Here is a 562,500-nt window from a genome sequence, read left to right on the forward strand (position 1 = left end):
TCTAGCTAAAGTATTTGTTTACAGATTTGGCAAGGAGAAGCTGACGAGATGTCTGCATTGGCATATGTAAAGTATTTGGTTTAGTTTCAAATCATTTAGTTCCAGTAATGTTTTTAAGTATGGGATCCACAATACTAATATGAAATGTATCGCTGATTACTTCACAATCACTTGTTCAGAATCTTAATGAACTCTACATTATCTGCCTCTTATGAACCCTTCTTCTGTTACATCTTTCAAATTGCCAATCTGTCTTGTAAGCAGGAAATTTAGTACTCTGTTGGCCCAATCAGTCCAAGTCCACACCTAACTCTTTCCTACCCATGCATCTTACAAACATTAATGATGGTTTATATTTAGGGTCTATATCACATAGTCAAAGTTCCATAACTCTGAACACCTAATGGTCGAACCATTATATTCGAAGTTACAAAACTTCGACTACGGAAAAAAAAACGGACAACAAAATAAATTGCTATAAGGAGGGGGCAAGCCAAACTGCACCCCCCACATTGGGAGCTGCACCCCACACTCCACTGCTAGTTAAATATACCAACTCTGACATTGCACCACATTGAAAAAAATGGAAACCTCCACTTATGGAGATTTCCATTCGAACGCTCTAACTTTTTACAAATTCGAACTTATGGTCTCGACCATATGTGGTATGAACTTTTAGAAGTTTGACTATGTGATAGAAATCCTTATATTAATACACGGAATTAAGTCTAAAATGCCCCAAAATACAAATTCTGCTTACTGCCAGTACCGTTTAGCTACTAACTTCGCTTTGCAGTAAGTGTATCGGGGAAGCAGTATGCAGGAAATATCTACGGGGTTACATATTCCATTCTCTCACTTAGGACAGCCATACATACAAGATATGGTAAAGTCCTTCATTTCCAGGGATGGGCTGGCTATGGAATCTTTAACTTCCTAATACCTGGAATGAGGTCCGCATTAACGAGCAGCATGTACTCGACCACTTTGAAGCACGTTGTTTCTATTTAAACAAAATATAGAAACTGACCCTGGATTAAAGCAAGTCTTTCATGAAAAACTTTGTAATGTAACTGCTATAGAACAAATGAATATCAAAGGGCACAAGTCATCTTTCCAGATACCTCTGTTTAACATGCATCAGCAGTAATTATATTACACATAATGATGACAAACTATTTTGAAAAAAAAGCCTATTTTATGCCTTCATATATTATGTTTTCATCTCTATTAATTTTTCTGTAGGGCTACACTTTCAGAATAATGATGTGAGGTGCAGTCCTGTAGTTTGTTTACAGCAATAAGAAAAAAAGTTACAGAATTTCTAGAAATAGTCAGTTTCTTACATTATAGTGGCAGTTTTATTCCATCTCCTTTTAGTAATGTCAGACTGTGGCATTTTAAATATGAAATCTAGATGAGATCCCTTTTATAGGGAGTACACATCTTTTATGGTGGCAAAAATGGTAGAAATACAATAGCCTTTGTAATGCTTAAGGGTCCTCTTTTTTTTTTTTATTAAACTTTTACTAAGCTTAAAGATAAAATATACCATTGAGACACTCTGTTATATCACCCACTAATGGAGGGAGACTAACAACATCCCCCATTAAGCAGACTTTCGCCACATTTGCTTGGTGAAAATTTTTGATCCGTCATCCAGACTAGTTTTAAAGTTGCTGCAGAAGTACTCTTGCTAGATAGGCAAGGGCTGCGTATTCCAGAAACTGGGTTGGGCATCTGTCACATTATTTGAAGATGATGTAGTAGTTATAGGTTTATGTTTCTCGAATAAGTGTTTGCTTTAGCACTGGTTCTGTTCAGATGGAGGTGCTTAGAGTGCTGGGTCATTTTATAGCACTGAAGGCTAAGCAAAGATCAAACTTCAGGAGTCTGTATGACCCAGAGTAGGGAGATAGGGCTTTTAGTCTGTCAGAGTAGCTAAGGTCACCGACACCTGAGATAGTCTTGGTGAAGGAACCATGAGGTCTCTCAAGCTTGTTTAGGTACTTAACAAAGTACTGAAGGATGGATTCTATTCAATGATGGGCCTAATGAGGAATGAATAAGTGAGAATACAACTTCAAATTGACCTTAAAGAGATACAGTGAAGGATAAGTAGTGAAAGGCAGAAGACATTTCTAGCCATCAAAGTGACATGCCTGTCAATGGAGACTCTGTAATCAACGTGCATACCCAAGTCCCTGATGGCTGTGTTAAATTGAAGTGGAATGTTATCTATGTGGCAAGCTGTAGTGATGCTTGATTTACCAAAAGAAACTATGCATTTCTTGGCATTAAGGGTAAGCCTATGATTAACATACCAAGCATTTGTTTGGTCCAATCCTTCCTAGAGAATCAAAGTATCAAAATGAAATTTTGATAATTGCTCCATTTTGCAATCATGACCTGGTGAGCCAAAGTCCCATGATATTGGCATGTATGTCACAGAAACATATACCAAAGAGGAGAGGACCCAGGACAGAGCCCTGTGGAACATCAATGGTGACAGTTTTCTACTCTTCATCTTAACTGTATAGGCTCTTTCAAATAGCCACCAGTCCAGAGAGCTCTGAGTGGATTAATGTTGAGTAAGAAGAGCCATGGAGGTAATATTTTTAATTCTGGGAAGAATCAATCAAAATGACTTAGTCCTAATTTATATCAGGAGAAGGAGGTGTGAGAGAAGAGAAAGTGAGAGGAGTTCATTTAGAAGACAATTTATCTGCAAGAATATTAGCAATGGCGCTATAATTAGTAAATTAAGCTTGGTGACACACCAGAACTCAAACTCTTGCTGTCAGGTTAGAACCCTTAGATGGAGGATTACAACATTAAATGATTAAATAATGAATGTTTATGATATGCAATATAGCACCAATGATGGGAGAACTTAAGAAATTGTTACTGGGCAGAACACAATAAATTACCAAAATTACTTGCACAACTGATTGGTGAACATAAACAAATGCAGTCTATAACTGCAATTAAAGACTCTCATCCTCTGATGAGTAACTCATGTTACTCATCATATACATTCAGACCCCCAAACTGTGGGCAGTAAAGCCAAAGAAGGTGGAGTTTCAATATACATTAAAGACATACACACCTTCAGGCTGGTCAAATAGTATGATGCACAGGAGACACTCCAGGCGCAGTTAACCATTGACAAGACCCCTATTCAAATCATAGCTAGCTACTGGCCCCCAAATCTGACTCAATATGCCCAATCCACCTACTTGAACCTGTTCAAATCTATTAAGATTCAACCCTTTACACTGATCCTGGGTGACTTTAACTTCCCAAACATAGACTGGAAGAACTACTCATGCCAGAGCACAAATGTTTAGACATTCCTTGATTTTGTCAATGCAAATGCCTTGGAACAGCCAGTCAGTACCCCCACAAGGGGTGATAATATCTTGGACTTGGTATTAACCAACATGAGTAACCACTGCAGCATCCCTATGGTATCATCCTCCCTGGTAAGATCTGACCACAAGCAGACACTTTCGAAGTCACCATCTCCCCCAACCCCCCTCTAGCTAGGATCATTCATACAAACTTCTCCAAAGCTGATTACAGCCTCCTGAGGAATGGTATAGACAGCTTTACAGCCCCCTCCCTCTCTGTAGGAACTGGCCCCAATATCCAAAACTACACCAAAGCACTATGCAAGCTTTATATAGATGCATGGAATCAAGCATACCCAACAGGACTAAATCATACTCTGCAAGGAAGAGTTAACCTGTCTGGTGCACATCTGCAATAAATAAACTTTATAACAAAAGGAAAAAATGCTGTCAAAGACCAAGAAGGAGCAGGTGCCCAATTGGAAGCAATGTATCCTTAGCCTGAACAAGCAAATAAGAGCACTAGTGAAATCTTCCAAAGCAAACCTTGCGTCCAAATTGGCCTCATCTACTAGAGATAATCATAAGGCCTTCTTTACATATGACTCCCCCATCTATGAAATAGACTCCCTCTCCACATCAAGCAGAGTACCTCTTTACCCCTTTTTAATTGCAACTTGGATAACTGGATGGGAAATAGAAAATATACCCCTGGGATTCCACCCATGTCCCTGCTGAACAGGGGTATCGGGTGCTGATTTGTCTAAACATGGGCTAAACTCTTGTCTAGGCATATAATGGCCTCAGGGCCAGTGGCCCAGTAACCCCTATAACCTCATGAACATTTATACTATTTAGTCCAATTTGTAAATGTGAGCGGCCATGGTGGTGCAAAGGTTAGCGTTGCCACCTCACAGCAAGAGGTTCTCCGGTTCGATCCTCGGCTCGGGTGCCTTCTGTGTGTGATCTGCATGTCCTCCCTGTGGTTGTGTGGGTTTCTTCCGGGTGCTCTGGTTTCCTCCCACATCCCAAAGACATGCTGTAGGTGGATTGGACACACTAAATTGGCCCTAGGTGTGTGTGTGTGTGTGTGTGTGTGTGTGTGTGTGTGTGTGTGTGTGTGTGCCTGTGCCTTCTGTGGAAGGTTGGGTGCCCGGCTGGCAACTCGACACCATAAAACTCCACTGCCAATTATGAGCGGACAGGTGATCCGCTGTGGTGACACCAAACCGGGAAAAGCCGAAAGAAGTCATCCAATTTGTAAATGTGATTATGACATTCTTCCTCCTAGATCTGTACCAGCCTTCAGATATAGACCCCAACCATATTGGGGAAGACTTTACTACCAAAACCAGAACAGATCGAAGAGGGCACAAATCCTGGTCTGCAAGCTATAGTTTAATTAATACACGACTCTTCAGTCCATCAAGTAAAATGCATAAAACAACTTATCAGTCCACCAAAATTCGCATAGAAAAAATGATTAAAACGACTTTTCAGTCCACCAAAATTCACATTAACGCAATTCAGCACACTGCATTTTCGTTTCCAAAAACTTCATCAGATGGAGAAAATGCATACCTAAACGCAACCAGTTTAGAATATAAAGAGCTTTTATGGCAACTTTCTTTGGAAGCTAACAAATTCCCAGGGCTTAATGATGCTATTTCTTTGGACCCTGTCCTTAAGCTGAGATCAACAAAGCTTTAGTTATTTTTAAGAAACATTCCCCTATATATATATAAATGAAATTTTGTACAGTTTATTTTATTGGTCTGATATGTCCATTATTTATGAGCCATTCAGATATTTAATTGTGGACCCTACTATTAAGTTATTTGCTTAACATCATTTTAGATTAATGTATTGTATTATTATTAAATGAATTATTTTGAGGTATTTAATATTTTATATAACATTCTACTACATTTTATATTGAAGTATTTATATTTCTTAATATTTTTTATCTATTTGATGTGTCTTTATGAATATTTCTTTTTGCTGAATGTATTATAGATTCTATCCCTTTAAATGTTTGATAGGACTATTCCTAATTAAGTATTTTAATTAATTTAATCTGTATAAATTGGTTGTGTTTAGGTATGCATTTGCTCCATCTGATAAAGTTTTTGGAAACAAAAACGCAGTGTGCTGAATTGCGTTAATGTGAATTTTGGTGGACTGAAAAGTCGTTTTAATCATTTTTTCTATGCGAATTTTGGTGGACTGATAAGTTGTTTTATGCATTTTACTTGATGGACTGAAGAGTCGTGTATTAATTAAACTATAGCTTGCAGACCAGGATTTGTGCCCTCTTCGATCTGTTCTGGTTTTGGTGCTTATTGGTTATTTTCGGAACAGTGATTCTGCTGTGTTTTAAGACTTTACTACCCTCATCTTATGAACACATCTATCCCAAGAGGGACACGATGCACTTGGCTGACCTAAAATTCTAGATGATGTTAGGAATACCATAATACCTATTGTTCCTTCTAGCTGTAGAATCCTTAAGTTTATATTTGAAACAAAACTATGCATATTGTGAAATTCATTTTGTGAGGGAAGTGAATATCTTAGACCTTTGGTATGCTGATGACTTTGTTGTATATATTATGAATAAGATATATGAACAAAGTTTAGCCCTGCCTTCAAAGGCTCAGGGCACATTCTGGTCTCCAGATACTATAGAATAGCTAGGGTGGGGTGACAGGGGCAAATGCCCATGGCACAAAGTTTTAGTGGATGTGATTAGCTGTCCATTATCCCAATCACTCGTTTCTTTTAAATGCCAGTATTGCATTTGTTGTCAAACCTGAGTGTTGTAGCATTCTGTGTGTAGTTTAAATTGTATCAAACTGCTTGTTACATTGTAGCAATCAGTTGCTACTGTTTATAAGTAAAAAGGAAATTAAAAGGGGGGGGCTGTTCTAACTAAAACCTTAGTGCTGTAGCACTCCTTGCAGAATATAAACTATAGAAGTAGTTGTTACATTTGTTGCAAGCAGTTTGCTATGGTTTAAAGAGAAAAAAATATTTTTTTGTAGTTTTGTTTTGTTTTTGATTAAAACCTCTGATTCTGAGCACTGCAGCAGGATATAAATGCAGCAGCTATTTTTTTTACATTTGTAGCAGGCAGTCTGCTATAGTTTAAAAATAAAAGAATGATTTCTTTAAGCTGAAACCTGAGCACTATACTGTTCCATGAAGTGTAAAAAGCCTATTTTTTTCACTAAAATGTAAGGAAGGAAGTTGAGGTAGGACACTGAAATGGGAAGGGGGTCTATTTACTTAGAGTGGGGAGGAGGGCTCTGGATAGAGTATGCTCTGAAGGAAACATCCTGCAATTTTTGCAGATGTCCAGCTATACCTCACAAAACATTCTGTTTTCACTAAATTCAAAAGCACTTCTAACTGGAGGCTTTTTATGATCTAAACCTTCAGTGGAGTCTTTTGACCACCTCTCTGATTATACTCCTATGCTCACCTCATAGATGACAACTTAGTACTACACCTACAGTATAGTCGGAAAGAAATCCAGGACTGGGAACAAAATACATCTTTTACTACTAGCCAAGGCATCTGCCATTTGCATGGTTCTACTAGCTACATTTATGTTTTTGGTACATTGCATCTCACAAGTGTCCTCCCACCATATCATGCAGAAACTCCAACAACTCATCTTTAATGTTATATGAGATAGCAAACCCCCGAAATAGCCAGTTAAAATTTAATGACATCATCCAAGTTTGGTAGATTAGGTCAGCCAAATCTATCCCCCACAGCTGATCGGTCATACTGTATCATGGCCATTTCCATCTCTTGACCTAGTCAGGTCATACCAGAACTCTGTCTAATGGGTATCCAATGTTTCATCAGTCACCTATGGAAAGAAAGGAGGATCTGGGACCCTGGGGTGGGGGGTGGGAATGCACTATAAGATCATACCTGATGCCAGTGCACACCCCCAAGACTCTCTTCTGCTGCTGGACAAGATCTGGGTAAACCCTTCAGTATGGATAGACAGAAAAATTTACTATGGGGATACTGGGTCAGCTGTGATATAATTTACTGGTCTGACCTTGCAAAGAAATGATTTCAACCACTGGACATCACGGATATTAAAGGTCAAGGTCAGACTCAGGGCATTATCTGGTAGCAATACTTTCAAATAATCAGCATCAAGGGTTGGAGGGCTGGCCTAATGGTTAAGGTGCTTACCTTGCAGACACATGGTACAGAGTTTGATTCTCACTTTAGATTGGGGGTTGGTAAAATGGTTAACATGTTAACCTCACAGATACAGAGCACAGGGTTTGACTATCACCTTTGGAAGGGAAATTAGTAAGTCTTAAAATGGCCCACGAGGGCAGTTAGTCTAGTAATTGCCTCTGAATCTATTAAAGTAAGGCAGTTACTGTGCGGGGAAACACCTGTCTTCTCAGAGCTTAGGTACTATCCAATACCACAAAATCTTCAGTCCAAATTTTTAGCAAGGCTGTATAATGTAATTGACTGGGAGAGTAAAAGTCTCAAGCAATAAATGCAGGAGTTTAAGTAATTTTAATTATAAAAATGTCCAAATAATTTTCAATTCTCACAAATAAAAGATATTTGTAGGTCCATCTAAGAGCTGTCAATAACATTACAAGATAACAACCCATCTTGATTAATTTTGATATTTGTTGGAGTAGTCTTCCCCTGCAAGAAAATAAAAATGCCAAGCAGTGCAGAGAGAGATGAAGTGCAAGCAGACCCATTAAATAATGCAGTTATATTGATTACTTCTTGCAAATCATGAGGCAAATATTTCCTGGTATTTTTTTTTTTACAGAATATCAAGCTTGTAGTCCTGTTCCTGAGAAGATGTCTGTCTGCTCTGAAAGCCACAGCTGTCATGTTCGGGCAATAGGTTTTCTTTGAATTAATCCCTGTGACTTCTTTCTTTGGTGGTACTACTGGTGCCATTCTGAAAGGCTTTGCAGATGATTCTACTAAATCATAGAAGTTTAACATACATAAAGGGTAGAGACTGGATAATGACAAATTGTGTATCTGCATTTTGATTATAGGTAATAACTGATGATGCCCTCAAGTCTTTTCTCACTAGCACAGTCACTTTTGTGGTGAATAACTTTGCTCATTACTAGGAAGAGGTAGCTAGTGAAGTGAGGAAAGTACCTGATAACATCAAGTATATGTGGAAGGCCATTTGCAAGGGCCTGTGTTGGCTGATGGAGGTTTTTGATCATACTGAAATTGTGTGATGCCTCAGCATTTTATAAACATTTGTAAAGACTAAATGTTGCACTCACTGTAATAAAGACAGCACAGCTATCAAGGTACAGAAAATGAATGCTACATGTTTTGAAAACACTAGTGTTTGACTGAAGACATCCAAGTCTAACAATTCCTTCATCCGTTCGGTATCTAATGTCAGTTTCAGTGAGAAGCTGGTCAGTGAAGACAATTTGTATGGCTCCTAAGAAGACACAGATATTTCTGAGTAATAATGCACCTTTGTTTGACCAGTTAGAGTGATAAAGTGGTATGTTTTTGAAGGTTTACTATCAAAATTTACATTGGCACTTACGTGAAGTTTGGAGGGTCGAAAGGCTGTTTTCAAGTATTTGTAATGCCGATCCGGAAAATGTTCGACTCCACATTAGAGAATGGTAGTGTGCATCCACGTTCTGATACCAGACTGCACTACAGTGGGGATTGGGAAATGTACATTTACCTCACTGTAATGCAATCTCTGAGTTGGAATATATAACATGTGGGGAGGGGGGGGGGTGCAGCAAAAATGTTAATGGTAGGATGGAGTTTCGATAGTGGAACTTCCAGTGTTCAAATGTCATTTCCATGTTACCATTTCTGAAATTTTGTTAATTTGTTATTGCCAATTTTGGCAATCCGGTTCTATCAAAAAGTGGAAAATTATTTTGATTTTCCACATTTTGACAGTAAACTGCTTTTTAACCATGTTAATATGTAGAAGTATTAAATGATTCATTCATCCATAATTGTTTGTCAGTTTTGTGTGTGTGTATTTATTTATTTATTTGGCTTCCACACCAATTTGGAGTTGTGTCTATTCTTCCAACAGACCCAATACCCCCTGTATACTCTTTGTGCGTCAGGAACCAGAGGGTGGGGGAGATTTAAGCTTACACATTTTCAGTCATAAACACAAGTATATGGATGAAGGCCATAGACAAACCATTCTGCAATGAGGTCACCATAATGTTTCCAAAGTGCACCAGTCATAGTCTGTGCAGGTGGAAAAGCTTGGGATTTATTTGTCATGCATTATTTCAGCCATCTCATCCACTCATTTTGATTTGTGCCAACACCTCCATTCATGCATCACTACAAGTCACAGTTGAAGTACAGAATCCCTAACCTGTTCCCAGAAAGTGTAAACTTGCCATAAGCACTGCATTCATTCCCAATCTGGCATACAGGGCAACAAGGTAAATACTATGGCGGCTAAAGGTAACCATTGAAACAATCATTTGTCCTACATCTGTGCCATTTGGGTCAACTTTTTCTTTTTGTCAAAGTTCTTATTCCTGTGGAGCTCTTCCCTAACCATGTAATCTAAAATAACTGATCTGTGAGGCTCTACCTTGCCCTGATATAGCTATTAATGGTTTCTACTTGATTATATTCTCACTACCAAATAATCCTTCAGTTTTTAACACTTAAATTATAGATTATAACATTGCCTTCTTTCCCAGAAGCAAAAGCCAAAATAAGGGGTAGGGAACCTGACTTGCACATGGTACTCTCCTTCAGAAATGCACCCTTTTTAAAAGGAATGTAAACAGGCAGTAAATCCCTTCCATAAAAAAGTGCTTCTTTGCCAGCAGGCCCAAATGAGCCAGATAGTTATATAAATCATATCACACTGCAAAATAAAAAGCTACTATATGCTTTGAATCAAAACTGCATGATTACCTGTAAAGCAACCATCAACAAGAGCTTCAAAACCTTCTGCTGAGAAGACCAAGAATCCAAAGATCCCACTGAAAATTCTAAAACAAACTGTTCCATATCATACACCGATATTCACTGAATATGATGGACTGCATCCAGATTTCTTAAAAACTTGCGTTTTATTATTTTATTTTACACCCAGTAACACAGATTTGTCCATCTAATTAGTAGACTTTACCAATATCTGAAAATATATCCCGGTTAATAGTCATCTTCCTAGGAGGTGACTTCATATGTCCCCATAATTAAAGGTCCATTTCTGTCCTTGCATTTTTTGAAACATTGTAGAACCCATTATGCAACCTTCCAACTGTTGGACTACATTACCACTTTATATTAGGTCAGCAACAGAATGATGCAGCTTTATTACTATTCAGAGGTGTAGCCAGGTAAACACCATATATACCAGCAATGAAGATACATTTGTCCACACTGATGCATGCTTATATTATTTCAGAATACAGTGCTACATACTTAGGATGGATGTCATACAACGATAGTTATTTTTGAAGGGGCAACAGTATGGATGCTTGTAAAAATAATAAACACCATCTAGAATCAGTCTCATAATAGAGGACTGTATGATGTATGTAAAAAAATGCATCTGGCTCTGTGAGTCACACATTTCTCTAAATGAACTTAAAGCAGCTGTACTAGGTGATGGCCCACTTACCTTTCCAATAGACGTTTACCTCCAAAGATTCCCATTATTTCACCCACACAGTTATTTCTAAATTCCTACAAGTCAGTCCTTGGGAACTTCTGTTCATAATATTCATTCATCTTCTTATATCAAATCTTCATGCAGCATTTTAAGTCCCTTACACCAGTCATCTTATTATCTTTAGGTCAAAATTAAATTTCAGACAGCGCTATTAATGCCTTAGTCTAGAGAAATCTAGTTTTGATCCCTTCATTTTTTATTTTTGCTTAAACATATTACTATTGTAAACAGAAGCGTCAGTGTATCTTACGAAGATCTCCTCAGTACAACTGGAGGCTTCATAATGTCACTGACAGTTAAAGATCTGATTTTACAGAGTAGCTTAGCAGTTTGGAAAAGCATGAAACAATGAATGAATAATGATTTCTTACTGTTCTTCTCTTGTTTTATTCATTTGCTGATTTATCTCACTCATCTCTTGTATGCGTCTCTTCTCTGTCTCTTCATATCGTTGGTTACACTCTTCCAAATCACTTGTTATGTTCCTCATCTCATGATGCAATGCTGTGAAAAATAAATAAAAAGAAAGATTATTGTTTTTGTCATTAGCTTTTGTAGTATACAGAAGGAACAAGTATACAGAAGGAACAAGTATATGTACCAAAATCAATCACTTCATTGCACAGTAATCACATAGAAATAGCTGAAACTACCAAAGTTAGATAGCAATCATAAGTTTAAAATGGTTTGCTATCATTATGTCGACGTGTATTTGCACGGCTATGAAGTATTCGAACATCAGATGTTCGAATACTTCATATTATGGCAGGTGACATGAGCGAAGGTTTGCATTGCGAATGAACTGTGCATTCGCAATTCTAACTTTCGGTCATGGGAGGGGAATCGCGGTACAGTGCGGTTAGGGAAATGCATCCCTTTCCTCACTGTAGTGCGATCACGGAGTTGGAATATTAAGTTAAGGGTGGTGTGGGGGGAACAGCCTCCCACTGGGTGGGTGCAGGGGGGCACAGCCCCCCTGCATAACTGTGTGTTCGGTTAGGTCGGTAGGTGATTATGGGAAGGGTGGGCGTGCTGTGTATCGCCGTAAATGTCGCAAGCGACATTTTCGACAATACACCCTTGTTTTCGAGTTTACTATTATTCGAAAATGTTCATTTTCGATGCATAAATTTGAAAATAAAGACATTATTTATTTTTACTTTCAAATTTATGATAGTAAACCGTTTAAAATACATACATACATATGCTTGGATCCCATGAGAGACTACAGTAAAACAGAGCAGCTGCTTAGACTCTATTTCCATTAACCTTGACCCAGACAGATTTTTGGGTTGCGAATTAGGAGAGTTTCTAATTTTTTTTAATGTTCATGGGGCCCCCTGCCTAGATCTGGTGCTGACAGGGGGGCCCCATAAACATTTAACAACAATTAGAAACTGTCCTAATGTTTATTGGGGGCCCATAAACATTAGGAGAGTTTCTAATTTTTTTGTTAATGTTTATGGGGCCCCCCTGCCAGCACCAGGTCTTAGGCAGCTGCCTAAGTCACCTTCTGCTGGATCCAGCCACATTGCCAGGCCTAGCAGCTACCTGATTAACCCCCCCCACACACACACACACACACACTTACTTTCTCTGATAGGGCTGGTACCGGTTTATAACTTAACTGCATTCTAGGAGTCTGGCTTACTACATTCATGGGGGGGGGTTACTTTTTACTTCCACCCCCCCTCATCTGTGTTCACTGACCATTGTCCAAGGGCTACTTCCCTCATTAGGCCACTCCTCCCCTCAAGAAGCATCATCAGTGAATGCCTTCCCTCCTGGGATGGATCTGCCCATTCCGCTCTTGCCAATAAATCAGATGCTCAAGACTCTAATCAAAACCAAGTCGCTGGGTTGCAGTTACAGCTTTATCCCTCTGTGCTACATTGCTACCCTAGGGTGGAGTGTTCTTGAGAGAGTATTTAAAAGAGCAAACTTTCTGGAGGTGAATTTTTAATCACTTTCTTGTAGGACTTGGCATCTCTTAATGGAAGAAGTAGGGTCCCCACAGTTGTGTTGTGAGAATAGAGAAGCTGTGGTCATTAGTGAAGAGTTTAGTTTGTGGAGTTTAAAGTAAGTAGGTTTTCGGAGTATACATTATAACTGGATTGCCTTATTAGCAGACATCTATCAAAGTTGAGTTTTCAGAGAAGTGAACTGTACAGTAATTTAGTATATTGATTTATTGGGAGCCATTTAGCTTTTGCTAGAAGTGACAATGGTTCTATGTTCTAGTAGTGTGTGTCATGAATTTACAGATTTTGTATGCTGTGACCTGCCAATTTTTTAAGATTTTGGGAGACTGCTATTATCAGATGGAGATTGCTTCCTAGTAAGGCTGCACGTTCACCTTTGACTATAGTCGTTCTACTTTCTAGTGCTAGGAAAAGGGATATTTTCCAAGGCCAGAAGAGTAGTTTGTTAATCAGCGTTTATTACTGAAATGTGGTACTGCAGGTTTAACTTTTTATAGCCAAAGTCCAGAAAGCTGCAATGACTGTAGGGCCCAGTTTGGATTTTTCAATTATTAGGAACTTTGGTCAATTTCTTATTTTTATTCTTTTGGTACTGAAATATTTAAGCAAAATTATTGATATTTTATATGGAACGATGAGGCAAAATGAATAGATTTTTGAGTCCACAATCATAATGACAGTTTTGTAAGAAATCCATTAATACAATAAAAATGTTTTTCACAATGTACTTGTGAGTATAAAGATGATGTGATATGTACCAGAGATTCTGATACTGATAGCTGTTGCTTGGCTGGGAAGCTGGGCTCCGAGTGTAGAGGTACATTTTTGAATTCCCAGTATAAAAACATAAAAGGTGAGGAAACTATTCACCAAAATTAAGTACCACAAGCCATTGAGAAGAGGAGCAACAGAAAGTAGAAGATAGTTTCAGGATGAAATGGTTTGAAAACATAGGAATTTAACTATACCTGGAACACAGCCAAATCTGCATGAATCTGTATTAAAAGGACTCTCTGTACTGATTTTGCTCATACGTTACCTAGACTTGAATAAAGCAGTATCAAGAAATATCGAAGTTTTACTCCTGCTTTGGAGTAGAGCCTTCTGAAGTACTGCATAAACTCCTATTTCGGTATACCAGCAAATTCAGGTTATCTTCTTTTTTCAGCTGCTCCCGTTAGGGGTCGCCACAACGGATCATCTGTTTCCATTTCTTCCTGTACTCTGCATCTAGCTCTGTCACACCAACCACCTGCATGTCCTCTCTCACCACATCCATGAACCTTATCTTAGGCCTTCCTCTTTTCCTGTTACCTGGCAGCTTCATCCTTAGCATCTTTTTCCCAATATACTCTGCATCCTTCCTCAGCACATGTCCAAACCAACATAATCTTGCCTCTCTGGCTTTGTCTCCAAACCTTCCAACCTGGGCTGACCCTCTAATATACTTATTCCTAATCCTGTCCACCCTCATCACACTCAGTGCAAATCTTAACATCTTTAACTCTGCCACGTCCAGCTCTGACTCCTGCCTTTTTGTCAGTGCCACTGTCTTCAACCCATATAACATAGCTGGTCTCATTACCCTGTTGTAGACCTCCCCTTTCACTCTTACTGGTACTCGTCTGTCACAAATCACTTCTGAAACTCTTCTCCACCCACTCCATCCTGCCTGTACTCTCTTCTTCACCTCTCTTCCACACTCATCATTACTCTGAACTGTTGATCCCAAGTATTTAAACTCATCCACCTTCACCACCTCTACTCCCTGTATCCTCACCATTCCTCTATCCTCCCTCTCATTCACGCACATATATTCTGTCTTAGTCCTGCTGACCTTCATTCCTCTTCTCTCTAGAGCATATCTCCACCTCTCCAGGGTCTCCTCCATCTGTTTCCTACTCTCACTACAGATCACAATGTCATCTGCAAACATCCTAGTCCATGGGCACTTCTATTTGATCTTGTCTGTCAACTCGTCAATCACCATTGCAAATAGGTAAGGGCTCAGAGCTGATCCTCGATGTAATCCCACCTCCACCATAAACCAGCAAATTCAGGTTATAACCTATTTAAATTATGCCTTCTGAATTTCTAATACAGTGAGACCATATTCTACTTTTTTTGCAACCTGTTTATGAAGCATTCCTATAAAATGGTAACTACTACTTTCCAGATGAAAACCCTGCAAGCCATTTTCGTTTGTAGTCAGGCTGAATACATGGTAAGTGTATGCTGAAAAGTGTTAAAAATATTGCCATTAAATGCTGGTAAACAATAAGGGATAACATTATACTCGTGTCATGCCTGCTGTTACCACAAAATAATAATCCTGATTTTATGTATTATGAAAGTAAAATAATATTTTTAATGGATTATTTTAGGCAACACATTTCTGAGATACTTCATATGTTTCATTCAGCACCTCCTCCAATTTCTGGGTCCCTGAATATTAAAAATACTTACTGAAACCATCCCAATAACCAAAAGTGTCCAGCACCATGCCCATTTTTAATTTACTGATTTGCTAATTAAGAAGTGCATTGTGCAAAGGTATAGGTTGCCAGTATCCAACATTTGTTGAGCTTATTAAAAGTAGTAGAAGTGGATACAAATGGTACCTTTCTCAGGGTGTTTTTATCTACTTGTTAATCAGGGAATCCCACTGGAAAATTGTGCATTTTCAGGGGTGACTTAGGAGCTCTGCATGCTTAAATGACTTGCTGAGAGTAACATAAGGAAATGAAGATGGTAAGAATCAAACCCTGCACCCATAAAACAGCTTATTACCAGTTCATAGCTTTAATTCTCTGTACTAACTGCCAGATTAAAGTTTCCAATAGAGTGTTAAGAATCTCTCGTGAGCACTGTGATGGCAAGAGGACATGGTATCCAGTTATTTTGTTTTTGGTTCTTTCTGTGTGTGTTTGTGTGCATATATTTTGTCTGACAATATATGGAATGCTACTTCACTGAATGAATGAGAAAAATTGGAAAAATTAATGGAATGCATTACTGAAAATATGAATTCACATGAAAAGCAAATGTTAAACATTATGGTTACTGTTAGGGATAGTATAACAGCTAGCTTACTTGTGTATACTAACCATAATGTTGATGGTAACTGGCATAAATAATAGCAATAACAAGAAAACTGTTAGCCCTGACCATTTACAAAAAATGCTATTTTCCCTTCTAACTCAATACTTCAGCAAATGAGCTGATTGCCAGACAATAAACTATTAAATGTTTCTTAGAAGTATCTAGACCACCTGAAACCAGTACAGCAGAAGTCAACAACTTTAAGTGCACATATCTCAGATTCGATGATGACGTCTTGAAATTCCCTTAACGGCATCCCCCTGCCATTGCCTCAGCAAATAGATTGCCAATGAGATTTATTCCCACATAGATAAATTTACAGTATAATAATGGGAATTTAAAAAGCAAACCATCCTGGTGGGCTACTAATATGAATAAAAGCTGAAAGAAAAAAAAAAACACATTGGAGTATAAGGCAGATCTAAAGTCCCCCATGTCAAGGAAACTGTTAGGAATTTCACTAAGAGTTTTAAAAACAATTAGATCTACTAAGGCAGCCCATGAATTCTGGTTGGCATCTGAAACAAAAGATAAATCTTCCTTTAGTTATGTTACAAAGCTAAGAAGCAGCACTTGAAAATGTACAGAGCTTTTATAAAATGACAAAACCAGCTCAGACCCAGGGGACATTGCACTAAATGTATTTGCTTGGATACAGGCAATTTTCACTACTGAGCCCTACAATCTTCATAGCTCTGAAACTCCCATCATTACTAAATAACAGGCACTGAAAGTGATGTCCAAGATTAAGAATATATCCTCTATGGGACACAATAACATTCATGGCTGTTTGATTAATAATACCAAACTTGCCCTGATGTACCCTCTACAAAAGCTGTTTAAGTTGAGCTTGGCATAAGCATTGGTGATGCCACTCCATAAAGGTGGCCATAATACAAACCCTGTAAACTATAACCTCAATCAGCCTCAGTCATCTCATTTGTAAGTTCATGGAACATTTAATAGCAAACGTTAACATCAGCATTAAAAATCTCTTCAGGCTAGATCTGCAGCAATATCGTTTTGTAAAAGTATTTCTTATCTAAAACAATGTGGTTAACTTTTTTAGATAAGGTACCACAAGCTCAAAGTAAAAAAAAATGTTAGATTTATAGTTATACTAACAGACAGTGGATACTCCTAAGTGCTTTATCCCATGCACGATTCCCCTGAAATTATCTATGGTATGATCTCAAATAGGGGTAATATATAATTATTGACCATGGGATGGGTGAAGCCAATCTATAACCAAATGGGATAGGTTATTTTGAGCACAAAAAGGAGAACTGGCTATACTTAAAATGGCATGCAAGAGTAGTTGGCGTTGAGGTGAACTATAAACATACGTATTCTAACACATTAGCGACATTTGAAAAGTGTATAAAGCAAAGTACACCACGGTAGGAACAGTATTATTTTCTCAAGTTATAAATCGGTAAAGTGTATGTAAAAAATAAAAATGTTCGCTCATTGTACTATAACCCAAGAAAGCTGTTCATATTAAAGAGCATGCAGGAGCACAGACAAAAAAAAAGAAAGCAGTATATGTTCTGATCCTTTTTTGTAAGGAGACGAGTTCTTTTGGCTGCTCTCATTAGGGGTCGCCACAGCAGATCAACTGTTTCCATTTCTTCTTGTCCTCTGCATCTTGCTCTGTCACACCAACCACCTGCATGTCCTCTCTCACCACATCCATAAACCTTATCTTAGGCCTCCCTCTTTTCCTGTTACCTGGCAGCTTCATCCTTAGCATCTTTTTCCCAATATACTCTGCATCCCTCCTTAGCACATGTCCAAACCAACATAATCTTGCCTCTCTGGCTTTGTCTCCAAACCTGGACTGACCCTCTAATATACTTATTCCTAATCCTGTCCATCCTCATCACACCCAGTGCAAATCTTACCATCTTCAACTCTGCCACATCAAGCTCTGACTCCTGCCTTTTTGTCAATGCCACTGTCTCCAACCCATATAACATAGCTGGTCTCACTACCCTCTTGTAGACCTTCCCTTTCACTCTTACTGGTACTTGTCTGTCACAATTCACTCCTGACACTCTTCTCCACCCACTCCATCCTGCCTGTACTCTCTTCTTCACCTCTCTTCCACACTCACCGTTACTCTGAACTGTTGATCCCAAGTACTTAAACTCATCCACCTTCCCCACCTCTACTCCCTGCATCCTCACCATTCCTCTATCCTCCCTCTCATTCACACACATATATTCTGTCTTAGCCCTGCTGACCTTCATTCCTCTTCTCTCTAGAGTATATCTCCACCTCTCCAGGGTCTCCTCCACCTGTTCCCTACTCTCACTACAGATCACAATGTCATCTGCAAACATCATAGTCTAAGGGGACTCCTGTGTGATCACGTCTGTCAACCTATCACCATTGCAAATAAGAAAGGGCTCAGAGATGATCCTTGATGTAATCCCACCTCCACCTTAAACACATCCATCACTCCCACCGCAGACCTCACTGCTGTCACACTACTCTTTACATACTTCTCTGACACTCCCGACTTCCTCATACAATACCACAACTCCTCTCTAGGCACCCTGTCATATGCTTTCTCTACATCCACAAAGAAACAATGCAACTCCTTCTGCCTTCTTTGTAAGGAGACTGCTTTCCTCTTTAATTTTCACATAGAGTGCTGTGCCATGCAACATAAATATCCTAATCCTAAGACTGCATATCCTTGGAGAAAAGGTAATATTTGGTCAGAAGAAACATTATAGCTGATGAAGTCTGATAGACAAACGTGCTCATTACTTTGAATAAAGCGGATGACTTAAAGCTCAAAGAAAGGTTGCTTCGTGTTTGTAATATTTACTTTTGATAGAATGTATACATTCTATGCATACATTCTACTCTGGTTAACTGTCTGCTTGCAAAATACGTACAGGAATACAGCAATGGATTACTTTGAACAAGGAGGCTTTTCCTTTTATTTTTACTCTAGTGGATCTATGTTAGAATGGCGACTACTCAAATAATCGACAGTCAGAACATTGAACAGACAATATCAAATGTCCAGAATATTGAAAACTACCATAAAAGGTACAAAACACAAATTTGCAACACACACTCTGCTAATTATATATACCACTCCCTGCTATACTATGATCTCAGATACCAGCATTTATCGACCTTTTGAGCATTCAATACTATGCATTTGACATTCTGAAGGTCAACAATTTCAATAATCAATCATCTAATTCGTCCCCCTTGCCTAACCATATTCTGAAAGCTGTATGAAGGTGAAGTCTTTTTTTTTAATGTTAGATTAAGTCGTTTACCTAATGCTATATAATTAATTTTGTTGTGTCACATATCGTTCAAGTTTATCAGATTTATACGCGTAGAATGATGTACCAAATATCCTTGTTGCTCCCCACAGTTACTGCATGCTCTGCATGAAGTTGCATGTTATTTACCTCCACAGGTTTATAATACCATCACTAACATGGAATCCTATATTTTGAAGTCATACAAGAATTTCTGGTTTTCCCATCTCACTATGTATCAGATAACTAGATAAGTAGCTATGTAAGTGTAGTAGTCAGAAAAAAAAGTAAGACCACCAATAAATAGGGGGACAGTTAGGGCTGTGGTCACAGAAAGTCAGAAAGGGTAGAAATGTATAAGCATGGTAAATATCAGCAGGATAGCAAACCACTTGGCAAACTATTTGTCCCGCCAGCTTTCACTGCCCTTCTTAGTTGCCATCACACATGCCACAAAATGAAAACATAGGAGTTGCTATGGGGCCGGATGTGCCCCCATTTATGCTAACCTTGTCCTGGCTGAATGGAAGAAGAATGATATTCCCTAATCCATATACTCAATGTATTACACACTACTTTATATTTTTAGATGATATTTTAATTTTATGGAAGAGAAAGGAGTCCAGTATTTAATTTTTTAGAGGGTTCAATGTGTTTTTTTAAGTTTACTTACAGGTGGGACACCAAAAGTTTAGATTATTTGGATGTTTTGTTATACAAGGCTAAAACATAAAAAAGCACAGTACTCAACAATTTTCTGAAAAAAGACATATTCTAACTCATTTCTTCATTTTGTGAGTTGTCCCCCCGTTATTTCAAAAGAAGGGGGTGGTCAAGGGCCAACTGGTACAACTCTCTAGATTGATTAGTTACGAAATTTTATTTTTCATTAAATGGATCAACTAATTAAAATGTTTGTATGCAGAGGTTACCCTTTGAATGGTGCATATTTAAGTAAATCAGTCATTATATTTTGTTCAGACTCTGATGAAGCCTGTTCTATAAGAGCTTAGTCTGGTATTGTTTTATTTCCATTATACTACTGCTACACCACCACTGGAGTGTTTTCGTTTTGTGACCATCATTTAGTGTCTAGTACTTGATTGTGTTAAGCCATCACACATGCATAAATGCAGAAACTACTTTTGAGCTGGAGTTCAAAGTATGCTTGCTTCTCCAGGGCTAGACTTGACTTGACTTAGTCCATTACCACTTCCTAAATAAAAGAAAAATATAGACATCTGTCCATATGGATCTTGTCTGTTTCTGCCTCCTTCCCCTTATTGACTCTCTTCATGTCTGTGCTATTGTAGATACATTAGTGACCAATCTCATGTTCAGCTGCTCCTCCTAGGCTCTCTAGTTTTGACTAGAGCAGTATAAGCTCATGTAGCCCCCACCCTAACAGCAAACATGCTGCTGTATGTGGAACAAGTCATTGTCCATGCAAAGCATTGGTGAACTAGGACGTTTTCCAGATGACTGTCCATGCAAAGAAGTGATTAACCAAGATATTTACTACATCATTCTGCGTGCATTCATTCTGACAAAACCTAGTATTTATTTTTATTTATTTATTTTACATTTCTTTACCGGGAAAGTCCGACTGGACAACATGTCCGTTTTCAGTGGAGGTCGAGGAAGAAAAGCTCTGAGACATACAAGGAATTAGACAAACTTAACAATTTTACAAAAAAAGAAGTTAACAAGCTTAACCTTTTACATAATATACTGTAGGGGACACAATGCATGTATAAATTGTAGATGCTGAACAGGAGGTCAGATTGGGTGAAACAACTTGAATGTACACAAATGAGTGCTAAATGTCAATGCTATGGCAGAGCAGTTGCAGGTAGTGAAAATTCAGGGGAATGTTCAGGTAGTAAAGCACTTACGATGTGTCAATTACTAATACTGGGGGATAGTGTTCTGGGTTATTAATGATGCATATAAAATGATACTGGTAACAGTAAACAGTCTGTGCAGCCTTCATTGATATTGTTATCCTCAGCCTTGCCTGACTCATGTAATGATACTAGTTTGGGTTACACTACTTACTTAGAGGTATTATGTGGGGCACCATTATAGAGTTCCCAATAGAATATAGTATGACAGACTTTTTGCTTTGAAAACTGCTGATCTGTTTATTGACTAACGTTAAGCAAATTTAAATGACTGAAGACCCCTCTGATCATTGGGACATTCCTGTTTTGACATACCTGAAATAGTTTTTTTGCTCACAAGGTAAAGACTTAAGCCAGGGTCAGGTCATATGGTTCTCATTGCATAAAGATGCAGATTCATCAGTTTTACCTGCCTTGAAAAAAATAGTAAGTTCTCTGTAAATGGTTGGGTGTGTGGATTTTACTGAGACACTTTGTGACTTTCTTCTTCTGCACAACTGCAGGTTGTGAATTCAAGTGCCATTCTGCCTTTCATAGTTTTGTTGGTGTATGTTATACAATTAATTATTGGGAAGTAGTAACCACATGACATATTTTTATCTGAATAGCAGCAATGTTAATGCTTCCAAGTGATAGATATCTTTATTTCCAAATTTCAGAAGCTAGCAGAATATGCATATTCTGTTGCTGGGCCCAGAATGCTTTTGTTCTGAAGTTTGTATGCCTCAGAGCCGTCAGTTCCAGATTACGGAAGATTTAGCAAAAGTAAGAATTCAGTTTTTTTGTGTAGTTGGTGAACTTTGCCAATTTATCAGTAATGTGTCATATCTGACATTGCCAATAACAATAAAACCGACTCACCTGTGAAGTTGGCGATAATGTACGGAATCCTTGCATTTTCCTTCTTTAATATAGCGATTTCTTCCTGCAGGACATTGGTTTCATTCAACTGGGCTGTTAAGTTCACTGTCAACATTAAGAAAGCAAGCATTAATTGACCACTGAGGAAATGGCAACTGATTTATTTATTTTTTGCAGTCGAGTTACATTTTTTACTGCCATTCATTGATTAAAGAAAATTACTGGAACTGATGCTAGCACAATGATTTTTTTTATGTAATAATGCCAGTATTTGTTTTCAATTTTAGTTTTACTATAATTTTTTAAATGTAACAACTTTGATGAAAAAGTGATATCCCTCCCTGGAATGTTTCATTAAATCATATTTCACTCATGCAGACATGCGGCGGGGACAAAGTCCTTCTACACCTACCGAGTAATGTAACCTATCCATTATTAAGGTGGTGGTTCCTTGATTCAGTTTGTGATGTCTCTCCTCTGAGTCAGTGATCAAGGAGCCCCAATCCATACCACTGACACCAGTGGGGAATGTTCACTATGAAATGAATAGAGAGATGCAATATTTTCAAATGCAGCTCTCTGTACCAAATACAATTTCCCTTAAGAGCACACAGGGAATGTACACTTCAATCCTGGGGCTGGGTTTTTTCTCCAGGCCCCAAATAAGATTCTGTACTGATACAGCTATAGAATTAAGTCCTTAGCCGGCTGTTCCACGCCACATCCTCCACCACCATTGCTGTGAAATCAGTGCTGTCAGTGTCCCTCCTGTTCAAAGTAACTGACACACACACACACACACACCTTCACCCAGACTATAGGATAGATTCACTGGCTCATACCAGGGTACTCAGTTACTCTCAGTAAAATTAATACTTATACAAATGGTAGTATTTACCAAACAACAATGCTCTCAAGAACATGGAGCCACATTGCCATTAAATAAATGCAAGTGCTCTCAAAGGTTAAATATTTTCTAAAGGACCAGCCACAGTGAAAGGTATAGATATATTTAATAATAAATAATGAAAACATGAAAATGCTGACTATTTGCAATAAACATCAGAGTTTCAATCAAAGGAAATATAAAAATGCACAGATGTGAAGACTGACATATACAGAAAAACAATATTTAACTAATCTTACTATATTTTCATAACTGACTGAAGAATTACTGTTCCCTACTTACTGAATAGATCAGGCAAGATGAAGTGGAGGAGTGTCTTGTGTCAGTTCCAATAAAGTGCTGACTGCCTTTATTATATCTCTCACTAGTATCAAAATACAATTTCAGTGCTGGCTACAGAATGACATCACATATCTTCCACTGACTCTCTGGTTCCCACACTATCCCCTCACTAGCAACTGAGCCAGGATTTGGAAAAGATGTGTCACAATACACACACAGAGAACTTTGCTAAGGCTTAATACAGCATCTGCAAACTTTAAAACAATTCCAAGACTTCCACCCTTCCTGCAGAAAAGGCTTTTCATAGACACTGCATTTCTTGCTGTATTCAGACTTGTGAAATAGAATCTTTATGGCCTAAACCAAACATTTTTAGACTATGTTTCTTAAGGTTAGTTGGGCTAAGCTTAATCCTTTTCCTTCCAGTATCCTCTGTTAAAATATACACATTTCAGCAGTTAGAACAATACAGCCTCAAATACATGTACATGTCTCTTCTGTCCATCAGGACCCACTGTTGATACATTTTTTCAACACAACAGCTTTACAAATACATTTTTAACACATACATCTGTACAAATCAGTCTGATATTCAAGTGACATATAATTATTTACAAAACTCTAGCTAGCTATGCTGGCATATATTACACATGCACTGCCCTACTTCTTCTAGCACAGTTGACACTACCTCACATCATCACACAATAAAATGTGGTTTTATGGGAATTCCAATGTATAACTATAATAGACCATCACCAATAAACACAAACATGCAGCCAAGTCCAGCTTACAAACCACTCACTTTGGTGATAGCAACATGGAGCCAGGTAGGGGGGAATCACTAACCCACACCCACTAGATCCTGCAACACTGACTGAAAACTGCAACTGCATTGCATGGCCCAATGCCTGAGAAGTTTTTGGCAGTGTTAATGGAGTAGAATGTAAATCTGCTCCTTGACAGCAAACCAGAGTTGGTGACCCCTCTGCCCAAGACTGTAAGCAGTGTTGTATATCATTGTAGTACATCATAGCATTTTAACATTCACACTTATTCACAAGAATCACAGCTTTAATCCCTATGTGAGTAGAAAGACAACCATGTACTGCTAAGACTGTTTGTTTCACACTGCTTTACACCCATTTGTGTATGACTGCTATAGCCCATTGGCAGTATTCCATGCATCTCAGCTGGACATGACTACACTCTTCTCAAAAAGGTTGTGTATAATAAACTCCTCTGCTGTACATATTTACATGTAGACTGGCACAGGAGAGGAGTGCATTGGCTATTGTGTACATCAGCACTAAGAGCTTGTTCTCCTGTTTGTGTTGATAAGCTTTGTGTTGAGATGATATGCCAATAACACATTACAGCACTGATTTTATGAATTAACTACACCAGCTCCTTGAACTCTATGAACTGTGTTTCTGTGTGTTTGTGTGTGTGTGTGTGTGTGTGTGTGTGTATTTTACCACAGACATTTTCTTTGCTGACATGTGAATGAATGATCCAGGGGTCAATCAAGAATTCATGAATAAGTAACTATACCCACAATTAGTCATCTAGTCTTCTTACTTTATCTGACTCTTTTGAATGAAATAGCCATATAGCTTACAGTCAGGTTGCAAATGCTGTCTGTGTCTGAATCTGGGTTTAAAACTGATATGTATATATTATTTCTTAAAATGGTAAATGGGGTGGTTAATGGAAACTCTTCAGCTATATATGCTACTAGCAAAAAAAAAGTTACAACCAGTTATTTCCAGCGCAAAGTTATTTTCCTCTATTTAAAAATTATAACAATTAATGGCACAAGGCAGAGTGAGCAATGTGAGAAAAAGAGTTAAATTAAATTACAGTCTTCCAAGATAAGTGAGCTCTGATTATTCAAAGTCCTGGTGACATTTTCCATCTTCTCCTTGTTAAAAAATAAACTTATTTCAATGTTCTGAATAGCATTAAAACAATCTCTTTTAAAATAACACACATATTTAAGTTGAATTACCAAAAGGAGTTTATATAACGTAGAAATAGCACATTTCAGTTTGTTGTGATCTATGTAACAAATCCATACTTTGGTGTAGAGTTTGTAATCTCACACTATACTGCCAGTGGTAACCAGATTAGATTTTAAAATCATAGGAGAATCCTATGCTAAGTGGCCTAAAAGGCCATTTTAATCCTAGCCAATAACCCAAGGTTAGAATCAAACCCTATACCTTGTGTCTTACCTTAACCTAACATTAATCTAAACCCACCCATAAGGCATGCATTTTGAAATGCTTGTTTTATTACTTATTGAATGAAACAGTACTCCACATTGAATAAGCTATTGAATTGTGAACCTGGACTGCTAGATTTGAAGCTAATAAGTTCCCATTATATACTGCAGATACATGAGTAAGTCAGATAAGATCTCTTCTTAAACAGGTTATTCTGTGATTGTGCTCTTGAAAGGACATTCTCATTTCCAAAATGCTAAAAAAAGATACATTTCAATTTTGCTTGATCAGATTATAGTTACACTCCAACTGCCATACTTACGCCGAGCAGGTACAGACTATTGTGAACACCTGAAAATGATGCAGTTGACACAATCCCTCTGTCTTTTTATCTAATGTCATTCCTCAACAGAACACAGTGCAATAAAAAGCACCCTGAAAATGATGCAACCGGCACAATCCCACTGTCTATCTAATCTCATTCCTAAACAGAACACAGTGCAACAAAACACCTAAAGATGATGCAAATGATAAATATCCCTTGTCCATATATCTAATCTCATGCATCAACAGAGCACAGTGCAATAAAATTCAGTCTATGATTGTGTTAGCAACATGCTATACCTGTGTTTTGTTTGTAGACAGCACAGCCTTTGAGAACAATGCTAGCTTTTTCCAAGCTTTAAAGAAAAACAGTGCATGTGCTAATATTGGTGTCCAGTTTCTGACTTGTGTGGTTTCTTTTAGCATCTTGCTAGTATTAAGATGTGGTATTCTAATATGCTGGTGTTATGATCCGTGATGCTGTTTAGTAATTTTATGGTGTGGTACTGTAGTTTGCCAGTGTTATGGTGTAATGCTCTAATTTGCTGCTGTTACTGGTGTGTAGTTTGGGGACAATATGTGGTGATGTTGTTTGCTGGGGGCAATGTGTGGTGCTGTAGTTTTCTGGAGACATGGTGTTGTGCTGTAGTTTGCTGGGGACATTGTGTGCTGCTGTAGGTTGCTGGGGACATTGTGTGCTGCTGCTTGCTGGGGACATGGTGTGCTGCTGTAGTTTGCTAGGGGCAACGTGTGGTGCTGTAGTTTGCTGGGGACATTGTGTGCTGCTGTAGATTGCTGGGGACAATGTGTGCTGCTGTAGTTTGTGGGGACATGGTGTGCTGCTGTAGGTTGCTGGGGACATGGTGTTGTGCGGTAGGTTGCTGGGGACATGGTGTTGTGCGGTAGGTTGCTGGGGACATGGTGTTGTGCGGTAGGTTGCTGGGGACATGGTTTGCTTCTGTAGTTTGATGTGGACATGGTGTAGTGCTGTAGTTTGCCGAGGACGTGGTGTGGTGCTGTAGGTTGCCGGGGACGTGGTGTGATGCTGTAGGTTGCTAGGGACATGGTGTGCTGCTGTAGTTTGCTAGGGGCAATGTGTGGTGCTGTAGTTTGCTGGGGACATTGTGTGCTGCTGTAGATTGCTGGGGACAATGTGTGCTGCTGTAGGTTGCTGGGGACATTGTGTGCTGCTGTAGGTTGCTGGGGACATGGTGTGCTGCTGTAGGTTGCTGGGGACATGGTGTTGTGTGGTAGGTTGCTGGGGACATGGTTTGCTTCTGTAGGTTGCTGGGGACATGGTTTGCTTCTGTAGTTTGATGGGGACATGGTGTAGTGCTGTAGTTTGCCGAGGACATGGTGTAGCGCTGTAGTTTGCTGAGGACATGGTGTGGTGCTGTAGGTTGCTGGGGACAATGTGTGGTGCTGTAGGTTGCTGGGGACAATGTGTGGTGCTGTAGGTTGCTGGGGACATGGTGTGCTGCTGTAAGTTCACAGATGTTAGTGTAGTAATGTTGTTTGGTAATCTGATGGTGTTGCAATAGTTTTGCTTTTATTACAATTTAGTACTACAGCTTTCTGGTATCATAGTACAGTTATATAGTTTGCCGTTGTTATGCTGTGATATTAGGACTGTCAACTATCACAATGTGATTCTTACATAAAAGGAGAGTGTAACTTACTGCTATACTTATTATTTTTGTTAGTTGATTATTTACAGCTATGTCAACTGCTTAAAAGATGTTTCTTTTCAGCTTCAGTCGAATATTACACCTGTCTGGGTGATTGTGAGAAGTCTATACCTGTGTTTGTTAATACAGATATTTATTCAGTTTGGAACCAGAGCAGAGCACTGATCCAGATAGACCTATTTCACTTTCTGCCCACAGAAATATTAATGACAGTAGAAAAGCAAGTTAGCAAGCATTATGGGTACAAATGAAATGCTGTGTGCAGATGGCAATAAATCAATAACCATTTTAATAATAAAACACATGGTACAGATGACAATAGGAATGGATGGTTAGATTAAGTAGGAAAGAAGAGTGACACAATGAAGGGATAGAGTACAAAGTGTAAAAGATAGCAAAAGTAAAGTAATGGCACACAGAAATTAGCAATGTGCAATATACAGATTGTGAAAGGGATGTCACAGATTAGTGCATGGAGATAATGTGAGCACGGCAAAGGTGCCTGACTGCTAAAGGGACAGGGGGATTAGGTGATGTGTCCAGGGGGATTAGGTGATGTCACAGATTAGTGCATGGAGATAATGTGAGCACGGTAAAGGTGCCTGACTGGTAAAGGGACAGGGGGATTAGGTGATGTGTCCAGGGGGATTAGGTGATGTGTCCAGGGGGATTAGGTGATGTGTCCAGAAGGAAATTTGCAAACTGACTCAGATTTGAGATGATCTTTAAGATAGGCATAAAATGATGGGTATGACATGGAGTCTTTAAGATTAAGTAGGGAGACAGAAACCATGGGGCCTAGGATGGAGAAAGTATGGTTAGTACAATGAAGTCTGGTTATGAGACATTGAAGATATAGACCAGAATGATTAAGACTTCAATTGTAACTGGGTGGTCATCTGAAGAGATTGGAGGCAAGGTAAGGAGCGGGGTGTTCTTTAAGAAGATTATAGAGGTGAGATTCAAGAAGCAGGTTGGCACTTCATTGAGCAGGTAGCCAACTGGCTTTATTAAGCATAATACAATGATCCTCATCTGTATGGAAGAGGGTAATGAAATGACAGATAGAATTCCTTATAGTTTGGATTTTGGAGGAATTGTTCTTGGATGCTGCTGCAATGAGCAGAAGTCCATATTCGATCTGAGCTAGTAGAATGTCTTTGACTATGGCATTACTTGTTGATTTTGAGAAAAGGGGGAACATTTTATAAAACCAAATAGGAATTAATTTTCTGTATTTTTTCTAAGTGAAGGTGAGAGTTCAGTGTGGGATCAAGCAACATATCAATGTACTTGAAGGAGATGACTGGATTAATGGGTTTGTCAAGATGGTTGTGGATATGAAGTAAACTAGACTTATTCAGCCATTGAGGGGATGTACCAAGCAGCATGACTTTAGTTATGGAAGTGATCATAACTAGCTTTTTGTTAAGCCATTTAATGAGAGAAAGAAAGTCCGCTTGTAGTTGTATGACCAAGGAGGTCAGGTTTGAGTAAAATAAGACCAAGACATCAGCATAAAGTACGAGAGAGAGAGGTGAGGGAGGTGAAGTTGTAGTTTATTACTGAAAATGGAAAAGGGGAGCCAGAATAGAGCCCTGAGGGACTCCTTTAAGGAGAGAGATAGAAGTCAAGGGGGTGTTGTGTAACTGAACAGAGAAGTACCAACTGGAAAGATCATTTCTAAACTAAGGAGCTGTATCTGGGCTAATTCCAGTCTCAGTTAGGTGATCTAACAGAATGCTATGATCAACCAGATGGAAAACTTTGGTGAGGGCAATAAAGATGTCTCCATTGAGGAGGCTGTTGTCCATAGACGAGGATGTTATCAGTAAGAGTCCAGAGTACAGTTAAATTGCTCCTACCAGCACAAAAGCCATGTTCTTTTGAGGATAGTAAATGATACTGGGAAATGTAATGGGTTGTCGCCTCACAGTTAGACGTTGCCCGTTCGATTCTCAGTAAGAGCGTCTTCTGTGAGACGACAGATGTGAACAGGCATTCCTTTGTTGAAGGTTGTGTGTTAGGCCTGGCAAGCCAGCACGTAAAACTCTACTGCCAATCATTAGCGGACTGGAGTTCCGCTGTGGCGACCCCTAACCGGGAAAAGCTGAAAGACATTGTAAACTTTTGTATGATGGGACAGAAGTCAGTGGTGTGGGATGGGTTAGTTTTTTGGGAAAAGAGTTTAACAGTGGTTGTTTTCCAGATATCAGGCATGGTGATTAAATTTAGGTAGGGATTATAAATTTGAAGGGGGTGGAGGGATTATGAAGTCTGTATATATATATATATATATATATATATATATATATATATATATATATATTTGAATAAAAAGGATGAGAGAAGATTGCCAGGATTAGCAGGCGAGTCAGGGTTTTAGTTTTTCAGTAGTGGTATTGTGTTTATTTCTGATTGCTTTGAATATAGGGGTAGGAGAGAGGTTAGAGATGAATTTGATTAGTTAGGCTTTTTATTAAGTAAATAGTAAAACGCAGTTTGCTAAAGCTGGGTACAGAAGTGATACAAATAGTTTTAGCCATAAACAACTCTTACCTAGCAAAAGAGAAGATGTATTCCGCAGATGTGCATTTTCTTTCACTAGGTCGAGGATTTTCATTTCCGTGGCTGTTACATTTTCTATCATCAGAAAATTAAGGACAGAGTTTAAAAGTAATCCAATCATGTCCTGTCTTTCCCTGTCCCTCTAATCTGGCAATGTCCAAATGTAGTTCTTTACATATAATTTTAACAGTTTTGTAGTGACAGAACACAATAATACATTTCTGCAGAAACAATTATGAAGATAAAGTATTTTTTAAAGTGAAGGACAGCTGAAGTTTGTAAATCCCAAAGTGACAGGGGCTTAGATTATCCTTGGCTACTATTGATCAGTAAATGCACTAACCTTCCCAAATTGAGAAATAAAAAATAACTGCAGCCATGTTAAAAATTATCTGACTTACAGTGAGGTTTAAAGGCAATGGAAGAGCATGTCAAGGCAGCTGTGCAAGTCAGCAGATTAAAGTTCCTTGTTCTTTAAACTTCAGTGATCCATTAGACTACTGGCAGCTAGTGCAGAGGATTAAGGCTCTGATCTGATAATGAGCTGCTCCTGTGTCCAAGGTGTATGGGGTTTGATTCCTCCCACCACCATTTGCCTATTTGTATGACTCCGAGCAATTCCAGATAGTGCTCCAGAGTCGCACCTAGGAAGACACATTTATGTATTGTGGGCTTACATGGTCAAGAAATATCTAAAATAAAAAAAAATACCTTCAAACCTCTTTTTAAGTCAGGTACTTACTGTAGCATTAATAAAGAAACAACTAGTAGCTGAGGATCATTATGACCCACCTGGAGAAAGGAGTGTACAGGCAAGGTGAGCACAGTCATGAGGCTCATTGGCCTGGAAATATCTATGAATCACTTGTCTCACCTACTGTCTCTTAGATAGTAGCAATGACTTTCACCTCATGAAGAAGGTGGAGGTACATTTGTCTTTCTTCTGTCAACAAGACACTGTTTGTTACATTCCTTGATTTCACGAATAGTATCTGCCATTCGATCATTTCAGTAAGGTTATGGCCTATGAATAGAACCTTTTGTGTGAAATGTATTTCTTAGTGTTGCTTGTTTAATGCCCATTCAGTCTTCTCACTATGCATTTTTAAACAGTTCTTTGTTCTTTTTATTCTTTTGAAGGACTTTAGCAAGGTACCTCTTCACTGCAGTGTATACATAATACCTTATTTTAGCTTGATTTTGTGCTGCCCCCAATCCCGTGCTAGTTTAAATGTATTGCATTATATTTGCAAGACGGCAGAAGGAGATGGAGAATCTGTGTAATCCAGTCTTTAAGTAACTTCAGCATTCTGCCTCCCTCTATCTGTGTCTTCTCCTGCACCCAGTCTCCTGAATGCTTCCTTGCATTTCCTCTCTGCTAAGTACATGTAAAGATTACCGGTTTACTCCTAAAGTCTGTCCCCTTAAGATATACCCCAGCATTCTGTTGCCAATGCCCTCTCACTCTTCTGGTGCAGTCAGGGTGTGATTAACTTCCCTGTATCCATTTCCTGCACTGTTCTCAGTTGCCATTCCCCCAGCTGATATAACATGCCATAGGTATAATATGGCCCAAGTACAGTACATTGTATCTCAGAAGTACTTGTTCAAACAAGAACTAAAACTTCATCTACTAAAGTTGTGGTTCTGCCCATGTCAACCCCCCACATGACCTTTTCCCCCTCTCATCTACTTGACCCCTAGCTTTCTTCTACTTCTTTACCTCTTATCTCCTCACCTCTTAAAAATCGTAACCTCTGTTGTATTGTACAGGCCACTTTTTGATTATTTCTGACTGCTCTTATGTAGACATGAATATTTGTGGATATGCTTACACTTCTAGAATCACGTTATGTATTTTATTTCTTGACCTCCTCTTGTTGGAGCAAAAATCATGCCAATATGTATGACTTCTGTGTTACTATCTGTTGATTTTACTTCTTTCCATTTTTATTATTTGTAATCATTGTTATCAATTGGAATAATTCTGGAGCTTTTCTCCTCGGGTCAACACTGAAAATGGGCCTGTGGCTCAGCTGGACTAACCCAGTTAATGTCAGTAAATAAAATAAATAAATTGTGTTTGTTTGAAGGAAGACTGAACTTTCACTTTTCAGCCCCTAGTTCAGCCTTTCCAAAACTCTTTCACCATCCCCTACTGTTGCATCTATCTTTGTGTCATCTGTGAAAAGATTTATCCTTGTCTGTATCACCTTGGGTATATATGTGAGCAGAACAGTGAAGCAATGCAGCAGGACACAGATGATGTCCATTTAGTTCTCCACTATTCTCTTCCATGTTGTCTACACTGATGGTGTAGAGCAATAAAGCTCTGACTACAGCCCAGGGTACCTGGGTTTAAGTAGCAATACAGTTGATAGTACAGTAATGGATGATGAGCATGCCCATTCTGGAGAGGTGGGTGTGCATGCTTGGATGCACACCCACCTCCCCAGAATGGGCATGCATGCTTGGATGCACCTATGTGGTTAATCCCAAGCAAGGAGAACGGCACCATCTTTTTACTAAGCTTTTCTGCCTTGCTTCATAGGAATCGCCAGTAGTGTGCTTGCATTCCCGTCAGCAAAAGTTTCATCCTGTGTCTTACCTCCAATCAACCCAAGGCTGTCTCATTGCCCTGCACTGTGAGACCCTGCATCAGTGGAACACTAAAGTGTTTTTAGCTACACTAGTTCCCCTCGGCAAAAGTTTCATCCCGTGTCTTGGCCAACCTCCAATCAACCCAAAGCTGTCTCGTTGCCCTGCACTGTGAGACCCTGTGTCGGTGGAACACTAAAGTGCTTTTAGCTAGACTAGTGTATGTTAGAGTTTTATTTAATCTTTCTTCTAAACTGAAGACTCTTTCCCCTTTTCATATTGTGCTCCTAGGTCAATTGCTTAAAACTACATTCTCTTGGAAACCATTTACCTATGTATCTGCAGCCCATACTTCAGTTGTTTTTCCCTGTAGAAGTTGTGGTCCTTTTCAACACTCTGTACTAGATTAGTAGCATAAGATTTGTAGTTATTAGGAAGATACTGCACTACACTGACCTGGAATTGACTTAGCTTGGTTTTCCTGTTTTCTTTTTAGCAGCTGGCCTAGTCCAGTTTTTCTGAATAACAACCTTGTATTACTTTGTGTCTGCCCCCTCCCCCACCTTGAACCTGCACAACTCATTCCCACTCCTGCTTAATTACGGAGATATCAAAAACCCTGATGTAGAAAGGCACCATCTTTTGACTTGGATGTTCTGCTTTGCTTCATAGGAATCCCCAGTAGTGTGCTCATATGTAAGTACTTCCTGGTATTGTTTGTTTGTGATTCTTATTGCTATTTTGTCAAGTTCATCCTAAGGGGATCCTGCAGTGCTTCTGTAACCACTCTGCCTCTCTAAGAACCAACTTTAAATGTGTATGTATCCTATTGTAAAATAAAAAATATATCCTATACCTACCACTGTTGTGTATTAACCCTGCATGCATTCGCTAGCAGTCTACCATGGATTTTATCTCCCTTTACTCTCCTAGGCTGTTTCTCCCTTCTCTGAGTGCTTGTAGCTTACCATTGTACTTACTCAATTAAGCCATAAGGCGGCATTGTTCATCCACTACCTGTCTTTTAATATATTCTACTAAACTGCTACTGCCCTGTTCTCAGCTCCTAGCCCCTGGCAACCCTCTGCATCCTTCTAATTGCACACACACAGTGCCTCCTTACCTCTGAGCTAGTTCTCAGCTTCACTGAAAACTTTTTGCTGGCTTTCTTCCTTCCTTCTCATTGGCTCTACCTGCTCCATTTGCCCTATGGGCTCACTCTGCTCCCCTACCCCCAATTCTCACATGCCCCCACTACTCCTACTTTTATTTCTACCATTTCCCACCCACTCAAGACAGCCATTCTGTCAAAGTCTTCCCCTCTTTTCCCCTCCTCCTTTCACCCACAGTCAACCATCCAATCAAAGCCTTCCCCTCTTTACCCCTCCTCCTTTCACCCACAGTAATTAAATGCATCACTAATTAAATACATCACTCTCTCACTACCCCCTCTCACCCCACAGCTCTTCTCTCCAACTACAAATCCTCCCATATTAAACTACCTTTTTCTAACCATGCTTTTTTTACTGTTCCTAACACTCTAAACCCCATCTCCCTCCTACTACTCCCTAACAACTTTATACCATGCCAGCTCCTATACCTCCAATCAGCTTCCACTCTCTACTCCTTACCATACTCCTGCACAAAACCATCTCCTCCCTCACACAAATAAACATTTCTTTTCCATCTCATCCTCTATTTCAGCTCAACCCTCTCTACCTTTTTAATCCTAAAATATTTCCACTACTGCTAAGACACTTACTCTTAAACAAATACTAGACCATCCAGAATACCCTAAATCCAAACCAAAATGCACTAAAATAACTTCCTTCATTAACCTCATCTTAGCTGGAGACATTCGCCCCAACCCCGGACCTAACACACCCACAAATAACAATTACCCTCCTCCTTCCTCTAACCTTTCATCCCCCTAGAATACTTTTAAATTTTTCACACTCACTGCTGCGAGTCTTGACAACAAAGCACACCAGTTTCAAGCATGGCTAAGTTATAACCAGCCTGACATTGTAGCCATCTCTGAAACTTGGCTCAAACCCCATATCTCAGACTCTGAAATTCTACCCTCTGGATTTCACACTCTTAGATGTGACTGCCCAAAGAAAAAAGGTGAAGGCGTTGCATTAATTGATTCCAATCTACTTACCTTAATTCCCCTACTAAACCCCATTCCTAAATTTGCCAATGCAGAACTAACAATCGGTCTATTAAAAATGAATAATCACAAAAGCCTCTGTATCATCGCCCTTTATATCCCACCTGGAAATAATGTCTCAACCCTTGAAGACATACTCCAATGTCCCTCAGCTGAAATTAACCTTGAAACTTACATGTTAGTCGATGTAAACATTGACTGGAATAAAATCAACAGTCCCGTACTCCTGTCCATTAACCTCTTCACCTTTACTCAAGTAACCCTCTCCATCACAACCCAGTAAAACAAACCCCTCAGGATCCACTCTTGACTGGATCTTAGTCACCCATCCAAATAAAATTACCAACTCTGGCACAATCCCTGACTCTTAGTGACCACCTCCCAGGTTTCATTTACCATGCAACCACCTCCCATCCACACCAACATCAATATATTCAGACCCACAATCTTAGTAAATGTGACCCCAAAAACCTTCTCTAACTATCTAAAACAAACATTCTAAAAACCCTTCCAATCGATAAAGCCATAGACCACTTTAGTTCTACTTTCCTAGAAGCTCTAAATTCCCCAGCTCCACCAAGGAAAACAAGAATAAAAACTATAACTGCCCCTTGGTTCCCTAGCTCCACCAAGGAAAAAAAGAATAAAAACTATAACTGCCCCTTGGTTCCCTAGCTCCACCAAGGAAAAAAAGAATAAAAACTATAACTGCCCCTTGGTTCCCTAGCTCCACCAGGGGAAAAAAAAGAATAAGAGCTATAACTGCACCTTGGTTCCCTAGCTCCACCAAGGAAAAAAAAGAATAAAAACTATAACTGCCCCTTGGCTTACCAAAGAAACAAAGCAAATTATGCATCAAAGAGACAAATCCTGGAAGCTTTACCTAAAGAATAAACTTCCTGAAACCCTTCTCCAATATACACAGCTCCGTAACTTTGCAAAAAAACAAATCTTCGAAGACAAAAATTCCTACTACACTAAGCTCCAGTCCAACCATCCGCAAAACCCTAGGCTTTTTTGGAACTCCATAAACTCACTGCTCAACCCAGACTCCAAAAATAACCCCTGTTCATACCCAAGTAAATCTGACCTCGAATTAGCCTCACTATTCAACTCTTTCTTTATAGAGTCAATATCCGACGTAATGAAAACTTTTCCCAACAACAACCAATCTCTCCTACATTCTACCTCATCTGAAAAGTCCCCAAATAATTTCCCCCCTAAGTTTCAGCTTAAACCTGTCTTCAGTAACTACATAAAAGACTTCTATCCAAACTTAAACCGTGCTCCAATGCACCTGACAACACCCCCTCTTCCATTCTCAAGTCTGCTGCTGATGGTATATCTCTCCCAATTAGTATCCTAATTAATAGAGCTATAAAGGAATCCTATGTACTTAAACTCTGGTGTTCCCCCTTTATTCTTCCTCTACATAACGGAGGCTAAAACACTAACATTTTAACCTTCCGCCCTATAGCTCTTCTCTCTCCACTCTCCAAAATCCTAGAAAAATGCATCCATGTCCAACTAATGCCTTTTCTGACTAAAAGCCAACTTCCTACCCCTACCCAAAATGGCTTCCAACCAGGACATAGCACCATAACAGCTCTACTCTCATTCTTGGAAACTGTCAATCAAGCCTGAGATTCTGGGAACTTAGTATCCACAGTGCTCCTAGATCTCTCTAAAGCATTTGATACTGTTACTTCTCAAACCCAAATCTCTCCCAAAACACTCTTTCCTGGTTCTCAAGCTATCTGTCAGAAAGATCTCAGGCTGTGAAATGGAAAAAAGGTACCTCACCTTTCTTGCCCACCCCTACCGGAGTACCACAGAGGTCCATCCTCGACCAGTGCTGTTTAATATCTTTATCAATACCTTTCACTCTGGTATTCTTAATGCCAAAGTCATCCAATATGCAGATGACTCTACATTTGTCTGCTCTGCCTCTAACCTCCCTGAACACCTATCTAAAACTCAGTCTGCCTTCTCAACTACTGAGATCTGGATGCACCAAAATCACCTTTCTCTTAATGCTAACAAATCTAAAATACTACTATTCACACCCTCAAAATCTTTCTCTTTTGATAAAAATCCCTTCCAAGTTCTTAGCCAAAGCAACTCTCAGATCAAAGTTGTTCCCTTTGCCAAACTACTCGGTGTAACTATAGACAAACACCTCAAGTTCGACATCTATATTCAGTAAAATATAAAGAAAACTCACCAAAAACTAGGTATGCTATACAGGAACAACCACCTGCTCTCTACTACTACCAGGCATACTCTGGCCTCCACTTACCTCCTTCCCTCCTTCCCTCCCTTCTGTATGGCGCCCCGCTACTAACTAACCTATCCTCTTCCATCACTTCCAAACCTGAAAGCTGTTATAACAACATTTCTAAATTTGCCACCAAAGCCAAACATTCCACTCATCACTGTTACCCTCCAATCCCTCAACTGGTTGGAATTCACAAATTACCTGGACTTTCTCCTGCTTACTACAGCACATCGACTAATATTTAATCCAACCAAATGCCCACTCTAGCTAGCATCCTTCCCCCATACACCCCAAATAGAACTCTCAGATCCAAACACCAAAACTTAATTACTGTCCACAAACCTAAACATCCTGCTGGATGACAGCTCTGCTTCTCCTTAGGTAAGAAATGGAAAACTCTCCCTTACACACTAAGGACAATGTCAAAAATAAACAACTTTCAAAGCTTTACACCTACCTCTCCTCCAAATGGGAATGTAACTGCATTCTCCCTACGTAGAACTTTTTAACAAAAGCCCCTGGGAGGGTATCCTCCTGAGTTCCTAAGCACCTTATAGCTGGCTATAACCTTCTGTAGATAATTCCCATACAATCTCTCACACTCTGTAAATAGCTTTTGACTTTAACTATGTGAATTTGTTAAAATGTATCTGCACAATATTTTTCCACTATGGGCAATATTGCTCACACTTTGCATTATTTTATATATATTTGTACTTGTACTTTTATTTTTATTGGCCTGCTATCTTTACTGTAATCTGTTTCATGGAGCTTTCTCCCCGGGCCTCCACTGAAAATGGGCTCTGTGGGCCCAGTGGACTTCCCCGGTAATCAAACTTGGAATAAATAAATAAAAGTGGAGGCTGTAGATGTGTGGGGAGAGAGTGTTCTCCATGGGAGTGGCAGTAGAGCTTTGGCAGACTCATACATGGAGATGCGGATGATACTTCAAACAGTTAATTGTATACCATTCCCTGAGATTACAAGTGACGGAATAAAAGTCAGTTTCATAGTTTTTGGCAATGCCTTTCTCTCTACAACTTTTCTGTCCTACCATTTACCCATGTAGCTAACCAGTTCCTGAATCTTGGTCCTGTCTTAGGCCTTGCTGAAGCTAGGTAGTTTGTCTATTGAAACTCCCCTGTCAAGTTCACCTGTAACCCCGTCATAATACTGGATCAGGACTGAGCAACTCTTCTTCCTGACTATGAACAGGTGTTGATTGTTGTCTTTTAAATAGGGTATCAGCCTTATCCTCAGAATATTTCCTATAATCTTCCCTGGTATTGCTTTTAAACAATGAGACCTATAGTTCCAGATATCTAACCCCCCCCCCCAAAACCTGATGTCTTTCAATCCTCTGGCACTTCTGCACTAGCTAGTGATTGGCTGAAGATGTCCAGCAGAGTATTTGCCAACATACTGGCTCACTTTCTTTGGACTCTCTGAGGTAGCCTCTCTGATCTTTTTGATCTTCCCTCCATAAGGCCAGCCATTTCCCTCCGAACATCTATCCTGGTGTTTATCCACTCTCTTCCCAGCTCTATCCTACCTCTCTCCCGGCATGGTAACCTCCCTAATTTTCTTTTGTGAAGACTGAATGGAATTATTCATTCAGTACTTCTTTTTTTTCCTGTCTTCTGTAATCTTCCTTCCATCTTTGCACAAATTGGGTAGTTCTGTCTCTTTTCCCTCCATCTTTCTGCTAGATTGCTTCTACTAATTCCCTTTCAGCTCACACTTGTGATGACCTAACCATCTTTGTTGCCTTTTTTCGTAGCCTCCTGAAGCTATGACAGCTCCACCTACTCATTGTCCCTCTTGCTGATTGCTCCACTCCTATTCCATTGTCATAGCTTCTTTCTTGCCTCAGTTTGTTCCCCTTCTTCTATGTCATCATTGGCCACCTCCCCTAGCGCACCATAATCCACACTTGTAAACACTCGTAATACTGCCTTTGTCATCTTTTCATTTTCCTCGCCTAAATCAAATATCGGCATGATCACTTTTTGCTAATGGTGCCCTGACCTGGACAGCCACAACATGCACATATTCTGATTGGTTAATACCAAGCTCAAAATTATATCCTGTTAGGTTTATCAGTAGATGCTAGTCATGGAGTCCAATGGAAAGTATAGCTTGCTTTTTCCAGTTATCCCTGAGCACTGTGTGGTTGAGACTTGCTCAGTGTTGCACAGTAGGCAAATGAAGGCTGATGGAATCAATTCTGGGGCTACTGGAAGCTGCCCCTGGCCACCTTATATCCCTTCTGAACTCCTCATATGAACTCCTACATCTCCTCACTCTGGAATGTGGAATCTCCAAGTCTGATACTATCAGAGTAAGTACTTCCTATGAGTATTTACACTCTTTCTCCTGCAAATTTCCTTTAGTCTTTCATCTTTGTCCTGTGTTATTTTAAGTCTGGGGTGACACAATCCATTGGATCCCTCCCACTCATTCCTCTACCTTAATTGTCAGACCACTTAACTTTGATTCTTACCCGCACCACATTCCTTCTTTGCTGCCCTTCATCATCTCTTACCTCACATCCAGTACCCTCATTTATGCAGATTGTTGCTCTGCTCCATCTTTCCCTTACATGTCATTCTACATTTTATATCTAGGCACCTCTGAATTACACACCTTGTCACTGGCCCATATTTGTCTGATATAAGAAATATTTACCTACTCCTTTTACATCATTACTTGCGGCATTGTGCAAGCACCTCTCCTCTGTCCTTAAGTTTATACAATGTCCCTGATCTTGCCTCATATTTTCACGTTGTTTCTCATAAAAATTTTGATTTTCATTTAAATAAATGAAGATTGTGGTCAGTCAAGGGCCCATACTACTAATTGTTGAAAAGAATGCATGTTGATGCAACACCTTTTGTTCAATTAACTTTAAGTGAATTAAAGTTTTTTTTTTTTAAAGTTTTTCCTGTTTTGGGCCTTTGTTCCCCCTCCTTATTTTTAGATTTGTTCACAATTCTGGAACAAAGCAATTGAGAGGTATACAATGCATTCTCTTATTACTGCTGTGATCTCCATAGATGAGATGGCTAACAGCAATGGATGTGACGGTCTGCACACCACCCTTATTAGAAAATGAGAGAGAGAATACAGAAACTCTTAGAAATTCAGAAATTTTATTCGAACTATAGAATGTCACCCTGTCCATTACCTGGTTCTTGATATCATACCACAATTGTGACACTGCAGTATTGCAACATCACAGGTGTTTTTTACAATGGTACTGTTCTAAGTAACATTGTAACACACTGATAGCACTGCGGTAACACAGTAACATTGTGACAGCACTGCTGTGACACTGCAGTATTCCACCGTCACAGGTGTATTTACAACAGTACTGTTCTAAGTAACACTGTAGCACACCAACAGCAGTATGGTAACACTAACAATGTAATAGCACTGCTGTGGCACTACAGCATTCCTGTCATATCATTTCTGTGCTGTTTGAATACTCTGATATTGTTTATAGTATGTAAAGCATCTCCTATCACCATGGCAGGTAACATGTAGTAATATTATAGCAATTAATCAACTTCCCTATTTCAAGTGTGAGGTACAGGGGCCTGCATCTTTGAAAAGTAAAGCACAAAAATTGCATAACTGTTGTAAAAAATCCCCAAATTCTCTTCCATAATATACTACATTTTATAGGGAGACTTTGCTCTCCTGTACATCCCAGTGCAGAGGCCGTGTTCCCCATCTCTGCTAATTATTAAGTCTGAACTCTACATGACTCACAATAGCGAGCATTTTCAGTCCCATTACTTGAAATTTCATAACTAAGTGTATATAAACAGAATCTAATTCATTAATGTAGCATGAATGCAGGCTGTCAATTTTAGTGCTGTACTGTAGTATGGTGTGGTACTGTACCATACTAGGGAGCATCAGAGTAACTATGGGTATAATTTCTATGGTATAACAAATTGCCTCATCATTCTACAAATACTGCTTTGAGCAGTACAGTTATGACATCATTGCAGGATTCTGATATTGTGCCTTTGGTGTGGAACACTGCTGACATCATATTTACAGCTCTGAAGCACTTTGACATCATAGCTGTACCACAACATTCTATTGTCACTGCTGTGATGCAATAACATTTTGACAGCACACGTATATTATAACAGTTATCAAAAAAACTGGTGTGTCTTATGAATGCCAGGCAGCCATTACTAATATCTTAAGAACAGCAAGATTCTACCTGTAAATAAGGAGACAGTAAACTAATATTCACATTAGAGTTTCTCGGAGAATTCCTTTTACTCCAATGAAAACCAGCCTCAGTTTTAGTACATACAAGTAGTAGGAATGGGGCAGTCTAGGTGGGCAAAGCAGCCTGCAAAAAAAGCTTTATGAATATAACAGTGGACCTTGGAATTCACTAACTTTGTCAGGCTTCATTTTATTTTCAAAAGTATCAGGACTTGCATGTATATTAGGGATCCTCAAAACTGCTACCGAGTTGTAACATTTTTGAAGTACGTCTGTGGTATATTTTAACACTGACAGTTAGTACAGCATTATTTTCACACCTTTATACTGATGCTGTAACATTCCATTAGTACTGCAACGCTGTAGTGATACTGTAGCATTACAGTAACACTATAGTGGTAAAATAACAGTGTCTGAGCAGTACTGCAGTACAGCAGCATTTTCACTTTTTTGTGGAGTAGCAGTAGCTTTTTGATTTGTCATGAGTGTGCGGTACACCATGATTCAGAAAGCAATGGAATACTTTTGTAACTTTCTGACATAGTTGTTGTGACAGCACCATATTCAGACATCACTGCTACGATGTATGAACCTTCTGACTGCTGTGATGTAGTTGCATTCTAATATTGTTGTGCTATATTAGCATTCTGACATAGTTGTGACAGAGCAGCATTCTGGTATCATTGTTATAATGCAGAACCTTCTGACTGCTGTGATACAGAAGTATTCTGAAACCACTGCTGCAGTACACTAACATTCTGATGTCATTGTTGAGATATATCAGCATTATAACATCATTGCTATGATATGACAGCATTCTAACACACCACTACTTTGACTTAGCAGCCTTCTGTAATACAGTGGTTGTGGCACTCTGACATCATTGATGTAGTAGAGCAGAATTCTGACCATAATGCTCTGATGCATTAACATTCTGACATTATTACAGTGATTCAAAAATATTCTGATATTACTGTGATTGTGCAGCAGCATTCTGATATTAATGTTGTGGTGCAACATTGTGTTGACATCATTTCTGCGATACAGCATCAGTATGACATAAGCATCATGACAGAACAGTATAACACAATTGCAATATTACAATGCAATATTATAGCACTGGTGTGTTACAGCAGGTTTCTGGCACATTCCCAGTCATTATGTGCTAGATAATTAGGACATCACTACTCTGGTAGATCAAACATTGCATACCTCTCTACCTGCAGCCATTGAAAACAGGAGCAAAGGCCCTTGAAAAATAGGAACATTCAGCGAAGCAAAATGTGGCCATCTAATTAGCATACAATTTGAATATCAAAATCACATGACTCATCCTGCTTAAAAACAGGAACTTGGGATACTACTTAGAAACACGTTTGAAAAAACTGTGATAAAAATGATGGAAAATATAAGCACATTATCAGAGACAAAATTGTAGACTCTAACGAACTGTATTGCAAGAGTATATCCCATGCAGTCATTTATTTTTGCTTAAGAAAATGGGAAATGTAAGATGCGTTTGCTCTTTCTTTGCTGTTGCTACCAGTATGTTGGTCAAATAGTGTGTTTTTCTGTATACTAGACAACTTCAAAAATCACGTGTGGGGGATCCAGAAAATTGTATGAAGGGATAAATCAAGCCTAAAATTAGTGCCATACCTCCAAAAATAGGGATATCCTATGTAGGGCTAAATCAGTCCTAGAAATAGAAATGTTCAGGGATCTTCACCATTGTAATACCACCACTGTGGTACTAAGTACCTGTCTTAACACTTATTGCTCACAAATACTTACCTCAAGAATCACCCTAGCCATAATGAGCAAGAACAAGGCCTGAACTGAGGACATAGTTGAAAGAGTGATACTATGCGTTGTAATGCTCCAAAAAGCAATTGTATCAATATTTATTTCCAGATGAATGAAGAGTATGTAGCAATGACAACAGAGGTGTGTTAATTAGTATAGGCTTCATTGCTTGATTAGAAAGATGACAACATTTTGAGGGATATAGGAGAATTTGGAAGCAGAATTAGGAATGTCTCAAAGTGGGAAACATCTGAGAGATATGACTTAAATGCCAGTATAGTGATATTCTCATATCAGTGTAGTGCAATTGCCTTGTAACTGTACTTTAGTACAGGATAGTCAAAGATTACCATAATTAGACCAGTGTCAGGCAACATACATTATTCTGTTCCTCCATCCAGTGAGCATTTGGCTTTTAGAATTGCACCATACATGTTTCCTTTGCAATAATGTAGGTTAGAACGGTGTTTCATGACAAGTAGTAGCTTGGGGCAATGAAGGACTTAGCTTAGGGGCAGGAAGGATTGATGTGGCAGTCAATTGGCTTGGCAACTTTACTGAGATGAGCCGTGGTTGGTCCACTGGGGACATCCATGATTACGTTGCTTGTTTAGGCAGTATAGAACACTGCAACTAGAGATAGAAAGTGGTAGGAGTAAATACAAAAAAAAAAAAAAAAGTGTGGAGAGGAACTGTATACCAAATATACCAGCTTGCCTCTATTTCAAATTACAGTAGAGTCGGTTATCTGAAACGTCAATTATCTGAACCCAGTCTTCCAAAGTTTTTGGGCAGGAAAATTTTTAAATTCTGAATATGTAAACGTTATACATATTAGCTTGAACGTCTTTTTTGAGCCAGTAGCCAGCTTGTGTGTGAAAAATATTCTTTATTGTCCAGTGGACTTGCTGAATTGTTGAAAAGTATATTCCTTAAGTGAAGAGAAAACAAGATTTTAGAAGTTTTTATCCAGTTCAATGTATGTTTAATTACCAAAACTACCCTTGGTCCCAATTAATTTGGATAATCAACTCTCTACTGTACAGTGAGATGTTTGGAGTTAATCCATTATAAAAATAACTAAGGTAATGTGCTGAAGAGAACAAGAAAACTGGCACTGACCAAGTATGAAGGAAAATGACTGGAAATCGTTAAGGAAAAGAGGAGTAGCATTAATTTTTATCCATGGTGATGGCTAATTCTTCTCTTGCAATTGTTAGAAGTGGAAAGGGTGCTCATGTTTACGTCATTTTCACTGTTCATATTGATAACTGCTGAACTAATACTGAGTTGACTACTAACCTTTAGATTGTTTAAAGGAATCATTCCTAAAAATGGATATGAGAAAACTTCACTTCACACAGTATCTTATGCTTCTGAACCATAGTACCGTATTTCTTTCTAAATAAGACCTAACCAGAGAATACGGCCTAACCTGGTTTTCCAGAGTGGTCATGATATAAGTCTTACCCCAAAAATAAGCCCCAGTTAAGATCATCAACAACACACAACAGACGTGTTGAATTATAAAATAATGATATTGACACCCGTTGACTGAGGTTATCATACTCTGCTCATCATTTTTGGACCATTTGGACACCCAACTTCTTCTCTTTGCAGAAAGTCATAAGATTCTTTCCCTGGGAGTCCTCCACATTTCTTACTGTAACCCTAATCATCACTCACACTTGACTGTTGAGATCCTTGGCCCATAAACCCCTGCAGGTGTACTTTGATCAAAGTACAGACAACGCGTGTAAAGCACGCGCTCATGATAATGAGCAGCTGTGGTTGTGTCTTCTCTTCATAACCAGTGCCATTTTGTGTTGCCACTCTGTTCTCATTAGTCTTCAATTAAGCCCCCCCGACACAAGATGAGTGCAAAAAGAAAGAGCTATTCCGTTGAGTACAAGAAAGGAATCGTGGAGGACTCGCAGAGAAATAATCTGATGGCTTTCTGTAAAGAGATGAAGTTAGATCTCTGAATGGTCTGAAAATGGCTTGCAGCTTACGATAGCCTCAGTCAACAGGCCGATGAGGGAAAAGCTAAGAAGTGTAAGTGTGGATCAGGTCAGCAACCATTTTTTCCTGAGCTTGAAGACATCATCTGTAAGTGGATTGCTAACATGAGAGCAAAGCCTTTGGTTGTGCACAGGGCTGATATTCAAGCATTTGCCCTTACAATGGCACCACAGTTAGAAATATCCCCAGAAGAATTCAAAGCATCACAACATTGGCTAGATGGCTTCCTTCAGTGATATGAACTGTCTCTAAGAAGATCAACAACACTGTTCAAGCTGGAAGGTACTGAAGTTATTAAACGTGCACTTGCATTCAAGTCCTTTGTTGATGGCATTGACTTTTCTAAATACCAACTCTCCAACATGATTGCTATGGATAAAACTGCAGTGATTATGGGCCAAGGATCTCAAACAACAATTGATCAGAGGGGTGCCTTGTCAGTCTACATTCCCTCCACTGGTTACAAGAGTGCACGTGCTACCTGTATTTTGGCAATTTGTGTAGATGGAAAGAAAATCCCACCTCTAATCATTGGTAAGGGTAAGAAAGATAAGATTGAACTTGTTTCAGGCATTTACATTCTTGAAACCGAAAAAGCCTGGTGCACACAAGCAGTTATTAGGAAGTGGGTCGATGTAATGCTGCCACTTGTTTTGCGAGGTGGCGAAAGAGGTCTGCTAGTCTGGGATTCAGCCAGCACTCACCGCACTAAAGACATGAAGAAATTCCTAGCACAGAGAAGAATAGATCAAATAATGATTCCCACAGGAATGACTGCCTGTCTCCAAACTCTTGATATTGCAATAAACAAGCCATTCAAGGACCATTTTGCATGGAACTCAATGACTACATTGAAAAAAGAATGGAGAGAAATCAGCATGGAAACTTAGGTTCATAGGTTGGTACTAGGCTATCAGCCCTAGGGCCTATACAAGCCTAGCCATAACAATTCCCTGGCTATTTCTTCCCACATTATTTACTTTCCTGGACCCCTGTCTAGCAGGGCGACTGACGTGATCCCTGGGGTGAATTTCCTTTATAGGTTCATAGGTTGGTACTAGGCTATCAGCCCTAGGGCCTATATATTTGTGAAGCCTAGCCTGCAAGAGGTTGTGACTTGGGTGAAAAATTCATGGGATAAAATCACTGACAGCTGTGTTGCCAATACATTACGAGCAGGCTACTTGGACAAGTAGTCCTCATTTAAGGAGAGGTCTATTGCTAGGCATGACAGATTAGGGCCAATGGTGTTACAGGAAATGGAGTTGCAAGAAATTCAGGCCAAAATTCAGGGGTTGGACACTTATGACAATGTTCCAGAAGAAGATGACATGACTGTATTTGAATAACTGTGAAAGCCAAGGTGCAGGTATTCTGAAGATGAAATGTTTGTTGCACTGTTTATGTAGAATTCTCACACAACTGTCAACCCATTATTAGAACTGTTGCCCAATAATAGAAAAGTATGAAATAATTGTCAATTTATGTACATGAATAAATGTCGATTTGTGTTCGTTAATAAATTTCGATTTTTGTACATGAATAAATGTCAATTTGTGTTGATTAATAAATGTCGATTTTTGTACATGAATAAATGAAGGTAGATTGTTGTACGGTGCGGGTAAATAAGGCATCCCCTGATAATAAGCCCTAATGCGTATTTCATCGGGGGAAAGAATATAAGACCCGGTCTTATTTCCGGGGAAATATGGTATTTATTACTTACCAGAAAACCCTCTGGAAGCTTACAGAGTATAAGTTTAAAGGGCTCACTAAGTTGCACCTTGAATGTAAAATGAAATGTTTCACAACTTCTGTGATTTTGTTTAAATTAAATTATCAATGGACCAGTTTCTTCTTTAAGAAAGCAATTGGTAGCACTAACCTACATTACCAGATTGAAAGTTAATCTTTTTATTTAAAAATAAAATAGCTTTGCTTGTTCATTTTCAAGTGAATATATTAAAAATACATGTGCATGCCAGTTGCTATTAAATGAATTCTACACCGAATTTGGGGGGGGTCGTCTTAGCTTCAGTCTTCAAACAGGGGTCACTATTTCCCTTTTCATTAAGGTGTCTGTTTCGTAAACTACTGAATGACCATACCAAAGAGATGGTAGAGTGCATTCAAAACAAGTCAGGACTTTCGCACAAAAAATGGAATATATAATTATTCGTTCACAAGCAGTTCACCTGATTCACAAAAGGATCAACAAATTTCATGCAGTCCTCTTAGAGTAAATGGTATAAAATACGTAAAGCAACAACTTGTGCTAAATATCATGTGGTTTAACATAAATGTGTACGTTAAAATGTAAATAGTCAAAACTCTATTCATTGATAGAAATGGCGAATGGTTTCCTTACCTTGCAAAGCAAAGGCAGTCTTGTTCAAAACTGAGTTTTCTTCCGCTAGGTCAGCAACTTCATTCTCCAGTTTAGTTACATTCTCTTTAAATCAGGAAAATAAATACCTTACCATAGTAAACAGAATAAAATGCTTTCTCTGGACCATTTTATGTTCATGTCTGTCTTGACCCCCCACACACACACACACACACACACACAAAACACTGGTACAAATCGAAAACACACTAATTTTAATAATGCAGTAGCAAAATGTTTCTGTTGTAGGACACATGTAAAGTTAACATACCTGCCTTGTACGTATATGTGTGTGTCTGTGTGTGTGAAAGTTAACATACCTGCCTGCCTTGTATGTATATGTGTTTCTGTGTGTACGCACTTATCCCAATGGAGGAGAGGGAAGAAACCATGGCACAAACCTGCTGAAGCATTACAGCATATAATGAATTTTTTTTTTTGCTTCAGTCTGGAAAAGCAATATATGCTACGTCCAAAGGCAGGTTTCATGTTGTGATTCTGCACCTCAATTTGAATTTAGCTAAAATAAATTTAAGTGGACTTCAAGACCTGTGTTCATTTAGAGGGCTTTGCCTCATGTACCCTCTTAACAAAAGTGATCAACTCCAAGGTTGCTGTACTTTAGTGAAAGAGGAATTTTAACTGCAGTGACCTCCTTTGTAAACAGTAATTGTCATACTTAGCAAGAAATGGCATCAGGGGTAGCATATAGTAAGCTGATGTCTCGTATTCCCCTACTTACCTGGCACCTCCTCAGTTTCAGGTTTATGTCAGTGCTTGGTCAGTCTGACTGATGTCCAGCTTATCAACTCATCTTCACAAAATAGCTAGCAACTGTAACTCGAAGTTTTATTTCCAAACAATTTGTTAATCCAAACAATTTGTCAATTTGTTTACATTAAGAGGGTTCGTGGTCTGCACTCTTGTGGGAGGAGAGGCTAGACTCTGCCCTTCTGAGCTGGGAATTTCTGGTTGAAGGCTTATAGTGCATGCATATCTGAATTTCTTCTTACTGAAATTGGTACACCTTGTTTGCTGTAACATAGACTAGATCCAGGCCTGCTGAATCTAGCTTTGTTTGTATAACTTGAGCACTAATCCAGGCATTATTTAAAGTATTCAGTTGTATTTATTACTGCTTGGTAGTAACTTGGTTAAAGTGTAGCTATCATTCTAAGTCTTTTGGATTAAGCACTTGGGCTTCAGACCAGTTGTTCTACAGTAGGAAGGTTTGTGGCATGCACTGTGGTGGCAGGACAGGTAGCTTACATCCTTCTAGGTTGGAAACTGCTGATTGAGAGCTCAGTGTCTGTTATTCTTAAAGTGTATTAGCTCTGGTTTAAGCACTTGGGCTTCAGGCCAGTTATTTTACATTAAGAAGGTTCGTGGTCTTTTTTGTGGTGGTGGAGAGGCTGGGACTGCTGCCCTCTGAGCTGGAAATTCTGGTTAAAGGTTTATAGTGCCTGAATATTTGAACTGTATCTTACTGAAATTGTAGCATAGACTAGATCCAGGCCTGCTGAATCTAGCTTTGTTTGTATGCTTGTTATTTCGATATCTGCATTGCTTACTGTACTTATTTCCTGAAAGAAAGTTACTGTTTGTCGTTTTGCATTTAAGTTACCTGTAACACATTGCACTTGTTACCTGGCACTTGTTCACTAAAGCAATTATAAGTCAGCACTAAAATTAACCCATTGGCCCTTGTTTTCAATTATAAAGGAATTCCCAATATTATTCGTCCAGCTGGTGAATATGGGAATCTTGAGGCAAACCCTCTCCTCCTCCCAACAAATTCCAACACATGTGAGAGATGCAACCATATAGCCAAACTAACTCAGTACTGGCATAACCAGTCAGGAGGAGAAGGAAACCACACTCACTACAATTCCAGTCTCACATAGACCTACCATGACAGCAAACCAAACACATAATCACACAAAAAGGCTCTAAATAAAGATCTGCCTAAGCAGCAGAGACCTCCAAAGCAGACACAAACAACACACCTGATACACTTGTAATAGGTGACTATCACCAGGCTGAACAAGGAGAAGGGTCCATGCTGGTGTGAATGACCTGAGATGTACCTCCTGGACTACATGAAACTCTCTGAGCATGTAGCCCAGGTAGCATCTTACCCTCACCAAGAATGATGCCACAATATGAAGACAAGATGATCAATTTCAACAATAGGCTTAAGTACTGGTGTCATTCAATGCCTGTCAGCTTGGGATGATACTTGCACCTGTCACCAGTGCCTTTTTAGGCAAGGCTCAAAAGACAAACCCACCTCCATAGGTAGCACAAGGGATAAGAAACTAAGAGTAATGCTACTCAATGCCAGAAGTCTAAACCTCAAGATGCACTCACTGAAACTCTCCTTAGCATGGAGAACATAGATATCTGTGCAGTAACAGAAACCTGGTTCAGGACGAGCACCCCAGCACTACCAGGTTATACCTCATACCATGCTTTTCAACCCCAAAACCTGGACCGAACCACAAAGGAGGGATATTCATCAAAGATACCCACACCTCCAGGTTGGTGGCAAAGCACGAAGCATCAGAGACCATCCATGTGCAACTAACAGTGGGTAAAACTGCCTTCCAGTTTATAGCCTGCTACAGACCACCCTCCCAAACACAGGAACCCCACGAGAACACTGGAAAATATGAAGGTCAACACCATTATATTAGCTACCCAAACATAGATTGGGAGCATTACTCTAGCTCCAACACCCTTGCCCAAAGGTTCCTAGAATTCATAAACTCAAATGCTATGGAACAACTTGTTACCACTCCCACAAGAGGGGAAAATATACTGGACCTGATCATCACCAACATGGGGACACTATGCTCCAGACCAGAAGTGTATCCCTCACTGGTAAGATCAGACCATAAACTGATCTCACTGGATATTCATATCCTGCCCAGAAAACCACAGTGAAAAACTTCTCTAAAGCAAATTTCACACTCCTCAAAACCGAGGTGGAATCCTTCAAAGCCTCCGGGCCTGTGGAAAATACAGCCCAGACCGCAGAATCCTTTATAAATGCATTCTATGAACACCTTCAGGAATGCATGGATCATGCAATCCCAAATAAAACCAAGACCCAATCCTCCAAAGGCAGACGACCTGTCTGGTGGACCCCAGCCATAAACAAACTATACAATAGAAGGAGGAAGCTACTACATGATAGAGCAAAATCCCAAAAAGGGAAGGCATCTCTGATCAGTATTAGCAAAAAATAAAATCATCAAAGGCCTGCTTTGAGAGAAAAATTGCACAGGACACTAAGGATAATCACAAGGCTTTCTTTAGTTATGTTAGGAACCTGGGTGGTAATTCCCAGATATGCTCAGAATTAGTCCAAAATGACAAAAAATACACTGATCCCACAGACATTGCCAACATCCTAGCTGACAGGTTCAGCGCAAACTTCTCCCCCCCTCCCCACCAAAAGGGCAAATATCTATCCCAGCAGAGTGCTGCCCCCCTGACATCTCAAATGCTCAGGTGGGAGCCACCCTCTCCAAAGCAAAAAAACACAGCATCAATGGGACCAGACGGTGTCCCAGGCTGCATCCTACATGGACTCCAAGAAGAGCTAAACCCAAACATAAAACTACTGTTCAGTCTCAGCCTTACTACAGGATATGTACCCAAAGAGTGGCGTACAGCAACAGTGGTCCCTCTCCACAAAGGTGGTGCCTCAACGGACCCTGGAAACTATCGCCCCATAAGCCTGACTAGCTTGGTCTGCAAAGCTATGGAAAGGATCATCATGGACCTCATAAATAAAGATATTGGGGACCTACAGACACTGGATCCTACCCAGTTCAGCTTTGTTAAGGGCAGATCCTGCCTCTTAAACCTGGTTGACTTCTTTGAAACAGTCACCAAGGCCATTGACGAAGGGAAGGTGGTCCACACAGCCTACCTGGACCTCGCAAAAGCCAATACCCCACTCGGGCATTATAGATAAGCTCACCAGCTTAAATATAAACCCCTATGACACTAGATGGGTTGCAAACTGGCTCAAGGACAGAACCCACATGGTTTGAATTGCTGGAGTCATGTCAGACTCCAAACCAGTTACAAGTGGCGTCCCACAAGGCTCAGACCTGGGACCTCTCTTGTTTGGTATATATTTCTCAGAGGTACAGGCCAACATGGAAGGACTGTGGCTGACCAAGTTCGCAGATGACTGCAAACTGATAATCAACTCTCCAGCCGACACAAGCATCCTCCAAAAGGGCCTCATAGAAACAGACAACTGGTGCCAGAGCCATGGCCTCAAGCTAAATGCCAAAAAGTGTATAGTCATCCCTTTGGCAAAACAAAGTGCCCACAAATTACCACATAGGTGGTAATCCATTAAGTACAGAAGAAGTAATTAGGGACCTGGGGACCCAAGTTGATAGCAATCTCTCATTTGACAACCACGTGGCCAAAGTGGTTAGAAAAACATTTTATATAGCCCACCTAATCATGAAGGGATTCACATCTAGATTAGGGGAGGTCATCGTGCCTCTTTACTCATCCCTCATCAGGCCCATAATCGAGTACAATGCCCTTTTGGGATGTACCTTACCAAACACCTGCAGCAACTGGAAAGACCCCAAAAGTACCTCACCAAGAGGATCAAAGGGCTCAAACAGATGCCATATGCTGCCTGGTTAAAGAAACTCCAGCTCTACTCAGTGGCATACCGCCTGCTCAGAGGTGACCTGTGCCTGACGTATAAGGCCATGTCCAACCCGGAATTAAGGGACATGCTGCACCTCAAAAATCCAAATCCCATCGGAGCTACGAGAGACTTGAACCTCAGCACTGAAATAAATAGGACATGCTGGAGGGACAGTTTCATAACCCAGAGGGTTCCTTCACTATGGAATAAAATCCCAGTCCAGGTTAGGCAGAGTCCCTGATTGACTCTCTTCAAGAGGAATCTTGATGAGTGGATGGGAGATCATAGGTTTACCCCAGGTATCACTTCTGTGTCACTGTTAGACAGAGGAAAAGGGCATAGCAAAATAAATTTAAAATGGGTGGAGAAAGCCAAACACATTCTGGCTAGGCTTATAAATGCCCTAGGGCAGATAGCCTAGTATGAACCTATGAACCTAATAATTTTGCCACACAATAAGAGAGAAAGATCAGGCCAGTACTGTAGCATAGAAAGATACAGCTCTAACTATGGCCCAGGTTTGATTAGCATCTCAAGCATCTGAGTGCCAGAAAGGAGGAACAGGTATTCGCATCCCAGGGAGGAGGGAGGGAAGATGCTTGTCTATGTCACGCACTTGGGGGAGGTGTGTGGTCCATAGATCATAGTAGCCTTTGGACATAAATAGGTGAGCTCGGGGGTAGTTCATAAAGAAAATAATCCTCAAGCTGAAGCAGTCATAGCAATACCACTCAGGACACCCTTATGGTCTGCATCCATCTCAGCCCAGAAATGGAGTTAATCTGGGACTAAGATGAAGGGCTGGTTGATTCAGTGATGGGCAGGGACAGTGGGGTACACATCATTAGAATGGAGACAAAAACAGGGCAAGATCATTTTGAAGTATTGGATATGATACAGGGAATCAGAAAATATTTATTTGATAAGGTCAATGTATTGTATGTAGAAATAAAATATTAATTTCCTTCATTGAACTGCAGTTTTTCTTTCTGAAATGCATGTTAACACACACACACACACACACACACACACACACACACACACACACACACACACACAAACATACATATTCCGTACTCGCAGAAATAATAAAAGCAAAGATACAACACATTTATAAATGAAAGGTGATTTCTTTTTCAGGTCGCAGAAAAAAAAAATACATTAACTTTAGAGAGAAATACAGTAGACAATGGACATAAGAAGGCATTCAAAATGTTGATGTCTTGCGTAATAACCTTACTAAAGTGGTAAACATTGTTAGTTCTGCCATAATAACTGTGTTAATGCATATTATTGAGTTAATAGTTTTAATTGCCAAAGGAGGAGTAGTGTACAAACAGTAGCTGTTGAATTGATACGTTTAAGTGATGTTAAGGAAACACAAGTGAGGCTTATTAAGGAAGAATCATTCAAATGTGAGGGAATAGGACAGAGCATATGGATGCAAATAAAATATTATGGAAAGAGGTGGAGATGGGGAAAGTGAGAGAGAGAGCGAGACGTATGATGAAAGACTGACAGAAAATAGAATAGAGGGTGTATGGGACCTGGCTAGGTTACTCATCATGTAGGATATGAAACTAAACTTCCGGTATAAGTAGTTTAATATTGTTATCAGCATAATGGTTGCAACGTTGAGCTCTGTCAGTCAAAAGTTAAGACAGAGTGTAGCCTGGAGTGGAGACAGTTATGAAGCTATTAATGTTTGCATCATCCTTCATTTTTATGCATACTGAGCCATTAAAACGTATGTGACCTTGACTATATTTAGCAGAAAATGCATGAGAAAGATGCTTTTATTTAACTATGTGCTAAAGGTATTGCAGATCTTAACAGATACACCTGAGTACTTGAGAATGCACTAGAAGGCTATTGTTTGAGTGGCAATGAAATTAAGGCGTTGAAGGATTTGAAAGATACTCGCCCATATATTCATCTTATAAACAGCTTGTTCTGATGAGACCATGATGATAGCAAGCTGTGCAGGCGAGACCAGACTTCCTTATCCCAAACAACAGTCCCCACGTTATCCTGAGGAATCTCCAGGTTTTTCCAGCAAGCATTTCTGAGGTCATCCTTAGCATCTCCTTCCAGTAGTCTGGACCTGGCATCTCTCGTGTCAGAGGTACCCACAATCCTGTCTTGGTGCCTATAGCACCTCAGCTACTCATCTCAGACTAGAAAAACAGTGACTGTATTTTAGGAACTTGCTTGATTTCAGAGTTTCTTATTCTGTTATGTAGAGTAACTCTGTAATTTTTAAAAGGGGCAATAATATCAAAAATATTTTAGAGAGGAGTACCTTACATGCAGTGAGATACCCCAGCATATACAAGTGTGGTATTGTACACAGTGTAAATTTATTGTAGAAGGATCATCATTCTACATAAGAAACATAAATTATCATATAGAGAAGAAATGCAATTGTAATTCTAAGACGATAATTTATTTAGCACAGTGTCAGCTATGTCCTGCTTATTACATCTGAAAGACCGAACGTAAATTAAGAGATAGGGTATATGGACGTATTTACAGCATTAATAGAGGGAAACTAGAAAATGCCTTGGCAGGACACATTTTAGAACACCCAAATCATAGTTTTAAGTTTAGAGTGATAGGTCAGTTAACTATGGATAACCGAGGTGGTCCTTACACACTACTATTGGAAAGACTTGAGCTGTTAATGGCAACTACGGTTAGAATCCTGTCAACATCCAGGACTAAACGAAATTTGTTCAATTTTATGTGCGCACAAACTTCTAAGTCTCAGGAGATAGTGAACATTTGTACATTTTTTTATATGTTGTATGTCTTGTTAGTATCACTGACACTGTTATTATTCTTCATTTATTGTTTGCAATGGGACTTTGTTTTAACCACGATAGTTAAGGGGTTCATTTTTTAACCTAATTATTTTTAATGAGGAAAGAAAGGTGTCATTGGTCAACCTTATGTCATATGACAAGGGAAATGTGTATTTTAATTTAGTCTGAAGTGTCTGATTTTATCTAAAGACGTTTTGCGAATCAACAAGATGAAAAGCGCTTTATATTACGAATGAACAGTGGTGCGAACTGTTTCCTCTGGTTGCTGTTTGTTCTACGTGTGGATTGACCAGTCTATACTTAGTGCCCCATTTGGCATATACCTCACTAGACACCTGCAACAACTGAAGAGGCTGCAAAATTACCTCACAAAGAGGATTCTAGGCCTTAAACACTTGTCCTGTATGGACAGACTCAAAAAACTCCAGCTATTCTCTGTCTCATGTCGCCTACTTAGAGGCGATCTCTGCTTTACTTACAAAGACATGTCTGACCCAGCTATGTTAGAAATGCTACATCTAAAGAAATCCCAATCCCTCTGCACCACATGCTCCAGAGACCTCGGCCTCATTACCACAATCAACAGAACATGCTAGAGGGACAGGTTCATAACCCAGAGACTGCCCATTATTTGGAATAGACTTAACCATACATGTCAGACAGAGCACCTCACTGACCTTCTTCAAGAGAAATCTTGATGAGTGGATGGGAAATAGAAAATTCACCCTGGGGATAACTCCAGTGGCTCTACTTGACAGAGGCACTGGGAACTAAGGTCAGGTGGCACAATGCCAGGGTAATCCTATGGGCTAGGCTTGTAAAGGCTCCAGGGCCATTGGCGTAGTACACACCTATGAACCTATGTGGGAATTGCACTATAAGAATGATGATGATGATGATAAACTCTGGTTAAACATTGTTACACCTGTCAGCTGGGCACTGGCCTGGTTTCCTTTACTTTTATTTGTGAATCAAACTTTGTGACATTTAAAATCTTTAATTAAGGTGGTGGCTCTACCCTGTCATATAGATAGCTCATAGCGCTGGTAACAGCAATGTTATTAAAAAATGCTCAGAATGCTGATTATGACTACTGGAATATATTTCATTACTCTGCATAAATTATTACAGCAGTGTTTAAAGGAGGTTCTATATTATACTAGCTTTAATTTCAGAAGGTTTACAGATACTCGTGAATGAAATGAACATTTGTAATAGATTGAAGAACTTTTAGATTTTTCACAGTAGAAATTCCAAAATAGTGCTTTATACAGCATGCTCCTGTGAGACCAGTGTTTTTGCAGCAAGGTAAAGCAGAGTTCTTCTAAAAATAATTGTCATTTTATACTGGGGAAAATGGGAAAAAATCAGAACTGTTTTAGGAACAACATATATTTCCTGAATACCTTTGACTTGAATCTTTTTATTTTAAGAAGGGATACAGTTTTAAGTGCAATAATTCCACATGAGGAAGGATGTGAAGCTATGCTGCTTTTATGATCCAAATATTTAAAATTAACCAATAAAATTGACTGATTAAGAATAAATAATGGACTTTCATTAGCAGTGACATGCCATATATTATATATTAACTACCAGTTGTGCAATAATGGGGGTAAGATGGTAGGAACATTTAATGGGTATATACAACAACTTACGAATTTAAAATGGTAATGTAATATAAATAATGATTTTCATTTGGGTAAGTCTTAGCAGTCACTATTAGGGGCTTAGAAATTGCCCTAGGGAATCGGCAAACCTCACTGGAATGCTTAGTGTTCATACGGCTGAATTAATATACTTTGTCAGCCTGATAAAATTTAGATTAAAATCTGAGTATTGTGACTATAATCTTTTGATGTAGCTGATATTTTATTTTCTCCGGCCAATCATGTCTCTCAGAAAAGAGATTTACAGTGGAAAAGTACAACTATAAGATAGCTAACTTCTAACTGCATTTTTCACTCTAGTTCTGTTTTTCTAAGTTGTGGTTAGCAAGTGGGAAAAAAAACAAAACAGATCGCTAAAAGAAACGCAAGTAACTGCAGCAGCAGCATTTACTAATGTCTGTGTGCCTCTGTATCTCATGTGCATGCTCATCCATGGAAGGAGTTACAGTGGTTTTCACTGTGTATGTCTGACAACAGTGAGCTGAAATATATTACTGTGCCATATATATATATATATATATATATATATATATATATATATATATATAGAGAGAGAGAGTATGTAGTCTGTGTGTGTGTTTATATGCTCCTGTGGTAGTTGTAATGATTTGCACAGTATGTGTCTGACAGCAATGAGTTAAAATGTGTTACTGTGGTTCTGTGTTATGTATGCATTTATTTCATCACAGACATCTAAGGCGGCTGCATGCACATTTCTTTGTATACATATGTCTGTGTGTCTGCATCCATTTGCATGTGTGTATCCAAGTTTCTGTACTATGTGACAGGTTGTGATTCTGCATTTATCTGCGTGTGTGTACAAATTATTAGTTACAAAATGATCATTTTAGATGTAAAAATACTACTCCAAACATCAATTACATGCACTAAACCAACTTTAAAATGTTAAGTAGAGAAACTATTTCAAACGTGTGTGCATGTAAAGTAAAATAAAATAATTACAAAAAAGTAACTGTTAGCCATTGCATCAAATGCAATAGAGCTATTCAGTGGTACACATTATAGGGAAATAAGACCTTCCTGGAGTGAGGAGGCCTCCTGCCTGTGGAGTTCAGCCTTTCAACATCTCTGAGTAGCCAACATCTCTGAGTGGCCTAAGGGCTTTGGCCAACTAAGTCTGAGATGACTGCAGGCTAGGAGCAGTTATTGAATCCCCAAATGACTTGCCCATCATGCAGGAAGGCTTGTCCCAGACAATAACTTCTGCCAGAATCATGAATTGAAACTAAACTCTAAGAAATACATTATTGTATCCTTTGGGAAGTCATCTACTCCAGGAAACTGCCAAATTGGCAATGCCTCCTGATAACTGACCCATTTGTTTGGCATTTGGAAACTTGTGTGTACAGTGACTTAACTTTTGACCAACATGTGCCCAGAGACATAAGAAAGTCTTTCTATATTGCACAGCTTATAGACAAATTGTGACTAGGTCTAGAGATGTTATTGTCCCCCTTTGCAAAGCCCTCATTAGGTCAATCATTTTATATAATGCCCACTTTGGCATGTTTCTTTCCAGACCCATGCAACAACTTACTAAAAGGATACAAGTCATAAACAGTATGTCTTGCAAGGACCACCTCAAAGATTTATCACTATACTCAGTATCCTACAGAGTGCTTAGAGGTGATGTCTCTGGCATACAAACACAGATGGACCTACTGAATATCAACAAGTCAAATGGAATCAGAAATACTCAGTCTAGGTATCTAAACTGAATGTTGTAGAGAGATGGATATATATATATATATATATATATATATATATATATATATATATATATATATATATATATATATATATCCAAAACAGACTATCCATTCAAATAAAACAAAGCTCATCCCTGTCCATATTCAAATTCAACTTGGATCTAAGGATAGGTAATAGAAAATGTACTCCAGGATTACCCCTCGTGCAACTAATGGAGAGAGGCAGTTTCTAAATGCTGCATCCCTTACACGGGTCCCCACAAATTATCTACATTGTGATCACATTTATTCTCACTAGGGCTAATATACAATTATCAGCATTGGGATAGGTAAGACCAATCAGGAAATGTTAATTCAAGCACCAAAATGGAAATTGGCCAAGCTTAAAATGTCTTCCAAGTGAGCCTATGTTGTGGTAGTAAATAGTTTTAAAAAATAGCCCTTTTTAGATTACTAAGTGCCCCTGTCACACTCTGGCCCTCCCAGTCTTCAACAGCTTCTGGCGCCTCTGGCCAGAGGGTTGAAATTATACATCAATTATATGCTGACTCATCTCCATCAAACAGATTTTTTTGCAACATTGCCTCGGTATCCTACACACATTCTCCAGTCTCAATATCTGCTGTCTCCTCCATTTCTTTCACCATTCTATCTGGCTCCCTGTTTCTCCAGGCCACCTCTGCACCTGATGCAGAAACAGGAAGTGCTCCTCCAAAATAGCTCCCACTTGCAACAATGATGAGTATGGGGAAGTTCCACTATGCCCTGGCTAAATTTCCCCTAGTAGTTAGTCTAAATACCAGTGTTGGTCTCCTGTGAAAAATGGCTCTAGTCTAATGGGACTAAACCAGTCAATGAAGGATAAATAAAGAAAAATAAATACTTACAGGGCAGTCATATCTGGAATCAGATCATGAAAATGCCAGCTGCTATGCCATTCATATATCTTTTTTCTATTCCTGCTTTACTCTTTTCAGGGTCACAAGGAAACCAGAGCCCATCCTACAAAGCAGCAAGCTTAAGGTGTGGAACTAGTCTTGGATAGAATATCATTCCATCACCATGTGTCCACAGACACAGATGTTAGTGTATGTGCACACACTAAAACACAACCCATGGTTATGTATGAATCAAGCCAGATGACTTTATTGGCAAGTCTTTGGGATGCAGTTGGTAGTCAAAGCTCACAGGAAAGTGAAAGCTTTTCCTAACTGAAGAGAGAGAAACTCCACAGGTAATGCCTCTCACTTAGGAACTAAACCAAAGAACCAAGTATGGTGACGCAGTGGTGCTAACCACCTAGCCATTTTGCCATTGAGTAATGTGACAGCACTATATCACAGCAATTTTGCTCCCTGAAACATGTCATATTAGTGTGATACATTTTTGATATGAAGCAGTAAACTTTGGTGATTGCTTTTTATTTTCCTTCAGTAAGATGATTTCCTGTTCCGGATGTCTTGGATATATGAGGACAACTAGTTTATATCAAAAGAAAGCACTTTTTTGTTTTAAACTGAAAGCATCACTTTCTTTTTACCTCTTTGTAATCAAATGGTGTGTAATTCCACAAACATGAAGGTGGCTCTGTATTTGCCTTGTTATAATGTAAGTACGTTCTATCACAAAATGCACAATATTGTACATAGTATGTAAGTATACTTTCTAGCTTGTAAGTGTCCTTTCCAATGGGCTTGTACTGTTTATCTCGTATCTGATGTCATTGATTTTGCTATTGTGCATATAGTTTCCATTTAAGTTGCTTATTTACACTGTATTGTAAGTGATTTTGGCTTTATTCTACAATGTACTTTGTGTGCTTTGTATTATATATGTCTCAATTGTTTCTGCTTTAGCACCTGGATCATGACTGAAAATAGTCATTGGACCAACTCACTGACTCATTTAACAAAAACATACAATGAAATAAATAGAATGCTAAGCCACCCACTAGTAAAACATAACAAGCTTACTGTTTGCAAGATAAAAATGAGCTAGAATTGCCTTGTAAAGTACATAATATAGAAACAGTTCAGAAATAAAAATCCAAGATAGTCATTTAATGCTTATTTATTCAGTTTTTTATTTTTAAATCAAGCATATGAATATTCAATTGAAACAACTATAGTAGTACACAAAAATTCTTCAGTGACAACACTAAACCAGTAGGTTTTAATTGCCCGAAAGGGAACCGATACTTTTAATTTATATAAGTAGGGTTGCATGTTTTTTTAACAAGGAATTTCTATAAGTCCTGTCATGTTGGAACATAGACCAACACTGATTAAATTAGTGTAGCGACTGTTGCCTTTTTGGTATGGGTTGGCTTAGAGTTGGATGTGACAGTCAAAATGTTAAGACTTTCTTACCTTGTCTGATCTGCAGTTAAAGCTTATTTTTACATTTTGTGCAGAATAGTTGGTACGGATGTGTTTTAAGACTTCCTCTACAGCTGTACGGTCATGGAGTTGGAATATTTAAGTAGGATTGTTTGAGATTACATCTCTTGTATAAGCATACAGTAGCTATTTTTCCCCTTACAAAAAATTGTTAGTCTTATTTTGACTATAATGGTTTTGTTTATTGAATTTAGTTTTTATTTGTTTTTCTCAGTACTGATAAATTTACTGGTTTGGATTAAAGGTGTTTGAAACAAATTGCAAACAAAGAATTGTTGGAAAAGAAATTAGTCTTAGTCATAGATGTCCTACAAAGTAAGTTCACATAACCCAAAAGAGGTTTTGATTTACTACTGGAGTAGGGATTAATATTTTAGAAGTCACCACTGAAGCTTTCTGTTCTCTTTGCATTAGTTGGTAACAGATTGTGACATCACTATTATAGTATACAAGGATTCTAAAAACACTGGTGGTGCAACATTTCGATCTCAACTTCATTTGACATCATTATTCTGACAAATATACTGGGACACAGGAATCTTTAGTATAGTAAACTACTTTGGCACAGCCGAGTTCTGATAGCTCCTTATGGAAACTGTGTAAACAACGTGCTACAACAGTATTCTGATATCACTTTTGTGGAACAGTATTTATAAAACATTACTGCAGAATGGCAGTACTGTAGCTTCAATAATGTGGCATAATAGTATTCTAATATGCTGCACACGACCATTTATAAACAAAGGAAAATACTGTTGTGATGCAGCAACATTCCATCATCACTATTATGCTACAATACTATTCTGACATCACTACTAATGTACTGTAGCATTCTGAAATCACTGTTGTGATACTGTAGAATTCTGACATCACTATTATGCTGCAACAACATTCTGACATCACTACTATGATATAGCAGCATTCTGGGATGTTTACTCTGGAGCAGCATCACAAGTGTGGTACAGCATCTTTCTAATGGAATTAATCTGTCAGCACTACATTTTTGTAACCTTTTGATAGTGTGGCATTATAAATAGCCTTCTGTAATATATTGTAGCAGCAAGCTTTGTACATCACTGATGTGATACAATAGCTCAGTCCGTCACCAGTGCTGCCATAGTTATTCTTTTTTTTTTATACATTTTTTAAATGGAGTAGGATATCTGCATAGCCCATTTTCAGGTGTAGCCCCAGTGTAGATTTTTACACCATATATAGGGATGAAGAGGAGAACATGCAATGGCAATTACATACGATATATGATAAGTCTGGTAAGATAGCAGCAACAGCATATGATAATTAAAACACTATGCAATAGTGTCACATTACAGTTTTTACATAGTTCAGTTGACCAACCCTATAATACTGAGGTGGAATTATAGCAAAATGTAACTTTATAATATCTAGTAGGTATGTACAAAATAGTTGTAGGAAGTTGATGTGTGTTTTGGGGGTTCATTAATACAACCTTTTTTGGAGTAATTTATACTTGACTTGTTTAAAGGGAAAATTCTATATTTTTTCCCTAAAGGTGGGGTAGGCAAGGTCACTTATTTGTTTGGAAATGCATTTCCAGATGTTGGGGACAAAGAAAGTGCATGTTCTGTGTTTAATTTTAGGTAGGTCATTAGGAGATTGGGGGTGTAGGTAAAAAGAGATTTATGGCTGTATGATGGATCCCAGGAGGAGTGTGAATCATTCTGGAACAAGCAGCCATTTTGTTTTACATAGGGTAAAAATAAATAAAATCAGTTGACCTGCACCATATAAATCATGTACAGATAGGGTTCCATTAGTCTGTGAAGAAAAGAAAAGGTATTTTTCTTTCTCTGTGATATTGAATTCAGGGCTGGCAATATATAATAGTGACTGATGTGGAAGGTGTCATTCACCTGCAGACTGTGGGTGGCTTGCCACTCAACCCCCATGAAAACTAAAGAAACTGGTATTCTGTCTTCAGTGCTACACACAAATGCGTGTAAGAAACATGTGATTAAGCTCATACATCTGAAGATTTGTTTAAGCAAGGTGACACAGGCTGGACCTTAATCTCTGGCACAATGCACAACGGCAGCTGTGAAAGATTAGAATCAAAAAAGGCAAGATATTCAGCAAAATGGAATATATGACTACTGATCTGCAAATTCTTTGATGCCCTCATCAGCTCCAACAGGATACATTTGACATAGACAAACTTTGAAAATAAGTCAAAGCTTTCCTTTTCTGAGTAGTGCATAACTTTCCACACCATGGATTTTACTTGAGTCCCCTGTATTATTTCGTCTAACTCTGAGATTCCTGTACACTGGGGAAAGTGAAGTCTGTAACTCTGGCATATTATGTATGCTTCTCCAACAAGGTAGTATTTGCACCATACAGTCATTGCTTAAGTGTCTGAGAATGGACAGAATCTCATCCAAGCAAATGGCCTATTAATTTAATGAAAAGATGGCAACTTCCATTATGAACAAGTGCTGAATACGACTATTACCCTTTTCTCTGTACAATAACCTTTTGGGTGGAAACCTGAAAATGAGTCTCATAATGAATGTTATTTATCTGGAGTCCAAATGTGTCAATTCACAGAGTGTTTCAAACTAGCCTGCATTGGGGATGTTCTTACTTAATACAAACTGAAAATGGTAAAAAGTAGACCTGAACTGATAGCAAAGTTCAAGTAATTATCTCAGGGTAATTTCTGTGGAATATAAGCAGAAGCTGATTGTTGGCAGTGTATTGGGTCTCATGCAGTTTCATGTGAATGATATACATGCATATAAGCCTTTGTGCACTCATGCTGTTGGAAAATGTTTTCCTTACCTTGCAAAGCAGAGGCAGTCTTGTTCAAAATTAAGTTTTCATCTAAAAGTTCAGCAACTTCATTCTCTAGTTTTGTCACATTCTCTTTAAATCAGGAAAATAAATATTTTATCATTTCAAATAGCATGAACATGAAATTGTCCAGTAGAAACATTTCATTCTGTCTCACCCATATGCACACACACACAAACACAACACGCTGTTTTTCTCACTTGTTTGTTGATGCATACTAAGGGAACCAAACACGTTTTAACCATAAATCTCATTTGGAATTTTATTAATATGGCAACAAAGTCTGCGTTTGTGTGTGAAAACTGACACACTTGTATCTGATACAGAGTGCACAAACAACAAAGTGATAAGCCTCAAGGTGGTAAAAAAAGACAAAATGAAAGTAGATTTTCAGTGCTGCATTCATCGAGGACTTTGCCCCTGTTTTCATTAAGTTTGAAGTTGCTGTATCCTGGGAAAACAGAAATTCCTTCTGATATGACCTCATTCAGAAAATTTCTCACACTTGACAAGAGTTAAAAATACATTGGTTGCACACTATGAATACTATACACTCCCATAGTGCCTTTTCAGGCAACACCAACCTATTAAATGTACTACCATAAAGATAAAGCAAAGGACAATATGAAGGCATTGGCTAATCAATGCTAGGAGCCTAAACAAGATTGACATCTGTACAGTGACTGAGATATACTTTAAAATAGTGGAGAGCACTCTGGCTGTGCAGGGGTATAATGCCTTTCATATGTTTAGACCAGCTACTGCACAGGAAGGGAAGTAAAGGTCATTGTATCTCAGTTTTCATCCAGAAGAGACCAGCATCAAGGCTGATAAAGCAGCAGAGGTTCTTCATGTCCAAATCACCATCAAAAATGTCCTGTGCTATATATTAGCTACCTATAGAAACTCCCTCCATGACCCCAGCAAGCCACAACACCTATATAAGGAAATGGAATCACTCAGTATTAAACCCAGCACCATTTTCCTTTGTGATGTAAATTATCCAACTTTATACTGGGAAACCTATGCTACCACCACCAGTGCACAAGTACAGAGATTCCTGGACTTTATCAACACAAATACACTGGAACAATTAGTCTGAATACCCACTAGAGGAAACAAAATCTTGGCTCTTGTCCTTATATAAGAGCATCTTGCATGTTCCCTTGCATATCTTTGTCGCTTGTTAAGTCTGACCTTAAAGCCATTTCCTTTGAAATAAAAAATGAAAGCAGAGACCTGTTCTACCCAAGGTACCTTCAAAAATTTCTCCAAGACAAGCTAACTACTCCTATGAGATGCATGGACTATGAGATGCATGGACTAGTTTCATATTCTTATCAAACCTAGTTAACACCATAGAATATTCTGAAATGTATACCACCATACTGTGTCAGCATGTTAAACAGCTGCAAAGAAGCAGCTGTACCCTGTAAGAAAAAGCCCAGGGCAAACTCCAGAAACAACCCCCCAGAGTGAAATCATAGTATCAACGAACTTTACAATAAATGAGAATTTTGACCAAAATTAAGAAGCGTAGTTCCAAGAATTAAAGAGCCCTCATCACTGAAATAAGCAAATAACTTAGGAGCTTAATAAAAATCCTCACCCAAGCCAGACAATCATAAGGCCTTTTTTAGTTATCTCAGAAGCACAACACAGCAATGTGCTGAGCTGATTGTGAGCAATCTTACCTACACAGAGGCTTAAGATATAGCTGATAAATTTAACTCAAACTTTACCACTGTTTCCCGTTGATATATCTCATAGAATAGACCTCACACTGACTCACCTCCAACTATCACACAAAACCAAGTCCTAAAAGCACTATCAAAAGCTAAAAATCTACATGGATGGGCCCTGACAATATCCCTGGATGCATCTAAGTACGATTTATCAACTTCCCTACCTAGTGAATGGAGAATGGCTACAGTAATTCCCCTGCTTGAGGGAGGACCTTCCACACACCAAGACGATTACAAACCCATAGGTCTGACCAGCCACATATAAAAGGGCATGAAAAAACATATTATGGAACTAATCAGTAAGGACAGATGGCATCACCAAATGCTGGACACATCTCCATTTGAATTTAGACTAATCAATAAGAACAGCATCAATCTCCAAATATGGGACAAATCTCAGTTTGAATTCATCAAGGGCAGTTCATGCTTATACAAACTGAACTTTTTTGAAAAGGTCTTAACTTTGAATAAGCCAGTACATCACCTGCTGGATTGCCATCTGGCTCACAGAAAGGACATATGAGCACTTTCAGACATCCATCAGTCCCCCATGATGTGTCCTGAACTTATCTTTTTCCCCATTATACCAGCTTTGTACAGAATGGTGATATGGTTGAGAGCCATCTGGAGTGGCCATCATCATGACTGCCATGAATGCTTTTTACTCCACACTGCCCTTTCTCTTACTGTCACTGATTTTCTGAAAGATGGTGGGGAACCACTAACCTAGAAGTCTGTGAGTCAGACAAGGGCCACCACTATCTAAAAGAAGACCCTGATTAGCTCTAACCCAGTGAATTACATGGCCTCCCTCCTCTGATCTCGAGAAGATTAAGTCCTATACAGTGTGTTTTTTGACAGCTTAATCCATCCCTCAGTAATGTGTGATATTTCCACCTCACTCCACCGCCTCTGTTACCTGTTTGTGATATTTCTGCAGTGCTACCTTAATCCACCCCTCAGCTGCCTGTCTAACATATTTCCAAAGTATTACCTTAAACCACCCCCCAGCTAACTGTCTGTCATATTGCCACAGTACTACCTTACTCTACCCCTTCAGCTTCCTGATGTCTGTGATATTTCATTAGTACTACCTTAATCCACCCCTAGGCTACCTGATGTCTGTGATATTTCATTAGTACTACCTTAATCCACCCCTAGGCTACCTGATGTCTGTGATATTTCATTAGTACTACCTTAATCCACCCCTAGGCTACCTGATGTCTGTGATATTTCATTAGTACTACCTTAATCCACCCCTAGGCTACCTGATGTTTGTGGTATTTTTGCAGTACTACCTTAATCCACCTCCTTCTGCTACCTGATGTTTATTAACTCCACAGTACTACCTTATTCTAACCCCTCGGCTGTCTGTCTGTGATATTTCTAAACCACTACCTAAATCCACCCCCTGCTACCAGATGTCTGCATAAATCTGCAGCACTGCCTTAATCCCCCACTACCTGATATCTGTGATCTGCACAGCACCACTTTACTTCACCCCCTCAGCTATGTGATATCTGTGATATTTCCACAGTTCTACCTTAATCCACCCACTCTGCTACCTGATGTCTGTAATATTTCCACAGTAATGCCTTACTCCACCTGCTTGGCTACTTTCTGTGATATTTCCACAGTGCTATCTTATTCCACTCCCTCAGATGTTTGTGCTATTTCATTAGTACTACCTTTATCCACCCCCTCTTGTACCTGATGTTTGTGATATTTCCACAGTACTACCTTAATCCACCCCTTGGCTACCTGCCTTCTGTGATTTTTCTGCAATACTACTTTACTCCAGCCTCTCAGCAATCTGATGTCTGTGATAACTCCACAGTACTACCTTAACCCACCCCCTTAGCTGCCTGATTTCTGTGATATTCTGACATTACTACCTTGATGACTTTTTTTTTTGCCCCAACATTTGAATTATGAATATGATATACTCCTTGTCACTGTCAACACTTGTATTGAAATGAATAGGAGATGGTGCCAAAGTTCACATTCTCATTCCATGTTCATGATTCATGAACTTCTGGGGAACATAGGTGCTGGCATCATTAAAAATATCCAGATCATTTTTAAGTCAGAACTGGAAGGCTTTTCCACAGCATTGGAACTTATGTACTTAAGCCCTCTTGGAGAGAGCATGCGTACATAATGCTGAATTTAGTATTGAGAGACTTTAAAAAAGTATTTATTATACTTGTGTAATGATGTTTTAAGTTTATCAAAAGTGTATGATGATTGAGGTTTATGGACTGGGGCATGGGACTGCAATGTGATACTGAAACCAGAACATGATGGCATAATACATATTACAAGTATTAAAAAATAAAATCCACTCTGTCGAACCACTACTCCACTAAATTACATGCAGTCAAGCAAGAATTCCAGACCATAAAGACTCTCAATATGACCTTTATTGAAATAACAAATGAGCGCTTTCTTCCAGCTTAACTGGACTTCTTCAGATTCAAATGAGCATTAATTAATTCCGTTCTTATATACACTTGACTACAGGAAATTAATTAAAATAAAGCAGGAAATGATGCAAAAATCAATAAAAATACTTGTTTGTCATAAATTTCATATATACTAAATATAAAAAAGTATTAATAAAAGATGTAAAGTTAAATATATATATGCTCAGCTAAATAAATATGGAATGATAAAATATCTGTATAAAAATGTATGTATATTAAATACTTCAATAGTGCATACCTTATTATATAAAAAGTACATAAACATAAAAAAATAAAATATATATACATAAAAACCGAAACAATCAAGTCCTGGATTTTAAAATAGGTTTCAAGGAGATGTATTAATTTATTCCTGAGGGTTAACTGCATTTAACTTCAATTGCCATTTTACTTCTTTTTCCTCAAGCAAAAGTTTGATGTCACCACCCCTTGGATTATAGGGTACTTTATCCAGTATAGCAAAAGGAAAAGTGTGGTTAGAATTATTTGATGACATATGTCTGAACAAGGCATTATTTACATTTTAACTTTTTATATTATATTTGTGCTCGTAAATTCTATTCTTCAAAAGCCTGTCCATCTTCCCAACATAAAAAGCTGGGCAGATAGCCACATACACCACACTTTTTATATTACAATTCCCTGACTGGAACTCAATCTTGTTTTTACACTCATTTTCTAAATGTATGTACTTCCCCTTATATATATATATATATATATATATATATATATATATATATATATATAAACATTGACTGCAAGCTCTGCATTTTGTAGTTCCTTTAACTACATTGCTTTTCCTTTCCTTACAGTTATTTTCCAACTGGTGTTTTATATTCCTCCCAGTCTTGTATGCAAAACTTGGTTGGTGTCCTAAATAATTATAAATATCAGTGTCCCCACTTAGAATATTCCAATTCATACATATAATTTCCTTAGTAGTGGATGAACAAGGGCTGTATTTTAGAACCATAGCTCTGGAGTAATTAGAATTGTTTTTATTGTTATTGTTATCTTCTTTATAAACAAATTCTTCCCCCAACAATGGTTTATATAATACCCCCCCCAACTGAGATAATACATAGTCCACTGTTTCATCAATTAATTGGGCAGGGTATCCTCTTTGCAAAAGATATTCCCTATCAGCCTAAGTTTATCAACAACATCTTCTTGATGGGATGTCATTCTTGCTGCCCGTGTGCACTGTCCTTTCAAAATGCTTTTTTTCTGTGAAAAAGGATAGCAGCTATTAAATTCCAAATATGAATTGCTGAATGTGGGCTTACGATATATATTAGATTTAAAACCTAGGGGTGTATGTGAAACATAAGTATCCAAAAAAGGCAAACCAAATTTGTTAAATGTATACATAAACTTAAAATATGGACAAATATTATTTAAATAATCTACAAATTGATGTATAACATCTTTATCTCCTTTCCATAAAATAAAAACTTCATCCAGGGAATGCACGTATAATGTAAAATACTTCTTAAAATCACTGTCAAATACATATCTATTCTCTCATTCTGTGAGCACAAGGTTAGCAAAAATGGGGGCACAATAGCTACAACCTTAATTTGTCTAAAATATTCCCCCTCGAAATAAATAAAATTATTTTCTAAAACTATACTCATCAATTCCAATAGTAAGAGAATCTTATCATTATTAAGATTGGAATATCTTACCATAGATGTGTGAAATAAATCTAAACCCTCTTCCTTGGGTATGGAATTAAAGAGGTCTACCACATCTATACTCAGAAAGATCAACTCACTGTCCCATAGATCATGCTTCAATCTACTCAAAAAGTCCCATGAGTCTGAGTAAATGGGGAATATTTTTATATACATGCTTTAACCAATTGTCAATCACGACCCCTATAGGGTAAGTTTTGACTTACTTCCTGACGCAATGAGTCAGAGAGGTGGGTGCAAGTAATCCTTGTGCACCTTGGGTACTCCAAATACAGCAGCTAGTAAGGGGGAATCAACTTTAACAAAATCATATACATCCTTTAAAAATCTCTGGTCAAGTAAAAATTCTTCTAGCTATGAATCAATTTGTCTGTGGCCTCATAGATGTCAGAAGTATTTAATATATCATCTTTTCTATATAGTTAATCTGATCAAATAGCACAATTCCCCCTCCTTTGTCCAGCTTCATAACTCTCATTGTTTTGTCCCAACAAAGCTCCAAAAATAATTTCCATTCAGTTTTACTAAGATTGTATTCCTTTCTCTTATTGTTGGATGTATTAACATAAGTTCTGTAAATGTCTTCTGTTAATTTCTCAAGTGTAACTAAAACTGGTTGTAGGGAGATTTAAATGTGCTCTTTTTCTTTAAATTGATGTCCTCTTGATTCTGATATTTAACTTCGAAATATAAGGCTAAATTAAGTTTCCTAATAAACAACTTGACTTCCAATAATGTGTCAATAAGGTCTAATTCAAAAGTAGGCTCAAATTTCATCCATTTAAGGAACAGAGAAAAGTGTTCCATAGTCACCCTACTATCTGTGTAATTAAATATCTTAACATTTTTACAAACATAGGTGACTTCATTAACTTTAACTATCTATATTGCTGATTCGGGTGGGGTGGCATGTAAAATTTATCTTTGTACCAAATGTTTTGCCCCCTCTGTCCCAAATCCCACTTGTTTCCCCATGAATTCTTCTTTTGGCCCTTCCAAAATTTTTTTCCAGAGTATTGTTTTCCATCTCTCTGGTATCCATTGTCATCCCCCCTATAGTTCTGATTACCACCTCTAAATTGATTTCTAAATTTGTGGGATGTGTCATTAGTGTGTGTTTGTTTGATCTTTTTCCAAATGTATGCACTTTTTTCTTTGTACTGTTTAATGTCCCTAGATATTTTTCTCTCCTTCCTTTTAAAAATAGCTGCAGCATTTTTATTAACTATATTAAATTGTTTGTTATAAAAATCTTTCCAACTTTCAAAAACTAAATCCTGTGTAATTTCCTCATTAAGTTGTTCATCTTCTATAATAAGTCTACTTATTTTTGCATTGTTGTGCTTAGATAACAAACGCTTGTAATTAAATCCAAACTCATCAAATAACAAATTAAAATCCAGCATGACTTCATCAGTAAACTCTATCACCATGGGTACCTTAAAAACCTTAATACCTTGAGGCAAAATTATTTCTCAAGGTAAGCGTTATCAATCTGCATGCATTTAATGGAGCCCATTTTTTTCTCCATTACCAGTATTTTATCTTTAAGAGAAGCAAACATGACAGGACAGTCATCTACGACATAAACATTCTTGTTAGTCAAGTCATTAATGTCCCCAAAATGAAACGCTGATTTCAAAAAGTTCTCAACACTAGTTCCAGGTTTAACATGTGGATTCTCAACAGGATGTGTAGCAATAATGTTAGCGTTCATACCTGTCGAGGCTTGAATATGGCTGTGGCTGTCCACAACACTAGTATAAGTCCGCTGGGGTACTGGGCATTTAGGTTTTGCCACACAACGAAGATGTTCTTCAAACAAATCCAACCCAGAACTCAGTGAAACCATATCCTTTCCACTAAAGATAATGCCTTCATTAGAACTCCGTACGTTAGTGGACCTTCCATCGATCTCGAGTTTCTCTACCCTGGTCTCTCCTTGTCCAAGTGATGTCATTGTCAAAGGGGTAGAGGTAGGCGTACTCTGTTGCTGACTCCTTAACTCAATGAGTCTAGTGAGCTCGCCTTTAACGATTTGAAGTTCAGAATGCAAACTGTTAAGTTCATTTCTCTGAACATTTGAAAAAAGCACTGGGATCTCGTCTAGGGAATCCATAAGCCCAAACGCCAATGAAATGACAATAAATAAAATCCACTCTGTCGAACCACTACTCCACTAAATTACAGGCAGTCAAGCAATACATCTCCTTGAAACCTATTTTAAAATCCAGGACTTGATTGTTTCAGTTTTTGTGTGTACATTTTTTATTTTTTATCTTTATGTACTTTTTATGTAATTCGGTATGCACTATTGAAGTATTTAATATATATATACATTTTTATACAGATATTTTATCATTACATATTTATTTAGCTGAGCATATATATATTTAACTTTACATCTTTTATTAATACTTTTTTACATTTAGTATACATGAAATTTATGACAAGCAAGTATTTTTATTGATTTTTGCATCATTTCCTGCTTTATTTTAATTAATTTCCTGTAGTCGAGTGTATATAAGAACGGAATTAATTAATGCTCATTTGAATCTGAAGAAGTCCAGCTAAGCTGGAAGAAAGCGCTCATTCGTTATTTCAATATTACAAGTATTATCAATGTCAAAGGTGAAAGAGACTGAGTTAGATAATGGGAACAGCCAAAAACATGTTTTTGTGTAGAAAAAGATAATTTAATTAACAAATGTAAAAAAAAACAATGTTTTTTCAAGTGGGGGCATAGGACACCATGCAAAAAATAATTGTAAACCACTATGTTATAAATGTATAAAACAGGACAGTTGGGGAGGAGTGTAAAGAAAAAGAAAAGTAAGTAGTGTTGGATATAACAGAGGAAGTGGAAGAACAAGGTAAAAATGATAAAGTTACAGAAAAGAAGTCATAAGCAAAAGGAAAAAGATAGTAGCATTGCTGATGGAGAATAAATGATGCAAAAAAAGAAAATGAAGGAAGACTTAAATTTAGAAAATATTGAAGAGGAGGAGTTAGGTTTAAGTGAAAATGATAACATTGAACGGAACATAGTTAAAAGAGAAATTCAATTGGTAAAACAGTGAGACAGTAAAAGAAAAAATATAGAAGACTTTAAAAAGGGAAAGGATGAATGCACAATATATAAAACAGACTTACGTGTAAAGTTTGTCATTAAATGTTAATAGTTTTAAGAAGCTGGAAAGGAGGACAGGAATTCTGGAATGGTGTAAAAAACTAGATATTGATGTTATAACACTAGAAGGTATTAGATTTTTGGCAAAGTCAGAAAGAATTCAAACTGAAATATGGTGTGGAAAAATGTGATATGGAATTTTGGAAAAGAAACATGTTTGTGACTATTTACATAAAGATACAATTAAACTATTAGACATTACCCTCATCATAACATGTAGAATTTCTGTTATTAATGTAAGATGGAGAGAACACATTATGATAATTATTTAATTATATGCATATGTAATGAAAAAAGAGGCAGAAGAGATGTTTAGAAAGATAATACAATATGTAGCAGTTAACAATAAGATGCAGTAGGAGACTTTAATTGCAGCTTAAGACAACAAAACAAGAATGCTTATGATGATTAATAAAGGATGTTATAAAATATGGACAATTAAAAATATGGAATTTAGAAACTTGAACATATAAAAGAGGGGGAAAAGAACAGAAATAGATTATTTTTTATTGTTAGCAAGTTTAGTAATAGTTAAACAAGGAGTTTTAACAGATTTTTCAGACCAAGGGGTATTTGGATTATGGTAAAGAGACATGATAATTATATAGAAAGAATAAATGAAGTGAAACAGGATGTTAAAGGGAGAAAGAGATTATGACATTATGGTAAGATCATGCAAACATGACAAAATTTTATAAAGATTGGACAGAATGGTGGTTAAATTTTAAACTTAAATATAAAAAATGTTATATAACATGGGAGAAAGAAAACTATATGTGAAAACAAATATATAAAAATTTTAGCAATGACATGAAGAAAAAAAATTTTATTAAGCAACAGATTATATGATTTGAATAAGAAAAAATAGAACAATTATTGTACAAACAAAGATATTTTCTGAAAGGAAAAAGAGAAGGTGATGCACTGCATTTAAGTAAATTAATCAAAGAGAAAAATAATAGCCATGGTGTTGCAGCAGTAGCGTTGTTGCCTCACAGCAAGAGGGTCTCCCGTTCCATTCTCAGTGGGAGTGCCTTCTGTGTGGAGTCTGCATGTCCTCCCCGTGATGGAGTGGCATTCGAAAGACATGCGTAGAATGGCTGTGCCTTCGGTGAAGGTTGGGCATCGAGCTGGCACCTCGGCACCCATAAAAAATCTACTGCCAATCATTAGCGGACTGGAGTTCCGCTGTGGCGACCCCTTACTGGGAAAAGCCAAAAGAAGAAGAAGAAAAAGAATCAGAGAAAAATAGTGTAATGGGGATATGAAAGATTCATTAGGTGAAATGCATAATGCACAAGAGGAGACTAGGAATGTAGTAAAATAATATATTGAGACATAGTTTAAAGAGTGGAGAACAAAGACATCAAAAGAATGGAAGGGACATACTTTTTCTAACATGGAGAATAAGGATTTAGAAAAAGATACAAGTACTGAGTAATTAGAACAGACAATGAAAGTAATGCATTTAGATTCTGCAGCGGGACCTGATACAATAGAATATAGGATGTACAAAACATGACTATAGAGCAAAAGAAATGTTGTATAAAGGTATTAAATGAATGGTTAGAAAAAGGTTTCAAGAATAAAAAAAACTATGTACAGGTATTAGGTTTATATGGGAAAAAAGGGGAGAGGGAAGAAATACAGAATTGGAGGACAGCTGTGTTAAATAATACAGATTATAAGATTTTTATGAAAATATTGCAAAAAAATGGAATAAAAGTAGGTAGCACTGTAAATGAACATGTATTTGGCATAAAAGGGGAAAAGTTCAAGATTTATTGTTAATAATTAGGGAAACAGTAGATGATATAGTAGTTAGACATTTGTAGGCAAAAGTAATGGTAGGAGATTTAAGCAAAACATTCAATTCATCACTCAGTATTATGGGATATGTTTATATATAATGTAAGAGGCTTAAGAAAGTGCGCATGTCAGCATATAAGTATACTATAGTGAAGATTATGAATTCTTTCACATTTTAAAAATATATGTGCTGTAGTTTCAAACCCTTTACACTTATATATTCTATCTTTACTTTTGTGTGCCTTATTTGCTTTTAATGGTAATTTACATAGGACAACCTCCACAAAAAATCATTACATTCTTTAATTCTTTTATAATTTGTATATCTCATCATTACGGCTTTTTTCTTACTTGTTTCTAACTCTTTTTCTTGATCAACAAAATAAGATTTCATAATATTAACATGCCATTCATTTCTATTCTTTTCTTTTACATTCTTTTTTTGCTTCCATAACAAGTTACCATAAAGTTCTTCCATTTCATCATTAATGACACTTTTACTTCTTTTCTTCATTTCCATACATTCCCAAATTTGCTTGTATTTACCATACATTGTCTCTAGCAAATTTTTATTATCTTTCATAACTCCATTTAATACTTTATACATATTTAAAGAGGTTGCATGTACAATTGGGTTTATCAATCCCAACACCCCCGCTCTTCTTTCATGCATAAAATTCCTCTCTACAGGGTTTGACCTCGAACTTCACATGAATGAAAATATTGTCATTTCTTTTTCACACCTTGCTGGTATCATATAAATGTTTGCAACATAGGCTATTTTACCCAATGTTATATTATTCATCAAGTGTGTTTTCTTTATATATTAAAATCTATATGTTATCCAGAAAAATAATCATTTCTTTAATTCCTTTAATAACCTTCACCCATTGTTCTTGTTTATATTCACTTCTACTCAATACTATCCCCAATATATATCTAAACAGTTTTCATTATTCTACATCTACCATTATTCCTTTAAAGCCAAAACCTTTGCTTCTCTTTATTTAAATTTAAACTGATTTTCTTTAATATAATACTTAATTTTTCATTCATTTCTTCCAGCCATGATTTATTTTAGCCATTATTACAATGTCATCTGCATAAATATGCATTAGTGGTATTTTATATCCTTCATTACTTGTCATTTTATTTATTTCCACCACTGCTATATTCATAATTAATGAAAATATCACGCTGCTACTTGGACATCCTTGCTTTATTCAACACTCTATTTTTACACCTTCCTCAATCTAAATATTTATGTTTTATTTCATATATTTTTTTTATATATTGATTTAATAATTTATAATACTTTGTCACTTATGTTATATTCTTGCAAAATTCTCCATAATGCTTTATATTGGGTATTATATGCCTTACTTACATTACCTATCATAACCTTTACTGCTACTTCTTTATTAATAATGTCATCAATTACTTTTTATTAACCACAACAAATCCTGAATTCCCTTTTCCTTTCTTCCACACACATTTTTATCATATAGCCTTTCCATTTTACATTGTACTCGTTTAGCTGCTATTCAAATAAAATTTTTATAGTCCGTATTATTTAACATTATCGGTCTCCATTTTTTTTATCTCATCTTTATTTCTTTTCTTATACATAAATTTTAACACCCTCATATAAATTTCCTTTTACTTGATCCCAGTTTCCATCCATTCATTCATCACTTATATAAATATCATTTTTTGCCTGTCTTCCATTTCTTTATACATATTATATTCTATCCTATCTAATCCTGTGGCTGAATTTGTTAATCTCTTTCATAATCTCATTCAACTCCTTTATATTTATTTTTTCTAAATATTCATTGTCTTCTTTACTAAATCTCTCACCATCATACAGTTATTCTATGCACACTTCTCTTTTGCCATATAAATCTCATACATAAGTTAATTATTTCATATATTTCTTCTTGCTTCTTAACTTGTTTTCATTCTTAATTTTTTAAATTCTCATTTTTTTATCTTTCATTATTTTACATAAATATGGTGCTACTTTCTTTTTTCCCCTTTGTAAGCAATATTTTGCTTATATGACATTGTTAATGTTTTCTTGATTTCTTTTGCATATTTTTCTTTTTCATATATTTTATCCTGTTTCTACCACACCTTTAAAAAAATTCTTCACTTAATACTCTATATTCTTTTTCTCTTCTCTTCTACACATTCTAAAAATACTTTATCCATCAAATAGTCCAATTTTCATAGAACGGTCTCATTCTAATATGTTATTTCCATTATTCTGTAAGCTCTTTTCTTTCTCCTATATCCAATTCTTTTTTAATTAATCAATTTTATTATTTTCCTATATTAATATATTCTTTTTTATTATTTTTTCCAAATAGCCACATGATCAGAAAATCCAGTATATTTTATTTCTTTTTGAGTAATTTTTAAACTTTGATACTAAAAAATCAATTTCTGTCTTAATTTCATTCATTTTATATATCCAGTGTTTATTCCTCCATGTCTTTAATTGTCATCTCCTCATAATTTCTGTAACTATTTCAACATCACAGTCCTTTTTATTCCTTAGGTTCCAATTAGTCACCTGTGATTATTATATCCATATTCACACAAGCATAATTAAGTATGCTTTTAAACTTTGTTTCTCTCTTTTATTGTCACGTGCATATAGGGCTATAACCCTATATACACAGCTTTTCCATCTCAGATCAACTAGAGTTATTCTCCCTAGTACTATAATTGTAAATGTAATATCTTTATATTCTCTTTACACAATATACATATACCTGAACATGTTCTTTAGCTATATTCCAAATAACAGTACCATTCCAAAGCTTTTCTGTTTGTAGCCTTTCTTCTTTTATATTCTAATGCCTTCTAACACTATTATTTGAACATCTACAGCTGTACACCAATACATAATTTTAATTCTCGTCTTCATAGTTTTCATACTGTTCACATTTAAAGCTGAAATTTTCAACTTTATTGAACAGTTATAGTAAATATGTTTTTATCCCTTACCTTTCTTATTTTCTCCTGTCATAATATTTTTAAACTTTCTTTTTCTTTCCCTAACTTTTTCCTATAGAAATTTTCTTGCCTTTTACCACAAGCCACTTTGACTCTTCATTTGTTTATCTATTTCTTTTTCTTTTCCTTTTTTTCTCTTTAATTTTAAAGGCAACTTCTACATTTTTAATTTGTGGTATAACTTCCTGTACAACCTCCTCTTCTCTCTCTTTTTCTTGTATAACTTAATTTTCAGTTTCTTTTTTATTTTCATTTTCTTGTGTCTTTATCTCACACTCTAACCATAAATGTCCAATATTGCCACATGTTTTACATTTTAATTCACATTTCTTTGAATTATGGCCTGTCTGACCACAAACAAAAATATATTTTTTGTCACATTCATTAATTAAATGATTATGTCCACAAAAAATAACACATTTTAGGTTGTCCTGTGTCCTTCACAAACCCTGTATTCCCATGCACATTAATAATACTATGTATATGTATCACACTGTCATTTTCCATTTTTAAAATTACTCCATATTCCCATGCCCCAGTCCATAGTCTTCTTTCATCATATATTCTAGTAGTGTCCACTTCTTTACACATTTCCACAAATGTTCTTTCAGTTCTTTTGCTTCCATTTCAGTTATAAAGTGAATCAAACCCTTTTTTGTTTGCCTAAAAAAGGGCTGTACAACATATTTTGACCATGGAAAGTCTGTTTTCTTTTTCCATAATACCCCTCAAATTTCCATAGCCTACCCAGTTTCAAATATGTTACAATGTTTCTTTGTTAATTAAAATGAAATTTCTTACCTCTTCTACTTTAACACCTAGCGATACTATAACATTGTCCCATACCACATATCTGTCCATACCTCATATCTGTCCAAACCTTCTTTCTTTTTATTACTCACCCAAGCATCAAATTTTTTTCTTTGTTTCATTTATTCCCCTCTCCTCTCTGGTGGTTTCTCCCATTGTTTCAGCATAAGTCCTTTTTCTCTGGAACTTTCTCTGGCTCATTTTATTTTATTATCTCTCTGATCTCACTCCACAATACTGCAGCACAACTTTCTGGCTCACTCTTGTTTATCATCTCCTCCAGATAAACATCCTGTAACCCTCCTAACCAGAGGGTTGAAGCAATGCTTTTTTCCAATGTTTCTGTTGATTTAAACAGTTTTTTTTTTGGAAATGTTGCCCTGAATCCACTTACATCTCTGCATTCACCTCTGTTTTCTCCTCAGCCTCTTCTCCATCTGAAAACAAAGTTTTCTCTGCCCCCAAATCATTTGAGAACATTTCTGCTAGTGATTCTACCATGTCAACTACATTTTCAATAACTTTCATTTCAGTTTCAGCAAATTCTGAATCAGCCATGTTTTCTCCTTGTTCTTCCAGGCCACCTCCATGCCTGGAATGGGAACAGGAAGTCAGTTGTCTCATACACAAACAATTTCCCCCTACTGCCAAGAGTAGGGGAAGTTCCTCAATGCCATGCCCAAATTTCCCCAGTAACAAAAATTCCACCTCAGGCCTCCCCTGAAAAGAGGCGATTAGCCTACTGGCACTAACCAAATCAACAAAGAATAATGAAAACTGAAGAGTATTGAAACCTTTAAAATGCAACTATATATGGATATGGGTGAAAATATGTATGGTATCAAGGAGTCTGCACTATTAATGACCGATTGGGCTTCTTCAGCCATTAGGTTAATTATGAAATTAAGCTTAGTACTGTGATGCCTGTGCCCTGGCCCAGCAATCAAGGAGCCTCAGTCCTCACCACTAACACCAGACAGGGCGTCCTCATATATGAGGAAAGGATAACAAATACACACAGTAAAGTGCAATTTCCCTTAAGACCACACAGAGATCACAGTCAGTCTGGGACTGGTCGCTCCCTTGCTCCCCAGGTCCCCAATAAGACTACCCACTGGCACAGCTATAGGGTCCAGATCTCAGCCTAGCTGGGCAAGCTAAAATCTCCGGCAACCTCTCTGTCCAACCAGTGCTTCGTGTCCCTGCCCAAGTAGCTGACACACACACACTTTGAGATAAGAGTTTACACAACCACACAGACACTTCTGGGGAACACTGGCAAAGGTTCTCCAGCTGTGCACCTTTTACCCAGACTATATGGTAGTAATTACTGCCACCACCCAGCTAATTTTATCAGCTACCCAAAGGCCCTTAAAAGGGTGTCCAATTATTACTGTGCAATATTATTATCCAGTTGTTAAGTGTAACTAACAAGTCAAGGCTTATTAGACTGGCTTTGTACAATGTTGTGTCTTTCGGCTTTTCCCGGTTAGAGGTCGCCACAGCGGAACTCCGGTCCGCTAATGATTGGTATTTGGTTTTTACATGCTGAGTTGCCAGCCCTAATGCACAACCTTCAACGATGGTATGCCCATTCACGCATGTCTCCACGCAGAAGACGCTCTAGCTGAGAGTTGAACTGGACAGCGTCTTACTGTGAGGTGACAGCGCTACTGCAGCACCACCAGACTGGCTTTGTACAATAAACTCTATTAATATGCAATATGCTCTAGAGCTTAACTTATCTCTACACAAAACAGCCACAGTTAAAAGGTTTTAAAATATTTAATAATAAATAATTAAACCACAAGACAATATGTCTACTATACAGCCTTAGTCAAAAGAGTTCAGAGATCACACAGAAATACTTAAAATAAATCAGTAGTGCAGTTCTGTCATCACAGAAAAACACTTAGTCTAAACTTTCTAATTCCTAGCTATTGCTACAAGAAAACACACATCTAAAATAACTTACATAGAGCATAAGGCAGTGCTGTGATTTGGATGTTCAGACAAAAATGCTCAATAATCTCTGGTTCTCACTGTTTAAATTGAAACTGCAGTTCAGCTAAAACACTACATAATCTTTTACACTTTCCTGGTGTTCCCAGGCTGACAGAAACTGCATTTACATTTTTTTACACTTAGATCAATAAAGGACATTCCACATGTAAATTCTGGTCATTAACTTTAGCCTTAAAACAATAGGCAGGATGCTTACTCCAGACTCATCAACTCCAAATTCTAACTTCAAAGGAACAGACATAAAGTAATTTTAATTTCAAAGGACCAACAAGAAATGCGTGACTTAGCTATCTTTACAGCAGAGGGCAATGTTGCCTCATTGTTTCAAGTTCAACATTTCACAGTATTTACAAATGATAGAATTATGTACTAAATCTATTTGACTATGCTGGCAGCTTTCACCCATCTCTACCAGTCTTCACATCCCCCCCCCTCCTGGAAAACTCAAGCTAGTTTTTCAAGTGACCCTTGAGAAACGCCACTTGAGAGAGGGTTAGATCTATCTGAATATACCTACCCCATTCCCTGTCTTAAGAGTCCATCTGCATTGGCATTGCTACTCCCACTGCAGTGCTGCATTGACATATCATATGCTTGCAACCCTAGGCTACATCTTAGCAACTTAGCATTTTGCTAACTGGCTCTGTTTAACCATGTTAGAGGGTTGTGATCTGTCATAACAGTGAATTTTCTTCCATACATATAAGGCTGAAGTTTCTGCAGTGCCTACACTATGGCTAGACATTCCTTTTCTTCAGCTGCATAACATTCCTCCTTGGGTTGGAGCCTACAACTGAGATAAACCACTGGGTGCTCTTCCCCCTCTGAAGAAATCTGGCTAAGTACAGCCCCCACCTCATGGTTTGAAGCATCCACCTGCAAAACAAATTATTTGCTGTAATCTGGACTGGCTAACACAGGGGGTCCTCCCAAAGCTTCTTTAAGCTTCTGGAATGCCTGCTCACATGCTGGAGTCCACACTACCTTATCTGGCCTGTTCTTCCTTGTCAGGTCTGTGACTGGAGCAGCTACGGTACTATAACTTGGAATGAACTTTCTGTAGTACCCTGTTATCCCTAAAAATGCCCTTACCTGCTTTTTAGTAAAAGGTGCAGGCCATGCCTGAATGGCTTCCACTTTGGCAGGTTCTGGCCTTATCTTACCACTCCCCACTCTATGTCCTAGGTAGGAGACCTCTGCCATACCCACCTGACATTTGCTCAGCTTAATGGTCAACCCTGCCCTCTGTAGTCTGTCCAGCACCTCCCTGACATGCTGAAGGTGCTCTGGCAAAGAATGGCTGTAGATGGCAATATCATCCAGGTAAGCAAGGGCAAACACTCCTGCTCCTGCTAGGATATGATCTACCAGCCTCTGGAAAGTCACTGGGGCAATTTACATCCCAAAGGGCATCTTTTTGAACTCATACAAGCCAAAAGGAGTTACAAAGGTTGACTTCTCTCTAGCACTGGGAGTCGAGGGCACCCACCAGTAACCCTTGGTAAGATCAGTAGTTGTAAAATACTTAGCCCCACCCAGCTGCTCTAGGGCCTCATCTGTCCTAGGCATGGGGTAATCCTCTGATTCTGTGTGACTATTTAATTTCCTGTAGTCCACACAGAACCTGGTGCTGCCATCCATCTTTGGCACCAGCACCACTCAGGAGGCCCAGGGACTGTTGGACTCTTAAATCACCCCTAGTTCCAACATCTCCTGTACCTCCTCCCTCAGGGTCTGCCTGACTCTGTCAGGCACCCTATAAGGGACCTGCCTAATAGGCCTTTGGGGTCCTGTATCTACCTGGTGCTGCACTAGGTAGGCACACCCTGGTTTGCCAGTGAACATGTCCCCAAATTCATGCAACACTGCTCAGATTTCTCGAACCTGGGTAGGAGATAGCTGCTGGGACATTGCTACCCCTTCCACCGAGGTGTCAGCCTGAGCCTTATTGAGGAGATCAGTCCCCAGATCTCCCTCAGACTCCTCCTGCAATCCACTGCAAATGCTCAGCACAAGGGCCTCCCTGTCATGGTAAGATTTCATCATGTTAACATGGTACAATTTGTGCCCCTGCCATCTGCCTAGCAGTTCCACCATGTAGTTAACATCACTTAACTTTCTTACCACCTTGTAGGGTCCCTCCCAAGCTGCTTGCAGCTTGTTGTGTCTGACAGGAATGAAAACCATTACCTGCTGCCCCACAGCATACTCTCTAGCTCAAGCATACCTGTCATACCACACCTTTTTCTGTTGTTGGACGTCTGCCAGGTTCTCCTGGGCCAAGCCCATGAGTTCCCTGAGCCTTCTCCTGAGGTTTAGGATGTATGCCACAACAGACTCCTTGTGAGACTCGCAATCACCTTCCCACTCATCTCAAATTAAATCTAGAGGTCCCCTCACCCTATGCCCATACAGCAACTCAAAGGGTGAAAAACCTGTGGATTCCTGAGGAGCCTCTCTGTAAGCAAACAACATATGGGGCAAATATTTGTCCCACTCCCTCTTAAACTGATCTGCAAATGCCCGTAGCATGGACTTGATTGTAAATTTTAACCTGTCAACAAGACCATTAGTCTGGGGATGGTAGGGAATGGTCTTCATGTGCTTCACCCCGCAGGACTTCCACAGATAAGCCAGTAGGTCTGACAATAAATCTGCACCTCGGTCAGTCAGTATTTCTTTTGGGAAACCTACCCTGCTGAAAATCTCTAACAAAGCATTTGCCACCTTCTCTGCCTCAATGGTGGACAAAGCCACTTCCTCAGGGTTATTGAGTAGCATAATCCACTACCACTAGGATATACTTTTTCCCTGTGGAGCTTGGGTTACTCAGAGGACCCACAATATCCATAGCTACCTTCTGAAATGGCTCATCAATCACAGGCAAAGGCATCAAAGGAGCTCTCACCTTGTCTGCCTTTTGGCACTGCTCACAGGTCCTGCAGCACCATGTTACATCTCTGGAAATTCCAGGCCAATAGAAGTTCTGTATAATATGCCTCTTTGTACATTTTATGCCCATATGACCTGCAAAGGGAATATCGTGGGCTATGGCTAGAAGCGCCAGATGGTAGCACTACCAACTGCTGTACTCTCTCACCTTCTAGCCCTCCCTCAGGGGTCCACACACTGTATAGTAACCCTTTGTCCCAGTATACAGATTTCCCATTTTCTTGAGAATCAGGTGCCTCCCTGGCTACCTGCCCCAGGCCTTGCAATGTAGGGTCAGAGATATGAGCCTGTCTGAACTTTCTCTCCTTGTAACCCTTCCCAGCTCCCCTTCCACAGGAAGTCTGGCATCCTCTGACAGTGGTGCCTCACTGTCAGCCTGGGTACTACTACTCACCTCTATCTTGGCAGTCACTCTGTCCAAGGGGCCATCACTTCCCACAAGCAGCTGTGGCTCACCTTCAGTTTCACTGCTACAAAGTAGCTCCCTCCTTGAAGTAACCACCTCACCAGTCCTGGCTGCAAGTATGCAGTCTGTCTGTCTCCTCCAGTCCACCGGACTTGCCTGCTTGTCTCCAAGCCTGACTGCATGTAACTGCACAAGCACATGGTACTGCCTCATCCAAATCCTTCCCTCTCAGGACATCTGCAGGATGGTAGTTTAGTACCCCTGTTGTCTCAAGAAAACCTACTATTGGCATTTTGTCTTTTCCACTTACTGGCTCCCTCACCTTTGGTTCCCCAGCTTGCCTCTGTGGACACCTGTATGACATATGGCCCCACTGGTTGCATTCAAAACATTTAACCCTATCTCCTGGATGTGTACCTGGACTAGTGGCTTCCCCTGCTACTGGCAGATTCTGTTGTGGCAGTCTGTGCTGCCAACCATGTGTCCCTTTAGACCCATGATCAGTACTGGGGGTCCCCTTCCTGTGCAGGGCTGCCCTGCTTGCCAGGTATAGGTCTCCTTTCTTTCCCAACTCATCTTAAGTAGCACATTGTCTATCAGCTAACCAGATCCTCATGTCCTCAGGCAAAGTGCTAAGGGCTTGTTCCCTCACCAAAAGGTCTGCCAGCCCTTCAAAAGTGGTGACCTGACATCCACTCACCCACCTATGGAAATAAGTGTTCAATTCAGCAACATATTCACACACACTTTGATTTGCTTTACCTCTATACTCACAAAACTTTTTCCTATATGTTTCAGGTGTTAGCTTAAACAGTTCTAAAAGACATTTCTTAACAGCAGTATAATCAAAACATGCAGCATAAGACATTTTAGCTAATGCAGTTACAGCTTTACCATGGAGTAAGGGGGTCAGGAACCATTCCCGGAGCCCTTGGTCAACTTCATACTGTTTACATATCCTCTCAAACATAAGAATGAAACTAACAAAATTATCCCCCTCTTTAAACTGTGGAAGAAATGTACTGACCTTTCTGCTTCTGGGGTCCAGTTACTCCTTTCCCCATTTCCTCCATGACCCTGGCAGAGTCAGCATCTCCTTCTCATGCTGTCTCTACTTCTCTTGTTCCTCAGCTTGCAGATGTAACAGTTTCTCATTCTCTTCAGCCTGCAAACATTGCAGTCTCTCATTTGCTTCTAATTTCACACACCTGGCCTCCAACTCAAGTCTCTGTAGCTCCAGCTGGATTTTTAAGTCCACTGCAGAAAGGTTGAGCTGTCCATTCTCAGAGGGAATTATATCTCCACTGCCAAGTCTGATTGTTCTCACAGTTGCTGTTTTCTGATGCAGCTGTAGCCAAGGCTGCAATCAGGTCTGCCTTAGTCAGGTTTCCATGCACCAGTCCCCTAGCCTGGCATAGCTCCTTGTCAGCTTTCCATACTCTTCTGCTGACATGCTGCCTGCTCACCCTGACTAACTAAGCTAACAAAAGAAATAAAACAATTGTGATCTGAACTCTGAGTATTCACTGCATGGCTGATTTAGAGTACAAAACACCTTCAAAGCTCACTGTACACAAGCTACAGGATTCACTCTACCCACACCACTACAAGCCAATTAGTATTTGCCAACTAATTAATATGTGATGTGGATATCCCACCACTGCCAAACAATTGTGAGGATATCCCAACCACTGGCATCATAAGTACTAAATTTGTTCCTACCACACTGATTCCCACAATATACGTAGTTTTTGCATTGGCATATTTCTAGTAATAAAAAGTTGCCTTTTCCACAGAAATATCACTTTTTCTAATGATGTAGTGAGAACTCAGGCCTCATATATTCTGACCATGTGCTATATCCCTCCTTATGAAAACCAGCAAACAACAATAACTGGAACTAAGACTGAGAAAGGAGGCAAATGAATTTAGCGTAAATAATTTATTTTCCACTTTCGTATAAAACTTCATCAGAAAACAGTAAAATTAGCAATAAACTACCAATAGTTTAAATACGTCTATTAACCAGTAAAAAGTAAGCTTTAATCAAAGAAACTGATAACATCAAATATTTAAAAAAATTCATATTAAAACAATTTATAATATTACTTACTTAAATATACCCTATGATTCTTTAAAAACATTTAATATTAACAAATTCATTTAACCCAGGTTCTTGATCAGAATTTAATTTGATTTGCCATACGCCTTCTTTTGTTCTAATTCTGTCTTAAAATCCCCCACCCTTCAAATGGTGTACACCTTGTTGTAGCACAGAAAACAAAAACTTATTAAAGTTAGGACGTTTCAAAGTGTGCTTGTAAAAAGCATTCTTACTGTCTTTGTCTTTCTTTTTAATACAATAATAGTCTTCTCTTATTCTAGTACATAATGCATGGGTGGTCATCTCTATGTAAAACACAGTACAAAAAGAATAGGTCCCTATATAAATTATTCCCTTAGTTTTACAGTTTAATACAGTTTTGTTTTCTGTTTAGAACATGGTGTTATTTACGCTAAATTAATTTACCTCCTTTCTCAGTCATAGTTCCAGTTATTGTTGTTTGTTGGTTGCTGAATTCTGGAAGTTCAAGTTTATTTGGCTTATTCTGGTTTAAAAGCCCATGTTTGCACTTGTCTCCCTCTTTTCCTGTAACTAGTATAGTCCAGATTCAGATATGCTGTTTTGAGGAATGTTTGTAAGCTTCTCAACCCCCCCCCCAAGCTTTTCTGTGTCAGAGGGAAGCCTTCTAGCTTGTCAGTGGGAGTGGTAAGCACTAGATAGCCTAACTACCACAAGAGGAGTGGTTTCTGGCCTAGAAATGGTAGTTTGGCCATTTGGGCAGTTTTTCCATCTCTTTCAACCTTCTGGTCTAAAAGCCCGAGTTTGCGCTTTTCCTGCCTTTCCTGCAAATAGTCTAGTCCAGATACAGATGTGCTGTATCCAGGACTGAATGTAAGCTTCTTAGCCCCCCAAGCCTTTCTGTATTGGAGGGAAGCCTTCTAGCATATCAGTGGGAGTGGTAAGCATGAGGTAGCCTATCTACCACAAGAGGAGTGGTTTCCAGCCCAGAATTTGTAGTTTATTGGCTGTTTGGACAGTTTTTCCATCTGTTTCAACTTTCTGGTTTAAAAGACCATGTTTGCACTTGTTTCCCGCCTTTCCTGTAACTAGTCTAGTCCAGATACAGATTTGTTGTATCCAGGACTGTTTGTAAGCTTCTGAGCGGTGCCAAAGTCCGCTCTTCTTTGTCTTCCCTTAGATCTGCTAGTTCTCTCCTCTCCTACACTTTTACTAGCTGATTAGTCTAGCACTTTACCAGACTTCTTGTAGTAATTATTGTAGCACACAAAAGTGCTACCAGCACTAAATGTTCTACAAGGTAACAGCTCCAGTACTTATTATTAATGCCCACCCCTCCAGGCATGTCTAAAGGTCAGTTCCCTGTGCTTTCTCCTATTAACCTGTTGAACTTGGCCATCCTGAGCCAATGTACCAACTGCCTCATGTATACCAACAACCCTCTCCTCTTAGCTCCCAACACTCAAGACTTGCAAGACATGCACTTGTATATCCAAATTGGAAGCCACACACTCTCAAGCCAAGACTGGAATAGCTGGTAAAGAGGAGAAGGTCAACACTTTCACCACACCACATGGAACACATAGCCCTCCAGAGCACACACCAGTACTGCCTTCACATAAAAACACAAATCACACATCCACCTTTGTGAAGGCTCCTAATAAAAATCTACCAAAAACAGCAGAGACCTCCAAGGCAGAAATGCACTCAACCACCACAACACAACACTAATCATGAGACACATAGCTGTGCCACTGAACCAAAGCCCCTACGTCAAAACAGCATGCCCAACACACTAGTTATAGGTGACTCGATAGTGAGGCACACTGATGTCCCACTCACTAGGTTGAATAAGGAGAAAGTAACAGTCAGCTGTCTGTCAGGTGCCAGGATACACCAGATAATGCATGCACTCAGGTCCCTCAACAACAGGTACAAATATGACTCTGTCATTGTACATGTGGGTGTGAATGGCCTGAGACATACCTCCCTGGATTACATGAAAAGAGACATGGAGGAGCTCTCTGATTATGTAGCCCAGGCAGATATGACCTTTGTCCTACCATCACCCAGAATGATACCACAGTACGAGCAGAAAATGATTGATTTCAACAACTGGCTAAGTTTCCGGTGTCATTCTAAGGGGATCCAGTATCTGTCTGCCTGGGATGACATTATTGACGGACCTCTATTCTTTGCCAGAGATGGCCTGCATCTGTCACCCCTGGGCTTCTGGATACTGGCCAAGGATCTTACCACCCCTATAGTGCCTTTTTTAGGTGGTGTTCCAAAGACCAAATTACCACCATAACAACTACAAATAAATGAAATCTGAGGGTTATGCTGCTCAATGCTAGAAGTCTAAATCTCAAAGTGCACTTGCTCTAAGCACTTCTTTAAATGGACAACATCGACATTTGTGCTGTGACAGAGACCTGGTTCAATGCAGCAGAAAGCACCCCGGCACTACCAGGCTTTAACTCATTCCACACCTTGTGGCCCCAGAACTTGGACTGAAGCTCCAAAGGCAGTGATGTTTCCATATTCATAAAGGATGTGCACACCTCCAGACTGGTGGCCCAACATAATGCATCAGAGTGAGATATTTCAGGTGCAGCTAACATTGCGTAAGACAGCGATTCAGATCATAGCTTGCTATAGGTCCCCAACCATGTCCTAAGACTCACACTCCACATTCCTAAGCACTCTGCAGAATATTAGGGTCTAACTTAATGATCAAATACTGGGTGACTTCAACTACCCCTCCATTAACTGGAAAACCACTCATGTACCAATACACTTTCCCAAAATTTCCTGGAATTTATTAATTCCAATGCCCTGGACCAGCTCATTCTTACCCCCCACTAGAGGTTGCAACATCCTTGACCTGGTCATTAGTAACATGGGCAATTGTTGTTCTACACCAATAGTCAACTCCTCCCTGGTTAGATCCAACCACAAACTAATCACCTTAGAAATCCACCCCCCCCCCCCCAGCAAAGGTAACCACCATGAAAAACTTCTCCAGAGCTAATTTTGGCCTCCTAAAAACAGAGGTGGCTAACTTCACAGCACCCATGCAAATGGAGAATAGTTGCATGACTACCGAATCATACACCAGTGTATGAACACAAACCCAAATGTATGGATCTTGCCATACCCAATAGAACCAAGCCACTCTCCTCCAAAAAAGGAAGCCAGTTTGGTGGTCACCGGCCATAAACAAACTCTACAACAGAAGGAGGAAACTGATGCGGAAATAAGGTGAAGTCCCAAGACTGGAAAAACTCCCTTATCAGCCTCAACAAAAAGATGAGATCCATCAAATCCTCTAAAGCTAGCTATGAAAACAGATTTGCTGCAGATAGTAAAGACAACCACAAGGACTTCTATAGTTATGTAAAAAATCTCCATGGCAATACCCAGATTTGCTCTGAGTTACTGCACAATGGTACCTCCTATACTGATCCAACAGATATTGCCAATATACTGGTGGACAGATTCAGTGCCATCTTTAGCCCTCTGTCCCCCCCCCCCACCAAGGACCAATTGCAATACCAGTAGATTGTCTGGCACCCAGTATTACTGCTGCACAGGTTAAAACAGCACTGTCCAAGGCCAAGAATACAGCTTTTATGGGACCTGACAATATCCCTGACCGTGTTCTACATGAACTACAGAGTGAACTGGCACCACACCTACGTGCCCTATTCAATCACAGCCTCACCTCAGGCTTTGCCCATATTGAATGGTGCACTGCTACAGTCATCCCTCTCCACAAAGGAGGAGTGACTACAGACCCTGGGAACAATCACCCCATTAGCCTAACAAGTCTGATATGCAAAGCTATGGAACGCATTATCTTGGACCTAATAAACAAGGATATAGGGAATCTCCAAACTCTAGATCCCACACAGTTTGGTTTTGTGAGGGGTAGATCATGCCTGCTCAACTTGGTTGACTTCTTTGAGTCAGTCACCAGAGCTGTGGATGAAGGCAAGGTAGTTTATGCAGCCTACCTCGATCTGGCCAAGGCCTTTGATACCATTCCCCACTCAGGAGTCATAGCAAAACTTACTAAGCTAAGCATCAACCACTATATCACCAGGTGGGTTGCAAACTGGCTTACAGATAGAACCCACAGTGTAAAAGCAGCTGACTCCAAGTCACACTGCTGACCATTCACAAATGGAGTCCCACAGGGTTTGGTTCTGGGTCCTCTCCTGTTTGGTATCTAAGCTTAACAAGTCTAGTCTGCAAAGCTATGGAGAGGATCATAATGGAGCTCATAAACAAAGATATAGGGGACTTGCAGGCATTGGACCCGACCCAGTTTGGCTTCGTCAAGGGCAGATCATGCCTTTTGAACTTGGTCGACTTCTTCGAAACAGTCACCAAGGCCATTGATGAGGGAAAGGCAGTCCATACAGCCTACCTTGACCTTGCAAAGGCTTTTGACACAATACCCCACTCGGGTATTGTAGAAAAACTTACCAGCTTAAATGTAAACCCATATGTCACAAGATGGGTTGAAAACTGGCATAAGGACAGAACCCACAGGGTTAGAGTCGCTGGCGCTATGTCAGACTCCAAGCCAGTCACAAGTGGTGTCCCATAGGGCTCGGTCCTTGGCCCCCTATTGTTTGGCATCTACTTCTTAGAAATACAGGCCAACATGGGAGGACTTTGGCTGACAAAGTTTGCAGCCGACTGCAAACTGGGCGCCATAGTGGAAAGTGCATCGGACACGGATATCCTTCAGAAGGGACTCACGGAAACAGATAGCTGGTGCCAGAGCCATGGCCTGAAGTTAAACGCCAAAAAATGTATAGTCATACCCTTCGGGAAAAACAAGGTAACCCCAAGCTACCATATAGGTGGCCATCCACTAAGCACAGAAGAGGTTATCAGGGACCTGGGGACCCAGGTTGACAGTGGCCTTTCTTTTGACACTCACATTGCTAAACTGGTTAGAAAGACCTTCTACATTGCCCACCTGATCATGAAGGGATTCACATCCAGATCTAGTGAGGTCATTGTTCCCCTGTACTCTTCACTTATCAGACCAATGATCAAGTACAATGCCCCATTCGGGATGTATCTCACCCGACATCTGCAGCAATTGGAGAGACCCCAAAAGTTCCTCACCAAAAGGATAAAGGGACTCCAAAATCTGTCATATGCTGCCAGATTGAAGAAACTCCAGCTCTATTCAGTCGCATACCATCTGCTCAGAGGTGACATGTGCCTGACATACAAGGCCATGTCCAACCCCGAATTAATGGACATACGCCACCTCAAAAAATCCAAATCCAACAAAACCACTAGAGCAAGTGACTTAAACCTTAGCACGGATATAAATAGGACGTGCTGGAGGGATAGATTTATCACTCAGAGACTCCCTATGCTGTGGAATAAAATCCCAGTCCATGTGAGGCAGAGCACCTCGCTGGCTCTGTTCAAGAGAAATCTTGACCTGTGGATGGGAGATCGTAGGTTTACCCTGGGAATCATCTCTGTGTCACTGCTGGACAGAGGCACAACAAACTAATGGGTACAGTATTTTTTCATATAAGGGGTGGCGTAAGCCACAAAACTTTGGGCTAGGCTTATAAATGCCTTAGGGCAGATAGCCTAGTATAAACCTATGAACCTATGTCTCTGAAGTCCAGGCCAACATGAAGGGACTCTGGCTGGCAAAGTTCACAGACAATTGCAAGTTGGGAGCTGTTATTAACTCCCCAAGTGATGTTGACATCCTACAGAAAGGTCTCACCAATGACTGGTGCCAGATCCATGGCCTTACGCTCAATGCCAAAAAATGCGTCATCATCTCCTTTGGAAAAAAACCCAATTCCCATGAATTACCACATCAGTGGTAGTCCACTGAACACAGAAGGCGTTATGAGAAATCTGGGAACACAGGTTGACAGCAGCCTCTCTTTTGACCACCACATTGCCACTGTGGTCAGAAAGTCCTTTTATGTGGCACATCTCATTACTAAGGGTTTTGCATCCAGGAAGAAAGAGATCAGTGTCTCCATCTACTCTTCTGTCATTAGGCCAGTCATAGAGTACATTGTCCCATATAGCATGTACCTCACTAAACATCTGCAACAACTGGGGAGGTCACAAAAGTACCTCACAAAGAGGATCCTTGGCCTTACACACTTGTCCTATATGGACAGACTCAAAAAAACCCAACTATTCCCTGTCTCATATCGCCTACTTAGATGCGATCTCCACTTGACTTACAAAGCCATGTCTTACCCAGCTCTGTTAGAAATGCTACATCTAAAGAAATCCCAATCCCTCCACACTACATGCTCCAGAGACCTCAACCTCATTACCACAATCAACAGAACGTACTGGAGGGACAGGTTCATAACACCAAGAGTCCCCATGCTATTGAATAGACTTCCCATACATGTCAAGCAGAGCATCTCAATGGCCCATCTTGATGAGTGGATGGGAAATAGAAAATTCACCCTGCGGATAATTCCAGTGGCTCTACTCGACAGAGGCACTGGGAACTAAGGTCTGGTGGCACGATGCCAGGGTAATCCTATGGGCTAGACTTGTAAAGGCTCCAGGCCCATTAGCCTAAAACACACCTATGAACCTATAAATAAGTCATATATTTACCCCATTGTAAACCTAGTATAAAGCAAAATAGCAGCCTTTCACAAGGTAGAAAGTACGCCCATCTCCAAAACATCCACATTATGTTTCTATCTATTTTGCATGCTTAACTATTTAAAAAAAATTGAAAGAAACAATGTCTACAGCGATGTCAACTTTCTGATTTCAGCCACATGCACTGAATTCCCAGTTAGCTGTATTAATGATGTTTTGATAGCATGAAATGCTTTGAATCTTGCTTTCACTCATAACCTCCCAAAGATAGACAATTTTGACTGTGCTGCACAATGCAGTATATGTAACTTGTTTGCTCATACTGTTCATTTGACAGTGGTCAAGTAAATGTAATATTCCTTCTCCTATCAAAGCCTGCTTCTTGCCAAAAGTACTCACTTTTTATCGAGGTAGGCCTCATGCTTGCCTTTGATAAAAGTAAAGGAAATAACGGGAAAAGTAATATATTTATCAACTTGTTGCTCTCAAACGCATGCACTGCATCTGCCAACAAGATGTACCGATGATTATTTAACAGTGATCAGTTAGCTAACCTTTCTCTTTACACACACTATACATCTCCATATCTGGCCTCCAAATTAACTGTGTTTTGACCATTATCTCCCACAACCCAGATATCTGAAGAAATAATGAAAATAATATATTTTTTAAAACAAATGCACCGCCCCTACTTGGCAACCATGTTAGTCAGTGTTTAACTCTGATCCTCTAATTTTCCCTTATTTTGAAGTGTAAGACTGAACTTTTACCTCTTATGCAAAAACATAGCCATGTCGCATTTACCCCCTGATGTTTGCCTGTAATGAAAGTTAAAGAAATAACTGTGATAGTAATTATTTCAGCTTACTGCTCTCAAGCATATATACTGATTATAATTAAATAGTGATCAAGTGATGACTATTTGCTCCAATACATTATCAGCCTCATCCTAATAGTCCAAACATAGCCACATTCTCACTGTTTATTCTCAAATGTTTGCAAATGACTGTCTGGTTTTATGACACAGACAGCATTTACTGCTTGTTATTGAACCCTCCCACCCGAGAATGCTACAATAAAAAAAGTAATTTATAAAAATTTTTGTGGGCAGTGTACATTGTTAGCACTGTCAATAAATGTATATGGTGTTCTGCCCGTATTTTTAAGAGATGCCTGCAGGAAAAGACCATTCCTGAATATTGGGTATATTGGAACATCTGCTTCATTCAGTGCTATATAACTGAGATGGTCTGTCCTGTGTATGATTTATGCCTAAATGTACTGTAAGTTCCCATAAACGTAATCATCCTTATTTGTTTTAACCAATTTGTTTTTATGCTCCACATTAACTAGCTGTAATGGTTAAGATTTATTGTTTTATGACTTCTTTCCATAGTTTTTTCTTTTTCTATTATCCTGAGTTATACCACTAATAGTATTGGACTTGCTTTTTATTTTACTGTTTTTCATCATTTTACCTGCTTACCAATTATTTTTGATTGTTTACTTGATTTGTTTACTTATTTTATCGTGTTCTAGCTTTCCAGTATTTTTAAAGATTTGTCATTTAGGTGCTATTTGACATCTAGTTTGACTGTCTTGTACTTTATCCATTAAGTAATTTGGGTCTATATTACTATATTATTATCTTAGTCGACATGGAAATAGTGACCTGTTAAAATCCCGATTGGCCAAGTCAGCAAATATTTTTCCCAGGGGAAAAAATTGCTCAGCCGTCATCGGGGATTTGCCCTTTTCCCCACTGTAGTACGATCTCGGACTTGGTATACTTAGGGGGGGTGGGGGGCACAACCCCCCACGAAGTAGGGTTTGAAAGTGTGTTTTTTTTTTGTGTACGGCTGAGTGATTATTTTCCCCAGGTAGCTATTTCCTTGTCGATTAAGATGTGTTCGGTGAACATGTCGTTCAACACGGTAATATAGACCCAGAAATTTTAGGTCACCTATGTTTGTTGCTTATTATCATAGTAATCTGTTTCTTGCAGTCCATTCCTTTGGATGTGAATGTCTTTCTAGTCAAGTTTTTTGTTGTCAGTGGAAGACATCGTATCCTTAAACACAGGGTTGGTCATCTGGAGCTCTGAGAAAATGGACATGCTTGTAGGTTTTAGTTTCTTCAGACCACCCCAAGGGATGAAATATTTTGCAGTGTCCCATCCATTCATGTATCTATGTACCTGTAGATTCCAGTAACATCTATGGTCAGAATAAGAGGGCCTGACATTCATTGCCCTTAACATGCATGATGCAGTGTAATGTTCACCCTGTGTGCAACAGAGTAACTAATGTCTCTAACCAAATATGCAATTATGATCTGGCATTTATAATGGAGACCTGAATTGATGATCATAGGTGTTTACTAAGCTAATGAACACAACAGCCTTTTTAAGCCTAGTCATGCATCCCAAATCTCTGACAAGTTTTGGTATGCTTGATAAGTGTAAGCAGGGCCTTGGGAGCTGAAACATATACAAGCAGGGGTCTGGGAGATGAACCATTTACAAGGCTGCCTGAGTCCATTATAGACATAGGTTCCAAACCAGGGATGAATGTCCTGTTCCCCATCCCAATTGTCCAAGTTACACTTGAATTGGATTATGGAGAAACTCTGGGGGGGAGCCTGTTCTAGAAAAGGGGTAATCTGTGGGATGCATACCTGCCTCTCCAGCAGGTTCTATTTACATAACAGGCAAGGTTTACGTTTTTAAAACAGGTAATTCTTGTGCTGCTTCTTTTGCAGATATGCAGGATGCTCATCAGAGTGGGGTCTGACAATGCTTTGTACAACAGCCATTGATCTCCCTCAACAGCTTGTAGGAGACGGAACAAAGGGATAGGTCCTTGAGGAGGTCTGCATAGGACATGTTATTTACACCCTATATTCTTTAATCTCTGTGGATATTCCAGTTGTTGAATATGACTGGTTAGGTACATATCAAAGGGGGTATTGTACTCAATGGTAGGTCTGACGAATGCTGAAAACAGAAGAATAATTACTCTTCCTTTGTTTATAAGTTGCACAACATAGAACGATTTTCTCACTACTGTAGACACGTGATGGTCAAAGGCTAGATTACTGCCTGTGCGTTCCCAAGTCTCTGGCTACTGGGTTAACCCTTAGGGGTGTGTTGTCAGTATGATAATTACCAGGGGTGGATGATTTCCCAAAGGATACTATTATGCATTTCTTGGCATTTAGTTTTAGTCCATTGCTCTGCCATCAGTTGTTTGTATTGGCCCTTCCTGGAGAACATTTGTGTCAGTGGCGGATTCAATGGCAGCTCCTAATTTGCAATCCTCTGCAAATTTAGTCAGCCAGAGGCCAGTGACATTGGCCATGACTTCAGAAAATTAAATGGCAAAAAGCAGTGGTCCCAGGACCAATCTCTGAGGAACTCTACTTGTGATTGTCCTCTTTGTAGACTTAGACTGCCCAATTCTAATTTCCTGGGTCCTATCTGTGAGCTATCTCGCTATCCACTGAGTGACATAAAGGCTTGTATCTAAGAGTCTGTCAACAATGCCCAAGTGGGGTTTGTGTAAAATGCAATGGGCAGGTCAAGGTAGGCAGTGTGAACCATTTTGTCCTCATCCATTGCTTTGCTGACCTTCTCGAAGAAGTTCACCGGGTTGAAATTGCATGACATGCCCTTGACAAAACCAAACTGGATTCAGTCTTTTATCCTGCTGGGTGCTGCACCTCCTAGTTTTTGCCATGATGTTCTTCCTCCTGTTATACAGCCTGTTGATGATGATGATGCACCAGGATGGCTTGTTTTATGACTTCGTTCTGTACTATTTCCTGGTGGGTACAGCTGCCTTTATGCAGCTATAAGCATGCTTGAATAAAGTTTCTGTGAAAAGTTCCACATAGGTAGCAGTGTTCACAGGATTTTTAGGGGCTTTAAATTTTGCCAGGTTATTGCTTAATAGTAAGAAGTTAGCCTTAGAGTAGTTACTGAATATTCCAGGGTTAGCTAGGGTTCCAGTTTTTTTTTTAATACTTCAAAAGAGACCATTTTGTTGCCTGACCTTACTAGAGGAGACATTATACTAGGGGGGAGTGCAGCACTCTCCCATATTAGTGAGGACCAGATTCAGTATGGTTGCACCCCTGGTCAGTGTACTGACAACCTGGTCCAGGGAGTTTGTGTTTACAAAGTACAGGAATCTCTGAGCCTGTACGTTAGGTATCCTACATGATTCACAGTTAATAGTAGGATAATTAAAGTCACCATGAGGAAAGGTAATGGATTTGATGGTGAGTGTTTCCAATAAGTTTAAAAACATGGTATGGGTTTCCTCAGTCACAGAGGGGGACATATAGCTTGCAAGGAAGTAGTATTGGATATTGCCTATGATGATTTGAACTTGAAACTTAAGTGCATTGTCCTGTTTGACCAGCCTTAAGGGATATTTATTGCAGATGTAAATTGAGACACCTCCACCTTTAGTACCTATCTGTGTGTAGTAACTGGTTTAAATGTGTGGAAGGCATTATAATCTGGCACTGTTGGCGTGATCTTTCCAGATTTAAACCGTGTCTCAGTGACCACACATACCTCATCATTCTCTAGGGTGAAGAGAGTTTCTAGGGAGTGAAGTTTCTTGTTTAGACTCCTAGCATTGAGCAGTAACAACTTTAGATTTTCTTGTTTTTTTATTTCCTATTTTTGAAGTACTTTCAGTTTGTCATTGCCTAAAAACGGCTACTGTTTTTGCTAATATTTGAGAGCCTATAGGGAAAAGGTGCTGATCATCCCTGGCAAAGCAGCGTGGTCTGCTGAACATCTCCTTTTATGCTGACAAATATTGCACCCCCTTAGAATGACACCAGAAACTTAGCCAATTATTAAAATCAGTCATGTTTTTTCGTATTGTGGCATCATCCTTCAGTCTTTTAACGTCAATTAAGCTTATATGCCCGATGTGTTCATTATTCAGCACCTGCATTCAGGAATGATTGGGGAGTGGGATAATGACATCGTTTTACTCTTCGCTGTGTCAGACCAAAGGTAAAATGCACCACTCCTTTTGTATGTGTGATCAGTGTAGATGCTAGCTACATGTACCGATGAGGTAAATGCCCTAACCATTACACCAACACTTCTAAAAATACTAGGCTATCAGTATGCAGATGATTATAGACCTAGCCAACAATGAGTGGCCGGAATCCAACGCTGTGCCTTGCATCTGTTTGGTAAAAGACTTAACCTCTTCTCTGCCAGCAACTCGGTTGTATGAGGGCATTCCTTCAATAATTCTCAGATTTCTTATTAACTGGGTCTTGGTCTTGATTAGCCCAAACTGTCACATTTGGGGTGATTTCAGTATCCAAACCAATGAGGAGTCCATGATCCTTATTAGAGAATTCATTACTGTAATGAAAAGATTTGGGTTTGCTTTGATGGTTATTTCTACAACCAACTGCCGTGGGCATACATTGGTGCCTGACCTCATTGTGTCAGCTATTGACCTGTCTGCTGATCTCAGTACTGACTGACTAGTCACTTATTTGTATTATTAAGTATCTGAGAAACCTCAGGAAACAAGAATGTGTAATATCTGTAGTATAAAAAAAAAGCTAAAAAAAGCTTAGGAAATCATTCAAAACAATTCAGCAAAGAAACCCAAGACCGCAGTTACTAATTTATGCACTCATTGCAGTTTTCTTCTTTTAAACAAAACTTACAAATCATCCTGGAAACGGCTTAAATAAAGTATGAAAAAATCTAATACATTTCCATCATTAGATTTTGTTACACAAGAGTGAAGGTAAACTGATTATTTCTCTATGGCTCTTAAATTGAATTACAATCGGCTGCTCTTTATCACAGAGTGATACTTTAAATTGTTCATGAGTCCAGGGCATTAATAGTTGCCACTATAGAAATTTCCAGCTAATTTTGCCATTGACCATTGCCTGCTGTGTAACATATGCTGACATCACCTTTATTATTCAGCAGGATTCTGACATCACTGCTATGACATATTTTAATCACACACTTGTGGTATAGCAGCATTTTGACATCATTTATGCTGCATCTCTCTCTGGCACACCTAATCACAAAAGGGTTCACATCTAGAACAAAAGAGGTTATTGTGCCTCTCTACTCATCACCCATTAGACCCATCATAGAATAAAATGCCCCATTTGAGGTATACCTTACAAGACACCTGCAACAGCTGAAAAGACCACACAAATACCTCACCAAGAGGATTACTGGCCTCAAACAGATGCCCTATGCAGCCCAACTCAAAAAACTCCAGCTGTACTCTGTTGCATACCGCTTACTCAGAGGTGATCTCTGCCTGACATACATGGCCATGTCCAACCCAGAATTGATGGACATGCTCCACCTAAAAAAACATGTCCCGGAGAGCCACACGTTCTAGAGATATAAACCTCACCACAACGATAAACAGGACATGTTGGCGGCATAGATTCCTGTCCCAGAGACTCCCCATCCTTTGGAACAGGATTCCAATATACATCAGGCAGAGCCCCTCACTAACACTCTTCAAGAGAAACCTTGACGGGTGGACAGGAAACAGAAAATTTACCCTGGGGATCACTGCAGTGGCTCTGCTGGACAGTGGCACAGGGAACTAATGGCTCTGCTCAACAGAGGCACAGGGGACTAATCTAAAGGGGTGGCGAAAGCCAACACATTCTGGCTAGGCTTATAAATGCCCTTGGGCACATAGCCTAGTACTTACCTATGAACCTATGAATGGAAATGCAGATTATATCACAAGTGATGTGCAACACCATTCTGGCATCACTATCTTGGTAAAGCAATGTTTAGATATGACGACTTATACAGAAACATTCTGTTAATTAACACTGTGGAGTGATGTGATGATGTAATTCTGATATCATTGCTGTGGTGAAGCACAATAATGATGATGATGTGGCAGAACTGCACTTTGACATCACTACTGTAGTAGAGCAGTAATTTGACATCTGTAGAGTGTTTACTGCATTGTTATACCAGTATTTAGTCCTCAGTGCATGCTACTGTATCGGTTTAATAGTACTCAGACAATTATTAATTACCACTGCAGTATTACAACAGCATTCAAGCATCAGTACTCACTGCTACAGTGAAGCATTCTAGTATTGTTTGCTATCTTGTAGAACAGTTCTGGTAGAACTATTGTACTACACCACTGCTCTGGGATCATTACTGTAGCACAGAAGTATAGTGACAGTAATGATGTGGACATGCAGCATACCAGGACAAAGCTGCTGTACAGAAACTTTCTGGTACTCCACTGTGAAAAAGCAGCATTAGGATCATTGTGAGGGTTCATACTCTTAGTCAGGTGCTCAGCTGGGCAAAGGATTTCTTGGTGTAAGAAATGGCCAAATGCATGCATTAAGTTCAAGTGCAATAACGCATATTTGTTACGTGGTAGTAGCCAGCACTGCTGCAACTTTTGTTTGTAATTAAACATTTTGGCATTAAGGTTGCATACATGCATATGCATAAGTTTTTGAGGGTTAAGGTTAGAAGAAGGGTTAGGAAAGATATAGAAGTATTGTTGTGCTTGGATACTGGTATGTTTGAATTATGCATGTGTTTTGTTTACTGGTATTTGATGCTTAATACCCTGGGGCAAGGGATAACACACATGACTAAGATGTACAGAGCAGCATCTCTAACTTTTGTCTCCATAGTTAGCTGTGCCAAACCTAACCCTTTCCCTGACAACCTACCCGCACCCCTACACGTCTGCAAGTTAGTGGTCTGTTTTTGATGTTTTTTTTTTTTTGTAGCACTGACTGGAAATAAGACTGGTTTTGTTTTTTCAATCGGTGTGAGCCGTATTTTGTGTTTTCAGTGGGTTTTGTTGTGAGTACATTCATCCATCAGTAATATACTCAGATTCCTCATTCTCTGAGTATTAATGTGCCACAGCTTTGTGACATCATCTCTGTGGTACACTAATTTGCCAGAATCATTACTGATATCCTGTAAAATTCGGACAACTCTCCTTTTGTTCTGGAGCAGAATCTCTCTGACAGCACAACTATTGCACAACACTGACATTAGTTCTGTTGCACTTGAAGTACTCTGACATTTTATCATTTTACTGTAATACAGCTGCATTCCTTTATCACTGTAGTAAATCAGCATTCTATTACCACAGGATGATGACATTACTACTGTGGTACTGAATTAATCTTTTGTTTAACAGTTTTAACAGTAGTATGTCAGAATGCTGACATCATTGTCATGGTATAGTATAGCACTGTATTAGAGCAGTAGTAATCTGACATCATTACCATTATGCAGTACAATGGTGTGATAGAACAACATTCTGACATCATTGCCATGGTACAGTATATCACTGTGACAGGCTAGCAGCATGATGATGTCTTTAAGATGGTACAATATAACACCAAAATAAAACAGCATTTAGATATTTCCATGGTGCTGTACGTTGATGTGATAGACAGCAGCATTCTGATATTACCATTGTACAGTACAATAATGTGATAGAACATCATTCTGACATCATTACTATGTCACAGTACAACAGTGTGATAAAACAGCAGCATTCTGACATCATTACCATGGTACACTGCAGCACTATGATATAATGACAATATTCTGACATCATTGCCATGGTACATTGCAGCACTATCATATAATGGCAGTATTCTGATATCTTTATCATTGTATAGTACAATATTGTGATAAAGTGCCATGCCATTACCAAAATAAACTTCAGCAAAGTTTTAAACATAGCTGACATCTCAAAATCCTAAAACACAAAATGTTGATGCCTTAGAAGAAGTATTATAGTAGTTTGTCCTCTAAAGACAAAGCAAAACATAATAAAGTTAAGATGCTTCAAAACAGACTCGACAAAATTATCTTCCGAACTACTGCCAAATAAAGATTTAATGCCCATTGATTGTTTAATCGAACACTGCTCATCTCTGAACCTGCCATAATTGATGTATCAGGAAGAAAGAGTATCATTGACTGGATGCTAACTTAATATACCTACGATGTTTTTTCTAAATTAAATTGAAGGAATACCTTCACTACATATTCTTAGTGTGGACCTAATATAAAATACCAAAATGAACAGTCGACAGATGGGCCAGTTTGAAAAATGCCACAGAATATTAAACATGATCCCACTGGACCCTCTAAAATGCATTCTATTTCCAGCTGTAAACTGCTCCAATTAAATCATCTTTAAATATTCTCTCAGCTCTGTAACACCCCTAAGAAGAACAGTCTAAAGCTCATCTGCACCTCAGCTAACCATACAAATGACTATTAGAGATAAGGCATGGAAAATGCTGGAAAAATAACAAACCAGTATAGCACTACAATATTTTAGATCCCCTTAGAAAGAATGTTAAAATGCATTACAAAAAGAAAAGAAAATATTTTTTTAAACTTTGCAATCTGCCAACAATTATGACCCAAAATAACCCAAAAATATTTTGGACACCGTCAATGATTTAATCAAACAAATCCAGAAAGTTATATCAGACCCCCCCTATCATATGAATCAGGTTTCACTATAGCATGCAAAATGAACACACTTTTTTTACAAGGTACTACATCCCTTTTAAATTTACACAACCCAACAAATGCACCACATGTGAAAATTTACTATACTTTTAATCTTCAACCTATCTTTTCAAACTGCATCGGACAATTACCCAAAAAAATGAACCCTACTATATTAAGCACCTGATAAGATCGCCACCAGAATACCAATGCATTGCAGCCACTACTGCATACCTAATGGTAAACTTAATTACTAGAGCCATAGAAGAACAATGTGTTCTATAAAGGTAGAAACAATGTCATATAATCCCAAAGGTGGACCCCAACAATGGATTCCAAATTTTCAGCCAATAGCCATGCTATTTCCAATATAATTGAGGAATTAATAAAAAACAAATCTTAATCCAGCTAACTAAAAACAGCCTACTATAACCAATCCAGAATGGATTATCTGCTGTCCTTTGCATTGTGAAGGTAAAGCTATGCTTACTTTCAGAAACACAATAAATAGAGAAATAAACCAAGGCATAACAGCCTCCCTCTTTCTAGCCTTGTAAAAATCATTTGAGGGTGCTACAACAACCTACTATGATGTGGTATAAGACTACATGTAAGTAGGTTCATAGGTGAATACTAGGCTAACTCTCTTTAAGGGCAGTTGTAAGCTTAGCCAATAATGAGAGGTCAGAATCAAACCCTGTACCTTGTGTCTATAAGACAAAGACCTTAACCATTATACTAAATGATGAATACTTGAACAATAAAATGGTTTAACAGCTACATGTCTCGCATTTTTCAGTCAGTATAATGAAAAGATATATATTCACTTTTCCAACCTACCTGTCTAGGAGTATGACAGAAATCAGCCCTTAGCTCCTTTCTGTTTAACATATTCATAAATAAAATACACACTAGTAAATTAACTGTCATTCAGTGCACTGATAACATCACTCTACAGATACCCTAAGTCAGCTCCAAATAAACAAAAAATGCACTCAACAAAGTAGAACAGCGACTGAGTTCCAAGTAATACTAAATGCAAAAAAGAACTATATCGAAGCTGTTAGTTTCTGGACAGTACAAAAGAATAAAGCGGACTTCAGCATAATATCTTCAGGAAAACTCATATGGAATAGGTGAGACACGCCAGATTGCTGGGAGTAAAAACACATTTAAACTTAAGAGCTGATCAACATATAAAGTGATATAGCTAAAACTAACCAACAATAATTATTTTTGCTTGAAAAGTCATGTATATTAAAACAGAATCTGAGCGCTTCTGCCATTAGTGAATTGTATAACGATAGGGTCTACAAACAAAAGGAACTGAGGAATTGTTCTTTCATCATGGTGCACGACTTTAGGTCTGATAGTGCATAACTTTCTTTCATCATGGTGCATGACTTTACGTCTGATAGTACATAACTTTTTTTCATCATGGTGCACAACTTTAGATCTGATAGTGCATAACTTTCTTTCATCATGGTGCACAACTTTGGGTTTGATAGTACATAACTGGAGGGGGCATCCATGTGTAATCCCTAACATAGCCTAAGTGGCTGCTTTGTCCACCTCCTCCCAAATAAAATAGAGACTGATATGTTCCATTTCTTGGTTTCAGTGCACATCGATGTGCTTTCATGAAGAGCACTTGGACATACTTGTGATTAAAAACATGTTTTTGGAACTTTACATTCAGAAATATGTTCCTAACCAAAACACAGCTGATACATAGTAAGCAGAGGTGGCATAAAGTAAGACAAACACTAACCTAATGAAAAGTACTTAGCAGCCATGATTGTTTACAATACAACAAAGCAGAACATCACTAAATTCACATAAGAAAATGTAGCATATGATTAATGATGTATATGTTTTATCATAATGCTCAGTTAGGCATTACAACCACAGGAAACATTAAAATAAATGTAAAACATCCATTTCTTGTGGGGTAGAGCTCCCACCACCACAACTCATACAACCCAAAACTTATTGATCATAACACAGAGGTCATTGTGTACTGAGGAAAGCAAAGTCACCAGTCATAGCAACTGACACAAATACATATAAACCAAAAACTACTGCTCACAAAATAATGTTTTTCAGCTTAGAGGCATTGCCTATCAATAGAATAATGACCACAAAATGACCTGCTAACTATGAAAACACTTTCCAAGCTCATCCAATATTTACAAATATTTATTATTATCATCATGATTTTTTCTCCAGAATAAACCTACATTTGGGAATTTGGGGGGGGGGAATCATAAAAAAAGGCCGTCATTTAATCTGTGGTCTAAGCATGTAAACCCATTAATGGTTTCATACTGGCCTGAACTAATTATTTTCTTGAGTGACATAGTCTAAAAATGGTATAAAACAGAGTTGTACTGAAAACACATTCCCTATAGCCATCTGAGTAAAGTCTATGAAATGAGTAAAAGGAAGACGCTTGTTGATAGTGTATTAAATGTCATGAAGTTTGACATGAATACAATTAAATGTATAGAGGCAAGACTCCATGCATGTAGTTGGCAAATGTTTTCTTACCTTGCAAAGCAGCAGCAGTTCTGTTTAAAATTAAGTTTTCTTCTGAGAGTACATTAACTTCATTCTCCAGTTTGGTCACATTCTCTTTAAAACAAGAAAACAAATACATCATAAATAGTGGTTAAGGACTGTGATCCATTTTGTTTCAAATATGTCTGAAATGTGCAGTTTATATACATACTATCCAATAAATAACATATATAAAGAAAAGAAGAAAAGAAACACATCACCACACTAAACATAAAATGCTTTAGTTGTACCATTTTTGCCATTTCCAGAACCCCTCACATGCCCATATGTGCAAATACACACACCACATGACAGTTCTGTCAGTTGTGCCTGTCAGTCTATAGTGCAGTAAAAATGGCTCATTCATAGAACACACACAAATTTGATGTACATATTTATCTCATTTGTGTATGCAAAAACATCTGTATGTGTAGATCCATATGTCGAAATGTCCCAAAGCATAGCACAACATTTCTGAAGCACTGCAAAAAACTAAAATTTTTGGTTATGCCTTCCATTTCCACAAAGAACAGGTTGATGTGCCCTGTCTCACTTAAATGTCACTACTGTGAACATTAGGACTATTGAACTTTACTCATGTTCAAACTGTATTTCAATTCCTACATGTGGTGCATTACTGGATTTCAAGTCCAACATTCCTATATAAGGCTTTAGAGGATTTCAGGTTCTATATTCATACATGAGCTTTTGTGGATTTCAAGTCCTACATTCACACACCAAGTTTTCCCCTTCACCCTCACCCTTAAATTTAATCAGCTCCAAAGTTGCTGTTCTTTGGGGAAAGAAAATGTCTCCTGTAGTGATCTAATTAATCAAGAGTGCTCGTTTCCCTCCAAATTTTGTTCTATTCATAAAATGTGTGCTTTTCTGTCAAATTTCTGAAGATTAAAATCACTAAATAATGACTTGCATTTCGGTTTCAAACTTTATATCCTTCAGAAAATGCATGCTAACACATCCTGTTATTCTAGCAACTGTTTAAGTTCGTAAGAGCTATGTTTAAAATATGTTCTTATTTTTGGGCCTCTGACCCCATATTATCTCTTGCACTAAGAGGCATGCCCTGATGATGTCACTGTGTGCAAATGTCCCACCTGTTCCTTCCTAAACATGTTCACCATCAATTTATGTTGATGAGTTGTTTTGCCTAATAGATACTTAGTCCACCCATTTGTCTTCTCTGACTAATCGGGCAGTGAAATTGGCTGGATGTTTTATTACCTGAAAACATCCTAATAATCTTGCCAGCTAGGAATTGGAGCAAGATGACTTTTATATTTGTTTGTGATATTAGGCTTTGGTTAGGAAATTACATTTATTTCATGCAGTAAAATGTTTGTGTGCTTGGTAAATAAAAAGCATCACTGAGTCTCCCTTGTTTTAGTGCAACATTTTTCCAGGCAATAGTCATGTCAATACACAGACACAATGTACACATACTCTGTTTCTGTAGAAATAATTATAAAAATAAAGAGGTTAGCAAATAAGTCTAGCAATGTTCTCTGCTTTTTTCCAGGACACAACTTAAAATACATTGACTTTAAATAGAAATAAATCCAACCAAGACTAAAAGAGGGCATTCAAGATTCTTGATATGTCTTTATGATACATTATAGGGATACTTCTTCACTTGTTCATTAATAACTCTAGCTTGCTATTTAAGCTTAAAGGAAAAGTCAGAAAATAGTTTATTAATAATGCTTTCAGCATTTCACTATTGCATTCTGACATTGTTCAGTAAATAAAGGGATCTTGTTGTCAGTGGATTCTCTTTAGTATGAATAGATATAGATATGTTTTCCTTAACTAAGCTCTATGCAAAATGTATCATTTTCTTTTTCAAGGCACATAAATAAACATTTCAGCAATATTTAATAAATTGCAGTGTGCATCTTACATTACACTGAATTTCACACTGCACTGAGAGCTTGCATGTTAATGTGTTTAGAAATATAGACACTGAGAGATTCAGAGGCCAGCAGATACAGTACAGAAAATGCAGTGTGAAACACAGTATGTGCATAATTATACTACAACGGTTCATTGCCATTCAAAAATGAGCACACTGATTGGACAGTCCAACCAGAATGCCCATTGTAAATTGCCCATATACCAATGGAAAGAAGTCAGGTTGTTGCATGGCCAATCTTTATGTTGAACTATGCACTGTAATGCCTCCTTGTAACCTGCTCCCATGGAGCAGACTATTAGTTTAAGACTTTTTTAAATAGCAGTTTAGTTTACTTTCTCCTTGCTACTAGGCAGAGAATTCAAACTGCTTTTAAAACAATCTTAAATACTCTGCACCACAGAGCAGGTTATGCAAGTATATTTATTTAACAAAAAAAAAAAAACTCAGCTTCCCATAATGGGAAATGTGCAATCAGTCCCAAGGCACTCAATGACTTCAGCCCTCAGTGATTTTGGTGGGGTGCCAGTGCCAAAGACAATGTTCTGTTTAGCTGGTACATGTAGAACAAGCACAATATGTCATCTAAGTGCCCCAGACAATTACATTATTTAAGGAAAAATCATATATTTAGAAAAGATATGATTTTTTCCTTAAATAATGTAATTGAGTAATAGGAATAATCCACTCTTGTATGTGGTTAACACAGGATTTACCCACAGATAGCTTTGTTCCATTACTCAGTGTTTGGCCTTATGAAGAAACCATGCCAGCCGTGGGTAAATCCGGTATTACCAACACACAGTCATAGATTATTGCTTAAATGTTTGCCAACTGTAAATTTTGTGTGGCTGCAGAATCTGTAGTCCATAACTGATGCTATGTCCAGTTTTTATTGCAATGCACACATGCTTTTCACCAGAGCCGACCTCTTCAACTTCTGGCCCATGACTTTACTTTGCACTAGCTCCTATCTCATTTAGTATTGGACAGGAAAAATAATACCATTCATGATGAAGGTTGTGTGCTGCTAAAATAATACAAGCAAAACTGTAATTGTATTGTAGTATATTATGACATTTTGTAAAGTAAAAGAGTTCCTCAGACTGAAAGTAATGATTGACATTTCTGAATGGCAATTTTTTCTTTTAGAGGGAGTTATTTGATGTAACATTTAGCTTATTTTCTGAAAGCCCAATAGGCATGTAGTCGTAAACCTTTATAACTATAGTTGCCTTTTTGCTCTTATTAACGAGAGGTGAGAAGGTGTCTTCTCTTTCCTCCTTTTACAGTTGCTATACCTTCTTAAGTAACTCATGAAAACAATATGCCCAACGCCAATGGTCTGTGCCACACATTTATTTTTTAAGCAAACCTTTGTGCTAAACACATGGCCCCATAAGTAACTGAATGAACTGTAATTTAAATGATAAACACATCAGTTATTTATGCTTTACAGGGATTAGAGCCTGCAGGATTTCAATGTCTGCATGGTTTCTTTTTCAAGGCCAAATACTTTAAGCCTATTAATATGAGACTTTTTAACATAAAAGTAACCTTTTTTGTTTTCACTTACCTTGTTTTATAATTTCTAGTCAATAATACAGGTCTATACTGTATACTCAGTTTACTTTCTACTGATTCTTAACATTAATGTATGAACTTCTATTGATAATTTCTCTGGAAATTGAAGATGCTTAAATAGCACCACATTTGCTGTTAGGGGAATGTTTTAAACCATTTTCCCCATATATTTTGTAACTCTAAACACAGTTTTCAACTTGAGACATAGGTATTCAGAGTACAAGGAATGATGTATGTGAAAATGTCTACAACTGCTCTACAGAGCCATGGTTAGAACTTATGAATGACATATGCAACTGTTCAGCATGATGTTATTGCTCAAGAAACACTAAAAATATATTTGTAGCAACCTATCCTATATACTACAGAAATATAAATACTCTCTGCTTACAGAACTACTGCTGGGTCTCGCTTCTTGACATCACACATTTTCTGTTATTACCTCCACCAATTTAGCATGACTTTACCTTTATACCTTTTGTAGATTATTACCTCCAAAAAGGCATGTGCAGATAAAACCACAGTGCTTTGGGACTAGCTCCCCAATACATTCCATTCTCACTGAAGGATTAAAGTAGGAATGATTAGCTTTAGACTAACAAAAGTATGCCTTTTTATAAACTGGTATTATAACAGAAACAACAGAAGGTAGTTTGCCTCTGCAGCTATTCCTTCTGATTTGTTACTTTTATAAGTTGAGAGAAATTTATTTTTGTAAATTTTGAAAGATTCTCCACAAGTGTAATGGGTTTGGTTGAAAAGCCTTTTTCCAGTATTTAATCCATACATTTAATCCCAAGCAGTGGTATGGCACAATGAAGATACATTTTGTTTCTGAAAGGTGGATTTGATTAGACCAACAACACCTAAAATCATGAAAAAAATAAATAAAAAAATAAAAGACAGACATAAGCATTTCCTTTTGCCTGAGTGTTCAATAAGGGTAAATTATACATTACCATGTTTTGTTTATCATTTCTTTTAAATTATTATATTAACAGACAGTGCTCAGTATAAACTAATTCAATTAAGACAATATTTCAGGCATTAGCAGTCCTAAATTACTTTTCACTGCACCATGAAACTTGAACTCCTCCATTTAAGATACCTGCCCCCACACCCTCGTACATAGCAGCACACATGCAATCTAAGATCACATTTCTGCCATGAAAAAACAAAGTAGGTTAAACGTCAACAGCTATAATGCTATTAAAAAGCTGTTGGGGAATTTTCAAAACTTTCTGTACAGATTTTCAGTGATTCACACTTTCACAGTTATATATAGGATCCTTCTCTGAATGCTGCCTACAGCACTAAAGCATTTTATAAAAATGGTTGAGTTTAGACAATGACTGTTGAAAAATCATATTATTTGAAGAGCAAAAGGCATGTAATACATTTACTTGTTACACCTGAAACTCTGATGTTTGTAAGATGGGATATATTTCTACTATATACAGTAGTACCACATAAGGAAAGTATTGAAGTTGTACATCTATTATCATCCAAACACTCAGAATACTCAATGAAGTTATAATTTACAAATATAAATATGAAGTTTGCACGGACACAGACTGTTGTATGTTTAGCTATCTGTTGTATAGTAATTACAGTAGAATAAAAAAATATAACTTTTTATACTACATTTGTCTTAATGTTTGTATTGTAAAAACAAGTCATGATTTCTTGCTATTATTTTATTGGTTATACTTATAGTATAGCTACATTTTCAGGGCTCATTAGTTTGAGGAAACCTTATTGGCAAACGCTAACTCTGGTTTATTCAAGTTTATTTTTATTCAGGATAGATTCAGTGTGCTTTTTTAAATTAATAAAGCTGTTTAATTGAATTTGATTTATACATTGTATACATTAAGTGCTTTGTAGTGTAAGGTAACAAAAAAAAAAATAAAAGGTTGATGATTTGAGTCCCCTCAGGGCTGTATGGTTTATATCACACACATCTGGGCAAGTCTGCAAATCAGTGGAAGCTGACAAGCCACATCTCGGGAATCAGTTTAGTCAAGCCCCTTGCAAGTAAATCACAATCCAGCTCATCTATAGGCATTGTGGAAAAATTAAATAATTTAAAATCCCCTCTAGAATTAAGATGGCTAGACAAACAGAAATAAATTATGACTTCCATTAACAGAAATAATCTCTATCCTTGACGACTTTCCCCTCTGGTTCCCTCTTGGGTTCCCTCTTAAATTGAACGGAAAAACACCTTAATCCCTGTTCACATACTGTTCCCTCTGCACATGGTTGTCCCTGCAGCTGCACTTCCTTAGACATTCTGATCATCTCAGTGGGGGGTATTCTTCCATGTCTAAAAAAACTTCCTGTTCAGTTACCATATTACTTAGATGTTGACTCTCACCCCAGCTTTGTGACTTAGGTGGTTTAGGATAGGCACTGTTATGGTTATATTCAAACCTGTCTCTCTCTATCTTTTTTAATTTCCTGTTCTTAATGTTCATGCTGGTGTTGAATACTCTTAAAAACATGGTTATAATCAAAAACATTGATTTCATGCAATGAATCACGTACGGTCCTCTTATCCAACTTAGTTGCCTCCCTACTCAAACAGTTAATAAACTTCTCATGTTTGACCACAAGCTGCATGTATTAGAAGCCATGTCAGTCAAACATCTGTAACAATTCCTTATGAAGAACAGAATTAGCGACCAAACCAGTAGGAAACCGCCATACACGTAGTTCTTTAGGAACTAACTTCAACTTGAGACACTCCTTGAAATACTTATTGTCAAGCTGAAGTTTCTTAATTTTAAGAAGTGAATGGTCAAGTTTATTCAAGTTATCATGATAACTGGCAATACTTACTCGTGGGTCAGCTGAAAAACTAAAATTCGGAGCAAGCCAGTCATTGATTGCAGGAACCTCATTATGTAGTTCCATATTCACATTATGTTGTTCTTGGTATGTCTGTAGAAGTGGATTATTAACGGCTACAGACTGACCCAAAATCCGATGGAGATCCTGTCCTTGCAGCAAGTGTTGAACATAATTCCCCTCCACTTGCCTCAAAGGGTGCATTTCCCTGCTGTTAGAAACCACCCCCAGGGGCATCTGCAACATATGCATCCGTTCAATGCAATCCAATCTCCGTGACATTTGCTGCATAAGCAAAGTCAGGTCACTGATGGATTGCCTGATATCTTGTTTGAACAGCACTTGCGACTCCCCTTCCTGTATGCCTGATGCCATTATAAACAGTAAAATCCATGAAAAAGACACAGACAAAAAATACAAAGCTGGTAACAGGAAAATAGGCAGATGCAGTATCCTCTAAATACACAAAGTTTATTTCAAAAAGACTGTGAATAAGTGCTTTTGTCTCTGACAATTCAGAGACTTTATCAGAACATTAGATTAATACATTCCCATCATATAAAAACATTTAAAACAGACACACACCCCTTAAAAATCAACCAATGAGCAACAGGAACCAGAAATTGGCAATAAAATCTTAAAGTGCCATTACCGCATATGTTGGACCCTGCAAATGAATACCAATGTATATATTAAAAAAAAAAAATTGTCCCATACATATTTACCAAATCTATTATATAAAAAAGACATGAAACCACAGACAACCCCCCTTTTTAAAAAATCAACTTTTAAAACTAAACATATACAAACATATATATATATATATATATATATATATATATATATATGAACACATGAAATGTGTATATATATAAAGCTACCTTTCTAAGGCTTTAAGTTTTAAAAATCAGGAAATAGAAAAAAAGAATCATTTAATCCCAGCCATTGCATAGCATTAAGAAGGATCTGCCATAAGGCTTCCTATCTTTCTAAATGCAATGCCCATGCCCCCCCCCAACATCAATATCAAGAACTTCTAGGATGGTAAATTTAAAGGCATGACCAGGACAGTCCATGCAATGTTTCGCCAGTGCACTTGTATCTTTTTTATTTTTTCTTATGTCTCTTAGATGTTCATAAATATGACTAGTACTACAATATTAGTATAAGTATACATTATTGGTAACTGTATCTCCTCCATAATTCTATATCCTCCTTTACTTGACATTTTAGTAATTTACATTACTACTGTGTTCATGGTTATAGCAAAGATCATACTGCTTGAAGGACATCCTTGTTTTATACCACACACTATTTTCAAATCTTCCCCAATCCAACCGTTTACATTCAGTTTCACATAATTCTTTTCATATATTGATTTAATTACTTCTAATATTTTTTCACTTAGGTTGCATGCTTGTAAAATTCCCCGTAATGCTTTATACTGAATATCATCATATACCTTACTGAATCACTTATGATTTTTGTTTCCATGTTTTTATTAATAATTTCATCAATTACTTTCCTTATTATCCACAATAGGTCTTGACCCCCCTTTCCTTTTCTCCCAAACAAATTCTGATCATATAATCTTTCTATTTTACATTGTAGTCTTTTAGTTACTATTCTCATGAACTTTTATACTCTGTGTTGTTCAGTGTAATTGATCTCCAGTTTTTTATTTCATCTTTATTGCCTTTCTGTAATAGAAATTTTATCACACCTGTGCAAATTTCTTTATACCTAATTCCACTTTTTAGCCACTCAATTACTTCTATAAACACCATTTTTGCCATTCATACATTTTTGTACATACTATATTCAATTCTGTCCAAACCTGTAGCTGAATTAATGTTAATATCTTTCAAGATTTCATTCAACTCATTTTATAATTATTTTTCTCTCTAAATATTCATTATTTCCTTATTTAATGTTTCACCATACGTATTCTTTAATTATTTCATATATTTCTCCGTGTTTTTTAACTTGTTTCCCTTCTTTATTTTTTAATTCTCTTATCTTTCCTTCTTTTACAATTTTACATAAGTATGGTGCTGCTGATTCTTTTTTTCCTTTTAAGCAATATCTTTGCTTATCTATCATTTATTAACCTTATGCTGATTTCTTCTATAAAATTTGTTCTTTTGCATAAAATGATTTTTCTTCTCATTCAACTCTTTAAATATTTTTGACTTAATATTTTGCATTTCATTTTTTCCTTTCCTTTTTGTATACATTCTAAAAATGTTTGTATTTCTTTTTGAACTGAATGCACCATATTTTTCAGAGTTTATAAAAATCTGCCATACTGATATGTTGCTATAATTCTGACATTTCTTTTCTTTCTTCTAAATCTAACTCTTTCATTTACTCTTTTTGTCTTTTCCTGTTTTAATATATTCCTCAGTTTCATGAATTCTTATCCACATTGCCACATGATCAGTGAACCCATTATATTTAATTCCTTTTTGTGTAATTTTAGGCATTCTGATATCAAAAATAATCAATTTATTTTTTTTAATTTCATTTTTTTTGTAAATCCAGTGTTTATGTTCCCATATTTTAATTTTCCACTCCTCATAATTCCAATAACCATGTTAACATCACAATTATTCTTTTTATTTCTTAAATTACAATTAAAGTCACTTGTCATTATCATATCCATGTTAACACAGATATGATGTGGTAGACTTTTAAACATTTTTTCTTTCTTTTTTGTCACATAAGCATATAAAGCTGTTAATCTTTATAAATATTTTTTCATCTTCTATATACTACTGTTACTTGGCCCATTTCTACTATTATAATATAATATTTGAATATTTTCTTGGCACAGTATAAAAATCTGAACATGTTTCTTTGGAATGGTACTGTTATTTGGAATAAAGGCAAAGTTTTTCTGTTTGCACCCCTTCTTCTTGTGTTTGCATTCTAATATCTTCTAACACTATTACTTGAACATCTACTGCAGCACACCATTGTTAAATACTAATTCTTATCTTAATATTCTTCATACTGTTCATATTCAAAAGTAATATTTTCAGCTTTATAGAACAATTATTAGAATAATCTTCTTATCCCTATCCTTTTGTAGTCTCATTATATTTTTAAATTTTCTTTTTCCTTCCCTCACTCTTTCCTGTTGAATTTTTATTTGCCTTTTACTGTATGCCACTCTAGTCTTCACTTGTTTCATCAGTCTTGCTTTCTTTTCCCCTTTGTCTTTCCCTTTAAATTTAAATACCATTTCTATGTTTTTTTTCCTGTGTTGTGCATTCTTGTATAGCATTTTTTTCTAACTTTCTTGTATAATTTCATTTTCATTTCCATTTTCATTTTCTTGTATTTCTACCTCACATTCTAACCATGAATGTCCTGTATTACCACATTTATTACATTTCACTTCATATTTCTTTGCATTATGACCAGTCTGCCCATAGAAATAATGTCTTTCTTTTGCCACATTCATTAACTAAATGACCACTTTTTCCACAAAAATAACAAGTCTTTGGTTGTCCTCTGTACCTCACAAAACTTCTATTGCCATGCACATTAATAATACTAGGTATGTGTATCACATTGTCATTTTCCATTTTTAAAATTATTCCACATTTCCAACTCCCAGTCCATAATCCTATTTCATCATAGATTTTAGTAGTGTCTGTGACACTGCCAGCTCATTTATCTGGAATTTTGTAAATAATTATATGTCATTTGTGAATATTGATATGATTTATACAGAACTGTATGTTATATACTGAGCTTCAAGAATATAACCACAGCATACCCTGCTGGAACTTACAAAACTTCAAGAAAATAAGTTGAAATTAAGTGATTTACAATGTGCTGTAAAAGTTAGTTTCAATGCAGCAAGCAGACACATTGTCTAGATATAGAAGTAAGTTTTTATATTGTCTGAAAAGAAAAGTAATTACTAGGTTTAAAATGTAAAGTGCTTGATTGCTTTATGAGTTCCTAGCAGCTACACAGTTCTGAGCAAAGATCTGAGAGATATGTATTTCTAACACAGAGATGTTAAAATTCTATTAGTTTCTGGTTTAGCCTGGGAACTGAAGTCAGGTGATAAAAAATGATGTCATCCAGACTAACCCAGAAGTAATGTTTTATATTAATTTGGGGACTCTCAGTGAGACTGGGCATTTTGTATCTTGTCTTGGACCTAGAAACATCCACTTGGTACTTCTGCCTGCATGTTGTCTGTAAGTAAGACTTGGGGCATAGTATGTCTCTTAGAGATACATAGGAGTATAGTAAAGATTAGTTTAGATGTTTTTGTTCTTATACAAGACTGTCCTGCAATGTTTTTTCAAATATTTCCTGTGATTTTGAACTCTGAAGTAAATGTATTTGTTTTCTGAGTATTGTCTTGTTCTTTTATTATTTATCATTAAATATATTTAAAGCAGTCTTTTAGGCTGATATTTGTGAGACATATTTAAGCTCTTAGGGTACTTGCATATGTATTTGGTGACACTGTACAGGCCACTCCTAAATAGCCTTGCAAATTTGGTCAAAACTACCATTTGGATTTATAGTAACATTATACAGTAGGATTGGTCGCCATTTGTAAGGGTCTTATAGTAGCTGATAAGTAGGGGTGGCTGTTGGCAGCTGGTACTACCTTATAGTCTGGGCAGAAAGGAGCATAGCTAGTAAACCTGTGCTAGCCTCCCAGGTGTGTGTGTTTGTATATCAGTCAAATCTGTGTGTGTGTGTGTGTGTGTGTGTGTGTGTGTGTGTGTGTGTGTGTGTGTGTGTGTGTGTGTGTCAGCTAATTGGGCAGTGACATGGTTGGACAGAGAGGGTGCTGGAGGTCTTAGTTTGGCCACTCACTTGAGATCTTAAATCTATAGCTGTGCCAATAGAGAGTCTTATTGGGGATCTGGAGAAAGAGCGAGAAACCAGCCCCAGACTGACTGTGATCTCGGTGTGCTCTTAAGGGAAATTGCACTTTACTATGTGTGTAATTGTCATCTTCCCATTGTGTACATCCCTCACTGTTGCCAGTGGTGAGGATTGAGGCTCCTTGATTACTGGCCAATGTAGGCGTGTCCCAGTGTCCACCACTTCTTTATATATGGTCAACAATTATTCTCTCAGTTCTTTTGCTCCCACTTCAGTTCTAAACCGAATCAGGTTTCTTTTTCTGTTTGCCAGAAAAAGGCTCGCACAACATATTCTGACCATGGAAAATCTGCTTTTTTGTTTTTATAGGCCCCCAAAAAGTTTTCCATAGCCTGGACAGTTTCAAAAAACAAGTCACAAAAAGTTTCTTTTAATTAAAATGAAAGCTCTTGCCTCTTCAGCTTTTACTTTCAGAGGTACAGTAACATTGTCCCATACATCATATCCACCCAGGCCTTTTTCTTTTTTTACTGTTCACCTGAGCAACATATTTTTCCTTTACTTCCTTCATCTCTGTCTTCTCCTTAGCTCCTCCTTCCACCGTTTGAGCACAGGCCTTTTTTTCTGGAATGTTCTCTGGCTCTTATTCCTTCTCTTTCTCTCTCCTCTATTTTTCCATAATGTCATTCCAGGATATAGCAGTGCCACTTTCTAGCTCACTCTGGTTAACTACCTCCTCTAGATACTCATCCTGCAACCCTTCCAATTAGAGGGTTGAAATAATGCATTTTTTCCTGCTGCTGCTTCTCTTTCAAACAGGGTTTTCTGCAAATCTTCTGAAGCCATCTCCACCACTGCATTTAGCTCAATCTCCTTTCTGATCTCTTCACCATCAGCAGACATTGTTTTATCTGGACCCCACATCACTTGAAAATATTTCTGGTAGGGATTCTTCCATTTGTCTTCATTTTCAATACATTTTACTTCCAGATTGTCTTGGTTCTCAGCATCCATGTTTCTCCCTGTTCCTCCTGGCTGTCTCTATGCCTGGACAGGAAACAGGAAGTCAGGATGCGTAACACTCAAAGTATTCTCCTACTGAAAAGAATAGGAGAAATTCCCCAATGTCCTTTCCAAATTTCCCCTAGTATTACTAGTAGTATAAATACCACCTCAGGTCTCCCTGAAAGGAGGCTACTAGCCCAACAGGACTAACCTGCTTAACAAACAAAAAATTAAGGTATTACTACTCAACACTAGAAGCCATAAAAAACTCCACTCCCAACAATTACTCCCTACCCTGGAAACCATAAATATGTGCATCATCATCACAATGGAATTACTTTACATCCAACCTACTATTAACAAGCCCATTATCATATCATAGGTAATTATAGCACCCCCTCTTTGTGCACCTTGGCTCACACCTCCTACCTAACTTATATGGAGTTTCTATGTATTAAGTCATACATCATCCTCCTAGGGGACTTCAACTACCCCTTCATATACTGGGAGACTTGTACAACTTCAATCAAATATACACAGAAATTTCTGAACTTCATTAATACAAACTCACTAGACCAGTTAATCCAAACTCCAGCCAAGGGCAGCAAAATTCTAGATTTGGTCCTTACTAATATGGGGTATGTTTGCTCTGCACCAGTAGTAACTTCCTCCCTGGTAAAATCAGACCACACATCAAGTGAAAGGAATACGGGTCCCACTGAAGTGAGTGGTATTCTCTGTAATACATTCCTATCCCTTCAACATGCCCTGTTTATGTCACAGAAGATACTGAAATCCCTTGAGCAGGTGTTAGCATGAATGTTTGATAGGTCTGAAAGGATAGCGTCTGTTAAAAATATATATGCAAGGCAGAGGTCACCTTCTAGCATCCTTTATGGTTTGGAGAAGAGAGACAAGGCTTTGATATAGGCTCTTGATTTTTTATAGCGAGAGAGGATTGCAGTCTTTCAAGTTGTGACAGGTGTTTGGACAGGTAAATACCAAAAGGGGAATTGTACTGAATGACTGGACTAATTAGAGCGGAGTACAGTGAAATAATTAGATCTTTTGACATGGACACTATGACTTTAAATATAAGTTATGTAGTAAAAAAGGACTGCCTTACAATAGCGGATATGCAGTGATCAAAGGACAGTTTGTTGTTTACATAGGTTCTCAGATCCCTGACTTACAGGATCAACTTACAGGGAGGTTGTGTCATTGTGATAGTTATAGGAGAAGTCATGCCTGCCAAAGGATACTGTTATACATTTCTTGACATTTAGATTTAGTCCATAGTTTTAACACCAGCTATTTGTTTGGGAAAGGCCATCTTGTGGGGCTTTGCTCTCTCCTGGGGAGTTAATGACCACACCAAGTTTGCAGTCATTTGTAAACTTGGTCAGCCTTAAACCCTTAACATTTGCTTCAACCTCCTAGAAGTAAATGCCAAAGAGGAGTGGTCCCAGGGACCAAACCCTGTAGTACCCAGCTTAGTGACAGTTCATTTGGAGGACGTAGAGAAGCCCACCCTAATTTCCTGTATTCTGTTTGTGATCTAGTTAGATCATCAATGAGTTACATAGAGATTTACGTTTAACTGGTACAAGTTTATCTATGATACCAGAGCCGGGGATGGTGTCAAACTCATTTGCAAAGTCTAGATTCATGATGTGTGTGCATCAGTGTGTGTATGTACCTTCAAGAACCATTTCGGTCCTTGGGCATGTGTATATAAGTACACAGCATGTGGAAACAAGAGTGCCATTTTTAGTGAGTAGCCAGAGTGAAAGCATGCATGAGTGTAGAGGTCAGTTTGTTTAGTTTAATGTTTCAGTCAACCATCCTGATGTTTGTGTGTAATAAGCTACTTTATGAACACTCAGCCTCATCATCTTATTTGAATACACAAGATGAGGGACGTGGTGTCAGAAGCAGCATGTTTAAAATGATGTGGTGCCAAAAAGGAGTCTGAAGCAAAAACTTCAAGACCATAAGGGACACAGTTGCAGTTGAGGGGCATACTGGAGTGAATTATCCCTGCTCAAATGACTCACAGACAGGTGAGAAAGACAAATTCAGGTACTAAAACCCATTTAAATAATTTTTTGCTCAAATATAAAATGAAGCATTAAAACCATTCAAAACAACTTTCTAATTAAATGAAATGCTGAAAATTACGATATGTTGATAAAAATAGAAAAATGATTGAAATAACTTCGGAATTGCATAAAATGTATAAAAAAGGGAAAACAGCTGCATTTTTTTCGCTATGTGCTTTTTCATATTAACTAAAGATATGTGAGCTATCTGAGGTGTGCAAAGTATTTGCAAGTTTGTGTAGTATTACAGTAGAGTTATTTTACACAATGCAGTCATCTCAAAGGGACTGTGTTGCAGTTGAATATTTTTTCCAAGTACCTGGTGTATGTTTATACATAATTATATGGGGCAGGTCTATGCTACTGTTCGTTGGCATGGCAGAGGGATTTGTCAGACCTGGTCCACTTACATTTGATAATAATATTGATGAAAACTGGAGAATATTTGAACAAGAGTACAATATTTTCATGCAGGCTGCTTTTTCTGAGAAAGATGCACATACAAAGGCATTTATTCTGCTTAATTTAGCTGCTTCAGAAGCCACTGAAAAGGAGCATTCATTTGTGTATACCCCAGCTGTGCATACCGGCTGAAATGCGGAGGAAGACCCTAAGTACTTAAAATGTAAATTTAGAGAAATGTGTAACCCCCAAATGAATATTACAGTGGAAAGGCATGTTTTACACAAGAGGTCAAAAGCCTGGTGAAACATTTGCAGCATATATAATTGACCTGAGAAACAAGGCAAAATGTGTAGATTTGGTGATTTAAGGGATGAGTTGATAAAAAACAGGCTTGGGTGTAGTATTAAAGAGGATGCAGTGAGAAAGATTTTGCTTTGAAACAGTGATTTAGCTATGAATAAGGCCATAGAGATTTGTCACATATATGATCTCACAGAAAAGCTAATGAATATGATTACAAATAAGAAATACATGCTTGCAGTGCCTTCCAGTGCTAATGTTGATAGTGTGCATAAAACTAAGATGAGATGAAAGTATAAACCGAAAGGGCTCTTGGCTGCTTCCAACTCCAGCACCAACAATAAACCAACAGAGTTAGCTGCAGTACCAAACTTTATTGTTAATTGTTGTAATTGTGGGGAAGATCATGAGCCCAAGAGAGAAAAGTGCTTAGCTTTTGGTCAGCAGTGCCATTCATGAAAAAAGTGGAATCATTTCAAAAAGTTCTGTAAATCAAAAGGAGCACATTCTTTTATTAAAACTGTGACCCTACTTTTTATGTCGATGGTATGTCTGTGCTTGGTGAAACAGTCAGTGCAGTCAATTTGTGGGCAAAGAATGAAGTATTTTGCACTGTTCTGATTATTCATTTGCCATTTGTTAACCGGTTTAGTCCTTCTGAGCCAATAGCCTGTTTTGAATGGAGACCCTAGGAGAAAAGCTCCAGCATTACAAAAGACATAAAGATTGCATATTGGGTAATATACAAAAACAAAAAAAGAAAAGCTCCAGCATTACCAAACAATAAAATATGATACACAATATACAGAAACCAAGACAGCAAGTCTTTGATATTAAAAAGGCTACATAAATATAATTAAGTGAAAGTAGTGACAGTATTGACCTATTGTTTCCATTGTATCATATTATTAGCATTGAATTAATCAGCAGATTAGTTATTAAGTTCTAAGATGCAGAAAAGATGTGGAAATAAAAAGGAGTGGAAATGGAATTTAAGGAGGATTTTGGTAGGGGCAAAATCTTGAGGTAAGAAAGTAATGCTTGGCATCAGTTTTGAAACAGCTGGAATTAGTCATGCTACTGAGGATAGCAGGGAGCCTATTCTAGGCAAGGGACACTGAGTGCTTGCAGAGGAGTTTACCAAAAATGTTTGGTTTATAGAGGTCATGAAAGTGCTGGTCTGAGCTATGAAGTGAACGAGCATGGATGTACGGGGATACTATGGCAGAGAGAGATGGGCAGGCTAGGGGGGGTTAAGTAAGGAGTGTGTAAGCTGCAGCTGGAAGAGCTGGGGGAATTCCAGCCACTGAAGCTGTTTCAGGGCAAGGCAATGATGTGATTGATATAAATCTTGCTGTGCTGTTCTACGTTTGTTCAAGTTCGGAGAGAAGGGCTAATTGGAGATGGGCAAGGATAGGGAAGGCATAGAGGAGACATGGAAGGAGGAAGGCTTGGGCTAGGGTGAGCTTGGAGTTAGGAGCAAGGAATTTTTTATTTCTGTAGAGAAACTGAAGCTGTTTCAGGGCAAGGCAATGATGTGATTGATATAAATCTTGCTGTGCTGTTCTACGTTTGTTCAAGTTCGGAGAGAAGGGCTAATTGGAGATGGGCAAGGATAGGGAAGGCATAGAGGAGACATGGAAGGAGGAAGGCTTGGGCTAGGGTGGGCTTGGAGTTAGGAGCAAGGAATTTTTTATTTCTGTAGAGAAAACCCAGTTTCTGATTATTTTTTTTTTTTTTGGTACAATGTTGAATATGGATGTCTAATTTAAGCTGGTCATCAATTATTGTATCAAGCAACTTAGAGTGAGGTTCAACTTTGATGAGGGTGTTATCTCGGGAAGAAATGGTAAAGGTGGATATCTGGTGGGAGAAAGATTTGGAAAGAAATAATAGGAGCTTAGTCTTTTTGGGGTTAAGAATAAGTTGGTGTTCTGTAAGCCATTTTTCCATGGATGAGAAGGAGTTTTGGGTGAGGGAAAGCAGTTTAGATATGTTGTCAGCACAAGAGATAACAGTAAAGTCATCAGAATATTGTATAAGGTAGGAGGTGGTACAGGAGGAGTACAGATGACTGGTGAAGATGTTGAATAGGAGGGGGCGGAGGATTGAGCCTTGAGGGACTCCAGTTTGGATAGGCAAGAAAGGGAAGTAGGTAGATTGCCATCTGACAGACTGGCACCTGTTTGAGAGAGAGCTCCAGAATCGATGAACAGTAAAATGGGAGAGCTTTAGATCTGTAAGTTTGGTGATTAGCTTGGAATGCAAGACAGTATTGAAAGCTTTACAGAGGTCAAGGAATAGGCAAGATACTAGAAGATTTTTGTCCCTAGCTTCAGCAACAGTGTGTGTAAAGGATAAGAGGGCTGTGGAGGTGCTATGATATGGCCTAAAGCCATGTTGAGTAGGGAGCAGAAGATTTTCATGGATTAGGTAGTTTAGAAGCTGGTTAAGAATGCATTTTGTAAGGATTTTGGATAGTGGTGATAGGATGGCAATGGGTCTGTAGTTGGATGGATCAGTGCAGTTACTTTCTTTGTATAGTGGAATGGTGTAGAAAGATTTCCAGATGTCACGGACAGTGGATTCTTGGATAGATCTGTTTATTAGGATAGAGACAGGATAGGCTATGCATTGAGCTGCAGATTTAAGAAAGAGAGTGGGGATATTATCAGTAGAGGGAGAGCAAGGTTTTAGTTTTAGTAAAAGGGACCTGGTGTAAGCAGTGAAGATGGGGTTAAGAGAGAAAGTGGTGGTGTTGTGTATTGTACATGGTGTGAGATAGGTTATGGATTTAGGAGAGTTGGGTTCGTTTTTGAATTGATTCGATGAAGTGGGCATTAAGTAAGGTGGCAGTTTCTAAGCGATAATTATTTGGGTAAGGGTTAGGGGTGGTGGGCTTACCTGGATGAAGAGTTTTATTGATGGTGTGCCAGTATTTTTTGAGATTAGACTTTTGGGAAAACTGAGGATTCTAAAAGTATTTTTTCTTGTCTTTGTTAATTTGTTTTTTGCCTTTTTGAGGGATTTTTGTAGTTTTTGTAAGACAGTTGCAGATTTAGTTTTTAACCATTGTTTTCAGTACTTGTCCCTTTCCTTTATGAGACAGCAAGTGTCTTTGATGAGCCAAGGTGAGTAATTTGGTTTGATTCTCACATTTCTTAGAGGAGCTAAAGAGTCAAGAATATCAAGAAACATATGATTAAAATGTCTATGAATCCAGATCCTTAACCCAAATTGAGATGCCATATGTTCAGAAAGAGAAAGAGCTCTTGGCAATTGTATTTGCATGTTCAAAGTTCCATGATTATATTTATGGCTGATTTATTTAAATTGAGACAGACCACCAACCTTTGGTCACTATTTTGAAAAAGCCTATGTATACAGCGGGTTCACTAGACAATCTCGAAATACTGAAATGTTGAATTTCAGTATTTCGAAACTGAATAGTCAAAAGTGCAGTTACGTGAAACTGCACCATCTTGAATGCGAAAATGCTGAATCTGCTGTCGTGGTGTCAAGTTCGTGACGTGCAGTGCAGTTTGTGGATTTAGCTGGGTATTCAGGTAAGTGGTGTTTACGTAAGGGTATTGGGTAGGGATTTTAGTGTGTGTGTGTGTGTGTGTGTGTGTGTGTGTGTGTTGTGTAGTGGTCGTTTTTCTGTGTTTGTGTGTTTAGTGCGACCTTGGAGTTAGTATATATAAGAAGGGGTGGGTACAGGGGTGCTTGCCTGTGTATAGATAGGGTAGGAGTGTTTGTGTATGTTGTTTTGTTTGTTGTAGTGTAGTTAGGTAGGTGTATGTGTGCGTATGTATGTATATGGTCGCGGTTGTGGGTTTTCGGGTATGTGGAATTTCGACTAGTCAGTCTCGAAATACTGAAATTTGACATTTCAGTACTTCAAGACTGTCTAATGAATCCGTATACAGCTCCTGTGAGATTGCAACACATGATGTTAAAGTTGCAAAAGTACAATTCTCACTTGGTCTACACAAAAGACAATTTTCTTTATCTTGCTGATACTTTATCCAGATTGCCCAGAAAAAAACACTAAACAGCATGAAAATAAGAAAACTGACTTTGAAGTCATGGAAGTGAGATTTTTCTTACACATGTCCTGTTGAGCTAAGAACTCACAGTTTCAGATCCATTTTTCTAGAACCTCAACCACTGTCAGTCAGTGATGGCCGTCAAAGCAATCTTGTTTACAACCAGATGTTCAGCAATATTTTCCTTACAGAGACAAGATTTTGATGGAAGATGGTATCATGAAAAGTCCAAAAGTGATTGTTTCATAATCCTTGCAACAAGAATATATTAAAATCTTGCAATGTGGCCACCCAGGAACTGATTCTACCAAAAGATGGGCGAGAGGACTAGTATTTTGGCCTATGTCAAAAGACATTGAGAAAGAACTTTCATCTTGTTCTGTTTGTAATAGTACTTAACCGCATCAACAAAAAGAACCACTTCAGTTAAGCCAGATTCCTGAACTGCCTTGGTTGCCAGTAGCTACAGACATTTTCGAATGGAAAGGTCAACATTACTTGTTGTTAGTAGACTCTTAGATTGATTTGAGATTGACCTAATTCTTAATCTAATGTCCAGTACTGTCATTATGAAGTTGAAGAGACATTTTTCTGTCCATGGTAGTCTGCACAAAGTCATTTCTGACAATGGTGCACAGTTTACAAGTCAGCAGTTAAAAAGATTTGCCGAAACATGGGACTTTGTCCATGTTACGAGTAGTCCTGAACACCCACAGTCAAATGGCTTGGCAGAATGTGCAGTTCAAAGTGCAAAGCAGCTGTTGGAAAAATCTAAACGTGACAATACTGATGCTTTTTCTAAATCTGCTTAATCTCAAAAACATACCTCATGACAGTCTTCTTGGTTCACCTGCCCAGAGATTAATGTCAAGACAAACCAGAACCACACTGCTAATCAGCAAGAATTAGTTGGTTTGAAGTGCTTAAAGCAACAAAGCAGTAAAAGATCAACTCCTAAAGAAGCATTTGTCCCAGAAGTCCTACTATGATAAAACCAGCAAACTCTTGAATACATTAAAAGGGGGAAGAGATAGTAGGGATGCAGACAGCAAAAGGATTTGACGGAACTGGACTTGTGTGAGGGGCCAAGATCATACATCACTGAGTCACAAGACATGGAATTCAGGCAGAATTGGAAACATTTACTACCAGTGTCCAAGCCAGTGTTGCAATGTTGTGCTTGTAACAGAGACTCTAATTCTCAGAGCCATTTGTCCAATGTTCCTGTTACAGAGAAGATTTCATCATCTGTTCCTGAAGGTATCCCTGAAAATCCTCAAGAACAACATTCCCCAGTGACTGTCCCTGTTGCTAAACCTAGTTCTAATTATTACATTATAAGGTTAGGTCCTATCTCAAGACCTACTCTCAAATATACAGCAACATGGACATGATTGTTGATTGTATATATTTGCATAATTTGCATGCTCATATGATTGTCATTGTTTATTTGCATGCCCAACTAGTTAAAGAGGGAGGATTTAGTTCAGTGTGTACGTACCTTTAAGAACCATTCCAGTCCTTGAGCATGTGCATATAAGTACTGAGCACGTGCAAGCAAGAGTGCCATTTTTAAGTGAGCAGCCAGAGTAAAGGCAAGCACGTATGTAGTAGTCAGTTTGTTTAATGTTTCAGTCAACCATCCTGATGTGTTTGTGTGTAATAAACTACTTAAATGAACACCAAGCCTTATTGTCTTAGTTGAATACACAAGATGAGTGACAATATGTACTGATTAGCCCTTATCCATTGTTGCAGTATCCTCTTTGAAGAAGCCAAACAAGTTAAGTAGGTGGATCTACCCTTGACAATTCCAGACTGGCCTGGGTTGAAAGTTTTAGGGTACCTGTGTTCTTATGAATGCCATAATAATCCTATCTATAACCTTACAGATGAGGCTGGTCAGTCTTTTGAGTCTATAGTTGCCCAGGGCTGTTGACACTACGTTTTTTACAAGGGGATGACTGTTGTCATCCTCTATTCATCTGACACACAAGTCTTTTTTGAGGTTGATATCGAATAGCTTAGTAGGGCTCTGAAAAGGCATTTTAATCGGTGCTTTAAGCCAAGTCGGCTTGTTGATAGTAAAAGCAAAATGAAATAACTATGTTCATAAACTGTAGGGTTGATGTTCAGAAAGCAAGTGTGTTGTCCAGTCCCTTAACAAAGAAGTGATGGTTCAGTTTTGAATACAATACTTTGTTCAATGCCTAGTTTTACTTAATGGCATTTCCAATTGCATGCATAGGATACAAAATAAAAAGTAGATGAAGACAGAATACTATATTTCCACCCTGCCCTAAAAGATTCTAAATGTAATAGAGACGGTCTTTACGTTTTGTCCTTTGCCTCATACTTTTTATTAACAACACACGTTTAATCCTAGTTGATGTACTTCAACTCCACTGCAAGTCAACCTTCAGCAGTGGCATAAATACTGCTTTCATTGCAGAAGCAAAGCCAAAAAGAGGAAAACGTATTCCCAATTTTTACTTGTTTAAAATATATGTAGTTGCAACATGTTACTTTACTACTTGTTTAATTCTCACAATATAAAGGTGTTATGAGTGCACTATGTTAAAAAAGCTTTAACATAAACATAATCTTTACCATGTTTAATATAACAGTTAATACAATATCTCACCCTCAAGTTCATCAGAAGGGGAGATATATGAACAGACAGAAGTATAACTAAGGTGTATGAGGAGCTGGAGCTGCTAGGATTTGGGAAGCTAAGGTGCAGAAGCCAAATGATCTGCCTCCTGGGGTACTTAAAACAGTGGCAGATATACTGCATACACTGCTGGTAAGGCTTACAACACAGCACAGTTACAATGAGGGGCTTCTGACAGAAGATTGGAACAGTCAGTTGTAACTTTGAGTGCATTAGAACAACAGCGATAAAAGAAAATTGAAAGTCTACAGACTCATTTGTCTAATAACTCCTGCAGGGAAGGTGATGGAACATTTTAATTGGAAAAAAAACTAGCTTATAGAAATAACAGAAGTTTTATTCAAACATTCCACTCTACAAATCCTTAGTTACCTCCCTGCCCCCACCTCCATATAGACACCCATGATACTTGGGGACGCCAAACAGTTTAGGATGTGTAGCTAGGTTTGTAAGGGTCCCTAGAGGTCATTAGCCTAATAACAACCTATGAACATAGATTCAAAAGGAGAATGTTTATCTCATTGAAAAGATTTGGTTATGCTAGTGCAACTGAAAAAAATGTATAAGTTGTCAGTGCTTATATATATTTCACCTGCATGTTTGACACTGTGAATCACAAATTGTTGATAAAGAAACTATGAAAACTGTAGAATAGTAAGACACTTAAAACTGATATATGGTTGGTAAAGTGAACAGCAATGATTGTTATATTGAAAGGTGTACAAGTTCGCTGTCTATTAAATTTAAATATAAGCAATGCAGTATTCAACACATTATGCTAATGACTTCTAGGCTGATAACATTATTAGGTCCAAGTGGTACTACAAATGTTTCTGAACACTGTAGTAGCCTGATTATACTAGAATAACATTAAAGCAAATACAAAGACCACAATGATAACCTTTGACAAAAAGATACATACATAACAGACTAAAAAATGTAAATTGCCTGGGTGATGCTTTACATCAAACATTAAACTTCAGAGCTGCCAGGTCTATGATATAGAGGGATAAAACCTTGACCACATCACAGGTGCCCCAAGTTTCAACAGTCACTTGGGTGCCTTTAGAAGATGGTGGCAGAGAATGGGAGTGAGTGATCATTGCCATCTCACCCATCCTGTGAGTAGGGAGACATGGGTGACAATTAGAAACCGAGGTGCTTCACCCCATGGAACCTGAACCCACACTAATCCAATGGGGTTTAATTTTATAGCAGCATGATTTACCCTCAGACAGCAGCATGTAGCAGTGCTCAGAAGAGCTGGCGCAAGTGAAGGGATGATCCAGGAAGAGTACAGACCATACAGCAGGAATAGCACGCTGGCCTCCTCCATACCACCTAACTCTCACCATGGAGAGCATGAGATGATTGGGATTTCCAGGTCAGAAGAAATGGGCTTTGGGCATCTCACTTAACCCTGGGATTCTTGAACCCCACTGCTGTGGAATGAATGGGCCTCGGGTGCACGTAAAGGAACAATCATGCTCAACCTGTGTTTATGGGGTTATAAATAAAATAAAATACACACACACACACACATTCTTAAGTTCAAATACAGCATTTTGGGCTGATTGGCCATCAAGGAATGCTGATTTCTCCAAACATGGTATGTATACCTTTCTACCAGCCCAAGTAGTTAAATTTTTCTTAAAAGTTTCCAAGCTCTTAGATTGTTTAACATTAAATGGGATGGGATTCCATAGTTTTGTAATTCTAACAGAAACATACTGCGACCTCATCACAGAGTTGCCCATTTTCATTATAAACTGCATGCTGCTATGCCTATGTATTTTAATGTTTTTGTGTCTTTCGGCTATTCCCGGTTAGGGGTCGCCACAGCGGAACTCCCGTCTGCTAATGATTGGCAGTTGATTTTTACGTGCCGAGTTGCCAGCCCTGACGCACAACCTTCAATGAAGGTACGCAATTCACGCATGTCTCCATGCAGAAGACGCTCTAGCTGAGAATCGAACCGGACAGCGTCTTACTTTGAGGCGACAATGCTACCGCAGCACCTATGTATTTTAATGAAGGTATTAATCTCTAAATTAAACATGGTTTGCAGAACTAGATCATAAAAAAATTTGTATGTTAAAATTGATTTAGCTCAAATAAACCTATAACATACACTTACATAATTTTAATATCTCACATTGTGATCAATATCCCATGTTCTTCAGCTTCGTATTTATTTTGTAAATTTCCTCTGAACTCACTCCAGCCTTCTCACATCCTGCATAAATCTTTTGGCAAGTATGAGTGGACCTGCAGAAATAAGAACTGTATAGACCCGATGGATCTGTATCAACCCTATGGCTTGATTTATCCTAAACATTTGATTTGGATGCTTTAACCTGACATAGTCATAATTTTTAGATGTAACATGGCATGGTATAACCTTTAGGTTCATAGGTATATACTAGACTAACAATCACTAGCACTTTTATAAGCATAGTTGTGCAACCCAACCCAGTTGTATCCCTAGGTATCATGGGAGTTTATTAGGGGACATGCCAGGAAGTGTCTGTGTGAGTGTGTGTGTATGTGCATGTGTGGAGAGTAAGTTAGTTTAGGCATAGTTATGGTTTGCTTCTATCAGACCCAAGGTAAATTTCCAATTTCTCATCCATTGGTCAAGGTTACACTTAAACAGGGTTAGTGATGGATTCTGCTTCACATGTATTTGGAGCCTGATTGAGAGCATGGAGATCTTCAGAGAGAGATGCATCTGTCTTGCCAATATGTCCTATTTATGTCAGAAGAAAAATTTTAATCCTTAGATTTAGTGGTTCTGATGCTGTTCATTTTGTTGATGTGCAAAAGGTCCATCAGAGCTGGATCCGAGGATGCCTTGTATGGTAGGCATAGATCACCTGTCTGTATCCAGTAGGAGACTGTGCATAGAAAGAGGGCTGTAAGGTGATCCATACAGGACAATGTGTTTATATCCTGGATTCTCCTGGTAAGGAACCTTTGTGGGTGTTCAAACTGTTGCATATATCTGGTCAGCTACAAGCTGAAGGGGTATTATACTTAATGATGAGTCTGATAAGGACCAAATAAAGTGGCACTATGACTTACTTGGACCTTGATGTCATAGTCTTACTTTTAAGTTGGGTGACATAGCATGAATTTCTTACTACATTGGTCAGGTTACTGTCTACATAAATTACCAGATCTCAGACTACTGGCTCCATCTCTTAGGGGTGTCTTATCAATGGCATAAATTGACTGGGTGGCCATTTTCCCAAAAGGCATAGGTTCATAGATTAGTACTAGGCTAACTGCCCTTGTGAGCCATTTTAAGCCTAGCCAATTATCCCTTGTGAGACTCAAACCCTGCACCTTGTGTTTGTAAGGCAAACACCTTAACTATTAGGCCACCCTCCCAACCCTAACACTGTTTATCATGCATCTCTTGGCATTGAGTTTTAATTCATGACTTTGGCACCAGTCATTTGTCTGTGTTGTTATATAATTATATAATTGTTTTTGTGTAGTAGTATAAATGTAGTTCTGCTATTTGTAAGGTTTATACTCCTTGTAGGCTACGGCCGAGACGTCAGAGAGTGAGAGAATAAATTTGTCCGAAAGTTGTGGATTTTGCTGTTGTTTTATTTCATCTTTTGCTGGTTTTTGTTGTTTATACATATGTCTACTGATCCACAACTTCATCTGCCTCGAATTTTTCGTGAAAATATGGATGGTACGCAATTGTCGTTGGCTAATTTTTTAGCCAACACTGCAGATCGGGGGGAACGCAATTCTTCCCTAAGGAATCCAGTTGGTAATAATTTTTCTGTTTGGGATAAATGGGAAGATGACAGACGTAAGTGTTTCCCAATTCCTTTTAATAACGTGGGTCGGAAACTGCCGACCTCTATCAGTACTGAAACTAAGTCTCTATTTGATGAACTTGAAAAAAATATGTGGAAAGTGACCGCTACATTTTTTAATATTTGTGGTCTACAGAAGTATATTGATATAGACATAACACTGAGGGGGCTCAGAGTCTATAAAGATCCCACTACTCCATTTGACTTATCTAATGAGACTGATGCTGCTTTCCAGAAGCACTGGGTTGCAGCAGCTCATGAATGTGTTTCCCAATGGATACACATATTAATTGAGCGTGACAGAATTAAACAAAAGGAACTGGGTATAGAGATAAAAAAATTATGTGATAATTTATCATCTTGTACTCCTGCTTCTACCATGGATGATTTCCTTAACACCATGAATGGGAAATTAAAAGATTATGAAACACTATTAGTAGAAAGAAAGAAGGGGAAATTACTCAGAGATATACGGGACTATGAGAACAACAAAGCTTTCTTGTCGAGAGCCAATCGGAACAAGCCACGCAAGCGTGTTCAGTTTCAAACAGATTCTAGGAATGATAGCCATTACAACTCGTTTCTTTCAGCGTCAGAAGGTGGCTACACTTCATACGAAGAGGGGGGAACATTGACACAGAATTTCCTGTGATGCCAGTGCCACAACAACCTGAAAGATTTCACCAAACTTTTCGTGGAGAGACTAACAACTTCAATAGGGGTCAACAAGGAAAGAAACGCCAACGCGAATTTTATGGTCCCTCAACAAGAGAACAAGCGTTTCAGGGGGGACATAAAAGAGGTAAATGGTGACATTTTGTTACCTTCTACAAATGACTATATTGTGAATTTGTCTGGACATTCTTTTTCTGATATTGAAGTGGCTGTTCTTAACCGTGGACTGAAATTTATTCCCACTGTAATTTCTCGTGTACATGAGATGAAAAGTGATGTATATAGATTTGGTGGAAAGCTACATTTAAAAAGTTTTTTTAGTAACATACATAATCGCTTACAGTCTACATCTTCTGAAGATAGCTCAGATGTCTCTTCAGAAAGTTTTTATTCTTGTACATCAGATGCATTTCCTGATGCATATTATAGATTTGATACTGATTGCGTTCAAACAACTAGTGGTTTTATACCTCCAGTTTTAAATAATGATGTTTTACATTTTGTGAATATGTTAAACTTTTCCATTGAATCTGGATTCAGTGAATATATGAAAAATAGAGGTAATATACATTATAATCTATGTTCTAAAGAATGGAAAGCTCTAGTAGCATTGAGTAAGAATAGAGAAATTATTTTTAAACCATCTGATAAGGGTAACAAGTTGGTTGTCATGCATTTTTCCCAATATTATAAAATGTGTATGGATCATCTTAATGATACTACTGTTTATGAAAAGGTGGAATGGAATTTATACAATGTTGCTTTAGATGAGTATAAGGAATTATTAGATAAAGGACAAAGGTTGGGATATTTTTCAGCATCAGATGTAAAAAATAAATTTAAAACTGAAGGCTGCCAAATGGCATCCTTCTACTGTCTCCCTAAAATACATAAAGACTTGAGAGCTCCACCTGGGAGACCTATTGTTTCTGGGTGTAACTACTTTCTACATAATTTAGGCGTTTTTGTGCATAATTTTCTATTAGCTAAGGTTAAGACTCTGCCATCTTACATCTCTGATGTCTTTGATTTTCTGGACAAGATAAGGGATGTTAAATGGAATAGATGTATGTATTGGGTTACACTTGATGTTAAGAGTCTTTATACCAATATTAACCATTCTTTTGGTATAGAAGCTATTAGGTTTTTTCTAGGTGATCATCCGGATACAGAGTATATTGCTGAACTTATTTATTTTTCTCTAACTAATAATTTTTTTGAATTTCATGATTGTTTGTATCGACAAAAACAGGGTACTGCCATGGGGGCAGCTTTTGCCCCCATGTATGCTAATCTTGCTATGGGCCTTTTTGAGTCTGAATTTTTATATAGGAATTCCTTTTTTCATAAATATGTTATTAAGTATTATAGGTTTGTGGATGATTTAATTTTTTTGCTGGAAGATGGTGAAGCATTGGTAGATCAATTTATTTTAGATTTACAAGATAATAGATTTTCGTTGAAATTTGATGGGCTCAAAAAAGGTGTTTCCATTTCTTTTCTTGATATTGTGTTAAATATTGTTAATGGTAAAGAACTAGTTACATCAGTTAACAGGAAGTTTGAAGGAGGTACACAATATGTACATGGCACTAGTTGTCACCCTCCTCATACAATAGAAGGTCTACCATATGGTGAAATGTTAAGAATTTCCAGATTGTGTAATAAGGAGAGTATATTTAAAAAGGAATTGAGTTTATTAATGGATATGTTTCAACTTAGGGGCTATAGTGAAGACATAATAATAAATAGTTATAAACGATTTTTTGGACATGAGTACAAAAAAGTTATTAATAATTTGTCTAATAGAGATTTGTTACAGTTAAATGATATAAATAATAAACAGAAAGATATTATGTATTTTGTTACAACCTTTGGCTGTTTTAGTGATGAATTGGTTAAAATGGTTAATTATTTTTGGAAATATTTTAGTTTATTAAATAGTGTGTCTCCATGGTTAAATGTACATCTAAAATTTTCCTATAAAAGAGGAAAAAATATTAAAGATTTTTTAGTAAAAAGTAAGTTTACTATGCCTGTAGTTAATATGCAGCATAGTTTATCTATGAAGGGCACTTTCAGATGTGGCAAATGCAAGGCTTACAGCTTTGTAGTGCCTCATTTTTCTTACATTAATAATGTATGTTTTAATACATGTAATGTTTTCAATTGTAATTCTGAAGGGGTGATATATGCACTTAAATGCCCTTGTGAAAAATGTTATATTGGAGAGACCAAAAGGGCATTTAAGGTCAGACTTTTAGAACATGCCAGAGACATCACTAATATTAAGGAGGAAAGTTCTGTGGCTATGCATTTTAAGAATTTTCACCAAAGTAAAAATGAAGGGTTACAAGGTACTGTTTTAGAGCAAATACACTATTCTTGTCATGCCAAGGTTAATATTAAGCGTACTTTATTATATAAAGAAGCTGTATATATTTTGAAATTCAACACACTGCAGCCTTATGGTCTTAATGAAGATTTTAATTGGAAAGTACTGATTTAATGTAATGAATTTAATTAATTTACATTAATTGTTTTATTATATAATTGTTTTTGTGTAGTAGTATAAATGTAGTTCTGCTAATTGTAAGGTTTATACTCCTTGAAGGCTACGGCCGAGATGTCAGAGAGTGAGAGAATAAATTTGTCCGAAAGTTGTGGATTTTGCTGTTGTTTTATTTCATCTTTTGCTGTTTTTTGTTGTTTATACATTTGTCTGTGTTGTACCTTCTTGTAAGATGGTTGTCATTGGGAAATATATGACAGCTCTGAATTTGCAGTCATCTGTGAACTTGGCCAGTCAAAGGTCGTGACATTAGCCTTTACCTCCAAGTAGCAGATGCCAAATAGAAGCAGTCCCAGCAGGAAAACTTAAGGTACCAACTGGAGACCAGTCTCTTAGTGGAGGTGGTCTCATGAGAGTTGAATTCTTGGGTCCTGTCTGTGAGCTAGCTGGCAATCCAGTGAGTTATGTAGGGGTTTATGCATAGTTATGTGACTTTGTCAACTGCACCCGAGTGGGATGCTATACCTAACACCTTAGCCAGGTCCAGGTATGTGTATGCACTTTTTTCCCCTCATCCATTAGCTTAGTGATTATCACAAAGACGTCCACTAGCTTTAGTAGGCATGACCTTCCTTTGGCAAAGCCAAACTGGGTTGGCTCCTGTGTCTAAATGTTATCTATGTCTTTGTTGGTCATTTCCATTATCATGTGTTCCATGAGTTTGCATTTTAGACTAATGGGTCTGTAGTTTCCAGGGTTGGTTGATGGTCCACTCTTGTGAAGGATAACTATTGTAGTCCTCCACTCTCATGAAGTTTGAGCTGAATTTGTCTGCCAGTGGATTATCTATGTTGCTTTGTTCAGTGAAGGTTGCAGAATTGGCCACCAGTTTGGCACACTGCTATGCGCTGCCTTTGAGATTATGAACACAGCTATTAAAGACCTTGTTGAATGTTTTTAGCCCGTGAGGCTATCTTTACTTTGTAATTAGCCATGTTGGACTTAGTCTTCTTACATTCCTGTTTAGGTTATTTAGAGAGCTCTTATTATGGAAGTTGTTCTTCCTAATTTTACAGATGACTTTTCTCCTTTTTGTTATATATTAAAGTTAGGATTCCACGAGTGCGGTTTGTTTATAGAGTTTGTTTTGGACTTCTAGTAGATACAACAGCCTTTATGCAGCCATTGACATCATTGTACAGGGTCTCTATGCACAATTCCGCATAGGTTGCTGTGAACTTGGGGTTAGAAGGGGCATTTGATTTTGACAAACTATTTCTTAATAGGATGTAGTTTGCTTTAGAATAGTTCTTGTCACATGTTTTGCTGGGTTACTGAGATGATTTTTATTTCAAAGGAGACAGCTTTGTGGCCTGACCTCACTAGTGAAGACATGACATTTGGGGGTGTGCATTTCTCCATATTGGTGAATACCAGGTCCAATATGTTTGTACCTCTGGTGGGTGTGCACACTATCTGGTCAAGAGTATTCGTGTTAATAAATTTCAGGAATTGCTGTGCCTGTATATTTGTGGCAGTGTATGTTTCCCATTTTCTGGTTGTAGAAGGGTAGTTAAAGTCTCCTATGAAGAGGGTATTTACTTTAATGGTGAGTATCTCCAGTAGGTCTAGGGGTCTTGTGACATAGAGGGTGACCTTTAGCTTGCTAGAATATGATATGGGACTTTGTTTATGGTGATTTGCATATGGATAAACTCCAGACCATTATCCCCTTTAACCAAACTAGAGTTACACTTGTTGCTAATGTAGATCACCACTCCTACACTTTTTGTCCTTGTCTGTGCAATTGAAGGTCTAAATGTGTGCATGACACTGAATCTGGTGAACTTTCTGAAGATTTAAACCATGTCTTGGTAACAGCATAGATGTTTATACTCTCCAAAGTGAGGAGAGCTTGTAGGGTGTGGAGTTTCTTGTTTAGGTTCCTAGCAGTGAGCAATAACACCTTTAGATTTCTCTGGACTTTATTTGCTACATCTGTAGGTTTTTCAATTTGGCATTAGCTAAAAGGCTGTAATGATAATTTTAGTCAATATTTGGAAGTCTAGGGAGACTGGTACAGACCATCCTTTGCAAAGCAACATGGTTTGTTAAACATGTCTTCCCATGCTGACAAATATTGAATTCCCCTGCAAGGATACCAGAATCTAAGCCAGTTATTGAAGTCAATTATCTTTTGTTTCAACTGTGGCTTCATCTTTGCTGAAGGCAGAATGCACACAGTGCAAGGTACGTACTCACCTGAGACACACATTGAGAGATCAGTAATGTCTCTTCCTATGGTCTTATTTCATAGGTTAGAAAAATGTAACTACAATCAGTGGCTTGCTGTCAGGATGAGGACAAGGTATTCGGGTACCTGGCACTCTGCTGTGAGAAGATAGTTTATGAGGATGACATAACATTGTCTCACTACTACAAGTCCTGGCCAGTGTACTGTTATTTTCCATGATTTTCTTCTTTCTGAGTGCACTATTTCAAATGAGTTTGAAGAGGTACAATGGCTGGGATTTTTTTAAAGCTTTTGGTCATTTTTATTGACTCGTGTTTCTTCCCCTTCATTCTCAGATGCAGCGGGCTCTACCTGTACCTGAACAAGAGTTGACTGGTAGGGGATGTCAACATCCATATAGCTAGAGAAAAGTTTGGGACCCTGCTAATAGCAGACAATCTGTCGACTGTAAAGACAGGCCATCCTTGTCCCAGCTCCCTGATGGTATAGATTCATCCTCCCCAGACTAGGGCTATCCGTGTTATAGGACAGGCCCTAATCATCCCCAAGGGATGACACTGTTGCCTTCTTTGCAGCCCTCATCATTGAGGACATCAGCTAGGGGACATTTCCATTGAGCCATAACCTGACATCCAAGTGACTAACATGAGCAATGCATCAGTGAGGGGTACCCTATGCCCTTCCCATGAAGTGTACTTACCCCGTCAGTATGGGACCTCCAAGCTCACATTACTCCCTCTGTATAGCTAATATTTTTGCATAAGTCTCCACTTGAACAGAAAAAATTGGCTGACTGGAAACTACCTCCAGGGTGACTGAGATAGCATAAGCTGCCTCCAAATTGTTCTTCCAGCACCAGGCTCACCTGAGAGGGTGTTTGTGTGGGCTCATTCAGTTAGAGAACTGCAATCTTGTTTGACTTGGGTCTCATACTTTAGTGGAAGGAAATATTAACATCTTCCCTGTGTCATTGTACCACATCTTCTTTTCTTATTAGGGACAAATAGCCAGCTGCAGGATCTTTGTAGCCAGGGCATCCTCAAGCAAAAATGGAAGGCTCGACATAGGTTCATAAGCACATCTGTTTCTAAAGTGCAGAAGACTTTTAAAGATAAAGAAAAGTGAGTGTGTTTCCTCAGATTCTAAGGTAAAGACACAAGGAGAGAGGTGGCTATTCCCGGACTCCTTACAGAAAGCAGCAGACCTTTATCTGACTGTGTTATGAAGGTTTATAGATACCTTCTTAATATACTTAAAATATACATTTGGATCTGTGAATTACCCATTATTCAAAACTTTACATGACTTTGAAAAGGCTCTGGAACCACTAATATGGTTCTCCTCTTAGCTCCATATGAGAACCTTCACAGTACAGTATGAACAATAAAACACTTCATACACTGGAACATTTGCTGCAGGAGTCCCACAAGGATCTGTACTGCACCCTTTGCTGTCTTCCACTTCCATAAACCATCTCTCCTTTCAAAATTCTTTCCATGAATTGCACATGATATGCCCAATCACATTAGTGCTCTCGGCCTTCCTCTTTATCTGAACTGTAACAAGATTACAGAAACTCTTCATGGTGTAGGGAACTGACCACTTAAACCTGCAACAAAACTAACACAGAACTATTTGGGACTCATATAAATATGAGGAAAAGTCTGGTCATTCTGTGAAAATCTGGGTAGGTGAGTGGCATGGTTCCATATTCCTGTGCCAGCATGCGTTGTTAACAGCAGTGAGCCTTGCACAGTGGCCACATGGATACACACTGGACCCTATACCATGTGACTTTGAACTGTCTATACTCACCTGAAGCTAAAGACACCTCTTGTAAGCACCTACCACTTAATGATCTGCTAATTCTGGGAAGGTGTTTGCTAAATGAATAAATGCAGTACACTGAATGGCATCACAAGGCTATATTACAGTACATCATGAATGCACATGCACCGGTGTTATGCACGGTATGCTGCTATTATCCCTCTAGCTGGGCACTCGGAGGCCTGCTGTTGGTATCATTGTACAAATCCCACATGCTGTACAACACCAGGTGTGTTCTTTGTGTCCTCTGCTCTTTTCTGTCTTTATTATTTGCGTATGAGATGTCCCATTGATATTTGTTGTGCATCTGCCCTGTTAATTGGTGCTTTACACACACACTCGGTGCATAGATGTTACTGGGTAGTCTGCCCCAGCTCCTCTGTTTCTGTTGCCCTGGCATTTATGATGTGCTGTTTGTAATGCTTACACATTACTGTTGTGGATACCAATAGCACTCTTATTTTACCTACCTCACAACTTGCACCCATTCTTGGTCCTGAGCTCCTTTTGGCTCAGTGCCTTGTTCAGATGATCCATTACAGTAATATACCTGCTGCCCTTTCTGTTATTGAGTAGTCAGCAGATAAATCTCAACTGTGAAAGGAGCTGATGTTCAGTGGACATTTAATACATTCAGCCTTGAAACTTTAGCAAATATCAATATTTTCTCCCTGATTGCTACATGATCATCCCGTCATAGCACTTTAATGTGACAGAGATAATTCTTCGTATTCAAGCCAAAAATGTATTTCCATCCCAGATGGGATTTTTGCTTTTATTTTGTGAACCACCTACTATGCCTCATGCAAGCTTTTTGCTACTTATTTTCATGAATTGAATACTAAAAATAGTACACTGATGTAAAGTCTTTAAAATTATAGCACTTAGGTAGATTCATTTTCATGTGTTAAAAGTGTAAAATGTTTTCTTCTGCTCCATGTTGCAGTTCATGTTAGGAATGAGTCTGAATTCCAGTCAGGTTAGCATATGTTTTATGTACTGGAATTGCACTTTTTCTTTATATATAATATATACATGTATGCATGCACATATATGTATACATATATAAGTATATATCTATGTTTGTATGCATGTATGTTTTATATATATATATATATATAGATATATATAAATGTGTGTGTATATATATATATATATATATATATATATATATATATATATATATATAATGTATGTATTGGGTCTGGCACAAAGCTCACCACAACCGCTTTGTTTCACTGTTGCTCCTTTAATATCTTTCATGAGATTACTGTACCTTGGGGGAAAAGGTATTTCCCTTGCAACAATTTAATTCAAAAAAGAGGTAGCATGTCTAACATGGTTAGAAAATTTTTATTTATTCAGTTGCTAGAATGCCTAATGCAACTGTCTGTCACCTTGCTGTTTTAATACTTACTATTATCTCACTATCACAGAAGGATGTAGTCAGTATGGATGTCTAAACTCGTGAATAATGCTGTCTGTTTTCCTTTGGCCTATTAAGCTAGACCAACAATTTTGTGACTTGTATAGTATACTTTCTAGTTTTCACTAGGCTGACCTTTGGGATATTTTCTCTTTCTTGTTATGCAATTTAGCCTCTTGGCCTAATAGACCTTCAAAGGAGCCTGCTTTCACTCTGTCTAGTATCATAAACTCTATCACCCAAATGATCCTCTAATGCCTTTTTAAATAAATAAATTGTATATGTTTTTCTAATTCTAAGAGGCTGAGAATTCCACCAGAAATTACAGTAAGGAACTGTAAACTGAAAAGAACTGACAAAACTTGACTTCTACATTTGGGGATTACTAACAAATCTTTATTTCTAGTTCCTTTCTCACAATATGTTTTTTGTTATACCCACACTTCTAAGATTTTAGATTTAAAACAGATGTACAGGAAGATTAAATCACACCTACATAATCTGTATCTTATTGAGAATAAAGAAATCTCCCCAAGTCTGTTTATATACGTCTTCCCCCTAAAGTCTTTTGGCTTTTCCCAGTTAGGGGTCGCCATAGTGGATCACCGGTACACTAATGATTGGGAGTGGATTTTTATGGTGTCGAGTTGCCAGCCTGGTGCCCAAAATTCAAAGAAGGCACACCCACACATGTATGCACCTACTTGCATATTTTTAACATTCACTCAGCTGCAGGGAGGACATGCAGACTCAGCACAGAAGGCACTCCAGCCGAGAATCGAACTGAAGAACCTCTTGCTGTGAGGCAACAATGCTAACCGCTGCACCACTGCAGCCTATGTATATGTCTTCCCCCTAAAACCTTTTATCTTTTAGGTATAAAATCTCTCTATCCTTTCCAGTCTTTCAATCCGTTGTGAATTAAACATACAAACATTCCCAGCATATTCTACCATAGGTCTTACTATGGTTTTAGATAGTGGGACCAAAATGTCCCTATCCCTACAAACAAAAGTTCTCAAAATATTTTAATCTCTAGATAGCTTATATCAAAATTAAAGTCACAATCAACTTTTATTCATAAATCCTAAACATTACTCGCCGAGTCCAAAGTGATGTTATTCAATGCATAAGGATAGACCTTATTATTACTACCGAAATGTAGAACACAATTTTTTTATATTCAATTCCATATTATTTATGGATGACCTTGTATATAGTTCATCCAAGCAACCCGAGATTTTTCTGTGATCCTCGGCTGTTGTAACAACTGACTTTGTCTTAGAGTCATCAGTATACTTACTAATCCAAATCCATGAAGTATAGTAAACAATATTATAAAAAGTCCAAATAAGGCTGGCCATAAAACAGAGTCTTTAGGTACTCCAGAAAAAATTTTAGACTTGGATAAAATATTCCACAAGTAAACTTTAATATTTCTAAAACATAACCAGTTCTTAACCCACTTATGTTGTGATTCAGACTGAATTGCATCATTTGGAATATCACTTTGTCACACAAAATAAAACACCTTATAAGCCAAAGGACTTAAAGTACAAAAATAGAACATAAATAAAACCAAAAATCAAGAATTCCAACACACAATGATTTTAATGGTCACACAAAGCTTTCGAGTATAACTCTTCTTCAGTATATAAAAAATATATATATAAAAATATATATATAAAAAAGTTTATATATATATATATATATATATATATATATATATATATATATTATATTAATTCTGATGCTGTTTATTTTTATAAGAAAGGCTACTTTAAATGTAATGATTTTCAATTAATTAAGAGTGTGAATAGATTGGTTGTATGGTTTTATAAAAGATCCTATTCAGGATGTTGTTTTTATACACTGAAGAAGAGTTTTACTTGAAAACTTTATGTGACCATTGAAATCATTGTGCTTTGGGCTTCTGTTTTTTATTTTTTAATATTACTTTTTCATGACAGATAGTGTCAGACACTTAAGCATTATCCAAATGGATAATATCCACAGACAACTCATTGTACAATGCTTCCCACAGCAGTTGGTAGAATAATAAATTTGTCCTACCAGATCTCCCCTGGGTAAACCCATGTTGTGTTATATCTATATATGAACCTAATGTATCCAATATTTATTTAATAATAACCTGCTCAAAACATTTTCCCAGTATACTTGTTAGACTAGTGGGTCTATAATTCTCAACAGATGGTTTCACCTCCTTTAGTTATTGAAACAACTAATGACTCTTTCCATTGTCTGGGTACATAACTTGTTTTTAAAGTTCTTTGAAAAAATACATTTAGAGGTATAAGAATTTCTAAAATAAACTTAAGAAAATATCAGTCAATCCCATCAGGATCCACTGCAGAAGAAGAATTAATTTTTCACAAGTCTTTACTATAGGACAATCTCCATGTAAATTAAATAAAAACTTATCCTTTACACAGTTACTTTGTTTAGCAGCAACTATTGTATCCAAAGACATATCAGCCAGATATCCTACAAATGTAATTATTTCATTATTATACATAATATATTCTCAGTCTTCTTGTTTCTAAATTGATTAAGATATTTGTCAAAATCCTTCTTATTATTGGGAATAAAATTGATCAATTTCATCTTATAATTTCTTCTGATCTTCCTCAAAAGTCACCTAAATATGGTTCTACTACTTTCATTTGGGAAGTCTATTATATTTTTTAGATATAAACTTTATTCCTTTATAACTTTTGTTAACCTTAGATATGTTGACTTTCTTCTCTTGTTTTTGCTGGAGGTGACAGTAGTACACACTTCTGAACAAAAGCAACTTTTTTGGTAATGCGTGCTGCATTCATAATGTTGCTGTTCCATGCAAAGCTATATATATTGTTTAATTAGATCATTTTATGTCAGCTGGTATTTGCGTACTGGACTATATTATGTAACTTTTTTTGCATGGTTTAGGCCTTACACTATGTTATTACAAATTTTCATGGATCCCAACAACAGTGTGTGTGTGTGTGTGTGTGTGTGTGTGTGTGTATTTAACAGCACAGTGAAATGAAACGGTGTTAGTGCAATCATTGCAACGTAAAAGCAGTTAAGCACAGGAAACATGAAGCATTAAGAGTTATGGAAATGAGGAAGTAATGGTCACAGGATATCTCCCAATACCAACTGTTAAGAAATATAAGCCCAAAAGATAGATACCGTAGCTGAAGAAAAAGGATAAATATAGCATTAATTATTGAAATGGCCACACCCAGTGATTACAGCACTCTGCTTTTAAGAAACAAAATAATAACACATCTCACATGCAAGCAGAATCGTAGGTACAATTGCAGATGGAGGAGAAACCATTTTAGTGAGCAGTAAAGAATGAATCAGTACTGATGTTATGACCTTTAAATACCCCTCGACTCAGAAATGTGGTGAATCTCTGCCATTGTGTAGAAAAACATCTACCTCAAGAAAACAGAGTGGAACTTAATATACAGAAGTGGCAACATCTTTTGAATATTAAAAATAAACTCCACAAGTAGGCTCTGAAAATATAAAGGCAACTGTAACATTATAAACATTCATAATTTATTAGTAAATTGAAGCTTGCAATAATGAAAATTTAACATCATATAAATTAATAAACAGAAACTGACTCCATGAATAGCTTATAAACATTAAACATACACACACACACACACACACACACACACACACACAAAACCTCTCAATTGTCCTTGCGTTTGCTTCATATTTTTGACCTGTTCCTAGTAACATTTTCCATTTTCTGGTAAATCAGTGAGGCTTGCTGTTGGACCATAATACCATAGAGTTTTACACTTCTTATTGCTCTGAAAATGAATGTCGATGCAAACTCTATTATTCTATTCAATTTTAAGTGAATTGGAGGAGTAATTAAAAATTGTACCTGATTTTGGGTCTTTGTCTTCCCCATTATTTTGACATTATTCAGAATTCTTAAGTAACAAAAATTGAAACATATGATACACACACACACACACACACTGGAATAATCATCTGTGTGTTAGGTACACACCTGTCTGGCCAACTGCATATGGTTGAATAAGCAGTTGATAAACAGGTGTACAAGACTGCACAATTCCAGGGGTTGAGAAATTTGCCCTTACTGAGTGTTTGTGCAATCTTGGAGTTAGCATATATAATTAGCAGGGACATGGGAGGTAGGGGGTGGCCTTGCTTCCCTGCAAAAAATGATGTTTTTCTGTATCTTTAAAAAGTAAATGTGTGCATGCACCAAGGATATTTCTTGGTACATGGGTACTGGTGTGTCGATATCAATGTTTTCGATGCTGTGACATTGACATTATGCCAGTTAACACTGCATGTTTTCAGTTATTTCAGATAGCCAGATAATTAGCAGCGGGTGGACGGGGCATGGGGGGGGGGGGGGGGGCTTGCTCCCATGCAAAAAATTATTTTATTTTTTAATTTATAATATTGCATGCACCAAAATTGTTGCTTGTCGCATGTTTAGTAGTATATCAATGTTTGCAAAGTCAACATTCTAGAATCAATATTCTGAACAGCAATTCTTGAGTGTTTCAGTTAAATTCACTAATACATACTGTGATGCCCGAGCCCTGGCCCAGCAATCAAGGAGCCTCAATCCTCACCACTAATACCAGAGAGGGCATCTCATATATGAGGAAAGGATAACAAATACACACAGTAAAGTGCAATTTTCCTTAAGATCACACATAGATCACAGTCAGTCCTAGTCAAGAGAGTTCAGAGATCACACAGAAATACTTAAAATAAATCAGTAGTACAGTTCTGACATCACAGAAAAACATTCTAATTCCTAGCTATTGCTACAAGAAAACACACTTCTAAAATAACTTACTTATAGAGCAAGGCAGAGTGCTGTGAGTTGGATAGTCAAGGCAAAATGCTTAATAATCTCTGGTTCTCACTGTTTAAATTGAAACTGCAGTTCTGATAAAACATTACATCATCTTTTACACTTTCCTGGTGTTCCCAGGCTGACAGAAACTGCATTTACATTCTTTTACACTTTGAGTAATAAAGAACATTCCACATGCAAATTCTGGTCATTAACTTTAGCCGTAAAACAATAGGCAGGATGCTTACACCAGACTCATCGACTCCAAATTCTAACCTCAAAGGAACAGACATAAAGTAATTTTAATTTCAAAGGACCAATAAGAAATGCTTGACTTAGCTTTCTTTACAGCAGTGGGCAATGTTGCCACATTGTTTTAAAATAAATAAAATATAAGTCACAAACAAATCCAACATACACACACACACACACATATATATATATATATATATATATATATATATAAATGACAAATCCAGCACTCACAATTTTTGCCATTTTCATGATATAAACAGGCCCCACAGAATGGTATCCACAGTGAATAAAGAACGAATGAAGCTCATATAATCCCAAATAGTGGCTTTTATTCCATAACAAACTCAGCAGGCCTAATAGGCTAGCTGTAACAAACTCTGCAATAATCAGTAAAAATCCAGAAAACAAACTGTGAAAACAGCGAAGGGCTATGTAACAAATAATCCAAGAACAAATGGCCACTGAATTATATCCGTTTATTAACTGAAACCAAACCAACGTATTGTGAGCGCTTTCATACAATCAAATGTTGTACTTCATCAGACAAAGTTACGAACACAATCTATTCAATTTAAACTAAAAACAGTTAGTGTCATGATGGTCATTTCCTTTCTTAATTAATATATTTCAAATCAAGCAGTACTTATTGTATTCACAGTGTTCCCTAACTGCTATATACATATCTATGCCCTCTACAGCCTATCTATCATAAACATTCATCTGCTTATAATATTCTTAAAATACATTTATAAAATGCATGTAATAATAAATTAAATAATATAACACCAATTAAATAGTTATAAATAAATATCAAATCTCTATATGACTATACATATCTAAAAATCTAAAATAAGCATTTTACAAATATGCTTTCATATATAGATTATCTTACACCTTCATGTTAATACAATACCTATAAGAAATGTGTTAAATAAATAGCACATCTATGATTTATAAACATTTATTATATATCTAGTTCATTAGCAGATTTTATTTCTTTTAAGCGCCTTTAATTTTATATATATATATATATATATATATATATATATATATATATATATATATACACACACACACACACACACACACACACACACACACACACACACACACACACAGATATATTTATATATATATATTTTTATTGGTCTATGCCAGAAGCTCGTGTTTTCAGAAACTCAAAATTCATATTGTCGACATAATATGATTGAGTTTCCAAAATCTCGAACTTTAAAGAACAACAAAATATCTACTTTTTTCTACATTTGTGCCAGGAGGCAAGCCACCCTGCACCCCACACCCCCTGAACATTATATACATCAACTCTGAGATCACACTAAAGTGAGGAAAAGGGTAAATTCCCCACACAGAAGTTAGTAGCATGCACAAAGCAACTTACCTGAGGACCACACACTGCCACATCAATGTCAATATGTTTTTCTTTAACACGTTGTTCAGCCTGGTTTGATTTTTTTTTTCAGGTGCACATTTAAGGAATGTTGTTTGTAGGTACTGTAAGAGTACAAGGAATGTTGTTTGTGGGACAAAGGCAAGTTTTCAACAAGAGAATATTTTACTGATTGTAGCTTCAGTTAGCAAGGGAGACACGGGAGATCAGATCACACTTTTCAACAAGAGAATATTTTACTGATTGTAGCTTCAGTTAGCAAGGGAGACACGGGAGATCAGATCACACCGAAAATGGTCCTTGGCTCTAACTTTGTAAGATATGAGATCAGGTGATAATTGTGGTCACAAAGTGGAAAGGGTAGATGCATGTTGTAGTGCATACAGACATCAGTGACCTATCTGTGGAGTCAGCATAGTGGGGTAATAGGTCAATGAGTTGAGGTGAGAGAGATCAGGGTAGGAAGCTGAAGGACTCTTTCTCAGAAACCTTAATGTTTGCCAGCAGCAAACACAGTGACGAATGAGAAGATCACACAGTGTAATTTATTAATTTATTGACATTTAATTATAATTGTAATATCTGGGTATAACCATGAAAAAAGAATAGCTTGTCACTGGTAGGAAGACGAGGGAGACTAACTATATTCCAAAGATGGGTTCCATCTTTGACCAGAAGGGAGAGAAATACTAAGGATTTGGTTGAAAAGGTACAGCTTTACAATGTTTCCTTAAATAAGTGTCTTAGAACCAAAATAAGTATCTCAGGGAGCAGACAGAAGGAAAAAGTACACAAAATAGGTGGAACAAAGATGGAAGCATAGCTGAGCAACAGTAGTACAGAATACAGGCAGTTGGGGTAGGTAGATTGGGGTTAGAGGGTGGCCATGACTGGTGTCATGGTGAAACATGGAGCCAATAACAGCAGGTGGTGAGACATGGAGATGGCAAGGAATAACAGAAAAGGAAGGTACGGAGGAGTGATATCAATTTTAAAGGTGTACTTCAAATGCAAGGTTTGAGAAGAAGAAGAAAATCTCCCCATGAAGGGGGCATAGAAGCATCATGATTATGTAATGCTGTATCTGCTTACCCTTGGAGCTTTTCTCCCCGGGCCTTCGCTGAAAATGGACATGCATCCAGTCAGACTATCCCGGTCAACAAATGTAAAATAAATTAAAAAATAAATAAAAATAATTAGAACATGGGGCGGCAAGCCCTTTGGTGCTTAATTTTCTGAAGGGTGAATCAATGCAGTATACTGAGTGGAGTAGGTCTGTGGTTATAATCATGGCAAATCTGAAAATGCTAGAAGAGGACAGGAAGTCCAAGCTCTATGATACAAAGGAAGTGAGAGCAGGAGTTGATTGAGGTCCTGTCCCATGATGGGGGCTCGGGCGACTGGTACTTCTATTATATCAGAAAGGAGTGATTTCTTGATGTAGTCCTGATCAAGGTACAGGGATACAGGAATGCCCAGGTAAAGACTCACTCAACCAAGAGAGACCTTCTTACTGTGTGGTTTAGAGTGCAGAAAATGAAAGAACACAAGGAAAAAGTTAATAGTGTGAGATTTTCAGCCAGTGGAATATTAAAAATTTGTGGGCAAAGAGTCTGAGATTAGTGAGGAGACGAGAATAAACTGAAGGAGTAAATGAAGCTGTAGGAATAAATCAGGGTGGTGTACTCAGGGCTATGACTGAGGATCTGAGAAAGAGGTAAAAGCAGAAGCCTAATGTGGCTGTGTATGAATATGAGGCTAATGATTAAGATAAACGACAAGGCACTCAATAGATGAGAGAGAGGGTTGGGCAAGGGAAGAAAACACAGTATGGCGAGGCTAGCAAAAGTGTAACAGTGCTGGTTAGGACAGTTAAAAGCATAAATTGGAAGTAGGCTGAAGAGATAAACGAGAACATTGGCGTTTTAGGTGTGCATCAGAAAGAATAAAGGTAGGGACAGGCTGAACAAAGAGAGGAAAATAACAGTAAACAGAAAAAACAGAAGTACGTAAGAAAGTACTTCACTTGGTATTTGTGAAGGGAAGCATAAGGCTGTTACCATTCTGGTAGTGACAGTACTAAGAGGGAGGCACACTGGGATATGTGGTCTCCCACTAACCTGTGTGCCCCCCTGAGTGCTCCTGTAAACTACTCACCCCTTAGTCCAGATCCAGCACAAGGAAGCCCCATAAACATCAACCAAATAAAATTAAAAAAGAATGCAAGAAGCTAGCTTAAACTATGTGCTGAGTCTGCACTGTCTACTGCTAATCCAGTCCGTTATGTTGCTCTGTTTTACTCCAGTCTCTCATTGGCTGAAATGTATAGCACATTGACATTAGTGCAATTCAACAAACTTAAATTCATCACACGCATGAACACACACACGCATTTTACGTTTTTTATATATATATATATATATATATATATATATATATATATATATAGACACATTCATACATACATGGTTTGTGTGTATATGTATATGTATATATATATATATATATATATATATATATATATATACACACACACACACACGTGTGCATGTATGTATATATATATATATATATATATATATATATATATATATATATATATATATATATATATATATATATATATATATGTTGATGCTGTGTATATTATTTGGCTGTGAATAAATTGGACAGCATGAAGTTTGAGTTTAATTTTAATAGTTTAACCTTTTATATGTTTTTAGTTTAGCTTTTTCTCCCCTTTTTGCAGGCACGCAGGTATACATTGCACTGCACTTGGGCTACAGCAGTATCTCTAGCACTTACTGCAGATACATAAGTCTATGAGATGTTAATGACTGGCCTTCTGATTCAGGAATCCTGAAGTATGTGGGTTAATTCTCTCTTCCTTAGCCTTTTTTTTTTTTTTTTTGGTCTTCTGTGCAACTCTGACCACGTATTTTCACCAGGAAGTGTTCCTGGGCTGTCCTAGGACATTTGTGTCTAATCAGCTGCCCAGCCCGTTAGCAAACAAGTTACACATTTTTATCTTTTGAATTCCAGTCCCTTCACAATGTCGCTATTTACTGCTTCACTATATGCTATTTGACTATGAATCTCAGCAAGTCTCATGTAGTTTAATGAGTTGCCAAATTAGGAAGTGTGAGCTTCAAGAAAAATGAGTTTACTTGTGGTCATGCTAAGCTGTTTACAATGTCAGAGGTCTTTTTATTTAACAAATGGCTGTTATTTTTTTCCTGTAAAATGTGAAATAAATGTTTTAAATAGTATGCACACTGACAGGATTAAGCAATGTTTTATTTGGGGCAGAAAACCAGGTATTGGGATGTCGATATAGTTGGAGGGTTCCAGTCTATTACTCTGCTAAGGACCACATTTGACCATGATCTGGCAGTGCTCAACCCCAGATTGTTTTCCTCACTGCAAAGAATATTTAGATTTTTGTGCAAGTGCACATTTCTCATGTCCGTATGTACATTTCAGCAGTGATGGTTTTTTGAAGTAGAATGCAGTTGAGATGTTCAAGTAAGTGTGTGTGTGTGAAAAAATACTCAAGTTAGATATTGATTTCTCATTTAAGTAATTTGCTTGGTGTCACAGTCGTAGAATCAAAACCAGTACCCTTGAGCTGAAGCCTTAATCCATGGCGTGAGGTTACTTTGTAGGTGCAGGGTTTGATTCTGTACTTTGAAAGGATGTTTGGCTAGGTTTAAAAATAGCCCATGAAGGCAACTACCTGAGTATTTTCCTGTGAACCTATTGGTTATTAGTAAATCTGTCATGTTTTACCAATCTGTTCCACATTGTGCAAAATAGTGTAGTATTACACATTTTGAAGATGGGAAGTTGAGTACTGCTGTAGTGTCTTTAATTCTTTTGTTGATATTACAGATAGCATTGTATTCATGATGTTGCAAAGCTGTTTGTTTTTTTTGGGGGGGTGCTCAGCTTGGAAATGTTCAAGACCCCATATTGGCAACTTCAGTTGCTTCTACTGAGTGTTCTTAATGGTTAAAGAATGGATTATCTGGTAAAATAGTATAAATGTTACGATTTTAACCACACGGTGAGCTCTCCGCCTTCTTGTTAGTAAACGTTCCACATTTGCCCATTTGTTCCACCTTATGAGTGGTAGTGTAGTGTTCCATATTTTGAAGATGGGAAGTTGACTGTAGCTGCATTTTTCTTTCATTGTTTTCTTGTTGGTACAAGTTCCTCTGTGGCGACCAATAACCGGGAAAAGCCGAAAGAAGAACAACTATGGATGTTATGCTAATGTCAAACCATACTGAACTGTCTGAAATGAAGAAAGCCCATCTTAAGAAATTAAGGATATGTAGTTTTAGTGATGAGTCATTAAAACTACAAACATTTCAGTTCTTCTACTCGTAGACAATTATAATATTCAGAATATTGTAACTTGGTGTTGTTACCTATTTATTTTTTCTGGACTATCTGGAAATCAAACAGATTGTCCAGTAATCCAGAAAACACTGTACAAACTTTGGTATACTGTTTCAAAAAAAGAAACAGACTATCAGGAGTTTGTTGAATCGTCACATTCACTATATTTTTTTTTACTGAAAAGCATAGTAAATCGGCAAAAAGAAAGCATCATGAATGGAAAAAGAGGGTGATCCCACTAAGTTGATGTGTCAGTGGCATCATGAAATGGGTGAAAAGTGGATAAGAAATGGGGAGGAGATGGGTGGGATTATTGGAGGTGCAGTGGGTGTGGCTTGGTTCGGTTTTAGCCACAATAAAAAGTGGCAACCCTATTGTAACTGCATCATTATTAAGTGAATTTGAGTAATATTTAAAAACTGTTCTTGATTTTATTCCCTGATTATTTTTGACTTTGTCCAGAATTTTTGACCAAATGAGTTAAAAGGTAGGGTGCTAGCCTAAAATGGTCAGGTCAAAATTATTTCTATTGATGTTATTTCAGCAAGCCAGAAACTGAGTACTAGGTGTTTCTTGTTGCTGCATTTGCTTGGCACAGTCTTTGTCTTTATCACTGCTGTTTTCATTGAAGGGGGCTGGAAAAGTAAGTTTATTTGCAGTCTCAGTATTTCAACAGGTAAGGTTGTGGGTTCTATTCCAATACCACTTAGACAAACTCTTCTATCCTAGAAGAAATGCCCTAGATAAAAACAGGCTACAGGACAAAAGAATGACATGGATTCATGGCTAGAAGGAGCTTTAGTGAAACATACTACAGTCTGATAATGGGATACAGGAGAATTTGACAGGGGGCTACGACTAAACCAGGTCTATCTGAACCTCAACAAGGTCTTTGAGTCAGTCTATCACATGTGGCTTTTACGTAAACTGTCAGAGTTGGTCATAGGTTCAAGACTGCAGAAGCAAACAACTGAATATTTAAATGATTGGATAGAGGGTTGTGTTGTGAGGGATAATGTCAGAAAGGTGATTAGTGGAATACCACAGGGGTATGTCCTTGTTCCATGATTCTTCAGTGAGTTAACAAAACCGGGCTAACACCTTCACTGATAATGGTGCAGAAGTAGAGGATGGAGGAACAATCTAAGAAAGGATTTTGAAAGGCTCACATAGTGGGCAGAAAGGCAGCAGCTTATGCTCAGTATAAACAAATATAACTTACTGCACTATGGCCATAATACCCCTGGTGTGAAATATCCACTGTAGGAGGAGTGGATGTTATGGTAAAAGAGCAGGAAATGAGTCAGAGGGTGTTGCCTTACCAATGGGGAGAGTGAGGTGGATAATAACAGAAAGAATGCTGTGGTGTAATCCCCAACAGTGATATAATAATCCTACTCTCCTAGGCCATCTTCTCGCCACACCTTGAATACAGTGTGCTGTTCTAGGGGCCATAGGAAAATGGACATCAGGCTGCTTGAAGTCACCTGCAAGAAAGCATGGAAGAGTTGGTGATGATCTTACTAGAGAGTGGAAGAGTCAGAGTGGGGGATGACAAGGTTATACAAGATCTTAGCAGGAGCCTGTGAGGGGATCATCATCACAAGGAAGGACAGAGGCCAGGGCAGGTTGGGGTACAGGAAACAGATCATATGGACCAACTACAACAACATTTTGTGATTGTATTTTTCCCCACACATGGTTATGAACACATGGAATGGAGCATCAGAATGGGTGGTGGTGAGAGAAACCACGGAGACATTTAAAAGGGAACGGGTGAAGTTAGAAATGGAGAGGTGAGGTGCTAGAATGTAAAACAAACTTAACATGCAGACTGTACAAGCTTACTAAGTTCTTCTTCTGTCAAGACAGTTTAATATACTGTCCCATTTGCAGTTGTACATCTACTGTGCGGCTTCTGGCCTTCTTGCATTTTTCTCAAATAACCACACTTCTGTCCATCATTAGACACAATCTGAGTTACTGACACATAAACAGAATGATAACATGTAAAGTGCAACAACACATTTATATTTATTCATTAATTCATATTTTGACTATTTAATTTTTACAAAGTTATTTGGCTGGCTCCCAGACCCTTTTTATATCCAAAACCAAACATCCCTATGTAGCTTTTACAGAATTAAGTGCATGAACACCTTTCTCGCACCTGCACAAGTAATCAAAAAGAGGGGTGTATGACAGAATGTGTCTAACCAACTTCCTGAACCAGGACTCAAACTCTTGTATCCTTTTATCAAGCTCATTGAGAGACATGTTCTGATCAAAGCCTAGGATTGTAACACTAAAGTTCATGCTTCAACTAGGACTCAAACCCATATCCTTCATATCCCCATTCCTGCTGCTTTAACCATGAAGCCTTTGAAGTAGATGAGACCTGTTGATGCTTCTGAAGCTTCAGCTGTCCCTTACAGATATGGAATTAACCGAGAGAGAGAACAAATAAAAAGAAATTAAGAACTTAAGACCTGGCACACAGTAACAGCCTGCATTTAATTGCTGGAACCTATGTTCTGAGAGACTGCCTTCCAGTCTATCTGCAAATATACAGAGCTGAGTATATTTTTTTGGTTTTAGAGTTTAAATGTTGCTTAGATCTCTGTTGAAACTATTTTGTCCTACCCACCCCTCCCTATTTCTGGCTTGTAGTTTAAATTTGGTGGCTTTTGCAGTCGCCCGCCCCACTTTAGATTTGATCTTGGACACTCCCCCAGTCCCATCTCTTTGCCACATTCTACCAAATAAACTCTTTCTGCACTTGCTTTTAGTCCTTTTTAATTTAATTGCATTTTTTAAACTGTTTGATCTAATATTGCAAAATACTCTTGTGCTAGCTTGCACTGCATGTGAATTGTTTCTACTACTGTTTTTGCTACTTTTCTGTAAAAAAAAAAAAAAAAACTGTAAGCCTGTCTCCTACCTTTCCTGTAACTAGTGTTCCAGATACAGATTTGCTGTATCCAGGACTGTATGTAAGCTTCTGAGTCCCCCAAGTCTTTCTGTGTTGGAGGAAAGCCTTCTAGCTTATCAGTGGGAGTGGTAAGCACTAGGTAACCTGTCTACCGCATAAGGAGTGGTTCTGGCCCAGAAATTGTAGTTACTGGCCATTTGGGCAATCTCTTCCACCTCTCTCAACTTTCTGATTTGAAAGCCTGCATTTACACTTGTTTCTGTCCTGTAACTCGTCTAGTGCAGATACAGATTCTTAGTTTTAGCACTTAAATTTGCATATTCATGCTCGGCACTTGTTCAGAACTTGTAAGCACTAAATAAGCTACTAATTACTACAGCACTCAACCTTCCTCATTAGCTAGATGAAAACAGTTTTTGTACTTACTTTTCTCACTTGCTTAGAGAAAAGCAGCTCTTGTACTCACTTTCCTCACTTATCTAGAGGAAAATATTTTTTTATTCAGGCATGTCCAAGGGTCAGCTCCCAGTGTTCTCTCCTGTCTATCTGATGAATCTGGGCATCTTGGGGCAATGTAGAAATTGCTTCATGTACACAGACAACCCTCTCCTCCTACCACCCAACACTACAACCTGTGAGAGATGCACTTATCTAGCCAAACTAGAGGTAAAGTTCTCTCCAACCAAGACTGAACTTGACAGTCATGAGGAGAAGGTAAACATTTGCACCACACCACACTCATCACATAGTCTCACAAAATCTACACCACCAAAATCCACACATAGTAACACAAAAACATTTGCGGAGGCTCCCAATAATAATCTGTCTAAGCAACAGAGACCTCCAAAGCAGAAACGCAAGCAACCTCCATCCCCCAATACAACCCATATGACACACAGCCCACAGACTCAGTGTGCCACTCAACCACAGCCAATAAGGCAAAACAACGTACCCAACACACTAGTCATAGGTGACGCTATAGTCAGGCACACTGATGTTCCACTCACCAGGCTAAACAAGGAGAAGGTTACTGTCAGCTGCGTGTCGGGTGCCAGGATCCGCCACATAACCCACGCAATCAGGTCACTCCACAACAAGTACAAATATGACTGCCATTGTCCATGTTGGTGTGAATGACCTGAGACGTACCTCCCTGGACTACATGAAAAGTGACATGGAAGAGCTGTCCGATCTTGTAGCCAAGGCAGGTATGACCCTAGCCCTGAGTAGCATTCTGCCATCACCCAGAATGATACCAAAGTACAAGGACAAAATGATTGACTTCAATAATTGGCTAAGCTTCTGGTGTCATTTTAAGGGGATCCAGTATCTGTCTGCTTGGGATGACATGGTCGACAGACCATGATGCTTTGCACACAGATGGCCTGCACCTCTCGCCCCTGAGATTCTGGATACTGGCTAAGGCTCATGTTACCCCTATAGTGCCTTTTTTAGGCAAAGTTCAAATAACAAATTCACCACCGTAACAGGAACATGTAAGCAAAAACTGAGGGTAATGCTACTCATGTTAGAAGTCTAAATCTCAAAATGCACTCACTCGAGGCACCCCTTAAAATGGAGAACATCGATATCTGTGCAGTGACTGAGACCTGGTTCAAGGCTCCAGAGAGCACCCCTGCACTACCAGGCTATAACGCATACCACACTTTTCGGCCATGTAATCTGGACTGAAACACCAAAGGTAGAGGTGTGTCCATATTCATTAAGGATATCCACACCTCAAGGCTAGTTGCTCAGCATAATGCATCCGGGGTTATCCAAGTGCAACTAAATCTGGGCAAAACTGCAATCCAAATAGTAGCTTGCTACAGATCCCCCACCATGCTCCAGGATTCCCACTCCTTTTTTCTTGATGTACTGGAAAATATTAGGGTTCAACCAAACACCCTAATAATGGGCGATTTCAACTACCCCACCATTAACTGGGAAAACTACTTGTGTACCAACTCCTTAGCTCAATGCTTTCTGGAATTCATAAACTCCAATGCCCTGGATCAACTTATCCACACCCCCAACAGGAGCAACAATATCCTAGACCTAGTCATTACCAACATGAGTGACCAGTGTTCCACACCTGAAGTCAACTCCTCGTTGGTCCAATTTGGCCATAAGCTAATCCCCCTTGATATCCACATCCCGCCCCCACCCCCCATTAAGGAAACCATGGTAAAAAATTTCTCCAAAGCAAACTTCATGCTTCTTAAGACAGAAGTGGCAAACTTCATGACACCCATGCAGACGGACAAAAGAGGTACGACTGCTGAATCCTACACAAATGCACTTTATAAGCACTTACATGAGTGCATGGATCGTGCTATCCCTAACAGAACCAAGATGCTATCCTCCAAAAAAAGGAAGCCAATCTGGTCATCCCCTGCCATAAACAAACTCTACAACAGAAGAAAGAAACTGTTTCAAAAAAGAGTAAAATCCCATGATTGGAGGAACTCCCTGGTCACCCTCAGTAAGAAGCTGAGATCCCTCATAAAATCCCTCCAAAGCTAGTTATGAAAACAAAATCACCACTGATTCTAAAGACAACCACAAAGCATTCTATAGCTATGTCAAGAATCTAAATGGCAACACCCAGATCTACTCTGAGTTACAGCACAACGGCACAAAAATACAGAACCAACTGATATTGCCAACATCCTGGCAGATAGGTTCAGTGCTAACTTTACCCCCCTCACCCCCTAAAGGGCCCATATCTATACAGGAAGAATGCAGAGTCCCTGTAATCACAACTACACAGGTAAAAGCTGCACTCTCTAAAGCCAAAAACACTGCATCCATGGGACCGGACAACATCCCAGGCTGAATTTTACATGAACTTCAGAACAAACTGGCTCCTGACTTAAGCACCATGTTCAATAATAGCCTTGCATCAGGCTTTGTGCCCACTGAATAGCGCACAGCAACAGTTATCCCACTCCACAAAGGGGGAGCCACCACTGATCCTGGGAACTATCGACCTATTAGCCTGACGAGCCTGGTCTGCAAGGCCATGGAACGTATCATCATGGAACACATAAACAAAGACATTGGTAACCTCCAAAATCTGGATCCCACCCAGTTCGGGTTTGTGAAAGGCAGATCATGCCTCTTGAACCTGATCAACTTCTTTGAGGCAGTCACCAAAGCCGTAGATGAGGGTAAGGTGGTTCACACAGCCTATCTTGACCTCGCCAAGGCTTTTGACACCATCCCCCATTCTGGAATTATAGCTAAACTCACTAAACTAGGTATAAATCCCTATGTCACAAGATGGGTTGCCAACTGGCTCACTGACAGAAACCACACTGTAAAAGTTGCAGACTCCAAATCTGATCTCAAAGCAGTGACAAGTGGAGTACCACAGGGTTCCGTCCTGGGACCTCTCCTGTTTGGTATCTACTTCTCTGAAGTACAGGCTAACACAGAAGGCCTCTGGCTAATGAAGTTCACAGATGACTGCAAACTAGGAGCCATAGTTAAGTCCCCAAATGATGTGGACATCCTACAGAAGGGCCTCACTGAGACAGATGTCTAGTGTCAGAGTCATGGCCTCAAGCTCAATGCCAAAAAGTGCAGTGTCATCCTCTTTGGTAAAAACTCTGTACCCATGAACTACCACATAGGCAGCAATCTACTTAACACCGAATGTGTGATAAGAGACCTTGGGACCCAGGTGGACAGTAGTCTCTCCTTTGATAGATACATCACCACAGTAGTCAGGAAGTCCTTCTACATGGCATACCTCATCATAAAAGGGTTTTCATCAAGGAAAAAAGAAGTCATTGTTCCCCTCTACTCGACACTCATTAGACCCATTATAGAGTACAATGCCCCTTTTGGAATGTACCTCACAAGACATCTGCAGCAGCTGGAAAGGCCACAGAAGTACCTCACAAAGAGGATTACTGGCCTCAAACAAATGCCCTACACTGACTGCCTCAAAAAACTCCAGATTTACTCTGAAGCATATCGCCTACTCCGAGGTGATCTCTGCCTAACATATAAAGCTATGTGAAACCCAGAGCTGTTGGACATACTACAACTAAAGAAATCCCAATCCCTCCAAGCTACACGCTCTAGGGACCTAAACCTTGTCACCGCAATAAACAGGACATGCTGGAGGGATAGATTCCTGTCCCAGAGACATCCCATACTCTGGAACAGGCTACCCATCTACGTCAAGCAAAGTTCTTCATTAGCACTCTTCAATAAAAATCTTGATGAGTGGATGGGAAATAGGAAGTACACCCTGGGGATCACTTCTGTGTCTCTGCTCAACAGTGGCACAGGAAAATAACTTTCTTGGGCGGCGTAAGCCAGGGAACCTTGTTGGCTAGGCTTACGTAGGCCCTAGGGCTGATAGCCTATTACCTACTATAAACACAATACAAAGGATAGAGAAGTTGCATGTTACAGGTGTGAAAAGATGTGGGTACTACTAGATACAGGTTTCATTTTCTATTTTGTCAAACATTAGCAGTGTAGGGCTAATTTGCCAGAATGTCTATGGTTTACTGGAATTAGTGTGATTCAGAACCTATAGCAGCACATGTTTTATGCTGTTTAACTTATACTGACTAACAGAATGTGTATCGCAACTGGTGTAATGTTGGGGAAGCTGATTTGCTTATTAGGAAACTGAAATTTGTACCACTTTATTATTTTAATTATTATTATTATTATTATTATTATATACCCTACACAGTTTCACATATCCACACACACACACACACACACACATATATATATATATATATATATATATATATATATATATATATATATAAAATATGTGTTTGTGTATATAAGTAAATGCATCGATAATTTCAGGTCATGTTACATACCCAAAATAGTAACATGCTGGGGATGCTGTATGCTTTAAAAAGTAGAACCCGATGAATTGTAAAATGTGTGAAACAGAAATCAGTTTTATGTAGTCATTCCTTTGCTAAAAAAACAGAAAAAAAAATCAGCAGAACAAATTACTCAGAAGACTGAAAAACTTTTCTTAATATAGGCTTTGTCTCATTCATGCTCATTTATGGTATGAAAAGTCTTGCAGAACTTTTGGGACATCAGCACAGTGTAATCAACAGTTAAATCACTTACTCCACCGCTGGCACATGCATTCAAGAAACAGGATATTTCTCAGTAGGTGAAACAACTAAAACAATAGCCGTGACTGCATGTTTCCCACTGAACACTTTTCTTCTTTACCTTTGATAAAGTCTGATCAGACCTGAATACACCCATATCCTTTTCTGTTTCTGTTCTTACTGCTTCCCTCTGCTCTGTTCCCCCTCCTTTTTCACTGCTGTGCAGTATCTTACATTTAATCACGGATGTTTTGGTTAGCTGTTTTTCTCATGTTCTTTCCCATGCCTTTAACCTCTTACAAGCACATCAGCCTTGTTGTGGATTATTTTGAAATTTGCTAAGATACAGGGGTGGGATTTATAATGATTTGAAAAGGCATATTCAGAGTATGGCAGATGTGATTATATGTTACAGTGTACAGCTTAATATGTAAATGCATAATGACAACATTCTGTGTAGCTTTAAAGATGCACAGTTCAAAGCTGTCTCTGTGGAGTAAGTGTTGTTGACCTCAGTACTCCTCAGATGATCCTGGTTTGATTATTGACCTGGGTATTGGAGGAGATGGTTCAAGAAAGGAAGGAAATGAGTACATATTGCCAGCTTCTGCATCTCAAAATAACAATGCTGACCCTGGGAAATTACAGGAAACAGCATTGTCCCTGCAAGGTATGGGCAAACATTCTAGCTGGAAATCAATAGCATCAGAAACTATTCAGTCACATGGGGTCAGCACTGGAGACATTTCTCCACACTTTCACATCAGTGGGTGATGTTAGGAACAATGCATTCACACATGGCTAGCACTGCAGGCACTGCACCACACTTTCACATCAGTAGGTGATGTTAGGAACAATGTATTCATGCAGGGCTAGCAGTGCAGTCATTGCACCACACTTTCACATCAGTGGCTGATGTTAGAAACAATGCATACACACAGGGCTAGTACTACAAGCATTGCACTACACTTTCACATCAGTGGGTGATAGGAACAATGCATTCACACAGGGCTAGCACTGCAGACACTGCACCACACTTTCACATCAGTGGGTGATGTTCAGAACAGTACATTAACACAGGACTAACACTGCAGGTATTGCACTACTTTCACATCAGTAGGTGGTGTTAGAAACAATGCATTCACACAGGACTAGCATTGCACTACAGCATCACACCAGTGGGTAGTGATATGGAGCAGTGCAGTCACACAGGGCTAGCACTGCAGGCATTGAACTATACCTTCACATTAGTGGGTGATATCAGGAATGGTTTACTCACACAGGACCTGTACTCCAGGCACTGCACCACACTTTCACATCAGTGGGCAATGTTAGAAATAATGCATTCACACAGGGCTAGCACTGCAAGCATTCCACTACATTTTCACATCAGTGGGTGATAGGAACAATGCATTCATGAAGTGCTAGCACTGCAGGCATTGCACCACACTTTCAGTGGGTGATGTTAAGAACAATGCATTCATGCAGGGCTATCACTGCAGGCATTGCACCACACTTTCACATCTGTGGCTGATGTTAGCTTTGTGTTAATGCACTGTTCTTAACACTGCAAATATTGCAGTACAATTTCACATCAGTAGGTTGTGTTAGGAATAATGCATTCACACAGGGCTAGCATTGCACTACAGCATCACACCAGTGGGTAGTGATAGGAGCAGTGCATTCACACAGGGCTAGCACTGCAGGCGTTGCACCACACTTTCACATCAGTGGGTGATGTTAGAAACAATGCATTCATGCAGGGCTAGCACTGCAAATATTGCACCACACTTTCATATCAGTGGGTGATGTTGGAAACAATGCAGTCATGCAGGGCTAACACTGCAGATATTGCACCACACTTTCATATCAATGAGTGATGTTGGAAACAATCCATTCAAGCAGGGCTAGCACTGCAGGCATTGCTCCATATTTTCATATCAGTGGGTTGAGTTAAGAACACAATAAATAGCTAACCCATGTTAGATGGTATCAGTGATCACTTCTATTTGTCTGCCTGTGGGTGTCAGGATGAGTATATCTGCCTATATAAATGGAAGAGAGTTTGATATTTATAGTGGAGAAGAGGCATGGAAATAGAATGTGCATTGGAAAAATAAATAGGCTACAGAGCAAGAAATCAAAGAGTAGCATGGAAAGTAAAACATTTAACACTCAAAGCATGTACACTACAGTGCTGTGCAACCAATGTCATCACCTTATGATGCAACAAAGCATGCTTCTGTATTAATCCAGAAAGATTAGAATGTTAACGCAGGGTGGAGGAAAAGCATGGAAAGAACAGCAAAAATATAAAGCATCTCAGTATGTTGAAAACTTCAGACTGCTTTGCAATTGCACTAAAAAGCAAATAAATGAAGACAAAAAACTATACTATAATAACTTTCAGAATAATACTCAACACATCTCTAAAAATTGCAGACATCCATTAAAGCTATTTTGTATCCTCACCAAAAATTCAACCCAACTGCCTCTCCCAATAACTCACCACTCGAAACTGCAATACAGTTCAAGTCTTATTTATAGATAGTATAGCATCTCTAACCAAGGACCCCTCAACATCTAATCCCAATCCTGCCCAACAGCCTCATATCAGCACATCTACTTTCATCAAACCTGTGCTCACATTCTGTGTAAAACTGCTCTTTAACTTAAACCATGCTCTTCCCCAGCTGATGACCTTCCAAGTGAGTGCCTAAAATTAACAGCCAACAGCATTGCTTATCCTGTCTCAATCCTTATAAATAGGTCACTCCAGGAATTTTTCTTCTCTGGTAAAAGTCGCACATTATCCCTCTACACAAATTAGGAAATTCAACAGACATTAATAACTTTAGATCTATAGCAATCTTATAACTCCTTACCAAAATACTTCAAAAATGTATTCAAAAAGAATTGTGAGACTATCTCCTACAGGAAGAACTCCTATCCCCTACACAAAATGGCTTCCAACCTTCCATTAGTACTAGCACTGTGCTTCTAACCTATATAGATACTGTCAATAAAGCTAGTGATAATGACAAACTAGTCTCTCCCTTATTTCTAGACTTGTCTAAAACCTTCACCACAGTTTATCACAGCAAACTTCTACTTAAAATGTACTGACTGCATCTCTCCCAGCCCACGCTTCTGTGGTTTAGAAGCTTCCTGTCCAATAGGTATCAGTCAGTAAAATGGCACTCCACACTCTCCTCTTACCTCCCAGTCACCACCGATGTACCACAGGGCTCTATCCCTGGTCTCCTCCTCTTTAATGTTTTCAACAACACCCTCTATACTTTTGCACAACAGGCTACCCTAATTCAATACGCAAATAATGTCACACTCATTTTTACATCTGACAACATGGTACACCTCCAAAAAAAGTACTCAGGAATCTTTAACGGCCACTGAGACATGGCTTCATAACTCACAACTCATGCTCAACCCAAAAAAGACCAAAGTACTACCCCCCACGTCCCTGTCTCATGAAAAAAGTACATTTAAAGTCTTTAATAATAGAGCCCTTGAAGTCGCATCTCATAGCAAATTATTAGGGTGATCGTGGATGATAATCTTACATTCGACCTGACTATACAAAATTTCTCACTAATGCAGCTAAAACTAAACTTGCCCCTACTTCTCTCCTCCCCACTCTTCTACGTGTCACTCCCATTCTTTACAACCGCCAGGCCTTGCAAGAACTAAAACTTCAACAAACTGCTAAATTTGCAGCAAATACCCCTTTCAGAACCCACCAGTGTATATAGCACTAAAAAGCCTAAATTGGTTAGAATTGCCTCACCAAGTAACATATACAGAGCTTCTTACCAGCTATAGAATTATCCAGCATCCATCTGCCTGTCCAGCACTAAAAACTATTCTACACACCTGTGTTCCCATTCAGTCATTGCAATCCAGTGACCAAAACTTCCTGTCTGTGTACAAACCTTTCAAATCTGCTGGGCATTGTCTGTTCTCATACAAGGTTGCTAAGACTTGGAACTCCTTACCTGTTTCCATCAGGTGAGTTACCCTCTCTCAAACCTTTCAAAACCACTCTGAAAAACATATTGGCTAAAATCTCTCTCTCTTCTTGCTCAGCACCAGGATAAACTATATCCTTAAACGTGAAAGTACCTTTTTATTTCTTATACCTCCTTACTCTCCCTTTTACAATTACTTCCTTACTTCTATCAAATGATCTTTCCTTTCTTTCTAAATATACCATAAGCCCATTTTCCCCCTCACTTCATATTTCAAGTCATGTTTGTATTACACTAACTTGCCTTTAATTTTTCTTTAAACTGTCTAAAATTTCTTAAATATTACATTGTCATATAACTAATATTGATTCTTAACCAGTGTTTTTATAGTATGTCTAATTTGTTCTAATTATTTAAATTGAAGATTTTTTTTTATTTTTGATTGTAAAATTAATTATTGTTAAAATGTTTTGTAATAATTTGGAGTTTTTCTCCCTAAGCCTCTGCTGAAAATGGGCTTCTACCAAGTTGTACTTTCCCGGTAATCAAATATCAATAAATAAATTAAAGCAAGCTCTACTGATGTACAAGGATAAAGCCTCGATTACAATAAAGGTGACCCTGGTTCATTTATCAGGTTAGGTGTCTACTGGAGTTGGAAAGGGGAATGTATGATGTACCAGGTCCAGTGAATGTGAATGCCAAAACCCCATAAAGAAGGGCTAACAACATAAGGGACAGCCTTGGAGTGAATGTTTAGCTATCTAGCTGCGTATGTGTTAGCCTTCCTCATGGCTGCATACGAGAATGCATTTGCAAGTTGGAAACATAGTGGTCCTTGTAGTGATGTGAGTCACACGCCCTCTGTCGGGTTTAGGGTTTACAGCATATGCCCTTGATGCTGGGATGCCAGTGAAGCCACAAACCACTACCATGGCGGCCTAATTGAGAGTACCTCTGGATGGTGTCTGCTCATACATCTCAACCTTTTAGAGCAAGAAATATAGACAAAGCCGAAAATAATTGGGGATACATGTTCAAAAATAAGGACAAATTTTAATTAATGCTCTTTAAATGCAGAAAGTTGCTAGAATAACAGATACTGCATTAGCATGCATTTTCTTAAGTATATGAAGCTTGAAACTCAAATGTGTGTCATTATTTAGTGATCTCATCTCTTAGTGGTTTGCCAGAGAAATGCAAATTTATTGAGGAACAGTCCAAAAATATAAGGCAAAAATCTGGACATCTGAGAGGTATGTAAATTCTGCTGCTATGTTAAGAATATCCAGTGTAGTGGTATGAGCAGGCCACAGGCTGACTGGGACAAGGCATGATGGTTAGCAGGCACTGGGATAAAATCGCACAGGAAAAATGCTGCTGGATTAGAAGGGAAGAGACTAATGAGAGGGAGAGAATGAGATGGCATGAGAAGTGCAGTCAACAGCCAGTACAGAAAGGTGAATGACAGTAAATAATAATAACTGAATTGTTAAGCAGCATATGACCGATATAGCAAATTAAGTAAGATCATTATCATATGACAACAGGTCCTAAGCAGACCATGCAAAACAAATGAGTACAAACAGAACATAAGTTACTATGGCCTGGGTAAGTATGGCATAGTGTGATACACAGAGAACAAATATATGCAGCACTCATTGACGCTGTTTGTTTTGAACAAACAGTAGGGCACATTCCTCTCATCTGTCCAGTTTTTCATGGAATGTCCAGGTTTCTGCCTCATATTTTTGGTCTGTTCCTTTTGTGGCAAATCAGTGAGGATTGAGTTCACTAAATAACAGGCATTTGAGTTTCATGCTTCATATCCTTTGGTAAATGCATGGTAACACAAAATATTTTTATTTTAGCCACTTTCTAAGTTTATAAGAGCAATATTTAAAAGCTGTCCCTATTTTTGGGGCTTTGTCCCCCATTATTATTGGCTTTGCCCAGATTTTTTGTGCTAAGAGGTTGAGAGCTATGGTAGGCTAGCATTCTATAAAGCCACATATAAACAGTCCCCCTATAACTGATCAGGAGATGAATGACCAGCAGACAACTGATCATAAACCATTTCCTCATCTGCAATGGTTCAAGAAAACAACTTACCTACAATAGATATGTCATATGATTGACTTTTAAATTCCTACAACAGATATATGTCATATGATTGACTTTTAAATTGTCAGACTTCATATAAGCGACTGTTTAAAAAGTTGAGCATATGTAAAAACTCAAAAACAGCATTTTTGCAGGGGAGCAAGCCCCCCTACAGTCTATACACCCCAGGTAATTATATATATATAAATGCTGAGATTGTACTAGAGTGAGAAAAAAGGGTATATTTCCCAATCCCCACTGTATGGTGATCTCAGGACATTTCACTGTTCAGGTAAATAGGGATAGGTGATCATATGAAATTTGACTATTTAAAAAGTCAATTATATGATATAGACCCCCTACAACCGAGTGCACTGAGAGAGAAAAAAGTGTATTTGTTGGGGTGGAGGACAAGCCCCATTGTTCCCCCAAGTGGAACCTTTATTATTTCACTACCTTGTTTATATATACTAGCTGTGCAGTTAAACAGTGGTGGAGAAGATCCCCACTACAGTGCTTGCTGGTCCAATATGGAGTGATCCCACAGTCCTTACCTTGCTTAGACAAATTGGTGTTGATTGATAAGGAGGAAAGCCTCTAAAGACACATGGCTTGCCAGCATTGAGTACAGACCTATATATCCCCTAGTTTCAGGTACAAAAGTACTAAAAGTTTCCTGGCATATATACAGTTGGACACGGACAGAGCTGGTGTAAGCAGACAGAATGATGCGTTCACATTATAACGTAGCTAATTCCATGTGTCCGTACCATAGCTAAACTGTCAGCCACCTTGGGCTCTCTCTATGTCAATGGAAGACCAACAACAGAAAAAAAAAGTAATTAAATCAAGCCAAAGACAGAGATACACACACACACTCACATGCATGCACGCGCGCACACACACACACACACACACACACACACACACACACACACACACACACACACACACACACACACCTCCCGGACGTGTTGCTGCTGCAGTTGAACAAAGTGCTTTGCCACAGTTTAGTTGATTTTCTGCTACAGGAGAGCATCCTTAGCATTTTTAGACTACAGGCTGTAATACTATAGTCTCAGACTGGAAACCAATCAGTGCTTACATTAATGTGTTATTTTTACCTCGTTTTTGCTTGTCTCTGGGACAACTACTTCTCTTTCCTCTCCCTTTCTATACTAGAATGTGCCTTTTGGTGATTTTACATCTGAAGGAGCTGGCAAAACACATAGAGTGCATGAAATAAGCCAATTGTAAGGGGAAGGGTGATATACTATAGCACTGTGACCCTCCTCATCCATTTATCCATTGTACTGTGGGTTATCAAAGTGGCACGTGCACACACATTTAGAAGAAAGGAAAGGTGCACAGTGGTGTACCATGTAGCCTTGTGGAAATATGGAACAAACACAGACAGTTGCACCTACATGAAAGATAGAACAACTCCTTAGAATATACTTGCATGGAATATTCACCAGTGTATGCTACTGGTTACATGGAATAGCAACTGTGAGAAAAGCATAGCAGCAGTAAAACCCTCACCCTGTTGCTCATTGTACCAGCCCAGCCAGATAGGGAGGTCCACAGCCTCTTCCAGCAGTTCCCTGATCTGGGATCACACATCTATGTGCTTTTGCACCATCTGCTGTAACCATTTTATATAATCTGATGTGTGTCACTGTAATTTTGGGACAACAACAGGTGCTACCATGTCCCAGTCCTGTTCTTTCAGCACCACCTGGGAGCCTCTGTTTATAGGGTAAGGATAAAGAGATACATATGTCTAAAAATGTATTTTGCTGATGTCTGCATATTATGGGTTTGTTTTATTTTTATATTTCATAAATTTGTGTGACAGCTGTCAGCTGACATTTTCAGCCATGTCTCTGGCCATAAGCACACAATGCACAATAGTTACAACAAGCTCCAAGAGTTCCATGATTAGAGGACTAGTATTAAATTATTTTGGTGAGCTGAGATCTTAAATCATTTTTACTGAAGCAATTCAGAAAAAGTTGGATTTTAGTGACATTTTAAATGTGCTAACATTGAGGCTGATATGAATAGTTTTCCTTACAGTGTTTACCAGTTTGTGAAATGCCCTTCCTTTCATGATTTGGGTATAGTGTGGACATTGCAGTATGATGGCTTGAGAGTTGGCATTTCCCACAGAGCAGGAATTATTGTTGGCACTAAGGATCTGTGTAAGGGGAGCGCATAAGTTTAGAAACAAGTTTGTAGATAGTGGAAGAAAATAGAAGGGTAGCTTATATTTTAACACGGAGGTTATTTGTGGAGACAAGCATGTTAAAATGGTCTATAATTTTATCTGCAAGATTACAGAGTATAAACATTTATTTATTTATTGATTGTTTGCATTAGGTATCTTAGGGTTATTAATTCCAATTTGGTAATAAATGAATGTACTTTTGGCTACAGAATATCAAGTGTTAGATGTCAGAAAGTTGTTAACTACTACAATTACTTCTGGACAACTGCTACTATAAATTTAATAGCCAGTACTACACACAAAGTATAGGAATAACCATGGGAGCAGCAATGCCCCCAGCTAGCAAATGTAGCAGTATACAAATGGGAAGAAGAAAAAAAGTATAGGTCTCATTTACAACAATATACTGCCTGCTGTTACAGATTTATTGATGATATATTTATGACATGGAATGGGGACAAGGTGAAATTGAAGGCTTATATAACTTCATTGGAAGCTTGACTGACTTTCTAAAATTTATTGGACTATTCAACGGGATGATCAGTGGGTTCAGAAACCCATATATATTGACCAAGAAACTGAAGTAAGAAAGCAAAACATGGTTATCACCTTTGTGCTTGACCACAAAGAGATTCAAAAAACTATAAAAGCCATAATACAGTAAGAATCTGATAGCTAAATTTTTGGAAGCTGGACCACAACTTTATTTTTCAAAAGGGGGGAATATAAGGTACTTTTTGGGTTCCAAAGACCCTAAAACAAACCTGCTAGCAAACGGCACCTATTGATATGAAGTTCCCAGCTGCACCTTTTGTAGGTATATGAGCAATTCCAACTAATTTTACCTGCTCTGACAGGGTGAATATACAAAAGTAAAGGAAAAAAGGTGAATAATACTGAAATGGTTATCCACAGAGCTCATTGTATACTTTGCAATTACTTTTACTTTGGCAAAATAGTCAACAAGATCAAGAAAAGTATAACCCAGTGCTTTTCAGACATCCAGCTGAAAGTGTCAAGAAATGCAATAGCCAAACATAGCATGGAAAAAACAGGCCACAATTCCTACAAATTACATATACTTGACAAGGTTTGCCATACCCCACTTCTCAAGATGGGAACAAGAATGTCCTACTGGAGGAAAGAAAAAAAGATGGAGTATGAGATTTGTCTTAATGCTTGCATTAAACCTGGACTCGACATTATTTGTTCTATAAAATGTTTACTGGAATTAAAAGAGTAGCCATAACTTTTACTGTTTGCCGTGATTGTGGATCTCTCATAGTAATTGATCTTACAAGACTGCAGTATTACACCACCAACTGATTATATTTCCAGGCTCCATCACATAACCATTTTCTGCCAATTAACAAGGGCTTCATTACTCATTTCCAACTATAGCCCCCACCGTGGGACTTTATCTGGGGCCATCAAGTAGATTACCTTTTTGCCTACAGACCACTAATGAGAATGAATTGCTATTAAGTGATTGACAAATGAACTAAGCCCTGCATCCCATGGTGATTTTAGCCCGACCATGGATTTTCTCCATTTGTACCAGATGACTTTAATATTTCAGTTATGGACTGGATTAACATAGAAACTAGGACTACTCTTAGAAATGCCAACATTCAAGTGGATTCATTTGTTTTTTTGCTTTGCTTGTTCAGTTGTCTGTATTCTGTATTCCAGTTTTCAAGTGTGTAGAGTGTGTTAAGAAAATCATAATTCATGCATTGCAACTCTTTTGCTTCTCTGTTTAGAGTTTTTTTCTGGATTGATTCCACTACAATCTTTACACTTTCTGTTACTGCAAATCACTGTTTTTCTGACAGTTATAATATACTAGAGCAAGTACATTTTCTGTTGGCCTACATAAATTGGCATGATTTTTACCTACAGTCAGTGACATAAATAATGAGTAACCACTCCCACCATCTATGGCAGGGTCCTTCCAGTTGTGGTTGACATTTGTCTCAAAAGATCTGCTCAGTCCAACAAAATTGCTATCACAGCCAGGGAGAAGAACCAGTTGTTAAAAGCTATCCCTGGAAAGCCTGCAGCACCAGTTTACAAAACCCTTACCTAAATAGGGAACAGTTTAAAGCCATTATGTCATTGTGGTTATTAGAACTATCCCAGCCTACATCAAGCTGAACATCACTATCGTATATAACATTGACAGAACTGGATATTCACAAAATGTGGAACTTTTAGCTACAACAAGGATCTCGTGAAGCTCATCTATCATGTGAGTAAAAGTGCTTCAACTTTCAGGGCTAATTAACCACTATTACTTTGCTAAAAAAGGTCTGAGAAAAGTTAATTTCCTCAAGCCCCGTCAAAGTTCTACTGTGGTCACAGTCCTAATAAGCCAATGTTTTTGAGTTTTGACACTTTGTGTTTTTAACTAGTGCTATCCCCATAAAAGTGGGCTCTGTTGAACTATTAATATAAGGTTCGATATATAGTTGGTAAGTCTAACTACCTGTGAGTGTGTGCTCTAATGAAATGACAAGATAGACAAATGCAGACAGGCTGCACACAAAGGATCTGAATCTACCCACTTGACCCTCATCACCTAAAATATTTTTAAATAAACCATTATGTATGTATAACATTTTCTGTAATGAGAGCCATCTTAAATATACAAAAATGTAAAAAGGTAGTCCTTTTTAGTACTTGATTTGTAAAAATATACCATGTATGGTACATACAATAGAACTGTTATTGCTCTTGGTTTAAGAAAGAAAAAGACAGATTTTCAAGGTATTCACTTGAAAAACAAGTAAAATGTTAGACACAGATGGGTATAAAACAAAAGAGCTGAGAAGAGTTGTGGTGAAGAATTGCAAGGATTCTGAAAAACATATGCAGATTAGTAGCTAGGAAGCACAACCAATTGGGAGCTTCAGTAATGGCTAATTAAAAGGCTTCAGTTGTGGCCAGTAAGAAAACAATCAAAAAAAACTCCTCCTCCCATGCCCCTTTTTGAGATTAAGACAAAAGAGTAATGCTTTAACCAGTATTACTATAATTTTTTTCTTGATCTGAATCTATAAAATACAGTTGCTGATAAGGATAAAGCTTCTTTAAATGAATACTGAATCAAGGCTGCTTAAAATTTGAAGGGATTTAATACAAAAACTTTGGAACTCCTAGGCTGAAATGAAGGGTTACTGTCTATCTTGAGTCACATTCTTCTCTTGAACTACTCCCTTTAGCTATTGTTCTCACCATCCTGGCTGGGGCCTGTTGGTTCCTCCATGTTTGTTTGACTTGGCTTGAACTAATTTCACCTTTGGAATCTTTTATTTTATTTTATTTTTTTTTTATTTTTTTACTTTTTAAGTGGAAGTATTAAGCCTGGGTGTAGTCTAAAAGTGAATGAGGTCACTGAGGAGAGATATTTTATATTTTAATTGAAAGGTTTTGTGGTAGGGATAAGCAGTAAATCAGACTAGGTTGCTAGCAGGCAAAACACATTGCTGGCAAACAGTTAAGGAGGGTGTAATCAGTCGAGTCAGAGTGCAACATGAATAAGCCACTTGAATGTTCATAGTGCTGTGCTAACAATTGCTATGACATACCACAGCTACAACAGTATGGGCCAGCAACATGGTAACGTATAGCATTATGCAGAGAGGCATAGTGAAGATAAGGCACATCTTCTTCTTTCGGCTTTTCCCGGTGAGGGGTCACCACAGTGGATCACCTGTCCGCTCATGATTGGCAATAGAGTTTTTACGGTGTCGAGTTGCCAGCCCGGGGCCCAACCTTCCATGGAAGGCACACACATGCACGCACTCACACATAGGGCCAATTTAGAGTGTCCAATCCACCTAAAGCATGTCTTTGGGATGTGGGAGGAAACGGGAGCACCCAAAACCCATGCGACCACAGGGAGGACATGCAGACTCTTCACAGAAGGCAAATCAGCAGAGGATCGAATCAGAGAACCTCTTGCTGTGAGTTGACAATGCTAACCGCTGCACCACTATGGCCACCCAAGATAAGGCACACCTTCAAATAAGCAAATTCATTTGCAGATTTACAGAAATCTCAGGGATCTGTATGCTGCTTGCTACCATCTCTGTACAGTTGTATGTCATCGTACCAACATGTGGTCTTGTAAATACAAGTGTGAATGGCAGTCTACTTGGGGGCATGCATACACAAGTAATTAATGTGCATTTAAGGGGATGTATATGTACCAGCCATATACTCAAATGCATCACCAGACCAAATAAAAATAAATATTTTTCCTGATGATGTTCATTATCATAAGGTAAATAAAAATGCATAGCCTTAAAGAAACATGTAGAAGGACACATCAGGTACATTACAGCTACTGAACCTGCTGCACTACAAACTCTAGTGCCACATAAGCACAACATACACCACTTGTAAGCAACCACAATCAGTTCTACAACCACTACAATGGTGCATCATGAAAATATAATGGTAGTATGTATAACTAACTGTAGCATAGGTCAACCGCTAATCCAAGGCAATCACAATCAGTTCTACAACCACTACAATGGTGTATCATGAAAATATAATGGTAGTATGTATAACTATAACTGTAGCATAGGTCAACTTCTAATCCAAGTGCAACACAGTGGTTTATCCCACAGAGATCAGCATACAGAACAGCACCATCATACCTAACCACTCCCAAACGTGATTCACCTCCCAGAATTCACCTGTGATAATCTAGGGAACAAACAGTAGTGTGATAATGCAACATGTTAGTAAATAAATAAAACAGTTCTAAATACAGCAGAGAAGGACAGTATTTCAAATACAAGCACAACAGCTTGTCACAATATGTTGCATTTATGTATCTATCAGTTGTTAACTGGGCAACTTAACTGCTCTGAGGAAGTCCCTGTCATGAGAATTTATCTTGTCAACACTTGGGTATCCTTAATTTTTTGTTAATCATTCCTAAATTCTGTTAAATTTAAGAAATATAAAATCCCAGTTTTACAGTGTGATCATTAGACCATTTGTCATAGTTGAGCATGCACCTCAAATAAGCATGCCTTGAAAAATGCACTCTTCAGCAAATATTTCCATTGCAGGCTAACTAATTTCATCCTACCTGGAATTATAACAAGGCAATCTTAGAAAGTGATCAGTTTTATGAGAAGAATAGGGCAGCATTTGTCATTCAAGTAGTCTGTTTGCATGGTGTTCACTCATTTTGATGTGGTGGCCTGTGCTAACACTTTAAGCCTCTGGGGTATGGGTAACTACAAATACCAGTACTGCCTGTAGCTATTCGACCATAATGATAGCCTGCCACAGACAGCTCAGTAACGTGAATGACAGTACAAACACTGCTGTCAGGGTCAAACATGCATGACAGTGCAAACACTGCTGTCAGGGTCACTGATGGTGGACATAGCCATATTCCAGTAATCACACATAAAATAGAAGTTTCTAGCTTCACTGAGTGCTCGGTAATGAGCAAATAAAGTTGTGATACATCTTTATCACACATACTGCAAGCAGCTATGTTGGTATGTGTATAGATGCTTGTGGATATGTAGACTGACAACAACTGGTATGTATAGCTACTTTCTTGCTGTAGGACCTACTCTAGCTAAAACATTAGTTGACTGTCATCTGGAATGACAGTGGTTCATGCCTGTTGTCATAACTTGTAATGCATATGAAACAAGCCTGAATGTATGTAGGCTTTATTGGCTTGAATAGGCCCATAAAGACTTAAAATGTAAAAAAAAAAAAAAATCATGAAGCTAAAACATGGGTATGTCCTTAAGGGTGTATTTGCATATATCCCATGGGCCTCCACTATAAATATTACACAGTGAAGATTCAAGCTTGGTTGAGTGTTTCTTGCAGTTTATATTTACATATTTATCTAAATATGTATACCTACCAACTAAACAAAAGAGGGAAGAAGTGCTTAAATATCAATTATATACAGCTTTCAAATCATCATCATCACCACGTGATTCAGTCACTGAAAAACAGCAAAATAACACGCAAGTGCAACACAGTAACCAAAACAAAACAGGAGCCCTGTGCTAGAACATAAAGGAATTAATAACGCTATTCATTTTTTAAATAACTTTAGCTTATCAGTGGGAGTGGTAAGCACTAGGTAGCCTATCTATCACAAGAGTGGTTTCTGGCCCAGAAATTGTAGTTTATTGGCCGTTTGGGCAGTTTTTCTATCTCTTTCAACTTTCTGGTTTAAAAGCCCACGTTTGCACTTGTTTCCCACCTTTCCTGTAATTAGTCTAGTCCAGATACAGATTTACTATATCCAGGACTGTTTGTAAGCTTCTGAGCCTCCCAAGCCTTTCTGTGTTGGGGGGAAGCCTTCCAGCTTATCATTGGGAGTGGTAAGCACAAGGCAGCCTATCTACCACAAGATCCAGGTAGAGATTCTTAGTTTTAGCACTAGAATTTGCTTAGTCGTGCTCAGCACTTCTTCAGAACTTGTTGTTAGCACTAAATAAGCTACAAATTACTACAGAACTCAACCTTCCTCGTTACCTAGAGGAAAACAGGTTTTGTACTTACTTTCCTCACTTGTCTAGAGGAAAGTATTTTTTATTCAGGCATGTCTAAGGGTCAGCTGCCAGTGTTCTCTCCTGTCTATCTGATGAATCTGGGCATCTTGAGGCTGTAGCAATTGCCTCATGTACACAGACAACCCTCTCCTCCTACCACCCAACACCACTTATCTAACCAAACTGGAGGTAAAGCTCTCTTTCTCCAACGAAGACTGAACTTGACAGTCAAGAGGAGAAGGTAAACACTTGTGCCACACCACACTCATCACATAGTCCAACTAAACGTACATCAACAAAATCCAAACATAGAAACACAAAAACATTTGCAGAGGCTCTCAGTAATAATCTGCTCAAGCAACAGAGACCTCCAAAGCAAAAATGCAAGCAACCTCCACCCCCCCAACACAACCCAAATGAAGCATAGCACACAGACTTAGTGTGCCAATAAATCACAGCCCATAAGGCAAACCAACATACCCAACACACTAGTCATAGGTAACTCTGTAGTCAGGCACACTGATGTCCCACTCATCAGGCTAAACAAGGAGAAGGTTACTGTCAGCTGCCTGTCAGGTGCCAGGATCCACCACATAACCCATGCACTCAGGTTACTCAACTCTGTCATTGTCCATGTTGGTGTGAATGACCTGGGATGTACCTCCCTGGACTACATGAAAAGAGACATGGAAGAGCTCTCCGATCTTGTAGCCCAGACAGGTATGACCCTAGCCCTGAGTAGCATCCTGCCATCACCCAGAATGATACCACAGTACAAGGACAAAATGATTGACTTCAACAATTGGCTAAGCATCTGGTTTCTTTCTAAAGGGATCCAGTATCTGTCTGCCTGGGACTACATGATCGACAGACCATGATGCTTTGCCAGAGATGGCCTGCACCTGTCACCCCTTGGATTACGGATACTGGATAAGGCTCTTGCTGCCCCTATAGTGCCTTTTTTAGGCAAGGTTCAATGACAAATTCACCACCATAGTAGGAACAGGCAAGCAAAGACTGCGGGTAATGCTACTCAATGCTAGAAGTCTAAATCTCAAAGTGCTCTCACTAAAGGCACTCCTTAAAATGGAGAACATCGATATCTGTGCAGTGACTGAGACCTGGTTCAAGGCTCTAGAGAGCCCCCCTACATTACCAGGCTATAACACATATCACACTTTTCGGCCATCTAACTTGGACCAGAACAACAAAGGCAGAGGTGTGTCCATATTCATTAAGGATATCCACACCTCCAGGCTAGTTGCGCAGCATAATGCATCCGAGGTTATCCAAGTGCAAATTGTAGCTTGCTACAGATCCCCCACCATGCACCAGGATTCCCACTCCTCTTTTCTTGATATACTGGAAAATATTAGGGTTCATCCAAACACCCTAATAATGGGCGATTTCAACTAACCCCATCATTAAGTGGGAAAACTACTCCTGTACCAACTCCTTCACTCAATGCTTTCTGGAGTGAATAAATTCCAATGCCCTGGATCAACTTATCCACACCCCCACCAGGGGCAACAATATCCTAGACCTAGTCATTACCAACATGAGTGACAGGTGTTCCACACCTGAAGTCATCTCCTCACTGGTCCGATCTGACCATAAGCTAATCACCCTTGATATCCGCATCCCGCCCCCACCCCCCATTAAGGAAACCATGGTAAAAAAGTTCTCCAATGCCAACTTCATGCTTCTTAAGACAGAAGTGGTGAACTTCATGACACCCATGCAGATGGACAATACAGTTATGATTGCTGAATCCTATACAAATGCACTCTATAAGCACTTAAATGAGTGCATGGATTGTGCTATCCCAAACAGAACCAAGACGCTATCCTTCAAAAAAAGGAAGCCAGTCTGGTGGTCCCCTGCCATAAACAAACTCTACAACAGAAGGAAGAAACTGTTGCAAAAGAGAGTAAAATCCCATGAGTGGAGGAGCTCCCTGGTTAGCCTCAGTAAGGAGCTGAGATCCCTTAAAGGATCCTCCAAAGCTAGCTACAAAAACAAAATTGCCACTGATTCTAAGGGCAACCACAAAGCATAATGTAGCTGTGTCAAGAATCTCAATGGCAACACCCAGATCTGCTCTGAGTTACAGCACAACAGCATGAAAATTACAGAACCAACTGATATTGTCAACATCCTGGCAGATAGGTTCAGTGCTAACTTTACCCCCCCTCTCACCCCCTAAAGGGCCCATATCTATACAGGAAGAATGCAGAGTCACTGTAATTACATCTATGCAGGTAAATGCTGCACTCTCTAAAACCAAAAACACAGGATCCTTGGGACCGGACAACATCCCAGGCTGAGTTTTACATGAACTTCAGAACGAACTGGCTCCCCACCTAAGCCCCCATGTTCAGTCATAGTCTCACATCAGGCTTTCTGCCCACTGAATGGCGCACAGCAACAATTATCCCACTCCACAAAGGGGGAGCCACCGTTGATCCTGGGAACTATCACCCTATTAGCCTGACGAGCCTGGTCTGCAAGACCCTGAAATGTATGATCATGGAACTCATAAACAAAGACATTGGTACCCTCCAAACTCTGGACCCCACCCAGTTCGGGTTTGTGAAAGGCAAATCATGCCTTCCGAACCTGATCGACTTCTTTGAGGCAGTCACCAAAGCTGTAGATGAGGGTAAGGTGGTCCACACAGCCTATCTTGACCTCTCCAAGGCTTTCGACACCATCCCCCATTCTGGAATTATAGCTAAACTCACTTGTTGTTGTGTCTTTCAGCTTTTCCTGGTTAGGGGTCGCCACAGTGGAACTCCAGTCCGCTAATGATTGGCAGTTGATTTTTACGTGCCGAGTTGCCAGCCCTGATACACAACCTTCAACGAAGGTACGCCCATTCACGCATGTCTCCACGCAGAAGACGCTCTGAGAGTCGAACTGGACAGCATCTTACTGTGAGGTGACAACGCTACCTCAGCACCACCACAGCTAAACTCACTAAACTAGGTATAAATCCCTATGTCACAAGTGGAGTACCACAGGGTTCAGTCCCGGGACGTCTCCTGTTTGGTATCTACTTCTCTGAAGTACAGGCTAACACAGAAGGCCTCTGTGTAATGAAGTTTGCAGATGACTGCAAACTAGGAGCCATAGTCGAGTCCCCAAATGATGTGGACATCCTACAGAAGGGCCTCACTGAGACAGATGCCTGGTGTCAGAGGCATGGCCTCAAGCTCAATGCCAAAAAGTGCATTGTCACCCCCTTTGGTAAAAACTCTGTAACCATGAACTACCACATAAATGGCAGTCTACTTAACGCTGAATATGTGATGAGACATTGGGACCCAGTTGGACATCACCACAGTAGTCAGGAAATCCTTCTATGTGGCACACCTCATCACACCTCATCACAAAAGGGTTCTCATCCAGGAAAAAAAAGGTCATTGTTCCCCTCTACTCGGCAATCATTAGACCCATTATAGTGTACAAAGCCCCTTTTGGAATGTACCTCACAAGACATCTGCAGCAGCTGGAAAGGCCACAGAAGTACCTCACACAGAGGATTACTGGCCTCAAACAGATACCCTACACTGACCGTCTCAAAGAACTACAACTTTACTCAGTAGCATATCGCCTACTCTGAGGAGATCTCTGCCTAACATATAAAGCTATGTTAAACCCAGAGCTGTTGTAAAGAAATCCCAATCCCTCCGAGCTACATGCTCTAGGGACCTAAACTTTGTCACCACAATAAACAGGACATGCTGGAGGGATAGAGTCCTGTCCAAGAGACTTCCTATACTCTGCAACAAGCTACCCATCTATGTCAAGCAAAGTTCCTCATTAGCACTCTTCAAGAAAAATCTTGATGACTTGATGGGAAATAGGAAATACGCCCCGGGGATCACGTCTGTGGCTCTGCTTGACAGGGATACAGGAAATTAACTTTCTTGGGTAGCGTAAGCAAGGGAACCTTGTTGGCTAGGCTTACTTAGGCCCTTGGGCTGACAGCCTAGTGCCTACCTATGAACCTATAATAGCAATAGTCTCCAGAGAAAAAATAACTCATACCTAACAAAAAGAAGCTTTACTTTAATATTAATCAAAGAAACATAAACTGCATAACATAAATCCCCATTTAAATAATATAAATTAAAGAACAATATAAAAATACTTATCTCCATACAAAGTCTCAGAAAATGCCCACTGTAGGCTAACAAGGACCCTAAAAAAATCCTTTCCACATGATAAAGAACTGACCCTTCTTAGCAATTATAAACCCAAAGAGGTAACATTTGAAAAATATCCTACTGCAACAGCATTGCACTAAAACACACACCGATACTCAATAATACACTCTTCTATGTCCTCCAAAACAGTATACCCTACATCAGCACCTTACAATATTAAAAAATGCTAAAAAACAGCTTCCCACATTGTTGTTTTTATTAATTTAACCTTTTTCCCCCCAAGGTGAACCAGTGGTATTATTTGGTTAACTAATTTAACAAAATATCAGACTAGGCAAAGTCTGGGGGATTCAAACCAGTGTGCCAAATAAAGCTTGGTATTGTCTTGCAGCATTGTTCCTCTATAGTAAACTGTCTCTCAGTTAAAATGCCCTAGCTTTAGACATCAGCTTCATTACGTATCTTCTGTCTACGCCCCCCTAAGCTACCCAGCAGCTATCAAATATCAAAATATGACCATGTTTCCTAAAACATGCTGTTGTAGACCATGAACTTCAAACTACTCCTTCACAAATTTATCTGCACAGCCTTGTTCTTAAGCTCATTGAGTCAACTCACAGAACACACACAAAAAATAAAACTCCCACCAAAAATAAGAGGGATATTTACAACCTAAAAAAAGGAAAATTAAATTCTAGACTTACTGGCTGCACCTCCCCTCCTAAAGAAAACCATGCCCATGCTCTCAAAGCAAAGCAATTAACAAGCAGGCAAGCAAGCAAATAAATCTGTCAAAGCCCAATTTATTCAGAAAAAATTAAGCAAAAATTGAGAAAGAGAAAAGGCCGCACCTCAATTTATCTGTATTAGTCACGTTTCACAACAACTTAATCTGAAACTGATGTGTTAAAAAAGACAAAAACAGATCCTCATCTGATCCATAAAAAAGGGCAGTGTTTTGCAGGGGGAAAGATCTTGTTGCTTCTTTATAAGGTAGGCTGCAGTTCCCTTAACTTTCACCTCAAATACAATAACTCTGTGATTGTACAAGCATGAACGTTAAGTGACAGCTTCTCCACTTGCACTATTCCACAACTGTAGCCCCAGAAACAGATATCACAGTGAAACACCACCTCATGTGCAGCCCCATTGAACCCCTCAAACTCCCCATATCACACAAGCACATAACATCTACACATCTTAACAGTGCAGCAAATACCCTGTATCCACAACTGCAGTGTTACATGAATTTAACAATTTACACACTTCAGCAAATACATGCCTAAACTAATTGACAAAATAGGATTCAAAGGCATTTAGCAAAGCAGGGGCAATCTGTATATTCATATATGTAAAAAAGTTCAACCCCAAAAATAGCAAAACATGTACAGAATAATCCAGTGCTCCTGTGCTTGCAGACCTTTCAGGAAAACTTTCAGTACTTATTTTTGCAACTACACACACACACACACACACACACACACACACACACACACACACCCCTAGAGAAAAGCAAGAAAGCAAATGTATTTATTGTTAACTTGGCGAATTTGATACAACCGATGACAAATGGCAAGAAATACAGGAGTCTGGGGTGGGGTTGCTACAATGGTTAAGGTGTTTCCCTCAGAGATACAATGTACAGGGTTTTATTTCTCATCCTTGAAGGGGAAATTGGCAAAGCTTAAAATAGTCCACAAGGGCAGCTAGCCTAGTACATACCTATGACTCTATAACAATAGATGCACCATGAGGTGTCAATACACAACAACCAGCTTATTGCAGCCCATCAAAAACAAATCAAACCAGTGGGCATTACATATAAACCAGTTTTATTTGTCTATGCTTCACATGGATGGGGGAGCCTACTCTACAGAATGGGGATCTTTACAGACACATATATCTTACCAGCGTGTTCTATGTCACAAGCAAAGTTTAAATCCCTGGATCTAGAGTTTCTGGTGTTTGTTTTGTGGCTGTGAAAAAGCTCCATCAGGACTAGATCTTAGGAAGCTTTATATGTGAAGCACAGATTGCCTCTTAGTAATCTGTAGAAGACAGAGTATGGAGATAAGGTTACAAGGTGATCTGTATAGGACAATGTGTTAATACTCCAGATCCTCTTGATGAGATCCTCTGGGGACATTCCAACTCTTGCGTATGCCTAGTCAGATATATCGTGAAGGGGGCAATGTACTCAATGAGGGGTTTGATAATGGCTGAATATGTTGGTACTACAACTTCCTCGGACCTGGATGCCATACCCCTACTTATAAGTTGGGTGATATAGAATGATTTTCTTGCTACATTGGCTATGTGTTTGTCAAAGGTCAGGTTACTGTCTACATGTGTTCCCAGATTTCTAACTACTAAGTCAACTCTTAGGGGTGTCTTATTAATGAAGTAATTTGTCTGGGTGGTGGCTTTCCTAAATGACACTATAATGCACTTCTTTGTAGTGAGTTCTAATCCATGGCTTTGGCTCCAGTCATTTGTCTGTGTTAAATACTCTTGCAGGATGTTGGAGTTACAGGTGGAATTTATGATGGCTCCCAGTCTGGAGTTATCTGTGAACTTGGTGAACCAGAAGCCCTTGACATTAACCTTGACCTCCACAAAGTAGATGTCAAACAGGAGTGGGTTCAGTGTGGAGCGCTGTAATACTCCCCTGGTGACCTGCCATTCAATGGAGGTGATCTCACCAATCTTGATTTCTTGGATCCCATCTCTGAGATAGCTGGCAATACAGTGACTTATTTATAGATTTAGGCCTAGTTTAGTGCATTTGTCCACAATACCTGAGTGGGATATTGTATTGAATGCCTTACCATTAGATCTAGATATCAGATAAGAACCATTTTCCCTACTTTCATTGCCTTTTTACCTTCTCAAAGAAGTCTACCATGTTAAGTAGGTATGACCTTTCCTTGACAAAACCAAATTGGGATGGGTCCAGTGTCTGTGGGTTGCCAAAGTCTTTATTTTCATAATAATTCATGCCATGGATTTGCATATTAATTTTGTCAGACTAATGGGTCTGTAGTTTTCATGGTCAGTTGATAGTCCATTCTTGTAAAGTGGTATAACTGTTGCTATTGCATTCACTTGGTACATAGCCTGTTTTGAGGCTGTAGTTGAAATGTGATCCTGATAGGCCATGTTTCAGGCTATTTAGGAGGTAACCTGCGAAACTGTTGAGCCCCATTGAGGCTGTATTTTTGGTCTTAGTGAGCACCTTTATAACCTGCTCCTGCAGTTAGTTGGAGGGGGTTATGTTGGTAAGCTGTTCCTTGGGAATGGTAGGGGTGAGGGGACACCAAAGTTTGAAATGAATTTGTCAGCCAGTAGATTTGCTCTGTCACTCTGCTCACTGAAGGTGGTAGCGTTTACTACCAGCTCTGCACACTTTTGCATTTTAGCTTTGAGGCTTCAGAAGGCCTTGTTGTTGTCTTTAACCTGAGATGCTATCTTGATCTCTTAACTGGCCTCTTTGGATTTAATTACTCCTCTTAGTTTCCTGTTCAGTTTAATGAGTGAGCCCTTGTCATCATGAGAGTTTATCTTTCTGATTTTAGCCATGACTCTTTTCCTTTTCTTATTTACCCTGTTATGGTTAGGAGTCTACCAGTGTGCTTTGTTTTTGCAGTTTGTTTTGGGCTTACTTCTGGTAGATACAGCAGTCTATGTGCAGCCACTTACATGTTTGTATAATGTTTCTGTGAACAATTCTACACAGATTGTTTTGAAAAAGGGTTTAGAAATAGTATTGAATTTTGACAAATTGTTGCTTAATAAGGATGTAGTTTGCTTTAGAATAGTTCCAAACTATGGCAGATTTTGCTGGATTTTCCAAGTTGATTTTTATTTTAAGGAGACAGCTTTGTGATGTGATGTGACATGGGGTGGGGGCGCTGTGCTCTCTCAATGATGAGGATTGGGTCCAGCATGTTTGAACCTCTGGTTGAAATATGCACTGATTAAAGGCATTTATATTAATAAAGTCTAGGAAATATGCCTGCAACAAGGGCAATTAAAGTATCCCATGAATAGAGTGCTTGATTGGATGAAGAGTGCTTCCAGTATGTGTAGATAAGGTTTGTGGGACCTTTGTGACATAAATGGTGACCTATAGCTTGCTAAGATATGATAAAGGAACTCCTCCTAGGGTGATTTGCGTGGGAATGAACTCCATTGTATCATCTAACTTAACCAACCTTGAGGCGGCATACTTGTTGCTAATGTAAATTGAGGGACCTCCACCATTAGATCCTGCCTATGTGGCTGATGGTCTAAATGTGTGGAAGGCACTGTGGTCTTGCACTGCCAGAGTACTTTCTGGGTTTAAACCTTGTCTTGGTAATGGCACACATGTCTTCATTCTCCAGAGTGAGCAGAACTTGTAGGGTGAGGAGTTTCTTGTTAAGAGTCCTAACATTGAGCAGTAGCACCTTTAGGTTCTTTTGGGTTTTATTTCCTATGTCAGTAGGTTTGTCACTTTGGTAATGCTTAAAAAATGCTCTAAGGTGTGGATAAAGATTTGTCCAAAATCTAGAAGTCCGGGAGGACAGGTGCAGGCCATCTTTGGCAAGGCAATGTGATCTGCTGACTATGTTCTCCCAGGCTGACAGATATTGAATCCACTTGGAATGACACCAGAAACTAAGCCAATTGTTAAAAATCAATCATTTTCTGTTTGCACTGTGGCATTATCCTTGGTAAAGGCAACATGCTGCTCAGTGTAAGGCACATACCAGTCTGAGAGACACATTCAGAGAGATCCTTAATCTCTGCCTTCATGTAGTCCAGAGAGGTATATCTCAGGTGATTTACACCCACGTGGACTGTGATAGAAACATACTGGCACATGTGGTAGAAAGACCTGTGTCTGTGCAACTTTGTGGATCCTGGCTCCAATCTTCTCTTTGTCTGGTCTGGTGAGTGGGCCTTCTGTGTGTAATACAGTGGAGTCTTTTTTTCAGAGGCCCACAGGGTATAGACATATGTGTGGTGTTTGGTGTTGCTTTGATGTGTGCTTTAGGCATTGCCATTTGTAGGCTTAGGTAATCTTTGAGGTTTGGGGAGATTGCTTTTTAATGCCTCAGCACAAGATGATCTATGAATGTGGTTCACACTGTGAGTAGTAGATGTAGTGTATGTGTTTTTACAACCTTGTTTGTAAGTGAGATTTTTTGACTCCAAGGAAGATATGTATGTACATCTTTTGCATACTGTGTTGATTTATTTAAGGATTAAAATGATGTCTTTGAACAACTGCTTATCCAGCAAGATGACTACAGAGATATTTAGAAATTGCATATCCATGTTGTCCAGACCTGTACTGAGTGAGCTATTTGGGTTTGATGACTGGGCTTCACAGAAGTCTCTTGGGTGGTCTCTAGTTTAAGGGAATAGAATTGAATACTGCTAAGCTATGGTATTAGTGCTATCTGACATGCAAGCTAGCTGTTCTGAACTTAACTCTGTGAAATACTTCACTAAATTATAGGTTACAATCCTAGCACTAGATTTATAGGTAAGCTTTACTTTCCAGGTGCTTGCATCTGTCTGTACGGTGCACTGCCAGCAGCCAGTGTGAGGTGAGCAGCTCTATGTAAATCCATCTAATTTATAGGAGCAGAAATTAAAGTGAAATGTAACTCCTGAGTCACCCACCCAATAAAATGATACACTTTGAGTCCCTCTAAAGTACTTCCCATCTCAGGCAGACCAGGCAAACACCTTCTTCCACAAGTTGGAGTATGATAGACCTCTTACTGTAAAAGCACAGCAAAACAGGATGCTGAAGTGCAATGCAACAACAAACTACTTATCCCCTAGCTAAATCACCCCTCTGCAAGACAATTACAAGACAAAACAGTTCAAGTACCAAACAGTAAAAGAGTGTTAATACGCTATTCATAATTTTGTTTGATAAAAGATAAACGGGTCACTTGGCTTTACTTGCATTGTTACTAGCCTACTAGAAGGAATGTGGGTCCTAGTGAAAACGTTTTGCTATAGAAGCACCTTTGTGGGTTCCTGGGTAGTATGAATCATCATCACCATCAATAGTGTACCTTCCATTTTCTACATGGAGTCAGGGTGTTTTCAGCTATCACCATCTCTCTCTTTTTGGTGTCATTCTCTTGTCTTCTTCGACACTCATGCCTGACTGTTGCAGGTCTTCTCTCACACAGTCTCTCCACCTCTTTGCTGGATGCCCTTGTTTCCTCTTGCCTTTTTATTGTCTGTCCCAAGTCATCTTCACTAGACTGTCTTCTGCTTTTGTGCACACGTGGCTGAACCACCATCATCTATTTTACCTTTTCTACAACTGGAGCTATTTTGGCTTCTGCGCTTATGTCCTCATCTGTCCCACAGTATGCACCCTACCACCCTTATCAGACACTTCATCGCCATCATTTCTAGTTTTCTCAGCTGTTCTGCCTTTACTGACCAGGTTTCTGTACAGTACAGTAGTACTGGTCACACCACTGTTTTGTACAACTCTCTTTTCCGATTCTTTGAGATATTTCTGTCACATACTACACCTGACACTCTGTGCCGGTTGGCTTCAGCCCCTCTCATTGTAGGTTTGACCTGGTCATTTAGACTTTCCTTCTCTTCAAGCGCCCCTACCAGATACTTGAAGCTGTTAAGCTGTTACACTATTTTACCTTCTATCTCTATTCTCAGCTTCTTCTGACCTGTAATGTTTGCTGCCATTACAACTATCTTATCTGTAGTCAACTTTAACCCATCTGCCTTCAATTTTGCATTCCATTTCCCTAAACTATACTGAAGTTCTTGATCAGTCTGCCTATAATACCACATCATCTGCATACAGCAACTTTTGTCAATCTGTCCCCTCCAACCAGTTTGCTAGTGTAGTCTATCACTAGTATAAACAGCAGTGGGCTCAGAGCTGAACCCTGATGCACACCCACTCCCACTAGGAACTTCCCTGTGAGACCGAACACTGTCCCTACTTGAGTCATTGGGTCCTTGTACATAGCCTGCACTAATTCTATCAATATTTCTGAGAGTTCAACTACCACTGCCCAAATCAGCTTTCTTGGGACCTTGTCATATGCTTTCTCCAAGACTAAGAATGGCCCGTTGGACTCTTTCATCATCTCTAGCTTCTTTTCAACTATCTGCCTCACTGCAAATATCAGGTCAGTTGTGTTGCATCCTGATCTGAATCTGAACTGTGCATCTCCCATCTTACTTTCTACTACTATGATTATTCACTTATCAATCACCCTCTGCAGAACTTTTATGCAGTGTTATAGGAGTTTGATACCTCTGTTAGATGACCACAGTTGTGAATGCCCCCTTTGCTCTTGAAGACTGGAACTAATAGGCTTATTCTCCAATCAACGGGGATATGCATTTTTCTCCATACTGTTGTGTGAGTACCCACAGGAGCCATTTGTCCTCTGTCCTGCCTAGCATCTTTATCATATCTGCTGTGACCTTATCTGTGCCTGCTGCTTTCACTAACTACATTTTATTAGTGCTATTCTTACTCCTTCTATGGTGGGCTCCTCTTCTTCTCTGATCATAACTGTGTCTGGGGCAGTACAGCTTCTGTGAGTTTTTTGTCATTCAGAAGCTTCTGGAAATACTCCTTCCATCTACCTTTGTCCTGTGGTCTGGTGAGCAGGTTGTTGCTTGTCTCCCTTATAAAGGGTGTCTAGCTATCTTCTTTCTTTCTGCATTTGCCTTGCAACCTAATAGTTTCTTTGTGCCATACACTGAGTCACTTTCCAGAAGTTGGTAGAGTGCCTCTGAGGCCTTGTTCTTTGCTACTGCAACTCCTCTCTTGGTCACTTTGTTAGCCACCCAGTATTTCCTTCTAGCCTGGTCCGTCCTTTCAATCTCCCATTTTTTCCTGCACTCCTCATTTCCTTTGATGACTTCCTGGACTTGTGCATTCCCCTAACATATTTCATTATGCACTTTTTTCCATACCTGGCTTGGCTGCATATCTGTTTTGTAGCCCTTGCGCATGCTGTTTTGAGGTGCTGGCACTGTTTTTCATCTCCAGCTAATTTCCATGGTATATGTCAGAGCAGGTTGGGTCCTCAACCCACTTATCAGCGGCAAATACCCATGCCAATCTGATGACATTAGTCAACACAACTGAATCGCCTAGAGCTATATTTTACACTGTTGCGTGGCTAACCCTGCCACAGCACGCAGTCTGAACTCCTGTCGTGAGGATACTGTGTACCACAGTAGATGTCCAAAGCGGTTGGTTTATACAGCTCTTCCCCCTATAGGGCACCATATAGAGCTTCTGCTGCTACCCACAGCTCCATTCTTTTTGTTGAGTTTGAGATGAAACCACACAGCATGTTTTTTTCGGAGGCGGGTGGAATCCCATAGGGACACGTGGAGAGCATGCAAATTCCAGATAGGCATTGGCCAGAGGTCTGGATTGAACCATGCACCTTGTGCATTGGAGGTGAAGACCTTAACCATTACCCCGTCTCTGGCTATAATTTTACATTTCACCATTTTCCCATGATTGTTTCCTCCCCCACCAAATCATTCAGAAGGTTGACTTTTGTGAACATCTGCTTTTAAGTGAAGCAGGCAATAAGTTGTAGGTAAAGAAATGAATGCTTAAATTCAAGTTGACTTGTGTAGTGATCTAATTAACAAGGAAACAGACATTTCCTGCATAAATTTAAAGATCAAAAGTTGATATTTATATGTACAAACATGAAATACTGAAAATAAAGAAGAGTAAGTTAAACTGTTAAAGGCATTATTTTGGCAGGAGGGCAAGTCTGTCCATGTTCTCCATTCAGGAGGCTGCTCAAACATCTCTGCAAAAATATTCCAACTCCATGGTAGCACAAGCTTTGTGGGGGAGGGGGAAGAGAGTCTCCTCCGGCTATGTGATCTCTGAGGGTGTAATAAATCATGACCCATTCTGAACCTTTCATATTTAAACATGCAAAAGTTGATGTTTTTATCATCATGCACAGAATAAGAGGACTGAAACTAGAAAAATGCTAACGGTATATAGCATCTCAGAAATGTCAAAGACAGAGTCCTTTATTACAGGGCTGTGTGTATTAAGGATGCAGACTTATCTTTTTATATGGGACTAGAAAAAGGGGAGATTATTTGCTTAGTTCTTCTGCATTTACTTGGTTTTGCCCTGCTGAGATCTGCAGTAACAGGCAGTACACCTAAATATCAAAAATGGGATTATTTCCTAACATTAAGCTCCAGAAAGACTGAGACTGAGGTTAGCAGCAAGTTGGAGATGCACCCGTTTTTTTATGTTTTTGTATATTTAAGACATTTACCTTAATTCATTGCCAACAACTATTGCAAATCAGGAAGAAAAAACTAAGAGGAAGAAACATGTCCCTAACAAAAATCTCCCACAAACTAGAAAAAAATTTGAAAGATCACATTCCCCTCTTACACCTCCACAGAGACCCTGCTGACAACACCATTATCAACACTGCAATCTAGTCATCCATATACTTATAACTGAACTTTTTAGATGTGTCAAAGAGCGTTCCTGCACTATAAAGCCATGTTTTAGTACATTTTCTATAAGAAAAGGATTTTTTCTTACCTTGTAAAATAATAGCTGTTAAATTCAATATTATGTTTTCTTTTTGTAGGATACCCAATTCCATCTCCAGTCTGTGTGTGTCATCTTTCAAAAATAAGATCAGAATGGTTAGAACAGTAGCTGTTTGTGGAACAGACATCATTAAGCAAAATCAGTAATACACACACTGGCCTTTTCAGTTTTAGATTCATAGATTAATATACCTGTTTACCCAACATAGAAATCAATTATGAACAAGCAGACAGTGCAGAGGTGATTAGAAAAAAAGTTAAGATATCACTATATCAATAAAAGTGAAGCAGGAAAGGAATACTCCAAAGTAGACTCAAAGGAACAGCAGCTGTGTTATTGAGTCGGCCATTAATCAAAACACATGACCAGAGCTCACTGATATGCACCAATTAAAGTAAATACACTAAACAGACCCATAGCCTCAGAATGCATTACTAAATGCAAGTTAATTTTTAAATTTCACTGGAAATGTCACTTTCAGTATGGATGTAAATAACCAGAAACAATGAAATATGATTTAAAACTGAGAATTTTAAAAGAAAAAATATAAAAATGAATTGTTTTTTTTTAATTTAATTTTGGCATTTGTTTACTGAAAAAGTCCGGTTGGGGTAATATCCCATTTTCATTAAAGGACAAGGGATAAAAGCTTCTCATTGACATAATATGGTTAAAGTTAATGAACTAAGTTATTGTAAAACTTAATACAGAAGAATAACATATTAACACATTAAAATAAAAAAAAAAATCACAGCTTCATCTCATACAATGTGAACTAATACACAGTGAAAATCTTTGGACAGATATAACAAAGTGAAAAAGAACATTGCCAATAGTTAAAGAACTCACAAGTTGCAATTCGTAGGGATGACATTAAACACGCCAGGTATACTCTTTGGAACAGAAACATCTTGATAATGTAGCCTAGGCAAAATAATGCGCGTCTTTTAATTAAAAAATAGATCGACTATGATGAAAGAGAAGGAATTAAGTATGCTGAGGGGAGCAGGATAGACTAGTTCAGCCTGGGATAGTGCTGGGGCAGAGCCAAGTATTATTTAGGTAGTGCGCTAGTAAATGTTTGAAGCTGGAGAGGTTAGAGGTAGAAGGATAGAATTCCATTTCTTAACTACAGATTATGAGTTGAGATTTTGGCCAGAGTATTAGTGGGGTTTATATCGGCTGAGAAGATCTTTATTACATTGAAGTGGTCTGTGACTGTGGTAGGAATGGAGACTAGACTAAAAGCAGGGTAGTCGATGGCTTTGTGAATAATGTGGGTGGAGATGAGCTGTATGTAATCTATGTGGTGAGCAGTTTGAGCAAATTCAGTGCCTTAAGGGTAGTACAGTTGCAGATGTGGTATTGTTTCTTGGTGGCAAATTTTGCTACCTTATTACATCATTCTTCCAGGTTATTTTTAACTGTAGCCTGAAGGCTGGTTATGATGGGCATATATAAGAGAGGTGGGAAAAAGTAGTAGCAGGACGGATTTTGGTGATCTTGCTAAGGAAGATTTTTATGCCTGTTTAGCATTCTTAATCATTGGTAGGTCTTTTTTGTTATTTTGAACATGCAGGTCAAATTTAATTTAAGATTATCATCTATAATCACTTCAAGATGCTTTATATGGGAAACTACTTCAATTTTAGTTTTTTTTAGTGAAAAGATTTTGTTAATGTGCTTACTCAGGCATGTGTCATTTGGGGAAAATAGCAATAACTTTGTTTTTTGGGGGGGTTAATTAGAAGCTGGACATTATGGAGCCATTTCTCAACTGAGGGAAAAGGCTTCTTGTGTAATATGGAGGAGTTGAGGTAGTTATTAGATGCATGTATAAGCATGGAATCATCAGCGTATTATAGAAGAGAGATTGGACCTACAGAGATATGAAAGTGATAAAGACATTGAAGAGGAGATGACCGAGAATAGAGCCTTTTGATTCACCAGTGGAGATGCACAGTTAGAGGCTAGAGTATTCTGCTATTTTACACACTAGAACCAGTCAATCAGATAGCTATTGAACCACTGTAATGAAGAAAGAAATAGTGCAAGGTGAGACAATTTATACGCGAGTTTAGAGCGAGAAACTGTATTGAAGGCTTTAGACAGGTCAAAGAATAGGAAAGAAACAAGTCTGTCTTAACCCCTGTATTTGTTTACGGTGTCAGTGAATAGTAGAACAGTAGCTGTACTATGTGTTGGGCAGAAGCCATGTTGGGTGGATATTTACAGACATTTTTGTAGGAGATAGTGGAGGAATTATTTATCAATATACATTTTTCAAGAAGTTTTGAAAGAAGTAGTAATGCAATAGACCAGAAGTTAGAGACATCAGTAGAGATGCTACCTTTATAAACAGGGATAATATAGAATTCTTTCCATAGTGAGGGTAAATAGGATTCAGTTATTGATCTACTGATAAGGCTAGAGACTTGGGTATGCATTGGCAGCTATCATTAGCTGTTGAGGTGGGAGGTTCTCAGCTGCAACGGAACAGGGTTTGCGTTTAAGCAGAAGTTTTTTTATCACTGATGTAGAGACAGGCCTTATGTGGAAGTTGCTAGCAATGAATATAGAGTTCATGGAAGGTTCGAAGGGAGGGGGATAAAGGAAGTGGTAATAGGTGTGGAATATGGAGATTGTCCTTTGTGGCCTAATCCATTGATCACAGAAATACTAGGACTGGATGTTACTGTGGAGGGAGAGCACTGGATGGGATGAAGCGCTGTTACTTAGGGAGGCAAAGCTTTCTGTGAAGTAGGTATTAAATAAGGTGGCAGTTTCTAGTGGAGAGCTGTTATGAGAAGGGCTGCATTCCTTATTTGAGCCCAGATGTAACAGGCCACTTACTGATGTCCAAACGTTTTTGGGGTCATTTTTGTGCTGAAGATGAACATGGCTGTAATAATATTTTTTATCTAGATTACATTTTTTTCTTTACTCAGATTGTGTAATTCTATATAGAGGTACGGGTTATAGGTAGTTTTAAGTTGAAGCCATTATTTTCCAGCTCAATCTCCTTTAGAAGTAGTAACTGATTTTAAACTGTAAATCAGAAATAAATATCTGATTTCACTTGATGGAAATATCAAAGTGATTATTTATTGGCTATATGTACATACGTTCAATGCTCGCCAATAAACATGAGCAGAGAGGTGAGACAACTGGTTTCTGAATTCCTGGCTATACATGTGTGTGTGTGTGTGTGTGTGTGTGTGTGTGTGTGTGTGTGTGTGTGTGTGTGTGTGTGTGTGTGTGTGATAGGTAGTGGGTTTAAGATTCAAAGAAGTGGGACAGGAAGCTACATGCATATGGCTAACATCTTAGCTAGGAAAAGAATGTGGTGAGTTTAGTCTGTCTTAGAAGATGAGGTAGACTGGGGAGGCAGTTATGGTTTGTGGTAGTATTGGATTGGATAATATTTATACGATGTGTAAATGGTATTTATTATGTTAGGGTGGTTCAAACAGAGTCAGTACCACCACACTGTATGTCTGCATATCAGATCTCACAATTATGTTAGCTGTCCAGATAAACTTGTTTATGAATAACCAAAGGATACACCTGTTAAAATACTTAATAAGAATTACAGGAAGAGAGAGAGAGAGAATACATTTAAAAATATGAAAAGGCACCTCTTGCCCATCATCCCAAAACATAAAAATATTTGCACAACATATGTATGCACAGAGCTGTGACATAAAGGCAATTGTTCCAACTACTCTTTGGAAAGCAATATGTGTCCTCCCCAAGCATTTCTCTGCATGTTCCAGCTGCTCATTCCACACCTTCATGGCTCACATTTGTAACACAAGTAATCAGTACAGCAGTATAGGAATCTGCTTTATCCCACTTTGTCACTAATCTGTGCAGTACACTTCCCCTTAAAAATCATGTAAATGTCTCCTCTCCTTTATGTCAGATGTGGATGTTGCATGACCTCTGGTCATCTTTTCCCCCTTTCCCATCCATAGTTTTGTATGTCTCTGCTTCTATAACCATCATATATATTTTTTCTTCAACTGCAACTTTAAAGTCAAATTCTTGTCACCATAATACTTCATGTGGTTCAGGGTACAAATCACAGTGAAATAAAAATGTCACCTAAATTATTTGCATATCATTTAAAATCGGATGGCAAGTGTTTTTGGTGATGTGTGATAAAAAGCATTTTTCAGTATAGTAATTTGTTCTGATAATATCTGTAAATATATCTGTCATAACAGTACGTTACTATAAATCATGTTTGTGTGCTTCCTGTTTGCCAGCAGTATTTCCGTGATACGTCCACCCAATATAAGTGGAAGTAGAAATGTGTATTAAATCCATCATGGATGGGTGTCATATAATGGTGTGTGTGTAATAGCTATTCATTTAATAACTTGAACATTTTATTCCAGTTTCTGCCTGGAAAAGGTTACAGTGAGACTTGCATATGCTATAAAATTAAATCAAATCATCAACATTAATGAAATGTTTAACCCACATGTAAATTGCTCCCCAGAAGGATTCCAGTGTCAAAATAAAGAAAAAGATTAAAAGGAATGTCAGTCTATAAGTCCGTATCCTTATTTTCAGATGTACAGCAGCATTTCATTAGATGACATGATTAAACAGTTATGATGTTTACCATTTTGTGCTTGTAAAAGTACATCTCCATGCGAGAGTGCGAAAGATTTTATAATTCTCTATTGTAGTATAAGCAAAGCTTTATGAAAATATTTGAAGATTCTGCTGTGCCTTAAGGAAACATGAAAACTGATGCACTGATGAAGACATGTATTTACATAGTAAAAATCTGGATCATAGTTGTAAAATAATCTAAAGCAATATCTTACGTCTGTATTTATATGTTCGCAACACATCTTATACTCAGAGTGAAAAATGTCATAGATATAGAACGCTTAAGTTTTTCCAGTGATTTATTATGTTTAAATAGGCAGCAAAACTCAGCTTGGGCTAAATGTAACAAAAGGGTCTAAATGTTCAGGTGATTCCCCAGGGGGACGTTTTAAGCCTAGCCATATGTAGGTTTGGACATGGGGTGGTTAAGCATTTACAAACTGTCTCTGTTTAATATAGGCACAAGGTAAATTTCTAATTCTCCATCCAATGGTCCAAGTTACAAATGAATTGGGTTAGGGAAGAACTTTGCTACACATGGATGGGAAGCTTGCTCCAGAAAAGGGAATATCTCTGAGACACATACCTGTCCCTTCCACATGTCCTTTTTATGTTGCATATGCAGATTAGGTCCCTAGATCTGGTAATTCTGATGTTATTTGCATTGCAGATATGTATCAGGACCATCAGAGCAGAATCACAGGATGCTTGGTAGGATAGGCATAGATTGTCACTCAGCGGTTTATGTGAATGAAAAAAATGTTATAATTGTGTCACTAAATGGACTTGCCTATCAGCTGTGACTTAGAGATATATAAAATGGAGATCTGGAAGATGACTATTCCTTATATCTAACTTCTGAGATTTTTGCACCACTTTATCAACATATTCTACATATCATAAACCTGTTAATACAGTGGTTGGAAGTACTTTTAATCAGCACTATCATTTCCACATTGCAGTTGTGGGAATAAATTCCTTTGTTGTTTTTTTTTTTAATTTACTGAGACATAAATGTAGTCTCTCCATTAACAATGGCATAGTTTTCTAATCAATTTCCATACATTGTACATTATTTCTTTATAGATATTATTGATTATCTTTTACTGATAATTATATGTTTCTTTTCTGTTTTAATTTTATTTATTTATTTATTTAATATTTGTTTACCTGGAAAGTTCGACTTGGAACAAAGCCAATTTTCAGCAGAGGCCTGGAGAGAAATGCCTGTTTGGAGAGATGCATGTCTTTGTAACATAGGAAGAAACTGGAGTACCTGAAGGAAGCCCCCACAAATGCAGGGAGGACATGCAGACTCCGCACAGAAGGTAACCCAGCCGATAATCACACTGGAGAACCTCTTGCTGTGAGGCAAGAGTTTTAAGATTTAAATGCTGTTATAATGTATCAGATGAAGCTTATAATGTTATACATTATAACAAAACCATCCATGATCCATATCAATGGCAAAATCACCAACAAGAAAGGATACTTGAGATAAAAATGCAACCTTCTTTAACAGCAGACGTCTCACTTCTGTTTATCAAGTACACTATAGTTGTTTATAATGAGACAAAAGTGTTGTGTGTTAAGTAACTTTTACATTTCTTTCATAAGCTTTATTTTCTTTTTTTATTATGCATTGTATGCTTATATGTACCATTATCCTCATAAATCATAATCTTTAATAACATCATTAAATCATTTCAGCTTTTTCTTACATTTTAAAGAGCCTCATTTATTTACATACTGTGTTTACATCTATCAAATAGCCAATGCATCATGATCATACCAGATTTTTATCTGCATTATAAATGTGGGGAAGGTGATTTTAGAAATGCAAATCATGTCTGTTCTGGGGAAAATGCTTGCTCTTACAATTATGTTAGATGTGTCTATGTTTCAACAGTAAGTACTTAAAAAGTAAAAAGATTGGACATCAGAAAAGAAACCTCCCGCTCTAGAATAAATTGCACCAAACCTCCCACTCTAGAACAAATTGCACCAAACCTCCCGCTCTAGAACAAATTGCACTAAACCTCCCGGTCTAGAATAAATTGCACCAAACCTCCCGCTCTAGAACAAATTGCACCAAACCTCCCAGTCTAGAATAAATTGCACGAGACAGTAATCCTTCTACTTTGCTACTTAGAAATATCAATCCTGAGATTGCAAAACAGTGCAGGAAAGAGACAACCCCCTTATCTGTAATATTCTTTGATCTCAAATTGCATATACCAGCAATGGGAAAAGGAAAAGGAAAAAATGAATACCCACAAAACCAAACCAGCCCCAAGATATAGTTCCATAACATCTTCAAAATCCAAAAAAAAACATAAAACAGTCAATGAAATGGGTCCTCAACTTAAACACCTCCAACCTGCTTCATTCAACTAAAAACCCACTTGACAAATAATCATGAAACCACGTATAATGACTGTTTTATGCCCCATAAATTTCCTTAAAAGGGTAAAAGTTTAGAATGGGATTTATAATAGACACAATGTCCTAAATAAGACCAGTCCAGTTATAAATGTTATGCTTTAATTTGATCTACGTTTAGTTCTTTAAATCCTACAGGAATTTTACAAAATGTTTCAAAAGTATCAGCAAAGAAGTCTACATATTTTTAAATAATGACTAAACAGAAATAATTTCATTTCTGCATAGTTGCACTCTATGATCACTTTTCTACATCTTGGCTCCCAAGTGTTGAAAGAGCTTTACTTCTTACTTGACTGAAGCTGATTACCGTGACTTGTTATTGTTAGCAAATGCCTTGCTCATGATTCTTTACCTTAACAATCGAACGTTAAGATGCGTGGTATCCCCTTATTGCCCAACCATATATGTTTGAGTTGTTCACTGTACTACCAGACTGTCTTGTAATTTATCTACGGTGTCTTATACCAGCTTGAATAGCCTTAGTGTCAGTGCATATTTAATTCATGTAATTCACTATGTCATTTTTGTTCCGTTATGTTGTCAGTCTCTGTACTTTATACTTGCGTAATTTCCCTGGCTCTGGCTTACAACTGAAAAGGGTCCTTTGCCTTCACCCATCTACATTCATTAAAATGTCAAATAAATAAGTAAATAGATAAATAAACCCTATAAGCATCTGATGAACTGCATTTTTCTTTTTTTTCTGCTTTTATTTTTAGTGACTGCTGCCTCAAGATGTTTGGATAATAATAAATTGCAAGTAAACTGTGTGATGACTTTACTTTTATTTAGATGTTTTACCGGTTAGGACAGCAGATGAATCTTATAGGAATAGCAGGTACTTGCTTTCGGGCACACACAGTGTTATAGCAGAGCAGATGTTTTAATCCTCTGCCATTAAGTGACATAAAATGAATCACTGTAAACATTTATCAAATCATAAATGCATTATATTTTTTTATTGTATTATATTACATTTCATTCCATAATATTGTACTGCATCTGATGAATTTATATATCCAGCTGTAAAGTCCTATTTTTAGTAGTGATCCAGGGAGAAAAGCTGGAAGACATAAAGCAAACACAGCAAAAATATTCACCAAAACAATGGTGGCTAAATAAATAATACAAACATTGGGGTCTTCCTAGTATTATTGAAGTTAAGCTAATCATCCATAGTCTAACAAGACTGGTGTTACTGCTGTCTGCTAGATAATTTTCATACATCTAAGAACTTGTAATATAAAGAATGTTTTTGGAGGGGGTTGGGGGGCTGTATAACTGTGTACTCCCTGATATTTGGGCTTTGCCAAACACCCCAAATTCTAAATATACTGCATCTGAAGTTGCACCAAGTCAGTGAAAGAGGAACAATTTCACAAGGCTACTATTTCTCAAAGTTGGTGTAACATGGAGGTGGTGCATTTAGAGAGCGGGTGTTTGGGTTGTGGGACAGAACACAGGGAATATGTTATTTGTCCACTGTAATGTGATCCCAGAGTTTTTATATCAATCTGTTGGTTTCTTTTCTGTTTAGAGTTTGTTTTGTTGAGATCTGTGTTTTGTTGAGATCTGTGTTAAGTGTTATGTGGGTAGCTGATTTGTGTGATCAGAATTTTGTGTGGTCATGCAGTTGTGCATGCTTAATTTTAGTTTGTCAACATTTGTTGAGAAAATTAGACATACAGGATGTCAAAGTGACTTAATCCCCTGCAAAAATATATATTTTTTGTTAGAGTTAGTACGTTAGTACTGCTGTTTGATGTAAAGTTGTCAGTAAGTGTATTTGTGATACAATAGCCGCATGCACAACACTTGGTGCACTTATATGCAATAATCCGGTAAGAGAAGTGAAAACAGACAAGGAGAAAAGCAGATTTTAACCAGTACCTGTAATTCATTTAATACAGAGAGGTATACACTAAGTTACGCAGCAGGCTACTAATGACATATTTATTTAAATCATATACGTATACACTAAGTCAAGCAGTAGGTTACTAATGGCATATTCATTTAATGCTATATAGGCATACACTAAGTCACTCAGCAGGCTACTAATGGATTGGGAAGTCTCTGATCTGCATTTGATAAGTAGAATCTCAGTGAACTCGGAAACTTGTTTCACACAGAACTGATAAATACTAGTATGAGTGTATTAGCTCTATTGCAGTCTATTTAACATGAGAGAAGTATAAAAGAACAAAAGAATTGAATGTGTATATAAAGAATATAATGCAAAGGAAGCATATGCAAGGAAGGAAAATGAGATGAACAACCTAGACAGCAATGGCAGTGTGCTGGCAGCCATCTAGGTAGCCATAACGAGCTTGCTCTTTTAACAGTTCCATTCTGTTAGAAGAAGCAGTCTTAAAACCTTGTTCTGCATAAATGTATTGATGTACGTTGGATGACTGTTTTCATTTTCAGTACAAAGGATAGTGCCTATTCAGCTCTGTGCTATAAAACAGTGTTACCCAAAGAAGAAAAAGGGCTATGAGCAAATTTCAACTCCATTAAGGACAACTGCTAGCTAAGTTCCAGCCATCTGAAGCTGGAAAGAGATGAGGGCGTAAGTGTTCTATGACCTCAGCAGCAAATTTAGCTGTCCTGTTATAGCACGGATTTTTATAGCAGTAGAATTTGTCAGTAAAAAAGTTACACAGCTTGAAGGAAGGAGGAAAGGAAGTACAGGTTTAGTGTAGATATTCCAGCACTATATGGATCGTATGAGGAAAGGAAGTACAGGTTTAGTGTAGATATTCCAGCACTATATGGATCATAAGAGTAAAGGAAGTACAGGTTTAGTTTAGATATTCCAGCAGTATATGGATCATAGGAGGAAAGGAAGTACAGGTTTATTGTAGATATTCTAGCACTATATAGATCGTAGGAGGAAAGGAAGTATAGGTTTAGTTTAGATATTCCAGCACTATATGGATCATAGGAGGAAAGGCAGTACAGGTTTAGTTTAGATATTCCAGCACTATATGGATCGTAGGAGGAAAGGAAGTACAGGTTTAATGTACATATTCTAGCACTATATGGATCGTAGGAGGAAAGGAAGTACAGGTTTAGTTTAGATATTCCAGCACTATATGGATCATAGGAGGAAAGGAAGTACAGGTTTAGTGTAGATATTCTAGCACTATATGGATAGTAGGAGGAAAGGAAATACAGGTTTAATGTAGATATTCTAGCACTATATGGATCGTAGGAGGAAAGGAAGTACAGGTTTAGTTTAGATATTCTAGCACTATATGGATCATAGGAGGAAAGGAAGTACAGGTTTAGTTTAGATATTCCAGCACTATATGGATCATAGGAGGAAAGGAAGTACAGGTTTAGTGTAGATATTCTAGCACTATATGGATCGTAGGAGGAAAGGAAGTATAGGTTTAGTTTAGATATTCCAGCACTAAATGGATCGTAGGAGGAAAGGAAATACAGGTTTAGTTTAGATATTCCAGCACTATATGGATCACAGGAGGAAAGGAAGTACAGGTTTAGTTTAGGTATTCTACTACTATATGGATCGTAGGAGGGAAGTAAGTACAGGTTTGGTTTAGATATTCCAGCACTATATGGATCGTAGGAGGAAAGGAATTACAGGTTTAGTGTAGATATTCTAGCACTATATGGATCACAGGAGGAAAGGAAGTACAGGTTTAGTTTAGATATTCTAGCACTATATGGATCATAGCAGGAAAGGAAGTACAGGTTTAGTTTAGATATTCCAGCACTATATGGATCATAGCAGGAAAGGAAGTGCAGGTTTAGTGTAGATATTCTAGCACTATATGGATCGTAGGAGGGAAGGAAGTACAGGTTTAGTTTAGATATTCCAGCACTATATAAATCGTAGGAGGAAAAAAAGTACAAGTTTAGTTTAGATATTCTAGCACTATATGGATCGCAGGAGGAAAGGAAGTACAGATTTAGTTTAGATATTCCAGCACTATATGGATCGTAGGAGGAAAGGAAGTACAGGTTTTGTTTAGGTATTCTAGCACTATATGGATTGTAGGAGGAAAGGAAGTACAGGTTTAGTTTAGATATTCCAGCACTATATGGATCGTAGGAGGAAAGGAAGTACAGGTTTAGTTTAGGTATTCTAGCACTATATGGATCGTAGGAGGAAAGGAAGTACAGGTTTAGTTTAGATATTCCAGCACTATGTGGATCGTAGAAGGAAAGGAAGTGCAGGTTTAGTTTAGATATTCCAGAACTATATGGATCGTAGGAGGAAAGGAAGTAAAGGTTAAGTTTAGATATTCCAGCACTATATGGATCGTAGGAGGAAAGGAAGTACAGGTTTATTGTAGATATTCTAGAACTATATGGATCGTAGGAGGAAAGGAAGTACAGGTTTAGTTTAGATATTCCAGCACTATATGGATCATAGGAGAAAAGGAAGTACAGGTTTAGTTTAGATACTCTAGCACTATATGGATCATAGGAGGAAAGGAAGTACAGGTTTAGTGTAGATATTCCAGCACTATATGGATCATAGGAGGAAAGGAAGTACAGGTTTAGTGTAGATATTCCAGCACTATATGGATCGTAGGAGGAAAGGAAGTACAGGTTTAGTTTAGATATTCCAGCACTATATGGATCGTAGGAGGAAAGGAAGTACAGGTTTAGTTTAGATATTCTAGCACTATATGGATCGTAGGAGGAAAGGAAATACAGGTTTAGTGTAGATATTCCAGCACTATATGGATCGTAGGAGGAAAGGATGTACAGGTTTAGTTTAGATATTCCAGCACAATATGGATCGTAGGAGGAAAGGAAGTACAGGTTTAGTTTAGATATTCCAGCACTATATGGATCGTAGGAGGAAAGGAAGTACAGGTTTAGTTTAGATATTCCAGCACTATATGGATCATAGGAGGAAAGGAAGTGCAGGTTTAGTGTAGATATTCTAGCACTATATGGATCGTAGGAGGGAAGGAAGTACAGGTTTAGTTTAGATATTCCAACACTATATAAATCGTAGGAGGAAAAAAAGTACAAGTTTAGTTTAGATATTCTAGCACTATATGGATCGTAGGAGGAAAGGAAGTACAGATTTAGTTTAGATATTCCAGCACTATATGGATCGTAGGAGGAAAGGAAGTACAGGTTTTGTTTAGGTATTCTAGCACTATATAGATCGTAGGAGGAAAGGAAGTACAGGTTTAGTTTAGATATTCCAGCACTATATGGATCGTAGGAGGAAAGGAAGTACAGGTTTAGTTTAGGTATTCTAGCACTATATGGATCGTAGGAGGAAAGGAAGTACAGGTTTAGTTTAGATATTCCAGCACTATGTGGATCGTAGAAGGAAAGGAAGTGCAGGTTTAGTTTAGATATTCCAGAACTATATGGATCGTAGGAGGAAAGGAAGTAAAGGTTAAGTTTAGATATTCCAGCACTATATGGATCATAGGAGGAAAGGAAGTACAGGTTTATTGTAGATATTCTAGAACTTTATGGATCGTAGGAGGAAAGGAAGTACAGGTTTAGTTTAGATATTCCAGCACTATATGGATCATAGGAGAAAAGGAAGTACAGGTTTAGTGTAGATACTCTAGCACTATATGGATCATAGGAGGAAAGGAAGTACAGGTTTAGTGTAGATATTACAGCACTATATGGATCATAGGAGGAAAGGAAGTACAGGTTTAGTGTAGATATTCCAGCACTATATGGATTGTAGGAGGAAAGGAAGTACAGGTTTAGTTTAGATATTCTAGCATTATATGGATCGTAGGAGGAAAGGAAGTACTGGTTTAGTGTAGATATTCCAGCACTATATGGATCGTAGGAGGAAAGGAAGTACAGGTTTAGTGTAGATATTCCAGCACTATATGGATCGTAGGAGGAAAGGAAGTACAGGTTTAGTTTAGATATTCCAGCACTATATGGATCGTAGGAGGAAAGGAAGTACAGGTTTAGTTTAGATATTCTAATACTATATGGATCATAGGAGGAAAGGAAGTACAGGTTTAGTGTAGATATTCTAGTACTATATGGATCGTAGGAGGAAAGGAAGTACAGGTTTAGTGTAGATATTCTAGCACTATATGGATCGTAGGAGGAAAGGAAGTACAGGTTTAGTTTAGATATTCTTGCACTATATGGATCGTAGGAGGAAAGGAAGTACAGGTTTAGTTTAGATATTCCAGCACTATGTGGATCGTAGGAGGAAAGGAAGTACAGGTTTAGTTTGATATTCTAGCACTATGTGGATCGTAGGAGGAAAGGAAGTACAGGTTTAGTTTAGATATTCCAGCACTATATGGATCGTAGGAGAAAGGAAGTACAGGTTTAGTTTAGATATTCTAGCACTATATGGCTCGTAGAAGGAAAGGAAGTACAGGTTTAGTGTAGATATTTTAGTACTATATGGATCATAGGAGGAAAGGAAGTACAGGTTTAGTGTAGATATTCTAGCACTATATGGATCGTAGGAGGAAAGGAAGTACAGGTTTAGTTTAGATATTCTTGCACTATATGAGTCGTAGGAGGAAAGGAAGTACAGGTTTTGTTTAGATTATTCCAGCACTATATGGATCATAGGAGGAAAGGAAGTACAGGTTTAGTGTAGATATTCTAGCACTATGTGGATCATAGGAGGAAAGGAAGTACAGGTTTAGTTTAGATATTCCAGCACTATATGGATCGTAGGAGGAAAGGAAGTACAGGTTTAGTTTAGATATTCTAGCACTATGTGGAGCGTAGGAGGAAAGGAAGTACAGGTTTAGTTTAGATATTCCAGCACTATATGGATCGTAGGAGGAAGGGAAGTACAGGTTTAGTGTAGATATTCCAGCACTATATGGATCGTAGGAGGAAAGGAAGTACAGGTTTAGTTTAGATATTCCAGCACTATATGGATCGTAGGAGGAAAGGCAGTACAGGTTTAGTGTAGATATTCTAGTACTATATGGATCATAGGAGGAAAGGGAGTACAGGTTTAGTTTAGATATTCCAGCACTATATGGATCGTAGGAGGAAAGGCAGTACAGGTTTAGTTTAGATATTCTAGCACTATATGGATCGTAGGAGGAAAGGAAGTACAGGTTTAGTTTAGATATTCCAGCACTATATGGATCATAGGAGGAAAGGAAGTACAGGTTTAGTGTAGATATTCTAGCACTATATGGATCATAGGAGGAAAGGAAGTACAGGTTTAGTTTAGATATTCCAGCACTATATGGATCGTTGGAGGAAAGGCAGTACAGGTTTAGTGTAGATATTCTAGTACTATATGGATCATAGTAGGAAAGGAAGAACAGGTTTAGTGTAGATATTCTAGCACTATATGGATCATAGGAGGAAAGGAAGTACAGGTTTAGTGTAGATATTCTAGCACTATATGGATCGTAGGAGGAAAGGAAGTACAGGTTTAGTTTAGATATTCTAGCACTATATGGATCATAGGAGGAAAGGAAGTACAGGTTTAGTTTAGATATTCTAGCACTATATGGATCATAGGAGATTACTGGGCTAGTGGCCCTGAGGCCTTGAGAAGTGTAGCCAAGAGTTAACACCCCCCCCAAAAAAAAAATAAACCTCAGCACCTGTCACCCCTGTCAGTGAAGGACAAAGGTGGAACCCCTGGGACAAGTTTATGGTTTCCCATCCACTCATAAAAGTTGTGTTTGAAGAGGGTCAGTGAGGTGGACTGTTCGACATGTATGGGAAGTCTATCCCAGAGATGGGACAGCCTCTGGGAGGGAAAATATTTTAACTCTATACAGTCTCCCTTGTTTTGATCCCCCCCCCCCCCCCCAAGGTCTCTGTTTATCTCTTGGCTTTCCCCTCACTCTCAAGCTATCAGTTAAACAATGCTTCATCTATGACAGCGACTATATCAATCATCTGAGCAGGACAGAAGCGTCACTTGGAGCATTTCGTTTGTACCCCCACACACACACACACACACACACACACACACACACACACGAATGTGGCTATCCACCATTGTTTTAAATAATCTTACACCTTTAACTCATTTCCAGCATCCACAGAAGAAATGAAGAGGGCACATAATTATATATATAATCTTATAATAATCATATAAGCATATATAACGTATACCTGTTATACAGTGACACATTTTTCAGTCTTGGATTGGATGTAGATGTTGCTGATTTCGTAGCTTGCAAAGTAGCTTTAGCACCGAGCTCTTCTGTCCGGAAGATGTCCAACCTTCATTTCTGAGACCGCAGTGAATAAGAAAATAAGCACCAGGACAAAATTGAGTTACAAGTGCTCCAGGCTCTATTTGTGTGATTAAAATGGAAGCAGCCCTGAAATCTAGGGGAACATTTGACTCAGTGTTATCTCTACTAAAACTGAGCACAGAATACATGACTTGCTTGAAAAGTGCATTGTGTAGGCTGAATCAAAAATAAAGGCATCGCTTGAGAAAGGAGCTGCTAGTGAATGTGTGCTGGACGATTATTAGGGTGCATTTACGTAGCTGCTCTAAAGAAATATTAATGAAAAATGAGCTGGGTCTACTGCTATGGACAGTAGAACACAGAGATAATAAAACATGTCATGATAATCTGCACTTAATAGCTCTGGCTAGAGGTGCTGAGGGCAAATTCAGTTTCTTTTCTAGGGAATATATTCAATGTATTGGTGGGAAAACCTGCAGGACTATTTTGTAAATGTAGAGCGTTATAGAGAATCATATGAACCTCAGCAGGTAACAAGCACAAGCACCTGCTGTTTGAAATGTGGTGTAACTGAACCAAGGTGATTCTTCAGAAAGTTGCTGAAATGAAAGGTTTGTTTCCAAAACCAAAGGTGCAGATACGTCAGACTTGGTTCCCTATTAAAATCGTGAAGGTCCACTTTCCGGAATACGGAAACGTCGACACGTATATGTCGAAACACAAAAACACCGATCGTCCTGAAGCATGAAATCCGAAATGTCGAATCGTCATGGTTGGCCCTTCAGTGGTATAGCTCTGTAAAGTAAGTGTGCGATAGTTACGGACCTTACGGTTAGGGTGCAGGTTAAGGTAAGTGTATAGATATTAATAGTGTGCGATAGTTATGGACCTTAGGGTTAGGGTGTGGGTTAAGGTAAGTGCATAGATAGTAATGTATGTAAGGTTTAGTGTAGGGTTAGAAGTAGGGTTTTGTTAAGTGTATGTGCGTGGGTTAATTATTTTGTTTGGGTATAGCTCCGTAAGGTAAATGTGCGATAAAACAAAATAAAAAAACATACAGGCAAACGAAGCGTTCTGTTCTGCTTTTAATCCAACAAATAGATAGTGCACCCAAATAAATGAAGCAATGTAAAACAACTTGAATAGTAACAATAACATTCTGAATTTATATCTATCATGCCATTTTTAAGGCATAGAGCTTTAACACTTTGAATTAATGGTGTTATTTAATACTTTAAATTATTTTTAAAATTCTTTATTTATATTTGTATAAATTAAAATGTTTAATTGTTGTTTTTTAAAATTCTATCACATGTATTGATCGAAGTGATTTGATTGGTTGCATTTTATTTTTAAATGGGGGCTTTTGTAAAAATAATTGGTTCTGATGAAGTCCAGGCTTCCTGGAAGAAAGCGCTTGACCATATTCTTTGAGTAAAGCTGTTGCAACTGTCGTTTGGATTGCTGTTCTATTTTGTATTTTTACTTACGCACCATTTCAGCCAGGAGAAAGAGGAGTGTTTTTTCCTGGCTTCTTTGTGCCTTTTTTACTCCATTGGTTGTATAAGTATCTGATGATCATACAGTGGAGGTACAATGTAGTGATTAGTGTGACCTTTTAGGGATTACTTAGTAAAGGGAGTTTCATGCAGAACATAGGAAAAAGACTGTGGAAGTTATACGCAATAAGGCTTAAAAGGAAATAAGGGAAAGGAATGGTAAGCAGAAAGTATGTGCATTTTCTAGGAATGAGAAGAGACAAGCATGCGGTCTGGATTGATTTATGGAAGATGAGGAAATGGGTGGGCTGGACTGATTCATGGCAGATTAAGAGATGGGTGTGAAGACACTGAAAGTGAACATCAATGAAATAGGCATGTGTGTCCATGCAAGTGTTACAGACTGGGGGATGATTTTTAAGAGGAAGAAGTGACACTAGAACCCAGGAGAGTGGAGGGGAGTTGGGACAGTAGAGTTACAGGGAGTGAAGTTGCGAATAAGAACTAGTATGGGATAGTCAGACTGGATGAGGTAGGATGGAATTAAGGTAGTATGGAAAGGAGAAATAATGTACGAAACTGGAGGGAGGAAGATGCAAGCAAGAATGAGAATATTCATTGTTTGAATTGGGTGATGGAATGGAGATTGCAAATATGTTTGTTAGAGTTGAAGGTGAGGATGGTGCAGGAACAACTGATGCTTTCAGTTAATTATATTACTGTTAGCAGTATAGTTACCTATGCATATTCCTCTGATGTAGGGTGATACAAAGTTTAAAGAGGGGTAGGGGGTCTGTGATTAGTTTGTATGGAATGGAAAAGGAATGACTATGGGCAAAGAAAGGCTCAGGGCCCATCTGCAGATCAGCGAGAAGGAAACATCTGTCCTGATTTGGTACATTGGGTCAGAGTGAAGCCAAGGATCACATATGGGGCTTGGTAATGGTAGAAGGGCAGTGTTGGATTGAAATAAATAAGGTGGTAGCTGAGTGAGTGAAGGATTCTGGGGATCATAGTAGACTGAGGTTAAAGAAGGGCTTAGTGCAGGATCAAAGGAAAGAGTAGGTAGTGAATCCAGTAAAGAAATAAGGGTTTGATGGTGTGGAGGGGAAGCGAGTGCTGAAAGATGGGGGAAGTATAGGTGCATGTGAGCAGGCTGGGTGCTTAAGGTTGGTTTTTGGATGAGAAGCTTCAACCAATGTGAAAAAAGGTGACATTGAAGGAGAAGGTTGTATGTGGATGGTAGGAGGTTGCGCATGGAGATGTGTCAATGGAGGTTAGTTTTGATAACTGTCTGTGAAGAAGAGGATAGGAGGAGTGAAGCTGTAATATATATAGGTCACATTAAATCTAGGTTAGTGAAGAACAGGGCCATCAAATCTACACCTGTGAATAAGAAGTGGGAACATCAAATCTATACTAGTGAATACGAAGTGGGACTATCAAATCGACACAAGTAAATAAGAAGTGGGACCATCAAATCTACACTAGTGAATAAGATGTGGAACCATCAAATCTACAACTGTGAAGAAGTGGGACCATCATTATCTACAATAGTGAATAAGAAGTGGGACTATCATATCTACACTAGTGAACAAGAAGTGGGAGTATCATAGCTACAGTAGTGAATAAGAAGTGGGACCATCAAATCTACACCTGTGAAGAAGTGGGCCCATCATATCTACACTAGTGAATAAGAGGTGGGGCTATCATATCTTCACTAGTGAATAAGAAGTGGGTCCATCAAATCTACAACTGTGAAGAAGTGGGACCATCAAATCTACAACTGTGAAGAAGTGGGACCATCATATCTCCATTAGTGAATAAGTGGGACCATCAAATGTACACTAGTAAATAAGAAGTGGGTCCATCATATCTACAGTAGTGAATAAGAAGTAGGACTATCAAATCTATGCCTGTGAAGAAGTGGGACCATTATATCTACACTAGTGAATAAAAAGTGGGACCATCAAGTCTACACCTGTGAAGAAGTGGCACTTGTTGAGGAGGTGCTTTAGGGGAGGCAGCATGGTCATTTTGCTATATAATTCTGATAGATAAAGCCTACAATATAGCAAATGTAAGAAACGTGATGTAAGTAGACTCCTTCTCCATTATAATGATATAAGATTTTAAAGGCTTGTTAGATCTCTCACTGGCTGGATCAAGAAACATACTTAACAAAATTTCCAGAAGGCAATAGAGGCAAGAAGTAGGCTGATAGTCAGAGATAAGAGATCCTTGATGAGGAAATATGTGATGTGTTATTTTGAGTTATGTGTGACTGAGATCCATGTTGAGTCACAATGATGTGGATGCCCCTTGGGGGTTAGACTCTGCAATTTAGTCAGATTTGAAAATGGGCTGTGATTTATCATAACAGAATATTTTAATACTAGGTAAAGTGGACTTGATGCATATAGAGAGATATGATTTATATATTTTGATTGGAGGTGATGAAGGAGACTAGAATGTGAAGTTCAAAATTACGTTGCCATATGGCAAAATGCAAATTATTGGATTGCCTGATACCTGATTGAGGACATAAAAGAAGGCAGAAGTGAAGAAATCAAACACATTGTCAAAGTTTCAGATTAGAAACTTTATTAATTCACAGTATATGAATCTGGTTGCACCAGAATATTTCAGATTTTGTGCAAAATGTGAAATATTACAACTATCTGAATGTAAGGTGCAGAACAAGATGGATTGTGGAAAAGTCAGACATAATAAAGGGGATTGTCCAAAGTAAAAGCTAATAGTTTTATAAAAACTGAAATCATATGTATTTTAGTTGTAAAGTAAGAGAAAATTTTGAGGAGATTAAAACATGCACTTTCTCTGTATGGGTACCATATAATGAAAAACTCCTGCCAGAATGTTGATATGAACTACTACTTCCTGCTAAGACCATGGCAGTAGTTCATAGGATGGTACTAGGCTATTGGCCCTAGGGCCTATACAAGCCTAGCCATAACAATTCCCTGGCTATTTCTTCCCACAGTATTTACTTCTCTGGACCCCTGTCTAGCAGGATGACTGACGTGATCCCCGGGGTGAATTTCCTATCTCCCATCCAACCATCAAGGTTCTTTTTGAAGAGGGCCAAAAAGGCGCTCTGCTTGACATGTATGGGCAGTCTGTTCCAGAGTATGTGGAGTCTCTGGGTCAGGAACCTATCCCTCCAGCATGTTTTGCTCATTGTGATGACAAGGTTTAGATCTTTGGAGCATGTGACTCTGAGGGACTGGGATTTCTTTAAGTGGAGCATGTCCAACAGCTTAGGGTTTGACATGGCCTTGTATGTTAAACAGAGATCGCCTCTGAGTTGAGCAGAGATCACCCCTGAGTTAGTGACTGAGATTGACCTGTTAGTAGGCTTTGAGTGCTGACGTACATGCAGAGATGTTCCTCCTAACTGCCCTTATTTTGTGGAACAGTCCTCACAATGGCAAGTTTATATTGTAAACAAAAAAAAAATGATTTTGAAAATAGCCCAGCATTTCATTAGACATATCTTTATATCTTGTACATTTTGCCAAAATATGTGTTATGACTGATGTACCTTACTGTTACACAATTTTACAAAAGTGAGCATTAATTGCGTCAATAAAGTGTATGCTGTCTTTTTCTGTGATAAAACTATGAACTGTCCTGCTAAATCTCATATTTCAACAAGAATTGTCCCACTTTGAGAATCTGAAATGATTGTATTCTTAAATGTGGTACCTTAACTAGACATTTTAGTATCACTTTACTACTGTTTGTAGTGAAATAACAGAGGTCTGAGTAACAGCATAGGGCATATGACTTTTTATATCACTGCTATTTAATAAAATAAAATGCTATAAAGTCAACCATTTTTCTTAAGATAAACAGCGGTATTCAGCCATGAACATTTGCTGGCATGTCGTTAGGGTTTGAACAACTTGTTCTGGCTGATTTTCAGCACAGAAACTAAGCATTTCCTGTATCAGGTGATATCACTGATGTGGATTCCCAGTAGGGATGGCGCTGAAAAAGTGAGACAAAGGCTAATTATCACTGATGCGCTCAGGACATAGAAAACAAAGAGAATCGGTTGCATATTTATATAGAAAAGCTAATAGTGACTACACCTTGCTTGGGTTTAAGTTATTATAGAGTTAAATGGCTAATAAGGTAAAACTGAGCTAGTTTTACACACAAAAAAAGCGAGTTACAGCCTACAAACATTATTTTAAATATCATGCTGGGTTTTCATAGCAGGTTGTCTGTATCATACCTGGGTCTGCAAGATATGCACAATTTAAATCCCCACTGCTATAGTAAAGTATGAAAAAGAAGCACGTTGTTTTCAGTAATTAGAAAAGGCAAGAGATAACTACAAAAGCGGAAGAAAGGAAGTTAGTCATCTCAGAGATGAAGGCCATATAGTTATCAAAGATTTCCAAACAGCACGTCGGCCTACAGCTGCTGAACAAAAATGATTCTTTTGTTCCGAATTGGTGCAGTAAATTCATAAAGATTTTTTTTTGCCTAATTAAATACTTTATTGTTTGTTGTTTTCTGATCAGCTCACTAGTGCAATTTTAACAACGTATTCCAAGGTGTGAATCAATTTGCATAATCTTATATTAGATATAGCAACCGTCAGACAATTAGGTAAGCAATGATAACTAATTTAATTCATTAAATAATAATTAGCTTAGTAAGGTGGGTGTTCAGGAAAATGGACTGCACAGCATTTGGACTTTTATCAGCTGGTATCATCTTTATTTCTAGATACTGTCCACATTTGAAAGTGCTGCTGAGCTTACAAGCTCTGATGTTAAAGAAACGCACTTGGATTATTACTATATATTAACTTTATATTAGCGTTTTAAATTATTACTGAGATGGAAAACATAAATACAAAAATGGTACTGTAACTGGCAAAGTGTTATAATTATCTGCACACCATAACAAAATGCTTTATGTAAGAATGAATATTTCTCCTGTAAAGCTCCAGAGAGTTGCATCTGACGTTTCTGTCCATACCAGATATGCAAATCGTATGCTATACATAATAGCTCATTTGCATATTAACAGGCTTACACAGAATTTTGCTTTGCTCTGAAATTTGCAGTAAACTTGTTTCTACTACTTTGGGACAACATTTCTGCTTACTTTGCTTTTAATATCATGAAAAGCATCTAATTTGCATGCTACTAATTTAAAAATAACCCTAGGGTATCAAAACTTGTCAGACACATTTGGGAAGCATGCCTATGGTTAAAAAGCCCCCCTAACCCGGGTCATTAACCTAGTATTCACCTATACCTATAGTACTATCAGTGCACCATGGGTAGCTGTGTGTTATGTGTTCAGGACTGGAGTGTGGGTTTCATTTATTTATAGTTTCTTAACCTCTGTTTGGGATATCCATGGTATGCAGTATCCGAGTTCTTTGCACACAGATATTGGTGGTAACTGAGCCTGTATCTGATATTTCCTCTCATAAGTGACACTGACATGAGCTGAAAACAGTATTTCATATTATATAAAGTGATTTTATTTTTTAACATCTGATGTGATGGCAGGAAGCATTTTCAGATGTGCCTGGTAGTGAGGTCAGAGTCAGGTTCTCCTAAAGCTGAATGAAAGTAGAGTTAGAAGCAGGTAAAAAAGATTCAGGAAATGTTATGCACCAGATTTCTTCAAAGAATGAATATTGTAGGGATTCTTTTAGCAACCCCCATTTTAGAGAAATCTCCACAACTCCACAGTTAAGTATAATCAACAACTCTGGGTGGGTAATATTTTATTGGAAGTATGTTTTTGATGGTACACATGATGTGGGGAATGAGTATCAGTGTGTCCACGTGGCTGAGTCTCATGAGTATCAGGGTGTCCACGTGGCTGAGTCTCATGAGTATCAGGGTGTCCACGTGGCTGAGTCTCATGAGTATCAGGGTGTCCACGTGGCTGAGTCTCATGAGTATCAGGGTGTCCACGTGGCTGAGTCTCATGAGTATCAGGGTGTCCAAGTGGATGAGTCTCATGAGTATCAGGGTGTCCACGTGGCTGAGTCTCATGAGTATCAGGGTGTCCACGTGGCTGAGTCTCATGAGTATCAGAGTGTCTGCGTGGCTGAGTCTCATGAGTATCAGGGTGTCCAAGTGGCTGAGTCTCATGAGTATCAGGGTGTCCACGTGGCTGAGTCTCATGAGTATCAGGGTGTCCACGTGGCTGAGTGTCATGAGTATCAGGGTGTCCACGTGGCTGAGTCTCATGAGTATCAGGGTGTCCACGTGGCTGAGTCTCATGAGTATCAGGGTGTCCACGTGGCTGAGTCTCATGAGTATCAGAGTGTCTGCGTGGCTGAGTCTCACTAATAATCATCATATTTTTTTTTACTTTTAGCTTGGAGTAATTTATCAGCAGTACAGAATGGCTGGTGAGTGTGTTGAAGAAATTCAATGTCTTAAAATAAGTTTTGTCTGAGTAGTTTAACATTTTGCAGTATAACTTTACTATGGAACACCTTTTGCAAGACTAACCAGATTTTTAGGTGTGTTTTGAGAGAGATTTTCTAATGAGTAATACTCGCTTCTCATTTCTTTTAAGCAGTGTCTACAGACACTTTACGCAAACCTGCACTTTCTTAGCAGAAAAGACATATAGGACTCTCTAGGAATTCAAATCTATATACAATGATGAAATTAAATGGCTGTACACCTATTTTTATAATTATTCTGAGAACTGTTATGCTTACTTTGTAATTTTTCAGTTGTCTCTGTCAGATTAAAGTTCTGAAGTTGTAAGGTTGATACTTCTTCCTTCAGCGCTGTTATGTTGCCTTTAGGGAAAAAAAAAGAGATAAATATATTGAGATTAGTGTCATTCAGTTTTATTTCTGTGATATGCTACTTATGCATTTCAGAGAATTCTCACTCTGTCATATAAATGAATGCTAAGTATGAGTTGAGATGACAGGACTGTTACATGTACATTAATAATTGATAACCACTAGCATACATATTGTACTACAACATAAATGGAAATCAAACAGTTGATATTTACAGGTCATTATTTGGAAATAAATTCATCAACTCATCAGGACTGGCAAAATAAATTGGTTCAGTAGCTAAGGTTCTGTTATCCACTTCAGGGTCTAGGGTATACTCTTGACCTCTGTTTACAGCTTGTTTGGAGATTGCCTATTATCCTATATCTATGTGGCTGTATTTTCAGAGAGTGCAGTTTCCTCCCACCCTCTCAGAATATGCTAGCTGATTGCCTGTTTTATGCTGTCCATATACACTGTATTTATACATGTGTCATGAGTGATTGGTAACATCTGTGAAAGCGCAGCACAGTTTCTTAATTAACAAATTAAATTAAAATGAAATACATGTACTGCACAGACATAGGGAGGGATGTTTACTGTAAAAATAAAGTGCTTGTTCAGGATATACAGATATATATATATATATATATATATATATATATATATATATATATATATATATATATATATATATATACCTCTATCTATATATGAAATTGCTACATTCTGTCGACAGCAAGAACATCAACCACAAAAAAAACGGAAATGTCAACACTTTGCTATACATGTGCAAGTAAAACCCTTGCCACATGCAACCAATAAAAAACAAAATAACTTGTTTTTTTGCAGGGGCAATCCCCCTGCACCCCCATGTGTGGGTTTTGCCCCCCATTTCCTGATAATTGTATACTAACTACAAGATCACACAATCCCTAGGGAAACGTAATATTCCCTCACCTGGGGATTGTCAGCCTAGTACAATGGTTGATCTTCTGCAAAGATCAACCTTTTGCAGTTGACGTTTTTGCATTGTGGTATGTCGACCTAGTGAGGTAAAACAATATATATAAATAAATATATATATGGATAGATATATGTATATATAATGCATATGCACACACACACACATATATATATATATATATATATATATATATATATACACACACACACACACACACACACTGAAGACAGATGATGACTTAATGTTTGCTTGCTGCTGCTATAGGTTGACTGTTTTCCTTGCTTCTGTCGGCATTCTGTATCTGAAAATCTAGGTGTGGGTATATCCTTCATATGACAGCTGCACATTACCCCTATACTATGTCCCAACCATCATTTGGTCTGGTCAATTTTGTAATACTTTAAAGAGACATACATTCTAGCAACTTCAAGGATTATTATTCTATAAAGGGCAGATGTGTGTGTTATAAATTCTGAATACTTTTTCCTGCCAAATAAAACATGCAAACAAAATGACAACTTAAATTTTGAAGATGCACCATATCTTGTATATGCCAATGTTTCATAAGTTCATTTTAAAGAAGCTGCACTATGAATCATGCATTATTTCAAAAAGGGACTTTTACCAGGTAAGGAGGTACCTGGCCTTTGAAAAAAATGATTCTTTTTTTTTGGATGGGAGAAGATTAAAAAAAAAAAAGAGAGAGGGAAAGAATCTACACTTCCTATCATACCATGTGAGTTGTATTTAATTAAAAAAAGGGATGACTAATGGTTCAGTGAAACTATAAAAAAAGAATCTTAACTGTATTATTTAAACTTTGCAGATATCCAAACTGCAAACATAAGCTTAATTTAGTAACAAATACTGTTTATAATGGTAGTCTGGATAATACCACCAGTGCCTACAGTTGTTTCTCGGATTGTTAAAAATTAGGGTGGAGCAGTCTTACTAGTTATAAAAGTACACCTAAGGTACTAGTCAAAATGCTACTGAACTTGTTCACGTTTGCACTGTGGTGATCTGGCAGGGTGCAGTTTATTTCCCAGGTCCACAGAACATGAAGTAGGAAGAGATTTTGGAAATCTGTTCATAAATATAGGAGATTTTGGAAATCTGTTCATAAATATTAGTAGCAAGCACTTCACAAATATTTTTTTTTTATATTGCTCTGAAATACAACTGAGGATGAGTTGGGAATCCTTCAACTTCAAATGTCGGACAGCGGCTTAATACACAGTGGAGACCCTATGAGCACCAGGATGGTACAACATCTTAAGCCGCTGCTGAAATATACTGAAGAAGAAATACGTTGAGTGAACCTCATAGTTTTAGCACTTCACTTTCCTTTCTCCTCCTGTTATCCTTTTATGCTTTTGCCTAGTCTGTACATTGAATAGAAAAAACTTAATCTGAAGAGGAGATGGAATAAAGCTATTAAGTAATGGGGAAGGGGGTATTCTAGAGTAATGGGGAGGGGGTATTCTAGAGTAATGGGCAGGGGGCATTCTAGAGTAATGGGGAGGGGGCATTCTAGAGTAATGGGGAGGGGGCATTCTAGGTGTACATGGATAAACAGGACCAAAATGTCTGAGCTCCCATTCTGTTTTAAAGCTTGTAGAGTGCAATGTCACATATGCTATCAACTTACTTGTGAAGTAGAACATAGTTGCAGTCCTACATATACCTGGTATGACAGGTGTGCCTTGTCTGCTTGTTGACATCTCTACATTGTAGGGTTCTTTGCATGAGCAAGTTATGAAGTAATGACAGTTTGTTCTCCCAAACTAGCATTTCTTATGGATTGTGTGACTGATGTTATAACACAGCTCATAACATGGCAACCACAGATATATGGTTGATGAGATGTTGGAAGCATCTCGCAAACCAAACAAGCAGACTAAGAAACACATTGATAACTTCTTGTCTACTATATCAACAGCCTAGGTTTAATCTATGAACTTACCTGTTGTCCTTATTGATGCTTTTTTATTTTGGACACAGAGACCTGAGCAAGAAAGATAAGAGAATACCTTAGTGCACATTTGGGGTTACTATGCTGGCTACCCTCTGATGTTACAAAAATCTTCTTTAGTCTGTTTCCTTAGTGGTACGATAGTATGCTTCTGTCATGTAACTTTGAATATATGTTTTGGATCCTTTCTAAAGGGCAATCCTAAAACTGTACATGCATCCACTCTTATTTCATCGATTTGTTTTCTTAATAATTATTCTGCTTAAGCTAGAGGTTATATTTCCACCTACCAAGCAACTTAGGTTATTGTCTTTTTGTTTGGTGATTGTTAGGTAAGGCTAATTTGGAGGTCCTCACATACAATACTGCATGTTAGTTAAGTTTATTTATATTTTACTACTATGGCTGCAAAATGATCATTTTATTATGCATTTTCACGTATGCTAAGAAAAAGTGGCAAGAATGACCAGATAATATATCTAGCCATCAGACGGATAAAGCTGATAAAAGTGGTGCATATTTACCTTGCAGTGATGTTAGTTCTTTGATAATCCTTGACTTTTCATGGCTTAATTCATCAACTTGCGCCTTCAAATCTGTCACATTCTGTTGCAAAATAATCTGAAAACAGAAACCACAAGTTTTTTTTATTTTTTGAAAACAAAGAAAAGTTGCATACAGACACTGAATTGGGCTGAGGAACACCAGTGCTGAGGATTGCAAATTTAGCCCTTGACTGAAAGTTCTTTAGTATCCAGATACCTATAAAATTCATTTGTCAATTAATTTTCTAGCTAGTTGCTTAAACCAGCACAGAGTCGCAGTGGGAAGTGAAACCTTTCCCAGCATGCTGTGATCACAAGGCAGTGAAACTTATAATGTTTTCCTTTTTTTAATTAATAGATATAGATTAACAATACTACAACAGCTGATGAAAACAGTGATATCATTACAAAATCTGTTGTGCAGACCATTATCTACAAACTGAATGGTACGTTTGTACATATGCCCTGTAGTTTTCCTTTAAATAGACAAAAATATTAAAATTGAGGGTTCCTTTATATTACATAAGTAAATATAACAATTTTAGAACAAAACCTTATGAGGGGAGAATATAGGTGTGAGCATTCTTCATTTCCCAGTTAGATGCAAAATGAGGGCTAATGTGTGTATCTTGACCTCTGTTTTTTTTATCTGAAAGACAACAAGGGAATAGGCTGCCCTCTCATTGTTATATAGCTCTTTTTCTTTGAAGCCTGGCACCCATTTTGATAGCTGTTAAATAGTTTCTTCATATGTTTCCAGGCTTTGCCTACAGAGATGGTATTCCTATTCTGTGTTGAAAAAGGGATGGGTTGGTTACCAAGGTTGTGTGGTTTACTCGATGTGCCGTCATTAACACTGACTTTAGAAACTGGGTGAAGGTGAAACCAGAAGTAAGTGGGTCAAGATTTACAAATATCAAACCAGGCATATTTTCATTTTACCTGTTGTCAATAGGCAACATGGCTACTACATGCAATGTAGCTGGCTTCCATCTGATGCTAGTTAAAGACATAGCTGCCAGCTGTTCTACTTCAAGAATTAGGAGCAAAGGAAAAATAATTAGCAATAATGAGTAAACAGGCCACAAGTTAGGGATATGTTTTAATACCAGTACTATTGATTTGGAACGTCTCAAAAATGTTCATGTTTGGGAGAGGCATGGCAACATTTTGAGCCAAAATTAGTGAAAGTTGAGAGGTGCAGGAGTGTGAGAGGTAATCTTCAATGACCAGAAAAAGAATACAGTCTCTTGGTTGCTTGCGTCTTTCCTAATCTACGCTGCCCATAGCTACAAGATGATCTGATATCCTTTCACAGCTGAAATCTGCTGCAGTGGATGGGTAAGCTATTTAAGGGGCAACAGTTCAATGGTCTGCACTATTTTTCCATTTGAACACACAGTTATGCAAAGACACAGACACACCTTCTATAGTTCTCCTTGCAAAGCAGTCCATATGAGTAAAAAAAAAGTAAATGTACTACAGTTTTGTAGCTTTCTTGTGATTATAGCAGAAAATAATGATTCTGTATGTAAAAGACTTGGAAAAACTACATTCTATAATTGTGACTCCTCCTTTCATCATAAAGTGAAACTCATTCCTTTGCAACAATTGTTGGTCTGAACTGTCCTACAGTAACAGTTCCATAAAATGTGATCAACTTTAGGTAACTGGAAAGATGACAAACCTAACATATGTGCCTACAGTCCATGCCATTGATTAGAGACTACATGCATAAGAAGATTTAAAGTGATTTCCAAAATGTGTAGGAACTTTGTCATGAGCAACTGTTAAGAACATGTAATAAAAGGTATCTGTTTAAATAATTACAGAATCAGGACTTGTCAGCTGTTTAGAAATGCAGACGTATATATAGGAATATAGTAAAACATTTGTTGCATTTTGTGATGGATGCATCTAACTTACTATTGCAGTAATTAATAAGTTGCTGATGTCAGTTACAAACAGTAAAATGTATTCTTCTGTTAAAAATGAATCAAAGATCTCCGTTTTTGTGACTCCTGATCATTTTCATTACTATTATTCACCGTTTATGCACATTACAAGTGTATTAAAGTATTCAGCACACACACTGCATGAGTTTATTACCTTTATAGTATTTTTAAATTTTGTTAATAAAAAACAAGACAGCTGACTGTGTATGTGTGTGTATAATATATATATATATATATATATATATATATATATATATATATATATATATATAGACAGATAGATAACTGGTAACTGCATCAAAAGGAAGCAAACCTCATACACACAGAAATCTCATATTTTCAAGCGGCCACACACATCACTAAACAGTATAACCACAGAATACCTTAAGAGCTTTTTTTGCAGGCTATTAAACTACTTTTTACCCATCATATACCATACCTCCTGCTAATTATGTACACTAACTTCAAGAACACAGAAATGAACAGAAATGGAAAAGATTTGTAAACCTGTTCCTTTTTCTCCATGCATGCATAACCTCCAGTCTGGGCCCTGTAATATCAAATGGCACTGACTGGTGATCAGGAATTCTGATCACCAGCAATGCTTGCAATTCATGGATGGGAGTTATTTAGTTAGGATTTGTTGACTGAGCCCCTGGAGAAGTGTAAACTAAACAATCTACGTGGATAACTGGGGCGGTTAAAACATGTTAAGCACACCTCCCCACAGAATGACTGCATAAATGTCTACTTGTAATATATATAAAACATCAGTTATGAATTAATGTAAATGGTAGTTATCTATTATAAGGTTATGATTACTTAATGGAGAAGGTGACTAGCCTTACAGATATGAGAAGGAGGGCATTGCATTATCTGTTTTTTTTTTCAGTTATTTGAACTTTCAACTTTCTGTAGAGGTAGGAATACAATGGCAAACTAATTATCTTACAAAAGGGCTGTTAAAGCTTGAAAGTATTTGACTGCTTGTTTGGACTTTTGTTCAGTATGATTACTCCTGGATAGCACCAATAAATACCTTGATGTGATTTGTGCACCATTCAGACTACTGATTTTAGAGGTCTAAGGTGGGATTACTACTTATATATGCAGTACTAGGTATTGTAATTTTGTTTTTGTTGTTGCACAGAATATTGGCCACAGCATATCATAGCATAATTCAGTGACCTACCCCTGCAGCAGCCGAATTAGAGCCAGCTTCAGAGTTTTGATGTTTTGCAACTTGGCGCATTGCATCAAGTCTTATGGATATCAGCAAAAATGGTGTTTGTGGATTACTGATATAATCATATGTATTATAAAAACTTGAAATACAACATCTCCAGTACTCCATTTGCCAGCAAAAATCCATTGACTGCACATTCAGTTAAATGCAGAAATAATTATTTTTTTCTTTTATGTATGATCTCTGCACCTCCAAACTTCCTACATAAGTGATTACTAGGCTTTTTAAGCCTGGACATGCTTCCCAAAAAAATCCTGACAAGTTTTGATACCTTGTGGTTATTTTAAATCAGAATATGTAGGTCTGGGTATTGGTGATCAAGCATTTACAGGCTCCCTGTGTCTACTGGAGACATAGGTACCAGTTTAGGTGTAAATTTCTAATTTCCTGTCCACTGGCCCACGTTATGCTTGAATTGTTTTAGGGAAGAACTCTACTTCTCATGGATGGGAAGCCTTTTTGAGGATGGGTAGTCTCTGAGGCACATACATGTCCCTCCAATATGTCCTATCTATGTTCCAAATGAGGTTTAGGTCCCTAGAGTGGGTAATTTGGTTGCTATTAGTTTTGTAAATGTGCAGCAGGTCCATCAAAGGGGTATCCAAGGTTTATTTTGTAGGCCAGCATAGATCACCTCTCAGCATTCTGTAAGAGACTGAGTACAGGGATAGGGGTTTTATGCAGTCCACATAGGGCATGTTGTTTAGGCCCTGTACAAGTATGGGGATAGGGTTTTATGCAGTCCACATAGGGCATGTTGTTTAGGCCCTGTACGAGTATGGGGATAGGGTTTTATGCAGTCCACATAGGGCATGTTGTTTAGGCCCTGTACGAGTATGGGGATAGGGTTTTATGCAGTCCACATAGGACATGTTGTTTAGGCCGTGTATGAGTATGGGGATAGGGTTTTATGCAGTCCACATAGGACATGTTGTTTAGGCCCTGTATGAGTACAGGGATAGGGGTTTTATGCAGTCCACATAGGACATGTTGTTTAGACCCTGTATGAGTATGGGGATAGGGTTTTATGCAGTCCACATAGGACATGTTGTTTAGGCCCTGTATGAGTATGGGGATAGGGTTTTATGCAGTCCACATAGGACATGTTGTTTAGGCCCTGTATGAGTATGGGGATAGGGTTTTATGCAGTCCACATAGGACATGTTGTTTAGGCCCTGTATGAGTACAGGGATAGGGGTTTTATGCAGTCCACATAGGACATGCTGTTTAGACCCTGTATGAGCACAGGGATATGGATTTTATGCAGTCCACATAGGGCATGTTGTTTAGGCCCTGTACGAGTATGGGGATAGGGTTTTATGCAGTCCACATAGGACATGTTGTTTAGGCCCTGTATGAGTATGGGGATAGGGTTTTATGCAGTCCACATAGGACATGTTGTTTAGGCCCTGTACGAGTATGGGGATAGGGTTTTATGCAGTCCACATAGGACATGTTGTTTAGGCCCTGTATGAGTATGGGGATAGGGTTTTATGCAGTCCACATAGGACATGTTGTTTAGGCCCTGTATGAGTACAGGGATAGGGGTTTTATGCAGTCCACATAGGACATGCTGTTTAGACCCTGTATGAGCACAGGGATATGGATTTTATGCAGTCCACATAGGGCATGTTGTTTAGACCCTGTATGAGCACAGGGATATGGATTTTATGCAGTCCACATAGGACATGTTGTTTAGACCCTGTATGAGCACAGGGATATGGATTTTATGCAGTCCACATAGGACATGTTGTTTAGTCCCTGTAGTCTTTTAGTGAGGAGACTCTGTGGATGCTGCTGTTACCTGATCAAGTACTTACTGAAGGGGGTATTGTACTCAATGACTGATTTAATAAGGGTTGAGTAAAGTAGAACAATGACATCCTTCATCAAAGGCCTGTTTACTGTCTGCATACGTTCCCAACCTCCCGACCACTTGGTCTACTCATAGGGGTGTATTATCAGTGTAGTAGTTTTCAGTAGTAGACATCTGCCCAAAGAATACTACTATGCATTTCTTGGCTTTGAGTTTTAGACAGTAGCTCTGTCAACAGCTATTAGTCTCTGTCAGGTCTTCGTGGAAGGTATCTGTGTCATTGGTGGATTCTATGATAGCACTTAGTTTGCAATCATCTACAGATTTGGTCAGCAAGAGGCCCTTTACATTGGCCTTGACTTCAAAGAAGTAGAAGCCAAAAAGAAATGACCCCAGCATACAGCCCTGAGGGACTGTGCTAGTGACTTGCCCTTTTGTGGAGGTGGTCCCCCATCCTAGCTTCTTGGCACCTATCTGTGAGCCAGCTGGCTATCCAGTGGAGTTTATACCTAATTTTGTGTGTTTGCCTACAATGCCTTAGTGGGGTATTATGTTAAATGCATTTAACTAATTACAACCAAGTGACACCTGTAGGCGTGTCTGCAGTTACTTCCTACTAATGCCGCTCTGCATCAAATATTGCTTGTAAATATTTGCATTAATAATTTCAAATTATTGCTATGTACAAGGTGTTAAAAGATTTAATTTTAAAGCATACACAATGGCAAAACCTTCTGTTGATATTTGAATTCTGTCTAGATCAGTTAAAGAAATACTTTAAACAACAAAAAGACAACACAGAAGCAAGGACACAATCCCCAGTTTATCAGCTGATGAAGTATTGCCATTGTTTGAGATGAAAGCACTTAGTAGAATAAATTGAAGATTGCATCCTTGCTTCTGTGTTTGCTTTTTGTTGTTTAAAGTGTTTGTGGATTTCTTCATATTACAGTTAAAGAAATATTAATTATTTTTCATATATTTATACATATTGTCATAAATTTCATGTTTTTCTAAATATCTCAACCAAGTGTCACAAATCTGCTTAGCCTCACATGAATGCTCTCAGCAGGATGAACAAAAAACTACAAAACAGTATGAGTGCAACTTGAGTGGTTGCTGAAATATTGTAAGTTGTTTACAAAATATTACAAACTTAATAGTTACTATAGTGTTTACTGTGACCTATAAAATCTAGTTTAAGTCCTAAAATTTAAAGAATTCTACCACTATAAAATTAGTTTGTGCTGAAGAGTTTGCTATTTGCACTTCTTTGGTAGCCCCTAAGGTTCTAGAGATTTTTACACTTGTTTGAAAAGTGAAGGCATAATTTGATTCTATAAAAAAGCATAGGCTCCACCCACTGGAAGTTTTTGAGCAGACTTCTAGAGCTCCATTGGAGGGAATGAGTTAAAACCACTCCATGGGGCATGGTCAAGTTATGTAACAGTAGAGCGGGATTTGAGACTGCGGTGGTGGTGCTGCGGTAGCGTTGTTGCCTCACAGTAAGACATTGTCCTGTTCGATTCTCAGCTAGAGAGTCTTCTGTGTGGAGTCATGCATGAATGGGCGTACCTTCGTTGAAGGTTGTGCATCAGGGCCGGCAACTCGGCATGTAAAAATCTACTGCCAATCATTAGTGGACCGGAGTTCCGCTGTGGCGACCCCTAACCGGGAAAAGCCGAAAGACACAACAACAACTGTAGAATAAATCTTTTAAATTCAACCATAGACATAGTTAGAAAATGGTTACTGGAGTTGTGATTATGCATATCTTGATGCTGCATCTCTGTTGCTGTGTTGACATCTGGTACCTCAGACTTTGTGATGCTCTCATCTGTGTACGTCTCCAGGTCAAACTGTGGATCAGTTTCCTCTCTTTGTAATGAAGGCCCTATATATAAATCATTATGAGTATCTATCTTGCTATGTTGCATTAGTTTCTATTTTTGTAGGATTTATGCAAAACAGAATGAGTAGACTTTAACATGAAATCTTTGACTTTGTAAAGTCTGGAGGTACATATACTCTGTCGCTGTACACCATGCAAGTTCTTTGAAATTCCATAAAAGGGTATTTATGTTATGGGGAGTGAGAGATTGCAAAATTGGGAACTATTTCTCTTTTCTAGTTAAATAAACCATCATATTTTTATTTTAAGGGGAACAAAGTGTTAAATAATGCTAACATTCAACAATTTAATACACTCTTTGAAAGACCTAAAAGTAAGTTATGTACAACCTTCTTTACAATTCATGTGAGTGCAACTCAGTCAAAAGAGTCTCATATTTCAGTATAAAAAAGAAACTACCCAGACATTTCAAAAAATGCCATGCAGCTAATATACCAATTTTCTGTAGAATGAAGTATATACTGATATTCTCGGTTATGAGAATCATAGCATAGTAGAGCAAACGTGGAGACCATCGTCTACAAAAACTGTCTTGAGATTTCCAAGCATTGTGACATAAGTTGAGTAATTGTTATTACTGCTTGCCTAAATCTAGAAGGAAAGCCTTAGTATTTAATTAGAAATTAATTTAAATCAGCCAAGACTCTAGCTTGAGGAATATTGTTGTACAGCACAATGTTCATAGTCACCAAAAATTGAACGTAGTTCCGTTCCATTTTCCATTAATGTATAAAATGAGAAAATTCTCATATCTACAAGGAGCTGTCTTTAGTTATTGGGCACAGTTGCTCATGTACAAATGTTCCCATGTTCTCCATTAGGGCACTTTTCCTTCTTACAGTAGGATGGAAGAATGAATGCCAAGGAACCTTATGCAGGTCAGGTAAGCCACAAGACTGTCCATCTCCCCTGTTTTCCTTCAAAAAAACTCTGTGAAAAAATACTTTCACCCATATCGAAAGCTGTAATTCCAGAAAATAATTAAAAGGATCAAAAGGATTACTTTATGTGCCAACTGATCCTAATTTGCATATAATGTGTTTTGTCTAACATCCCATCCACCTTCATACAGCTGTTGAATGTATGCAAATATTATACTTCAGTCTATTTCCTCATTAGTAAAATTAGAGCATATCTTGGCCTGTTGCAGAGAGATTTATGCAAATTGCCTTGGACAGTTCTCAGCAAAACTACTACTGTACCTGCTTAAAAGGGTTTTATGACTGAAAATTCCTAAAGGAATTTAGCTTGTGTGATTTTTAGTTTAAATCAGCAATTAATTAAAACCAATTTGTTTTGCCTAAAGCTACACCTGATAGACAATTATAAAGCATAGAAAGTCCTGGTTCATTTAAAGTATCCTGGGAAATATTAAACACATAATTCAAGTCCTCCTTTTGCATATATTCTTCCTACTGAATTCCTCTTGCCTCTGGTATAGTGGTAACTGGATTTAAGTTTAAATGTACCAGAGCTGAATTTGAGCTCTGTCTTACAAAATCCTGATAGATGTAATCTTGTCTCTCATTTCACCCACAGCCATTTCAACTTGTAAAAACTTGTGTAAACATTATTTTTGACCTGATGTTTTTTTTTTCTCTGTAGAATTTTTTAGATTCAAAATTTTGTACATCTCATTGGAGTTTCCGTGCTTCATCTTTCTTGATTTATTTTTCCTGTGTTTCAAGATTATTTTGATGTTTCATTAGTGCCTCATAGTCCTTATGGGCTTTAAATTACAAAAACTGATAATCTGTTTCAAAAGTGCCATGTTTTAATTCATCACCTCATCTGTCGTTGTGTGCACACACCTATATATATATATATATATATATATATATATATATATATTAAACAGACACACACACATCATATATATATATATATATATATATATATATATATATATAGCATAGCATGTTTGATGTTGCTAAATTGTTTTGAAATGACATATTCCATATTACAGTTAGAGCTTTGTCGGTGGTGTTTATAGACAGTGTACTTCTATAGTAAAGCCTGGAATATCATAGTATAATGAAAATTCACTCATGAGATGCTGTTAAAAGTAAAGCTGAAAACCAGAGTGTTAATAACATTTGATTCTCACAGAGAGGGCTTTCAAGACCGAGAGAGGGAGATTCATGTGTGTGTGTGTGTGTGTGTGTGTGTGTGTGTGGGTGTTTGGGGGGGGGGACCATGATCAGGGGAAGTTATGAATCTAAACAGGTAATACCAACATCCTGACTGTGGATGTCCTTCTGGAGCACCAGATGTTTAACTGTGTATTTACTACTGGAATACTAGGTATCAAAATGTGGATATATTTGGGGTATCTGGACCAGCATTGCAATATAAGGGTTACTATGTTTCATGCAGAGGCAATAAGAATGGATTAGAAGTGTTCAGTTGGATTGCAAGTAACCTGAAGTACACTAAGTAATCCATCACTCTATCAATCCATAAAATGAAAAAAATATACACAAGGTTTGTGTTCAAGAAAAAAATTACTTTATGTGCACTTTCATCCTGAGTATCGGGATCTTCAGCCCAACAATACAGCGCTTTTTCAAGTCTTTTTAAAAATTTAAAAGATTCTTAGAAAGCATCTCACCTCTAGTATTAAATTACCATACAAAGTTTTAGCTTAGACAAAGGGAACAAACTATACTGGCTACATGTATTTAGCATAAGAACTGTACTTGTCAGTCCCAAAAGAAAGTTAGAAGTGGATCTCCAGCATGGACATCTAACTTTTAGCTTCCACTAGAATTTAAAAAGAATGACTGTAACCAAATGTAGGCAGATCTGACTAGTTAAAACATAGTCTTTAGTTGGTAGATCCCAAGGAAATGCACACATGAGAAACACGCCATTGTTTGAGCTTTTTCTTGTGAATAACACAGTAAAAATTCTGCCCATGCTTGTATAACATGAATGGGATATTTATGAGGATAAGGATTGTGTGTTATAAGAAAGCTATAAGCAGTTCGTAGGTGATTTGGTTTCAGTAAACTCTTCAGAGGAGTGCAATAAGCAGCATGTCTTGTGTGAATAAAATATCTTGACAGTAGGTCAGTGGGTGTCATCAAGAAAGGCATTCTGGGGAAATGCATAATATCCCAACAACTTATTGCAAAATTGTGTCCATTAGTAATGTCTCAGTAATCAGAGTATTGGTCATTTTGGCTTACTGCCACAATTGTATTTATTACTGATTTCTAACACGTAAATGCATTCCTATGTGAAGCCTGGAAGCCAATTGCAGTAGATTATATCTTGTCAATGATTAATACAGGAGTTCTACAGCCAATAGAAAGCATCTTCTTCTCATTGTTGTCCAATTAGTAGTCTCTGCTGCTTGTCACCAGCCAATGAAGCAAAGAAGGTTACAGGCTAAAGCACTAAGCATCTGAGTAAGGAAGGCTGAAATGAGAGCCCAAAAATTACTAAAAGGAGCTTAGTCTGTTTTATGAACCTACCAAGAGGATAGTGAATACATCTAGTAAAACACTGACATGTGTTGCCCCAAGTTATAATGGCCAAAAAAAGAAAAATGCCTAATATGTACAGGCATAGAAAGGACCTGTTCCAGAATGAGTATTTACTGTGAATAAGAAAACTGGACAGCCTGGGAAATGAGGAAAAAATTATTTATTTATTTATTTATTGTAGTTAAATTGGTCTTTATACCCAGCAAAGGTATTCATCAGCCATGAGAATCCATGCATTAAAAAAAATCCCAGCAAAAGATGCAGTTTATTCAACAAAGAGAAACAAAATAATTAAAGGGAATAATACCTGATCCAGTAATGGATGACCTTGGCTAGTAGAAGGACAGCCTGCTGATGAAAATTCTGAGCTAATCAGCAGCCAAAAGCAGGTTGCCATAGTGCAGTTATGTAAGAGGCATAATGAGTCTAGCAACAAATAATCCCATATGTGCCAATTGCCACTTAGAGAGCCAGAGAGAGGGATGGAGTGTGGAATCCTGCTGACTTTAATTCAAACCCCATCTCATTATGCACTTTGACAACCCACAATACAGGAGTTAGCCTAGATGGATGCATCCTGTTTGAGGATGGTCCGTTTTCCAACCACACAGACTAGAATGGTTAGGGGTTCAGCTATCTGAGAGCATAAAAATGTAATTTATTATGCAGCTTGTTCCTTCTGTAATGCATTTTATATTGTAAAATGAACTGAGTTTCTAAGGACAGTATTTTAGAGCATCATAATGATATATTGAAGGAGAAAGAGATAACGCTTTAGCAAAACGTGTAATGGAATGTGGTGTTCAACACACTTTTTAGTTTTTTGTATTGGAAATTGTTTATGTAAATGAAAGAGAGAGAGAAATAAAACTGAATGTGCAGAACAGGAATGGATTCTACATTTAAAAGCATTTGCCAAACCAGGCTTGAATGAAAGGGTTTCATTGAAGCTTGTTTTGAAATCACACCCATTATGGCATTAATTCTTGGGGCTTGACATCTAGAAATGATTTCAATGGTGCTTATCTCTGTTACATGATTCGTTGCTGATATACCGATCATGTTACTAGCTTTTGGAAGCTGGGTCTGTATAACTGATTTTATTGGTTATGCTAAGACTTCCTGATTGACAAAAAAGAATGAATGAATAATTTGTATCATGTGATTTTAACTGGAGAATTTGGTTGAGTCATATGCTTTTTAAATTGTATTTGCTTGTTTTACATTGGTCTGATGATGCAGTGTTATACACTGCGAAAGCACTCACCATTTATATTAAAGTCAAGTTTTACAAGTTGTGGCGGTTTGGAGTTTTTTGCTATTTGGTTTGTTTGCTTGTAGTACTCCAAGCTCTTACTCAGCAGCTCCTGTTTTTGTTCCGTGATATCATGTAGTACACCCCCCTTACTCAGATATGCTAACCCTAGTACCAACCACAAGCACAAACCCACACATTACCTTACCCTTTCTATAACAGTGCAACTGCACATGATATACCTCCTCCCCTACAGCTTTAAACCTATCCCATTGGCTGTCTTTTACTCAAACCATAACTTGCATCCACATTTCTAACCATGCTGCCAAAACTTCCTGTATATCCAAACAGGATGCATCAATCTTGGATAACCTCCACTTTCTGTAACCACAATCACATCCCACACAGCAAAGGTACAGTTATATTCCTTCAAAGTCTCATGCAGTTGACAAACAGGTTTTCATATAATTCAACATCAGAAAACTGTCAACAAGACAAACATTCACCAGAGTCTACTGCAACAATACAAACAATATTAAACGTTTGAGAACTGAAATTGCAATCCTCTATACACCGAAAAGTAATTACTGTTTAAGTTATAAAACAGCAAATTCCATAACTTGTCTCTATTTGGGATATTTTGCAGGCTCCCTAATATTTTTTGACCTCAAGATTATTTACTCACCCACATTGTGTTGCTTAATGTGGCATGGAGGGCAGTTCCATGGAAATGGGATTCTTTGTGTATACACCTATTCCACCAGCATGTTTTATTTGTGTTGCAGAAGAGATTCAGATCCCTTGAGTGGGATGGTTCTGACACTATCAGACTTAATTCTGTAATAAGTCTAGCGGCTAGGCAAAGGTCACCTCACTGAAGCCTGTGGGATACAGAGAAGAGGGGCAGGGCTTTAAGATGGCCCACTTTATTTATTTATTTATGTTTTTTTGAGTTAAGGCCCTTTTTTTCCTAAGAACTCATTATGGACATTCTAATTGTGATAAGTGATTGGATAGATACATACTAGAAGGGCTTTGTACTCAGCGATCAGCCAAATGAAATGCAGTGGAATGATGACAGCCTTAAACCTAGACTCTATATTTTTTATATATAAGCTGTATGATAAAAAAAATACTTTCTTACAAAGGGTGGTTCATTGTTGATGTAGGTGTTCAGATCTGTAACTACAGGATTGACTTTCAGGAGTACATTGTTAGTGTAACACTTACATGGGGTATCTTGTTTGGCGATGGGTATGAATATACTTTTCTTGGCATTCAGATTTAACCTATGATTCTGACATCAGTTGCTTATTTGGGATTAGACCCTCTGGGATGATGATTTTGTCTTCAGGGGAGTTAAAGGTGGCTCAGCTGCAGGCATGGTCAGCCATAAGCTCTCTACACTAGTTCTGGCTTCTGAGAAATAAGTGCCATAGGGGAGTGCACCAAGGACTGAACACAGGAGCGCACTCCACTGGTGACAGGACTTTTGGAGGAGATAGAGCCATCCACCCTTATTTCCTGGGTACTGTTTGTTAGTCAAACTGCTATCCATGTCATTAGACAGGGATTTCCATTTAAGTGTATGAGTTTATCCATTATACAGATGAGGCCTGTCTAAACTTATGGATCTATAATTATCTGGGTCAGTTGAAGTCCCACCTTTGTGCAACAGGATAACAGTGGCAGTCCACCATTTGTCCAGCACAAACCCTGTTTTGAGTGTGAGACTGGATAGCTTATGCAAGGGGTCTTGGCAGGTCATGTTTCAGGCTGACCAGTGGAAAGCCAAGAATGTTCTCTGGACTCCTTATCGCAGTGTTCTTGGCCTTTGACAGTGCTTTAATTGGGAAATTTGAAAAGGGGATAGTTTCCAGTATGTGATTATGGGAAAACTAATGGGGAGGGGGGTGATGTTTGTTCTAAACTTATTGGTTAGTAGATTTGTTATATCATCTGGGTTTGAGTAAATGGTATCATTTACTATTAGTTCTGAACAGTACTAGACACCATTTCTGAGGTTTCTAACATAATTAAAAGAAGGCTTTGTGGTTATCTTTTGCCTAGTTGGCTATTTTTACCTCATATCTGGCCTTACTTGATTTGTTCAGGGTAGAGGCTTCTCTGTTTCTTTTGCCTAGGTCACTTTTGACACCTCAGAATTGAATTAAATTTGATTTTGCTTACAATTATTTTATTTTTATTGTAGAGCCTGTTCATTGTAGGGTTACCCCATTGGTTGGCTGATACCACAGGACCACGTTTAGTGTCGTACATTCCTCCAGGTCTCCATGGTGTTCAAGGCTCCAAGCAACAGTAATATGTGCAGTTCAGTGGTCATGTTGTTTCTTTATTTTTGTCTGACTGAGAATTGTCCTTGTTTAATGATAGATTCTCCAACACCTTTCAGTGTATTCTTGGTGCAAGAGTGAAATGCAGATGATTTCTGGTATACCATCCACCACATTACCAAAGGGCTTCTTCGGCAAGAATTCCATGAGCTCATTGGCCTAGAAAGTGATGTTTTAAGTGGTTGGTTCTGGATGACTTTATTAATTGAATCAATACTGAGATAAATGCACTTGCCCTAGAACGTTTGAATTTTTTTTAGTTTGACTTCACTCGTATGGTTACCAATGATGCACATAAATTTGGAAATGTTCAGAATTGGGTATCTTAGTGCATCTGGATAAATGGAGACCTCATGGAGCACCTTAGGCTGGGGTCATTACTGGGTTTGCTGCTGGATACTAATCTGGCCCATTGCAAGCATTTATAAAACATTATTGGTGTCACCTTAATTCCTATACTGGACTTCCTACTTGGGGAGGGGTTCACTCCTGAATATATAGCTGATGCCTATAATGTAGTTATTCCCAGTGCTTTGTATTCTGCTGTCATAGGATGTGTGTATTTATTTATTTTGTTTACCATTTGGTAACTGGGTAGAAGGCTACCACCTGACAGGGGTACTAGTTTGACTATGAGCTTCATTTTGTGTGGAGACAGGTATGGAGGTTGGACCCTTGTCAAAGAGTTATTATGAAGGCACATTGTTCAACATATCAGGCAGAATTTTTTGTCCATTGAGATATCTGACTGTTGTTTGTGTGGATAGGCTTCCAGCCTAGCCTGCCTGCTCATTGTGAGAAGGTTGCGTGCTTCTCTATGGATAAGTTTGCAAAGATAAGATGCTTTTTCACCCTTGGTTCACCTATGGGATTCTTGTCTGCTGGTGTCAGTGCCATTGTTACTCCTCCTATACTGCCCATTTGATTATGTTCTGCATGCCAGCTGAGAAATTGTGGCAAACATGCACGTCTCCTACAGCATAACTACTCCATTTTTTTTTTAATCATGTATGGGCTTTTTTATCACTACATTTTCCTGTCTGCTACCATGAAATATTGCACCAAATCACTGAGTACTGTCTAAAGTTTCTTTATTATCCACACTTTGTGTTATTGTGCAGAAATGTGCATGACAAGGCAGCAACGTGACAAGTAAATTGCAGAGTAATGCAGTTACTCCCAGAGGACATTTGTCTGGTGATATTACCTACTAAAGAAATATTAAGGAGCGTATTCTGTAAAGTTTTGGCTTAATGCTTAAGGTTAAAGTTTTCACCTCATAGACACAAGATTCAGAGTTTGATTCTGACCTCGGGTTATTGGCTAGGGTTAAAATGGTGCTTCAGGGCACGTAGTTTAGTATAAATCTTGTGTGTGGCTTTTCAATTTTTAACACTTTGTGTTGAAGGCACAGAAGCTGAATTTCCAATGTGCACATGGAAACAAAGTTGCATGATAGGGATATTGTAGAAAAGGGCAAAATGTTTGGTTAAAAGGAATATTGAGACTGTGCAGTAGCAGAGATATCACCATGCATATTACCGAAAAAATTCTGATCGTAGAACATGCAGACATCTCTCTCAATTTTCATATCACTGGATTCAGGAGATGGAAAGTAAAGTCGTTTGGCAGGAAATATCTTTAAGAAGTATTCATCTTGTTCTCATTAGCACTGAAAACATAAATGCCTTCAAGCATTTTTAAAATGAAAATAATTTATTTCATTTTTGTTCAGTTTTTCTTCCAAAACTCAGAAGTGCTGTCATACAGAGTTCAGTAATTCTTGCAACAGTTACTCAGCAGAATAGCAAAGTATACAAAGGAAATTATATTAGTTTCCCAGTTTACAGATATAATAAAAGATACTGTTTAAGCATTTGTTGCTGTGAATGAATTTTGTACTTGCATGTTGGTTTCTGCCATTTTAAAGCTGCCAACATATTCTGAATTGTAATGTGGTGTGTGTGTGTGTGTGTGTGTGTGTGTGTGTGTATATATATATATATATATATATATATATATATATATATATATATATATATCTATATATCTATATATAGATTCACTACATAATCTTGAAATACCGAATTTCAAAATCTCGAGACTATATAGCCAAACCCCCTAAATGCCGAAAGACCAAAAGTGCGAAATTCAAAATCCCGAACGTACAATACACATACAGCACACACACACACACACACACACACACACACACACACACACACACACACACACACACACACACACACACACACACACACACACACACAAAACTGCCCCTACAATGAAACATATAATCCTACACTACGGAAAACACCCCACCTACTTAAATATACTAACTACGAGATCACACAAACAGATGCACATTTTAAAGTCCCCCCCACACACACACGCACGCATCACAGTCACAACACACACTGGCACACACTAAAGCCCCTAACCAACACACTTCCACATAGATACTTACCTGAACTTCCACCTACCAATCAACAAACTGCAACACCAGAAGCACTACTTCAGTATCTCTGTACATCAGCATTTTGAATTTCGCGCTTCTGGATCCCATATATATATATATATATATATATATATATATATATATATATATATATATATATATATATATATAGTCTGTAGGTTGTGCTTAGATACCATATATGGAAGAAAGCAGCAGTACTTTGCATGGCTGTCAACTGTGCCTGCTTTTACAGAATGTCCCTAATTTTGCCTCCTATTTTTGTTTTCTTCCTAGTAAAATGCATGGCATTCTGACAAATCCTATGAGGATTGCAGTCACTATATAAAGGCAGACATTTGAGCTTCAGCCTTCACATCCTCTGAAAAATGCATGCTATTGCAAAACTTGTTCTAGCAACTTTCTATTTAAGCTCTTTTCCTGATTTGGGGCCTTTGTCTGCTCATTTTTCTTTGTTGGTTTTGTCCCTATTTTGTAAAGTCAGAGGTTGATGGGTAGGAAGAGCCCTGAATCAGAGCATGGAATTTCTACTGAGGAAGTACAGTCTACATAAAACAAGAAGTATTGTGATGTCACACGGAGTGTATCCTGGAAAACTGTCTTTTAAGAAAAACTCATTCTTTTAAATACTGCAGGTGTACAACACAGGTGATAAGGACCCCTCTTCCGACAGGTAGTATGACAAGTACTTTTTCACAAGTACTATTTCACAAGTACTGCATACTATGTGAATAAAAAGGATGTTCATAGCACATGCAGTCCATATTAGCAGATGTTAGGTTACATTGACTGAAAATGAATCAATATACCTTGCATCTTTTTAACATTTACAGTAGGATTCTAGGAATAAATGCATGGAATGAATTAAATGGCACATGATCTTTGAAGAAATTTAAGGGTAGTAGATGAAAGTTGGTGCTTAAGAAGAGCACAGTTTTCTACTTCTCATACAGCTTTTAAATCTGTTTTTAATAAAGAAAAGATTGTCTGTTAAGGCACCTGCTATTTTCATTGCACTTTTGAATAATGTATTTAAAGTAATTTGTTGATGTTCCAGCCTACATCTTGATTTCTGAGTACTGCACTGCATTTCTCTTGCATATATGGGCCATTGTTTAATAAAAATGTTTTTGTTAAACCACAGTTCAAATAAATCTGTGAATATAGGACATTTACTTGTCACTTTTATCAGATGGTCGATACATTCCTGTTTAGTGACACGTTTGTCGAAAATACATGCATGCCAAGTAAACTTGTGTGAACACACTAGCATTACTTTTGCTACAATCACTTTACGATGTAGTAAATGATTGTGTCTGTATAGCAGAGTTGCCAGGTCTAACAGAATGGAGTGTGTGGGTGGGAGGTGCTCTGTGAAGTGATGGCGTGCATGCAGGTAGGTGTGTTTGGTCAGTATTTGGAGTGAATGTTTAAAAGTCCATTGTGAATGGGGGTTTGTAAGTGTTTGTGAAAGTTCACACCCTTGTGTGTGCGATTACTGGCTACAGGTAGGAGAGGTCAGGAGCATGTGCGGTTTGAATGACTAATGTTTGTGTTGTATGTGTCAGTCTGTTTGCCACGCTTGATTGCAAGCAGGAGCAACAGTCTGTGTTTGTGATGATTACATGTTTGCAGGAGATGACTTTCTTTCCTTTACTGACATGATCCTGCACCATAAAAATAATGGCCTATACTCCTCTGCTATATTTCTGGACCTATCAAAAGCTTTTGATATCTCACAAAATCCTTCTCTCTGTCCTCACTAATCTATCCTTTTCCCACTCTGTCACCAACTGGTTCCACAGCTATCTGTGATTTGGCATGATCAGCTGTCACCTCATCTTCCTGTCTCTCTCGGGGTTCCCCAAGGGTCTATCCTTGGCCCACTACTATTCTCTCTATTCATCAACAACCTTCATACCTCCACCAAACAAGCCACTCATACAATATGCAGATGAATCCACTCTCATCTGATCTGCCCCCACTTTATCAGAACTTCAAAATATCACACAAGAGTCTTTCACATCTGTAGAAATCTGGCTTTCCAATGCCCAACTTTTGCTCACACCAAACAAAACCAAACTCCTTATCTTTCAACCCTCTAAATCTATACAGTCCTCTGCCCTAATCAACATTCATGCCAAGAACACCACCATCATCTCCCCATCTGACCACACTAAACTTCTAGGTGTTGAAATTGACAACAAACTCAAATTTGACTTTCACATATCTCTCACTATAAAAAAAGTTCGTAAAAAACTCTGGGCGCATTATAGAAACAAACAATACCTAACCAGCACAGACAGGACCGCTATCGCCAACTCCCAGCTAATTTCCACCTTACTCGGTCTCACCCATATTTTCCAACCTTAGACAGACTGACCTAAATAGACTAGAATCCTGCTACAATAAAATTGCAGTGTTTGCAACAGGTGCATCCTACCACAGCCACCACTTTATCTCACTTAGGGAACTAGATTGGCTTGAACTTCCACAACTTCTTCACCTGAATCAACTCTCATTTGCCCAAAAACTAACAAACCACCCCCATAATATCCCACAACTTCAAAACTTACTACAACCCTGTACTTCTTCAAGACCCCTATGATCCAGTAGCAGAAATCTACTTCTTACCACTAAACCCAAAAAACTCAGCAGGTGAAGCCTTTATCTCTTATGCTATTTCCAAAGTATGGAATAACCTCCCCTACTCAATAACCAGACTACGTTCCAGCAGTCTGTTCAAAACCAATCTCAAGTCTCACCTAAAAATGCACTGGCTCTGCCCTTGCCCAAACCCTGACTAACACCTCCCAAACACTTGGTACAGCACTATCTCTCTTCTTATCCTATTATCAGCTTAACCCTTAGTTATTATATTGTCCACTTTTTTCTGTTCTTACTACTGTACTGTGTAATCTGAATGACATGTTGATTACTGATGGATCATCTACTAGTGTAACATTCATATTGTAAAATTCCTCTATTGTACATCTTTCTTATTTGTACTTGTTGAAGCTTTTCTCCCTGGGCCTTCTCTGAAAAAGGACCCGTGTCCAGTTGAAATTTCCCGATAAACAAATGTAATAAATAAATAAATAATGAGTGTTTTGTTCTGGTTTTTGCAGTTTGTTGGCTGTGCAAATGATGTCATGCAAGACAGCTGATTGAGTCTGTCCAGAGCAGTGCTTGCTCCAAAGTAACTGCAGTCTCTCAACTGGTTATATTAGTTTTGGGGAGTCGCAGGACTTCTTTTGGGGGGAGGGGGCTTGCCTTCCCACATTAGAAGTGTATGACTATGGGTTTTAGTGACGTGATGCCTGTGTGCGCTCTTGTGCGCCCCCAGGTTGAAGTGTGCTTGTTGCGTTTTTACATTCTGAATGGTGCACTAGTAAAGTCTGAGGGACAGATTCAATAAAGCCTACACTAAGTGTACACGATATGTATTCAATAAAATTCTTATCACATTTTTTGTGCTTTCTACTTACTCAGGAAGATTACATTGTGTACATGTAATCTACACTTTGTGGTAACCTTTATGAATCCCTGTCAATATTTAAAGCTGCAAGAATATCACTAGGAAAACTAAAGTTAGGAGGAAGAAGGTGTGCGTTATGTCTGTGCTGTCTGTTCCTCAGAACAGTGTCCACTTAATATAGGCTTTAGTGAATCTGACCCTGAGTCTTTACACATGCAGGTGTTTGTGATGGGTGTGATATCTATGTGTAGGGCAGTTGATAAGTGTACTCTCTTGATTTATTTTCAATAAGTCAGTCATCAACTATCCTGTCAGTGTGCCAGCTAATTTCATCCTTTAGTGACATCACCCTAAGGATAATATCAGGATTTGGTGGATACATCCCTGCACATGTATGGTACATACCCACTCTAACATTATGGGGATTAAGGTCCCCTGAATTCTTAAAGACATCAGCACAGAATGTGTTTTATACAAAGGATGTAACAAACAATAGGATAAACATGACATGAATGAGTATAGGGAATGTACACTGCAATGATACAGGCACTACATGCCATGGTTGGTGATAGGGGGGAGAGTACACTGCAATGATACAGGCACTACATGCCATGGTTGGTGATAGGGGGGAGAGTACACTGCAATGATACAGGCACTACATGCCATGGTTGGTGCAGAGAGTATGTTCAGACCTTTGCAGTTTTACTAGTTTGAACCACAGCCACGTTGTAGCTGATAAAAATGTAAAGGCAATGTTTTACAACAGTACCCCCCTCCATGTGCAGTAGCAAGATCTGTCCAAACCCCATCTTATATTGGTCGTATTTATGGTAACTTATTACTTTTTTCCCCACACTTTTTGTAGGGGGGAAGCCCCTCTGCACCCCTCGCTACTTAAATATACCAAGTCTGAGATCACACTACTTTGAGCAAAAAGATAAACTACGATTAGACAATGAATATTCTTCATATCACCAACAAATCTGCACGGTATGCCACTCATGCATGATTTCTATAGTACATCACAGCAACTAGGCATGTCAATCACTCTGACCATGCCCATTCATGAGCGAAACAACTCGGAGGGGGGGCTTCTGTTGTAAAACAATGTCAATGTAAAAATGATCTTGGTGTTCTAAATGTCCACTGGGGAATATGAATGGAAAACATGCACAATCCACAACATAAATGCATACTACTACTTTCTCTGTGTCATATTACAACATCGATCACTGTATCAGAATTGTAGAAGAGCAGATGATCAGTAACCTCTGATTTGGTTGTGGGGAAAAATTCAGAACGCTAGTGCCAGGACAACTATTGTTGAGTATCATATGGTCAGAAACGACTCACAGTATGCAGGTCTGTTTTGCAGCAAAACACAGCATCAGTAGCTCAGGTTCCCTAGTAAGCCAAAGACTAACGGCAGTCTGCCATGGAATGATGACAATGTGTGTCCAGTACCAAGTTGAATTTCTCCAAATCCAAATGCAAGAGGCACCCCTGAACTTGGATTGGCCTGTGGGTAGGGCAATCCCTTGATGAATCATCAGGTTGCGATCCATGCAGTTTAGCATCACTCTGTGAGAAAAGCAGCATACAGGATACACAAGCTTAGCACTAATTGTATGCCTTAGTCTGACTCGAGGGTGAGGTAAAAGTATGTGTAAGGAAAGCATCCTTTGCCAATCAAGGTGGACAACCAACAAAAACAAAGGTAGCCATTCAGTGAATATATGCAGTCAGTGCATCACATGGTCTGTTTATGGGGACAATCTGTTTGACATTTCTCTAGAAGACACTGTTTTAAGTATACCTTAACATCTTCAGACCTGAAATTGAGTGTTTATGGGGACAATCTGTTTGACATTTCTCTAGAAGACACTGTTTTAAGTATACCTTAACATCTTCAGACCTGAAATTGAGTGTTTATGGGGACAATCTGTTTGACATTTCTCTAGAAGACACTGTTTTAAGTATACCTTAACATCTTCAGACCTGAAATTGAGTGTTTATGGGGACAATTGTTTGACATTTCTGTAGAAGACACTGTTTTAAGTATACCTTAACATCTTCAGACCTGAAATTGAGTGTTTATGGGGACAATCTGTTTGACATTTCTCTAGAAGACACTGTTTTAAGTATACCTTAACATCTTCAGACCTGAAATTGAGTGTTTATGGGGACAATCTGTTTGACATTTCTGTAGAAGACACTGTTTCAGACCTGAAATTGAGGTAAATCAGTTCAGTTTCATGCTGATTCTTTCACATCAAAATGTAACACAAGCCAGGAAGCTTCCATTAAATGCCTCTGCCAAAATAAAACTGACTATATGCGTAGGAAGCATTGAAGCTGCAAATATCACATGGAGATCTTCATGAATATGTTTGTGTTACTTTGCACTGTGAAGGTCTCCTTAGAACTGATTGGCAGCAGTTTGGCATTATATGAACTTCTAAAATGCTAAATATGTTTTCATTTATTTTTCAAAAGGCACTTTGCTGCACTGTTACAGATTAAACTGACAGCCTCCCCTCTGCATAAATTGAGTTTGCTAGATTTATAGTGTCAAGAGAAACAGATTGACTTTTTTTTATTTATTTTTTACATATGAACTTGTCAGTAAGTCGCTGTTTGTAAGCTCTGTATTTCCACAGTACTGCATCTGGTCATTCAGGACATAGTGGTAAGTAACCATGTATGAAAAAATGCAAAGACCATGACTGAGCAGATCAAGTCTCATGCACATAAATACTGAAGCCTAAGCTGAGCCTGTCAGCAGATAATCTTACAGTACTGGCAGGAGAGGCGTGATTTCTGCAGTGCCTGACAGGCAGTGAACATCGCTGTGAGTGTAAGATGAATATGCAGCATCTCTCGGCCCATAACGGAAAGCTAACATTTACTTATTGAAGTACGATGTGTCGACACTCCCTACAAGGTAGACAGAGTATTTCGACATGGTAGTGCACTTAAGTTTAGATTGCATATTTAGTGGCGCCCAGTTTGTCTCTATATGCCTCTGTTTACAGGCTAAATGTAGAAGTAACTCATCTGTCTCCACTATTCCAATGGTGTCATTATCTGCCATTTAGTGTTTGTTTGGTCTTTCATTATGTCCACAAGTAGAAACTGTCTTTTCAGCCATAAAAGCACTAACAGAAAACATGAATACACAGCCAGTAATGTTTAGAGAAATGTTAATTTTCCTTCTTTGTAATCAGAAATGAATACTTCACTTTCACAAATCAGTCAGTAATAAACATTCTCTTTGCTGCCTACATCCTTGAAACATATTGAAAATTTCCAGCTATAGCTGGACAGTAAAGAAGCTCCTATTTTGTTGACAGTCTAGTTTAGTTAGGTAAGACATTGCTCTATAAATTAATTACATCCTGTTGGTCTGCGTCTAATCTTAATAGCCTCTACATACAATACTGTATGATTGGATCAAACTTGCTACCTCACCTGCTGCAAAGTACTACACATTTGCGTAAATTTGCCTATTTCATAAACACTATTAAAAATAAATAAAATTGCGTTAAGCAATAACTTTCCATATTGTGGCTGTGCTGGTTATGAATATTTTCTGCACACGTATTCTACAATGTGTCATTCTTTCTATATGCAGACAGAGCCACCCATGCGATATGGTTTCCCTGAAGGCCAAAGTAAATAAAGAGCTGTGTGTTTACACCCTATTAAATCACTTGAAAGTACAGTTTTGTACCTACCATAAATGTAGATGTTCGAAGATCCACATTGCTGCAGTCCTAACACTTGGGGGTAGTCCGCTGTCCCAGTCGGCCCGAATACCAAAGTATAAGGCTGACGTCGGTCAAGGCGCATTTGTCTGACATCAGGACGTCAGGGTACAAATGCGCATGACCGACGTCATATCCTCAGTCTTTTCTTGCCCCAGATGTCAGAAGACCCTAAAAAGATAAGGCCAAAACCAAAAAACACCATACACTCCTGTACCTAATATATATACAATATATACAAATTTACAAAAATAGAACCCCACCCACACAACCACCCCTAAACACAGAGGGAAGGCGGGAGGTAAATTGGACTGCAGCAATGTGGATCTTGAACATCTACATTTATGGTAGGTACAAAACTGTACTATGTTCTTCATCCCACATTGCTGCAGTCCTAACACTTGGGTAGAATCCCAAAGCAGAGGTAAGGGAGGATGGCTAAACTATAATGAAGCAGGAGCTGCCAAAATGCCCTGCAACACAGCAGTGGCAAAACCAGCCCTGGATTTAGAATAGAGAGGAAGGTGGTAATGCTTGGAGAAAGTATGCACTGAACTCCAAGTAGCTGCCTCCAAAATATCCTTAGTTGCCACCCCTTAGAAATGCTGTTGAAGTGGCAGTAGCCCTAGTGGAATGAGGCCTAATCCCAGCTGGAATCTCCTTGCCATGATGGGAATAACAGAATGCAATGCAAAACCCAATCCACTTAGATATAGTTTGTTTTGACACAGGCTTGCCCTGAGAACTCAAAGCAAAAGAAACAAACAACTGCTGAGACTGCCTAAAATCCCTAGTCCTGCTTAAATAATAACGCAACTGCCTGTGTACATCTAAAGTGTGCAAAATCTTTTCCCCTATTTTGGGGATCTGCATAAAAGTAGGCAAATGAATAGTTTGGTTTAAAGCCACACTAGAAACCACCTTAGGCATAAAGGAAGGATTAGTACGTAATGATACCCTATCCTTATGGAAAATCAAAAAAGGCTCAACCGCCATAAGGGCCTGCAATTCAGAAACCCTTCTTGCAGAAGTAATGGCCAACAAAAATGCAGTCTTCCATGACAAGTATTTCAATTCAGCAGTAGCCGCAGGCTCAAAAGGTTGTAGAGTAAGTTTCTCCAACACAAAATTGAGATCCCAAGCAGGAGTAGGAGCTCTACGTGGGGGTCTTATATTCTTTGCCCCTCTAAGAAATTGCTTGAACAAAGGATGAGAAAACAATGGTGGGTCACAATCATAGTGAGCTGAAATTGCTGCAGCATGAATCTTAATGGAAGAGAAAGACAAACCTTTGTCCAATAACTCAGTAAGATATTGAAGAGCCACACTCAAATTAGGCTCAGAAACATCCAAATCCTTTGCTGCACTCCAAAATAAAAATCTCTTCCACTTTTCTGCATACACTTTACGTGTACTAGGTCTTCTGGCTTCCATAATCACATTCAAAACTTGTTGAGGAAGTTGAGACCTGCTGTGGTTCAAAACAGAATATGCCAGGCTGTTAGATGAAGAGAATGAAGCTTGACATTGAGTAGATGACCGTCCTCTGAGACAAAAGGTGTGGAATTAAAGGTAAAGGCCATGGAGGCTTCCTTACCAGATTCCTCAGTAATGGGTACCAGTGTTGCCGAGGCCAATCTGGAGCTATCAAAATCATCCTTGGCTTGTCTTGTCTGACCTTTAGGAGTACCTTTGGGAGGAGAGGCAGAGGTGGAAAGGCATACACATGAAGATTTTCCCAACTGAACGAAAGAGCATCCACTTTCCAAGCTGTGTGATGAAACCTTTTCGTGCAAAACTTTGGCAGCTGGTGGTTTAGAGGAGAAGCGAACAGATCTATGTCTGGAGTTCCCCATGACACTGTCAATTTTCGAAATACATGAAGATCCAGTTTCCACTCGTGGGGATCCATGATTTGCCTGCTTAACACATCTGCTAAGGAGTTCTGTGCTCCTGGCAGAAACCGTGCCTGAAGATTTAGCTGCAAGCTGAGCGCAGTCTCCCACAAAATCATTGCTTGCCTGCATAGAGGATAAGAATGTGTTCCGCCTTGCTTGTTGATGTACCACATGACAGTTGTGTTGTCTGTTAGAATCAACACCTGCCCTGGAAGAAGTAACTCCTTGAAAGCCATTAATGCAAACTGGACTGCTAACATCTCCTTCATGTTGATATGTAGATGCTGTAGTCTGGCAGGCCACTTGTCTTGTATCCACTTTCCATTCAGATGAGCTCCCAAGCTATGTCTGAGGCATCTGTCGTTAGAATCTGACTCGCCTCTGGCCGGGTCACAGAGAGTCCCTTGTTTAGGTGACATTCCTGAGCCCACCACAAAAATTCCTTTTGAATGCAAGGTATTATTGGAATGACAGTGTCCAAATCCTGGCAGTGCTGTGTCCATACATTTTTTAGATACCATTGCAGCTTCCTCATATGCAGTTTGGCATTGGGAAGCACCAGAATACAAGATGCCATGAACCCTAAGGCTTGAAGGACTGTCCTTGCAGTCAGCCCGGACTGAAGAGATAGTTGATGAAAGTAAAGGGAAAGATTCTTTTGTTTGTCCGGGGTTAAAAAGGCCATCTGGGCTGCTGTATTCAGTCTCACACCCAGAAAGCACATATCTTGAGAGGGTACTAGACTGGACTTTATTTTGTTCACAGAATACCCCAGGCATCTTAGCACTGCTATCACATATTCCAGATGCTGAAGAAGCTCGTCCTTTTCTTGAGCCAGAATCAGACAGTCTTCCAAGTAAGGATAGATTTGTATTCCTTTTAGCCTGAAGAAAGCTATGACTGGAGCCAGAACTTTTGTGAATACTCTGGGCGCAGTAGATAAGCCAAAGGGCAATGCAGAGAACTGATAATGGGAATTCCCAGCTCGGAAACGCAGATACTTCCTGCAACTGAGTCTGATAGGCACATGAAGGTAAGCCTCCTTGAGATCTAAAGTTACCATCCAGTGATCTTTGCCCAGCAGAGGTAAAAGCTGTTGTAACGCTAACATTTTGAACTTGGGAATGTCCAGATAAGTGTTGAGGATAGACAAATCCAAAATTGGTCTCCACGTGTTCCCCTTTTTTGGTACTAGGAACAGGCGAGAATAAAATCCTAGGCCCCTTTCTGGCACAGGAACCGGCTGAATGGCCCCTATCTGGAGTAACAGAGAAATTTGCTTGTGAGCCTCTTTTCTTTGTATAGGAGGAATGTCTGGCATGCCTTTGAAAGGAGGCAAGGTATGGAAATAAAACCTGTAACCGTGGTGAACGATATCCAATACCCATCTGTCTTGGGTAATAACACTCCAATTTTCTTTGAAAAGTGCCAGCCTTCCTCCCAAAGGTGCTGCCAGACGAGAAGGCTCTGGCAGCTGAAAAGGCAGGTCATTGGGTCTGCTTACGAAAGGACTGACCCCTGCCCTCACCAGAAGACTGGGCAGGTGAACTCCCTGTTCTAGGCCTAAAAGAACCTTGAGCTCTGCCCCTACCACGTCTAGATCTACCCCTAGACTGAGAATCATAAGAAGGATATGTCCACCCCTTAGTAGGCCAATTTCTACTAAACTTTGGAGGCTGAACCTGCAAAAAATCTTTAACAGTCTGCATAGACTTAGCCTTGTCCTCCATTTTCTTTAAAACTGCTTCCACAGGCGCACCAAATAACACATCAGATTGTAAAGGAGCATCTAAAATCCTTGTCTTTACATGTACAGCTAAATTCTGATCCCTCAGCCAGGCGTGCCTGCGAAGAACAGAACCAGTGGCTGCCACCCTCGAAGAGGCCTGTACAGCATCAAAACCACATTGCAAGGAATGCTTACCCACCTGTTCAGAAACATGAACTAAATCCTGCAACTCTTTACACTCAATACCTTCCGCCAGAGCATCTACCTTAGACTTCAATTGTGAAAGGAGATAATTTTGGTATTTCAACATGTGAAACTGGCAATTCAAAGCCCTCATGGCTAAAGTGGAAGAAGTATACACCTTCTTTCCCCATCTATCCAAAGCCCTTGCCTCTTTATCAGAAGGAACAGGATTTTTAACAACAGAAGCCTTAACACCTTTAGGGCCCTGAGAAACAGTTTCTGGGTCTGCCCTAGGACTCTTAAAGATACTTACGAGCTTCAGGCACCCTATAATACCTATCCGGTTTAACTGGGGCAGGAGGCAAAGAATCAGGGTTCAGGGAAGCCTCTGCAAAAAACATCCTCTACCACATCCAGAACAAGAGGTATAGCCAAAGGCCTATGCTGGGGTAGAAACAAAATTCCCTAAGCCTTTTCCTGGAATCAGAGAAATCTTGACCTTCCCATTTAAAATGCTCCCTCATGGAATGAAGAGTCTCTGAAAAGAAAAACCTCAGGAGGAGAAGCAAGGAGTAGAATCATCCACATCAGAATCAGAATAAGGAGGATACTCCTGCAAGTCTTCAGTCAAGACTCAGAAGCCTCGAACACTGCTCAAAACTCTCAAGCTCAGGTTCCACCCTAGGCCTCTTATCAGGGGGGGGCATAGAACCTCTAATCATAGTAATCAAATCTTCTGCCATTTTAAGCATATGTTTCTTAGGCAGAGACCCTGAAGAACTAGGGGAGACCCCCACTGAAGTTAACCCTGGCCTGCCTCTAGAAGAAGCCTTGGAAACAGAAGGGGAGGGCCTAACCACCTTAGGAAGGGAGGGGAGAACAGTTACCTGAGAAGCCCCTTCAGCCTGGCCTACCTCCTGAGAGGACACATCTTGTAACAGTAAAGTCTCTCCCTGAGAATCCAAAGGAACTTCTGGCAGAACCACCGGCTCCACCGAGCCCTCTAAAGAACCGACGTCCGGGACAGACTGTTCTTCCACCCTAGGCTTCGCTGCTTTGTCCTTGCGCTTCTTAGACGAAGCAGGCGTCGGAGCATCCGACGGCATGTTATAATTACAACGCTTCCCAAAAACTAACCTGGCACAATCTAATCTTCTCTTAATAGTGCGTTTGTTAAATCTAGCACAAGAGCGGCAGCCAACAACGTCGTGCTCAGGCCCTAAGCAAGGTATACACAAGGTATGATAATCCCTATGAGGTATCTGTTTCCCACAAGAAATACAGTTATTCACTTTTTCTGACATCCGGTTAAATACTGAGGCAAGAAAAAACCAAAATATTCCCCAACGGGGTACTTAGCCAACTTTGATTCGGTCTGAAACTCCGACTTCAGAAAATTTCAGAACGCCAACCTGCACTCGCAATACTGCTTCTGCATCGGACCATGCGGCAAAAAAGACTGAGGATATGACGTCGGTCATGCGCATTTGTACCCTGACGTCCTGATGTCAGACAAATGCGCCTTGACCGACGTCAGCCTTATACTTTGGTATTCGGGCCAACTGGGACAGCGGACTACCCCCAAGTGTTAGGACTGCAGCAATGTGGGATGAAGAACATTGGGAATTATAAATCGAATTTGTTCTCCTGCCCCCTTACAAAAAAATTTGAGTCAACACACTGCACTGTACTGTAAAGGAAGTACAGGGTTGTCAGTGCAGCCTGGATGTAAAGTAATGCCTTCTGGGGTTGGTTGTGAATGTGTGTGGGGTATTATCAGGGAGGCTGTGACTGTATGTGGAGTATTAGCGAGGTGGCTGTGACTGTGTGTGTGGGGTATTATCGTGGTGGCTGTGACTGTATGTGGGGTCTTATCATACATGATATCTAAGTGCTGCTGTTTTTGGCCCTGCATTATTTGGGTCACTCCTATATAAAAGTGTCCAATGGCTCATAATGCCCCCTCTGTTAATTATGCTGTGCCACAATGGGGTTGTTATTATTTCTTAACTTGCAGCTTATGACAATTAATGTACTTTTATGCCTCTCTCTTCATTTTATTTTGTAATCTTGGTTAGTGCATTTATGTCCTAAAATAAAGCAGAAGTTGAAATGAAGCTGTGAAGTCGAGTCTTCATGCAGGCTGCTGTTTGATTCTGACTAATTCCAGTTACATAATCCACAACTGAGTAAATCAATTTGCTTGCACGACTCTGCATTTTTGTAAAGCTAGTCTTCCCACAGTTATACAAATTGACAGTAATTTGAAAATGTTCTTGCATGTCATGCGCATTACTCTACATCTAAGTATACATTGCATTTAGTAGGGGGGACTGTAAGTTCTACCTGATGTACCTGTAAACGTTCTTCCCAAAATATCTTGTGCATACTCTTATATCTAAGATTGCCGGTATACAAGAAAAAGCAGAAAGCAAATATCTACAACTGCTATTACCCACCACTAGCCAACCAAAGGTCATACCATGTACCCCTCAGATTTTAGACATTATGGGGATATGTCATTTCATTTTAGTTCTCTTAATCCTCCTAAAAGTGCTTTTGGACACTGCTCAGTGACCGTTTAAACCATACATTTGCATTTGTTTAGGATGCTGTGCGTTTGATTATGTTCTCCTTTGTATTGCCACTCTCAAGTTCTGTCATTTCTCATAGCCTGCCCACTTATCACAAAATGTATTACACATTCTAGTGAAGAAAGGCCGAGAGGTAACAGCCCTCTGTAGTCGGTCGATATCTCTTTATGGCTTCTATTAATAGAACAGTTACAAGGATAAAATCTGAAAGAATTTTTGCTGTTTGCTAAGGACATGATGGTAGTTTACACTCTGAAAATTATTCTTGCAGCAAACTTTTATTTGAAACAGTATTTTAGATGGACACAGTAACAATATCTGAAACAGAAATCGCTTTTATATGTATAGTGGTTGTCCTTATTGTTTTATGGAGCACTCTCAGACATTTTGTGTAGGGAGCAATAGTTCAGATTATCCCCTTTCAGGTTAACTCAGATGTTATAGTCTTTTTCAGTCACAAATATTCTTTTCTCATCCATTGAAGTGATAAAAAATCGAGAGTCAGACAGGATCCTAGACTGTTTACAGTGTCAGACGTGTTCCACCAGTTTACCAAGAACCGAGTGGCACATCCCACATTCCTTTCATTGCTGAGCTATGTAAAGTTTTGTTTTACTGTCAAGGATCTGCTTCTGTATTAAGATGAAATGCTCTATGCCATATAGTTACACTGTTTGATTGGACTTGTGCAGCCTACATGGTGTAGCTTAATACATGCAAGAATACTCTGATTTATTTTCTGTAGTGCAAAACACATTTCTTTCACTTCCATTCTCAAAATCTCCTTGGTGATACAGTTGTAAACAAAAACATATCTGTTGAAGACATTGAAAATCTTTTTTAATCGCTTTATGATACATGCTGTATTTTTTTAACCTGCTGATGCATGTTTAGTGGGTAAGTATGCCAGAACAGAATGGGTGTATATTATGTTATCAAATTTTTAAAAGTTCAAACGTCACATGGTCAAAACCATATGATCAAACTTTTAAAAGTTTGAAACGCTAAAAAAAAAAAAAAATTAACAGAAAAAACCTACCTGACCATTTTAAGCAGGGGGGGGCAAGCCCCCCTGCACCCACCAACATGGGGGGCTGTGCCCACCACACACCCCCCGCTCTTTAAATATACCAACTCCGAGATCGTGCTACATTGCAGGAAAGGGAAATCTTCCCATTCCACACTGTACGGAGATCTCCGTTGAAACATTCAAACTTTTAAAAGTTAGATCATATGGTGTTGACCATATGACGTTCGAACTTTTAACAGATCGATAACACAATATACACCCAGCAGAATTGCCTATCTCCAGTCACAACCTAGCACAGTACAAACACAGAATCAGACACACAGTAGAAATGAATCAGAAATATCCAAATTGTGGTAATTCCCCAAATGAAATGGTGACAGTAGCAGTGCATTTATCGAAATACTCCTCATCCCTTTACAATCAGTGCGACTTCATGTGACACTTAGTTAAAACATATGGAAAGCTGACTTTTCATCTGATGCCTTTAGCATAAAGTTATATTATGAAAACGGAGACGTGAAAAAATATGATGGCGACAGAAGACTATCATTGGCCCTTTTGTTCACCATTAGTTCTGCACTTAATATTATGCAGCAATCCAAAACAAAAAGGACCTAGAACATTTACTTTTCTACCTTTTGTTGCTGCTGGTGTTAACATTATGCTCCATGTCCTACTGAATTGTCTCTATTCATCACTTTCTTACTAAACTAATATCAGTCTTTCAGTTTCGCTCTTTCATTTGCCAGTTTTACTCCAGTTACCACCATTTCAGTTCCCCAAAGAAGGACATTTTATATAGAAATGTGAGATTTTGCAAGAAAACTCATACCCACAGGTTATGCAAATGGCATGCCTTCACTTTATTAATAAAACAAATACCCACTGTTGCAGAATTTTAATGGTTTCATAGGATAATGTTTCTGATCCATAGTCATCATCTTCAACAGTTAGTAGAGAGTAAATCTTGGGATATTCATTATTTTTTCATATGTTACAACTGCTCAGATAGGGACTGTCCTGCAAAAGAGGGGCGTCTGGTAATCCTATTTTACTCCTGTTTTCCCTAATATCTTTCATCCTCATAGTTTTGTCATTTACCTTTGCTTACATATCAGTAATGTGCTATGTTCTTATTGTATATGCTTTGTCTTCCAGGGTGTATTAAAAATCTATATATATAATTCTTTTATTACTTATTTGTATTTTGTTAATTGTGTTGCCCTTCTGGGAGAGACCCCTTTATAGAGGAACCAGGGTAAAAAAGCTTCTTAACAAAATGTTTGCAGAGAGAAATAGGAATGCTGAACAGTTAGTAAAACTACCATACTTCAGTTTACAACATGGTATTTATGGATACAATCACAGCACAATTAAGACAATATGACAACGTAACAATACTCAATGTCGGTAGCTTATATCGCTAGCAATTTCAAGAAATAAAAGTGCACAGGAAAAGGTGCTGATGTTTGGGCTAATTGGTAGAGAGGTGTGGATACACGATGTGGCGAGGGAACGGTACAGCATGGAACTGAGCGACAAAAACAGAGCTAGATATTAAGGTCAGCTGATGGAGACAAATTTTACATGCCGGCATATTCCACAGTGATAGCTATGTTTAGTCAATGGAACAAAAATCTCTGAAGTATGATAAGACATTGGTATATTTGCTTGAATTTTTATAAATTAACCTACTCATTTTCTCCAATAACATATACAGAACATTAAATATATTTAGCCTGATATAATCCTGTATTTCAGTAAACGGAATAAAAAACTCACCATTTTTGTATATCCAGGACGTTTGAGATTTATATACACATTTCATTGTGCAATAGGTTTATAATTTTGACATTCACATGACAGTCATAATAATATGGTTTGCAGTCAGCTCAGTGATACATAACTTCTGCAGTCATAAAATGGGATTTGGATGTTATATTGTAAAAGGGCAATTGTACCCTAAACACAACTTTTCATCATCCAAAGTGATGCACATAATACCATATATAAATAAAGCATGTCTTTACTGTGTCTCCGTTTGTGTGGCACATCTGTACTGTTAAACTTCCTCATTTCAGACTATGATGAGTATTGCATGAAATCTCACTTTATTGAATCTATAATGGTTAAGGTCTTTACCTCACAGTTACAAGGTACAGGGTTGAAATCTAACCTCTGTTTATTGGCTAGACTTGTTATAGTCTGCAGATGGATAGCCTAATATTTGCAAGTGAACCTATTAATCAATTAATTTTCAGTGATTGAGTTTGACATAATGGTTAAGATGTTTACCTCACAAGGTACTAGGTTTGATTTTTACTTTGAGGAGGGATTGGCAAAATGGTTAAGGTCTTTAACTTACATAAAGTACAAAGCTTGATTCTGACCTCTGGTTATTGGTAGGCTTGTAATAGTCTGCACACAGATAGCAAAGTATTTACCGATCTGTCTGTCAGTTAGTGCAGATAATTAAAGCTATGATTTGTTATCAGGTTGCTTCCTGCAGTCCAAGGATTGCTCTGGGCCTTTGTTTACACTGTGTGTCTTATTCTCTGAAGAAATCACTTATCAAAACAGTTTCACTAGATCCAGGGATTTAAACTTTGCTTGTGACGTTAATAAGACATGTTGGTGAGACAGATGTGTCTCAGGATTCCCATGCTTTGGAAGAGGCTTCCCATCCATGTGAAGCAGAGTCCATCACTCACACTATTTTAGCTTGACCATTGGGTGGGAAAATGGAAATTCACTCTATGTCTGGTCCTATGCCTCTGATAGACAGAGGCAGACAGTTATTCCCTAACTAACATATCCCCCATACTCACTAGAAGCTTCCTAACTAACATACCCCCTTCTAATAACGCCCTTGAAACATAGGGACACAACTGGGTTAGGTTCCATTGCTTGGCTTATAAAAGCCCTGGTGGTTAATTGCCTAGTATACAAGTATGAACCTGTCTCCTTGACTATAAAACCGACCATCACATTTTATGATTTTTGGCCTAGAGAGAAACACACATACATATTTATAACCATGTCTTATTGACCCCTTTCCCTTGCAGTGGAGCCATACTCCTACTGATGTCTTTACATTTACAAGTGTGTGGTGCCATTAAAACTTAAGACAGCAGTCGAGGCTGTAATGGTAGGGGACTTGACACTGCTCACAGACTCATGGAGTGACTGATAAAGGTATTCCTGTAGCTAGCTAATAATTAGTCTCTCACTTTTTATGAAGAAACAATTACATTTTAGCACTGTTAGTAGTCAGGATGGGGTCATTGCAGTGTGTTTAAAAGATGGTAAAAAAAGGAATCGGAGCCAATTACTAGAAAAAAGTTATACTATGTCCAGAGACTTAAAGTAGGCAGCAATTTCAAGTACTGCCATTATAAGTGAATGATTACAACAAACTGAAGAAGAGGAATTTTAACAAAACAAACAAGCAAAAGATATTTCTTCGGAGACGCTGAGTACATTCTGAGGGGGAGGAATATTGGACAAAAAAAAATTAAAAATCACATCTCATTTTTGGACAGAACAATTTACAAAGTGATATGTATCTTTACTGCTGCAGGAGTACTAGTACTGAGACGAACATTGGTAATTTGAGTGTTATAGGAGTCGCTGTTTCATGCACTTTATCACTTGCTGAACTGCTGATGTTTTTTTTTATGCTGGTTCACTTTGTTCAATTATGTAATGGTCAAAGTGTAGTCTGTCATCTTTTACATGATTCAATGGTTTTTGCCTGTTGTTTGAATTTATATGTCTCTGTAGTTGATATATTTAATTACTGGTGGTGTGGGGAGCAAGGACCCATATATAAAAAGTTTTTACTTTTATTTTTGGTGATAGCAAATGTAACCTATTGCTTTACATTTGCAATTACTTTTTTTCAAGGCTTTTAGTAGCAATTAATGGTAATCAGTGATGAGCTTGTTTGATGTTTTTGTGTTTCGATCAAACTCACCAATGGTTATTCATTGTAAAATCTTGTATAATTGCCAAAAGGTAGCAGTTTGGATACAATAACCGGATGTTCAGTTTTGAATAAAGAGGTATACTTCCTAAGCTTTAAAGAAAATTCTACAGCAAAGAAGGCTCCTTTTTCACATTTTTATTGAAAATAATCATAATGAGCAGGTTTGTCAATTATAGGACTTCTTCAGATCAGGCAGTAGTAACAGGGTTTCCAATGCTGTACCAGAGGGGTGATTGACTTAAATGCAAGGGGTGTTTTCGTAAGTGTGTGATTAGTGGAAGACATCCACCTAACTTGCACATAAAGTCCAAAGCTGTCCACTTTCCCTAGTTTCCTCCCCCATTTTCCCAAGCTTTATACGCTAACATGCATACTAAAGTACAAGCTTGGTAAAGGTCATTATCTTTTATAAAAAATGAGCAGTTTCTTTTTTATTTCTTACTGAAAATAAGCAAGGAGATAATTATGGAAAGAACAGTGGGTAACTTATTCATATCCTGTTAATGTGGTACTGTAGAGTTGTTTTCTAGTTGCATGAGCATTCAGAAGCCTATAGCCAAAACACTTGACATCCAAAAGAGATTTTTGCATATATCCCATAGGGCTCCATTACAGGAGGTTTAAGGTATCGCACAATGAAAACTCTACCTTGGCTGGGTTTTCTTGTAGTTTATATGATTACACACACACACACACACACACACACACACACACACACACACACACACACACACACACACACACAGGTACTGGAAAGGAATGCTCATTATTATTCTGTAAAACTGCCATTGTTCAGTGGATTACATGTTATCCAGGAAAGGGAAATGTCAGTGTGGGAAAGATCACATCAATAGGTGTCTCTTTTGATTAGGTGCATCTCATGACCACACTCTGTGCTCCATCTGTCAGATATTTATACCCGAGACTTTGAGTAGTCATCTTTCTTCACTTTCCATTTACGTTGAGAACCATTGTCTCAAGCTTTTGGTCTATGGTACCTGAGTCTGCAACTGGAAAAGGCTAAGAATTCTAGGCCACCAGATGTCCCTCTTGAGGTGAATGAGAATCCAGAGGATAGTCTAGCATTGCATTAATTTCTTCTGCCATTACCTTCCTGAAAGCCGGCATGGAACATGCTTCTTGCATTCCCTCAATGATATGTCAGCTCCTTGTTAGAGAAGAGGTGCTGGGTATTTTAATGAAATCCAGGCACAGGTAGTAACCTTTGGATTGTGTCAGAGTGGATGTCCCTGTGAAGAAAAGGCAGAAAACTAAACATGTGGTGTTGGCCCCCAGGCATCCACAAAGGGAAAGGCATGACTTCACTTGAGGCTTGTTTAATGCATTGATGACATTGAAACATCTTCAGGGGGTTTCAGTTCCTGCACCTCTTTGGTCCTCTGACTATAAGAGGGCTAGGTATCCAAAGTCTTCAGATGAGAATTCTGATTGTGAGACTGACTCCTTAGCCTGTTCCTCCCAATTACCTTCACCTTTGGACTAAGGGTCTGAGGAGGAATCCAGTCATGATTCTCCTCTGGAGGAGCTTTCCTTTGGTCACATGGTCTTGTGTACGATGGAGCATTTCAAATGGAATTGCTGCCAAGTATCAGATGTCCAGAATAGGTATTATGACTTGTTACAAATGGACTGTCCTAATCCTTCATCTCTCTCCTCTTTGGTGAGTGGTTACAAATGGACTGTCCTAATCCTTTATCTCTCTCCTCTTTGGTGAGTGGTTACAAATGGACTGTCCTAATCCTTTAGCTCTCTCCTCTTTGGCTGCTTTATTGCATACCTTTGCTGATGTTTCCCTGACATTGAATTCTCAATCTCCAGCTGCTAATAAAACTGATAGGCTCTGTAAGGTGCCAGATGCCAACAAGTTTATGTACAAGTACCCTTCATCCAATCCTGCAGTGACTTATGTGTCTACTGATAAGTCTACTAGGCTGTTGCCTTCTTCCAAGCCCCCTCTTTCAGATAAGGACAGTAGAACCATGGACAGGATTGATAGAAAGGTATACACTTCGTCTACGTTAGCCTTTGGGGCCATCAATTACCAGACTCATATGACAAGGTACATAATGTCTCTTCTTTACCAGATTGTGAAGATTGCTTCTGATATCCCTGACTTTGAGGGTAACATCTTAGCTCTCACCTTGCTCAATTCCACTTCTCAGGTTACCTGCCACTCTATCAAATGCACCTGTGAGGCAGCAGATGCTTCTTCTAGGGCTGTTGCCTCTGGCTCAGAGATGAGATGATATTCCTGGCTTTGCCTGCAAGCCTTGACAGATGATATCAAAGTAAATCTTCTGGATGCTCCCTTGGATAATCAAACTTTGTCTGGGAATGCTGTAGTTGAACTTTTTAAGACCTTACAAGGTAAGGTTGCGAAAGACCTGAAGCAGATTTTTGTCTCACCTTTTCCCAAGTTTCAGAGGAGCTATTCTAGTAGTCTTTTTGTGTGTAGGCTGTCTGGACATACTTCCAAAGGTAAAAATGCTCCTAGACATGTTTTCCTGATAAGCCTACTCAAATGCCCAGGCTCCAGAGCAGCCCTTTCCTGACATATCTGTCTGTCTGCCCTCCTTCCCTTCATACTGACCAGGTTCCTTTGTCCCTCAGGCTTTCTCTTTCTCTCCCAGTTTGGCAGTTGATTTCCACGGACACCTGAGTTCTTTTCATTTTCCATCAGGGTTACCTTATAACCTGGAAGACCCTTCACTCCTTTTCCAGTATTCCTTAATCCACTACAGAACAGATACCTCATTTTCCAGGGGTATTGCAGGATCTCATTGACCAGGGTACCATTTAATCAGTTCCACAGACTGAGAAGGGTCCGGGTTTTTATTCCATCTGTCCTGTCCTGTCACCTCCCCTGGAGCTTCACTTTCTGAATGCCGTTCTCATAAAACCTTCCTTCTGAATGCTCTCTGTTCTTTCCTCTGGTTTCCATGGATCTAAAAGATGCTTACCTTCAGATTCCTATCCACCCTCTATTTAGGAAATATTTGCATTTCTTGGTTTATTCCTCTCATTTGCAGTTCTTTGCTTTGCCCTTTGGGCTTTCCACACTCTTAAGGGTGTTCAACAAATGTCTAGCCCCTGTAGTCCCCTTTTGCAGGCTTCAGGGCATTCAATATTTCCTTATGTAGATGACCTCTTGCTTCAGTCTCCATCCCATTCTAAGTTCTTGCAGGATTTCATTTTACCCAGCTCTGTTGCACAGCCTGGGGTTCACTGTCAACCTTCAGAAGTCAGTGTTGACTTCATTTCAGGATCACATTTTCCTAGAATGCAAGTTCCAGTCTGTTCCAATGCTGGCATCCCTTCCTGCCTCCAGGGTTTTGTTTTGTCCCTCACAAATTTTCTCTCTCTGTTTCCCTGTCCTTTCTTCCAACCAGAGAGTTTCTCAGAGCTCTGAATTCAAGGCCTCCAACATTCCCATGCTTCCCTGGGCCAGGCTTTATATGAAGAACTTTCAGTGGTACCTTAAAATCAGTGTGGCTTCAAAACTTCCACCCGCTGAATCATGTAGTTCCTGTGCTCCCTTGTCTGAAATGCAATTTCAGTATTACAATCCGAAGCTCTCTCTCAATCCAGCTGTTCCTTTCCACCCTCCTCAGCCACCCTGAGAACTTTTCACAGATGCATCAAAGCTGGAGTGGGGAGCTGCTTAAAGTGCCATGAATGTGCAAGATCTTTGGTCCTGTCAGCAGAGGGCAGATCACATCAACAACAAGGAAATGCAGGCTCTCATTCTGGTCCTTAAAACTTTACATGTGCTCTGGGTCCTAGGTGCCTTGAAGGTTTACACAGACTACATCACGGTCATGTGGTGCATCAACAAACAAAGGGCACAAGGGCTTCTTTGCAGGTTAGGCCTTCAAGCATGGGAAATAGCCAGAAATCTGTAAGTCACCTCACAGGCAGTCCATATTCTTTTAGAGTCCAGTCTTGTGGCAGATTTTCTCAGGAGTTCCAGGACACAGTCTCATGAATAGATGCTTCCCAGAGATATGTTTCTGGACATAGTTCATTGGTGGGGTGTTCAAGTATATCCCTTGGGTTCATGTTACGTTATCGAAACTTTACAAGTTTAAACACTATATGGTCGAACCCATATGTTCAAACTTTTAAAATTTCAAAAACGACAAAAATAAATAAATAAATAAACAGAAAAAAACCTACCTAAAACAGTTGTAAGCAGGGGGAAAGCCCCCCTGCACTCCCCCCCACACCCCCCACTCTTTAAATATACCAACTCCAAGACCGCACTACAGTGCAGTAAAGGGAAATATTTCCTTTCCAAACTTAATGAAGATCTCTATTAACACGTTTGAACTTTTAAAAGTTCGAACATATGGGTTCGACCATATGGCGTTAAGTTCGACAGTGTAATATGTACCCGATCCCTTTGCCTCCCCTCTGAACAGGCAACTCCCTCAATTCATTTCCAGAGTCCTAAGGCCTTTAGCTTGGAATGTGGATTCTCTGGCCTTATGTCAGAAGGGTATATTCCTGTTCACCTTTCCTCCCCTTACTCCTCTTCCAAAGGTCCTTCAGAAAATTGAGGAGGACTCTTCAATAAATCTTGTTGGTGACTCCCTTTTGGCCTACACAGTACTGGTTCCCTCTCATATTCCATCTGGCCAGGGGCAATCATCACAAGTTACTTGACCACGTAGATCTTCTCACACAGGACTAAATAACTCTCCTTCACCATCAACTGAGAACTCTTCAGCTGATACTTTGGGTGATGTGGTTTTGATTCCTTTCTGATACAAGTTTTCTGAGGACATGCTTAGGGTCCAGCAGGAGGTCAGGGAACCCAATTCCAGAAAATCACATATGTGCAAACTGAGGATATTTTCTGTTTGGTGTCTTAAAAATCACCACAACTCCTTTTCAGTGGGGTCCCCTTGGTTCTTTCCTATTTGTGTGATCTACTGCATGCTGGTTTGATGTACTTTTCAGTGAAAGCCCACTTGTTAGCCATTTCTGACCATCTGCCCCTTGCTCCTTCTTTGTCCTCTTGAGGTCAAGCAGTTTCATAAAGGCATCCTTCATATTAGATCCCCAATAAAACCCGTTCACCCTTCTTGGGATCTTAATTTTTGTCCTTGAAAAGCTGACTCAGGCTGCTTTAAGTCTGCTGCTGCTTTGCTACACTGCACCTGCAAAACTGTTTTATTTGTTGTTTTAGTCTTTGCCATAAGGTAGCTGAACTACTTGTGTTTTTCTTTTTGAACCTGTATCTACTAGAAAACTGTACCGAATACTACTATGTATAGACTGACTAGATGATGTGTATGCTGCATCTTACTGTATGTACAGTATTGTACTATTTAATTATTGTATTTTGCTTATATTTCTGTAGAGCTCCACTGAAAATGGGTTTCTGGCCCAGTTGGAGTTTCCTAATAAACATAAATACAAGCCTTGATGGCTTTTTTGTTTTTTTCAGAGAGACACTGTGTCTGTCAGTATGAATCTTTCTTTTATGCCTAAAGTGGTTAATAAGCTGCCCTTAATCAGTTTGTCTAGCTCCCTTCTTTTTTCCCTTCTCTGCAATCTGCTAGTAAGAACGTTCTTCATAAGTTGGATTTGCAGACAGCTCAGATATTATTTAGACAAAACAAAGGACTTTCATAAATCTAATCAGCTTTTTGTTTGTTTTCATACCTGGAACATTGGGTTTGGCAGTTTATAGGCAAACCATCTCCTCCTGGATTTCCAAGCCCATTTGGTTTTGTTCTTGTCATGGTAAGCAGTTATCTGCTCATTCTGTTAGTGCAGTGGCTTCCTCAGGGGCTTTCTTCAATGGTTTTGACACAGTCATCCTTGAAGCTGCTACTTAGTCTTCTGTTAGAGCAGGGCAGGATTTGTCAAGTCTAACCTCCATGGGTTTGTGGAGGGCTCCTCCTTCCTACCCTCACTGTAGCTTTTGTACCCTCACAGCGGTGATGAATACTGCAGCATTGCTTTGGAAGAATGTAGAATAGCTGTGTAAAACCTTACCATAACAGTAGATGTCCTCCTTTCACTGTTGCAGTATTCACTCCTTTCCTTCTCCCTCCTTTCTCTTCCTTTTGCATGAGTTGTATTTTTGTACTTGTCAAAAAGTTCTTCTCCTCCTCTGCCTTCCTTCCTTTTACTGAATATACATGTCATCCATTCCATTGGGGGGGGGGTCCTAGTTCTACTTTTGTTGGTCAGCATATGTCTAATATATGATGGTCTCTAAGTAATAAAAGCTTTGGTATACTGGTCGGATGTTGGGCTATCCTTGGCAGCAGATGAATATCGCAACAATGAAAAAAAGGACTGCTACTGTTATGGCAGGATTTTACACAACTCTACTTTATTTGAAGTTATTCTTTCATTGTAGTCATGTCTTTTATTAGTCCGTTTGTTTCGGCAGCTTAAGTTCTTGCAAAAGAGATTGTAACATGATGAGAGATTGCTTAAGAAAAATGTATCCCTTTATAATACCAAGCAGTACACAGAAGCCTGCGTTTTAAAAGTTTAGGAAGCCACATAAATGCTGACATGTTTTTAAACCCCTCCGAAAACTCTCAAATAAAAGACAGTACTACAAAGAAAGAATATTACCAATTTTAAAATGCACCAAGCTGGGTAGAAGCCATAGTTTATCAATAGTTTATTAGCATTTGTTGTTCAGCAAATTCTGACTGGCTATATGCAGCAATACCACTTTTCAGCAGAGGCCTGAGAAGAAAAGCTCCAGCAGCTACAAAACAATTATGCAATTACAAAATAAGTATTAGAACAAAAAAAAAAGTAAACCCATTAAGTACAGCAGTCGTAACCTCTGTAAAGTTTCTAACTTTTCACTATGTATGAAAAAGAGGATGCGGAACAATAAGTTAATTATGTTTGAGTATTTATTACAAAAAAAGAGATGAGAAGTGATGCCATCTTTGAGGTATTACTATTCCATTAATCAGACGTGTATTATATGAGAGATTAGCAGTAATAATATGCCATATATAATGCTCCATATAATATCTTTGAACAGGAATGACCAGCAAGGATAAAGCGTAGAGTCAAAGGCTAATACAAGGAGGATAGCTGGGGTTGATAGCAGCTATCGGTGTAGTTAAACGCTTTGGTTTCCAAATAATAATGGAACTAATAAACATTCTTTCCTTATATTTTAATAATATATCCTATGCATGACATTTAAAACACACATTTAAGTCCAAATATATAAAAAACTCATTTGATAAAAGATACAAGTAAGTATACATTCATGAAAATAATAGTAAGATGTTAAAATATGTTTAAAAAGAAATGAAAAATAATGTACTAGTTAGACATGGCCAAATGTGCAGAGGTTTCAAGACATTTGTATTCTTTGTCCTTGAAAAGGTACACTTTTTTGAGCTAAGGAGGAAATTGGGAACCATACCTCGAGTACAAGGGAGTATATTGACAGTTATTGCTTTGATCTCTCAAATCTTTATTAGTGTTTTAGCAATACAAGCAGCTAAGCTGTTAGGAAGTGTTTCAAAGGGATAAGAGTTCAGGCTCCTTTAATAACTGGATATAAGATGAAATTAGGAAAAGTTTGTATACAGATATTTTGTATCATCAAATGAGTTGTGGACTTTTTTTTTGCCAATGATGTATTTTTTGTTTGATTGTTACAAATAATGTTCAGCTGGATTCATAAAGGTCACCATGAGGTGTGTGCACTGAGTAGAGCCTGCAGCACTGGGTGGTGGAACACTACACGTGAGGGATAAATCTTAAAAGTCATGCCTGAGCGGCACCTAGACAAGAATGGGGATTGGAGTAACCACTAGATACCAGGGGTAAGATTTTTATTTCTCGTGCCTTACAGTACTTAAATTAATGGGTGGGGGGGTTACTAGACACCACGGATAACTTTTTTATTTTGATGCCCTAATTGCACTCAAACTTAACTGGGATTATTAGGGGAACCACTAGACACTAGGGATAACTGTTAAAGATATGACGTGTGATACTACTGTTTGGCATTAATGACTGACAAAAATCTTTTGTGCTTTTCATGGCCAGAAAAAGACATGTCAGGGACCTTCAGACCACATGGAGTCTGTGTGTGTGTGTGTGTGTGTGTGTGTGTGTGTGTCTGTGTGTGTGTCTGTGTCTGTGAGAGTGAGAGTGAACAGGGTGGTGTCTCTGCTTTCATGATGTGGCTGCCAATACCATTAATTACCAAAGGATCTGCACTCCATGATAGTTTACTGTGATTCAGAGACATACAAATTAGCCAGTAGTAGGGTCTTTCCTCATTGAGAATAATGCATCTCTGAATCACAAATCACCATATTACAAAAAGATTCCCCTTATGGCCTTTGGTAGGGTTCTTTATGAATCTTAGGGGTTCTTAAAACTTTTAAACATATTTTAACATCAATTAACATATATCCATATACAGTTATCTTTTAATTGATCACATTTGTTTTTGTATATTTGGACCTAAAACATGGGTTTATAATGTCATGTGCATAGGAGGTAGTAGTATTTAAATGATCTTTATTAGTTCTGATATAGTTCCTTTATTCTATGGGAACAAAAGCACTTAACATTAACTGTTGATCAACTGTCTTTTCTACCCAGATGGATTGTTTGGATTTTACTGTTTTTTTTTTTTTCATTGATCGGGGACATTTTGGGTTACTAATATCAGTTTTCCCATCCTACAGAATATAAGGGCAGGAGTGAAACATCTAATTATTTCCAACCTTCCCCTGGATTTACAAACAGCAGTCAGAGGGGAATCAGTGCACAATGATTATAATTTGAAGTCCTTTTATCTGTGGTCCTCACTCTGTATTACTGTTAAAGGAATGAGAGTGAGGTGTCGTTATGGTAGTAGTGACCAAGGGTTAGTGAATAAGGAATACATCCTTAACACATGTAATGGACACTATTTACCCATGGCTATATATACATAATGCATTCTCAGGCTTATTTATGGGCAGGACTCATCTGTGGTCTGTGTTGAAGGAACATAAACTAGGGTCTAGTTAAAGGAGTAGCACTATCTAAAGATTAGGGTAAAAATAGTATTGCCTAAAAAAACAGCTAGAGGAAACATTTCCCAGAGTAATCGGTAAGGAATACAGCCTACACATCATTTGTGGCCAGTGATCACCAAGGGTCTGCCTAAAGGGAATACAACTAAAGGCTTAATTATTGACTGCTCTCATCCAGGGTAACTAATCAAGTAATCAAGTTATGAGGCTCTGATATGCACAGTAATCATCTAGGAACTAAGCGTGAGGCCTAGTTATGACAGCAGTCATCCAGTATTACTGACCAAGTAAGAGAGTCTGAAGCCCATTTATGGACAATAATCATCTAGGATCATGGAGTTGGTAGTAGACCTCCAAGATTGCTCAACAAAGAACTCAATCTGAGAATGAGTTATGGAGTAACTATCCAAGGTTACAGAGCTAGTAAAAGAACCCAAGTCCAAGATTATCGTCAGTTATAACTTACGGTTATTGAACTAGTAACACAACCACAGACCTAGTTATGTGATAATCAACTATTTAAATGAAACTTTATGGAAATCACTGTGGGTCAAGGTATTATGTCAAGAGTGTGAACTTAACATGTTGTTTCTTGTATGTAACTGATGTTACAGTGGCCAGGTGTTGATGTAATGTGATTAATGTTTAATTTTACATTGAGCAGGTTAATGTGTACATCATTCACATTCTGTTAATAAGACTATGATGAGGTGGTTAGATACTAAAAAATGACACAGTAGAACCATGACGGTAGTATGGGGGTGGTGAAGATGAGCAGTTATAACAAAATAAGTAGCGTATTCCTTGTGCTGCTACAGGGCAGACACGCTTCCTTCAACTGACTGAACTTGAAAGCTGGACAAAAGTGGTGATATTGTGAAGAAAGGCAGACAATGATCTTAGCAGTGGTCTTCACATCTGACATTGTGTACTTAAAATGTAAGCATCAGTGATTTATAGATTAATACATCTCCGCGGTGGTGGTGCTGCGGTAGCGTTGTCACCTCACAGTAAGACGCTGTCCGGTTCGATTCTCAGCTAGAGCGTCTTCTGCGTGGAGATATGCATGAATGTGCATACCTTCGTTGAAGGTTGTGTGTCAGGGCTGGTAACTCAACACGTAAAAATCAACTACCAATCATTAGCAGACTGGAGTTCCACTGTGGCGACCCCTAACTGGGAAAAGCCGAAAGACACAAACAAGTATCAATGACTTAGAGATCCGCGGTAGTGGTGCTGCGGTAGCATTGTCGCCTCACAGCAAAACGTCCCGTTCGATTCTCAGCTCGAGCATCTTCTGTGTGGAGACATGCGTGAATGGGCGTGCCTTCATTGAAGGTTGTGCGTCAGGGCTGGTAACTCGGCATGTAAAAATCCACTACCAAACATTAGCGGACTGGAGTTCCACTGTGGCGACCCCTAACCAGGATAAGCCGAAAGATACAAGTATCAATGACTTAGAGATGCGTGTAAAAAATAAAACAGAAAGAAAATCAGTTTTTTTTTGTAAACAACAGTAGATACACTGAAACTGATGCTTGTTTTGTCACTGTAAAGTTAGCAATATAGTAAGTAAAAGTTGAAAAGACAAACTTCAAAATTAGAATAACACTTTTGTAATTGAGATGGCCTCATTTCCAGTGCTGTTTGCAGACTGAAAGTGCCTGTATTAATATTTTATAAAAAAAACTATGGTGTTAATTTATACACTCAATGGAAGCAGTGGTGTTTTCTCTAGGAAAAAAAAAAAACAGAAAAATGCCATGTACTATTAAGAAAATTATATACATATGTAAAATGAAGATTAGACACAGATATTCAAGAATATATAAAGTTATAAGTATGGTCTTTTATTTAAATCAATTGTCAACGTTTCACACTAGGTTCAATAAATAATACAGGCGAGTATGCAGGCTTTTTCCTGGAGAATACTGATGGATTATTATGGGTTGTGCCAACTCGGTCACTGTACAAGAAAAGGTCTTATGGCCAGTTAAGCATGACATTAGCTCAACACCAATGTATAAGGAACACAGCCAAGACCCATTCCAGATGTCACACCCCCCCGCCAGAGTTACTGAATGAGGGTTTGTTACAGACAACAGCAACTCAGCAACACATGAAAGATCCTGAAGTATCATTGTGGATAACACTCGCCTAGGGACAGCGAACATGGAACCCTCCATTAGGAATGGCATTATGGACAGCATCAATCCATACAGAAGAAACAAAATATTAGATCACATGAAGCACCAGTAACCCATAGTAACAGAAGATGAAGTGCAACCTTGGAATCTGTATGGAAAAACTGTCTTGGGGTCCATGCAAAAGAGATGCTTCCTTAGAGTCAGCTATAGAAAGCATCTTCTTAGTTTGCAGCTCAAGAAACACAGACATAGGTTCAAATATTGGCCAGTCTCAAAGCATCAGAGAATAAATGAGATGAAATAAGTGGTAATTTATGGGTGACACTTGCTCTTGGTCACTGAAAAGGGGTACAGTCCTGGGGTCAGTTGTAGGAAATGTGCCTGAGTTTATGAAAATGGAATACAATCTTTGAGCAGGTATTTAAATTATATGTCAAAGAAAATGAGCACAGCATTAAGGTCAGTTTTGAGAAGTAATCACAAAATGTCACCACACAGTGAGCAGAGTCTTAGGGTCAGATATGGCCAGCAGCTAATTAAGACCATTAAACAAGGAGGTCAGTTTTTGTTACCATTATGGTTGACATATTTCCAGGGTCAATGAAAAAGGAACAGAGACCTAAGTCAGTTATATGCAGTACTCCCTCAAGGTCAGTGCACAAAGAACAGAGCACTGTTCATTGATAGCCCAAGAGTTAGGGACACCGTCTTATTAGCTAAAAGCCACAGTAACCCAGGTCTGGTTTGCAAAGGCCATGGCCTGCAGTCTTCTCTGAACACCACTGTCTCAGAGTGTTTAGTTAATTTATTTATCCATCCTTCCTTTGTTAACCCAGTTGGACCCATTAGGCTACCGGCCTCCCTTCAGGGAGACCTGAGTTGAGAGTTATACTACTAATGAAAATTTGGCCAGGGCATCCAGGAATTTCCATTACTCTTTTCCATACATGCCATGGGATCTTTTACATCCAGCAGAGCTGCCACCAACTCGAGTAGCTGGCACCTCACCCTCTCCGGAGGACAATTCACTGAGGAGTGCTGCAGTGCATTATCCACAATCCAATCCCCTGGAGTGGGAATAGAACTTACAGACTTCTGGTCTTCTAGCACCTAAGGTGTGTGTGTGCTGCCTGTTGTGCCCCTGACACTGCTTCAGTAAGACTGAAACAAACTAAATGTGCATGAGCAAAGACTCTCGGTCACCAATAGGGACTGCAGTCATAGAATCAGCTTACAGGAGGCAGAGAGCCATGAGCAGTGTCACCTGGGGGAAAAGACTGGTCAGTTGGCAGATGTCATTAGCTTTTCTACATTTGTGCCCATATGAGTGATGCTACCTTGTGTTATGCACTGACAGATCTTCAAGCCATTTTTTCTTAAACTGAATAAAGATGGAAAATCAGCTTTGATATTCTGAATAATAGCATCATAACCCCTCTGGTATATGGTTATATTTGCTGTGCTATTTTATCTCTCTCCATCCATCTATCACTGGATATCCTATTTTATACTCCAGGAAAGATTGGGCATGGTTGCTACAGTTACCTTTTATTTCACTCCACCACCATCGACCCCCCCCCCCCCAGCCTACATACAAGCATACACTTGTCTTAACTGACTTGAGAACATAATTTTATACTTTTTGATGTATAAAGTATCAAATACTTGACATTATTTTAACAATCTGGCATTTTTGCTATTTCTTACAATTTTTTCCACATTACAAAAAAAAATACTGGAACAGTAACATATTTTCCATCCTTAAAATTCTTTAGCCCCTGCTTGTCTACGCACTTGGATGTTATGATTCCCAGCTTGTGACATCTGCATATGTTGCCCTGGTAACAGTGATGTCATACAGTGTTATTGCTTTAAGGTGCAGATTAAACAGAAAGGCAATGGCTTGAAGTGTGAAATAAGGAATCTTTTTTCATATCGAGTCGTCAGTAATGAAAAGACCCGTGGTGGTGGTGCTGCGGTAGCGTTGCCGCCTCACAGTAAGATGCTGTCCGGTTCGATTCTCAGCTAGAGCGTCTTCTGCGTGGAGACATGCGTGAATGGGCGTACCTTCATTGAAGGTTGTGCATCAGGGCTAGTAACTCAGCATGTAAAAATCAACTACCAATCATTAGCGGACCGGAGTTCCGCTGTGGCGACCCGTAACCGGGAAAAAGCCGAAAGAGACAAAAGTAATGAAAAGACAAACAAACATTATACTCTGAAGGAATTACAACTTTTTTAAGATTCCAGTGCATTGTGCCTTTTGAAACAACTTCATTTTTATATAATTAGTTGTACTTTCTACCTTCTAGCATCTCAGTCTGAGCTATACTCACAAATATGTGCAGACCAGTCATATAATTAGGCCTCTATATAATGTAGCAATAACTTGCATCTGTAAGCCACAAAGTGCTATTCTAAGTTATTCATTTCTTAGTTTGTTTATTAACTCTTTTAGACTACTGTAACAACCAGTTCCCCTTTTTTCATGAGCAAAACAAATGTAATAGATCAACTGTACTTTTATGGAAAATACAGAATCATGCATGTAAATCTCTAACAACTGTGAATAAGAAACAGCTAACTACCTAGTGACAGGAGACAAGTACACACATTGCAATAAGGCTGCTGTGACACAGTTCAGCTCTCCCAGATTACTGAGAATAGTCTGACACTATGGAAAACCAGATATACACTTTAGAAATGCAGTTATTTGTTATGTTGTAATTAAGCTAGATCTAGGGTGAAAATAACCATCTCAGATCTGGCTAGTGCTGTTTTGTACAACAGAAAATGTCTTTGTTATTTATAAAATGCTGCAAACGATACTTTGAGGCTTGCAAGGCAGGCAGAAGAGGGAAAGAAAAGGAAGTAGAGCACTGAGCATTCACAGGATGCAAGGAAGTGTAGGGGGGCACAGTCATGGGGATGCACAGGGACGTAGAGAAGTGTAGCAGGAAGGATTCGTGGAGATGTAGGGAAGTGCAGTAGGGCATTCACGGGGAATCAGGAAAGTGCAGCTGGGGGCATTCTTGTGAACACAGGGAAGTGCAGCGGGGTGCAGAGGAGTGCAGCAGGGGGTCTTTACAGGGACGCAGGGAGGTGTAGCAGGGGGGCATTCATGAGGATGCAGGGAAATGCAGCAGGAGGCATTCACAAGGATGCAGGGAAATGCAGCAGGAGGCATTCACAAAGACACAGGGAAATGCATCAGAGGGGAATAGGTTCATAGGTTAATTCTTGGCAGGAGGACTAGGTGACCATACAGACCCTATTCATGCAATACAGAGAGTATAGTGGGAGGGTTTGCCACTACTGTCTGTAAGGACCATACTATTTACCCCAGGAGGAAACTTTTGTATACCCATCCAGTTTTCAAGTTAGAACTTGAAGAAGGTCAGTGTGTCACATTGTTTGACATGCAAGAGGGGCTACTTTTATAGGCAGGAGATATGTTGGATGAGGAACTTGTCTCTCCAAGAGGTTTTCAGCTGTGATGAAGGCGTAGGTCTTTGGAATAAGTGTTTTTAGTATCACCAGTGAAAGAGATTTTATATAGGTGATATAAAACATGTAGCCAAGACAGCATTCACAGAGATGCAAAGATAAAGTATGGAGCATTCATGCAGTTGTAAGGAAGTGTTATAGGGTGCATTCATAGGAATGCAAGAAAGTGCTATATGGCTGATTCAGAGGTATGTAAGGAATTGCCATAGGGAACTTTCATATCAATACTGGGAAGCACATTAGGGATCATTCATGTTGCAAGGAGGAGAAGCAGGGAGCATTCTTAAGGATGTATGGAAGGAGCAGTAGGTATAAGTTCACATTATTTCTAGGCAGTTGATTGGGTAGATCATTAGTAAACTAGCCAGTGCAAGTCCCACTACTTGTTACACATTTTACTAAGGAATTGTGGGTAGACCAAGAACAGAAATGTATTTAAGCCTGTCCATCCATTTGTCGAGACTGTGTTTAACATGAACAGATGTTTTTCAGAGGAGAGGCATTCTTTGGTATAGCTACCTATCCTGACAGCAGGTATTATTTATGTGCTGTGAAGGTTTTAGAATTTCTGCACATGTGTTGGTGCTCTTATAAATGTGAACATCTAGGATGCCATGTAGGACAAGGTCATGGTAGAGGTCATCACATAGGATACTATATGAGGCAGAGGGAGAACAAGCTTTAAGACTTTTAGCGAAGATTATGGACCTCAGGCCTTTGATTTTCTTGACATGAAAATATTGGGTTATTTCAGGCTGTATTAGTTCTGGAATAGGTATACAGTGAAGGGAGCATTATATTCTATTGTGGGCCTAATAAAGGAGGAGGTGAGAGAGAAAACACCCCCCTTGTACCTAAAAGATGTACCACTGGCAATCAGTATGCTGTACAGAAGGATTTTATAATCACTGTAAAAGCATGGTGTTTAAAGCAAAGTTTATTGCTTAGAAAAGTGCCCAAGTCCCCAATAACTGTAGTGATTTTGAAAGGATTGTCATTTACGTGGTAGATGTGTAGGTGCTCATGTTTACCAAAGGACATACTATTACACTTTTTAGCATTTAGTTTTAAACCATGGTCCTGGCAGCAATTGTTTGCATGCATTAGCCCCTCTAGCAGGATCTGGGAGTCTTCTGGACATTTGACAATGGCTCCAAATTTGCAGTTATCTGCAGACTTGGCCAGCCAAAGACCCTTGATAACAGCTTTGATGTCAGGAAAGTAAATACCAAATAGGAGTTACCCTAGTACTGGGCCTTGGGGATGTCACTGTAAGGAGCCTTTTACAGGAGTGAGCACCTCCAGTCTTAATTTGTTATGTTTTATCTGTGAGCCACTTTGCTATCCTGTTGGCTACATAAGAGTTTTTCTTCAATTTTTTTCCTCAATTTTTTGTAGAACTCGTTTACAAGATACCTCCAAGAAATACGTAATTCAGTTAAGAAATACGCAGTTTGAGACCTGCATTAATCCAAATTAACTGGAAAAGTGCTAATTGCATTTTAAAATGCCACTCTATCTGTAACCCAATGTATTTATATGTACTTGGAGTAAACCTAATATTGTCTCTGTTGCTAAGCTCTAGCTGAAGTTTAAAACTCCAACCTGCCTGAAACATTAAGCATTTCACACATTCCAGGATTGTAAACTAGATATTCAGACTCCGTTGCTTAGATAATCTGTGTGCTGTGCCTGCTACTGATCACATTTTACTCTTTCTGTGCCTTGTTAATTTGTGTTATAATGGTATTTAAATATGTTTAACTTAAACTTTTCTTCTTAGAGTTGCTTTAGCCAATTTTCAACTTGCAAACTTACTGAGTATGCCTTAACTGCCTGATTATAAACTCCTGACTCTTGTACTGTATGCTTCATTACCCCTTTTTTTCTCTCCTTGCATATTTCAGCCTGTGTTCCTGTCTTCTCCTGCTCTAATCTCCAGAATGTACCCTTTTGGAAGTCCATACTAAGGAACCCACAAACAAGGACATTTTATCTCTAAAACTAAAACCCATCCGGCTCCCTGCAAGGCATTGTCAGTGAAAGTATGTGTAGTGCTCTATCTATTTTTGCCAGTTTGAAGGTAGTACATACTTTCTTGCAGGTCGCTGTACGCTTCCCTGCCAGGTCAGCCAGCAGCCAAAGCTCTCTCTCTTCTTGCCCACTGAATTACCCTACTCTCCCTATTTTACATATTTTTGCTTCTTCCTCTCCTTTAAAATAACCATACTCCCCCTCTATATTTCCTTACCCCCACTCTTGTACGTAAGCTCCTTCCTTTCACCTAACAGGATTTTCCCCTACAGGGCTCTCTGTTGTATTAAACTGACTGCCCACTAGGTGGCGCTCTTCCACCATTCCGCTGTCTCTAGCTTCTTTCCTACTCCTCTCCTTATCTCACCCATTTACTTCTTAGATAACTCTTTTACTGATCTCAGTTTCACTATTCTCCTTGGAATACTCATTCCACTTTTCCACTCTACATTTACCCATCCCTATCCCTCATAGCCTTTGACCTTCTTCTACTGTTATTTCTCTTTCATTTCCAACCACAATCAGTCTTTTTACTTAGCATAACTGTGCAAACTTACCTTCTGGCTCTCACACTCTACTGATTGTTTTCCTCCCATTTTCTCCTTCCTTTGGCTCTTCCTGCTCCATTCGCCCTATGGGCTCACTCCGCTCCCCTACCCTGCCCCCAATTACCACCTGCCCCCAGTACCTCTACATTTATTCCTAACTAACCCCTCTCACTCAAACTAATTAACTAATCACTATCCTCTCCTTACCACCCCTCCCTTTCCTACTCCTCCCAACCCCACTTGACCCACCCTGTCCTCCTTACTCAGTCTCTCTCCCCCTGTAAAGACTTACATTCCCTTCTACTTCCTCTACCTCTTCTCCTCAGTTAACCTGTAAACTTCCTCAAACATCTCTCCCTTCATTTTCCTCACATTCTCCAAGTATGTCCTCCCATACCATTTATACTATCCTTGTCCCACGCTCCCTTCTTGTGCTACTAATTCCTCTTTATTTTGCTACTTCTTACTCTTCCAAAACACCCCTATGCCTACCTCCTACTCAAACCATCCCATGCGCTCTCCCAAAACCATTTCTAGCAACCCACTTCCATACAATAACATCCTCTCTTATTTCTCCTAACCTACTGCACCTATTCCACCCCAAACTATTCTCCACCACAAGAAATACCTTCACTCTTAAATCACTACTAGCCCCAAACAGCTTCCTTCTCAATAAACCCAAAAAGCTAGAAGTTATTCCCAATAATGACCTAGCCTTATCTGGAGATATCCATCCTAACCCTGGCCCTTGCCTCACAACAAACTCCTCCCCACTTCATCCATTACACACATCCATTCTCCCCCCTCCCTCTTCTTTTTCTACTTCCTCTCCTAACACCCTTAAGTTCTTTACCACAAATGCCCAAAGCCTTAATAACAAAATACACCAAATACAAGCTTGGATTTCCCACAACCAAGCTGACATCCTAGCCATCTCAGAAACCTGGCTAAAACCCCATATTGCTGACTCTGAAATCCTACTACCTGGATTCCAAATCCATAGAAGTGACCTTTTAAACAGAAAAGGTGGAGGCTCTGCTCTAATCTACTCCAACCTTCTCTCATTAATCCCTCTACAAACTCCAATTCCAAAATTCAAAAATACTAAACTAACTGCTTGTCTCCTACAATTAAATAAACATAAAAATATCTGCATTATCTCCCTATATATTTCCCCAGGTGACAACATCTCTACCCTTGAAAATATTCTTCACTGGGCCTCAACTAAAATAAAATTCGAAACCTAAATTCTAGGCAATGTTAATATTGATTGGAATAAAATCAACTCACCTTCCCCCTCCTTATTCATCAACCTCTACAATTTCTCCCAAGTAATTCAAACAACTATTCGCCCTAACAAACACCACCCCCCAGGATCCATCATTGACTGGGTCCTAGTCTCCCATCCTAATAAAATAACTCTCTCTGGTACTATCCCAGACACATTCAGTGACCATCTCCCTGCTTTCATACATCGCTCAACCAACAATACTACACACCAACACCACTATATCCACACTCGCAATCTCAGCAACTTCAACCCCTCAAATTTCTCAAACACTTTTAAATATATAAACTGGCAAATCCTATATACTCTTCCCCTTGACAATGCAGTAGAATATTTTAACTCTATCTTCCTGAAAACCCTCAACTCCCAAGCCCCACCAAGAAACAAACGAATCAAGACTAATTCTGCTCCTTGGCTATCCAAAGAAACTAAACAAATCATGCACTGCAGGGACAAATCCTGGAAGCTCTACCAAAAAAATAAGATGCCTTCTACCTTGCTTCAATACACCCAACTCCGCAACCAAATAAAGAAACTAATCACCTCAGACAAAAAAAAAACTACTACAATAAACTTCAATCCAACAATAACAAGAACCCAAAACAATTCTGGAAATCTATTAATTCCCTACTCCACCCAGGATCTAGAAATAATCCCTGCCCTGACCCTAGTTTAACTGACTCAGAACTAAGCTCTCACTTCAACACATTTTTTACAGAATCCATAGCTAATCTAACCAAATCTTTTCCCGACAATAATCCATCCAACTCTCTTTCCTCTACTCCCAGCACCCCTAATAACTAGACCTTTCCAAAGCCTTTGATACCATCTCCCACAAGCACCTTCTCTTTCATCTCTCCAACCTTCATCTCTCCCCTGATACCCTTTCCTGGTTCTCCAGCTACCTATCTGACAGATCTCAAGCTGTCAGATGGAAAAACTCTACCTCCTTCTTGCCAACACCCACCGGTGTTCCCCAGGGGTCCATCCTCGGACCCATGCTTTTCAACATTTTCATTAAGAACCTTCACTCAATCATCCCTGATACGACAGTTATCCAATATGAAGACAACTCTACCTTAGTCTGTGCCGCCTCCAACCTATCTGAACTCCTGACTAAAACTCAAACAGCTTTTTCCACTACCGAAAACTGGATGCACCAAAACCATCTCTCTCTCAACTCTAATAAATCCAAACTACTTCTCTTTCCTCCCTCCAGAAAGTTCTCCTTTGACAAGAATGCTTTCAAAGTCCTTAGCCAAAGCAACTCTGCCATTGAAGTGGTCCCTTCTGCAAAACTCCTCGGCATTACCATAGACGAACATCTTAAATTTGATATCCACATCCAACAAAACATAAAGAAAACCCATCAAAAACTAGGCATGCTCTATAGAAATAACCGCTTTCTCTCCAACTCCGCAAGGCAAACTATTGCTAATACCTACCTCCTACCCTCTCTGTTATATGAAGCCCCTCTACTAACTAACCTATCTTCTTCCAACACCTCTAAACTTAAAACTTGCTATAATAAAATCTCCAAATTTGCAACTAAATCCAAAAACCTCTACTCACCACTGCCTAACCCTACAATCTCTGAACTGGCTGGAACTCTCACACCTCCTAGACTATTTCCAACTAACCACCGCACACAAATTAATATTCTATCCAGATAAATGCCCAGCCTTAACAAACATCCTTCCCCCTTACATCCCAACCAGATCTCTGAGATCTAAACACCAAAATTTAATCTCTGTCCACAAACCCAAATGCCCTGCAGGCCAACTCCTTCTCTCTTTCACTGTAGGCAAAAAATGGAACTCTCTCCCTCCTTCACTCAGGACTACACCTAACTGTGAATCCTTCAAAACCCTACTTTTCTCTTACCTATCCACTAAACGTAAATGCTGCTGCATTCACCCTACATAACAATCTTAAGAATTTCCCCTTTGAGCTCTCCATACTCCTGCTCTTCTCTGCACTATTACCTATTTTTCTATTCTCTAATTAAACCTAAGCTAGCATACTCAGACTAAGCATCTTCTCTCTCTTGACTCCAAGTATTGTATATATTGTAAATATCAAGTAATTCACTGGTGCTTATTGTCTAGTCAGTCTAAACTTACTGCCCTGAATGTAAATGCCTATAAACTGTGCTACCTATGTCAAAATTGTATTTCAATGTCAATTTATCCACCTGCACCTGATTGCATATATGTATTTACCATTGCATTATGTAACCTGTGTATCCATATATGTATGTCCTTACCATTGCGATGAGCAAAGCAGCACGCTTCAAAACAAAGCACAAATCCAAAAAGAAATAATGACAGAATAGCACAAAAATGAAGTTTAATTCACGAAGTAAAATCCACAAGATAAAATCCAATAAAACACACAAAAACACATTGTAATTACGCTGTTATACAACCACAAGTGAGTGCTTTCATCTCCAAAGGGAGATTTCTTCAGATTTTGAAGAAATCTCCCTTTGGAGATGAAAGCGCTCACTTGTGGTTCTATAACAGCGTAATTACAGCGTGTTTTCGTGTGTTTTATTGGATTTTATCTTGTGGATTTTACTTCGTGAATTAAACTTCATTTTTGTGCTATTCTGCCATCGTTTCTTTTTGGATTTGTCCTTACCATTGCATTATGTAACCTTTGTAACCATATTGCTTATTGGAGCTTTTCTCCCCGGGCCTCCACTAAAAATGGGCACACCACTGGCCCAGTTGACTTCCCCGGTAATCAAACTGAAATAAATAAATAAATAAAATTTTGTTTGATTAGTTTGCTTATAATGTCTTAATGTGGAATGGAATCAAAGACTTTGACAACTTAAGGTATGTTATTCATACTGATTTGCCTTCATCTAATGCCTCTGTGACTTTTTTTTAAACTAGTACACTAGATAAAACAGACAAAATGTAATCTTCACAGAACTAAATTGATTTGAGTAGAGGGATTATAAACTGCCAATATATTTGTTAAATCCATAATAATGCATTCCATTAACATACAGATAAGGATTACATCATAGTGATATAAAAAAGCACATTACGGATCATTCATAGGGATGTAAGGAGGTACCATAGAATGCATTCATAAGGATACAAGGAAATAAGCAGGGAGCATTCTTATGGATGTGTGGAAATGCAGCAAGGAGAATTCATAGAGATGTAAGGAAGAACCCTAGACAGCATTAGTAACAATTCATAGGGATTAAGGAAGTGTGGTGTAGAATACTCAAACGTAATGTAAGGATGTACTGTAAAAGGCATAGGGATATAAGGAAGTGTGTAAAGGAATTCAGTGGGGTGTAAGCAAGTGCTTTCTCACTAGGACAATGGAACCTCCATCAAACAGGCTTACAGTGAAATCAGTGCCTTTGAAGGTCCATAATCCACCTTCTCTAAAAATAAATATCACTTACGGAAGGGGGAAGTGAGAATGCAAGGAAGACTCTGAAGTCGGAGGTCTCATCTTTACCACAAGGCAGTGCATTAGTGGATCATGCCTTCAAGTTAAGATAACTCTAATACTGCATTACAATTACAAAGGTGCTGTTATCCCCAGCACAGTAACAGAGCTCACAATTCTGTTTATAACAGAGAAGTGATCCCCATCAGTTTTGGATGCATTAACTGGCAATTAGCCTGTTTACATATTCTTTGACTTTTATACAAATGGTTATAGTAAAGGAAATATTGCCACTGGGGTACTGTAGATTTCTTATCCATCCACTGAATACGATTTACACTTTAGAAATACTAGCAAGTAGGGAAATATTTAACTTGGACATATCTGTGCTGGCCACAGAAGTGTCAGCTGTTAGATTCCAGGTCTAGCAGTGCTGGATAAAAAATGTTCATGGGAGTTGCAGAGAGAATATAAAAAACAACATTACGGATTTTTTTAAATGCGTCTGGCAAGAGGGGAAAATAAGGGACATATAACAATATGGTAGTACATCAACACATTATGTTCTAGAAAAAAGTGTTCTTGAACTGTGGTCTGCGTGATAATTTTAGGAATCCTGATTTTAAGGAAACTTGAGGACATTTTTTTCAGACAATGGGTGGTGGATAAGTGGAACAGTTATTGCCGGAGGATGAAATGATAACAGGCATAAGGAATGTATGAGTTCAACATGAAAGAATTTCGAAGGTCAGCGATAAAGAGCAACAGGCTGTATTTGAAAAAAAAAATCAACTTTTAAAATATTTTCCACATTCAAAAGTAGTTAGACGAATACAGACTATTGCAACCTTACAAGTTTTTTGCTTATATGGGAAGAATAGATTGGCTAGAGACAGCTTAGATGCTGAGACATAAATAGGTGTGGCAGGGGTATGAGGACAGTGAAAATCATCTGGTTAGGTTAGTTGGACCAAATCTTCCTTTCAAGAGATATGCTTACTGAAATATGAAAGATTACATCAGGATTGTTAGTATATTCTACAAATATGAGTATGGCCTCATCCATCCCTCCCCCTAGCACTGCAACAGGCCTGTGACAGTTTGTCATTTATTATATTACTGTACAGGCTCACTCCTTAATATACGCTGATATCTTTTACTACTCCTATTTTTATACTGTTAACACAAGTGAGTCACATGTGACTGCTTTAGTCCAGGGTGCAGAAAGGGAAACTGCCTGTCATGTGATTGAAGCAAACAAAAAACTCTTAAATATATGTCATGCTATAAGCATGAGGTCAGAACATAACAGTCAAAGTACAGATGAGTGCAAATTATGATACAAACTCAGCTCAACAAAAAGCCTGTGCCATCAACACACACACACACACACACACACACACACACACACACACACACACACATGTCTATACAGGCAAGAAAACAGCTATATTATGTGCTAATGGTTACAGAGGCACCCTCACCCCTCTTTTTCAGAAGGGAATTCTTTTTATGCTTATATTCTCTTTCTGGGGTGTTGCAGTATAAAGATAAGGAGGAGATGATGTCACTAAGCTGAACTGCAGACGTTCTCGGAGCTACAGCCATGATCGACCAAAGCTCTACGAAGGGTACCTCCCTGCAGGAAGTCTGAACTAAGGGTGGTTTCTTAGAAAACATTTTGAACAATACTGAAAGGTCAAAAGCTGTAATCATTGTGCAAGTTTAACTTTTCATTAACTTTTTAAATCCCAGATGTCAAACTAATTTGAAGTAAATAAAGAGTTTAACATATTTTGAATTTTAAGACAAACTGCAAAGATTACAAAACTGTGGTAGATATCCATGCTGTGATACAAATGTAAAATCAAGCAACTTAAACTGAATTATTTCAGTGGCTGGTTAATTACCCATTAGTTAGTTTTACATTGTTTTAGAGAATAAGCATTTGTAGGAAAATTTGCATTTCACTAGTGTGTGTGGACATGTGAAATGTTGCACTATGATATCTTGAGTATCAGTAACTCAAACCACAAATCGTAAGATTTAATGGCATGGGGTGGGAGACTGGCATAATGGTTAAGGTGCTTACCTTAGAAACACAAGGTGCAGGGGTTGATTCTCACATGGGGTAATTGGCTATGCTTAAAATGCCCCATGAGGGCAGTTAGCCTAATACTAATCTATGAACCTATGTACATACATGATCTACACATGTGCTCTCACTAAAGTTTCATCACATAAAAGAGTTATTTTGTGTGATGGAACAGTTTTCATTGTACCTCCATGAGTATGTGTGTGTGTAAAAGAAATGATGGCCAGAAGGGGTTTGAATCCCACCATAACCAAGCAGTATAAATGGGGAAGGATGGGGAAGATGGAGGTTTAAATTGTACCACTGCCAAGCATGACTGGTGCTAAACAGATCAAAGTATAAATAAGGCACATAAATATGAATCACTAAATCATTCATTATATGTGACCTGGTCACAAGAGCCAGCAGGAAATGTACATTGTTGTCCTTTGTGTGTCTTGGTTTTGATATGTGAAGACATGTATATTATTGCCCTGGGTACATGCTTTGGCTGTGAATGGTGAAGATGTGCATTGTCCTGAGAATATGCCATGGCTATGAATGGTGAAGACATGTACATTGCTGCCCCTGGGTATGTGCCTTGGTTTTGAATGGTGAAGACATGAATATTAATGCCCTGGGTATATGCCTTGGCTGTGACTGGTGAAGACATGTATTATTGCCCTGGGTATATGCATTAACTGTGAATGGCGAAAACATGTACATTGCTAGCCTGGGTATATGCCTTGGATTTGAATGCTGAAGACATGTACATTGTTACCCTGTGTATATGCCTTGGCTTTGAATGGTGAAGACATGTACATTGCTGTACTAGGTATATGCCTTGGCTGTGAATGGTGAAGACATGTATATTATTGCCCTGAGTATATGCCTTCACTGTGAATGGTGAATAAGTGTACATTGTTACCCTGGGTATATGTCTTGGCTCTGAATGGTGAAGATGTATATTATTGCCCTGAGTATATGCCTTCACTGTGAAGGTGAAGATGTACATTGCTGCCCTGGGTGTATGCCTTGGCTCTGAATGATGATGATGTGTATATTATTGCCCTGGGTATATGCTTTCACTGTGAAGGTGAAGATGTACATTGTTGCCCTGGGTATACACCTTGACTGTGAATGATGAAGACATGTACATTGTTGCCCATGGGTATATATCTTCACTATTCACAGCCAATAACAGGTTTTAAAATGCTGTTTCTGCTGAGCAGAATCTTTGGCTTAGTTCCCTAAACCCTATTCTCACCAATGAGTGTAACCATCTCCCAGTGCTCTCTTGCCCACAATAACTGTATTTGAAACTCTTACATTCACATGTACACATACACTAATTCCAGAAAGGACAGGAATATTCTGGGATACTACATCCTTCTGTTCTGACTTAATGTACTACACTGACACCACTCCAGGTTATAAGGCTTTGAACTTCTTGGCTACTGTTTTGTCTTGTTAGAAAATAAACGCAAATGGTAATGTGCAGAGTAGCCTGGTCAGTAGAGGTGGATGCCAGCAGCTTCTAACCACTTAGCCACCACCATCAGATAATAAATATAAAAACAGATGCCCAGTCCCAAATTTTTTAAAAGTGAATATATAAAAAAAACAAGTTAGGCAATTCATTTAACACTTGAATAAACAATGAGATATAAAACTGCACAAAAAAATAAAATCAATCCTCTTGAACACACACACACACACACACACACAAAATAAATAAATACATGTTTTTCATTTTCTCTCAGTTGAAAGAAAAACTGCCCTGACTGAGTTTGCATAACCTATCAAGCAGAGAAGTTCACAACTCACAGGCTGAAGCTAAAACTTTCCAGCTTTCTGGTTTATATCTTTTGCAAAGCAGAAACAAGCTGACCAGTTTACATAGTACTTGTAGCTTGTGTTGGCCTTATTATCTCTTTATAGAATCTTCTAATTCTCTCATTCTGGCCTGGAAAAAAGCCACAGGTCTTTCATGTCCTATCTATAAGTTTGGTAGTTTCTGGCAGGATTTAAAAACGTGATACGTTTTTTCTTTCTTTACATTTATTGAAAAAAATGATACAACTTAATAGATCTGTAAGTGGAACAACAGCGTATTTTTTTAGCTTACTTGCTGTAGGTTTTACAAAATATGAGTGTAGCTCAAATATGTTACATTCTGATACAGAAAACAGTGGCATATATATGAAGTGCGCAAAGAGCTTTTACCCCTAACTCTTTTTATTATTTTCACTGTGAGATACCCCAGCTCAAAGAATGATCAGACATTCAAAACATTAAGAAATGTCACATTTCTCCTTCCATGCTTCCATCTTGGATTTAAAAAAAAAAAAACTAGATTTGTAGCCCATATTTATGACTACAATATATAACAATGAAGAAAATACAAAAATAAATATAAAAATGCAGTGGATACACAAGAGCAGATGTGATAGAAGCCTTTAAAGCATCGATCGTATGAAGAGAACCCTTACTGATGGTCAAATGTCATTCTTTTCAAAGGCATTCTGTTGTGAGTTAACTCGATGGAATGCAGTTTGGAAAGTGGAGGACTAGCATTTTGTGAGATCCTTGAATACCAGAGAGGGGAATTTCCCCTTTCCCCAGAACTGTGTAATCTCAGAGTTAAGTTAGAGAGAGTATGGGGGGATGCAGTTCTACTTGTGAAGATGCAGGAGGCTTGCCCTCCTCTAAAAAATCCTTGCATTGATATTTGTTCTGTTGTTGGACAGTGTCTTTCAAAGATTAATGAAAAATACAAAATGATGGTGTTTTTTAAACAATTACTATTTATACTCTTATTTACAAGAAAGAAAATATGTGCATGTATTTACAAACATTATTATTTAAAGTGGAATAAGTATCTACAGGCACCTACAAGAATGCATGGATCGTGCTATCCCAAACAAAACCAAGACTCACTCCTCCAAGAAAAGGAAACCAGTCAGGTGGACCTCTGCCATACACAAGCTATACAATAGAAGGAGGAAACTAGTACAGAAGAGAGTAAAATCCCAAGAAGGGAAGATATCCCTGATCAGTATCCGCAAGAAACTACAATCCCTCATAAAATCATCCAAGGCGAGCTTTGAAAGAAAAATTGCCAAGGACTCCAAAGATAAACACAAGGCATTATTTAGCTATGTCAAGAATCTAAGTGCCAATGCTCAGATCTGCTCGGACTTAGTGCAGAATGGCACAAAATACACTGAACTGACCGATATCGCCAACATCCTGGCAGACAGGTTCAGTGCAAACTTCACCTCCCTCACCCTCAAAAGGGCCCATAACCATACCAGAAGAATGTAGAGCCCCTGAAATCACAGACACTCAGGTTAAAACAGCCCTCTCCAAAGCCAAAAACAGCATCAATGGGACCGGACGGTGTCCCAGGCTACATCCTACATGAGCTCAAAGACGTACTAACCCCTCATCTAAACACACTGTTCAAACTCAGCCTCTCCAGAGGCTATGTCCCCATTGAGTGGTGCACAGCAACAGTTGTTCCACTCCACAAAGGTGAAGCCACAACAGACCACGGGAACTATTGCCCTATAAGCCTGACTAGCTTGGTCTGCAAGGCTATGGAGCACATCATCACAGAACTCATTAACAGAGAGATTGGAAACCTCCAAGCACTGGACCCTACCCAGTTCGGCTTTGTTAAGGGCAGATCATACCTCCTAAACCTGGTGGACTTCTTTGAGACAGTTACGAAGGCTATAGATGAGGGAAAGGTGGTACATACAGCCTACCTAGACCTCGCAAAGCCTTCAACACTATTCCCCATTCTGGTATTATAGACAAGCTCACCAGCCTGAACATAAATCCCTACATCACAAGATGGGTTGCCAACTGGCTCATGGACAGAACCCACATGGTGAGTGCTGCGAGAGCTAGGTCCGACTCTAAACCGGTTACAGGTGGCATTCCCCAGGGCTCAGTCCTAGGACCCCTCCTGTTTGGCATATACTTCTCAGAGGTACAGGCAAGCACAGGAGGATTATGGCTGACCAAGTTCACAGACTACGGGCTATAATTGACTCCCTGGCTGACACAGACATCCTCCAAAAGGGTCTCGCTGAGATGGATACCTGGTGTCAAAATCATGGCTTCAAGCTAAATGCCAAAAAGTGCATAGTCATCCCCTTTGGAAAAAACAAAGTACCCACAAACTACCTCATAGGTGGTAGTCCCCTAAATACAGAAGAAGATGTAATAATGGATCTGGGGACCCAAGTAGATGGTAATCTCTCCTTTGATAATCACATTGCCAAAGTAGTTAGAAAATCCTTCTATGTGGCCCACCTAATCATAAAAGGGTTTGCATCCAGAACAAAAGAGGTCATTGCGCCCCTCTACTCATCACTCATCAGACCCATCATAGAGTACAATGCCCTATTTGGGATGTACCTTACAAGACACCTGCAACAGCTGGAAAGACCACAGATGTACCTCACCAAGAGGATCACTGGCCTCAAACAGATGCCCTATACAGCTCGACTGAAGAAACTCCAGCTGTACTCAGTTGCATACTGCCAACTCAGGTGATATCTGCCTGACATACAAGGCCATGTCCAACTCAGAATTGATGGACATGCTCCACCTAAAGAAAACTATATCCCCTCGAACCACATGCTCAAGGGATCTAAACCTCACCACAACAATAAATAGGACATGCTAGAGGGATAGATTCCTGTCCCAGAGACTTCCCATGCTTTGTAACAAGATTCCAATCTACATTAGGCAGAGCTCCTCACTAACACTCTTCAAGAGAAACCTTGATGAGTGGATGGGAAACAGAAAGTTTACCCCGGGGATCACTTCAGTGGCTCTGCTGGACAGAGGCACAGGGTACTAATCTAAGGGTGCGGCGAAAGCCAACACATTCTAACTAGGCTTATAAATGCCTTCGGGCAAATAGCCTAGTACCTACCTATGAACCTATTAACATGTAAATGGATTATCGGCAGCAGTATCAGGATGACCCAGCATAGACATTTGTTTTTTTGAGAAGGAATTGTATAAGATTACCACTGTTGTCCTTCAGTGATTGGACTCCTGATTCAGTTGTTCACCAGATATGTTTTCAGTACACATTATGCATGGTTTCAGCAATTTGCCATGCTGACATCACCTATTAATTTCCTGACAGCCATTCCATAGTCTTTATTGAAGTAACCATGGGGGAGTTTTATGTCCTACCCCGCCCCCATGTCTGAGGTGAATTTGCCTATGCAAGGACCTTCAGTACTTATGAGTGTGGATGTAACTGCACACACCCCGTAACATCTACCATATGGGCATGGCTGGTTGGAGCGCAGTTTGCATCACAGTCCTATATGCTATAGACCTCAGTGTCCAGTAGGTGCCAACTCTACAGTGAATCAGACCAACCCCACTCCCCTCAAGATGATTGACCTGGTATTGGCTGCACACTCCCACCCTCTTCCATTGCTTGTCCAGCACCAAGGTGTCACTAAACAATCCCAGGTAGTCTGAATTATTTAAGACTTTATCCCTTTGTCCCATGTTCTTTACATGTTAATGAGTTACCACTGGTATCTCTGGTTTCCTCTGCTATTCCACAGTCGTGCTGGTAGATAAACTGTCAGTGTCATAGTCCATAGTGTTGGCTGGTGTGTTTGTGTGCGTGTGTGTGTGTGTGTGTGCGTATATGAGTTAAGGAAAATGTGTGCATTTTATGTATGCACATCTGTATGTGTGTGTGAATTAAGGAAAATGTGTGTGTTTTATGTATGCACATGTGCATGCATGTGTGTGTGTGAGTTGTGTATGTGTGTGCACACATATGTGTATGTTTGTGTGGGCATTTCCTGTGATGATATGGCATCCCATTATTTTTTCTTTCCTCTCTTTATTTGTCAGTATACGTTTTCATTCAAGACCAATTAATGGCCAGGGAAAAGTGGATATAGAATTTGGATGGAAAGATATATACAGGACCCCCTAATAGAAGACATAGCACAACTTGCCATCTATAAAGTCAGTTTATCTGCACATGACAGCACCTAAAACGTGATGCAGAAAGCTTTGTCTTTGTACTCTTGTTCACTTAAATATACTGACTTCATATATAATATATAGACTGAATTCCAGCGATGCTGTGGTCATCCTTCCATTGTACAGAACACTGGTAAGGAAACATCCGGTGTACCATATGCACTAATAGAGTGGTAGATAGCTTGAATGACAGAGTAACTGAGAGAGAGAAGGGAATGATGATGACAGAGACTCCGAAACGAGCACACTTATAACAAAGGAGAGGAGGGAGAGTGACCCGAATGTTATCTGATAGTTATGGCAAGTGGAACGTCTGGAGTTAAACAGCACGTGGGACATAGCTGGCGGTTGGACTATAGATGTATCAAGTTAGATGTGAAGAAACTAATATCTCAGTGAGAGAGTAGCAGTGCCCGTAATGGATTGTCAAAGACAGTAGGTTGGTGCAAGTCATCCGAAGGATTCAGTACCGTTTATGATCGAGAAAACAGGGAGAGCTAACATTGCAGAGGGCTGCTGAAGTCCGTTTAGGTCATCTCTGTCTTCAAAAGAAGTATATTTCTAGGGCTAAGAAAAGGTTAAATCTCAACTTAACTACTTGTAGCATAGCCACAGCTCCAGTGGAAGTCTAAATAATAGTCTCAGTTGTATACTTCATTAAAAAATATGAAGAGATGTAATCAGTATATAAGCAACAGCTGTTATCTTTAGTTTACTCGCTGAATTTCCTAACACCATTGCTTTAAGCCTACACACTGACACGTGTCGTATTCCTTGACAGCACTGGATGGCCTATCCTGAAATTAAAAATAGCAAAGCAAAAATAGTTATCAACAATAAATTACACTTAGACCTGACAAGTGTACTAGAAATGTGGTGGATAGTAACTAACTGATGGCAGTGCCTGAATTCTAGAAATTTCAGACCAGTCTCTTAACCTTTTCATTTTTCATTCTTCCTTTCTTTTTTTGGCTACCTACTTTAAACAGATTGGTTGCGTTAGCTGGGAAACAGAGGCCATCTCAGAAACATGATGCTGGCAACAGTATCAGTGAATTTGCTAGTAATGAATACACAATCTGGTGGTTCTCTGTGGTTCCTATTAGTCGCATACTTGACCTGTTTGCCTGTCTGTCCCACAACCTGACAGGCATTCTCTTATGTTTGGAATTTTGGAATTCAATCCCTGCTTTCAGTTTTATCTCACTTCATGACATGGCACAAGACTTTTAATTCATTCCAAGCACTTCAGCCATAATCCAGGTCACAAAAGCAAGAGTAAATGCACTAGTTGTGTGCAGTGTTGAGAGATGGTAGTTCAACCAGCATCCAGCACTCTATGTGTAGAAGAATACTTTATTACAACTCTGTTACTGTCCAGCAATTCCTACTACTGATACATCACTGGTAATACGGTCCACATATTTAACCAAAAACCAGCACCAAAAAAGCATGAGGAGAATATTATTCGCCATTTGTCGCACAGACTTCATCAGAAACTGAGTACCAAACAACCACTCCACATTTTAAATGCATTCTGACCAATCAATTTCAGTTGCCAATTAAGTACAATTATATAGCAATACCATAAGAAACCTTAAATAAGATTAAATAAAGACTACATATTTTAATATGCTAGTGTTTAATTAACCATTATTTTCCTATTAAAAAAAAAACACTTTATACTAACCATGTCATTGAGTCCAGGAGAAATATATGAGGCTAACCTAAGTTGCCATTCTGCTCCCCTCTGTTCAACCAGGTTTCTAAAATTGCACCCCTTAAATCCTCTTGGACAACTTGCAGAACTGAAAAAATTTATTTTTTCCAGTTCGCACATTCAATGGAATGCTTATACAAAGCATTATTAAGGTTCTTCTTCTTTATAGCTTAATCATGCTCTAAAATTCTCTTCCTTAGAGCCCTGGTTGACATTCCTATGTAAAAAGCAGAACATGAAGAGCATAGGGCAATATAAACAATACCCGAAGTGCCACAATCACATCTACCTGGGACCTTTAAAGTCCTCTCTAAATGTGTTAGAAAGATGTATGGACCTCCGTGGATAAACCTACATGATCTACATCCTTTACATTTGAACATGCCCATAACCCCTCCGTCAGAAGTTCTAGACACCAATCTGCTAGATTCGCGCATATGTTTAAGGCTCAAACTCCTTCTATAAACAAAAGGACTGTCCCCTAGCACCTTGGCTATGTCACTATTTCCTAAGATAATCCTCCAGTTATCACAAAGAATTCTACATATAGCTGGGTTATTGACACTCCTATCCAAGCAAACGCTCGGAGTGTCTCTCTTAGTATGACCCCCAGCCCACTCCAAAATGGGCTCCTTTTTTGAGAATCAATGGATTAGAATAGGAGGAAAATCTACCTGCCTTCTAGAAATAAACCTCTTCTGCTGCTTGACTAAGCAATTCTTCTGGCTACCCCCGTCTCTAAATAATACTTTTATAAACTCTACATCATTAATAAATTTACTTTCATCCACAGTCGTATGGGAAGCCCTTATAAATTGGCCATGTGAAATGTTTCTTTTCATAAAATGAGGATGAGCACTTTTAAAATGCACGGAACTATTACAAAAAGTGTTTTTCCTGTGAATACTACTAAAAAATTTACCATGAATGTTGTCCCAATCAATACTTGCATCTAAAAATGAAACTTTCATTCCATGTTCACCTATGACAAATTATTAAAAGAAAATTTTAATATACAACCGTATGTGGAATTTTTAAGTCAAAGCACTACCTTTTTAAAATTCTGTTCGATAGTAAGTGCGCTATCAAAATGCAAAAACACGATCTCCTTGTATACCAAAATGTCCAAGAATGGAATTTGCTGAATATTCATGAAAAACTTAAAATCCATGAAGTCCATAGTACCTTGTGGTAGGTACAGAAAAGGTCATTAAGGGTATCCTGATCTCCCTTTCATATGACAAACTGACATCCAAAAATTGAACATAAATTTTGAGATTTTTGGCAATAGGGACAACTCATGACAAATTTATTTTCCCAGTAGCATAAGGTGGTTTTGCAGACTTTAAGGGTGCATCCTACCCCCATGGCCACAATGGATACTTAGCTATATAAATTCCATTTCAAAGGTGAACTTGAACAATTTCCATAAGGCAGCAGGGTGTGTTAATGTTTATAGTAGATACAATGGATCTGACAAGCATATTCCTAAACAGTACATGTCAAACTCCTAGGGGATAACATTGAAAAAGGTTCCTCACATCCCCAGTGATCAACAAGTCATTTCAATCATAAGTCATAGCAGTCTAGCCAGAAAGTGCAGTGAGTCTTTCAAGGCACCCAGGAAGCAATGCAGAAAAGGTTTGCACTTTCAGTCCACAAAAATTGAAAATGGTTCAGTAACAGATTGCCAACAGAAATAATAGGATGCATGGGTAGAACAGTAGTGGACTTTGCATATTTTTGGAATTCCAAAATCTTAGGCTTAGAAATGGTCAGAAAATTATATTCTTGTGGAGAAATGTCCCCTGTATCCGATAAATCTTTAATAATCAAACCTATAAACTTTTAAAGCCTTCATGATCTCATTGTAGGAAACCACTATATAAAATTCATTGTTCGTGATATGGGAGAACATCCAACTGGAATTATCAATGTGATTCATTAACTCCATCTCCACCACCTTTGTCAAGCTTCATAATACAAATGGTCTTACTGGTGGAAAGCCCTAACCTTGCGTAGGCTCAAACTGATGTTCTTATTTTTGATGTAACTCAGTGAGAGCATTCTTGAAGTCCTCCATATATAGTCTTTTAAAAACAATTAGATTGGGGTTCACAGGGGGGATTCTACTAGGATCTCGGAACCAAACTGCATGTAGGCTCATCTGCCACATTGTCATTCTGAAACAAAAATGCAAAGTTCAATTTATTTAAAAACGGTTCGAATTCAATGATCATATCAGCCTAATTCACATGCTCTTTTCGAATGAAAGTGAGCCCATTATGGAACAGCTGCTCAGGTTGAGATTGGAGGGTTACGCCACTGACATCACATATGATAAGAACAGTCTACCTGGAAGGTTCGTTGACGGTGTGTATAATGTAACCTAAATCCAAGTACAATGACTCTTCCTCCTGTGATTGTTTCCCTTCATTTGTTTTTATACAATGCTGTTGTTGACTGCTTTTGAGTCGGGCATTCCAAACGTCTCAGGGGTTCCTCTAAAAAAGCTGTGGACAAGTCATCATAATATTATGACACATCTGATTTTGGTATTTAAATGCTGAATAATGGCATTCTGAGAATAAAAGGCATAAGTGTACCTGCCTGATATTCATCCCTATCTCTCTGTAGATTATTCTCTTTCCTCGAGCTGACAAGCCTGGTGTGTTAAGAGTAACAGTAGAATGCGCGTGTTCAGACCTCTTATTGTCAAATAGTAAGTTGTTACAGTAGAAAGATCAACTTTCTTAGTCTCGTGCAATAAACTGTAGAGTAAGATCTCATAATGTCTGATCAAAGTATTTAAATATTCCAGTGCTTGCCTTCTGAAAAAAATTCAACAAATCCTTTTCTGTAGCAAAGAATCCTGAATGATGCAATTGGGAATGTTATGGAATTGCAAGCTTTTCACATCATTTCTTGTGTAAAAGAAGCATTGAAAATTGTAATTTTTTTTAATTTAATAATTTTGTTACCAAAACATCTATCTGTTGTTAAAATGTACCATGGTTGGTCAGCTGATGAGGAGCACCATTAGGCCATTTGTCAGTCAAAAAAAAAAACCCTCCGGTACCAAAAACCAATCATCCAAGCTTGAAGATGTTTCATGGTGAAAGGTAGAGGTATAGAATGGCTCTCTATCACCTCTGATCCAACATCATCCAGGTGCAAATGCATCGCAGCTGTTTACTGATAGCAGTAGACACTGGTAAAGAAGGAATATCTGTCCTGCCCAAAACAACCAAGAAGTACTGATTAATCCCCAGTGGTGTAAAAAATCTTGTCATGTTAGTAAAGAAAGTAGGCATACCATCATGTTTTCGAATAGTAGCAAATCCTTGGCTGGTGTTACCAATTTCGCTGTAAAAGGCTGAGAACTACACATGTAACTCTTTCTACATCAGACCAGGAAATGCCGCTGTAAGCAGCACTGCTCATCCAATCAGTCATTCTTGAAACCTATGCCATTTTAGCAGGTTATGTACTTAATTCAGAAATAGATGATATGCAAAAATATCACTTAACTATGCTGTTGGGTATCATGAATGAATTATTAAATGTTTAATATAGTGTCACAGCCTAAATAATTCCATAAACTTACATTGCAGATATTCTGGGTTCTGTACCCCTGAATGGTTACCACATCTGACATTTCTAAAGTCCCTTCTGCCTCCTGTAGTCAAGGGTAAAGGGTTTGTTTCCTTCCACCTTCATTTGCATACAGTGCAACTCTGAGCAAGTCATTTAACCTGACAGTGTTCCTGGTCTGATGCTGAAAACGGACAGTTGTGTCCAGTGGACTTTCTTATTAATAAATGTATAAAACAGATCACAGTAAACAGAACTGAAGTGATATTTCATGAGCTTAGGATCAAAGCTTAGTGGACTACATTATTTATTTCCTATTGAATACAGCAATAGCTACTTCATTAGCATAGCTTTTGGAGTTCTGCATGCAGTGTGGTGACTGTTTGGGGATAGACTGTGACTACCAAAGGCCAGCAGGAGACAGAGGCAAGTGCCCCCAGCCGACTGTTCTTCCAATGGGTGGAGGAGAATGGGATTAGGCATTGTCCTCTGGTGTCAAATGGAGGTGCAACAAGTAACCGACTGACCTGTAATGAACAAGAGTAAAGCGACAGCTTAGGAAGAAGTTGTAAGAGTAAGAAACTGTTTAGAGAACGTCAGTGCATCTTTAATCCTTTGTATAAGGTGACAAAACTAACACAAGTTGTTTAGATGGGGATCCCTACTGCACTACCAACATCACAACAGTTCACTTGAGAGATGGATGAAGCAGAATCCGTAAACATCCATTTGTGCATCTGGAAAGCTATACACTAACTCCTACAAGAGACAGTTGTTCAGACAATCAAGAACAGAGCAATAAAATGGGACACCCCCCCCACACACACACACACTCAGTGGTAGAGTTCCTAATGTACATCATGGGATGGAAAGACTACTGAGAATTCCAGTGGGGGGGGGGGTGATTAAGTGACTGCTAATGTCCAAGAACCCTGACAAAGTGAAAACAAAATGAGGATAACACAGCTGCATCATACGTAAATTATTAAAGTACTACTAATAAAACATACAAACCATCTTGCCATGCGTGTGTGTCTAAAGTGAAGTATAAAATGAGATGATAGTTCTATGATGTGGATATAAGAACACTGGTATGGTATTTTACTGTCCAAGCTCAGATCCTGGAAGAACTACATTGTATTTTCTTATATTTTTCATTCTATTCCTCCACATTCATTCTTGCCATCAGTTTTATTGGACTACCTCAACCCACCAAGTATCTTGTAATGTTGTCTTCATAGGTTCATAGGTAGGTACTAGGCTATTGGCCCAAGGGCCTACATAAGCCTAGCCAACAAGGTTCCCTGGCTTACGCCACTCAAGAAAGTTATTTTCCTGTGCCACTGTCCAGCAGAGAGACAGAAGTGATCCCCGGGGTGTATTTCCTATTACCCATCCACTCATCAAGATTTTTCTTGAAGAGTGCTAATGAAGAACTTTGCTTGACGTAGATGTGTAGCCTGTTCCAGAGTATGGAAAGTCTCTGGGACAGGAATCTATCCCTCCAGTATGTCCCTATTTATTGTGGTTACAAGGTTTAGGTCCCTAGAGCGTGTAGCTCGGAGGGATTGGGATTTCTTTAGGTGTAGCATGTCCAACAGCTCTGGGTTTGACATAGATTTACATGTTAGGCAGAGATCACCTTGGAGTAGGCAATATGCTACGGAGTAAAGCTGGAGTTTTTTGAGACAGTTAGTGTAAGGCATTTGTTTGAGGCCAGTAATCCTCTTTGTGAGGTACTTCTGTGGCCTTTCCAGCTGCTGCAGATGTCTTGTGAGGTACATTCCAAAAGGGGCATTGTACTCTATAATGGGTCTAATGAGTGTCGAGTAGAGGGGAACAATGACCTCTTTTTTTCATGGATGAGAACCCTTTTATGATGAGGTGTGCCACGTAGAAGGACTTCCTGACTACTGTGGCGATGTGACTATCAAAGGAGAGACTACTGTCCACCTGGGTCCCAAGGTCTCTTATCACACATTCAGTGTTGCTGCCTATGTGGTAGTTCATGGGTACAGAGTTTTTACCAAAGGGGATGACACTGCAAATTTTGGCATTGAGGTTGAGGCCATGGCTCTAACACCAGGCATCTATCTCAGCGAGGCCCTTCTGTAGGATGTCCACATCATTTGGGGACTTGACTATGGCTCCTAGTTTGCAGTCATCTGCGAACTTCGTTAACCAGAGGCCTTTTGTGTTAGCCTGTACTTCAGAGAAGTAGATACCAAACAGGAGAGGCCCCAGGACGAAACCCTGTGGTACTCCACTTGTCACTGCTTTGAGGTCAGATTTGGAGTCTACACCTTTTACAGTGTGGGTTCTGTCAGTGAGCCACTTGGCAACCCATCTTGTGATGTAGGGATTTATACCCAGTTTAGTGAGTTTAGCTATAATTCCAGAATGGGGGAAGGTGTCGAAAGCCTTGGCGTGGTCAAGATAGGCTGTGTGAACCACCTTACCCTCATCTACGGCTTTGGTGACTGCCTCAAAGAAGTCGATCAGGTACAGGAGGCATGATCTGCCTTTTACAACCCGAACTGGGTGGGATCCAGCGTTTGGAGGTTACCAATGTCTTTGTTTATGAGTTCCATGATGATACGTTCCATGGCCTTGCAGACCAGGCTTGTCAGGCTAATAGGTCGATAGTTCCCGGGATCAGTGGTGGCTCCTCTTTGTAGAGTGGGATAACTGTTGCTGTGCGCCATTCAGTGGGCATAAAGCCTGATGCAAGGCTATTACTGAACATGGTGCTTAAGTGGGGAGCTAGTTCATTCTGAAGTTCCTGTAAAACGCAGCCTGGGATGTTGTCCGGTCCCATGGATGCTGTGTTTTTGGCTTTAGAGAGTGCAGCTTTTACCTGCATAGTTATGATTACAGGGACTCTGCATTCTTCCTGTATAGCTATGGGCCCTTTAGGGGGTAAAGGGGGTAAAGTTAGCACTGAACCTATCTGCTAGGATGTTGGCAATATCAGTTGGTTCTGTAATTTTCATGCCTTTGTGCTGTAACTCTGAGCAGATCTGGGTGTTGCTATTGAGACTCTTGACATAGCTATAAAATGCTTTGTGGTTGTCCTTAAAATTAGTGGCAATTTTGTTTTCATAGCTATCTTTGGAGGATCTTATAAGGGATCTCAGCTTCTTACTGAGGCTGACCAGGGAGCTCCTCCACTCATGGGATTTTACTCTCTTTTGCAACAGTTTCTTGCTTCTGTTGTACAGTTTGAGTATGGCAGGGGACCACCAGATTGGCTTCCTTTTTTTGGAGGATAGCGTCTTCGTTCTGTTTGGGATAGCACGATCCATGCACTCGTATAAGTGCTCATGGAGTGCATTTGTGTAGGATTCAGAAGTCACTATGTTCCTGTTGTTACCATGACAATCCTTGCATGCCCTTTAAGTAAATGGATCTTTTCTGTACAATGAGGAAGAGCCCCATAAATTCTTACATGTAATGTTTGTGAGGGAGTTTTAGGTGACTCAAAAGCTATAGTTAAAAGAGTAGTCCTTCACCTGCTTATATCAGAGGTTTTGTCTACCCCTCTATCAGTACTGGCAAAGGTAAGGGATATAGCTTTATTGCTGGTACACTTTTAGATATTAATAATTATGAGTCAAGACAGTACAGAAATCATTTGTGACGTGAAGTATATTCTGTGTGCCTCCAGTGTGGATTTGGTGCACATTGCCAGTCCCCCACCCAAGGAAAGCAGTAGGAACTGATGCTAAATATACTGCTGTTTCAGTGTCCAGCTTTAATACTGACCCCAGGAAACTGCTTCTGCAAAAGGAAGTCTTTCCTCTGCTGCATTTTGCTAATATAGGAGATCTTCCTCTGTACCACATAACAAGTTAGTCAATATCGTAAAATGGGTTCTATTCATTTCATTAAAAGTTTGGTTTATCAACAAAGAAAAAAGGTGATTTATTTTATCTAAAACTCATCAACACTACATTTTAATGACACTCGTTTCATTAAAAAATGTGCAATGGTATAGAAAATGGCTGCTGGTGTGGTTTTGGAGCACAGGAATTAGTGCAAATTAGTGTTGTTCAGTATTTTCACCATGGTAATTCCCTCTGTTATGTCGTGGAATTATATATGTCAGGCAGGTGGGTGGTGCAGGAGCCCCCCCCCACAAAAGAGCTTTTGGAGCTATATTTTCTGTGTATAAAATTGTCAATGAAATGTCGTTCAGTGAAGAGTAGTGTTGAAATGCGTTTTAGATGAAATGAAGCATGTTTTCTTGTTGAAGTACCTTGGCAATGAAGTATAATAGAATTCATGAACTGTATGTATGATTTCATATGTTGTCATAAACAGCAACAGTTAAAGGTTTATATCAAAAGCAGTCAAACATATAAGGATGCAGGGCACTAAAATGCACATTTACAAACTCCCCATCTTTTATCAATATAATCTGGAGACATGAGCCATCACAATAGCTCTGAGCAGTGAGTACCTGTCATGTACCTCTATCTCAGCCTTCCTAACACTCTGGTAAGCCACTGATCAGATGCACGGGAGTTGCTAAAGCAGGAGCAAACGCACTGGTCTGTGCAATTATTATAGCGGAAAAGGCATTTGATTTGTTTGTTGAAATAATCATTGTCAGATCCTTTTTAGCTTTGATTTAGGCCCTAAGGACATTGTAAAGGCCACATATATGGACAGTTTACAGAAATAAGATATGCCATATATTTTTACATGTCTGGTAAAAGGAAGTAACTCGTGTACACATACACAGACATCCATATACATGTGGTTGTGCATGAATACACGCACATACAGGGGCGATCTACAAACATAATGAAAGTGGAGCCATGCACACAAGGTTACAAAAATTTGTAAAAAGACAGTTATGCGCATATATAGAGACACACAGACATGCAAACGCATAACCATGCAGTTACACAGACATATACACTAATGCACATATTATGTATTTGTGTAGTCTTGCAGATGTACATTCACCTGCAGAATGTGTGCTCATACAGACACAGAGTGTACACACAGAATCATAGAATGTGAGAGCATACGCAGAGAGAGAGACCCACCGTGCTCCCTTTCCAAAGAACCTCATGTGATATTGATGTACCACATTCGGCTGAGATTCATGTAGACCAGAACGAGACGGCACCAGTGACTGATGAGGCACTACTGTCCTTAAACCTAAGTAGGGATTATTTGAGCTCTATGGGACAGGCATGTTGTAGCACTTGAGAGAAAGTCTTAATTTTTCAGAAGACCTTTCCCGCTGGCCTCTTTCTTCCACTGCACATAGCCGCCTACACATATGACATAATATTATTAGTCGTGAAGCTTCTTCCATATTTTCATTCCCACTCTTTTGTGTTCCACAAATTACTACTACTTCGAAATGTTCACTCCAGCATGGTGAAACTAGTAACACAATCAGTACCGAACTGCTCCTCTAAATTCAGTGCTACATGCCCAACTCTAAGAACTACTTTGCTGCCTAGAACAAGTAAGCGAATCCAGCGCACTATTTACAGTGTTCCATAAATATGGGCTGCCTCTTCAACTTGCTTCATAAATGGGGTTCCATGTTTCCACAGTCAAACGAATGAATGAAAGAATAGAACTGCTTGATGGCAGAAACTGAACAAATCGTAGTCTCTTTCATTGCTCACAGTCCATGTGCACAGGTGCTGACCTTACCTGTCAGGTACAGAATAGTTAGACTCAAACTTTGAGCTGCTGTAATTTTTCACTTTGGCAGCAGAAAATCATTGATATTCTGTCTGTGCTGTTCTGCTCCCTAGCTGCATGTCGTGTGCCTTAATAGTCCCAGTATTTCTTAGTCAGTCCTGCAAAGGTTAAATCACATATCTCAATGTAGAGCAAGTAGGAACAAGAGGGATGGTAGCTCACACTTTAAGAAAGTCTCAAAACAAGGGCCTGAGGTTATTGAACGTGCTGAGAAAGGAAGCAGTTTTATTCAAGGAAATGGCAAATAGGGCTATCCCACAAAGTGGGGTATAAGACAGAAAAGAGCAGATGAGTATTGCATTGCCATAATAACACAGTCATGGAAAAGACTACACCTATATGGGGTACATACTGTAAGTGGTAGGACAAATGGAGAAAAGGACTGAGCTAAGAAAGGCGATCATTTATAAAGTAGGAGCCCACAGAAAGAGGTGTGCATTGTAGAGGGTACCTGGTCAGAAGAATGAAGTGATGGTGGGTCAGAAAAGAGGTGAAATTACCCACTGTAAAGCTCTAGATGTGGAGGGGGACATGTTACTACCATATATCCTCTCACTAACCTCCATTAATTTCTTACAATCTCAGAAGATAAATGCATATATAACTGTTGGATTTAGGTTGAGTCTGAAAACACCAAAAATGAAGGTGCACATGTAACTGGAAAGGAAGTGCAAATAGGAGACAACAGGAAGTGTCAAATTTGCACTAGGTTGGGTAAGAAGGGCAGTCATATGTGCTGAAGAATAGTCCATAACAGGTCAAAGCTAACATACCATTGTGGACAGGAGATGTACAGCCAGATTAAAATAGGAAAAGCCATGACAATGGACGATTGCAATGATATGCTGTTTCCTGCTCCTAGGAAATGATGCACTGATGTGGTCTGTGCTCAGATAAGGAGAAGCTAGAAAGGATGTTTAAGGCAGATAAATGTTAGTGATGACAAGCACAGCAGATGGTGAGGGCAATGGACAGACTGATGATGAAGATTCTTGCAGTTCAAGGGTTCAGAGGGAGAAAAAGATGATTGTATAGTGAAGTTGTGGTTGTGTAAGGAAGGATTGTATCATTTTACAACTGCATTAGTTGCCTGTGATTGCCAAGTGTGCTCGAATTCGTGGCCTTGGGATTATTTATTTATTGGCTATCTTTTTGGCCCAGTCTTTCAACTGACAATATAGTTAATTCTTTCTGGTTGACCAGTGAACTAATTCGATCCCTATTTGTTCTGCAATATGACAGCTGAGTTAACCAGGCCTGGGAGATGTCATCCTTGTGGTAGGGACTGGATTTTGGTATTAAGCCCTATTGTGTTGTCTGTGCATGCCTTGGGCATCTAAGGGGTAAATCCTGCAATAAGATATTGTGGTGGTGTATGTTCACATCTATGCATGATGTGATCAAAGACCCTACCCCCCCCTTGCGGACAGCAGACCTCCAGTATGATCTTCAGTCTTCACTATGGTCTCCGACATGGAGGGCATGCCTGGGCACATGTTCCTTGCATGGTAAATATGCCTGGACACACATTCCTATCATGGAGAGCGTTCTTGGTCACACATTTCGTCTCTCCATGCCCAAAATAAAGGTGAGTAGATAAAGCCATGCCATCATTTTCCTCTCCCAAACTAGCTCCAACAGACACCTGAGCTGCAAAGTGAACTTGGCTAACCTGGGTTGTAGCCAGGGCTATATCCAGCTGTGCCATTGAAGATGGCTTCTTCCCTTGAAGTATTATGTTTTTATGTTTATACAATGGCTTATGATATGGTGCTTCATTTCATGAACTTGTATCAATTGTTTTTATTTATACTCTGCCATCCTTCTCCTTGACTACATTTAATTTATTGCAAGTCATGCTTGTTTTATCAGTGCCGTTCATCTGTTTACTACTTTTCTTAAGCCCAAACAATGTCTGTAGCCAATCCTTATGGATTGATCAATTAATCTTATTAAAATGTATTAAATAGTAACTTGTCACTTTGTTTTACTGTATAAAATAGTATAAAAGTTATAATGCAAGCACTCAACCTTTCAATATTCTGCTATTCAAAGAAAAATGGGTTTGGCAAATTTATGAACTAAATTGGAAACTTGTATCCAGTGCACAAAAAAAGACAACAAAGTTCTAGTAATGAGATAATTGTTAATGAGGCTTTAATGTACTAACTACCTTTAGGACTCAAAACCCAAGTCTGCAAATCTACTTGTCTGGCTAATACACTTTCCTACTTAACAACAATCTATTCATTTAATATGAATATCAGAAGAATTACATGTTTAGAAAATAACTTAAGTAATACTGTTGTATGTTTAGCTGTCAGACTTCACAATGATTGAATTACCTCTAATGTTGTGCTAATATGCACATTTTTCAGGAACCCAACGGAGAGTTATTCTGGACAATTAAAACCATGTTTCACTCTCCCAGCAAGCATCCCTAAACCAGTGAGTTCTCAGGACTATGCATTTGCTTAAATTTATCTAACTTAGTTAGACAGAATCTCCAAAGGGAACATTTCTCTCCATTTGTTTTAATAATTATTATCTTTCATTCCCACGAACTGAAGGAATTCATACATTGGAATTTACCAACAGAAAGAATATGGGATTTAGGGATACGCACAGATAGTAATCTAGTCTTTGACCATCACGTGTCTACAGTAGTGAGGAAATCCTTCTATGTGAAGCAGAGTTCCTCCCTAACCCAATTCAAGGGGGAGGTTGGCATAATGGTTAAGGTGTTTACCTTAAAGTTACAAGGTACAGGGTTTGATTCTCACATGGGGTAATTGGCTAGGCTTAAAATGGACCAGAAGGGCTGTTAGCCTAGTATTAATCTATGAACTTAAGTGCAACCTGGACAATTGGATGGGGAACACAAATTCATCCCTGGTTTAGCACCTATGTCTCTAATGGATACAGGTAATCTGTAAATGGTTCACCTCCCAGGCCCTAGTTTGTAAATGTTTCATCTCCCAAGCCTCTGCTTGATCTTATATCAGAACTTGTCAGAGATTTGGGATGCATGGCTAGGCTTAAAAAGGCCCTTGTGGTCATTAGCCTAGTAAACACCTATGAACTTGGCTTTCCCTGAAGCACATTGTACCATTCTGGTATCACTAACTGGTTGTGTTTGTGTGTAGGTGTGTATATGAGAGAGAGAGAGAGAGAGAGAGAAACAGATTGGTTCTGTGTGAAATTATGACTCGTGGACTTCTTGTCCTCACACCACCTAGACGTATCTGCATTATCTGTTCCTGCACCAACAATTAAAATGACAACCACTCTACCTCAAAATTCAGCAGACTAGGAGCATGTAAACAACTCCCTTCAAAGGTATAGCCTGAATCACTACAGAACAACATAAAGGTGGTGATGGCAGTTCAGTCCACAGACACATGCTTCCACTGCATTCCACCAGTCGTCATGGAACATTAATCTCCTAATGCACCCCAACAACCTAACAAGAGAAGCACATAAACATTTACAGCCTTACAGTACTGAAAAAAGCACAGTAATTACTATCAACACTTCTGTAGGATTTACATATTTTTGTATACCCAAAATGGGGTTTTTTCTTCATGAAACATGAACCACACCCTTAACAAAAAACAAAACACTTGTTTTCATGTTCTTAGCAAAGTAGATTTTTTTTTCAGAGTTTTAGCTGTTTCTATTTCTCTGTGTGATATTACATCACTTTAATTACAGTATCCTAGTTTTTACAATATTTATATAAAAAGTAGAAATATTTTTCTCAAGCTATCAGGACACTTCTGTTTTTTTTTTCTTTTTATGGGACAGCTGCACAAATCAGGAGTGAATGTGAAAAGTGGAACAGGTGCTAAGTTTAAGTTTGCAGAATTTCCTGTGCTTATTTATATAACTGCACATCTCGTGTGTGTGTGTGTGTGTATGTATATATATATATATATATATATATATATATATATATATATATATATACATACATATATATGCGTCTGTATATTATATGTTTGTGTGTGTTACACACATGCATGCACACACACTGTGAGACAGACAAATTCTGATGCAGGAATATTAACAAAGCTGCCTGGCAATTCAAAAATGTTTAGAGAATTTAACTGTTTAAAAGCATGAAGTGTATGTTTGACTTAATATTACAAATGGAAATGATAAACACACACATACACACAACTTACACCTTCAGCTTGGCATGCTAGCAAACTGGCATTCAGCTTAGAAATGCTGTCATCGTTTCCCTCATCTGGCACTTGTGCTTGTAATTCCTTATTCACCTTGACGGCGACTATGGATTCATTGTGGGCTCTCTGGACTTCCACTGACTTAAGGTGCTCAAGTTCCACACTTAAAGTGTTAACCTTTAAGGTAAGCAGGATGATCCAGGCTGCTGCAGCAGCAATAGCCAGCAGAAGGAAGACAACTGCAGCAGTCAGTACTCTGGGATTTTTACAGCTGTCCATTCTCATTCTGTAACCAGCCTATGTATGTCCTGCCTGAGATTCAGGCATTCCAGCCGTGTCTCTGCTGAAACTGAAGTGGTCTGCCTGCTAGACTTGACTCGGGTTTCCTTATAGTTTGGGCATTGCTGGAGCAGTGATGTCATTCACTGAAAATGGAGCAGTATGGCAGATGAAAACGTGGGGGCTGGAATTCTGCTTAGAACCACACAGCAATACAAATATAAACATATGAAAACAGCCCTGAACTGCTCAAAGATAAGATGCTCACTGTGATTTACAGTGTCCAGACAGGATGCTGAAGGGGTGGAGTGTTTATATGGAACATTTTGTGCTGGTTAATTTTGGATTCACTTCACTCACTTGCCATTCAGTAGGGTCTTAGTACAATTGTATATTTAAAATATCTAATGAAATATTTAATCAGGGCTGTACTTGCCATGGCACTGAGAACTACACTAACCGTAATGCGACAGTTAACAGATGTATGCAATGTCAAGAAATAAAAAGTAAACGATCAGTTATCAGGAAAGCCTGCTGTTTGAGAAAATGAAAAGGCTTTCAAAAAAAGAAGATAGTGTCTACAAAATGTGAAATAATCTGTCAGTACAGATCTGCCTTATTCCCTGCTATATAGATCCACTACCAGAAGTTGACAAGCTATTAACTGTATTATTTCTGATAAAATCTATTGAAATGAAACTCTGCAAACGTTAAATTAAAAAGTGTTTTTTCAGGGATCAATCTCCATGTGCTACGCTATACCATTAACTGAAAGTCACACAATATAAAGAAAACAGAAGCACCCTAAAATGTTGAAAAACAAGTAACTACACATATTGTGGCCTTGCAGTACAGCATACAACAGAAAATATAGTCCAGTACTTTTCACTTCAGGTAATCGAGATCACAGAAATTACATTCAATGAGGTAGTTTTTGATGAAAATTAGTGCTCTCATATCCAAACGATAACTGAAGAGAGCTATGCTTCACATATACAATCGGCAGAGCCAAGACAACTGAGGAGAGATATGCTTCACACATACAATCAACAGAGCCAAGACAACTGAGGAGAGATATGCTTCACATATACAATTGACAGAGCCAAGACAACTGAGGAGAGCTATGCTTCACATATACAATCGGCACAGCCAAGACAACTGAGGAGAGATATGCTTCACACATACAATCAGCAGAGCCAAGACGACTGAGGAGAGATATTCTTCACATATACAATTGGCAGAGCCAAGACAACTAAGGAGAGATATGCTTCACATATACAATTGGCAGAGCCAAGACAACTGAGGAGAGCTATGCTTCACATATACAATCGGCAGAGCCAAGACAACTGAGGAAAGATATGCTTCACACATACAATCAGCAAAGTCAAGACAACTGATGAGAGATATGCTTCACATATACAATTGGCAGAGCCAAGACAACTGAGGAGAGATATGCTTCACATATACAAGTGGCAGAGCCAAGACAATTGAGGAGAGCTATGCTTCACATATACAATCGGCAGAGCCAATATAAGCTCTTGTACCCTATTGCCAAATTTATGTACAGATTCATTACTCACCAATTCCTGAAACTTCTGAATAAGTTACCAATTGCAATAAGGTTAAGCTCTTCACTAGCGATGGCACAATTCCTCACAGCTCTAGGGTCTGGGGTTCATTTCTGACATATGGTCACTTTGTGGAATTTGTATATTTTCCATCCATTCACAACCGCTTTTCCCATTTTTGCACATGGGGTCGGAGTGTCACTTAAACACTGACAGTCATCTGGAACCAAGGTTTACACTGCCAGATGGCTGGGCCTGCCTTAGTAGTTCTACACCACACACTCACACCTATGGCCAGTTTAGAGTATCCAGTCCAACTACTGCATGTCTCTGGAATGTGGGAAGAAACCCACACAAAGACAAGGTGGACATGCAGAATCCACACAGAAGGCACCCCAGCTGAGAACTGAACTGGAGAACCTCTTGCTGTGAGGCGACAACACTAACCACTGCACTCTGGTTTTGTTTCTAACACTCCTGTTTCCTCCAAGGTCTTAAAAATATGGTGATTGGTTAGAATAAATTTGGCTATACTAAATTGCTTGTGCATGCACATATACACACACACACACACACACACACACACACACACACACACACACACACACACACACACACACACACACACACCTATTTTTACATGGATTTATATGGGTCAGCTGATAAACAGTGAATGACCCAAAGACTGATGTTCATAAAGTCAACCACAAAAGGTCAGTTTTAGAAATACCAATATGTAACTATGTATGCAAATCTTAGAACATGCAACACATTATTTTGAAAAAAAATCAGTAAACCACCAATTTTTGCAGAGGAGCATGCCCCCCTATACCCCTTTGTAGGCACTGTGCCCCCACACTCCTGCTAATTATCCATACTAACTCCCAGATCACATGATCTCAGAGGGGGGTGCAAATTTCCCTACCCCACGAAATGTGTGATTTTGCACACCCGTTGACTATCTGTGTAGTTGACTAAATGGTCAACATTCGTTTAGTTGACAAAAAAGGGGAACTTGATCAAAATGATTTCCACCATTTTTATATACATATATATATATATATATATATATATATATATATATAGAGAGAGAGAGAGAGAGAGACAGACAGACACATTGTTCTTGTCCATGCTGTGCTTGAAAGGGTTCGGATAGAAATCAACCCAGTCATCTTATTAACAAATGATCAGTAAAATAGCATTAAAGACTTGAACAATATTCATAAGTCTGTTGGTATTAAAGGCATAGAATAACATTGATCCATACCTCTCAACTGTCCAGATTTTTGCCTCATGTTTTTGGTTTGTTCCTCATAAAAACTGTAGTTTTCTGGCAAATCTCTGGGATGATCTAAGTCACTAAATAATGACGCATACTTGAGTTTCAGACCTCATATCCTTCAGAAAATGCATGCTAACTCAAATCATGTTATTCTGGCAACTGTCTTAGTTTATAAGAGCAATATTTAAATTTTGACCCTATTTATGGGCCTTTGTCCCCCCATTACTTCAGGCTTTGTTCAGATTTTTTGCACTAAGACTTTGAGAGGTATGGGAACCATAGCTCTGAACTGTCCCTTATTTTGACTCATATTTTACCTTTGTCCCTCTTAATCCTTCCTAAAATTGATGACTTTTGGGGAAAGGGTGGTGAATTATGCTTAATTAATAATGACAATCAATTGAATTATAGACTTCTTTTACTTCAGAAAATGTATATTAACTCATATTATCTTATTGTGTTGATGAGTTAATATAATAATATTTTAAAAGTGTCCCTGATTATTTCTGGATTTGTCCCTAATTCAGTTGAGATTTGCCCATGATTGGTTGAGAGCTACGCATTGATCCAACTTCTGAATGACTATTAGTTTGTAAGACTGACTTAAAAACATGTGAAATAAGCACACTGATGCTTATTATCTTCTGTTTGTAATGTTCTTCCTTATTCAGGCAAGTCCTGTTTGGTTAGGGATAGAGGAAATGAGTGTGGCTCATTTGTTTTGCCACAATCTAGATGCCTTTGCACTGCCTTAAGTTGAACTTAGAGGAGTGGCTGCCTGATACAGCAATGACATTCATTAATATTTTTTGAGATAAGAAGACTTGTCTAGCTAAGTTCACAAAAATTTAATTGGTGAGTAGATGTGGGGCTTAAGACACATGCAGTTGGCCTTTTGTAACCTTCTAAGATCAGTAGTGGGCTGTGATTTTTCGGATTTTTCAAATGAGTGTGCGTATAACCATTAAAAGCCTGGCAAAACTGTATCTAATGTTGCTACTTATAAAGACAATGTTGTTTAATTTTATTTCTTTAAATATCTGACTCCATTTTGAAATTCTGAGCATCATATGAAAAGGCCCACTGACATAAGTAGATAGAGGTTTGAGTTTAATAATGAACTATGAAGGGGAAAAGAAACATGAGGGCATATCGCTAGCTGTGACATTAATAGTGAGCTATGAAGGCTGAGGACAGAGATAGAGAGAGATCCCTTGACATAGGTATCCCCAACTATGACGTTATTAATGAACTATGAAGGGTGAGGAGAAAGAGGCATAGGAAGCCCTGGCTGTGGGGTTGAAATTCGTAGGCTGTGTAATGCAGCTAGCAGACAAATGCATTTTCTTTAAAAATATGTAAGGTTGCAGGATCATATGCATAACAGGAGGTTAGGATATTTGGAAGCTAGATTCTACTTGTAAATCATTGCATTTGTGTTACCCACCATGTAGAAATTATTCAAAGGACATTCTTGAATCCTGGTGTATCAGAAACTGCTAGTCCCACACTTTTATGTATTCATTAATTCGTATGTTTGATAATTTGACAAAATAAATATGAAGAAATGTCATCCTGGTCCACCAACAGAACATCCTGGCCAGTAGTGGTGAAGTGATGCCTTTCATTGTGCCATCATAGGTTTTATAACACTGCTACTCAGACTTTGGCTTTTGAACTGCATGAGACATTCCTCACCAGTGTTACCAACGTTCTGGCACTTTCTGTATGATGCTCAGAATTTCAAAATGGAGTCAGATAATGAAAGAAAAAAATCTGAAACATGACACTGTATTTAAGTATCAGCACTATGTATAGTTTTGCCATGCTTTTAATGGTAGTACACATACTCATTTGTGTAATCTAACAAAGCAAAGTATTCAATTTGCATTTCATGTTACCTGCTTTATTTCAGGCATGGTACACCCTTGTGTTTATACTCTTCCAACATTTAGTCATTATGTCTGAAATGTAAGGTGCATGTAGAAGTTGACATTTAGAAAGGCCTTTGAACAATGAGCATTGTCTTTACCTGCTGGAGGTGTGTCTGTTATGGAACCTGATTCATGGATATCTTACTGTCGACCGTGGTGGTGCAGCGGTTAACACTGTCGCCTCACAGAAAGAGCGCCTTCTGTGTGGAGTCTGCTTGTCCTCCCTGCAGTCGAGTGAGTTTTAAAGTCATGCAAGTAGGTGTGTGTGTGTGTGTGTGTATGTGTGTGTGTGTGTGTGTGTGTGTGTGTGTGTGTGTGTGTGTGTGTGTGTGCACCTATTGTGTAGGTTGGGTCCTGGGCTGGCAACTCGACACCCTAAAAACACCACTACCATTCAATCTGCGGATTTGTGATCCACTGTGGCAACTCCTAACGGGAGAAACTGAAAGACATTGCTTTTACTCATGGATATCTTTTTGCTATGAGGGAAAAGATCTAGCTCAGGAATGGTTAGGCTGAATGTGCTTTATGCTTCACAGTGACAATGGATCACCTGGGGGTCAGTCTGAAAATGGAAATCATAAAAGCAGTATCAGGAGAAGTGTCACAGTCATTCAGATATACATTTCCAGACCTGTACTTGTGACCGCAAAATGGGAAGGAAAATATTTGTGTTGACCTGGCATCTGTTATAAAGGCAGAAGGTGCACCCAGGTGTCAGCATTAGTATGTAATGGAGGATGTAGGTAGAGCCTCTGAAAGTTAACATCAGTAGCATTATGAACAGGCTGCCTACAGTTAGAAGAAATGCGAGTTGCTCAGCCATTTTATCATGAAATTGTATATAGTTGTTTCTATTAGACCCTTGACTGAGATGGTAACTGCTGGTAAAGCAATAGTTTTGTTGCTCCTTCTTAGCACACATTATATTTGCCTGTCTTTCTATCTGATTCTGTCTGAAGATATCAGTCCAGATCTGGTGTATTTGGGTATTTTAACAGTAAACAAGAGACCATGGATAAAAAGATGAGAATGCCAATGTCAGAGTGCATTTGTATAACTACAGAAATAGTTAAGTTTGAGTGCTTAGTCAACGAGGGTCTTTCATATGTTTTCATTTTTAGGAATATTATTACTCTCCCTTCTGAAACCATGGCTTAGTGGAGGGAAACATGATTAAAGTCAAGGAACAAATTCCAGCTGAATATTTGCAAAAAGCAGCCAAAGCAGTAGCCTATCCTCTATCCATCCTCATTAATAGAACCATACATGAGGATACCATCCCTAATATCTGGAAAATCTCTCACATTATACCACCACATAAAGGGGGCAACTCAAATGAATATTCTAACTATCGGCCGATGACCATTTAATTCAACATAACATACTAGCTAACAGCCAACATGGCTTTAGACCATTTCACAGTACTACTACTGCCCTCTTATCTTTGACTGACTTCATTAACAGAAACAGTAATGACAATGTTCTCTCTTCAGCACTCTTTATAGATCTTTCAAAAGCTTTTGATATGGTAAACCATACTCCTCTTATAAATATTCTTAAATCTATTTCACTTAGTAGACTGTACAATGGTTTAGTTCCTACCTTAGCAATAGACAGCAGGCAGTGCTCTGGGAGAATAGTCTTTCTTCCCACCTACCAGTAATCCTGGGGGTCCCTCAAGGCTCCATTCTAGGACCTCTCCTATTCTCAATATTTATCAATGATCTATACCTAGCTATTCCCCAAGCCACCTGCATACAATACGCAGATGATTCAACACTCATATGTTCAGCTAACTCTGCATCAGAACTGCAATCCCTAACTCAGAAAGTATTTGACACAGTGAAGACATGGTTCTTAAAATGTTGCCTCCTCCTGAATCCCAAAAAAATAAAGCTTCTCCTCCTTACACCTACTCGCAAGTCTCCCCCCATTGATTTCTCAGTTATATCTAATAATGGCACCCTCATATCCCCTGACTTTACCACCAAACTCCTAGGAATTATAACTGACAACAACCTCAACTTTGACACCCATATTAATAACACATTAAAAACAGTGAACAGTAAAATGGGGTCCCTATACAGAATTAAACCCTTCCTTACACCAGCAGCTAGATCTACCATTGCCCACTCCCATCTTATCTCTACACTTCTCTATGCCTCCCCCATATATACTAACCTGTCAAAAAATAATCTTCTCAAATTGGCCAACTCCTATAATCACATTGCCAGATTTGCCACTGGTAATCCCTTCCGAACCCATCACTGTCAAAACCTAAAGCAGCTAGGCTGGCTTGAACTGCAAAACCTGCTACAACTTTCACAACTTACTATAGCCTACAAAATCCTAAATCAACCAAACAACACCCCTATACTTTCAAACCTCATTATTCTCCATAAAAGTCTTAATTCATTACGATCTTCTAATAAACTACTAGTGAGCATAAGTAAGTCCAACAACTTGGCAGGGGACTCACTGTTCTCTAACACAGCTGGTAAAAACTGGAACCTACTACCTGATGAACTTGCATCACTTCCTTCCTTGCCTCTCTTTAAACAAAAACTCAGAAGATACCTTAAATCACACTGGTTATGCCCTTGCAGCGATCCTGGCTAACCCTTTCACCTTTATTTTTAGTAACATTTTTTAAATTCTACTCTGTATACCAGTTAATTGCTGCCTACTACCAATGAAAGTAGGAACTGTAACCAAGTGATACTTTTAATTTTAATTCCTCTTGGTACATCAAGTATGATTTCTATACCTTACCTTATGTATCATACTGCATATGACTGTGTTTAGCTATGTCTCAACTTTTTGTTATTGATACTTTTGTTATGTATAGCCTTGTTAGTATAATCTTGATTGTATAAGTCACTGTTACTTTATGTATGTTATTACTGCGTTTTTATCCCTTGGAGCTTTTCTCCCCAGGCCTCTACTGAAAATGGACATATATCCAGCTAGATTAGCCCGGTCAACAAATGTAAAATAAAATAAATGTAAAATAAATAAATAAACAATGTGACAGGAATGAAGCTGTACATAGTAATTGTTTTTTTTTTGCTCTGCATTATAACTAGAACTTCTTCTTCATACTTTTTTAAAGTATTTCCCAGATCTTGTTTCTCTCTTTTCAAATGGGATTATCTGGTGATAAACACTGCTGTTTTTACTGTGATGTTGGTAGCAAGATCTGGGCATTAAAAAGCAACATCAGAAGATGGCTGGATGCTACCACTGATGTCAAGATGACTGGAACAGATGATGACTGAATCCCACCACTGCCAACCAAGGGTGAAGTAATTGCAAGAAAGTTCAGATACGTCTGTTTCAAGAACTAGTTTACAAAGTACAGCCCAGCTCCTACAGTATAAAGGGAATATGCACTACTGTCATGAGCATGGGCTTCCAACCTCCACAACCAGACTGGACTGCATGCAGTTCACTTGCAGAGTTGAGTCTTTCTCCACTGTCTTTGTAAACCAATGTTTTCCAGTCTTGTTTATCTCTTGTAACTGCCTTTAACAGAAAGTATTACTTTAACAGACAAAGGCTTGCAGAGTTATCCAATTTCCCATAGCTTTCTTCCTGGTACCCCTTGGAATTTAAGGACTAGAGACCCCCAATCACCAGTTACTCTAAGAAGAAGCCAGATATGAACTACACCAATTGATATCTCATTTTCTGGCAGAGTGCCTAAGCAGTTTTATGCAGATGTTGGCTGATATGATTAACAGCAGTACTTGACTATACTTATAAAAAGTTCATAGGTAAATTAGCTGCCGTAGCAGACCACTAATTGTGAGCATGGCCAAGTTCTCTTTTTGTGCTCAAAATATCATAACCCATTTAGCCCTAGATTGGCCTTACCCATCCCATAATCAATGATTATATATTACCCCTAACGAGAATAATAAAAAGGATCATACCATAGCTAATGTGAGGGGACCCATCAGGGCTGACCTTTGGCCAACTGGTGCTCTAGGCAAAAAAGTTTCACAACAACCCCCGCACCAGCCAGTGCCCCCATCCTGGTCTACCTACACCATCCAGATTACTGGAAAATTTCCTCTGCTAGACTGGCGCAACTAGGGGGCCGCCTAGTTGGCCTATGCCTAAGGACAGCTATGAGACCCATGAATGGGATAACATATTTAGAATCTGTCTCTGTTCATTAGTAGTACAGGGTGCAGTCCTGGGGTACATTTTCTGTTTCCCATCCATAGATTTAAGTTGTGCTTGAAAATGGACAGGGATGAACTTTGCTTTATTTAATGGGGATTCCTTTCCACAGCAGTAGTAAACTCTGGGAGATATACCTGTCCCTCCAAACCAGTATGTTGATGTTGCAGAAGAGGTTTAGATCCCTAAACTGAGTTATGTCTGATGCTGTTTGACTTGATATGCACTGGGTCAGAGGATGCCTTGTATGCAAGACACAGGTCACATTAGGCTGTAGAATGCAGATTATAATGAAAGGACTTTGAGTCAGTCCATGTAAAACGTATTGGTTAGGCCTTGTATCCTTTTAGTAAGGTATCTCTGTGGGCAGTTCAGTTGTTGGATTGGTGTGGATAGATACATGCCAAAGGGAGCATTATATTAAATGATTGACCTAATGAGGCCTGAGTAAAGGGGACAATGACATCCTTAAATCAAGATACAATCCCTTCATTTATAGGCTGTGCAACATAGAAGAAATTTCATACAACAATAAATGCACATTGGTCAAATGTTAGGTCACTGTCAATATAAGTTCTCAAATACCAGACAAATAGGTCAACTCTTAGGGGAATATTGTCAATGTGGAAGATCCCTGGGGTAGATGACTCTTCAAAGGATGCAGTAATGCTTTTTTGGCATTTAGTTTCAATCCATGATTTTGGAACCAGTTATTTATTTGGGACAACTTTTCCAGTAGGATGGCAATGTCATTTGGGGATTCAGTGACTGCTCCTACCTTGCAGTCATCTGCAAACTTAGTCAGCCAGAACCCTTTGGTATTGGCTTTTACTTCAGAAAAATAGATGCCAAACAAGTGAGGTCCCAGTACAGAACCCTTGGGGATGCCACTGTTAACTTGTCTCTTTGTGAAGGTAACTTCACCTATTTTGATTATCTGCATCCTTAACTGTGAGCCATTTGGTAATCCAGTGGGTGACATACTGGTTTGTTCCCAGCTTATTTAACTTTTCTATTATCCCTTGAGTGAGGAATTGTGTCAAAAGGTTTGGCCAGGTCAAGGAATGATGTATGTACTATTTGCCTTCATCCTTTGCTTTGGTGATGATCTAAAAAAAAGCACAACCTGCCCTTGATGAATCCAAACCAAGATTGGTCCAGTGTCTGGAGGTTCCCTAAGTCCTGATTGATTAACTCCATGCTAAGTCTTTCCTGAACAACTGTTTTTGTATAAGAGTCTAGACAGACGTTTTAGTCTGTAATTGCCTGAGTCTGTGCAAGGTCCTTGCTTATCCAGAGAAAGACTGTAGCTGTACTCCAATCTCAGCCACCACGCAGCTTTTGTAACAAGTGAATGGACAGTGCTGTTAATGGTGTGGCTGAATCATGCTGTTTAAGATGCATCCAGGAATGCTGTCAAGACTGGTCTTGTGTGATAGCTGGAGGTGAACCAGTTTCACGTATATCTTGAGGGATAGACAGAGTGGAGAGTAGGATGAAGTTAGAGCTAAATTTATCAGTTAGTAGGTCCGCTATATCTTCAGCCTTGGTGTAAATAACATTGTTTATAATCATCTCAGCACATTACTACATTGTGATTTTGAGATTATAAATATAACTAAAAATGCCGTGGAACTGGTTTTGGCTTGGGTATCTATTTTAGCCTCTAACTTGGCTTTGGTGGATTTTATTAAGCTCCTTGTTTGTTTATTTCAGTGACAAGGGCTCTAACATTCTGTGAATTACTATTCTTACTTTTGGTCAAATTTATTTCCTTTTACTATAAAGCTTGTTGATATTATGTTTCATCCATGTAGGTTTGTTTTTGGGATTTGCCATGCACTTGTTTATGCTGGGTACAGCTTCACCTATGCAGCTGTTTACATCTTCATATGGTATGGTGGTGTACACTCCTCTGTATTCAGTGGAGTTAACTGGGTTTAAACCAAAGAAGTAAAAATGCCAGCTCACCATGAGAACAGATTATAAACAAGGTAAATAGGTAATGATGATATCACTGTTCATCCACAGAGAAGCTTCCAAGTTAAAATCTCTGGCAAAAAGCGTTTAATAAACAGATTAAAATCACAAAATAGCTGTTGGGGAGGATAAGCACTTTCGGCAAACTGCCTTCTTCAGATCCATAAACAGCCTTTAGAAACAGGCAGATAAGTAGATCCTTTCATCCAATTAAGTTATTACATCATTTCTTGAGGCTGCTACCCTTAAGTAAGGGTTTTAAAGGGACCGTGCCATTATGTCCAGGCTGCTTATCTGCTCGCAGGTTTGCTATCCACCTCAGTTCTACTACTTCAGTTTGATTTTTAATATCCCCACCTCTAGTGCTCAAATCCACTTTTTCTAAACAGGAAAATAAGAATTGGTGAGTGTGATGTGTATGCACAGGACATGCTAAAGCATTTGTTCTAACATCTAGTGTTGTATCACTATACTGCCACAAAATCCTCTCTGTAAATATTCTGTCTGTCTTCCCTACATAGAATGCTGAGCAACTGTCACATCTAGCTACATAATTCAAGTTCTTTGTGTTGCAGTACACATATTTGTTAGTGCCATATTCCAGTTTACTTACAGGATGTAAAAATCGATGATCCTTGTCTATGTATGGACAGGCTTTGCATCTATAGCAAGGAAAAGTACCTTTCTCAGTGGTCAAATTCTTTCTAACATCATGATTTGTCTGACAAAACAACTTCTTTAAATTGGGTTTGTTCTTAAAAATCTTGGATTATCGCCTACTATTGAATTAATTTTGTCATCCATCATTAGAATTTTCCAGTTGTTCTTTATTGCTTGACATACAGAAGAAATGTCATTACTGTATGTCAGTGCACATCTGATGCCAGTTTCTTGTCTCCTAGATGTTTTTGTTGTTCCCTTATCTTTTCTATTTCTACACTGCTATTTTAAACTGTCTCAGTCACTACACAAACGTCAATGTCCACCAGGGTGAGAAGGGCTTGTAGGGAGTGGAGTTTATTGTTTAGGCTGTTAGCATTGATCAGTGACAACTTTATAATTTCCTTTGCTTGTTTTGTTAAGTTGGTAAGTTCACCAGATTGGCATTGCCTAAAAAAGGCACTATGGAGCGGACAATATTTTTGCCAGTAACCAAAACCCTAGAGGGGACAGATGCAGGCCATTCTTGGTGATGCACCATGGTCTATCAGTCATATTTTCTCAGTCTGACAAATACTGGACCCCTTTGACAACAAAAACTAAGCCAATTATTGAAGTCAATTATTTTTTGCTCATATCATGGCATCATCCTTGGAGAAGGACACGCAGTATGAGAGCTCCATCATGTTTCTCTTCGTTAAGTCCAGGAAGACACACTTCAGGTCATTGACACTGGCATGAACTATGGCAGAGTCAGACTGATACCTGCTGTTCAAGGACTTAAGTGCATGCATGATCACCAGACAGGCAACTAACCATCACTCTCTCCTTGCTCAATCTGGGAAGAGGTACATCTGTTTGCCTTACAATAGAGTCATCTATAAGAAGAATGTTTGGTTGGGTTGATGCCTGTCTTACAAGCTCAGCATCTTTGACTTTGGGACTCCTTGTGCTATGTGAGGAAGTAGGCTTAATTTCCTGAGTGTGCTTTGTGCCTATGTTGTGCATTAGAGGTCTTTGAGGTTTAGGCAAGTTAATCTTTATAATCTCAAAATATGGTGCATTATGTGCATTATGATGACCTTGGAGAGGTGTGATGTGTGGTGTACTGCTGATTATTTTGGTCTGAGTTTACTGTGTGTGTGATTTGTCTCCAAGGATATTATATATGTACATTTCTCTCGCACTGTGATATGCTTTTTGAGTAATAGATGATCATCAGACAGCATGAAACCGTTCCTACACTGTCTCAAAATATCCATGTCAGTCAGGCTGGCTGCAGAAGTTCTGGAGAAGTGCTGGTCCAAGATACCAACAGGAATGACTCTATGGACAGGGATAACTATAACAGCTTGAAGTTTGGTTTTAGAATAATGTTTGGGTGGACTTGCTTCTCAGTATTTAAATTTAAATACAAAACAACTAGCCTACAAACTTCCTCCTGCTACCAGCAAGAGCCAGTAATTTAATTATAGTAAAAAAAAAAAAAACCTCACTAATTTGATATTAAAATCAGTGCAAGCAGTATCACTACAGGCAATATTAAGCAATTGTATAAAAAGGTCTTTTAACCTGATGAGTAGTTTAAGGAAAGCAACTTTGCAAAATTATATTGTCAACAGCCAATACACAGGGAGAGGGAGGAAATTATGTTGTCACATTATTATAAGGGCAGGCAGAACAATATACACTGGGTTTAAGAATACAACTCCAACAGGGCGGGTGAAAAGGAAAAACAGTTAGATCAGTACCTCTGAGATGACTGGCCTGGAAATGTTTTAATGCAATCAAAAGTCCTAAACCAGCCTGACATACACTCCGTACATAAGAATAAAACTAGGATTTTAGAATAACAGTTAAACCACTTAAATAGCAAAAATGCAGTACAACTATGTACTGGAATTACTAATACAGGCTTAAAGACCTCAGCTAAAGCAGAAACAGACTGTTGAAATGAATTTAAAATCAGATTAAGAAATGAAAACATTTCTTTCTCTGTGTAATGGGGCTATTACATAATAGTACATACCATAATAAATAAATACCAGCAACAAGAGCTTAAAGATGATTATACAACGACCCCCCCCATTAATATTCAAAAACGTGCACGCTGATTGGTCAGCGTGCACGTTGTAAATCAGAGTTATAGTAATGGAACAAGGTCCGGTCGCCCAGACTTTCTCCATTACTATAACTCTTTTTTTACAGCAACGGAGAACACAAGATCTCCGTTGCTTCAGTTTTACTTTAACATAGCGAGACTGTTTGTAAAAAGCAATGGAGATCTTGCTTTCTCGGTTGCTTTTTTCAAAACTGTCTCACTGTGTTAAATGGGTTTAACATAGCGAGACAGCTTTAAAGGAAGCAACGGAAATTCTCCGTGAGATCTTGCTTTCTTTGTTGCTTTTGCCCACAGCTCTGATGTACTGCGTAGGTATACGCATGCGCAGTACATCAGAACTGCCGCAGAATACCAAACAGCTGCGGAAGGGCAGCATGGAGGCATTATACAATGCCATTATTTAAGAAAAGTAATTATTTTTTTTCTTAAATAATGTCATTGTATAATAGCAATAACCCACACCTGGGTGTGGGTAATGCTGGATTTACCCACAGTTGGCTTTGTTTGGCCATTCGGGCTTCACCCTCGTGACCAAACCACACCAACCGTGGGTAAATCCAGCATTACCCACACCCAGGCATGGGTTATTGCTGTAATATTTTACTTAAATAATAAAAAAAGTTTAAATACAGATTGAATTATACATAAGTATGCACACATCAAAAGTCAAAAGGCAAGAAAATAGGATGCATACATAAAAACTGAAACTCCAAGTATCTATGTTCCCTGACTATCTTATTACTAAAATGCTGACCATAGATAAATAACTAGTACTTACAGATGGTTCCACATAAAAAAGCACCGACATATTTTTTTCTTTCTCTTACACAGTTATATAAATGGTATTTTCTCCGGTGTCTATTATATTGTCATCCTGTTGTTGAGAGAAAAAGTCAAAAAATGACTCTCTTACTCCTCATAATTGCATTCCAGCAGAAGAGGGGAATTTCTAGTCTTTCAGCTTTGTTACATTAACAAAGTTATCTGCACGTCTAGTGATTCAACACATTTCATAGCTATTTTCTGTCCCTTACATTCATAAAATCAAAGTCCCACATTCTTGGCCATGAGAACAACATAGAACATGAAAGAAAAAAAAGGAATAAGAATACATTACATTTCTACTGTTTCATTTAGCCTGGTATTACCCCTGGCTTCACAATTTATTTTTTTATTTTATTTATTTATTTATTTGCAGTTGTTTTACCAGGATAGTCCATTGGGCCTTGAGAACCCATTTTCAATGGAGTCCTGGGGAGAAAAGCTCCACATTTAGATTATAGAAGGATTTAATAGCACACTTGATTACATGATGATTACAAAGACTATCATTTGTACAAATTGGTTTTATAACACTTAATCTAGCAAGTTTATATTGAGAGTAGTATAGACACAGACCAAAAAAAGACAAAATGGAAGTTAGAAGGTTTTTTTTTTTTTTTTTTAGGATAGCTAGAGAGCTAAGAAATTACTGGTGTAGTTAGGGAGATATATGCTGCAGGCAGGCATGCAAGCATGCCTTTGCTATAAGGGAATTAAAAGAAGGAGTAGAGAAACGGTTTTGTGAAAAAGAGTAGGTTATGAGGGATGGGAGCAGGAGCATTCCCAAGTGGATGTTAGGTGAGAGTGTAGTGATTTTTTAAAAACTGGGATGCTAGTGATTGTGTGAATGGTGAGGGGAAGGGAGTTCCATAGGCGTGCAAGTGAGAAGGATAGGAGATATGTCCTGGGGGATGGAGGGGTCTATGGACTTCAATAAGGTTTTGATTGTTGGATCTTAAGAGTCTTTGTGTGTGGTGCATTTTAAAGGTAGTAGAGAGGGAGGGACAGAGGTGTGGTTGAAATATGAGTTTATGGGCATACGTGAGCTGGGTATATGAGAGGTAGTTGGGTAGTTCTAACCAGTTGAGTTTGTGGAGAGGTTCACAGTGATGTATAGATGATTTGGTACTGGTGGCGAATTTGGCTATTTTATTATAACAAGAGGATAGTTTGTTTTTGAGTGATGTTTGTATGTTTGTTAGAAGAGGGGCACCGTAGAGAAGGGAAGGAAGGAGGAATGTAGAGGAGAGAGAAAGCTTAGTAGATTTGGTGAGGAACCGATTGAGTCGATAGAGCATGCCAAGTTGTTGGTGGGGTTTTTTTATATTTAGTAGTAGGTGGGAGTTGAATTTCAGTTTGTTGTCGATTTGGACTCCTAATAGTTTGGATTCGGATACTAGCTGTAGAGGCGTATTATTTTGGCTGGTGATGGGGAATGAATTTTTATCAAAGTTATTGGCTTTAGAGGGTGTAAATATCATAAGTTTAGTTTTAGTGGCATTGAGTGCTAGATGGTTGTGTTTCATCCATTGTTCTGTTGTGGAGAAGGACTCTTGAGTAAGTTTTAGAAGAGTTGGAATAGATGAGGCAGCACAGATGATTGTGGAATCATCAGCATACTGTATGATGTTTGCATGAGGGATAGAGAGGAAGAAGTCATTTATGAAAATATTAAAGAGGAGGGGGCCTAATATAGAGCCTTGTGGGACACTTGTTGGGGTATTGAGAAAGGAGGAGGTTGCTTTTTTCCACTTGACAGCTTGTTGTCTGTTGGAAAGATAGCTGGTAAATCAAGTAAGGGATGATGGTGAAAGGTTTAGGTTGGATAGATTATTAAGAAGTAGGTTATGAGAGAGAGTATCAAAGGCCTTAGAGAGATCTAGTAGAATGATAGAAACAGTGAGGGCCAGAGTCTCTAGCTTTATTCACAGTTTCTAGGAAGGATAGGAGAGCTGTCATAGTGCTATGATGGGGCTTGAATCCGTGCTGGGTAGGAGTTAATAGTTTGTTGTCTAAGAGATGAGGAAGTAGTTGAAGATGAATGCATTTCTCTAGGATTTTTGAAATGGGAGAGAGGATGGCAATGGGACGGAAATTGCTAATGTTATTGTCGGTACCACCTTTATGCAGAGGAATGATATAGGCTTTTTTCCAGATTTGAGGAACAGTACTTTCTAGGATAGAGCGGTTGATAAGGATACTTATTGGGAGAGCAATAGCTTCGGCGGCTATGCTGAGGAAGTATGAGGGGAATGTTATCAGGGGCATTGGTGCATGGTTTTAGTTTCTGTAGGAGTTTTTTTATGATGGAAGTAGGAATAGGTTTAAGGAGGAATGGAGGTGGTAGAGAGGGTGGGGAAGGAGAGAATGGAGTTTGTGGGCAAGGTGGTAGTAGAGAGGTGGAGATAGGAGGGGGGTTGTTATTTGAAAAAGAAGAGGTAAGTTTGTAGATAGAGTCTATGAAGAAAGAGTTAAATTGGGTGGCTAGGTCAATGTCTAGTGTATTTGGGGAGGGGTTTGGGTTTTCAGTAGTACCTGGTTTTAAAAGGGTAGATATGCCTCTCCAGAACTTTTGGGGATTGGTTTTGTGGTTGCTTTGTAGGTGGGTGAAATAGTTTTGATGGTCTGCTGAGATGAGGTTTTTAACTGTGTTACGGAGGGTTTTGTATTTATTAAGGTTAGATGTAGTTTTGTTTCTATGGTATTGTATCCAGGCTTTGTCTTGAAGTTTCATGGTGGTTAGTGTTTCTTTAGTTAACCAGGGGGAGGTTTTCTTTTTTATTCTTTTGGTTGCTTTGCTTTTAACCCTGATACTACTCCTGGCTTCATACCCAGCATGATCAGTGCTTAAAGTGGGGAGAACAAAGTAGCAAGCACAGAACCCCAATAACTAAGGCATTTGTGTTATAGCGTCAGTATCCTGGCTTCAGTCCAGACATCTAGTTACTTTCTTTGTGCAATCTACATGTTCTGCCACTGTCTCTACGGGTTCTTGCTGGTTATGTTGGTTTTCTGCTAAAAATATACATGTTGATTGGCCATATGTATTTCATTTATCATTGTCCTGTGATCCAGGTTAGGGTCTATATTAGTTTGCCAAAATGTTATTCCCGTGAACACCTAAGAACTAACCCCTAATCAGCAAAAATCACATCAGCGATTCACTGAATTTACTAAGGACAATGAAATAGTTGCCCAAACCACAACAGACCAACGTGTAGTTGACTCAAACCCACTCAAGGGGGGGGGGGGGGGTTGGCCACCCCCCCCCCCCACTATATACACCAACTCAGAGATCTCACCACAGTGGAGAAAGGGCAAAGATCTGTAGTTGTCCATTATGCTTCAGGTAACTATTTTGTTGCCTTTTGTAAACTCAGTGAATCACTGAAGTGATTTTCATTTATTATGGTTCGATGAATAGATGTTTGCCAGATTAACATTTTGGTTACCTAATATAGACCCACAGGTTATGGTCAAAAGGCTTGTAAATGGTTTGTTAACTTATACTGTTAAATGTATAAATAAAAGTTTGATTCTGAAGAGGTAACTGAAAGAAGTACTGTGATACTGACACTATTCAGTTCTTCTCTACACTCCTTAACCTACTGGAAACCCCTGTTGCTGCTGCATGGGTCCCCATGCAAGTCGTTTCTACATATGCATGTGTAGTATTTTCTTTATATTTGTTGGAGAGCACATTATTGCCTCAATGCCTCATGGCTGAATATGTTTAATGTAACTTTCAGACAGTAAAACACCAATGTAGAGAAACACTTCATTCCTGAAACATTTGAGAGCCTAGTATCAAAATAAACTTTGCTATTTGCAAATAATGCATTTTATTCGAGTTTTATACTTCCTCCTGGACGTGCAAAACAGAATTAGTAAATATAAGTGATGAGTATAATGCTGACAGTGTTAAAAGCACTTCATTTTTGTTACATATGCATTTTGTGTTTTTAAATGTCCCACCAGTTAATTGAATTCTGTTTATTATTTTTATCTCTTTCAGGTCATATTGCCAACCCTGACATTCTGCAGTTTGACTATCATTTAAGCAACATGAAATCTTTTGTTTTATTATGTTTTTAATTAATTTATTCAATGTCTGTGAATCAAGGGGTACAAAGTGTTTCCTTTCATGGCTGATAAGGAAATATCTACTCTCTACTACAATTAACTCACTTTAAAGCTATTTTATTCACCTTTTAATATCATCTAAATTTACTAGATGTGTGTGTGTGTGTGTGTGTGTGTGTGTGTGTGTGTGTGTGTGTGTGTGTGTGTGTGTGTGTGTGTGTGTGTGTGTGTGTGTATCTATCTATACATATGTGAGTGTGTGTGTATGCGTGTGTATATATACATATACATATATATATATATATATATATATATATATATATATATAAGAGAGAGAAAGAGAGCTGGATTAACATTGCTGGGCTGAGCACAATACATTCCAAGTGATCGCATGAATGTGTGCGCAAGTGTATGTGAGAAACAGAAGCATGCACATGCAAACACACAAAAGTGAGCAACTGATTCTATGCTTTTTGCAGCACTTAAGATGACTCAAGCATTTTCTGCCATTATGGTGGACTGTTTTTTTCATTACGTACCATTGGAAATGTCAGTGATCTTTGTTATTGCTAGCAGACAAAATATAACACAGCAACTGTAGAATATATCTCTCAGCACTGTTGTTACCACCTAGAGCTGAAGGGTGTCAGAACCTGGAGGAAATGAGAAGTTGATTTAGCTTCTGTTTATTTTAGGACATCCAACTATGAATCAAATGGACATGTCATGCATATTTTCTGCTTTGTAGCATAGTGCCGAAACAATTGCATAGGCTCAGATGTGGCAGATTCAGTAGGAGAATTAGAAATTGCTAATTTGCCTGCAAATTGATGAGTTTGTCTCATTGGTCTTTGGGTATGATATTCTCTGAGTGTAAAAGGACTTAGGTTCATGTCCTGGAATACCTCATTATTGGTAGTATGGTGGCTTAGTGATAAGGTTTCTGTCTCCGTGCTCTAGAGTCTGTCTTGCAGTCCTGACATTTGGTCACCATATGGAACTTCACATTTAAAGAAATGGTGTGTTTTCCACTTACAGAAAACACAAAGACATTGGAACAAAGACGTGATGTAATAACTTATATTAAACCAATGTAGATTTTTGCAATTACTTGAGCTTTCAAGCTGGCATGAGCCCCTTCATCAGGACTTATATTTCTGTGGGTTTCTTTTTGCACTCTGTTTCATGTCATCTCACAACAATATGCTGATTGGCTGTACCAAAGTGCCTATATATATATATATATATATATATATATATATATATATATATATATATATATATATATATATATATATATATATATATACACACACACACACACACACATTTACCTTTGTCTTTGAGTCCTTGGTCATAGTACACAATCTAAGAAAGACAAGTTGATTTACCTGGTAAATAAATAAATACATTAAATTGCAAACTAAAAATGATCTTGCAACAGAGGAATAAAACTAAATACACTGGTAACAAATCCAAGAAGAAGAAGAAGGCAAATGTCAGGGCAGCAAAAAAGACAGTAACAAAAAAAAATCATAGGTAAAGCTAATAAAGTTTCTGTTATTTTATCCACATATGTGTTCATTTTTCCTGCTTAAAGAATTTCAGAAGTAATACAAAAAGTATAAAAGTCTTACTTTGTGATCGTGAATAGCCTTAACTTTTGTTTCCATATAAATACGAATAATTGTAAAATTTTCTTTTAATATCTGAATAGAAATAGAGAAATTTGTTGGAACTCTTGTGATTTTTTTTTATAACTGCATCTTACAAAGTAGATCACTAACAAAAGCATGTTCAAAAATTTGTAAGCTCTTTCACTGTAGCTTTCTATCATGTAAGTTCTGCTGCCCACCAACAATATCACTGCTAACTTAGCACATAAACTGCGTAACAAACATGGAAAATTACAGTAGTTAGTGGTCTACTGAGTACTGCAGTTGTTACTTGTTGGTTGACTGTTGTAACCCAGCCCTCTGTAAAACATTGTTTTGTGGGGGGCGGGGGGGTGATCAGGATTATTTGTTGGTTCTTTATATTTCATTTTAATTTTATTTATTTATTTTAACATTTGTTGACTGAGTATGTCCAACTCAGCATGAGTCCTTTTTCAGCGGAGGCCCAGGGATAAAAGCTCCACAAACAGAACACATTAAAGATACAAGTACTTAAGAGTATACCAAGCTTTGAATACAATCATAAATGCAAATAAAGAAGCCATAAATACAAACAAAAATTCTTAAGTAGAGTACAGTGTTGATAAATCAGCTGGCAGTAGGGTAAATGAGCTCAGACAGTGATAGTTACTGTCATAGAACAGATAAACATATTCTGGTATGTATGGATTACAGAAAAAATACATCCTAGTGGACTAGACATGAGAAGTTTATAGATCAATATGAGAGGGTAAGGAAGTAAAAACTAAGAGTAATGAGAGAAGAGAGTTATGTTGGGATTTACCAGGAGCAGATCCGGGAGTTAAATACATTTTCTTTTAGAGCTTTTTTGAATTTTTAAATGTTGGATATTGTTCTGATGGTCAGGGGTAGTTTATTTCATGTTAGGGCATTTGAATACCTATATAGATGTTGGCCAAATGTTCTTCTGGGCTTGTAAATTTCTAAGTGTAGTTGGTCAGAGCTATGAAGAATTTGAGTAGGAGAACAAAACGAGTTGAAGGAGGAGATGCCAGGGCAGGAGGTGAGTTTGTTGAGGATGGAGTGAATGATAAGAAGTTACAGTATTTAGAGCTGGTGAGGAATTCTATCCACTTTAAAGATTTCAGACAGACAGTGGTGGGAGTTGTAGAGCTGGTCTGCAGTGAATCTCATTACTTTGTTGTAAGTGGGTTCGAGCTTAGTTTTTAGAGAGAATTGTATGTTAAGATCTGTGAACCATAAAAAAGACTAGGAAGAAAGTAGGCATAGGCTGGGGAGAATCTTGATTCTTTGGACAGAAATTTTTTATTTCTATAGATCAAACCAAATTTTTGGTTTGTCTTTTTTATGCAGTAATAGATGTGTAGGTCATATTTGAGTTAGTCATCAACGATCACCCCCAGGAGCTTGGTTTCTGTTACAACATTAATGACAGTGCTGTAAAGAGACATGATAGAAAATGTAGGTTTAAGACGTGTGAGGGATTTTCGTGGAAATAGAAGTGTTTTTGGAAGCATATTACCCAGCAATACACAGGTTCTTATAGATCTATAAGTAGCATGTTGTAAAATGAAGCAGTTAAAGCTATGCTGACAGCAGTTAAGACGTGTTTGGTCTCTTCATGCCTTAACATTTCATTGTCTGTCGACTAGATAAACTGCAGACCACATTCAACTAACTTAGAACTCTTGTGTCTGTCTTACACCAAGTTGAAAAACAATTCCCTGCTTTAGTGTATTTCTCAGGTTCTTAGAAGAAACCACAAGGGCTTACTGACATAACAGGAATGTGGGCACATTTACATTAAAGCAAAATATACATTGTTGTATCCGCATATGCATTCTTTTCTATGGGGAAAGCTTTCTCAATATTCTGAGAACAAACTGTGTAAAACTCTTTTAATTCATTTGCTTTTTTTATAATAATAATCTTAAATTGCATGCTTCTAGTTTTCAGACATTGTTCTGACTAGTGCAAATGTGTTTTGTTTCAGATATGGTTCTAACCAGTGTAGATTTAAAACAGCCTTGCATTATATGCTTTTAAGGCTCTTATAATGTTCTTCTTAGGATTTTACTGCTAATTCTCCAAATAAGTAAACTGTAACCTTGTTTAATGTGAAGCTGTTTGACAGCCCAGCAACTGCCAAGTGAATCTTCTTTGAAATGATTCCAATTGTGTCATGACTGTTTTGGTATATAAATAAAAGAAGGCAGCGAGTTCCACAACTGGCCTGATGATGCTTTTAAACACTCTCCTGTAGTGTTGCTAGATAAAACAAAGGCCAAAAACTAGGACTTTAAATGTTGGTTATCATAAGTAACTATCGTTAAGAAAACTTGTTTGAAATCATAGTATCTCAATAAATACTCTAAAGACTGACTTTTGCAGTATAAAATCAGGCTGAACATTTCCAAGACCCCCCAAAAAGAAGATACTACATTAGCTGTACTAAAGCAGAAAAAGACAGTGAGATGTGTGTTGTTACATCACATATAGCATAAAGGTAACCCGATTTCTTATTTTTCTTGCTTTATGTATTTATTTATGTATTTACGTATTTATTTTTTGTGGGTAATCAGTAAAGCAATCTCCTGTAACTTAGTCACCAGCAAATTTATTAAACCATAAGAATTTGTTAAATAGAAACAGACAAAAATGTGCTCAACACCTAAACCCAGGGGACCCCATCCATATTCCATGTTAATTTAATTTATTGAGTAAACCCAACTAACATTTTCTTGGTAATAGAAGGACATCTGGTGTCATACCTGAAACAATTTGGTTACAATTTCTGAGAAATAAGTGAGATGAAGTGCGAAACAATAAGAAACATTTCTCTCAGACATGGTGACAAGGTTGACAGAATTTTAGGATGGGGGTAAAGATATTTTGCCCTCAGTAAGTGTATGAATCAGCAGTGTGATGCTGTTGTGCTAACAGTATTCTAAACACATTTTGTCAGAGACAAGTGCCAGAAATAGCAATAGACCCCAGGTTAACAAGTCATCCCATGTGTGTGTGCAGCACCCCATGTATGGGAACATGAATCCAGGCATAGGAACAGATCCAATATCCTTCCTGGCATCCAAATACTAGTGTACTGCATGTTGATGCAGTAACGCTGCAATGTCAGATTCATGACTGTGCATGTAATCTCCTATTACCAACATACTGGGCTTGTTTTACTTATATTAACATGTACATATAGCATTCAATTTCAGGTTATGCATTAATAGGCTATTGAACAAGCTATGTGTGATGGAAAAAGAACATAGTCCTGGCTAGCAAGGCTACTTTTTGTCACTGGCCAGTTGACTGATGCTCATCACTGGATGGTTACCATCATAGTGTAATGGTGGTTAAAATCAGAAAAAGTGAATGCTTCATTTTTATCACTGTTTCCCTCTGCAAGTCTGAACAATCTGTGTTTGTGTGCGTGTGTGTGTATCTGGGTTCCATTGGTTTGATCACCAGCAAGTCTGTTCAACATCTGTTGAGTCAACCGCATTTGGTTGACTATAGAGATAAACAGGTGATTAAGACTGACATTCCACGGGTAGAGAAATATTTCCTTTTTCCTGAGATTACATGATCTTGGAGTTAGTATATAGATAATTAGCCGAGCTTGTGGGATGTTTGCCTTTTTTTTTTTAAAGGTATATTTGCATCTACAGAGAAGAAACCTTGGTGCATGGATACTAGGAGGTTAATTTTTCCATTTTCGATGTAGAATGGTTTATTCATGTTAGTTGACCCATTGAAGGTATATCATTTAGATAGATATAAATAAAATATGGGTATATTTCTAAATATATAAAAATTAAATATTGACAGCCTAAATATAGACACAAAAAATTTAAACTCCTTAATGTCAGCATCTAAACATATATAAACACTAAATGTTGACAAAAAACATTATACCAGGGTACATACCCCTCAGCTTTCCAGAATTTTGCATAATGTCCAGATTTTTGCTTCATTTTGGGTCAGTTCCTCATAAAATTTGTGGATTTCCGGCAAATCATTGAAGATTAAAGTCGTAAATAATGACAGCTGTTTTAGTTTCAGACTTCATATCCTTCAGAAAATGCATACTAACACAGCAAGTTTTATTTTAGCAACTTTCTAGGATCATAGGAGGTTACTAGGCTAATGGACCTGGTGCCCTTACAAGCCTAGCCAAGAGTTTATCCCCAAAAAAGAAACCTTAGTCAGCACCTGTCACCCCTGTCAGTAAGGGACAAAGGTGGAATCCCTGGGACAGATTTGTGGTTTCCCATCCATTCATCAAGGTTGTGCTTGGAGGGTCAGTGAGAAACTGTTTGATGTGTATGAGAAGTCTATTCCAGAGACGGGGTAGCCTCTGGAAGACAAACTTGTCTCTCCAGCTGGTTTTGTTGATGTCCCATATTAGATTTAGGCCTTTCAAGTGGGTAATGCATGAGGAGTTAGACTAAAATGGGACATCTCTAGTAGGACAGGGTCCAGTATTGTCTTGTAGGTGAGACACAGATCACTTCTGAGAAATCTGTATGATAACGAACGGAGGAATAGTTATTTCAGCCTGTCTGCTATGACAGGTGTTAGAGGCCATGGATTATCTTTGTGAGGTATTTCTGTGGCCTTTCCAGTTGGTGCAGGTGTTTGGAGAGGTACATACCAAATGAGGCATTATACTCAATTATACTCCTAATGAGGGAGGAGTACAGAGAAGCAATAACTTCCTTTTTTCTGGATGCAATCCCTTTACTTGTGAATTGAACCAAGTAAAAGGCTTTTTTGACCACTGCCGCTACATGATGGTTGACTGTGAGATTGTTGTCAGCCTGAGTATCCAGGTCTCTCATCACAGGTTGTGTGCTTAGGGGGTTACCGTCAATGTGGTGATCAGTAGGGGCCGTGTTGTTGCTGAGTGGTATGATGATCATTTTTTTGCATTTAACTTAAGGCCATGACTTTGGCACTAGTCATTTGTTGCTGTGAGACCCTCTTGCAGTATGTTAACATCATTTGGGGAGTCAATGACAGCACCCAACTTACAGTCATCTGCACATTTGGTCAGCAACAGGCCCTTTTGTCTTTGCCTGGACCTTTGACAAGTAGATGCCAAGCAGTAGAGGTCCCAGAATAGACTCCCTGTATCCTATCAGTGAGCCAGTTGCCCCTTACCTGATGAGACAGGGATTTACACCAATTTGTTAGCTTTTCGATGATGCCTGACTGGGAGATTGTGTCAAAGGCCTTGGCCAAGTCGAGGTCAGCTGTATGTCCCGAGTTTCCCTCATCCAGGGCCTTGGTGATAGTCTGCTTAAATCAGTTTTATACGTAAACTTTAAAAATTGTGTTGAATCTGATAGATACTTAAATTCTAGAAATCTTTCCTCAGTATCTGCCCATAAAAAAAACATATCGTCCAGGTATCTTTTATACAATTTCAAAGCAGTTTGTATACCTGGAGCTAAGGATGAATTTATCTTCCCAAAAAGATAAAATATTTGCATAAATGGGGGCACATCTGGCCCCCATTGCCACACCTTTCTGCTGTTGGAGGAATTCACCCTCATAATGAATGAAATTGTTTTTTAACACAATTTCCATTAACATAAAGATCAAATAAAACTCTTTGCTGCTAAATTTACCGTACTTCACTAAGGCTTCTTCAAACATTTTCATACCTTCGGTGTGAGGAATTGAATTAAATAAATCCACTATGTCCATTGTTATAAAAATCATTCCTTCCTTTTACATACTCCCCTTTATGTTTCTTAATAGGTCCCAAGAGTCCTTCACCACAGCTTGGCCACTCATTGCCAATTTCTTTAATCTTTTGTCTAAAAACGTTGCCAAAGGGACTGTAATCGACCCCTCAGAGGCAACTATTAGCCTCAGTGGTGGATTTTGTACATTCTTGTGCAATTTTGGGATACCAAATATACTGGGTGTAATGGGTTTGTCTACGTGTAAAAAGTTGTACAGATTTACATCAATAGTGCCTTCTAACAACAGATCATTCAGAAATAATTCTACTTTTTTATTCGCTATATTTATTTCATTTATGGAAACTCTTCTGTATTTTGAAGTATCTTCTAACAATTCCATCATCCTACCTCATATATTAGGCTATCCATCAATATAGCCCCCCCCCCTTAATCCGGTCTCATCACTCTCATTGTTTTGTCCTGACTTAATTGTTGTAATAAGATTTTATCTTCCTTCGAAAGATTAAAGCCTACTTTGTGATTATTTATTTCAGCCCTTATTTCTTTTTCCATAAGGGCCTCAAAATATTTTAACTGGAGGTGTAAGGGAGGGTTAAAAGTACTTCTTCTTTTTAATTACACATCCATATTCATATTTAATTCCTGACCAAAGAAGAGTTCCAAGTTTTTCTTTCTAAGAAATAATTTTAGATCAATTAGCACTTTGCTAATATTAGCTTTGCTCTTAGGTATAAATTAAAAGCCTTTTGATAATAGCCTGAAATAGGTCTCATCTACTTTCCTGTTACTGTAGTTGTTGTTGTCTTTCGGCTTTCACCGGTTAGGGGTCGCCACAGCGGAACTCCGGCCTGCTAATGATTGGCAGTTGATTTTCACAAACGCCATGGTGCCAGCTTGACGTTCAACCTTCAACGAAGGCACCCCCATTTACGCATGTCTTTCAAACGCCCACCCAACCACGGGGAGGACATCCAGACTCCACACAGAAGGCACTCCCCAAACTCCAGCCGGGAATCGAACGGGAGAACCTCTTGCTGTGAGGCAACAATGCTACCACTGTACTACTGCAGAAGTCTTCCTGTTACTGTAGTTGTATATTTTAAATCCTTTAAAAATAAAGACCCTACCATTTTGTTCTATATTACTAGTAGTGACTAAAAATTGTTTGTTCCATTGTGGGTATCTCCTGCCCCCCCCCCCCCCCGGTTGTAATTGTAATGAACTGAGGGGCGATTTCTTATCCTTTCTGACCTCCTTAAAGGGGATAACTGTAAAGGGTTCTGTAAATCATACATATACTCATTACTTTCTGCATTATTTTCTACATTATAACTTTTGACATATTCACTTGTTTTTCCCATCCCAAACCTTCTGTTGTTTGTCCTGTTTAGATCTTTTGGCTTGGGATACTGAATTTTTTTGTCATATTCCTTCAAGTCCCTGTCAGTTTTTTTACTTTTTCTCACATATGCAGCTTTAATTTTTTCCTCTGTGTTCTTTAAAATGTCCGTGCACTTGTTTTTCTCCTTCTCCACCGTAAACAAAAGATCATTCATAATTTTATGGTTAACATCCTCTACCTCCCCATATAATACTTCCATCTCACAATCACCAAACAAATAATGGAAACAAACAAAAATAACATGCTAATTACCCTACTCCCAATACTATTCCTAGTACATCACCTCACTGCTTATGAGCATATTGACCTACTGCAAAACCAACACCCAAAAGCTCAAACATCCACTCATGATGTTTTACTCAAGCTTAAACACCTACCCATCCTCCACTCACCAAGTATAGTGTCTCACACAAACTACCACCCACACAAAATCACAACATGTAAACCCAAAGACAAAGACTATATAAAACTAATTAACAAGCTCCTAAAACTAAGAATATCCTATCACCAAAACCTTACAATACATGGGGACATTCATCCCAACCCTGGCCCATATACATTCAATAACTCACACTCCACTACCACATATACTCCCACTAACTCCCTTCTAGCATTTCATCTAAATATCAGAAGTATTAATAATAAAATCCCCAACCTTCATGCCCTCTTAGCAACTCACTCACCGGATATTATGTGTCTTACAGAAACATGGCTTAAACCTACTACTACTGATAATGAAATAACACCACCAGGCTATAATATTCATCGACTTGACCGTACCACAAAGAAAGGTGGTGGGATAGCAATTCTATATAAAAATACACTAACTGTTCATAGAGATTCAGTAAACCCACCCCAATTCAATAATGCAGAACTTCTTATAACCAAACTACAAACTAGCTACAATAAATACGTGAACATCATCTGTGCTTATATACCACCAGGTAACAATATTACTACCCTAGAAGAAATCCTTTACTGGCTAAATACTACCTACCCCCCAGAATCCATAATCTTTGGTGACTTTAATATAGACTGGCACTCATGCTCAACCATACCCCCCACCACACCTATAAACCTGTTTGGATATAAGCAGACCATTACCTCCCCCACCAGGATCCACAAACCAACCAGTAGGGAAAGTATCCTAGACTGGATATTAGTCAATAACCAAGCCCAACAATACACAACCGGTACTCTCCCTGATGACCTCAGTGATCATCATCTGACCTATATCATTAAACACAAGGCAGGGACCCCCCACCAAATCAAATACATAACACGCAGAAATAAAAAGAATTTTAACCCTGCAACTTTCTTAAATGAACTAAAGGCAGTTGACTGGCCTAAACTAAAAAAGCTACCATTAGAAGAGGCCATAGCATATTTCAACAACAACTTCATTAGCATCCTTGACTACCATGCTCCAGTACGTACGTTAAAAATGAAATCTAACCCAGCACAATGGCTAACCAGGGAGACCAAGTCAAAAATCAAAATAAGAAACAAAGCCTGGGCCTGCTGGCGCTCAACTAAAACCCCACTTGACCACTTAAAATACCGGCAACTCAGAAATGAAACAAAAATCAATTATACTAGATAAAAAGCTACTACCAGAACTTACTAAACAAGCATCATAATCACCCTCAAAATTCTGGGCAAGCATAAATCAGATCCTCCATCCAGGACAGTCTACCACCCCAACCCCTGCCAACCTCACTAACAGATCCCCAGAGTGCATAGCCGATGCCTTTAATAGCTATTTCACTGAAACCATACAGTCGCTAGCAAATCAACTGACTACACTAAATTCCAACACCAGTTCCAACCCCACTAGTAACCATCCCCAATTTAGTTTCCAGCCAATCTCCACTACCTATATTAAGACATTGTTAACAAAACTAAAACCTACTACCCTCTCTGCTGACCTCCTCCCTGCAGAGTACTTACAAATATCTGCTGAAGCCATTGCTTACCCTATAGCTATACTAATCAATAGAACATTGTCCGAGGGTACTATCCCCCACCTATGGAAGATATCCCATGTCATCCCGCTTCATAAAGGTGGAAACTCCACAGAATTATCCAACTATAGACCAATTGCCATTCTTTCCCCATTAGCCAAAATAATGGAAAAATGTGTTCATAAGCAACTAATGCAATACCTAATACAAAACAACTTACTATCTAACTCCCAACATGGTTTCAGGCCACATCACAGTACCACATCTGCCCTCATTGACTTTACAAATGCCATAAACCAAAATAAGAATGATAACAAAATATCCTCTGCCCTCTTTCTTGACCTGTCAAAAGCCTTTGACATGGTCAACCATGAACTCCTCATTCTCTCACTCAAATCTATGTCCCTCAATAGGCACACAATCCAGTGGTTCCAATCATACCTAACTGGCAGACAACAGGCAGTTGTACAGCAGAACAAGTTATCCAACCAGCTACCACTCACCCTTGGTGTCCCTCAGGGCTCTATACTGGGACCACTACTTTTTTCTGTCTTCATCAATAACCTCCACACAGCTATTCCTAAGGCTACCTGCATCCAATATGCAGATGATTCCACTCTCATCTGCTCAGCCACCTCTCCAACAGACCTACAAAACGCAACCCAAAATACATTAAGCACTATTGAAAACTGGCTCACTAACCAATGTCTGTTACTGAACCCCAACAAAACCAAACTCCTACTCTTTATTCCCACTAATAGAACCACCCCTTTCTCATTCACTATTACTTCCAACAATGGTACCACCATCTCCCCAGATACCCACACTAAACTTCTAGGAGTCATTATAGATAATAAGCTCAAATTCGACCTACAGGTCAACAAGACCATTCAGACCATCAATAAAAAACTCGGATCAATGTACAGAAACAAAGCATTCTTAACCCCACAGGCTAGAATAGCAATTGCCAGGTCACAACTACTCTCTACTCTTACTTATGCCTCCCCCATTCTCTCAAACCTAAATAAATCAGAACTGAATAAGCTCTCACACAGTTATAACCATATTGCCAGATTCGCAACTAACTCCACCTACAGAACACATCACTGCCAGAACCTGAAACATCTATGTTGGCTTGAACTCCCCAACTTAATTACACTAAATCAACTCTTAGTTGCCCACAAAGTTCTTTACCATCCTGAAAATACCCCCTCACTCTCTAATATAATAAAACCATACAACAACCTGGGATCACTAAGATCGGCCGACAAATTAATGGTCCATACTTACAAAGCCAACAATTCTGCAGGGGATTCTCTGTTTGCCAACTCTGTTGCCAAGACCTGGAAATCTCTACCAAATCATATCACCTTGCAATCCTCCTTAAACCTTTTCAAAAAAAGCATTACACAGCATCTTACACTCAACTGGCTTTGTCCATGCTCCTTCCCTGATTAAGCTGTATCATTGTTCACTCTAACTAACCAACTTGTTTTCTAACACTTGCAGGCCTTTCTCTACAAGCATACTGTGCTGATTGTAACTGTTAATGTAACTGAGATTTTTGTAAACAAATGCTATGATACTATATATTTACTACTGTACAACTTTTTCAATGTAAATAATCTGTGTGTATATTCTTGAAGAAACTGATGTTATCATGTTGGAGCTTTTCTCCCCGGGCCTCCACTGAAAATGGACATATATCCAGTTGGACTATCCCGGTAAACAAATGTAAAATAAATAAATAAATAAATCTCCCTTTCATTTTCTCTAATAATGGCTTTGAGAATTTCAAAGCCACAGTTATCAAATATTTGTACTAATTCTTTATGGAAGTCTGTCCCCTCTTTAACTTTATTTGGGTACTTGTAGATTCTTAAGCCCTTAGGTACAATTTTAAGCTTCAAGCATTCAGTTAAGTATGCATTTTCCATCTCCAAATGCTTATATTTAAACAATAAATCATCCACAATGTTCAAGTTATGTACATATGTAACATTTTCAGCCCCTTCTACGTTATAATTAACAGGTTCTCTATCACTGAACCTGTATTTTTTAGCTAACACTGTTTTAAAATCAATGTTGTACCTTGTATTACTATTGGTACTGTCCATATGTCTTGAGTTGTTACTATGAGCTCCATTACTGTCCATATCTGCTTCAATCTCTTCAAAAATGGCTGGAAAGCCGTCACACCCATTTTTGGACATATTCCTGTTGTTTTCATCAAGTAGTTGCCTTCTCCTTGATGTTTGTACTCATTTCGTGCCAAATTCTCCATTTTGAAACTGTTCCAGATTACAAGGCACATTCCCTGATGGTTCTGATGTCATCTGGGTACCGGGAGTAAGCAGCTGGATTAGCTGCAACAATTGGCCGATCAGCCTGTTAATCCAGTTTGAATCTCCGCCCCTGGCTCCTCCTGCATCACCCAAGGTTGTGGTTTTCTCCATAACCAGAAAAAAATGAAACAGCAAGCAAAAACTGGGCTACAGTGCTTCAAACCACAGCAATATCCAGAAACCTCTAAGCACTTGGAAAAAGCTCCAGGTATAAAAACTGCTGGAAATTGTATAAAAGATTCCTGAACGATGTGTTTTTTATGGGTAGATACTGAGGAAAAAATTCTAGAATTTAAGTATCCATCAGATTCAACACAATTTTTAAAGTTTACATATAAAACTGATTTAAGCAAACTTGAATATTAAATATATCTATATGTAGGTCTTTTTGGGCTTTTTTCAAGTGCTTAGTTTTCTGAACATTGTTGTGGTTTGAAGCACTGTAGCCCAGTTTTTGCTTGCCTTGGTTATAGTCTCAAAGAAGTCAACCAGATTCAACAGGCAAGATCTGCCCCTGATGAATCTGAATTGAGTGGGTTCAAGTGCTTGGAGATTGCCTATGTCCTTGTTTATGAAATCCATAATAATACACTCCATGGATTTACAGATCAGACTTGTCAAGCTAATGAGGCTATAGTTTCCCAGGTCAGAAGTGGCACCATCTTTGTGCTAGGGGATGTCAATGATAGTTCTCCACTCTGCTGGAATGAAGCCTGTAATTAGGCTATGGTTAAATAGGGTGCTCAGTGGCGAAGACCGTTCTTGCTGGAGATGGTGCAGAATACAGCCTGGGATACTATCAGGTCCTACGGAAGCTGTGTTCTTTGCCTTGGATAGAGGCTTTAACACTTGATCTATGGAGATGTGAGGTGCTGGACAAGTATCAGGGATGTCGAATGGGCCTTTGGGGAGGGATAGGGGGGTGAAGTTTGTGATGAACCTATCAGTTAGCAGGTTGGCTAAGTGAACAGGATCAATCTTAGTGGTACCACTAAGTACTAATTCGGAACAAACCTGATGTAACTGAAGAAGGCTTTGTGGTTTCCCTTTGTTTTGGAGGCTAGTTTCCAGATAGCAATATTTAAAATCTGTCCCTTTTTTTGGGGTGTTGTCCCCCATTTTTCTAGCTTTGTCAAGATTTCTTGTGCTAAAAGGTTGACAGGTATGCCAGGGTAGAGTATATGCCCCTTCCACACTGTTGTGCAACCTCAGAGTCGGTATATCTAATTAGCAGTGGGTGTGGGATGGTGCAACCCCTCATATTGGGGCAAAAACATTGGTTTTGGATGTGGTTCAGTATTGCTGATATTTAGTGTTTAGATATTTTTTGTTGATATTTAATGGTTAGCTATTTAGAACTATAATCATATATATGTGTATATATATATATATATATATATATATATATATATATATATATATGTATATATGGGTCTACTACGGTTGATTGAAAACTCACTTGATTGAAAATGAAATTACTAGGACCACTTCACTGAAAGCTCACTTGACTGAAACTCATTTCATTGAAAGTCATAAATGGCCTTTTCCCCACTGTAGTCCGACCCTGGAGTTGTATATAAAGTAAGGGGGTGGTTATCTTGGTTATATATTCTCTTTTGGAAACAGTTATTTATTGCACTTGTAAGTATCACTGTGTATAGTTTAAAATGTTTATCCCCCCTTACTTTATATACTAACTCCAGGGTCACACTACAGTGGGGAAAAGGCCATTTATGACTTTCAACAAAATTAGTTTCAAAGAAATGAGTTTTCAGTGAAGTGAGCTTTCAGTGACGTGGTCCTAGTAATTTAATTTTCAGTCAAGTGAGTTTTCAAGTCAGCCGTAGTAGACCCATATATATAGTCTGATATAGTATTAGACTGTAGTTGAGCTTTCTCCCCCTGCAAAAAAAAATGTTTTTCTTTTTTCTGACTTTCAGAGTGTTCCTAATTTCAACAGTGACATCTCAATATTTTTTGTGTTTTGGGAGTTGAATAAATCACACATCGATTAAATGAGATATGATTATTCTCATCTTGACTGAGGAGGTGTAGGGCATGTCTATCATGTATAGTTCTCTATATCATTTTCTTTAACACTTAATTGGTCATCACTTGCAGAACAAGTTGTTTGTTTCTTAACTGTCCAAGGCTATATTAGAAACTTTTTGTTTGAAAGTGTTTGCAACAGACAATTCAAACAAGGTGACCAAGACCCCAAAATGTGATTATCCATAACACTGCTAAGATAAATTATAGTCTGAGATGGCCTCTTTTTATGAATGATAATTACATAAGTATAGATACAACACATGAGACTAAATCTTGAGAGAGCCTGTACTTCTGTTTGCCCTGAATTGTGTTGAAAAAATGCCATTAGAGTCCACTGATTGCAGGAAGATCCTTTAATGAAACAATTTTGACTTTCTGTTACTATTTTTTGAAAGGTATTTATCTATATGTTTATTCAAAACATTTGCCGATTATTTTTGGTCTACATTGATTAGTGAAACTGGGCTAAAATCCTCTGTGCTCTAGATGTCATCATTGACTTTGGGGAAACACCATAAGTATGTGCCCATCCCCCCCCATCCATGAGATTTAATAACAAAGTAAAGCTTTTAGTAGCATTTAACCCCATCCACCAATTTCTACAGCTCGTTTGGGAAACCATCAGGTCCTGCTGCTTTACCTAAATGACTACCTCTCCTACTGTAGGAGCATGAGCAGATCGATTAAAATCCCCCGTTTCTATCTTTCTGAGCTGTTGCAGGATTGCAAGGCTAGCCTTATAAAGGCCCTGATCATCGTTAGCCCATTGGGTATTAGCAAAAAGTTGGTATAACTAGTGCCCTAGAAAAAGAAGCACTCACCTCTTCAAGATGCTTGTTCCTTCAAGCATCTACATAGCTGCTGTCCTTCAACCATCCTGTCAAATGCCCTTGATATATTATGATATTCCTTGCTATTATGTAACCTAGCCAATTTTTTTAATTCAGGACAAATTTAGTCACCAACCAAAATTGCATAGTCTGCATACATGGACAGCTTTTTCCAGTCCTGTGTCAGCTGCTGTAAGAAGGCTACCCTGTCCTCACTGGATGCACAGATATTCCCAATGACTCCTAATATGCCGTTGATCCTACCTTTCTACATCACCCATCTTCCTACTCCACTTCCTCACCATTTGTCTGTTACTATACGCAGTCATCTGTAAAAGTGAAGTATAATCCATCCCCACCCCCCAGCTGTGATTTATAAAGACATATCTGTAATGAAAGCCTTTAAACGTATCTGCCTCCTTGACTTTTATTTTGGTTTCGTGTAGGAACAAGATGTGGTGGCCTTTCCTTTGATCCCTGTCCATGATGTGTTTGTTTCTTATGGAGTGATTAGTACTGACACATATTCCATGATAGGACTTGGAAAGGCATGCTGCCACTCTGCTTATATGTACTTAGTGATGATCCTGATCAGTATGCTGCACCCCCACCCCATTTCCTCAAATGTAGCATACTAATTGAGCTAGTTTTTGTTTTGGCATTATAAGAACACCTACAAACAAATTCAACATCCAAGGTGGCTAAAGTTGTACTAGAGAACGAATATCCTAAGGCAGAATTAGTGTCCCCTTAGCAAGGACATTAACAATAATATACTAAGCATACATTGTCAGTCTAGTGGCCCTCTTCAAACACAATCTGGCGGATCAGACGGGTAACAGTAAATTTATCCCAGGGGTTCCACCAATGTCCCTCTTGGGCAGGGGTGATAGGTACTGATTGCATAAATAAGGGTAAAACATGACTAGGCTTGTAAGGGCCCTAAGGTCATTAGCCTAGTAACTTCCTAGGATCCTGTATAGTGAATAGTTTCCATTAGTTTGGTTGACGGGGAGTTTGGTCAACATCTGTTTAATCAACCGCATTTGGTCAACTATATAGATAATTATCAGGTTTGCAAGATCAGCAATTGCTGGGTATGGGAATATTCCCTTTCTGCCAGGATTGTGTGACCTTGGAGTTAGAGTATAGAAATAGTAGGGTGGGTGGGGGGAGTGGAGATTTTTTTTTAAGTAATATTTACATGCATCAAAACAGAACTTTTGTGCATGCATAGTAGAAAGTTGATATTTCCATTTCCATTGTAATGTGGTTTACCTTCAGGATGAATAGATTTGTGCTACTTGATTAAGTGAAGGTAAATCAGATAGTTATATAAGCACATATACACACACACACACGCAGACAGCATATCTAGGGGAGAGTAAATAAAGATTAACTGAGACAGTCATCTAAGTGATCTATCTGTTGTCTCACCTATACCTTATAGCTGGTCATTGATTTAGCTCTAATAGCTTGTCCTGTGGGGAAGAAAGAACACGGCCATTTAAACCACAACAAAATGAAGCAAATCAGTCAACTATTGCATTCATACATAACAAAAGGTACAATTGAAATATAAGTAGTTAATTATCCCAGCAGGGTAATTTTCATCTACAACAGTCAGATAAGACCTCTAGCCAGCCTTTTATAATACTGATCATCCATTAGGGCTACTTTTTTCCAGCCTCAGATAGGTTTTAGCTGTTCAGCAGTGCTCATCTACTGTGTCTGATGAGACTGAGAATATTACTGGTCAAGTTCATCCTCCTCCCTTACTGGATTTATCAAAGGACAATTCCATATCTTAATTTTTGTCTGCATCAATAACCCCCCCTGGGCCAATCTTAGGTTCATAGGTTCATACTAGGCTATCTGCCCTAGGGCATTTATAAGCCTAGCCAGAATGTGTTTGGCTTTCGCCACCCATTTTAAATTTATTTTGCTATGCTCTTTTTCAAGGTTAGTATACTGTGCCTCTGTCTAACAGTGACACAGAAGTGATACCAGGAGTAAACCTACGATCTCCCATCCACTCATCAAGATTCCTCTTGAAGAGAGTCAATGAGGGACTCTGCCTAACCTGGACTGGGATTTTATTCCAGAGTGAAGGGAGCCTCTGGGTTATGAATCTGTCCCTCAAGCATGTCCTATTTATTTCAGTGCTGAGGTTCAAGTCTCTCGAGCACGTAGCTCGATGGGATTTGGATTTTCTGAGGTGCAGCATGTCCATTAATTCCGGGTTGGACATGGCTTTATACGTTAGGCACAGGTCGCCTCTGAACAGGCAGTATGCCACTGAGTAGAGCTGGAGATTCTTTAACCGGGCAGCATATGGCATCTGTTTGAGCCCTTTGATCCTCTTGGTGAGGTACTTTTGGGGTCTTTCCAGTTGCTGCAGGTGTCTGGTAAGGTACATCCCAAAAGGGGCATTGTACTCAATTATGGGCCTGATGAGGGATGAGTAAAGAGGCACGATGACCTCCCCTGATCTAGATGTGAATCCCTTCATGATTAGGTGGGCTATATAAAATGTTTCTCTAACCACTTTGGCCATGTGGTTGTCAAATGAGAGATTGCTATCAACTTGGGTCCCCAGGTCCCTAATTACATTTTCTGTACTTAATGGATTACCACCTATGTGGTAATTTGTGGGCACTTTGTTTTTGCCAAAGGGGATGACTATACACTTTTTGGCATTTAGCTTGAGGCCATGGCTCTGGCACCAGTTGTCTGTTTCTATGAGGCCCTTTTGGAGGATGCCTGTGTCGGCTGGAGAGTCGATTATGGTGCCCAGTTTGCAGTCATCTGCGAACTTGGTCAGACACAGTCCTTCCATGTTGGCCTGTACCTCCGAGAAATATATACCGAACAAGAGAGGTCCCAGGACTGAGCCTTGTGGGACACCACTTGTAACTGGTTTGGAGTCTGACATGGCTCCAGCAATTCTAACCATGTGGGTTCTGTCCTTGAGCCAGTTTGCAATCCATCTAGTGACATAGGGGTTTATATTTAAGCTGGTGAGCTTATCTATAATGCCCGAGTGGGGTATTGTATCGAAGGCTTTTGCGAGGTCCAGGTAGGCTGTGTGGACCACCTTCCCCTCGTCAATGGCCTTGGTGACTGTTTCAAAGAAATCAACCAGGTTTAAGTGGAAGGATCTGCCCTTAACAAAGCCGAACTGGGTAGGATCCAGTGTCTGTAGGTCCCCAATATCTTTATTTATGAGGTCCATGATGTTCCTTTCCATAGCTTTGCAGACCAAGCTAGTCAGGCTTATGAGGCAATAGTTTCCAGGATCCGTTGAGGCACCACCTTTATGGAGAGGGACCACTGTTGCTGTACGCCACTCTTTGGGCACATATCCTGTAGTAAGGCTGAGATTGAACAGTAGTTTTATGTTTGGGTTTAGCTCTTCTTGGAGTTCATGTAGGACGCAGCCCAGGACACCGTCTGGCCCCATTGATGCTGTGTTTTTTGCTTTGGAGAGGGCGGCTCTTACCTGAGCATCTGAGATGTCAGGGGGGCAGCACTCTGCTGGGATAGATATTTGCCCTTTTGGTGGGGAGGGGGGGGAGTTTGCACTGAACCTGTCAGCTAGGATGTTGGCAATGTCTGTGGGTTTGGTGTATTTTTTGTCATTTTGGACTAATTCTGAGCATATCTGGGAATTACCACCCAGGTTCCTAACATAACTAAAGAAAGCCTTGTGATTATCCTTAGTGTCCTGTGCAATTTTTCTCTCGAAGCTGGCCTTAGACAATTTTATGAGTGCCCGTAGTTTTTTGCTAATACTGATCAGTGATGCCTTCCCTTTTTGGGATTTTGCTCTATCATTTAGTAGCTTCCTCCTTCTATTGTATAGTTTGTTTATGGCTGGGGTCCACCAGACAGGACGTCTGCCTTTGGAGGATTGGGTCTTGGTTTTATTTGGGATCGCATGATCCATGCATTCCTGAAGGTGTTCATAGAATGCGTTTATAAAGGATTCTGCGGTCTGGGCTGTATTTTCCGCAGGCCCAGGGGCTTTGAAGGATTCCACCTCGGTTTTGAGGAGTGTGAAATTTGCTTTAGAGAAGTTTTTCACTGTGGTTTTCTGGGCAGGGGGTGGGGTCGGGATGTGAATATCCAGTGAGATTAGTTTATGGTCTGATCTTACCAGTGAGGGATACACTTCTGGTCTGGAGCATAGAGTCCCCATGTTGTTGATGATCAGGTCCAGTATGTTTTCCCCTCTTGTGGGAGTGGTAACAAGTTGTTCCATAGCATTTGAGTTTATAAATTCTAGGAACCTTTGGGCTAGGGTGTTGGAGCTAGAGTAATGCTCCCAGTCTATGTTTGGGTAGTTGAAGTTGCCCAATATAATGGTGTTTGGAGAGACCTTCATATTTTCCAGTGTTTTCAGGAAGGCCGAGTGGGGTTCCTGGGTTTGGGAGGGTGGTCTGTAGCAGGCTATAAACTGGAAGGCAGTTTTACTCACTGTTAGTTGCACATGGATAGTCTCTGATGCTTCATGCTTTGCCACCAACCTGGATGTGTGGGTATCTTTGATGAATATCGATACTCCCCCCTCCTTTTGTGGTTCGGTCCAAGTTTTGGGGCTGAAAAGCATGGTATGAGGTATAACCTGGTAGTGCTGGGGTGCTCTTGGGAGCCCTGAACCAGGTTTCTGTTACTGCACAGATATCGATGTTCTCCATGCTAAGGAGAGTTTCAAGTGCGTGCATCTTGAGGTTTAGACTTCTGGCATTGAGTAGCATTACTCTTAGTTTCTTATCCCTTGTGATACCTATGGAGGTGGGTTTGTCTTTTGAGCCTTGCCTAAAAAGGCACTATGGGGGTAGCAAGAGCCTTTGCCAATATCCGAAAGCCCAGGGGTGACAGGTGCAAGCCGTCCCTAGCGAAGCATCGTGGCTTGTCGAGCATATCATCCCAAGCTGACAGGCATTGGATCCCCTTTGAATGACACCAGTACTTAAGCCAATTGTTGAAATTGATCATCTTGTCTTCATATTGTGGCATCATTCTTGGTGAGGGTAAGATGCTACTCAAGGTCAGGGTCATACCGGCCTGGGCTACATGCACAGAGAGCTCCTCTATGTCTCTTTTCATGTAGTTCAGGGAGGTACGTCTCAGGTCATTCACACCAGCATGGACAATGACTGAGTCATATTTGTACTTGCCTTGGAGTGACCTGAGTGCTTGTGTTATGTGGCGGATCCTAGCACCCGACAGGCTGCTCAACGTGACCCTCTCCTTGTTCAGCCTGTTGAGCGGGACGTCAGTGTGCCTGACGATAGAGTCACCTATTACAAGTGTATCAGGTGTGTTGTTTAGTCTTAAGGGCTGTGACTGTTCGGCACACTGGCTTTGTGAGATATGTGTTGCACGTGTTTTGTTTTGGGGTAGCGGTTGCTTGGGTGTCTGCTTTGGAGGTCTCTGCTGCTTAGGCAGATCTTTATTTAGAGCCTCCGGGTATGTTTTTGTGTGATTATGTGTTTGGTTTGCTGTCGTGGTAGGTCTATGTGAGACTGGAATTGTAGTGAGTGTGGTTTCCTTCTCCTCCTGACTGGTTATGCCAGTACTGAGTTGAGAGAGCTTAGCCTCCAGTTTGGCTATATGGTTGCATCTCTCACATGTGTTGGAATTTGTTGGGAGGAGGAGAGGGTTGTCTGTGTACATGAGGCAGTTGTAACATTGCCTCAAGATTCCCAGATTCACCAGCTGGACCGGAGAGGAGATTGACAACTGACCTTTGGACATGCTAGAATAATATTGGGAATTCCTTTATAATTGAAAACAAGGGCCAGTGGGGAGTGAGGGTGTAGTGCTTTTAATTTTTAGTGCTGACTTATATAATTGCTTTAGTGAGCAAGTGCCAGGTAACTTAAGTGCAATGTGTTACAGGTAACTTAAATGAAAAAATGACACACAGTAACTTTCTTTCAAGTGAAACAAGGAAATAAGTACAGTAAGCAATGCAGATATCACTAGTGATCCACGGAAGCACTGAGAAGCCGCGTATTAGGTGGAATTAGCGTTCCAGGGAAATAACAAGCAAACAAACAACAAGCATATAAACAAAGCTAGATTCAGCAGGCCTGGATCTAGTCTATGCCACAGCAAACAAGGTGTACCAATTTCAGTAAGATACAGTTCAAATATTCAGGCACTATAAACCTTTAACCAGAAATTCCCAGCTCAGAAGGGCAGAGTCCAGCCTCTTCTCCCACAAGAGTGCAGACCACGAACCTTCTTAATGTAAAATAACTGGCCTGAAGCCCAAGTGCTTAAACCAGAACTAATACACTTTAAGAATAACAGACACTGGGCTCTCAATCAGCAGTCCCCAACTTAGAAGGATGAAAGCTACCTGTCCTGCCACCACAGTGCATGCCACAAACCTTCCTAATGTAAAACAACTGGTCTGAAGCCCAAGTGCTTAATCCAAAAGACTTAGAATGATAGCTACACTTTAATCAAGTTACTACCAAGCAGTAATAAATACAGTTGAATACTGTAGAGAATGCCTGGATTAGTGCTCGTTACACAAACAAAGCTAGATCCAGCAGGCCCGAATCCAGTCTATGCCACAGCGAACAAGGTGCACCAACTTCAGTAAGAAGCAGTTCAGATATGCATGCACTATAAGCCTTTAACCAGAAATTCCCAGCTCAGCTTCAAACCATTCTTTATCTTTGTAATATTACCCATCCGTTGGTGAAGCCCATGTAGTGCTGGAGAATAATTTAGAGAGAAAGTAGTTGCATGCCTGCTGCAACTCCTCCCTCAAATTTATGACTTACAGAAAATCACGAGTCATACCTCCTGGCAGTCTGCATGGTCATCAGCATGGTCTTGCATTGACCCTCTCTGTAGATCTGCTTGATATCTGGGTTTAGATATGCAGGGGATTGCAGGCTGTCTTTCATTATTTGGCATGGTAACTCATTACAGCCTAGTGACATCTTCAAGCATCTCTGCATTTAGATCCTAGTGACAGCTCTGTGTCAAATATTGCTTGTTTGTGTTTGCATTAATAATTATAAAACCGTGCTACATACAAGGTATTAGAAGATTTCATTTTAAAGTCTATATGATGGCAAACACAACTGTATTGATATTTTTACTTCTGTCTAGTGTAGCTAAAGAAATATTGAGTATTTGTTTACTTTATATTTGTATTGTAATTTTCATATTTCTCTAAATATCTCAACAGCCAAGTGACACAGAACTGCTTAGCTTCATATGAAAGTCCATAGTTGTATGAATAAAATGCTGCTTAGCAGTTTGTGTTTCATAAATGCTTACTGAGGTATCCCTAAGCTTTTTTATTAACATTACAAACATTTATATTTACTGTGTTTATTGCAGCTTGAAAAATCCAGTTCAAGACCCAGACTGAATGAATGCAACCTATGTAAAGGTTACTTTTTGATGAATAATTTGCCCTTTTCGTTTTTTGGTAACACTTATGGCTACAGAGGTAGGAGTGTTTGTTTAAACTATGAGACAGTAGCTTAATGTTTTAAAGGCTGAGGCCACACCCCCTTGGAAGTTAAAGCAAAAACTCAAAAGTCTTAACATTATTGGGGCTCCCAGCAAATTTGAATCGTAGAGGCCCCCAGCAGAAATCATGCTACCACAATGTACTGTAGCCCTCAGCCCAGCACCCCATCATCAGCTATGATTTCCTGTTTATCCCACCACCCTATCAGTAACACCCTTTCCGTCACTAGCTTCCTGTTCCCTTATACCTCCTTTGATGCCATTGTTCTACTTTTAGTATATACACATTGTCTTACTTTAGATGACTTACATATAGAAACAGTGCATTGTCAAATAATAGATATGTAAACTAAGATGGCTGCATTCTTATTACAAACTTTTGTGACACACTAAGGTAGTCAGCTAAACAAAAAGGCACAGGCAATCTTCCATCATTCATACCCACAGCTATTAATAAGATCCAATAGCAAGTAAAGTATCCCCCCAAAATGAATGAAGTTCCCGTGTAAACATCCAACAAAATACTGAAGAAAATCAGGAACCAGAATTAAAAACATAAAACAAAATTTATTGCAGTAAATAAAACAAAGTTAAGGTAAGCGATTTCACGATAATCGTTTCATCAGACTATAATGAAAACCTAACACAACACACACATTTAAAAGGCTGACCATTAATCATTTGGAGGATGTCATCCTATAAGAGTAAGAAGATTCCCCTGAAACTAGTGCTTAAATCATGCAGTCTGTATAAATAGTTTCAGTCATTTGTGCTTGTATGACCTTTATAAGTTCAAATTTGCATTTCTATTTGTTTGTATGCAGGCCGCCTGTTAGTTTATTTTTTCATTTACATTCCATACTATATATGTCTGTAGTTGTTTTTCTACATATTGACCATTGACCTGAATGGGGAGCTGATTTATTTATTAAATTATTGTTTTAATACTTTGTTTAAGATATGATTGGCCCTCCATGAGGGGTATTGATGTTGTTTCTTATTGTTCATTGTATACTCTGCATTATACGCTGGTTGATTTCTTAGTTACAATTTCTTGTTATAGCATTAGTTTGACATGAAGGGTTTTTAATAAGGTTGTGTGGTTTACTTGTATTAGATTTTGGTTGATTGTGTGATATTTTTTGATCAGTTCTTTTATTAGCCATACCGATATTTTGTAGCATATGTTGGTTGGCTTCTCAGTTACAAGTCACATTTCCAGCGTGTAACTTAAGTCTGATGTGATTGTTTTTTAATGAGTGTGTGTGCTTTATTTGCATTAGTCATTGATAGATGGGGAATGCTCTTCACTAGTTGGTTAACTGGTTTAGGGCTTGTTTAGCATCAGTACTCGAGGTTGAGTTAGGCGTTATTTTTGTCCTTTTGATTGGTCCTTATTCTACATCACTGTAAGAAGTTGTTAGAGTGAATGTTGTTTTGATATTTTTTTTATATGACATTTGTTTTTGTTTGTAATACCATTTGGCAAACTGACCGACCCTTTCTGGTTGTCTTTTCATTGACCATCCTAATATATTGCTGTGTATGATGGTCGGTCTGTAGGTCATAGGTTCTCCCCTTCTGTGTTGATGATGTTCTTTTTTAATGAAGGTGTGTACCCTATCTGTACTGGCCATTGGCAGATCGAGTGCTTTTCTCTGGTTGGTCATCTGAACTGAGGACAGGTACAGCATCAATGCTCAAGAGTGAATGCGGTGTTATTATCCTCCTTTTCATTGGTACCTATTTTACATATTACTACATGATAGATTGTTAGTAGGGAGGATGTTATTCTGATAGGATAACATCTTTCAAATGATTAATGGTCAGCCTTGTAAATGTGTGTGTTGTGCTAGGTTGTTTTATTATGGTCTGAAGTGAATATTATCATGAAAGCACTTACCTTAACTTTGTTTTAGTTACTGTGCCTCAGTGGTTCCTGATTTTCTTCAGTATTAATAAGATCCACCTGATCAATCCCATGGTCATCTTAAAACATTATTCATGCCATTACCTAGTACACACTTTCCTCATTCTACCTGACCTAGCCATCACAGCCAGCAGCCATTCAATCTGTAGCACAGTTAGGGTGGGATGAGAGGGGCAATTGCCCCGGGTGCAAAGTGTACTGGGTATGACCAGCTGATCCCAGTCTTTTGTTAATGTAATACTGAGTTTTAAAAGCTGGGTGCAAAGTGTTGGGGAGTGCGATCAGCTGATCCTGATCTCTCTTAAACATAGTACTGACTTTTAAAGTCTGTTAAAAGCTAGTAATGCATTTGCGGTCAAACCTGAGTTCTGCAGTGATCTGTGTGTGTGGTCTAAACTGCAGCAACTGATAGCTACAGTTTAAAAGTAAAAGCAAAAAATATATACTTTTTTGTTTTATCTAAAACCTAAGTGCTGTAGTGCTTCATGCAGGCAGGATAGTCTTGCTACATTTTAACTTAGTTGAGGGCAGGTTGGGCAGGCCACAGAAACAGGACCTGATTGGCTGGAGCAGGAGGGAGGGGGTCATGCTGTGCATATGGCCACCCTATTGGTGCCAGTAGAAGGAACATCATCTTTTTTTTTTTGCTTTGCTCTTCAGTGCAAGAGCTGTGGGGTGGGGGTGGGGGCATAGATCTACCTGTAAAAAACTGATTGCTTAACAGTGTTTATTGTGAAGTGGGTTTTTTTGCTTTTCAGAGGGTGTGCTGTCTGGTGCTGCTTCACAGTACTGGCCAAGGGCACTGGCTATGCTTCTGCAGTCAAAAAGAGATTAATGTACAAAGTAAGGGTGTTGTAATCAACTCTTAAATAATAATCTTCCCCATATATGCCATACTAAATGTAAAGCAAAACTGCTATATACACTACACTGAATGTATTAATAAGTTTACATTACAGTACTGTAATACAAATATTACAGTATGTTAAGTAAAGAGATTCGACAAACTAGTATACCATCCATTACTTCCCCCACCACAAAAATATGATGTGTACTTAGACAAAATATGATTAAGCTAGCACAGCTAATAGAGCTTTATTCTTAGTAGAAAAACAAGTCAAAAATTCATCATGCGACAAACTTCACTACTACTTTCTGCAAAAAGCACTTTTTTATTCACACAGACAAAATAAAGCAATACTATGTTAGAAGCACGTAATCAACTCACTTAATAAGCTGTGGTTGTTTCTGAGAAGGAGGGTTGTTCATGCATCAGCTTTACATCTTTGGGAATCCCTGTAGAATTAACAAAGTCATGGGGCTACAGAAGAATTAATGGAATTAACATGAGCATGACAAGAGTAAAGAAGTCAGACCCCAGTCCCTGAGAAATTACAGATTTGGTTCCCAGAATCATAACCATTGTATCCCCCTTGTGTGATTGATGGGAAGGTGATTTCAACAGGATTAAGGGAACTGTAAAGGCTAGTAGGATTTATAAAGTCAGACACTTAACAGAAAGAACTGAAGCCGGGGCCCCAACCAGATGAATACTGTTGGTGGAATCCAGGCAAAATTGATTAATACAGTCAGGAGGCCTCCCTCAGTAGGCTAAGCCAGTGGGGCCTCAAGCAAATTTAGTATTGTCAGAGGGTCACCAGTAACATTAAATAAATGGAGACCTAGTCATAATTAACATTCATGATTGCCATATATCCATTTTTTCCACTCTGCCTGGAAAACTTAATTACAAAATCAGGAGATCAGGAAAATTAATTTACAAACTGGAATACAGGAGTTTCTAACCAGCTGAAGACACCCAGTTTTGCTCAACTGTGTTTGAGGACAATTAGGGAAAATAGAAATAGGGCATTCTGTCATTTACAGTAATGAGAAGCGGTGCCTGTTTTCATCGGAAAATTTGCATGACAAGGGAGGGGAGAGTATGCAGGACAAAAAAGTTGGGGGGCATAAGGTGTTCCTTCTTTAAGTTTTCATTTTTTTTTCTCTTCTAAGGGAGGGTGTTAGTTTTAGTGGAGGGATTGTAATTATTAGGATTTAATTAAGTAAAGGGGGCCGTCATTGGTAAAACATTTAATTAAATCATGAAATCTGGTGCCTAACAAAACGAATGTTCACATAATTAAGTCTGCTACTACAACCAGAGATACCTTTGAAATTTAAAGGAGAAGTTGCATTGCTTATCTTCACAATTTCCTGTCCTGTCAGAGATATTATTATTTACCTGATTTATTAGATCTATGAGATGGCTGTATTCCTTTTTGTTGATTTGACAATCATATAACAAAATAATCAACATAAGATAGTGTGATTGGGGCCCGCATAGCACCAACGGGTCCCCCTGTGAGCACAGATTTGGTGGTGTCTAAAACCAGCTATATTGGAAGAAATGGGTTAAGTCCTCACAAAAAATATTCAGAAACCTGTGCCTTTCATTTTTTATGGCTATTGTACTTGAATGTTTTTTATTAGATATTTAATTGATTACATTTTAATTATTTGAGATGATGCTGTTTTTTTTGTGTGGTCTGAAGAAGCGATTTTATTGCAAAAGTGCTCACCTGTGTTTGAATAAGTCTATTTGGATTTTATACTGCTCTTTGCCATCTGCTTTTTATTGGTTTGCTGTGTTCTACATTTTTTGTTTATACTACTTGGTTTGCGGTTGACCACAAGCTTTACAGTCAGCAGGACTTGTTTTATAATATTTCTCTTCTGTCTTGTGTTGTTGCTGACTGACATGGCTGAAAGTATCACTGGAAATACAGAAGTCGTGCCACAGGCTGATTCTATTGGCAACTCTAGTCAAAGGAGGCGACTACAATGTTTCGTAAATATACAAGGTAATCCTTTGTTAACTGAGAATATGGATGTTGATGCAAACAGTTTAATAATTGAACATAATGGAAGTGCACGTATGAAAGACTTGTTTAAACACTTGGAAAATCAGCTATATAATTAAAGAGACTTCAGTGTCAGAGACTGAATTTTGAAGCCTGCTGTGTGCTGAAAGTTGTTTCTAGAGGGTTGAGGGTGTTGAATATGCCCTGATATGGAACAACTTACCCGGAACTTTTAGCAAAATGGCGAAGAATTAATTTAGAGACAAGTTTTTCTTAAGTTGCTCATTGACTTTTTTGTGCCTGTAGAGCAACAAGTTTGTGAAGATATCAACAAATTACAAAAAGAACTGCATAGCCTTAATATTGATGCACAAGTTGATCTTTGCATGAGTGAGTTAATTGAACAATTACACCTGTATGAAACTAAGCCATTAGCTCAAAAAAAAAGAAAAAAACTTCAGAGAGACGACGTTAATTTCCAGCAACAAAATCTGTTTGCTTGGCTGAGAGAGCAGCGTAAAGAGCTAATAACAACCTACAATTTCTAAGGCTACTAACTCAGAGGAAAATTCCTTTATTACTCAAAATAATGGTTCTGTTAATGCTTTAACAGTGGTGCAGGAATGTGCTGTTTCTTCACCTAATGCTAATACCTCTACATACAGCACACCTTTGGTGCTCCCTCCCCCAACTGAGCATCAACTTAGAAGAACTGCTCTTTCTCCAGAACAGGTAGTATGGCCTAAAACACTGAATATTTCTGGTGACTCTGTTTTTTTGGGTCTCCCTTTACCCTGCAAATTCCAACGCAAGGAATTCAAAGATGTGAATATTGAAGGAAAGAAATTCAAGAGAAATAATTCCTTTCATTATTTATCCCCACAAACTCTCAAGAAAATGTGGAATATAACAAACAACTAGTATGGAACTTATCACAGAGACAGTTAACAGAAGCTGAACTTTCTTTCCTTAAAAAAGCTTTGTCTTTTATTCCTTCTCAAAGGGCTGATTTAGCTGACACTATTATAGAGCTGACATTGTTTGTACAGAAAATAGCTTTTAAAGAGCAGTTTGTTTTTTTCTGTGTCACATGAAAGTGTATGTAACTATAAAAAGCCAAGTGCCTTCTGTCCAACATTGTCTTCCACTCTGGAAGTTTTTTCAAATGTATGTGAACAACAGATTTATAATCTTTTTGAAACCAGTAGTGAGTATAAACAAAATAAGTTTTATAACTTAAATAAAAATGAGACAAGCACTTGAAATTTTGAAGAGATATAGTGACATTGTAATACAACCAGCCAATGAAGGCAATTCCTTTGTTGTGTTAGAGTATTATGTTACTACTATGAATACCATGCTTAGAGATGATAATACATATACCAGCATAGAACTTTATTCTGTAAAAAAGTCAATTAAAAGGTTCATGAAGTCTCTTAACTGCTTTGAAGAAATAGTTATTTCTAAAGAACTGTTCCAGTATCATAGCAGAACATTCTGTTGTACCTACATTGAATGGTTTGCCAAAAATACATAACAATCTTGTAACTCCAGCTTTGCGACCCATAGTAGCTGGAGGTGGGTGGCTAACTGAATCAGCATCTTTATACATAGAAGGACATTTAAGACACATTTTAGACAAGTATGCTATTGTCTTGCATGATAAATTACATTTCTTAAGTAAGTTTTTACTCTTTTCTTGAGAGTTATGCTGAAACTGGTACAGAGATTATGGTAACTTTAGATGGTACATCTCTGTTTACGGTTATACCTAAATAAATAGGTCTTTCCTATGTAAAAATGTTCTTAAAGAAGAAGGCTCTCTCACTGATGAAAAAAGAGTTTATGTGCTACCTTATAGAGCTGGTGCTAGACTATAATGTTTTTCTGTTTGAGAAGCAATAATACTTGCAGACCTCTGGCGTAGTTAAGGGCACATCCTGTGCCAATAGCTATACCAATATGGTCATGGCATTCTGGGAAAATGTACACATCTTAAATGTTGAACAATTTAATGTGCATGTAAAATTCTGTTGGTGTTTTGTTGATGATTTTTATCTATTTTTTGGAAAGGAGACCTTGAAAGTTTAAATAACTTTCTAAGTGCTATAAATTCAAGTACACCCTTCCTTAAGTTTACTTTGAAACATTCTTGCACTTGTATAAATTTCCTTGATGTTACCCTCTATAGGGGCATAGATGGAAAGCTGCATACTAAGAGATATAGAAAACCATGTTATACACATAGTTATCTTGAACGTAATAGTATGCATACACCATGCAAGAGGTCAACATTTAAGTGTTTCTAAGCTCCATGACCAGGAACAACAATTTGAAACAACTATGTGTTCCACTAGTATGGAATTTATAGAACATGGTTATAAACATTTTGAAGTTAGTAAAGCATGTGAAAGGGTCAAATTAGACAGGCAAAGTAGTGGACGGCCATTTTTTTCACGTAAAGAAAACATAAAGACTGCCCATAATAATAGTTATAGCAATGTAGCTTATTGTATGACTTTTAGTACCGACAGCATAGCTATAAAAAATATTTGCAAAAAAATTGGCTTATTTCTGTCCCTATTCTATATGAGTTTGTTAGTGCAGCTCCAAATTTTGTTTATAAAAAATCGTTGAAAAGACAGCTTTGTTTCCCTAATACAAGTAAACTACAGCAACCTAGTATTAGAACAACTAGTTTTGGTACCTCTATCTGTGATAAATGTACTTTTTGTAAATACATTGATGTATCCAATACATTTATACAACCAGACAATGGTAATCATCATGTTTTTAAAGTTAAAGCTAATTGTGACACCAAAAACTTAGTTTATTAAGCACAGTGTGTGACTTGTTCAAAATTTTATATAGGAAAAACGAATAGGCAACTTAAGGAATGAATTAGAGACCGTTATTATTGTGCCAATAAGGGCCATAGTTCTAGTGCCTTAGCTAAACATATACTAGCAGAAAGGCACTAACCATTGGTTTAAGTTTATGGCAGTAGAAGTAATTTATGAAAGTTTTAGGTTGGGTGATATAACTAACGTCACAGAAGGGAAAGAATTAAGATGGATTCTTAAACTAGCAGCACATAGAGGTACAGGTCTGAATGATCAGTACCTCTTAAGCCAGTTCTGAAAGAAAGAAAGCTTCTTAAATAAGTATACTGCTATGTGTGTTTTTATGGCAATAGCCTTTTATGGTTTCTGTCTTAAAAGAAAGCTGTGCCTTTAAATTTTTATGGCTATTGTACTTGAATGTTTTTTATTGGTAGATATTTAATCGATTGCATTTTAAATATTTGAGATGCTGCTGATTTTTTGTATGGTCTGAAGATGAGATGTTATCGCAAAAGCTCTCACCTGTGTTTGAATAAAAGTGTATTTTGATTTTACACTGCCATCTGCTTTTTATTGGTTTGTTGTGTTCTACATTTTTGTTCATACAGATATATATATATATATATATATATATATATATATATATATATATATATAATCTAAGTATATTACAATATTATAGAAGTAATAAGGTTCAGGAGATACAGAACAAGAAACCTTGACAGTAAGAAGGTTATTATTGGCTAAGAAGGGTCAAAGGAAGGTGTAGAAGAAGATTGTAAAGGATTTAAAGATGATATAGAATGAAATAAGAGAAATAAGGGTGGGTGCTAAGAGCTGTAAGAGAGGGAGTGGGTGTATAGTATATTGCAAGGAGAGAGGAATATGGAAAATAAAGGGAAGAGAGAATATAGGAAGGGGAAAATATAGGTGTCAGCAAGTAAAGATCATGGAGATGAGAAATAATTAATTTAGGTTATGCTTGAAAATGGGACTTGTAAGTGTTGATCTGATATCCATAGGAATTGTGTTCCAATGTTTTGGCTACTATACAGGAGTATAAACTATGTCCTGTGTTTTTTTAGATTTAGAGGTTTTAAGAAGCTGTTTCTGAGATGAGTAAAGTAGATGGTTGAAGGTACTGTTTGAGAATATTACTGATGGATGGTGGAAAGGGTTTTATATATAATTTTGTGGGCAAGTAGAAGTTGAGTGTACTTTGAGGTATTTGTGCAACTCAAGCCAGCTTAATGTTTTCAGGGCAGAGCAGTGATGACTTTTACATGACAGACTGGTTGCAAATCGAGCTATCTTGTTATAGTTCTAGATGGTTTTCACAGAGCCAGTGCTCAATGGAGATGAAGATATTTTGAGTAATGGACTCTAAATGGAAGAGAGCGTTTGGTGAGCAGATGAGGGTGGATTCATTGGAGAACTGGATTAGGGAAGCCTGTTTGGAGGATAAGTTGTTAATAAAGATGTTAAAGAGAAGAGGTTTGAGGATAGAGCCTTGGGGCATACCAGTATTAACTTGGAGAAAAGCAGTATGTAGACAGACATTTTACAAATTGTTGACAGTGATTTAAGATAACTTGCGAACCAACTGATTGTTGTATAAGACAGACTAAGGGAAGACATTTAACAGAGTAATTTGAATTAAGAGACTATGTCAATGGCTTTGGAGAGCTCTAAAAACAAGAAAGAGAACAAGTTGTTATCTCTAGCATCGATGATATCTAAGAATGCAACCAGGGTAGTTACTATGCTGTGGTGTAGGTGAAAATCAGGTAGGGTAGAGGTTGGTAGATTTTCTAGAAGAAGGTATAGTTTCTAGAATTTTAGAGAAGAGGGATAAGATAGCGATTGGCCTAAAGTTTATTTCTGAGGAGTTACCACCTTTGTGAAGAGGTGTGATGTAGAATTTTTTTCCAAAGTGCTGGGACATGTTATTCTTGAATGGATCTTTTGATGAAGTTGGAGACTGGATAAGCAATGGAAGTGGCTGCAAGCTTTAGATAGTCTGTCAGTAGGTTGTCTATGGGGGAATAGCAAGGACTGAGTTTACTAAGTAGGTGTTTCATATGTGGTACAGACAATTCTTAGGGAGAAAAAAAGTTTAATTAGAAGTGGGAACCACATCAGTTCCACTGTGAGTTTGTATGAGATTTTGTGTTAAGATAACAAAAGTCTATAAATGGGAGTTAAATTTATTAGCAGTTTCTGTGACAGAGCTATCTGGACAAGGGTTGGAATCAGGAGTCCCATGGTGTAAGATTCTTTTAGTAGAGGATCACAATTTCTTGGGATTTTTTTATGGTTTATTTCTGGATCTAAGTAATACTGTTTTTCTATCAGCAGTGACTTGAGTTTTAGCAAGGCTCTGGAGATGCTTCTCCATTTGAAGGTGGGCAGAGGATTTGGTTCTTTGCCAGTTTCACCAAGCTTGGTTGCTGTTATACATAATTGTGCAACTAGTGTGGGATAGCCAGATGGTTTGTTTAGATTTAATACGTTTCTTCTGATGGGGGCAAGGCTATTTGGGGTATTTGAGAAATAGTGAACTGAATTTAAATACAGCTTTGTCCAGAGATATGGTTGTAAGTTTAAGGTTAGAAATTAGTATCTCTGCCCAGTGAAAAGTAGATGGAAGAAACCATGAGGGAGAAAGATCATGGTGGTTTGAAAATAATATGGCTACACCATCAGCTTTTTGTTTAATCCAGCAGTGTGTATAATACAGCCCAGGGTAAGAATCTTTGAGTCTTTCATCTGTGGTTTAAGCCAGGAATGAAATTCTGCAACTTTAACAATACATCAGATGATGATGAAGGTTTTTAAGTTTCTTGAAGATACAGATTCAAGGAGAGATAAGGGGCCATGGTAGAGGTGAGGGGTATGAGACAGCATACATGTGAACATCCATATAAGAAAATAATTTAGTAATGTCTGTAATGTCAAGTGCATAAAGGCATGTTCAAATAGGCTTTATATTTAATCTTCAAAGAGGGGGTGGTGACTTATACAGATTTGTATTCGTAAAGAAGGTGGAGTGATAAGTGCAATTTTGTCCGTGTTGGGCTGGCCAATAATGTGTGTAAAACAGGTAAGATTAGGGGATTTCAGAGTTGGTGAAAGAGGTGTTATATAACATCTGAGGTGTGACAGTAAAAGGAGTAAAGGGGTACTTGGATATAGTAGAAACATGTTAAGTGGAAGTAATGAAAATTCTTAATAGTTATTGCTAGAAGATGAAAAGGTGTGAAAAACTAGGAGGGTAGATAAATCGAGTTAATTAAATAACTAGAAGTGATGATTTCAAGATAAATCTCAAAGTATAGGAAGTGAAGTATATGTAGTGATGTAGAAGGAAAAAGATGAGAAAGAACTGGTGTAGGTATACATTGAATATCTGTTATTCAACTGATACGCAAGTGGCTATTGCATCGATCTCACAAAGATGTCATACAAGGGCCATCGCCTAAGGCAAAAGGATGACATCACAGGTGATCCACAGGGATTTGGGTTAGCGCCAGTATCATTAAGTATGATGCCCTCAGATGTGTGTTTAGCCAAATATGCAGAGGACTGCAAAATAGATAAGGTTATTACAGCTATTAGTTATGTAACTAAACTAAATTACTTTTTTAAAAGTATAATTGCCTGGTGTAAAATTAAGTTTACAATTCAATACTATGACATGTAAATGTATGTTTTTGGGAACACATTTAGTAAGACCTCATATTTCTATACTTGATACACCTGCAACAGGTGAATGTTTTTAAGCATCTTGATAATCTTATTGAAGATGAAGTTTAAGGAATATGCTTGTACTTTACAGTCGTGAACAATGAAGCAGGTTGGCTTATTATATAGGACAATGGCCACTAAAATCCAAGTCATGTCACATATCTGTTAATGTCATATTATGTGTGTTTTTTTCAGTATAACTCTCCCTTTTATACATATAATTCAAATCACGTATCCTTGCTTGAGACTGTACTATGCAGATGTACTAGACTATGCTTCTAGTCTGAAAAATAAGTTGTACTGAAATACATCAAAGATTAACCTTCTACAGTATATCAAGCTATGTAGTGAGCTGTGTTTGACCTTCAGTATCGTCGGACCTGAATCTATGAAAGCCTTGTTTAATTGTCACTCATAACAGATAATGAGAGAACTTGCTGCTCCAGTGGAGAAAAGGGATAAAGTCCTGACTGCAGCCCAGCCACGCCAGGTTTGATTAGTGATTCAAGTGACTGATGGAATGGCTGGGAGGGGTATGTGTGCCCATCCTAAGGGGGGGGGGATTTGTGGGTGTTCCCTATGGTGACAGACACAGGGACTGTCACAATGAAAGGCCCATGGTCTAAAGAACAGAAAAGTTGGTGGGTATGGTTAAGCTGCCACTAAGGTGGGGAGATGGACAGCTCATCCCCATTGCTCCCCCCAGTTACAGCCATGGATGCCACATGGGGTGAGTAACAGGATAGGCCATCATAAATACACCCCCCCCTGCTGAATGGAGATGGCTAGACCCCGAGGATGCTCCGAGGATCTGCTCCAGCCCCAGCATTGCTGCAAGTCTTGGGGGACATAGGAGAAGCTGGTCAATCCAGGGATTAATGCAAGGCACTGGTTATAAGGCAGTAGAGTAACAAGGGAACAAAAAGTGCTCCAAAAATGCACATAAAAATTAAGAACATAAAAAAGAGGGAAATGTTCTTAACAGTTGCTTCCTAGAATATTTATACACTGTTTAAAGTAATAAAGACTTCTACTAGTTGAGAAATATTTAAGGCTAGACTAGATCTGGCCATTGGAAACAGGAAATTCAGCCATAATGTAGAAGAGTTCATGTTTCCTGTTAGCCTTCTGGTCTCAATAACCTTTTTAACATGTATGACATTTGTGAAATGTGATATGGAAAATTGAAATATAAAGATATTCTTGTTTTATAATTGCTCGTGAATTACATCATTACAATACAAACAGTTGCACAGTATTTTAACAAAACATTGAATATCCTGGTAAACCGGCCCGTATACCTCTCAACCTCTTAGAGCAAAAAATCTGAACACAGCCTAAAATGATAAGGGGACAAATAGGAACAGATTTGAAACATTTCTCTTACAAACGTAGTTAATAAAATAATAGGTTTTGCATTAGCATGAATTTTCTGAAGGATGTGGAGTCTTAAATATTTGCATCATTTAATGACTTCAATCCTCAGCTATTTGCCAGAAAGGTACAGATTTTAGGAGGAACACCAAAAATATGAGGCAAAAATCTGGACATTCTGCAAAAATCTGTACAGATGAGAGGTAAACGGTGTATTGAAACTCTAGTAAACAACAAAATGCTCGCTTGCAGCAGAAAATAACGGTGAAAAATCATTTAATAATTAAAATGTAGTGCTTTTGTCCAAATCATATGATGGACTTCAGTATTTTCTGCAAGTATGTGTTTTGTTGTAATTATATATGCTATTATAATATAATATAATACAGAGCTATAAAATGAATAATGTGCATTATCAAATGTAGGAATATTCATACAGGAGTTATGAAAACACTCTGTATTATTTAGTTATGAGCTCTTAATTATCAACTGCCATGCTATAAAAGGAGGTTCTAGTCTCAAGACCTTCACAAAGTTAGTTCTCTACCTTGATGATCATCTGTAAGGTTGAAGCTTGAGTTGTGGAGTACATTGGCCTAAAAGACATGCAGTAGGTGGATTGGATACTTGGTGGCCACAGGTGTATGGGTGCATGCAAGTGTGTTATGAAGGAACAACCATGGCAGGGCTAGCCAGCGGGTGGTGTGAACCTTGACTCTAAATGATTGTCACCGTTGAAGTGACACCCCGATCCCAAGTGCAAAAATGAGGAAAAGGGCGTGTGGCTGGATGGATGGATATGGAGTACACTGAGTGTACTTCTACACATTGAAGAGAGGCTTGGACTGGCTGAATTCTCCTGTTCACTACCTCCACCAGTACATAACTCTACCAATCTGCAAAACCCCTTCCGGTGAGGCTTACCAGGCTGCCATGTGCTGGAATGCCTTTTAGGGACTGGTGGCTCCATCCCATCCCTATAAGGACATCCCCGGATGAGCAGAGGGTACTCTGTCCCTACCCTGGGATGTACATGGCCTGCCTGTTCCTGACGGATTTGAAGCTTAAAAAAAAGGAAAATAAATGAGAGAGAAGCAAAATAATAAAGGAGAAAGAAATGCATAATCGAGGTAAGAAGATCAAAGAAAAAAAGGGTGGGAGAGGCAAAACAGAAAAAGCACAATAAATCCACACATTGTTTACATGCCCCTTCGTACAATATTGAAATACTGCAGTAAAAATTTTATTGAAATAAAACTTGTGTACGGGAAGTGATTGTGTACAATGGCAGTAGTTATTATGGAAGTGGTTTTGTACTTGGAAAGTAGTGTTTATGCATACTTCAGATAAATTCATACGGCAAGGGAAGTATATGCCTCTCAAGTTATGTACATACAATACATTCAATACCGTACTAAAATACCCTTTGTAACAGAAGTAATTGGGTTAAAAGCAGTGACATTAGCTTGAAACATAATGGTTTCAGTTATATTTGTTTCTTCTGCAAAACAATAAAATAATTGTCTTATTACCAATACAGAAAGTTGCAAAAAGAGTACAGCAGTTGTTGATGCAAACTTTTCTCTGTCTCCTTCCAGTACTTTAATGATTTCAAATCCTTTTTATACATAATACAACTTAGTAAGTCAGAATTCTCTTGAACTTCACTTATACTTCCCAGAAAATTCAACAAGCCTTTCACTCTTCGTTCTTGGTGCTAATGATTATACTCTTATTTATTTCTCAGCTGTAATTAAAAGACAGAAGGCAATTTCTGTTTACCTGTAATTGTTAGACAGGCATGCACATATATAAATATATATATAAGTAATAACTCCTTTCTTTTTTTAATGTTTTCTTACATATGCATAGCTGTCTAAATTTGTACAAGACTGTACCAATATCCACTGCCATGACATAGGCAAGTATCAAACTTGTGTGGAATGTTGTTCTCAAAATACTATGCTGTACATGTAACACTGTGTTCGGGTATAACTTATTCACAAACACAAAAATGTAGCAATTCATGGAAGTTTGTTTTTCCTTTGCTGTGCAAATGTGTCTGATGTGAAAGGTAATGCAGAAGTGAAACATCATTTCTCAGTAAAGTTTGCACTGGTTATTCACTTGGGACAGCAACCCCCACCCCCTCCCCCAATACCCACTCTAACAAGGGTGTGGTGTCCCAGACTTCAGCCAAGTCATACATGCAGAAAGAAATACACACTGTGTTAAGCAGCTGTATTACTTATATATTTTTAAGACCACACAAAACTGACTTCATGTAATGTAACTCTGAAGTCATTGCATGTAATAATAAAATTGTAATGTTATTTTATTTTCATTATTTATAAAACCATTAACAAATGCTGCATGTAACCCGGTATATAATTTATTGGGGTCTATATTATGTACTCAAAGAGACACTTCTTCGAATACATAATAATTGACACCAAAACACCGTAAACCGCAAACAGCCACGTCCGCAAATTTTTTCCTAGGGAAAAAACTTGCAGGGCCGTAAACACAGCACATGCTTCTAATCTATTTTAAGTGGGGGGCTTCACCCCACACACACCCCGACATGGGGGGCTGTGCCCCCACATCCCCTAACTAAATATACCAACTCTGAGATCACTCTACATTGGGGAAAAGGGTAAACCCCGGGAACAGCCAACTGAATTTTTTCCCTTGGAAAAAATTTGCAGACGTGGCCATTCGTGGTTTTCGGATTTTGGTGTTTTGGTGTCAATTATTACATATTCGAAGAAGTGTTGCTTTGAGTACGTACTATAGACCCAGTTTATTGAGCTACATGTACAGATCACTATTTTCATAACCATATGTCACATTTCACATTTGTATATATTATTAAAATCTATTAACACATTATGCATTTTTTTAAAAAGAAGAATGTATGATTACAAACATGCATATGATTTCATCCACATTTCATAATAGCATTACAAGTAATATTTTCAGGTACACAGATCTTTCTTAGACATTACCTCTAGTTATGCAAACTTGTTAAACTTTGTCTTAAATATCACTCAGTGTAAAAGTGAACATTTTAAGAAACAATTTTTTACTTACTATAGAACTCTGGCTTTCTCACTGCTACTTGGTCTACCCACTTAGCCAGCTGGTCAGCACTACACGTCTGCAAATCATCATAATGGTGACCATACTGCTGTCCGGACTGAGTTATATCTTTCAGGGATGACAGGTGGTCATCCATCTCCAGTGCGCGTCTCAGTCTTATTCTGATATGAATCATTGAGAAGTTAGTGCATTATCATGGTCTCCCTATCAGACCGGCTGGGAGCATGGCCCATATCAGACTAGCTGGGAGCATGGCCCTGTGCCTTTGAGAAGTTAGTGCATTATCATGGTCTCCCTATCAGACCGGCTGGGAGCATGGCCCATATCAGACTAGCTGGGAGCATGGCCCTGTGCCTTCACAGGAGTTGATATGTTTTTAACTAAACCTGCTTTGTTACATACATTTTTTTTAAATGAAACAAGTTACCTTTCCCTTCTATGCTTCACTTAAATGGAAATATATGATTAATAATTTGTATTGATAATGTTTATTGGTAAAGGTTATTTTTCTGCCCCCAACATCAGTATGTCACTTGCATTGGAGCAGATTTTTTTTTTGGGGGGGGTATGGAAATAAATGTCACTATGTGTTATTTTACGTTTTAAAAAGTTATAGTTTGAGGTGCTAGGGTATGACCCACAATATTGGATAGGCCAGGATTACCCTTCACATTGCTACAAACTTGACATTCAGATAACTCAACTTTGTGTTTTAAGTACATTCAGATTTCAGTTATTCTAGGGCTATTCCTGCAGGAAGCTTGGGATAGCTGCCAAGTGCTGTGGACTGCGTAGCCGTCTGCAGTATATCCATGTCAGTCTGATGTGCATTTATATTACTTTGGGTGCACGTTCATGACTGGTGAAAAAACGAAATTCACTGATACATCTTGGGATGCATTTGTCTACTACTACAGTTCATAGAAACGAATGTAACTTAGCCTAATTTGCAAATAACACATGTAAATGGCCTTGACTTTTTGCCAATAAGTTGTGCAGTGCCATATTAATTTTCCAAGAGCTGAGATAGGTGGCAAATGCGTTAGGATACCGCAGACTTCGTACAGTAAGGAAATATTTTTTAAAAATATCATAATTCAAAAAGAAACACTTAAACTTGTTATGTCATTATTGAATTAAGGGCCATTGTAATGAATTTGCATGTATGATGAGCATGTTATGATAGTATTGACTGATTGCTAGATTTGTTTCATTTTGAAATTGGATTTCATGATAGTAGTAATAAAAATGTTTACTAATGACAGAAAATGATCATTGCTCTGGTATAATTTTCTGATTGTGCATTCATTAGTTTAGATGCAATAACCGACTACAGAAGTTCTACAGTGCTAAGGATATCAACAGGCGTGCGTGATGAATTGGAAATTTTTGGAGGAATAAAAAAAAATGTCAGTATTGTGAGTAGATGACAGTGGCAAGAAGGAGAGCAAGGGTGACTTTTGTGATAAAAGGGATCGCTTTCATGACCTGAATGACGTGAAGGTAATATACTCAGTTCCATGTGGCTACATTGATTCTGTATGTAATTATATGGTTTGTGCTAACTTAACTTTTATTTAATGTGGGTGGCAACAAGGCTTGGCCACTGTCCGCCTTTTTGTTTTGCACTTGTAGCATTGATAGAAAAACGATCAAAGTAGAGAAAGGTAACTTCAGCCATGAGGAAAAGTGTGCCATCATGGCAATACTTGGGACATACGGAAACTTTTTTTGGTCAAGGGGACCCCAGACAAGCTGAAAGGAACATTGCCTGGAGTCAAGTTATTGTTGTAATTAATGCAGGGAGTGGTGGAAATCAAGCATTAGCACAGTGCAAAAAAAGGGCAAATGATATGGTAGCATGTGCTAGAAGAAAGGTCTGGCAGAATGCAATTCCCTGTACCATCACAAGGGGGGTATGAATCGTATTCAGTTAACCCCAGATTAGGAATACCTTCTAGCCATCCTTTGGGAAGACTGTGACACAGAAGATAAAAAGGTGGTGTGCACACTGCTGTATCTTACTAATGTCTGCAGCAGCAGCAGCACTCATTTGTGTATGAAGGTTGACTTAAAATTAATAACACACATTTATATAGCAAGAATTGAATGCTGACAAGGGATGATGTTATTAAACATGATACAGTTAATTATTAGGTGACTCCTGTGTATAAGAAAAGAATGGAAATGAAGGCAGTGTACATGGTAAATGTCTTACTCAACCAGGGGTGTAGACATTTTTTTACAATTTGTACTCTAAGGTCTGGTACTGCTACCCCCCCCTCCCAAAGCATCCTTGCTGCCCTACCAAAATTCAGTCTTCTGAGATGTTCACCGTCACTCAACCAGCATTAGTAGCGGTGATTCACTGCAAGACATTCCTGTAGCACTTCAAGGTAGTCAGTCCTACAGAGGTACCTTAACATCACATACAACACACCACAGACCCTGCTGGGCTGCTAACTGCTCTAGTAAGCAGCCCATGATCCAGTCCAAAGGGAAGCCAGCTGGGCTGGGATTTTGGCTGATCTGGTTTTCATGTCATTTGGTAATTTCAGCCTAAACCATTCACAACAAGCAGGCTACAATCCAGTCAAAAGGGGAGACATACATCTACACCATAATGTCTTCGCAGGACAATGTACAACCAGCTGTGAGTACCCAGCTGCCACCATAGGCTGCTGTATCACCTAGGGAAAGGCATTAAGCTGGTGATCAACATGGATGTCATCATGTATGCGTACCAAGGCCGACCCACTTATGCACACATCACACATGGTGGTCTTAATGCATCCTAGAGCACTGAATGACCTCTCTGCAGAGGAAACACTGGCATGTTGGCAGAATTGTTTATGTATTGTCTATATTTTCTTATGTTCCAAAGCACATTAGACTTTCATTACGGGACTTGTATCGAATACAAGATGGTATTATCCTGTTCGGCATATACTTCTCAGAGGTACAGGCAAGCACAGGAGGACTATGGCTGACCAAGTTCGCAGACAACTGCAAACTAGGGGCTATAATTGACTCTCCAGCTGACAGACATCCTCCAAAATGGTCTCACTGAGACGGATACCTGGTGTCAAAATTATGGCCTCAAGCTAAATGCCAAAAAGTGCATAGTCATCCCTTTTGGAAAAAACAAACTACCACATAGATGGTAGTCCCCTAAATACGAAAGACATAATAAGGGATCTGGGGATCCAAGTAGATAGTAATCTCTCCTTTGATAATCACATTGCCAAAGTGGTTAGAAAATCCTTCTATGTGGCCCACCTAATCACAAAAGGGTTCGCATCTAGATCAAAAGAGGTCATTGTGCCCCTCTACTCATCAGACCCATCATAGAGTACAACGCCCCATTTGGGATGTACCTTACAAGACACCTGCAACAGCTGGAAAGACCACAGAAGTACTTCACCAAGAGGATCACTGGCCTCAAACAGATGTCCCTATGCAGCTCGACTGAAGAAACTCCAGCTGTACTCTGTTGCATATCGCCTACTCAGAGGTGATCTCTGCCTGACATACAAGGTCATGTCCAACCCAGAATTGATGGACATGGTGCACCTAAAGAAAACCTTATCCCCTCGAGCCACACGCTTTAGGGATCTAAACCTCACCACAAGAATAAACAGAACGTGCTGGAGGGATAGATTCTGTCCCAGAGACTTCCCATGCTTTGGAACAAGATTCCAATCTACATCAGACAGAGCTCCTCACTAAGACTCTTCAAGAGAAACCTTGACGAGTGGATGGGAAACAGAAAGTTTACCCCGGGGATCACTTCAGTGGCTCTGCTGGACAGAGGCACAGCAAACAAATCTAAGGGGGTGGCAAAAGCCAACTCATTCTGGCTAGGCGTATAAATGCCTTCAGGCAGATAGCCTAGTACCTACCTATGAACCTATTTAACTACAAAATACAAAGAATGCAATAAGGTCAGAACTTCCAGTCAGCACCTCTGAATTCAACACCACTGTTTTAGCAGCTTAAGGTTGGCAATGTATAAACAACTAAAGAATAGCTTCAGTGAACTAAATCGGATTTTACTTGTACCATAATATAAAATTACAAATCGTATCCTAATTGCCAGTTTTACCTCACATTTTGTGCAAAGGTCAAATAGACCTGACTCCAATGACACAATTTCTTCCATTAGGGAAAATAACCAATGACTCCTCTAAATGATCTGGTAACCACGATTTGATAAGCACAAAAGAAATGTACTTGCATTACAATCATTAATTCACCTACCATGGGTAACAATAAAAGAGCTACACAGTAATTTATGGCTGATGTACTTGTCAGGACCGGCCTTTGGTCAACTGGTGCCCTAGGAAAAAGGTCTCCACAGCACCCCCCCCAAACACTATCTTGTGCCCCCATTCTGGTCTACCTCTACCATCCAGATTACTGGGAAAGCACCCCTGCTAGAGAAGCACCCTAAGTTGCTGCCTAGTTGGCCTGTGCCTAAGGCCGGCTATAGTACTTGTAGTAAAGGCATCTGCAATGTACTCTGCCCTAGATTTGCTTTGACCTGATCCTGTAGAGTTTTATGTTGCATGACAACAGAAAAAGCTACTATAATTTATAATTCAGATTATAATACTTATGTCCTAAGCAGTGAACACAGACCCAAGTGAATCTCAGCATATAATATAACAGAAATGTAGACTATGTATGAGTATGAACACTTAAGTGCTCTAAGAACCACATGAAACATCAGAGTGCAAAATGGTGAGAAACTCTCCCACTAATACCAGCAAACTATTAACTTAAGTTTATAAGGGCTTTATTTAAAACCAGACCATATTTTTGGGCCATTGTCCTCAAAATCGTGTTTGGCTTTGTCCAGATTTCATAGCCTTCAGAAAATGCATACTGACACAAATTCAGTTATTCCAGCAACTTTCTTAAGTTTATCAGAGCAATATTTAAAGTCCGTTTCTACTTTTGGGCATTTGTCCTCTCCAGCATGTATGGGCCTTTGTCTAGATTTCATATTCTTCAGGAAATGCATGCTAACACAAATGCATTTATTCTGGCAACTTTCTAAGTTCATAAGACGATCATTTAAAATCTGCCCCTATTTCTGCTTCAGAAAATGCATACTGACACAAATCCATTTATTGCAGCAACTTTCTAAGTTTGTAAGAGTAATATTTAACATTTGTCTCTATTTTTGAGCCTTTGTCTTCCCATCATGTTTGGCTTTGTCCCAATTTCATACCCTTAAGAAAATGCATGCTAACACATACCCAGTTATTCCAGCAACTTTCTAAGTTTAGAAGAGCTATATTTAAAATCTGTCCCTGTTTTTTGAGCCTTTGCGCTCTCTCTCTCTCTCACACACACACAAAATGCATGCTAACACAGATCCAGTTATTCCAGCAAATTTCTGAGTTTCTAAGATAAATATTTAAAATCTGTCCCTATTTTTGAGTTCTCTCTCTCACACATGATGGGTTACTTACCTAACATGTTCTCTGATTTGGACTTTGTTACTTGATTAATCTGCACTGCACACAACTGAAAAAAGAAGCTTTTCACCTGTCTGACCAAATGCCTCCTGGTTTGTCCTCACTTCAAGTTCCACCCAAAAAAATGCACCAGTCCAGGGCAAGCAAGGTAGCACTAGCAGCTAAACAGTGACAGTAACACACATACAAAGGCATACACCCAACTGAATTTCAGGAGGCTACGGGCATACAGGATGCACACTTTGACAAAATGCAGTTGTGCCTCATACTCTGTAGAAGCATTTAGTGCAGCACTACAAATGTTAAAGGCAGACAAATTAATCTACACCATTAATTCCTCCTCTGGAAAAAAGAAAATATATCTTACTGAAGTACTCCTCCTCATGTTACAGATGGATGACTCTCCCACGACCAGACTAAGTCACTCGATGTGGTCCATTCAAAACTCTGCTGAAAAGCAGCTGCCAGCAACATAAGAAAGGAAAGAACTTATTGGCTGCAGCAGTATTTAACAGGAATTAAGCAGCCCACCAAATACACCTGCAGTCAATAATAAGTAAAATAAAAAAAAAAGTAGTTCTTGATCAGTCTGGTTTGGTCAGCAATCAGGTCACCACCACCCCCTACTTCCCTCGCTTGCAAGTCAATCAGCCGATAAACTTTTCAGGGTGGGGACTGGGGAGAAGGGGAATTTTAAGACTTTTTTTTTTCTTTTTCACTGACATTTTTGCTACCCCCCTGGTTAGCCAAGGGTATGCTATAGTGTACATAACATATGCTTGCCAATGTCTTTGTACTCAACCCCTTGCATGCATACTTTACTGTATGCTATTGCATTATTATGAATGTTTTCAAATAATGTTTTAATGTGTCTGCATCGTTAACAAAAGATTCAGCTATAGCAATAAATTTGGATGATATCAGTAGCACGATGGATGGTGCTGCTGCTGATGATGATAACATAGATATATTTTATAGGTGGCCTGAAGAAAGTGACAGGCAGTCCTCAAATTTAATGGCAGGATCTCTTACCCCACAACATGTTACTAACTCTACAGAAAAAGACAGTGCATCACAAAGTCAAGTACAAACTGATATGCTACTCATGCTTGTACAGGAGGAACAACCCTGAACCTCTACACCAGTATCTCCAAACCCAGAGGAACACTTTGAGGATAAAAGCAGGAATTCAGAGGTAACAGTGTCCACAGTGACTCCTTTGCAAAGGGAGTAGCCAAGTGCAGAAGTTTCTTAAAAGTACCCCATGAAACATGGAAAGCATTGGCTACCCAACAGGAAATGTGCTGTAACATTGTTAGAGCTCAGATGATTGCCACAGAGTGTCAGCTGGAAATGGTCAGAGCCCTCCAGGGTATGCATGATGATTTCCAGCACTACTACAAAATGTCAGAGAGTAGGGATAAATGATCACACTGGTACGTAATATGGTGGCAAGCCAAGCATCGGCCCCCCTCCATACATACAGTAGTTAGGACACACCAGAGTCAAGCTGGAATCAGCCATGCAAGGAGCCAGAGGTCAGGATGCTGTCCAGACACACAGGGGTAGATCACATGACAATACTTTTGTTTCTCTGGACAGTAATGTCTGTAGTCAAAATGAACATCCACAAGACATTTCACACAGGCTGTGTCAACATTCATCAATACCTCACACTACCTCACATTTTAGGTCACATCACACCAACTCAACTTACAGTTCTCATGGTAGCCCCTCCTCAAAATCTCTTGCACCATTACCTAGCTTATCAATAGGACATGTGTGTGACTAATTTGATTTGAAACTACTGTGAATCATAAAAATGTAGTAATGCACAAAAATTTTCAGGAGAAATATATTGAAGCAAATGACACATTAAAATGAGTATCCTGCCATGTAAACTTACACAGCTGTCACCTCACCCTACCTACTGCAGAAATGATGACAGATGTGTGTTTCTCAAGTCAGAATTTGTTTATGATTGCATAAAATCAATCTGATGTGTAGTTAAACACATTAATCTAAGAATAAATGTCACACTATAAAAAAAGCATTGCAAGTCATTTTCCTTCCCTCTGCAGTGCATTAATTTAAGAAGTGTTTCCCCATTGAAAATATTCATTATTTTTATATAATTAAGTAATCATTAATGCAATGCAGAACTTATTCATGACAGTAGAGAGAAATGTGAATGACTTTTTTATATGATGCCTTTTGACATCACTGAACAGGAGTCGGTGAAAACTCAGGCATGGATGGCAATAACATTAGTATAATTTTCTAACACGTAATGAAAAAATATTTTAAGATGAGAGAGAATGTCAGATAAACACTGACAGCAGACCATGCACCAAACAGCATAGCCACTGAGATCACACATGTATTTTCTACAATAAAGGTAATACTAACCTGAATGTCATGGTCCATAGCTGTGGACTGGCTGCCACCTTTTAACCTGCACAGCTACATGCAATGCACAAGCCTGCCACATGGGGTCCCTTACTATTAGTGCTGACTGGTCATCATTGGTCATAGTGGGAGCTGCAATGACAGCATAGGTCACTTCACTACCAGAATCATAAAAATGCATGATCATGTTGTACAGAATGCAACATGCAGTAAACATCTTGCACATAGTAGCTGGGTCATACTGAAAGGGCACCCTCAGACACATCCAGGCACCTGAAATAACTCTTCAGGAGGCCAAAGACCCTCTCAATGTTAATACGGTCTGGAACAGGAATGTGTTATACATCTCATCTGCAGATCTACTTGGATATCTCACTGATGTCATGAGCTATGGCTCCAGTGGATATCCAGCATCACCTAAAAAAATAGAGAAAAAAGGAGTGGGCAGAAACAAAATGCAACAAAATAAAAAATAATTATCATTCAGCAATACATACATGAATAAATTCTTAAAAACAATATAAAAAATGTCCACATACCAACAAGATGACCAATGGGCATCTTACCATGCAAAAACAGGAGGATGAGTGAGCTAGTGTGGCAGATGTGGGAATCATGGGCATTGCTGGGGCTCTGGGCAGAGATGTAGGTGATGCACTCCCATGCATCACACACTACCTGGCAATTGATGGTAGCCCTTCCTATTGCAGTTCTACTTGCCCTGTGGACAAGGAGGGGCCCTAATTGCAAAATTAGTGCAATCTATCACACTGATTATATCAGGGGAAACATGCCAGCCCATAAAAGGCACTTATAGTCCTGGCTTAGTCCTTTGGGATCAGTACATCTATTTACCAGTGTCATCATACATGACAAAAGTATATGCAGGAACTGTGCAGTACCTTTGAGGCTGAAGTCTGTGAGATCCCCATTGTTTCCCCAGTGTGTCTGTAAGGTCCCCATAGCAAGAATACTGAGGGCCATGCATACCTTAATGTTCACATTGATAGGAAGTTCACCCATTACTCCAGTGCATCTATGGGGGTCAAACATATACCCATAAATACACTTATAATGTCCATGTCCACTCTAAGCCTATCAAGGATTTCCTAATTACCAGTTATGAGTAATCCTTTGCTTATATTTTTGCCTTCTTGGCAAGTTAGCACCACTGGGTGCAAGTTACTTTGGCACAGCCAAGCCAAGCAACTCAGACATGGAAATAGCAAAGCTAACAGCAAGTGACAGCATTTTCACCAATTGCAATTCTATTAAATTTGGAGAGGCTTCACTTTATATAGTGCATCTGCAGCCACAGTGGAAAAGTAGGAAAATCTGACTATGAATCACAAATAGTGTAAAACATACTTCATTAGCATACAAAGATTTACATCACTTCTCATTTCCATCTTATTTGCACTTTTGCATAAGCACATTCCAGGTCATTGGGCACTGGTGTAAATGGCCTGTATTAATTGCAGCTCAGCTGTGCTTGTCCATGAACATTGTGGATAGCCTCAGCACATTTATGCGACTGACTAAATATTTGTGTCAGTGGTTTGTGATTCTCTAACTTGCTCTAATATTTATGATTTTCTCTCTAGAGTTTTCTACATTTCATAATCTTTGTGTGTGTGTGTCGATATATATATATATATATATATATATATATATATATATATATATATATATATACACACACACACACACACACACACACACACACACACACACACACACATACAGGTCACAAGAGCCATTAACTCTGCTGGAGAAGCATTATTCTCCTGCACTATAGCCAAACTCTGGAACTCCCTCCCATCCTCAATTACCTCTGTAACTTCTTGCACCCACTTCAAATCCTTACTAAAATCACACTTCAGAACTTGCCAGATATGCCCTTGCAACCCCCCCAATACCATTCACTCCCCCCACCCACTACCTCTCTCGGCCCCCTATCAACAACCTACTCTTAGCAAGCTTGGCTACTCATGTTCCCAGCTACCTCCCACAAAATACTAACTTCTTGGAGCAACAACTGCTAATGGCTGTTATGTACCTCAGAAACAGATTGTATCAATTGTTCACTGATGAATCTCAACTACATTTGTAACCATGTTTAGTATATGTCACCATATTTTAAAATTGTACTATGTTCTACAGCTGTTTTCCATCTATGTTTTCTTCTTGTCTTGCGTCCTTAACTGGACTAATGTATATATTTAAATGCTATGTTTTTTAACTGTATAATGCAAATAATATTTAATGTGGAGCTTTTCTCCCCGGGCCTCAGTCAAAAACGGACCTGTGTCCAGTTGGACTCTCCCAGTCAACAAATGTAAATAAATAAATTAATTAATTAAAATATACGCACACATATATATACTATATATAGGATCATATGAAGTTAATAGGCTATTGGCCCTGAGGCCCTTATAAGCCTAGCCAAGATTTTAGCCCATGTTTAGACAAGTCAGCACCTGATACCCCTGTCCAGCAGGGACAAGGGTGGGATCTCAGGGATGTATTTTCTGTTACTTGAATGATTCGAGAAGCTTTAATTGATAGTAAGGCATTTACCAATGATCAATGTAGACTATATGTTGAACCTCTGGAACTGGTTCTGAATAATAATTTCTTTTATTTTGAAGGAGAATTTTTTAAACAAATGAAGGGTATGGCAATGGGGGCTTGTTGTTCCCCCTCATATGCCAATACTGTCCTGTCCGTATGGGAAAAGAAATTTATTTTCAACTCAGTGTTTGCAGATAGAATTTATACAAAAGATATTTAGATGATATATATATTTTTGAACAGGGTCAGTAGAAGAATCAGAGGAATTTCTGGACTACATTAATAAAACTACAGAATTTTTGAAATTTATCCATAATATTACGAGGGATAAATTAAATTATTTGAATGTTACTATTCGTAAAGTTATGGAAACAGGAGAATTTAAATCAATTGTTTTCAGGAAAAACACTTTCTAATTCCTACTTGTTTTTTAGTAGTGCTCACCCATTTAGACAAATGAAGAGTATTAATAGTGTTTTATAATTTTGGAGTTGTTCAATTTATTATTTTGTCATTCCATTCCTTCTAGTGCTAGTCGTTTTGTGTTTTGGACATTTGTATTTCTTTCTTTTTGTGTTTTATTATGTATTTTTTGTTTCCCAGTTATCCAGATGTGCTTATAGGATCATAGTAAATTACTAGGCTGTTGGCCCTGAGGACCTTATAAGCCTTATAATTATTTGTCTGTACATGTGAAATGTTTCTCTTAAAATGATCAAGGTGAAAAAGAAAATGATATCAACGGCAATCTGTGGTCTTGAAGGACTTCAAACAGTGTTTTCCTACATTTGACTTTGTATCTTTATTTCATACACTAATTGTATATTACCTACTGTATTTTTTTGGAATCATAATACAGTAAATAAATTGTGTATGAGGGGCACCTTGGCTTATCCGATTTAAGCTTGAAAATTTATAGGTGTAAGAAAATAGAGAAAAATTATTATTTTCTTTTACTGTTGTTATTTTTATTAAAATTTTTCACAAGATTTAACACTGTGAAGCAAGAAACAGTAAAGACAAAACAGAAAAATTGGAAGCAAACTCCTCTTGAACACGTATCTTTCAGATTAGTAATGAGCAGAGCTTGATCCTGCAATAGGCCACCTAGGCAGTTGCTTAGGACCCATGTTGACTGGGGGAAACCCTGCTATCCCTAAAAAAAAAAAAAAAAATCTCCTGTAAATAAAAAAAGTAAAACCCAACTCTGACTCAACACCAGTACTGGGACCTTGCAGGAGACTTAACAGGACAGCAAGCCCCAGAAACCTCAATGTTAGGACAGCTTCCATAATTCAAGTCCAATTAGAAAACTGCAGGAGATTTAAGACATCCACAAGGTAGCAGATTGCGTTAAAATAGTGCCTTCCTATTTGTAAAATTCAATCAGATACCCATTTTGGCCCAACACCATACTTTCTTTTATTGATTTTATTGTTGTGAAGATCTCTGTTTAGGAAAATGTACAGACTAGTCCTTCTCTGTCCATTTGAAACAGTGTAATTCTATTACCTGTTCCTGAGGACCATTGTGACCTCTCTCTCTCTTTCTTTCTGTATTTGGATTGCTGGAGCATAATATGGAATAATACTCCAGAAAGTTGTCTTATTGCCTTTAGATCCTTAGTAGGATTCCCCTGCTCATTTTGGATTTGTACTATGTGTTTTTTTTAAATTTTACCTTAGATATGGGACTAAATATTTTACCTCCCTATCCCTCTGAACCCACCAAAAGTCCGTCTCCTGCTTAAATATTCTGCTTCAGCTTGTGACACAGATTGTTCAAGCCTTGATGTGTTTGATTTAAACCATACTCCAACACTGCCTCTTTGGATGTCTTTCTGTGATGGCAATCTTTGAAGCTCATATTCTAGCCGCTGTATTTGCCCAAACCTCTCTCTCTAATGCCCTCCATCTTCATCCATGAGTCTAGCTTTCATACCTGCTTTTATTCCATCCAACAACATGGGGGGGGGGGGGCAGATCTCATCTATCCTGTTTATTATCAACAAGTTTTTATTCTATTTTTCAGAGTCCATCTTTGTCTTCCTGCTTCATATGTTTTAGACATCAACTCAAGTTGTTTCATAGCGGAATAAGAAAAGCCGCGCAAAGCACGATACCCTAACTGCTATTGTATTTCTTTTGCCTATTGAGTAATACCCGCTTCAGTGTTAAAAAAACGATAACGTGAATTCTCCAGCAGTTTCCCATTCACTTTATAAACTCAATCTGTATGACTATTTTAAACTGGCCAAAATCCTTTCCATGCATTATTTTTCATACATTCATGTCAATGTATTACCTGCATGAATAATAAAAAATCATCAGTGTGTTGTATATATCTGAATTTATATTCCAAATGTGTTAGAATTTATTTAACACATTTTATACTTTTAAGCTGTAGGAAAAAATGTATGAAAAATTGATAAGTATAGTACATCGAGAAAAACAAACAAATAGGCTTGCCATGTTTTCATATCCCCAAAGTGGAGCTTTTTGTAGAAATGTGAGATTTTGCAAGACGAAACATAACCAATGCCAGTGCAAAGGACAGAACTTCACATTGTCAAAATAAAAGCTTCTTCTTGTAACATTTGAGTTGCTTATGGGGTTTCATATAACATTTAGGTGTTGCAGATCCAAGATAACTGTTTTATGCAACTATTAAGGAAAACTTAGGGAGCACCATTTTGTCCTGAAAGGTGAGGACATTTGCCATTTTTTTTCTGCAGGTTACAACTACTCAAAAAGAGACTGTCCCTTGTAAGAAGAACAGGCTGTAACCCTAATAAAGAAATTCCTTCCTCCTCTTCCTCAAAGCCACTAATTCCTGATTACTTTTATTTCTTTTCACTATTCCCTGTTTTCTTGCTTTTTCTGGGCTCTTAGGGAATTTTTCCTATCTAGACTTTGTTTGCCCTGTCAAACAGTTCCCATCTTGGAAGTAAGAATCTCCTCTGTTACTTTCCTGCCATCCCCAAGATGGGGTTACTTTAGCGGGGAATTAGGGAAACTGACCTATTGCAAATTGTCTCTTCCTGTTGACTTTTCATCTGCAGAGTAGATGGTGCTTGGCATTTATCTTTTTACCAAGGGACAGTGGACTTTCTCGGTCATTACCTCCCACTCCACTCCTTTCAAACATACAGTGTGCCGCAGTCCACCTCACAGTGTTTGGTGTTACTGTGCCTCTTCAATTCTCAGAAAAAAAAATTGTCAAGGTTTGATGTTAATTTTAACATTTCAGACCTTCCCCTGGACTGATACAGCCAATGTGGCTGGGTATTTTGACATTAAAATCATGCAGAACAAATTGTCTTTTTCTCGTTCTATGTTCTTTCATTGGTGGTATAACAATGGATAATCTCCCATAAGCTCATTAATGCTGCCTTTCCCATAATGTTCCCCTCAGCTGCTTATTCTGTTGAATTAATCACAATTCCATCAAGTAGGACTCCAGGGCCATATGAAAGTGTCTCAATAATGAGACTTAAGGAATTTGTCTTCTGACCATGTGAATCCTCACAATATTATGCATTTAAGTGCTGTGGAGCTTTGTCTTTAATTAGTTAATGCACATAATCTATTAGTTCTATATTCAAAATACTCTCAGTGATGCCTATTATATGAATATTAGTGTGCCTGTACCCTTTTTTCAGGTAAACTCTGACAAAATTTGACAAACCTGCTTTTCCATTTCCTAAGTTTGTCTCACTTTTCCAGTCGGTGTTGCATCTGCACTGACAGTTTCTGCTATTGATCTATATTTTACGTTGTTTTGTTTACCTTTTTTGCTCATGATAATTGGTATGGTGCTGCAAGCCTCTGTCTCTTATATGAATTTTGACCCACTTGCAAAGAATGATCATCTTGTTATTCATAGAATCTTCTAAATTTCTGCAAAAGAAGTTCTGACATCTTTCTTGTAATTTGATTTACACTATACACTTATAGCATGAGGCTAAGGTATGTAGTTGAAGAATTAGATTTAATCTACACCAGTGGGGCCCAGTGAAAAACTAAGCTGCCATCTTCTTAATGTGGTAATCATACCACCTTTCAGTTATTTAACAATTTAGATGTAAAGGAAATATAAAACACTAAGTGAAAGATAGGCATAAATGAGCAAAACTGATCCATTTATGGGAAAATTTTAATACTATATGTGTGTGTATTTGTCTCCAGGTCTGTCTGACTATACACATTTATTTATATTTGATCTATATCTAAAAGGATGGGACTCTACTGTGGACTATGACAATTTTTATTTTAACGTGTTTTATATTATTTTTGAAAAAAAATTAATTAACTGCTTATTGTATTTAATAATATTTTACATGCTTAAAAATAAGAGTTAGATAACCAATTAACAGTTCAGGAGAATCTTAATGTTAAATATGGGGTTCAGGGAAAAAGAAAAAAAAAGTGTATGTGTGTGTGTTAGTATATATGTAATATTGTATGTGTGTATGATTATATCTCATCAAATATCAACTACTGTTATGAGCATACATGAAAAGAGTGACCATTTTAGAGTGAATATAAAAGTGCAAATAAAACTAAATTAGTTTGCCCCCCCAACTCCCTCTAATAATTATGTATATACCAACTCTGAGATTGCAGAACAGTAACGTAAGGGCAAATTTCCTTACTCTGTTGCAAAATATTCATAGAATATGGTAACAGCCAAAACTTTGAAATTTTGCTCATGTGAGGGTTAGGTCTTATTTACAGCTTGAAGTGTTCACTCATATGAACATTCGCTCTAATGAACTGTAACCATATATAGATAGATGTGTGTGCATGTGTGTCTGGGTACATGTATACACGTACACATGCACACACCCATATATTAGACAAGGAATTCCAGGAAGTAATAGATCATAAAATAGGAATAGCGTTAGAAAAGTTAAATTATTCTATAACTCCAAGAAGATTACATAATTTAGCAAGAAAATTAGCTCCTTGTATTCAAAATCCTGTAGGTAAAAAAAAAAGGTATTAGAAATTGAGGATATCTTATGGGTGATAAATCATTTTGAAGAGATTAATAAAAATATGTATGTAATTCAGATTTAGAATGTTATATAAAAAGCAACATACCTAAAGGACTAATAGTAACAATAATAATAGCATCAGTATGACCATAAAAATTAATTAAATCATAGACCATATTAAAACACCAAAAGATAATAGACTATATAAAGATGTGATTTTACTTATATTTTTCACAAAACTATATTATTGATACATAAAATATATATTTTCCTTCTTGAAAATATACATTAACTCATTGTTTCCTACAAGAGTATAGTTGTCATAATGGCTGTGTGTGTGTGTGTGTGTGTGTGTGTGTGTGTGTGTGTGTGTGTGTGTGTGTGTGTGTGTGTGTGTGTGTGTGTGTGTGTATCCTTTAAAGAATACTTCCCTGTACTCCTGAAATGAGTATACTCATCTCTGCTTTCAAAGTCTCGCTACTAAAGTTTTGGAAAAGGAGCATATGTTAACTAACGCAGCAAGGTGGCATCTACAAGCTGACATGATTTAATAAATATGATAGTAAAATGATTAGCATAAAATCTGCAGAGTTGGAATTATGGAGAGTTTATAAAATGTTATGAAAAATATGACATAGTTCCATGTTTACATTACAATTGTAAAACTAGAGTGATATTTTCTTGCTGAAAGTGCTGTATACAAGCAGTGGATAGTAATAAAAATGACATTAAAACATGGTGGGTAATATAAAGACATTCTGAGATATAAAAAAGCAGTTATGACTAAAGCGAACAAATGGCGCCATCTTATACCAAATGTTAAAGCACATAATGTTGCCACTTAAACTTGCCATCTAACACAAATGGTTTTGTAGATGAATATTGTTTTGAAATATTGTGATATTATATGCATAATTTACATGGATTCAACAATATTATAAAGCAACATTATGCCATCTGGCATGGGAGGTTTAGGCTTAGTGTTAGTGTGCAGTTAGACAGCATAGGATGGTGGTTTGTAGGATGACATTGGTGATCAAGAAGAGGAGGAGGAGTGTAAGGGCAGCACCAAGGATCAAATGGTGAAAGTTGAAAAGGGGTAATTGAGGTGGAGTTCAGGGAAGAGTTAAGACAGGCACTGGGTGGCAGTGAAGATTTACTGAACAGCTGGGTAACTACAGCACAGCTAGTAAGGGAGATGGCTAGAAAGGTGCTTGGTATGCCATCTGGACAGAGGAAGGACGACAAGGAGACATGGTGGTGGAATGAGGAAGTACAGGAGAGTATACAGAGAAAGAGGTTGGCAAATAAGAAGTCGGGTTGGCAGAGAGATGAAGAAAGTAGACAGGAGTATAAGGAGAGGAGGTGCATGGCAAAGAGAGAGGTGGCGAAGGCTAAGGATAAGGCGTATGAAGAGTTGTATGAAAGGTTGGACACTAAGGAGGGAGGAAAAGGACCTGTACCGATTGGCTAGACAGAGGGACTGAGCTAGTAAAGATGTGCAGCAGGTAAGGGTGATAAAGGATAATGAGGGAAACGTACTCACAAGCGAGTGTGTTGAGGAGATGGAAGGAGTACTTTGAGGGGCTGATGAATGAAGAGAATGAGAGGGGAAGAAGGTTGGATGATTAAGAGAATGAGAGGGAGAGAAGGTTGGATGATGTGGGGATAGTGAATCATGAAGTGCAATGGATTTGCAAGAAGGAAGTAAGGATAGCTATGAAAAGGATGAAGAATGGAAAGGCTGTTAGTCCAGATGACATGCCTGTGGAAGCATGGAGGTGTTTAGGTGAAATGGCAGTGGAGTTTCTAACCAGATTGTTTAATGAAATCTTGGAATGTGAGAGGATGCCGGAGGAATGGAGAACGTGTTTTGGTACCAGTTGTTAAGAATACGGGTGCTGTGCAAAGCTGTAGTAACTACAGAGGGTTTAAATTGATCAGTCACAGCATGAAGTTATGGGAAAGAGCAGTGGAAGCAAGGTTAAGAAGGGACGTGATGATTAGTGATCAGCAGTATGGTTTCATGCCGGGAAAGAGCACTACAGATGCGATGTTTGCTCTGAGAGTGTTGATGGAGAAGTACAGAGAAGGTCAAAAGGAGTTGTATTGTGTTTTTGTAGACTTAGAGAAAGCATATGACAGGGTGCCTAGAGAGGAGTTGTGGTATTGTATGAGGAAGTCAGGAGTGTCAGAGAAGTATGTAAGAGTGGTACAGAATATGTACAAGGGTAGTGTGACAACGGTGAGGTCTGTGGTGGGAGTGACGGATGCGTTTAAGGTGGAGGTGGGATTACATCAAGGATCAACTCTGAGCCCTTTCTTATTTGCAATGGTGATGGACAGGTTGACAGATGAGATCAGACAGGTTCCCCATGGACTATGATGTTTTCAGATGACATTGTGATCTGTAGTGAGAGTAGGGAACAGGTGGAGGAGACCCTGGAGAGATGGAGATATGCTCTAGAGAGGAGGAATGAAGATCAGCAGGACTAAGACAGAATATATGTGTGTGAATGAGAGGGAGGATAGAGGAATGGTGAGGATGCAAGGAGTAGAGGTGGCAAAGGTGGATGAGTTTAAATACTTGGGATCAATAGTTCAGAGTAATGGTGAGTGTGGAAGAGAGGTGAAGAAGAGAGTACAGGCAGGATGGATTGGATGGAGAAGAGTGTCAGGAGTAATTTGTGACAGACTAGTACCAGTAAGAGTGAAAGGGAAGGTATACAAGAGGGTAGTGAGACCAGCTATGTTATATGGGTTGGAGACAGTGACATTAACAAAAAGGCAGGAGTTAGAGCTGGATGTGGCAGAGTTAAAGATGTTAAGATTTGTACTTGGTGTGATGAGGGTGGAAAGGATTAGGAATAAGTATATTAGAGGGTCAGCCCAGGTTGGAAGGTTTGGAGACAAAGACAGAAAGGCAAGATTATGTTGGTTTTGACATGTACTGAGGAGGGATGTAGAGTATATTGGGAAAAAGATGCGTAGGATGAAGCTACCAGGTAACAGGAAAAGAGGAAGGCCTAAGATAAGGTTTATGGATGTGGTGAGAGAGAATATGCAGGTGGTTGGTGTGACACAGCAAGATGTGGAGGACAGGAAGAAATGGAAACAGATGAACCGCTGTGGTGACTCCTAACGGGAACAGCCGAAAGAAGAAGATGATGTTAGAGCTCTGGGATGACCATATATTTCCTAGCTTCAGTCTAGTGGCAGGTGGGAGCTGCTTCATCATTGAAAAGTTCTTGAACAGGAGAGCTATTCCCTCACAGATGACTTGGATCTGTCATGCTCACAGAGAAATATACTTTTTTGCAAATAACACAGCAGCAATTTGGGGCAAACAAAAGTGTTTCTTTCAAAAATCTGCACTATAAAATCCTCATTTACAGGTAGACCTTTACTTCTACCATCGATGCCTACCGCACTGCCTGCCAAAGAGAGAACCTGTTGTACATTTTTTGCAACTCACACCATTTATCAGATATTATAAATCTAATGAAGCATGCTTTCAATGAAATATTTTGGAGAAAAAATCTCCATAAGCAAGTGATTTCCTGGCTTAGAATCTCTCAGGAAGCAAAGATGTTAATTAGCTTCCTGCTATCTGAGACAAAATGAGTTACCACCCCAATACATATTAAAACAAAATTAAAACCCAGATGAATGACATTGTGTAGACCTATATCTTTGCAAACATTGACTATAACATATATTTATGTCTGAATACAAGCAATTTACATTTCTAAATTGACTGACCAGTCTGCATGCATCATAAATAGACAAGTACAAGATAATACCAAAAAAGTGCTATTGGCACACAGGGGACTTGCTCACTGTCACTTGCAGTGCAACAGAAGTTTCCACCTGCCACTAGATTGAAGATAGGAAATGTATGATCCTCCCAGAGCTCTAACACTAAGCCTAAACCTCACACCTCTTCACTATCCCAAACCTCAGATGTCCCTCCCAAATACTAAAACTCCCTAGTCCTAAATTCCCCAAACCCTCCCTGACTATGAACTCAACTGTGTTGTAATCCTTAACTCCCTGATCGTTCCCTAACACTACATTCCCTTGACTGCCCCAATCATAAATTTGCAGATTGTTCTCTAAATCTAAATTCCCCATCACTCTCTATTTCTAAATTACCAAATTACTCCTTAACCCTAAGACACCCATTTGTTCCCTAACCTAAAACTCCGTCTCGGACCATAACCATAATTCCAATCCTTGCTTCTTGACCCCAATCTCCAAGTCACCCACTACACCTACGTACTAAATGCCTGCTCCCTCCCCACTGCTGCACTCATCTTACTCAAATATAAATATACATTGGGCAATAGCTCCAGCCCTTCCACATGGGTGCCATACCTTATTCAAACATTTAGTCACATTCACATGTGAGTGGCAGCCCAAGTGAGCTACAAGGTACAAATTCCTGACTATGGAACTGGAGTACTAGAAGTAGACCCATCAAAATGGGTTAATCAGATTGATGCAGATTAAAATGAGTGATTAAGTAACTTTAAGATTAGATATTGAAAAATGGCTAATGCTGGAAATGGGATATAACTTTTTTAAGTGTTAGACGATCGTGTTTTTCCAGAATTTTTATGAACTTAAATAACATAAATTAAAATCAAATAGCGCATCTATAGTATGATGTCTAAATGTCAAAAGAATGAATGATCTTACATCAACACAGAATAACCAAAACTCCTAAACCTCGAATGGCCAAAACAGTGATTTTTTTTTCCTAGGGAAAAAGAAAATCGCTAGGCCAACAAAAAAAAAAATCTACACACAAAATAAAGTAAGGGGCTTTGCCCCCCACACCCCCCCCCTACTTAAATATACCAACTATGAGATTGCACTACAGTGGAGGAAATGGCAAAGTCCCAACAACTGCCCAGTGATTTTTTTCTCTGTGAAAGAAATCACTGTTCTGGCTGTTCAAGGTTTAGGAGCTTCGGTTATTCTGTGTCGATGTAAGAGCATTCAGTCTTTTATCGATTCAACAGCATATAGACCCCAAAGAGCATATATCAAATTTGGAAAGTGCTTTCCTATTCCACTGAGATTTAAAAATGAACAAAACAACTCTTTTGTTACTCTCTGTTATTACATGATCTAGCAATGGAAATTCAATTTATTAGAATCAGACATGATCCTAATGTTAACGTATTATAATGAAAATTTTTAATTTCTCACAGTCACTATATTACAACTAGTAATAACAGTAGCCATTATGTTTTTTCTTGATTACACACTAAATGAATTTGATGGAATCTCTTTTCTTAATTGTAATAAATCTGAAACAATTTTTTTTATTAAGTAACTGGAATTGTGATCCAGTATTGCAAAGTTGCTTTAATTATAGCTGTAGTTAAAATGATTCCAAAATACTTTATTCATATCAAATAATAGATAAACAATAATTGCAACCATAATTACAACTTAATTATTGATAATATAAAAACGATTGATTTCTTTTGGGTCCAACTTATTTTAAGTTTAAGGGAAAATAACATTTATCCTTAATTAAAAGTTTGCTTCCAAAGTATTATATGTGACTCACATTACATCACTATTTCCACAAAAATCAAAGAAACTAATAAGATAACTGCCTTTCCATGGTTGCCAGACCAGCCCACAGTTTCAATTAATAATCATATTAGGCCATGGTCTAAAAGAGTTATATGCTTTCCACACATTTACATATAAGCATTAGCTTCATATTTAATGGCATAGTACAGTGAATAGGTCATTGTTATTCAGTTAAATTAGATCCTCCTTTTTCAGTTAAGTGGGAGCATGCCCATATTGCATGTTTATAACAATAGATTAAACATCTGCACAGTTATTTACTTCAGATAAAATACTTTTAGTTTTTACTAACTTTTCCAACATTTCTCTCCCTGCCTTATGACATCTGGCTATAAAGTTACCACATAAAACACAATGAAAGCTTTCTGTTATGTAAAATAAAAAAAATGGATTTTCACTGCTGGTTTGCCATTTCCTTGTTATAATACAGCAAAAGTTGTTAATGGTTATAACAAGATGATGTAGTGGAGAGGGATTTTTTTTTCTTCAGTTTAATTTTCCGGAGAACACCTCAACAATTAAAGAGGTTATTGGTTCAAAATATGAAAAAAAAATTGTTATAAAAAAGTGCAACTATTTCCATAACCTATTGCAAAACTGTCCTAAGCTTTTGAGCTGTATTTCTTTAAATGTGATAAATCAAAGTGCATGTTGTTTTTATCTAGTTTATATATTGTCTTGATAATGTACATTTTGATAAATAATCATATTAGATATACATGAATGAATTGCTAATTTGTCAAAACAAACCTTTGTCTTAAATTCTTTACAGAAAACTAGTATTTCTTTGGAAAGGTTTCACATGGAAATTCATATTGCACGTCTTAAAGTCAGCATAGAATAGGTAAACTCATTAAAAAGAGAAACAGTATATTGAGAAGTAATTTGAATAATATCTCAGATTGACAGCACATACTTTATAATTCAAGCCTGGAAAAGTCCACTTCTCCTACCTTTTCTTAATTTATATTGTTTTTTATAGATTATGATAAATAAATGAATATTATATATAATACAATAAATCCTAAATTACTAATGATCTTAGAAAAAAGTATTTTAAAGACTCTCCAAATAAGAATTTGAAGTCGATTTCACTATTATATGGGTGTCATAGTATTATAGATTATTTTTATCTAACTATCGATGTGTTATTAATTTGTTTAGTATTCTAATCCGAATATATAGGATAGGTAATTAAGCTAGATATTCTGAATCATTTTCTTTAATGTATATTTCTGCAGTTGAGACTTTTGAATAACAGGAGGGGAAATGATAAGAACTGATAAAGAAGTGCTATGATAGTGTTAAGAATTGTTATATTTTCTTTGAGTTATGTTATCTATTTTCACTTGCAACAATTTCTGCTTGTTGAAGTCTCAACATAAGTTTTAATAAAGTATTGAAGGAAAACAAAAAAAAAATCATAAGCATTTAGGTAATGGCAACCCAAGAATTAATGCAATTTACTTGTAATCAGCATATTAGATTACTGCAATATGAAGGTTACACACTGACTTGACTTGTAAAGAACCATGTTATATTAATTTTAGTGCTGAGTGACACCTTGATATCAAAGGTCTAAAGTATAGCAATCCCTCCCTGACAATCACCTCTGCCCATCTATTCATCTTAAACTGTCATTCACTATACTTTCCATGATGCAGTCCCTACCGTATGTGATGGAGCTATAACTACACCTTTACTTAAGCATTATTACCTCAGGTCCATGCTGCTTCCACAATAATTGTGAGGCTGGAAAGTTTGTATATCTTTAAGTAAGTGAGTTTGTTGATAAATACAATGTATTAAACAAATCTCAGAAATGCCTTTCAATAAGGATAATAGCTCTCCTCACATCCCTGTATCAATTAGAGGCTATCAGAAATTTTAACAATGCTTACTAACGCACTTTATTCATAGGCTTAAAAACGCTCTGACAGTACTGTTTCCTCCTTATACGAAAATGTGATTAACTGTCAATAGGTGATGGCATTCTAAAATGGTTGCAGATCTACTAGTCTAACAACTGCTGAGTGTACTTCAGTAACCAAATTTCAGAAGGTAAATCCCTTCCTGTCCTCTGTCTAACAAATTTTGCCACACCTTACAACACACAACTCTTAATCAACTACACTATATAAACAAGTCATATTTTCCTGTTGCAAGATTGAGACTGTTTCTATTATACATCCCCAAGACATAGCTGGCTGAAAGCTTCAACCCAATAAAAACTCCTAAAAGAGAATTTTATGTGTGTGTGTCATCTTCCATATACCACCTTACTTACATATATTAATTCGTCAGTCAAACAGCCACACTTCATTGTTAAAACATTAATAGAAATTTATCTAGCAGTGATTTTCAATAGCAAACACTGACTGCCCAAAGGAAAGCTGGAAATTTTAAATCAAGTCAAAACATCATCCATTCATAATTGAACTATTCATTTAACCACCAAAGGTCTTTACTATTAAATTATTTTAAGCATATTTGTTACACTTTCATAATTGTAAAGCATTATTATTATGCATGTTGCCAATTATTAAGACAAAAAATACAATACGTTGGCTACAGTTGCCCACTTAGATCAAATAATGAATTCTCACAGACTTGTACCACATTTCATTGTGACATGTGGGGAAAGATCATTCTGAAAAAAATGGTTCCTGTTGTCAAGGCCTCTTAAGTTTAAATTTTTTTTTTTTCTAAAACTAAACCATGACAGTTGTAGCACTCCATGCCAGCAGAGTGTACACTGTAGCAACTATTTGCTACAGTTTAAAAGAAGATTTTTTTTATAATTGTTAATAAATTTGAGCAGGGCACAGGAATGGGACCTGAATGGCTGGTGCAGGAGGGGGGTTGGCATGTCATCAATATAAAGCACTTCCCTTTTGTTTTGCTCTTCAGTGGAAGAGTTGGGGATGCACTATGCAGCAATTGCCTTATTACAGTGAAATGCTTTGGCCCCTCGTTTTTGTGATGAAAAAGTAGTAAAGCAACTAAGAAAATTAAAATAAATAAAATAGAGTCCAAATTTCTTATTTTCCATCCAGACATAAACATCATTACCTTTTCTTTAACACCATAAGTATGGTATTTCTGTATGAAAAAATTATCCCAGTAATGTTGATATATAAAATGTAAAGCATTTCCCTTGTACATTTTTAATAAATGTCACAAGTACTAAAACAATGATTGCATATTAACATTTTAAAAATGTAAAGCCTATTTTTAATATAATCTATGTCAGAAAAAAGGAATTCTCACAACAGCTCCCCCAACAGTGAAATATCTATGAATCAATTAAAATTAAAATGTGCTCATCAAATAGTAATATCCAGTAAGTATTCGCCTTACCAGATTTTGCATTATAATGACAAAACATTCTCAGAAATTTAAAAGAAAGTGCAGAATCCCTTAATATTTCTGAGTCTGATATCCCACATTCATTACAGGGGGAGATGGTACTAGAACATCTCAGAGATAATGATATTATGATTATATCAGCAAATATTCTATATTGTAGTAATAAAAATGAGTTATGCTTTATAATTTCATCTTAATACAGATAGGTCCAGAACATTTACTGTAAAGAATGTGGTACAATAAACAAGTTAGTGGTAAAATAACCAGTCTGAATCAACATATCCAGAGTGTGTTTAAAAAAGAATACTATCAGATGATTACGTATACATTTGTTCTTTTTTAGAGCTATTTTCTAAACATCTACTGCCATTGATATTTCTACCATTGTTTTTGCTAATATATTTGTATTATCATCTCCAGACATTATTAGAAGCAATTTACTCTACCAGACTGATGATAGAATTCAGTCCCACACATCTGTATATTAATAACATATTAATGCATATTAATACATTTGTCTAGAGTAGCCAACAAAGCTTATTCAGTACAAGTTATTACAAGAGGTTACTTATTGTAGCTGAACTGTCACTATAGTAGACGACAAATGCCCCTTTTCTAGTAGAGACCTTACTAAATCCTGTAAAGTCCATTTTGTTTGTTTTTTTCCCCCACAGTAGTGTGAATAGATCAGCGTTTGTTAGTTCATGTATAGATCAATCTGCAAACTTCACATCTTGTTCAAGTAAATAATTTAGAGTATTTAGGTACAGCTTGAAAATGCTCATTAAGTAGAGGGTTCTACTCCTCTCCCATTTCATTGGTTGCATCCACGCAACCATCAAAACATCTCACTCAACAGTACAAGTTGGAAATCCAATATCTCCCCATCCATATCCTGCAAATAACTAATTTCTTTTCAATTATAATTTGTAAGACATCACTCAGTAATGGTCCTTTCCCATGTCTATCAGAACTTTATCCAAGTACCGCACACCCCCATAATATTCCCCATTTCAAACTGACACATTAAAATTGGGCAGAACTACAACAAAAGATACTGGAATACCATTCATAAACTAATAGACTCTAAACTAATGCTATATGTAAAAGTAGACTCTTAATGGAATCTCATGCCAAGATAGATTAAACTTGAGTGAAAGCCCATTAAAGCAGGAAGAAGATCATGTAATTAAGCAACCACTTGCTTTAAATAAATTATATAGATTATGTGACTAAATATTTTCTAAAGCACACAATTCAAAAAAAATCAATTTAAAATACTACAGGTACTACTGAAGGTGCAGAAATAATTAAAATCCCAGACATAGACTGAGTGGAAAATAAGCATATGTTTTAGTAATGTAATAATTCTCCAGTTATAGTGTCATTAAAATGTATATCATAAGTTTTCTATAAGATAAACATACAATTTATTGGTTTATCCCCTCCCCCTTTTTCTTTAAGCACCTGTTTAAAGGGAGAGAGATACTGGTGTAACATAATAGTATTAGAGATGTTTAACAAAAAAAGAAAATTGATTGATGGATGCTGACAAGAAAGTGCTTCATATTTTTCTTTTGCCAGAATATCTTGAAGATGGAAGGTGTTTACTTCTTAGATAAGTTAACATGTACATTGTTTTTCAGAATGCCTCTTCATTTTGGTGATAGAAAAGTCCATGTCTCCTTGTAAGGAAAAGATAAGCCAAGGTTAGAAATGAAGCGTTTAGCTTCCTGAACTGTTTTAAAGATTCTTTGTCATGTGGAATAAAAAAAAATGAGCCTTGTGGGAAGCATAAGGTGAGCTTTGCTATTAAATTCAATCTAGGAAGAAAACCTCTTAAAATATGTCCTATTTTCCAATGTTTTTGCTGCATAAACATTGTCAAATCTTAGTGTTCTGGCCCATTGTTAATCATGATTTAGACACAGCAGTTTTAAGACAAGTTCTTTATGCAAAAAAAAAAAAAGAGAGAGAAAGACATCCACTACTATGAGGCAAGTAAAATTACCTTGTAACTGCCAAAGGTGGTCTGGGGTAGAAAACAGTGTCATCAGTGAAAACTGGAGCACAGCACCATGAACAATATTAGAAACAAGATGCTTTAATAGACGTTTAAAATACAAAGTTTTGGATTCCAAAATCCTCTTGCAAACAGCATTTAAAAACTAAGTCCAGGAGGATGAGGTGCCCAAAACAAAACCAATAAACAGGAAAAAAGCACCAGCAAGCCATAACCACCTTAAAACATTTAATGTGTTCTACAGCAAGCAAAGCGCAACACAGCACACAATGATAATGCTGAAACTACTACCAGTTCGTTTTTGTCTCCAACTTCATTAGAAAAATGCTGACAGTCCAAACCCCTCCCCATTTATACCTTTGCACACTGCCAAAACTTAAAATCATGTGACACTGAATTCAATTTTAACCCTTTCCTAAACATACCTTAAAAACAGGCATAATAAATACAACTTTTCCCTGTTTAAAACACTTTTAAATATCTAAAAACACACTTTCGAAACCTGTAGTAAATAAACAGATGGATATAAAAAATGAATGCATGTTAAAAATTAATAAATGAATGTAAAAAAATCGAGTAAAATCAATCTTGTTGAACAATATTTCAAACCACGTGTGTGAAATTCTTCGCTGCTCTTAATTTTAAAACTGGGGCTAGGGAGACCATGTCATTCAAACCCGGCCACATATTGGCTTCTAATACCAGTTGCCAGTAAACCTCTCTATATTCCAACATGGTCTCCCAAGAACCACCCCTACCCATACATTACCACTTCATCTAATACAAAAATAGTGTAAGAAGCATCTTCACAGTTCAAAGCTTGTTTATATAATGCGTTTCTGTTACCCCTCTTAATATCGTAAAGGTGTTCATATATTCTTTTCTTTAAACACCTTTCTGTCTTACCTATGTAAAACGCTTTACATTTCTTACGGGTTGCAATGTAAACAAGTCCCTTACTTTCACAATTAAAATAGGATTTAGAGGTAATGTGTCTATTCCTGTTACTGACAGTAATTTCAGAAGTATCAGCTATAAAAGGGCATTGTTGGCATGCTCCACACTTGAAGGTACCCACTTTTCTAATTAAGTTTCCCCCAAGTTTGTTTTCCATAAGATCCTTAATACATCTACCTTTTCTGAAGATGAATTTTAATGGAACATCAAAATTTAAATTCACGTCAGAGAGCTTGGATAATCTGTTCAATTCCCTCTGGACAAAGTCTCTAATGACCTGCACATCACCACTAAAATCCACAATAAAGGCATTCTCATAGGAGTCACTGTCCCCATTGCTCATTACATTTAAAAACTGTTAAACTGTAGAAAATTCCCTTTCAAATGATAAGTGCTTTCGGCTTGTGGCTTTCTTCAGAGCATAAAATGCAAGGGCACCTTTTTTCATGAATAAATGTCATGTACACCAATCAGCTTTCATCATTCAAGCCAACACCTGTTTCTTGGCCAATCAGTTGATGTCCAGTCAGAATCCTTAAATTAAGGCACACCTCTATTTTAGCAAAACATAACTCATCTCCCTTTTAAGATCAGCTTAAGCGGAACTAAGGCATTCAAACCTGGTGGGCGGTCTACTCTCAGATTAATGATTCATTTTACTTCATTTGTTTCCATCTAATTATTAATGTCTCCACCTCTAGATCCCTCAAAAATACAATCAATAGCTGTAAAGATAAAAGAGTGTGGTCCACTCCTTGTTTCCCCTTCCCATGAGTACTTTGCCTACTACAACAGCATATTTGACACTTGCAGGGTGGTCCACTCCTTGTTTCTCCTTCCCATTCTGACAATGACTACAGTAGTTCCAGCTCTGAGGGGTAGTTAGTAGGACACTAAAAGTTAAGAACAACTGGATCGTCTCCATGCCAGTTGAAAGTTCCTTTGGAAACTATACAAAAGAGGCATAAAACAAAGTACTAAAGTGATTACATTTGCTGCAGACAAATCACACCCAAGACAAATCAGCAGGATGAAGCTTTGGCACCCCTTAAACTGACCAAGCTCCTCCTCGCCAGCTGTGCATACACAAACACCTGAAAGCTTTACCATTGATCTGCAACCAGGGGAACTGCTGCAGCTACTGGTAAACATCCTGTTTATGTCAAGTGCATTCATCTGGAGCCAGATTATGAGTGGTACATAAAATAAACAAGCTTCTGCAAGATCAAACATATGGTATGCAATAAATGTTAAGATCACAGTACAAAATAAATCAAGTTTGTTACATATGGTATGCAATAAATGTTAAGATCACAGTACAAAATAAATCAAGTTTGTTACATATGGTATGCAATAAATGTTAAGATCACAGTACACAATAAATCAAGTTTGTTACATATGGTATGCAATAAATGTTAAGATCACAGTACAAAATAAATCAAGTTTGTTACATATGGTATGCAATAAATGTTAAGATCACAGTACAAAATAAATCAAGTTTGTTACATATGGTATGCAATAAATGTTAAGATCACAGTACAAAATAAATCAAGTTTGTTACATATGGTATGCAATAAATGTTAAGATCACAGTACAAAATAAATCAAGTTTGTTACATATGGTATGCAATAAATGTTAAGATCACAGTACAAAATAAATCAAGTCTGTTACATATGGTATGCAATAAATGTTAAGATCACAGTACAAAATAAATCAAGTTTGTTACATATGGTATGCAATAAATGTTAAGATCACAGTACAAAATAAATCAAGTTTGTTACATATGGTATGCAATAAATGTTAAGATCACAGTACAAAATAAATCAAGTTTGTTACATATGGTATGCAATAAATGTTAAGATCACAGTACAAAATAAATCAAGTTTGTTACATATGGTATGCAATAAATGTTAAGATCACAGTACAAAATAAATCAAGTTTGTTACATATGGTATGCAATAAATGTTAAGATCACAGTACAAAATAAATCAAGTTTGTTACATATGGTATGCAATAAATGTTAAGATCACAGTACAAAATAAATCAAGTCTGATATTTTAAAATTCATGTGGACAAATAATCTTAAAAGACTAAATGAAGAGTATGACCTACACTCCATGCTGAACTAGTTAGCCCAGGTTCTTAATAAGATATTTTAGCATTTACCTATTATAATGACTTCATACAGTTATAATTCCTAACATGCCGTACTTAAAATTATCAGAAATAAGCACTAGCAGTCTCTTCAAAGTGTAACTGGAAACTGCAGTAAAGACATTTTACAATGCAACACACACCTGCATATGGTAACATGAACATCTCAGAAAATACTGCTTACGAGGCTAAAGAAAACGAATACATGGATCCACATTTACAAAGTACCACAAGTAGTAGTAGTAAGTGGTTACAGAAAAAATAGAGGTATTGCATATTCAGAGAAATTCATTTAAACATGTCATCCAGTTTTCTTTAACCTATGATACTACCTAAATAAAAATGCACACAGACTGCAATATGATCTTGAGTTTTACTTCCCTTAGCTGTGCTAGTAAAAACCTAAAAAGGCAGCTGAATAAGGATTTTTGTTATTTTTGATTGCATTAAAACAAAAATTCCATAGAATTAACAAAACAGTACTTTTAGTGGCTGCATACCATGTGTGGTTGTGCTGCAGTCTTAAAAGGAAACGAAACAGCAGAGAATTTGAGAGACAGTCCCCAGGCAAAGCTTGCAATTAAAGTATTAGCCATTCAGGTGTTAGTATGACAGTTCCGTGTTTAACCTTTGGGCATCAGATTTTCATATAAAGTAAATGGTGCTTCCTTACTCATGACATCAGCATCAGGGGTCTTGTAACCAAGATGTACCAGCCACCTGTGCCCATTGTTATATCATTGAGACTCTCAAGGGCCAGAAGCACTGGATAAAGAGCATGGACTCTATATATGAAAAGCAACACTAATGACCACAAGTATTCCCATAACAGGACCAGGATTACTGCTTAGTTCTTTGCAAGCCTGTGTCAGAATAGCGGTGATTTATGTCTCTACATCTCAGGTAAGTAAACAAACTAATATCCTAATCTTTCAGCACATGGAATACAAACTAATATCCAGATCTTTCAGCACATGGAATACAAACTAATATCCTAATCTTTCAGCACATGGAATACAAACTAATATCCTGATCTTTCAGCACATGGAATACAAACTAATATCCTAATCTTTCAGCACATAGAATACAAACTAATATCCTAATCTTTCAGCACATGGAATACAAACTAATATCCTGATCTTTCAGAACATGGAATACAAACTAATATCCTAATCTTTCAGCACATGGAATACAAACTAATATCCTGATCTTTCAGCACATGGAATACAAACTAATATTCTAATCTTTCAGGACATGGAATACAAACTAATATCCTAATCTTTCAGCACATGGAATACAAACTAATATTCTAATCTTTCAGGACATGGAATACAAACTAATATCCTAATCTTTCAGCATATGGAATACAAACTAATATCCAGATCTTTCAGCACATGGAATACAAACTAATATCCTAATCTTTCAGTACATGGAATACAAACTAATATCCTGATCTTTCAGCACATGGAATACAAACTAATATCCTGATCTTTCAGAACATGGAATACAAACTAATATCCTAATCTTTCAGCACATGGAATACAAACTAATATTCTAATCTTTCAGGACATGGAATACAAACTAATATCCTAATCTTTCAGCACATGGAATACAAACTAATATTCTAATCTTTCAGCACATGGAATACAAACTAATATCCTAATCTTTCAGCACATGGAAATGTGGAGGGTTTCCCATAGCCATTGTCAACAGTTATTCGCATCTTTTCTGCAAGTTGCTAATCTCACTGCTGTAAACCAATCACTAAACAGAGATCATAAAAAATCTTGGTGTTTGTTATAATGTTTAGAAGGTTGTTTACCTCACAGATGCATGGTGCAGGGTTTGATTCTCACCTTTGAAAGGGAAATTGGCTAGGCTTAAAATGGTCTGCAAGGGCAGCTAGCCTATAACTACTTTGGAACCTAAATGTCAGAAAAATATCCTGTGGGAATATAATCAATTTTAATTTTGCTGAGGCAAGCTGTAATAAATGCAGTTTAAGAAACCAAACTCTGGAGTGTAGATTCATCTGTTTGTATTATTCAAGAAAGCATGTTTTATTCTTGCTTAAGAAGATAAAGGACAAAGTGTGGCATTAAAGATGTGGAATGAGGCATCTGTGGATTCTTGGAGCCCTGTGCTCCAAAAGCTTTATTAATAATACATATTCTAGACTTGTACAAAAGCAGACGAGGTAGTCCATTTTAACTTTAGATGTTACATAGGCCAGAGTGCCAGAAAGTGTAAATCAAGATCCCAGAGGCACTGTCTGACCTGTGTGTAATTAAATAAGCTCCTTAGAAGCTCAGATTACAGTAATGTTATAAAAGGATGTAGGTTGCAGGTGCACTCTAATTGCCTCTACATCTAATGAAATCCAGCATAACTACTTTGCAGTTAGCAGCACAAGTAGCATAACTTTCAAAGGCAGTTTAATCATGTTTGGTATCCACATAATTAGCTGGATGCTGGATGTCTTAGGTGTTGGGGGGTGGGGGGGTCATGATAAAATAGGGATGTCCATGCCAAGGAAACCAGGTAAAGGAAATTATAGCAAACTTTATTACTGTACCCATAATCATACTTGGGTAATTATAGGGTCTATATTAGAACATCGAACATTTAACAGTTCAAACCACTAAAAGTCAACCTTTAGTGATCGAACTGTTAAATGTTCGTAAAAAAAAATAAAAACAAACAAAACAAAATAGAGTGTAGGCAGGGGGTAAGCCCCCCTGCACCCCCCACACCCCCGCTACTTACATATACCAACTCTGAGACCACACTACATTGCAGTAAATGGAAATCTCCCCTTACAGGGAGTTCCATTTACCCGCTCAATGTTCTGCACTTTTGTTATTTTCGGTCGACATTGTCGGCTTTCGAGAATTTAATATAGACCCTGATTATATCAGCAATTGCAGACTAGTATAAATATTAACCATTAGAAGTGCAAACACATTTCCCTACACATACATGGTAACATCTTTGCTCCCAAACCCCTCTAAAACCAGAAGACATCTTTTACCACCATCTCAAGACTAAAATCGAATAAGTTCACCAGGCTAAACTCCTAGTTTTCCTCATTGATGACCAGTTAAAGTTTGATAAACACATTATCTAACCTATGAAGTAAATGGATCTGTGTCAGATGATTGACTTTTTAAATAGTCAAATTTTATATGATCGACTATTTAAAAAGTTGAACATATATTAAAGCTCAAAAACAGCATTTTGGCGGTGGGGGGAACAAGCCCTCTTACATCCCCTGCTATAACTCTCTCTCTGTACATATATATATATATATATATATATATATATATATATATATATATATATATACACACATAAATTCCGAGATCACACTACAGGGAGGGAAATGGCATATTTCCCGATCCCCACTGCATCTTGATCTCAGGACAATTCGCAGCTGAAGTAAGTAGAAATACATTTGGCTTCTTAAAGTCAATCATGATATCTGACTGTTTCAAAAGTCCATCTTTTAAAATAGACCCAAAGAAAACACACTAGAAACTAGGTTCTAATATATACAGAGTAAAATCAGTCCTTGCTGATGAAGCCAGAAAACATATAGCATCTACTCACTTATTGCCTTCTCTTCTGTATGATTTTCTCCGTTTTCAATAACCTGCAAGCTACATTGCTGGCAAAGCTAGAAAAATGTTATAACAAAATGCCAAATTTACTGTAAACCGTTGTTAGTGGGCAGACCACTGTCTAGGACTCAGGGAACATAACTGGCTAGCACTACCCTACTACCATTCATCATTTCAACCTGCTACTACACCCAAGATCTTGCATAAACCAGACAACTGTACAATCATTAAAAAAAAATCATAAAACTGTATTCCCCTGAAAAACAACTAAGATCAAAGGACACGTGTCTGCTCATCATAGTAAAATCCTATAATTCCATAGGGGGCTTCCTGTACTCAAACAAAATTTCAGAAATGTAGAACTCCATCCATGTAACATTAAAAACAGGCCAAAATGGAAATTCTTTCAAAAATAATTAAAATGTTATTGGAAAGAAATATTTATCTGCCCCTGCATCTCACCAGGTTGACTGCCAAAATGCCAGTATATTTTATCACCTGTTATTTCTAGAACAATCCTGACTGCACTCCTTTCCTCACTTCTGATTTCTCATTACTGCACTCAACGAGAGTAACGTCTCTTACTCAACAATGTTTTTCTTACTATTACCATCTTCCTAAATTAATTTCGCTCTCCTCTTAGAAGTATTTTTTCATGGAAATGAATGTATTCCTGTGAAGTAAACTCACTATTGCTCATATACAGTTTCTGTGTATAAATATCTCCTTATATGTATGTGATACATATGTTAGATGTAGATTCTTCTACTGTTTATAATGTCCGACTGGTTTTTGCTTAATCTCTTTTATGCATACTCTTATGCTGTATATAATTCTCCAGTTTTGTTTAAATGTTCATGACTGTTTTAACGATTGTACAGTATATGAAGCTTTTCTCCCTGGGCCTCAGTGCTTTCCTGTCATACCTCAAAACAAACATGGAGTGCCCAACACAACAAAGCATACAATACAGCCATCAGAAAAGTGACTCTAATTCAAAAAACTTGTCTCATATAATAACAAAATTGTTACCAGCACATGATGTATGCTCACAACAGAGGATAAAGCTGCTCTACATCTCTGCACATAACCATGATGTCTAGATACCTTTACTCATACACATGTCCAGTCACATTAACAGGTAGTCTCTAATTAGCTTACCATAAGTGAAGTTGCCCATGTCAGTTTTACCCACTTGGATTTAATGAGCAGATGATACTGGAAGAGGATATTTGTGACTTATTCTAGTTGGCTACGTTAACCTGCCTCTGTATTATAGTTGGTTATCTCACCACCTTTTTAGAGAGGTCCTTGGGTGAAATATCAGAGTTTTTTTTTTTTTTTTTTGTTCTGTGCTAACAAGGGTTGAGTATCTAAAAGACTAGCTGATGAGAAGTGGATAGGCATATAAGTAAAAGATGGTTACCCTCCTAAGAACTGGTTAGAGTTTGGTGGCATCAGCTAATAAGCTGACTGTTGGGCCATGGCTCTAGCTCATGAATTCCTCTCTGTAGTATGATGATTAATAATAGTAATAATAATAATAATAATAAAAATAATAAATAACATAGTTCAGATGAGCAGAAGGGAAACTTTATTGAACCAGTAAAATGAGACGTAAGTGATTCTACTAAAGTATTTTTAAGAACTGTAGACCTCTTCAGATCAATATTCATGCCACAGTAACTTCTGAGTTTATTTTTTTTCTGTATAGTATGAGGGTAGTTACATGTATTACTCATTGCTTTGTACTTATGGATTTGGTGTTTTAGACTGGTTAGTCTGTTTCATCCTTGATGACGCAACCTCTCTCATAGACAAACTGTCACCGTATTTTGTTTTTTCTCTGAGGCTGGTGGAAAGCAGAAAATTGAATGCTGTAAGAGATCTATTCACCTCTACCCTCCATCAGATCCTTTTCTAATCCTGTGCAGGTAGCTCAGGTGACTTTCGGCTTATAATACACCTCTAAGTTCCTTGTCGGGTATACTTGCCCATCCTGTGTATACTCTCTTCACCTTCTGTCACTAGAGCCATGACTTGCTATGAAGCTCCATGTACTAAGAAGATAAGGATGAATGCTTGAGTCTAAATGGAGACATTTGGGTCTTTTTGATCTCCTGCTTAATCTTAATGAAGACTGTTATCAAGCAGATGTCTGTCAAAAGAAAGATGATGTCCTCATCTAGATCAATTTCTACTAAAAGTGAGCCAAATGACTGCATTATTTTGGGTAACTGACAAGCTGAGTAACCTCACTTGTTTGCACATCCATTTTCTTTTGACGAAAGAAACTTAACTGCTCGGCTGTCAAGCTGACATCACTGAATGTAAATTAATATTCCATATTAAGCTATATTGGAGTTTCTAATACACACAAGGAGACCTTTATGGTTTGAGTTTCGGTTAACTTGATTTGTTGGTTACCCATACCCAGTAAGACTGATTCTTCCTTGTCTTTGTTTAATTTCTCTAAATGCTTGGATTTTTCCCTACCTTGATGGGAATGGACTCCATTACTAAGTCAAGGCATAGTTAAAGATCATTAAATCCGTTTTGCTTCAGTCTTTGACATTTGATACAAGTGCTTTTCTCAGCACCTAGAATGTACCCAGAACTGCCTCTTTTTACAGTTTGTACGGGTTAATTCCCTGTATCAATATGCTGGGTCCAGTGATCTATTAAACTGTCATTAATTTGTTAATTACTGAGTTCTTAATCTGCTGGGTCTACTTCACCCTGTCGAAGACCAACAATATCAAAGCTGATATTGTCGGCACCAAAATGCCGAAAGCGAAAGTCATCATGTGTGTAAACGGAAATCTCCGTAAGGGGAGATTTCCATTTACTGCAATGTAGTGCGATCTCGGAGTTGGTATATTTAAGTAGCGGGGGTGTGGGGGGTGCAGGGGGGCTTGTCCCCCTGCATAGAGCAATTTATGTTGTGTTTGGGTGCTTTTTTTTTGTGCGCGTGTGTGTGTGTGTGTTCAATGTTCGGGGGTTTCGACATTTTCATGTCGATTACACTATCGACAGTTTGAGTTTTCAACACTGTAATATAAACGCTAATCTGCTATAGCAGAAGTGCTTTAAATGAGGCTTTCATTGCAGCAATCTTGAAGAAGAATTTGAAATCTCCACTTTTTAAATGACTATTCCACTTTTTAAATGACTACTTCTCTAGCGCTAACCTTTCTTTTATAGATAATGTTATTTAGAAGGCTGTATTCTCTCAGCTTGTTTCTGTTTTACTAAACCATTCCTGTTGAAGCCCATTCCAGTCTGGTTTTTGCACTAGCCATAGTGCTTGGACAGCCCTCATTCGGTTATTTTATGATGCCCTTTATGTGAGGGCCTCAGTGATATTATTCAGTTCTGGTTTTGTGGCTGCTGCTCTACATTGACACAGTAGATCACGTTATTCTTCAGGTCCATTTTCAGGTTGAAGAGTCTATCAAATGGGACTGTCCCGAAGCGGTTTGACTTCTACCCTTTGGGTATAGCCAACAGATAGTTTCTGAGACTAAAGCTTCAGCTTCCTGACCAATTGCATCGTAGATAATGTCAAACTACTTTTGAGAGATGTGATCCACCTGATTAACTCAGTCATCCTAAACTGTGATTCAGGTTACCACATTATTACTGCTCTAAATCCACTATAAATAATTTAGTTCCCACTATCATCTTACTGGTTTCTCTTAGCTTTCCTAACCTAGCTAATACTGCGCCTAATGCCATCACTTCTGCTTTAACTCCCTTCTTCCTTTTCTGTTCCACTTACATAACTATACATATGTCATATTTTCTATGCTTTGTCATACATGTAAACCACTGTTATTTCTACACTGTTCACTGTTTTGTTACACTATGATGTAACCCGGGCTGACCCTGTAAATGGTCATCATTTGACCAATAAAGACATTTAAATTAAAAATACATATATGTTTCAATGAGGACAACTCATTCCGCAGCAGGGCTAGCCACCCCAGCAGTGTAAACCTTGGCACCTATGATTGTCACTGCAGAAATGACACCCCAACCCCATGTGCAAAATGGGAAAAAGGGTTGAGGATGGATGGATGGAATTAGGATAACTCATTTGGGGGAAGAGGTCTTCAGTATTATTTCTATACAGTTAATACACTGGTCTAACTCTCTTTCACCCAGGACATACTGTCTATTGCCAGTTCATTAGGTGACAATCTGTAATGCTTCCAAAATTGGATGACTAACAATCCTGTGATTCTCAGCATCTCTAAGACTCTGTTCATGGTTATTCATCCCACTTTAAGTGACTCAAATTTCCAGGCTTAAATTCACCTGTTGTTTATAATAATGACATGCTGGCATTTATGAGTAGGGTTAAAAATCTCAAGTGTTTTTGGTGACAGACTGACACTCGGGCTGAACGGCATCTGTTGTCAAGCCATCTGGTTGCTATGTTTGAAATATTGATTGCATTAACCACCTTATACCCTCTAAGAGCCTTTCTGTGGTGATGCTTGCTGTTATTTGTTTACATTCATAGGATTACAGGAGGTTACTAGGCTAATGGCCCTAGTACCTTTTTAACCCTAGCCATTCATGGCACAGTTTTACCAATTATCAATTCCCATGGGCTAGAATGGCTTTAGTATATGCCCGTGCCATAGGCTATCTACAAATTGCCCTTGTCCATAAAGGCCACAGGTGACAATTCAGGTGTGAATTTACAACTTCCTATCTATTGATCCAAACTGCATTTGAATAGGCTTAGGGAAAGGTCAATTTCACATGTATGGGGAGTCGGTTTTAGAGAAGGGGTAAACCTTGCGACACATACCTGTCCCTCCGACATGTTTTGTTTGTCGCAGATGAGATTTGGATCCTTAGATCAGGTAATTGTAGTCTTGTTTGTTTTATGAATGTATAACATCAGAACTGGATCGGAGAATGTTTTGTAGGTAAGCATATCTCACCCCTCAGTAGTCCGTATGAGGACAGGGACAGGGCTTCGAAGCATTTTGCATAGGACACAATATTTGCACCCTCTTTTCTTTTAGTGAGGATCCTCTGTGGGGGTCTGAGGGCTCTGGATGCCATTCCCTTACCTATAAGTTATGGCACATAGAAGGATTTTCTCACTACCATGGGCACATGGTGATCAAAGTTCAGGTTACTGTCAATCTGAGATCTCAAGTCCCTAACGACTGGGACTACTCTTAAGAGATTGTTATCAACATTGTAATATGCAGAGGTTGTCCTCTTCCAAAAAGGTATAATTATTAATTGTTTTGCATTGAGTTTTAAGCCATTGTTCTGGCACCAGTTATTTGCCTGTGTTAGTCCCTCCTGGAGGATATCTACATGTTTTGGGGATTCAGTGATTGCACCCAGCTTGCAGACAACAATAGATTTGGTTAGCCAAAGGCCATCTACATTTGCCTTGACTTCACAAAAATATATTCTAAGCAGGAAAGGTACCAGTACAGAGTCCAATGGGAAACCACTAGTACAGGCCTCTTGGTGTGATGAATTCCCCCACCCTAATTTCATGTGTCCTGTGAGCCGTTTGGCTATATATTGGGTGACAAATGGATTACAGGTTCATAGGTGTTTACTAGGCTAACAACCACACGGGCCTTTTTTAGCCTAGCCATACATTCTAAATCTCGGACAAGTCTAAGTGGGGGTTTGGGCAATGAAACATTTACAAGCAGGGGCCCGGGCGAAGAACAATTTACACTTTGCCTGTGTCCATTAGACATGGGTGCCAAACCAGGGATGAATTTTCTGTTTCCCATCCAGTTGTCCATGTTGCACTTGAACTGAGTTGGGGAGGAACTCTGCTTTACATGGATGGGGAGCCTGTTCCATAGATGGGGTAGTCTCTGGGATACATACCTGTCTCTCCAGCAGGTCCTATTTATATCACAGGCAAGGTTTACGTCTTTAGAATGGGTAATTCTGGTACTGTTTGTTTTGTGGATATGCAGGAGGTCTATCAGAGTGGGATCTGACAATGCCCTGTATGCCAGGCATAGCTCTCCTTTCAAAAGCCTGTAGGAGACAGAATTCAGTGATAGAGCCTTGAGGCGGTCTGTATAGGACATTTTTCTTACACCCTTTATTCTTTTAGTGAGGAACCTCTGTGGACGTTCCAGTTGCTGGATATACCTGGTTAGGTGCATTCCAAATGGGGCATTGTACTCAGTGATAGGTCTGATGAATGCCAAATATAGTGGAACAATGACTTCCTTGAACTTAGATGCCATACCTTTATTTATAAGTTGCACAACATAGAATGATTTCCTCAGTACTGTAGACATGTGATAGTCAAAGGCTAGATTACTATCTATGTGTGTCCCTAAGTCCCTGACTACTGGGTTAACTCTAAGGGGTGTTTTGCCAATATGATAGTTACCAGGGATGGATGACTTCCCAAAGGATACTATTATACATTTCTTGGCATTTAGTTTTAGTGCATGGCTAGGACACCGGTTTTGTGTCAGCCACTTCTGTTAAACATTTGTGTCAGTGTGGGACTCAATGACATCTCTTAATTTGTAATCATAGCTCTCAGCTGTACAGATTTTTGCAGAATGCCCAGATTTGTGGCTCATATTTTTGGCTTGTTCCTCATAAAATTTGTGGTTTTCTGGCAAATCACTGAGATGATTTGAGGATTAAAGTTATTAAATAATGACATGCATTTGCATTTCAGACGTCATATCCTTCAGAAAATGTATGTTAAAACAAACCCTGTTACTCTAGCAACTTTCTAAGTTTATAAGACTAATATTTAAAATATGTCCCTATTTTTTGGCCCTTTGGCCCCTGTTTGGTTGGGCTTTGTTCAGATTGCTTGTATTAAGAGGTTGAGAGGTATATTTGCAATCATATGCAAACTTGGTCAGCCAGAGACTACTGTCATTCAGCTTGACTTCAGAGAAGTAAATGCCAGAAAGGAGTGGTCCAAGGACTGATCCCTGAGGGACTCCACTTGTGAATGGCCTCTTTGTAGAGGTGGACTCCCCAATTCTAACTTCATGGGTCCTGTCTGGGAACCAGATGGCTATCCATCAGGTGACATACAAGTTTGTACCTAACCTCTTGAATTTGTCAACAATGCCCAAGTGAGGTATTGTGTCAAATGCCTTGGCCTGGTCAAGGTAGGCAGTGTGAACCATTTTTCTCTCATCCATTATGCCTAAATTTGTGTGTTTGTCTATAATACCTGAATGAGGTATTGTGTCAAATGCCTTTGCCAGGTCAAGGTGGATAATACATACCATTTTGCTCTTGTCCATGGCTCTACTGACCTTCTCAAAGAAGTCCACCCAGTTTATTAGGCATGAGCTGCCCTTGACAAAACTAAACTGGGATGAGTCCAGTGTTTGAAGATTTCTCATGTCTTGGTTTATCAAGTCCATAATAAATCTTTCCATGGCCTTAAGTATAAGACTAATCAGACTTATGGGTCTTTAGTTCTCTAGGTCGGATTTAATTCCTATTCAATAAATTAATGCAAATGAAATGTTTCCTAAATTAATGTAGCCAACAACTTTAAAGATTAAAAAAAAAAACCTTTGCAGTAAAACACAATTTAAAATACAATGAACTGTAATATAATAAAACCAAAATCAAAACATAAGGAAATATCTGAACTTTAATCACTGTAGTCCCATGTATATGGAGCTATCAGTGATATTGATTAATGAAGCTCCACTTAACTTTGTATTAACCAATTCTATTCTAGTACTTTCTTTAAAATGTTGTTAATTTAATCATGCATGAAATAGGTACTCATTTTTCAAAGAACTCTTGGTCCATATTTATTTGGTAGGGCCCTTGTATTCTACTTTCCTGTGATTGTTTGATTCCCAGAGAGCAGCTGTGGGTATCTGGTATCACTTCCTACTTCTACCAGGCTCCATACCCCTGGAATATCTCTTCCCCAGCATGTTTGAGGGATTACTTCATCAGTCCTGAAAAACTTAATTATATTTTTGGCATATATCTTACAAGTAATAACATGATTTTTTTTTTTTTATGATTTCATTTCACTGCTGTCCAGTTTTCACTATACTGTTTTCTTTATTTTACCTATTACAATAGCTGGCCTCATGCATATTAATAAAACTGAACTTCTACAAATGCAATCCAGCATGCTGTAAATATTGTCTTTAGGCTACAATTGGCTCTGTATCATGCCTGAATGCACCATATTTATAAGGAACTCTGTAACCAAACCTAGTACATAGACGCATTTATCAACACAACATAAAACTCCATTTTTTAGTGCACATCTTGTAAAGTCACCACTGGAGACTCAAAAACAGCACATTCCACTATACAAATTAGTGTGGTTAATAGCAGTGCACATAGACTAGGTGATTCAAGGACACAACAGTATGAATACATAATGGCATGGAAGTACAGAGTCCCTTGCAAATGAACTATATGGTTTAGGCAAATGAAGGAACTTAAAATGGTGGAGCAATTCAGAAAGAGACCAAAAGAACCAGTCTGCATTGTTGCACACACCCACTTTAAACATTGCAGTCAGTGGTGCACAATGGGCACCACTGACTGCAATGTCAGTCAGTCAGTTAGTGGTGCACAGTGGGCACCATGCAAGAAACAGCAGCAGTGGCAAGGCAGCATGTTTTGGTAGCTGCCATCAGAGCCACTGCCTGCATTGTTATGCATCATGGCCCTCTGTACCTGCAAAGATGGTACATACCACCAGCTCACAGATCAATAGATGTGGACTGGCATCATGTGAACAGTTCTACTGTGAAAGCATCTTCAGTTGTCCAGGAGGATAATGATTTATTTTTAAGATTTATAAAGGTTTTCACTATGGACTGCTCAGAAGGTTTAACAACGTTAACCTCAAAGATAAGAGGGAAGAAATACTACAATTACCAGCAATGGCATGTGATAGATTTTGATGGTTTTAAAGTTTATAATTACTGCCATTTACATATGACTGACAAGATGGTATACATTTTTCCAGAAGGTTTTATTTTTGTGCTTACATGCAATATGGACATTTGTGATGTGCTGACTGAGTTGAAGATGATTACTGGAAAATTAAAATTTAGTTTCTTGTTTAATGACAATTTTGTGCCAACAATAGAATTATCTAGATCTCATATTTACAACCCACTACTACCACCCCCCTATTGCTTTATTTGAAAAGTTATGTGAAAAAGAAATTAGGACAATGATTAATAAAAACTGTATGGGATAGGAGTTTGAATAAAGGATTTGTGATTAAACAGAATAAGTTATTTATTCATACATATTTATGTACAGAATGGTATTTGATAAAATGCATTAGCAGTTTTACTATAATTTAATTTAAAATAGTAAAAACTACATGAAACCTCTAGCCAAGCTAGAACTTCCATTGAGTGACTTATTTCTTTTTAAATCGTTTCAATGGACAATTTCAGGCAAATAAAACCAAAGCCCACTAGCAGTGGATATGCATATTTCAGCCTTGTTATGACCTCATCAGCAAAGCACAGCACAAGCAGAGTGTTTGACTAAGCATAAGAAATACAGGGCTGTTATACCCAACTAATGTCCATTAGCATTAGGATGACCAAAAAAATATCACAACAAACAAAAAAGAGTGAGAAGGTCACACAGAAAAAACATTCAGTAAAAACTAAATGAAAACTCCAGCCAAGCTAGAACTTCCACTGAGTGACCTTTCAAATCTCTTGTATCAGAGACACATGGGATATATGCCAATGACCCTTAAAAAATAAGTCATGGGTATTCAGAATCACCATATAGCTGAAACACCTGATGTTCATAAGGGTCATTTGCATATATCCCATGTTCCTCTGATACAAGAGGTTTGAGAGGTCACTCAGTGGACGTTCTAGCTTGATGGAGTTTTCATTTAGTTTTTACTGACTTTTTTTTCTGTGTGACCTTTTCTCTCTTTGTTTTACTTTTTAGTAGTCAAAATACCTCAGTATGTATATTTTGCTGGCTTGATGATGTGTATAGATTTACAGATTTGATTGTTTATCTAAATTATCTAGTTTTATAGAATTTTATAATTAGTAAAAATGTTTATTTCACATGTTTAGTTGAAATGTGATTGGATGTTTGTGTTTTAAGTATCTGTTATTCAGTGTTGCTTGTATTGGTTATAATGTTCTGATAAAGTTCTTTATGTTGAATGAAAGAACTAAACCTTTGTCCAGTAAACTATGTCATGTTTAGTTCTATTATGTGTCCTTCCAAGTGATTTTTATGTTTTGGTTATCAGTCATGCTGGTGTGGTTTTATCATTTGCTTTAAAATGAGTCAACCTTGCTAATCCTAAGCCCAGTTCTACAATATAATGCCTACAACATATGGAGGCACATATTTATTTATTTATATTTGTTGACCAGGAGTGTCCGACTGGGCGTAGGTCCATTTTCAGTGGAGGCCCGGGGAGAAAAGTTCCACAGTTAAAATATACAGACAGTAGTTACATTGGATTTACATAGCAATTAACAATTTGATCAACATAGCAATTAAAAATTACAAAAAGTTACAGATGAAGAACATAGTACATCAGTAGACAACTAGAATCTTTATAATCTGGGAAGTACATAACAGACATTAACAATTGTTACAATAAGAAGTTCCAGCAGAAAGTTCTCTCGTGTGTGTGCTGTGCTACAAAACTTGGCATTGTGCAGACAACTTGAATATAAGGTGAACATCTTGACAGGGCCTCCTATATCAGTTGTAGAAGAAGGGCAGAGGGGAAGAGTACAGACATGGAAGAAGTGTGCACATTACATTGTAGCACTGACAAAGAGGTGGTGCCTGATCCACAACCATGGACCATGGCACAGACAACATAAAATAAAATGATTGCATTCTCACACCTTGACAGTGTATGGACAGGTTATGTTGTATATCAGGTATGAATATGCCCACACAGGTTTAGGGGATGGCAAGGGCAATACATGACAGATGCCTGCATCATTATAATATAGCATAGGGTGACTGTAGGTGAACAGGATAGCTACAGTACATGTGCTCTGGCAGGCTATGGGGAGTCAAGGAACATATTCTCCAATGGTGAGGTTGAGTTGCCACAATATGATCATTGGGGCTGCACACTGTGTTGGCTTGAAGTGTGAAGTTTCAGTACAGTCCATGGTAGAGCAGGGGTAGAAGCAGAGGACCATAGCTCCCCTCATTTACGTGCAGTAGCCATACCTCAAAATATGGTGCTAGAAACCCACACCTCTTGTGGTATGTCCTTCTCATGGTTTAAATTTCCCCACTCACAGGCAGAAGGAAAAATGAAATGCCAGTGGGATAGATTCCCACTTCCACATACATCACATCTGTTTCACTCTCACTAACGTACCACAGAATGGGGTGGTGTTTTCATAGGAATTGTAGCAAGTTTAAGGCTAATGAGTGTTGCGACCATAACTCATTGATTGTATCTTCCATCTTGTGGAGGGCTAGGCAAGTCAATCTGGAGTGAATTTATCACTACCCATCCAGTTATCCTGGTCTCTTTTTAAAGAAGCTAATATAGTAAACTGCTTTATCTCCAAGGAGAATCAATTCCAGAGGTGAGGGAGAGGCTATGTATTGAATTAGTCTCTCTACCTTTTTTATTGATATGGTGAAGCAAGTTTAGATCCTCGTTTTAGCATTTGTGTGACTGTTTAATTTGTGAAAGTACAAGAGTTCTTGGATGACCGAGTCCCTGACAGTTTGTAAGGCAGGGCAGAGAACTCTTCTGAACAGCCTGTAAGAGAGAGAGCAAAGAGGGCACTGCTTCTAATCCCTTCTGGTAGCTTGGGGATTTTAAGCCTGTTGTCGTCTTTCATGGGAACCTCTGGGGTCTTTTCAACTGTTTGATATGTCTGGTAAGGTCCATCCCAAAGAGGGCCATTGCATTTTATAACTGGTGTGATCAGTGCTGAATACAAGAAGGGAATAACATCTTTAGATCTGGGAAGTATGGTTTGACTGCTTGTGTTATCTTTTGAATAAGTTTACCAGGTTCATTAGACAGGCTCTACCTTTTACCAATTGTAGCAGATCTAGCCTGAGGAGATTTTTAATGTATATATTAATCAAGACTGTTACAATATGTCCCACTGCCTTTATAATGAGACTTTATAATGAGACTCATCAGGCTGACAGGACTGTAGTTTCTGAGGTCAGTAGTAGAACTACATTTATGAAGTGGCATCACCAGTATAGCTCTCAACTTTCCATCTCCAAAATGAGGAACACTCGCCTTCATGATGTGGAACAAATAGGCAAAATGTGGAACACATACTAATGCCTTACTAACCACTTCAACTAGGAACGTCATAGGATGGTTAAAAGATGCTGGTTTTACTTACAAAGAAGATCTTTTAATGAATTAATATGATTGATTTTTATTTACCATGGATTTCACTTAAAAAAAATTCCTAACACTGAATGTGTGACAGACTCTTTCAATGTGGAACTTTGATGAACTTAGAGGAACGTGAACTTTTTAAGACCCCAAATGAGGTACGTTCCTCGTAATGAGGTACACTTGAAAGGTATGATCACCAGCTTTGTACTGCATATTTAAAGGACTGAGGCTATAGCCAGACTTAAGTTAAATAACTTAACAACAGATTCTACCAGGGCATGTTTATTTTAAAAACAGCCCAATATGCTATCTGATTCCAGGGAGGAGGTATTCTTTTTCTTGCATGTCCTTTAGTGGTGATGATGATGAGGGGTGGGTCTAAGAGAGATGAGTATCACAGGACTTTGTATAGTCATCTCACGAATGAAATTTGCACCAAATGGATTTTCTGGCATAGTGGCAATATATATATGTCCAAGTAGATGTTGCTATTTAGTATGACTATTGTATGTTGAGTGTTGTTTCTTAGTTTTCTAACATAATTAAAGGAGGATATTGTTTACAGTGTTTATTTACACTTTAACAGGATAAATCCAATAGCCTCTTTTCAGAGGAGACCCAGATGGGAAATCTGGACAGGATACCAGGGAACTTCCCCTACTTGTCATTCTGTGAGAGGTACTCATTTTGCAGGAGCACTTCCTGTTTCCATTATAGGTGCAGAGGTGGCCAGAGAAACATGGAGTCAAATGGAGAGAGAAGGAAATAATGGAGTCATGAGAGAAATGAAGGAGAAAGCAAATACTAAGACCAGAGAATGTGTGCAGTATTCTGAGGAGATGTTTCAAAGCAATCTGTTTGATGGAGATGAGTCAGCAAATGGTGGATGTATAATAACAACAGTCCAGTCAGGAGGGTTGGGCGATGATTTACTTAAAGAAATGGTGATGCAAAGTGAGCCAGAAAATGAAGGTGATGTTCCCTTGAGGACATTATGGAAAAAATACAAAAGGAGGATGCAGGGATAATCATGAAGAATACTGATGAGATGGAAAGGAAAACATATGTAGATAAAGTCATAGAAGGCAAAATGTCAAATATGTAGTAGCAGAAAAGAAGGCAGAAAAAAATGGAAACCAGAGGTAAGTGGAAAGGATTCAAAGTAAAGAAGACAACAAAGTGGACAGGTATGAACGGTGGGACAATTTAATACCTCATTTGGGTGTAAAAGGACATGAGGTAAGATATGTATTTTTATTATCAGAGACATTTTGTGACATTATATTTGAAACTGTTTTTTCAATGGAAATATTTCATGGAGAATATGAAGGAAAGAAAGACTGTAACCCATGGAATCATTATGTGATAAAAGCATTTATCAGGGAAACAAAAAAGAAAACACGTACAGTTTCAAACAGAGGTGGAAAGGGAGACTTTGAAAGGAAACTTTATGTAAAGAAGTATTGGGCATTGCAAAGGTTTATGACAATAGGGGTTTATGGACTGGTGGATAGGATTATAACATTGTGTTAAAAATAGAAAGAAAAAATGATACAGCATATACCAACTATGATAAATGTGGAGAGGAATAGCAACATCATAAAATGCTGAGGGCATCCCAAGACTTTTATTTTGTGGCAAGGACATTTGTTAAGTAAGTGTGACAAAATACAATGTTATATTTGTTGCAGAATGGGACATGATGCAAAAACATGAATTGAAGTGTTATAAACATAACAAAATTGGACATATATGGATAGATTACAAAAATGAAAACGAGTAAGGAAAAATAAAAATGAGAAGAAAATGAAGAAAGAAGAAACTTTAGTAGTAGGAATAGAAGAAAAATTAGATGTGAAAAAATAATAAAGGACTAAAAGGTTCTGAAATAAGTAATGAAGATATAAAATGGGAGGGTAGTAAAAGAAAAAACGGATTTTATTGGTAAAAGGATACAAGAAAAAGGAAAGTGAAAGGGTTAAGTACAAAAGAAAAAAGGAAATACACATATACACAGTTAATGATTGGGGCTGGTATAATTGTTAAGGTGCTTGACTCACATTTACGAGGTGCAGTGTTTGATTCTCACTTTTGGGGGGGTTGACTAAGCTTAGAATGGTCTTTTAAGAAAATTAGCCTAACAATAAGCTATGAACGTATGTTACCATGAATCTAAGGAAAGGGAAAATGAAAGTTTTAGAGTGCTTTTCTGTAAGTGTGAATAGTATTAAGAATACTGTATGAACAACAGGGATTTTGGAGTGGTTTAATACATGTGATGTAGATGTAATTATATTAGAAGAGACAAGATTTATAACAAATGAAAGATTACAAACAGATACAATGGGGAGAAAATATAATCTGGACATTGGGAAATGAGAGATGTTCTGGATTAGCCATATTCTGTAGAAATACAGTAAAGATACTACATGTAACGTTAACAAAAATGGGAAGATTAACATTTATTTCATCTGATTTTAGACTATGTAGTGATAAATATGAATATTATAACAACAGGAGACTTTAATTGTGATTTAAGAGGCAAGCATAAAAAGAAAGGAAATAATATAAGAACAATGTTCGGTTATAAGATGTGTCAACTTAAAACTCTGGGACAAAATTAATGGACTAAGAAAAGGATTATAAATAGAACTGAAATAGATTTTATAGTATCAAGGTTTAGTTGTAGGAGAAGGACAGGTAGTTGAAATAGGATGTTGTGATCATCTTGCAATATGGCTAGAGATAAAGGTAAATAAGGACTATATAAAATAGAAAAAGAAATAAAAAGAATACATGAGAAAGCTAGGAATGAAGAAGGAAAGAGATTATACATATCTTTTTCTTTCGGTGGCTCCCATCAGGGGTCGCCAAAGCGGATCATCCATTTCCATTTCTTCCTGTCCTCTGCATCTTGCTCTGTCAACTGGATATCTACTCTTACAGTCTTATAACTGTGGAAGTGCTCACTCTAGTGACCTCATCTATTGGAATTGGCCCAATCTCGCCATTTCTTTCTAGGACTGCCTCCCCTGGACAGCACCAGTCAACAGAGTCATACCTAGGTCATCCTATACCCTTTGCCGTCCACAGACTGGCACCACTTTAAACTAAGGTTGAGGACCATGTTTAAGGAAAAAAAGTTGTGGCTTCTGAGATGAATCCCGGCACTACATTCATGCCCAATCACTAAGTGCCAATCATGCCCCTCAAAGCTTGTACAGAGGCAAACACCTCTTCACCCTTTCAAGTGGGGCATTACCAGTTAAGATCAGTGTTTATCCATTCTTGCTGAGAACAGCTTGAGTGATATCCAGACCACCTCTCCAGAGTCAGTGCATGGTTGCAAGAACTTATTAAGGTCATTTAAAAGTTATTCCTCTTGAGATTGTGACCTTGTCATGCTGCTGGCAGTTTCATGTTCCCCTGGTCCCTACATATACTGTCAGAAACCTTGAACTCCTGGTATAACAGGAGGGAACAGACAGATTCTTGTTCATTTAAAGAATCCAGGAACTTGATCCAGAACTGGGATACAGGGACCTACTCCTGAAGTGAGGTCTAGGTATGGATGATACTTGCTGGTGGTTGGGCGAATCGCATGACCCAGGTGGGCACAACCCAAAAGGCTGTCTGGAGCTGCCCTATGAGCTCATCAACTGCAAGGTGAAAGCATTGGTGTCAGTGATGATGGCAGCAGTGTGACAGCCAGAAACAGGACAGATTAAGATGGAACACACCACGGCAATGAAAACTGACACTTGGGATATGGAATGTGATCTCACTAGTAGGAAAGGAGCTTATGTAGGGGAAAAAAGCACCAGCTAGATATATTTGATCTTACTCCTACATTCACAGCATTGGTTCTTGAAGTGAACTTCTTGAATGGGGGTACTCTTTCCTACTCTGGAGTTGCTGTTTGTGAGAGGCCTTTGACAGATATGGGGATACCTACAAACCTCAGGTTGGTTGCTGTACAGTTGGAATTTAAACTGGACCATAAAACAACCCTGACACTTCTTTCATAAAAAACAATCAAGCAACCAATCAAAATAGTTAAATTAGTCATATGATACACCCATTCATAAAAACCAATGAAGGGGAGGAAAAAGCTAAGAGCAGAGGCCTGATTCATTGAGTTAATTGGGTCAGGGTTGTTTTATGGTTTGATGAAGCAGCTACATGCTGTGAAAATGCTCACCTCTGTTTTAACCTTCATTTTATTGTTGTTTAGTTAATAATAATATGCTTTTTATGTACTATCTGAGCTTGAGCCTTGGTGGTCAATTATGTTTTTTTCTTAGGTTTACCCATAGGAATTTTTTGACAACATGGACTATCTTGATGTGACTATCTTTAAGGACAACATTAAGGGTTGTTTTGGTTCAAACATTTAAAGCAGAAAACCAGCTTTCTGAAATAGTTATTTGCATTTTTACAGTTGCTATCATAGATATTGTAAGAAGAACATTTTCAAAGGGAAATTGGTTAAGTCAGCTAGGATGTGCTCTGATTTCAATAATTTTCTATTTGAAGTAGACAAGTTGTTTAAAATGTTCCAGGACAGGAATCACTCTGCTGAATTTTTACTTAGGATCCTGGACGAAGTAGTTAATGGATGGGGTTCAAAATATACAACCCTTTTAGGTGCTGAATGTATCACCATACTTTCAAACTCGTTGCATAAAAAGCAGAACAGAGATGTTTTTTTTTTAATTCTTTAGTAGTTACATTTAATGCCTCATCTAAAATGATCAACCATAGTTACTAACAACTGGAATATTTTCAAAGTGAATGAAGAGATTTTCAAGACTTTAGTGAAAATTTTGTTTACAAACTTACTCGAGCAGCGATTACTATCAATACAGGTACAAGCTTCAAAGGCACCAGGAAATGTGAAGCCTGCAACCAGTGTCCCCATGTGTTGAACAAGAATGTTTTGTCTTGGATGTTTTTCCTTACAAGATTCCCCTGGCTCTGGGTAATTGCTCTTCCAGGAGTGTAGTATATATTGCACTCTGCAAGTGATGTTCAAAATACTATGTAGGGAAAACTGTAAGACATTTTAGAAAAAGAATTTCCAAACATTTACACGCCATTTCAAAGAATAATGGTAATAACACTTTATTTAAACACACACAGGCTTGTAACTTATCTAATTTCAATTTTGGTTTATTGGAAGTGGTTCCTCATGACGTACAGGGTGGGTCTTGGGAAACCAAGTTAGAATACAAGGAGGTGATCTGGTAACTATGGTTGAATGCCTCTAATGGGTTAGGTTTAATTGAACAAGTTTCCTGTACTTAAGCTTAGAGCTACTAAACTATAGTTTTACAGAGTGTGGTGTTTAACTATACATATTTATTATTTTTTATAAACTAGTTTTCTGGACAACACATAGGTGACATTGTTATTTAATTCATTTTTTTTAAATGAGGGTTTTTATTGAATGTATTTATTGTATTACTCATATTGGATGGTGATGTACATGTGACTAGATCAAATTGTTATTTAAATTTCCTTATTTCTACATTTCATGTTTCTGATGAAGTCCCGTGATTATTTTTGGGATGAACGCACTTAACCATTGTAGTTTTAACAGTCTTATTTATTAAAATGCTTTCTATTTCTATGGTTTTATGAGTTGCAAGTATTTTTTTTTTTTGGACTTGGCTTTATAGTCTCCTTTTTGTGAGCCCCTGTCACTTGTACAGACACTACACGAGACATTTTTGGAATTTAGTTCCACTGGAAATAAAATAATCATCTTCAATAAACAAAAAAATTTGAAGGAGCTTGGATTATCATACGGGTGGTTAACCTTCATCAGATTAATTAGAATTTCACCAGTTTCCACAGACATTTTATACAACCTCTCTGTAATGGTGAACCTATAGGCTCATAATTAGTATCAGTGATGTCAGAGTAATGCTTATTGTAGATGACTATTTAAGTCCATGCCTGTTTTTCAAATATATGCCTTCTCTGTATACATTAGTAAAGATTTTGTCACCTATATATCAATAAATCATCACACTTCCAGTCAAAAAACGATTGCCATTTAGTTTAATGGCAAAGTACGCACATACAGACAAAGAATGTAAAAATATCAAAGAATCATTTTGGGAAGGGAGGCAATCTCTTTTGCAACCACACACTCTCTGCTAGTTTATAGTTATCAACTGAAATTGTACAACAGTGGGAAATGGATACAGTCGCATTGCTCACTGTAACCTGATTTTGAACTGCTGTAGTCGTGTAGTTAAACCAATCAAACAGGTTTGACTTAACAGTCGCCAACTAAACATGGAGCAATCAGTTTTTCTGTCTATACATTTAGCTGAATGTTGATTCATCTAAGCCTATAATTATCAAGAATATGCTCACTGAAAAAAATAATCAACAAGGCAACTTGTCAAACACACAGCACAAATAATCACACGGTAAGCAACCAAAGCAAATTAGTATAAATCAGGATGGAAGACATCCCTGCACCCCCTAAACCATCTCCAACCTACAATACCATTACAAAGTAGGAGCACCACACAAGGCCCATTATCACAAAACACAATGACAAAACAAATAGAAGAACAGACAGTAATCCCCTCTGCATTCCCAGTCACAGAAAATTAACAAACAGCCACTAAACCTGTACATAAAGTTAATGACAACTCACTTTTAACAATTAAAGAATATGTTCTTAAATAGTAAAACTGACAGACCAGACTTGGCTATGCAGATAGAGAACTTCCATGAAAACATATATTAATAGTACAACTAATTTAGGTTCTCTACATAGCACTTATTATGTAGATATACCTAAATGATCTCTTGTACCTCTATCAAGCATGCTGTAGATTGGTTACAATTTCAATTAATATATTTATTCAGTGAATGAAACTATTGATTAGTTGCAGATATTCATCTTACTAGCATCTTATATATAAACTTGTGTGTGTGTCATCTTACTAGCATCTTATATATAAATGTGTGTGTGTGTGTGTGTGTGTGCGTTGATACTGCCTCTATATTGAGGGTGTAACAAGTTGTGAGTGTGCTGGAATGCAGAGTTTGCAGGGTACATACTGATCTTTGGTTTCCCTTTGTACGTACGCAAGTTTGTTAGGACAACTGTAAACTACTTCAACTTACCTTTCTATATTATAGACGGGTCCCTATCAGCTGACCGAGTTTTCAAAAACTCAAAGCTTTTGAATGGAGATTGCAGTACAGTGAGGATCGGTAAATTTACCCTTTTCCTCACTTAGTGTAATCTTATTGTTGGTATAAAAAATTTGCAGGGGTGCCACCCTGAAAAAACATAAAAAAGGTAAATTGTTTTTTTTTCTTCTGATGTTCCAGTTTTCAGAAAATCGATCTTATGATTTCTTAGATATTTTATTGAAGTTTCCCAAAATGTGTATACTATTTTTGAACTTGGTTACATTAGTTAACTTTATTCATAGTTGATTCATGTAGAGGTGTACCTGGTTACCCAGCTATTTATTTAGTTAGTTAAACTATGTATGGTGGACCTAATGACCCTTTTTAGGTATGACTTCATTTACAGTACCAAAAACACATGCACAGAGTGAAACAAAACAACAATCTGTTAAAATAATAGTTTAAACTATAGCCCCTTTATTGTGCAGCCATCATTCTCTGATCAGTTATCATGATACCACCTTAACATACAATTAGTATGTTGAATACATTCATTAGGAAGGGTCTACGCAAGCTTATGCTACCATAGTATGTATGTGTGTGTCTGATGACTCTACAATTCTCCACGTAGACAGCACATATCTTCCATATCAGGGAGAGCCAATGGTGTGAAAAACTGGTACTTGGTGATTTGGTAACATTGTCTAATGTCATGAAAAAGGCCCCTGTATATTTACTGTGGTGCTAAGCGTGTTGTGGACCTTGACTTCGCTGACCCATGCTAATGGTCGGAGAGGCCTGTGCACCCCTGTTGGCCTATGTTTGCTTGCCATAAAGCCCACCAGCCCGGAGTCAATAAGTTACAGGCCAGGTAGTATCCAGTTGCCCAGCCTGAGTTACCTGGAATAGGTCTGTTTAATGAAAGCTGAATATTAAAATATCAGCTTACCAAAAAATGAGGGAAGGATTGCTTCAGTGAATAGATTTCCATGTGAGATGCAGCTTGGGAGTGGATGACATGATTTTTTTTATTTATTTTTATTTTATTGTGTGTATTAACCTTGTAGATGGGCAAAAAGCTGAGTAGTTAAGAGGTATGATTGGAGGTTATATACTAATTATTGTATATAAGGAGGAAGCCAGATTTTCTGTGTACTCAGGAGACAGAGGAAGGACAGAGTGGTAGTCACTTGGTTCAGAATCCAGAGTCTACTACTCAGGGCAGGGAGAAAAAAAATACCACAGGGATTGTAGTGTGAGAGAGTCACTTGAAAACAGTAAGGGATGTCATCAAAATCAGTGACTAACACATGACAGTCAGGTTCCAATGTAAAGATAGGGCAGTATTCATAATAGTCTGTGCTTCAGAGAAGGACTGTGATGCTGAGGAAAACAGGACATAGAGGTAACATTTGCGGGACATCCTAGATAAAGCAGGATAAATGAGTTGATAATGGGGACCTGAGAGCTCATATCAAGACAGGCAGAACAGGATATAAGGGCTGCCTATGTCAACATGGGTATGGCAGGAAGATTAAAGGAGAAGCTGTTCTAGAGTTCTGTCTGGCAAATACCTTAATGGTGGCCAACACATGCATTGTCAAAAGAGTCCATCACGAGATTACATTCAAGAGTCATCCACATATAACTCTGGAAGATTTCCCCCTAGTAAGGAAAGGGCATTAGGGTAAAATCAGCGTTTGTAAAGTCACCCCCATTGAAACAGTTGGTCCATGGTATAAAGCAATGAAGACCACAAACAGCCACAAGAAGTGGTCAAAGAAGGTTTCTAAAGTCAACACAGACTAAGGGGGGGGGGTTATAATAGTTAAGGGGATTACAGACACTAGGTACAGAGTTTGATTCTCTCCTTTGGAAGAAAAATTGGCTAGGCTTGAAATGGCCCACAAGTGCATCTGACCTGGTATTTAGCTATAAACGTATAAGATGAAGACCTGGAAGTTGACTGGAATGAAAGAAAAGAAGTTAAAGAAAATACTGATGCTAGAACCTCAAAAAAAAAAAAAGGTGGAGTGGAAGAACAACAGCAGCATCTCAGAAGAGCATGTGTGAAGACTGTAAAATAGATACGTGGCTATGCCCGATAAGGGAAAGAAGTACAAAAAGGAAGTTTGTGGTGCTATGCAGAAATCCAGGAAGTCCAGAGGAAGGAGAAGAAAGAAAAGCTGGAGCAGAATAAGAGGGAGTAGTGGACGGTTAACAAAGAGGCTAAGAGAACAGCCAAAATAGCAGAGCATTAGACAGCAGGGAAAACTCTACCAAATTCTGGAAAGTGACTTAGCTGACCAAGTTATTGTGTGCAGTAAGAGAGGCTGGGCTCCTGAGGATGCTCAGCCTACTATGAAGAGAAAGTCCTATTCATGATGACTGGAAAATAAGCACTCTGGTACCAGAGTGCAAGAACAAAGAGGGCATTCACAACTGTGTGCAATACAGCGGTATCAAACTCCTGTCACGTTGCATGAAAGTCTTAAAGATAGTGAGTGATTAAAGAATACACAGAGTATCAGAGATGTGCCAGTTGGGTACAGATCAGTATGCAGCACAACTATTGAGAATGTGGATAAGAATTTGGAGATGGGGAAAGAGTCTAACTACATATTCACAGACTTCGAGAAAGTGCATGACATGGTCCCAAGAAAGCTAATTTGGGAAGCTTTGAGGTTATTTTAAATCCTGAAAACATGAATAGAATTATTGAAAACTATGTACAAGAACAAAATGACACAAGTATGAACAATGTTTGGCCTGACAGAGGATTGGGGATTGCATCAGGTTTCAACTTTTAGCCCACTGCGATTCATACTGGTAATAAACTACATTACCAAAGTGCTCAAAGGGGACAGATTAACAAAGCCGCTGTATGTAGGCAATGTGCCACTACAAGTAGACTCTGAAAAAGAATTTCAGCAAATGCTAGGACTGCAATACAAGACTGAAGGCACATGGGATGTAACCAAGTACAAACAAGACAGTTGTCATGTCTGCAAACGTGAGATACAGAAGACATTGAAAATTGAGATGCAAAGCAAAATAGTGGATCCGGTTAACCGTTTCTTGTACCTGAAAGGGTGGTCGAAGAGAAGTTTGAATAAGGAAGTCAGAGTTAGAATCAAAGGTGCTACAGCCAACTGGCATAAAGTGTCAGGGGTAGTATGTGACAAAAGAATGCCAAAGAAGCTGAAGAGTATAGTGTACAAAACAATGGTGCGACCAGTGCCTCTCTATGGCACAGAAACCTGGGAAGTAAAGGCAATGCAGTTGTTGAAGCCTGAAGTGCTAAAGATGAAGTACCTAATATGGTTAGTAAGATGCACACTGTAAGACAGATAAAGAAATGAGGATGTTAGAGTAAAAGTGTTAAGCGGCTTCAATTGCAGAGAAGGTTGAGGAAAAACAATTACGGTTGTTTGGTCACATGTACAGGAGAGAACACAATGATCTACTATACAAGATTTAGGAGACAGAAAGAAGGCATAATACAAGATTTAGGAGACCGGAAGAAGGCAAGAGAAGCTATGGACATCCAGCCAAGAGATGCATGGAAGATCAGAGAACAGGAGGCATTCCTTGTCATCTGTGGATAGGCAATAACTGGGGACAGACATTAGCCTGGCTTTACTGAGAGTGGCACAAAGGTGCACTACTCTGGAGGCCTAACCATAAATCTACTATTTTTTGTTCAGCATCACTTGCACTTTGTTGCAATTGCTGAAAGACTCTTAGCTAATTTGGATAATCCATAATGCAGCATAACAAATTAAAATGTCTGGCTCCTTGTGTTTCAGCAGCCAGTGTATGATTTTATAGCAATGCCCCAATAGCCCTTTGGGTTAATGGACCCTTTGAACAGATGGCCTAAGGAAATTAGTTGAGAGTCAAGCCATAAGCCTACATATTTAAAATGGCTTATTGAGAGGAGGGGGACATTCTTGTATGAAGCCTCTGCTCAAGTATCTGAGATGCTTACATGGTACTGCTAAAGATCATAGCTTTTTATTTTTTTTTTAAGTTAAGGGGCACTCCCAAGTTGAAGAACCATGCATATTTTTAAAGCAAGGGTGCAGGCCAGTATGTTGCTGATGTTGTCTGGAGTGTTGTCTGCTAAGTAAATAACCATGTCACTGTAAGGTTGAACGTGGAGATTCAGAAAGTATTATTAAAATAGAGAAAAAAGGTGGTCCCAGGGCAAAAACTTGAAGGATACAAATGGCCACTTGTCCAGACTGGCAGAAGGTGTTAACATTTTTTATCTGTAAGGACCAGATGGACAATAACCTTTTCATCACCTCAAATGTGACGAGATAGGAAACAAGCCATAGCAGGATTGTTCCCGCAAATGTTTAAGGTGTTGGACTAAGTCAAATGCTTTGGTTAGCTCTAGAGAGGTAACCATAGTCTGTTTCCACTGCTTATATTCACCAGGATATTGTCATTGGGGGAAACAGAGGCAACTAAGTTTCGTGATATTTTTTTAGAAATCCATTCTGCCGATTGCCAAGTAGGTCATACATATTTAATTAAGAGGAAGGCTGTAAAGAAAAGGCCATTTCAGGAAGTTCTGATATATCTGGGAGGACAAAGAGATGGGGTGATATAAAGTGATGAGCTAGGGCACCCTAATGTACATAGGGGGACCACTGTGGACTTTTTCCACAGATCAGTGAAATATTTGACAAATAGTAATATACTGATCATGTGTACGTGAGGCACAATTAAAGTGTTTCACACCTTTAGAAATTTCAGGGAGAAATCTGTCAGACTCAGTATTGCCACTGTTAGGATATTTTCTAATCCTGTTGCTCTCAACATGAAGAGTTGCTTAAGGCTGAAAAAATTCAGGGACTGCTTTAAGCAAGCATTGGGATGCTTGGGGTTTGTTGAAGGGGAACTGACAGCTTCACTGATGGAAAATGAACTGGCTATGAGAGAATGAGTGGAGGCTTTGTCCTTCATGTTCTGTTTTACACTGGTGGATTTATGGAGAGCTCATACGGGTCCAAATGGAGAGATGATAAAATCAGCAAGCAAAGGAGAATAGTGTTGCTGAAATTGAATTCAGCCTCAAGTCTTAAGCACCTTAATGAGGTGGACCCTGTTTTTTTTACAAAATCCCACCAAAATAACATTGATACAGACTGCAATTTATATAGCATGTATCATGGACAGAAGTAGATTACAAAATAAAAAAGACCAGCTGGGTGCACAAGTCCAAGGTAAAAGTGTCCAATCCTGGTATATGCACTGGTACCAAGAATGGAAAAAAATGACAGTATGGAATATTCAAGACACAGAAACATTCTTACAAGGGGGTTAGGGCAGGCTCAGGGGTAGAACGGCCCGGCTGTTGTAGAACAAGATAGTAGTGCACAAAAAAACAAAAAAAATGATATGCCAAAAAAAAAAAAAAAAAAACATAAGGATGATAAGAATGGACTATTGAGGATAAGAAACAAATTATGTATTGTTACTATTATGCAAGAAGCAATAATTTTCAGAGAGCAGATATTCAGAAAGACTGAGACTAAAAAAAAGCTTCAAGTGCAAATTTGTGTTCATTAATACAACAGATCTATGAAAAAGATTATATAGGCCAAGAAGCTTTGGGACACTTGGAAAAAAGAAGTGAGTGAAGAAGTGCAAAAATATGAAGAACAAAACCTAGAAATTTTGGAAAGGTATTTAAAAAAATGGACACGGGAAAGAAAGAGAAATACAGGCAAAGGCACTCCGATATGGAAAATTTCACAATACAAAAAAGTAAGATCACAAAGGGGACACATGTAGCACAGAAGATTAGTAAAGCAGAAGTCCAACAAATAGGAGCTGAAGGTATGGAATATCTGCAAAGTGAAGGATTTAGTGTAGAAAGTCTAATACACATTATATCACAGCATGATGGAACAATGAGTCCCCAAAGTAAGGAAAACCGGAAATGGACAACAAAGAATGTCCCATCATTTGGGAAGACAATGATCTAAGGAAAGACCTGCTTGATTTAATATAGCTAGCTAGATATATTAAGTTTGTTGAAAGAAATAGATTACAGAAAGTAAGACCCAAAATGTTAGAAGTCTGACAAATCAAGTGATCAAAGTAGGAGAGAACAGATCAACAAAAATACTTAGAAAGATAGATGTGATAAAATCAGCACATAGTATCAAAACAGACCAGAATCTTTCATAGACTATTGCAAATAAAGATATCAGCACAGGCAGAAAAACTTAAAAGATATGCAGATAAATATAAAGGAAAAGTACAAAATAAGCTATTCATTGATGAAGCAAAATGGTTCTATAGAGAATTGGGAAACAAAGCAAAAGGAATAGAAATATTACCAAAAAAAGATGATATAGACATATTTTAGAGAAATATCTATGAAAACCCTGTGGAACATAACAAAGATGCTGAATGGATAGAAGTACAAATGCACAGGATATGAAATAGGATGAAGTACTGGCCAGAGAAAGTGAAACAAAATTAGGAAAATCTCCTAAATGGAAAACCCCAGGCCCAGATGCAGTACATAACTTGATGGCTAAAAGTAATAACATCTTTACACAAAGATTTAGCCCTGAGTAAGAACTATTTATATGCACATCACAAACCGATACCAACCTGGTTAACAAAAGGAAAAGCAAAACTCCTCCTTAATGGTGAAGCTGTAAGCTATTCAAAAAACTATACACCAATAACTTGCCTTCTGACAATGTATAAATTACATACTGGAATTGATGCCACCTGAGTTTATAGTCATAAGAAAACTCAGTCATTGCAATAGAACAAAAGGGTAACAAAGGATCATTTGTTGTTAAAGTCATAATGGAAAACTGTAAAAAATGGAAGGAATCCAAGTATGGCATGGATAGATTACAAAAAAGCATTTCACAGCATCCCACATTCATGGATAAAAGGAGTAATTATAGATCCATAAGATGCAGCCTACATTGATCAGTTACATTACAGTGACCATTTAACAGTGGCAAACCACTTTGAAGCTAAGCCATGATAAAGAAAAAATTATCCCAGGGATAAAAATGCAAAGGGGATATTCCGGGGTGACTCTTGCTCTTAATCCTACTTAACAGATTAGGTCATGATTACAATTTGGCTAACAGAAAATGACAAAGTGTAAAGACTTCTCATCTTCTGTGGATGATTTAAAACTGTATAATTTATTAGATGAGGAGCTGAAAGCCCAACTGTAAGTGATCAAAACTTTCTCAGATGATATAAGAATGTCATTTGGCCTTGATAAATGTGCAAAACCTACATTTAAAGAAAGAAAGCTGCAGCATATGAAAATGTCAGTCTGGAACAGGAATGTGATTTAAAGAATTTGAGCAGGAGGGAGTGTATGAATATTTAGGAACTGATGAAGGATCAACAATAAAACATGAACAAATGCAAACAAAACTCAGTAAAGAATATTTTGGAAGACTAAAATTAATACTGAAAACAGTGGATCAGTTGTACAGGAAAACAAGAAAATTGTTTTATGCTTATTAAACTATATATAAAAATAGTGTATATCCAGATTATATATTCCCTGTTCAAAAGGAGGTATGGGCCTCCTTGAAACTGATTACAACTGTAGATCTGCAATTGTAGGACTGTATACGCATCTGCTGATCTCACCAGATCCAAGCAAAGTGAAAGATTTAAAATGTGAAGAGATCAAACCTAAAATGAATTTCTTGCTTAGTTTAGCAGAAGCATATCCGTGTCAAGCGGGAGTAGAACTCAAACCAGAAGTAAAGAAAATCAGGCAGCAACTGAATGCCCCCCCCCCCCCAAGAAAAAGGATATAAGGAAAAGGATCAGATAAGAAAGCAAGAAATTAAGAAAAGGCATAAATATAGTTGCTGGTACAGAAACCTCCTAGAACAACCTCATGTCAATCAGGATCTGATGCAGGAACAATTAAAGAGGGGTGAATTTGGACCAAAAGATGAAATGTTAATATTGGCGACCTAGGATAGCGGACTACCTACACACTGGTGTCACAAAGTCCATTGAAAGTGCAGGAGAAACAGACAAATGCAGATTCTATAAAAGAGAATTGAAAACAGTTGCATACCTTGTTGCTGAGTGTGATATGCCTGTACACGGAAAGGCATAATAACGTGGCAAGGCCATTGCATTGGGTATTGTTGAGACATTACAGTACTGAAGTATGTGAGAAGCATTAGAAACATGAGCCACAAAGCATTATAGAGAATGATGACGTTTATATCACATAGGATCACCCATTACCAACCATTCAAAAAATAGATGTGAGAAACTATTTTCCTGAACTTTAATCGCACATTGACTATGAATTGGGTTCCATTCCCATTATTGTATTAGAAATCCAAAAGACCTGGAAAAGTTAAACCGAGTGGACTTGCCTAGTTTTGGTAGCAGGTGACAAAGTTCATTCTACAAACCTTAACACTTCTCTAACTGACTGCTTTAATCCATTTTGACTAAGTAGAAACAAACTCTGGGCAGTGCAAAATTTCATCCAACTGGGATAAAAGTTCAATATTGTGAACCTGTTCCAGTCTGGGTAACTTGTCTTTGATTGCGTGTGGATTTGTTTTTAACCTCAACTGTTAGCCAAGGTGGAAAGCTGTGGCGTGTCTGCTAAGGGAAATGTCTTTTGTGGTTGCAGTATGATATTTATAAAGTACTTTACAGTTGAGTTGAAGTATTTTTAAGCTATTAAATAGGTCCAGTTAATGAATGCCAGAAAAGAGGGGTAGCTATGTTACAGTTGTCACTGAAAAGTGGGAAGGGGGGAACTGTACAATTTGGGGGGTACTCTCAGCGGAGTTTCTAATAAGGATCCTAGAAGAAGTGTCTGTTTGGAGTTATGCAGGTTTGATCTGTTTGGCAATGTGACCTGCTGGAAGAGAATAAAGTTCCTTTGTGTGTCCTCAAGGAATTACTTGTATCCTGATCCCAGTGAAGGTTACAGTTACCCAGCATAAAAGAGTTTTATTTACAGATAAGGTGGGTAATGCTTATTAACAGGTTGGGAACAGCTTTCTGGAACTATGGAGAACTTATATCAGTTACAAATAATTTGTGACCACCTCTTAAGTAGAATGCTCAAGAGTCAAATTGGTTCTTGGCAGATAATGGATACCAAATTACAAGTTCAGATGGAATGTGCTCTGCCATCAGCAGTACCACACTTACACCCATCCTTATAACAAGCCATAAACAAAGAATGCCTAACAGTTGTTGAATGTAAAGGAACATCTTGCTATAGCAATGCTTCACATAGAGCTAAAATGTCAGTGTGGTGGTTCTAATCTAGTACTTGGGCAGAACCTTACCTGCCCTACTGTCTGTCACTTGTTAATAGGAAGAGACAATTTTCATAGACAGCCATGTGGGCTTCTTTACCTTAGCAACTCCAGCAGTTTGTCAGTAGGATTTGGTGAACATTCGTACAAGGTGTCTCTGTGTATGTCTAATGTGGTTATTAAGATAAATCCATTTTCACATTATGTAATCATCTTCCCTCTTGCATCGCTACAGTAATTTTAGTCTACCACTATATATTTAAGGTGCAGAAAAACTTATCCGTTATCCATCACATGGCAATGTTTCCATTCTTTTGTTTCCAAGGTGATAGGAGTTCTCAGGCAACAGATATAACATTTCTCTTCCTCTTCTGTACACTTGCCCTACCAAAGTCACTCTCTTACCAAGGATGATCTCTAAGTTTGAAGAATATCATCTCATTTCCAGAGGTGGGGCTATAAGTCAGTTTAATTAGTTATATATTTTCTAAGTTAGAAGTTCTACAGCAATTGCTCTTTACCACTATAGAGAAGCCTTCTCAAAAGTATGGGTAATCTTTCTACATGGCATACACTTTAAAGCATCCTAGCTTCAGTATAAACAAATAAAGGTTCTGAACGTTACTTCCTATTTTATACATGTGATATATTTCAGGGGTGAGTTTATTCTAGAACGTATTGATATTACTGAGACAGGTGACAGTGACTGTAGTGGTGGTTGGGGGGTGGGGGCTGGATCTCCCTGGATAGCATTGTCTTGTCACACAGCAGACAAAGAACCACAAAGAACCGCAACCACATAGATCTAGGAGATGTTGCCATGGAGATGCACTTTCGTTACTACAAATGTAAGGTAATCAGTCAAAACAAAATGGATACTGGAGGATGGAGGTTTTGAATTCTTGTGTACTGCAGTTACCTGCTCTCTTCTCTAACCCCAAAGAATGAAACATCATTCTGTGACTACAGATGTTGATGATGGGGCTCTATACCATGATGACAAGAGACTACAGCACCTTTACAAAACAATAATGCAGGAAGAGACTAGATAAAATTGTAGATGCTACACTGTAACAGCATTTACATGAAGCAGCTTTGTCTTCATCTGACCTATGTTATACTCCCACCTCCCTCAGCTTTGTGTCTTGCAGTTTGTTTAACAAGCTTTGCTTTTATCTGCAAGTGGATAACACTGCCTGGGTGAAGGGTGTGTAAAGCCCCTTTAATTCTACATACTGGACAGGTACATTCTGTGGGGGAATGGAGAGCCCCTTTCAGTGATGAAGGGTCTTTAAGCATCTCAGTTTCCAAAAGTGGACCAACAACAAAAAGTGTGACTGCTGCCTGTCTTCTCACTGGTGAGAGAAGGTAAAGATTTCATACCATTTTTTAATGTCATTGATATGGTGGAACTGTTACTGTGAAATCCTGTATCTCTGCCTTGCATGTCATTATTTGGTTACTCTGAGCTTGAATCACAGCTTCTTGAGCATAAGTGCTTAAATTTTACCTGCACGTTACTGTAATTCAGATTACATACAAGTGCAGTGGTAATGCTCACATGTACGTGTATGTAATTCAGATTACATACAAGTGCAGTGGTAATGCTCACATGTACATGTATGTAATTCAGATTACATGCAAGTGCAGTGGTAATGCTCACATGTATGTGTATGTAATTCAGATTACATGCAAGTACAGTGTAATGTTCAGATGTACGTGTATGTAATTCAGACTACATATAAGTGCAGTGATCATGCTCACATGTACGTGTATGTAGTTCAGATTACATACAAGTGCAACGGTAATACTCACATGTACATGTTTGTAATTCAGATTACATACAAGTGCAGTGGTAATGCTCACATGTAAGTGTATGTAATTCAGATTAAATACACGTGCAGTGGTAATGCTCACATGTACATGTATGTAATTCAGATTACATACAAGTGCAGTGGTAATGCTCACATGTACATGTATGTAATTCAGATTACATGCAAGTGCAGTGGTAATGCTCACATGTACGTGTATGTAATTCAGACTACATACAAGTGCAGTGATAATGCTCACATGTACATGTATGTAATTCAGACTACATACAAGTGCAGCAGTAATGCTCAAATGTACATGTATCTAATTCAGATTACATACAAGTGCAGTGGTAATGCTCACATGTACGTGTATGTAATTCAGATTACATACAAGTGCAGCGGTAATGCTCACATGTACATAATTCAGATTACATACAAGTGCAGTGCTAATGCTCACAGGTACGTGTATGTAATTCAGATTACATACAAGTGCAGTGATAATGCTTACATGTACGTGTATGTAATTCAGATTACATACAAGTGCAGTGGTAATGCTTACATGTATGTAATTCAGATTACATACAAGTGCAGTGATAATGCTCACATGTACATGTATGTAATTCAGATTACATAAAAGTGCAGTAGTAATGCTCACATGTACGTGTAACTTGTTGCTCTTAGTTTTCTAGAGAAAGAACGAAACAGGTCCTTCACTGCACATTGTTGATCTCACATTCTGGAGTGTGCAGCTATGTTGGAATGAAGATAAGTAAAGGGATTTAGAAAGCCTGCTTTCTCAGCAAAAATGCTTATTTTCATTAGTCATATTTGCTTGTATTGTAGTAAGCTTGATTTTGTTTTACAAGCTACTCTGTTCTGCAGATTTTGTAGTATAAACACTCTTTGCCAAATATTTGTGATATGAGCTTGATCATTTTGTGGAGGTACAGTTGAATACAAATATTCTTCTTGGGTCTTCAGGGAGTCAGTATTGAGGCCAAAGGCAACATGTTCCTTTTCTAAAAGCATCTGTCCACAGTATACTTAACTAAGAATCTACAGTTATAACTCAAATGTGTCCTCTACATATCTTTTACAAGCATCACATCTGTAATATAGAGGCTAATACACACTGGCTGATAAAACTTGGAAAGAGAGCATCAGTTTGAATCTCATATTTGTAAATTGGCTCCATATTGCTTTTGCAATTACAAAATTTTTTTCCAGGGAGATGGGAACTTAGCATCCCCAACCCCTTGACTCAGTATATACATTTTGAGATTACGCCACCTTAGGTTAACAGACAAACCCAGAACTTCACAAAAGCTAACTTTCATAACTTCAGTATTCATGAGACATTCGCTTACAGTTGCACCTGAGGACCCCCATCCCAAATTATAGAATCTTCAAGTCTAGGCAGTTTTTAGAAGTTCCTCCCCCTCAAGCTCTTCTACCTGTATCCAGTCAGTCCATTTATTTTGCAAAGGCAGGAGCTAAGCATTCCCAGGTTAGATGACAGCACTATGGCCTTTGTGTTCCTTCCAAGGAGGGCCTATCAGTTCATCTGCTCCTCCAGCCATGAAGGTCACATGGCAAGGAAGGAGCCAGCTGCAAGCTTTGTGTAGTGGCCTACTCATTGATTTTATATCTGCATCACAAACTCATTACAGCTACATAGTCAAGAGTGGAGGTAGGCAGTTTCCTGGCTCATCAGGGACATCCCTGCCTATTAAAGGATGAGCCAATATGGCTTGCGAAGGTGTGTGAATGGAAGTGCTGGTAGTGGGCTGTGTTGGTTCATTTAACCCAACCTGATCCATCTGACATCTGTCACTAATCAAACACAGGTTACCTGGGTTATAGCCACGGTTTCAACTGTATGTACTGAGCCACGTCGTACATAATGTTTGTTATGACTAGTATCTGAATATATATCTCACCAAAGTGCAGAATTTTTTATTTACATAATTTTTGGCTACTGTAGTATAATCTTTTGACTTTTGTTTTAATGCTGAAACATTCTAATATGCAACCCAACATAAGAAAAATCTACTCAGTGTGAAAACCGAGTTTTGTACGGCATTAAATGCTTTTGCAACAGTTCTCACTAAATGTACTACCACGGAGACCATAGGGAAACTCAGCCACATCACCAAAACTGGTGGAAGAATGACAATGTCTTCTCATTAAGTAGATTTTTCTAAGGTATTCTTGGTGATGACCCTACAAGCCATCCAGACTGGTTTTAAAGACTTTGTTTGATATGTCTTGATATAGAATGGCAGCCTATTCCAGAAACTGGGGATCTGTTGAGTTGGGTACATGTCACACAAGTGGTAGTACAGATTTAGCTGTGTAGAGTGGGTGTTTGCTTTTCCACTGATTCTATTTAGGTGACTCAGTTAAAGGAGAGCACAGTCATTCCTAACACCGAAGGCTAGGCTTGTATCACCACTCAGGGATCTGTACTGCACTGAATAGCAGGAAAGGACTTTATTCATTTAGAGTAGCTAAATGTTCTGAGACTGGTTTTGGTTTGGTAAGGAAATACTGTGGCATCTCAAATTAGTTTTGGTGCTTAACACTGTAAATGCTGAATAGGGCATTATATTCAATGATGGGCCTCAGAGTGGAGGAATACAGTGGGACTATAAATTCTTTAAAACTTGAGGGGATTCCATAAAGGATAAACTGTGCAAGGTAGAACAATGTTTTAACCGCAATAAAGACATAGTGGTAATGGAAAGTTTATCAGCCTAGACACCAAAGACCCCGAGGACTGTGTCAGATTTTTGGAATGTTATCTTTATATGATGTGGGGGGTGATTAATGCTTCATCAAAGGAAACTGGAAACCATGCTGCATTTCCTGGTGTTAACAGCAATCCCAAGCATTTAATCCAGCCTCCCCTGCAATGCAACCCCCTGCAAAGGAATTACTATGCTGAGCCACAGAGCAAAGTAGCCTTACCCCTTTCTAACCATTCCTTCTCTTCTTCCTTCCCCTAGACTCTCTATCAGCCCTGCAGCCTGGCTACAAATAACCCTGCAGCCTAGACATTCATGTCTCAGACAAATGGGTTCTGAAAATAATTCAGAGAGGATACACTTGGCAGTAGATAGAAAATCATCACCATTTCATGGAAATCCCCCCCCCCATAGCCACCAGAACAGACAGAGCTTCTCAGTGCCAGGAGTTTAAATCTCAAAATGCATGCGCTCAGAGCACTCTTCAGTATGGAGAACATCGACATCTGTGCAGTAACTGACACCTGGTTCAAGGCTCCACAGAGCATCCCAGCACTACCGGGCTACAGCTCATACCACACATTTCGGCCACAGAACATGGACCGAAACACAAAAGAAGAGGGTATATCCATATTCATCAAGGATACCTACACCTCCAGGTTAGTGGCGCAGCATGATACATCCAAGATCATCCATGTGCAACTAACATCAAGCAAATCTGCAATGCAAATTGTGGCCTGCAACAGATCGCCCTCCATGACCCAGGACCTTTCTGCAGACACTGGAAAACATGAAGGTCCTATCGAACACTCTGATATTGGGCAATTTCAATTGCCCTACCGTTAACTGGGAAAACTACTCAAGTACAAACTCCCAGGTCCAGCGCTTCCTGGAATTTATCAACTCAAATGCCCTGGATCAGCTGGTAAACTCCCCTACCAGAGGTGAAAACATATTGGACCTGGTAATCACCAACATGGGCGACAGGTGTTCCACACCAGAGGTCAACCCATCACTGGTTAGATCAAACCATAAACTAATCACTCTGGATGTCCACATCCCAAAACCACCCCCAACTAAGGAAACCACAGTAAAAAACTTTTCTAAAGCAAACTTCACCTTACTTAAGACAGAGGTGGTAAGTTTCACAGCCCCCACGCTAAAGGATAACGATGCCCAAGATGCAGAAACCTTTACAAATGCACTCTATGAGCATCTACAAGGATGCATGGATCGTGACATCCCTAGTAAAACCAAGACTCACTCCCCTAAGAGAAGGAAACCAATCTGGTGGACATCCTGGCAGATATATTCAGTGCAAACGTCATCCCCCTCTCACCCCCAAAAGGGCCCACAACAACACCGGAAAAGTTAAGTGTCCCGGAAATTACAGACACACAGGTGAAAACAGCCCTTTTAAAAGCCAAAAGCACAGCGTCAATGGGGCCAGATGGTGTCCCAGGCTGTGTCTTGCACGAGCTACAGAACAAATTAACCCCCCACCTAAACACACTGCTCAACCTCAGCCTCTCCACAGTCTACGTGCCCATAGAATGCGCACAGCAATGGTTATTCCGCTCCACAAAGGAGGGTCCACAACTGACCCTGGTAACTATCGCCCCATAAGCCTGACTAGCCTGGTGTGCAAGGCTATGGAGTGCATCATCATGGAACTCATTAACAAAGACATTGGAAACCTCCAAACACTTGACCCGATCCAGTTTGGCTTTGTTAAAGGCAGATCATGCCTACTAAACCCGGTTGACTTCTTTGAGACAGTCACCAAGGCCATAGATGAGGGGAAGGTAGTTCACACAGCCTACCTTGACCTTGCCAAGGCTTTTGACACCATTCCCCACTCGGGAATTATAGAAAAAACTCACCAGCCTGAGCATAAACCCCTATGGCACGAGATGGGTTGCCAACTGGCTTACAGACAGAACTCACACTGTAAAAATAGCGGGCTCTAGGTCCAACTCTAAACCAGTCACAAGTGGTGTCCTATAAGGCTTGGTCCTGGGACCCCTACTGTTCAGCATATACTTCTCAGAAGTACAGGCAAACACAGGAGGACTATGGCTAACAAAGTTCGCCGATGACCGCAAACTGGGAGCCATAATTGACTCTCCAGCTGACACGGACATTCTCTAAAAAAGCCTTACTGAGACGGACACCTGGTGTTAAAGTCATGGTCTCAAGCTAAATGCCAAAAAATGCATAGTTATCCCATTTGGGAAAAACAAAACACCCATGAATTACCACATAGGTGGCAGCCCCCTTAATACAGAAGAGGTAATAAGAGATTTGGGGACCCAGGTAGATAGTAATCTCTCCTTTGACAATCATATTGCCAAAGTAGTTAGGAAATCCTGCTATGTGGCCCATCTAATTACTAAAGGGTTCGCATCTAGAAATAAAGAGGTTATAGTGCCCCTCTACTTGTCACTCATCAGACCCATCATAGAGTATAAAATGCCCTGTTTGGGATGTACCTCACAAGACACTTCCAACAGCTGGAAAGACCACAAAAGTACCTCACCACAAGGATTACTGGTCTCTAACACATGTCCTATGCAGCCCAAGTGGAAACATTTCAAGCTGTACTCAGTGGCATATCGCTTACTCAGAGGTGATCTCTGCCTGACTTTACAAAGCCATGTCCAACTCAGAATTGATGGACATGCTCCACCTAAAGAAATCCAAGTCACTGCGAGCCACTCGCTCTAGTGAGCTAAACCTCGCCACAACAATAAATAGAACATGCTGGAGGGATAGATTTCTGTTACAGAGACTCCCTGTGCTTTGGAACAAAATTCCTAACTACTTTAGGCAGAGCCCCTAACTAACACTCTTCAAGAGAAACCTTGACGAGTGGATGGGTAAGAGAAGATACACCCCTGGGATCACTTCATTGGCTCCTCTTGACAGAGGCTCAGTTAATTAATCAATGGGGTGGCAAAAACTGACACACTCTGGCTAGGCTTATAGATGCCCTCGGGCAGATAGCCTAGTAGTGACCTATGAACATATGAACCTTGCTAGAAATTTTGTGTATCAGAGTAGGATTTGATAAATGCCCCCAATGTGCAGTTATCACACCCCTTGTTGTAGAAAATTTGAAAAATTAGAATATAACTACCCCCAGTGTGCGTTTGTCATCAAACCTGATCTTGATTTGGGACATTTTGTCAGTATGATAACTTCTTTTGTAAATTATATATATTTATTACTGCTGACCCCTAATATTTAAAAAAAAAACAAACCAAAACTTGCATAAGCAAGAAAAATTATAGCCCCACACTGACCAAGGTACACCTGTCATATGAAGCCATTCCAAATCATTAGCATAGAAAAACCAGGTTGAAGGCCAGAAGAACTGCGTATAGCAATGCATATCATTTTAAGATGGGCAAACCTACAATGATAAGTGCTCACAGGCTGTGTATTATGGACCTCAAGGGGCAAATATGAAGAAAACTGGGATCCACATTACAGTATGAAGACCTGGCACAAACCAGCACAAACACTACAAAAAAATCCAACTTTTAGTATGCTTGCTTTTGAGGATGAGAACTAGGCAGAAAAATAAAATGCAAACATCAGCAGGATAGAGTAGAGCAAAGGGTCGGAAGGCAAAATATCATCTTCAAAGAATGATCAGTTCACCCCACCCCTGGAACATATGGATAGAGCCAGGCAGAAATGTGTTAGTGCACTGCAGGACTGAGTACACTGTACTAACAACAGAAAATGTAATAACACTTATATTATTCATTTAATATTACAACAGAGGTCAATCTCTTTTGATTAGAAATTCAATTTCAGTACTGCTAGTGTGCTTTTACTTTTCTAAGCAGTGTACTCACGTTCCTTTTTTTTTTCATAATAGTGGTACTGCTAACATTTGCAACGGCAGCTTTAGCTGTGGTTTTGAAACATCCGGTGGCAGGAAACCACTCTTAACAACCACAGCACTAATCTTGCAGAAATAGAATTGTTTTTAATTCATACAACTACTAGAATAAGTTGAGTATGGCTCTTTAGGGGAATATTACATTAACAGAGTGAAAGTTTTAACGTAACAGTGAAAATGCTATTTGCATTTGTCAGAAGTGCGCCTGCGTTCTACATTGTTTAAGTTACTAGGAGGTCCTGCAGACTTTATCACCATGTTCTGAAATGTGCGTCCATAGCTCATGTAATAAAACAGTCTTGACAAGGCAAATTTTATGGGCAATAACAATACATTTTTATGAGTTTATAAGTTATAATTTTTTAAACACTAAAGAAAGACAATGTAAAGGTTATAAAGGCTTAATATAACAGGGAAAATGTAAAGAGGGAAACAATAAAAAAAGAGGAATTGCATTATGTATGCTTAGGATTTTGGAAAGAGAAAGTGAACTTAATAAACCTAATTAGTAAGAAATCCTAAGTTGAGGCAATAAGCTACCAGTCTGTAAAACAAAGGGCTCTGACAGAAATTAAATTTAAGCTAGATAATGCAATAGGACCTTATATGACATTAGACATTAATATTTACATTACAAATTTTTTGAAACAGATGGGGCACTTGCAAATGTAATCATTTAGTAAGTTACTAATCTTTTTGCTCAATAGAGAGTTCTGACAGAACTGAAATAAAAGTTCTGAAATGCAATCGGACTGTGCAGGAATCTAGTCGTTGTTAGACAATTACTGACATTTAATAGACAATCACTGACATTTATTAGACAATTACTGATGTTATTTATTAGACAATTACTGACATATATTGGACAATTACTGACATCATTTATTAGACAATGACGTTATTTATTAGACAATTACTGACATTTATTAGACAGTCACTGACATTTATTAGACAATTACTGACGGTTATTAGATAATTACTGACGTTATTAGACAACTGCTGACATTATTTATTAGACAACTGCTGATTATTTATTAGACAATTACTGACATTATTTATTAGCCTTGCTAAGAAATTGTGGGCGGAAGACAAGCTGTACCTGAAGACTGAGAGAGGGAAGATGTGATCCCTCTTCTAAGACTGGGAATGAGGGGTATAAACTATCTTGCTGTCCATTTTGATATATGTGGTGAAGACAATTATGTAATGATTTATGAAAAAAAACTGTCATATCAAGTGGCTAGTGGCAAATAAGAACCAGAGATGGTTTTCCATTCATATGGTCATGTGTGATGAATCTGCTGTGGTTCTTTTGAGTATATAATCAGCGTTGGGGTTAAAGAAGGAACTATGGATGCAGCCTACTTAGTCTCAGCAATGCAAACGCCACAGTATTGATGCAAAGGCAGCATATTGAGCAAATTAAATAGCTTTGGAGTGGGCACTAGGGTAGTAGGTACCAGGGTAATGGGTACTAGTGTAGTAGGTACCAGGGTAATAGGTACTAGTGTAGTAGGTAACAGGGTAGTAGCACAGGTAGCACACTGACTAAATACAAGATCCAGAAGGATATGGTAGAAGAATCCAATCTGAGAAAGGACTATACATTCAGCAGGGAGTTTCTACAATGCATGCTGGCAATCACAGTCACTCTAGTCTGAGGACAAAATCATCTGTAACCAATAAAGATAAAGCCCTCATGCCCCAAACTGGCTACTCTTCAGGACTAGTTACATCTTGTATCTACTTCAAACAAATTGCAAACAGAAGAGAGACCAAAATTCTCTCTTGGTGGTGTCCTACATCTACCTCAAAAATATTCAAGTTAACAGTGAAAATGTGGATCCTATGCTTAATCATCAAATACAAGGTGCTCCAAGGGCAGACTGTTGATGCATGTCATTTGCTCCTTGTATTTGATGATTGAGAATAGTGTCCACAGCCAATAGCTGAATAGATTAAGATTACCTACATCCTGGCAATAGAAAATGGCTGCTGAGTCATGGAATAGCACACCACTATTCAATAAGGAGCCCGAGCTTATACAGGAGATTGAAATGCAGCACTCAGATTTAGTTGCTCTTGCCTCTACATGCAGTATTGGACTGGTTCTGGAAATAGATATCTTGATCATGGGTGGTATCTCACTCTCTCTCTCCAAAAAAAAAAAAGAAAATAACCAGAAAAAGTGGCAAACCACACGGAAATTAACACAAAATTGCTTGAGATTTTATCTTAATCTATATGATGAACAATATGTTTATGTATCTGTGCTCAGTAAAACAGTCCATCTAATTAAAGCAACCTGCAACTACCAAATCCTGGCAATGACAAAAATTGCTTAGAGGCATTTCCTTTCAAAGGGTCGGTATCATTTGTAACATTGGGGGAAGGTCATGGATGTCAGGGGGCTTTGCTCTGGGGGCACTGACATAATGAAGTAGCTTAGTATGTCTTAAAATAAAGCCATATAGCTCCTTATTGGGGAGATGATTTTGGATTTTTTGGTGGAAGAGTTTGTAATCTCTGTAGTCTGCAACAACGAAGCTCTAACAGTGAAGAGCAGTGAGTTAAAACCCAAAGAATGTAAAGCAGCCAGTGTAGGCAACTTGTATCTTATGGCTTGCTCCACAGTTCAAGCAGGCAGTTCCAATAAGGCCTTGATTGTGCTATATTCACAAAAGTTATGAAAACGGTTAGCACTTACTTGCTATAACCTTAGCATAGTACCTGTGCTGCATATTCTTTTTACAGGTTAGTTAAATGGAGTTAAATGATGATAAAAAAGTTTTATATAGTCCTCTAAAATGTTAAGACATGGATTAATACTTAACACATGACTAATAGAACTAGTTGTCCTGTTTATAAATAGATAGACATAAATACCTGTAACTTTGCCACTATATAACGACAGTAAGAACTGGATAGCAACCTCTATAATCAAGAAGTTTTCAAGGAGCAGAATGTCTTCCAAGCACAAACAAGCTCCAAGGATAATGGTATTTCTTAATGACATCTCAAAAGAGCGATGATAAAACAGAAAGCTGCAGCTGAAAGAGCTGTCTGTAGTCTTCAGATTTGAAGTGGAATGGTTCCCTTATGGTTGAAAAAGAAGCTAAAATCAGTTCCAGTACCACTCACTGCATTACCTGTGTGCGATATTGAGTTATTATCTCCTGCTAGCCTCCAAGCCAAACTCTCATTTCACCAATGTTTAAGGGGAGATGGCTCTAGAGAGGTGACCACAGACTGGATGTGTGGGATGTTGAACATTCTTCTCAGGAACTGCACTGCTCTGTGTGCATTGGTTAAATAGGGCTACTTTCTCAAGTAGGTGGGGAGACTCAACTTGCATCAGAAGACACCATCAAGATAAAGTACTATGTAATACTGTAGCTCTGAGAGTTCTGTACAGTAATAATTTTATGCAACGGAAAGGCAGTTGAATATAGAGGAATGCCATGGAACCCCACTCATTCCTCTGGTTACTCAAGTGCATAAGATTTTGGGGATTATCTCAGTTAGCCTGCCCTAACATCAATACCAAATATTGCATCCCTGTACTCAGAACTCCTGATAACCTCTTTAATCTATACATGCCCATTGGTTGCATTCTAAAAGCCTGGAAAGCAGTCATTGCAATGCCATTACAAAACAGTGGCCTAATGATGGAATCTGGTAACTATTGATCCTTTGGTTTTATTAGCATCAAAGATAAACACATAAAGGATGGTATTGCTCATAACCTGATTGACATGGACATTTAAAATTTCTTAACTTTAGTCCCTCATCAACTCTGCTTTTTCAAATGTAAGTTTTGTCTCTTAACTTTGTTCAACTTCTTTGAAAAAGTTGAAAAAGTCACTGAAGCAGTGCATACTGGTTATGCAGTCCATACATCACATCTGAACCTGACTAAGGCCTTTGTCACATTTCCCCATGAAGGCTTTATCGGCAAACTTGTAGACCTGAATATAAATCCTTAAGTTATACAATGAATAGCTAACTAGTTATCTGATAGAACCCATATGGTTAGAGTCGCAGTTGCCACTTCTGATGGGTATCTGCATATGTACCCCTGGTATGATTTGATACTGGAAAGATATAAGTGGCAACTGATTCTATTTAACGAAAGCAAAAATTTTACCAGTGTTGTATATCAAGGCTCACTCCTGGGCCCCCTCCTATTTGGCATCCATTTGTCTGACCTTGAGGTCACAGTTCCTGGTTTATGGTCAACTAGCTTTGAAGACCACTGTAAATTGGGTGTTTTTGTTTTTTAATCTTCCGCTGACTCATAGTTGTTTCAATGTGGATAGGATTATGTTAAAATCAGTGCAAGGGTAATGGTCTCATATCAAATGTGAAAAAAATTGAGTACAGTTCATTGTAGTAAACAAAATATTTCCAGCTCCCTATTGAAATGTCATCACTCAAAGTGCTGAATGCCAACAAGCCAAAAAAAAAAAAAAAAAGACTGAAAATCCAGGAAAAGAGCAAATCTTAAAAATCATGCTTTTCTTTCAAACTTCTTTTTTTCAGTGGGGCAAGCCCTTAAAATCCCTGAATTTATAAATACTAACTCTGAGATTACTATATTCCTGTAAAGAGGGAAGATTCAGAGAAATGGCCATATCAGACAGTATAGCCAAGTCCATTTTTCTGCCATTCAGTCTCCATGCTTCAGAAAGTACAGTTGTGTACACTTACCATAAATGTAGACGTTCGAATGTGTTCACTGTTGCAGTCATCACACTTGAGGGCTACTGAAAGCAGATAACCCAAGTCGGCCTGATTATCAAAGTCTTGAGTCCTGCGTCGGTTGCTGTCTCATCTTCCATGACGTCAGGTAGTCAGGGGTATAAAGCATGCAGCCGACACCATTACACCAGTTTTTCTTGTCCCAGATGTCAGGTGCCCCCATAATGGGAAGCAATTACATGCAAGGTTACACCTCCAACAAAAAAACAAATACACTAAAAAGATTTAAGCATAGTAATCAAGAATAGAGGTATAGTCAATAGAAGTCAGCACTAGCCAAGCATGTGACACAAACAAGTCCTGAACACAAGTTTATGTTTAGGGTGCTGGAGAAAATGAATGCTAATGTAAGAGGAGGTGATATTATGAATCATACTGAAGACAGAGAAAGTAGGTGGATAATTTTGCTGAGAGCTGATAGAGGCCATGGTTTAAATAAAAGGGCATCTATCAGACCACATTTAAAGAAGCGTAGGCATACTAAGTTCTGATATATTTTAGATTTTTATGTATTCTGATACTTGCACATATACATTTTTTCTGGGTAACCTAGTTATTTCACATTGCAGTTTCGTTAAGGTTTTTAGCTCTATACTTCTAGATAATTTATTCTTCTATTTATTTATTTATTTATTAATTTATCTACTCTTGTACATATGCACTCATATTTTATATCTAGATATATATATTTATTTATTTAGACACTACACTTATATACATTTTTATATAGATGCAGATATACATTCATGTACTGACTTTACTATAACAAGTATCACTTTGTTTGATAATAGTTCCCTCGATCTGTATATGACTATTTTTTATTGTTAGTTATCATGCTTCTGATGGCATCTACCTTGCTTAGTTTATAAGTTGCCTTGCATTACTACCTGCATGTATTAAGGTTTTATCTAATATGACTATCACATGCATTTATGTATTAGGCTGCATATACCTTTATACTTGATAGTATACTGCTTATAATATGCTTTTACATTCTTTATGGAATGAAGTTATTTTTAAATTTTTAATTTTCAATAGAATATGTATACACTATTGTCTATTTTAGATGTCAATGATATTATGTCTATATATTTAGTTTTTAAGTTTTGCTTTATGGCGCTTCTGCTTTAAAAGTTGGTTGATTAATTAACATGCAGATATTTAAAGCACATGGCTATTGTGCCTTTTGTTTGTGATCTGAAGAAGCTACTAGTTAGTGAAAGCGCTTATCGTGGTTCATCTGTGCAATAAACTGATTTATCTGTTTCAGAAGACCGGATTGCTTGGATTTTTTACACATTGGATGTTATTTCTCACTCTGTCGACGCTTGCCTGAGTTATTTACCTATTTATTTATCTGTTTATAAGCAAGCGTGCTGTGGCAGTAACCAGCATTTTTATTTATATTCTAACGTTGTTTATACAACTGTACTATGTTCATGTTTCACTGTTGCAGTCATCACATTTGGGTAGATTCCCAAAGCTAAGGATGGGAGGGGGTAATTAGATAGCATTAGGACCAGCTATAAGGCCCTGCAAGACTGCAGTGGCAAAGCCAGCTCTGGATTTTCAAAAAATTGGCAAGTGGTAATGCTTGGTGAAGGTATGTACAGAACTCCAGGTTGCAGCTTCTAGGATGTCCCTGGTAGGGACACCTCTGAGAAAGTCTGTAGAGGTAGATGGAGCCCTGGTTGAATGTGGTCTTATCCCCTGTGGGGTAGGATTTCCATGGTGTTTATAGCAGAAATTAATGCAATGGCCTACCCACTTAGAAATGGTTTGCTTTGAAATGCCCTTCCCTTCTGCCCTTGTAGCAAATGCAACCAGCAGCTGTTCAGAATTCCTAAGAGGCTTAGTCCTGACCAAGTAAAATCTAAGTTGTCTGTGTTCATCCAAGGAGTGCAGTATTTGTTCCCCTTTGTTCTGTGGATTACAAAAGCAGGTTGGCAAATGAACGGACTGATTAAAGGCCACACTGGATACCACTTTGGGCATGAAGGAGGGATTGGTCCTGAGGGACACTCTGCCCGCATGAAAGATGATGAAAGGCTCCACTGCCATGAGGGCCTGTAATTCAGACACCCTTCTTGCTGAAGTGATGGCTAGAAAGAAGGCTGTTTTCTAAGCAAGGAATTTCAACTCTGCCTTTGCAGCTGGCTCAAAGGGAGGTAGAGTGAGCTTTTCCAATACAAAGTTAAGGTCCATAGCTGGAATAGGGGCTCTCCTGCATGGTCTTAAGTTTTTGGCCCCTCTGAGGAATAGCTTCAGCAGTGGATGAGAAAAGAGGGGTGATTCTGTATTGTAATGAGCTGAAATGGCTGAGGCATGAATTTTGATGATGGAAAAGGAAAGGCCCTTGTGAAGCATCTCAGTTAAGTATTGAAGAATATGAGGCAAATTGGGCGCTGCAGTACCCATCCCCTGAGTTGGCTCCAGGAACAGAATCTTTTCCATTTTTCAGCATAGGCTTTTCTAGTACTAGGCCTCCTTGCCTCCAGAATGACATCCATCACTTGCTTACTGAGGGATGGTAATGGAGAGATTAGCTAATTAGCCAGGTTGCCAGGTTCAGGGTTTAAAGTTGTGAGTGCAGAATCTGGCCCTCCTGCTGGGACAACAGGGCAGGGGTCTGAGGCAGGTGCCATGGTGCCAGCAGTGACCCACTGCACAAGAGGGGGTACCAGTGTTGACATGGCCAGTCTGGTGCAATCAGTATTGTCCTTGGTTTGTCCTGTTTGATCTTTAGTAGTACCTTGGAGTGGAGAGGCAGAGGGGGAAAGGCATAAACTGATAGGTTTTTTCCAGGTGAAGGACAGGGCATCCACTTTCCAAGCTTGTTTGTTGGGGAGTCCTTGTGCAGAATTTGTCCAATTGGGGGGGAGGCAAACAGGTCTATCTCTGGGCTCCCCCATTTGTTTCTCAACATGTTGAATATCTTTGGTTCCAGTTTCCACTCATGTGGGTCCATGAGATTTCTACTTAGGTCATCTGCCAGTGTATTTAGCTTTCCTGGCAGGAACTGAGCCTGTAGGTGCACTTGGTAGCTCAAGGCTGTGTTCCACAGAGCCATGGCTAGTCTGCAGAGAAGGTATGAGTGGGTTCCCCCCTGCTTGTTTATGTACCAAGTAACAGTGGTGTTGTCTGTCTTTACCAATAATTGTCCTATAAGAATGTGGTCCTTGAAGGCTGTCAGAGCATTCTGTACAGCTAACATTTCTTTCTGATTGATATGTAGGTGCATTTGACTTGGGTTCCACTGGCCCTGAATGCACTGCCCTGCCAAGTGGGCCCCCATGCATAATCTGATGCGTCTGTTGTTAGGGTTTGGGTGGCAGGGGGTAGAGTGAATGGCAGTCCCTTGTTTTGGTGGCAGGCCTCTGCCCACCAAAGGAACTCTATCTGTAGACAAGGTATGATAGTAATCATTGATTCTAGATCCTGAGAATGTTGACACCATAGGCTTTTTAGATACCATTGTAGTTTCCTCATATGCAGTCTTGCATATGGAATTAGTAGAATGCAAGAGGCCATGAACCCCAGGGCTTGCAGTATCTTCCTTGCAGATAGCTGGGTCTTTGTGGTAAGTAGTTTGAAGTAGGCTGTCAAATTAACTTGTTTCTCTGGCCTGAGGTAGGCCATCTGGGAAGTTGTATTCAAGCTTGCTCCCAGGAATACAATTTGTTGGCAGGGTACAAGATGTGATTTCTTTTCGTTTATGGTGTACCCCAGGGATGTTAGCAATTTCTTTACAAATGCCAGATGATTTAATAGTATGTCCTGGATTTTTGCCTGAATTAGACAATCGTCCAGGTGTGGGTATATTTGAATATACCTTTGCCTGCACAATGCAATGACTGGAGATAGGTACTTTGTGAATACCCTGGGTGCAGTAGATAAGCCAAAGGGCAGTGCAGAGAACTGGATAGTGCATGTAGCCTGCTCTGAAGCATAGGTATCTTCTGCAAGATTCTCTTATAAGGATGTGCAGGTAGGCTTCCTTTAAATCCAGTGTTGCCAACCAGGCATCTTTACCTAGCATGGGAAGCAGCTGATGAAGAGTTAGCATCTTGAATTTTGGGATTAAGAAAAAGGTGTTTAGGATAGACAGGTCAAGGATAGGATGCCAGGAATTGTCTTTTCTGGGCATCAGGAAAAGTTTTGAGTAGAAACCTTGCCTCATTCTTCTTTTGGGACAGGCTGAATAGCCCTGATGCTTACAAGAGAGAGAACTTGCTTTTGAGCCTCTGCCCACTGATTTGGGGGTAGGTCTGGCCAACCATTTGAGGTTGGTAAGGAGTGGAAGTGGAATCTGTATCCTTGGGAAACAATATTTAGAACCCATTTGTCCTGGGTAATGAGTTCCCAATTTTTTGCATGCAGGGAAATCGTTCCCCCTAAAGGAACAGTCAGCAGAGCAGGGCTTGAAAGGTTTAAAGTTAAGTCATTGACACAGTTTACCATGGGGGGAGTCTTATTACTCCCTGCTTTGGAAGTGGGAGCCCCCCACTGCTTAGGCCTGTGAGTACCTTGGGACTGAAGCCTGTGTGTTCTGCTGGTTCTGGGTTTGGACTGAGAAGGCCTGGAAGAGACAGGAAAGGACCATTTCTTAGAGGGCCAATGCCTACTAAATCTGGGAGGCTGTACTTGCAGGAAATCTTTAACAGTTTGCATAGATTTAGCTTTTTCTCCATCCTTTTAAGTGCTACTTCTGCTTTGTTGCCAAACAGGCGGTCTTGGTTTCACGATCCGCAGTAGGATTTTCAAAGAGGAACTTGTGGGAGTCAGGTACCCTGTAATACCTGTCAGGTTTTCGGGGAGCAGGAGGTAAAGAGTCAGGGGCCAGGCTAGAATCTGAGAAGGCATCATCTACAATGACTAGTACAGGAGGGATAGCTAAAGGCCTGTGTTGAGGTAGGTGCAAGAATTCCCTAAGCCTCTTTTTGGAGTCAGAGAAATCCTGGCTTTCCCAGCGGAAATGCTCCCTAAGAGTGTGCAAGATTTCACCAAAAGAGAAATCTACTACTTATATATGAACTTTTTTAAATAAATATAATCTTTGTTTCTTTACATGCTGCCATTTTATTTACTATACATGTTAACCTAGTTTTCCTAACTTTTATTTTAACATTTGCTTGTTTGAATTTTATTTGTTTTAGAAAGTTTTATAAATATCATAACAAAAGATGAGCTGAACTGAATATCAGGGGAAAAAGCAAGAAGAGGAAAAGCATGCCTTTATAAAACAAGCTTTGCTTTTGTTTCTGCTCCGATTCTAAATTAAACATATCAGTAGCCAATAACATAAAAGTGGGTGTGTGCATTATGGACGTATAAAAAGAAGTTATGTACTCACCATGACGTTCCATCTGAGTAGGTAACTTCATTTGTCTGCAACCTGTGGGTATCGGATCCGAGCCGGCAGCTTTCCAAGCATACAGATCCGAGCTCCAAGCTCCTCCCCTTACCCATAATGCCCTGCTACCTCCTTGTAACCCTCAGATCGAGTTTGCCAGAGAAGACAATAGAAAGTTTCTATAACCTAGTAATCCTTATCACTTTGCAATGGTGGGGACTGAACAAGGTATACACAGGCTTGTAACTAGCAAACCATAGGTCCGGGGGAAGGAGGGAGGGCCGGTTGCAGACAAATGAAGTTACCTACTCAGATGGAATGTTATGGTGAGTACATAACTTCTTTATCTGAAGTAGTTAACTTCATTTGGTCTGCAACCTGTGGGACAGTGTCCCCAGCTACCAGAGACTTGGGAGGCCCTTATGGAAGGATATTCCGGAGCACTGTGGAGCCAAAAGAAGCACGTCCTCTGGATATCAGATCCAATTTATAGTGTGAAATGAAGGTATGTGAAGAAGCCCAAGTTGCTGCTGCACAAATGTCATCTAAAGAGACCCTTGACCAAAATGCAGCAGAGGTAGCCATAGATTGTGTAGAATGGGCTCTCACTTTTAGGGGCTCAGGACGACCAGAACTTTTGTAGGTGAGGAGGATACATTGGGAGATACAGCTAGCTAATGTAACTTTAGTGACTTGCTTCCCAAAATGTGACTTTGCAAAGGACACAAAAAGTTGTTCAGATTTCCTGATATCTGCTGTTCTGTTCAGGTAGAAACGTAGCTGTCTGTGAACATCTAAACAAAGGAGTCTGTACTCTCCTTTATTCTGAAAATTTGGAAAGAAGACCAGTAGATTGATAGACTGATTGATATTGGCCTCTGAAGAGACTTTGGGCAGGAAGGAGGGATTAGTCCTGAGCAAGACCCTGTCCTTATGAAAGATGATATATAGGGACTTACAGCAAAGAGCATGAAGCTCTGAAATTCTCCTGGTGGGAAGTAATGGCAATCAAGAAGATTGTCTTCCAAGATACATACTTTAATTCCACTGTGGCCGCCGGTTCAAATGGGGGCCCAGTTAAAGCTTGAAGAACTATGGTAAGATCCCATGGAGGTACTGCATCTCTGATCGGGGGTCTTAATAAGAAGGCTCCTTTCATGAATGATTTACAGATCTTGGATGAAGCCAGAGGTCCTGAGCTGTTACCGATGTGATAGTGGGAGATAGCCGCCAACTGGACTTTAATAGTGGATGCACTAGCTCCCTGCTGAAAAATATGTGAAAGAAAGTCAAGGACTACTGGGACGGGGGCCGTGAAAGGATCTAGATTCATCATCTCTGCCCAAAGGGAAATTGTAGCTCTTTCTGGTGGATGGTTTGTGTGCGGCCATTAGGATGGCAATCTGGGAGTCCTGGCCATTAGGGGAACTGGATCAACCAAGCTGAGAGCTTGAGATGCCCCAGGTCGGGGGACTTGAGCCCCAGGGGATGGGAAATCAGATCTGGACTGGGATCTAGGATCCAGGGAGGATGTATTAGATGAGACCGTAAGTAAGGGAACCAGGTCTAGCGAGGCCAGAATGGGGCTATGAGGATAACTCTGCTCCCCAACCGACGAGCTTTCTGTAGGAATTTTGTCTTCAGAGGAAGAGGGGGATAAGCATACAGAAGACCGGATAGCCAAGCATGAACTAGAGCGTCTCTGGGGGATTCCCCTGGTGGGGGAATCAGAGCAAAGAACTCGCTGCACTTTGTGCTTGAAGGCGAAGCGAAGAGATCGCAGCAAGGTTGACACCAAGTGAGGAATATCTGGTTTGCAACTGTTGGGTTCAGAGACCACTCGTAAGGTGAGAGGATCGTTCGACTCAACCTGTCTGCCAAGATGTTTGTCCGACCCGGAATGTGCGTTGCTATGGAGATCGCCCATTCCCACACTCTCATGGCCTCCCTGCAAAGACGATAGAATCTGGTTCCCCCATTTGTTTATGTACCAGACTACAGACATGTTGTCCGATTGAATTGCAATCGCACCTGGAGGAAGAAGGTGATGGAAAGCCTGCAATGCCAAAAGCACCACACTCATCTCCAGTACATTGATATGTAGTGATGTCTCTGTGGGAGTCCACGTACCTTGGACAGATCTGCCCCTGCAATGCCCCCCCCCACCCGAAGAGAGATGCGTCCATGGTCACCGTGACTTGTGGGGGAGGTAGGACGAAAGGACATCCTTCCCGGAGCTCTTTGGAATGAAGCCACCAGAGAAGCGACTCCTTGCACACCCTGCTGAGAGGAATATGGGTAGATAGGGGTTGAAAAAGAATAGACCTTTGCACTTGAAGAGTCCATTGAAGGATTCTCATCTTCAGATGGGTGAACGGGGATAGAGTGATGGCAGCTGCCGTGGATCCCAGAGCCCTCAGGACCAATATGGCAGGAGGCACAGGAGACTGTAAGAGGTCCAAGATTTGGAGGCAAAGATTGCGTAGCCTGTCGGTTGTCAAGAAAATTCTGGATTGTGTTGTGTCTATCCTGGCGCCTATGAAATCCAAAATTTGAGTGGGTTGCAGGGATGATTTCCTGAGGTTGATTGAGATTCCTAGTTGGTGAGCTAGTTGTAACAGGTAATCTCTGTTTGAGCAAGGTTGATGCCTGGTGGGGGCGGTAAGGAGCCAGTCGTCCAGGTACGGAAAGACCTGTATGCCCTGAAGCCTCAGGTGGGCCACTACTACTGCCATGACCTTGGTAAACACCCTGGGGGCTGTGGTGAGACTGAAGGGTAGGACCCTGAATTGGTAATGACTGGTTCCTAGCCAAAAGCGGAGAAACCTCCTGGAACGTCTGTCCATAAGAATGTGGTAGTACACGTCTTGGAGGTCTATTGAGCACATCCAGTCATTCTCCTGTAACAGTGGGAGAATGGATTGAATAGTGACCATCCGGAATTTCTCTTTGGTTACTGACAGGTTCAGCATTGATAGGTCGAGTATGGGTCTTAGGTTCCCCGTCTTTTTTGGCACCAAAAAGAACCTGGAGTAAAACCCTAATCCGGACTGCTCTGGGGGGCGGGCTGGATTGCTCTTTTTCTTAGCAGCCCTTGAATTTCTATGGCTGCTGCATCCCTCTGACCAGGTGGGACATCGGGGATTCCTCTTGATCGAGGAGGGGAGGTTAAGAAGGGGATTGAACATCCTCTGGATACAATTCGGAGCACCCAGCGATCTGTGGTATGGACTCCCATTTGGCTAGGTGTTCCGAGAAGCACCCCCCCGACTGCCTCCAGAGAAGAGCAGTCGGGCAACCCTTCAGGGCTGCTGCGCGGGTCGGTCCGAGAAAGGTTCTCTTGACCCAAAGTTCTTCGGGCCCCCTCTGCCTCTGTGCCGGTGTCCACCTTGTCCTCCTCTGCCTCTGAAGGACGAGGTCTCCGGAGCAAAACGGGGTTGTTAAGTCTTTCGGAACCACATCTTCTTTTGTCCCTTTTGGTTCCTGAAATAGGACCTCTGGGGAGCCGAGAAGCGGATCCCGATGGCAGACCATGTCTTCCCGTCTTTCTCGCTCTGGAGAAGAGTGTCGCGGACGGTCTTGCCAAAGAGCGTTGAACCGTCATAAGGAGCGTTTGCGAAGGATGCCTTGAAGGGTTCCGCAAAATCGTAAAGACGGAGCCAGGCCTGTCTGTGTAAGACCACTCCCGTTCCACTAGCCCTAGCCGCTCCCTCCGTGGCATGGGAGAGGAGCCGCATGGATGTGTTGGTGATCGATTTGAGAGTGGTCATTCTGGACGAGAACGTATGCTTGTCCTCAGCCGACATGGACTCTGGGGGTGATCCAGCGTACTCCTTAATCAGGTCACGCTGGAGTTGAATAACATGTGCCATATAATTCAGTGACCTTACAGAGAAGGTCGCTGAAGAGATCATCCGCTTTCCCAAAAGGTCCATCAACCGAGAGTCCTTGTCTGGAGGGTGTACCGAGGAACTCTCCTGTGCTTGTTCCTTCTTGGTGGCCACCGCCACCACCATAGCATCCACAGGGGCACCCTTACTCCAACATGCCTTGTCTGGGGGGGGGGGTTAGTATTTTGTCGGGATGTTTGGGGATCGGCTCCACAGTGTCCGGCTCCTTCCACGTCCTGGTAGTAATAAGATCTACCAGGGGGTCGGTGGGGGGGGCACCCAAGAGGTAGATGGGCCTGCGTCAAATGCCTTCAAAAACACAGACTCGTCCGAGGAACGCTTTTGGGCGGACCACCCTCCCCTAATGTGTAACATTTCCATGATGTCTCCAAAGGAGACGTCTTCAGGGGGTGATCTTGGGGATCCTTCCCCTTCCTCCAAGTCTGTGTCCTCCGTGAGGGACTCAGGTGAGTCCAAGTGCCTCCTCTTGCACTTCCGCTTGTGAGGAACCTCCTCGGGGGGGGGGGGCTGTCTGAAGAGGCCTCACCAATGATGTCCTGTTCCTCCAAGGGAACCATCTGGGACGTAAGCGCAGGCTGTCCCTGGGATCGGATGATGGAGGATAGGCTCAACTGCGTGGGAGCGACGGGCTGGTCCAAATGAAGAACCGGGGGTCTCGAGTCCCTCTCCACTACGTTGAATGCCGATGGTGAACTGCTCTCCCTTGGATCAGAGAGCAGTTCTGTCGGCTCTGACGTACGGACCAGCGCCGAGGGCGACCCGATCGGATCCGAAAGGGTAGTGTGACCCGACCTGGATGGAGCAGAAGTTCCACTGGCCCCTCTGGATCCGACGCCCGCCCCACGGCTCTGAGAGCTCGGATCCGACAACAAGCCTGGATCCAACAGACCCGAGGGCATGGTCGGCGTCGAAGACGGAAACGCTGTCGGCACCGACCCCACCCTGGCTCCAAAGCTAATCGGATCCGACAGCTCCGAGACCCAAAAGCGGGTCGGAGAAGGAGCAATAGGGGCAAGAAAAGGTGTCGAGCTCCCACCAGAGGGGGGGGGGGGAAGGCACGAGCACTTCCATCTGCATTTGAGCCTGCAAAAATCGACGCAGCATCCAATCCATATCTGCATCCGACAAGCTCCTAGTAGACCTACTAGAGGCCACCTTGATGACCTAGAAGGTGACCGGGTCTCCTCCTCTGGCTCCAGGGAGAAACTAGCGGAGCAGAGCCGAGAGGGGGTAGACCCGGAGACCTTCAAGGGAGAAGCAACAACTTTAGATGGCGGAGCCGAGGGAGTCGATTCCGACCGCCTTTTATGGCTGCAGTGTTTCTCTCTCTCTCTCTCTCTTTCTTGTCCTTTTTTCTTCCCTCCCTTTCCTCCTGGACCAAAGAGGAAGGATGAGTACCGGCCAGGGGATCGGAAGTAGGAGGTGGAGCAGCCGTAGAGGCGGCTGGCACCACAGCAGAAGACGAAGTAGATTCTGGTGGCAGAAGGCCCGCCAAAATCAGCTTGGCCTTTCTGTCTTTCAGTGCTCTGGGATTAAAGGCTGCACAAATAGTGCAGCCTGTGGAAAGGTGTTCCACACCCAGGCACAACACACACCGAGTGTGGCCATCTGCTGGGGACAGCTTATGACCACACTCGGTGCATTTTGAAAAAATGGCCTTGGGGCCTTCGGCCATGGTATAAGAAAAAGGAAAACAGCACACACCTTCACACACTCTAGTGGGGGAGGGGAACTAGCTGACTAAGCAATTAGAGTAACAGACACTAAATATAAGAACCTCTAAAGAGAAACTACCCGGGGTTCATACACATGGAAGCGTACAAGGGAAAGATAGGAAAAATAAAAGATATTTGAATTATTTTGTTAATTTTACTCACAAACCAACTCGGAGCTCATTCTGAGAAGCTATCATAAGCCGCGGCAAACGAGATCTGAGGGTTACAAGGAGGTAGAAAGGCATTATGGGTAAGGGGAGGAGCTTGGAGCTCAGATCTGTAAGCTTGTAAAGCTGTCGGCTCGGATCCGATACCCACAGGTTGCAGACCAAATTACGTTAACTACTTCAGATCCACCTATTCTGGGGTGTTGTGAAGCATAAGCCTAAATGCTTTGTGTTTTATAATAATAAGATACAAGCGGGTGTGCATTATACATGCATAACCCCATGCCCAAGGGTTTTATGAAGCATGAGCCTCTGCTTTATAATCCCCAAATGTACAGTGCTATCTGTATTTTGCAAACCTGCACATGCTTTATTGCACTCATATTTATTACTAATTTTGCACTTTGCAGTCTGGCTTTTGTATTTAGATGTTTGTATGGGACAATTACATGCTTTGTATGGTATTTTAATATAAATTAGTTCTACATTTTACCACCTGATTGATCTGCAGAGTCATAAATTTTAAGTGTGAGGAATTTTGGTATTCAAGGTAGTCATTTTACAGAGAATTCTATCAAACCATTGTGGGCTGTAGCAAGGATTCTGTTTGTAAATTTTGTTGCACCATCATTTTTATGAATCACATTTGCTTCCAAGTTGCCCAGTGGAGGTGCATAGAAGGTGTGTTGAAAATCTGAGCTCAAAATATTAAGTTTTGCTGACTTAAGGGCATTGGTTGACACATTAAGAATGCTCGTTACCCATTTTAGCTGATTGTTGTCTAAAGTTATAACTTTTTATCTATGCAGAATTTTGGTATTAAATTTTCAGAGTAGCCATTTTTGGGACCTTCTGTGAAACTGTTGTATGCCATTGTAAAGCTCCATTTGCAAATGTTACTTTGCAGTTGCTGTCAAAATTTGCATTTTGAATGCAACTTGCACAAATATAGTGTCATAGTTCAGGCAATATGATGGCAATTTGAGCTCAGAAATGCCAGTTCATAGTCATGATTGTTTGCTGAAAATAATCTTTAAAAAATTTTTTCATGTTTCATCAGCTTTCTCGGAGATGACTCATGCTTGTTGTTACTGTGGCAAACGGTTTTATTTCTGAACTGTATTTGTGAACATACTTTCTGCTTTTTTTTTCTTCCATTACAAGTCAGAGTTAGTGGTGAGGAAAGAAAATGGCTGACTGTCAGATTCTGGAGGCTGTGCACAAGAAGGAATCAGTGCCCTGCCCTAGTTTCCTTCCAGGCATAAAAATCATTCTCTGAAGGGGTCTATATTATATCCTCAAATGCTTAAAAAAGCGAATACTGATTGATCGACCTAATTTAAGTGAAAGCTTACAATCTCGAACTGTCAGATCAGCGATTTTTTTCCCAGGGAAAAAAATCGCTGATCCAAAACACATACACACAACACAAGCACACCAAACAAACAGAAATCCACACACATACACCTAAAATCTGATACCTAACCTGCACTAAACTATGCACACACCACTAACTACCCACTTACCTTAACCCAAACCCTAACCCTAAGGTCCGTCACTATTGCACACTCACCTCACCCGCTCCCTAACTCTAACTCACTTAATTCCGCCCTAACCCTCATGTCCACTCAATCGCACACACAACTAACCCGAGCCCTAACCCTAACTCACCTAAATCACCCTAACACTCACATCCACACAATCACACACTTACCTGAATCCGACTGGTAACTTTCCACCATAACACTGAAAATACCGAAGCAACATAAACGGACAACCGAATTCTTTCCCTAGGAAAAAATTTGAGTTTCTGCTGCTTCGATATTTTGCAGTTTCGCAAAAATAAGTTTGATCAATCAGCATTCGCTTTCGAGGATATAATATAGACCCTCTCTGAATAGGTAACTAGCAGTCAGACTGGTCTGCCCTTCCTTTCACATTGATCATGCTTCCGAATTCCCTAACTTTTAACAGTACTGATGCTGTGTTTGAAGAAACACCTGCAGAACACCTGATACGTTACTGTAGTGACATTGCAGCACTGAAATGCTCCTTGCCCCTTGATGGGAAATCCCTCAGTGCACTGAATACATAAGCAATTAACAAGAAGACGGCCAAAAACAAAACCAAAATGATTATGTGAAACACAGCACATGACATTCTTCCTAGATGTAACAAACAGATGACATTATCACTCTATATGTGATTGAGTATACAAGACCATACAGGATGCTTTGCTTTCATAAGGTAATCCTGTGGCAAGACAGAGTGCATTGTGTGAAGCAGTACAAAGGCTAGAAATGGACATCCTGACAACATGGCAGGAACTATCAGACTATTGTAGCTATAACAAATAAAAAATATTCAAACCATTGAAAGCAATACATACACATTAGTAAGTTTCTACCATATGCTGATGCTGTTTTCTATCTCTTCATCTTTGAGATGTCTGTCCCTTGATCTTTAGTTTTGTTGCACTGAATCAAAATTCTTTTCACAAAATGAATACCAGAACTTAGAATCTGTACATCATTAAATGATGGACTGAATTTAGAAACTTTTCATTAGAAAAGAGAATATAAGTGCAATGAGAACGGCAAATACAGTAATAGGGAACCTGATCTAAAACAAAGCAACAAATGTCTGCGTGAACAGAGGACTGACGCACTATCTTCAGAATGTATTTCTGACAAACTGTCTTTCTGTAGTTCACAAATACCATTCTGTTACTCCACAGCTTATCCAGAGAGAATTTCTCAATGTTTGTTTTGGAAAACTATTGCAAATTATACCCAAATCTAGTATTTCCATTTTCTACATTGACCGTACTGTTGAACTTCCTTTTTACAGTAGTGTTCTGCTAAGAAAGCAGCCATTTGTTTTCATCAGCAGATTGCAATACATCTTTTCATACAGCTGAAACAAAATGAAATGCACAACGGCGAACAATCGCCTTGCCCTGGCTGCCCAGTGGCTTAGGTTTACATTTTTGGCCCTTGCTGGCAGTATCTTAGAATTAGGCAAAGGTTCACCTGCTAGAAAGAGAGGAATCAATTATGCATCAGCTCTCCTTTAAGTGTACTGGAGTGAGACAGAGGCGTAGTGAGGATAGATGCTGGTTGTTTGGTTCCTGGCAGAGGCTCCACAGATAACAAAAACAGGCCTCCAGATGAATAAAACTACAAAAGCAGAAACTTATGTTTGAATTTGTAAGTTATAACTATGACACATAAGTAACACTGCATTCCTGCTGTCTAGGGTTATTGCTTACGGGGAAAGCAATAACGCTAGATAGCAGGATTATTTCTTACAGGGAAGACGCCTGACACTTGTGATTTGATAGTGTCAGCTGCTGCTGTCTCAGCAGATTTTGCTGCATCAAGTGGTTAACTCTTTATGGAAATTAAAAAGAGCTGGTCCAGGGGAGGAAGTACAGTTGAGTAATACATGAAAAACAATGAATGAGACAGTTTGTGAGCAGGTCAGATATCTGTGTAACAGGAAGAATGACCCACAGAAACATTGCACATGTTAGTCAAAGGCTGACTTACAAAGCAAGAAGTGACCTTCACAGCATTCTGCTGCACATTGTTCAAATCTGATATCATCACTTACCCACAGCTAAACCCACATCCCATTCATGAAAATTTATGCAATCAGCGTATCTTGACTAATAAAATGTGTTGTTGTAAATATTGATTGCATTAAATATGATACCTTGGAGCTTTTCTTCCCAGGCCTCTGCTGAAAAAGGGCACCTGTGCCCAGTTAGACTTTTCTGGTACACAAATGACAATAAATAAAGTGAAAGGCTGACAGTAAACAAACACTGAATCTCATAGTATTGTCATTAGCATTTCTCGAAAAATGAAGAAAAACATACAAGTTTACAGTACTGTAGTAAAAAACTTTAATTGACTGGAATACATTTGCAGGTACAAAATTATTATGCTGCTGAGTTCTACTGAAATTACTACAGTATGCATATGCTGACAAACTGTTTTAGCCAAAGTGAGCAACTAGAAATGTGTGAGACTGCAATAAAGATTTCTATATCCATTATCAAATCTTGCAACTAGCCTTCAAACAATAAAAGGTAGAATGCAGTGATTTAGACTGTATAAGCACAGTAATATACAAGTGTTTTATAGCAGCACGCACATTTTGGCATCAGTACTGGAGAGATGGAGGCTGAGCTTTTCAAGGGGGGGTGGGTGCATGTGGTTGTCAGTGTGCTTGCAATGGCATACAAATAATTCAAAGAAATGTTCATGGAGTGGAGGCTGTAGACAAGCTATTACATGGGGGACATTAGATTACACAAACGGTACAGGGAAGAGACACTGCTGTAAAGACATACAAGTCCCCAGACATTTCTGGAATTATCTTATACTATATCAAATGAAATACAGTAATGAAAAGGATACTTTCTATCTGCCTTTATTCCCAAACGAGAAGTTTTCCATCTAACTTTACGGGGCATTCTAGTGAATTCTGTGGGATTTAGACAGCGGGAATGATAGGGGTAAAAGTACTGAGAACCCAGCTGTGTAGATGCTGGGGATCTGTGCAACAGCGGAAATAAACAGGCAGCAAATTTTATTTTAGTATTTTTTTTCTTAAACTAGCTAAGGATCAACATGTAAGCAAAGTCCTAACATAAGCATGGAGCTCACGGTTGGTTACTCTTTGATACTGCTGTCCTTGGCTCAAGAACATGACCCTGTAGGGTGCCCATATCTACAACTGGTGACCAAAATTTATATGATAAAGTATCAATTAAGAGACAAAAAGAAGAACAAGGCCTCAGGACAGCAGTTAAGGTCACTATAATATGCTAGTGATTTCATTATGATTAAGAGGAAAGAAATTGTGGTACATTTCATGACATTACATCTACTGGTTAGTGAAAAGAGAAGAAAAATCTTTAAAGTTCAGTTGGCAGGACATACAACTCACTATCTCAGCATTCCTCTGGCCTTGAAAACTGAGACTTTACAAGTATTACTGTGAAAATTTGCACTGGACAAATATCAGTTCCTTGCTTCAAAATAAAAATTACCTACCAGCTAAGACGGTACTCGTCTCAGCATTTGACATTCAGGAATTCTTTCTGTAGTCGCCAGCAGTTGGAGTTTTCTCCTTTAAGGGCTCTCCTACCTCAGAAATAAAAAAAATTCTTGTATTCTCCAACTACAAAGCATGATGGATATAGACCTCCCAAAGATGCATGCTGTGATGTCATACACATAAAAGGATAACCCTGGCCTTGCACTCCCAAAGTTTTAACGCAGTTAAACTAAGCATGCACACCTGTAAGAAATAAAACAAAGGTTTAACATGTTACAATTTTTCACACTTAGCAGTATAACCATATGGAAGTGGGGTGGATGAGTTACCCAAGTATAGAGGAACAGCAGGAGTAGAGGTAAACATCAACCACAAAAAGCCTTCTTGATGATCATCTGGTGTGGTGGGTAGTCATATCTTACGTTTTAATTTGAAGAGTTGTTTTGTTTTAGACTTTTGTATAAACATATTGGGTACAATTGTTTTGGTCATTAAATCAGTCGGTCAAAAAGGAATTGGTCATCTTTTTAATCAAATTCCTTTCCATTGAGTTGTTTGTTACCACTGGAAGTTTTACTCAGAGATCATCAAATAGTGGGGTTAAGGACATTAGTCCCTTCCCACTATCATACAATCTCAGAGATGGTACATTTACTTTAGCAAGGGTTTGGGGGACAGAGTCATCTATGTAAGGGGAGCAGTGGGCAAGCCTCCTTAAAAAAAAAAAAAAAAAAAAAAATTATGGCTTTCCTTTTGTTTACTTGTCTTCAATCATGTGTGACCAAAGGAATGGAACTATACCCATACATATATATGTGTGTGTATATATATATATATATATATATATATATATATATATATCTGTACATATATATATTTTTTTTAACGTGGCCTGTATATACCCTACCCTATTGGGTCCTCCAGTGAATACAGTCTGTAAACCACAAAATATGTCCAGATTCATGGCCTGGTCCACAGCTAGGGCTTTAAATCATCTCGGTACCACACTACGTGAAAAGTCAGGAGACACCATTTTATGAATAGTAAATATCTTGAGGACAGGCTACATTGCAGTGTGATTCTTCAGTTAAGAATATAAGACAGCAAATACTAAACTACAAGGTCAAGTAGTTCTTTTGGTCCAGTTTTGAAAAAAAATGCAAAAATCAGACTTGCCACGACAACACAACACTTAAATTCCCTTTCCATAAGACTGATTATCAAAACACTTTGGGTCAGACGCATTTTATTTTCTGTCTTTTGAAAAGGTTACATCAGTTTATTCTAGTCTGCTCCATCTGTGCAGCACTCTACACCTAACAGTTACCTATGTGAGTGATGTAAATATCCCATTACATCATTGTCATGTTCAGTGTCCATAGGATAATGAGGTCTTATTGTAAAATTTAAAACTGTTGAAAATCTGTCTTTGCATCTGCAGTTCTGTCTAGTGGCCAGATAGGTAATGTATCATACAAAAAAATTCAATGGGGACCAATGGCAATACCACTCACTCACTTCAACAGCCAGAGTCCTAAGCAATGTCAGGTCATACCTTATCTCCCTTCCACTTCCTACATGCTGAAGGTCTAAATGTTGTAACTAACTGACAAGTAGTCACAGAAGCACATATGTACAATCCTGGAAAGATTCAACTCGGCCTTCTTACAGTGGACAAGAATTACTGTTCTCTCTTACACTGTCCATAGTGTACACAGCAAGTGCCTAAAAATTTTGTTCTTGTCCTGAACAGTGAACAAACATTTGATGAGAAGGAAACCCCTTTAGATTAAGATGTGAAGCATAGAGTAAATGCTTGAAGTATAAATCAGAAACCACATATAGTCTTAGAAAGGGTTCACATTTCCTAGCTACACGAAAGATCCAGTTTTCTCTTGGTAACTGAAAGTCCTGGCTACCACTGCATTGATGACTGGTTTCATTGCAATATGAATTCACAAACCAAAGACATGACTTTACCCTAAAAGCTGCAAGAGTGAAAAAGGAATAACATTCAGGCATACATCTGAAGTACAATAGAGCCCTCGCATGATGATCCAGTGTACTTGAGCTCTGACAATTGTTTAGGCATCTCCAAGGGAACCTTCACACTTCAGCAGTAGGCAAATATATTACTCGGTGCAAGCAACTGGTTTTGACAGTGAAACAGGTCCACCTGGTGGCGTTACTTGTAGCATTTCCGTTTTTTTCTTTGCCAGCTGCTGGGGCTCACATGGTATGGTGTTGCATCTATACTAAAACTAAAGAAAGAAAAAAAGGAGACATGAGTATTGAAAACAAGAGGTAAACATCAGTAAGTACAGCTTATGTAAGTACTAGGTTAGATGCCCTTGCGGGCCTTTTTAAGCCTAGCAAGTTTCCCAAATGTGAGAATCAAACCCTGTAACTTGTGTCTCTAAGGTAAACATTTTAACCATTGTGGCAACCTAAACTCATTAATGTCTTCATTAGTCATGTACGTTATTTATACAGGTTTCTGCCTTTATAGAAGCAAGATATTTTATTTATTTTGTTATCTATTTGCCCTTTGGCCAGAGGGGAATACCCAGTCAACAATAGCCTTTTTTTTAAGGGGAGACCTGAAGTGATACTCACTCTGACTAGGGAAAATTATACCAGGGAACAGTAGAACTTCCCTTAGTCATAAAAAAAAAAAAAAAAAGTGCCATGGGATTTTTTACATCCACCTGAGCTACCACCAAATCAGGCATAAAGGATCTCTGTTAAATACCCTGATGAAGGCTGGCGCACTAAAAAGTGCAGCACCCCTATTGTACTGCACGGCTGGTACACTAAGGAGTGCAGCACCCCGCTGTACTGCACATCTGGTTCACTAATGGCTGGTACACTAAGGAGTGCAGCACCCTCGCACCCCCACTGTACCACATGGCTGGTACACTAAGGAGTGCAGCACCGCCGCTGTACTGCAAGGCTGGTACACTAAGAAGTGCAGCACCCCTGTTGTACTTGCACTGCTGGTACACTAAGGACTGCAGCACCCCCATTGTACTACATGGCTGGTACACTAAGGAGTGCGGCACCACCACTGTACTTCACGGTTGGTTCACTAAGGAGTGCAGCATTCCAGTTATACTGCACAGTTGGTACAGTAAGGAGTGCAGCACACCTGTTGTACTGCATGGCTGGTTCACTAAGGAGTGCAGCTCCCCGTTGTACTGCAGCTGGTACACTAAGGAGTGCAGCACCCCTGTTATACTGCACGGCTAGTACACTAAGAAGTGTAGTACCCCCACTGTACTGCACCGCTGGTACAGTGTAGCAGCCCTGTTGCACTGCATGGCTGGTACACTAAGGAGTGCAGCACCCCCGTTGTACTGCATGGTTGAGACACTAAGAGTGCAGCAGCCCTGTTATACTGCACGGCTGGTACACTAAGGAGTGCAGCATCCCTGTTGTACTGCACCGCTTGTACAGTAAGGAGTGCAGCACCCCTGTTGTACTGCACGGTTGGACACTGAGGAGTGCAGCACCCCCAGCACTCTGGGATCATGTCAGTCGCCCTGCTAGACAGGGGTCCAGAGAATTAAATATTGTGGGAAGAAATATCCAGAGAATTGTTATGGCTAGGCTTACATAGCCCCTAGGGCCGATAGCCTAGTACCAACCTATGAACCTATTATACTGCATGACTGGTACACTAAGGAGTGCAGCAGCCCTGTTATACTGCACTTCTGGTACACTAAGGAGTGCAACACCCCCACTGTACTGCACTGCAATGACACTAATGGAAAAAATTATTAAAACCACCTGGCTGGTAACAGAACCTACAGCTTTCTGATCTTCTAGCACCAAAGGCGAGTTTGCTACCTGTTAAGCCACTGACACCTTAAAGGGCCATTTCCAACCATGTCTCTAAACTAACAGAAAATTCATCTATACAGCAAAGTACAAACCAAGTTAGTGCTACTGAACCTATTAAAAACACTAAAACAACACAGTAGCTGATCGTTCATTTATAAAGGAAACTACAGTATGTGTATTTATTCTTGAAAAAACCTGACCGAGGCTTTAGTTAAGGATGTCAGATCCATCATGGCTTGTATCTAAGACAGAGTTCCAAAGTGTAGAACCAAGAATTGTGAAGGCCTTGTAATATGTATGAACTCTGACTGAGGTGGATAGTCACTGCGGTTGGAAATATAAGTGCTTAACGTTCAAGAAGGCTGGAAAAAGAGAATGAACTAAGAAAAATGTAACTGAAGATGACAAGTCTACACAGAGATAGCAGGTAAAATAAACAAGTTAATTCTTAAAAGGACAGTGCAATGGTGGTAATTTCATAATTGTATAAAGTAACTGACACGTGTTTGAACTAACTTAATGTTGGAGGCAGAATAAGATACAAGAAGACCATACTCAGTCTAAAGCAGAGAAAATGGTCAAGGATAAAAGAAAAGAAATAGAAAAATCCAATAAGGGATCCAGAATGAAGAAGGAATAAGGAAGCAGTAAAGGCTGAAAGAGAAGAGACAGGTAGCTAAGGTGTTTGGTTTGTGGTGGCAGAGGATGAGGGAGCTGCAGGAGAATATGGCAGATGGAGATGGCATGAAACAGCAAATAAGGTGATAAAAGGGGAGTGAGAGGGATACAGGAGGAGAGGATAACAGGAGGATACAAAGAAAGTGGGCTAGAAAAAGATATAAAAAGGAGAAACACAGGGTACAGTTAACCAGCGGAGTCAATGACAGCGGGACAATAAAAGGGAAGCAGTAAGGACACTTGAGAGGAAATAGGCAAGGAAGAAAAAGGTGGGAGCAGCAGCCAGCAAGGAGATGACAAGGAGAAGGAAGCCAGGTTGGAGGTGCTCAAGCAGTGATGACAAGGTGGCCAAGTAGGGGGAAATAGTAGCGTGAGGGAAGAAGGGAAGTTGGTTGGGAGGGGTCTGTGATCAAAAGGAATGACAGCTACAACAAGCATGTGGTCAGGAGTGGCAGGTAGACATACCCAAAGAGGAGGAGAAGTGAAAAGTACAGTTTTGTACCTACCATAAATGTAGATGTTCGAGTGCTAATACAGCTGCAGTCATAACAGATGGGTTCTCCTGCCGTCAGGCGGCTGAATTCCAAAGTCTAGGTCCGGCGTTGGTTGTCGTCGCTTCTTCCCTGACGTCAGTGCGACAGGGGTATAAAAGAACCAGCCGACGCCATTTTCTTCAGGTTTTCTTGCCCCAGATGTCAGGTGCCCCCAGAAGGAAGGCAATACATAAATGTATGTAATAATGCAATGCAGTATGATCAAAAAAACAGTAGTTGCAAGCAAATATACCATAAAAGAATACCCCAATCAGGTTGTATGAGGAGGTGTTAGCCATTAGGCCTGTCCCAGAGGGGAAGGAGGGAGGGAAACCCAGACTGCAGCTGTATTAGCACTCGAACATCTACATTTATGGTAGGTACAAAACTGTACTATGTTCATCGTGCACACAGCTGCAGTCATAACAGATGGGTAGAATCCCAAAGCTAAGAAAGGGGTGGTAGGCACTAGGTGGAACTAGGAGGAGCCAGGATGCCCTGCAAGACTGCAGTGGCAAAGCCTGCTCTAGTTTTGGAGTATAATGGTAGGTGGTAGTGCTTGGAGAAGGTATGCACAGAACTCCAAGTGGTTGCTTCCAAAACATCTTTGGTAGGAACTCCTCTGAGGAAATCTGCGGAGGTAGCTGTGGCCCTTGTGGAGTGAGATCTGATGCCTGTAGGTACAGTTTTGCCATGAAAAGAATAGCAAAAGCGTATGCAGTGGGCTATCCATTTTGAGATTGTCTGTTTGGAAATTGGCTTTCCTTGAGCTCCTACAGCATAGGACACAGAGCTGTTCTGATTTTCTGAAAGGCTTTGTTCTGTCCAAATAATAACGCAGTTGTCTGTGGATGTCCAAGGAATGTAGTAATCTCTCCCCTTTGTTTTGAGGATTAGGTTAAAAGGTAGGTAAGTGTATGGCCTGATTCAAAGCTACCCTGGATACCACTTTAGGCATAAAGGACTGGTTGGTTCGTAAGGAAACTCTGTCCTGATTGAAGATGATAAAAGGCTGCACAGCCATGAGAGCTTGTAGTTCTGAAACTCTACGAGTTGAGGTAATAGCCAGAAGGAAAGCTGTTTTCCAGGATAAATATTGCAAATCTGATGAGGCAGCTGGCTCAAAGGGAGGCAAGGTCAGTTTTTCCAGAATGAAGTTGAGATCCCAAGCAGGTATTGGTTGTTTCCTTGGGGGTCTTAGATTCTTAGCCCCTCTGAGGAACTGTCTTAAGAGAGGGTGAGAGAATAAGGGTGGATCAGTGTTGTATTCTGCAGAAATGGCTGAGGCATGGATTTTGGTGGAGGAGAATGAAAGTCCACTGCTTAGCAGCTCAGTTAGGTACTGTAGTATTTGAGGTAAATTCAGTTTTCCAGGATCCTGACCCTTTTTCTCATTCCAGACACAAAACCGTTTCCATTTTGCCGAGTAAGCTTTTCTAGTTGATGGCCTTCTAGCCTCCAAAATGACATCCTGCACCTCCTTGGAGAGTAGGGTCTGTTGTGATGCTAAGGAATCTTCCATGCGGCTAGATTGAGAGTTTTTAGCTGGCTGTGAAGAGTTTTGAAGCTGTGCTGAGTCAGGAGAATAGGTATTAGAGGCAGGGGCCATGGTGGGGAATGCGTCAGGCTCCTCAGGAGTGGGTACCAGTGTTGTCTTGGCCAGTCTGGAGCAATGAGAATCATCTTTGGTCTGTCTGCTCTGGTTTTCAATAGAACTTTGGGCAGCAGAGGAAGAGGTGGGAAGGCATAAACTGTCATTGCTGTCCAACTGAAAGAGAGAGCGTCCACTCTCCAGGCCTTTGGATGGAAAATCCTTGAGCAGAATTTTGTCAATTGGTGATTTTTGTGGGAGGCAAAAAGATCTATGTCTGGCCTTCCCCATGCTTGGATTATTTCTGTAAAAATTTTTGGATGCAACTTCCATTCGTGTGGATCTGTCATATTCCTGCTTAGATTGTCTGCCAGTGTGTTTTCCTTCCCTGGCAAGTATTGTGCTTGAAGTTCGATTTGTAATTCCAGGGCCATGTTCCAAAGTGACATGGCCAGCCTGCACAGGTGGCATGAATGGGTTCCTCCCTGTTTGTTTATGTACCACGTTACTGTGGTGTTGTCTGTCCTTATCAATAGTTGGCCTGGATGCAGAAGGTCTTTGAAAGCTGTAATAGCATTTGTTACTGCTAGTATTTCCTTTTGATTGATGTGAAGGTGCTTTTCTTTTTGGGACCATTTGCCCTGAATGCACCGATCTGCCGTAGTCCGAGGCGTCTGTTGTAATGACTTGATTTGTTTGAGGCTTGCTGAATGGGAGACCTGTGTTTGTTTGGCATGCTTGAGCCCACCACAGAAACTCCTTTTGTAGACATGGAATTAGTGGTATTATTGTTTCCAAACTGTGGCTGTGTTGAGACCATAGGTTTTTCAGGTACCATTGAAGTTTCCTCATATGCAGCTTTGCACATGGGACTAGTAAGATGCAAGATACCATGAATCCCAGAGCCTGCAGGATTTTCCTTGCAGTCAGCCTGGTGTAATTTGCTAGTGCTTTGAAGTATTGAGTTAGTTGCCCCTGCTTCTCTGGCATGAGGTAGGCCATCTGGGTGTTTGTGTCCAAGCTGGCACCCAGGAAAATTATTGTCTGATAGGGTATTAGTCTTGATTTATTTTTGTTGACTGTGTATCCCAGAGAATTCAACAACGTTATCACGAAAGCCAGATGTTTCAGAAGAATGTGCTTGCTTTCTGCTTGGATCAGGCAGTCGTCCAAATATGGGTATATCTGTATCCCATGAAGTCTGCAGTACGCAATTACTGATGCCAGGCATTTCGTGAATACTCTGGGTGCAGTAGATAAGCCAAAGGGAAATGCAGAGAATTGATAATGGGTTGAACCTGCAAGAAATCTGTGGTATCTTCTGCAATTTTGTCTGATTGGGACATGCAGGTATGCCTCCTTGAGGTCCAATGTTACCAGCCAAGACTCCTTGCCCAGCATGGGAAGAAGCTGCTGTAATGTGAGCATCTTGAATTTTGGTACGATTTAGGATGGATAGGTCCAATATAGGTCTCCAATCTTTTCCCTTCCTTGGTACCAGGAATAGTCTGGAATAAAAACCTTGACCTTGTTCGTGCGTAGGTACCTCTTGAATTGCTTTCATGTCTATAAGATCTGTAATTTGTTTTTGTGCCTCTGCCCTTTGATTGTGTGGCAGATTTGGCATGCCTCTCATTTTTGGAAGGCTGTGAAAATGGAATCTGTAGCCTGTGTTTATAATGTCCAGGATCCATTTGTCCTTTGTGACAATATGCCAATTTTTTGAAAATAATGCCAGTTTTCCTCCTAAGGGTGCTGCCATTTGAATCCTGCTTGGCATGCAAAGGGGAAAGTCATTGGGCTTGCTTTCTGAATGATTGCAAGTTATCCTCACCACCTCTTTGTGTAGGAGCTTGCCATTGTCTGCCTCTAAACGATCCTTGGGATTGTCCTCTGTCCCTCGGGCGCCTGTATCTACCTCTCTGGGGTCTGTCCGTGGCTGGAAAGGACCAATTTTTGGAAGGCCAATTTCTACTGAAACGTGGGGGTTGTACCTGTAGGAAATCTTTCACAGTTTGCATTGATTTAGCCTTTTCCTCCATTTTCCTTAATACCTCCTCAGCATTAGCACCAAATAATACATCCTTTTGTAGAGGGGCATCTAGTAGTTTAGCTTTGACATGATCAGGCAAGGTTTGTTCCTTAAGCCAGGCATGTCTACGTATGACTGATCCTGTAACAGCAGCTCTACATGAGGCCTCTAGAGCATCAAAACCACATTGCAAGGTATGCTTACCCACTTGTTCTGTACTAGGCATCAAATCCTGCAACTCCTTCAAGTCTGGTTGTTCAGGCTGTGACATTTTACTTTTCAATTCTGATAACAAAAACTGTTGGTATTTTAGCATATGAAACTGACAGTTTAAGGCCCTCATGGATAAGGTAGCCGAGGTATATACCTTTTTTCCCCACCTTTCTAAGGATCTGGAGTCTCTCTCGGAAGGTAATGGATTTTTAGCAATGGAGGCCTTAACTCCCTTGGGGCCCTGTGAGATGGTTTCTGGGTCAGCAGCATGGCTTTTGTATAGAAATTGGTGTGAGTCAGGAACCCTGTAGTACCTGTCTGGTTTAACTGGAGCTGGGGGTAATAGAGTCCGGGTTAAGGCAAGCCTCCGAGTAAACATCATCTAGGATGTCCAAGACAGGAGGTATAGCCAAAGGCCTGTGCTGAGGTAGCAAGAGAAATTCCCTGAGCCTTTTCTTTGAATATGAATAATCTTGGCCTTCCCAGTGGAAGTGTTCCCTTAAGGTATGCAAAGTTTCCCCAAATGAATAATTCTCTGGAGGTGAGACAGAAGGGATGGACTCCTCCGCATCAGAGTCTTCAAAAGGAGAGTAAGAATGTTCCTGATCATCAGAGTGTCCTGAAATAATGGAGCCCTGATCAGAGGAGGGGGAATCTTCCTCCACTCTGGGCCTTTTGTCCGGAGGGGGCTGAGAACCTCTGATAAGAGTAATTAAATCCTCAGCCATTTTAAGCATCTGTTTCTTAGGCATAGGGCCTGGAGATGGGTCCTGTGTAGTTGGTCTCTTAGAGTGCAAGGTTGCTTTAAACTTTGTGAAAGCCTTGATGGAGAAAGAAGAGGAAGGTCCGAAAACACCTTGAGTGGAGGTGGACCTGTCCACATTCTGAGTTTCAACGCCACTTTCACATTCTGAGTTTCAACGCCAAGAGTGGCTTGGGTATCTGTAGTCGGGGTGTGGGCCGAGAAGGCTGCGACCTCGGGCACAGGAGACACCGTCAAAGAAGTGTCGTCGGTAGTCAGGGGCTGCATAGGTGCCTCGCTGAGAACCGGACCACGTGTAGTCGGCTTTGGCGTGGTGTCGGTAGAGGCCGCGGACCTCGTGTGTCGGTCCTTTTCTTTGCATTTTTTAGACAAAACCGGAGTCGGAATATCCGATGACATAGTATAGTTAAATGCTTTCCCAAAATAATGCTGGGCGAACCCCGCCCGACGCTTAATAGTGCGTTTGTTGAATGTAGCACAAAAGCGACAGACCGAGACGTCGTGGTCTGGGCCTAAACAAGGTATACAGAGGGAATGGAAATCCTTATGTGGTATTTGCTTCCCACAAGAAATACAATTATTAACTTTGTCTGACATCGGTCTGAGGCAAGAAAAGTTTCCCCAACGGGGTACTTAGCTTTTAAGAAGACTTCGGTTTCCAAATTTTCATAATCTCAGGAGCTGGCCGACTGGCACTTGCGAACTGCTTCTGCTTCGGGCACCGCGCAGCAAGAAAGACTGAAGAAAATGGCGTTGGCTGGTTCTTTTATACCCCTGTCGCACTGACGTCAGGGAAGAAGCGACGACAACCGACGCCGGACCTAGACTTTGGAATTCGGCCGACCGAGGACCCGCCTGATGGCAGGAGAACCCATCTGTTATGACTGCAGCTGTATGCACGATGAACATCTGGTGGTGGGATACTATGTCACTAGTAACTATCAGAAAAAAAGTAAGGAATAATTTGTTAGTAGGGATAGAAGGGGCAGGAAAGTGATGCCTACAAATGGGACAGAGTACATGAGAGATCAGCAGTGGGGATGGCTTGGAGAAAATGTACATGAGGAATGGTAAAGGGATCAGGAGGGATGGAACATTTTAAGAACACTGAGATCGTCTAGGGTGATTCACATGGAATGGAAAAGTTACAAGTGGAAGAGAAAGTGACATATAAATGGAAGTAAAACTGGAGAGAGGAACTAGTGTGTGAAGAGAGAGAAGTTTTTTGACAACTGGAGACTCAGTCACCACGAGTCTTAAAGAGTCTAGGAAAAAAACAAAACAAAAATAGAATAAACTGACCAGTTTAATTTGAAACCAGCCCCAGGGAGGTGCCGTCCTCCTTTGTGTTATACACCCAACAGCCCTTTGTTCTCCTTGACCACTCTCATTGTTAGCTTCACTTCAGCTTGTGCTTCTGCTGCCCTTAACTTCCTTTGTTGTCCTCTTAGCCTTCCTGTACTATTCCCCCTTCTTCCCACACTCTCCTTTCTACTTCTTACATTCTCTATCTTTTGCCGTAACTGTCAGCTTCCAGTCCTAGTGTAGCCACACTGGTTTTGTCCTCTTTTTCCTTTTTTTGACTCTTTCTCACATCCTTGCCTGTAGCCTTTGAGTACTACATCCCTGACCCAATCCCATTACTGGTTTAGACTCATCTTTAACAGCTTGCTACAACTCATTAATGTAGAATACCATACCATCGTGTGTGCCTTGGTATTTTTACCCTTCCCACACACTAAACCATACAACGGTATAATCACTATTAGCTAACAGCATCATCTTAAGAAAAAGCATGACCTCTTCTGCCTCTATAACAACAGCTAGAAAATTGTCCTTTCTGTTATAATCCTGCACCTTCAATCCCGATGCCTCAAGGTCAGTAACCTCCACATGTCCTCTCCCTGTAAAATTCAGAATCAGGTCCCCCTTGAGTACTGTCCTCTCTTTCCTACTACACTCCTTTATTCTCTCCTCCAGTCTTTCATCCTGCTATTCATTTCATGTGGATGAAACGCTGTTGTCATTCAGTTGTGTTCCCTGAATTTCTGTATCTTAACTGCAAAGGCATTCATCTTAAGCTCTGACTCTGCTCATCCACCTTACCCCCTTCATGTGTTGCTGGTGTTTCTTCTCTCTGCTCTCTACTGTGATGGCCCTCTTTTTTGTACACTGCTAAACTACCTTAGTGTCTCACTTCCCTGTAATTTCTAAATGTCTTATACCCAGGCACCTCTATGTCCTACTTGTTTGTCATGTTTCTGTGATACCCTGATGCCCACCCTCCCCTTCTGCAACAGACTTTGCAGCTTCTCTAGCTTTACTTCGAGTGGATGCATACTGTGTGTCACCCATATTTGTTCACTTAACATGTTCCATTTCCATGAGTCCATGTTGTCTGCAGTTTCAATATGACCCCTCCTCCACTTTTGGTTCTGTGACACACTGCCCCCCCCCTTCCATTTTAGTTCTAAAAGTAGAACAACTGAGATATAATTTTCTAATCATGCACTACGTACCACTGACCTTTCTGGACTAACATGGAATTTTCTTCAAGGCACAGATTTGGTGTCTCTGCCAGGTCCTCTCAGTCCTGCAGTTGCCCATCCTTTCTTCCCTGTTTACTGCCACAGTCAGTCAATGGACTCATTTATCCTCTCTTTCCTCATGTGGGAGGAGCAGAGGTAACATTCCTGATGGTGCTAACTTCAACAATCTGTCCTGGCATACTTTTGCCCCCTCCACGGCCTCTGTCTGACACTTCATTGATGTCTGAATACATTACATGTATTTAATCATCCTACTAGATGGCCACTTTAAATCTCCTCCCATGCCTTACCCATTCTAAGTCCAAAAACTTTTTTAAGTAATCCAGCCCTGTTTTTCTCTCTCTCTCTTAACAATACACTTGATCCCCTTAGTGACTGAGTCTTAAGACATCAGACCTCTCTTGCACAGGCTGACTCCATAGCTCTGACTATGACCAAGATGAATGTTGACTGATTAGTGACCTGGGTGTTGGAGCAGCCATTAGAGGGAGTTGAGAGTAAATGACCAATGCTAGCTTATTCACGAGGGGTAGATAGACAATCCTGTCCACTACTGTACTGACCCTATACAGATGCTGGGGAAAAGTACAGTTTTGTACCTACCATAAATGTAGATGTCCGATAGGTATGCATCTGCAGTCATCACATATGGTTTGTCCTGCCTCAGGCAGCCCTTCGGTCGGCCGGATTCCAAAGTCTGGGTCCGGCGTCTGCTGATGTCGCCCCTTCCCCGACATCAGAGCGCCTGGGGTATAAAAGCGTCAGCCGACGCCATCTTCCTCAGTTTTTCTTGCCCCAGATGCCAGGTGCCCTCTAAGGAATGCTAAATTTGGAGAAATGCAATAAATTCCAAACATGCACAAAAATATATACATATATAAAAACAAATACACCATAATAGATAACCCCAGCTAGCTATGAGAGGGGAATGTACCCAAGAAATACCACAGAGGGAAGGAGGGAGGGTAAACCTGACTGCAGATGCATACCTATTGGACATCTACATTTATGGTAGGTACAAAACTGTACTATGTCCTTCAAGGATGCATCTGCAGTCATCACATATGGGTAGAATACCATAGCCAATCTGGGGGTGGAGGATCTATGTAAAGGATGGTGTAGCTAAAATGTCCTGCAGGACTGCCGTAGCAAAGCCTGCTCTGGATCTGGAATATAAAGGTAAGTTGTAATGCTTGGAAAATGTATGCACGGAGCTCCATGTAGCAGCTTCTAAAATGTCCTTGGTAGCCACCCCTCTTAAGAAGGCTGTGGAGGTGGCTGTGGCTCTGGTCAAATGAGGTCTAATGTTACCTGGCACAGTTTTTCCATGAAAGGAGTAACAGAAACGAATGCAATTCCCTATCCATTTTGAAATTGTCTGTTTTGAAATTGCTTTTCCTTGTGCACCAGCAGCATATGCTACAAACAACTGGTCAGTTTTTCTGTAATTTTTTGTTCTGTCCAAGTAGTAGCGCAACTGTCTGTGTATGTCCAGGGTGTGCAGAAGCTTTTCCCCTTTGTTTTGTGGATTTGGAAAGAAGGTAGGCAGGTGAATAGCTTGGTTTAATGAGACCCTAGATACCACCTTTGGCATAAATGAAGGATTGGTTCTCAATGAGACTCTGTCTTGATGAAAAATAAGAAATGGCTGTACTGCCATGAGGGCCTGTAACTCAGATACTCTTCTTGCTGAGGTTATGGCCAGAAGGAAGGCAGTCTTCCAAGAGAGGAACTGTAGTTCTGCAGATGCTGCTGGTTCAAAGGGAGGCAGTGTTAGATTTTCCAACACGGGTTAAGGTCCCAAGTAGGCAGTGGTGGTTTCCTTGGAGGATTGATGTTTTTAATTCCTCTTAGAAACTGTCTCAGCAGAGGATGAGAGAAGACAGGTGGATCAGTATTGTACTCTGCTGAAATTGCTGAAGCATGAATTTTAATGGAAGAGTAAGACAGGCCATTGTGGAGCATTTCTGCCAAATATTCCAGGATATGTGCCATGTTCATAACTGTTGCATCTAGGCCCTTTGAGGTGCTCCAGGTGTGAAATCTTTTCCATTTTGCTGAGTATGCCTTTCTTGTGGAAGGCCTCGAGCTTCCATGATGATATCCTTCACTCTCTTGGATAGCTTATCCTGGTGATGAGTCAAGGTATTTTCCAGGCAGCTAGTTGTAATGTTTTCAGGTTGGAATGCAGAGTTTTGTAATTGTGCTGTGTCAGGAGAAGTGGCCATTGTGGCAGAAGCCATGGTTTTGTCCATGACATGCTCTTTAGCAATGGGTACCAGTGCTGTCTTGGCCAGTCCGGAGCTATCAGAACCACTCTTGGCTGCTCTGCCCTGATCTTCAGTAAGACCTTGGTCATTAATGGAAGAGGTGGGAATGCATACACTGTTAGAGTTCTCCAGCTGAAAGAGAGGGCGTCCACTTTCCATGCTTGTGGGTGGTATGTCCTTGAGCAGAATTTCTCCAGCCGATGATTGTGTGGGGAGGCAAAGAGGTCTATGTCCGGTCTCCCCCATGATTGTGTTATCTGATGGAAGATGTCTGGGTGCAGCATCCATTCATGTGCATCCATGATGTTCCTGCTTAAGCTGTTCGCCAGTATATTGTCCTTTCCTGGTACAAACTGGAATTGCAGCTTATTGAGAGTCAAGGAAAGTTCCCATAGATTCATTGCCAGTCTGCAAAGAGGGTAGGAGTGGGTGCCTCCTTGCTTGTTTATGTACCACATAACTGTAGTGTTGTCTGTCCTTATTAGCAGGTGGCCTTGATGTAGAAAAAACTTGAAGGCCTCGATTGCATGTATCACTGCCAGCATTTCCTTTTGGTTTATGTGCATGCGTAGCTCTTTTTGTGACCATAGTCCTTGAATGCATCTTCCTTCCATGTGCGCTCCCCATCCGTGGTCTGAAGCGTCCGTTGTAATGGTTTGGCTGGCTATTGGCTTGCTGAAGGGCAAACCCCTGTTTGACTGGCTTGCTTGAGCCCACCACAGAAATTCCCTTTGAAGGCATGGGATGAGTGGTATCAAAGTTTCCAAGCTGTGACTGTGCTGAGTCCATAAACTCCTTAGGTACCATTGGAGTTTCCTCATATGTAGCCTTGCTTGAGGAATCAGAAGAATGCAAGAAGCCATGTAACCCAGGGCCTGCAGGATTTTCCTTGCAGTCAGCTGAGTTTGTCTTGACAGGTTTTTGAAGTAATCCAGTAGTTGGTTTTGTTTTTCTTCTGTGAGGAAAGCCATTTGGGTGGTTGTGTCTAGATCCGCACCCAGAAAAGTTATTCTTTGGGATGGTACAAGTCTTGACTTGTGAATGTTGACTGTATATCCCAAGGCCTGAAGAAGATAGATGGCATAATTCAAGTGTTTTACCAAAATTTGTTGGCTGTCCGCTTGTATAAGGCAGTCGCCCAGATACGGGTATATTTGCATCCCCTGAAGTCTGCAGTGTGCAATTACTGATTCCAGGCATTCCGTGAATACTCTGGGCGCAGTAGATAAGCCAAAGGGCAATGCTGAGAATTGATAATGCTCTGAACCTGCAAGAAATCTGAGGTGTCTTCTGCAGCTTTGTCTGATAGGGACATGCAGGTATGCCTCCTTGAGGTCCAGAGTTACCAGCCAAGACCCCTTGCCCAGCATGGGAAAGAGTTGCTGTAGAGTCAGCATTTTGAATTTTGGCACAATGAGATAAGTATTTAGTGCGGACAAGTCGAGAATAGGCCTCCATTGCTTTTCTTTTCTTGGAACAAGGAAGAGTCTGGAATAAAATCCTTGGCCTTGTTCTGTGAGAGGAACCTTTTCTATTGCTTTCATTTTCATTAAGTTGGAGATTTGTTTCAAAGCCTCTGCCCTTTGATTTGGTGGCAGGTCTGGCATGCCTTTTCTTTTCAGTAATGTGTGGAAATGGAACCTGTATCCTTTGTTTATTATTTGTAGTGTCCATTTGTCCCTTGTAATAATGTGCCAATTTTCTGAAAATAAGGAAAGCTTTCCGCCCAAAGGTGCTTCCAATTGAGCCCTGGTTGGCGGTGTCAAAGTAAAGTAATTGAGTCTGTCCTTGTGCAGCAGTTGTAGGCCCTGCACTACCTCTCTGGTTGGGAGGCTGCCATTGACGTCCTCTGTAGGAGCTTCTAGCTTGCCCTCTACCTCTGGCATGCCTGTTCTTGCCTCTCTGAAATCTGTCTGTGTCTGGAAAGGACCAGTTCTTGGAAGGCCAATTTCTGCAGAATCTTGGTGGTTGGACTTGCATAAAATCTTTGACTGTTTGTACAGATTTTGCCTTTTCTTCAAATTTCTTTAAGACCTCCTGAGCAGTGGAGCCAAATAACTTTTGCTTTTCCAGTGGAGCTTCCAGAAGCTTTGCTTTAACATGGTCTGGCAGAGATTGTTCCTTCAGACAAGCATGCCTACGTATGACTGCACCTGTCATAGCTGACCTACATGAAGCTTCCAATGCATCATAACCACACTGCAAGAAATGGTTGCTAACCTGTTGAGAGTTATGTACCAGATCCTGAAGTGATTTGCGATCTAGGGGTTCAGGTGAAGACAGCTTTTTATGCAATTCATCTAACAAATATTCTTGGTACTGTATCATATGAAATTGACAGTTTAAAGCCCTCACAGAAAGGGTAGCAGAAGTATACACTTTTTTACCCCATCGCTCTAAAGCCCTGGACTCCCTTTCAGAGGGAGTGGATTTTTTGTAGTGACAGCTGCAACCCCTGTAGGGCCCTGGGAAATAGTTTCTGGATCAGCAGAGTGGGCCTTGTAAAGGAAAAGATGTGATTCCGGGACCCTGTAGTACCTATCGGGTTTGGCAGGAGCCGGAGGGAGAGTGTCAGGGGTTGTGCTAGACTCAGAGTACACATCATCAATGACATTCAAAACAGGGGGAATAGCCAAAGGTCTATGCTGAGGCAAATGCAAGAAGGTCCTTAATCTCTTCCTGGAATCAGAGAATTCCTGGCCCTGCCATTGGAAATGCTCCCTCATAGTGTGCAGAGTTTTCCCAAAAGACAGTTCTTCAGGAGGGAGGCCGAGGGATAGATTTCTCTGCATCGGAATCCTCGTAGGCCGAAAAAGCCTCCTCCTGGTAGTCCGAGAGCAGAGCCATCAGAGGCCTCATCTGAGGAGAGGGGATCAGAGGGCTCAACCCTGGGCCTTTTTTCTGTAGGAGGTTGAGAGCCCCTGTCCGGATGAGGCTGAGAGCCCATAATTAATGAAATAAGGTCCTCTGCTAGACTAAGGATCTGAGAACCTGTAGTGGGTCCCTGAGGGATAACCCTGGGAGGCATAGATTTTGAGTGTTTAGCAGCTTCAGCCCTAGAGAATGCCTTAATAGACATGGATGCAGGAGGCCTGGCTGCACCACGTGCTGGTGTAGTTTTGTCTAAGGGAATGGTGTCGGAAGGTTCCTGGACACCAGATTCCAATGGAGAGTCAACAACCGATACAGTAGTGGCCTCCGGGGCCGAGGTTGTCGGTTGTACGGTTTCGGTGGACGGTAGTACCAAGGACTCGGTTTCAGCCGAGACCAAGACACTCGCGGTAGGCCTGGCCGTGGTTTCAGCCGAAACTGCGAACCGCGTGTGTCAGTCCTTGTCCTTCCGTTTCTTTATTAAATGTGAAGTCGGAGTCTCCGACAGCATTTTGTAAGCAAAACTAGCCCCAAAAAATTCCTCTGCAAACTCTGACCGACGTCTTAGAGTGCGTCGGTTGAAGGAAGCACAGGCGGAACAGGCTGAGACGTCGTGGTCTGGGCCTAGGCAAGGTAGGCAGTAAGAGTGGAAATCCTTATGAGGTATTTGTTTCCCACAAGTTAAGCAATTATTAATTTTATCTGACATCGGCTGAGGCAAGAAAGAGTCCCCAACGGGGTACTTAGCTTTTGAAGTCTTTGGTTTAGCTGAATTACAGGAGCTGGCCGACCGGAACTTGCAAACTGCTTCTGCTTCGGGCACCACGCGGCAAGAAAGACTGAGGAAGATGGCGTTGGCTGACGCTTTTATACCCCAGGCGCTCTGACGTCGGGGAAGGGGCGACATCAGCCGACGCCGGACCCAGACTTTGGAATCCGGCCGACCGAAGGGCTGCCTGAGGCAGGACAACCCATATGTGATGACTGCAGATGCATCCTTGAAGGACATCTGCAGCAACACAGAAGGAACAGATACAGATGATTAAACCACATGGCCAGGCTGGCACAGAAGATCCCACTTTGGCAGGGTGTACATCAGGGCTGTGAGGGAAGGGTAAACAGGTCAACAAGGAAAACCCTGAATGACTGCCCAGATGACTGCCTTCCTGAAATCATGATCTCCTGTAAGGAATGAATGCACTAAACTGATAAGGGTGTTAGTGGTAGAGACCTCCTGAAATCATGATCTCCTGTAAGGAATGAATGCACTAAACTGATACGGGTGTTAGTGGTAGAGACCTCCTGAAATCATGATCTCCTGTAAGGAATGAATGCACTAAACTGATAAGGATGTTAGTGGTAGAGACCTCCTGAAATCATGATCTCCTGTAAGGAATGAATGCACTAAACTGATAAGGATGTTAGTGGTAGAGACCTCCTGAAATCATGATCTCCTGTAAGGAATGAATGCACTAAACTGATAAGGATGTTAGTGGTAGAGACCTCCTGAAATCATGATCTCCTGTAAGGAATGAATGCACTAAACTGATAAGGATGTTAGTGGTAGAGACCTCCTGAAATCATGATCTCCTGTAAGGAATGAATGCACTAAACTGATAAGGATGTTAGTGGTAGAGACCTCCTGAAATCATGATCTCCTGTAAGGAATGAATGCACTAAACTGATAAGGATATTAGTGGTAGAGACCTCCTGAAATCATTATCTCCTGTAAGGAATGAATGCACTAAACTGATAAGGATGTTAGTGGTAGAGACCTCCTGAAATCATGATCTCCTGTAAGGAATGAGTGTACTAAACTGATAAGGATGTTAGTGGTAGAGACCTCCTGAAATCATGATCTCCTGTAAGGAATGAATGCACTAAACTGATAAGGATGTTAGTGGTAGAGACCTCCTGAAATCATGATCTCCTGTAAGGAATGAATGCACTAAACTGATAAGGATGTTAGTGGTAGAGACCTCCTGAAATCATGATCTCCTGTAAGGAATGAATGCACTAAACTGATAAGGATGTTAGTGGTAGAGACCTCCTGAAATCATGATCTCCTGTAAGGAATGAATGCACTAAACTGATAAGGATATTAGTGGTAGAGACCTCCTGAAATCATGATCTCCTGTAAGGAATGAATGCACTAAACTGATAAGGATGTTAGTGGTAGAGACCTCCTGAAATCATGATCTCCTGTAAGGAATGAATGCACTAAACTGATATGGATGTTAGTGGTAGAGACCTCCTGAAATCATGATCTCCTGTAAGGAATGAATGCACTAAACTGATAAGGATGCTAGTGGTAGAGACCTCCTGAAATCATGATCTCCTGTAAGGAATGAATGCACTAAACTGATAAGGATGTTAGTGGTGGAGACCTCCTGAAATCATGATCTCCTTTAAGGAATGAATGCACTAAACTGATAAGGATGTTAGTGGTAGAGACCTCCTGAAATCATGATCTCCTGTAAGGAATGAATGCACTAAACTGATAAGGATGTTAGTGGTAGAGACCTCCTGAAATCATGATCTCCTGTAAGGAATGAATGCACTAAACTGATAAGGATGTTAGTGGTAGAGACCTCCTGAAATCATGATCTCCTGTAAGGAATGAATGCACTAAACTGATAAGGATGTTAGTGGTAGAGACCTCCTGAAATCATGATCTCCTGTAAGGAATGAATGCACTAAACTGATAAGGATGTTAGTGGTAGAGACCTCCTGAAATCATGATCTCCTGTAAGGAACGAATGCACTAAACTGATAAGGATGTTAGTGGTAGAGACCTCCTGAAATCATGATCTCCTGTAAGGAACGAATGCACTAAACTGATAAGGATGTTAGTGGTAGAGACCTCCTGAAATCATGATCTCCTGTAAGGAATGAATGCACTAAACTGATAAGGATGTTAGTGGTAGAGACCTCCTGAAATCATGATCTCCTGTAAGGAATGAATGCACTAAACTGATAAGGATGTTAGTGGTAGAGACCTCCTGAAATCATGATCTCCTGTAAGGAATGAATGCACTAAACTGATAAGGATGTTAGTGGTAGAGACCTCCTGAAATCATGATCTCCTGTAAGGAATGAATGCACTAAACTGATAAGGATGTTAGTGGTAGAGACCTCCTGAAATCATGATCTCCTGTAAGGAATGAATGCACTAAACTGATAAGGATGTTAGTGGTAGAGACCTCCTGAAATCATGATCTCCTGTAACGAATGAATGCACTAAACTGATAAGGATGTTAGTGGTAGAGACCTCCTGAAATCATGATCTCCTGTAAGGAATGAATGCACTAAACTGATAAGGATGTTAGTGGTAGAGACCTCCTGAAATCATGATCTCCTGTAAGGAATGACTGCACTAAACTGATAAGGATGTTAGTGGTAGAGACCTCCTGAAATCATGATCTCCTGTAAGGAATGACTGCACTAAACTGATAAGGATGTTAGTGGTAGAGACCTCCTGAAATCATGATCTCCTGTAAGGAATGACTGCACTAAACTGATAAGGATGTTAGTGGTAGAGACCTCCTGAAATCATGATCTCCTGTAAGGAATGAATGCACTAAACTGATAAGGATGTTAGTGGTAGAGACCTCCTGAAATCATGATCTCCTGTAAGGAATGAATGCACTAAACTGATAAGGATGTTAGTGGTAGAGACCTCCTGAAATCATGATCTCCTGTAAGGAATGACTGCACTAAACTGATAAGGATGTTAGTGGTAGAGACCTCCTGAAATCATGATCTCCTGTAAGGAATGACTGCACTAAACTGATAAGGATGTTAGTGGTAGAGACCTCCTGAAATCATGATCTCCTGTAAGGAATGAATGCACTAAACTGATAAGGATGTTAGTGGTAGAGACCTCCTGAAATCATGATCTCTTGTAAGGAATGAATGCACTAAACTGATAAGGATGTTAGTGGTAGAGACCTCCTGAAATCATGATCTCCTGTAAGGAATGAATGCACTAAACTGATAAGGATGTTAGTGGTAGAGACCTCCTGAAATCATGATCTCCTGTAAGGAATGAATGCACTAAACTGATAAGGATGTTAGTGGTAGAGACCTCCTGAAATCATGATCTCCTGTAAGGAATGAATGCACTAAACTGATAAGGATGCTAGTGGTAGAGACCTCTTGAAATCATGATCTCCTGTAAGGAATGAATGCACTAAACTGATAAGGATGCTAGTGGTAGAGACCTCCTGAAATCATGATCTCCTGTAAGGAATGAATGCACTAAACTGATAAGGATGTTAGTGGTAGAGACCTCCTGAAATCATGATCTCCTGTAAGGAATGAATGCACTAAACTGATAAGGATGTTAGTGGTAGAGACCTCCTGAAATCATGATCTCCTGTAAGGAATGAATGCACTAAACTGATAAGGATGTTAGTGGTAGAGACCTCCTGAAATCATGATCTCCTGTAAGGAATGACTGCACTAAACTGATAAAGATGTTAGTGGTAGAGACCTCCTGAAATCATGATCTCCTGTAAGGAATGACTGCACTAAACTGAAAAGGATGTTAGTGGTAGAGACCTCCTGAAATCATGATCTCCCGTAAGGAATGACTGCACTAAACTGATAAGGATGTTAGTGGTAGAGACTTCCTGAAATCATGATCTCCCGTAAGGAATGAATGCACTAAACTGATAAGGATGTTAGTGGTAGAGACCTCCTGAAATCATGATCTCCCGTAAGGAATGAATGCACTAAACTGATAAGGATGTTAGTGGTAGAGACCTCCTGAAATCATGATCTCCCGTAAGGAATGACTGCACTAAACTGATAAGGATGTTAGTGGTAGAGACCTCCTGAAATCATGATCTCCCGTAAGGAATGACTGCACTAAACTGATAAGGATGTTAGTGGTAGAGACCTCCTGAAATCATGATCTCCCGTAAGGAATGAATGCACTAAACTGATAAGGATGTTAGTGGTAGAGACCTCCTGAAATCATGATCTCCTGTAAGGAATGAATGCACTAAACTGATAAGGATGTTAGTGGTAGAGACCTCCTGAAATCATGATCTCCTGTAAGGAATGAATACACTAAACTGATAAGGATGTTAGTGGTAGAGACCTCCTGAAATCATGATCTCCTGTAAGGAATGAATGCACTAAACTGATAAGGATGTTAGCGGTAGAGACCTCCTGAAATCATGATCTCCTGTAAGGAATGAATGCACTAAACTGATAAGGATGTTAGTGGTAGAGAAGAATACAACACACAAGAACATTCTTCTTTCTGTCCTCACACTGGTTCCTTCCTCCTCCTCCATCTGTTGTCCCAACCCGTCTTCTCCTGCTGTCTGCACCCTTCCCCAGTTGCAGTTTCACTAGCCCAGCCTTCCTGATTATCGTATTCCCTGTACGTTATCTGATTTCTTTCTGAACCTACCTGTTGCCCTTCTTACAAACCCTCTCTACTTCAGTGTTTCTTTTGCAGTCTGACCATGCTATTGGGCTGCAGACAATAAACCAAGAAACTGGGCACTGGGAGAGTCAAGAGCACGAAATCAACTGACTGTGATCAAAGGATTTAATAAGTTGAAGGGCTTTTCGTTTGCTGTCTTCATGCTACTGGGCTGACAGCCCTTCCCTGCTAAATGTCATGCTCTCTGGTGTTGCAGCATGCATGCCCAATTATTTGTCTGTCTTCCCATCCTCTCTTTACACTGCTGTCTACATCTTTACTTCCCAATGACTTCCATCATTACGTGACTGTGGGACAACTTGGAAATTAACTGCCTTACTTAGAAAATGCACATTTCAGCTAGGACCAAACAGCTTCAAATTCTTAGGCATGACACAGTGCTGTAATGCTGAAAGAATTAATATAACTAAGTGCCATTTAGTAAAGCTTTCTCTAGACTCCGAGGTGGTACGCAAGAATGAAAGGTGACTACACTGGTGCCACTGCACAGGGCAGGGAGGACTTCAGGTAGGAGATGGACATACGCAGGCCAGTATCACTATCAGTTTTATTACCCTTATTAGTACAATTATTTCGTATCACTTTCCTTACTGGGAAAGTGACGACCAATTCAGCAGGGCAGGCTGATCAACTTGGCTTGCAGGCAAACATTAGCATGAATCTTTGGAACACAGATTTTGGCAGTAAAGTGTGATACATATATATATATATTTCTGGACTTGGGCTGAGTAGGATGAAGAGAACTGACTGCATGTAATACACAGCAATCCCACTGACACTGTGCCACAGTGAAGACTAGGGTGAAAGCTAAACAGCTTGGGGTTGTGGGCCAAGTTGGTAAGGAGAGAGCAGAGCTGGATGACAGTAATTTGCCACAGGGCTTTCTGCAGAAAGTTATGACCAGTGTCTGTTTCAGGGCTCAGTGCCAGGGTCTCTGCTGATTAAATATTTATATCCACCATAAAAAATGTATGGCTTGCAAGGCAGTCTGTCAGTGACCCCATAACTGAGGTATGGCCTAAAAAGGTGAAGTCTTATGGGGCAGCCACACATCGTAGATGGGGTAGAATTAGAAAATCTAAAGAGTATAAAGATACACGAGTGATCATGATATCTAGACTCAGATTGATAACAGGTACCTAGGATGACTTGCCTGGCACAGTGGAAGTGTACAGGTTCAAAAACGGGATTTGCTGAAACCTAGGAAAGAGAAGAAAGCGGCGGCCACATCACAGAAAGTTTTAACAGTCAGGCTGACTGCCTGCTTCTTAAATATCACATTAGTGATCACTTTTAGACACAGAGGAACAATACAAGGTCAGAAAAGCCATTCAGGAAAACCTGGAGCAAGGTACAGAAGTGCATGTTTGTAGGAAACCATTCTAACAATCATGCAAATTATATGTGAAGGCAGACTTATTGTTTTGGCTTCTTGCATTTGTATTTTCAGCACTGAGCTGTTTGTAAACTGGTAAACAGTTCTGGTTACTCAGTTGTGACGCTATAATCTCTGCCTCTTATTCTGTATGAAAGGGAATGGACGGTATATATCAACATCCAGGAAGTTCTGTTACACCAACCCTTTACGGCCAGTCAGATTAATTAAAAAAAAAAAAAAAAAAAAAAACTTACAGTCCTCCAAAGTTGAGATGTCCTTGTATAAAGAAATACAACTGAAGTGACTGTTCCTACAAGTTATTATTTGCTTTAGAAAATTATATACCCACTTCACATAATGGAGTGTTTAGTTTAAACTGAATACATGCACTTAATGTGTGCTCTAGTTATATTCCATGTAGTTTAGGATTAACATGATGTTACACACCTGCCCAGGTGCACATTAAATATAAAATACAACTAAAGCAATGGAAGTAAAATGTTTCCCTGTAACCAATACCTCTGATAAAACTTTTAAAAATCCCTGCACCCAAGTAAGCCTTTCCAAAAAACACTAAAGAATATGGGTTACTGTGTGTTTCCCTTTACAATGTGTAAGGAAGGGTTCTGTAATTAGTACAGTTATATTATTTAGCCTTTTTGGGGGAGGGGGGACTTCCATACAGACCACTCCCCAAACAGCTAAAAGACCCACACATTTTACTCATTTGCAAACTTGCTTCACTATTTAGACAACCGTCCTGATCTGCAGGGTTATTATAAGATTTATCACATTTAAGTTTTGCCTAACGAAATAACTGGATTTCAGTATTGCAATATTGCCTTTCCTTGGTTTATGCATTTACTGCCACAACAGTTATTTGAAATAGCAGATGTTCCAGCACAGCTGTCCAGCAGTTGTTTGTAGCAGCTGCTATTTTTGGTTTTCTGGGATTTCAAAATGCCTGCTTATCTGTGCAGGTTCAGAAGACAACATTCTTCTAAAAGCAAACGCTGCCAAGTTTCCTTGGACCTTGACTTTTAATCAGGAGTAAAATGGCAAGTAAGGAATGTGTGCAAACAATAAGGCAAAGCAGGCAAGTGTTTGGAATTAGAAACATTCCTTTAGAGGAGTAATAATATACCAGTCAATGCTCGGCGACCACAACAAACTTCAGAACACGTTATTAAAATAAAAAGGAAACCCTGGCCCCTCAGTTATTATGCCTTGCAGGACAGTCACTGACTCAATCTACTATATATGCAATAAAGTTAGCTGGACACTAACAGAGATAAACATATACATCTTGGATTCACTGATTAAGTTAAAAAAATGCGTCCATTGTAAACATCTATTCCTTCCATTAGTGTGCAATTTACTATATTTTACAGTCAGCACTACTTCGTAGTTTCTTCAAACAAATTTAAAATGTAGAGTTTTTCTATAATCTTGAGTAAATGTATGAAAATCAGATGCTTTCAAACATGTACTTTACAATGTATAGCCACCAAACTGCTTTTGCTGTCATTAACACTGTCCATATAATTCTCATGAAATCTGACTTTTAATGCTGTTTCAGTGTATTCTGTAAATGCTTTGCCACAAGGACAAAGCAAAATACAAAACATGTTTGTAGTTTCACAGGATGCCTCTGATACTTGGCAATGAATGGTCTACCATATATAGTAGAAGAATTCAGCATGTGAATGTAACTCCTTGAGGGCATTTCAATCAAGGCGCCAAAGTTTTTTTTTTATTTTAATAAACTGCTGAATTTTATCATGTTATTTGATTCCAGTTATCTACAACCTTTTCTGTTAAGAACAGCCTTCTCATATTTCACTTAACTGTTTTTTTTTCATCTACCAGCTATGTTCCGCCACCCGCTTGTGCCCTAACCTTTCATTTTCACGCATTTGCTTTTCTTTTACTTCACTTTGTGTGAAGCTACTGTTTTTGCTCCCTTTTCACCTTCAGTTCAGTCAGTCATACGTTTTGTACTCTGGTTATTTGCACGCTTCTAATGTCCATCTTCTTCCTAGATAGCTTCACTGTAGGCAGCCAGCCTAAATTTATGCATATACTGTAGTTACTTGACTTTCCATCACTTTACCATCCTGCTTTGTTGTGCTTTACACCCTCACAACCATTTCTTTTATTCTCAGTAAGTTGACTGTAACTATACATAGTGGTTTCTCACCAGACTATCGTATAGTGACAGGGCTACTGGTGCTTTCCTTTGCCTGCTCTTCTTGACATACACCCTTGCATCTTGCTGGCCCTGAGCACTGCCTCTTGAGGGGGGGGGGGTGTCGATCCCAATAATGACTAATATTTCTGGATCCTTCCTTTTTCCTAGGTTCCCTAATGTTGCTCCTCTAATCTACAGCATCTGTTAGTGTTACTCTTTCCATCTGCTAGTGTTAATCTTTCCATCTGCTAGTGTTACTCTTTCCATCTGCTAGTGTTACTCTTTCCATCTGTTAGTGTTACTTTCCAAAATATACAATTTGCATCTGCTGGCACTGAACCGCAATCACCATCTCTATCCATTTCCTCTAACCACCTTAAGTCCTTTCTTACTCTAGTTTCAACAGCCTTCACCTCACACCATTGGATATATCCCTACACCTTGATTAATCAGCACAAATTTATCTTCTATTCTCATCACTATATAAATATTGTGTAAATCATTACAGTGGTGAGGTCCTCTCTACTATCTGTTCATCCTTGCAGCCTATTCTGTTGGCAGAAAACTACCGAAGCTAACACAGCTGAAGGTAAAAAAAACTTTAATGCACACAAAAGAGAGTAAGCGCTTTTACGGTGTGCTCTCACTGCTACATTACAGTGCATTAAAGTTTATTGTTTTACCTTCAGCTGTGTTAGCTTCGGTACTTTTTTGTTTTTCTTAGTAGTTACTTGTTACTGTACCGTTCTATTTTTATTCTCAGCATACCTTTTATATTCTGTTGGCGGGTCAGTTTAATTTTAGGTGGTTTTTTTTTCATTTTCTGATGGTGTTAAGATTTTGGGGAGTTCCTTTTGGTTCTGCTGCATATATGCATTGTTTTTGGGATAAGTTAAGGGTTGCTTTCTGGAAGACTTTTCATTTGTATTTTCTCAAGAAAATTTGTCTTTTAAATACTTGTTTGACTTCCTTGTTTTCTTATGTTGCCCCATTCTATGGAAACTTTTTTGGTGAATCTTATATTTCAATTTTTGGGGGGCACTCATCTGAATCCTGTTCATAGGACCATTTTATTTATTTAACATTTGTTTACCGAGAAAGTCTGACTTGGAATGAGCCAATTTTTAGCTGAGGCCCAGGGAGAAATGATCCAGACACAAGTCTTTGTAACGTGGGAGGAAACTGGAGCACCCAGAGACAACCCACACAAATGCAGGGAGGAAGGTACCGCAGCCAAGAATCGAATCAGAGAACCTCTTGCTGTGAAGTGACAACGCAAAGCGCTGCACCACTGCGCTGTCTAACTTGACTCTCCAGAATATGGTGATATGAACTTGTTACTTTCTGGTGTTTTTGTTCTCCTTTTTTGTTCCCATTTTGTCTCGTGTTAAGTGCGCTCATACTTCCCGTTAAATAAATTACCTTTTTTTCATTCTTGCCATTTTTGGAAGTTTTACTTTGGTTGTGAGAACTCAGTGATTTGTGTGTCTGGACGTGCATGTCATTATATAATTATATATATATATATATATATATATATATATATATATATATATATATATATATATATACTTTTTGGGAGGTTACGTTTGGCTCTTTGGCTCATGCTTGAAAGCTTTTTTTTATTAACAAATTATGACATGTTGTGTTACCTTGGAGGGCAATACAAGTGTTAGAGTAGAAAAGGGAGGCCTGTAAATAAGCCATTCTGTGATGGCAAAGGTTTTGAACTTTTTGATTTTGTTTGGCGATCTCCTCACCCTCACCTTCCTGTGAATATTTATAAGCATGCTGAGCCAGATGCTAAGTGCTGTCCGTGGTATAATTGTTTTTTTTACTGAAGATAAAACAAGATTTTTTATGTTCTGTGGTTGGTCCAATTTGTCAGACATTGGTGACTCATTATCAATTTCCTGATTTTCTTTGTCCTTCATTTTGGACAAATTGCTTTATGGGGTATATTCACATCCATGGACTAGTGCACTTAAAAAAGGAAGCCAGATGTGCTATTATTTTGTTTAAACAGAAGCTTGTTTTGGCAGATATACTACAAAGGATTCCTCAGTGTTTATGGGATAGGAGGGACTCCTACTACTGATACAGTGTCGTTATTACTTGAATTCATTTTTTCCTACATGCTTCATTGACTGCTGTCTTTACATGATGCGTCTCTTGAAGAATTACCTGTATTTTTGATGATTTCTCTCCTGTATACATTTTGCAATTTTTTGTTTTTCTTTTTGTATTATCAATAAACCTTAGTATTATCCCTGGCAGAAGCCTAGCTAGGGTAGGCAAATTGTAATACCTCTCAAATGCCCAGATTATTGCAGATTTTCCAGATTTTTGCCTGTTATTTTTTGGTCTTTTCCAAATAAAATTTGTGGTTTTCTGCTAAATCACTGAGGAGGATTTATCTCACTAAATAATGACAGACATTTGAGTTTCAGGCTTCATATCCTTCAGAAAATGCATGCTAATGCAAAACCTTTTAATATATTAACTTTCTGAGATCACATTAGCAGTATTTAAAAAGTGCCCCTATTTTTGGCTTTGTTGAGACTTTTTGTCCATACAGGTTGAGAGGTATGTAAAGGGGTCAGTTTCCCTGGTTGCATGGTTTTAAGGTAGCATGATCGGCAGATGCTGATTCACTGGTGGTGGATAACTGACATTTACATGAATTCCTATACTCTTTTTACTGTGGCAGATGTTCATTGGTTGGTTTTGGAGTACAGGCACTTACATGAATTGATACTGCTTTTACTGTGAAGTATTAGCTTTAATGCTTTGTGTGCACAATAAATTACAGCAAGCTGTTTTTGTAGCCTTTTTTTTTTTGCTCCTTAACTTAAGAGATGAGGGGCACCAGACTGTGAAGCAGCACCAAGCACTAAATGACCAAGATGTGGCCCCTGATGTATCCCACTTCTGACTTCACTTTCTTCTAACAGCACCCCTCCTCTTGCCACTACCACTCACCTCCTTACCTTTAACATGTTTTCTACCATCTAGCCATGCAGGACCCTGTTCTCAGTCCTTTAAGCTTGGGCAATCATTTTAAGTCAAATGCCTTTCTGGAATCTAAAAAGTACAGTTTTGTACCTACCATAAATGTAGATGTTCGAGTGCTAATGCAGTCATAACAGATGGGTTCTCCTGCCGTCAGGCGGGTCCTCGGTCGGCCGAATTCCAAAGTCTAGGTCCGGCGTCGGTTGTCGCTTCTTCCCTGACGTCAGTGCGACAGGGGTATAAAAGAACCAGCTGACGCCATTTTCTTCAGTTTTTCTTGCCCCAGATGTCAGGTGCCCCCCAGAAGGAAGGCAATACATACATTTGTGTAATAAAGCAATGCCATATAATCAAAATACAGTAGTGCAAGCAAATACATCATGAATGAATACCCCAATCTGGTTGCATGAGGATAAGTTAGCCAATAGGCCTGTCCCAAGAGGGGAAGGAGGGAGGGAAACCTGGACTGCAGCTGTATTAGCACTCGAACATCTACATTTATGGCAGGTACAAAACTGTACTATGTTCATCGTGCATACAGCTGCAGTCATAACAGGTGGGTAGAATCCCAAAGCTAAGAAAGGGGTGGTAGGCACTAGGTGGAACTCGGAGGAGCCAGGATGCCCTGCAAGACTGCAGTGGCAAAGCCCGTTCTAGTTTTGGAGTATAATGGTAGGTAGTAGTGCTTGGAGAAGGTATGTACAGAACTCCAAGTGGCTGCTTCCAAAATATCTTTGGTAGGAACTCCTCTGAGAAAGGCTGCAGAGGTAGCTGTGGCCCTTGTAGAGTGAGATCTGATGCCTGTAGGTACAGTTTTGCCATGAAAAGAATAGCAAAAGCATATGCAGTGGGCTATCCATTTTGAGATTGCCTGTTTCGAAATTGGCTTTCCTTGAGCTCCTACAGCATAGGACACAAAGAGCTGTTCTGATTTTCTGAAAGGCTTTGTTCTGTCCAGATAATAACGTAGTTGTCTGTGGATATCCAAGAAGTGTAGTAATCTCTCCCCTTTGTTTTGAGGATTAGGATAGAAGGTAGGTAAATGTATGGCCTGATTCAAAGCTACCCTGGATACCACTTTAGGCATAAAGGACGGGTTGGTTCGTAAGAAAACTCTGTCCTGATGGAAGATGATGAAAGGCTGCACAGCCATGAGAGCTTGTAGTTCTGAAACTCTACGAGCTGAGGTAATTGCCAGAAGGAAAGCTGTTTTCCAGGACAAATATTGCAAATCTGATGAGGCATCTGGTTCAAAGGGAGGCAAGGTCAGTTTTTCCAGAATGAAATTGAGATCCCAAGCAGGTATTGGTTGTTTTCTTGGGGGTCTTAGATTCTTAGCCCCTCTGAGGAACTGTCTTAAGAGAGGGTGAGAGAATAAGGGTGGATCAGTGTTGTATTCTGCAGAAATGGCTGAGGCATGGATTTTGATGGAGGAAAATGAAAGTCCACTGCTTAGCAGCTCAGCTAAGTACTGTAGTATTTGAGGTACATTCAGTTTTTCAGGATCCTGGCCCTTTTTCTCATTCCAGACACAAAACCGTTTCCATTTTGCGGAGTAAGCTTTTCTAGTTGACGGCCTTCTGGCCTCCAAAATGACATCCTGCACCTCCTTGGAGAGTAGGGTCTGTTGTGATGCTAAGGAATCTTCCATGCGGCTAGATTGAGTGTCTTTAGCTGGCTGTGAAGAGTTTTGAAGCTGTGCTGAGTCAGGAGAAGAGGCATTAGAGGTAGGGTCCATGGTGGGGAATGCGTCAGGCTCCTCAGGAGTGGGTACCAGTGTTGTCTTGGCCAGTCCGGAGCAATGAGGATCATCTTTGGTCTGTCTGCTCTGGTTTTCAATAGAACATTGGGCAGCAGAGGAAGAGGTGGGAAGGCATAAACTGTCATTGATGTCCAACTGAAAGAGAGAGCGTCCACTCTCCAGGCCTTTGGATGGAAAATCCTTGGGCAGAATTTTGTCAATTGGTGATTTTTGTGGGAGGCAAAGAGATCTATGTCTGGCCTTCCCCATGCTTGGATTAGTTCTGTAAACACTTTTGGATGCAACTTCCATTCGTGTGGATCTGTCATATTTCTGCTTAGGTTGTCTGCCAGCGTGTTTTCCTTGCCTGGCAAGTATTGTGCTTGTAGTTCGATTTGTAAGTCCATGGCCATGTTCCAAAGTGACATGGCCAGTCTGCATAGGGGGTATGAATGTGTTCCTCCCTGTTTGTTTATGTACCACATAACTGTGGTGTTGTCCGTTCTTATCAATAGTTGACCTGGTTGCAGAAGGTCCTTGAAAGCTATAATAGCATTTATTACTGCTAGCATTTCCTTTTGATTGATGTGAAGGTGCTTTTCTTTTTGGGACCATTTGCCCTGAATGCACCGATCTGTCATGTGCGCCCCCCAGGCGTAGTCCGAGGTGTCTGTTGTGATGACATGATTTGCTTGAGGCTTGCTGAATGGAAGACCTGTGTTTGTTTGGCATGCTTGAGCCGACCACAGAAATTCCTTTTGCAGACATGGAATTAGTGGTATTATTGTTTCCAAACTGTGGCTGTGTTGAGACCATATGTTTTTCAGGTACCATTGAAGTTTCCTCATATGCAGCTTTGCACATGGGATTAGTAAGATGCAAGATGCCATGAATCCCAGAGCCTGCAGGATTTTCCTTGCAGTCAGCCTGGTGCAATTTGCTAGAGCTCTGAAGTATTGAGTTAGTTGCCCCTGCTTTTCTGGTGTTAGGTAGGCCATGTGGGTGTTTGTGTCCAAGTTGGCACCCAGGAAAATTATCTTCCGAGAGGGTATTAGCCTTGATTTCTTTTTGTTGACTGTGTATCCCAGAAAGCTCAACAACATTATTACATAAGCCAGATGTTTCAGAAGAATGTGCTTGCTGTCCGCTTGGATCAGGCAGTCATCCAAATAAGGGTATATTTGAATCCCTTGAAGTCTGCAGTAGGCAATTACTGATGCCAGGCATTTTGTGAATACTATGGGCGCAGTAGATAAGCCAAAGGGCAATGCAGAGAATTGATAATGGGTTGAACCTGCAAGAAATCTGAGGTATCTTCTGCAATTTTGTCTGATTGGGACATGCAGGTATGCCTCCTTGAGGTCCAATGTTACCAGCCAAGACTCCTTGCCCAGCATGGGAAGAAGTTGCTGTAGAGTGAGCATCTTGAATTTTGGTATGAGTAGAAATGTGTTTAGGATGGACAGGTCCAAAATAGGTCTCCAATCTTTTCCCTTCCTTGGTACCAGTAATAGCCTGGAATAAAAGCCTTGACCTTGTTCGTGCGTAGGTACCTCTTGAATGGCTTTCATGTCTATGAGATCTGTAATTTGCCTTTGTGCCTCTGACCTTTGATTGTGTGGCAGGTTTGGCATGCCTCTCATTTTTGGAAGGGTGTGAAAATGGAATCTGTAGCCTCTGTTTATAATGTCCAGGATCCATTTGTCTTTTGTGAATATATGCCAATTCTTTGAAAATAATGCCAGCTTTCCTCCTAAGGGAGCTGCCATTTGAGTCTTGCTTGGCATGCAAAGGGGAAAGTCATTGGGCTTGCTTTCTGAATGATTGTGAGTTATCCTCACCACCTCTTTGTGTAGGAGCTTGCCATTGTCTGCCTCTAAAGGATCCTTGGGATTGTCCTCTGCCCCTCGGGCGCCTGTATCTGCCTCTTTGGGGTCTGTCCGTGACTGGAAAGGACCAATTTTTGGAAGGCCAATTTATACTAAAATGTGGGGGTTGGACCTGTAGAAATTCTTTCACAGTTTGCATTGATTTAGCCTTTTCCTCCATTTTCCTTAATACCTCCTCAGCATTAGCACCAAATAATACATCCTTTTGAAGAGGGGCATCTAGTAATTTAGCTTTTACATGAACTGGCAAGGTTTGTTCCTTGAGCCAGGCATGTCTACGTATGACTGATCCTGTAATAGCAGCTCTACATGAGGCCTCTAGAGCATCAAAACCACATTGTAAGGTATGCTTACCCACTTGTTCTGCACTATGCATCAAATCCTGCAACTCCTTCAAGTCTGGTTGTTCAGGTTGTGACATTTTACTTTTCAATTGTGATAACAAAAACTGTTGGTATTTTAGCATATGGAACTGACAGTTTAAGGCCCTCATGGTTAAGGTAGCCGAGGTATATACCTTTTTTCCCCACCTTTCTAAGGATCTGGAATCTCTCTCGGAAGGTAGTGGATTTTTAGCAGTGGAGGCCTTAATTCCCTTGGGGCCCTGTGAGATGGTTTCTGGGTCAGCAGCATGGCTTTTGTATAGAAATTGGTGTGAGTCAGGAACCCTGTAGTACCTGTCAGGCTTAACTGGGGCTGGAGGCAGAGAATCCGGGTTAAGGCAGGCCTCTGAGTAAATATCATCCTGGATGTCCAAGACAGGAGGTATAGCCAGAGGCCTGTGCTGAGGTAGTAAGAGAAATTCCCTAAGCCTTTTCTTGGAATCAGAATAATCTTGGCCTTCCCAGTGGAAGTGCTCCCTTAAAGTATGCAGAGTTTCCCCAAGTGAGTAATCCTCTGGGGGGACTACAGAAGGAATGGACTCCTCTGCATCAGAGTCTTCAAAAGGGGAGTAAGAATGTTCCTGATCATCAGAGTGCTCTGAAATAATGGAGCCCTGATCAGAGGAGGGGGATTCTTCCTCCACTCTGGGCCTTTTGTCCGGTGGGGGTTGAGAACCCCTGATAAGAGTAATTAAATCCTCAGCCATTTTAAGCATCTGCTTTTTAGGCATGGGGCCTGGAGATGGGCCCTCTGTAGCTTGTCTCTTAGAGTGCATGGCTGCTTTAGACTTAGTGAAAGCCTTGATGGAGAAAGAAGAAGAAGGTCTGAAGACACCTTGAGTGGAGGTAGACCTGTCCACATTTTGAGGTTCAACACCAAGAGTCGCTTCGGTATCTGTAGTCAGGGTGTGGGCTGAGGAGCCTGCGACCTCGGGCACAGGAGACACACGCCAATGAAGTGTCGTCAGTAGTCAGGGGCTGCGTAGGCACCTCGCTGAGAACCGAACCACGTGTAATCGGCTTTGGCGTGGTGTCTGTAGAGGCCGCAGACCTCGTGTGTTGGTCCTTATCCTTGCATTTTTTTGACAAAACTGGAGTCGGAGTATCCGACGACATAATATAGTTAAATGTTTTTCCAAAATAATGCTGGGCGAACTCCACCCGACGCTTGATGGTGCGTTTGTTAAATGTAGCACAAAAGCGACAGACCGAGACGTCGTGGTCTGGGCCTAAACAAGGTATACAGAGGGAATGGAAATCCTTATGCGGTATTTGCTTCCCACATGAAATACAATTATTAACTTTGTCTGACATCGGTCTGAGGCAAGAAAAGTTTCCCCAATGGGGTACTTAGCTTTCAAGAAGACTTCGGTTTCAAAATTTTCATAATTTCAGGAGCTGGCCGACCGGCACTTGCGAACTGCTTCTGCTTCGAGCACCGCGCGGCAAGAAAGACTGAAGAAAATGGCGTCGGCTGGTTCTTTTATACCCCTGTCGCACTGACGTCAGGGAAGAAGCGACAACAACCGACGCCGGACCTAGACTTTGGAATTCGGCCGACCGAGGACCCGCCTGACGGCAGGAGAACCCATCTGTTATGACTGCAGCTGTATGCACGATGAACATCACATAGCAACTGACCTTCCCATCTACCTCTCTGATAGATCACTCATGGTACTGGAGCAAGTTCACTTGACAAGACTGGTTAGACGTGAATATCATATTGGTTCTGACCTTATATTATATCCCATTTCTGTATCTGCCTCCGTGTGTGTGTGTGTGTGTGTGTGTGTGTGTGTGTGTGTGTGTTGGGGGGTGCAGACAGTATAATACTCAAATTAGGGTTGCCACCTTTTCAAATTCCCAAAGTGGGATGTTATGTATGAAAACATACCCACGACCACTACAAGGGAGTGGACTTCATTTTGTTTTTTGGCCACTATAAAACCTCATTCTTGAACTCCATTTTTAAATTCCCTGGCTAGCCATTTGGCTGATCTCCCTTGGTTTCTCCCCTTGCAGCAACTCAACAAATTAAATACATAAAATAAAATACTGATGATCTGTCTCAGCAGTTAAATAACAGCAACAGGCCAATACATCTAGAAGAAGGCCATTTTAAGTGAATCCTCACTCAATCTTCTTCATAATTGCAGGGTTAGAAAACATCTACAGGCATTTTAATTGTAATAAATTATAATAACCACTGTTGAATAAACTTAAAATAGAATTGCATCCAGAATGTGGAAGGCAGTCCATCTAACCCACCTTTATTTGAAGTCTAAGAGATGATCTGCTTTTAATACTGAAGCCTAAAAGCCTGCCTCGAAAAGAACTCATTGTTCCGAATCCTTAGTTCTGTCTGACCATAGAGGTTGATTAACTTCCCAGGTCAGTATTTCTGTACTCTATTAACAATTCTGTTGGAAATTTAATTAACCATATAGTACATTTCCACTTACCAGTGCTCAAAGCCTTTCCATTTGTTATAGTACGCAATCAGCCTCCTCCTGGCTCTGTGTGGTTTAGTGATGTGTTCCAGTTGCCACTCTCCAGAGTATTCACTACTGTTCTATTTCTCTCAATGCTATTTTTAAACTCCCAGTCTAGCCCTTTAGATGCTCTCCCTTGGTTGTTCCCCTTTCAGCAACTGAGCAAATTAAATAATTAAATAAAATGTAAGTGCTATTAACTAATGTGTATCTGTGTACCTTACTGGTTATCAGTTATATTTTTTATTTTATTTATTTATTTTACATTTGTTAACCGGGAAAGTCCGACTTGGAACAAGCCAATTTTCAGTGAGGCCCGGTGAGAAATGCTCCAGACGCATGTCTTTATAACATGGGAGGAAACCAGAGCACCCGGAGAAAACCCACACAAACACAGGAAGAACATGCAGACTCCGCACAAAAGGCACCCCAGCTGAGAATTAAACCAGAGAACCTCTTGCTGTGAGGCAACAATGCTACCGCTGCACGACTGCGCCGTCCAACTATAACTATATTACACTATCTAGTGGCAATTAGTTGTCAAGCTTAAGAGTACATTCACTAAAGTATGCCTTTTGAAATGTATGTATTTGACATCTCTCTTCAAGTAGGTTCCAGTGTGTACCTTTAAAATACAAAGTGTATGTACATTTTTGTATTTTTACTGTAACTGCAATAATGCTTATTTCAACATTTGTATCACATTACTCTTCTGACTTGCCTTTTTCAAAACTTGTTCAAAACTGTTTCATTATTATTGTATTGCCTGATTTTTGGCTGTAGTATTTTACTGCCGCTGCATAAGGTAATTTCACTGGCCCGAAAAGTGATAGTAATTGCCTAGAAGTCCATAATATAAGTTGTGCAGAAAATTTCTATGAGATGTAGTCGCATTAGTCACTACTGTTTTGCTACTTTAGAAACATTAGAGCTGCCATAAAAAGAAGTTATGTCTTACAATAACGTTCCATCTGTGTTATTGATCTTCTTTCAGTCATTACTGATGGGTTATCGGTTCCGTCCTTGGAAGCTCGCGTCAACCAAAAACTCTCGAGCCAAGGTCCTACCCAGAATGCTCTGCTCCCTGTTACCTCAGATCGAGTTTGCAAGCTGATAGACAAAAGTAGAGGCTACCTCTAGTCATAACAGACCTACAGGAAAGTAGTACATGAGATCAACCAAGAACCCCCAGAGGGAGACGGCATAATGACTGAATGAAGATCAACAACACAGATGGAACATTATGGTAAGACATAACTTCTTTATCTGATGTTGTTAATCTTTGCTCAGTCCTTACTGATGGGACAGAGTCCCCAGCTACCTGTATTCCTGGGTGGCCCTCATGGAAGAACATTCCTGAACACCATGGCACCAAAGGAAGCTCTACCTCTGGTAGCCAAGTCCAATTTATAATGAAGAATAAAGGTATGAGGTTTGGCCCAAGTTGCAGCTGAGCAAATATCACTGAGGGAAGCCTTAGCATGGAAAGCTGCTGAAGTTGCCATAGATCTTGTAGAATGTGCTTTGACTCTATGAAGCAAGGTGAGATTGTTTTTGTTGTAGATAAAGATGATACAATTTCTCAACCAAGAAGTCAATGTAATATTTGATACACAAAAGCCTTGTCTAAGTCCAGAGAAAGTCAGAAACAGTTGGTCTGATTTACCGGTAGATTTTGCTCTGTCCAGATAAAATTGTATTCGCCTATGAACATCCAAGGAGTGTAGGCAATACTCTCCCTTGTTAGAATGATTTGGAAAGAAAGATGGTCAATAGATTGGTTGATGGATCACTCTGATACCATTTTTGGTAAAAAGGTAGAATTAGTTCTCAGTGATACCTTATCCTTATGGAAGATAAGATATGGAGATTTGATGCATAAGGCCTGAAGTTCTGACAATCGCCTGGCTGAGGTGATTGCAATCAAAAATGAAGTTTTCCAAGAAAGATATTTTATATCACATGAAGACGCAGGTTCAAAGGGGGGAGCTGTTAGAGCTTGCAGAACCAGAGCCAAATCCCAAGGTTGTGCCGGTTCTCTAAAGGGAGGTTTTAGGTGGATAACCCCCTTCAAGAAAGTCTTACAGAGTCTGTGTGACATAAGAGAAGAATATTGAAAACGAATATGGAAATTTGAGATGGCAGCAAAATGTACACGGGATAGTAGAGGCAGACACCCCAGAGTGGAAAAGATGTGATAAGTAATCCAATACCACCGAGACCGGGGCAGACAAGGGGTCTATTTGTTCATTTGCTGCCCATAGAAAGAATCTCTTCCACTTGTTAAGATAGATTAGTCTGGCGGACGATTTATGAGATGCAATAAGAATATTTCACACAGGGGACAAAAGGTTTTCATGCCTGGCAATCATTGGAAGTGGAGAAATCAAGCTGTCAGTTTCAGGGTTGTCAGATTGGGGTGAATCAGACCCTACGGATGGGAGATTAACATTGGGGATGGACTGAGGATCCATGGTTGACCTAACAGGTGAGGCTAGAGGAAGGGAAACCAGACTTGTCGAGGCCAGTATGGAGCAATGAGGATCACTTTGCTCTTCAACTGTCGGGCTTTCTTTAGAGATGGGGAGATGAGGGGAATAGGAGGATAGGCATAAAGAAGACCCGAAGGCCAAACGTGGACTAGAGCACGTCCCTTGGTGACTGGCCCCGAGGGGGGAACAGGGCAAAGTAGTTGCTGCACTTGTGGTTGATTGGGGAGGCAAATAGTTTGCAGCAAGGCTGGCCCCAGCGGTTGAAGATTTTCGCTGCTATCAGTGGATTGAGGAACCACTCATGAGGCAGTAGAATACAACAGCTCAATTTGTCCGCTATCACTTTGGAGCTCCCGGGAATGTGCATTGCAATCAGAAAGCGGTTGTGAGCTATCGGCCATTGCCATACCCTCAGGGCCTCTTGGCATAGTGGGTAAGATCTGGTGCCCCCTTGTTTGTTGATGTTCCAGACCACTGACATGTCTGATTGTATTGCAATAGTCCCTGATGTAAGGATGGAGTGAAATGCCAGCAATGCTAGAAGCACCGCCCTCTGTTCCAGAACACTGATATGCAAAAGGGCTTCTATCTCCGACCAGGTGCCTTGGACTGAGTTTCCCTGACAGGGAGGTATCCATGGTCACTGTGGCCATCGGTTGATGGGGGTTGAAAGGGTGAAGCCATTGTAGGGGATTTTGAGATGTCCACCAAAGTAAATCTTGCTTGCTTCTCTGAGTCACACTTATTTGAAAAGACAACGGATGCTGTAGAGGGTACCACTGAGTGAAAAGTAACCACTGAAGAAGTCTCATATGGAATCTGGCTAAGGGAACAATGGTAATTAAAGCTGCCATTGACCCCAACAGCTGGAGAACAGATCAAGCTGAAGATTTGTGGTGACAGAGCAGTGGTTGAACTTGTTGTCTGTGTTCTGGAAGGGATGCTATGCAATTTCTCATGTCCAACACTACCCCTATAAATTCCAAAGACTGAGTTGGGGTTGTGTTGGATTTTTCCCAGTTTATAGTGACTCCCAGGCTTTGGGCTGTTAGGAGAGTATACTGTAGGGCTTCTTCCAGTAGACTCTTGGTGGGGGTGTTAAGGAGCCAGTCGTCTAGATATGGAAACGCCTGGAATCCTTGAAGTCGCAAGTGAGCAATAACCATTCCCATGCATTTTGTGAACACTCTGGGTGCTGTAGAGAGACCAAAGGGTAGGGCTCTAAACTGATAGTGACTGGCCCCTATATGGAAGCGGAGGTATCTTCTTGAGCGTTTGTCCATTTTTATGTGTTAATACACATCTTGAAGATCTACAGAGCACATCCAATCTTCTTCTTCCAGAAGAGGAAGGATGGACTGAACCGTGACCATCTAGAATTTCTCTGTTTTTACAAATTTGTTTAGTGTACTGAGATCCAGAATCGGTCTCCAGTCCCCTGTCGTTTTTGGCACTAAAAAGTACCTAGAGTAAAATCCGGATCCTCTCTGGTCTGGGGGGACCATCTGGTTGACTCTTTTTTGTAGCAGCTTTTGAACTTCGTGTGCTGCTGTTTCCCTTTGACTGGGTGGAACATCGGGCAATACTCTTGATGAGGGAGGACAAAGATGGAAGGGGATGTGATATCCTCTGGATATAATCCATTGTACCCAAGAATCAGTTATTTTTTGCCAGGCAGCGGGATACAAGGAGAAACGACCCCTGACTGCTTCCAGAGGTAAGCAATCAGGCAACGCTTCAGAAGCGCTGATAGAGTTGGCCAGAGAAAGAATCTCTGGAACCCTAGTTACCTGGACCTCATCTGCCAGAAAAGGGGCATCTTCCATTGGAGTTTTCCCCTCTGCCTCTAGGAGAAAACTCGGCATGTGCATCCCAGAAAGAACCCTGAAATTTTCTTTGCCAGATCTTTCCACTCCTCTGATTTCTGGAGCAGAATCGCTGAGGAGTAGAGTGTCTGACACCCATGGCAGACAAGGTCTTGCCATCTTGTTCACAGAGTGCCAGCGTACCCTTAACTTTAGAGCCAAACAAAGAAGCGGACTCTATGGGGGCATTCAAGAAGGAAGTCTTAAAGGAGTCCGCAAAGTCGCACAGGCGCATCCAAGCATGTCATCTAGTGACTATACCTGCCGCTCTAGACGCCCCTTCCATTGTGTGAGAAATAAGATGCATGGAAGAGTTGGAAATGGACTCTAGAGTGGCTGTCTGGGAAGCCACATTATCACAGACTTCGTCAGAAACAGCTCAGAGATCTGGTTGATAATATCTCGCTGAAGCCTGGTAGAATGTGCCCAATAATTCAAAGACCTTACAACGAAGGTCAATGAAGCAAACACACGCTTCCCTAATCTGTCAGTCACCCAGAACTCCTTGTTGGGCGGATGGACAGTTTGTCTCTCTTCTGCCAAATCCTTCTTACTCGGGGGGATAATATTGTGTCAGGCCTCTTGGGTATCGCTTCCATAGTATCAGGAGCCTTCCATGTGTGCTGCACAATGAACTGGACGAGCTCATCGGCAGGCGCAGTGACCCAGGAGGTAGGAGTCTGGGCAAGAAAAGCCTGCAGGAATACGGATTCCTCAGAGGAAGGATTAGAGGACTTCCAGTCACCTCTCTGTCTAAGGATTTTGAGTATGTCACCAAAGGACACTTCATCAGAGGGTAAATGTGGGGACCCTTCCCCATCACCAAAATCTGTATCTTTGGTCAAAGACTCCTCAGTGGAGTCCATGTGCTTCCTCTTACATATTTTGCTGGGTGTTTCCTTAGTGGGATGTTCTGGGGAGGACCGCATAGAAGGGGACTCCTGAGTAGGAGAGACCTGAGGCTCTTGTGTCTGGGAGTTGAAGCTTGTGGCAGTTGCGCCACAGAGGGGGAGAGGACTCTGACAAATGAGCTTTGCCAGCGGAGGCAAGCGCCCTCACCATGGCCTGGAAGGCTGGCCCACCCAAAGAGGGATGGGAGCCCAGAACTGAGCAAGACAACCTTGGAACCAGGGTCACACCCCGTTGCTAGAACAGGAGTCTCAAGGGGACCGTGAACCGCAAGTGAAAGAGCATCCCTGGACGGTGCCATAGAAAAAATTGGCACAGAGCCAGGAATACCCTCCCCAATGGCACAGCCACTGACCTGAGAAGAGTCCGATGCCCAACGCACCACAAGGAAGACCACAAGGATGACTCTGGTTCCAAAGTGAGATCCACTATTGGAGTCGGAGGAAGGGAAGCTGGTGTCGGTGTAATAGGCTTTGAGACTTGAGTGGAAGTTGGAGGAGGAGTATACGTTGGGGTTTGAGGCAAAATGCATTCACTTGAATGAGGGAACATGGACTTCGACGGTTGAGACAGATCTCTGGCCACAAGCAGCTGGTCAACAAGTCGCAACACATCCTGTTCAGAAAGACTCTTGGTTGACCTTATGGAGAAGACCGGTGGCGATTCTGGCCTTTCTAGGAAAGGGCTATAGTGACTGTTAGCAAAAGGATCCAAAGAAGGGGAATACTTGGTCCTCACTAATTCAGCAGATGCAGAGCTCGGAGCCGAAGAAGTCTGCACTGAGGAGAATGGTGCCAAATATGTCAGCGTTGTACTAATTGAAGGTGTCTGCACCGTAAAGGTCAAAGCTTGCTCTGAAGGGTACGGTGCTATAGTGGAAAGTGTCTGCACTGGTAAAATTGCTGGTGCCAAGAAGGACTGCACCGAAGTACATGTCAGTGCTGAGAAAGTCTGCGCTGTGGAGTACAGAAAAGTCATAGTTGTTGCCGAAGGTGACATAACCTGTACAGATGGGGGTTGCAACAGAACTATTGGAACCATGGTGCCAATATCGATAGAGGAGATATTGCTGTAGTCAGGATCATTTGTGGCAGTGCCGAACCTGGAGCCGACACAGTCACAGGCGGCAGCACCGGAGTAGTAATCAATTTCACCTTTTTGTGAGTTGACTCCCTATGGTCTCCAGATCTCCAGAGGGAGACGATGGAAGAGACTTTGATGAAGAGGAGGAAGAATGCCTTTTGCGGGGTTTAACAGGAGGGGTTAAGCCCTCCGACTCAGAAATAGCCTCAGAGAAAGGAGACCTTTCAAAATTAACTTATTCTTCCTCTTGTTGAGAGTCCTGGTAGAGAAGTTCTTACAAATTCCACAAGGAGGATCTACAGTCAAATGAAAGACATTAAGACAGTAGACACACAAGTCATGGCCATCAGAAAGCGGTAACTTTCGGCCGCAAACCTTGCACTATTTGAAACCAACGGAACTCTTCTTATCTGACATATCTAGAGTGGAGAAGAAGCAGAGTGGCAAAAGGAAGAATAATTGCTACCCCAGAGAAAGGGTAAAAGGAGAAAGAGATAATTACCAACAATGGTAATGAATTACCACAAGGTAAGAAAAGAGGGAAATAAGGGAAGAAACCTAGAGGGGAGAGAGTCTAAAGTATGTCATAGGGTATGAAAATATTAAAGTAAACTTTTGAGAGAAGTTAGAGAAATAACTCTCTCTCTCTCTCTCTATATATATATATATATATATATATATATATATACATGGATCTACTTCATTTGCCCTAACTTCCGATTGCCCGACACCCATTTGCCCGACAAGTATTATTGGCAAGTAAATGGGATATGCCCCCTTCCCCACTGTAGTGCGACCCTGGAGTTAGAATATATAGTTGGGGGGGGGGGCAAAGCCCCCCACTTACTTTTGTTTTACTAAGCAATATTAAAGCAAAACTAAACAATATAATACGAAATTAAGTGGGGGGCTTTGCACCCCCCCCATTGTGGGGGGCTGTGCCCCCACAACACCCCAACTATATATTCTAACTCCAGTGTCGCACTACAGTGGGGAAGGGGGCATATCCCATTTACTTGCCAATAATACTTGTCAGTCAAATGAAGTGTCGGTCAAATGAAATTTCGGTCATTTGGTGTCGGGCAATCGGAAGTTACGGCAAATGAAGTAGATATATATATATATATATATATATATATATATATATATAATCTATAAAATCAAAAAATTAGACACTTAGCTGAAGAGAGTGGCTTGACATGGCTATTCAGCAACGCAGCAAACGAGATCTGAGGTGACAGGGAGCAGAGCACTCTGGGTAGGACCTTGACTTGAGAGTTTTTGGCTGACGCAAGCTTGATATTAGCCGGCTTGGTTCCGAAGACAGAACCGATAACCCATCAGTTAAGGACTCAACGAAGATTAACAACATCTGTTTTTACCTAAATACTGATGGTTGGAATTACTTGAATATACATTGAGTATTCTCTGGCTAGAAGTTTTTCCGCTTATACAGCTTTTAACTGGGCCATGGCTACTATGAAAACTAAGCAAAATAACAGCTGGCTGTTACAAGTTATATTGTGTGAATTACAGAAGCTTATTAATGTCTACACCTGCACTATTTGTTTCTATCTTTTGTCTCACCAGCGTTGCTTCTTTAACAACCAATACAACTACAACGTACATCTTAACTCCCTTCCTTCTTTTCTTAGCAGAGTGATCTCCTGCCCCAGCAGTTACATAGTAACAGTGACAAGCCAGTACATCCAGAGGAAAGCTCTTTGTAGTGAATTCCATCCCTGTTCTCAAGCAAACTTCTTCCTAACTGCATGGTTAGCAACCATATGCATGCATTTTTTTAATTGTAATAAACTGTAAATAACCACTGTTAATAGAATTACGTCCAGTATCTGGAGGGTAGCCCATCTTACCCAGCTTTACTTGAAGTCTATGCTAACTTTTTCTTTTAATATTAAATCGTAAAAACCTGCTTTGGAAAGAACCCAATGTTGCCAGTCTTTAGTTCTGTCTGACTACAGAAGTTGACTGAATCCATACTAACTTCCAGATCAGTTTTCCTATATTCTATTAATAATCCTACTGGAAATTTAATTAACCACATAGTACATTTCCACTTTTCATAGCTCAGATCATTTCTGTTAAACTGATTTTTTTATTTTGACACCCGTTCCACCTTTGTGGTTCAACATGCTCCATTCACCTTCATTATTCTTGGGCTCACGCAACTCACCAACCCTGTCCCCAATTCTCACACACACCCTCTTTTACTATATTTAAGCTATCAACAACTCCTCCCCGTAAGTGCACCTCTCCAATCAGCAGTGTAATCTAACTGCTCTGTCAACCATTCCAAATTGTCTTCCACCTTCTACTTGACTTAACTCCCCTCAATAATCTCAGACTTTCCTCATTCTAATCAACTACTGGATTAATTTTCCTTCCTACCTCTCTATATATTTTCACCCTTCTCACTTCAAGATGTTAATGTTATCACTGCTTATCATCCTACCCCTCCTGTTACGCACTTTATAACCCTATGTCCTACAACGTTATTACACTTTCAAAACAACTTCCATAATCTTCTACTTAAACAGTTGCCAACAGCTACCATGAAATCTGCCCTGGTTTATTTAACATATAGCCATTTCACGTCTCCAAACTGAAAATGCCCTGCCCTCACCAACCTAGCCATAATATAGAATTAATACCAATCAAAACAAAAAAAAATACCATCATTGATGAAATATTTACCGCCATTATTTCTCTGTGTGGTGACATTTATCCAAATCCTGGCCCTCCCTTCCCTACAACCCACTCAACTGCATCTAAAACCAAAATCACAGTAAAGCTAAATAAGTTATACAGCAAAAGTTCAGACCTGCACAGCTGAATAACCCATTATATCCCAAACGTCAAAGCTACCACTGAAACATGGCTCAAACCAAGCTTTCAGGACTCAATAGTTTTATCCACTGGCTACAACATAATCAGACATGACAGAGTACAAAAGAAAGCTGGCTGTATAAGCTCTTCTTTACCCTAAAACTTATGATCTTTCCTCTTTTACTGGTACCGTCCCAACATTTGTCAGTACAGAAATCCTTGTCTCCTTCCTTAGATTAAACAGGTCAAAAACGTTATGCATTATTGTACTGTATATCCCTCCTGGAAATAATATTCCTGTATTTGAAGATATTCTGTCCTGGACTCTTCTACAATTAATAGTGAAACCATCATTCTAGGTGATGTTGACATCAACTAGCATGACTTTTATCTCTGACTTCCCAGCCTCTAGTATGAAACTATTTGGGTTCACACAACTTAACACCCCTGCTAAGTAGAACAAACCCAATGATCAGTCCTTCATCCTTGACTGGGAACTGGTTTCCAACCCTAGTAAATTCATTAATTCTGGAAGACTTCCAGACACACTGACTACTTACCCACCTACATCCGTTGAACCATTACTCTTCTACCAAAAGAACAGACTTATAAAACAAACAACAATATTAAAAAATTTCAACCAATAACATTCAGTGACTCACTAAATGCCATGTACTGGTCCATATTAAAAACCCTCCAGCTAGACACAGTTGTACATCCCTTCATCTCTATATTTCTCAATATCATTAACCCCCCCCCCCCCCCCCCCCGGTGCAAAAAGAATTAAAGTACATCATTCACCTTGGCTGTCAGAACAAAGTAAAGAGCTTAAAACCTCTCAGGACAAAGCATGGAACAAATGGCAAAAAAATAAAACCCATACAAACCTACAAGTTTTCAGACAACTCTGTAGCCACGTAAAAAAAAAAAAATTGGCATTTAAAGATGAAAAAAAAATTCTACATACAAGTGCAAAATAATCACCAACATAACCCCAGGAAATTCTGGTCCTCAGTAACATAATTACTTAATCTAGGTTCAAAAAAAGACCCTAACCCATCCACAGAAACACCTCCACCTTGCAAATAGCACACAAGTTCAACACTTACTTTATCAATAACATTACTAAATTAACTTCGACCACCTCGCAACTAAGCACCATCTCCCCCCCAAAACACCTCTTCTTTTCACCACAGCATCCTCGTCTCCTATTACTGACAAATTCTCATCCAGCATCATCTTCCTCTCCCATTACTGGCAAAAATTCTCACCCTGGTACCAAACAGTCCTTGGCAACCAGCATACCCTCTTTTAGACATAAACCAGCCCCTGCTACTCTAATAAAAAACTTACATAAACTCAAGCCTTGCTCTGCTTCAGGAGGCAACCTCCCCCAAGAATATCTTAAACTAGCAGCAAATTCCATAGCCTATCAAATTAGTGATTCTTATCAACAGGTCTGCACAGGAATCTTACAAGCCTACTTTGTGGAAAAAATCCAACATTATCCCCTTACACAAAGGTGACAACTCTACTGATGAATCCAACTTTCATCCCATTGCTATATTACCCCCTTTGTCTTGCCATATTGTGCCCTTTATGAATACATTTTTCCAGAATCAGACAAACAGTTACTTGACCATTAACTCCATAACCAAATGTTAACCTGTACACAGCACAGCTTTCAACCAGGCCACAGTACTACAACTGCCTTACCATACTTCACAGAAACTGTAACTAAGGATAGGGATTCAGGTAAGCTTGTCTTTTCACTGTTCTTTGACCTGTCAAAAAAGAAGTTGTCTTACCATAACGTTCCATTTGAGTTGTTGATCCTCGTTCAGTCATTACTAATGGGTATTCGGTTCCAATATTGGAACCGAGCCGGCCATTTCACAAGCTCGCGACAGCAACAAACTCTCGAGCTAAAGCTTTCCCAGCATGCCCCTCTCCCTGTTACCTCAGATGGAGTTTGCAAGTCGATTAGAAGTAGAGGCTATCTGTAGTCAAATGACCTACCATAACAGGATGATGAGATCCAATATAAGCCGTTGGAGGGAGGGACGTAATGACCGAATGAGGATCAACAACTCAGATGGAATATTATGGTACGACATAACTTCTTTATCTGAAGTTGTTAATCCTCGTTCAGTCCTTACTGATGGGACAGAGTCCCCAGCTACCTTTATTTTTGGGAGGCTCTTATGGAAGGACATTCCTGAGCACCATGAAACCAAAGGAGGCTCTTTCTTTGGAAGCCAAATCCAATTTGTAATGACTGATGAAGGTATGAGGTCTAGCCAAGTTGCAGCTGCACAAAATTCACTTAGAGAGGCTCTAGCATGAAAGGCAGCCGAAGTTGCTACTGATCTTGTAGAATGAGCCCATACCGTTGTAGGTAAAGGAGTATTATGCTTTTGGTAGATAAATGTAACACAGTCTTTCAACCATTTACTCAAAGTGACCTTAGATATAGCACATCCTAATCTAGGTCCAGAAAAAGCTAGAAACAACTGATCTGATTTGCGAGAGGATTTAGTTCTGTCTAGATAGAAAGGTATTTGTCTAAGAATGTCTAGAGTGTGCAGACAATACTCTCCTCTGCTTGAAAGATTAGGAAAGAAAAATTAGGTAGGCACGTTTGATGCACAAAGCTTGAAGTTCCAAAATACGTCTGTCAGAACTAATGGCGACCAGAAACAAGGTTTTTCATGATAGAAATTTGAGGACGCAAGAAAAGGCTGGTTCAAGGGCTGACGCTGTCAGGGCTTGCAAAACTAATGACAAGTCCCAAGGTTGCATTGGTTCTCTGAATAGGGGTTTTAAATGAATCACTCCTTTTAGAAAGGTTTTACAAAACTTGTGTGACATAAGAGATAAGTCTTGGTAACCATTGTGAAAATTAGATAGGGCAGCCAGGTGAACTCTAATGGTAGATGCTGACAATCCTGTCTGGAAAAGGTTTGAAAGATATTCCAACACTTCAGAAACAGGAGCCGAGAAAGGCTCCATCTGTTTATCTTTTAACTAGATTGTAAATCTTTTCCACTTGCTGAGGTATGTACTTCTGGTGGAAGATTTATGAGAAGCAATTATTATGTCACGCACTGGGGAAGAAAGGTTATGCTGCCTGGCTATTACCGGAAGTGGAGGAGCCATGCTGATAGCTTTAGGCTGTTCAAGTTGGGGTGAATCAGGTTCTGCGGATGAGAGATCAACTCTGGGGTTGTATTGAGAATCCACGGTCGATCTAGCAGGTGAAGCCATAGAAAGGGAAACTAAATCTGACGAGGCCAGTATAGTGCAATGAGGATTACTTTGCTCTTCAACTGATGGGCTTTCTGCGGGAACTGTGGCAGGAACTGTGGAATGAGAGGAAGAGGGGGAAATGCATAAAGCAGACCCGAGGGCCAATCGTGGACTAGAGCATCCCTGGGTAACTGTCCCCAAGTGGGATCAGGGAAAAGTAATTGCTGCATTTGCAGTTGGTCGGGGAAACAAAGAGGTCGCAGCAAGGGTAACCCCAGCGGTTGAAAAACTCCACTGCCATTAGAGCATTCAGCGACCACTCATGGATTTGTAGAATGCATCTGCTCAAACTGTCTGCTATCACGTTGGAACTCCCGGGAATGTGCGTTGCTATCAGAAAGCGGTTGGTAGCCATCACCCATTGCCATATCCTCATGGCCTCCCGACAAAGTGGGTATGATTTGGTTCCGCCTTCTTTGTTGGTGTACCAGACTACTGACATGTTGTCTGACTATATTGCAATAGTCCCTGACGGAAGGCGAGTGTGGAATGCTTGCAGCGCTAGAAGCACCACCCTCAGTTACAGGACATTAATATACAGATGGGTGTCTAGTTCCGACCACGTGCCTTGAACCATCTTTCCCTGAAATAGGCTCCCATGGTCACTGTGGCCTTGGGCAGATGGGGGGGGGGGGTGAAGGAATGAGACCACAGTTGGGGATTTTGAGACATCCACCAGACTAAGTCTTGTTTGCATCTTTGTGTTGTTTGAATCTTGAATGACAGGGGGTACTGGAAGGGATACCACTGGGTGAGCAGTAACCACTGTAGTAATCTCATGTGGAATCTCGCAAGGGGAACAATAGTGAACGAGGCTGCCATGGAACCCAACAGCTGGAGGACAGAATGCACTGTGGATTTCTGTTGAGAGAGTATCGGTATCAACCGTCCCTTTAATCCTTGAATTCTGGGATCGGGGAGAGTTGCATTGCAATTTTTTTGTGTCCAGTAAATCCCCGATAAATTATATACACAGAGAAGGGGTTAGGTTGGACTTCTGCCAGTTTATGGAGATCCCTAGGCTTTGTGCTGTGTGAAGATAAATGCTAGGGCTTTTTCCAATAGATGCCTGTGGGACGGTAATGAGTCAGTCATCTAAATATGGAAATACTTGGAATCCTTGAAGTCGCAGGTGTGCTGTGACGACTGCCATGCACTTGGTGAACACTCTGGGGGCCTTAGAGAGTCCGAAGAGCAGTGCTCAGAAGTGGTAATGAATGGCTCCCGCATGGAAACGAAGACATCTTCTTGATGGTCTGTCCACCTTGATATGGAAGTATGCATCTTGAAGATCTATTGAGCACATCCAATCATCTCTATCCAATAGTGGAAGGATAGACTGTATCGTGACCATCTGGAATTTCTGTACATTTATGAATTTGTTTAGCACACTGAGATCCAAAATTGGTTTCCAGTCCCCTGTCTTTTTTGGCACCAAAAAGAGTCTTGAGTAGAATCCAGATCCTATCTGCTCTGAGGGGACTATTTGGATGACACTTTTTTCTAGCAGCTTAGAAATTTCTAGTGCTGCTTCTTCCCATTGACTGAGTGGAACATCGGGTACATTTCTGGGAGAGATGGGGCAAAGATCGAAGGGGATGTGATAACCTCTGGTTATCATCCATTGTACCCAAGAACCGGTAGTGATGGTTAACCAGGCAGAAGGGTACAACGAGAAATGTCCCCCAACTGCTTCCAGAGGAAAGCAGCTGGGCCGCTCCTCAGGAGCGCTGACAGGATTGGCCAAAGAGAAAATCTCTGGAACTCTGGTTACACGGACCTCCCCTACCCCAAAAAGGGTGTGTTCCATTTGAGTCCCCCTCCCCCCTCACCTCTAGGGGAGAACTCAGCTCGTGCATCATGTAAAGAACCTTGAGATTTTATGTGCCACATTTTTCCACTCTTTTGGTTTCTAGAGAAACTCCTTTGAGGGGCTAGAAATGGACACCCATGGCAGAAAATTAGAAGTTATGTACCTACCATAACGTTCCATGTTAGTTGTCTTCTTCTCGCCTTCTTTCTTGCTGGATGGGTTCCGACTCGGCCACTCTAAAAGCTCGAGAGCTAGTTCCACCGGCTCGAGGCTCCCCTATATCCCACAATGCTAGGCGGTAACTCCTCAGATCTCATTTGAAAGCTAAGCCCAGCAAGGAAATTCCATAAAAGGAACAAAACAAACTCCTCTAGGTCTGTCCAGGCTAGGGGGAAGGAGGGTGGGACGCAAGAAAGAAGGCGAGAAGAAGACAACTAACATGGAACGTTATGGTAGGTACATAACTTCTAAATGTTAAGTTGTCTATCTCGCCTTCATTCTTGCTGGATGGGACCGCGTCCCTAGCACCTTGTCCCGGGTGGCCTATCGGAACAGACTCTTGAGTACAGTGGAACCAAAGTTGGCTCGGTCCCTAGAGGCCAAGTCCAACTTATAATGAGAAATGAAGGTATGGGGAGAAGCCCAAGTAGCTGCAGAACAAATCGAATCAATAGGCAGCCTATCTTGGAAAGCTATAGATGTGGCTAAAGCTCTAGTTGAATGAGCCCTGGGTTTGGATGGCAACAGTTGATGTCTGATCTCATAGACAAGGGTAATCAACGAAGTAAGCCATCTAGCGAGAGATACTTTAGAAACTGGAAGGCCCATTGTACCTTCTGCATAAGAGACAAACAGTTGATCAGACTTCCTGAATTGTTTGGTCCTGTCTAAATAGTACCCGAGTTGGCGATGAACGTCTAAGCAATGTAATTTTTGTTCTGACCTGTTCGAATAATTAGGGAAGAACACAGGAAGATCAATGGTTTGATTCAAATTTGCCAGTGAAGCTACCTTAGGCAAAAAGGACGGGTTAGTACGTAAGGACACCCTATCCTTATGAAACAAAAGATAAGGGGGTCGACTACACAGAGCATGGAGTTCAGAGACTCTTCTAGCTGAAGTGATAGCTACTAAAAAGAGTGTTTTCCAAGATAGTAACTTCATTGAACATGAAGCCGCAGGTTCAAAGGGGGGAAGAATTAAGGACGCTAGAACCAAGTTGAGATCCCATTGAGGAGGAGGATCCCTGACAGGTGGTTTGAGGAGAAAATCTCCCTTTAAAAAGGCTTTGCAGAGTTTGCGAGACATAATGGAGGACTCTGAGACTCCAACATGAAAGTTCGATATTGCTGCCAATTGAACTTTGATGGTAGACGGAGACGAACCTGAGTGGAAAAGTTCGGCTAGAAAGTCTAAAACTGATTGAATGGAAGCAGTGAAAGGATCTATATTCTTTGACTGCGCCCAACAGGAAAAAAGTTTCCACTTACTATGATAAATCTTCCGAGTGGAAGATTTATGAGAGGCTATCAAAATATCTCGAACTGAGTGAGATATTAGAGGAAGCCTGGCTAGAGTTGGAATTGGAGGAACCACGCTGTGAGGTTCAGAGAAGGGAGGGAGTGGTGCAACTGACCCGACTGATGGGTCAAGAGGTCTGGAACTGGGTCCAGATGCCAAGGTTGCTCCAACAGATAACGGTGGAGAAATGGGAACCAAACCTGTCGAGGCCAGTAAGGGGCAATGAGGATCATGGAAGCTTTCTGAACGATGGCTTTCTGTATTAGCTGAGATATCAGTGGGAAGGGAGGAAAAGCATACAGAAGTCCCCGGGGCCAATCGTGTACTAGAGCGTCTCTGCTGGGGTGGCCTGGTTGGGGAAAGAGGGTGAAAAAATCGTCGCACTTGCTGTTTTAGGGAGTAGCGAAAAGGTCGCAGCAAGGCCGGCCCCACTTTCGAAAAACTTTCTCCAACACTGAATTCTTCAGAGACCACTCGTGAGGCATGAGAATAGCTCTGCTCAATTTGTCTGCAATCACATTGGACTTCCTGGGAATGTGCGTTGCTAACAGAAACCGCTGAGAAGAAATCCCCCATTGCCACAGTCTGAGTGCCTCTCGACATAGGGGGTAAGATCTGGTTCCGCCTTGTTTGTTGATGTACCACACTACAGACATATTGTCTGTCTGAATTGCTATAGTTCCCTTGGGAAGAGAGTCTTGTAAGGCTTGCAATGCTAGAAGCACTGCTCTCATCTCTAGGACATTTATGTGCAAGTGGCACTCGAAAGGTTGCCACATGCCTTGGACCGTCCTGCCCTGGTAATGCCCCCCCCACCCGATCAGGGAGGCGTCCGTTGTCACTGTAGCAACCGGAGAAGGGATGAAATGTCTCCCTAGGTGGAGCTGGGGAGATGTGATCCACCAAGAGAGATGATTCTTGCACGATTGTGTTATCCGAATAGGATGGGACATTGGAAGTCGTTGGAAAGACCATTGTGTGAAGAGCATCCATTGTAAGATTCTCATATGGAAGCGAGCTAATGGTAGAAGAGGGATGGCCGCCATAATCCCTAAGACCTTTAGGATCAATCTGGCTTTGACTTTGTTGCTCTGCAAGACAAGAGAGACCTGTCTGTGTATGTCTGCTATTCTCTGCTCTGTGAGTCTGGCTGACATGTTGACTGTGTCTAGATTTGCGCCTATGAAGGTAATAACACGACAAGGTGACAAGACAGACTTTTCGTAATTTATTGAAATGCCTAGTGTTTGACATGTGTGAAAAGTGTAGTCTCTGGCAAAAAGCAAAAGATGCTTGGTGGGGGCTGTAAGGAGCCAGTCGTCTAAATACGGAAACACCTGGAATCCTTGTCGTCTCGGATGAGAGGCGACCAGTGCCATGCATTTGGTAAACACTCGGGGGGCTGTAGTGAGTCCAAAGGGCAGGGCCCTGAATTGGAAATGACTGGTTCCCAGCCTGAAGTGGAGGAATCTCCTGGAGCGTCGACTCATTCTGATGTGATAGTACGCATCCTGGAGATCTATTGAGCACATCCAGTTGTCCCGCCCTAAAAGGGGTAGAATGGACTGCAGCGTGACCATCCGGAACTTTGTTTTCTTGACAAACTTGTTCAAGTTGCTGAGATCCAAAATGGGTCTCCAGTCCCTGTTTTCTTTGGAACCAAAAAGAATTCAGAGTAGATTCCGGATCCTTGTTGGTCTGCTGGAACTGGTTGAATGGCTCTTTTTGCAAGCAGCTTTGAAATTTCTAGTGCTGCTTGCTCCCTTTGACTGGGTGGAACATCTGGAAGGGATTTTTTGGATTGCTTTGGAATGGAAAAGAATGGGATTCTGTAGCCTTCGGAAATGATAGACTGTACCCACTTGTCTTGAGTTAGGGATAGCCAGGCTTCTGGGTACAGAGATAATCTTCCCCCGACTGCCTCCGAAGGTGGACAGTCGGGCAACACCTCAGGGATGCTGAAAGGACTTGTCGGAAAAGGTTTCTCGACTGCCCTGATTCTGCGGGCCCCCTCTGCCCCTAGGACGGCGTCTACCATTATTGTTCCCCCCTCTGCCTCTAGAGGGGAATCGACTCTGTGCGTCAGGCAAATCTCCCTGAGATTGTCTGTGGAACCACATCTTTCCCCCCTTCTGGCCTTTGGGGTAAGGCCTAGAAGAAGTAGAAAAATGGACTCCGACTGCAGAGAGAGTTTTGCCATCAGTCTCGCACCTAGTCAGGGTTTCCTTCACTTGAGGACCAAACAGGGATGATCCATCAAAAGGGGAGTTAGTGAAGGACACCTTGAAAGGGTCCGCAAAGTTACATAGCCGCATCCAGGCGTGCCGACGCAAGGCCACACCTGTACCTGCCGCTCTACTCACTCCATCCGCCGCATATGAAAGTAGGCGCATGGAGGAGTTAGTTATAGAATTAAGGGTCGCCAGCTGAGAGTTCATCCTGTCCTGAAAACCCACAGCTGTTGGGTCCTTTAACATTTTGCTCGCTTCCTTGAGCAAATCCCTCTGAAGACAAGTGAAATGACACAGGTAATTCAGCGAGCGCATAGTAAAGGTCGCTGACGAGAACATCCGCTTCCCGTACCTGTCCATAGACCTAGACTCCTTGTTAGGAAGATGAACAGGCACCAAAGGATCAGCTAACTCCTTCTTGGTGGCCGCAGCCACCACCATAGCATCAACAGAGACGCCTTTGGTTAAAAATTCTTTGTCCTTGGGGGCAGTGATAAATTTTGATGGTCTCCTGGGGGTGGGTTCCACTGAGTCAGGAGCCGTCCAGGCCTTCTTTGCCACCACTTGCATGAGGGGGTCAAAGGGAGGGGACACCCAGGAGGTGGAAGGGCGAGAGCCAAACGCCTCAAGATACACCGATTCATCCTCTGAAGGGTTGAGGGCTGGCCAATTCCCCCTCTGTTTTAAGATTTCGAGGATGTCTGCAAAGGAGACATCTTCAGAGGGGGAATGAGGGGAACCTTAAGAATCCTCTAAATCAGTGTCAGAGGTGACAGACTCAGGGGAGTCAATGTGCTTCCTCTTGCACTGCCTCTTCCTAGGGGGCTCTCCTACTGGGTCAGGAGAGGCCTCAGAAGAGGAGGAGATCCCCACTGGGGATACTTGAGGAGCTGGCTCTCTACGGTCCGGGATGAGAGAGTGAGCAGAAATCACTGGAGGCACCGTGGAGGGAGGGGCAGACGGAGCCGACTGTGGAGTTGAACCAGGTTCTAACATGCTCCTCATGACCTCGAAGGCACCCCTGTCAGGCAGAGCCAGAGGTCTCCGCTCCGAAAAGCTGAAAACCTCCCCCGGCACCGACAGTGATGGCTCCGAGGCCGATGTCGGAGCCAAACTCACCAGCGCCGAAGCACCGAGAGGGAGAGTGGGGTCGGACAAGGGTCCGATGCCACTCACCCCCTCGGAGCTGATGAGGGAAGTCTGATGCCAAGATTCTTCCAAGGAAGACATCGGAGCAGACGATGGCACCGAAGACAACGGTATCGGTTCCGACGCCACCACAGTCTCGGGTCCGAGCCGCCCCGGCTCCGAACTCAAAGGAGTCAGAGGAGGAACGTTCTGAGTAATGGGAATAGTCCTCGACTGTTGAATCGGACTTTGAAGCATCTGGGCCAGTGCCTCGGACTTAAGAAGTCGACTCACTACCCTCTGAAGGTCATGATCTGATAATCTCGACGACCTAGAGCAGTGAGATCTATGGCTCCATTCGGACAGCAATGGTGATGCTGGAGCCGAATGAATGGAGCCGATAGATGGTGATCGGGACCTTTTTCTGGAGGTCGGCTCCGACAATTTGATCGGGGCCGACTCAGCAATGTCTTCCTCGGCTCCGGCCGGAGCCGAGGAAATAGTAGGGACATGAGTTCGAGAGTCATCGGCTCTGGCCGGAGCCGATGTTCGAACAGCCTTCGGAGCCCCAGAAGATGACTCAGAGACCGGAGCCGAAGATCTGGGAGGCTTCGAGGGTTTCCCCAAGGATTGAGTCGGGGGACCCTCAGGCTTCAATAAGCCCCTTAGGATGAGCTTATTTTTACACTCCTGCAGGACTCTAGGGCTGAAGCCATGGCAAACAGCACAAGAGTCCTGCAGGTGCAAAGGTCCCAGGCAGTATACATAAGAAGTGTGACCGACTGTCAGAGACATCTTCTGACAGCACGAGTCACACTTCTTAAAGCCTGAGACCTTTGATTCCTTAGACATGTCTAAAGAAGAAAAAAGTGTAACCACACACTCACACACACACACCGATTACACTTATTAAAATTTAAATTAAATTATAAGTAATTAGAAAAATTAAATCCCTACAAAACACAGTCACTCCAACTACTAGGAAGGGAGGGACTGGGCCTAAAGCCCAAGGGAAGAACTCTAGTGAGTTTAGGAAAAAAAGGGGAAAAATTAAACTAGGAATGGAAGGAAATTACCTAATTTATAAAATTATGAAGAAAACTAACTTAAAAGGGGTGGTCTATCTAAGATAACAATTAGTTTATAAAACTAACCTGACGAGCCGGTTGAAAAGCACCTCGATCGCTATAGCGGCAAACGAGATCTGAGGAGTTACCGCCTAGCATTGTGGGATATAGGGGAGCCTCGAGCCGGTGGAACGAGCTCTCGAGCTTTTAGAGTGGCCGAGCCATCCAGCAAGAATGAAGGCGAGATAGACAACTTAGCATGGGTCTTACTGTCCTGCTCGCATCTAGCCAGTGTGTCTTTTACTTTGGGTCCAGACAAAGAAGAGGTTTCTGTGGGAGCATTCACAAAGGAAGCCTTGAAGGGTTCCACGAAGTCACACAGGTGCATCCAGGCATAACGTCTTATGACTATGCATGCACCTGCTGATCTAGCAGCTCCTTCTGTGGCATGGGAAATGAGATGCATAGAAGAGTTGGAAATTGAGTCAAGGGTGGCTAACTGTGAGGCCACTTTGTCACGAGCCTCATCAGAAACAGCTCCAGCCAGGGTTTCAGAAAGCTCAGATATCAAATCTCTCTGAAGCCTGGTGAAAAGTGCCATACAATTCAAAGACCTAAAGACCTAACTGCAATGGTGAATGATGCAAAAACACACTTTCCTTATCTGTCCACCGCCCAAGATTCCTTGTTGGATGGATGGACAGTCTGGCTCTCTTCTGCCAGTTCCTTTTTTTTTTTTTTTTTTTTTTTTGTAGCAGACACCACCACCATGGCATCTACTGGAAGACCTTTAAACCAGTGAGGGTCAGTTTAAGATGGAGATAGTATTTTGCCTTCAGTAAGGGACTCTTCTGGAGAGTCCATTTGCTTCCTCTTGCACATACTCTTGCGGTGAACTTCCCCAGGGGGAGAAGCTGAGGAAGACTGTGCAGAGTGGGTCTCCTGTGGGAGTGTATCCTGAGGCTTCAGTGCCCAGTGTCTGATAGGAGTGGCTGGTGCCAACTGCAGCTCAGAGGAGGGCGTAGATTCCGACAGTACAAGGCTGCCCACTGAGGCTAGTGCCTCATCCATGACCTGGAAGGCTGGTCCACCTGAGAAGGAATGGGAGCCCGGAACCGTACAGGACAACGATGGAACCGGGGTCACACCCCGACCCTGCAAGCCAGCTCCAAGGTCTGAAGCCTCTGGATGCCAGTGAGGTGAAGCATAACCAACTCCACAGGTAAAATACTGAGAAGTGACTGGAGTGATCTGGATCTCTGGCCACGAAGGCAATGGCGATTCCAAAGTGAGGTCTACAAATGGAGCTGCAGGAAGCGTCGTCTCTGCTGGATGCAAGGGCTTCAAGGCAGGGGTAGGAGTTGAAGGAGAAGAATAGATAAGTGTATGTGGGGAAATATGGTCACCACCAGTGGGCAAATTGGTCCTGGAAGGTGGTATTTCCTCTGGCTGACAGCAGTTGATCAGCAAAGCGCACTATATCATGCTCAGAAAGGCTTCTAGAGGATCTCATAGACAGCCCTGAAGGGAAAACTGGTCTTTCAATAAATGGTAGAAGAAAAAGATATCTGCACCGAAGACAATGGTGTAGTAATAGTCTGTACCACCGAGGATGGTATTAAAGGTGTCTGCACCGAAAAAGGGGGGTGGTTGATGCCAAGGACATAGCCTGTACAGACAAGGTCGGTGCCGTAATATATGTTAGTACCGGCACTGGTATTGAAGGTGTCCGCATCAAAGAGAGAATGGTCGGTGCCGATAGACTTGCCTGCGCCGACATCGTAGGCACCGTGGTGAATAGTGCCAAAGCTGACACCAAAAGAGTCTGCACCTGTGTCGAGGTAATGTGCATCAACGAAATAGTCGTTGCCGAGAAGGTCTACACTGGAAAAAAACATCGGTGTAGAGGTGGATTGAACTGAGGAGTAGCTCGGTTCCCAAAAAGGTCTGCACCATGCTCGGTGCCTTAAAGCTCTGCATCGAAGTTGTCAGTGCTGAGGAAGATAGCACTGAGAGCTTCGGAGCCAAAGAAGTCAATTTCAGTTTCTTACATCTCGGTTCCTTAGGATCTCCGGCGGGAGACGAAGAAAGAGACTTAGCCTGTTTTTTTTTTTTGTTTTTTTGCCATCACTCGTTTTGTGGGTTTTAGGAGGGGTTGAGACCTCCCATCCAGAAATAGCCTCACTGAAAGCAGATTTTAGTAAACCTTTAAGTTTGTTTTTCCTTTCAGTTAAGTCCGGTTAGAGAAAATTTTTACATATGCCACATGACGGCTCAACAGTTAAGAGGAACACACCCAAACGGTATACACATAGGACATGAGCGTCAGAAATTGGAATCTTCTGACTACAATCCAAACATCTCTAACGGACGAGAATAATCAAGTCTAAAGTATGAAGGAATACCAGCAATGGTAAAAGTAATACGTAAAAAGGTAAAAGAAAGCTAGAAAAGGTATAGATAAATGCGTTAGTGTTGTACATATGTATAGAGTTTAAGGGCTGAGAAAAAAGTTTTGAAAACTCCGAAGATTTATCAAAAAAAGATACTTAGCCCAAGAGTAGTGGCTTGACACGGCTGATTAGCGAGACGGCAAATGAAAATCTGAGGTAACAGGGAGACGGGCATGCTGGGAAAGCTTTAGCTTGAGAGTTTGTGGCTGTCGCGAGCTTGTGAAATGGCCGGCTCGATTCCCATATCGGAACCGAATACCCATCAGTAAGGACTGAACGAGGATTAACAACTTCAGATCCTTTGATACTGTTTCCTATGCAAAACTTCAACTGTCCATGGCCTGCCTATCTCCCCCCTCACTTTGGTGGTTTATGAGCTACTTATTAAAAAGTCAGCAAGTTGTGAAATGGCAAGGCTCTTCCTCTCCATACCTGCCAGACACTACTGGAGTCCCACAAGGACACCTGACAAACACCACTGGAGTCCCACAAGGCCCATACCTGCCAAACACTACTGGAGTCCCCACAAAACTCCGTTTTTGGTTGTTTACTCTCTACTATTTTTACAAATGATCTTCATACCTCTAATTGCCAAAGTTCCCTTATTCAGGATGCCGATGATTCTGCTGTCATCTGTACTGTAAACAATCTTCAGCATCTTCAACTAATACTACAGGAAGCTTTCACTTTCACCGAGACTTGATAGTAAAGAAGAACTTCTACTTAATTTCAAACAAATAAGCTTCTAGTATTTTCTTCAGAAACAGCTACTCTTGACAAAAATAATTTTAAGATCCACTCCCTGAACAACACATACATTTTGTATTTTATTTTTATTTAATTTATTTAACATTTATTAACAGGGAAAGTCTGAATTTGAATGAAGCCAATTTTCAGGGGAGGCCCAGGGAGAAACGCTCCAGATGCATGTCTTTTTAACATTTTGAAAATTGAAATTTGCACTTATAACATTGAAATAGTCACTCTCAGAAAGCTATTAGGTATGACAATACATCATCTCAAATTTGATATCCATATCCAAAATACTATTACAAAAAAAAAAAAATTCCGAAACTGGGAATCCTCTATAGGCATAAACAAGCTATGAGTAACTTTACCAAAACCAGCCTGGCAATTACCTACCTTCTACCTACTCTGTTTTATAGTGTTTAAATCTTTACTAATCTGCAAACTTCTTTAAAAACAAAACTTGAATTATGCTACAATAAAATTGCTAAGTTTGTAACTGCTTCTTATTACTCGCATCACTGCACTGCTATTCAGATATGTAAATGGCTTGAACTACCACAGCAACTAAATTACCTTCAACTTGTAATAACCCTCAAAACTGTGCGTCAACCCACAGCTTGCCCTGCCCTTAGCACCAGCCTCCATTCCTACCTCCCTAATATACATCTGAGATTGGAAGACAACTCCTCTCACTCTACAAACCCTTTAAATCATCAGGACAAAGTCTCTATTCCTATTTGGGCACCAAAATCTGGAACATCTTATAACTCTCTGTTAGATCCAACAGCAACCTGCCCTCCTTCAAACTCACTTTCAAAGAATTCCTTTCTAAATGCTGGCGTTGTCCATGCCTAAACAGGGTTAAACCCCATAAATCAGTCTTTCTCACTTTCTATTTCAAATCTACCTCCCCTCTTAATCCCACTTAAATAATTTCACTACCCATTGCATTTGCCCTTAGCTTTCCTATCATTTCTTCCTTATTAGTAGGTTCATAGATTAGTACTAAGCTAACTGCCCTTGCGAGCCATTTTAAGCCTAGCCAATTATCCCTTGTGAGGCTCAAACCCTGCACCTTGTGCTTGCAAGGCAAACATCTTAACCATTAGGCCACCCTCCCCTCCCTTCTTTCCCTTGTATAGTCTCATCCCCTCCCTCTTATCCCCACTTCACTCATCTCCATCTCCTGACTCATATCTACTCATCCTAATAGCTTATCTCTTTTTTATCTTTTCCTTTCTAACTTAATCTTTGAAATCTTTACTATTAGAATTATAAAATGGAATGCTATTGTTATCTGTTTTGTGTTTTTGTATTTCTGGTGAATTAATTTAACATGTTGTATTCTATTCATAGATGTCAACTTTTTATTCTCTTAGTTACTTATGTCTGATGTCTTGAACAACAAATTTTTAAGTAACTGGCGCTTTTCACCCTTGGCTTGCACTGAAACTGGGTACAAATAATAAATAAATTGTGCAATTTAAATTGTTTATGCTGATTAGTGTATTATTTGGGTGCTTCAAATGTAAAATAATGGATTTATCTGCTGTTAAAGGAAACATACGAAATGCTTTCTCCTATAATTTCCAGATATTTCCCATTTTCTTTTTCCACATGACTTAGGTGCCCAAACAGGGATTGTCCTGCATAAGGAGAGACATGTGGTAACCCTAACACAAATACAAACTTTACATTTATGTGTGTCTGTCTGTCTATATATGTATGCCTTTTTGTAGTACAAGTGTGCAGAAAATGTCAAGAATAATATGCATGTCTTAGGACTATTAGGACTTGCACGACAAATAAAAAATTTATCTTAAGTGCAAATACTTATTTACAAAACAGCTTGCTGATCATAAAAAGCTCTCTGGCAGTTGTTCTCACTTTGGTGAAACAAACATCTGCTGTGTCTCCAAAGGTCATTGTTCAGATGTCATTCACTTTTACTTCAAACCATCCTTCTGAACAATAAATAAACCAACTTCAGTGACTGAAACAAAACACCTATGAACTTATATTTTTAGCATAGACATAACTAAAAATGAAGTGATAATTCCTGCATTTATAAATGTAAAGTTCACAGGTTCATAGGGAAGTAGTACGTTAGCCGCCCTTGTGGGAAAGTTTAAGCCTGGGCAATCTCCCTTCTAGTGTTTGAATTAAACCTTTCCCCTTTAGTGTTTGATCTTACCCGTTCCATGGATGAGAATAATTTGAATTAAACTCACGCACTGGTAGAGAATTCAGGAGGTGCCTGTGTCCATTTGTAATAAAGGGATGAGTTTTATATTACATGAATGGGAAGTGTATTCCAGATCAGCGGAAACCTCTGTGAACTTTACCGGTCCTTAAAACCTGTTGATCCTGAAGAAGGGGTTTAGATCCCTAGACCGAGTATTTCTCATGCCATCTGACTAGCTGAGGTGCAGTAGGTCCATTAGTATTGGGTTGGAGGATAACTTGTAAGCTAGACACAGGTCACCTCTTAGCAGTCTGTAGGATACTGAGTGCAGCGACAGGGCTTTGAGGGTGGTCCATTTAGGACATATTGTTTAGGTCTTGTATCCTTTTAGTAAGGTATCTCTGTGGGTGCTCTAGTTGTTGTTGCATGTGTCTGTAGGATACTGAGTACAGTGACAGGGCTTTGAGGGGTTCCATTTGGGACATATTGTTTAGGTCTTGTATCCTTTTAGTAAGGTATCTCTGTGGGTGCTCTAGTTGTTGCATGTGTCTGTAGGATACTGAGTACAGTTACAGGGCTTTGAGGGGGTCCACTTAGGACATATTGTTTAGGTCTGGTATCCTTTTAGTAAGGTATCTCTGTGGGTGCTCTAGTCGTTGTTGCATGTGTCTGTAGGATACTGAGTACAGTGACAGGGCTTTGAGGTGGTCCATTTAGGGCATATTGTTTAGGTCATATCCTTTTAGTAAGGTATGTCTGTGGGTGCTCTAGTTGTTGTTGCATGTGTCTGTAGGATACTGAGTACAGTGACAGGGCTTTGAGGGGGTCCATTTAGGACATATTGTTTAGGTCTTGTATCCTTTTAGTAAGGTATCTCTGTGGGTGCTCTAGTTGTTGTTGCCGCATGTTGCAGGCCAAATACAACACCAAACATACTTGTCATAGGTGACTCCATAGTCAGACACACTGACGTCCCACTCTCCAGGCTGAACAAGGAGAGGGTCACAGTAAGCTGTCTATCGGGCGCTAGAATCCGCCACATAACACAAGCACTTGGGTCACTCCACAGCAAGTACAAATACGACACAGTCATTGTCCATGCTGGTGTGAACGACCTGAGACGTACCTCCCTGGACTACATGAAAAGAGACATAGAGGAGCTCTCTGATTATGTAGCCCAGGCAGGTATGACCCTGACCCTGAGCAGTATCCTTCCTTCACCAAGAATGATGCCACAACATAGAGACAAGATGATCAGCTTTAACAATTGGCTTAATTTCTGGTGTCATTCAAAGGGGATCCAGTATCTGTCTGCCTGGGATGACATGCTTGACAAGCCACGCTGCTTTGCAAGGGATGGCTTGCACCTGTCACCCCTGGGATTCCGGATATTGGCTAAGGCTCTTGCCACCCCCATAGTGCCTTTTTTAGGCAAGGTTCAAATTCTAAACCTACCACCCTAGAAAACAAAAATGGGAAGAAACTAAGGGTAATGCTGCTCAATGCCAGAAGTCTAAATCTCAAAATGCACGCACTCGAGGCCCTTCTCAGTATGGAGAACATCGATGTCTGTGCTGTGACTGAAACCTGGTTCAAGGCTCCTGAGAGCACCCCGGCACTATCAGGTTTTACCTCATATCATGCATTCCGGCCCCAAAACCCGGACCACACCAGAAAAGGAGGGGGTGTATCCATATTCATCAAGGATACCCACACCTCCAGGTTGGTGGCAACGCACGAAGCTTCGGAAACCATCCAGGTGCAATTAACCATAGGCAAAACTGCTCTACAATTTGTAGCATGCTACAGGCCACCCTCTCAAACTCAGGAACCCCACACAGCCTTCCTGAAGACACTGGAGGGTATAAATGTATCTCCAAACACCATTATATTGGGTGACTTCAACTATCCGAATATAGACTGGGAACATTACTCAAGCCCCAACTTTCTAGCCCAAAGGTTCCTGGAGTTCATAAATTCAAATGCCATGGAACAACTAGTCACCGTTCCCACAAGAGGAGAAAATATACTATATCTCATCATCACAAACATGGGGACAAAATGCTCCACACCGGAAGTATATCCCTCATTGGTGAGATCAGATCACAAACTTATCTCACTGGAAATCCACATCCCGCCCCCACCCCAAACAAAAAAGACCACAGTGAAAAACTTCTCTAAAGCAAACTTCACAAGACTGGTGTGGTATCCTTCAAGGCCCCCGAGCCAGTGGAAACCACAACCCAAGCTGCGGAAGCCCTTACAAATGCCTTCTACGAACACCTCCAGGACTGCATGGATCAGGCAATCCCTAATAAAACCAAGACTCTTTCCACCAAGGGCAAACGTCCAGTCTGGTGGACCCCAGCCATAAACAAACTTTACAATAAGAGGAGAAAGCTGTTACATGATAGAGCAAAATCCATAAAAGATAAGACACCCTTGATCATTATTAGTAAAAAAATACGAGCACTCATAAAATCATCCAAGGCCAACTTTGAGAGAAAAACTGCCATAGATTCAAAAGACAATCATAAGGCCTTCTTCAGCTATGTTAGAAACCTGGGTGGAAACTCCCAGATATGCTCAGAATTAGTCCAAAATGATACAAAAATCACTTAACCCACAGACATTGCCAACATACTGGCAGACAGGTTCAGTGCAAACTTCACCCCCCTCTCCCCCCCAAAAGGAGAGATAACTATCCCAGCGGAGTGTAGCCTCCCAGACATCTCAAATGCGCAGGTGAAAGCTGCTCTCTCTAAAGTTAAAAGCACAGCATCAATGGGACCGGATGGTGTTCCCGGCTGTGTGCTACACGAACTCAACGAGGGACTAAACCCGCATATAAGGCAGCTGTTTAATCTTAGCCTTACCACAGGATACGTGTCCAAGGAGTGGCGTACGGCAACTGTGGTCCCACTCCACAAAGGCGGTACCTCTACGGACCCTGGTAATTACCGCCCCATAAGCTTAACAAGCCTGGTCTGCAAAGCTATGGAGAGGATCATAATGGAACTAATAAACAAAGACATAGGGGACTTGCAGACATTGGACCCGACCCAGTTTGGCTTTGTCAAGGGCAGATCATGCCTTTTGAACTTGGTCGACTTCTTCGAAACAGTCATCAAGGCCATTGATGAGGGAAAGGCAGTCCGTACAGCCTACCTTGACCTTGCAAAAGCTTTCGACACAATACCCCACTCGGGTATTATAGAGAAACTTACCAGCTTAAATGTAAACCCATATGTCACAAGATGGGTTGCAAACTGGCTAAAGGACAGAACCCACAGGGTTAGAGTTGCTGGCGCCATGTCAGACTCCAAGCCGGTCACAAGTGGTGTCCCACAGGGCTCAGTCCTTAGCCCCCTGTTGTTCGGCATCTACTTCTCAGAAGTACAGGCACACATAGGAGGACTATGGCTGACAAAGTTTGCAGATGACTACAAACTGGGCGCCATAGTGGAAAGTACATCGGACACAGATATCCTTCAGAGGGGTCTCACGGAAACTGATAACTGGTGCCAGAGCCATGGCCTGAAGTTAAATGCCAAAAAATGTATAGTCATACCCTTCGGGAAAAACAAGGTAACCCCAAGCTACTATATAGGTGGCAATCCATTAAGCACAGAAGAGGTTATCAGGGACCTGGGGACCCAGGTTGACAGTGGCCTTTCTTTTGACACTCACATTGCTAAAGTGGTTAGAAAGACCTCCTACATTGCCCACCTGATTATGAAAAAATTCACATCCAGATCAAGTGGGGTCATTGTTCCCCTGTACTCTTCACTTATCAGACCAATGATAGAGTACAATGCCCCATTCGGGATGTATCTCACCCGACACCTGCAGCAATTAGAGAGACCCCAAAAGTTCCTCACCAAAAGGATAAAGGGACACCAAAATCTGTCATATGCTGCCAGACTGAAGAAACTCCAGCTCTATTCAGTCGCATACCGCCTGCTCAGAGGTGACCTGTGCCTGACATACAAGGCCATGTCCAACCCGGAATTAATGGACATGCTCCACCTCAAAAAATCCAAATCTACCAGATCCACTAGAGCAAGCGACTTAAACCTTAGCACGGATATAAATAGGACATGCTGGAGGGATAGATTTGTCACCCAGAGACTCCCTATGCTGTGGAATAAAATCCCGGTCCATGTGAGGCAGAGCACCTCGCTGGCTCTGTTCAAGAGAAATCTTGACCGGTGGATGGGAGATCGTAGGTTTACCCCGGGAATCATCTCTGTGTCACTGTTGGACAGAGACACAACAAACTAATGGGCACAGTATTTTTTAACATAAGGGGTGCCGTAAGCCACAAAACTTTGGGCTAGGCTTATAAATGCCTTAGGGCAGATAGCCTAGTATAAACCTATGAACCTATGAACCTATCTGTCTGTAGGATACCGAGTACAGTGACAGGGCATTGAGGAGGTCCATTTAGGACATATTGTTTAGGTCTTGTATCCTTTTAGTAAGGTATCTCTGTGGGTGCTCTAGTAGTTGTTGCATGTGTCGGTAGGATACTGAGTACAGTGACAGGGCTTTGAGGGGGTCCATTTAGGACATATTCTTTAGGTCTGGTATCCTTTTAGTAAGGTATCTGTGGGTGCTCTAGTTGTTGTTGCATGTGTCTGTAGGATACTGAGTACAGTGACAGGGCTTTGAGGGGGGTCCATTTAGGACATATTGTTTAGGTCTGGTATCCTTTTAGTAAGGTATCTCTGTGGGTGCTCTAGTTGTTGTTGCATGTGTCTGTAGGATACTGAATACAGTGACAGGGCTTTGAGGGGGTCCACTTAGGACATATTGTTTAGGTCTTGTATCCTTTTAGTAAGGTATCTCTATGGGTGCTCTAGTTGTTGTTGCATGTGTCTGTAGGATACTGAGTACAGTGACAAGGCTTTGAGGGGGTCCACTAAGGACATTGTTTAGGTCTTCTATCCTTTTAGTAAGGTATCTTTGTGGGTGCTCTAGTAGTTGTTGCATGTGTCGGTAGGATACTGAGTACAGTGACAGGGCTTTGAGGGGGTCCATTTAGGACATATTCTTTAGGTCTGGTATCCTTTTAGTAAGGTATCTGTGGGTGCTCTACTTGTTGTTGCATGTGTCTGTAGGATACTGAGTACAGTGACAGGGCTTTGAGGGGGGGGGTCCATTTAGGACATATTGTTTAGGTCTGGTATCCTTTTAGTAAGGTATCTCTGTGGGTGCTCTAGTTGTTGTTGTTGCATGTGTCTGTAGGATACTGAATACAGTGACAGGGCTTTGAGGGGGTCCATTTAGGACATATTGTTTAAGTCTTGTATCCTTTTAGTAAGGTATCTCTATGGGTGCTCTAGTTGTTGTTGCATGTGTCTGTAGGATACTGAGTACAGTGACAGGGCTTTGAAGGGGTCTATTTAGGACATATTGTTTAGGTCTTGTATGCTTTTAGTAAGGTATCTCTGTGGGTGCTCTAGTTGTTGTTGCAAGTGTCTGTAGGATACTGAGTACAGTGACAGGGCTTTGAGGGGGTCCACTTAGGACATATTGTTTAGGTCTTGTATCCTTTTAGTAAGGTATCTCTGTGGGTGCTCTAGTTGTTGTTGCATGTGTCTGTAGGATACTGAGTACAGTGACAGGGCTTTGAGTGGGTCCATTTAGGACATATTGTTTAGGTCTTTTATCCTTTTAGTAAGGTATCTCTGTGGGAGCTCTAGTTGTAGTTGCATGTGTCTGTAGGATACTGAGTACAGTGACAGGGCTTTGAGTGGGTCCATTTAGGACATATTGTTTAGGTCTTGTATCCTTTTAGTAAGGTATCTCTGTGGGTGCTCTAGTTGTTGTTGCATGTGTCTGTAGGATACTGAGTACAGTGACAGGGGTTTGAGGGGGTCCATTTAGGACATATTGTTTAGGTCTGGTATCCTTTTACTAAGGTATCTCTGTGGGTGCTCTAGTTGTTGCATGTGTCTGTAGGATACTGAATACAGTGACAGGGCTTTGAGGGGGTCCATTTAGGACATATTGTTTAGGTCTTGTATCCTTTTAGTAAGGTATCTCTATGGGAGCTCTAGTTGTTGTTGCATGTGTCCGTAGGATACTGAGTACAGTGACAGGGCTTTGAGGGGGTCTATTTAGGACATATTCTTTAGGTCTTGTATCCTTTTAGTAAGGTATCTCTGTGGGTGCTCTAGTTGTTGTTGCATGTGTGTGTAGGATACTGAGTACAGTGACAGGGCTTTGAGGGGGTCCACTTAGGACATATTGTTTAGGTCTTGTATCCTTTTACTAAGGTATCTCTGTGGTTGCTCTAGTTGTTGTTGGATGTGTCTGTAGGATACTGACTACAGTGACAGGGCTGTGAGGTGTTTCATTTAGGACATATTGTTTAGGTCTTTTATCTTTTTAGTAAGGTAACTCTGTGGGATCTCTAGTTGTAGTTGAATGTGTCTGGAGGATACTGAGTACAGTGACAGGGCTTTGAGGGGGTCCATTTAGGACATATTGTTTAGGTCCTGTATCCTTTTAGTAAGGTATCTCTGTGGGTGCTCTAGTTGCTGTTGCATGTGTCTGTAGGATACTGAGTACAGTGACAGGGCTTTGAGGGGGTCCATTTAGGACATATTGTTTAGGTCTTGTATCCTTTTAGTATGGTATCTCTGTGGGTGCTCTAGTTGTTGCATGTGTCTGTAGGATACTGAGTACAGTGACAGGACTTTGAGGGGGTCCACTTAGGACATATTGTTTAGGTCTAGTATCCTTTTAGTAAGGTATCTCTGTGGGTGCTCTAGTTGTTGTTGCATGTGTCTGTAGGATACTGAGTACAGTGCCAGGGCTTTGAAGGGGTCCATTTAGGACATATTGTTTAGGTCTTGTATCCTTTTAGTAAGATATCTCTCTGGGTGCTCTAGTTGTTGTTGCATGTGTCTGTAGGATACTGAGTACAGTGGCAGGGCTTTGAGGAGGTCCATTTAGGACATATTGTTTAGGTCTTGTATCCTTTTAGTAAGGTATCTCTGTGGGTGCTCTAGTTGTTGTTGCATGTGTCTGTAGGATACTGAGTAAAGTGACATGGCTTTGAGGGGGTCCATTTGGGACATATTGTTTAGGTCTTGTATACTTTTAGTAAGGTATCTCTGTGGGTGCTCTAGTTGTTGTTGCATCTGTCTGTAGGATACTGAGTACAGTGACAGGTCTTTGAGGGGGCCATTTAGGACATATTGTTTAGGTCTGGTATCCTTTTAGTAAGGTATCTCTGTGGGTGCTCTAGTTGTTGTTGCATGTGTCTGTAGGATACTGAATACAGTGACAGGGCTTTGAGGGGGTCCATTTAGGACATATTGTTTAGGTCTTGTATCCTTTTAGTAAGGTATCTCTATGGGTGCTCTATTTGTTGTTGCATGTGTCTCTAGGATACTGAGTACAGTGACAGGGCTATGAGGGGGTCTATTTAGGACATATTGTTTAGGTCTTGTATCCTTTTAGTAAGGTATCTCTGTGGGTGCTCTAGTTGTTGTTGCATGTGTCTGTAGGATACTGAGTACAGTGACAGGGCTTTGAGGGGGTCCACTTAGGACATATTGTTTAGGTCTTGTATCCTTTTACTAAGGTATCTCTGTGGTTGCTCTAGTTGTTGTTGCATGTGTCTGTAGGATACTGACTACAGTGACAGGGCTTTGAGGGGGTTCATTTAGGACATATTGTTTAGGTCTTTTATCCTTTTAGTAAGTTATCTCTGTGGGAGCTCTAGTTGTAGTTGCATGTGTCTGTAGGATACTGAGTACAGTGGCAGGGCTTTGAGGAGGTCCATTTAGGACATATTGTTTAGGTCTTGTATCCTTTTAGTAAGGTATCTCTGTGGGTGCTCTAGTTGTTGTTGCATGTGTATGTAGGATACTGAGTAAAGTGACAGGGCTTTGAGGGGGTCCATTTAGGACATATTGTTTAGGACTTGTATCCTTTTAGTAAATTATCTCTGTGGGTGCTCTAGTTGTTGTTGCATGTGTCTGTAGGATACTGAGTACAGTGACAGGGCTTTGAGGGGGTCCACTTAGGACATATTGTTTAGGTCTTGTATCCTTTTAGTAAGGTATCTCTGTGGGTGCTCTAGTTGTTGTTGGATGTGTCTGTAGGATACCGAGTACAGTGACAGGGCTTTGAGTGGGTCCATTTAGGACATATTGCTTAGGTCTTGTATACTTTTAGTAAGGTATCTCTGTGGGTGCTCTAGTTGTTGTTGCATGTGTCTGTAGGATACTGAGTACAGTGACAGGGCTTTGAGTGGGTCCATTTAGGACATATTGCTTAGGTCTTGTATACTTTTAGTAAGGTATCTCTGTGGGTGCTCTAGTTGTTGTTGCATGTGTCTGTAGGATACTGAGTACAGTGACAGGGCTTTGAGTAGGTCCATTTAGGACATATTGTTTAGGTCTTGTATCCTTTTAGTAAGGTATCTCCATGGGTGCTCTAGTTGTTGTTGCATGTGTCTGTAGGATACTGAGTACAGTGACAGGGCGTTAAGTCGGTCCATTTAGGACATATTGTTTAGGCCTTGTATCCTTTTAGTAAGGTATCTCTGTGGGTGCTCTAGTTGTTGCATGTGTCTGTAGGATACTGAGTACAGAGACAGGGCTTTGAGGGGGTCCATTTAGGACATATTGTTTAGTCTTGTTTCCTTTTAGTAAGTTACCTCTGTGGGTGCTCTAGTTGTTGTTGCATGTGTCTGTAGGATACTGAGTACAGTGACAGGGCTTTGAGGGGGTCCATTTAGGACATATTGTTTAGTCTTGTATCCTTTTAGTAAGGTACCTCTGTGGGAGCTCTAGTTGTAGTTGCATGTGTCTGTAGGATACTGAGTACAGTGGCAGGGCTTTGAGTGGGTCCATTTAGGACATATTGTTTAGGTCTTGTATCCTTTTAGTAAGGTATCTCTGTGGGTGCTCTAGTTGTTGTTGCATGTGTCTGTAGGATACTGAGTACAGTGACAGGGGTTTGAGGGGGTCCATTTAGGACATATTGTTTAGGTCTGGTATCCTTTTACTAAGGTATCTCTGTGGGTGCTCTAGTTGTTGTTGCATGTGTCTGTAGGATACTGAATACAGTGACAGGGCTTTGAGGGGGTCCATTTAGGACATATTGTTTAGGTCTTGTATCCTTTTAGTAAGGTATCTCTATGGGAGCTCTAGTTGTTGTTGCATGTGTCCATAGGATACTGAGTACAGTGACAGGGCTTTGAGGGGGTCTAGTTAGGACATATTCTTTAGGTCTTGTATCCTTTTAGTAAGGTATCTCTGTGGGTGCTCTAGTTGTTGTTGCATGTGTCTGTAGGATACTGAGTACAGTGACAGGGCTCTGAGGGGGTCCACTTAGGACATATTGTTTAGGTCTTGTATCCTTTTACTAAGGTATCTCTGTGGTTGCTCTAGTTGTTGTTGCATGTGTCTGTAGAACTGACTACAGTGAAAGGGCTTTGAGGTGGTTCATTTAGGACATATTGTTTAGGTCTTTTATCTTTTTAGTAAGGTAACTCTGTGGGACCTCTAGTTGAAGTTGCATGTGTCTGTAGGATACTGAGTACAGTGACAGGGCTTTGAGTGGGTCCATTTAGGACATATTGTTTAGGTCTTGTATCCTTTTAGTATGGTATCTCTGTGGGTGCTCTAGTTGTTGTTGCATGGGTCTGTAGGATACTGAGTAAAGTGACAGGGCTTTGAGGGGCTCCATTTGGGACATATTGTTTAGGTCTTGTATCCTTTTAGTAAAGTATCTCTGTGGGTGCTCTAGTTGTTGTTGCATGTGTCTGTAGGATACTGAGTACAGTGACAGGGATTTGAGGGGGTCCACTTAGGACATATTGTTTAGGTCTTGTATCCTTTTAGTAAGGTATCTCTGTGGGTGCTCTAGTTGATGTTGCATGTGTCTGTAAGATACTGAGTACAGTGACAGGGCTTTGAGTGGGTCCATTTAGGACATATTGCTTAGGTCTTGTATACTTTTAGTAAGGTATCTCTGTGGGTGCTCTAGTTGTTGTTGCATGTGTCTGTAGGATACCGAGTACTGTGACAGGGATTTGAGTGGGTCCATTTAGGACATATTGTTTAGGTCTTGTATCCTTTTAGTATGGTATCTCGGTGGGTGCTCTAGTTGTTTTTGCATGTGTCTGGAGGATACTGAGTACAGTGACAGGGCGTTGAGTGGGTCCATTTAGGACATATTGTTTAGGTCTTGTATCCTTTTAGTAAGGTATTCCTGTGGGTGCTCTAGTTGTTGTTGCATGTGTCTGTAGGATACTGATTACAGAGACAGGGCTTTGAGGGAGTCCATTTAGGACATATTGTTTAGTCTTGTATCCTTTTAGTAAGGTATCTCTGTGGGTGCTCTAGTTGTTGCATGTGTCTTTAGGATACTGATTACAGTGACAGGGCTTTGAGGGGGTCCATTAAGGACATATCGTTTAGGTCTTGTACCCTTTTAGTAAGGTATCTCTGTGGGTGCTCTAGTTGTTGTTGCATGTGTCTGTAGGATACTGACTACAGTGACAGGGCTTTGAGGGGGTACATTTAGGACATATTGTTTAGGTCCTGTATCCTTTTAGTAAGGTATCTCTGTGGGTGCTCTAGTTGTTGTTGCATGTGTCTGTAGGATACTGAGTACAGTGACAGGGCTTTGAGGGGGTCCATTTAGGACATATTGTTTAGGTCTTGTATCCTTTTAGTATGGTATCTCTGTGGGTGCTCTAGTTGTTGCATGTGTCTGTAGGATACTGAGTACAGTGACAAGACTTTGAGGGGGTCCACTTAGGACATATTGTTTAGGTCTATTATCCTTTTAGTAAGGTATCTCTGTGTGTGCTCTACTTGTTGTTGCATGTGTCTGTAGGATACTGAGTACAGTGCCAGGGCTTTGAAGGGGTCCATTTAGGACATATTGTTTAGGTCTTGTATCCTTTTAGTAAGGTATCTCTGTGGGTGCTCTAGTTGTTGTTGCATGTGTCTGTAGGATACTGAGTAAAGTGACAGGTCTTTGAGGGGGCCATTTAGGACATATTGTTTAGGTCTTGTATCCTTTTAGTAAGGTATCTCTGTGGGTGCTCTAGTTGTTGTTGCATGTGTCTGTAGGATACCGAGTACAGTGACAGGGCTTTGAGGGGTCCATTTAGGACATATTGTTTAGGTCTTGTATCCTTTTAGTAAGGTATCTCTGTGCGTGCTCTAGTTGTTGTTGCATGTGTCTGTAGGATACTGAGTACCGTGACAGGGCTTTGAGGGGTCCATTTAGGACATATTGTTTAGGTCTTGTATCCTTTTAGTAAGGTATCTCTGTGGGTGCTCTAGTTGTTGTTGCATGTGTATGTAGGATACTGAGTACAGTGACAGGGCTTTGAGGGGTCCATTTAGGACATATTGTTTAGGTCTTGTATCCTTTTAGTAAGGTATCTCTGTGGGTGCTCTAGTTGTTGTTGCATGTGTCTGTAGGATACTGAGTACAGTGACAGGGCTTTGAGGGGTCCATTTAGGACATATTGTTTAGGTCTTGTATCCTTTTAGTAAGGTATCTCCGTGGGTGCTCTAGTTGTTGTTGCATGTGTCTGTAGGATACTGAGTACAGTGACAGGGCTTTGAGGGGTCCATTTAGGACATATTGTTTAGGTCTTGTATCCTTTTAGTAAGGTATCTCTGTGGGTGCTCTAGTTGTTGTTGCATGTGTCTGTAGGATACTGAGTACAGTGACAGGGCGTTGAGTCGGTCCATTTAGGACATATTGTTTAGGTCTTGTATCCTTTTAGTAAGGTATCTCTGTGGGTGCTCTAGTTGTTGTTGCATGTGTCTGTAGGATACTGAGTAAAGTGACAGGTCTTTGAGGGGGCCATTTAGGACATATTGTTTAGGCCTTGTATCCTTTTAGTAAGGTATCTCTGTGGGTGCTCTAGTTGTTGTTGCATGTGTCTGTAGGATACTGAGTACAGTGACAGGGCTTTGAGGGGGTCCACTTAGGACATATTGTTTAGGTCTTGTATCCTTTTAGTAAGGTATCTCTGTGGGTGCTCTAGTTGTTGTTGCATGTGTCTGTAGGATACTGAGTACAGTGACAGGGCGTTGAGGGGTCCATTTAGGACATATTATTTAGGTCTTGTATCCTTTTAGTAAGGTATCTCTGTGGGTGCTCTAGTTGTTGTTGCATGTGTCTGTAGGATACTGAGTACAGTGACAGGGCTTTGAGTAGGTCCATTTAGGACATATTGTTTAGGTCTTGTATCCTTTTAGTAAGGTATCTCTGTGGGTGCTCTAGTTGTTGTTGCATGTGTCTGTAGGATACTGAGTACAGAGACAGGGCTTTGAGGGGGTCCATTTAGGACATATTGTTTAGGTCTTGTATCCTTTTAGTAAGGTATCTCTGTGGGTGCTCTAGTTGTTGTTGCATGTGTCTGTAGGATACTGAGTACAGTGACAGGGCTTTGAGGGGGTCCATTTAGGACATATTGTTTAGGTCTTGTATCCTTTTAGTAAGGTATCTCTGTGGGTGCTCTAGTTGTTGTTGCATGTGTCTGTAGGATACTGAGTACAGTGACAGGGCTTTGAGGGGGTCCACTTAGGACATATTGTTTAGGTCTTGTATCCTTTTACTAAGGTATCTCTGTGGTTGCTCTAGTTGTTGTTGAATGTGTCTGTAGGATACTGAGTACAGTGGCAAGGCTTTGAGGAGGTCCATTTAGGACATATTGTTTAGGTCTTGTATCCTTTTAGAAAGGTATCTCTGTGGGTGCTCTAATTGTTGTTGCATCTGTCTGTAGGATACTGAGTACAGTGACAGGTCTTTGAGGGGGCCATTTAGGACATATTGTTTAGGTCTTGCATCCTTTTAATAAGATATCTCTGTGGGTGCTCTAGTTGTTGTTGCATCTGTCTGTAGGATACTGAGTACAGTGACAGGTCTTTGAGGGGGCCATTTAGGACATATTGTTTAGGTCTGGTATCCTTTTAGTAAGGTATATCTGTGGGTGCTCTAGTTGTTGTTGCATGTGTCTGTAGGATACTGAGTACAGTGACAGGGCTTTGAGGGGGTCCACTTAGGACATATTGTTTAGGTCTTGTATCCTTTTAGTAAGGTATCTCTGTGGGTGCTCTAGTTGTTGTTGCATGTGTCTGTAGGATACTGAGTACAGTGACAGGGCTTTGAGTGGGTCCATTTAGGACATATTGTTTAGGTCTTGTATCCTTTTAGTAAGGTATCTCCATGGGTGCTCTAGTTGTTGTTGCATGTGTCTGTAGGATACTGGGTACAGTGACAGGTCTTTGAGGGGGCCATTTAGTACATATTGTTTAGGTCTTGTATCCTTTTAGTAAGGTATCTCTGTGGGTGCTCTAGTTGTTGTTGAATGTGTCTGTAGGATACTGACTACAGTGACAGGGCTTTGAGGGGTTTCATTTAGGACATATTGTTTAGGTCTTTTATCCTTTTAGTAAGTTATCTCTGTGGGAGCTCTAGTTGTAGTTGCATGTGTCTGTAGGATACTGAGTACAGTGACAGGGCTTTGAGTGGGTCCATTTAGGACATATTGTTTAGGTCTTGTATCCTTTTAGTAAGGTATCTCTGTGGGTGCTCTAGTTGTTGTTGCATGTGTCTGTAGGATACTGAGTACAGTGACAGGGCGTTGAGTCGGTCCATTTAGGACATATTGTTTAGGTCTTGTATCCTTTTAGTAAGGTATCTCTGTGGGTGCTCTAGTTGTTGTTGCATGTGTCTGTAGGATACTGAGTAAAGTGACAGGGTGTTGAGTCGGTCCATTTAGGACATATTGTTTAGGTCTTGTATCCTTTTAGTAAGGTATCTCTGTGGGTGCTCTAGTTGTTGTTGCATGTGTCTCAAGGAGACTGAGTACAGAGACAGGGCTTTGAGGGGGTCCACTTAGGACATATTGTTTAGGTCTTGTATCCTTTTAGTAAGGTATCTCTGTGGGTGCTCTAGTTGTTGTTGCATGTGTCTGTAGGATACCGAGTACAGTGACAGGGCTTTGAGTGGTTCCATTTAGGACATATTGCTTAGGTCTTGTATACTTTTAGTAAGGTATCTCTGTGGGTGCTCTAGTTGTTGTTGCATGTGTCTGTAGGATACTGAGTACAGTGGCAGGGCTTTGAGGGGGCCATTTAGGACATATTGTTTAGGTCTTGTATCCTTTTAGTAAGGTATCTCTGTGGGTGCTCTAGTTGTTGTTGCATGTGTCTGTAGGATACTGAGTACAGTGCCAGGGCTTTGAAGGGGTCCATTTAGGACATATTGTTTAGGTCTTGTATCCTTTTAGTAAGGTATCTCTGTGGGTGCTCTAGTTGTTGTTGCATGTGTCTGTAGGATACTGAGTACAGTGACAGGGCTTTGAGTGGGTCCATTTAGGACATATTGTTTAGGTCTTGTATCCTTTTAGTAAGGTATCTCTGTGGGTGCTCTAGTTGTTGTTGCATGTGTCTGTAGGATACTGAGTACAGTGACAGGGCTTTGAGGGGGTCCATTTAGGACATATTGTTTAGGTCTTGTATCCTTTTAGTAAGGTATCTCTGTGGGTGCTCTAGTTGTTGTTGCATGTGTCTGTAGGATACTGAGTACAGTGGCAGGGCTTTGAGGAGGTCCATTTAGGACATATTGTTTAGGTCTTGTATCCTTTTAGTAAGGTATCTCTGTGGGTGCTCTAGTTGTTGTTGCATGTGTCTGTAGGATACTGAGTACAAGTGACAGGGCTTTGAGGGGTCCATTTAGGACATATTGTTTAGGTCTTGTATACTTTTAGTAAGGTATCTCTGTGGGTGCTCTAGTTGTTGTTGCATGTGTCTGTAGGATACTGAGTAAAGTGACAGGTCTTTGAGGGGGCCATTTAGGACATATTGTTTAGGTCTGGTATCCTTTTAGTAAGGTATCTCTATGGGTGCTCTAGTTGTTGTTGCATGTGTCTGTAGGATACTGAGTACAGTGCCAGGGCTTTGAAGGGGTCCATTTAGGACATATTGTTTAGGTCTTGTATCCTTTTAGTAAGGTATCTCTGTGGGTGCGCTAGTTGTTGTTGCATGTGTCTGTAGGATACTGAGTACCGTGACAGGGCTTTGAGGGGTCCATTTAGGACATATTGTTTAGGTCTTGTATCCTTTTAGTAAGGTATCTCTGTGGGTGCTCTAGTTGTTGTTGCATGTGTCTGTAGGATACTGAGTACAGTGACAGGGCTTTGAGGGGTCCATTTAGGACATATTGTTTAGGTCTTGTATCCTTTTAGTAAGGTATCTCTGTGGGTGCTCTAGTTGTTGTTGCATGTGTATGTAGGATACTGAGTACAGAGACAGAGCTTTGAGGGGGTCCATTTAGGACATATTATTTAGGTCTTGTATCCTTTTAGTAAGGTATCTCTGTGGGTGCTCTAGTTGTTGTTGCATGTGTCTGTAGGATACTGAGTACAGTGACAGGTCTTTGTGGGGGCCATTTAGGACATATTGTTTAGGTCTTGTATCCTTTTAGTAAGGTATCTCTGTGGGTGCTCTAGTTGTTGTTGCATGTGTCTGTAGGATACTGAGTACAGTGACAGGGCTTTGAGGGGGTCCACTTAGGACATATTGTTTAGGTCTTGTATCCTTTTAGTAAGGTATCTCTGTGGGTGCTCTAGTTGTTGTTGCATGTGTCTGTAGGATACTGAGTAAAGTGACATGGCTTTGAGGGGTCCATTTAGGACATATTGTTTAGGTCTTGTATCCTTTTAGTAAGGTATCTCTGTGGGTGCTCTAGTTGTTGTTGCATGTGTCTGTAGGATACTGAGTACAGTGACATGGCTTTGAGGGGTCCATTTAGGACATATTGTTTAGGTCTGGTATCCTTTTAGTAAGGTATATCTGTGGGTGCTCTAGTTGTTGTTGCATGTGTCTGTAGGATACTGAGTACAGTGACAGGGCTTTGAGGGGTCCATTTAGGACATATTGTTTAGGTCTTGTATCCTTTTAGTAAGGTATCTCTGTGGGTGCTCTAGTTGTTGTTGCATGTGTCTGTAGGATACTGAGTACAGTGACAGGGCTTTGAGGGGTCCATTTAGGACATATTGTTTAGGTCTTGTATCCTTTTAGTAAGGTATCTCTGTGGGTGCTCTAGTTGTTGTTGCATGTGTCTGTAGGATACTGAGTACAGTGACAGGGCTTTGAGGGGGTCCATTTAGGACATATTGTTTAGGTCTTGTATCCTTTTAGTAAGGTATCTCTGTGGGTGCTCTATTTGTTGTTGCATGTGTCTGTAGGATACTGAGTACAGTGACAGGGCTTTGAGGGGGTCCATTTAGGACATATTGTTTAGGTCTTGTATCCTTTTAGTAAGGTATCTCTGTGGGTGCTCTAGTTGTTGTTGCATGTGTCTGTAGGATACTGAGTACAGTGACAGGGCTTTGAGGGTCCATTTAGGACATATTGTTTAGGTCTTGTATCCTTTTAGTAAGGTATCTCTGTGGGTGCTCTAGTTGTTGTGCATGTGTCTGTAGGATACTGAGTACAGTGACAGGGCTTTGAGGGGGTCCATTTAGGACATATTGTTTAGGTCTTGTATCCTTTTAGTAAGGTATCTCTGTGGGTGCTCTAGTTGTTGTTGCATGTGTCTGTAGGATACTGAGTACAGTGACAGGGCTTTGAGGGGTCCATCTAGGACATATTATTTAGGACTTGTATATTTTTATTAAGGTATCTCTGTGGGTGCTTTAGTTGTTGTTGCATGTGTCTGTAGGATACTGAGTACAGTGACAGGGCTTTGAGGGGTCCATTTAGGACATATTGTTTAGGTCTTGTATCCTTTTAGTAAGGTATCTCTGTGGGTGCTCTAGTTGTTGTTGCATGTGTCTGTAGGATACTGAGTACAGTGACAGGGCTTTGAGGGGTCTATTTAGGACATATTGTTTAGGTCTTGTATCCTTTTAGTAAGGTATCTCTGTGGGTGCTCTAGTTGTTGTTGCATGTGTCTGTAGGATACTGAGTACAGTGACAGGGCTTTGAGGGGTCCATTTAGGACATATTGTTTAGGTCTGGTATCCTTTTAGTAAGGTATCTCTGTGGGTGCTCTAGTTGTTGTTGCATGTGTCTGTAGGATACTGAGTACAGTGACAGGGCTTTGAGGGGTCCATTTAGGACATATTGTTTAGGTCTTGTATCCTTTTAGTAAGGTATCTCTGTGGGTGCTCTAGTTGTTGTTGCATGTGTCTGTAGGATACTGAGTACAGTGACAGGGCTTTGAGGGGTCCATTTAGGACATATTGTTTAGGTCTTGTATCCTTTTAGTAAGGTATCTCTGTGGGTGCTCTAGTTGTTGTTGCATGTGTCTGTAGGATACTGAGTACAGTGACAGGGCTTTGAGGGGGTCCATTTAGGACATATTGTTTAGGTCTAGTATCCTTTTAGTAAGGTATCTCTGTGGGTGCTCTAGTTGTTGTTGCATGTGTCCGTAGTATACTGAGTACAGTGCCAGGGCTTTGAGGGGGTCCATTTAGGACATATTGTTTAGGTCTTGTATCCTTTTAGTAAGGTATCTCTGTGGGTGCTCTAGTTGTTGTTGCATGTGTCTGTAGGATACTGAGTACAGTGGCAGGGCTTTGAGGAGGTCCATTTAGGACATATTGTTTAGGTCTTGTATCCTTTTAGTAAGGTATCTCTGTGGGTGCTCTAGTTGTTGTTGCACGTGTCTGTAGGATACTGAGTAAATTGACAGGGCTTTGAGTGGGTCCATTTAGGACATATTGCTTAGGTCTTGTATACTTTTAGTAAGGTATCTCTGTGGGTGCTCTAGTTGTTGTTGCATGTGTCTGTAGGATACTGAGTACAGTGCCAGGGCTTTGAAGGGGTCCATTTAGGACATATTGTTTAGGTCTTGTATCCTTTTAGTAAGATATCTCTCTGGGTGCTCTAGTTGTTGTTGCATGTGTCTGTAGGATACTGAGTACAGTGACAGGGCTTTGAGGGGGTCCATTTAGGACATATTGTTTAGGTCTTGTATCCTTTTAGTAAGGTATCTCTGTGGGTGCTCTAGTTGTTGTTGCATGTGTCTGTAGGATACTGAGTAAAGTGACAGGGCTTTGAGGGGTCCATTTAGGACATATTGTTTAGGCCTTGTATCCTTTTAGTAAGGTATCTCTGTGGGTGCTCTAGTTGTTGTTGCATGTGTCTGTAGGATACTGAGTACAGAGACAGGGCTTTGAGGGGGTCCATTTAGGACATATTGTTTAGGTCTTGTATCCTTTTAGTAAGGTATCTCTGTGGGTGCTCTAGTTGTTGTTGCATGTGTCTGTAGGATACCGAGTACAGTGACAGGGCTTTGAGTGGGTCCATTTAGGACATATTGTTTAGGTCTTGTATCCTTTTAGTAAGGTATCTCTGTGGGTGCTCTAGTTGTTGTTGCATGTGTCTGTAGGATACTGAGTACAGTGACAGGGCTTTGAGGGGTCCATTTAGGACATATTGTTTAGGTCTTGTATCCTTTTAGTAAGGTATCTCTCTGGGTGCTCTAGTTGTTGTTGCATGTGTCTGTAGGATACTGAGTACAGTAGCAGGGCTTTGAGGGGTCCATTTAGGACATATTGTTTAGGTCTTGTATCCTTTTAGTAAGGTATCTCTGTGGGTGCTCTAGTTGTTGTTGCATGTGTCTGTAGGATACTGAGTACAGTGACAGGGCTTTGAGGGGTCCATTTAGGACATATTGTTTAGGTCTTGTATCCTTTTAGTAAGGTATCTCTGTGGGTGCTCTAGTTGTTGTTGCATGTGTCTGTAGGATACTGAGTACAGTGACAGGGCTTTGAGGGGTCCATTTAGGACATATTGTTTAGGTCTTGTATCCTTTTAGTAAGGTATCTCTGTGGGTGCTCTAGTTGTTGTTGCATGTGTCTGTAGGATACTGAGTACAGTGACAGGGCTTTGAGGGGTCCATTTAGGACATATTGTTTAGGTCTTGTATCCTTTTAGTAAGGTATCTCTGTGGGTGCTCTAGTTGTTGTTGCATGTGTCTGTAGGATACTGAGTACAGTGACAGGGCTTTGAGGGGTCCATTTAGGACATATTGTTTAGGTCTTGTATCCTTTTAGTAAGGTATCTCTGTGGGTGCTCTAGTTGTTGTTGCATGTGTCTGTAGGATACTGAGTACAGTGACAGGGCTTTGAGGGGTCCATTTAGGACATATTGTTTAGGTCTTGTATCCTTTTAGTAAGGTATCTCTGTGGGTGCTCTAGTTGTTGTTGCATGTGTCTGTAGGATACTGAGTACAGTGACAGGGCTTTGAGGGGTCCATTTAGGACATATTGTTTAGGTCTTGTATCCTTTTAGTAAGGTATCTCTGTGGGTGCTCTAGTTGTTGTTGCATGTGTCTGTAGGATACTGAGTACAGTGACAGGGCTTTGAGGGGTCCATTTAGGACATATTGTTTAGGTCTTGTATCCTTTTAGTAAGGTATCTCTGTGGGTGCTCTAGTTGTTGTTGCATGTGTCTGTAGGATACTGAGTACAGTGACAGGGCTTTGAGGAGGTCCATTTAGGACATATTGTTTAGGTCTTGTATACTTTTAGTAAGGTATCTCTGTGGGTGCTCTATTTGTTGTTGCATGTGTCTGTAGGATACTGAGTACAGTGACAGGGCTTTGAGTGGGTCCATTTAGGACATATTGTTTAGGTCTTGTATCCTTTTAGTAAGGTATCTCTGTGGGTGCTCTAGTTGTTGTTGCATGTGTCTGTAGGATACTGAGTACAGTGACAGGGCTTTGAGGGGTCCATTTAGGACATATTGTTTAGGTCTTGTATCCTTTTAGTAAGGTATCTCTGTGGGTGCTCTAGTTGTTGTTGCATGTGTCTGTAGGATACTGAGTACAGTGACAGGGCTTTGAGGGGGCCATTTAGGACATATTGTTTAGGTCTTGTATCCTTTTAGTAAGGTATCTCTGTGGGTGCTCTAGTTGTTGTTGCATGTGTCTGTAGGATACTGAGTACAGTGACAGGGCTTTGAGGGGTCCATTTAAGACATATTGTTTAGGTCTTGTATCCTTTTAGTAAGGTATCTCTGTGGGTGCTCTAGTTGTTGTTGCATGTGTCTGTAGGATACTGAGTACAGTGACAGGGCTTTGAGGGGTCCATTTAGGACATATTGTTTAGGTCTTGTATCCTTTTAGTAAGGTATCTCTGTGGGTGCTCTAGTTGTTGTTGCATGTGTCTGTAGGATACTGAGTACAGTGACAGGGCTTTGAGGGGTCCATTTAGGACATATTGTTTAGGTCTTGTATCCTTTTTGTAAGGTATCTCTGTGGGTGCTGTAGTTGTTGTTGCATGTGTCTGTAGGATACTGAGTACAGTGACAGGGCTTTGAGGGGGCCATTTAGGACATATTGTTTAGGTCTTGTATCCTTTTAGTAAGGTATCTCTGTGGGTGCTCTAGTTGTTGTTGCATGTGTCTGTAGGATACTGAGTACAGAGACAGGGCTTTGAGGGGGTCCATTTAGGACATATTGTTTAGGTCTTGTATCCTTTTAGTAAGGTATCTCTGTGGGTGCTCTAGTTGTTGTTGCATGTGTCTGTAGGATACTGAGTAAAGTGACAGGGCTGTGAGGGGTCCATTTAGGACATATTGTTTAGGTCTTGTATCCTTTTAGTAAGGTATCTCTGTGGGTGCTCTAGTTGTTGTTGCATGTGTCTGTAGGATACTGAGTACAGTGACAGGGCTTTGAGGGGGTCCATTTAGGACATATTATTTAGGTCTTGTATCCTTTTAGTAAGGTATCTCTTTGGGTGCTCTAGTTGTTGTTGCATGTGTCTGTAGGATACTGAGTACAGTGACAGGGCTTTGAGGGGGTCCATTTAGGACATATTGTTTAGGTCTTGTATCCTTTTAGTAAGGTATCTCTGTGGGTGCTCTAGTTGTTGATGCATGTGTCTGTAGGATACTGAGTACAGTGACAGGGCTTTGAGGGGGCCATTTAGGACATATTGTTTAGGTCTTGTATCCTTTTAGTAAGGTATCTCTGTGGGTGCTCTAGTTGTTGTTGCATGTGTCTGTAGGATACTGAGTACAGTGACAGGGCTTTGAGGGGGTCCATTTAGGACATATTGTTTAGGTCTTGTATCCTTTTAGTAAGGTATCTCTGTGGGTGCTCTAGTTGTTGTTGCATGTGTCTGTAGGATACTGAGTACAGTGACAGGGCTTTGAGGGGGTCCATTTAGGACATATTGTTTAGGTCTTGTATCCTTTTAGTAAGGTATCTCTGTGGGTGCTCTAGTTGTTGTTGCATGTGTCTGTAGGATACTGAGTACAGTGACAGGTCTTTGAGGGGGCCATTTAGGACATATTGTTTAGGTCTTGTATCCTTTTAGTAAGGTATCTCTGTGGGTGCTCTAGTTGTTGTTGCATGTGTCTGTAGGATACTGAGTACAGTGACAGGGCTTTGAGGGGTCCATTTAGGACATATTGTTTGGGTCTTGTATCCTTTTAGTAAGGTATCTCTGTGGGTGCTCTAGTTGTTGTTGCATCTGTCTGTAGGATACTGAGTACAGTGACAGGTCTTTGAGGGGGCCATTTAGGACATATTGTTTAGGTCTTGTATCCTTTTAGTAAGGTATCTCTGTGGGTGCTCTAGTTGTTGTTGCATGTGTCTGTAGGATACTGAGTACAGTGACAGGGCTTTGAGGGGTCCATTTAGGACATATTGTTTAGGTCTTGTATCCTTTTAGTAAGGTATCTCTGTGGGTGCTCTAGTTGTTGTTGGATGTGTCTGTAGGATACCGAGTACAGTGACAGGGCTTTGAGTGGGTCCATTTAGGACATATTGTTTAGGTCTTGTATCCTTTTAGTAAGATATCTCTGTGGGTGCTCTAGTTGTTGTTGCATGTGTCTGTAGGATACTGAGTAAAGTGACAGGGCTTTGAGGGGTCCATTTAGGACATATTGTTTAGGTCTTGTACCCTTTTAGTAAGGTATCTCTGTGGGTGCTCTAGTTGTTGTTGCATGTGTCTGCAGGATACTGAGTAAAGTGACAGGTCTTTGAGGGGGCCATTTAGGACATATTGTTTAGGTCTGGTATCCTTTTTGTAAGGTATCTCTGTGGGTGCTCTAGTTGTTGTTGCATGTGTCTGTAGGATACTGAATACAGTGACCGGGCTTTGAGGGGGTCCATTTAGGACATATTGTTTAGGTCTTGTATCCTTTTAGTAAGGTATCTCTGTGGGTGCTCTAGTTGTTGTTGCATGTGTCTGGAGGATACTGGGTACAGTGACAGGTCTTTGAGGGGGCGATTTAGGACATATTGTTTAGGTCTTGTATCCTTTTAGTAAGGTATCTCTGTGGGTGCTCTAGTTGTTGTTGCATGTGTCTGTAGGATACTGAATACAGTGACAGGGCTTTGAGGGGTCAACTTAGGACATATTGTTTAGGTCTAGTATCCTTTTAGTAAGGTATCTCTGTGGGTGCTCTAGTTGTTGTTGCATGTGTCCATAGGATACTGAGTACAGTGACAGGGCTTTGAGGGGTCCATTTAAGACATATTGTTTAGGTCTAGTATCCTTTTAGTAAGGTATCTCTGTGGGTGCTCTAGTTGTTGTTGCATGTGTCCGTAGGATACTGAGTACAGTGCCAAGGCTTTGAGGGGGTCCATTTGGGACATATTGTTTAGGTCTTGTATACTTTTAGTAAGGTATCTCTGTGGGTGCTCTAGTTGTTGTTGCATGTGTCTGGAGGATACTGGGTACAGTGACAGGTCTTTGAGGGGGCCATTTAGGACATATTGTTTAGGTCTGGTATCCTTTTAGTAAGGTATCTCTGTGGGTGCTCTAGTTGTTGTTGCATGTGTCTGTAGGATACTGACTACAGTGACAGGGCTTTGAGGGGGTCCACTTGGGACATATTGTTTAGGTCTTGTATACTTTTAGTAAGGTATCTCTGTGGGTGCTCTAGTTGTTGTTGCATGTGTCTGCAGGATACTGAGTAAAGTGACAGGTCTTTGAGGGGGCCATTTAGGACATATTGTTTAGGTCTGGTATCCTTTTAGTAAGGTATCTCTGTGGGTGCTCTAGTTGTTGTTGCATGTGTCTGTAGGATACTGAATACAGTGACCGGGCTTTGAGGGGGACCATTTAGGACATATTGTTTAGGTCTTGTATCCTTTTAGTAAGGTATCTCTGTGGGTGCTCTAGTTGTTGTTGCATGTGTCTGGAGGATACTGGGTACAGTGACAGGGCTGTGAGGTGTTTCATTTAGGACATATTGTTTAGGTCTTTTATCCTTTTAGTAAGGTATCTCTGTGGGTGCTCTAGTTGTTGTTGCATGTGTCTGTAGGATACTGAGTACAGTGGCAGGGCTTTGAGGAGGTCCATTTAGGACATATTGTTTAGGTCTTGTATCCTTTTAGTAAGGTATCTCTGTGGGTGCTCTAGTTGTTGTTGCATGTGTATGTAGGATACTGAGTAAAGTGACAGGGCTTTGAGGGGTCCATTTAGGACATATTGTTTAGGTCTTGTATCCTTTTAGTAAGGTATCTCTGTGGGTGCTCTAGTTGTTGTTGCATGTGTCTGTAGGATACTGAGTACAGTGACAGGGCTTTGAGGGGTCCATTTAGGACATATTGTTTAGGTCTTGTATCCTTTTAGAAATGTATCTCTGTGGGTGCTCTAGTTGTTGTTGCATGTGTCTGTAGGATACTGAGTACAGTGACAGGGCTTTGAGGGGTCCATTTAGGACATATTGTTTAGGTCTTGTATACTTTTAGTAAGGTATCTCTGTGGGTGCTTTAGTTGTTGTTGCATGTGTCTGTAGGATACTCGGTACAGTGCCAGGGCTCTGAAGGGTCCATTTAGTACATATTGTTTAGGTCTTGTATCCTTTTAGTAAGGTATCTCTGTGGGTGCTCTAGTTGTTGTTGCATGTGTCTGTAGGATACAGAGTACAGTGACAGGGCTTTGAGGGGTCCATTTAGGACATATTGTTTAGGTCTTGTATCCTTTTAGTAAGGTATCTCTGTGGGTGCTCTAGTTGTTGTTGCATGTGTCTGTAGGATACTGAGTACAGTGACAGGGCTTTGAGGGGTCCATTTAGGACATATTGTTTAGGTCTTGTATCCTTTTAGTAAGGTATCTCTGTGGGTGCTCTAGTTGTTGTTGCATGTGTCTGTAGGATACTGAGTACAGTGACAGGGCTTTGAGGGGTCCATTTAGGACATATTGTTTAGGTCTTGTATACTTTTAGTAAGGTATCTCTGTGGGTGCTCTAGTTGTTGTTGCATGTGTCTGTAGGATACTGAGTAAAGTGACAGGTCATTGAGGGGGCCATTTAGGACATATTGTTTAGGTCTGGTATCCTTTTAGTAAGGTATCTCTGTGGGTGCTCTAGTTGTTGTTGCATGTGTCTGTAGGATACTGAATACAGTGACTGGGCTTTGAGGGGGTCCATTTAGGACATATTATTTAGGTCTTGTATCCTTTTGGTAAGGTATCTCTGTGGGTGCTCTAGTTGTTGTTGCATGTGTCTGTAGGATACTGAGTAAAGTGAAAGGTCATTGAGGGGGCCATTAAGGACATATTGTTTAGGTCTTGTATCCTTTTAGTAAGGTATCTCTGTGGGTGCTCTAGTTGTTGTTGCATGTGTCTGTAGGATACTGACTACAGTGACAGGGCTTTGAGGGGTCCATTTAGGACATATTGTTTAGGTCTTGTATCCTTTTAGTAAGGTATCTCTGTGGGTGCTCTAGTTGTTGTTGCATGTGTCTGTAGGATACTGAGTACAGTGACAGGGCTTTGAGGGGTCCATTTAGGACATATTGTTTAGGTCTTGTATCCTTTTAGTAAGGTATCTCTGTGGGTGCTCTAGTTGTTGTTGCATGTGTCTGTAGGATACTGAGTACAGTGCCAGGGCTTTGAGGGGTCCATTTAGGACATATTGTTTAGGTCTGGTATCCTTTTAGTAAGGTATCTCTGTGGGTGCTCTAGTTGTTGTTGCATGTGTCTGTAGGATACTGAGTACAGTGACAGGGCTTTGAGGGGTCCATTTAGGACATATTGTTTAGGTCTTGTATCCTTTTAGTAAGGTATCTCTGTGGGTGCTCTAGTTGTTGTTGCATGTGTCTGTAGGATACAGAGTACAGTGACAGGGCTTTGAGGGGTCCATTTAGGACATATTGTTTAGGTCTTGTATCCTTTTAGTAAGGTATCTCTGTGGGTGCGCTAGTTGTTGTTGCATGTGTCTGTAGGATACTGACTACAGTGACAGGGCTTTGAGGGGTCCATTTAGGACATATTGTTTAGGTCTTGTATCCTTTTAGTAAGCTATCTCTGTGGGTGCTCTAGTTGTTGTTGCATGTGTCTGTAGGATACCGAGTACAGTGACAGGGCTTTGAGGGGTCCATTTAGGACATATTGTTTAGGTCTTGTATCCTTTTAGTAAGGTATCTCTGTGGGTGCTCTAGTTGTTGTTGCATGTGTCTGTAGGATACTGAGTACAGTGACCGGGCTTTGAGGGGGCCATTTAGGACATATTGTTTAGGTCTTGTATCCTTTTTGTAAGGTATCTCTGTGGGTGCTGTAGTTGTTGTTGCATGTGTCTGTAGGATACTGAGTACAGTGACAGGGCTTTGAGGGGGTCCATTTAGGACATATTGTTTAGGTCTTGTATCCTTTTAGTAAGGTATCTCTGTGGGTGCTCTAGTTGTTGTTGCATGTGTCTGTAGGATACTGAGTAAAGTGACATGGCTTTGAGGGTCCATTTAGGACATATTGTTTAGGTCTTGTATCCTTTTAGTAAGGTATCTCTGTGGGTGCTCTAGTTGTTGTTGCATGTGTCTGTAGGATACTGAGTACAGTGACCGGGCTTTGAGTGGGTCCATTTAGGACATATTGTTTAGGTCTTGTATCCTTTTAGTAAGGTATCTCTGTGGGTGCTCTAGTTGTTGTTGCATGTGTCTGTAGGATACTGAGTACAGTGACAGGGCTTTGAGGGGTCCATTTAGGACATATTGTTTAGGTCTTGTATCCTTTTAGTAAGGTATCTCTGTGGGTGCTCTAGTTGTTGTTGCATGTGTATGTAGGATACTGAGTACAGTGACAGGGCTTTGAGGGGTCCATTTAGGACATATTGTTTAGGTCTTGTATCCTTTTAGTAAGGTATCTCTGTGGGTGCTCTAGTTGTTGTTGCATGTGTCTGTAGGATACTGAGTACAGTGACAGGGCTTTGAGGGGTCCATTTAGGACATATTGTTTAGGTCTTGTATCCTTTTAGTAAGGTATCTCTGTGGGTGCTCTAGTTATTGTTGGATGTGTCTGTAGGATACCGAGTACAGTGACAGGGCTTTGAGGGGTCCATTTAGGACATATTGTTTAGGCCTTGTATCCTTTTAGTAAGGTATCTCTGTGGGTGCTCTAGTTGTTGTTGCATGTGTCTGTAGGATACTGAGTACAGTGACAGGGCTTTGAGGGGTCCATTTAGGACATATTGTTTAGGTCTTGTATCCTTTTAGTAAGGTATCTCTGTGGGTGCTCTAGTTGTTGTTGCATGTGTCTGTAGGATACTGAGTAAAGTGACAGGGCTTTGAGGGGTCCATTTAGGACATATTGTTTAGGTCTTGTATCCTTTTAGTAAGGTATCTCTGTGGGTGCTCTAGTTGTTGTTGCATGTGTCTGTAGGATACTGAGTACCGTGAAAGGGCTTTGAGGGGTCCATTTAGGACATATTGTTTAGGTCTTGTATCCTTTTAGTAAGGTATCTCTGTGGGTGCTCTAGTTGTTGTTGCATGTGCCTGTAGGATACTGAGTACAGTGACAGGGCTTTGAGGGGTCCATTTAGGACATATTGTTTAGGTCTTGTATCCTTTTAGTAAGGTATCTCTGTGGGTGCTCTAGTTGTTGTTGCATGTGTCTGTAGGATACTGAGTACAGTGACAGGGCTTTGAGGGGTCCATTTAGGACATATTGTTTAGGTCTTGTATCCTTTTAGTAAGGTATCTCTGTGGGTGCTCTAGTTGTTGGGAGTTGGGGAATAAATTAAAGGGCTTTAGGCCATTTAGGCTTTTTTTTTTGTCCCCTTTTGTGGTTTCTCGGGGGGGTGTCATTGTTTTTAAAAGGGGAATGAGCTAAAGGGGCTTTGGGATTTAGGCTATTTTTTTTTGTACCCTTTTGGTTCTTGTGGGTGCTTATTGTTTTTGCAGGTTGGGTCTAGACATGGGGGTTTGGGGGGTCCTTTGGGAATATTTTTGGTCTTTATTTTTTAGGTTCTGTGGGTTTTAGTTTTTTGGGTTTGGGGGTTTTAGACATGGGGGTTTGGGGCCTTTTAGGAATTTTTTTGGTTGTTTTTTAAATTTTTGGGTCTTATTTGGGGCTGGTCTTAGGAATATGTGGGGGCTTTATCCTTTAAATATTTTTGGTCTTTATTTTGTGGTTTCTGGGGGGTTTTAGTTTTTTTGCGGGGCTTAGGTCTAGACATGGGGGCTTTATCCTTTGGTATTTTTGGTCTTGTTTTTTTTAAAAGGTATTTTGGGGGGTGCCAGGTTTTGGGGTTTAGGAATATTGGGCTTTGGGGCCTTTGGGAATATTTTTGGTCTTTATTTTTAAAAAAATTTCTGTGGGTTTTATTTCTTTTGCAGGTTGGGGGGAAAAAAAAGGACAGGGTTTGGGGGTCCTTTGGGAATATTTTTGGTCTTTATTTTTGTGGTTTCTGTGGGTTTTAGTTTTTTTGCAGGTTGTGGGAATAGACATGGGGGCTTTATCCTTTGGGAATATTGTTTGGGTTTGTTCCTTTTGAAAGGTATTTGGGTGCGGGGGTTTTGGGTCTTAGGATAGGGAAAATGCCCTTTTGGGGCCTTTTGGGGCTATTGTTTAGGTCTTGATTTTTTAGTAAGGACCTTGGGGTCATTTTGGAAATTTTTAGGTCTGGACTAAGGGGGTTTGGGGGCCTTTTGGCATTGTTTAGGTTTTGATCCTTTTTTCCTTGGGGTCTTAGGGTTTTGTTTAGGTTGATCTAAGGTTTGGGGGTCTTGGGTTTTTTTAGGTCTGTATTTTTAGTAAGGACCTTGGGGTCATTGGGCATTGTTTAGGTTGATCTAAGGGTTTGGGGGTCCTTTGGGTTTTTTTAGGTCTTATATTTTTAGAAAGGTTTGGGGTCTTAGTTTTGTTAGGTTTTGGGATCTTAAGTACGGGTTTGGGTATTTGGCATTTGTTTAGGTTTACCAGAAAGGGGCTTTGGGGGTCTTTGTTTTTTTGGTTGATCTAAGGGTTTGGGGGCCTTTGGTTTTTTTAGGTTTGATCCTTTTAGTAAGGCTTGGGGTCTTAGTTTTGTTAGTTTGAAATTAGTAAATACGGGCTTTAGGGGTTTTGGCATTTGTTTGGTTGTTTTTTTTTTAACTTGGGGTTCATTTTGGCATTTTTAGGTCTGGTACTGGGGGTTTGGGGGTTTCCTTTGGCTATTGTTTGGGTTTTTATTTTTTAGTAAGTACCTTGGGGTCATTTGGCATTTTTAGGTTGATCTAAGGGTTTGGTGGGTCCTTTGGGTTTTTTTAGGTCTTGATCCTTTTAGAAAGGGGTTTGGGGTCTTAGTTTTGTTAGGTCTTGGATTTTAAAAGTAAGGGGTTTGGGGTCCTTTGGGTTTTTTTAGGTCTTGATCCTTTTAGTAAGGCTTGGGGGTCATTGGGTTTATTTAGGTATTAAGTAACTTTGGGGGTCCTTGGGTTTTTTTAGGTCTTGATTTTTTAGTAAGAACCTTGGGGTCATTGTTTTGTTGGTCTTGGATTTTAAAAGTAAGGGGTTTGGGGGCCCATTTGGCATTTGTTTAGGTTTTGTTTTTTTTTGAAGGTTTTGGGGGTCCATTTTGGCATTTTTAGGTTGATCTAAGGGTTTGGGGGTCCTTTGGGTTTTTTTAGGTCTTGATCCTTTTAGTAAGGTTTTTGGGGGTCTTAGTTTTTTTTGGTCTGAAATTAGAAAAAGGGGTTTGGGGGCCTTTGGTTTGTTTGGTTTTGATCCTTTTAGTAAGGTTTTGGGGTCTTAGTTTTGTTAGTTTGAAATTAGAAAGTCCCTTTTGGGGCTTTGGTTTTTTTTGTTTTTTATTTTTAGTGTACTTGGGGTTATTGTTTTGTTGGTCTTGGATTTTAAAAGTAAGGGGTTTGGTGGGTCCATTTGGCATTTGTTTAGGTTTTGTACCAAAGGCTTGGGGTCTTAGTTTTGTTAGTTGAAATTAGAAAGTCCCTTTTGGGGTTCCATTTGGCATTGTTTAGGTTTTGTACCAGTAAGGTTTTTGGGGGGTTCATTGTTTTGTTGGTCTGAAATTAGAAAGTACTTTTTTGGTGCCCATTTGGCATTTGTTTAGGTTTTGTACCAGTAAGGCTTGGGGGGGTTTTGTTGTTAGTTTGGAATTAGAAAGTCCCTTTTGGGGGCCGGTTTGTTTGGTCTTGATTTTTAGTAAGGCTTGGGGTCTTAGTTTTGTTATTTGAATTTAGAAAGTACCTTTGGGGGCCCATTTGGCATTTGTTTAGGTTTTGTACCAGTAAGGTTTTGTGGGTCTTAGTTTTGTTAGGTCTGGGAAAAAGTAAGGGCTTTGGGGGCCTTTGGCATTTGTTTAGGTTTTGTACCCTTTTTAGTAAGGATTTTTGGGGTGTCTGTTTTTTGGTCTGTGGTCTAGTGTGCAGGGTTTTGATCAAAAATTTGAGGCTTGATCCTTTTAGAATATTTTGGGTTTTTTGTTCTTTTAGGTACTGGTGTGCAGGGTTTGAGGCCCTTTAGGAATATTTTTTAGGTTTGTTCCTTTTAGAATATTTTGGGTCTTGTTTTTTAGTTTCTGGTGTGCAGGGTTTGAGGGGCCCTTTAGGAATATTTTTTAGGCTTGATCCTTTTAGAATATTTTTGGGTCTTGTTTTTTATTTAGGTACTGGTGTGCAGGGTTTGAGGGGCCCTTTAGGAATATTTTTTAGGCTTGTTCCTTTTAGAATATTTTGGGTCTTGTTTTTTGATTTTAAACTGGTGTGCGGGTTTGAGGGGCCCTTTGGGAATATTTTTTAGGTTTTGGGTTTAAGGATTTTGGGTCTTGTTTTTTGAGTTCTGTGGTCTAGTGTGCAGGTTTGGGGGGGTTTTTAGGAAAATTTTTTTGGGGGGTTTTTCCTTTTAGAATATTTTGGGTCTTGTTTTTTGAGTTCTGGGGGGCTATTGTTTGGGCCTTTGGAATATTTTTTAGGCGCCTTTTGAAGGCCCTTTTGGGGGGCATTTGTTGTTCTGTTTTTTTGGGTAGGTACTGGGGCTTTAGGGGTTTTGGCATTTGTTTAGGTTTTGTACCAGTAAGGCTTGGGGTCTTAGTTTTGTTAGTTTGAAATTAGAAAGTACAGGGTTTTGGGTCCATTTAGGAATATTTTTTGGGGGTTTTTTTTGAATTTTTTAGGTTTTTTTTTTTGTTTCTGTGGTCTAGTGTGCAGGGCTTTGGGGGTTTTTGGGAAAATTTGAGGCTTGTTCCTTTAGAATATTTTGGTCTTATTTTTGATTTTGTGGAAACTAGTTGCAGGGCTTTGGGGGGTTTTTGGGAAAATTTGAGGCTTTATCCTTTTAGAATATTTGGGGGGGGTCTGTTTTTTGAGTCTTGGTCTAGTGTGCAGGGCTTTGGGGGTTTTTGGACATAGTTTGGTTTTTTCCTTTTAGAATATTTTTGGGGTCTTATTTTGGGTTTTGGGGGAAAGGGTTTGATGGGCCCTTTAGGAATATTTTTGGGGTTTATTTTTTGGTTTGTTAGTTTTGTTCTTTAGGATCTAGGTGCAGGGTTTGAGGGGGCCCTTTAGGAATATTTTTTAGGCTTGTTCCTTTTAGAATATTGGGGTCTTGTTTTTTGAGTTCTTGGTCTAGTTGCAGGGCTTGGGGGGTTTTTAGACATAGTTTGGGGTTTTTTCCTTTTAGAATATTTTTGGGTCTGTTTTTTGAAGTTCTGTGGGAGTCAGTGGGGTTTGAGGGGCCCTTTAGGACAATTTTTTAGGTTTTTTATCCTTTTAGAATATTTGGGGGGGGTCTTTGTTTCTTTTTTAGGATCGGTGTGCAGGGTTTGATGGGCCCTTTAGGAATATTTTTTAGGCTTGTTCCTTTTGGGAAATTTTGGGTCTTGTTTTTTGATTTCTGTGGTCTAGTGTGCAGGGTTTTGATGGTTTTTTGGAAAAGTTTGGGGTTTTTTCCTTTAGAATATTTTTCTTATTTTGTTTCTGTGGTCTAGTGTGCAGGGTTTAGGGGTTTTTGGGACAAGTTTGGGGTTTTTTCCTTTTAGAATTTTTTGGGGTCTTGTTTTTTGAGTTCTGTGGTCTAGTGTGCAGGGCTTTGGGGGGTTTTTTAGGACAAGTTTGGGGTTTTTTCCTTTAGAATATTTTGGGTCTGTTTTTTGAGTTTGTGGTCTAGTGTGCAGGGGGGTTTTGGGACATAGTTTGGGGTTTTTTCCTTTAGAATATTTTTGGGTTTTTTTTTTGGGGTGGTCTATTTTGGGGGCTTTGGGGGGTTTTTGGGACATAGTTTAGTTTTTTCCTTTTAGAAATTTTGGGTCTTGTTTTTTGAGTTCTGTGGTCTAGTGTGCAGGGCTTTAGGGTTTTTTAGGACATTTTTGGGTTTTTTCCTTTTAGAATATTTTGGGTCTTGTTTTTTGATTTGGTCTAGTGTGCAGGGCTTTAGGGGTTTTTTAGGAAAAGTTTAGGTCTTTACCTTTTAAGGTTTGGGTCTTATTTGTTTTGGTGTCGGGGGAAAAAAAGTGCGGGTTTGAGGGGCCCTTGGTTTTTGGTTTTTTTTTATTTTGGTATCCTTGGGGGGGGTGCTTTTTTTTTGATTGTCGTGGGTGGGGGGGGGGGGGGGTTTTTTTTATTTTTTTTTGTTTTTTTTTGGGGTTTTTTGGGGGGTTTTTTTTGGGGGTTTTTGGGGGGGGGGTTGGGGGGGTTTTGGTTTTTTTTTTTTTTTTGTTCTTTTTTTGGGTTTGTTTTGGGGGGGGGGTTTGAGGGTCCATTTAGGACATATTGTTTAAGTCTTGTATCCTTTTAGTAAGGTATCTCTGTGGGTGCTCTATTTGTTGTTGCATGTGTCTGTAGGATACTGAGTACAGCGACAGGGCTTTGAGTTGGTCCATTTAGGACATATTGTTTAGGTCTTGTATCCTTTTAGTATGGTATCTCTGTGGGTGCTCTAGTTGTTGCATGTGTCTGTAGGATACTGAGTACAGTGACAGGACTTTGAGGGGGTCCACTTAGGACATATTGTTTAGGTCTTGTATCCTTTTAGAAAGGTATCTCTGTGGGTGCTCTAATTTCTGTTGCATGTGTCTGTAGGATACTGAGTAAATTGACAGGGCTTTGAGTGGGTCCATTTAGGACATATTGCTTAGGTCTTGTATACTTTTAGTAAGGTATCTCTGTGGGTGCTCTAGTTGTTGTTGCATGTGTCTGTAGGATACTGAGTACAGTGACAGGGCTTTGAGTGGGTCCATTTAGGACATATTGTTTAGGTCTTGTATCCTTTAGTAAGGTATCTCTGTGGGTGCTCTAGTTGTTGTTGCATGTGTATGTAGGATACTGAGTACAGAGACAGAGCTTTGAGGGGGTCAACTTAGGACATATTGTTTAGGTCTAGTATCCTTTTAGTAAGGTATCTCTGTGGGTGCTCTAGTTGTTGTTGCATGTGTCCGTAGGATACTGAGTACAGTGCCAGGGCTTTGAGGGGGTCCATTTAGGACATATTGTTTAGGTCTTGTATCCTTTTAGTAAGGTATCTCTGTGGGTGCTCTAGTTGTTGTTGCATGTGTCTGTAGGATACTGAGTAAAGTGACATGGCTTTGAGGGGGTCCATTTGGGACATATTGTTTAGGTCTTGTATACTTTTAGTAAGGTATCTCTGTGGGTGCTCTAGTTGTTGTTGCATGTGTCTGTAGGATACTGAGTAAAGTGACAGGTCTTTGAGGGGGCCATTTAGGACATATTGTTTAGGTCTGGTATCCTTTTAGTAAGGTATCTCTGTGGGTGCTCTAGTTGTTGTTGCATGTGTCCGTAGGATACTGAGTACAGTGCCAAGGCTTTGAGGGGGTCCATTTGGGACATATTGTTTAGGTCTTGTATCCTTTTGGTAAGGTATCTCTATGGGTGCTATATTTGTTGTTGCATGTGTCTCTAGGATACTGAGTACAGTGACAGGTCTGAGGGGCCATTTAGGACATATTGTTTAGGTCTTGTATCCTTTTAGTAAGGTATCTCTGTGGGTGCTCTAGTTGTTGTTGCATGTGTCTGTAGGATACTGAATACAGTGACAGGGCTTTGAGGGGGTCCATTTAGGACATATTGTTTAGGTCTTGTATCCTTTTAGTAAGGTATCTCTGTGGGTGCTCTAGTTGTTGTTGCATGTGTCTGTAGGATACTGAGTACAGTGACAGGGCTTTGAGGGTCCATTTAGGACATATTGTTTAGGTCTTGTATCCTTTTACTAAGGTATCTCTGTGGTTGCTCTAGTTGTTGTTGCATGTGTCTGTAGGATACTGACTACAGTGACAGGGCTTTGAGGGGTCCATTTAGGGCATATTGTTTAGGTCTTGTATCCTTTTAGTAAGGTATCTCTGTGGGTGCTCTAGTTGTTGTTGCATGTGTCTGTAGGATACTGGGTACAGTGGAAGGGCTTTGAGTGGGTCCATTTAGGACATATTGTTTAGGTCTTGTATCCTTTTAGTAAGGTATCTCTGTGGGTGCTCTAGTTGTTGTTGCATGTGTCTGTAGGATACTGAGTACAGTGACAGGGCTTTGAGGGGGTCCACTTAGGACATATTGTTTAGGTCTTGTATCCTTTTAGTAAGGTATCTCTGTGGGTGCTCTAGTTATTGTTGGATGTGTCTGTAGGATACCGAGTACAGTGACAGGGCTTTGAGTAGGTCCATTTAGGACATATTGTTTAGGTCTTGTATCCTTTTAGTAAGGTATCTCCATGGGTGCTCTAGTTGTTGTTGCATGTGTCTGTAGGATACTGAGTACAGTGACAGGGCGGTAAGTCGGTCCATTTAGGACATATTGTTTAGGCCTTGTATCCTTTTAGTAAGGTATCTCTGTGGGTGCTCTAGTTGTTGTTGCATGTGTCTGTAGGATACTGAGTACAGAGACAGGGCTTTGAGGGGGTCCATTTAGGACATATTGTTTAGTCTTGTATCCTTTTAGTAAGTTACCTCTGTGGGTGCTCTAGTTGTTGTTGCATGTGTCTGTAGGATACTGAGTACAGTGACAGGGCTTTGAGGGGGTCCATTTAGGACATATTGTTTAGTCTTCTATCCTTTTAGGAAGGTACCTCTGTGGGTGCTCTAGTTGTTGTTGCATGTGTCTGTAGGATACTGAATACAGTGACAGGGCTGCTAAGTCGGTCCATTTAGGACATATTGTTTAGGCCTTGTATCCTTTTAGTAAGGTATCTCTGTGGGTGCTCTAGTTGTTGTTGCATGTGTCTGTAGGATACTGAGTACAGAGACAGGGCTTTGAGGGGGTCCATTTAGGACATATTGTTTAGTCTTGTATCCTTTTAGTAAGTTACCTCTGTGGGTGCTCTAGTTGTTGTTGCATGTGTCTGTAGGATACTGAGTACAGTGACAGGGCTTTGAGGGGGTCCATTTAGGACATATTGTTTAGTCTTCTATCCTTTTAGTAAGGTACCTCTGTGGGTGCTCTAGTTGTTGTTGCATGTGTCTGTAGGATACTGAATACAGTGACAGAGCTTTGAGGGGTCCACTTAGGACATATTGTTTAGGTCTTGTATCCTTTTAGTAAGGTATCTCTGTGGGTGCTCTAGTTGTTGCAAGTTTCTTTAGGATATTGACTACAGTGACAGGGCTTTGAGGGGGTCCATTTAGGACATATCGTTTAGGTCTTGTACCCTTTTAGTAAGGTATCTCTGTGGGTGCTCTAGTTGTTGTTGCATGTGTCTGTAGGATACTGAGTACAGTGACAGGGCTTTGAGGAGGTCCATTTAGGACATATTGTTTAGGTCTTGTATCCTTTTAGTATGGTATCTCTGTGGGTGCTCTAGTTGTTGTTGCATGTGTCTGTAGGATACTGAGTACAGTGACAGGGCTTTGAGGAGGTCCATTTAGGACATATTGTTTAAGTCTTGTATCCTTTTAGTAAGGTATCTCTGTGGGTGCTCTATTTGTTGTTGCATGTGTCTGTAGGATACTGAGTACAGTGACAGGGCTTTGAGGGGGTCCATTTAGGACATATTGTTTAGGTCTTGTATCCTTTTAGTAAGGTATCTCTGTGGGTGCTCTAGTTGTTGTTGAATGTGTCTGTAGGATACTGACTACAGTGACAGGGCTGTGAGGTGTTTCATTTAGGACATATTGTTTAGGTCTTTTATCCTTTTAGTAAGTTATCTCTGTGGGAGCTCTAGTTGTAGTTGCATGTGTCTGTAGGATACTGAGTACAGTGACAGGGCTTTGAGTGGGTCCATTTAGGACATATTGTTTAGGTCTTGTATCCTTTTAGTAAGGTATCTCCGTGGGTGCTCTAGTTGTTGTTGCATGTGTCTGTAGGATACTGAGTACAGTGACAGGGCTTTGAGGGGGTCCATTTAGGACATATTGTTTAGGTCTTGTATCCTTTTAGTAAGGTATCTCTGTGGGTGCTCTATTTGTTGTTGCATGTGTCTGTAGGATACTGAGTACAGTGACAGGGCTTTGAGGGGGTCTATTTAGGACATATTCTTTAGGTCTAGTATCCTTTTACTAAGATATCTCTGTGGGTGCTCTAGTTGTTGTTGCATGTGTCTGTAGGATACTGAGTACAGTGGCAGGGCTTTGAGGAGGTCCATTTAGGACATATTGTTTAGGTCTTGTATCCTTTTAGTAAGGTATCTCTGTGGGTGCTCTAATTTTTGTTGCATGTGTCTGTAGGATACTGAGTAAATTGACAGGGCTTTGAGGGGGTCCACTTAGGACATATTGTTTAGGTCTTGTATCCTTTTAGTAAGCTATCTCTGTGGGTGCTCCAGTTGCATGTCTCTGTAGGATACTGAGTACAGTGCCAAGGCTTTGAGGGGGTCCATTTAGGACATATTGCTTAGGTCTTGTATACTTTTAGTAAGGTATCTCTGTGGGTGCTCTAGTTGTTGTTGCATGTGTCTGTAGGATACTGAGTACAGTGACAGGGCTTTGAGGAGGTCCATTTAGGACATATTGTTTAGGTCTTGTATCCTTTTAGTAAGGTATCTCTGTGGGTGCTCTAGTTGTTGTTGCATGTGTATGTAGGATACTGAGTAAAGTGACAGGGCTTTGAGGGGGTCCATTTAGGACATATTGTTTAGGACTTGTATCCTTTTAGTAAATTATCTCTGTGGGTGCTCTAGTTGTTGTTGCATGTGTCTGTAGGATACCGAGTACAGTGACAGGGCTTTGAGTAGGTCCATTTAGGACATATTGTTTAGGTCTTGTATCCTTTTAGTAAGGTATCTCCATGGGTGCTCTAGTTGTTGTTGCATGTGTCTGTAGGATACTGAGTACAGTGACAGGGCGGTAAGTCGGTCCATTTAGGACATATTGTTTAGGCCTTGTATCCTTTTAGTAAGGTATCTCTGTGGGTGCTCTAGTTGTTGTTGCATGTGTCTGTAGGATACTGAGTACAGAGACAGGGCTTTGAGGGGGTCCATTTAGGACATATTGTTTAGTCTTGTATCCTTTTAGTAAGTTACCTCTGTGGGTGCTCTAGTTGTTGTTGCATGTGTCTGTAGGATACTGAGTACAGTGACAGGGCTTTGAGGGGGTCCATTTAGGACATATTGTTTAGTCTTGTATCCTTTTAGTAAGGTACCTCTGTGGGTGCTCTGGTTGTTGTTGCATGTGTCTGTAGGATACTGAGTACAGTGACAGGGCGTTAAGTCGGTCCATTTAGGACATATTGTTTAGGCCTTGTATCCTTTTAGTAAGGTATCTCTGTGGGTGCTCTAGTTGTTGTTGCATGTGTCTGTAGGATACTGAGTACAGAGACAGGGCTTTGAGGGGGTCCATTTAGGACATATTGTTTAGTCTTGTATCCTTTTAGTAAGTTACCTCTGTGGGTGCTCTAGTTGTTGTTGCATGTGTCTGTAGGATACTGAGTACAGTGACAGGGCTTTGAGGGGGTCCATTTAGGACATATTGTTTAGTCTTCTATCCTTTTAGTAAGGTACCTCTGTGGGTGCTCTAGTTGTTGTTGCATGTGTCTGTAGGATACTGAATACAGTGACAGAGCTTTGAGGGGTCCACTTAGGACATATTGTTTAGGTCTTGTATCCTTTTAGTAAGGTATCTCTGTGGGTGCTCTAGTTGTTGCAAGTGTCTTTAGGATATTGACTACAGTGACAGGGCTTTGAGGGGGTCCATTTAGGACATATTGTTTAGGTCTTGTACCCTTTTAGTAAGGTATCTCTGTGGGTGCTCTAGTTGTTGTTGCATGTGTCTGTAGGATACTGAGTACAGCGACAGGGCTTTGAGGGGGTCCATTTAGGACATATTGTTTAGGTCTTGTATCCTTTTAGTATGGTATCTCTGTGGGTGCTCTAATTGTTGCATGTGTCTGTAGGATACTGAGTACAGTGACAGGATTATGAGGGGGTCCACTTAGGACATATTGTTTAGGTCTAGTATCCTTTTAGTAAGGTATCTCTGTGGGTGCTCTAGTTGTTGTTGCATGTGTCTGTAGGATACTGAGTACAGTGACAGGGCATTGAGGGGGTCCATTTAGGACATATTATTTAGGTCTTGTATCCTTTTAGTAAGGTATCTCTGTGGGTGCTCTAGTTGTTGTTGCATGTGTCTGTAGGATACTGAGTACAGTGACAGGGCTTTGAGGGGGTCCACTTAGGACATATTGTTTAGGTCTTGTATCCTTTTACTAAGGTATCTCTGTGGTTGCTCTAGTTGTTGTTGAATGTGTCTGTAGGATACTGACTACAGTGACAGGGCTGTGAGGTGTTTCATTTAGGACATATTGTTTAGGTCTTTTATCCTTTTACTAAGTTACTCTGTGGGAGCTCTAGTTGTTGTTGCATGTGTCTGTAGGATACTGAGTACAGTGACAGGGCTTTGAGTGGGTCCATTTAGGACATATTGTTTAGGTCTTGTATCCTTTTAGTAAGGTATCTCCGTGGGTGCTCTAGTTGTTGTTGCATGTGTCTGTAGGATACTGAGTACAGTGACAGGGCTTTGAGGGGGTCCATTTAGGACATATTGTTTAGGTCTTGTATCCTTTTAGTAAGGTATCTCTGTGGGTGCTCTAGTTGTTGATGCATGTGTCTGTAGGATACTGAGTACCGTGACAGGGCTTTGAGGGGATCCACTTAGGAAATATTGTTTAGGTCTTGTATCCTTTTAGTAAGATATCTCTATGGGTGCTCTAGTTGTTGTTGCATGTGTCTGTAGGATACTGAGTACAGTGGCAGGGCTTTGAGGAGGTCCATTTAGGACATATTGTTTAGGTCTTGTATCCTTTTAGAAAGGTATCTCTGTGGGTGCTCTAATTTCTGTTGCATGTGTCTGTAGGATACTGAGTAAATTGACAGGGCTTTGAGGGGGTCCACTTAGGAAATATTGTTTAGGTCTTGTATCCTTTTAGTAAGGTATCTCTGTGGGTGCTCCAGTTGCATGTGTCTGTAGGATACCGAGTACAGTGACAGGGCTTTGAGTGGGTCCATTTAGGACATATTGCTTAGGTCTTGTATACTTTTAGTAAGGTATCTCTGTGGGTGCTCTAGTTGTTGTTGCATGTGTCTGTAGGATACTGAGTACAGCGACAGGGCTTTGAGTGGGTCCATTTAGGACATATTGTTTAGGTCTTGTATCCTTTTAGTAAGGTATCTCCATGGGTGCTCTAGTTGTTGTTGCATGTGTCTGTAGGATACTGAGTACCATGACAGGGCATTGAGGGGGACCATTTAGTACATATTGTTTAGGTCTTGTATCCTTTTAGTAAGGTATCTCTGTGGGTGCTCTAGTTGTTGTTGAATGTGTCTGTAGGATACTGAATACAGTGACAGAGCTTTGAGGGGTCCACTTAGGACATATTGTTTAGGTCTTGTATCCTTTTAGTAAGGTATCTCTGTGGGTGCTCTAGTTGTTGTTGCATGTGTCTGTAGGATACCGAGTACAGTGACAGGGCTTTGAGTGGGTCCATTTAGGACATATTGCTTAGGTCTTGTATACTTTTAGTAAGGTATCTCTGTGGGTGCTCTAGTTGTTGTTGCATGTGTCTGTAGGATACTGAGTACAGCGACAGGGCTTTGAGTGGGTCCATTTAGGACATATTGTTTAGGTCTTGTATCCTTTTAGTAAGGTATCTCCATGGGTGCTCTAGTTGTTGTTGCATGTGTCTGTAGGATACTGAGTACCATGACAGGGCATTGAGGGGGTCCATTTAGGACATATTGTTTAGGTCTTGTATCCTTTTAGTAAGGTATCTCTGTGGGTGCTCTAGTTGTTGTTGAATGTGTCTGTAGGATACTGAATACAGTGACAGAGCTTTGAGGGGTCCACTTAGGACATATGGTTTAGGTCTTGTATCCTATTAGTATGCTATCTCTGTGGGTGCTCTACTGGTTGCATGTGTCTGTAGGATACTGCGTACAGTGACAGGACTTTGAGGGGGTCAACTTAGGACATATTGTTTAGGTCTAGTATCCTTTTAGTAAGGTATCTCTGTGGGTGCTCTAGTTGTTGTTGCATGTGTCCGTAGGATACTGAGTACAGTGCCAAGGCTTTGAGGGGGTCCATTTAGGACATATTGTTTAGGTCTTGTATCCTTTTAGTAAGATATCTCTCTGGGTGCTCTAGTTGTTATTGCATGTGTCTGTAGGATACTGAGTACAGAGACAGGGCTTTGAGGGGATCCATTTAGGACATATTGTTTAGTCTTGTATCCTTTTAGTAAGGTACCTCTGTGGGTGCTCTAGTTGTTGTTGCATGTGTCTGTAGGATACTGAGTACAGTGACAGAGCTTTGAGGGGGTCCATTTAGGACATATTGTTTAGGTCTTGTATCCTTTTAGTATGGTATCTCTGTGGGTGCTCTAGTTGTTGCATGTGTCTGTAGGATACTGAGTACAGTGACAGGACTTTGAGAGGGTCCACTTAGGACATATTGTTTAGGTCTAGTATCCTTTTACTAAGGTATCTCTGTGGTTGCTCTAGTTGTTGTTGAATGTGTCTGTAGGATACTGACTACAGTGACAGGGCTTTGAGGGGTTTCATTTAGGACATATTGTTTAGGTCTTTTATCCTTTTAGTAAGTTATCTCTGTGGGAGCTCTAGTTGTAGTTGCATGTGTCTGTAGGATACTGAGTACAGTGACAGGGCTTTGAGTGGGTCCATTTAGGACATATTGTTTAGGTCTTGTATCCTTTTAGTAAGGTATCTCTGTGGGTGCTCTAGTTGTTGCATGTGTCTGTAGGATACTGAGTACAGTGACAGGGCTTTGAGGGGGTCCATTTAGGACATATTGTTTAGGTCTTGTGTCCTTTTAGTAAGGTATCTCTGTGGGTGCTCTAGTTGTTGTTGCATGTGTCTGTAGGATACTGAGTACCGTGACAGGGCTTTAAGGGGATCCACTTAGGAAATATTGTTTAGGTCTTGTATCCTTTTAGTAAGGTATCTCTGTGGGTGCTCTAGTTGTTGTTGCATGTGTCTGTAAGATACAGAATACAGTGACAGGGCTTTGAGGGGGTCCACTTAGGACATATTGTTTAGGTCTTGTATCCTTTTACTAAGGTATCTCTGTGGTTGCTCTAGTTGTTGTTGAATGTGTCTGTAGGATACTGACTACAGTGACAGGGCTTTGAGGGGTTTCATTTAGGACATATTGTTTAGGTCTTTTATCCTTTTAGTAAGTTATCTCTGTGGGAGCTCTAGTTGTAGTTGTTTGTGTCTGTAGGATACTGAGTACAGTGACAGGGCTTTGAGTGGGTCCATTTAGGACATATTGTTTAGGTCTTGTATCCTTTTAGTAAGGTATCTCTGTGGGTGCTCTAGTTGTTGTTGCATGTGTCTGTAGGATACTGAGTACAGTGAGAGGCCGTTGAGTCGGTCCATTTAGGAAATATTGTTTAGGTCTTGTATCCCTTTAGTAAGGTATCTCTGTGGGTGCTCTTGTTGTTGTTGCATGTGTCTGTAGGATACTGAGTACAGTGACAGGGCGTTGAGTCGGTCCATTTAGGACATAATGTTTAGGTCTTGTATCCTTTTAGTAAGGTATCTCTGTGGGTGCTCTAGTTGTTGCTGCATGTGTCTGTAGGATACTGAGTACAGTGACAGGGCTTTGAGGAGGTCCATTTAGGACATATTGTTTAGGTCTTGTTTCCTTTTAGTAAGGTATCTCTGTGGGTGCTCTAGTTGTTGTTGCATGTGTCTGTAGGATACCGAGTACAGTGACAGGGCTTTGAGTGGTTCCATTTAGGACATATTGCTTAGGTCTTGTATACTTTTAGTAAGGTATCTCTGTCGGTGCTCTAGTTGTTGTTGCATGTGTCTGTAGGATACTGAGTACAGTGACAGGGCTTTGAGTGGGTCCATTTAGGACATATTGTTTAGGTCTTGTATCCTTTTAGTAAGGTATCTCCGTGGGTGCTCTAGTTGTTGTTGCATGTGTCTGTAGGATACTGAATACAGTGACAGAGCTTTGAGGGGTCCACTTAGGACATATGGTGTAGGTCTTGTATCCTTTTAGTATGGTATCTCTGTGGGTGCTCTAGTGGTTGCATGTGTCTGTAGGATACTGAGTACAGTGACAGGACTTTGAGAGGGTCCACTTAGGACATATTGTTTAGGTCTAGTATCCTTTTAGTAAGGTATCTCTGTGGGTGCTCTAGTTGTTGTTGCATGTGTCCATTGGATACTGAGTACAGTGCCAGGGCTTTGAGGAGGTCCATTTAGGACATATTGTTTAGGTCTTGTTTCCTTTTAGTAAGGTATCTCTGTGGGTGCTCTAGTTGTTGTTGCTTGTGTCTGTAGGATACCGAGTACAGTGACAGGGCTTTGAGTGGGTCCATTTAGGACATATTGCTTAGGTCTTGTATACTTTTAGTAAGGTATCTCTGTGGGTGCTCTAGTTGTTGTTGCATGTGTCTGTAGGATACTGAGTACAGTGACAGGGCTTTGAGTGGGTCCATTTAGGACATATTGTTTAGGTCTTGTATCCTTTTAGTAAGGTATCTCCATGGGTGCTCTAGTTGTTGTTGCATGTGTCTGTAGGATACTGAATACAGTGACAGAGCTTTGAGGGGTCCACTTAGGACATATGGTTTAGGTCTTGTATCCTTTTAGTATGGTATCTCTGTGGGTGCTCTAGTGGTTGCATATGTCTGTAGGATACTGCGTACAGTGACAGGACTTTGAGGGGGTCCACTTAGGACATATTGTTTAGGTCTAGTATCCTTTTAGTAAGGTATCTCTGTGGGTGCTCTAGTTGTTGTTGCATGTGTCCGTAGGATACTGAGTACAGTGCCAGGGCTTTGAGGGGGTCCATTTAGGACATATTGTTTAGGTCTTGTATCCTTTTAGTAAGGTATCTCTGTGGGTGCTCTAGTTGTTGTTGCATGTGTCTGTAGGATACTGAATACAGTGACAGGGCTTTGAGGGGGTCCATTTAGGACATATTGTTTAGGTCTTGTATCCTTTTAGTAAGGTATCTCTATGGGTGCTCTATTTGTTGTTGCATGTGTCTCTAGGATACTGAGTACAGTGACAGGGCTATGAGGGGGTCTATTTAGGACATATTGTTTAGGTCTTGTATACTTTTAGTAAGGTATCTCTGTGGGTGCTCTAGTTGTTGCATGTGTCTGTAGGATACTGAGTACAGTGACAGGGCTTGAGGGGGTCCACTTAGGACATATTGTTTAGGTCTTGTATCCTTTTACTAAGGTATCTCTGTGGTTGCTCTAGTTGTTGGTGCATGTGTCTGTAGGATACTGACTACAGTGACAGGGCTTTGAGGGGGTTCATTTAGGACATATTGTTTAGGTCTTTTATCCTTTTAGTAAGTTATCTCTGTGGGAGCTCTAGTTGTAGTTGCATGTGTCTGTAGGATACTGAGTACAGTGACAGGGCACTGAGTCGGTCCATTTAGGACATATTGTTTAGGCCTTGTATCCTTTTAGTAAGGTATCTCTGTGGGTGCTCTAGTTGTTGTTGCATGTGTCTGTAGGATACTGAGTACAGAGACAGGGCTTTGAGGGGATCCATTTAGGACATATTGTTTAGTCTTGTATCCTTTTAGTAAGGTACCTCTGTGGGTGCTCTAGTTGTTGTTGCATGTGTCTGTAGGATACTGAGTACAGTGACAGGGCTTTGAGGGGGTCCATTTAGGACATATTGTTTAGGTCTTGTATCCTTTTAGTAAGGTATCTCTGTGGGTGCTCTAGTTGTTGCATGTGTCTGTAGGATACTGAGTACAGTGACAGGACTTTGAGGGGGTCCAGTTAGGACATACTGTTTAGGTCTAGTATCCTTTTAGTAAGGTATCTCTGTGGGTGCTCTAGTTGTTGTTGCATGTGTCTGTAGGATACTGAGTACAGTGACAGGGCTTTGAGGGGGTCCATTTAGGACATATTATTTAGGTCTTGTATCCTTTTAGTAAGTTATCTCTGTGGGTGTTCTAGTTGTTGTTGCATGTGTCTGTAGGATACTGAGTACAGTGACAGGGCTTTGAGGGGGTCCACTTAGGACATATTGTTTAGGTCTTGTATCCTTTTACTAAGGTATCTCTGTGGTTGCTCTAGTTGTTGTTGAATGTGTCTGTAGGATACTGACTACAGTGACAGGGCTTTGAGGGGTTTCATTTAGGACATATTGTTTAGGTCTTTTATCCTTTTAGTAAGTTATCTCTGTGGGAGCTCTAGTTGTAGTTGCATGTGTCTGTAGGATACTGAGTACAGTGACAGGGCTTTGAGGGGGTCCATTTAGGACATATTGTTTAGGTCTTGTATCCTTTTAGTAAGGTATCTCTGTGGGTGCTCTAGTTGTTGTTGCATGTGTCTGTAGGATACTGAGTACCGTGACAGAGCTTTGAGGGGATCCACTTAGGAAATATTGTTTAGGTCTTGTATCCTTTTAGTAAGATATCTCTGTGGGTGCTCTAGTTGTTGTTGCATGTGTCTGTAGGATACTGAGTACAGTGGCAGGGCTTTGAGGAGGTCCATTTAGGACATATTGTTTAGGTCTTGTATCCTTTTAGTAAGGTATCTCTGTGGGTGCTCTAATTTTTGTTGCATGTGTCTGTAGGATACTGAGTAAATTGACAGGGCTTTGAGGGGGTCCACTTAGGACATATTGTTTAGGTCTTGTATCCTTTTAGTAAGGTATCTCTGTGGGTGCTCTAGTTGTTGTTGCATGTGTCTGTAGGATACCGAGTACAGTGACAGGGCTTTGAGTGGGTCCATTTAGGACATATTGTTTAGGTCTTGTATCCTTTTAGTAAGGTTTCTCCATGGGTGCTCTAGTCGTTGTTGCATGTGTCTGTAGGATACTGAGTACCATGACAGGGCACTGAGGGGGTCCACTTAGGAAATATTGTTTAGGTCTTGTATCCTTTTAGTAAGGTATCTCTGTGGGTGCTCTAGTTGTTGTTGCATGTGTCTGTAGGATACTGAATACAGTGACAGAGCTTTGAGGGGTCCACTTAGGACATATTGTTTAGGTCTTGTATCCTTTTAGTAAGGTATCTCTGTGGGTGCTCTAGTTGTTGCATGTGTCTTTAGGATACTGACTACAGTGACAGGGCTTTGAGGGGGTCCATTAAGGACATATCGTTTAGGTCTTGTACCCTTTTAGTAAGGTATCTCTGTGGGTGCTCTAGTTGTTGTTGCATGTGTCTGTAGAATACTGAGTACAGTGACAGGGCTTTGAGGGGGTCCATTTAGGACATATTGTTTAGGTCTTGTATCCTTTTAGTAAGGTATCTCTGTGGGTGCTCTAGTTGTTGTTGCATGCGTTTGTAGGATACTGAGTACAGTGACAGGGCTTTGAGGGGGTCCACTTAGGACATATTGTTTAGGTCTTATATCCTTTTACTAAGGTATCTCTGTGGTTGCTCTAGTTGTTGTTGGATGTGTCTGTAGGATACTGACTACAGTGACAGGGCTTTGAGGGGTTTCATTTAGGACATATTGTTTAGGTCTTTTATCCTTTTAGTAAGTTATCTCTGTGGGTGCTCTAGTTGTAGTTGCATGTGTCTGTAGGATACTGAGTACAGTGACAGGCCTTTGAGTGGGTCCATTTAGGACATATTGTTTAGGTCTTGTATCCTTTTAGTAAGGTATCTCTGTGGGTGCTCTAGTTGTTGTTGCATGTGTCTGTAGGATACTGAGTACAGTGACAGGGCTTTGAGGGGGTCCATTTAGGACATATTGTTTAGGTCTTGTATCCTTTTAGTAAGGTATCTCTGTGGGTGCTCTAGTTGTTGTTGCATGTGTCTGTAGGATACTGAGTACCGTGACAGGGCTTTGAGGGGATCCACTTAGGAAATATTGTTTAGGTCTTGTATCCTTTTAGTAAGATATCTCTGTGGGTGCTCTAGTTGTTGTTGCATGTGTCTGTAGGATACTGAGTACAATGGCAGGGCTTTGAGGAGGTCCACTTAGGACATATTGTTTAGGTCTTGTATCCTTTTAGTAAGGTATCTCTGTGGGTGCTCTAGTTGTTGTTGCATGTGTCTGTAGGATACTGAGTACCGTGACAGGGCTTTGAGGGTATCCACTTAGGAAATATTGTTTAGGTCTTGTATCCTTTTAGTAAGATATCTCTGTGGGTGCTCTAGTTGTTGTTGCATGTGTCTGTAGGATACTGAGTACAGTGGCAGGGCTTTGAGGAGGTCCATTTAGGACATATTGTTTAGGTCTTGTATCCTTTTAGTAAGGTATCTCTGTGGGTGCTCTAATTTTTGTTGCATGTGTCTGTAGGATACTGAGTAAATTGACAGGGCTTTGAGGGGGTCCACTTAGGACATATTGTTTAGGTCTTGTATCCTTTTAGTAAGGTATCTCTGTGGGTGCTCTAGTTGTTGTTGCATGTGTCTGTAGGATACCGAGTACAGTGACAGGGCTTTGAGTGGTTCCATTTAGGACATATTGCTTAGGTCTTGTATACTTTTAGTAAGGTATCTCTGTGGGTGCTCTAGTTGTTGTTCATTGTGTCTGTAGGATACTGAGTACAGTGACAGGGCTTTGAGTGGGTCCATTTAGGACATATTGTTTAGGTCTTGTATCCTTTTAGTAAGGTATCTCCATGGGTGCTCTAGTTGTTGTTGCATGTGTCTGTAGGATACTGAGTACCATGACAGGGCATTGAGGGGGTCCACTTAGGAAATATTGTTTAGGTCTTGTATCCTTTTAGTAAGGTTTCTCTGTGGGAGCTCTAGTTGTTGTTGCATGTGTCTGTAGGATACTGAGTACAGTGACAGGGCATTGAGTGGGTCCATTTAGGACATATTCTTTAGGCCTTGTATCCTTTTAGTAAGGTTTCTCTGTGGGTGCTCTAGTTGTTGCATATGTCTGTAGGATACTGAGTACAGAGACAGGGCTTTGAGGGGGTCCATTTAGGACATATTGTTTAGGTCTTGTACCCTTTTAGTAAGGTATCTCTGTGGGTGCTCTAGTTGTTGTTGCGTGTGTCTGTAGGATACTGAGTACAGTAACAGGGCTTTGAGGAGTCCACTTAGGACATATTGTTTAGGTCTTGTATCCTTTTAGTAAGTTATCTCTGTGGGTGCTCTAGTTGTTGTTGCATGTGTCGGTAGGATACTTAGTACAGTGACAGGGCTTTGAGGGGGTCCATTTAGGACATATTGTTTAGGTCTTGTATCCTTTTAGTAAGGTATCCCTGTGGGTGCTCTAGTTGTTGCATGTGTCTGGAGAGGTACATGTCACAGGGGACACCATACTCTATGACTGGCCTAATGAGGGCTGAGTAAAGAGGGACAATAACTTCTCTATATCTAGATGTAATCCCTTTTTTAAGCTTTGCAGTATAGAAAGGGTCTCTCTTACAAGAGTGGACATGTGTTGACCGAACGTTAGGTCACTCTCCACTTAAGTTCCCAAACTCTGAACAACTGTGTCAACTCTTGGGGATGTATTGTCATTGTGGTTGTTCCCTGAGGTACATAACTTCCCAAAGGATATTATAATGCATTTTTTGGCATTTAATTTCAGCCCATGAGCCAGGCAACAGTTATTTGTTTGGGACAAATCCTCCTGCATGATAGCCAAGTCAATTAGGGATTCAATAACTGCTCCTAGCTTGCAGTGCATCATTTGGTATTGGCTTTTTCTTCAGAAAAGTAGATGCCAAACATGAGATGTCGTAGAACTGAACCCTGGGTTACTCCACTGGTGACTGGTCTTTTTGTGGTGGTAGCTTCCCCTGTTTTGCCCTCCTGCATTCTATCTGCGAGTCAGTTAGCAATCCAGTGGGTGACACAGGCATTTATTCCCAGTTTATTAATCTTTTCTACTATACCTGAGAGAATGTGTCAAACATTTTCACCTGGCTGAGGTAGGCACTGTGTACCATTTTACCTTCATCCATTGCTTTGATCTTTTCAAAAAAGACCATCACGTTAAATAAGAATGACATGCCCTTAACGAATCCACACTGAGATGAGTCCAGTGTTTGGAGACTCCTCCTGTCATTATTGTTCATCTCCGTGATAAATTGTTGCCTCTGAGGCTGGTCAGAATTATGGTATGTAACTGCATAGGTCTGTGGAAGGCCCTTCCTTTTGCAGGTGAATGAGTGTAGCTGTTCTTCATTTGCTTGGTAAAAAAATAGTATGGAGGCGATGATTGAACAGTGTTGATAGGAGGGTGGTAATCATGCTTCATGCAGTTTGTTATATCCAGAGATATTGTTAGGACCCACTGATGCAGTATTTTTAGCTTTTGATGGTGCTGTTAGAACCTGGAATTGTGTGACAGCTGGAGGTGAGTTGATTTCAAGCATATTTTCTGGGACAGGCAGAGGGGAAAGGGGTAAAGTTTGAGGTGAATGTATCTGCCAGTTGGTTTACGATATCTTCAGCCTCAGCATAAATACCACTCACCATCAGCTCAGTGCATTGCTGTGTTGCGCTTCTAAGATTGCAAACATAACTGAAAAGGCCTAGTGATGGACTTTAACTTGGATGGCTTCTTTTGCCTCATACTTGGCGTTGGTGGATTATATTAAACTCCTGACTTGTTTGTTTATTGATGAAAGCTCTTTCACTCTTGGAATTACTCTTCTTACTTTTGTTGAAAATTATCTTCCTTTTATTGTAAAGTGTTGACTGTTGGTATTATGATTTTGCCATGTGTGTTTGTTTCTGGGGTTTGCCCAGCACATTTTCCTGCAGCGTATACCTACATCGATGCAGCTGTTTGGATGCCTCTATAGTATGGTGGTATATGTTTCCACATGTTCAGTGGAGTTAACTGGGTTTGATATACTTCTGTGTTAGAGAAATTTCTAAACGCACCTTGGCTGGCCGTGGTCTCTGGTTTCAATTTTATTTAGAAAAAGATGCCTTCATGACCAGACTTAACAAGGGAAGATAACATGCAAGAAATGGTGTAAGGTGCTCCCATGTTAGTAAAGACAAGATCTAAGATGATATTGCCCTGAGTGGGTACTCTTATTAACTGTTCCAGGGTACTGGTATTGAAGAAGTCCAAGAATTTCTGTGCTTGTGCACTAGTTGTGGTGTAGATTTCCCAGTCTAAAATCTTACGGGACTTGAAGTGGGAGACCAATGTAGGGTCCATCATAAAAAGGCACAACAGCAAATGTACTTTCTGTGACCACTGAGGAAGTTAAACCTCCCACAGGAGCTGTTGATTCAGTTCTGTACAGCAGTCATTGAGTCTTTTCTCAGCTCATCCTTAAGTGTGGTTTGGATCTCTGCCTAATCATGACAAAAATAGGTTACATCAAATAGTCAGGTCTGCCGAAAATATCATTGGTGCTAGTTTGCCCTCCTTACAGGATCTGTACTATTCTAGAGTCATGAAAAGGGCAGAGAAAATCATCACCGACCCTTCACATCCAGGCCACCATTTTTTTGAACTATTAGCATCAGCCAGGCGTTACAGATTAATACACACCAAAACAAGCAGATATAAGAACGTTTTTTTCCACAGGCCATCACGTTCATAAACTAACTCAGCTTGTTTCTTTCGGAATTTATTTCAGTATTTCTTGCACTAAGTTGCACTTTGCACCTTGTACGCATATTTATATTTACTTTTTTTCTTGTTCTTAATAGTTGTACGTATGTCATTTATGTAATTGAGTCTTGGATAGTCACTGAAACCGGAATCAACTTCCTTGTATGCGTGCATACTTGGCCAATAAATGTGATTCTGATTATATAGTTGGATAGTTTAGATCACCTAAGAAAATGGTATTTGGTTTAATACTGCCGGATTCCAGTTGCTGTAGTTAGGTATTGTGGCCTTCCTGGTTCATTGAGGGAGTTCTATACCTAGTTAAAATGTAGCATGGGACCTTTCTAATGGTTATTTGGATGTGGAGAAGTTCTAGGACGTCAAACTGCTTACTATCTTTGATGTGAGCTTCTTCTGGATGAAGGCTGAGATACCTCTACCATTTTCCCTTTTTGTTATTTTAAAATGTGTCCGTCACTACACAGAAGTCTGTGGCCTCAGGAATAAGGAGGGTTTGTAGGGAATGGAGTCTCTTGTTTCGGCTCATTGCATTAAGCAATAACCCCTTCATATTTTCATTTACCTGCTTTGTTATGATGGCATGTTTATCAGGGTGGTCTTGGATAAAAAAAAAGACGTTTGGGGGAGGATAATGGCACCGATTCCAACAGACTTGCTCTCCATGTAAGTGACCACTTACACACAGCAGGGATTTTGGAATCTGGTCCCCCAGAGTAAGCCTGTTTATATATAGGCCTTACACCGAAGTCAGTAATAAACTGTGAGCAGGTCTTCTGGAATCAAGCTGGACTTGTACCAACAGCAACTATTTTGGAAGCTGCCCCAATATCTTTGCCAATAATCAAAATCCTTATGGGGACGGATGCGGGCCACCCCTGGTGAATCAGTGTGGTCTGTCATATCCTCCTAGACTGATAAACACTGGACCCTCTTCGAATGACACTAACAACCTTAACCAAAAACACAAGGCCTTCAGTGTACTAAAGTTCAATGGTAGATTTACAAATCGTTAGTTACAAAAAATAATTTCCCATTTCTAAAAAAAAAAACATGAATAACCCTGAAAAAAATAAGTAATGCATTATACATACCAGAGTTACTCAGAAAACAACAGTATATCAAATATCATGAGTGCAAATGTTTGAGTGCCAAAATGTATGTGGACTAAGGTTAAAAGAATGTGGGGTAAATGTCCTTTCCCTACGGATCTGCAACATCTGTGATAGCTGCATTAAGTAAGGGGATGCAGAAGCTAAGTCTCCTGCACTGAAGGTGGGCTTTGCCTTCCATGTAAAAGCAGAGCTTGTTTTCCACTTCAAAATCATATCTATATCTATATAATATATATCTATATATGTATACCTATATCATAGATATATATATATATATATATATATATATATATATATATATATATATATTTTTTTTTTAATTCAAGTGGAATTTGAATTCTTAGACCTCAGAGATATTAAACGAATTACCAGTTATTTTACAAGCAAACAAATGTACAAAAATGTGATTTATTTTAAGATATTTCTTTCCACAAGCATATTGCTTCTCTATTTCCATTTAAAATTATGGCTTCAAATAAAACATGAAATGGGGCACATGAAAATATAAAAATATGTTCATAGGTGTGTACTAGGCTAATGGCCCTGGAGCCTTTACAAGCCTAGCCCACAGTGGCATCATGCTGCCCGAAGTTAGTTGCCATTGCCTGTATCAAGTACAGCCACTGGAGTGATCCCTGAGGTGAACTTTCTATTAACCATCCACTCATCAAGATTTCTCTTGAAGAGGCACAGTGAGGTGCTCTGCTTGACATGCATGGGAAGTCTATTCCAGAGCATGGGCAGTCTCAGGTTGATGTCTCCGTAGCATGTGGTGCTGAGCGATTGGGATTTCTTTAGATGTAGCATTTCTAACAGAGCTGGGTCAGACATGCTTTGTAAGTCAAGCAGAGACTGCCTGTAAGCAGGCGATATGAGACGGAGAATAGCTGGAGTCTTTTGAATCTGTCTGTACAGGACATGTGTTTAATCCCTAGGATCCTCTTCGTGAGGTACTTCTCTGGTCTTTCCAGCTGTTGCAGGTGTCTAGTGAGATACATGCCAAATGGGGCATTATACTCTATGATTTGTCTAATGAGGGAGGAGTACAGAGAGATGATGACCTCTTTCTTCCTGGATGCAAAACCCTTGGCAATGAGATGTGTAACACAGAAGGACTTTCTAACCACAGTGGCAATGTGGTGGTTGAAGGAGAGGTTGCTGTCAACCTGTGTCCCCAGATCTCTTATAATGCCTTCAGTGTTCAGTGTGCTCCCATCAATGTGGTAATTAGTAGGAACTGAGTTTTAACCAAAAGGGATGATGCATTTTTTGGCGTTAAGCTTAAGGCCATGGTTTCGACACCAGTCACTGGTCTCAGTAAGGCCTTTCTGTAGGATGCATGCATCACTTAGGGAGTTAATAATGGTTCCCAGCTTGCAGTTGTCTGTGAAATTAGTCATCCAGAGTCCCTTTGTTTTGGGCTGGACTTCTGAAAAGTAGATACCGAACAGGAGAGGACCCAGGACCGATCCCTGTGGGACTCCACTCGTGACTGGTCAGCAGTCTGACTTGGAGTCCACTATTTTAACACTGTGTGTTCTATCTGTGAGCCAATTTGCAACCCACCTTGTGATATACGGGTTGATGCCTAGTTTGGTGAGTTTATCAATAATTCTTGAGTGAGGAATGGTATCAAAGGCCTTGGTCAGATAGAGGTAGGCTATATGCACTGCCTTACCTTCATCCACAGCCCTGGTGACTGACTCAATGAAGTCAACCATGTTGAGCAGGCATGATCTGCCTTTCACAAAGCCAAATTGCATGGGGTCTAGAGTTTGGAGATTTCTTATTCTTTGTTATTCATGTCCATGATGCACTCCATAGCTTTACATATCAGACTCATCAGGCTAATGGGGTGATAATTCCTAGGGTCTGTAGTTGCTCCCCCTTTATGGAGAAGGATGACTGTAGCAGTGCACCATTCGGTAGGGACACAGCCTGCGGTGAGGCTGTGACTGAACAGGGCTCACAGATGTGGTGCCAGTTTGCTTGGCAGTTAATGTAGAACACAGCCAGGGATATTATCAGGTCCCATGGAAGCTGTATTCATGGCCTTGCATAATGCAGCTTTAACCTGTGCTGCAGTAATGCTGGGTGCCTGGCATTCTCCCGATATTATGACTGGTCCTTTAGGGGGGAGAGAGGCAAAGTTGGCACTGAATCTGCAGCCAGTATGTTGGAAATATCTGTTGGCTCAGTTTAGGAGGTACCATTGTGTAGTAACTCAGAGAAAATCTGGGTACTGCCGTGGAGGTTCTTGATATGGCTATAGAAGGCGCTGTGATTGTTTTTAGTGTCTGCCGCAATTCTCCCTTCATAGCTGGCTTTAGAGGATTTGATGAGGGATCTCAACTTTTTGTTGAGGCTAATAAAGGAGTTTTTCCAGTCCTGGGACTTTTCCTTTTTCTGCAACAGTTTCTTCCTTCTGTTTTAGAGTTTATTAATGGCAGGGGTCCACCAGATTGGCTTCCTTTTTTTGGAGGAGAGCGTCTTGGTTCTGTTGAGTATGGCTAGTTCCATGTATTTATGTACGTGTTTGTACAGTGCATTGGTATATGATTCGGTATTCATGCAGCTATTTTCGATTGGCATGGGTGCTGTGAAGTTAGACACCTCAGTTTTTAGGAGTCCAAAGTCAGCTTTGGAGAAGTTTTTCAAGGTGGTTACCTTTGCGGGGGGGGGGGGGGGGGTGAGATGTGGATTTCCATGGTGATTAGTTTATGGTCAGATCTGACCAGGGAAGAATTGACTATTGGTGTAGAGCAACAGTCACCCATGTTCGTAATAACCAGGTCAAGGATGTTGCTTCCTCTAGTTAGGGTCAGAATGAGCTGGCCTAGGCCATTGAAACTGATGAATTCCAGGAAGCGTTGGGCCAGTGTATTGGTGCTTCAATAGTTTTCCCAGTCGATGGAGGGGTAGTCTTCTAGTAAGAGAGTGTTGGGTTGGACCTTGATAGATTCCATGGTGCTTAGGAAGGTTAAGTGAGTCTAGGGACATGGCTGGGGACCTATAGCAGGCTATGACCTGGATTGCCATTTTACTCCATGTTAGTTGTACCTGAAGTATCTCAGATTCATTATGCTGGGCAACTAGTCTGGAGGTGTGCATATCCTTTATGAATATGGAGACACCACCGAATTTGGACCTTCGGTTCATGTTTCTGGGCGAAGGGTATGGAATGAGTTATAGCCTTGTAGCACAGGGGTGCTCTCTGCCACTTTAAACTTACAGCACAAGTGTCGATATTCTCTATTTTGAGGAGTGCTTCAAGCGAGTGCATCTTGAGTTTGACTTCTAGCGTTGAGCAGCATGACCCTCAGATTGGAGTTAATTGTAGGTGTTATAGTGGTAATTTGGTCTTTGGAACACCACCTAAAAAAGCACTACAGGGGTGGGAAGAGCCTTAGCCAGTACCCAGAAACCTAGGGGTGACAGATGCAGGCCATCTCTGGCAAAGCATCGAGGTCTGTCAATCTTGTCATCCCAAATAGACAGATACTGGATCCCAAAAACAAAAAATTTGCTGTAATCCACAGAAGAACCAACAGACTGGATTAGTGTAAAAAAGTTTATCTTCGCTTTCGTAAAACACTTTATCAGAATAATGAAATTACCATCCAATTTAAACATAAAATATCTAACCAATTAATAATGATCAGCCAATGAATTCATTCAAACCATTAAAGAATGCTAGAGCTAAAATACTATTAAACATTTAATTTCCTGCTTTCTAAAAAACACAATATTGATATGTTCATTTAAACCTGGTAAAATATCCGCCCTTAATTTTATCTGCCAACTTACTTCAATAGTTTCTACTTGATTTTTAAAATTACCTCCTTTTTTATCTAAACTAACCTGTTCAAGGACAGTAAATAAGAACTTATTAAAATTAGTACACAATTTAGAATGTTTATACTCATCCCTTCTCTTTATAGCCCTTGTGTTCTTTTATTCTATCCCGTAGGCGTCTAGTAGTCATGCCTACATAAAATGATTCACAAGCTGAACATAGCAAGATAAATCACACCAATAGAATGACATCCATATCTAAACTTAAAATAAATGGTATTATTCAAATGAGGTAATGTCACAAAAGGACTTACATAAATGTATCAACAGCTGCTGCAACCATTACATTTATAGGTTCATTTGCTGTTATTGGTATTAATATTACTAATGGGAATTTTATTATCATTTTTATCTAAAAGTTGTTTAATACTACAAAGCTTAGTATTGACAAATAATGGCATATTGCCAAATGCTTGTCCAACATCTTTGTCTACTAATAATTCTCCAGTTATGTGTGATGTTATTTTTGATATCTGAGGTATCAACAGACATCTCCAAATAACAACGTGGTAGTTCTCTGGAAGTCTTTAAATCTACCTTCAGTTTAGCTTGAAAACCTTCTTTTAAAATAGGTGGAAAATGAACATGCCTTTCAGTAATAACCTCTACAGCTGTTTTCTCCAACAAAGCTGCTGGATAGACTCTTTCTAAAAATAAGTTAGTAATTTGTTCAACTTCGTTCATGAAACTGTCATCATTACTAATTATGCTTGACGCTCTAATGTATTGCCCCCTCGGCGTGTTCTGTTTCATATAATCTGGATGATTACTTGACCAATGTAAATAATTACTGGAAAACGTGCTTTTCCTAAATATATTGCTACAAAAGCAACCTGTCCTGCAATCCCACTTAAGTTTGATATCTAGAAAGTTTATCTTATGTCCGAAACATCTCAATGTAAATGACAAAAAATCTGATGTCTTATTGAGATGTGTTACAAAAATACTGGCATCAAATTCACCTTTAATACTGGAAAACAAATCATCCACGAATCTTAATTCTATTCTAATTCGGCCTGAGCCACACAGTCCGAGAGCTCTACCATGTCTCTCTTCATGTAGTCCAGGGAGGGGCGTCTCAGGACATTCACACCCACATGGATAATGACAAAGTCATACTTGTACTTGTTGTGGAGTGACCTGAGTACATATGTTATGTGTCGGATTCTGGCACCTGAAAGCTGACTGCTACCGTCTCCTTATTCAACCTAGTGAGTGGGACATCTGTGTGCCTCATTATTGAGTCAACTATGATTAGTGTATTGGGCAAGGTGTTTAGCCTTAGGGGCTTAGGTTGAGAGGCACATTGTGGAGGTAAGCTATGTGTCCTGTGGTTTGTGCTATGTTGTGGTGGTCAAGAGCGTTTCTGTCTTGGAGGCCTATACTGTTTGGGTAAATTTCTGTTGAGAGCCTCCGTGAAGGGGGGGTGTGTGGCTTGTGGTTTTATGTGAGAGCTGTGAAAGTGGGTATTCTGGAGGGCTATGTGTTCTATGTGGTGTAGTGCAGGTGTTGACCTTCTCCTCTTGACCAGCTAGGCCAGGTTAATAGGAGAAAGCACAGGGAACTGCCCTTTAATCATGCCAGGAGGGGTGGTCATAACTAATAAACACTGGAGCTATTTCCGTGAAGAACAACTAGTGCTGATGGCACTTAGGTGTGCTACAATAATTGCTACAAAAACCTATTGAAGTGCAAAGTAATTAGGCTATTTGAAGTGCAAGAGGGAAAGAACTAGCAAGATCTAAGGGAAAAAACAAATAGTGGGCTTTCTGGCACCAGTAATAGTTTGTCTCAGCTAGGCGCCACAGTGCAGAGCTTAAACAAGTGCAAAACCATGCAAACACAGGCTTTTAAACCAGAAAGTTACGGAAAAACTGCCCAAATGGCCAATAAACTACAATTTCTAAGCCAGACACCACTCCTCTTGTAGTAGATAGGCTATCTACTGCTTACCACTCCCACTGAACTCACAACTTCAGCCTCCATGAGTTCACAAAGTATAAAATACACAGTGAAATAAATGTCTAGCATTTTCTTGCAGCCCATAAAATATCCTTGCATCCTTCTCTGTCTGTATAAAAATTCAAATAAAAGCTTGTGCGGGCGTGTGTGTGTGTGTGTGTGTGTGTGTGTGTATGTATATATATATATATGTATATATATATATATATATATATATATATATATATATATATATATATACACACACACACGCATATACATATATAGGTCCACTTTTAAATCCCGAAATATCTCGAGTTTTGGGATACCGAACCCAAAACATCGAGATTTCTGTATCTCGAAATTTAAAAGTGTAAAAAAAGAAAAAAAGAAACACAGCTAAAATAAAGTGCCCCCCCTACTTAAATATACCAACTCCAAGATCACTCTACAGTGAAGAGAATGGTAATGCTCCTGTTGCACTTACTGTTCTCTTCACTGTAGCTCGATCTCAGAGTTGATATATTTAAGTGGGGGGGGTGCAGGGGGACTTGCCCCCCTGCAAACACTTTATTTTAGTTGAGTTGTGTTATTTTTTTCCACTTTTAAATTTCGAGATACCGAAATCTCTGTGTTTTGAGTTCAGTATCTCAAAACTCGAGATTTTGGTATTTTGGGATTTAAAAGTGGACCTATATATATATGGAACTTTTCCGTTATCGGGGCAACACTCTGAATGAGCGCTTTGAATATTGTATTTCAAGTGCTATTGTTCTC

The 562,500-nt window shown here is 39.5% G+C and overlaps 2 protein-coding genes across 7 annotated transcripts in view; both read right to left on the reverse strand.

The window, feature by feature from the left end:
• Positions 1-11,425: 11,425 nt before the first annotated feature.
• Positions 11,426-294,882, reverse strand: LOC122817620 (golgin IMH1-like). 4 transcript variants are annotated; one of them, XM_044090668.1, is made up of 10 exons: positions 294,456-294,879; positions 213,817-213,913; positions 210,279-210,362; positions 186,790-186,873; positions 104,848-104,931; positions 63,861-63,944; positions 47,709-47,792; positions 30,204-30,287; positions 22,219-22,323; positions 11,427-11,580 (listed from the first exon to the last, which is right to left on the reverse strand). In XM_044090668.1, the coding sequence occupies exons 1-10, from the start codon at positions 294,645-294,647 to the stop codon at positions 11,444-11,446; spliced, it is 1,035 nt and encodes a 344-aa protein (XP_043946603.1). In that variant the 5' UTR covers positions 294,648-294,879; the 3' UTR covers positions 11,427-11,443. The 4 variants fall into 4 exon arrangements, with proteins under 4 accessions (XP_043946602.1, XP_043946603.1, XP_043946601.1 ...); XM_044090666.1 differs by having other exon boundaries at positions 294,360-294,879; XM_044090667.1 differs by lacking the exon at positions 30,204-30,287 and having other exon boundaries at positions 11,426-11,580; positions 294,360-294,882.
• A 148,072-nt stretch (positions 294,883-442,954) lies between these two features.
• Positions 442,955-562,500, reverse strand: part of LOC122817622 — a 357,468-nt gene continuing 237,922 nt past the window's right edge. For 2 of the 3 annotated variants that reach the window (XM_044090670.1, XM_044090672.1), the window contains one exon: positions 442,955-446,399. In XM_044090670.1, coding sequence (XP_043946605.1) covers positions 446,394-446,399 — 6 coding nt within the window. In that variant the 3' untranslated portion in view covers positions 442,955-446,393. Of the gene's footprint in view, positions 446,400-559,844; positions 559,915-562,500 lie in introns of those variants that run through there. The other variant, XM_044090671.1, reaches the window with a different exon arrangement.

This window comes from Protopterus annectens, chromosome 13.part0 (genome assembly GCF_019279795.1).
Source record: "Protopterus annectens isolate FY-2018-M chromosome 13.part0, PAN1.0, whole genome shotgun sequence".
NCBI classification, from domain to species: Eukaryota; Metazoa; Chordata; order Ceratodontiformes; family Protopteridae; genus Protopterus; species Protopterus annectens.

What these genes read in the sequence shown, in the direction of transcription:
- LOC122817620 (XM_044090666.1), bottom strand. Translation starts at nt 294,647, where the DNA reads ATGAGAATGGACAGCTGTAAAAATCCCAGAGTACTGACTGCTGCAGTT. An exon ending in AACTGCTGCTGCTTTGCAAG is followed by an intron (nt 63,945 to 104,847) that starts GTAAGAAAACAT and finishes CCTGATTTAAAG; the next exon opens with AGAATGTGACAAAACTAGAG. An exon ending in CATTATCGCCAACTTCACAG is followed by an intron (nt 11,581 to 22,218) that starts GTGAGTCGGTTT and finishes TATTTTTCACAG; the next exon opens with CATTGCATCATGAGATGAGG.